Source organism: Triturus cristatus, chromosome 2_2, assembly GCF_964204655.1.
Source record: "Triturus cristatus chromosome 2_2, aTriCri1.1, whole genome shotgun sequence".
Taxonomy (NCBI): Eukaryota; Metazoa; Chordata; class Amphibia; order Caudata; family Salamandridae; genus Triturus; species Triturus cristatus.
In genome coordinates this window covers 1,255,322,236-1,255,898,951 of record NC_140582.1, presented here as the reverse complement: position 1 = coordinate 1,255,898,951, position 576,716 = coordinate 1,255,322,236, and the positions used below count along the sequence as shown (strand labels likewise).

General features: G+C 48.7%; 1 protein-coding gene and 1 pseudogene across 5 annotated transcripts; one reads left to right on the top strand and one right to left on the bottom strand.

Moving 5' to 3' along the window:
• Positions 1–68,896: 68,896 nt before the first annotated feature.
• Positions 68,897–129,239, bottom strand: LOC146863542 (uncharacterized; annotated as a pseudogene). Its single transcript, XR_014978273.1, has 3 exons — positions 129,203–129,239; positions 99,631–99,717; positions 68,897–74,655 (listed from the first exon to the last, which is right to left on the bottom strand). The product of XR_014978273.1 is annotated as an uncharacterized LOC146863542 (transcript).
• A 38,208-nt stretch (positions 129,240–167,447) lies between these two features.
• Positions 167,448–549,054, top strand: LOC146863541 (coagulation factor XI-like). 4 transcript variants are annotated; one of them, XM_085643001.1, is made up of 14 exons: positions 167,458–167,513; positions 167,856–167,945; positions 168,036–168,109; positions 314,516–314,577; positions 427,611–427,677; positions 429,416–429,557; positions 443,888–443,997; positions 453,323–453,461; positions 457,837–457,949; positions 472,662–472,830; positions 496,036–496,142; positions 512,572–512,731; positions 547,052–547,167; positions 548,775–549,054. In XM_085643001.1, the coding sequence occupies exons 5-14, from the start codon at positions 427,620–427,622 to the stop codon at positions 548,864–548,866; spliced, it is 1,206 nt and encodes a 401-aa protein (XP_085499127.1). In that variant the 5' UTR covers positions 167,458–167,513; positions 167,856–167,945; positions 168,036–168,109; positions 314,516–314,577; positions 427,611–427,619; the 3' UTR covers positions 548,867–549,054. The 4 variants fall into 4 exon arrangements, 3 of the variants coding, with proteins under 3 accessions (XP_085499127.1, XP_085499128.1, XP_085499129.1); XM_085643003.1 differs by having other exon boundaries at positions 167,469–167,509; XM_085643002.1 differs by lacking the exon at positions 314,516–314,577.
• Positions 549,055–576,716: the final 27,662 nt, after the last annotated feature.

Here is a 576,716-nt window from a genome sequence, read left to right as displayed (position 1 = left end):
TTAGTTTAAATGACCTGATTCTAATACAGACACTTCCTATACTAATGATATATAGCACCCCTCACCAAATAAAAAAGGCAACAGTGACTTCTATAAACTTAATAAATGAACAGTTTCCAATAAACTATAGTAATGATTGTTAAACTTCACACACCTTGTATTTTAGAGAGAAGAATTCTCTTCTTTTTCTAAACATCGAATACTTTGTGTCATAAATTTGCGGCGCGCAACCAGATATCTGTAGTCAATGGGAAATGAAACATGTATTGAAAATTCTCTTCTCCATTTAGTTTAAAAGAATTCATCCATCTCCCTTTCTTACATGTTAGAAATCACATTCCCTAACGTTACTCATTGAACCAGTGTAACCTGATATATGAACTTATGTCTACATAAATACATACATAATTATTATGTTCTTATAATAAAGATCCCTCTTCTTGTTTTGAAAATGAAATATTTCTGGTCCCTAATTAACAACGTGCCCCCAAATCTCTGTGATGGATGAGGAATAATACCTGTCTTAAACATTAATATCATTGATAGTTTCCAATTAAGGCTACTCAAGAACTCCTTACTTTTATATTAACAAAGGTCGCACTAACCTAAATTGATCTTTGAAACAGAAACGTCTCACACCTAATTCCTTATTAAGTCTCTAAAAAATATTAAGAAAACAAAAGGTCCCCATTGAATTAGTACCTAGCAGTATTTACTAAAATCGGGAGGTGAACAATGGGAAAGCTCAAACCTACATTGAATTCCATCAATTCTTATTTCTCATAATTTCTTCAATACTCCTCTTTTCACTATGTTCAAAAGATAATCACTGTGTAAAAAATCAAAATCCAAGAACCAGATGATTAATCACAATACTGCCACCCAAAAATATTATTCAACTAGACTGTTTTTAGCTACAGTCATACATTACCTCAACTACTGTCATTCGAGATTTCAAAACATATCTTAAAAATAATCAATTATTATTTCTCTGGAATGGAATTATCCCCAACTCGGTCTCGAACACCCAAACTTCCAAATTTTTCTCAAGGCGTAAGACAAAATTTTTCCGCACCTACCAATTACGCCACTGATCAGACTTATCCACTAGTCAGTTCACGGTTGAAATATCCCATCAACATTTTATTCTCAAAAACATACTCAATCTGTTAACTGACAGTCAAGAGTTCGAAACATACCTTGAAAATAATCAATTATTATTTTTCTGAAATCCTTCAGTCCTCCTTTCACTAAGTTCAAAATCTTTCACTCTGCGACAAAAAAAACACAAAGTACCAAAGAAAGACTATTAGCCCCTCCACTTTTAATAAAGATAATGTTATATTTTACTGTTATGAGTTCAAGATATCCCCTAACAAAAACTAATAGCAGTCGACCTTTCCATAATCTTACTCACCTATCAATCTTATTTCATAGCGATCCTCTCTCCTGCCGCGGGCCCGATAAATCCCAAGCGGTAATCGTCTCTGAATGCTACTCCCTATTTAAACCTGTTTACTGACCAATGACATTAAAACAATGAAATTTGAGCCAATCACACTCTAGAAATACTATCCCACTGATTACCATACTACTGCTTCCATTCTGGTCAGCCATCGTGAACCAGCCTAATAGATATCTTTTACAAACTACATCATTAATATCAATCTACAACATTAAAAAACCTTTAATATATGATGATATAAACTGAAAAACACCTAAAATGTTAAATCTCCATTACTAGAACAAAAATCACAAAGATGGAATTATCCCCAACTCGGTCTCGAACTCATGAATTTCCAAATTTTCACAATGTGTAAAACAAAGTATTCCACACCTACCATTTGCGCCACTAGTCCGACTTATCTGATTCTCAAAAACATGCTAAATCTATTAGCTAAACTCAACTTATGTACTCAATTATTTAAAACATGTATATCGACTGCCCAGTAGCGCCCTAATTACTATATCAGTCTAGAACTCACGACCTCCAAATGTGTATTAACACCATATTATCTCAAGGAGCTAACACGCACCACACGATCTAAGCCTGCTCTTAAACAATCTATTATAACAAATGCCCGACAACAATATTCCATTCAGACTGTGATATCACATAGGCTTCTAATTCTCATGAATAGGATCTAACACATATCTTAACTACATTTTTATCAATAATTACTTCATAAAAAATATATATAGCAACTGAAATAGCACACTAGAAATAATTACTATTAGCATCTCGCGTTGTATATCGACTGCCCAGTAGCGCCACAATTACTATGCCGGTCTAGAACTCGCGACCTCCAAATTTGTATTGACACCATATTATCTCAAGGAGCTAACACTCACCACACGATCCAAGACTGCTCCTAAACAGTCTATTATAACAAATGTCTGACAACAATATTACATTCAGATTTTAATATCACATAGGCTTCTAATTCTCAAAAATAAAATCTAACACATATCTTAACTGCATTATTATCATGAATTACTTATAAAATATATATTTCAACTGAAATATCACACTGGAAATAATTACTATTGGCATCTCACGTTAAACACAAACCCTTGATGACCCAATGTTTTACTCTGGCAAGATTATACCAGTCGATATGAATACAGACTTTAAATCTTGTCTAATTAATGTTGCCTAAGACACTGTAACATAAAGCCCGAACTCGTCCCAGTGTTCAACAACATCACATTGTCTGTACACACTCTAAAAGGTGAAAACTATGTGAGGAAATAGTGCAACTCAGAGTCAATGTTCAAACCAAAACGCACCGCTCTACATCTACTAATCCATCTGGATTCTTGCTGTCTCAGACGTAACACTAAGTCTCCTCCTCTTGGTCCTAAAACAATTTTCTGCACACCATGAAATTTAAATGACTTATTTTCACTGTGCTCAGATTTAATATGTTGGTATAAGGGAGACTTCACATCCTCATTCATGATTGCCCGTCTATGCTCTTGTATTCGTAGTTTCAACATCCTCTTAGTACTCCCAAAATACACCTTGGAGCAGTTACAAATGATCACATACACAACACCTGTGCTATTACAAATCATAAATTCATTAATAATATAAGTTTTATCTGTATTATATTTGAATTATTTAGTTTGATTAAGGCCAAGGGGGACAGATATTGCAATTATTACATGTATAAAAGCCTTTGGGTGGAGATGGCAACCAATTCGTGCCCTCATCCTGTAGCTTCTCTACATAGTTTTTCGAAATCATGCTCCCCAAATTTGGACAGTTTCTAAAGGTGATTACCGTTTTTTCCGGAATTACGCCCACTAATCCAGGCACACTTTTTAGTAGACTCCAGTTTTTATTTAAAATTCTGAATATCTGATTAGTCTCTCTACTGTACGTCGATATAAATCCAATCTTGTCCTTAGCTTTAGACTTCTTAATTGTTGTTAAAGTGCTCTCTCTTGTAATTTTCTCTATCTTACTTCTTGCTTGAGAAAGAATTTGTTTGGAGTAGCCTCTATTTAATAAGCGGTTTTGCAATTCATCTAAACCTGATCTAAAATCATTTTCCTGACTGCAGTTTCTTCTTAAGCGAACCATTTCTCCATATGGAATTTCCTTAACCACTGGTTTGGAATGAGCACTGTCTGCTCGTAAAACTGAATTAGTTGTCACATATAAACAACTCAACATCCAGATAAGCAATTTTTCTTTCATTGTGACACATAGTAAACTGTACATTAAAATCATTGGAATTTAGAAAGTCAAAGTATTCTTTCAATTTCATTACTGTACCCCGCCAAATCATCACAACGTCATCTATAAATCTGCCCCAACAGACGATCAAGTCTATCCATTGTGCTGCTCGTCGTGACCAGGCATGCTCCCTCTCATACCAACCCATGAATAGGTTGGCATAAGAGGGAGCAAACCTGGATCCCATTGCAGTCCATCTTATCTGATGGTACCATTCACCACCGAACAGAAAGAAATTATTATTTAGAATTAAGTCACACATTTCCAAAATCATATCTGAATGTTCTAAATGGCTAGCTCTTCTCTGGCTTAAAAAATGTTGCAATGCCTTTCTCCCACTGTCACTCTTGATGCAAGTGTATAACCCTACTACATCTAGGGTTACTAACATTAGACTTTCGTCCCATACAATATCTTGAAGTTTATTCAAAATATCAGTAGTATCCTTAACGTACGATGGCAAATTTAACACCAGTGGTTTGAAAAACAAGTCCACAAATTCTGATACATGCTCAGTGATACTACCCATACTTGACACGATAGGTCTTCCTGGTGGATCGACCAGAGATTTATGTACCTTAGATAATACGTATATGAAGGGATGTACAGGATGAGTCACATTAAGATATTTAAATTCCTTTTCATCAAGTAACCCTGCTTCCTTCCAATCATACAGCTTCCATGAGATCAACCTGCTCGCCTCTGGAATGGGATTATAGGATAGTTTTAGATAACAGTTATTGTAGTCTAATTGTCTCTTCACTTCTGCAACATAGTCAGTTTTATTCATTAAAACAATATTCCCACCCTTGTCAGCTTTCCGTATTATTATGTTGTTATCCTGTTTTAAACTTCTAATGGCTCTTATTTCATCAATTGTTAGATTACTATGTGGGTTAACTCTACAGCTGTTGTTCATCCTCCTATCCTCAAGTTTATGTAACTCTTCAACAGTCCTAGTTACAAACAGGTCAATTGCTGCATATTGTGTTCCTTGTGGTACAAACTTTGATGCTGGATGTAAACCACTAGTACAGTCATAATCCACTGGTACATTTAACATACTAGCTACATCATTTAAACTAAGATGATCACCTTCCGTTAGTGACATAAGTAACTGTACATGTTTCAGATTCTCAATGGACATCCCAGACACATTTTTTGAAATATTCATATTTCTAGACAAATCGAGTGTTGCAAAAAAACTCTTTAATTTCAGCTTTCTGGAAAATTTATACAGGTCAATCTCTAAATCAGTAATATTACATGAATTATCAGGGCAACACGTCAATCCTTTTTGCAAAACCGCCAATTCAGAACAAGTTAATTCTCTATCAGAAAGATTAATCACTTTAAGATCATCTTGCACATTAGTTTCCCCAACTACTTTTTCTGGGTTTTGTCCTGACTCCTCGTGCCTATTCTTGCCACCCCTACATTTGCGCCTGCTACGCCTAGTTCTGGCACAGCCTTTCTTCTTCCTCTCTTCATTTTCTGAAGCTCCTCGGAAAAAGAGGAGCATATATTAGTATGAACTACAACAGGGTTAGCTACCCTTAAATCCTCGCTAGATGATAAATCTGAGCTTGTATAATTCACTGAGCTTAATTCCTCTTGGATACTTCCTGTCTTTAATAATCCTTTCGGTGCCTCATCAAAGGCTTTTCCGAAAGTAAACACCCTGACTTGACTGTAGTGCCTTTCATCTCTCTTGATTTTACTAAGTTTTTTATCTTTAATTTGTAATTGATGTCTGTTAATTACATCTTTCAATATAGCATAGTTCTTATCAGCCAATTCAGGTACATTTAAATCCTTAATCTCTTTCTCCAATTCTATAATCTGCCCCTTTAATTTTTCCACCTTTCTTTCTGCATTTCTGATTAAAATATTTAAATATTTATCATACAGAAAGAAGAAGAGTGTAGATTATACTCCCACTCCTTTAATAGATCCTTCATCCTTCATCAAGATCGTCAAATATAGGGAAGATTAAAATTCTCAACCCCCTGGATAGTTCTTAAGCGTTACCCCATCCCACCATTTAGACAACTCTTGTTTTTTTAGTTTCTCTAATTTAAAATTTTTTGCCTTCAAACTGTTGTTAGAATCTTTTCTTGTTTCAATGTTGCCTTTTTTAGTCTGTGCAAACAACTCAGCCGCTAATAACTCTCTGTTATCCTCCATATTTATATTGATATCACGTGGAGTGTTGTGCCGCACACCCTTTCTTTAATACAAGACTCTGAGAACAATGACAGTAAGGGAACACAATGTGCGCAACTAACACATACAGTACCACGCACATTGTGAAAAATTTGGAAGTTTGGGTGTTCGAAACCGATTTGGGGATAATCCCATTCCAGAGAAATAATAATTGATTATTTTTAAGATATGTTTTGAAATCTCGAATGACAGTAGTTGAGGTAATGGATGACTTTAGCTAAAAACAGTCTAGTTGAATAATATTTTTGGGTGGCAGTATTGTGATTAATTATCTGGTTCTTGGATTTTGATTTTTTACACAGTGATTATCTTTTTAACATAGTGAAAAGAGGAGTATTGAAGAAATTATGAGAAATAAGAATTGATGGAATTCAAGGTAGGTTTGAGCTTTCCCATTGTTCACCTCCCGATTTTAGTAAATACTGCTAGGTACTAATTCAATGGGGACCTTTTGTTTTCTTATTATTTTTTAGAGACTTAATAAGGAATTAGGTGTGAGACGTTTCTATTTCAAAGATCAATTTAGGTTAGTGCGACCTTTGTTAATATAAAAGTAAGGAGTTCTTGAGTAGCCTTAATTGGAAACTATCAATTATATTAATGTTTCAGACAGGTATAATTCCTCATCCATCACAGAGATTTGGGGGCACGCTGTTAATTAGGAACCAGTAATATTTCATTTTCAGAACAAGAAGTGGGATCTTTATTATAAGAACATAATAATTATGTATGTATTTATGTAGACATAAGTTCATATATCAGGTTACACTGGTTCAATGAGTAACGTTAGGGAATGTGATTTTCTAACATGTAAGAAAGGGAGATGGATGAATTCTTTTAAACTAAATGGAGAAGAGAATTTTCAATACATGTTTCATTTCCCATTGACTACAGATATCTGGTTGCGCGCCGCAAATTTATGACACTAAGGTGCCGATTCCGATCTGTTAAAAATAATTTGCGTACGACCCGTATCCGTATTTTTTTACGTACGAGTCGTACAAGTACCGTACAAACGGCCAAGTACGATTCATACGTGAAAAATATCTACGAATAGCGTCGGGAAAAGTCTACGAGAGTGCGTCGGAAAGTTTTTATGTCCGAATATCGTCGGGAAAAGTGTACGAGAGTGAGCCGGACATTTTTACGTGCAAATCATAAAACACAAGTCTGAGCGCGCAAGTACGATCCCGACCGTCCGTCCAAATACACAATCGCACGTAAAATGGCCCGTACGGAGCCAACACAGTAGCACACATGTACACGGGTAAACTTATGCCCGTGTACGAGCCGTACAGCCCCCCCACCCCCAAATATGTCAGCACCGTACACCACCCTGTCCGCACTGTACCCCAGCCCCGCAACTGTACGTGCCGTACCCCCCCATGTACGCGCCGTACCCCAGGCCCGCACGTGTACGCATCGTACCCCCACCGCATGTACGTGCCTTACCCCCCCATGTACGCGCCGTACCTCCGCATGTACGCGCCGTACCCCAGGGCCGCACATGTACGCACCGTACCCCCACCGCATGTACGTGCCTTACCCCCCCCATGTACGCGCCGTACCTCCGCATGTACGTGCCGTACCCCAGGGCCGCACGTGTACGCACCGTACCCCCACCGCATGTACGTGCCGCACTCCAACACCGTTCCCCAGCACCCTCACCCAGCATCGCGTATGTACGGATCGTACCTACGCGAAAAAGACTCATACAGAACCAGGACACTGTAAAACAGCACAAGGAGGGTCAATTCGACTCGCACAACACCACAAAACACGTCTACATGACAAAATACATCTCAATGACTGACCTGGCACATCCAAACAGGCAAACAGAGGCCCCAAATCACAACCACCTCTTATAACACACCCACCAAAATTCAAACACAGCCACACCCAAAAATTGACCAATAAAAAGGGCCCACACACACAACCCATGAGCCTTTGCAACAGACCCACTGCTGCCAGACCCCACAGAGAAACAACTCCACAATACTCATACCTTCACTACACCTTCACTCACACACCTTCACACAACCTCCTCCACAAACATCCCCCTCTTCACATTCACACACACACCGTCACATTCACACCCACACACCCACAACCATCCACACCCACACCATGCCCACAGACCAGAATCCAAAGTTCACAACGGCGGAGCTGGACGTCCTTGTCAACGAAGTCTTCAGAGTCGAACCACAGCTGTTTGGAACATTGGTCAGACAGACCAGCATAGCTGAAAAATCTGCCATGTGGCAGAGGATTATCGATAAAGTGAATGCTGTTGCGCCCATCCGAAGGACCAGGCATGAATGCCAAGCCAGGTGGTACGATCTGCGCAGGGCGGTCAAGAGGAAAATGAATGAAGAATATGCCCAGAGTAACATCACTGGAGGTGGGCCGCCCCGCAGACCCGTACACTACCATTCCTGGGAGGAGAAGGTGATGGCCCTGCTACCGCCGGTGGGAGTACACGGAGTCGAAGGAGTCACAGAGCCTGGTGAGTACACAAACAACTTATGTAACATGGGGGCAATGGGGTCCACACCACATATACACCAAATGCACGCAACTTCCCCCAAGCACTCACCGCACACAACCACACTCAAAAACCACGCTCATGCCACTAACGTCTCCATGCACCCTTCACAAATCAAGGCAAGGCCATGTCCAAGGCTACAACAACCACTAACACAAGACTGGATGTCCGGGAGGCTGGGAGGGTGGGCCCCACACAACACATTGTGAAAATGAGACGCAGACACCAATGCCCTCAGCCCATATGGCATAGGTACACACCCATGCACAATGCACAGGGACTGGCAAAGTACTGACAAGGTAGCTAACGCTTGGCCCTGCTGTATGCAGCACAAGGCCCTTCTGGGACCACTGTACACTCAAACACCAACTCCACACGCACAGGTATCTAGCACAGGAACTCACACTCACTGTCATGCCAGCATGCACCATGAGGGGACAGACACATCACCTGGGAGACCCAATGACAACTCACACTACACACAACAGCAGGCCCGGTCACAACCCCCCCCCCCCCCCTAACACAAGCACACACCCCCGGGGCAGGCAACGGATTTACACACTCCCACAATGGACATGTGACACAACAAGACCAATCCAGAGCCAAATAAGCATCAGAGCCAACAATCTACAGGTCAAACACTCAGGAGAACATCCCAATCTGTCCCCCGCAACATACCCATCCCCAAGTGGACATTGAGAGGAATGCTAGGCACATCCAACTACCTGGAGGAACTGTGTCAACTTGAATATGTATGAAACATAGATGTCGCATGAAACACCATTAACATTGTCTCTCTCTCACACACAGGGCAACGTCGTCGATCTCCCCCCAACACTGGGGGGAAAGAATCACAGTCCCAGGCTCTGCGTGAAGACGATCCCACTGGCAGCGACGACTCACACCACTCCGTGGATGACCCCGACCAACCTGGACCCTCTGGTGCCCAAGCCCCTGCAGCACCTGCGTCAGGTACATCTGTGCCAACCACCCCCCCCCCCCCATTCCTGCCACATCCCAGGACACACCCAGGAGCCCTGCTCACACTGAACAACAGAGCCAGTCTGACCAGGAGGGACAAGGTTCTCCGGGCACCCAGGAGGAGGCAGGCAACCCTGCAAATGCCATCCCTCAGGGGTCCCGTAGACCCGATGTGCCCACAAGGGCAGGCCAGGCTCAAGTGGGCAGGGGTGGTGGGAGTGGAGGCCGGCGGAGGCGCGAACCTGACCAGCCAGCTCAGGACACCGGTATGTCACACATACGCAACATCCTGGACTCATACCAGCGTGACACCAGAGGCATCAACCAGGTCGTGTCAAGACTCTCCGAGATGCAGGGGACCCTCGATGAGATTAAGAACCTGCAGGTCGAGCATCATGCCAGTCATCAACAACACCAAGGACGGATGGAGGCAAGACTTGCTGAGCTCCTGGCAGTGCACAGGGACATGAGCCAATCACTCCGTCAGATCGCCCAAAGCATGGGCAACCCTCCCTGTGCCACCAGGCGTAGACCAGCACCAGACACAGGGAGGGAGGAGGAGGAGGATTCATCTGACGGAGCGTCCCCAGCATCGTCAAGGCCTGCATCTGAGGGTCTCCGGAGGAAGGTGGGTCGTCCACGGAAAAGACTGTGAGAGTCAGCGTGTGGTAAATAATTTAATTACCGGGACTTAATTTGATACAGAACATAATAAAAATAGCTCAATAAATAAGAGGCAGAATCCGTGGTATTAGAGGTTCGGAATGGGCTTTATTCCAATGGACGATTCGGAATCGTGGCCTCCAGGTTCCATCACCACGGAGGTTCAGGAAGTGAAGTACATACATTATTGATAATTAATCACTTTTATACAATAGGCATTACAGTGAAGCAAATGCGAGAGGCGTAACAATTGATAAGGAAGATAACATTATTCATGCGTAATGAAAATGGGCGTGATTGGGCGTAACAAAGGAACGTCATCAGGTATGATGTCATAATGGGGTGGTTCCATGAAAGAATTTCGCAATGTCAGCAGAATTACTTGGCAGAAATGCGCGCGCAGCAGCATGACGTGTGATTGACGTGCAGCTAGGGGGTGAAGGGGACTTGACATTTAGCTCTACATGTGGCGACAGATGTCTGGAGGGTCAAGTCAACCTAATCCCAAATCATATCTAACATCCTATGTTTAAAGAACTATGTTATCCAAAAGAGAGGTCTTCTTGGAGTAGAATCTTATTCTATACTGACTATACTGACTGTTAGTGCGTGTACAAGCGTCTAAGTGTCTACACTAGATGCGAAGGCAGAAGTTTTCCATAGTAACAGGGCTATGAATTACTTGTATAAAGACAGAGAAGCCGGGCCTTTGCTCGGTAGCTGGCAGAATGTTTACTTAAACTACTAGACAGGAATGCATTGGGCAGGGAGCGGAGCAGATAATTTCGAAGGTGAAATACAGTACTTGGCAGGCAGCAAGCTGATGTCAGGCATCGTGAGCCGCGCAGAGGATGAGACAAAGTTCATGGTCACAGATGCAGGCTCGGACTGGAGCTTCAGAAACAGAAAGCAAGAAAAGTTTGATGACAGAATCAGGGCCTACTTGCCTGGACTGTAAAATGGCATAAGTGAACCATATAAAGGCGGTGGCCTTTCGTACTTAGGAATGGAATATCCGGCCCATTCATGGCGGATCTGAAAGAGGACATGTTAACGGTGGACGCACATGTATTTGCGTCTTCATAACTGGAACTGGAGGGAACATACATGTACTTGTAACATGTACATAGAACCGTTGGGGTCCAAGATAGGGGACATAACTGACCAGGAAAATCCATATTTCCACATTCCCTCCTTGTCCCCTACTTGCCCGTCAAGAGATATCAATCTTCATCAATCCATTGATCTGTTCATATAGTATCATTTGTTCTTCTTTCTTCTTCCGGGATCTTGAACGGAAATCTTGATGTGGAATACACGATGTGGCACACAGACCACAAATCGCTGGTCCACATTGCAGGCATAAGCAGCAACTGAATAGTATGAGAAGGCCAATACCTAGGAAGGATAGAACTCTCCATCCCCAGGCTGATAACACGCTCCAAAACCAACCGGACCAAGTCCAGGTGCCTGGATTCTGGTGTATCTGGCTCACAATCTTATGAAGGCGGGTTATAGCTTTATATACAGATGGCGAATTTTCTGGTATGAAAATGCAACAGCTTGATCCGATGACCCTACAAGCTCCGCCCCTATCGGCCAGGATGACGTCAAGGACAAGACGATTTTGAAGCACAACAATCCGCATGGCAGACTGCTCTTCTGTTAAATTGCCTAAGGCGGAAATAGTTTCGTTCACTACTGCTTCAAGGGTTCTAGTTAATCTACGTATCAGCTTACTATTAGTAACGGTACCTATATAGGGAAAGAGACCTTTATTGAAATCTGTGTATTTTTCCCATGCTGTTTCAGTGTAATCGACTATTGGGAGATCTCTCCTTTCTCTATTGTGTACTAAATGAGTATTTCTGTGATAATCAGGAGGAGCTAGAAAAACAGGTGGCAAAAGGAATCCAATGTAGCAGGTACCATCCCAATCTAGAGGCAAACGTACATATGCCGTCTGACCACATATAAAATAGGAATGGCGGGAAGCTCTAAATGTCGACTTGCCTTGATCACTGAATTCTATTACAGTGGTGCATCTACTATGGCCCATATGTATGGAACCATTCTTTCTCACACATAATTCACCTTTTACTGGAAATACTGACATGGCGGGCAAACTTGGAGTAGCTTCGGATTCGACGTTCAAGATCAAGAGATTAAGCGTAAAATTACCTAATCCATATACTTCATTTTCTAGATCAGTTCCTGTTCTTTTGGGAAGTCCCTCCTTGTTGGGGTGGCAGACTTTAAGTAAAACTAAGTTCAGATTTCCCCATACCCATTTGTCTTGATAAACTGCAGAATTTGAATCTAAGGAATTAATTAAGCTAAACCATGCTCCACAGGAGCCGTTGTGAGTGAACGGGTATGGAAAAAGAGGTAGAATTCCTTTATAGTTCTGATAGGGAGGGAGTCGGCCACATATCCAACAATTTGTAGCATTGCTAACCTGATGGGAATGATGTAACATACTAATAAAAGTGTTATGGCGCAGCGCAAATCTGTATGACAATTCATGCGGAGGTAATTCGCTAAAAGAACGTTCAGCAGTAATATTATAAACATGTCTAGAAATAGGATAATATATGTGCAACAATATACTTGCAATAATTATTAAAAGACTTAAGAAAAACAAAATTAATAACGTCACTGTGCAATGACTACGCAGTGATTTACAGTATGCATGTCGTTTCAACATTTTTCGGGTTTTTCCTCTATTCAGATCTAAGGGATACATGTCAGAGACAAATTCAACCGCTTCACCTTGGAGAGGACTTAAACAATCAAATTGCCCGACTGATTAGATCTGAGTTTTACTTTGTATTGTTCGTGACTACTGGATTCAACCAAAGGAAGTTTTGAGTCAATGGGTGAAGACACGCGAGGTGTAGTTTTTACATCTGATGGTAGTCCATAAAATTTCTTGATATGACTTGAATGTACCCAGCCTTTTCTGCCTTCGATCTTCACGGCTGTCCTTGTGGTGAGCAAGACCAATTGCGGCGACCTCCACCTAGGATCCAGCTGAGTCTTTCGATCAAAGTTCCTCACTAAAACGAGATCCCCCGGAATTACGTCATGGGGTTTCACCTCAGTGTTGTCAGGAAAAGCTGCAGCTACCTGTGAACGACAAGATTGTAGTGCAGACATCAAGGAAGCCAAATAATCTGTCAGCATATTACAGTCAATATCAGGTATTTTACGTGGTATAGGCGTCCCCCACATATTTGGTGGTCTGCCAAAGATCACCTCATACGGGGATAGCCCTGTTCGAGAGTGTGCTACCATTCTCATGTAAAAGAGTGCAACTGGTAATGCTACTACACAGTCGACACCTTTCTCCCTGCATATTTTGGACAATCTAATTTTCAGGGTCTGATTATGTCTTTCCACGAGACCTGCTGCCTCGGGGTGTCGGACACAGTGGAATTTCCACTGATAGCCTAACAAAAGTGAAACGTGTTTCATTAGTTCGGATGAGAACGGCTGGCCGTTATCTGAGTAGACAGCACGTGGTAAACCGTATCGTGGGAAGAATTCTCGAACTAACTGTTTGGCAGTAGTCGGGGCAGTGTAATCTGAAACCGGGTATGCCTCTGTCCAACGGGAAAGAGCACAGACAACTACGAGAACATATTTGAATCCTCGACATCGTTCCATCTGGATATAATCCATCTGGAGGATTTCAAAAGGGTGATCAGGAGGCTGAAATCCACCCTGCTCTACGGGGATGCTTTTTCCTGGGTTGAACTGACAACAGATCATACAGGTACGAACTTTTTGTTTCGCTGCTGCTCGTAAATGTTTGTTGAACCAAATGTGTTGAATGCTGTCTAGCATAGCTTTCTCTCCTAGATGCGCTGGACTATGGACAGTGTTAATAATGACTTGGACCATTGAATCAGGAAGGAACCACACAGATTTTTCTTTCGTCATCCATCCTTGACCCGTTTGGATCCCTCCTAATTCAGTCCATTTCCTTATTTCGTCTGGAGTAGCATGTGTCTGTATGTCAATTACATCAAGAGTGGGATCCTTAACCATCATGCAATGTGTTGGCGTCTGGACTATTGTCTTTGTCATATCGGATGTTTGAGTTTGAGCAGTCTGTTTAGCTGTTCTGTCAGCTAGATCATTGCCTTGAGAAATGATATCAGTAATTTTCGTATGAGCTTTGCATTTCATAATCGATATTGCAATGGGTAAATGTATTGCATCTAATAAGGCATGAATGAGGGGTCCGTGCTGAATGTGGGCACCGTGAGAAGTTAAATAACCTCTCTCTCGCCACAGCACGCCGAAGTCATGTACAACTCCGAATGCATAACGTGAATCAGTGTATATGTTGACTCTTTTATTTGTGGCTTGAATACAGGCCTGTGTCAGAGCGACGAGCTCTGCTGCTTGAGCGGACAAGGTATTTATACACTTGGTTTCAATAATTTCAGTGTCTGTTGTGACTGCGTAAGCGGCCACTAACTCTCCTGTACCTGTTCTCATACATGAACCATCTACATACAACGTCAGGTCTGGATCTGACAATGGGACATCTGTCAAGTCTTGTCTGGGTTTCGTCGTTATTGTAATAACTTCAATACAATCATGAGCTAGTGGGTCTGTTCCATTTACAGGTAAAAGTGTGGCAGGATTCAATGTGTTACAACGTCTGATTTCTATATGTGGCTGAAACAATGTTAGTTCGTAACCTGTAAGTCTTGCTATGGTCAAGTGTTGTGTTTGCGTTCGATTCACAAGAACCTCTACTGCATGTGGTACTTGTACTGTCAATGGATGTCCTAACACTATGGCATCGCTTTGTCTGATTGCTAAAGCTGTCGCTGCCACTGATTTCAGGCACGCAGGCAGAGCCTGAGCTACGGGATCTAATGTACTAGAAAAATAAGCACACGGTTTGTGTGATCCTGCTTGTTCCTGTGTGAGTACTGACAAGGCAGTACCTTCTCGTTCTTAACAAAGAGTGTAAAATGTTTTCTGTAACATGGTGTTGCTAAAACAGGTGCTTGGCATAGAGCTTTCTTTAAGCTTTCCAAAGCTAGTGTGTGTTCCTGAGTCCAAGGGAGGACAGTCGATGTGGCTGCCTCCTGTGTTGTTAATTGAATGAGTGGTTTTGCTAGAAATGCATACTGAGGGATCCACTGCCTACAATATGAAGTGAGGCATATGAAAGCCCGCACCTCCTTTTGTGTCTTGGGTATTGGCATGTTAGCTATTAACTGAATGCGATCTGGTGTGAGCTGCCTTCCCTCCTTGGACAGCGAGTGACCAAGGTAAACAACTCGCTGGACACAGAATTGCAGCTTAGAAGGGGACACCTTGTGCCCCTTTTTGGCTAGAAATTGTAAAACCGTCAGTGATGCTTTTTCACATTCAGGTTCGCTTCGGGCGGTGATCAGCAGATCATCGACATATTGAAGCAGAGCAGTGTTGACTGGCATGTGTATACTGTCAAGTTCTCGTTTCAGTGCTTGGCTATAGATGCTGGGGCTTTCTGTAAATCCTTGAGGTGCGCGTGTGAATTTAAAGCTACGTCCATTTAAACTAAATCCGAACAAGTATTGGCTTTCCGGATCTATTGGGACGCTAAAAAAGGCATTCTTGAGATCAATTACAGTAAAGAATGTTGCTTCGGAATCAATAGCTGTCAGTAATGAAGAGATGTCTGGAACTACGGGGTATTGTGGTACAATACATTTATTTAATTCGCGCAGATCAATAACCAATCGATATACTGGGGGAGCCTTTGGATCAGTTCGTTTAAGAATCGGAATTATCGGTGAATTACATACATTGGAGTCGGTCTCCACAACCACTCCTTGGCCAATAAGCTCGTCAATGATTTGCAGTAAAGCCATTACAGCATCTGGGGGTAACTTGTATTGTCGCATTCGTGGTAGTACCACTCCTGCCTTTAGTGTGACTCGATATGGTGTAATGTTCATGCAACCAACATCTGTAGGGCCTTGTGCCCATAAATGTGTGGGTAAAGTCTGCAGTCGGGAATCCATATCTCGAGACACATAGTGACCTTTGAAATCACGTAAAAACAATCTTACTCCTTCCGGAGAACAACATATTATAGCTCCTAGAGCTTTCAGTGTTTTTATACCTAACAAGTTTTCTGGACATGATTTAGTAAGCAATAAATCTGTAGTTCTGGTCAAGGGTCCTATCGTAAGTGGAAGAGGCTGTGATACTTCATTAACAATAGGTTTTCCTGAAAAACCAAGGGAAATATTCTGTGAGCCTGAGAGGGGTGCCCCTGGAACTTCACTACGTTTTATAGTTGTTCGACTTGCCCCTGTATCAAGTAAAAATTTTCTATCTTGGCCTAATAATTCACTATGTACATAAGGTCCTTCTTGGTCTACAGGGACCTCGATAAGGGGTAAGTCAACTTCCCTCTCTAGGCTGGTTCATGCATATCGTTGATAATCAGGATAGTCATACTGTGCGGTCTGGTACAGCTGTCGTGTCGTGGTTTGTGTGGCAGCAGCAGGCAACGCTGGTGCGGCTGGCACAAACTGTATAGACTGTTGTGGAGCTGGCATGGCCTGTGCATGCTGCTGTGCTCCTTGTTCATTCTGATCCTGTCTAGGTGGCCGTGGTCTTTCTTTTGTAATACCTGTGGCGATATTACGCTTCAGGACTGGGCAATCGTGTATGTAATGTCCTGGCTGTTTACAATAGTTGCATGTCCCTTTTACAGGTCCTGCTGATTCACCGGAATGTGTCGTACCCTTTTTATGTCCTTCAGCTGGAACTGTCTGAGAGACTAGCATTTTCATTTTCGTGTCTTTCATGCGTCTTTGTTCATGTTCTTGTTCTTCTCTAATTCTATTGTAATGGTACTGTAACATTTGTAACATTTGTGATGGGGTATTACCTTGCCAGGTACTCTCGAATTTTAATACTCTATTCTTCACTTGGGGCAAAGAATTTTCAACTAATTTTGTCACAAACAGATGTGGGTATGACTCGCTACTTGCTTTTATACCACTATTTATACCAAAACATTTTTCGAATCGGGCATAGAAATCACTAGTGTCTTCATCCTGCTTTTGTTTACAGGCTGAGATTGCACCCCAGTCTTCCTTTTTCGTAGTTAATAAACGTGGCAGTACCTGTACTAGTAAACCTGGCAGTGCTTTAGTTTTGTCCCCAAGCCCCGAACCTGGACCTCGGGCCTTTTCTTCATTTTCTAATGCTGTCCAATCTATCTTTTGGTCTCCTACCTCCCACTCTTTTTCCTTGAGTTTTTCATAAATGCCAGCAGGCATTAATACCTTTAATATTGTCATAATGTCGGGATAGGTATACTCTCCCATGAGTAACATGTCTTTAATTTCTCGGTGGAAACCCGCTGGGTCTTTGTCATGACTGGGTACCACTTTCTTCATTTCTAACAATTCTATTTTCGATATGGGCGTATATACATATACACGTTTAAACTGATTGTCCTTGCCCTTTATTGGGTGTACTTCTCGTAAGGGATTCTGTCTGTCCATGTAATACATCGGTCTTTCCTTGATGGGCAATGAAACATGTTCTGGACATACAAAAAGAATGTACTGCTTTCTGGATTCTAGTATTTCCTTAATTAACTTAGTACCTGAACCTTTCCATCTATTCGTGAGTAATTCAGTCAATATATCAGGTAAGGGATCAGGATCTGAATGTTGGCTTTTATATAGTATAAGAAGTTGTTGAATCATATAAATCCCAGCTAAACGCTGTTCATCTGGGGTGAGGTTCAAAAATGTGTGTGCTACTGTATCATCACCATATTTTCCGGGACTGTCAACCCAATGAACGGCTGACCTGGCTAATTCTTGTTCATCCATAGAATCGAGTAAATGATAGCCCCTTCGTTCTCGGAGTAATTTATCAGCGGCTTGGAACGAATGCTCGGGGGACCTCATATTTATTATAGGTGTTTGGAAATTCCTGTTATTATCTGGACATATCGGATGTATCGGGTCAGTAAAGCATCTAGTACTATTACAAGATCTTCCTCTACCTACATAGGCTATGGTTTCTGACTGTCCTGTGGACAGTCCTGATCCTTCCTCCTCCTCGTTTTGTTCAAACTGGTCTACCGCTAATCTCTCTTCGTGTAGGCGTTCTATTTCTTTACGGATCTTTCTGCACATGGCTATTATACATTTTTGCCTATCATGTCTCCCTTCTGATATATTTTGGCTCCATCTGGTAAGAGTTTCCATTGTTTCCGGGTCTACCCCCGGTCGGTCTTGATTTCTGATCACACAATTTATGAGGAAACGTAACAGTTCCCCCTGTATCTCCACTTTCTGGTATTCCATAGCTCTGTTAATACTTTCAGAATCTCGCCCTGTTTGGACAAAATGATATATATTATCTAGATGCACAGTCATTCCTGGTAACTTCCCTAAATACACCGCGGCTCGTCTGATACGTAATGATGCCAGGATCATTTCGTCCTCTTTGCCGGGCACAGGGTCATATCTACAATCTATAAGAAGTTCCTTAAGCGTGCGGGCATTTATGAGTTTGGGGGTACGTGGATGTGCTGACTCTTGAAAGGTAAGTTTATTTATTCTGGGTGGCGTAGAAAAAATGTTGGTAGCACCTCCAGTAGCCCCGTCTTGAGTATCGGGCGTGAAAGGATTCGTAGAACGCGATACAGCAACTATAGGTGTGGACGACACAGCTATAGAAGTAGCTGTAGGAACAGATGTGGAAACGGACGTGCTTGCCGGAACTTGTGTCAGGATTTGATGCTGTAAGGATACAGATACAGGATCTTGGCGTTGAACCTCCCCGGCCGACGGTCTATGTGGGGCGGGGTTAGCATACTCGGGAGCTGCGTCATCTAAATATGAGGAAAGGAAAACATCTTCTGCGGTTCTAGGATGCCCCTTAGGATGTACTTTTATTGGAAATAATGGGGGTGGCAAGTCTTTTGGTATCCCCGGAGTAGCCTTAGGTAATCCTTCGGCCAGAAGGGGATACATACCCTTCATAAGGGCATTTCTTTGTCTGTCTACTTGTTCTGATTTTACTCGTGTACCTTCTTCAATTAATATATTTTCTCGAACTTTATTTGAATTCTCTTTACTCTTCTCTTCCTGTCTACGTGCTTTTTCTGTGCGTCTATACGATTCTTTACGCCATAATTCAATGGCGTCTTTCTGTGACTGTCTGGCTTTCCTTTTCCATAACTCTTCCTCTATTTTAACGATGCAATCTGCATCCCAGGTCCCAGCTGCGGGCCACCTCTGACTTTCTGGTAATTCCTTAGTGTAGTTTACCCATAGATCAAGAAATAATATAGCGTCTAGGCCGTGTTTATGATACATGAAGTACCCTGGAGTGTCCCTAGGAGGAATGGGAACAGCTTCTTCGAGTACCCCTTTTCTAGTTGTGATCTGTCTTAGTTTCGAAAAGAGCGGCATATTGAGAACTGGTCTGATACTTGATCTTGAACAAACTTAATACAATAAACCACGATAATGAACAGTCATTCACACCACAATATGCAGGACGTATTAATACATTTAACATTTAACATTTAATGAGCAGCGATGATGATGATGATCTAAGAAAACTTAATCATAAAACATAATTCTCGACATTAACGGAAATTATTCTGAATTTATATACTTGATATACTAGATATACTGCTAAACAGTACAGATACACTGCTAAAACAGTGCAGACCGGATTTGTGTACCCAAACCCGTCTGGACCGGCACAACTTATGTGCACGCCAGAACGCCTCCCCAGTAATGGTACTCACCGGGTAGCTCGGAACGGAAGGCCTCGGAACGGAACTGAACTGAACTGGACCGGACTGGACTCGACTCGACAACTTCGGACACTTCAGGACATCGGAAACCTGGTGGGCCTCTGTATACCTCGGATCTTGCTCTCTCAGCTAGGCTCTGGTCGGGATACTTCGCACTTCTCACCGCCTCGTCTGGGTGTTGATCGCAGCCTCAGTCGCCCCCGCTTGACCGGAGGGAGATACAGGAAATCCTGCTGGTACGCGTTGTTGTCCGTCCAGCTGTGGCAGGAGACCGGGCCTGCAACGCACCGCCGGCGCGTGAGATGAGAAAGTGTCCCTGTTCGGGCGCCATTTATGTGGTAAATAATTTAATTACCGGGACTTAATTTGATACAGAACATAATAAAAATAGCTCAATAAATAAGAGGCAGAATCCGTGGTATTAGAGGTTCGGAATGGGCTTTATTCCAATGGACGATTCGGAATCGTGGCCTCCAGGTTCCATCACCACGGAGGTTCAGGAAGTGAAGTACATACATTATTGATAATTAATCACTTTTATACAATAGGCATTACAGTGAAGCAAATGCGAGAGGCGTAACAATTGATAAGGAAGATAACATTATTCATGCGTAATGAAAATGGGCGTGATTGGGCGTAACAAAGGAACGTCATCAGGTATGATGTCATAATGGGGTGGTTCCATGAAAGAATTTCGCAATGTCAGCAGAATTACTTGGCAGAAATGCGCGCGCAGCAGCATGACGTGTGATTGACGTGCAGCTAGGGGGTGAAGGGGACTTGACATTTAGCTCTACATGTGGCGACAGATGTCTGGAGGGTCAAGTCAACCTAATCCCAAATCATATCTAACATCCTATGTTTAAAGAACTATGTTATCCAAAAGAGAGGTCTTCTTGGAGTAGAATCTTATTCTATACTGACTATACTGACTGTTAGTGCGTGTACAAGCGTCTAAGTGTCTACACTAGATGCGAAGGCAGAAGTCTTCCATAGTAACAGGGGTATGAATTACTTGTATAAAGACAGAGAAGCCGGGCCTTTGCTCGGTAGCTGGCAGAATGTTTACTTAAACTACTAGACAGGAATGCATTGGGCAGGGAGCGGAGCAGATAATTTCGAAGGTGAAATACAGTTCTTGGCAGGCAGCAAGCTGATGTCAGGCATCGTGAGCCGCGCAGAGGATGAGACAAAGTTCATGGTCACAGATGCAGGCTCGGACTGGAGCTTCAGAAACAGAAAGCAAGAAAAGTTTGATGACAGAATCAGGGCCTACTTGCCTGGACTGTAAAATGGCATAAGTGAACCATATAAAGGCGGTGGCCTTTCGTACTTAGGAATGGAATATCCGGCCCATTCATGGCGGATCTGAAAGAGGACATGTTAACGGTGGACGCACATGTATTTGCGTCTTCATAACTGGAACTGGAGGGAACATACATGTACTTGTAACATGTACATAGAACCGTTGGGGTCCAAGATAGGGGACATAACTGACCAGGAAAATCCATATTTCCACAAGCGGACCATCCACACCTCCCAGGTCACCTGGCCTGGCACCTGGCCCTCTGGCGCAACAGCAGCACCTCATCCAATGACATTCTCTGCCACATGGACTTGCTGGTCACAGTCTGACCAATGATGACCAACACTGTGCCCTGGACTCTGATGACTTCCAATGCCAAGGATACCATCTCCCCCTGTGAACTTTGGATTCTATTTCCCCGGTAGAGCACCTAATTTCATCTACCAAAACAAGTACCCCACCGCAAATAAATATATTACTTTGGTCATGAGACGTTCCTGTCATTTTGCATTATTCAACGACATATGTGTGTGGAAATGTATAACTATGCCTGAGTGTTGAACTAACTCCAGCCATCCATACCCTGGGATCAGAGTCTGGTACAGGACACACATGGGTCACAAGGTATCATTCAATGTAGGCATGGAGCACAACACTCACCTGTGATGGCCTCTGGCTGCTGAGGGGGTGCTTGCTAAACTGTGCTGAGAGACCTATTTGGGAGATTATCATCAAGGCCTAGAGGTCATGGCTCATGTGAAGGTTCCCGGGGAGGGAGTCCCAGGTATGTGTGGCCAGGTGGGAGAACAATGTCCTGTATGCTGGAGTACGGTGGATGTGAAGAACAGTGGCCAGGGCAAGGTTGGATGCACAGAGATGGCCCAACGGGATCTAGGATGACAGACGTACAAGGTTGGTTTGGGGTCGGGGTTGTGGACTGCCTCCTGAGTGTGGGTGGGGAGTGTGGAGGTCATCCTGCAGCAGACAGTGATCCATTGCAGCTATCTATGGTGGAAGGTGAGGTTGCTGGGGCGCAGGGTGTTGAAGCTGAGGTGTGCAGATGCCCCCTGGAAGTGGACCAGTTTCCTGGGAGTGTGGATGTACTTGCTCCGTAGAGGGCAGGGCAGTATTTGACACGGATGTTGTCATGGACCTGGGGGATGGTGTGTCTTTTCTTGGAGTGGATCTATCTGTGGATCATGTGCATAATGCAGAGGGCGTTGCAGCATGAGGTACAGATGCTGTGGACTAGCATGGCATATGTGAGCGAGCCAAACATGATGCACACCATCTTGTGTGTGTGGCCACTGGGTGCTTGTGCAGGGCTCTTGCGGGTGGGACAGCTGGAAGGGGACCCAGCTGGAAGGGGACAATCCTCAGATGATCACCTCAGTCCTGTACAAGTCCAGCCTCAGGTGGCTCGTGTTCAGCCATTCATCAATGGATCTCATGCATACTTGAATGATGGAACTGCCAATGTCTGTGACTTTGTTGAGGGTGAGGAGAACCTGTCTGTCAATGGCATACGAGCTGATGATGAGGTGCTGTGCGCATGTGATGGTGGAGAGGGGGGTCCTGGACACTCTGTAGATTGACATGCTGAGAGATGATACCTGTGCCATGTCCCAGACGATGACACCATACTACATGCTGAAGCCTTGAGTCCCACTCCCATGCCCTTGCTGGGCTACAGAGCCTGTGGGGAGTATTAGGGACGTGACCTGGTTGGTGTGACATGGCCTGGAAGGCGTAGCAGCGCAGTGTAGGCAGTTGGAGTTGCACACTCAGCATGCAAAGGTGTCGTGTGTGTGCCCAGGGTATGTCTGACAGCAGGCATTAGATGTGCAGATGGACATAGCTCGGAGTGTGGCTGATACATCAGACTGTAGTGTGATGTGGGTTATGCAAGGACAGGATGGTGGTGCAATGTGCCCAGCTGGAAGGGGACAATCCTCAGATGATCACCTCAGTCCTGTACAAGTCCAGCCTCAGGTGGCTCGTGTTCAGCCATTCATCAATGGATCTCATGCATACTTGAATGATGGAACTGCCAATGTCTGTGACTTTGTTGAGGGTGAGGAGAACCTGTCTGTCAATGGCATACGAGCTGATGATGAGGTGCTGTGCGCATGTGATGGTGGAGAGGGGGGTCCTGGACACTCTGTAGATTGACATGCTGAGAGATGATACCTGTGCCATGTCCCAGACGATGACACCATACTACATGCTGAAGCCTTGAGTCCCACTCCCATGCCCTTGCTGGGCTACAGAGCCTGTGGGGAGTATTAGGGACGTGACCTGGTTGGTGTGACATGGCCTGGAAGGCGTAGCAGCGCAGTGTAGGCAGTTGGAGTTGCACACTCAGCATGCAAAGGTGTCGTGTGTGTGCCCAGGGTATGTCTGACAGCAGGCATTAGATGTGCAGATGGACATAGCTCGGAGTGTGGCTGATACATCAGACTGTAGTGTGATGTGGGTTATGCAAGGACAGGATGGTGGTGCAATGTGCACCTTGCATGTGCTGATGGTCCAGCCTTTGGCACCGCGTGGCGGCAACAGTGGCATAGGCAAGCTGAGGACAGCCAAATGAATGGGTGGAGGGAGGAAGTGAGGAGCATCTTGGAGGCGTGTGTGTTGCCAAATCTGGATACTCTGTGGGCCCTTGCTGCAGGGGCCGCAGCAGCAGGCGGCATCTCCTTGCAAAATGACAGAATTTGCACACAAAGACTAGGATGTCAGAAGGACAACTGCAACAGGCGCGTGTGTAAAGTAAGGAGTGTCCAGTGTCACATGGCACACCCAGAGACAATGCATGCATAATCACCAAAGAAGCATGACACCGGATCAGGAAACTGAAGGCCGACCTGCGCACAGGAGACACACCCTCAGCAGCTGTTGATGGCCCATTGTGTGGACCAACATGCCAAAAAACATACACGACCATGTACTTCATGCCCAATAGGGAGCCTAATCCATGAGCAACTGCATGCATGTTGCTAAACTACACATGGACTCCTATGCATAATCTTCCACAACTATGCCAGATATGCCGCATGCAAAGTGGCAAGAGACCTGCATTGACAGAGATGAGGCACCTTGGAATGTGACAAACACCTTTATTACTCAGCCTCACACTAAGGGAAATGCATCAATTGGAACAGACTCACAGGTCATTTGGCTGACCATGTGTGACCTACACTGGACACCCCCTTCAACACACAGATGTGGTAAATCCTACTGAGCTGGCACACAAGTGAAGGGGTTGAGCCTAACACCCCTTGCTGCACACGGAGAGTCTACAATTCCCCATTGAGCCTCATATGGGGATGTCCCACACTATGTCCACCATTAGCATCCCGTATGTTCCTGAGGGACGTTATACACACATTGATGCCTTCATCAGAATCCACAAACCATTACAAATGATTGTCAGGAAGGGTGACTATCAATTCATGGAAGCCATGCAACACGTCATGTGGCCCATGGTGAGTCGACATGTATGCATGGTAACACAGCATGCACAGGAGCAGTCCCCACATATCACAAACACGTACCACCCACAAAATGCCTTGCTGCACTCCTTACCCCAAATGACTTTTCACCATGTCTGTGCATGTAACTCTGATCCAGCACACGTTGCAATACTCATGAGGAATAGCAGGAGGGCAATGATGACATGAGCAGACGACAGCCGCAAGAACCTGGGGAGGCCAGACACACAACAAGTCAGCGAAGAGCTAGTAATCCTCAGACATGTACATGTACTCTACAGGAATGATGTTGTCACCATGCCCTTAATAAATTTAGTGTCCCAGCTAATATATGTGGAATGACATCATCACTTGAATGACACATCAGAACACACCTCCAAGTCACTTAGCACACAGTCAGCTCGACACACACATTGCAACACACGCCACACAAGGCTCAAAGGGTGCACACTCAGACACAGGGACTCACCATCATGAGAAGAAGTTGCGGATAAGCTGACTCCGGATGTCCTCATCCTCATCCTCATCCTCACTTGCCCCGTGCCCTTCATCCTCCACGGGTGGATGATCCTGCTCATCCGGATCAAGGATGAGTGGCACGGCCTTCTCCATTGCCATATTTTGCAGCAAGCAGCACACAATGAAGATTTTGCAGACCTTCACTGGGGCATATGGAAGGGCGCCGCCGGTCTTATGGAGGCACCGGAATCTGTTCTTCAGGAGTCCAAACGTCCTCTCAATCACGTGCCTCGTCTGCCCATGGGTGTCGTTGTACCGGTGTTCTGTGGCTGTTCTGGGGTTGCGGAGAGGCGTCATCAGCCATGGCATGCTGGGATAGCCACAGTCCCCTACATGGAAACATCATGTGAAGAAGTGGGTCAGGAGATGCCGTAAGATACAAAGATAGCGCTAAACACAGGACTAACAGAGTATACCCACCAACAAGACATGCTCGTTCCGCGTGCAGCTGCAGCATCATTTCTGGCACCCTGCTACGCCTCATGATGTATGCATCGTGTGCGGACCCTGGAAAACGGGAACAGACATGGGAAATCAGCATGTTAGCAAGACACACCACAAGGGCATTAATGGAGTGGTAATGTTTTCTGTTTCTATAGGCTACCTCCTGTGCCTGTGGTGGTACCTAGGGGTACAAAAGGGGGTGTTGATGGACGGAGCATCAGAACCAATCAAACACTCACACCCAATCAGCAGATCCGGGTTTGATCCATCACCGTTCTTTAGCCCACTCTGCCACCCCAGTTCAGACATGGCCATATGCAAATCAGTCTGACCCTGTGCCTCATGGGAACAGTCCAGCCCGAACTGCCAAGCCATGCCTTCCCTGGACCGGAAACAAGCCTCCTAGGACCGGTTTCTGGCATTTCAGCCGTCCTCACCCAGGCCTGCCCGAATCCAGTGGCAAAGTGAGCAAGGGACTCACGTCTGAGCATACCCTGCCAACTTATGGCGAACAAAGCGGTACAAAAGGGGGTGGTGATGGACGGAGCATCAGAACCAATCAAACACTCACACCCAGTCAACAGATCCAGGTTTGATCCATCACCGTTCTTTAGCCCACTCTGCCACCCCAGTTCAGACACGGCCATATGCAAATCAGTCTGACCCTGTGCCTCATGGGAACAGTCCAGCCCGAACTGCCAAGACACACCACAAGGGCATTAATGGAGTGGTAATGTTTTCTGTTTCTATAGGCTACCTCCTGTGCCTGTGGTGGTACCAAAGCCACATGTGTCCCATCAATGGCCCCAATTACATGAGGCATCCCTCCCAGGGCATAGAACTCACCCTTGACACCTGTCAACTGCTCACGAGTGGGAAAATGGATGAATTCATCCAGGTGCACCAACATGGCTTCTATAACATCATGCAGGACACGGCTGAACATTGTCTGGGACATGCCACCGACATCAGCTATGGTCAATTGAAACGTGCCGGTGGCAAAAAAATGTAGGGCTGCCATCACCTTCATCTTGGGGGTCAGAGCTGTAGGATACCTGTGTTGTGGTTGGAGGTGTGGTGCAAGCCGGCGGGTCAAGTCCTCTATCAACTCTTGCGAGAAGCGGTATCTGCGTATGCAGTCATGTTCACGCATGGCATCCAGTCTGGCATTCGTCTGGGGAGAGGCGGTGCCCTGCAGAGATTTAGAAGGAATGACGAAGAGTGAGTACATTACCACACCAATGTCACTGAGGTGAGCACATGTTCAACAGCTAATACACATCTGCTTAATACAGAGTCTGTGCTGTGCAATACATCCAGGACACGTAGGCCAGCCAGGTGATACTCCTACGAAGAGCCAGCCACAATAGTTGCATGGCAATGTTGACGTGACATGCCATTAAAATAGCTGTGGGCCAGTGTAAGTGACAAGCCAGACACATTACATGAGTGACAGACATCCACATATCAGCATTTGAAGGATGTCATCTCATACAGACAGCTGGCGGGAGTCTAGACGCACAGTTCACATGTCATCTGGAAAAGGACAGATAACACACATTTCCATGAAGGGGTACATGTCAAAAACTGATGACACAGACATTGAGAGAACGCCGATATTGCCTCATGTCAGGAAGTCATCATCGAACCATCATGACAGATGTAACGTGTGAGTCCACATGTGGCATGGTGTGCGTATATGTGTGTCATGCACATATGCACACAGACACATGTTGGATGCTGCAACAGCAGATGGAGTTGACGGAACACCAACGGAAAGCTCATGGGAACACATGACACACACATGACATAGTCACATCGTGGCACGCTGGGAGTCACATGTCAGGTGTAATTATCCGTGTACCTGGCATCAGGGGACAGTTGCGGGTGTTGCTGAGTGTGCCATACCAGTGATGCAGTGCTTGACACGTGTGTCGTACATGCACACATGTGCAAAGTGTGAAGGGGAAGTGTGCCACGTAGTGCCCCATCACACATGACATGTGTAAACAGCTCATCACACATCTATTGTGCCACAACATGAGGAGACATGTTCCACATCACTGCCTGACACACCTAGGCCCTGCACATGAAGGACTGCACTGACAATGACTTGATGTACAGCCTTGTGCGAGTCTGACACCTCCATTCCTTTCGTGTGAGGCTCCTATCACCAGTGTAAGCTGTGAAAGGCAGTACACACACTCTGAGGGCGTGTGTAGGGCCCGTACTCACGCGTGAGTATCTGCCGTACACGCGTGAGTACGTGCCTATCACTATAGTTGGGGTACCGTAGGGCCTAGTGATACGGCACGTACTCACGCGTGTACGGGCCGTACACGCGTGAGTACGTGCCTATCAATATAGTTGGGGGTACCGTAGGGCCTAGTGATACGGCACATACTCACGCGTGTACGGACCGTACACGCGTGAGTACGTGCCGTATCACTAGGCCCTACGGTAACACAACTATAGTGATAGGCACGTACTCACGTGTGTACGGCCCGTAAACGCGTGAGTACGTGCCGTAGCACTATGCCCTACGGTAACACAACTATAGTGATAGGCACGTACTCACGCGTGTACGGCCCGTATCACTAGGCCCTACGGTACCCCCAACTATAGTGATAGGCACATACTCAGGCGTGTACGGCCCGTACACGCGTGAGTACGTGCCGTATCATTAGGCCCTACGGTACCCCCAACTATAGTGATAGGCACGTACTCACACGTGTACGGCCCGTACACGCGTGAGTACGTGCCGTATCACTAGGCCCTACGGTACCCCCAACTATAGTGATAGGCACGTACTCACGCGTGTATGGCACGTACACGTGTGAGTACGTGCCGTATCACTAGGCCCTACGGTACCCTCAACTATAGTGATAGGCACGTACTCACGCGTGTACGGCACATACACGCGTGAGTACGGCCCGTATCACTGTAGTGATGGTGCCCTAGGGGTACGTGTGAAACGCGCCGTACCTGTGTGGGGACTTAGGAATTACAATGGGGACCCATGAGGGACAAGTATTAGGGCCTAAATGCATGCTGGTTGTCATGGATACCGAGTTTCAGGTTCAAAATTTAACATCATGTGGTCTGGAAAAAGCAGTTGGCCACATTATACATTGTTGCAAAGTGGTTGTTGACTTGACATGATGCTGCAAAATCGAAAGATGCGAAGGCTGTCACTGGTGTATGTTTAAAGGGATTGGAGGAAACGTAGGATGCAAATGAGTCTGACCAATCACTCTGTACTCCTGTAAATGAAATAGGCCAGCAAGGCAGATATAAGGCAGGCAGAACCCATGAGAGGGCACTTGCCTGCACAACATGTCAGTCGATACCACTGCTGCTGTATTGTCTCCCTCTGGCACCATGTCAAGGACTGTGGAGAGGGCCCAGCCTTTCACCCAGGAGGAGAACGAGGCCCTGCTGGATGTTATCCTCCACGGTACCCCATGCTGTATGGTCGACCAGGGGAGCAGGTGAGTGCTGACTCCACTACCTTTGCCTGTGCACCTTTATTGTGTCTGTCACTTCTGGCATTGTGGCCAGGTGTGACAGACATGCAATGTTGGTTGGAGTGGGTCCCGGGGGGGGGGGGGGGTGGCTTATGTCTCTCATGCAGGGCTTGATGTAGTTCATGTGTGCACTCCTCACTTGCATTGTGCTTACTGTGACATTCACTGCATAGTGCATGGCACATTCAGCCAGCCTAATCATCTTGGGCATTCTTGTTCTATTGTCCTGCGGTGATTCAGTGGTCACCCCGGTGTGACAGGTGACTGCACCCACAGATGTGAGTGAGAGTTGAGTGGAGCTGTGGTGAGAGTGGTGAGAGTGTCCAAATGATGTGTACGCCCCCTGGACATTGATGTGTGTGAATGTTTCTTGTCATGTGGGTGAGTGTCTATGTGGAGTGTTGCACCACAGCTGCATGGAGGAGGCAACTGCTCACTCCATCTGATGTGTGAAGTAAGCCGTGCTGTGTGTCTGACTTGCTGAGCTAGCCCCACACCTGTGACCCCCCCCTGGCAAGTGGCACATGTGCAGAGTGAGGTTTGCATCCGCTGTTGCCAATGGCAGGGGATTGATGTGTGCCTGTGTGTGTCTGTGTACTCTGCTGAGGTTTCGTCAGTGGCCTGGGGCATGTGACTGCTTTGCGGTGCTGTCCATCAGCCTTGTGTTGCTTGGGATGCACAGTGTGTGCCATGATCAGGGATTGTTTCGCACCCCTCATGCCACCTGTGTACTTACTATGCCATGTAGTGCATTGGTGCGTCCACAGTGGAAAAAGTCCCTATGACTAAGGTGCTATTACATGCCAGCATACTATGCCCTGTTCAACAAATCTAAGATGTTCAAATGTGTGTCTCTGTGACATGGTGCAGGTGTAGTGATGTTGTCCCACTTTGTCATCCACACAGGTATCCCCCTACCACAAGGGGAAGATCTGGAAGGATGCCGTCAAGGCCGTGCAATCGGTGGAGGGTCGCAGTCGGCGCCTGCCACAAGTGAGGAAGAGATGGCAGGACATCCGGTGCTGGACCCAGAGGATCGCCTGGGTCATGCTGAAGGACTCACCTCCTCGCAAGCATGGCGGGCGCCGGCGCCTGACCCACCAGATGCGGCGTGTACGGGCGGTGGTCTTCCCTGACCTGGATAGGCGGATACAGGAGTTACAGCAGCAGGAAGGGGGTAGATACATGTGTGTTTGTTGTGTGTCGCCAGCTTTTGGAGCTGCTCAGTCGCCTGGATACACTGCCAGGCTATATATGTGCAGTGCATATCCTATTCCCCAAAGTCAACCTGTGCTGTTCTTCCTCCCTTCCCCTCCTTGACATGTGTTACCTGGTCTGTGTGTTATCACTATTGCTCATGGTCATCTAGGCTGCCAGTTTATCAAGGTGCACACTGCTTTCAGCATCATGTGTGGGGGTGGTCTGCCTGTGCCCTGTCCTGTTCAGTCATTTGGGGGTGCATAATTGTTGGCACTGATGCAGAGTCTCAACATAGGAGTGTGAGGGTTCAAATGAACAGACTTGCAGCATGCATTACCAATGTTGTGGCCTCAGACATGATGTGCATGAGTGGGATATATGCATAGTGCCGGGACGGTTGCTCCTGTAACAGTCAGCTCATTCCAGGACTATGGAGCAGTGTGCACACTACAGTCCCCTGACACAGCCTGCCCTCCTAATCATGTGCTATCCAACACTGTGCACATTCACTGTGGGTTCATCATGGCTCTGCCTCTGTGGCATTGTTCCCTGGCCTAGGTAGTAGTTTTCACATGTGTGATACATTTGCCCACTGGACAGGGATACACCAGTTTGCTTGTGCATACTCACACTGGGCAGTGCCTGTGTGGCTATTCACAACAATCTGTTGATGTTTGTTTGTGACCAATATGTTTTGGCAGCCCTACAAGGTGATGTCGTGTTTATGGAGCTAGTTTTCAAACACAGTTATCCCTGAATTACAGGTGTCACTTCTTGATCGGTATCAGTCACATTGACTCAGGTATGGGTGGGTGTGTGCGGGAGGGGCGTACATGTTCAACCCTGATGTTTCATTGCCAGTTCTGACTTGTGTGTGATGATTCGCAGTACAGAAAGTCATCGTGCAGTGCCCCGTGATGTTGGCCAGTGCTTAATGTTCGTGCTTCATTGCCTGTGTCAGTTTTTGACAATCATGTATCCTGCTTGTACATTTTTGCCACCTGTGTGTGGTTCAGATGCTACACAGTTGTGACTTTGTGTGCTGACATCTGTGGGTACATTCTGGCTTGCCATGAGGGGGAACCCACAGTACAGCTAGGCTTTTTTGCTAAACAATTGCAGGCCTATTAGCTTATGCATTGTGCTGGGTGTGGACATGTGTGCCACTCCAGATGACAGTCAGTAGGTCATATGCGTAGCCAACTGTGTGATGAGGTGACGGATAGCCATGTGACAAATGACATTATTCAAGTTGTTACTCAGAGAAAATGTCCATTGGCACTCACTACACCTGTCAACATGTCTCAATGTTTCATATGCTTGACCTTGTTGTTTTGTTGTGAAGGACAATGATGTGCCTGCATGACAGATGTCTCCCAAGGAAGTGCACAAGACACCACCTTTACACTTTCCAGGGACACGCTGGCACATTTTAAAGTAAGGCACAGTTTGAACAAAACTTGTTTGGAGTTCATACATATACATGTTCCCACAGTGTGCTAGCATTTGGGTTAGTCCTTGGTTGTTGCTGATACCAACTTACGAGTGTCAAGTCATCCAGACCACCCTGGTGCCATGTATATGTACTTACTGCTACGCCATTTCTGCCTAACAGTGGCTGATTTGAATGAGTCTGGCAGCTCAGACAATGACTGTGTACATGTTTGCACCTCCTTGTGTGACTTCTGCTATACAGACACATGTGTGTTGTGTTCACAGAGTGCCACATTCTCACATGCTAGACATGTCCATTGTGTAAAGGGTTGTGATTCTCCAGGAGTCACAATGTATTTCCTTGGGGTGTCAAAAGTACTCACAGGTCTCTTAGTGTGGGGACACCTTCTGCATTGGCATGTGGTATTTGGCCTTGGGTGCGACAATACTGTTTGGTTCACAGTGAACAAGAGGTGGCATGCCTTCATAGTCTTGCTGTGCTCAACTGATCCCAGACACTAGCTTCTCATGATCTTGTGATTTTAAGTTATTTGCTGTTGTGTCCTAATTTTATTTATTTAATTAAGTGGCATGGTGGGTCAACCAACTGGGGAGTGCAGGGCTTACATATGTGGGGAGTATCCTAGATGTTACTCATGATGCCTTTCCTGATATGCACTGTTGCCTATTTTGTTTGGACTCATGTGTCAGATGTATACAGGTGACTGATTTTTTCCTGTCTCTTCACCTTGCCCACAGCATCATCGGAGGACACCGAGGGAGACACCGGCACGGACGTGGAGGAGGGATCGAGCAGTGGTGCCATCACTGCTGAGGAGTCGGTGGAATCTAGTGGCACGGAGGGCGAGGGGAGTGAGGCGGAGGACCTGCCCAGTACCAACACTGACTACGAGGCAGACGGGTCCGAGGCTGAGCTCCCAGAGGGGGCGGAGGCTGCTCCCACAGCTGAAAGCAGCAGTACATCTCTCGCCGCCCCCTCCATTCCCATCACCGCCCTCCCACTTGCTCGGGTCCCTTCTGTCCGTGCTAGGCCACACCGTGTCTCCTTCGTGACAGGCACCGCACCCCCTGCCCCTGTCCCCCCTGCTGCCCTCACTGCCGAGTCTGTGGACATTCAACGGCAGTTGCAAGTTGGGCAGACATCGATCCTGACTGTCCTCCATGGCCACACCAGACTGCTGACCCAGATGGTGTCGTACATGGAGGGCATGTCATCAGCGATGTCTGACCAACGGATGTTGCTGAGGTCCCTGGACTCGTCACTGATGGCAGTAGTGAGTCACCTGCAGCGCTGCATCCCCCCCTACCCCTGCCCCATCCACAAGTCCCACACCCATGCCTGTCCCAAGCACACCAAGACATCCACACACACGCACCCCACCAGACAGAAGCAGCACACCACCACGTACGGGCAAGCGCACACCTCCTGACACGCACACTCAGGGGGAAGCAGGCACACCCACTGGGTCTGGGGCACACAGGCAGGCACACAGCCACAGTCCTCGTCCACATGACTCACTCCCCAGTCCCTCCGATGTCACTCCCCTTGGCTCCCCTGCCCCAGATTCGGAGAAGGAGGCCTACTTTGCTGGGCTGGGCTGGGCCTCAGCCCCACTAGTTCACCTGGCCGGAAACGGTCAAGGCACTCCACGGGTAGGGGAGTTAAGTCCCCCAGCCCGTCCACCACCTCCCCCAGTAGCGCTGCAACCCATCCCTCCGACCCCCCCCCCCCTCCTTGGGGCCTGTTGTTTCCCCGGGTGCAGGGGAGACGCTTGAAGAACTGGCAGAAGTGTGCAGCGCCGAGCTCGCCTCCACCTTTGGCGCTGCCCCACCCCCTGTGGTAGAGTCGTCCGTCCCTGCGCCCACCACACCTACCCTTCCCCCTCCTGTCCTTGCGGTGCGTTGGTCCTTCCCCACATGATGCCCCCCCCCCCCAGTTTACGACACAGTCTTGTGATGTGCAGGCAAGCTAGGGCAGACGCATGGCCATGTGTCCCCCCCCAAGGACTGATGATATGGACTGGCCATTGGCCTTTGTGAATTGTCTCGTTTACACATTATTATTTTCATGCTGAATAAAGCATTTTCTTTTTCGTTTGAAAAGTCTTGCATTTCAGGTATTGATGTTGATGCTGATGCTACAGGAGTTGGGGTTGTGGGCATGTGTTATGTTTCAGGGAAATGTTGTAGTCTGCTGCTCATGGGGTGGGACCTGGTATCTGCGTGCCATCACAAGGTCTCTGCAAAGATTCTTTGTTGTGTATGCTCTTTGTGTTTGGAGACATTGTCTCAAGGAGTGTTCCTTCCTCTGTGGCACCTGACATCTCCCCTGCAGAGTTGCACAATTGTTGTGTTGCCCTGTGTCTACATTTCCTTTGTTGGTGATGGATCCCTTCAACTCTGGCCATGCCTGCTCAGCAATGTCTCTGGCTGCATCGTCTGTGCCATCCTTGGTACTCACTGTACTTGTGTATAGAGTATTTTGCCATGCCTTCATGGAGAAATTGTCCCTTTTCCGCACAATGCATGTGTGTAATCCCAGCCTAGTACACATATGGTACTTGTTCTGCTGGGTATTTGAACACCTGACTCACAATTGTGGCCATTGTATCTGTGGGAACTCCACCCTATTCCTTCCATGACAGACAACATCTTGGTGGCTGGCCCAGCACCTGAACATTCCTATCAGTCCTGGGATGTGCGTGACAGTGTGTGTTCTCTTTGGCTCTCTTAGTTTATTAGGCAGTGACATGACTATACAGTCTTGTGGCATGATCTCAGTGTGTGTATTGTGCTGCATCTGCCAGGTGTGGGTATGCATGTGTTATTTGTACTCACACCCACATGTGGTGTGTCATGCAGTGGGGGAAAGACATCCATCCTCCTGGGAGTGGGACACTGCTGTCAGTGATGTGTTGTTATGGCACTATCATCATTGTCCAAAGTTAGGAATACGTACATTCACCCATGAAGTTGTGGTCATCTGATAATGATGTACACACCCCCATGTCTCTGTCCACTGCTGGGAGTCCTCTGCACCCACCCCCATGTCTCTGTCCACTGGTGGTATTCCTCTGCACCCACCCCCATGTCTCTGTCCACTGGTGGTATTCCTCTGCATCCACCCCCATGTCTCTGCCCACTGCTGGGAGTCCTCTGCACCCACCCCCATGTCTCTGTCCACTTCTGGGAGTCCTCTGCACCCACCCCCATGTCTCTGTCCACTGCTGGGAGTGATATGCACCCACCCTTCACATGTCCCTGTCCACTGCTGGTATTCCTCTGCACCCACCCCCATGTCTCTGTCCACTGCTGGGAGTGATGGGCACCCACCCCTCACATGTCCCTGTCCACTGGTGGTATTCCTCTGCACCCACCCCCATGTCTCTGTTCAATGCTGGGAGTCCTCTGCACCCACCCCCATGTCTCTGTCCACTGCTGGGAGTCCTCTGCACCCACCCCCATGTCTCTGTCCACTGCTGGGAGTCCTCTGCACCCACCCCCATGTCTCTGTCCACTGGTGGTATTCCCCTGCACCCACCCCCATGTCTCTGTCCACTGCTGGGAGTCCTCTGCACCCACCCCCATGTATCTGTCCACTGCTGGGAGTCCTCTGCACCCACCACCATGTCTCTGTCCACTGCTGGGAGTCCTCTGCACCCACCCCCATGTCTCTGTCCACTGCTGGGAGTGATATGCACCCACCCCTCACATGTCCCTGTCCACTGCTGGTATTCCTCTGCACCCACCCCCATGTCTCTGTCCACTGCTGGGAGTGATGGGCACCCACCCCTCACATGTCCCTGTCCACTGGTGGTATTCCTCAGCACCCACCGCCATGTCTCTGTCCACTGCTGGGAGTCCTCTGCACCCACCCCCATGTCTCTGTCCACTGCTGGGAGTCCTCTGCACCCACCCCCATGTCTCTGTCCACTGGTGGTATTCCTCTGCACCCACCCCCATGTCTCTGTTCAATGCTGGGAGACCTCTGCACCCACCCCCATGTCTCTCTCCACTGCTGGGAGTCCTTTGCACCCACCCCCATGTCTCTCTCCACTGCTGGGAGTCCTCTGCACCCACCCCCATGTCTCTCTCCACTGCTGGGAGTCCTCTGCACCCACCCCCATGTCTCTGTCCACTGCTGGGAGTCCTCTGCACCCACCCCCATGTCTCTGTCCACTGCTGGAAGTGATGGGCACACACCCCTCACATGTCCCTGTCCACTGCTGGTATTCCTCTGCACCCACCCCCATGTCTCTGTCCACTGCTGGGAGTGATGGGCACCCACCCCTCACATGTCCCTGTCCACTGGTGGTATTCCTCTGCACCCACCCCCATGTCTCTGTCCACTGGTGGTATTCCTCTGCACCCACCCCCATGTCTCTGTCCACTGCTGGGAGTCCTATGCACCCACCACCATGTCTCTGTACACTGCTGGGAGTCCTCTGCACCCACCCCCATGTCTCTGTCCACTGCTGGGAGTGATATGCACCCACCCCTCACATGTCCCTGTCCACTGCTGGTATTCCTCTGCACCCACCTACCCACCCACCCACTTGCGCCCTTGCTGTGGTACACTGCTGTCCTGGGCATACACCACCCCCAATTTACAGCTTATGTGCTGCACCAAGCCGTACACCTACATCCGTGGCGTGTGTACGCCTTGTATCCATCATGTAATGGGGCTGTAGGGGTACGCGTGGTACGGCCCGTACCCATGCTCTGGGGGCGTGGGTACAGGCCGTACCACCATAGTGGCGGTGACGTAGGGGTACGCGTGGTACGGCCCGTACCCAGGGCCCCCCAGAGCGTGGGTACGGGCCGTACCACCATTGTGGCGGTGACGTAGGGGTACGTGTGGTACGGCCTGTACCCATGCTCTGGGAGCGTGGGTACGGGCCGTACCACCATAGTGGCGGTGACAAAGGGGTACACGTGGTACGGCCCGTACCCAAGCCCCCCCCAGAGCGTGGGTACGGGCCGTACCACCATTGTGGTGGTGACGTAGCGGTACGCGTGGTACGGCCCGTACCCACGCTCTGAGGGGCGTGGGTACGTCCCGGACCACCATTGTGGTGGTGACGGGTACGCGTCCACGTCCACTTCCACTTCCGTTGTGGAGGGACGTGGGATTGGTGGACACGCCCCCCAAAGTGACCAGACCATGGAGGTAATTAATGTGCAGGATATATTCGTTTTTTGTGGGGTGTGGGTCATGTTTCATGCCCCTTGCACCCCCCCCCCCTTTGCCCCTGGGGGTTGTTCTGACCTTCTGCGGCGTCTGCGTCGGTTTCTAAACACGAGGTCGTAGGCTATGAGGGCCTGGATGACGCGTAGGTTGGGGTCCATCGCTGTCCATCGCGTACCGGTGCTCCTTGTTCGCGTTGTCCTCAATTTCCCGGCAGTTTTTGGCTCTCGTAAAAAATGCTACGTGCGGAGTGACGTGGGCACGAATCGTACTTGCTAGTCCGTAAAACGCTGCCTGACTCCGTCCGGACGTCGCATATGCGCCGTCCAGAACCAGATTTGTATGTATTTTTTTGCCGGTCGGTGTTTTTTACGACTTGTACGGAAATGGTATTTCTGTGCGAATCGAACTTGCGAGTTTGTAAGGTGTTTTTCCCGGGTACGAGTTGGACGGAGAAAACGCTCCGTACGACCATTTGTACCCAGGTTTTACAGGATCGAAATCGGCACCTAAGTATTCGATGTTTAGAAAAAGAAGAGAATTCTTCTCTCTAAAATACAAGGTGTGTGAAGTTTAACAATCATTACTATAGTTTATTGGAAACTGTTAATTTATTAAGTTTATAGAAGTCACTGTTGCCTTTTCATTTGGTGAGGGGTGCTATATATCATTAGTATAGGAAGTGTCTGTATCAGAATCAGGTCATTTAAACTAAATGTTTGTTGCATCACATGGTTTTGGTATATTGTGAAAATCGGGTGTAAATTGTATGTTTATTTGTTTATTATTACAGCCCTGATGAAGTCCTAAGGGAAGGACGAAACACGTAGGCAGAAAGGCTGTTTATCTATAGAAAATGCAACTGTGATCTACAAATCGATTTTGTATTGTCGATTGAAGCAACTAGTTGAAGAATCAGCAAATTTGAAATAAGAAAAAAATAAAAGGTTACTGAAACCTGAAGGAAAGATTTCATGGACTTTATTTTTTGATGTTCCTTCCTAACTGTACTCTTCAGTTGTTGAAGTTTGTCTTTATCAATGTGGGGTCTGCTGAGAGCGATACGACGAGCTTTGTGTCACTTGGACCACTGTTCTTGACACAGCCGATACGCATGACCCCTGGGTGTGATATAGAGAGTAATTACGGCGTGATGGAAAAATTAGGCCTCTTTCGGGAGTAAGGTGTAGCTTGTGCTTTGCCAAGGAGGGCCTGTAGTTGTCGAGTTGCCCCTTCTACACCTTGTAAATTGTTGCTATCTTTGTCCTTGAGCCGATATTGACAAACTTTCGGGCTCACTTACTTCCATGTACCACGCAGAGCCTCCCTCGTCATTGGGCAGCATGCACTAGGAGCAAGGCTAAAGTTTTTTGACAAAGTCATAATTTTTTCAGTCAGCTTCTTATCTCTCTCTCTCGTCATTTTAGTGTTCAGATGTTACATTCCCAATGTTTGGGCATTCTTGATGTTGTGGTACTTCTAAATTATTCCTGGTGTGTTTATGTTGAACATTATTTTTTCTTCGTAGTTTTATAAAGCGCAAACTTGACCCAAAGGTACCAGAACACTTTACATGAGCACCAGTTGCGTTACACAAGGACACATTCATTTTAGTTAGGCACGGGGAGATTACGTGTTTTGACCAGAATCACAGGATGTTGAGCGTCATTGCCGAGACGCAGATCCACTTCCCCAGATTTGAGATCGACCGCCCGAGCAGTTAGGCTGCATCCTCTCCCATTGAGTCTTGTTAATGACTTAATGTACGTATGAAGACGTTACCAAACTGTTGTTCCATATCTGCTATTCCGTTGCTAAAAATTCTCTGTTTTAAATGTAACCATTGTACTTTCCTACATGTTGTTAACCTCTATATGTGTTGTTTTATTTACTAAGTTTGATGTATTGTTGCCTTAAGCAGAGCTCATAGTAATAGTAGTGATTGCCGGTATAATGCCTTGTACATATTTACCTCATGATTTGAATAGTATTTAGTTGTTCAAAAAGAATTGTTACGCTACAAGTGTACTAGCCCTTGAAAAGTTCCCAGCCTCTCATGGAGTTGCCTTTAGACCAAATGCAAACTATGTTCCTCGTGCAGGCTAAAAAGTTAGATACGTTTTGTCGTGAACGGCACACACACACACTAAGATGCATGCGTTCCCCTGGCCAGAGGGGAGAACCTTTGACACCAACATAATAGATACTAGCCATGGATACTAGCCAGAGTGACTAGCTATGGATACTAGTACTAGCCATAGATACTAGCCGTAGATACTAGCCATGGATACTAGCCATGGATACTAGCCATGGATACTAGCCATAAATACTAGCCATGGATACTAGCCATAGATACTAGCACTAGCCATAGATACTAGCCATGGATACTAGCCATGGATACTAGCCATAGATACTAGCCATGGATGCTAGCCATGGATACTAGCCATAGATACTAGCCATGGATACTAACCATAGATACTGTTATAGATACTAGCCATAGATACTAGTAATGGATACTACCATATATACTAGCCACGGATACTAGCCATAGATACTAGCCATGGACACTAGCCATAGATACCAGCCATGGACACTAGCCATACCTACTGTTATAGATACGAGCCATAGATACTAGTCATGGATACTGTCAAGGATACTAGCCATGGATACTAGCCATAGATACTAGCTATGGATACTAGCCATTGATACTAGCCATGGATACTAGCCATGGATACTAGCCATAGATACTCAATCAATCAATCAAAGCTTTATTTCGACATGTAATGTCATAAAAGCACAGTACTATAAAAACACAATTACATAAAAAGGATACATTTAAAAACATGTCATAAAAGGATCTAGTTGCCTAATACACAATAAATATTTAAAAAATGTATTAAACTTAGCAGCTTTGATATAAGGAGAAAAATTAACTGGAACTAATTAGCCTCTGCCTGATCAGCCATGCCCAACCTAAAAATGTGGCCACCCCGCAAATTATAGTAGTGTTTGTTGTCGATTTAAGGATTCTCAGGGCAGCAAAACAGTCCCTTGTCCCTAGCTGCAGGTAGACGGGCCTAAGCCATTTCATTCTTGGAGGCGCATAAGCTGGGCAGACAAAAAGAAAATGAGAAATGTTTTCGGCAGCGCCAGGGCAGGTTGGGCAATCCGGGAGTGTCTTATGCGGGGGATTCCACTTACTAGTACTTTCGCGGAGGGGAAGGGTCCCAAACCTAAACTGGATAAAAAGTGATCTATCCTTGGGCTTCGTAATGAAGTCCAGGTAAGGTTCTAAAAAAGGCACGAGCTTATGTTGACGAAATGCCTCTGTCAGCCTACCAAGATTGGGATCACTTTGCTCCAGGGCATCAACCCATGCCCAATATGCTCTTTTAATTGCCTCCTTCGATATTGGTGTCCCCAGAACCCGATCAAATGCGAGACCTAATGCGACCAAGAGCTTTTTGATGTTTGTCAGCCACTCAATTTTGTGAGCTCCTTGCAAATTCATGACCTCCCTGAGGCCATCGGCATAGTTAGAGAGCTCAGGGGTGCACAACAGCCACGCCCAGTATAACAAGGGGCGGAGGGTGACTAGATCTCTAATGGAGCGCCTACCAAGGTCGGTCAATAGAGGTTTAGTCGGGGTGCCCCTCGGGAGTGATACAAGGTCTCTGAAAAACTTGTTTTCATTGGTCACTAGGGTATCTACGCAGCAGAAGCCCCATAGTTCTGCGCCATAAAGGGCGCTGCCTACCGCCTTTGCAGCGTAGATGTCCAAAACTGGAGCAATGGGTTTGGTAGTAGAGGCACGGAATTCCTTTCCCAGGCTTCCTGTCACCCGTCTGTGGTTAAGTGCCATTTTATCAATATGGGGCTGCCACTTGAGCCTATCTGTGACTCCAATCCCCAAGTAATCAAACTCCTTGACACGCTCGAGTGGTTTTCCATCTAGGGTCAGGGTGGATCGAAAGGATCTAGTGGGGTTGAAGTAGAGGAGTTTGGTTTTAGAAGTATTGATGACAAGGCCTCTCAGCTCACAGAACAAAAAGAAGCGATCTAAAAGCTTCTGTAGTCCTGCTGGTGTTTTTGAAATTAGAAGCGTGTCATCCGCAAAAAGGAGGGCGGGGACTTTATCACCCGCCAATATGGGGACATCGGCTTCAACTTCGAGCAAGTAAGAGACTACGCCATTCACAAAAAGTGTGAAGAGTGTAGGTGCCAACACACAGCCTTGGCGAACCCCTCTGTTCACCGGAATTTTGTCGTTTTTTTGTTCCTGAGTTCCCCATCTGATGCGAGCAAAGTTGTTATCATGCATCCGAATGAGAAGGTTCAGGATGTAAGGGGGGATCCCCAGCTCCTCCAAAATCAGCCACAGGCGATCACGAGGAACCAGGTCAAAGGCGGTCTTAAGATCAATGAACGCCAGATATAGGGCGCCCTTACCAATAGTGACCACCTTCCAGTAAAGGAGCACTAGCCTGAATGCTTGGTCAATTGTGCTAGTACAGGCCCTAAAGCCTGCCTGGAACTTTGTCATGATGCCATTTTCATCCACCCAGGAGTAGATCCTCTCCAGGAGGACCCTGCCGACCAATTTCTGACCTGAGTCTATAAGACTGATTGGGCGGTAGTTCGCTGGGTCACCCCTTGAACCCTTTTTGAAGATGGGGATTACTTCAGCTCCCCTCCAAGACTCAGGCACCGGGGAGCCATCCAAGAGAGTGTTAATAAAGATCGCAAAATACGTTGCCCAACCGTCAACATTAGCTTTATATAGGTCACCCGGAATACCGTCTGGTCCCGGGGCCTTTGCGGAAACGATTTTATTGATGGCGATCTCAACCTCTTTCTTCTCGATCTTATCAAATGAAAAATGGTCAGTGGGAGTAGCTGTGGACCTCAAATGGATGCAGTGGTCCTCCACAGGCCCCACCCCTACATATAGGTTCCTGAAATGGTCAAACCATTCCCTGTCCGTGATATGGTTGGGAATTTGGTCTTGATCATGCATAGTGGATTTTCTCAGTATGGACCAGAAAAGCTCGCCATTTTTTGAGTGGCTTGCAGATTTTAAAGAATCCCAACGTTGCTCATCCCAATCCTTCCTTGCAGAAACAAGTGCCTGTCTATAGAGCAGCCTCGCTTCCCTGACCTCACCTGGATTATTAGATTTAATTGCGAGGATCAGGGTGTTTTTTTTTAGTCTGCAGTCCTTGTTGAACCACTTGTTTTCTGGCTTAACTTTTGGTGTCGTTTTTTTCCTGTGGTCGAGGAACAGGGTACCAATCGAGTCCATAGTTTCCTCGAAGGTTTTGGTATAACCAGGCTTATCATTGGATACCATGGAAAGCCTGGCGGTATAATCAACAAGGATTTTTTCCAGAGCAGCAAGTTTTGTATTAGACAGGACAAATTTGGACCACCTGAGGAATCTGTTGCAATTAGAGGGGTGGAGTATCTTAGTGAGCATCTGCATTCCATGTGGAGAGGTTTGGTCTTGTCTATGCCACAACTCCCGCATGCTAAGTGATAAAGGGTTATGGTCGCTGCTGATTGAAGGTGTTATTATCATATCAGCAACAAATTTCCAACCTCTCCTGTCAATCAAAATATAATCAATTCTGCTTTGACAGGCGACCCTATTGAAAGTATTAGCACCCCCCGGGTCAGAGGCTGTGCGCCCATTCGCAGCTCTTAGGCCGAATTCTAGTGCTAGGGCATTTAGTTGGATCACGACCGGGGACCATCTTTTTACGGGGTTAAGAGATAGTAGGGGAATACCCCATCTAGAGTCCTCGTCGTGTGTTCCCAGGGTATCATCTATAGCAAGTGGTTCAAAAGAGCAGTTGAGGTCGCCAGCAACAAGTAAGAGAGAATCGGGAGGGCATGTGGAGAGCATGCCTGAAAGGGATGTAATGGTAGGAGACTTGGCGCCCCCTGGGGTTCCACGGGCATAGACATTGAAAAGTTCCCAAGAATGGCCATTCTTTGCGCCTTTAATGGTGAGTCTCATTATATCTGACGTAGAGCAGCTATTATGTGTAATCCTAAGGTTAAGGTCCGCCCTGACCCAAACCATAAGTCCGCCAGAAGGGCGGCCACGCCCGATTGAGATTGCTGGCTCAAAGAAACAACAAAACCCTGTCTTGTACAATGGCTCGACACTCCAGGTTTCCTGAAACATGCATATGTCGTGTTCCTCAATTAATTCGCTCCAATCTGGAAGAGTGAGCTTACTACGTAAACCTGCCACGTTCCAGGAAACAAGCTTGATATAACTGGGGGAATTTTCCCGAGGAGTGGAAGCACTTGGGGGGTGATCTTGATGGTGATCATAGCTGATGGTAGGCCTCCGAGGTGGATCTATTGGGGTAAGTGAGTCCGGACCTAGATGTTCTAATGGTGTAGTGGGGCCTGGTGTACAGCAACCTAGGGGAGTCAGGGAGGTGATTGGTGTACCTCCATTACCCTGTAGTCAGTCAACAGCCTCTAGGCTGCTGTAGCGATTTTCCGTGGGGACAGGATCTAACGTCAGTATGGGTGTGGGCCAACTCCCCTGTGAGAAACCCCTCCTGTTCCGGTGGACATACGTCCACGCTTCCATAAAGTGACCAGGGGGGTAAAAGTAAGCCAAGGGGAGAGCTTTAATAAATGATCCTGTGCTAGGGGATCTCCAATTACAAATGTGCTCAACGATTTTAGGATTGTTGAAATTAATTAGGATACAGTCCCCCCTTATATTCTTTGCCAGATGGCCCACCCACGGGACCCTTCTTACCAGAAGTATTTTACTACTTTTATGCATTGGCAATGGTCTATTTTTGTTAAGCCAGTGGATCACCCTGTTCCTCAGAGTTGTGGGGGACTCAACTTCATTTTTGCCCAGTTCTGGAACCCCTGCTAAGATGACAACATATGGGGCAGTTTCAGGTGGTAGGTTAGGGATATTTGCCCCACTTGGGGACATAGGTGTTGGGGTCCTAGCAACCTCTTTTAGCTGGGTTATGCTAGGGTGTCTGGGATTTCTGTGGGCAGGCACCAAGGTAGACTCATTAATTGCAGTCGCTAGTTGGCATTCAGAGGGGACTACTGGGTGAATTAGGGGGGCCGCCAGGTCCTTTTCTGCTCTTATATTAGCCGGCGCGTTCGATAACCCTGATCTCAGAATATTATTTTGGGTGTTGGTCAGGACCCCACGGCTGCATTCAATCCTGGAAAGGTGCTGTTCAATTTTAAGTATTCTATCCTCCACAGGATGAAGCAAAAGCCTGATTGCATCAAGGATATCATGTGTATTAAATAGAACTGGGGTCCCTCTCACTTAGCCCCCCTACGACATCCTGACACAATATTCTAATGGGTGAAGAGTGTGGTTGAAGAGTAGCCTTATCAGGCGAAACCATCAGTAGAGGCTGCTTGGGAACAAATGTTTTTTTTTTCAATAAGCCAATGTGGTTTGTTGTTTTTTGCTTTTTTTTAGTGATCTTACCCTTCCCACCATTAGAGGATGGACACCCTGGTTTGATTTTAGGGATTGCCCCAGGATTTCGCGCGCGCAGCTGCCTAATGCCAGGCTCTGGGACAGTACTAGTAGGAGACGGTAGCAGTCGGGGAGAGATTAGCAAAGAGTCAAAGGGCAAAGACTGGTCCTCCAAAGAGACAACAGCAACTGTTCCACTGGATGGCAAGTCCTGGGTAATAAGATCCACATCAGATCGAGTAGTAGTAGCGTGATTGGAATTATGCTGTTCAGGAGAGCGCACGTTGGCGAGGTAGCCCATAGAGGACCTCCTAGCTGCTGCGAGGTCCTGCGAAACACGACGTTCCAGGAGCATAATTTCTTTGTCGATAACACAATTGACCTTAGTGACAAATTGGTCCATCGTTCCGGTAAGGTATTCGTTGGCCGCTCTACTTTTGGGGTCTTTAGGTGGCATAACGAGGGTCAGGAGGGCGGTTAGCAGAGGAAGGCCAAGCACAGCAGTAGTAAACAAATAGCCGATCGCATATACTAAAATAACAATGAACCTTGCAATCGACCCAGTAGAATACAAAAGCAACAGTACCTTAGGACGAGCGCTGAGAGTGTGACGGTTTTAGGGGGGATTGCCCAGCCCAGTCTGCTCCGGTCAGTGACGGGCAAGGACGGGCCCGCCCTTGGCCCGGGCTTGGCCCGGGCGCCGCCCGCGCGCGTCCCGCGCTGCGGAGCACCAGACACGCCTTTATGCTCCCCCGGCGCTGCCTGCTGACGTCAATGGCACGCGCCTGGGGTGAGCACTGGCCGCTGGGAAGAGTAGTTCTTGCTGGCCGTTCCCCTCACGGCGGGATGGAAAGTGTAAAAAGGGGCTGCAGGGACTCTCGTTGGCCGTTCCCCTGAGGAAATATGAATTTTGTGATCAGTTATGTCCCCTATCGTAGACCCCAACGGCTCCATGTACATGCTATACGTACATGTATGTTCCCTCTTGCTCCAGTTTTGAAGACGCAAATATATGTGCGTCCACCGTCAACATGTCCTCTTTCAGATCCACCATGAATGGGTCAGATATTCCTTTTCTAAGTATGAAAGGCCACCGACTTTATGTGGTTCACTTTCCACATTTTACAGATTCAGGCGAGTAGGCCCGAATTCTGTCATCAAGCCTTTTCCTGCCTTCTGCCTCTGAAAGCTCCAGTCTGAGCCTGCATCTGTGACCATGAACTTTGTCTCACTCCCTGCGCGGCTAACGGTGCCTGATCCAGCCCGTCGCCTGCCAAGAACTGTATTTCACCTTCAAGATTATCTCCTCCGCCCCTCATCCGATGCATTCCTGTCTAGCAGTTTAGGTAAACATTCCTCCAGCTACCGTGCAAAGGGGCCAGGCCTCGCTGTCCTCATGCAAGAAATTCATAACCCTGTTACCATGGAATATTCCTACCCCCTCGCATCTAGTGTAGACACTTAGACGCTTGTACACGCACTAGTCAGTATAGTCAGTATAGAATAAGATTCTATCCTAAGAGACCTCTCTTTTTGGATAACACAGTTCTTTTAACATAGGATATTAGATATGATTTGGGATTAGGTTGACATAACCCCAGACTTTTGTCTCCACATGTAGAGCTAAATGTCAAGTCCCTTTCTCCCTCTAGTTGCACGTCAATCACACGTCATGCGGCTGCGCACGCCTCTCTGCCAAATATTTCTGCTGACATTGCAGGATTCTTTTATGGATCCACCCACTTATGACATCATGTATGATGACGTTGTCTAGTTACGCCTATTCTAGTTACGCATGCATAGTTTATTTTTCTTATCAGTTGATACGCCTACTGCATCTGTTTTACTGTAATGCCTTTTCTATAAAAATGATTACCTGTCAATAATATATGCCCTTCCTTCCTGAACTTTCGTGGTGATGGAATAGAACGCCAACAATTCGAATTGTGTTCCTTTGTATAGGAATAAAGCCTTTTTAAACCTCTAATACCACGGATTCTGCCTCTCATTTTACTGAGTTATTCTTAATAGACTTTACCGCATAAAAAATAGTACCGGTAACGAAATATTTACCACATAAATTGGCGCCCGAACAGGGACACTTTCTCATCTCACGCGCCGGCGGTGCGTTGCAGGCCCGGTCTCCTGCCACAGCTGAACGGACAAAAACGCGTATCTGCAGGATTTCCTGTATCTCCCTCCGGCCAAGCGGGGACGACTGAGGCTGCGATCAACACCCAGACGAGGCGGTGAGAAGTGCGAAGTATCCCGACCAGAGCCTAGCTGAGAGAGCAAGATCCGAGGTATACAGAGACCCGCCAGGTTCCGAAGTTCCGAGTCCAGTCCGGTCCAGTCCAGTTTCAGTTCCGTTCCGAGGCCTTCCGTTCCGAGCTACCCGGTGAGTACCATTACCGGGGAGGCATTTAACGTGCACATAGTCTGTGCCGGTCAAGACGGGTTTGGGTACACAAATCCGGTCTGCACTGTTTTAGCAGTGTATCTGTACTGTTTAGCAGTATATATAGTATGTTTTGCATATAAATAAGATAAATAAGTATTATCTAGTGTCAGTATAATGTCAGTAACTAGTTTTCTATTAGTTATCATTGTTCGTAAAACTGTTAAGTGTTAAATGTTTTAAATACGTTCTATATACTGTGGTGTGAATGACTGTTCATTATTGTGTTTTCTTGTATAAAGTGTGTTCTTGTAATAAGGTCTAAAAATGCCGCTCTTCTCGAAACTAAGACAGATCAAAACTAGAAAAGGAGTACTCGAAGAAGCTGTTCCCATCCCACCGAGGGACACTCCAGGGTACTTTATGTATCATAAGCATGGCCTAGATGCCGTATTATTTCTTGATTTATGGGTAGACTACACCAAAGAATTACCAGAGAGTCAGAGATGGCCCGCAGCGGGGACCTGGGATGCAGATTGCATCATGAGAGTAGAAGAAGAATTATGGAAAAAGAAAGCCAGACAGTCACAGAAAGATGCCATTGAATTATGGCGTAAAGAATCATATAGACGCACGGAAAAAGCACTCAGACAGGAAGAGAAAGAGAGAGAGAATTCAAATAAAACCCGAGAAAATCTATTACTTGAGGAAGGTACCCGAGTAAAATCAGAACAAGTAGACAGACAAAGAAACGCCCTTATGAATGGTATGTATCCACTTCTGGCCGAAGGGTTACCTAAGGCTACTCCGGAAATACCAAAAGACTTGCCACCTCCATTGTTTCCGATAAAAGCACATCCCAAGGGGCATCCTAGAACCGCACAAGATGTTTTCCTTTCCTCTTATTTAGATGACGCAGCTCCTGAGTATGCTAATACCGCACCACATAGACCGCTTGCCGATGATGTGCATCACCAAGATTCTCCGTCTGTACCTCCACAACAACCAGCTCTGACACACATTCCGACAAGCACATCTGTTTCTACCGCTTTTCCCGCAACGACGGTTGCTGTCTCACCTTCAACAAATCCTTTCACGTCCAGCACCCCAGACGGTGCTACAGGAGGTACGACAGACATTTTTTCTACGCCACCCAGAGGAGATAAATTTTCCCTTAGAGAATTAGCACACCAACGTACGCCCAAACTAGCAACCCCCGACATGCTCAAGGAACTTCTAGTAGATTGTAGATATGATCCTGTGCCCGGTAAACGGGACGAAATGCTGCTGTCATCATTACGTATTCGACGAGCCGCAATATATTTAACGAAGCTACCAGGAATGGCTACACATTTAGAAAATATATATCACTTTGTCCAGTCAGGACGAGGTCCTGAAAGTATTAGCAGAGCCATGGAGTACCAGAAAGCGGAGGTACAGGGACAACTGTTACGTTTCCTCATAAACTGTGTAATCAGAAATCAAGACCGGCCTGGGGTAAATACGGAAGAAATGCAAAAACTTGTCACTTGGGGTAAGAATATATCAGAAGGGAGACATGATAAACTGTTATGTATAGTAGCTATGTACCGAAAGATCCGCAAAGAAGTAGAACGAATACACAAAGAAAGATTAGAGGTAGACGCCGCTGACCTAAATAGAGAGGAGGAGGAGCAAGAACCAGACCAAGTAGATACAATAGCTTATGTAGGTAGAGGAAGATCTCATAATAATACCAGAGGTTTTAACGACCCAATACGTCCAATACGTCCAGAATGTAATAGACATCTCCCAAACCCTATGCTAAATACGAAATCCCCTGAATACTTATTCCAAGCCGCTGATAAATTACTCCGAGATCGAAGGGGGTACCACGTGCTCGATTCCATGGACGAACAAGAATTAGCCAGGTCAGCAGTACAATGGGCTGACAGTCCCGGCGAATACAATGACGATGTACTTGCACACACGTTTCTGAATCTAGACCCATATGAACAACGTTTAGCTAGTATATACATGATTCAACACCTCCTTATATTATATAAAAACCAACACTCCGATCCAGGACCCTTACCTGACATATTGACAGAACTGCTCACAAATATCTGGAGAGGGTCAGGTACTGATTTGATTAAGGAAATTCTAGAATCCCGAAACCAATATTTAAATTTCGTATGCCCAGAACACGTTCCAGTTCCCATCATGGGAAGAAAGATGTATCACATAGATAGACAGAATCCGTTACGCGAAGTACACCCAATCAGAGGTGCCGGTGATAATTTTACACGCGTGTTTGTATACACGCCTATAACTAAACTAGAATTATTAGAAATGAAGAAAGTAGTACCCAGCCATGACAAGGACCCAGCAGGTTTCCACCGTGAGATAAAGGACATGTTACTCATGGGAGAGTATACCTACCCCGATATTATGAAAATATTAAAAGTCCTATTACCCGCCGGTGTTTATGAGAAACTCAAAGAAAAGGAATGGGAGGTGGGAGACCAAAAGATAGATTGGACAGCATTAGAAAACGAAGAAAAGGCCCGAGCTGCAGGAGCAGGGCTTGGGGATAAGACTACAGCATTAGCAGGATTACTAATTCAGGTACTGCCACGTTTATTAACTACGAAAAAGGAAGACTGGGGTGCGATCTCAGCCTGTAAACAAAAACCAGATGAAGACACTAGTGATTTCTATTCCCGATTTGAAAAATGTTTTAGTATAAATAGTGGTATAAAAGCTAGTAGTGAGTCATATCCACATCTGTTTGTGACAAAACTAGTCGAAAATTCTCTGCTACAAGTCAAGAATAGAGTATTGAAATTCGAAAGTACCTGGCAAGGTAATACCCCATCACAGATGCTACAGATGTTACAATATCATCACAATAGAATTAGAGAAGAACAAGAACACGAACAAAGACGTATGAAAGATACAAAAATGAAAATGCTTGTTGCACAATCAGTTCCAGCCGATAGTCACCAAAAGGGTGATTCCGCAGGTCCTGCGAAAGGGACATGCAACTATTGTAAACAACCAGGTCATTATATACACGATTGTCCAGTCCTGAAACATAATATTGCCACAGGTAGAACACATGAGAGACCACGTCCACCTAGACAGGATCAGAATCAACAACTAATGCCTCAGCAGGCACAACCTAGGTTAGCTCCGCAACAACTAGCTCCGCAACAGGCAGCTCCACAACAGATCGTAGCACCACCACAAGCGCAGCCTATCGCTGCAACACAAGCAACAACACAACAAATGTACCAGTATGCACAAACAGATTATCCCGATTATCAGCGATACTCATGAGATAGCCTAGAGAGGGAAGTTGGCTTACCCCTTATAGAAGTTCCTGTAGACCAAGAGGGACCTTATGTACATAGTGAACTATTAGGGGAAGACAGAAAGTTTTTACTTGATACAGGGGCAAGCAGAACAACTATAAGACGCAGTGAAGTTCCAGGGGCACCCCTCTCAGGCTCACAAAATATTTCCCTTGGATTCTCAGGAAAACCTATAATTAATGACGTAACACAACCTCTTCCACTTACAGTCGGTCCATTAACACGTACTACAGATTTATTGCTTACTAAATCATGTCCAGAAAACTTGTTAGGTATAAAAACATTGAAAGCTCTAGGAGCCATAATATGTTGCTCTCCGGAAGGAGTACGACTATTTTTACGTGACTTTAAAGGTCACTACGTATCCAGAGACATGGATCACCGACTGCAGAATTTACCTACACATTTATGGGCACAAGGCCCCACTGATGTTGGTTGCATGAACATTACACCATATCGAGTTACACTGAAATCAGGAGTGGTACTACCACGAATGCGACAATACAAGTTACCACCAGATGCTGTAGTGGCTTTACTGCAAATCATTGACGAGCTTATTGCCCAAGGAGTGGTTGTCGAAACTGACTCCAATGTATGTAATTCCCCGATAATTCCGATCCTTAAAAGAACGGATCCAAAAGCATCACCAGTATATCGATTAGTTATTGATCTGCGCGAATTAAATAAATGCATTGTACCACAATACCCTGTGGTCCCAGATATCTCCTCATTACTCACAGCTATTGACTCAGAAGCAACGTTTTTCACTGTAATTGATCTCAAGAATGCTTTCTTTAGTGTCCCAATTGATCCAGAAAGTCAATACTTATTCGGTTTTAGTTTAAATGGACGAAGTTTTAAATTCACACGCGCACCTCAAGGATTTACAGAAAGCCCCAGCATCTATAGCCAAGCACTGAAACGAGAACTTGACAGTATCCACATGCCAGTTAACACTGCCTTGCTTCAATATGTCGATGATCTGCTGATCACCGCCCGAAGCGAACCTGAATGTGAAAAAGCGTCACTGACGGTTTTAAAATTTCTGGCTGACAAGGGGCACAAGGTGTCCCCCTTCCAAGCTGCAATTCTGTGTCCAGCGAGTTGTTTATCTTGGGCACTCGCTGTCCAAGGAGGGAAGGCAGCTTACACCCGACCGCATCCAGTTAATTGCTAACATGCCACCACCCAAGACACAAAAGGAGGTGCGGGCTTTTATAGGCCTCACTTCATACTGTAGGCAGTGGATCCCTCAATATGCATTTCTAGCAAAACCACTCATCCAGTTGACAACACAGGAGGCAGCCACATCGACTGTCTTCCCTTGGACTCCAGAACATACACATGCCTTTGAAAGCTTAAAGAAAGCTTTATGTCAAGCACCTGTCCTAGCAACACCATGTTACAGTAAACAGTTTACACTCTTTGTTACAGAACGCGAAGGTACTGCTTTGTCAGTACTCACTCAGGAACAAGCAGGATCACACAAACCATGTGCTTATTTCTCTAGTACATTAGATCCAGTAGCGCAGGCACTTCCAGCGTGCCTAAAATCAGTGGCAGCAACAGCTTTAGCAATCCGACAAAGCGATGCCATAGTGTTAGGACATCAATTGACAGTACAAGTACCACACGCAGTAGAGGTTCTCTTGAACCGCACACAAACACAACACTTGACTATAGCAAGACTCACCGGTTACGAATTAACATTGTTTCAGCCACACATAGAAATCAGACGTTGTAATACGTTAAATCCTGCCACACTGTTACCAGTAGGCGGAACAGATCCATTGGCACATGATTGTGTCGAAGTCATTACTATCACGACGAAACCCAGACAAGACTTGACAGATATCCCTTTGACAGATCCAGACTTGACATTATATGTAGATGGGTCATGTATGAGAACAAGTACAGGAGAGTTAGTGGCCGCTTACGCAGTCACAACAGACACTGAAGTCATTGAAACAAATTGTATTAACACTTTGTCAGCTCAAGCAGCAGAGCTCATCGCTCTGACACAAGCCTGTATTCAAGCCACAAATAAAAAAGTCAACATATACACAGATTCACGTTATGCATTCGGAGTCGTCCATGACTTCGGCGTACTGTGGCGAGAGAGAGGTTATTTAACTTCTCACGGTGCCCACATCCAACACGGACCCCTCATTCAAGCCCTATTAGACGCGATTCATCTACCTACTGCAATATCGATTATGAAATGCAAAGCCCACACAAAAGTTACCGACATCATTTCCCAGGGTAATGATCTAGCTGACAGAACAGCTAAACAGACTGCTCAGAATCAGACTCACACAACTGACATGACAAAGACAATAGTCCTGACACCAACACATTGCATGACAGTTAAGGATCCCGCCCTTGATGTAATTGACATACAGACACATGCTACACCAGAAGAAATAAAGAAATGGACTGAATTAGGAGGGATCCAAACAGATCAAGGATGGATGACGAAGGAAAAATCTATATGGTTTCTTCCCGACTCAATGGTCCAAGTCATCATTAACACTATACATAGTCCAGCGCACCTAGGAGAAAAAGCTATGCTAGACAGCATTCAACACATTTGGTTCAACAAACACTTGCGAGCCGCAGCGAAACAAAAAGTTCGTACCTGTATGATATGTTGTCAGTTTAATCCAGGTAAAAGCATCCCCGTAGAACAGGGTGGATTCCAAACTCCCGATCATGCTTTTGAAGTCCTCCAGATGGATTATATCCAGATGGAACGATGTCGAGGATTCAAATATGTTCTCGTAGTTGTCTGTGCTCTTTCCCGTTGGACAGAAGCATACCCGGTTTCAGATTACACTGCCCCGACTACTGCCAAACAGTTAGTTTGAGAATTCTTCCCACGGTACGGTTTACCACGTGTTGTCTACTCAGATAACGGCCAGCCGTTCTCATCCGAACTAATGAAACACGTTTCCCTTCTATTAGGATACCAATGGAAATTTCACTGTGTCCGACATCCCGAGGCGGCAGGTCTCGTGGAACGCCATAATCAAACCCTGAAAATTAGATTGTCCAAAATATGTAGAGAGAAAGGAGTCGATTGGATAGTAGCCTTACCAGTTGCGCTCTTTTACATGAGAATGGTAGCACATTTTCGAACAGGGCTATCCCCGTATGAGGTGATCTTCGGTAGACCACCAAATATGTGGGGGACGCCTATACCTCGTAAAATAACTGACGTTGACTGTAATATGCTGACAGATTACCTGGCTTCCTTGATGTCTGCACTACAATCTTGTCGTTCACAGGTATCCGCAGCTTTTCCCGACAATACTGAGGTGAAACCCCATGACGTGGTTCCTGGGGACTTGGTGTTGGTCAGGAATTTTGACCGGAAGACCCAACTGGATCCTAGGTGGAAGTCACCGAAGTTAGTTCTACTTACCACAAGGACAGCTGTGAAAATCGAGGGAAGAAAAGGGTGGTTGCACTCGAGTCATATCAAGAAATTTTATGGACTACCATCCAGCGTAGAGACTCAACCCTGTATTCCCTCACAAACAGACTCAAAGCTCCCCTTGGTTGAGCAATCGAACTCAGAACTGTATAAACTAAAATTGAGGTCCAGTAAGTCAGACAATTTGATTGTTTAAGTCCTCTCCAAGGTGAATCGGTTGAATTTGTCTCTGACATGTATCCTCTGGACCGGAATAGAGAAAGAAATAATCAAATGCTGCTCAAGAAGCATGCGTATTGTAAATCATTTCGTAGTCATTGTACAGTAACATTATTAATTTTGTTTTTTCTAAGTCTTTTGATCATCATTGTCAGCATCCTATTGCACATGTATTACCCTATTCCTAAACGTACTTATAATATAACTGCAGAACATTCTTTTAGTGAATTACCTCCACATGAATTGTCTTATAGATTTGCGCTGCGCAATAACACTTTCATTAGTATGCTACATCATTCCCATCAAACCAGCAATGCCACAAATTGTTGGATATGTGGCCGACTCCCTCCCTATCAGAACTATAAGGGAGTTTTGCCCCTCTTTCCCTATCCGTTCACACACAATGGCTCCTGTGGAGCATGGTTTAGTTTGATTAATTCCCTAGATTCGAATTCCGCAGTTTATCAAGACAACTGGGTATGGGGAAACCTGAACTTAGTTTTGCTTAAAGTCTGCTACCCTAACAAGGAGGGACTTCCCAAAAGAACAGGAACTGATCTAGAAAATGAAGTATATGGATTAGGTAATTTTACACTTAACCTCATGATCCTGAACGTTGAATCTGAAGCTACACCAATCTTGCCCGCCATGTCCGTATTCCCAGTAAAAGGGGAACTATGTATAAGAAAGAATGGTTCCATACACATGGGCCATAGTAAATGCACCACTGTGATAAAATTCAGTGATCAAGGCAAGTCTACATTTAGAGCTTCCCGTCATTCCTACTTTATATGTGGCCAGACCGCATATATACGCCTACCTTTAGATTGGGATGGTACCTGTTACATAGCATTCCTCCTACCACCTGTTTTCCTAGCTCCTCCTGATTATCACAGAAATACTCATTTAGTACACAATAGACAGCAGAGAGATCTCCCAATTGTTGATTACACTGAAACAGCATGGGAAAAATACACAGATTTCAATAAAGGTTTCTTTCCCTATATAGGTACAGTCACTAATAGTAAGCTGATACGTAGATTAACCAGAACACTTGAAGCAGTAGTGAACGAAACTATTTCTGCCTTAGGCAATTTAACAGAAGAGCAGTCTGCTATGCGGATTGTTGTGCTTCAAAATCGTCTTGTCCTTGACGTCATCCTAGCCGATAGGGGCGGAGCTTGTAGGGTCATCGGATCAAGTTGCTGCATTTTCATACCAGAAAATTCGCCGTCAGTATATAAAGCCATAACCCGCCTTCATAAGATTGTAAGCCAGATACACCAGAGTCCAGGCACCTGGACTTGGTCCGGTTGGTTCTGGGGCGTGTTGTCAGCCTGGGGATGGAGAATGCTTTCCTTCCTAGGTATTGGCTTTCTCATACTATTCAGTTGCTGCTTATGTCTACAATGTGGGCCAGCGATTTGTGGTCTGTGTGCCACCTCGTGTATCCCACATCCAAGTTTTCGTTCGAGATCCCGGAAGAAGAAAGAAGAACAAATGATGCTATATGAACAGATCGATGGATTGATGAAGATCGATATCTCCTAAGGGTCCGAAGGGGACAAGGAGGGAATGAGGAAATATGAATTTTGTGATCAGTTATGTCCCCTATCGTAGACCCCAACGGCTCCATGTACATGCTATACGTACATGTATGTTCCCTCTTGCTCCAGTTTTGAAGACGCAAATATATGTGCGTCCACCGTCAACATGTCCTCTTTCAGATCCACCATGAATGGGTCAGATATTCCTTTTCTAAGTATGAAAGGCCACCGACTTTATGTGGTTCACTTTCCACATTTTACAGATTCAGGCGAGCAGGCCCGAATTCTGTCATCAAGCCTTTTCCTGCCTTCTGCCTCTGAAAGCTCCAGTCTGAGCCTGCATCTGTGACCATGAACTTTGTCTCACTCCCTGCGCGGCTAACGGTGCCTGATCCAGCCCGTCGCCTGCCAAGAACTGTATTTCACCTTCAAGATTATCTCCTCCGCCCCTCATCCGATGCATTCCTGTCTAGCAGTTTAGGTAAACATTCCTCCAGCTACCGTGCAAAGGGGCCAGGCCTCGCTGTCCTCATGCAAGAAATTCATAACCCTGTTACCATGGAATATTCCTACCCCCTCGCATCTAGTGTAGACACTTAGACGCTTGTACACGCACTAGTCAGTATAGTCAGTATAGAATAAGATTCTATCCTAAGAGACCTCTCTTTTTGGATAACACAGTTCTTTAAACATAGGATATTAGATATGATTTGAGATTAGGTTGACATAACCCCAGACTTTTGTCTCCATATGTAGAGCTAAATGTCAAGTCCCTTTCTCCCTCTAGTTGCACGTCAATCACACGTCATGCGGCTGCGCACGCCTCTCTGCCAAATATTTCTGCTGACATTGCAGGATTCTTTTATGGATCCACCCACTTATGACATCATGTATGATGACGTTGTCTAGTTACGCCTATTCTAGTTACGCATGCATAGTTTATTTTTCTTATCAGTTGATACGCCTACTGCATCTGTTTTACTGTAATGCCTTTTCTATAAAAATGATTACCTGTCAATAATATATGCCCTTCCTTCCTGAACTTTCGTGGTGATGGAATAGAACGCCAACAATTCGAATTGTGTTCCTTTGTATAGGAATAAAGCCTTTTTAAACCTCTAATACCACGGATTCTGCCTCTCATTTTACTGAGTTATTCTTAATAGACTTTACCGCATAAAAAATAGTACCGGTAACGAAATATTTACCACACCCCTCACGGCAATGGCAAACAGGACAAACAGGTAAGTGTGCTGGCAAGAATCAGGCTGTAAGCGCGTCCCGCGCTGCGGAGCACCAGACACGGCTTTATGCTCCCCTGGCGCTGCCTGCTGACGTCAATGGCACGCGCCTGGGGTGAGCACTGGCCGCTGGGAAGAGTAGTTCTTGCTGGCCGTTCCCCTCACGGCGGGATGGAAAGTGTAAAAAGGGGCTGCAGGGACTCTCGTTGGCCGTTCCCCTCACGGCAATGGCAAACAGGACAAACAGGTAAGTGTGCTGGCAAGAATCAGGCTGTAAGCGCGTCCCCATAGATACTAGCTATGGATACTAGCCATAGATACTAGCCATGGATACTAGCCATATATATTAGCCATGGGTACTAGCCATAGATACTAGCCATGGATACTAGCCATATATACTAGCCATGGGTACTAGCCATAGATACTAGCCATGGATACTAGTACTAGCCATATATACTAGCCATGGATAGTAGCCATGGATACTAGCCATAGATACTATGGATACTAACCATACATACTGTTATAGATACTAGCCATAGATACTAGTAATGGATACTACCATAGATACTAGCCATGGATACTAGCCATAGATACTAGCCATGGACACTAGCCATAGATACTAGCCATGGACACTAGCCATACATACTGTTATAGATAGTAGCCATAGATACTAGTCATGGATACTGCCATAGATACTAGCCATGGACACTAGCCATACATACCTTTATAGATACTAGCCATAGATACTAGTCATGGATACTGCCATAGATACTAGCCATGGAGAATAGCCATACATACTGTTATACATACTAGCCATAGATACTAGTCATGGATACTGCCATAGATGCTAGCCATGGACGCTAGCCATAGATACTAGCCATAGATACTGGCCATGGACACTAGCCATAGATGCTAGCCATAGATACTATCCATGCACACTAGCCATACATACTGTTATAGGTACTAGCCGTACATACTACCCATCTCCCAAACTGTACTCATTGAGACACTCATGCTGCCACCAAGCCAGAGACCCTCTGCAGCCTGGCCTAGCGTGCACTGCTCTCACCATTTCTCTCCCTTTTCAGCCTACTCTCTACCAAGGCACCTCCTCCTGTCCATCAATTGTTTTTGCATTTGTCGCCCCGAGTGGGACGGGTATGCCCAGACATGGGTCCCGCGCTCTCCACACTCTGCATGCACCGGAGCCTTCCAGAGACACCGTTACAGAAGGGAGGAATGACACCCACAGCGTTGCTCACAGACCTTCAACGTGTAAAGAGTTTGCTTCCTATGGCTACCCCATCACCCTTCAATAAGGATCGAATCTCAGTGACAGATCAGGATGACAAGTGACCTGCTCCCCCACAAACATGTGCTGCCGAGGAGGGCTACAAACAATGCCTCCGATTGGCACTTTTTAAAGTTTGGAAGTCAAGCTGTAAAGGTTTCACTTGCCTCGGAGTCTTTCATAGAGTATGCCATTTATCAGAGCAAGAGGACATTTCATTGGCACTGGCTTGCATAATTCACTGCGTACTCAGGAGGACAATAAGAAGATCCATCTCGAACCACTGCCACGTTCCTTCTGAATGAAGACTGATTTCATAAAGATCAGGTGTAAATACACTGTTAGGAAATGTGTTACACACATTACCAGTATATTTCAATTAGCCTATAAATAATATTAATGAGGTAGGGTACCTGACATACTGCTAGCCATCTCTACCCCACAAACCATGTGATACCGTGCTCTGCAGCTGTTAACCGGGTGTATTTAACGTTTAACCCTTTGAATGCCTTGCCAAATGGCAGCTCACATCCAACAACTAAGATATTCCCTTAATTTCAGTCTTCCTTAGATGTCTCCAAGTCACTTGTAACTGAAGCCAAACAAAATGAGGCATCTAGTTATAAACAAAGGCAAACTGCAACCACAGACCGTACATTTGCTCAACACCCAGCAGTTCGACAAATTGACCTCTACCCTCAGAATGTAGACAGGCTCAACTGAATGAATGAATGAATCTGAGTTTTATATAGCGTATAGTTACCCTAGGGCATCCCAGCGCTTGTCCAGGGCGACAACCATAAAGAGCAGACAAGATCAGCAGCGTCAGGCAGGGAAAAGATAGGTTTTAAGAAGCTTGCGGAATAGCAAAATACAAGTCTCTGAGCGCAAACTCAGAGGAAGTCCGTTCCACAAAATGGCTATATTAACCGAGAATCTTCGCCCACCAGCCCGCGCCCTTTTCACCCTGGGGACTTGAAGCAAAAGTTTCTGGTCAGAACGCAAGGTCCTATTAGCCTTATAACGCAGAGCTAAATTCCCCAGGATAGGAGGTCCCTTCCCCTGAAGAATTTTATGCGCAATGCAAAGAGCCTTGAATTTGACCCTTTCCCGCACCGGAAGCCAGTGCAGGGCCTTCATGCAGGTTTAACTGACTGCATCCTTGGTGTATTCATAAGAAGCCTTGCAGCAGCATTTTGAACCCGCTGGAGTTTATTAAACGTAGCTTCAGGGGCACCTAAAAAAATAGTATTACTGTAATCTAATCTAGACACAATAAGCCCCTGAATAAGTAGCTTCCTAGATGTCCAAGGGAGCAGGGGGAGAACTTTACGAGCTGAACAGAGAAGACCGAAACATACTCCAGCCGTTTTTTTCGCCTGGGTCCTGAAAGAAAGATCTTGTTCCAGCCAGATCCCCAGACTTTTGATCTCCTTTTTAGGACTCGGAAAAGCTCCCAAACAGCTATGCCAGATAGTCGAAGGGAGAGAGGGAATTTTGTGTCCTAACAATATTAATTCGGTCTTTGAACCATTCAACTTTAAAGCTGATTCGCACATCCAAGTGTGGACTTTGGACATACAGGAGTGCAGCGAATCTGGGTTGTCAACAATTTGGGATAAGGCGATCACCAGCTGAGTATCGTCAGCATAGCTGACGATTTTAATGCCAAATGGGGCTACCACATCCTCCAGGGGGGCCATATATACATTAAACAATGTGGGGCTAAGGGAAGAGCCCTGTGGAACACCACACTGGAGGGGGATAGACACCGACCGTTCACTGCCTTCCCAAACCTGGTACGTCCGTTCACAGAGAAATGACATAAGCCATTTCAGAGCCACACCTGCAACCCCTATATCTGACAGCCGTCGGATCAACACTTGATGGTTCACCGTGTCGAAGGCCGCACTAAGGTCCAGGAGGATCACAGCCACTGACACTCCTGAATCCAAAATGCTCCTGGCTTCCTCAACGACTGCCAGAAGAGCGGTATCGGTGCCCTGACCTGACCGGAATCCAGTTTGGGAGTCTCGCAGTAGGCCATTGGACTCCAAAAAGTGTGACAGCTGACGGTTCACCAACCTTTCAGCGATCTTACCGAGTCCAGCAAGCAAGGAGATAGGCCTGAAGTTTGCCAAATCAGATGGATCTAGATTTGGCTTTTTCAGGAGAGCCTTTACCACTGCTCTCTTCCAGCTCAGTGGCACCAAGCCCTGGACAAAGGATGCATTAATGAGGTCCATAACCGGAGCCGCAATAGTGGTTGCTACCTGTTTCAGGAATCTCATAGGGACAGGATCCCTGGGTGAACCACTTTTTAAAGAGCCCAATTCCTTAAGGACTTCATCCACTGAGACTAGCCCAAAGGTGTCCAAATGGACAAGAACTCCCCGCGATTGACTGCCCATGTCTATTCTCTGGACATCCTGAGGCAAGGTATTTAGAATGTTCTCTATTTTCATATTGAAATAGTTCGCCAGCTCCTTGCATTTCTCACCTGGGCTGTCATGAGTTACCAGGGGCTCGGGAACTTTAAGAAGTTCCTTTACCACTCTAAAAGTCTCTCTAGAGGAGTTAGAGGAGCTTTTTATTCTCTCCTCAAAAAATTGAGCCTTAGCACGACGAAGAGCAGATTTATACACCCTGATTGCCGAGCGATACTCCTCTCGCCTAGCTTCCACCCATTCCTTTCTCCAAGCCCTCTCCAACTTCTTACATCCCTTCCTAAGGGATCTCAACTCAGGAGTGTACCAAGGGGCAGAACCCATCCTCTTCTCCCTTTTTAGCGCTCTTTTTTTAGGGAGAATGACATCAAGAGAGCTGGTCAACCACTGATTAAGGTTCGAGTCTGCGATTACCGGGTCTGAAACTGGACTCCAGGCAGTTCACCAAATTGTCTTCCACCCTCATGACATATGACAGATTGCTGGGTTTCCACAGCAGCCAATGTTCCTCTTTCACAAGTGATGCAAATAAGGAAAATCAGATAGCTTGTTTTCAGGCCAGCCTCCATCTCGGGATACATACTCCTCACATAAGACAACCCAACCCTGAAATACCGAATCCAGAGGTACCAAATAATTATCACTCTCTTTTACTGCTGCTTTATTAAGCTTTGCTTCTCGAGGCCCACATAGCACATGAAATCAGCAGTGTTAGAAATGGGGGTCTCTGGTTGGCAGTGGATGGCCACTGTCCAAGCAGGGACCCTTCTTTCTAAGTCAGAGTGAAGGGCTGCACCCACTTGACAACCCCTGCTCCACCCTGTGGTAACGTAGCACGAGCAGTTAGGCTAATCTCAGAGGCAGTGTGTAAAGCGTTGATAATCATACACAGTAGATACAGTGAGGAACACTACAAAGAGACACAACACAGGTGGTTATCAAAGAAAATAGTTATATTTATAGAGACTTATCACAAGACCAAATAACGTGGAAATCACAATACTGTACAAAAATAGTTCTCTCTGGATGCTGCAAAAATAGTTCCAATGGGTAAGGTAAAGTTCAGTTCAGGACAGGGGTCTCTGCGACCCCTCTACTCACAGTTCTGAGATGTTGGCAAATAATCCACAAGAAATGTCACTCTGGCGGGTTAGCAATGTTTTTCCTCACGCTCTGGTCATGAGGGTTAGCGACGATTTTCCGGAAGCTCAGCAGCTGTAGCGATGATTTTCAGGCCGCACACGTGCAGGGCGATGATCAGGCCAGCGGGCCCTCAGCGGCAGCGATGAGACGATTTTCTTTACGCTCAGCAGCTGTAGCGATGATTTTCTGGCCGCAAACGTGCGGGGCGATGATCAGGCCAGCGAACCTTCAGCGGCAGTGATGCAACGATTTTCTTTACGCTCAGCAGCTATAGCGATGATTTTCTGGCCGCAAACGTGCAGGGCGATGATCAGGCCAGCGAGCCTTTAGCGGCAGTGATGCGACGATTTTCTTTACGCTCGGTAGTTGTAGCGATGATTTTCGGGCCGCAAACGTGTGGGGCGATGATCAGGCCAGCGAGCCTTCAGCGGCAGCGATGCGATGATTTTCTTTACGCTCAATAGGTGTAGCGATGATTTTCTTCACGCTCCTCGGCTGCGGTGGCTCGCTAACAGGCCTTAGCAACAAAATGAAGTCTACTTTTATTATTAAAGAGCTTATAGAGCGCTCAGTAACGCCGTCTCGGCGTGTCCCCGCGCTAGAGCTACCAGCAATCGCCGCAAGAGCCTGTGACCTACACAGGGTATAGATGTGTTTTAAGCTTGGACCTGAACAGTGCTTCACTGCTCTCCAGTCTCAGAGCAGGAGGAAGTTTGTTCCAGTGTAGAGCTGCTTGGCACGCAAAGGATCTTCCACCCATTCTTGCCTTCCTAATTCTGGGTACTGTCAGCAGCCCGGCACCCTCCGACCGAAGGGTCCTTGTTGGTTCATAGCGACTGACTAGATCCCTAAGGTAGGCGGGCGACCTGCCCCAGACAATACGGTGACATATGAGGAGGCACTTGAACCACACACGTTTCTTCACAGGCAGCCAGTGAAGTGCATCCAGTGCCATTTGCGAGTTAGCCCTCCTAGGTCTTCTTAGCACCAATCTAGCGGCGGAATTCTGGATAACTTGCAGGCGACCCAGGCAGCCCTCGGTGGCCCCTAGGAACAATACGTTTCCATAGTCCATCCGAGAGGTCACCAGTGCCTGCGTCAGTGTCCTTCTGGCCGCTATGGGTAGGAGGTCCAAGGTTTTGTTTAGAGTCTTTAATACTCCAAAACATTTGCCCACAAGACGCCTTATGTGGCCATCATAGGAGAGAGAGGAATTCATCCAGACTCCTAGATTCTTAGCCTCATCACAAGGTATGGGGGTAGGGCCAAGGCATGTAGGCCACCACTCGGCTGACCAGTTTTCGCTTTTTCCCCCCACCACCAACACCTCAGTCTTAGAGCCATTGAGTTTTAGGCAGTGGGAGTCCATCCACTCAGCTAGTGCCTGCATACAGGACTTAAAGTTGGTGGGGGTGTTGGCGGTGTCCTGTGATAGGGAAATCAGCAGCTGGGTGTCGTCGGCGTAAGACACCAATTCTACCCCAAATGATTGTACAACCTTCGCCAGGGAGGCCATATAGAGATTAAAAAGAGTAGGGCTCAATGCTGAGCCCTGAGGCACTCCCTGATCTAGTGGCATCTCGACCGAGCGACATGTCCCTTGCTGTACCTGGAAACACCTATCAGTGAGAAACGACTGTAACCAGTACAGCGCAGGGCCCACGACCCCAGCTTCGCTCAGACATCGTAGCAGGATGGAATGCGCTACGGTGTCAAAAGCCGCGCTGAGGTCGAGCATGATCAGGGCCATAGTATGTCCTGCATCTGCACCAGCTCTTAGAGTCTCAGAGGCCCGTAGGAGAGCTGTCTCCGTGGAGTAGCCCGCCCTAAAACCGGATTGTGAGGGATGTAGAAAGTTCCCTCTCTCCAGGTGCTCAGTAAGCTGAGCATTGACCACCTTCTCAGCCACTTTCGCCACATACGGCAATAAGGAGATAGGTCTGAGGTTATCCAGCACTTCCATGCTTACATTCGGTTTTTTCCTTATTGGCAGTACTATGGCCTTCTTCCACTCCTCAGGGACTCGTTGCGTGGAAAAGGAGGTCTGTAAGACATGTCTAATGTATGGTTCCAGGGCAGCCAGGCCCTCTGTGATGACCCAGGCCGGTGCCGGGTCGTTAGGGGAACCGGACTTCACACTGCCACAGATCTTTATTAGCCTGTCAGCGGCGGGTACCTCGAAAGTTTGCAACGAGGCGTCAAGGGCCACAGGCGAGCAGCCTGCTGTAAAATCTATGCCCTTATCTGGTTGTTGGGTGAAGGAGGCATAAATAGCTTTAACTTTGTTGGAAAAAAAGTTTGCAACTCTATTGCATCCCTCCACAGTGGCCCTAAGGGGGGTGTTAGAGCTGGAGACTAAAGATATTTCTTTGTATATTTTGAACAGTTCGCGTGAGGAGCTCTCGGCCGCTTCAATGCGTGTCTGGAAATATTTAGCTTTAGCTCTACGCACCGCATGCTGGTAGATTTTGTGTGCTAGGCTATAACTGTTTTTACCTTGTTCGCTCGGGTTCCTTCTCCAGCTTCTTTCAAGTTTTTTACAGTTGGACTTGATTTGCTGGAGTTCTGGAGTGAACCATGGGGCAGTACGTTGTCTGCCTTCCCTTGCTTTACCCTTACTCATGGGGGCAATCTCATCCAGGGTTGCAGTCACAAGCTGATTAAATTCATTATTCGCCTGATCACTGTCCATAGCATGCGGAAGTTGCGCTTTCTGGATGGCGCATATGAAGTTTTCTTGAGAGTATTGTCTCCATTTCCGTCTCATAATATTTCCCACCCCATTCTCAATGGCTCTAACTGGTTGGTAAAAACATTGGAAAGGGACCAAGAAGTGGTCTGTCCAAGGGAGCTGGCACGGTGTAAGTGCCTTTATCAAGTCCCAGCTTGCGAAGATAGGGTCCAAACAATGACCCCTCTGATGTGTAGCTGCAACACTTATCAAGTCCAGCTGCAGTTCTTGTAGGACTAGACGGACGCCCGCTGCCTCCTTTTGTAGGGGATCCTCTAGATGTAAGTTCAGATCACCCAACACCAACACTTTGTTGTGTTTGATCGCAAATTGAGTAGCCCCTTCCAGTAAACTACTTCGGAAGTTGCCCAGAGAGCCAGGAGGTCTGTAAATTAGGATGCCCGTAATTGCCTCGTGTTGGGTCAGTTTGATGTTAAATTCACCAGCTTCGCAGTTGTCAATTTTTACTGGTTTTAGAACACACTCAAAAGGCTGTTTGACAATGATGGCAATGCCACCTCCCCTTCCCTTATCTCGATCAAGTCTATGGAGGGTATAACCTGGCGGAATGGTATCCACTATATCTGGATCCGAATGTTCTCCTAACCAGGTTTCAGTTAAAAATAGTATATGCAGGTCCTCATCTAGTAAGAGATCCCACAGCTGAAGGGAATGTTTAGTGAAGGATCTACAATTTAAGAGCCCCCCTTTAGCAATAATCGCATCAGGGTCAGGGACGGCAGGCGATAGACACCTCCCTCTGAATGTACAATGAGGACATGGTCCCAGGTCAAGTGGCTCCATCAAGTGGCGACAGCTCGTGAATGGAGCGGGGCAAAGGTCTCGCAGCCTCTTACTTGTGTAGGACTGCCCGCGGCACGTCCGAGATGTAGGGGTCTGGGCCCCTGGCCACGGTCGGCCGCGGACGGGCGCAGACGGGCTTGGCTTAGGCGCGGCTTCGGCGCGCGTCCGGCGCGCCCGCTGCGCCGTCTGAACCCTACACACATATTATAGGTGATGAGGAGGGTGGGAGGCCGGCGCGACTAGAGCGCAGCCCCTGCCCACACCCAAGATGGCGCCCGCCGCCGCCTCAACCGGGAGTAAAAAACGGCTGGGCGAGGCTGTCAGCAAAGAGAATAGCGTGTGTAGGGGTGTCAGAGTACCTCACAACAATTCCCACTTAATACTAGGAAATAAAAACCCCCCTTAGAGTAAAAGTGCATCAATCACAAACACGATCTTAAAATCACAATTAAAATCGCTGGAAGGGCAAAGACTCAATGCTGCTCTGTAGTAGCTCGCAGCCCTAGTCCTCCCTCTAGGGAGAGCTCTAACAGGCGTCCTGAGACTTCAGTCAGGAGGTTAGTTCTCTCTCTAGCCCTTGAGTGATTGCTGGTTTAAGATTAAAAAGTTCTCTTACAGGTCCTTTTCCCTCCTATTTCCAGTCCAATGAAAACTACTGCAGGCCAATCCAGGGAACAGCACACAACACCAGGACAGTCCTCTCCTGCAGCTTTCTTCAGTTCCACGGACAGAGGCTGGTCTTGAAATCCCGGGCAATACAAATTGTAGGGGTTTCAGCACAGATATTTATACCCCAAAAGTCTTTGTTCTAAAGAGTCACAAGTCACTGAACCCAGCCAGAACCATTTCTGCTCAGTCCTGGAGCACTTTGTTTACCAGGCTGCATCCTTCCTTTCAGAGTCTAGGGCAGAGACATCAGACGCACCACAGGAGGTGGAGTTAGCATTGTGGAGGGAAGGCACATCCCTATTCAGGTCCCAGGTGCAACTCCTCCCACCCATCTAGATGCAGATCTCTCTATTCACCACTGGGACACCTCACCCTGTCTCCTGGAATTCCCCAGCCCTGTCACTCCAAACCCAGACAGCCAATACACATAAAAGCAGAGCACACTGGAAGGCTTATGCAAGAAAATACCTACTTTCTAAAAGGGGTATTTTCAAACACAGAATATAAAAATAACCTTCACTAAGAGATGTATTTTAATATTCTGAGCTTAGGCATACTAAATTCGTTTTTCTACCATGTTCCTGGGGTCAGTTAGGACTATAGAGTGTAATAGTCAAACTGCTTATTCTGGCCTATGGAGAACAGGTAGCCTTACAGTAGTGAAAAACGAAATTTGGTGTAATTCGCTACCAGGACATGCTACACACATCAGAGCATGTCCTACCTTACACATACAATGCACCCTACCATAGGGGTGGCTTGCATGATGCCAAGGGAAGGTTCAGGGGCTGGGAAGTGGGTGCACTTCACAGCCAAGATGGCAGTTCTAGACTGCACACAGACACTGCAGTGGCAGGTCTGAGATACACTTTACAAGCTGCTTCTGTGGGTGGCGCAAACCAGCGCTGCAGGCCCACCAGCAGCATTTGGTTTACCAGCCCTGGGCACACACAGGCCACATTACTAGGGACTAACAGGTAAACCAAATAAGCCAATCATGGATATACCAATTCACATGTCATATTTACAAAGGGAGAGCATATGCACTTTAGCACTGATCAGCAGTGGTAAAGTGCCCAGAGTCATAAAATCAACACAAACAGGTCAGAAAAAATACACGAGGAAGGCAAAAAGTTTAGGGATGACCCTGCAAAAAGGGCCATTTCCAACAAGCAGTCATCTGTACAACTCTCACTTCCTTGATTCCCTGGCTTCCGTACTTGACACAATGCTGAAACAGTGATTTTATCTGTCTTCAGTGAATCTAAGAAGGATCTCGCCTTCGATTAGCTTGATCTATCCACAGCCTTTGACATGGTGTATTATACAATCTTACTCCACCGTGCAGGGACTACAGGTATTTCGGACACTGGGCATGAATGGCTTGCCTCATTTCTGAAGGATAGGACGCAGGCAGTACAGCTTACCACCTTCAAGGCGATGGCAATCAAGGTTGACTGTGGAGTTTCACAGCGTTCGTCCTTTCACAACTTTTCAACATCTATATTCACCCCATGATAAAGGAATTGATTCGTCACAGGTGCTGGATTTTTTTACTATGCTGATGATTCTCGAATATTACTAGATCTTGATGTGCAGGTTCAGGCTCTGGATAAATTCCAACATATGGTGTGATTTATTAGTGGGTGGATGAAGGTAACCACTTGAAACTGAAGTTGTGGTTTTAAATGGTAAATCATCACTTTAGACCAATCAATTCTTGTCCACAAGAATGGATACACTTCCTGTATCTAAGACAGCCGCCAGAAGCCTAGGAGTTCTAGTCGACCAAGAGCTCTCATTGACACCAAAAATTAATGCTTTGGTCTCAAACTGCATGTTCATCTTGCGGGCAACCAAAAACTACAAACCTTTCTCTATTTTGTAGCTTTAAAGACTATCATTGCAGCAGTTGCCTGAGTCAGGATGGATTATGCTTATAGCTCATATGTTGGAGTCTCTAAATGTGATACTGCGAGGCTAAAACTGCTTCAGAATAACAGCTGGGTGGGTTTTTAAGGCCCTCCATCGAACGCACAACACACTCCTCCTAAAGTGATTTAATTGACTACCTGTTAAATAAATACTCAATTTAAAACCTACTGTGTAGTCTTTAAAGCCTTATATGGGATGGCTCCACAATTTAGAACCAAGAACGTCGCTCCTCTTCAGTAAATCTATTGGTTGTGCTGAGGTTTCACTAAACAAAATCTGGAGATAGCAGGTTTTTGATGCTGCCGCCTATTGAATAGAATTCTTTTCCAACAGCTATCTGGTCTCTTACAGAACTATCAACTTTTAGGAAAGTCTTGAAAACGTTCATTCCTAATGCTGGATTTTATTTACTATTAACTCTTTTATACTACTCAAGGGCACTGCAACACCAAGATACCTATTGGTGAACGTGTGATTTATAGGTGAAGTCAACATGAACATCACATTCTACTCAGCTGAGTAAGCTCTCTGATGTCTTGCACATTAGCATGGAAATGCCCTACTCACTGACTTCCATGAAGACACAAGTACCCAACCAAAAGCCATGCTCCCTGAGCTCCCAGCAGGCATCAGACACAAGGTTCTTTGAATCACTCAGTTAAGGCCCCCAAATTCAACCATGGCTTCCAGCATGGATGGCTTCGCACTCAACCTGACACCTTGGGCCAAATTCCCTTTTCAATAGAGACAAAGATATCCCATTCTAACAGGCCTAGAAAAATCTGAAATGTTACCAGGCCTGCAGGTCTCGTGGCTTAAATACTCTACTCAACTTAACTGTAATGGACTAGACTCATAAACTTGCCTCAAATTGAGTGATCCAAGGCAAATATTTGATTTCACTGAGTCACTCTTTTCTTTATTACCACATACAAGACCACCATGAAATGTGTTTACTAGACAAACGTTTGCTCCATGTATAATAAAACTCTAGCCCCTATGTACAGTATACATGCCCCCTGATTTGCCTCTTAGTTCATTAACAAAACGGTGATCAGGGCGGGGGCAAGAATGATTCTCAGTTCATATTTTAAAATGCTCAATTTTAATAAATACATCACTAAAGCTTATATGGTAGCATATTGTCATTTACAGACAGACATTTTCCATTCAAATGGCCATAAACTTTCTCACTGACATACAGTTTTATGATAAAACTATACAGGTGCAAGCAATAACGCGGGAAAATGGGTTTCAGCAAGTTATCATTTACATATCACAATGTAAAGTATTCCGATTTGCTTTGATCATATTAAAATGTGTTTCCATCTCACTTCAGAAATACAAAAAAGTGCTGTCCAAACTACTAAAATATATCCTGAAACATCTGTACAGTTAATTTACCGGCCATTTAAATGTTGTGTTCCCAGCACCATTGTCAAACAGTTCACTTTTTAACATCCTCCAAATTTGCAGTCAGAGAAAAAAAAGTGAACTACAAGTCTCCAAGCTAAAATAAGCAGCAATTTGTCAGAAAACATAGCCTGACATTTGACCTCTGTCTTTGAAGGCAGAGCAAATGTGAGAAGATAAAAACAAGATTTAAAGACATCTTTATTGCTCTTCCACTTTTTGAATGAACAGAACACATGTTCTTTGCCAGCTGGCTAGATGTGGCCAGTAGGCCCAAAAAATAGCGCAACTTGATACAATCTGACTCACCCCAGTGAGTAGATTTCTCGAGGCCTGTATAAGGAATGCATTGACCCCAACAAAAGAAAACACACAGTGCAGTTGTAATTTCTATTTAAAATATCTTATCTACAAATTCGAGGACACTGTACACAACCATTTCCATCCCATTGAGGCTCTCCTTATGGGTCAGGCGGTGTTGTATCTCACCAGCGAATTGCACCAAGTAGCAATTGCAAGGGGGTACTCGAAATGCCCAGGCTGCAGGTAAAGACACACCCCAACCACTGCCAGAATACTGCAAGAACGATGAGTTTTAATGCTCTGCCACCAGCCTCCTGAGCCCAACCTCACCCTATCCCATATTTTGTGTTATTTAATATGAAGTCTACTTGTAAAGGCCACATCTCACCTGGAAGTGTGTCCTTGAATTGATGATAAAGGGGATTGCTGGCATCCCTCTGGGTCCGGTCAGGTTTTCCGTTTTATCATGAATTCTAGGACTGAGTTGGCAGCCCTAATTCGAACCGGAAGTAAGTTCCGGGCTTTAGGATCCAGGTACGAGAAGGCATGGCTACAGGCTCTGGCTCTTCAAATGCGGGGGACAGTGCCGTGCTGGAGGTCTGCTGAGCAGGGGTGTGTGGTGGGGGCGTGGAAGCTGATGCTGTTGGTTTGATGGGTGGTGCTCAAACTGTGTAGCGCTTTGTGCACGTAATGGGAACTGTGCACATTTGGTATGGAAAACCAGTGGAGCTTTTGGACGTGGGGGAGATGTGGGTGCATGGAGGGAGGCGGAGAGTGAGTCCAGCAGCTGTATTCTGAATGGTCAGACTACCGAGAAAAGACAGACTTTCCCAAACTAAAGCTATTTAAGTACTTTCTTTTCAGTGACACAATTTATATAACTGCATTAATATATTGCTGCCATGCTCCAATTACAAACATGTGCACCTTCCCAAAGCTATGCCCATAACCATTAGATAACAATTAAACGACAGCATAACCGTTAATTTCTTAAATGACAGCACTGTTCACATTCTCTAAACTGCATATTTTTCCTCATTGTACGTTTTAATTGGGCTCCTATTGTTTATCTATTAAAGCCCATTCCACATTCATTAAATATGTATGAGTGTGTCTTGTGTTTATGTCTGACCTCAGCCGTAATGCTCTCTTAAGCTTCTTACTCACTGCAGCTTCAAAATTCATTGCTTCCTTAATGAATTGTCCCCTCTGTGTGATGGTTTATTGGGGTTGGTAATACAGTCCCACAATCACTGCACCCAATTGATTTACTCTTACAATGAATGCTATATTCAAGCCTTTCCCAAATTCGGAGATGTGCATTCGCATTAGGACTGATGATCTATTAAAGCTCTTTCTACTTTCACTGAGTCTGTGTGTTGTCCTGTGTTTGCTGATGAAAGGTCTCCTCATATTCACTGCAACCATATGGATTTTCACCTGTGTGTGTTTGCTGATGGACCATTAGATTTGATGGATAATCAAAGCTCTTCTCACATTTGATACACTTGTATGGTTTCTCCCGTGTGTGTCGCCATATGACACCTTAGACCTGATGGATAATCAAAGATCTCATCAAATTCAAAACACTTGTATGATTTTTCCCTTGTCTCTTTTCGCTGGTAGGTCCCTAGGGTTGATGATCGTTTAAAACCCTCTTCCCATTCACTATCCCTACATGGTTTTTCCACTGTGTGCATTTGTTGATGGTCAGTTAAATCTGATGAGGTTTCAAAGCTGCGCTCACATTCAGTGAACTTGCATAGGTGTTCCCCTGTTAGCTTTTGCTGGTAGGTCTTTAGGTTTGATGCTTGTTTAAACTCTTCTTCCCGTTCACTACACTTAGAAGGTTTTTCTGCTCAGTGTATTCGCTGATGGTCAGTTAAGTTAGATGATGTTTTACAACTGCTCTCACATTCAGTGCACTTGTATAGGTGTTCCCTCTGTATTTGCTGGTAGGTCCTTAGGTTTAAGGATTGTTTAAAACCCTCTTCCCAGTCACTATACCTAGGTGTTTTTTCTGCTGTGTGTATTTGCTGAAGGCCAGTTAAGTTTGATGATGTTTTAAAACTGTTCCCACATTCACTGCGCCTGTATGGGCTTTCCACTGTCATGTTTTCGCTGGTAGGTCCTTAGGTTTGATGATCGTTTAAAACTCTCTTCCCATTCACTATCCCTATATGGTTTTTTCTCTATGTGCATTTGTTGATGGGCAATTAAATCTGATGAGGATTTAAAGCTGCTCTCACATTCACTGCACTTGTAAAGGTGTTCCCCTGTCTGCATTCGCTGGTAGGTCCTTAGATTTGCTGATTGTTTAAAATCTTCTTCCCATTCGCTACACTCATAAGGTTTTTCTGCTGAGTGTATTTGCTGATGGTCAGCTAGGCTTGATGAGGTTTTAAAGCTATTCACACATTCACTGCACCTGTATGTTTTTCCAAATGTGTTTTTTTGCTGATGTTTCATTAGAACTGATAATCTATTGAAGCTTTTCTCACATTCTGAGCACCTGTACGGCTTTTCACCTGAATGTATTCGGTCATGAGTCCTTAGGGCTGATAAACCACTAAAGCTCTTCCCACATTCATTGCACTTAAACAGCTTTTCAAATGAATGTATTCGCTGATGTTTCCTTAGAACTGATGGTCTATTAAAGCTCTTATCACATTCAGTGCACTTGTATGGTTTTTCACCTACGTGCATTTGCTGATGTTTCCGGAGGTCTGATGACTGATGAAAACTCTTCCCACATTCACTGCATGTGTATGGCTTTTCACATGCCTGTTTTTCCTGATGTAATCTTAGGCTTGATAATTGAGCAAAGCTCTTCTCACATTCACTGCACTTGTATGGTTTCTCACCGGTGTGTGTTCGCTGATGTCTCTTTAGATGTGATGATCTATTAAAGCTCTTCCCACATTCATTGCAATTGTATGGTTTTTCTCCAGTGTGTATTCGATGATGTCTCTTTAAGGTGGATGAATCAATAAAGCGCTTCCCACAATCACGGCAATAGAAAGGTTTTTCACCACTGTGTATTAGCTGATGGCGCATTAGATCTGATGATCTATTAAAGCTCTTCTCACACTGCGTGCATAAGTACGGTTTTTCCCCTGTGTGTGTTGCCATATGACATCTTAGGGCAGACGGATAAATAAAGCTCTTCTCACACTGAATGCACTTGTATGGTTTTCCTCCTGCATGTATTGCCAAGTGAAACCTTAAGACGGACAGATTATTAAAGCTCTTCTCACATTCACTACATTTGTATGGTTTTTCTTGCGTGTGAATTCCATGATGACGCATTAGGTCTGATGAATCAATAAAGTTCTTCCCACATTCATTGCAACTATATAGTTTTACACCAGGATGTATTTGTTGATGACGCCGTAAGGCTGATAATCTTTTAAAACTCTTCTCACATTTACTGCAGGTATATGGTTTTTCATCTGTGTGTATTCGTTGATGGATCCTTAGGGCTGATGGATAGTTAAAGCTCTTCCCACATTCACTGCATTTGTATGGCTTTTCCCCTGGGTGTTTCTGCTGATGTAATCTTAGGCTTGATAACTGAGTGAACCTTTTCTCACATTCATTGCAATTATATGTTTTTTCACTGGTGTGAGTTTGCATATGGGTCTTTAGTTGACATGAATGACTAAAGGCCTTCTCACATTCACTGCACCTGTAAGGTTTTTCTCCATTGTGTGTTCCCTGGTGACTCTTTAGACTCGATGATCTGTTAAAGCTCTTTTCACACTCACTACACTTGTATGGTTTTTCTCCAGTGTGTACTCGATGATGTCTCTTCAGGGCGGATGAATCAATAAAGTTTTTCCCACATTCACGACAGAGGAATGTTTTTTCACCTGTGTGTATTTGTTGATGGCGCATTAAATCTGATGATCTATTAAAGCTCTTCTCACACTGAGTGCATCTGTATCGTTTTTCTCCTGTGTGTGTTGCCATATGACACCTTAGGGCAGATGGGTATATAAAGCTCTTCTCACATTCACTGCACTTGTATGGTTTTTCCCCTATGTGTTTTTGCTGATGGCACCTTAGATTTGATAACTGATTAAAGCTCTGACCACATTCACAGCAATTGTATGTTTTTTTCCTCTGCTTTGGTTTGATAATTGTATTTAAGCTAGGACGAGGCACCGAGCCCCCTTTCATATTCACTAAAGGTGTAGCTATATCCTCCTCCATATGTTTCCTGTCGGCTCCTTATGCTCAAATATTGACTAAAGAACAACCAACATTCAATGCACCCTCATGGTGTTTCCTCATTGAAGGCGCTTTAAGCCTGGAGATCAGTTGAAACACATCCAACATTAACTGCATCGTTAGTTGTAATTGCCAATGGGGTGTTTTGTTTAATCATTCATTGAAACACTTCCAACAGTTATTGCACTTAAATAGTTCTTCCCATGTTTAGTTGATGGTGGTTTGTTCACTGCAGTACCTTTTTGGCTTCAGTGAGTGTTTATCGATGGCTCTGTAGGTAGTATGCTTTACTGAAACCCTTTCCATATTCACTGCCTCTATAGGACTTTTGCCAAATCTTTCCCTAGATTAATGAGTTTTTAAGACTCAACCAACATTCACTGTGCTAGCAGTTGTTTTCCGAAGTGCATATGATGATGGCAAATTAGAGATGATGGCTCACTGAGACTGAAGTTACATTCATTCCCTTTGTAAGGTTGTTCTCATATGTGTGTTTTTTACAATCGCTCCACATGAATGGTTTCTACATTGAGATTAGTCTCTCTGGATATCTTTGTTTTGCTTGCATCCAACCTGCATTTACAAAGCAACATTTTAAGATTGATCGTTCAATAAATTAACATATTCAAGGTTAGGGCTGGACACTAATGTTGTACTTGATGGTAGTGTGCATTTCATGATTTTATTTTCAATATTTGGTCGAGTTCCGCAGCACAGTAGCCAAAGCAAATGTATGCACCCAATGGATCACTCGTCTGCTTCTTCTTTCTCTTACTGGATTCTTCTGTTTCTGAATGTTTTTAACTCTGGCTCTTCTTGCAGATAGATATTGGAGGATTCCAGTATTTCGGTTTTTTCATCTAGTCATCATCTTATAATGCATTCATGGATCCGCTCTGTTTGATGTAAAGATATTTGAAATCACAATCAAGAGAAGCTGTGTGCAAAGCATCGTGAAATAACCTGTACTACATGCTGTACAATAAATTCTAAACTATCTTTTTGATGAAAAGTGAAAAATATAAGATGACAATAAGGATATCTTTAACTTGTTGACAAATAAACGCATTTTGGAGAATAATCGATATGGACATTTTATTAGATGATTTGAAAATAAGGACTGTCTTAGGAACAAACCAACCAGCAACAGCAATCTAAGTATAAAAACAACAAGTTAACTGAGAGCATGAAACTTACAACAAAGACAAATGTAGCTTCTTGAGGATTTTTGTAAACAAAGACCGTGATAAAGCACTGAAATAATTTATGTAAAAGCTTTGCTGGAGTTTTATATTTACTAAAAAAACAAAGGTTAAAGTCACTTTATAGTGAGGTGTTGAAATGGGTAAAAAAAAGATAACATTTTTTTTAAAAGTACCAAAATTAGCCATTTATAGTTCAGAAAGATAACTACAACTTGTGCCCTGCCAGGCACTGTTTCTGACCTCTCATATTATATCACTCGTAACATGATGACATCTCAAACAATCGCTGAACTATAACTGACTAATTTCAGTGTTTTTGTTTTTATTCATTCACTTTTAACTCATTTAAACACCTAACTATACCATTACTTTAAACTTCGTTTTTTTCAGTGAATTTCTAGTTTTCTTTCTTTTAGCGTTAGCTTGCTGCCCCAGCCCCTCCTGTCTGCCCTCATTGTCAGCTGCTGCCCCTGCCCTCAGTTCTCCATGTGTGTGCCCATGACCCTCTCGCCTGCCCTCCCTGGTCCATTTAGCTGCCCAGGACCATATCAGCCAGCCCTCTAGGGGCAGCTTGATACTCCTACCCTCACTCCTTATCCTCCATTCTCCATGTGCATGCCTCTACCTCTTCTTCCTGCCCTCCGTTGTTCATTTTGCTGACCCTGCACACGCCAGCCAGTTCGCCATGGTCAGATTGCTCCCCCTGCCCCTCTTCTGCCTGCCCTCCATTCACCACCTATTTACCCCTGCCCCATCCAGGCAGGCCTCTGTGGACAGCTTACTGCCCTGCCAAACTGCCCTATGTGATCAGCTTGTTGCTCCTGCCCCCCTTGTCTGTCCCATTTTTTTCTCTATAGTCATACTCCTGTCCCACGACGTGCACTTCATGGTCCATTGTGCTGCCCCTGCAGGCCATTGTACTGTGATTTACTTGCTGGCCTGGCCATCTTCACCCCTTTCCTTCATTGCCCGAGTCTGTACCCTATCCCCTCCCTCCTGCCCTGTATGGTCCTTTGTGCTGACACTGCACCTCTCGCTTGATCTCCATGTTTAACTTTCTGCCCCTACCCAATTATTCCCTTCCTTTTTTGTCTGGGTCCCTGACATCTCTCTCCTGCCCTGCATGGCCCAATGTGGTTCCACTGCCTCTCGTACCTGCCCTGCACTGTCAACTTGTCAATGACACTGATTGCTCCCCCGCACTTCGCAGTCCGAGCCCGTGCCCCTATCTTCTCCCTTCTACATTCCTTGATCTGCTGGCATGCCTGTGCCCCCTCCATCCTTCCCTCCACGGTCGGCTGTGTTACCACTGTCCCCCTACCCGTTCTGCGTAGTCAGCTTGCTACCCTATGCAATTGGTTGTCTGTGTGCATGGCCAGGCTCCCTAATGCTTTCCCTCCATGATCTAATGGGCTGCGGGCACTGCCCTCCCACCTGCCCTGTGAGCTCTATTGTGCTGCAAGTACCCCTCCCTTCTACCCTCCATAGTTTGTTGTGCTGCAACAGACACTCTTGCCTGACTGCATGTCTGGCTTACTGCCAATGTTTTTCTCCGCCCTGCCCTCTATGGTTTGTTGTTCTGCTTCTGCCCCTCCAGTTACCCTGCGTGGACTGTTGCGCTGCCACTGCCCTCCTGCCTGCCCGGCATGGTCAGTTTGCTGTCTTTGCCGCTGCTTCCTTCCCCTTCCCCTTCCCCTTCCCCTCCATTGTTAGTTAATGTCCCTGCTCTCTCACTCCCCACAGCATTTTAATGAACAACTAGAGCGCTAACATTTTGTGTTTATGACAAAAGTGTGGCACACCTAAAGTCATTTTGATGGAATGAAAACTGTAAAACCTAAATTATTTCCTTAGAAATTAACAAAATAAGGGTGTTCTTCCTCTCAAAGAAAGCATGGAGGGTACACTAGAAAGCTAAACTGAGGACACATTATCGGAGTTCGTAATTATTGACAGAAGGCTTTTAAACTAGTTACTATTTTTATGTTTTTCATCCATTATGACTTGATTATTTATTGCACAATTTAATGAAGGGTTTTGCACACTTCTACTTTTGGGCTACATTTGGGTAGTATTTGTGCTGCATTTTGAGCTCTTTTTCTCAGGCAGCCATCTTGCCGGATTATTTTATTTTTTTGTCAAGCTCCCTCACTTCTTCACTTACTGCAGTATCCTCCATAGGAAAGGTTTTCAGTTTTACAGTTTTGGCGATATCAAGATGGCGTTCAAGGGTGCCATACTGTAATCATAAATATAGAATGTTAGTTGTTCTTTAGAACACTCTGGTAAAGCTGCTGATGATCGCCAGAGAGTTAACTGGCAGTCTTCTACTGGTATTGAAAGTATGGTTTAGTTTGCATGTTAAAATGTGTTACTGAAATGGAGGAAGAAGGTATTTTTTTAGAACTCATAGAAAATGTGACTTCATTTTTGCTTTCTAGAGCACTAACCATAATTTCAAGACAAAACACTCCCCTCATTTTGTTACTTTCTATAAGGAAATGTTATAAGTTTTATAGCTTTGATTCAATCATGATGGCTTCAAGTGTGCCACACTTTTGCCATAAATAAGAATGTTTGCGCTCTAGTTGTTCATTAGAACACTCTGGCAGGCCGCAGCAGAACACTGTAGAATCAGCTGACAGATGCTACTGCTGTTGGAAGTACAAGTTTCACCCAGAATATCAGTCTTTATTCTCACATGACTGAGGAAGATAGTGTGAATTTATAGAAAATATGCCTAATTTTAGCTTTTGGAAGGACTTTAGTAACCTCCAAGACAAAATCATGAGAAAGGGCTCTGTGTCCTTCCTGCAGTGTTTGGCCTTTGGTCTGACAGCAGTAGTTGGCCACAGGTCCCATCCCACCATTTTTCATTTTCTCAACATAGTTCTAGGTGCACCGTGTTAGATAACGGGATCCACAAAAACCTTTCTGTGCTGGCCAGCCACTCAGAGCATGGCAAATCTCAGAGTCTGTGGCCGGATTCACAAATCCAATTGGATTTTCAACTGAATTCACACATATTCTGTGAATTTGCTGAGAATTTGTGAGTTAACAGTTCAGTTATCTCTAATTCCAGAACGAACACTTTTGAAATGTAAATTTCTCAAACAATAATAAATGGATTTTCATCAAACCAAGAATAGACACTTCCTTGAGAAATTTCTATTTACACGACATCTACGTAGTAATTGTATTTCGCCTTTTATTCCTATATCGAGGTGCAAAGAATCCTATGGGAATTAAAATAGGAAACGTCACTTTGGAGATTCCAGCTATTTTTAGGCCCCCACTTGACGCATCTGCATGAAGCTTGCCATGAAGAACCAATGCACATTTATTGGAAATTTTAGTGCAGATTTGTCAAACGGATTCACAGTTGTTGCGAAAACAAAATATGCCTTTTTAATGGAAAGTCTGACCAAACCATTTACATTTATTTTTGGGCCAAAGCTAATAAAACTAAAAACCAACGAGACAAGTCTTAAAAGCCATTATATCAATAAGATAAAACATCATACTAATTCAATGATTGGTAATAAAAGACTAGACCCGTATAGCTTAAAAACTATGAAGCAAATTCTTTTAAAGATCCATTACATACAGCATATCCAAAACAATGTTGTCAATCAAAAGCAGTGTATTGCCAAATTTTCCAGGCAGCCAGCAAAAAAGTAAGACAAAGGACGACACAGGTTTTTGAGGTATCAGTCTTGACTGCTGATTTCGAATTTGATGGAGAGGGAACTCCGTTGCAACAGCGATGGAGCACCCTCCCTCCCAAACTCCCTGTCCGCTCGCATGATTGATAGGTGGGCAGACTTTTAAAAAGCAGTTCCACAAACCATAAGTATAGGTTTACGCAGAAGGATTTCCCACTGCACATGAGCATGACCTGGCTAGCCCGGTCTCCTTCCTCAACAGCCCAGCCAAGAATCCCTATCTCTTACTGGATATACGAGAAGCCTACATTCTGTGCTCCCTCATAACACATTACAACACCACCCTCTTTCTCACAAAACTGAGAAAAAAACAGACTAATAACACCAAATACAGATAGAAAAATATAAATTTAAAACAAGAATTAACACTTAGTAATATAGGTTGCACACAGAAATAATACCGTCATTTAAACTATTCACATACGTAATCTTCTAACCATTCGGGTTTTGCTCTGATCCGCTTATGAGCATGGTCTAACTCATTTTTGTTCAACTCATATTTACTTATGTCAAATGCAGACTCGAAGATATTCTCTCCCATCCACGTGCTACACTCCAAATCACTACATCCAGTTACTTTCCTAACGTTTCACCATCTACCATCAGCCGAGTGTACCATGTTGCCCTTTGCTTCACACACATCTTTTGGACACAACCATTTTGAGCTGCCCTTCTTGCAATTTTCCACTCACATTATCATGCAGTGTCCTACTTTGATAGTCCTACTCCTTTTCCCCACTTTGGTATTGTGCCCATGCGTTTACTGATCTTAACAAATGCCAATTCTATCTCTCAAAGCTTGTCCATTCACTTCAGGAAAATCATCCTTTCCATCTAAGCTGGAGTAACCATGGTGCAAGCCACCCTTCCCTTTTAAAGAAAAAACAGGGTTTCTCCCGTCACAGACTGCAGAGTTGTCTGATACCTCCACAACATATTCTTCACTTCTCTTCGCCAGTTCAAATCCCCTTTCATAGCCAATTGGATACAATCACCCCATACCCGGTTGACAGGTTCCACTAGACCATTCTCATGAGGGTGATAAACTGCAGTTTAATGGTGTGTGAGGCCTTCTTTCTTAAGGGAAGATTCTAACTCTACCATCACAAACTGTGGACCATTATCAGAAATTATTATTCTGGAACACCCATGGCTCCTCAGCACATTTTCATAAAAAGCTACTATATTGAAAGCTTTCACCTGCTTCACAAATGCCACTTCAGGCCACTTGGAATAATAGTCCATCATCACAAAGGCAAATCTGTTATCCTACCCCAATCACTCAAAAGGACCACAGATGTTAATCTGCAACTTTTCCCACACAAGTTGTGGTAAATCTACTAGGACGACAGATGTTTCAATGGATATGTGAGACTTGTGGCTGCATGTGCACCCCCACACAATTCCTGAAAAAACGCTCGACCTCATTATCTATTCCAGGCCACCAAAACTCTAAACGTGTTCTTCTTTTCATGGCCGACATACCTCCGTGCCCTGCATACAACAAAACTAACAACCGGGGATGAAGACTGCAGGTGCAACTAACCTGTCACACTTTCTAACAGTTCCATTCACCACAGACAATTCGGCCCACACTTTCCTGAAATCATTCAACGTCTCATTCTTCTTCTCCTCATCTCTCAAAAGCAATTTACAAATTAACATTCGCAACACCTCTCTCCAGCCCTCTTCTGAAATAACTCCCTCACACGACTCGATCTTGGCCACCATCCACTCTCCATCACCCATGTACTCAACACCATCCAAAGGTAAACATGAAAGACAATCAGTATTGATGTTTTTGTTCCAGGAACATAACTCATAGTAAACATTCACTCTTGCAAATAATATTACCATTTGGCTACCTGCAAAGTTGCCTTCCTTCCCCTTAATGGAGAACAAATCAATAAGTGGTTTGTGATCAGAGCGCAGTTAGAATTGTGTACCCCTGATAAATACCCTAAAATGTTGTACACCTCACCAACAAGCCACCCCCCTTTCCCAATGGCGAAATATGTACTTTCTGCGCCCTCAGTGTCTGTGATGCAAACGCCACAACTCTTTCTTGACTTTTAGACACCTGAATTAACACCGCTCCCAAACCATAATCACTGGCATCAGTGACAATTATGGTCTTGTCACAAGACTCAAAAGGTTTTCACACTACAGACATGATGATAGAGTGTTTCACCATCTCATAAGCTTGCTAACAAGCATCCGACAAATGATATTTTACTCCTTTCTTCATCAAGGAGCACAACACATACTTTTTCAGCAAAATGTTCCACAGAGTAGTTATGTGCCAAACCCAGAAAAGATCACAATTGTTCTCCATCCACAGGCAGTGGTGCTTTCTCAATAGCCTCCATTAACTTTAATTTGGGTCTCACCCTTTCAACTGACAATGTATATCCCAGATATTCCAACTCATGCACCTCAAATTTACACTGCTCTACACCAATAGTAAGTTCAGCACATTCAAACCCACTCAAACTTCATCGTGTTGCACCTTATCAGAACACCAGATAAGTATGTCATCCTTGAAAAATAATACGTTGGGCAATCCCCCTCAACACACATGATTATCGGAAAAACTGTAGATACTGAGGTAAAACCAAATGGTATGCAAATTAATTGATACACACTTTCCGGAGTCACAAAAGACATTAAATGCTGAGATTCTGGGTGCAAGCCAACATGGTGATATGCAATAAATTATTCAAAAGTTATAAAACTCTTAACCTCCCCTTACTCCAAGGAGCATTTCATTAATCTGCGGAAGGGGATGTCTATTCACCCAGATACTGTCATTCCATTCGGGTCCCGAAGCTCCACACACATCTGTTCATTCAAAAGACATTAAATGCTGAGATTCTGGGTGCAAGCCAACATGGTGATATGCAATAAATTAATCAAAAGTTATAAAACTCTTAACCTCCCCTTACTCCAAGGAGCATTTAATTAATCTGCGGAAGAGGATGTCTATTCACCCAGATACTGTCATTCCATTCGGGTCCCTAAGCTCCACACACATCTGTTCATTCCCATTGGCCTTTTTCACCAACACTATGGGGCTGAGCCACTCTGAGGATTCAATGGGCTCGATCACTCCAGCTTTGCACAGCCGCTTGAGCGCTTCCTTCAACAGCCCACTTAGAGCCAATGGCACATGAAGCATCCTGTGCACCTTCAGAGTTGCATCCTTTTTAAGAATAATAATGTGCTCAAAAGTGTGCAAGCAACCCAACTGTTGCGCAAAATAATTTGGGATACATCAAGCTCCACATGTCTACAATACTCACATTAGTGAGAAGCACCTGATCCGGATGATTAAGATCAAACACCATCCCCAAGGTGCGTTGCTCCTTCCATCCTAATAACGTCCTACCCTTTTCAACCACAGAGATTTTACCTAGAGCCTTTCTACCACGGTACTCCAACTCTGCAGTAAACAGGCAATTTCTTTCCACACTGCCCAAATGGCTCAACATTCATGGGATTCAATTCATTTTGTATCAGGCTTTTCCACACAATTTTGTCAATTAATGAAAATGGACAGCAAGAATCCGCCCACATCTCAACTTCATTGTCATTCACCATCACTATACATTTAGGGGAACAATAAAGCTTTTTTCACACATCCTCACCACCTTTCTGAGTACACATTCAATCAATCAATCAATCAATCAAGCTTTATTTCGACATGTGATGTCATAAAAGCACAATACTACAAAGAACACAATTACATAAGAACAATACATTTAAAAACATGTCGTAAAAAGGGTCTAAATATATAATACACAATAAATAATTAAAAAGGAATTAAACTTGACAGCTTTGAATATAAAAAGATTAACTAGAGCAAATCGACCTCTGCCTGATCAGCCATGCCCATCCTAAGAATTTGGCCACTCCACATATTGTAGTAGTGTTTGTTGTTGAATTAAGGATTCTCAGGGCAGTAAGACTGTCCCTTGTCCCAAGCTGTAGGCAAGCAGGCCTGAGCCATTTCGTTCTTGGGGACGCACAGGCTGGGCAGACAAAGAGGAAGTGAGAAATATTTTCAGCAACACCTGAACAAGTAGGTCAATCAGGAAGGGTCTTATGCGGGGGATTCCACTTGCAGGTGCTATCGCGAAGAGGAAGAGTCCCAAACCTGAACTGGATAAAAAGCGTTCTGTCTCTGGGCTTAGAAATGAAGTCCAGGTAAGGTTCTAAGAAAGGGACGAGCTTGTGTTGGTAAAATGCCTCTGTGAGCCTGCCATGATTGGGGTCACTATGGGTCCGGGCATCGACCCATGCCCAATATGCTCTTTTGATTGCATCCTTAGACATCGGTGTCCCCAGATCCCGGTCAAATGCGAGACCTATTGCGGCCAAGAGTTTTTTAATTTTTGTCAACCACTCGATCTTGTGGGCTCCAGGTAAATTCATGACCTCCCTGAGGCCAGCAGCATAATTAGAGAGCTCAGGGGTACGCCACAACCGTGCCCAGTGTAACAAAGGACGAAGAGTGACTAGGTCTCTAATAGAGCGCCTACCAAGGTCGCTCAATAGAGGACTGGTCGGTGTGCCCCTCGGGAGTGATAGAAGGTCTTTAAAAAACTGGTAACTAGGGTATCGACACAGCAGAAGCCCCATAATTCTGCGCCATATAGGGCGCTGCCTACCGCCTTTGCAGCATAGATATCCAAGGCTGGGGCGATGGGTTTAGTAATAGAGGCGCAAAATTCCTTGCCCAGGCTACCTATGGCCCGCCTATAGTTAAGTGTCATTTTGTCAATATGGGGCTGCCACTTGAGCCTATCAGTGAGTCTAATCCCCAAATAGTCGAACTCCTTAACACGCTCAAGTGGTTTTCCATCTAGGGTCAGAGTGGACCGAAAGGATCTAGTAGGGTTGAAGTAAAGTAGTTTAGTTTTGGAGGTGTTGATGACAAGGCCTCTCAGCTCACAGAACAAAAAGAAGCGATCTAAAAGCTTCTGTAGTCCTGCTGGGGTTTTTGAGATTAGAAGAGTGTCGTCCGCAAAAAGAAGGGCAGGGACTTTGTCACCCGCCAGTGTGGGGACGTCAGCTTCAATTTCGAGCAGATAGGATACTACACCATTCACAAAAAGGGTGAAGAGCGTAGGTGCCAACACACAACCTTGGCGGACCCCTCTATTAACCGGGATTTTATCGGTTTTTTGGTCCTGAGTTCCCCATCTGATGCGGGCAAAGTTGTTAATATGCATCCGGATGAGGAGATTCAGGATATAAGGGGGGATCCCCAGCTCCTCCAAAATCAACCACAGGCGATCACGAGGAACCAGGTCAAAGGCGGTCTTAAGATCTATGAACGCCAGATATAAGGCGCCCTTGCCAATAATGACCACCTTCCAATAAAGTAGCACCAGCCTAAACGCTTGATCAATTGTGCTAGTGCAGGCCCTGAAGCCTGCCTGGAACTTTGTCATGATGCCATTTTCGTCTACCCAGGAGTGAATTCTCTCCAGGAGGACCCTACCGACCAATTTCTGACCAGCGTCTATTAGACTAATCGGGCGATAGTTCGCTGGGTCACCCCTTAAGCCCTTTTTAAAGATGGGAATTACTTCTGCTCCCCTCCAAGAATCAGGAACCGGGGAGCCATCCAGGAGGTTATTAATGAAAATTGCAAAGTACGTTGCCCATCCGTCAGCATTTGCTTTATAAAGGTCGCTTGGGATGCCATCTGGCCCCGGGGCCTTCCCAGGAACGATTTTATTGATGGCAGGGGGACACCGCTAGCGCATACTGGCTCCAGGTGGGGTCATAGCGCTACACTGCATGCTGCACGCTGCACCAACCTGCCAGGCTCAACCACGCAGCGCCGCTGGGTTCCTGACGCTGTGACTGGACTACAGCTCCCAGCTTGCTCTGCTTCATCACCGCTTCCTCTTCCTGTGGGAAAGCGCCAGGAGGCGCATAAAAGGGAACAGCTCCCACAGAGGAGCGGGGGACACTGCTAGCGCATACCGGCTCCAGGAGGGGTCATAGCGCTACACTGCATGCTGCACGCTGCACCAACCTGCCAGTCTCAACCACGCAGCGCCGCTGGGTTCCTGACGCTGTGACTGGACTACAGCTCCCAGCTTGCTCTGCTTCATCACCGCTTCCTCTTCCTGTGGGAAAGCGCCAGGAGGCGCATAAAAGGGAACAGCTCCCACAGAGGAGCGGGGGACACCGCTAGCGCATACCGGCTCCAGGAGGGGTCATAGCGCTACACTGCATGCTGCACGCTGCACCAACCTGCCAGGCTCAACCACGCAGCGCCGCTGGGTTCCTGACGCTGTGACTGGACTACAGCTCCCAGCTTGCTCTGCTTCATCACCGCTTCCTCTTCCTGTGGGAAAGCGCCAGGAGGCGCATAAAAGGGAACAGTTTCCTCCGCGTCGCGGACGCGCGCGGACGGAGCCGGGCGGAGCCCGGGCAGAGGGCGGGCCGTCTGTGGCCGTCAAGGGACGACGAGGGACGGGACGGGCCACCCCCCTTACGCCCAGGATCCAGGACACAGGCTCAAATGGGTAAGAGAAAGCTACCCTCCCCCACTGTGGGTGGTACACCCAAGGATAAAGTCCCCAGGAAATCTAATAGCATTCTCTCTTTTCTAACCTCGGAGGTGGGGAAGTTGACTACCGAAATTGCAAGAACCGAACGCAAATTGGGGCTAGAACCATCGCTGAACAGCAAGGAGAGTACAAGCCATCCACAACTCGGTATTACATCTGTTCCCCTTGAACCAAAAATTGTTATTGCCCCGCCCGAGGTGTCTGCGTTACCTCCTCACCTTACTACTGCTGACTCTAATGGGGCTACCCCCAAATCTCCTAGCTCAGCTCGAGCACGCAGAACATCAAGCACAAAGCAGGTAAAAAGACAGTATAAAAAAAGGAATACGCAGAATCTCAAGGGAGGAAAGGGCACAGTGGGTTCACTTGAAAAGGCTATCAGAGACATGGTGGAAAAAGTAATCACTGACAAGATAGAGCCCACACTTACAAAAATAGCCTCAGACATCATAGACAACTTACACCAGTGCGTCGATGGCATTTTAAGGAAATGTGAACGCCTGAATGAACACCACAAAATAGCCGACCCAGCCACTTTTGTTTTTAAAGGTAATACACCGGCGGACCTAGGTTCTAAATGTCCTCAACCAAACTTTGGTACTAAAAGACCAAGGGAAGATTCCTCAGTTGCCAGGAGTGTTGCACCCAACTCGTCCTCTAGACCAGCAACTACCACGATAGACATCCCTAGCATAACAGGAGTAACAAATAAGCCTGCAGCTCCTGCTACTACAGGTCAACAGAACCTACCTAGCCCACCCAAACCTATTCGTCAACCTTTTATTAACCTACCTCCCGAGGCTGCCCCTTTTGTAGCCATCTTGGTAAATGTTCCCCCACACAAGTCAGGTGAACATGAACATCTGCCCCAATTGCTAGCCAGGGCTAAGTCTTGGGCAAATTCGACCTGCTCAGGAGACAACGAAGTTTCCAATGCCATTATCTCTGTTCGGCGGGTGGGCTGGATCGGGCGAACCAATAAAACAACTGAGGGAGACTGCTTGATAATCAACTTCAATAATCCGGGAGAGGCCCGTAGATTACTCTGGGATGCTTCACCCTTAGAGGGCTTAATTGCTGGGCCCCGTGCCGTACCCCTGGGCTTCTTCTATCCCAAACCTAGACCTCACCCTTTTCCGAACTCGGGTTATGACCAAGGCAGGGGATTCGATAGGACACCTAGCTTGCCCTCCCATCTCGATAACACTCAACCAGAACCAGACTATAGCTGGTCCACGATCAATAGGCTGAGTAATCATAAGGCGGTCACACACATTCCAATGTCCCTTAATAGCACTTTAACCCTGCATAATAGATTCACGCCCTTGACTCATGCGGATGAACAAGATTGACGCCCAGTCACCAATACCCCTATGTCCAGACAACCTACAGGGAACTGTCCCCCTCTAGGAGTTCCCAGCAGAAGGCCTAAACTCATGAACTGGAACATAGCCGGCCTTCGCTCAAAAAGGGAGGACAGTGTTTGGCTGAACCTCCTGAACCAACATGACATCACAGCCCTACAAGAAACCTGGGACTGCAACGGCGATTTCTGGGTTCCTGGGTTTACATCTTACTTTGTCCCTTCCACTGGATCCTCCAGTGGAAGGGACAAAGGGGGCCTTATGATCCTGATCACTGTTCAATTGGCGGGAACGGCTAAACAAATAACCACTAACTCCCCCAACTTCTTGTGTCTAGAGATCAGCTTAGCCAATGGTCACAAATATATTCTTATAAATTTTTATAACTCTGTAGCAGACGGACACTCTACTGAGCATCTCTGTTCTCTACAGTCTTTTCTGATTAATTTTAAAGATCGCCAAACCACTTTGTTGCACACTATAATTATGGGGGATTTTAACACACATCTTTGCAGGCTTTCCTGCCACATTGAAGACACTGATTGCCCTACCTCAGGCGATTACCAACACTTTGAACACAACCCTAAAGGACTGGCACTAGAAAACCTCCTTGTGAACGTGGACCTCTACGAACCGGGGTTCAACGCCTACAGTGAAAGGGTTATGACATACAGTGCTAGAAATTCCGAATCGATCATTGATTACATCTTTGTTTCCCCTGGATTATTAAGTTGGGTCGTCTTTTACAATGCAGTTGTGGCCGCGTTTAGTGACCATAACCCAGTCATCCTTGAGCTTGCCAGTTCTGCGGGCCTACTCAAGGAGGGGACAATCAAAATGCCTGAGCTGGCCGTGCGGCCCACGGACCAAGGTAGAAGGCTGAAGTGGTCCAAAGTAGTTCCAACTGAGTTCTTCAAGACTCTAAGCAGCAAAGCCCGCAATGAATTAGACATTTGCCAAGACAACTCTAAACAGGGGGAGGATGTAATCACCGCCTTTGATACTTTGTGCGTTTTAATTTCTGATGAACTTACAGTTAAATCCAGGAAAAAGACTCAACTGACCAAGGGCTGGTTCAACAAAGCCTGCTCGAAAGCACACACTTGCCTCCTGAATGAACTAAAAAAATCACCAAGGGACAGAGGGGAAGTTGCCAGACTAAGACAAGAATACTATAATATTATTCATGAACGTAAAGAAGTTCTTAAAAAGGATGCCTGGACCTCACTAATGGAAAAGGCCACCTTAAGAGATAGTTCCAGCTTCTGGGCCATTATAAACAATCCCCTGTTCTCTGGAGAAGCTAATGACACCCTAGAGGCCAACATCAGTGAGGAGGACTGGCTAGCTCATTTCAAAATCATCTATGGGAGTGACCAAATATGCGAAACACCTACTATCCTCAATTCTAACTCCCCTAAGCCAGCACTCTCCTTTAATATGGAAGAAGTTGAAAAAGCCATAACCAACACAGTAGGGAAGAAAGCGCCAGGCCCAGATGGCGTCCCAGCAGATATGTTCAAGGCAAATGTCTCTTTCTGGGCTAACATCTTGACCAACGTCTTCAATGCCGCCATGAAACATAGCTTGCCTGTCTCCTGGTCACATGCCACCATCATTCCAATCTTCAAGAAAGGCCAGAGGGGAGACCCGAGGTGCTACCGCCCCATCTCACTAATCGACTCGTCTTTCAAAATCTTGGGGAAAGTGATACTGGCAAGGATCGACGAGTGGGCTGCCAGCAATAACATCTTATCAAATGCCCAATACGGGTTTCGTAAGGGGAGAGGGACGGAGGACCAGTGCCTCAACTTACATCTGATCCTAGGCAAATACACAATGGCATCTAGTAGATCAATCTACTTGGGGTTCATGGACTTGTCCACAGCCTTCGACCTAGTGAATAGGTCCAGGCTGTGGGACATCCTCCTGGAACTGGGGATGGACCCTACCTTGGTTCATTTTCTGGCTGAGGCTCACCGGGACCTAGAAGCGTCCATTAGGATGACGCCGGAAGGAGTTTGTACAGCTGGATTCAAGTCTACCAGAGGGGTGCGACAGGGGTGTATTCTTGCCCCAATGCTATTTACACTCTATATCAACCACCTCGAATCCACACTGGAGCTGGCAACACTCGACGTCCCGCGTTTTGGCGGACTGACCACCCCGGTCCTCCTTTACGCGGACGACGCGGTACTCGTGGCACGTACCCCTCTTGGGCTACAAAGACTACTGACATCCTTCGATGTCTTTATGACCTCCCTTGACTTAAAAATCAACACAGACAAGTCCCATGTTATGGCTGTAGGCGGCAGAAAAAATAAGGACTTGAAGACCTTCTACTGTGCTAATACTTCTATTTCTAATGTGAGAACTTTCACCTACCTGGGGGTAGTATATGACGATAAGGGCACATGGGCACCTCAAATATCCGTCAAAACTAACGCCATGAAAAGAACAGCAGCCGCCATTGTCGGCTTCTCAAAACGTCTGGGTGGAAAGCCAACGGAAGCGATGCTGGCACTCTACAGAGCAAAATCAATCTCAGTAGTAAGGTACGGGGCTTCCATTTGGGGTTATTCCAACAATATAGAACCAATACAGACGGAAGAAAACAGATTTTTACGTATGCTTCTAGGATTACCTCAATCCACAGCCACCTTTTCTGTCCATATGGAACTAGGCCAGGGGTACATTAGTGACACCATCAAACAATCCCCTATCTTGATGAGGTTAAAAACATGGCTGAACTCCAATTTAACTCTGAACCACACAATTATGAGAGACTGCCTACTTCTGGACAATATGAAAAATATCCCGTGGCTTGCATATATTAAAAAAACATTAACTTCCCTGGGCCGCCCAGATCTTTTTCATAAACCAGACTGCATCGTTAAGAATGACCTGGAATGGTTCAAAGTGACTTTTTCCCAAGCGAGAGAAATGGAGCGGGAGAGCTGCGAGCTTGCGAAACTTACTGTGAGGGAGCATTATATTTCCAAAACTACACCGGCCATTGAACCGTATTTAACAGTAGTGTCTATTCCATTACATCGCTGGTTATTAACCAAACTAAGACTTAACCAGATTCACCTTCTGTTAAATGACTCGAAGGTATGGGCCAAGCCAGAGGACTTAGCGGCCTGTAAATGTGATGGCTTTTCTCTGCAGGACACTGTTCATTTTTTGTTCTTCTGTGGTATATACGATCTGCCCAGGAAAAAGTATATTGTTCCATTGCTCAAGAACAAGGGGTTCGTGCAAATCAAGCCTGCACTATTTTATTTAAAAAAGTTAGATTCACCACTAACTATGTTTAGTGTTGCTAACTTTCTGGTAGCTGCCTTTCGCCTTAAAAAACGTTCTGGAAATAGATAACTTAACTGTTTTGACAACACCCGATGTAATTATCGATAAATTTCCGCATTTTAAAAAAAATCTTGTAAATATTTTAATTGCTCTATTTTAATAGTGACTGCTACCCGATGTAACTGTACCCCTTAATTATGTATTTTATGTCTACGTGCTTTTTATGATTCGTTATGAATTGAAATAAAGTCGTTTTGAACTTGAACTTGAACTTGATGGCAGTCTCTACCTCTTTCTTCTCGATCTTATCAAATGAGGATTGTTCAGTGGGAGTGGCTATGGGTCTCAAAAAGGTGCCATGATCCTCTTCAGGCCCCATCCCCGCATAGAGATTCCTAAAGTGGTCAAACCATTCCCTGTCCGTGATGTGGTTGGGGATTTTGTCCTGGTCATACATGGAGGATTTTCTCAAGATAGTAATAATAATAATAATAATAATAATAATACAGAATTTTGTAAAGCGCAAACAGCTACCTCACAAGGAGGTGTCCCGGCGCTGCCAGATAGACCAGAAGAGCTCGCCATTTTTAGAATGGCTTGCAGATTTTAAAGCATCCCAATGCTGCTCGTCCCAGTCTTTCCTTGCAGTAGCAAGTGCCTGTCTATAAAGCTGCCTTGCTTCCCTGACCACACCTGGAATATTAGTTTTGATAGCTAGGATCAGGGTATTTTTTTTTAGTCTACAATCCTTGTTAAACCATTTGTTTTCTGACTTGAATTTTGGAGTTGTTTTTTCCCTATGGTCAAGAAACAAGGTGCCAATCGAGGCCATGGTATCCTCGAAGGTTTTGGTGCAGCCAGGCAAATCATTCGATGCCACGGAGAGTCTGGCAGTATATTCAACAAGGATTTTTTCCAGGGCTGCAAATTTTGTGTTGGACAGGACGAATTTAGACCACCTGAGGAATCTGTTACAGTTTGAGGGGTGGAGTATCTTAGTAAGCATCTGCAATCCATGAGAAGAAGTTTGATCATGGCTAAGGCAAAGCTCTCTCATGCTAAGTGATAACGGGTTATGGTCGCTGCTGGTTGAGGGGGTTATTAGCATATCAGCAACAAATTTCCAGCCTCTTCTGTCAATCAGAATATAATCAATTTTGCTTTGACAGGCAACTCTATTGAAGGTGTTAGCACCCCCCAGATCAGAGGCTGTGCGCCCGTTTGCAGCTCTTAGACCAAATTCTAAGACTAATGCCTTTAGTTGGATCACGACCGGGAACCATCTCTTTACAGGGTTAAGCGATAATAAAGGAATGCCCCATCTAGTGTCCTCGTCGTGAGTTCCCAAGATATCATCTATAGCAAGTGGTTCAAAAGAGCAGTTGAGATCGCCAGCCACTAATAGGAGGGAATCAGGAGGGCAGGTAGAAAGCATACCTAAAAGAGATGTAATGGTGGGAGACTTAACGCCCCCAGGAGTTCCACGAGCATAGACATTGAAAACTTCCAAAGAATGGCCATTCTTCGGACCCTTTATGGAGAGTCTCATTATGTCTGGCGTGGAACAACTGTTGTGTATGATCCTGAGATTGAGGTGTGCCCTGACCCAAACCATGAGTCCGCCGGAGGGACGACCACGCCCAATTGTAATTGCTGGCTCAAAAAAGCAACAGTACCCTGTCTTGTACAATGGCTCTACACACCAGGTTTCCTTAAACATGCATATGTCATGTTCCTCAATTAGTTCACACCAATCAGGAAGAGTAAGCTTATTGCGTAAACCTGCCACGTTCCAAGAAAGAAGCTTGATAAATCCAAGGGGTTTTTCCTGATGGATAGGGGTGCTTGGCAGGTGGTCTTCAAGACTGGGGATGGGCCTCCTCGGTAAATCCATTGGGATAGATGGGTCCGTACCTTGCAGTGCTGATGGGATGGAGGGGCCTAATATGGGGGACCCTGGGCAAGGCAGGAGAGTAGATAAAATATCTCCATTGCCCTGTAGTCAGTCAACGGCCTTCAAACAGCCATAACGATTTTCCGTGGGGACAGGATCTAACATCGGTGGACATAAAGGCCTACTCATCTGTGAGATACCTCTCCTGTTCCGATGGACGAGTGTCCAAGCGTCCATGAAGTGACCAGGGGGATAAAAATAAGCCAAAGGTAAAGCTTTAATGAGTGATCCTGTGCTAGGGTATCTCCAGTTACAAATGTGGTCAACAGTTTGGGGGTCATTGAAATTGATTAGAATGCAGTCCCCCTTTATATTCTTAGCCAGATGGCCCACCCATGGAACCCTTCTTACTGTAAGTATTCTACTACTTTTGTACATTGGCAAGGGTCTATTTTTGTTAAGCCAGTGTATCACCCTGTTCCTGAGGGTTATGGGAGACTCGGATTCATTTTCGCCCTGTTCTGGAACCCCTGCCAAAATGACAACATATGGGGCAGTTTCAGGTGGTAGGTTGGGGATATTTACCCTGCTTGGCGACATAGGTTTTGAGGTCCTAGGAGCCTTTTTTTGCTGGGGAGTACTAGGGTATCTAGAATTCCTATGGGCCATGACCGAAGTAGACTCTATAGTTGGAAGTACTAATTGACATTGTTCAGAGACTTGTGGATAATTTTGGGGAGCCACCATATCTTTATCGACTCTAGTATTGACCGGAACATTCAATGCCCCTACTCTGAGACTATTATTTTGAGTATTGGACAGAGACCCAAGGCTGCATTCAATCCTGTAGAGCTGCTGCTCAATTTTAAGTATTCTGTTCTCCACAGGATGAAGCGAGAGCCTGATGGCCTCAACAATTTCATGTATATTTGGTAAACCTGAGGTCCCTCTCTTGTCTGCTTCGCTTGGCCCCCCCATAACATCCTGACACGATGGTATAATAGGAGAGGAGTATGGTTGGGGAGTAGACTTGTCCAGCGAAGCCAGCTGTGGGGGCGGGTCAGGGACGAATAAAGTCTTTTTCGAAGGCCCATGATGATTTATTGTTTTATGGGCATTCTTTGTAATCTTGCCCTTCCCACCCTTGGAGGATGTACACCCAGGTTTTGTTTTGGAAATTGCCCCAGGATTTCGTGTACGCAACTGCCTAACACCGGGCTCTGGGACAATACTGGCAGGAGACGGTAGCAGTCGAGGAGAAGCCAACATAGAGTCAAGGGGCGAGGATTGATCCTCCATAGAGGCGGTAGCAACTAATCCGCTGGGTGGCAAACCCTGGGTGATGGAGTCCACAGCGGATCGAGTAGTGGAAGCAAGGTCAGGATTATGCTGGACAGGGGAGCGGACATTAGCAAGATAGCCCAAAGAGGACCTCCTAGCCGCTGCGAGGTCCTGCGAGACGCGGCGTTCCAGGAGCATAATTTCTTTATCGATGACACAGTTGACCTTGGTGACAAATTGGTCCATCGTTCCCGAGAAATGTTCATTGGCCGCTCTGCTATTACGATCTTTAGGTGGCATAGCAAGAATCAGGAGAACAGTTTAGCAAAGAAAGGCCAAACGCCGCAGTACTCAGCAAATAGTCAGTAGGGGAAACTGGGTTAACAACCAGGAATAATGCAAACAGCCCGTTAGAAAGCAAAGACCACAGTACCTTGGGATGACCAATGATGGTGTAGCAGATTTTAGAGGGGTTGCCCCGCCCCGTCAGCTCCGGTCAGTGACGGGCAAGGACGGGCCCGCCCTTGGCCCGGGCTTCGCCCGGGCGCGGCCCGCGCGCGTCCCGCGCTGCGGGATTACTGACGGCCTTAAATCCCCCCCGGCGCAGCCTGATGATGTGATTGACAGGCGCCCGGGGCAGGGGTTTCTGGGAAATGGTGTTTTTGTCGGCCGTTTCCCTCACGGCTTTGCGAGACAGGAGCAGCCCTCCAGGCAAGGTTCAATTCCAAAGCGCCGTTCCCCTCACGGCAGGACAGGACAGTACACATTCCAAGTACCACTAGTACATTAGTAACATCAAACTCATTACAGTCAGTCCCATTATTAGTACTCATTTCTTTGTTTCCGATAATCAAGTTTACCCCATGCTTACTCATACCTCTATATATACTCTTAAAATGCACCTGTAATACCACCTGCCTTTAGCTGCGGGACATGCATTGAACTCCGTCAAGTGCTTTTCACTCCCACACTTGCAGCATTGTTTTTTTGTTATCATCGCCCCATGCACCAGCATCAGGCACATTTACATTCAGGCCGCTCTTCGTTATTATTTTTGCTGTTTTGTATACAGTATTCACCACAATGGCTTCACCAAGTTCTGGTGTCATGTTGTCTTGGCCCACACTAAGTTTCTTTGATCTGGAAGTGTTTTCAATGCACAGTGCAATGGAGATTAACTTCTCTAAAGAAGGACCCTTCAACTCCAACCATTTCTCTTGAAACTTCAAGTTACTTTTCTATTGATCATTTGATCCCAAATGATTTCTCCATGTAATTCTCTAAACTTACATGTGGCTGCTAAAGTTCTCAGGCATTTGAGCACGTGAAAAGTTCTTCTGCCTTTCTACCACCACACTTAATTTTTTTAGGACTGACGCCGAGTGAATGGGGAGCGTTATGGTTACAGGCCGCCCTCTATGAACAATAGGCTGACGCCTGCCCGATGCTGATCTGTGATACTTTCTCTTCAAATATGAGGAGGGTAATTACTTTGTACTTGTGAGTTTGACTCTCCCATATGAGAGGTCGTATTTGACTTTGACAGTATATCCACCAAACTCTTGATGATCTAGAAGTATCTTTACTATCTAGTACCCCGCTATACGAAGGGGACTGGAGTTTTTCCCTTGTTTGATAAGAATAAACAGGATTACAACATTTTAAGCCTTGAAAAAGTCATCTACACGACGAAACATGTGTTGGCTGTCTGTGCCTAGATTCCACCTACGTGTCAATGAATCAACCATCTATATTCAAATATTGTGTATACATATGGACTTTATTGTGCTGTACAACTTTGGTTATTTTGGAGTGTTGTTCTAATTGAATTTAAACCGACAACGGAGTCGGATCAAAACTATACTGTTGCTGTGCTCTGAATTGTATTTCAAATTCTGTGGTATATGTGAAATTCTTTTTCCATATACTGGGTAACAATGATGGCATAGTGTTTTATTCATCTGAGCACGCTATAACCGCTTCCATTGTGTACTTGCAAACTTAACGGAGTTGCTAACTGTTCATTATTACCACTGCTATCTTGCATCCTAGTGTTCTTCAACATGGCTAACTTGCGCTTAGCAACAAATACATCCATCCCAACTGCTTCAAGATACGTCTCAAGACTTCTTTCAGTTTTCCCAATCTCTTACGAGTAAACCCGGTTCCTGCAGAAACAAGGTGGGGTGGATATACTTTGTGCCAACATGTTAATAAAAATTGGAAAACAATAAATCAAAACAAATAAAGTGGTCACAGTAGTCTGTTGTAGGAAATGCCACACTGAAATAAAATAAGAAAAGTAAACACCATATTCTTTTATGGAACATGCTGTGCCACTTCTGGGTGATGTGATGACCAAAACCCTTTGGTCCCCTGTATGTTTTTCTTTTTTCCCTTTCTAAATCGTCTTTCTACGTTGCTCCAGTGCACTGTACACATGCATGTCATCCAAAGATTCAACACCACTGAGGACAGCTACCATGTCAGTAAGGTTTTTACACCAATGTTATGATTGGGTGCAGCGCAAGCCCAGATATCAGCACTAGCGAATGGAACCAGTGTCATATATATCTCGTGGCAATGGCGTGCAACTCTCTTCGTCACCCGCACAGCACTACCCGTATCTACAAGCCACGCCCAGAACTCACTGACATGCAGGCCACGCTCCAGCCAACTCACGTCTTTCCTGCACAAGCTTGTTCAATGCATGCACTCCTCACATTTCAAACTTAAATCGGCCATAATACCCTATCAAAATAATAGGATATGTTCAACAGGTTCAGAAGGAAAATGTTTTAAAAAAATGGAGTCACAGTAAAGCTGCCCGTCGCTCACTCTAGTAGCAACCATTACTTACACCTAAATAATTCGGAGGGGTCGTAATGGCTCTTTCTTCAGAGCCACCTGCTAAACTGGATACCATCCTCGTTGTCAATTTAAGGAAGCAGTGCCACACATCAGAAGGTTTAAGCAGAACAATGTATTTGCCACTGTATATGAGCAGGAGCCCTGACTAGCTCCAGCTCCTTCCACAATGGCCCAGCCTAGAAACCCCACCGCATCCTGGAATCACGAGAAGCCCACAATCGAGGCTGCTTATAAAACATTGCCACACAGACCACCAAGCTTATGCCAAAGGTGGCAAATGTATTTCATTGGCATAAAAGGTTTAGAGTGGGAAGTAGGGTCGCTTTTTTTACTGTCCTTCTGAGGGACAGTAAAAAAAGAAAAATTACCCTCCCCACCATGGAAATAAACTCCCATGGTTTGTGGGTCATTAGTTTGTATTTTTCAGAAACTAACTCCTGATTTAGTAGTTTGAGAAATAAAAAACTTTAGAAAAATTTGACAGAGTCTTCCATCAAACTTTTCCTACAGTGAAAAGAACCACCATGTTGGCAGTTCCTGTCAATGTAGAGATGGCCACGGGGCCGGTGGACAGCTCTAAATTTGGTGGGCAGAGTGGAGACAGGGTGTCAGACGTAAAGTCTTCCGCCAACCTATCTGCCTTCACTCCATCCGCCAAACCCTAAATCAGGCCCTTATTCAAGTACATCACAGACTTTGGTCAAAAGGGGACGCAAGGTTCGACTCCAGGTTTTCTGGGTTTATTTGTGCCATTTAGCCACTATATGGGTATCCCGCTCTCCGGTTTTGGACTAATATTTGCACATTACCCAGTGGCAGCCGCCAATGGGTAGTTATAGTTAGGATCGTGTTTCCATAGGAAATGCCTTTTTTGTGTTGCTAATAACTTTGGCGATGTTTGACGAATCTCCACTAAACTTTCCAAAAAAGTGCGACTTTTTTACTAGTAATCACATGGAAAGTTCCTGGTTGATCCGTCAAATGGGGGCAGATAAAAAGGGAGGATTTTAAAACACGTTTTCCCCATTTGTTTTTCAAAAGCATTTTTAGACACAGCTACAGTTCAACCCACTGAACTGATTTACATCAAATTTGGCAGAAGGCTCGATCTTGTTCCTGAAAGAGTGCTTTTGTAATCGTTCAATAGTTTTTAAGCAATTAGCGCTCATAAAAACATTGCATTTATCACACCACAAAGGATCTGCATGGTCAACAGATCTCATGGAGAGATCGGACCGTCTGGCACCACTTCAACCAGGAAGTGATGGCAGTCATTATAGGACAATGCAAAAAAAGACATAGGGGCATGGTAGGGTTACCCTGACCCACTAGGCCTGATGGTGGGGTGGAGTCCCAGAGCACCTCGTCTGTGGCCAAAAATGTTTCTATTTTATTTTTAATTTTGCAGAGGATCTGTGAATCTGTGGCAAAACAAATCCCAAAAAACTAGTGCAGGATCTGTGCTTGTTCCAACCAAGCACAGCTTTCCCATCAATAATGTTACAGCACATGTTGCAGTGATATTATCAATGATGTCATAGAAGATATTATGAGTGCTGTAACGTGGGGTAGTTAGCAGTGCAGGGCGAGGGATAGAGCTATTGTTACCTTAGGGCACGAGTTATCATTACTTGAGATTACTAACTATAACAGCTGAATTTCTATGGTTTTGTGTGTGTAAAATCTGAACCTAACTATAATGTCCGTGAAACCTTTGTTTTTTTCAGTAAATTTCAGTTTTTTAATGCCGTTTCCTCAATAAACGTCCCTGTAACCTTTGTTTTTTTCAGTGACTTTCTAGAGTATTTTTTAACATAAAGTAATATTTAATTACCATACATTAATCCAACCGCCACTGCAAATGGCCTTTGGCAGTGCGCAGCTGGGAGTTGGCCCTGCGACCAGCCCCCCCCCCCCGCATAAAGCCAACCCAAGCAGCCCCATCCCTGGTCCGAGTGCGAAGAACTGCCTTGCTGCTGGAGTTAAACCCTAAACCCAGAAGTGACTTGAAATGTCCGCTGGATGACCTTCTGATTGTGCTGCAGTGACAACACAAGCTTCCAGATGCCTTTCCTGCTTTCCAGCAGACCAGACTAAGCTGAATATGACCCGGTACCCTCTGCTGGCCTCTGTGGGAGTGAGTGCTGACCCCCAAGTGCTGTCTATAGGCCATGGATCCTTGGCTGGGGTTAGAGTGTCCTACTTGCAGCTCATGATTACCAGATCTGACGCAGAGCATCACAGCACTGCGCCGCTCCTGATTGGTGGCTTCACTAGAGTCGGTGCAATGCAGCACTGCGCAGCACCGCACCAATGACAGAAGGCACAACTCCTAGTGGGCTGAACTTGGTCCCCGTACCGGGTCAGCGATCCATTACGGTCCACCTGAATTTGTGACTTTGTCCAGGTCTTGGACGGCCACATACTCGTAGTTGGTGCTTCAAGCCTTTTGGCACTATTTGAGCCTTAAGCTTTAAAAATGCATCACTCTGGCTCTACTGATCAGTTATTTGCTGTTTTTGTGCCATTTCATTTATTGAAATATCCTCAGTTTTTCCAAATTGAGATTCTTCTCCTGTTGCATTTTCATTCTTTCTGTTTGAGTGCTGCATGATCTCTTCTCATGTTGCCTTCGTGTTAAACCTGGCTGCTTTTGTGCCAAGCTACAAGAGGTTAGGCACGGGATCCGTCAGTCCGTTTTGTGGTTCACCGTGACAAGGACTGCGATATTCTTTGACGTGGGGTCTCACCCCCTTCAACAAATAATCCAATTTCTAACACACTGCAATAATAGCAGCAGATCATTTTGAAAATCTTATTGGCTCTAGCATCTACAACTTAAAGTGGCCAGAAAACAAACTTCCACCCACTGGTAGAAGAGGATACAGAGGCCGCTGCTGCTGTGTGTTAATCCACATGAATAGAAATCTGTAAGGTGTTCTAATTTATTACAGGCGCAGGAAGACGGCACTTCAGAAGCAGGTCCCTTGCGTGAATACCATAATTTCAGGGTTGGGAGACCCCTTTCAGAAAGAATGCATGACTAGAGTCATTGTCATTTCACTTTCGCAGACATTAAAAACCTGATATTGCCAAATCTAAACAGAAAACCTCAAAGGAAAAGAAAGAATATTCAGTACCTTACGAAGGGACTCATTCTTTGGTGCGTACCTTTGGTGTGTGCTGAAACGAGCGGTGTGGAATGGACAGAGTCCAACTATCTCACAAACCTAATATGCCTGAGGGTATTTTTTGGATAATCACAGGGATTGTGGAGAAACAGACCCAGCAAGCACAACCACTTGAACAATTAATTCCTGCGTTTTTTAATCGGTATGATCCTAATTTCACTCATTATCAACGTTAGGAGAGGAAAAGTGTCTGTTATTATATCGTTTTTAGGTTTCCCCACTTTTTTACTTCCCCTCATTCTCCTCTACTTCCTTTACACCTTGTTGTAGGACTGGGAAAAGTATTTATGTTTTTTTTGTATAGGAGATAGCATTCTGGCAAAAACCATCAACTCTTGGCAGCCATTTTGGCGGGTCACACTATAAACACTGTACCCATGTCTTGGCTGCATTGCTATGCATTTGAGACTCAAGAGAAATACACAGCTAATGTCTACTCACCGTGTTTCCCCATATCCGCTGGAGCAGACCACCAACAGCGAGTAGGGTGATCTTGCTGGAACCTTGATTCGATCGCAGGATCTTCACCTGAGAAAAGCAACAAGAATACGGTAAATGAAGAACTGAAAGCATACTATCTAGGACACGCGCCTGAGCAGTGATCACTCTAACGACCCATGAAAATAATCTACACTAAACCTGTGAAAGTTTAGAACTCCTAATGTCAAGATTGCTTAACTTGTAACATAACCTAAACCGAGATCCACCGTACGATACTATGATTACACAGAAGTCCTTCCTACGTGCTGCACCTGTGACTAAATGTGAACTTTACACCGCACAGGATCAGGCACAAACCCTGTGACGAAAGATGGAGGCCACTGTTCAGAGCTTGAGCACAATAGTGGTAAGCATCGAGAAGTAAAAGCCAGTCACAGTATCTGTGAGGTCTGGAGGGTCACACCATTGTGCGTACCATGGAGAAAGCACCGAAGAACTGACATCTCAGTGGACAACAGAGTGCACCAGAATGTGTGCTAACAGGTACTCCCTAGAAACCGACAGTAACACGAATAAATGTCAGAGCCATACGCAAACATGTCTGACTACTCACAAGTATTTTGAAGGATTCTTACAAATACCCGTACAAGAAATGGTGGATTGCAGCAGATAAGCTGACATACTGTGCGGAGCCAGCTGCTGAACTCACACCAGTGTCTTCTTATTCCCCATCCCTCCCCTTCCAGCTGGATGCCCTCTCTAACTAGTGTGTGCATCGAGCTGCTGACCGGGTGCACCTCAGGGAGAGGGGACGCATCATTGCTTCATCGCTTCTGCTAGATCAGGATACAAAGGTTAGTGAACACAACACTTTCCCAGATGGCACACTAAAGGACAGGGTAAATCCCTTCTACGAAGCCCATCAGCTGATATTAAAGAACAAAATATTTTATTAGGTTTCTTGCAAGTCTAACTTAACTTGGAAAAACAATGAAGAGCGTCATCAATGTACAGACACACTTAAATTAACGACTTATTAGAGGCAAATCCATCGCCTCCTTGACCTCATAGCTGTGACCGACCCGCTCGCCCACTCACAAGCGTACTCCAGAGGAGAATGTCATAGGATGGTACTGTTCTATAAAGGGTAAACCCAGTGTCTCTCTCTCTCTCCCTCCCTTCTCTCTCTCTCTCTCTCTCTCTCTCTCTCACTCTCTCTCATCTGATGGTCCCTTCCTGAGCAGACCATCAAAGAGGGTTGAGAGTTCTTACCAATGCTAACAGCTCTGAGGAGTCGGACGTCTCATCCTTGTCTAGCTAAGAGAGGCTGACAGTTTCTTATAGGGTTTCTATAAAAGACAGGGCTGCCCTGGGCCTATATTTTAATGTCTTTGCTAGTATTTTCATATTGAAGCCAACAAAAATATTTGGAAAATCAGCAAAAGATGGTATTTTTTGACTTTGCAATCTAAAGAAAATGAAAGCAAATACAACGTTAAATCACTTAAAATTTATCATAGGGCTGTCTAATCTATTACTGCGTTATTAAATCAAACCAAAGACAACCCATCATGTTAAAAAGCAATAGAGAGGATTTTATACAAACTTGCTTCAAGTTCTAGCTCCTGACCTTCCCTCATCTCAAAATGTGAACAATAATTGCAATTTTTTGTGGAGAGTGGCAACTCTTACTTAAGACAACCCATTTTTGAGGGAATGACAAACTCTTACCTCAGCTGACCCATTTTAGAGGGTCTGACTGTCTCCTACCTGCTCTGACCCCACCTCAAGTGTCTAATGTCCTTGCCTGAGCAGATCCATTTCAAAGGTCGAACACACTCTCACCTGAGCTGTCTCTTTCAGAAGGCCTGATACTCTCTTACTGGAGCAGCCACTTCTCAGAGCGGTCTAACAGGGGCCTGGTAATCTCTTGCCTGAGCTAACCCACTCAGATTGTCTGACAATCTCTTATTTAAGATGATCCCTCAGAGGGTCTGACAGTCTCCTAACAGAGGGGATATGACAGTCTCTTACCAAAGCTGGGCCCTCTGAGAGGGTGGCAGTCTCTAACCCCAGATGACCCCTCAGAGGGTCTGGCAGTCTCTTACCTGCACTGGCCCCTCTCAGAGGGTCTGGATGTCTCTCAACTGCAGCGGCTCCTCTCTGGGTGATCTGGGGTGTCTCTCACCTGCACTGGCTCCTCTCTGGGGGTCTGGGATGTCTCTCACCTGCAGTGGCCCCTCTCTGGGGGTCTGGGATGTCTCTCACCTGCACTGGCTCCTCTCATGTGGTCTGGATGTCTCTCACTTGCAATGGCCCCTCTCTGGGGTCTGGATGTCTCTCACCTGCACTGGCCCTTCTCAGAGGGTCTGGATCTCTCTCAACTGCACTGGCTCCTCTCTGGGGGTCTGGGATGTCTCTCACCTGCAGTGGCCCCTCTCTGGGGGTCTGGGATGTCTCTCACCTGCACTGGCTCCTCTCATGGGGTCTGGATGTCTCTCACTTGCAATGGCCCCTCTCTGGGGGTCTGGATGTCTCTCACCTGCAGTGGTCCCTCTCAGAGGGTCTGGATGTCTCTCAACTGCAGTGGCTCCTCTCTGGGTGGTCCGGGGTGTCTCTCACCTGCACTGGCCCCTCTCTGGGGGTCTGGGATGTCTCTCACCTGCAGTGGCCCCTCTCTGGGGGTCTGGGGGGTCTCTCACCTACAGTGGGCCCTCTCTGGGGGGTCTGGGATGTCTCTCACATGCAGGGGCCCCTCTCAGAGGGTCTGGGGTGTCTCTCACCTGCGGTGGTTCCTCTCAGAGGGTCTGGATGTCTCTCAACTGCAGTGGCTCCTCTCATGGGGTCTGGATGTCTCTCACTTGCAATGGCCCCTCTCTGGGGGTCTGGATGTCTCTCACCTGCAGTGGTCCCTCTCAGAGGGTCTGGATGTCTCTCAACTGCAGTGGCTCCTCTCTGGGTGGTCCGGGGTGTCTCTCACCTGCACTGGCCCCTCTCTGGGGGTCTGGGATGTCTCTCACCTGCAGTGGCCCCTCTCTGGGGGTCTGGGGGGTCTCTCACCTACAGTGGGCCCTCTCTGGGGGGTCTGGGATGTCTCTCACATGCAGGGGCCCCTCTCAGAGGGTCTGGGGTGTCTCTCACCTGCGGTGGTTCCTCTCAGAGGGTCTGGATGTCTCTCAACTGCAGTGGCTCCTCTCTGGGTGGTCTGGGGTGTCTCTCACCTGCACTGGCCCCTCTCTGGGGGTCTGGGATGTCTCTCACCTGCAGTGGTCCCTCTCAGAGGGTCTGGATGTCTCTTAACTGCAGTGGCTCCTCTCTGGGTGGTCTGGGGTGTCTCTCACCTGTACTGGCCCCTCTCTGGGGGTCTGGGATGTCTCTGACCTGCAGTGGTGGCCCCTCTCTGGAGGTCTCTCACCTGCAGTGGGCCCTCTCTGGGGGGGGGGGGGCTGGGGGTCTCTCACCTGCAGTGGCCCCTCTCAGAGGCTCTGGGGTGTCTCTCAGCTGCAGTGGCTCCTCTCATAGGCTCTGGGGTGTCTCTCACCTGCAGTGGCCCCTCTCAGAGGCTCTGGGGTGTCTCTCACCTGCAGTAGCTCCTCTCAGAGGCTCTGGGGTGTCTCTCACCTGCACTGGCTCCTCTCTGGGGGTCTGGGAGGTCTCTCACATGCAGTGGGCCCTCTCAGAGGGTCTGGGGCGTCTCTCACATGCAGGGGCCCCTCTCAGAGGGTCTGGGGTGTCTCTCACATGCAGGGGCCCCTCTCAGAGGGTCAAGTGTGTGTCTTACCCCCGCTGGCCCCTCTCAGACATCCTGTGCTGTCCCTGTGGTGCTGGGACGGAGATGTGTGTGGGGGAGATAAATGAAGGAGAAGTTACAGCACAGCTCCTTTATCCTCGCTCAGGGCCGACAGGAAGTGATGTCACGTGACAGAAATGGGGAATAACCACAGCACAGTAGGCACAACTAAGGACCAAAGAGGCAATAACACCCCGGATACCGGCCCCGGGGGGAATGGGGAATAACTGCGGAGCCGCCCCTCCTCCCTCGAGAATGGGGAATAACAGCGGCGGGACTGGGGAATAACGAACTCAACCTAAACACTGGAGCAGAAGGGGGCCCCGCAGTGAGGCACCGGAAGTGACGTCATGTGTTGGCACAGAGCCGCGGATCCCAGTAACGCTTCATTAGTCGAGAAGCATGAAGGTTCCTTCCAGCCCGGCTGCCCCGGCCCCCAGGGCCCCCAGGGCCCTCTCACCCTGCAACGGCCCCCCGAGGGCCCGTCTGTGGCCCCTCACAGCACTGGGGGTCCGGGGCAGCTCTAAGCGCACTTAAAGCAGGAATGCAATATCTTCATGGAAACCATAACGTGTTGCATGAGACCTTCATTCATGAAATATCCACTGAACCCACGCACCAGGATATGAAGCGGCCCCGCGGGCCATAAACCAAGCGTCCCCCCCTCTGGTCATCCTCAGTGTAAGCGGGGGTCACGCGTGCTTCTAGAGTCGCCATTCACCGTCAAGCTTCATTCAGACCAGACCCTGCTCTCTAAGGGCCCGGTCCTGAAGTTTGAGGCCCTTAACAATTCACAGTTCAATCAATCAGGATTCTTGTCAAGCGCGATTGCTCGCCCGTTGGGGTCTCGAGGCGCGGGGGGCCGTCGAAGAGCCGGGCCTCGAGGTCCTTCCTGAATTGGGGCGACGATTGCCTGAGATTGATCCGGAGCTGCACCCCCGCACCCTCCCGGCGCCTTGGGACCCTCACTGGTGAGTAACCCGCTTTATAAACCCCTGATTGATTGAGGTGCAGAGGCAGGGAGTTCCAGGTCTTCGCAGCGAGGTAGGAGAAGGATCTTCCTCCAGCCGCGGTCCTGCGGATCGTGGGACGGTGGCCGGGGCCAGTTGGGCAGAGCGGAGATGTCTGGTGGGAGTGTAGAAGCAGAGGCAGTGGTTGAGGTATGCAGGTCCGGCGTTGTCGAGGCTTTGTAGGCGTGCATGAGAAGCTTGCGGTGAGGGATGTTCAGGATGAGTCTGGAGCGGACGTTCTGGATGTTCTGCAGTTTCTTAAGGAGTTTCTGTTGGTGCCGGCATAGAGCACATTGCCGTACTCCAGTCTACTGCTGCAAGCGCATGGGTGACCGTTTTCCTGGATTCCGTGGGGTTACACATGAAGATCTTACAAAGCAGGACGAGTGTGTGGAAGAAGGAGGTCGATACACCGTAGATTTGCAGTTCATTAAGAGCAATAAGTCCAGAATGATGCTGAGGTTACATATGTGGTCCCTGGGTGTAGGGGAAAGTTCTGAGCGCTGCGGGCCGCCGGGAGTCATCCTAGGCGGAAATGGTGGAGCCCATGATGAGCACTTCATTCTTGTCTGAGTTGAACTTGAGGCAGCTGTCCTTCATCTAGGTGGCGACTACCTTCATCCCGTTGTAGAAGTTGCTCTTGGTGGCTGTGGGTTAGTCTGTGAGGGAGGGAATCATCTGGGTGTTGTCGGCATAGGAGACGATGTTGAGTCTGTGTCTTCTGACGATGGCTGCAAGTGGGGCCATGTAGATGTTCTGAGAAGTTGGCCTGGTATATGCTGTCCACTAATTATAGTGGGCACCTTGTACCAGTCCAAACAACCCCTTATTGATGATAGGTTAAAGACAACCTTTATTGAAAGCTACCCTAGTGGTAGCTATGGAGAGCAGCCTTCAGGCTAAGTCTTGAAGGAATGTAAAGCAGCTTGTTTTACCAGCCTATAATCTCTTGAATGACTAAATGAAAGACAACCACACCAGGTATATATATAAAATATATGTATTTATTTCTAAACATGCATTCCTAGTCTCTTTATGAGGCTAGAGGTCAAAACACATAAGTTACACTTCAAATATGACAGTAAATAGCACAAATACACTTCAGGCCCTAGGGGCGAGCCAAACCATATACTTAAATAGTGGTATAAGAACCACAACTTAACTAGACACAAGACATAGAGCCTGCAGAATCGCTGGGACCCCAAGGAACCACCGAAGGTAGTGACACAGGGGACCCACGGGGGCCGTGTGCAGTGTGAGAACACAGCCACGAGCTCCTGTTAGCTTTTATGGGGAAAGGCGCGGTTAGATTTTTAAAGATTAGGGACACTTAGAAATGAGTCAGGATCAAACCCTAGGGCCAATACCCACGGGAGCACCGGAGTACTCATGTTACCTCACCCAGGGAAGCCGGGTGTTTAGGTGTCAAATGGTGTCAGGTCACGTTGTCGTTTTCAATGGGAGCTGGCGAAGAAGTGCTGCTGCCAGGAAGATACGAAGTGTCCGAAGAGATCCAAGCCTGGATCGAAGATGTGAAGAACCTGAAAGCAGAGACGACAGAGTCTGGGTCACTTGCCAGTGACCAGGAAGACGATAGGCGAATGCCCACCGATGTCGGGTGTTTCAGGTGAAGAAGGTGAAGCTTGACTCTTCAGCCACGAGGACCAGGAGGCGTCGAGGATGACCTGGAGCTGGATTCGAGCTGTCCCACGAAGGATGTCGAGTGCTGCAGCATCGGTGCCCGGATTGGACATTACAAGCATTGGCAACAGCAACCCACGCAGAAAGGAGAAAGATGCTTTGGTGCAGACCAGCAAGGTCTGAGGGACTCACCACTTGGTTGGGAGTCAGGAGTCGTCTGGAGCAACCAGACAAGACCAAGAAAAATCAAAGTTACCTTCACAGGGACCCACCAGTCGACGGACCAGGGATCGCGAAGGGACCTCAAGAGGAAACACAAAATGGCGGCCCACGGGTCACTCAGGGTAACTAGGCTGACAATCTTCGGTGGATTCTCTGCTCTAGGTGGGGGCTACAAGTAACCCCAAGTACGACTTCAAGAGACGTCGAGAAAAAGTGCACAGTGACCAGGAGTTCTGGTTCCACGCTACTCACGAGGGCTGCGGGTCTCAGATTTGCTGGGAACTCTGGTCAGCCTCTGAGATGTCTGAAAATCCTCTTCCTGAGCTGCAAATACTTTGGAGTCCGAGGGAGCTTCGGAAATGCGGACCGGCAAAATGCTTCATTGGTGCCTGCCAAGCAGGGGAGTCACTCCTTGACCCTAAGGGACATTTCTTCAGTCCTCTAGTATTTAGTAGAGCGTCGAAGTTCCAGTATTCAGCTTCAGAGTTTCATCCAGGGCTATCTAAAGTTCTGGTTACAGAGGTTCCTTACTTATACCTAAGGAAGGGGTTGGACTAGCTCTAGGGACCCATCTATGGGAGGGTTTGGAAAGAGAGGTGGATACACCCATTTCCTTTGTCCAGTTTTGCGCCAGAGCAGGGGCTGGAACCCCTCAATGCAGCAGAGTTTAGGTGCGATGGAGGTGACAGCTCTGTTGAAGACGTGGTGAGGGAAGGGAGCCGAGGGGGCTCCTGAGTGGAAGCTCTTCATGATCCTTAGGGTGTCGTCAGCGGTGAGGGAGGTCAAGTTGGTTAGGGTCTGCTGGGGTCTGGCGTCATTGGGTGCGGTAGTTGCGGGTGGGCATTGTAGGAGAGTAGGATCTACACGTATGTTGCCCCCACTTTTTTTCTCATGTTTACACTGGTTTCTGACTATAGTCTGGCTGGGTCCCTGCTAATCAGGGCCCCAGTCTCTCTGTTCTCTCTAAACAACTTGGAGTGCATATTAGGTGCACTAGTGATTGGATACTGTGGTACCTTATGAGCCCCTAGTATATGGTACCTTAGGTACCAAGGGCATAGGTACTTCACAGGCCTACCAGGGGCTGAAGCATGTATTATGCCACCCCTGGGAAGCAGAATAAATCTGACACCACAGGCCTGCTACTGCAGCCTGGGTGAGGTAGTGTTAGCACTCCTCACTGAGGTATAGGTTCCCTATATCTCACCTTACACACACATATAAACCTATCAGTCACCCCTAAGGCAGGCCCTATCAATCCTGAGGGCAGGGTGCTTGGTTTCCATGTGAGGGGGTGCTTCTGCCTGAGCAGGGCCCCTCTGCAGCTCGCAGAGTCTATTCTCTGTGGCTGTTTGTGGATGTGGTTAAACCATATACTCTTAAGTGCATTATAACCTCGCGGTAAATGCTAACTTTGGGATGGCTGCATCAAAACATGTCGTGTTTGGTGTCAAACGCTTTGGAATCATGCTCCCACTCCAGTAACTGGTGTGGGAGTATGATCCCACCCTTCTAGAGGGATAGACATGTACCCACTCTGGAAACACAGTAGAATCCTGAAGAGCCCTGGCATCACAAAATGGATGCCACCAGTCACAGACACTGGGCTGCCCTCCTGCTGCTGACCGAAACTCGCAGTGGAGGAGGCCCAACAATAGGCATCCTGTCACAGGGAGGTGTAACCACCTCCCAGACAGGGTTTAGTGTATGCACTCCTAGAGGGCTTTGAAGTCCTGCACTGGGGAAGCAGTAGGCTCCTCTGTGCATATGCCAGCTCAAACCGGTTCAGGGCCTACCTACCCCTGCTCTGGCACGAAACTGGACAAAGGGAAGTGGGTTATAGCCACCCACTCCCCTGACCCTCCCATAGGTGGGGTCATAGAGCTAGTCCCTCCCTTCCTTTCAGTATAAGTTAGGGAATCCTTGCCATTGCAAACTAGATATCCCTAGACGACGCTCTGAAGAAGAATCCTGGACCTTCGATATTCCACTACCTCTGGAAGACTAAAGAATCTCCCTTGGAGTCAAGGAGTGACTCCCCTGCTTGGCAGGCACCAAAACTTTGAATCAACTGTCGCAAACTTTCCCACTCCCGCCGGAGTCCGAAGTCCCTGCAGCCCCGGAAGTGGATTTCCTGACTTCTCCAAGGCCATCGTGAGTCCCCAGCGACGCTGAGGCAAGTGGACCTCATGAATGATGAGGAACAGCAATACCCGGGTACCATACACTATTGTCGAATGCAACCCCTTCACAACGTTCTATGAATGTGTGCATTGGACCACGTGTGGTCCAAGCCTCCAGCAGTATTTCCTCCGAAGATCAGAGGCCTACCTCGTCCCGAGTGACCGTGGGCTCCTGGTGAGTGAATCCTCCCGAGGCGTCTTCGCGATCCCTTGCCGCCTGGCTTGTGGGTCCCCAGAAGACCTTTTTACAATTCCAAAGGGCTCCCCTGGTTTCTCCAGGCCTGCCCTGACTTACCCTCACTGGGTGAGTCCCTCAGACCTTGCTGGTCTGCACCGCTGACTTTTTACACTTTCCACGACACTTGCTGTTGCCAAGGCTTGTTGGCTCCAATCTGGTCGCCGACACCGCAGTAAGCTGCAGACTTCGTGGGACACGCAGAATCCAGCTCCCGGTTGTCGTCGAGGCCTCCTGGACCTCGTGGCTGAAGAGTCAAGTCACCCGTGATCACCTGAAATCACCCGACAACTGTGAGCATCCATCTTCCTTGCTCCGGGTCATTGCCAAGTGACTTTGAACACTGTCCCCTCTGCTTTCAGGTCTTCCTTCTTCTGAATCCAGCCATGGATTCCACCGGACACTTCTCCTGTCTTCGCAAGCAGCAAGTCTTCTTTGGCTCCCATTGAAAACGACGCCGCGACCCGACACCAAAAGACACCTATGCACCCGGCTTCCCTGGGTGAGGTAACTCCAGCACTACGGTGCTCCTGTGTGTGTTGGCTCTAGAACTACTTACCCTGTAAGTGACTTGCTTGTAGACTCTCCTAAAACATTAAAATTCCAACCACGACTTGCTCCATAGAAGTCAATTGGGATCCGCGGCTGTGTTCTCACACTGCATGCGTCTCCCGTGGGTCCTTTACTTACCTGCCTTGGGTGGATTAGTGAGACCCCAGTGCTTTTGAAGGCCCTAGGCCTTGTCCCTTCTCAAGTCGTTGTTCTTAAGTCTTTGGCTGGAGAAGAGCTATCCCTGAACCTAACAGGAAATGAAAATCTGGAACTGCAGCCTTGAAAGCCAACTAACTGAAGACCCGTGACAAGAATTTTGCTTGCATGGGTTAGCCATACCCTTTACCCTCGACGGAGGAGAGAAAGCTTTTGCGGTTACTGCCTCCGAGGGGCTTTTGATGTTTAGTTATCGTATCACAGCAGATGTGATGGGTGGCAGGGGAAACACAGATGTGCCGGAGCGCTGTGGGTCGGTAGTGCGACTACTGAGGTTAGTTTTGCTCCCACCGGTTGAGAGGATCTTAAAGGAACTAGTTTGTGGTTGGCACAAACTTGATAAGGGACTGTGTTCTTTGCAAACACATGGAGGTGGCTAACTGGTGGGTGGCTAACATACAATCTAGGGACCTTTTCACTAATGTGGCCAATTGCAAAGGTGGTCCAAGCAGCCTGATGCATCATAGGTTTAGAGCATTCAAGAAGGATATTAAGGGATCATTTGGACAGGCTCGGGTATCCGAAACGTGTCGTGTCCCATGACTCCAGCTTTGCGAGTATAAACTCTTGAGGAGTTACCTCGGTCACGGGTCTTCAGTTAGTTGCCTTTCAAGGCTGCAGTTCCAGGTTTTTCATTTCCTGTTAGGTTCAGGGATAGCTCTTCTCCAGCCAAGGTCACATGAACACAGATTATGCGTAAGCAGGTAAACAAAGCACATCACCTGTGGTTTCATCGTATTGCAAGAGCCTTTGCAGCGCGGGGGCGGTTACAGTGTTATGTCTTCTTTAAGTCACCTGGCATTCTGCGAATGGTATCGAGCTTCAGATAGAAGGGACAGGTTGTCCAGTAGCGGCCACGTCCCTACAATGCCCCAGGTAAACTGCTTCCATGGTTTTGCCTAGTTGGCTGGTTTCACACACACTACCGGTTTTGCAGGGGGGCTTGGTTGATTTCCGTTGATAGGTGGTGTTGCTTAGAGCAATGGCCCACTTCCGCTTGAGCTGGCTATTCATTGAAGGCACTGTTCAGGGGTGGATCCTTCAGCGGTGCCTTGGTGAGTGACTTGTGCAAGGGGTTGGGTTGGGGGCCTTTCCTTTGGAATCGGGGTGTTCGGTGTAAACCTCGGTGTCCTTTCGGCGCCTGGGTGGCGTGCGCCGTGAGATGACTGTTTCGTATTATTCCATTTACTGAGGATTTCGCTGCTTGGCCAACAAGGTCCTTTGGACATCAGGAGTTAGGCATGTGGCCCTTATCAATGCCTTATTGATGTATGTGCTATTGTTGTCAAAGGGTAAAAGGGTTGTCGGTTTTGGCCGGGGACCGGCAAGTATGGTTTCATCTTTCTCTACGAACACGGGTGCAATATCGGCCTAGAACCCAAGATACTTCCCGGGGCCCTGCTCACACCTAGGAGGGCCAACATCACACAAAGCACAGGGGGAGAGTGCGTATATGACATCACAGACCTGATCAGTGACATTATCAGGGTCTTCCTTTGCCCCAATATAGACAAAAGTTACGGACTGGCTCTGTGTTGACAAAGGATAGTTATGTTGTCTCCGCATGCACCTCTCTCGCAGTTCAACGAGGTCAATTTTGTCTCCAAGGCGGGGTTTGTGCGCCACCATTCCGTTTCCAAAGGGCGCCCGCTTTCCGCACCTAGATCACGTGTAGGGACCTGTCTGGCTGTTGCGGAAGTTGATTAGTGGGTTGGTTCATTTGCGGTTGAGCTCGCTATTCATAGAAAGGAAGACATTTAAGGAATGTTCAACACGTTAAGGTGATAGTCCCACCAAGTCAGAATGGAAGCATCCTCAATATGCTACGCAGGGAAGCCAGAATTTTGCTTCAGCTTTCTTATACAACTAACAAGCATTGTTTAAGCCAAGGGTACTGGCGTGTAGTAAGGTACTGCGGTTTGTGGTATATATCCGGAGGCAGTGTTAGGAGCCACAAAATAACAGTCTGCCTTGCCAGCAGTTAACAGCTCAATGGTGGGAAAGTTTAATTTTACACTTAGTCAATTCATTTCAACGCAAAGTGAGGCACGGCTAAAAGACTGGGACTGCATTGCGCAAGAGGCCCCGAGGGCCTTCATGGGGAACACCTGCGGGCACCATATGGAATCAGGCACCATGTACACTGGGTGGGCAGTCCCCTGCAGCCAAGGGCCGGTATCAGGTAGCTTCAGTAAGACATACTCACCCGCGCGTTAACCAGGGCAGCAGGCGGGTGAAGGTATTTGTCAGCTAACAAGTGTGCTGTGGCGCGAAAAAGTTTGTGAATCTCTGCGTTAGTGCCAATTGGCGACAGGGTATTTTCGACATTTTGGCGTCCCAAAATTCAGGAAGGACAGGTATTTGCACACAACTTCCCCCCTGGTTCCGCAGATTTGTCTGCTCCCCCCCCGGGGCTACCCTTCGGCAGGCCGGAACCAGATAATAGAAGGGGCATCTTTTGGGATTGGGGCCCCTATCACATTGATAGTCGAGCGCTGGAGTAGATGTACCATGTAAGGCAGGGTCACCACTGGGTTTGTCCCCAAGTTATGAGGTCAAAGTGGGTTGGAGCAGTAGTCTTCAGTCCTGTGGCAGCATCTAGCAACCCTTCAATCCAAGTAAGGGCAGTTAGGATAGATAAACATCAGCGGGTGAGTCCACACTTGCCAGCAGCGTCATCGTGCCCCGGGGGCATGCGCGCTTTACAAATACACAGACTGCAACCCGAAGGGTGCCAAGTGGCACAACGATTAAAGATGTTTAAGAGGTGTGTCTCTGGTGTTACAGCTGGGTGGAGCCAGTCGCACCTAGAGGTACGCCCGGGGGATAAGGGTGTGCTCCTTTAGATCCCCATGACCAGGCGGTGTGTGGCATCCCCCACATCTAAGGTTAGGCACTAGATTACAGACAGTGCGCCCTGTATCGTATCAGCAGATTCTCTAAGCAGGTATGCCCAGGGGACTTCCCAGAGGGAGCTGAGCGGTCGAAATTTCTATAAAGAATAGGGGATGCAGGGCAAGCGCTGGGGTGCAGCCGTGCCCAATGTTCATACAGAGTATGGACATCCATGTGCGCATTGAGTTAACGAGTAAAGGGACAGTGCCAAGGTTAAGTATAACCCTTCCGGTGGCCGCCTCCAGAGCTGTGGCGGAGTTACAGGGCGATCTGGAAGCAAATGGGTACAGAAGGTGGGTGCCAGAGCCAAATCATAGGAGCCTCATGGGAGGTTCCTGGAAATCCGTGTCGGCGCCCCGCTAGTCCTTTGGGCGGTTGTGGGCCTGAACAACCGGGGGATTTGCTATGCGACGCTCCGCCCTGAAAGGGGCGTGAGTAAGAAGGTACCAACGGTTACCTGATCTGAGAAGAGGCTCACTAGCAAGGGGCAGCACATGCGGGGTTCGCCCCGGTGCTGCCCGGCTCATCAGGGGGGCAGGCGGCCCAGTTGGTTGCCTGCCCTTGGATCGCCCGTAAGATAACCCACCCATTACATAACGGTGTATGTAATAAACCTGCAGCATTTGTACCCAATCAAACAGTTTGTGTGTGTGTTATTATTGGGTAATGTATTTTGTTGAAGGGGGACTGAGGGGTGCCAATGGCAATACTATGCTGCTGACCGCAGCCCCCACAGGGGGCCACTAGAGTGGTCGGCGCCCTAGTGTCGCCTGGGCACCTGTCACCCCTCCCAGCCCCCCCCCCTTCCTGGGGGCAGGGACTCCGGCCGGTGTCCCCCTCCTCTTTCCTGCCCGGAAGTGACGCGAGGGGCATCACTTCCGGGGCTCCTTTGTGCGTGGGGGAGGCTATATAGCCATCCCCCACCATGCTGGCGACCTCTTGTTCGCCTCGCACGCCGCATCCCTCCCTAACGCTTACCCGGCGTGGTGATGGCAGGTGGGGGTGAGAATATTGTAATATTTCCTTTTTTCATTGCAGGCGGAGTTACAGGGCGATCTGGAAGCAGGCCGGTACCAAGGGTACCTCTGCGTGGCACCATAGGGGGTGCCAGAGCCAAATCCGAGGAGCCTCATGGGAGGGTCCTGGAAGCCGTGTCGGCGCCCCGCTAGTCCTTCGGGCGGTTGTGGGCCTGAACAACCGGGGGTTTGCTATGCGACGCTCCGCCCCGGGAAGGGGCGTGAGTAGAAGTTACCAATGGTCACGGGATCCTGTAAGAGAATAACTTGGATGGCAGCAAAGGCGGGGTTCGCCCCAGTGCTGCCCAGCTCATCAGGCGGGCAGGCGGCCCAGTTGGTTGCCTGCCCTTGGATCGCCTGTAAGATAACCCACCTATTCCATAACGGTGTATGTAATAAACCTGCAGCATTTGTACCCAATCAAACAGTTTGTGTGTGTGTTATTATTGGGTAATGTATTTTGTTGGAGGGGGGACTGAGGGGTGCCAATGGCGATACTAAGTTGCGGAGCCGGTGAGACGCTGTTGAGATTATACTTCACATATTACAGCTGGATGTTTGTATGTGTGTGTGTGTGGGGGGGGAGGAGGGTAAGAAACGCATATTACCCCAGCAGCCTGACTGCCGGGGGGGTCAGTTCAGTCTCCACCTCTCTTCACCCCCCTCCCCCCAAATGCTGTGTGTTTGAAGCAGCAGCAGGATGCGGGGTGCGCTTGTGCACGTGCCGTGGCCCCTAGTTTGAAATGGGTTATATTAGGGGGGGAGGAGTTATTCCCTTCGGATTACCTGAATCAACAAGGAGCTGAAATAACGCCCTCCCCCCCCTTGTCTCCATCAATGTCACACATTCTGTTCCTAAAGCAAGGTTTTAAAGCAAAATAGAAGGTGAAACATCAAGCGCCGCTTATAGCGGTAAGAAGCTGAAGACGAGGAGCCCTGGCAGCACCCAGACACCCCAGTGTGGCGCTAGACACGCGCTGATTGGCTGGTTGGTGGGTGGGAGGATGTTGTAAATCGTATTTTTTGTATAATCAATAACCTGACGATTGGGGTAATAGATTCCTGCTTTGGGAAATTGCTCCAGCACCCCTCCCCCCTCCTTTCCCACGTGCGGGGCCCTTTTGTTACAGCGAGTCCTGATGGAGTCAAGACCGAACCATCAGCTGATATGGGGGGTGGGAGTGAGAGAGCCTACACGGTCCAGCCATAGTGCGCCTCTGTTATTGCATCAAGATAGAGCACAACAACGGCCATATATCTAAAACCAGACAGGACTATTGGCTTTGTCAATGGTTGTTAATTGTTTAAGATAATTAAGTAACAACAATGATTTTTGTTGACAATGTTTCAATTCTGAAATTGTGAGTGTGAAGTTAACATTACTGAGGCCGGGTGGGGGGGTGAGGGGGGAGGGTAGTGGTCTACAGAGTGTGTCAAATACTTGTGTTATCTTCACTCTGTTGGACATTACGTCCTTTTTTCTCTCCACATCTCGTCCATCTGCATGTCTTACACCTCATCTCTTTCCTCTTCAATCAATCAATCAATCAGGGGTTTATAAAGTGCGCTACTCACCCGTGAGGGTCTCTCCTCAAGGCGCTGGGGGGGGGGGGGGGCGGCTCCGGTTCAGTCGAAGAACCAGGGCTTGAGGTTCTTCCTGAAAGTCTGCAGGGTCAGGCGTCGGGGAGCGTCTGATGTTCACTAGGATCTCGTTCCAGGTCCTGGCTGCGATGTAGGAGAAGGCTCTCCCGCCAGCTCTGTTTCTGCGGATGCGGGGGGGTCTCTGCCAGGGCGAGGTCGGCAGAGCGGAGGTTCCTTTTTGGTGCGTGGAAGGAGACTCTTTCGTTGAGGTATTTGGGTCCGATGTTGTGGAGGAATTTGTAGGCGTGGGCGAGAAGTCCTCATCCGGAAGACGCCACGGGTACGGTGTTCCAAGACCTCCTTTGCTCTGAATCCCGGCGCATCCGCCCTTCGGTCTTCCCTCCATACAGGATGGTTATCTCGTCAGATTGCACTGGCTTTTGAACGTGCCACGCCACGGCACAGCCGTCAAGCATTCTTCTCTTACACTGTACCTAGGCCTTTTTATACCAATTCGCAACACAGCACTCTGCCCCGGCGATATCGCATCACTTTTCCAGACCTTTGATAGTCTGTTCCTGGTGACCACACCACAGTGCCTACTACTTAGCGCCATCATATCATACCAGTAACATGCCCATCACTCACCCGAGTGCCTCCTGCACTTCACGCCTCGGCTCACCATCAAGCTCCACTCGTACCCCAGACCGGGTCTCAAGGAGATATCCGGGCACCAAATGGCTGTACTCAAGGAGCTATCAGGGCCCTGAACGGCTGTCCTGAAGGAGATATCCGGGCACCGAACGGCTGTACTCAAGGAGATAACCAGGCACCGAACGGCTGTACTCAAGGAGATATCCAGGGCACCGAACGGCTGTCCTCAAGGAGATATCCGGGCACCGAACGGCTGTACTCAAGGAGATATCCAGGCACCGAACGGCTGTACTCAAGGAGATATCCAGGCACCGAACGGCGGTAATCAAGGAGATATCAGGGCACTGAACAGCTGTCCTCAAGGAGATATCCAGGCACCGAACGGCTGTACTCAAGGAGATATCCAGGCACCGAACGGCGGTAATCAAGGAGATATCAGGGCACCGAACGGCTGTACTCAAGGAGATATCCAGGCACCGAACGGCCGTACTCAAGGAGATATCCGGGCACCGAATGGCTGTACTCAAGGAGATATCTGGACACCGAACGGCTGTACTCAAGGAGATATTCAGGCACCGAACGGCGGTAATCAAGGAGATATCAGGGCACTGAACGGCTGTCCTCAAGGAGATATCAGGGCACCGAACGGCTGTACTCAAGGAGATATCCAGGCACCGAACGGCCGTACTCAAGGAGATATCCGGGCACCGAACGGCTGTACTCAAGGAGATATCTGGACACCGAACGGCTGTACTCAAGGAGATAGTAAGGCACCGAACAGCGGTAATCAAGGAGATATCAGGGCACTGAACGGCTGTCCTCAAGGAGATATCAGGGCACCGAACGGCTGTACTCAAGGAGATATCCAGGCACCAAACGGCCGTACTCAAGGAGATATTCCGATGTGCGCAACAAGATAATCCAACAAAATGGATTTGGTTCTGGACTCTACATATGTATCCCTTAAATTCTTTTACAAAATTTTGTGTTAGAAAATAAGTGATAGGTGTGAAATCTATCACTCGCCACAAACCATCAGCATCATGAAATATATTGCAAAGTGGCAAGTCTACAAATCCATCGGGGGAGTGGCCTGACCAATGGCCAAGGAGGACGCACAACGAGAGAGCTCCCGCCGGAACAATGAATCCCAGCATAATCCTGCAGTGACCCGCTACACTAAGGGCCGTGAGAGGTTTTCCTAAGTGGTTAAACCCATCGGCATCCTGTGGAAATCCTGAAAACCGCCTGCATACAGAAATCAGGAGGCATAGACCGAGCGAACGGCCGGTCGACAGCGAATCAAAATGGCGGCCTGACAGGTGTGAGGATCCCCAGACAACCAAGAAATGTGACTGAGGGACTGGGCGCAGACCCAGAGACACCCATACACCATCGTCATCCAGAGGAAGGACTGAGAGATGCAGCAGAGTGGTGTTCATCCCACTGGGTAACTAAACGGCCTGCGAAACGGCCAGGAGGAGGAGCACGGACACAGCTGCGGAGAGTCGGAGGCTGCTTGGAGGCCCGGCTTGCTTTGTGGACGATCGACTGAGCTCCCACAGGAAGATACAGCTGGCAGGAGGTTATCCAGGTCCCTGAGAAGTGCAGGGGGGGATTCAGAGGCCCCTGAAGAATCCCCCACCAAAAATAGCCCGGAGTGAGAGGACCTGGGCTCCCTAGGGAGGTAGAGCAGTGGCCCTCTTGCGGAGATACGTCGAGACCCAGACGAGTGGCCCGCAGACCATACCCGCAGGGGGTGGCTGTCGGGGGCCCAGGTTTGCTCCTTGAGGTACTGAGAATTTAAAGCCCAGCGGTGCAGGGGAACACACCCTAAGACTTCGGGTTCTTCCTGTTTCAGACCTACAGAAACACAGAGTCTTCTGGGTGAAGTCAAAGATCAGTTTATTGGCTGCAGACCAATTACAGGTATCCGAGAAGTACAACAGCGTGTATGTTCTCAGGAGACTGCTTAAAGTTACAGAAACGGGCTTCTCCTTAAATACAAAATATCATGCTTCAGGCATACATTTCTTGTTTTATGGTATGGTCATTCACATGTATCCATTACAAACGAAAAAACAGAGTCATGATGACCATCCCACATTCCAGTTAAGCCAGTCCACAATTATTTACCCAGCGAGGCTCAGATCCCACATCAGATATCAATAGGCCCCAATAAACACGGGCATCTCCAGTTTGGAAAACAAGCCGTAAAACAGGAAGAGTCAGGTGTGAAAGAGATTAGCTGAAGGCTTGTGTGGGATGAAAAGGCTTTATGGTGTGTCAAACCCTGATGCTAATCACAGGTGGCCGTAGGACGGGGAGCTCGTGAGACCGGACTGACCTGGGGCAGCGGAGCCAAGCTGCCCAGGTCACAGAGAAGTCAAAGGAAGGCACATGTGCTCTAAAGGCCCGTATTTGCTCGGAATAGGTAGCCTATGTGAGGGCAACCATAAGATGGCCACCGCTCTAAGATGGAACCCACGAAGTCAATGTATAATAACGTATACATAGTGCATTTATCAATGAAACGTTATATAAAGCACTTGTACATATCGCATTGACCATTCGCGGTTCGCTAATACCGGGATAGACAGGGGTGGGGGCCCTGTCTCCCACGCGGTCCCAAATTTCAAAGTACCACATCCTCGGAGGGCTGGTCCGACCTGAGACGGTGGCCCAAAGTGCCAAGAGATACAGGGAGGGGGGTCGAGGCCAGCCAGAGGACGCCTTGTTGCCCCAGCGGACTAGAGTGAATTCGAGAGACCGGGATCCCTGGGGTACTGAAGCGATGTCCCCCCCGGGTGAGAGTCGGAGTCTGAGATCAGGCTGCAACCCGAGAGAAGAACCAGAGCAACATACCCAAACATAAGCAGATGCAGGGAGGCCCAGAGAAGACTGGCGGCTAGACCCCTTCGGCCTGTGTGGCAGCGGGAACGATGTATAAATAAAGCCTTAACAGAGCGGGCAGTGCTGGGTTGACACTGAGGGACAGAACCTGCGACTGGCAGCAAAGCTGACCTGATCCAGAGAGGACCAGGGCCCTGGGAAGAGACGACATAGCCCTGAAGAAAAAAGAGCTGGTGCAGTGGCTTGGACAGGGCCCGGAGCGTTCTCAGAAGTCGGAAGGGACAGGGAAGAAAATGAAAAGCCACAAGAGAATACTGTAGGACTCAGCGCTCTGGGGCGATTGCACCATATAAAAGGTGCGAAGAAGACATCTAAAAGCCCGACCCCGATACAATATTTCAAAGGTCCAACCTACAAGGCAGCACTGCATGCTTAGCAGGGCCCAGAAAGGAAGCCATTCCTCCTTTACCATACCTAAAGGCTGTGGAAGAGTGGGGTCTTGGGGTACAGAGAAGGGCCACCCTCCCGCCTGGTTTTGGGGGATCAGACAGGTTGGAGCCTAGAACTCTTGTCCCTAGGGGTAGTGAACAGAATGTTGGCAAAAGATAAAGAGCCAAAACCTCGAAGACAAGGGAAAATGGACAGATAGACACAAATAACCCCCCCACAAGCAGAATCGACTGAATCTGTGCAACCTCCATCAGATACAGCGTTGCTCCTTCAAGCAATACAAAACTCCAGAGAAGTTCTGCAAGGCAAAATTGGGGAGGTCTGCTCCAAAGTATCACTTCTCCGTCAAGACCTATGTAAAGTATCCAAGAGAGCAATTAAGGCAGAGACTCGAGTTTCAGAAGTTGAAGATGCTGTAAAAGACCTCCAGAAGGAGATGAAAGAAACGCATTCTGCCATTGCGGATATGGTATGGCGAATCGACGATTCAGAAAACAGGGCCCGAAGTAACAACCTCCGATTTCTGGGATTTCTGGAAGGAGTGGAGAGAACCAACAATACAGCATTTCTGACAACGTGGCTGAGAGACATTATCCCTGCAGAACACTTCTCCCCCTGTTTTGTTATAGAATGCGCACACCGAGCTCTGAGCACAAACCCCCCCGGAGCGGCACCAAGACCAATCATTGCAAAACTACTAAATTATATGGACAGAGACATGACACTCCATGAAATGCGTTGCAAAGGAGAGTCCCACTACGGAAATGCAAAGATAATGACCTTTTCAGACTACAGCCAAGAAGTACAAAGGCAACATCGAACATTTGATTCGGTCAAGATCATGCTCAGGGCCTTCCAAATTCAATACATGCTTATTTTTCCAGGAAAACCCAAAGTAATCTACCAGGGGAAATCCTTCTACTTTCAAACCCCAGATGAAGCAAGGGCATGGGTGGAAGAAAGGCAAATGCTTTGGCCCACAGGAGGACTAACGTGGGTCAAACCCACGAACCGGAACATGAAGGAGAGTTAGCTAACTCCACGTAGAAAGAAGCACAAGGCCGACAGTCGGTCAAGAAGACGGAGCAAAAGAATTCCCTACGCCAGGAAGGAGACACGCAATCCCACTCAGGAGCCGAGGCAATTTCGAAGGCCAAATCCTCGGACACACATACAGACTCGGAGGACACAGGATGGTCCTCTGGGCCAGAATCAATGCACCCACTGGTGGTGCACATACAGGCCTTGGAGAGAAGCGGGGAAAACGAGAGGCCAATGGAGAAAAGTATATCACCGGACCCTGACCCGACTGAGCCAGGAAATGGCACCTGAACACTGGCGGGATGGTAAGGTAACTATGTGCACCACAGTGCCCCTAGATGCCATTAAGAACTCCTACCACGAGACTACCTTCATAGACAGAGTTAAAAGTTGTAAGAGTTGGGGACTTGAGATATAAAGTTGGGTTGGGGTGAATTGCTGACCGACCTGCCTTTTCCGGCTGAAAGTCGCTTCTATTGATGAGGGGGCAAGATGCTGAGGGGGGTGGAGGGAGGTGGGTTGGGGGATAAATGAGAGGAAACAACGTTTGGGGTAAGTTGTTTATGTTATAGCTCATCCGTCGCATGGGTCATCAGACCTGGGAACTCCTATAGCACACTGGATGCAGAAGAGAGTGGTTCTCCCCCTTTGGAGTGGGCACCAAATACACACGAGCACTAGACACAAAATGTCCCAACACCCGGACTTTACGGTACTGACATGGAACGTCAATGGGTTGGGAGATAAAATCAAACGGGGACTAGTGACACAATTCATTAAAAGACTCCACCCTGATATTGTAATGCTCCAAGAGACACATCTCAAAGGCACACAATGTAGATTTATAGGTCGAGGGGCCTATACGGCGCTAGCACATGCGGGATACACCACCGGGGCGAGGGGAGTGGCCATATTGATTAGGAAAAACATTCCCTTTCAAACCACACGCCTCTGGCAGGGTCCCATGGGCAGATACATAGGGGTGACTGGGCAATGGGGAAGGACAGAGGTAAGTCTTATATGTGTATATGCACCACCCAGACTTCAAGCACCCACCATGAGCAAGGTGGTAGACGTCTTGCTTGAAACACCCTCCACACTGCATATAGCAGGGGGGATTTTAATGACATAATGGACCCAGAGATTGATCGCACTGTTGGACAGGCTGCAGAATGTGGGGACCGCGGGATGGAGCAGCCAGCTGATCTCATGGATGGACAGGCTGCAGAATGCGGCGACCGAGGGAAAGAGCAGCCAGCTGATCTCATGGATGGACAGGCTGCAGAATGCGGGGACCGTGGGATGGAACAGCCAGCTGATCTCATGGACGGACAGGATGCAGAATGCGGGGACCACGGGATGGAGCAGACAGCTGATCTCATGGATGGACAGGCTGCAGAATGCGGGGACCGCGGGATGTAGCAGCCAGCTGATCTCATGGACGGACAGGCTGCAGAATGCGGGGACCGAGGCATGGAACAGCCAGCTGACCTCATGGACGGACAGGCTGCAGAATGCGGGGACCGCGGGATGGAGCCGCCAGCTGATCTCATGGATGGACAGGCTGCAGAATGCGTCGACCAAGGGATGGAGCAGCCAGCTGATCTCATGGACGGACAGCCTGCGGAATGCGGGGACCGCGGGATGGAGCAGCCAGCTGATCTCATGGACGGACAGGCTGCAGAATGCGGGAACCGCGGGATAGAGCAGCCAGCTGATCTCATGGACGGACAGGCTGCAGAATGCCGCTGCCCGCGTCCCACGAAGGGGGACATCAGCAGGGCAGCCCTCTAGTGGCCACCCGTCGGAGCCCCCCCCTGCTCCGCCTCTCTAGCGAGGCCGCGCCTCGGGGAGGGGAGGCCCCCAATGGGTTTGAATTGGGGTGAGGCTAGACCCCCCTCATAAGCGCCTCACCCCCTCAGAGCTTCCTCTGCTTCCTGCGCTCCTGGCCACGCGAATTTTGGCCACGCGAGTTTTGCGCCGGACACGCCGTCGGTCGAGTCGTGGTCTATCCTGCTACCTTCCCGCCGTTCGCCACGTCGCCCCAGCGCTGGGTTCTCCTCGCTGCCCTGCACACCGGTTCGGTGAGTGTAGTTGCTTTGGGCAGCAGAGTAGTTTGAAGTGGTGAGTTTTGTAGATGGCGGCGAGAGCCGTTTTCGCGGGCAGCGGAGGGCGAGGAAGGCGGACCGTGTAGCAGGAGAGCCTGGTTCGAGTCCGGTCGCTAGGAGGGGCGGCTCGGGGTTCGATCTTCGGAGCGAAGTAAGTGGGCAGCATAGTTTATTGGAGTCGGTCAGCTATTGTGGGCATCAGCGAGAGCCGTTTTTCGCGGGCTGGCTCAGCGCGAGGACACGCCATCTCCGCGAGTAGGGGCCGTCGTCGAGGATCGATGCTACCCGTCGGCGTGGTACGGAGCATGCTACTGGAGGTTAGGGGGCCCGAGCATAGTCTGTCACCCGCAGTAGGGGTTGTTTTTTGAGGTTAGCTATTAGTTTTAAATAACTGAGTGCGGGAAGTTATCCGCGCCTGTGGGGGGGTGCAAGACAGGTTTCGAGACCGAGCCGATATACTGATCTGTCAAAGCAAAACTTATGTGGGGCAACATCAGTTTGTAAATGTATCTTTCTCGAACCTTCCGAGTGCCGTGTAGTAATGAGGCGCGCCAAGACCTAAAAAAAGGGCTGCATTGAAGCCTGGACCAGTTCCTTGTTCACAGCCAGTCAAATAAGGCATAGCGGAAGCAGGTGATAGTGCCCCTGACAACCATGCTTCTCCGATTCCGTACCTCTACGATCCCCAACTGCCTTAAATCGGCCCCTATGCACACAATTACCACGAGCTCATAGGCAGTTTCTTAACGTTGGTAATAAACTCCACAGTGCGAAATACTGCCCAGTAAATCAAGGTCTGAACAGTTATTCCCCATTTGATGAGGTTATTATAGGAGTAAATGTGTGCAGAAAATCAAGTAATTCTTGACATCCAAAATTTGTGTTCACACCTACTCCTAACTCGTGCCCTTGCAAGTAACAATTAGTTCCAATGCCATTCTTATCAAAACAAGAAATTGCTGAACATTCTAGTTATAATTAAATTCTCCAGTGAGAATAAAATGAGCTTTTGTGTATTTAGTGCATTGTCTCGCGGGGTTGAGAGATCCATTGATGTCCTTGCTGATATGAAGGATGGTGTACAGAGATACACTTTCAATCCTGAGTTATCCTAATCTCCCCTTTAACGAGCGCTGCGCAGCCAAACTTGCTTTTTAACACAAAAACTTCTCTAAGCACACATTAAACACAGGCACGACACAAAACAGCCACAGCCATGAAAAGCAAGCACAGTGACATGTTCTCCCTCATCACATGCACAATACGCCACCTCTCAGTCAGAGCAGCACGCCCCATGTCATCACAAACACGTCTGTCATGTGTCAGACCAATTACACCAATAGCCCTCTCAAACACACAAGACAAAGTCACTCACCGCTCCCCCTGTTTTCACATCATCTGCACAACCGGGCCCGCGTGAACACGGAAGAACCGAGCCGCGGCAGTAGCCATAGGTTGATGGCACCATGCGAGCCATTTAAGGAAAGGTTTTGTGTTTCCGGCATAAGAGATGAGCAAGGCAACGGAACTTTATTGAGCATTGTTTAGCGCATGAGGTCTCAGGTTAGATCACCCGTCTTCTCCTTTCCTTCATCATGAGCACAGCAGGCTTGACGCGCATGGTGCGTGTTTCGCTGCGGTGGGGAAGCAACCTCCTCTGTTGCACTCTGCATTTGCGGTGTTTTGTGTTTATATGCAGTGTTCAGCCCTGCACACGCTATACGTTCAGGCGCCAGGGAAGCTAAGCAGGGTAGGGACTGGTTAGCACTTGGATGGGAGGCCAGAATGGACCTGCAGGATGCTGGTGCCTTTGCTATGAGTTTAGGCCCCTCTTAGGCGGGCAAATATTGTTTAGCGCAGTTAAGTGAATTAAAAAAAAAAAAAAAAAATTGGGCAATTTTACAATGCGCAGATCTGACCCAAAGGCATCAGTGTGCAGTATTTTATCAAAGCAGCCTTAAACTACACTTTGAGTCCTTTGGCTCAGGTAACATTTCCTATACACTGATTCACATGCATATGATCTATTGGCTCGGTGGTTTTTGTGTGAGATGCGAAGTTCTCGGACACCCGACACTGGTAGGAGTGGTGCTAGATAACTAACCCAATGCATCTGAGAGTGTGGGGTTATGGAAACTTGGTCAACTGTTAAAGGGGGCTAGTGAGAGAATCTGTGGGGGAGGCGACATTGGGGGGGCGCCAACAACATTCTGGCACAGGGGCCAGTATCGCCAAGCTTTGGCCAATGGTAGTTTCGTTAGCCAAGATTCAGAATAGATGACATGGCAGGACACTAGAGGCGGTTGTGTGTGTCCAAGTTGGGGAAGGTTCTTGTGATACAGGCGAGCTTGCATTGTGGTGCACCGGTGCCAACAGCCTTCGGTATCGACCCGGCAGCATCGTGCATAGGCACGCAGTTAATAGGAATAAAAACCCACATTGCTTATGCCCCTATGCAGTGTCTTATGCAGACTCTGGCGCCGCCAGCAATACAGCAACTGTCCGTATGTACACATGTAGGGCTTTGAGGGGCAGTCGTACCTGCACTGCACGGTCACACAAGTCGTGAGGCCGCTTCACTCAGCCATGTCTCTGGAACCATGCAATGCCGTGGCTCACTTGTATATCCTTGGGCCGGCAACACATTCCTTCATCTCCAGCATGCTTTGCTGACTAATTGATTAGTATGAATGAAGTCGCATGTTTTAGCTCAAACTGAGCGACAGTTACTAATCGCAATGACATGGGTTCACACGCACTGGAAGGCCCTTTACATAGGTTCCCTGGTATCTTTGTCCCAAAATCCAGCATTTATTAGGGTTATCCGGAACAAGGGGGGAATCTCATTGGCATTAGTGCAATGCCTGTAGGTACGAAGGGCCTAAGTTATGGGTCCCAAGTGGTGCAACAGGATAAGAGAGTATATATAGATATGTCATCTTGGTAGCAGGAATACAAGTAGGTCAAGGTTCAGCCCAAAACCCAGTCTCAACCATAATGCAATGGTCAGCTTGTGGAAAGGTGTAACAAAGAAATCGATCTACCAATGTTAACATTATGAGTTCAACGCATGAGTCACGAGATGCTGCTGTCTTTCATCTTTGCCTTGCTATTCGGAAACAGCTGGGGTAATCAAATCAGGCATAGTGGCAGCTTAGTCTATACAGAAGCCTGCAGCCTGAGCTGTTTTGAGACATGTAGAAGGCCTGGGTTTGTGGGTCATACTTAACATCTTTGAGGTTATTCTCCCTGGGAGGCCAGGGAAAGCACAGAGTGACAGGGTTTACCGAGACCTAGCCTGGCTTGCCTTTTCTGCGACCTTGTGAGGTCTGTTTATGTATTGTATGAAGGTGACAGAGGCTGTCACTGTTGTTTGACATTTAAGTGCATTGTGTGCTGGAAACTAAGGAACGGGTCCATTTTAGTAAGCACGGGGGGCGTTTCTAGCGCTAAAAAAAAAAAGTTGAGAAAACCCAGTGAAGTTTCAGTGCAAGGCCACATTCGTGGGGCAATTCCATGTGTAAAGCATTAAACCAGTCGGCCCTGGGAATTAGGCAGGCGTACGATCAGCTGAGATTTGTCCAAACTGAGGGAGAGCATATCGACTATAATTCACAGTGGAACCAGGGGCAGCGTTACAAAGCAATGCTGTAGATTTCCCGTAGAATGCCGCATGGCTAAGCTTCAGGGATAAGGCCCTGACCTTTCACCCCTCGAGGGACCATCACCAATTGCGAGCAAACAGGCGAGGAGCACAGCACACTAATCCCCCAGTAAGTGTAACTGCGATGCAAGAGGTTTGGTAAACACAGCGTTAGAGCACAAATAATGACAAGGGGTTATAGACCATTTGGCATTCCCGATATCCTGCCAGGGGATATGGTTCACCGCCGGTTCCAACAGACCTGTCTGCCCCACGGGCTATCCTTCCAGGGCCTAAAACCAGTGACTGGAAGGGGCATCTTTTTCGACCTGTGTTGAACTGAGAAAGGAAGCAAGGCGGGCTTGATACCCCTTACTTCTACCTGCGTTGGCACATCTGGTCAGGAGTGATTGTCAAAGGTATTGCACTTCAGCCAGGCTAGGTTGACACCCATCCACCCCAAGCTAAGTGTCCAAGGTGACATAGGGCCGCATATACACAACCCAGTACCAGGCCCCTGGGGGTCGTCAATGTCGGGAATTTACTAAATTCTAATGAACTGGAGGTGTGACCGGGTTCTACACTAGCAGAGGTTAGGGAGTCCAAGCCTCCGCCTAGTGGGGTGGCTGACTGAATTTGATGTACCATTTCATTCGTTTCACAGCACTACACGGGGGAGAGTGTCCATTACCTGTGCATACTTCAACCAGACACCCCAGAATGGCATGCCCTCATCTACATGGTCATAATTGAGAGAGCAGAGAGCGACCATATCTCTTGGACTTTGCACTTAAACTTTCTAATCATGGAAAGGGCTTAACACCTTCTGAAATGAGCATGACCAGAGCTGTGTTGCCTTCCAACGACATTTGACAGGTTAAATGGGCAAAGTTAGCGGAAAAGCCAGATGTATTGTCATCAATTAAGGCAGACGTGACCCAGGTATTGGCAAGATGGACACTGCCAACTATGAAGATGTACATTAAATCATAACTGGGGCTCACACCAAATTATTTGATAAAATAAGAGGTTTCTTTTTTCAAGCCACTATGTCGGTGCCACAAATTACCATAACGCAACAACGCTGGTATAACAAGGTCTGTAGGCAAACCATTAACTCCTTGCAGCAGCAATAAAGTTTAAAATCTAGCTCCTATTCAACCAGCAACGAAACTGTATACGCTGTCCCAGTGGGGAGCAAGAAAAGATTGGGATGGGGTTATTTGTACTGGCATGCCGTAGGAAGGTGAGATTGTCTCTACGACACATTTGCCAACAACACTGTCACCAGCTAAGGTTGTGGCATTACCCATCCAGAGACAGTGACATGATGCAGCCAGGGACAGTGAGCATATGTTCCCGTGTGCTGGGTGAGAGTACAAAGGCAGAGGCTGTTGCCCCTCATACTGTCTGATGCTCACGGCTTTCAAGGACCCTCCCCCCCCCCCCTGAGATCCCGTGATGTCAGCTTGTGTTTATATACGTAGGGGAGGTGGTTTCTCTCCCGTTACCTTCACCTTGCTTTATTGTGCTGTAGCTGTTTGGAAACACACTGAAGCCAGGAAGGCCCCTCATTTGCAATTGAAAATCATAATCGGATTGCAGGTCCATAAGCACCTATTTCACCATGCCTTGGTACCAATGCCATATTTTCAAGCCTGGGAAACAGATGTAGGTGTTGCCCTTCTCGCTCAGCCTTTCCTTGGAGCCAGGGAGTTGGGAAACGTTCACAAATTTTGGTCCTCGAGCTGAGAGATACGTATTCTTCAGCAGCTCAGTCAGTCATAGTAGCTTCATCCGGAGCCATGATAAACGGCGTCCACACAGCAGTTACGTAAAATGTTTTGCCCTGTCGAGACATCATCCAAACCTCGAAGCAGCAGCAATTTGGGAACCATGGCACTCTCAATACATCAATTGGGGCATGGGTTGTCAGGCTGGGGTGAGGCTAGACCCCCCTCTTAAGCGCCTCACCCCCTCAGAGCTTCCTCTGCTTCCTGCGCTCCTGGCCACGCGAATTCCCACCCTTTCCGCTTACCCTGCGCGGCAGAGGCAGCGCGCTATCGGAATGTTGTAATGTTTTTTGTTGCGTTGCAGGCGGAGTTACAGGGCGATCTGGAGGCAGAAGGGTACAGTAAGGGTACCTCTGCGACAGGCGGTACAGTAAGGGTACCCCTGTCCGGCACAGTAAGGGTGCCCGAGCCAAGGTCCGGGAGCCGAAGGAGGTTCTGGGAAGACCGCGACGGCGCCCCGTTAGTCCTACGGGCGGTTGGGGGGCCTGACCAACCGGGGTTGTGCCACAACACGCTCCGCCCCCGTTAAAAGGGGCGGGAGTATTAGACAGATCACGTGATCCAAAGGAGGATCTGGAAAAATGTGCCGCACTGCAGGGCATCGACCCACCGTGCGTGCTGGCTCGCAAGGCGGGCGGAGCAGCGAGGGGCTGCTTGCCCTGGATCGCCCGTAAGCTAACCCACTTATCGTCATACTTATGTTGTATGAAATAAACCTGCGACAGTTCTTCACCCATAATGAAAGTGTCAGTGTAATCTTTGGGTGACATCTGTGCATGCGTGTTGTGTGGAGCGGATGACGGTGTGGTCACTATGCTCTTAGTTCCTGCCACTGGTTGTGTGTTGTGTCGCCAGAGCACCAGCAAGAGCTCTGTACTTGATAACTTTGTGGGGAGTGAGTGAGTACGCATGCGCCACGCTGGCTGCGCTGTACCCCCTACCCCATGCTTGGGTCTGCGCAGTGCTTGGAGCACCCCTCCCCGGGATGTCATAAAAAGAGGGTGGAAGTAGAATAACTGAGGTGAGGGGGACACTGAGTGACCCCCGGCTAGTGTAGCTCATCAGAGGCTTCTCAGTGGACTCTGCGCAGTGTGCAGCAGGAGGAGGCGGGCGGGTAACCAGTGCCACGTGAAGGTAAGGCACCCTTTACAACGCACGCGGCCTCGCGCGCAGCCGCTGGGGACGCTGCGCTGTATCTGATGCATCCCCTTCTCTCCAGCCTTCTTGTGCAGACTCCTTGTGCGTGGCTCGTGCTCTCGCTCGCAGCCCCCGTCCCTTCCCTGCAGTGAACTCCGACCCATGTCTCCGACCGGGTCACGGCACAGACATACTGGTCCTGAAGCCATGGCACTGCTTGTAATAGATTGTATCGATTAAGCATAGGAAGCAAATAATAGAATTCTGCGCCATGCTTTGAAATACAGGTCATCGCCTCTTTATTTTCCGCAATTCAAATGACACGTAGGCAAATGCAGCTGCAAATATATAGAAAAAAAATCATCAGGCAAAGAATTATGAGTTTATTATGAGTTTAGATGATCAGTGAAAACAAAATGCAGATCATCACTTTTTAGAAGTAATTACTCAATTCATTTTTAGCTCAATTGCACCATCTACTGGCAACAGGTAGTGTAGTAGAAGAGCTTTTTCACGTAGCCAAGGCTTAGCACGAACACGCATCAAACTTACCTGCGTTCCTGCAGTGCCTCCTACTGTTCATTCCGGATCCTCAACGTGCCGTTCATTGGATTTCTTGGCTATTGGTTCGTCTGCATCGTGGTGAAAGTGAAGACGGACTGGGTGTCTTTACAACAACGGAATTGAAGAAGGACTATCTTCAACCTTGTAGTGTCGCGTTCTAATCTTCGCGTGTGCGCGATGACGTAGGACGCGGCGGCCATCTTGAGAACGGAACATTAGCGCGGGGCCGGCGAGCTGTTCAGAGGTCCCCCGGCGCTCTCCTGCATACTTATACCTGAGAATAAAATTACGCATATATGCATCCATAAGTGCCTGAGTTATTCCTCATTGTGGGTCACAGCAACCCATTACAACTGGCGACGAGGCTGGGACCGGGAAAAAAATAGAAGATGAACACCCAGGCACAGCCCAGAACCCACGTGGAACAAGGGGCAACTCACCTACTGTTAAAATGGTAGTGGCAGCTGCAGTCTATAACCTTTCAAGTATTGCCCGGCGGTAATCGCCTCTTATACCATTCGAAAATTAACCAACAAAGAGGCAGGCGCCGGAGACTGGAAGGCAGGAAACAAAGTTTTATTCCGTCAGAGTAGAACACATCAGATCAGACAGCAAGGTATCGTCACGAGGTGCTCTAACCACATCTCTGAGGCCTGGCCTCTTATACACAGGTTTATGACTTTATTGCAGGTTTATCATACATGGCACATTCTTGAGATCGCTTTGATACATGAAAGAACATCCTCAGAATCCCCACTTCAAGCTCGTTCCCACACATATCTACAGTGGAAGTCCCCACCCCACCCACAGTAGGAGATGGCTATCACACAGCTGGACATTCCGCCAATTGCCGGGGGTGTGTGCGACTGGTCGGGTCTCAGGGGGTGGGGGGCCTTGATCTACTGTAATCCCTTTGATGTGGGGTGTTTCCCTTACAGTAGGGGCAATAAACTGCATCCGCAGGGCTAGGTGATGGCCTGGGATCGGTTCGGACAATCGGGCGCAGAGGAAGGGGGTTATCAAAGGGATGTATGACCATGTATGGGATGTCGGTCAGGCGTGGGATGTGGTTCCATGGCAGGGTCGCGCAGGAGGAGAGGGTTTATGGCCCGTGTATGAGAGAGCGGGGGTGGCCGGCGCGCGGGGGGGATGTTCGCAGCACCAGAGGGACGCGTTGGCGATCGGCAATGAGCAGGGAGAGAGACCAGGATACCTAAAATGGCTGCTGTGCGTTTTTCTGTGTGTCGCGCTGGGGAGAGACAAGATGGCGCAGATACTGTTCAGTTACGAGCTACATTTCCACAGTCCTCCCTTTTAACATATCTCGCCAGCTTGTTTAGTTCGGATCTATCCCCATAATGCCACGCACCTCTACTTCGTACAGAGCTTTCATTCTCTCTGTTTCGAAGTTCAGAGTCTTAGGGCAGATGCAGTTTATGAAAAGTGAACATAAGGGTGGCAAACACTGAATCCCCAGGCAACATCCACATAGGATCACAATTGGTATTAGGATAAACGTAAACAACCTCCACCCCCAACTTTTAATAGTGTCCCAAAACCAACTCCCAAGCGACCATCCTTCTTGCTCCTGATGAACCTCTGCGGAAAGTCTGTGGAGGTGTTCATTCGCCTTGTAGACTGAGGGTGAGTTATCCGGTACGTAGGTACAACAGCTGGACCCAATGATGCGGCATGCTCCTCCACGATCAGCCAGAACCACGTCTAGAACGAGGCGGTTCTGAAGAGCTACCAGGCGGACGGCCTGAAGCTCAGCGGTGTTGTTGGTAAGGATGCCGGCTGTAATGTTCATTGTGGTTTCGACTGCCTGGGTCAGGTGCCGGATGGCACGGCTGTTTGCCATTGGACCCCACAGTGGAACAAGTCCCTTTACTGCATCCATGAACTGTGCTCCAGTGGAGTCGGCTTGTACAATGTCCTTTGCACGTTTTTGCCGGTGATGGTTTGCTGGAGCCACATATGTTGGAGGAAGGATAAAAGCGATGTAGCAGGTGCCTCCCCAACCTTTCGGAAGCCAGGTGTAGGCCTTAGTACCACAGACGAAGTACATATTTGGGGAGGTAACAAAGGAGGGTGGGTCAACTGAGTCCAATGTTCGGGTGATGAGACAGGAACTGTGGCCCACCAGCTGTGTTCCCAGATCTTCGAGGCATACAAGAACTGTGATGTTGATGACGGATAGGGCCACTGTTAGGGTGGCGGCCGTTCGTTTCCGGAGGTAAGAGAAGGTGGGTCTGGCTGGGTTGTTGAACACCTGCATTTCGACTCGCTCTTTGGCAGGGATGTCCATCTGAAAGGAAGTGTTTGATCTCAGAGGACAGAAGGGAGCAGAAGTTTTTCCAGTCTTGTTCAGCCAGAACCCATGGTAGAAGTGTGACACAGTTTTGCCGGAAGTGGCATTGTCCTTATAGCTTTCTTGCAGGAGGATTAGCCACGCGAGGCAGGAGCCATGGACAGAGAAGGGTGATGGGATGAAAGGGATAGAATGTCCAGTGGCATGTGGCAGCAATCCACAGATCCAGCAGTTAGTGGCATTGGCGGCAAGATTGTGTTGGTGGAGCAACTGCACAAAAGAGTTATTCCAGAACTCCTTACGCCTTTCTCGGAGTTGGGGTGAAAGTGAGATCAGATGGTGTTCTTTCATGGTGGTGGGTTGGGCAGTGGTCAGCAATGTCTTATGAGCGGGTACGTTTTCTTCCAGGATCCAGAAAGTGACCATGAGAAGGAGGCAAAGGAGAAGGGTAACAAAAAGTGCAATAGTCTTTGAGCTGTGCGTTTTGTCAGTCTTTGGGTTTTTGTAGTGGACCTTCGGACGTCCGGTTGCTTCCATCATCTTCATGTCGGGTGCTTCCATCACCTTCAAGGGACTCGGTAGCGGGCAGAACCACAGACTTTGTTTAGTTTCTCTCCTGGAGGCCTTTGGGGTGCCTAGGCAACCGCTCTGAGATTTCAACTTAGTTCGTGGTCTGCTTAGCCGAAGTTCCCTCCTTTCGTCGTAGGTTATACCCTTCTTTGGATGGCACAGTGGGATCGGGATATTTAGTCAATTCAAGTGTCTCTGTATTCGGGCAGCAGCTCAGGGATGGTCGGTCTTTGTCCAGAAGTTCCTCTTGGGCGGTGATGTTGTCGGTGGTCGTCAGGGTCGATGATACCTTCTTGCAGGGGTGTGCATGCAGCCAATTACGTTTCCCCTCCACTCGAAGAGCTGTTCGGGTGGTGATCAGGACTTGCAGGGGGCCCGTCCACCGGGGCTCCAGACTCTTGGTGCGCTGGAAGTTGCGCACTAGGACGAAGTCGCCGGGTTGGATGTCGTGTCCGGGGCCCCTGGAAGCATCGGGAATGGCTTGCAGCACCTGCTGATGGATAACAGACAACGTTTTAGTTAGATTGTACAGATAGTCAGACATGAGGACGTCCGGGACGTCGTGAATGGATGCTGGTTTTGGTGCAGTCCAAAGGTTCATGGGTCGCCCGAAGACGACCTCGTAGGGGGTTAAGTGGTGTTTGGTGGGGGTGGAACGCATTGATAGTAATGCTAGCGGGAGAGCGTCTGGCCATTTCAGTCCTGTGGTGGCAACTATTTTGGCTATTTTGAGCTTCAATGTGGCATTATGTCGCTCAACCAAGCCTGCAGATTGGGGATGGAAGACCGCATGGAACTTTTGTTTTACACCCAACCCCTTTAGGATGAGTTGGATAACTTCGGCTGCAAAGTGGGGGCCGTTGTCGCTCCACAAAATTCGACAAAGGCCGTAACGGGGGAAGAATTCTTTCAGCAATACCTTTGCGGTAGTCATAGCAGTGTTGTCGCGGGTCGGGTAGGCTTCTACCCACTTGCTGAAAGCACACACAACGACAAGTACGTACTTCAAGCTTTGGCACCTTTCTAACTGGATGTAGTCCATCTGTAGGACCTCAAAGGGATGATTAGGAACCCCAAACCCTCCCCGGGGTACAGCAGTTCCTTTACCAGGGTTGTGTTGGAGGCATACCAGGCATTGTTGGACCAGACGTTTGGCTGAGTCTGGGATCTTGTCGTTGTGCCAAACCTTGGAGATGAGTTCGATCATGGGGGCAGACCCTATGTGTGCGGGGGAGTGTGTCATGGTCAGTATGGGAATCAGGTATGAGTCAGGTAGTAACCATTTGTTCGTGTCTCTAGTTCGCCAGCAGCCTTCATCGTCTTTCAATCCCACCCGTGCCCATTCAATCAATTTGTGTGGTGAGCTGGCCAATTGGATGTCCCTAATCGTTTCCCTAGCAACCTTCCATTTCTCAGTTTGTGACCTGGTCACGTACATGCGGGTCGTGGACCTATTCTCGGCTGTGGTTCGGGCAGTAATGTCAGCTAGAGCATTTCCCTGTCCTATAATGTCTGTCACCTTCTTATGTGCCTGGCATTTGATCACAGCCAGCCGTGTGGGGAGGAGGACTGCTTTGGTCAGAGCGGAGACTAGATCTCCATGTAGGATGGGTGTGCCATGAGAGGTCAAGAATCCCCTCTCCTTCCATAGGAGACCAAAGTGGTGAACTACCCCGAAGGCGTACTGACTGTCTGTGTAAATGTTTGCAGTTGTCCCTGCTGCTAGGATGCATGCTCGTGTGAGAGCAATCAGTTCAGCTGCCTGTGCGGATCGCTGTGTGATGCGGGCTGTCTCAACAACTGTTCGGGCTGTGGTGACTGCATAGGCAGCTGAGGTGGTGCCATCGGGGAGCTTGATGCATGAGCTATCTACCCACAGTTCTCCGTCAGGGTCCGGGAAGGCAGTATCTCGGAGGTCAACCCTACTCTTAGTCTGTTCGTCGGTGAGGGTCACGCAGTCATGCATAGGGGACGCATTGGGGTCAGTGTCAGGGAGAGGTAGCAGAGTAGCTGGATTCAGAGTGGTGCATCGTTTCAATGTGATGTGGGGTGCAAGCAGAGTCAGTTCATAACCAGTCAGTCGTGCGCTAGTCAGGTGTTGAGTCTTGGTCTGGTTCAGGAGGGTGTCAACCGCATGGGGTACTAACACAGTGAGGGGGTTCGAGAGCACGATCCCCTCACTTTGTCGGATAGAGACAGCAGCGGCGGCTACTGCTCGAAGGCAGGCGGGCAAAGCTCTGGCTACAGGGTCAAGAGTGGCAGAGAAGTAGGCACAAGGACGTTGTTTAGGACCTATGGACTGGGTTAGAACAGACAACGCGCATCCCTCCCTTTCGTGGGTGAAGAGGGAAAAAGGTTTAGTGTAGTCTGGGGTTCCTAGGACTGGTGCTGAGCAAAGGGCATCTCGTAATTCTTTGAAGGAGGATTGGCATTCGGGTGTCCAGGGGAGGGGGAAGGGGACATCTTTAGCCAACAGGGAAAGCAGAGGTTTTACAATAAGACTGAAGTTTGGCAACCACTGTCGACAGAAGGAGGTGAGGCCTACCAGAGACCGCACTTGCTTCTGAGTTTTGGGAACAGGGGTTTCTAGGATGGTCTGAATTCGGTCAGGTGTAAGCTTCCTTCAATCTTTGGATAGGAGGTGGCCTAGGTATGTCACTTGGGGTTGGCAGAATTGCAACTTCTTCCTGGAGACCTTGTGACCGTTCTCCGCGAGGAAGTGGAGGAGGTGGATGGTGGCTGTGACTGCGAGTGGAGTGGTGTCGGCCGCCAAAAGAATGTCATCGACGTACTGTATTAACGTCACTCCATCTGGTAGTTGGACTGCATCTAGTTGTCTCTTGAGGGTTTGGCTATAAATGCCTGGGCTCTCAGTGTAGCCTTGGGGTGCCCTACAGAATCTGTATGAACGGGCTTTTAAGGTGAAGCCGAACAGGTAGCGGCTGTCTGGGTGGATGGGGATGGAAAAGAATGCGTTCTTGAGATCAATAACGGTAAAGGTGGTGGCAGTGGATGGAATCAGGGTGAGGATGGTGGTGATGTCCGAGACCACGGGGTACTGAGGTATGACTACTTTGTTAACCTCTCGCAAATCAACAATGAAGCGGTATGCTTTCTCATCTCCCTCGCCTTGCTTCTTTACAATGGGTAGGATAGGGCTGTTGCAAACATTACTGACTACTTCTTCTACCACTCCTGCATCGACTAGGGACTGGATGATTTCCACCAATGCCTTCTCGCCTTCGGGCGATATCCGATACTGTGGAAGCTTTGGGAGCACCGCGTCCGGTCGGACAGTTATGTGTACGGGGTCGATCACCATGCGTCCTACGTCCGAGTCGGTTTTTGCCCACAGGTGTGAGGGTAATGTGTCGAGTAGGGACAAGTCAGCATTGGTTATGGAGAACATACGTCGTGTGAGACAAGACCTGAACAGATCCGGGTTATCGTGCAGGATGACTCGCACTCCGTCTGGGGAACATCTGATGGTAGCTCGGAAATGTTTTAGCAAATCAAGTCCCATAATAGCTTCGGGGGTGTTGGAGGAGAGCAGGAATGTCGTGTCAGTGGTGTTATCTTCTAAGTCAAAGGAGATTGGTGCTGACAAGGGGTTAGTGGAGGGCGTTCCATCAAAGCCTATTGAGGTTACGTGTGAGCCAGACAAGGGTGCCCTAGGAATCAGTCGTTTAGATAACGCACTACGTGTCGCCCCAGTATCTACCAGAAATGGAGACTTTGTGCCCAAGACCTTAGCAGTGACATAAGGACCTTGCTGGTCTACACGGAGTTCGACTGGATCCCTCCCTTGCCCCTGGCGGTCCTATGCAAAGTCATGGGTGTTTTCGTAGTCGGACTGCTGGCACTGGTTCTGTCGGGGGCGATCAAAGGTGTTTGGTCTGCCTGTCCTGTCGTTGGTGGCGTCGTTCGTGTACCCTCGTCCCTGTCCTCTACTTCTGGGGTCATATGCTATGTCTCTGGTGTCTCTATTCTTGTTCATTTCCAGAAGGACCGGGCACTGGGATTTCCAGTGTCCGAACCCTCTACAGAACGCACATTGGTTCCCGTCTAAGTCTCTTCGTCCAGTGTAGGGTGCAGGTGTATGGTCTCTAGGGGGTAGCTTTCTAGGGGCGGTTGGTTGGTAATTTCCTTTAGGGGGCTCCCTTCCTATGGTCACCCCTTGCAACTGTGCTATCATTACCCTCTCCTTCAGTTCCTTTTTCTTTTTCTCGGACGCCCTATCGTTCTCATTCTTTTATGTTCGTAGTATTGGGCCATCTGGAGGATAGCTGCGGGTTTGGAGGCTGCCCAACTACTCTCGCTGGTCTGTAGCTTCTGGGAGACTTCTTGTGACAGACCCTTCACATAATTCTGGACAAAGAGGTGATGTCCGGTTGCAGTGGTCATGTCCTGGCCACTATAATCGGAAAACACTGTCTCGAATCAAGAGAAGTATTGAGACACATCCTCCTGGGGTTTCTGGCGACAAGCCGTCACTATTGACCAGTCTACCTTTCTTTCTGGGATTAGAGTCTTCAACTTCTGTACGATCTTGTCTGGGAGTTCCAATATGGCTTTTAGGGGTTTTTGTCCAGGTTCTCGCTGCTTATCTATGGTATCGAGTTGTACCCAGGTATATCCGAACGGCTCAGCGTGGTCGACTTTCCGGATTTGCTTCCACACATCAGCCGGCAGACATAACCCGAAGAACAAATCGATATCCGCTAAGGTCATTATGGTTGAACCTAAGGCCGTTCCTACTTCGGTGTAGAAGGCCGTTGGGTTGGGTTCTTTCTTAAGTCGGGTAGGGTTTTTCTAAAGGTCAAGATGTCTTGTCGGTCCCATGGTTGGTAGACCCAGTTATATACAACCCTTCCCTTCGCATCTTGGTGGTTGATGTCGTCGTGTGTTCCCAGACCTCGTGGGGGGACCCAGTAGGGGGCGGCTTCTTTGATGGGCATCATGGTATCAGCCTTTCCTGCCTGGGGTTCAGTCACTATGGGGGTTTCTGCTTTGGTTGTCTGTCTGTGTTCTTTAAGATGCCGGAAGACTTCGAGTGTACGAGTGAAGAGGTCCGTCACATCGCCCTCTCCCTCTTCCCCAATGTCTACCTTCCTATACAAGGGTCTTCCACATTCATGTACTGGTCATCCTTGAACATCACTATTTAAATCCCAGTAAGGACAAGCACGGTTAATCGCCTCGTGGGTAGGTGGTGCTTGAAGTGCCTCTAGGTGCAGCGGTCGACGCCAAATGCTTTCCACGTGCGCGGCGACCGCCAAACCTGCGAAGGAGCACCCCCAGTAGTATGCGCGCATTATGGGATACATCAGTGTGTGTGCTGTCTGGGTTCTGGTACTACCACTGAAACTACCACACTGGGGCAAAGAGGAAAATTCTAGTACTCAAATCTGCCCCCGAGCCCGTAGACCACTCATTTGCGTTCAACCCTTACCAAGAAGCGTTACAGACAACTACCCCTAAAGACTCTCACGTGAGAGGAGGCTGGGCCAGCAAGGACCCCTCATTGTCCCAAGTCGCTTGGCTGTGTGCTAGGCCCGGCTCGCGGTTGCTACGCCATGGGATGACGCGGGGGGGAGCCGCGGAACCCACAGCCGCAACCCACCTTCCCCGTGCGCTTGCCGGCTCCTCAGTTCTACATCCTCTGGCTACGAGCCGTAGGAGCGCCCGGGCAGCCTCCAGGCTCCCCCCATTGTGACATCTGACACATTTATCCAGGAGAGGACGCGACCCGTGTCAGCACGATTGGCTATGTGACAGTGAGGTGGCAGAGGCCTGCAGTTGGCCGGGGGGGGGGGGGCACAGGAAGGGGGCGGTAGGCCCTGCGCGATACCCAGCCCCGAGCGCGCGCTCAACAACGCCAGAGGAATGTGAGGCCGGGCGAGACCCTGCCTCCCTCCAGGCACGGCAGACCCGGCATGACCAGCTTCCCCATACTGTTGTTTGGTCAGGGGGAGGAGGGGTACAGGCACGGGAGGAAAAATGGGACCGTTTCAAAGTACCTAATCCCTCATGAGCCTCTGAGAGGAAGCCTGTAGTAAATATATCTAATTTCTGGGAAAGAAAGAGGGAGCACAGTAGTTTTCACCTCAGATGGTACCCGAACCCACAATCCTTGGCTTAGTGGCCAGTGCCTAATCCATTAAGCAACTCAGGCACACATACAACCTGTGCCATTCGAGCCCGTAACTGCATGGTGGGGCCTCCGTTTAATGGACCGCAGACCAAAACACCACACAGTGCCCGAGGCGGATCCCGCAGCACGTTGCCCGAGCCCCGCCCCACAACCTCCACCGCCCAGGAGGCATCGCCCCAGCAGCTCCTGCTCCGAGGCCGGCCGCCAGCGCCGGACCGTGACCCGCGCGGCTCCAGGACCACTGCCGGGCACCGTGGGGCCCCGAGGAAAGCAGAAGACCAAGTGCGCGAGGGCAGAGCCGCAGAGCAGGCAGTGCCCCTCCACGCTCCCGGAAGCACCCAACGCCGCCCAGGAGCGCCAGGCCGGGGAAGCTCGCCTGTAAGTCTCCGCGCGCAGGCTCGGCCTGGACTCCTCGCCTCAGTGAAGGCAGGCTAGACCCCCATGCCACAGCAGCACTAACAAGCAGCAGCTACGCTGCCGTGAGGGGTGGGGGGGCGGCACATGGGCAAAATACTCTTTTTCCACCCTTGTAGAGATGGCGGGCTGAGTTAGTTAGTCTAGCTTCGAACTCGTGGCCGAGCCTCCCCGTGTGCCCACTACCCACAGGCTCAACCGCGACCCCCGGGGCAGACAGGGGCGCCGCGCAGACCGGTCGGAGCAAGGCTGTGGATGGCCCGAAGCAGGGCCGGCTGTGTGCCCTGACTGGAGCTGCACCCTGCTAGCTCCCCCTCCTCGGCAGCCTCCAGCCGAGGCTGGACCACCTGCCAAATCACCCGAAAGGGGAGATACGGCTTGGGGAGGGGGGGCAAGGCCTGCACTCACCGCCACACGGGTCAGTTCCGAAGCGAGGGGGCTGCGTGTCCGGGGCATGAAAAGAGGAAGGACAGAGGGTGGGGGAGGCCTATATACCCCCACCCTCATTCCTCGAGCCCCGGAAGTGACGCGCCCTGCGTGCCGCAGCCACTGGCTGCTAGGAGTGAGGGGATTCCTCCCCGAGGGGTCCCCTAGCAGAAGGGTGGTGGGCTGGTGCCTGGCTGGCACTAAGAGGCCTGCCCTTCTAGGGCGCCCTGCAGGCGCCAGGGCAGCCGCATTCCCGGGCCTGTGTGGCTCCTGCCCGGGCCTGCGTGGCTCCTGCCCCGGCCTGCGTGGCTCATGCCCGGGCCTGCGTGGCTCCTTCCCGGGCCTGCGTGCCTCCTGCCCCGGCCTGCGTGGCTCCTGCCCGGGCCTGCGTGGCTCTTTCCCGGGCCTGCATGGCTCCTGCCCCGGTCTGCGTGGCTCCTTCCCTGGCTTCTGTGGCTCCTGCCCTGGCCTGCGTGGCCCCTTCCCGGGCCTGCGTGGCTCCTGCCCAGGCCTGCGTGGCTCCTGCCCCGGCCTGTGTGGCTCCTGCCTGGGCCTGCGTGGCTCCTGCCCGGGCCTGCGTGGCTCATGACCCGGCCTGCGTGGCTCCTGCCCCGGCCTCCGTGGCTCCTTCCCAGGCCTGCGTGGCTCCTGCCCCGGCCTGTGTGGCTCCTGCTCCGGCCTGCGTGACTCCTGCCCGGGCCTGCGTGGCTCCTGCCCCGGCCTGCGTGGCTCCTGCCCCGGCCTCCGTGGCTCCTGCCCCGGCCTGCGTGGCTCCTGCCCGGGCCTGCGTGGCTCCTGCCCCGCTTGCGTGGCTCCTGACCCAGCCTGCGTGGCTCCTGCCCGGGCCTGCGTGGCTCCTGCCCCGGCCTGCGTGGCTCCTGCCCTGGCCTGCGTGGCTCCTGCCCAGGCCTCCGTGGCTCCTGCCCCGGCATGCGTGGCTCCTGCCCGGGCCTGCGTGGCTCCTGTCCCGGCCTGCGTGGCTCCTGCCCGGGCCTGCATGGCTCCTGCCTCGGCCTACGCTCCGTTGCGGTCAGCTTGTATTGTTGGCTTTGCCCCTGTTCAGTGCGAAAGAAAGTAACCACAAAAGCGCTATTTGCTTTTAAACATTTTTTTCTCACTTTTTCTTTCAAAATTCGTAACTCAACTAAACCTGTGTAGAGTCTTTTTGTGGTGTATTTATTGTGTTACGGTCTGTTGTGTTGCACAAATACTTTATAAATGGCCTCCTTTAGATTAGCCTGACTGATCTGTGCCAAGCTACCATAAGATGAGCACAGGTAATCTCACTGGGGCATATTTACAAAAAAATTGGCATAGGGCAGCGCTGCAAGTCATTCGCTGCGCTGCCCTACGCCAATTCAAAAGGGCAGGAATGGACTAAATTTACAAGATACTGTGCATTCCTGCCCTGTATGCCTGCGCCGGCGTACAATTTGCTGCCCGGCGCCAATGCAGACACCCTTGCACCACTGTGCAAGGGTGTCTGTGTGGTTGGCAGGATTGTTTTTTCGCAGGAAGGGACACCTTCCATCACAAAAACAATCACAAGAGGCATTTTCTTCGTTCTGTGTGTGCTGCAGAATGCAACACACGTGGAAAGAGGAAAACATTTGAAGAAATGTAAACATTTTTCCTTGTTACGCCTGCTCTAGGGAGGCGCAAGAGTTTTGGCGCTGCCCCAGGTTTACGAGATATTGTAAATCTGGGGCAGCGTCAAAGCCCATGGGTGTTGAGTGGTAACACCCAGAGCAACGCCCATGGAACGCCTCTTTGACGCTGAGTGAGGCAACGCAGCGACTTGCGTTGCTTCGCCTCACTCCATATCTACAAGGCTATGAAAATACACACAGGGTAGCTTTATGTGGACTTGTAGATACGGCTGAGCCCTGTACGCCACCAGAATGTCTCTCTCCTTCACCTCCGAGGCTCCTCTCTCCCTCGGCCTCTCTCTCCTTCACCTCCGAGGCTCCTCTCTCCCTCGGCCTCTCTCTCCTTCACCTCCAAGGCTCCTCTCTCCCTCGGCTTCTCTCTCCTTCACCTCCAAGGCTCCTCTCTCCCTCGGCTTCTCTCTCCTTCACCTCCGAGGTTCCTCTCTCCCTCAGCCTCTCTGTCCTTCACCTCCAAGGCTCCTCTCTCCCTCAGCCTCTCTCTCCTTCACCCTGAGGCTCCTATCTCCCTCAGCCTCTCTCTCCTTCACCTCCGAGGCTCTTCTCTCCCTCGGCCTCTCTCTCCTTCACCTCCGAGGCTCCTCTCTCCCTCGGCCTCTCTCTCCTTCACCTCCGAGGCTCCTCTCTCCCTCGGCCTCTCTCTCCTTCACCTCTGAGGCTCCTCTCTCGCTCAGCCTCTCTCTCCTTCACCTCCGAGGCTCCTCTCTCGCTCAGCCTCTCTCTCCGCCCCTCTCTCCTTCACCTCCGAGGCTCCTCTCTCCCTCGGCCTCTCTCTCCTTCACCTCCGAGGCTCCTCTCTCCCTCAGCCTCTCTCTCCTTCACCTCCGAGGCTCCTCTCTCGCTCAGCCTCTCTCTCCGCCCCTCTCTCCTTCACCTCCGAGGCTCCTCTCTCCCTCAGCCTCTCTCTCCTTCACCTCCGAGGCTCCTCTCTCCCTCAGCTTCTCTCTCCTTCACCTCCGAGGCTCCTCTCTCGCTCAGCCTCCCTCTCCTTCACTTCCGAGGCTCCTCTCTCCCTCGGCCTCTCTCTCCTTCACCTCCGAGGCTCCTCTCTCCCTCGGCCTCTCTCTCCTTCACCTCCGAGGCTCCTCTCTCGCTCAGCCTCCCTCTCCTTCACTTCCGAGGCTCCTCTCTCCCTCGGCCTCTCTCTCCTTCACCTCCGAGGCTCCTCTCTCCCTCGGCCTCTCTCTCCTTCACCTCTGAGGCTCCTCTCTCCCTCGGCCTCTCTCTCCTTCACCTCTGAGGCTCCTCTCTCCCTCGGCCTCTCTCTCCTTCACCTCTGAGGCTCCTCTCTCGCTCAGCCTCTCTCTCCGCCCCTCTCTCCTTCACCTCCGAGGCTCCTCTCTCCCTCAGCTTCTCTCTCCTTCACCTCCGAGGTTCCTCTCTCCCTCAGCCTCTCTCTCCCGAGGCTCCTCTCTCCCTCAGCCTCTCTCTCCTTCACCTCCGAGGCTCCTCTCTCCCTTAGCCCCTCTCTCCTTCACCTCCGAGGCTCCTCTCTCCTTCAGCTTCTCTCTCCTTCACCTCCGAGGCTCCTCTCTCCCTCGGCCTCTCTCTCCTTCACCTCTGAGGCTCCTCTCTCGCTCAGCCTCTCTCTCCTTCACCTCCGAGGCTCCTCTCTCCCTCGGCCTCTCTCTCCTTCACCTCCGAGGCTCCTCTCTCTCTCCGCCCCTCTCTCCTTCACCTCCGAGGCTCCTCTCTCCCTCAGCCTCTCTCTCCTTCACCTCCGAGGCTCCTCTCTCCCTCAGCTTCTCTCTCCTTCGCCTCCGAGGTTCCTCTCTCCCTCAGCCTCTCTCTCCTTCACCTCCGAGGCTCCTCTCTCCCTTAGCCCCTCTCTCCTTCCCCTCCGAGTTTCTGCTCTTCCTCAGCCCCCCTCTTCTGTACCTCCAACCCCCGCTCTCCCTCAGTGTCTCTTTCCCTAAGCCCTGCTGTCGTACATACCGGGCAAGAGTATGCATACTGTAGTGTACCCATGCCCTTTACACATACAAACAAATTCCCTCCTGTCACTTTAGGGCTGCTTTCTCTCCTCTCTCTGCAGGTAGAAAATACATCCCAAGTTTAAAACCAAAACATTAATAAAAGGCATTGTCATTTACAATGCCAATAGCTCAAACTCGCGTAAGTACGAGACCTATTGCATTGCAAATGCTTGTTTTGTAAGTAAAGGATCCCAGAATCACAAGAGAACATTTAGAATTTTCTGCCCATCAGCGCGTGACAAACATAACTGCAGGTGTTTTTATTTAGTGCTCACTGCCACCCATTTTCTCTTTTCAAACCCTGAACACAGTGAAGCCATTACTAAGTATAGTCTTGTTTAAGGGAACTCTCTGGAAAAATGTGAGGCTGAGACGACATTGTCGGGATTAGAACTGTCGATCGCAGCAGATGCCGAGAGCCCGTATAACTCGCTCAGCCATCTTCCGGGCGTGGCTCATTTAGGACAGGAACGGCGGTTCGAATATTCAAAGGGTTCGGCTATTCCTCTATGGTGGAAGAGGGCCGGTATGGGTAAAAAATTGAATGCAGCGGCAACAGCCTTATCAGATGCTCATCAAAGTGCAAATCATGAAAATACCTTTTTATAGGGACGTAGCTCAGGTCGGGCCGGGTTCGTCCTTAGGGCAGTTTGGCTACATGACCAATTTGTTCTCCTTTTCATACCGTGCTGTGAGTCCCTGCACCCGCTCCCCCCCCCCCCCCCCCAACACTTTTATAAGACCCATTAGCGCAGACGTCCTCCCCTGCTGCCCTCTTTTCTATTGGATTCACCTCCCCCGTCTGGTGCATTTCTCGGGCAGTTTGTATCCTGCCCGGCTTCTTTACTTCCACCGGATCCTCCCCCTCGCTCTCTCCTCCTGACGCTACAGACTCAGCAGGTTCCCAGCACTTCCTGCGGATCAAACCCTCTGGCCGTACCCCAGTTGGAGGTGTGGGTACACCCGAGTATTTTATTTTTTCCGAGTCAGTGGACTCCTCTCCAACCCGACATGCGCACTTTGTGGCCTCGGTGCAGTCGTTGCCACCCACCAGCATGTATGCATGTCCAGCCCAGTATCAATTAAATTGAAGCCCCCCCTTTCAGAGCTGTGCTCGGCTGAATGCTGACTCAATGCCGCGGGCTGATTGAATTGATTTGAACCGTATAGTCACATGTTATTGGGGTCCAGGGAGGAGGGCGAAATATGAGTGGGGCAACGCCCCATCACCCTAAGGCAGAAGCCGCTGCTGATTGTTTAGTGACCACACCGTCATCCGCTCCACTCAACACGCATGCACAGACGTCACCCATAGATTACACTGACACTTTCATTGTGGGTGAAGAACTGCTGCAGGTTTATTTTATACAACATAAGTATGACGATAAGTGGGTTATCTTACGGGCGATCCAGGGCAAGCAGCCCCTCGCTGCTCCGCCCGCCTGTCGAGCCAGCACGCACGGTGGGTCGATGCCCTGCAGTGCGGCACATATTTTCAGATCATCCTTTGGATCACGTGATCTGTCGCATACTCCCGCCCCTTTTGACGGGGGCGGAGCGTGTTGTGGCACACCCCCGGTTGGTCAGGCCCCCCAACCGCCCGAAGGACTAACGGGGCGCCGTCGCGGTCTTCGCAGAACCTCCTTTGGCTCCCGGACCTTGGCTCGGGCACCCTTACTGTGCCGGACAGGGGTACCCTTACTGTACCGCCTGTCGCAGAGGTACCCTTACTGTACCCTTCTGCCTCCAGATCGCACTGTAACTCCGCCTGCAACGCAAGAAAAAATATTAAAACATTCCAATAGCGCGCTACCTCCGCTGCGCAGGGTAAGCGGAAAGGGTGGGAATGCGCGTGGCCAGGAGGAGCGCGCCGGAAGCAGAGGAAGATCAGAGGGGGTGAGGCGCCTAAAAAGGGGGGGCTAGCCTCGCCCACCCTAGTGGCACGCCTCCCCCGGACAATCCCATTGGGGGCCTCCCCTCCCCGATGTGAGGCCTCACGCGAGGCGGAGCAAAGGGGGAGGCTCCGACGGGCGGCCACTAGAAGGCTGCCCTGCTGATGTCCCCCTGCGCGGGCAGCGGGCAGCGGCATTCTTTTGTGGTGCCACTATCACATGCGACTTTCGGCAAGAACCAGGAGGTGGTAAACTCAGCGCGCACCTTGGAAGAATCTCTGCATGCGACAGAGTTGTCTGCATCTGAGCCTTGTGCCGTTTGGAGGTTCCTGATGCTGGTGAAGCTGGCACACTACAGAGGCCAGAGCTGCTTTGAGTAAAGCCGTCCTCCTCTTCTTCCTCATGGCCACCTTCTTCTTCTATCACTGTGCACTCAGCTGTTTCCACTCCCTCTTCACCACCACCATCACCACCAGCTATTTGTTTAAGGTGCTCCTCCCACTGGATTGTGTGATGTTTTCTCGGACGAAACGCTAGACCTCCAGTACCATAATACGAAGCAGGCTTACCTTGACAAACGGAGCATATTGCAATGGTATCCTCCGGCTTGCTAATCATACAGAAGTCCCAAATTGGGGAGGAGAACTTTTTTTAGTGTCCTAGTGCCAACGCCGGAAGTACTGGAGGCAGGGAGCTGCGTCGTTTGCCTCTCTTTGGGGTGTACTTCGACTGTGGTAGCGGTGGATGCAAGTATCGACCGGGGTCTTACAAATATGGAAGCCGGCAGTCGTGGAGGTGGAACTACAACCCTCTGAGCTGGTTGAATCGAAGGGGTCATCTCGGCATCCCATGGGCCACCCTTTATACTGACAACCACTGGCTTTTGCCATCACGGCATCACTGTCACCATCCTTTATTCTAAGGCATTCAGGAACTTTCATTTCCCCCTGTCTCTCATGACATGTCTCGGACTCAGCCGGGGTCTAATCCATGTTAAGATCAACAGAAGGGGGGCTTTGAGAAGAAAGTGGAGTACCCTTTATCATTCTTGCTGGGGAGCGTGAAGTCAATGATTGTAGAGCAACATCTTCCTCAGCAGGAAGCTCGGCCTCCTGTTCTGCTCCTTCTTCAGGAAGAACTGTTGCTGCCTACGGCTCCCGTTGTCCACTTTCCTGCGATGATTGGGTACTTTGCAGCGGACACAAATCCAGTTTTAGACTCACTGCTTGTCGCCAGGACTGCAGTGGCTGCATCGCTGAGAGACATGGACTTCACTTAGCCTTAGGTTAGGGAGGTGCAGATGTATGTGGGAGTGCTGCTCCCAAACCTTTGCTGCTCAGAGGGGGGTGCGTCAGGTACATGGTGGAGGGCAGCACACCGGTGGTGGCAATATCCTTCTTCTTCTCCTTCTCACTGGCCACTTCCTTGGCAGGAACACCCTTCGTTGGGGCCCTCTTCAAGCTCTCTCTTAGCTCTGGAGTTGTCACTTAGCTGTGGAAGCAGAGGAGGACTCAGGTGGTGCATGTCACTGCCAGCCTTCTGTCTGGCCGTACTGTGTGTGATGATGTCTCTTGTGCACCCAAAAGCAAACAAACAAGAAAAACATTCAGTGAAACGTGGTATTTGCAGCTTGAATCTACAGACAATATCATTTAGTAAGCCGCATCACAAATAATTAACAATAGTGTATCCATTCCAAACCATAACATAATATGTCAATAACATACAGAATGGAAAATGTGCTTCATAAGCTTAAAGCCTATGAGATGCCCGTGGCAGGCAGGAGTGAGAGTACGAGTAGGAGTAAGTGGCAGGCAGGAGGCGCAGGGGGAAATGGAATAATCCTCAAAATATTTACTGCTGGTGTGCACCTATGGGCGATGGAACGCAAAGAAATGATTGCTGGTGTCCCCTATAACTATGAGAAATCCTATAGGAGGCTGGGAGGCACAGGGGAAATGGAAAAACGCGTACAAAACACTGTACAGACACACTGCAATCATGCTCAAGCAGGATTACTATTGCAACAGCACATCATCAGTAGGGTAAAACTAACCTGTCTCCCGACGGTCTAAACCCAGCTCACGTTCCCTATTAGTGGGTGAACAATCCAACGCTTGGTGAATTCTGCTTCACAATGATAGGAAGAGCCGACATCGAAGGATCAAAAAGCGACGTCGCTATGAACGCTTGGCCGCCACAAGCCAGTTATTCCTGTGGTAAACTCATACCAGGAAAAAAGAAAAAATTAACAACAAAAAAAATATGAAAAGACATAGGCCCCTTCTATAAATGTCCCAAGAAAATGGCTTTGTAAAGTGGATGAAACAAATACATCTGCTAAACTAATGGCTTCCCTAGTCCTTGGCCACCAAGGTCGAAGGCATGAACAGCAAAGAACACATGCAGGCTCATGGCAAAATCAGAGAACACGGACTGCAAAATGGCTGCCGGTCACATGGGCACCAAGAGGAAAGGCATGGACAATAAAGAACACATGCAGGCCCATGGCAAAAAGCACACTGACCACAAAAAACAAAATTGCCACCCTGCCACATGCCATGGAGAACAAAAACAAAATGGTGGCCTATGGCAAACACACACATGCATACACACAAAATGGCTGCTTTACCAGCAAATAAAGGAGGCATGGTAAACAAATAAGAAACCATTGCCACTAGTTTTTTTTTTGTTTAAACTTTATTTATGCATTTTTAAACAAAGTACATCATAGCAGTGGCATAGTAGCATGGCATTCAAAGTACTACTTGTATGGAGTTTACCCCTTGCTGTGCACTTACAACATTTCTTATTATGTTCAGTCGACTTGGAATATACCAACACCATTAACTTCAGTGAGCACAGCAGGATTTCAAGCAATCAAACGAACCATTCCCGTCATCCCCCCCCAATGAGAGACCACAGCAATAGCCCACTCAAACCGCACCAAGACAATGTCATTTATGAGTTAATTGTGTCCACAGGGTCTTGCGCTAGTAGATATATTTGCAGTGGCCCCCAGATGTCTTTGGGTCTAGACGAAGACGGTAGTAACTCAGCATACGTAGTAGTTTGTTCTTGACAGTAGAGCAGATCCGTCACCCAATCCTTAAATTTCGGTGCTCGCCCCCACCCCCATCGACATGCCACCCTACGCTTTGCCAGCAGGAGAGACACTGCCACAAACTTTCTGCAACCAGCAGGTATCTGTTTTGTATAACTCAATAATGCAAACAGTTGGTCCCTGGGCATGCGGACATCCACCATCTTTTCTAGTGCTGTAAGCACCTGTTCCCAGAATTCTCGCACAGCTGCACAGTCCCAGGCCAGGTGCAAGAATCCCGCCCCGACTCTCCACACCGGGTGCAATAATCGTTATCCGTCAACTGAAATCTAAACTTTTTAGCCGGTGTGTAATACAGTCTCTGCAAGAATCTGTAGTGTATCACCCTCAATCGGCTACTCGAGGCGATCCGAGCCGTTTGGAGGCAGCAGTACCTCCACTGCTCATCCGTGATGTTCTGTCCCAAGTCCTCTCCCCAATGCCGCCTAGCCGAACCAACCGCTTGCCCCCCCTGTTCATGTATTGCATGATATAATTTAGACACTAAGTGCGTGCCATCTGTGGATCCCAACATTTGATGCAGAGGTCCCAAACATGTCGGCTCCCGCAGGAAATCAGGGAGGATCGCCCGCATCCCTTGTCGCAATCTCACATAAAGGAATACATTCAATGATGTGGGCTGTATTCCCTGCATAAAGTGATCCAATGTACGTAGTTGCCCTGCGTGAAATAGATCCCCCCCATGTGCTAACTTGGGCTCTACCACAGAGATCGCGAAATCCCTTCTCCTGTAGGAGAGAGAGGCCAGGGTGATAGGTGAGAGGCAGTCTAGGGGAGTAAAGAAAGGAAGCGTTCAGGTACTTCACTATCTGATGCCATGCGTCTACTGTGCCCGTTATTGTGGTAGCCTGTTCTCCTCGGGGACGCGCTGTCCCATATATGAGTCCATTAAGCGGTATTGGATCTGCAAGCCAGTCCTCCACCGCAACCTGTGGCATACATCGGGGGGGGGATACACCCAATAATAAGCGTAGTGTGCTTGGGTGCTCAGGAAATACAGTTCAAAGTCTGGTATATTGAACCCTCCCTGGTCATACGGCCTGGTCAGTACCGTCCATTGCAATCGTGCCTGCTTCCCCCCCCATAGTAGTCTGATGAGTTCAGAGCGCAATCGTTGAAAGAAAGGTTTCCCTGGGTAATAGGGTATATTAATGAATAAATAAAGGAACTGGGGGAGTATCACCATCTTGATGATGGACGCCCGCCCCGCCAACGAAAGGGGCAAGGAGATCCATCGCGTTACACTGGTGCTTAAGCGATCTATCGCTGTACCGTAGTTCGCTCTTATGGTCTCCTCCCTGCTCCTAGTTATCCATACCCCCAAATACTTTAGCTCAGCCTGACACCACTCCAGCGGTAACTCCAGTGGAAACTGAGTGACCGCCTCTGTGAGCGGGAACACCTGAGATTTCCCCCAGTTAATGCTTATTCCAGACAGTAGGCCAAATCTTATGAATTCTCGTAGTAATGGATTCATGTTATCCTGGGGATCACGAATATATAATGTGATGTCATCCGCGTATAAGGAAATCAATAGCTGCCGCAGGCAGCAGCGAAACGCTTTGTCTCGATGCACCTGCCGCAATCTAGAAGCCAATGGCTCCACTGCGATGGCAAATAATAACGGGGACAGCGGACATCCCTGGCGGGTCCCCCTAGATATGGAAAGCCATTGAGACAGGTGTCCATTGATCAATATTCTGGCAGACGGCTGGCAGTACAACAACTGAAGCCAGGATAAATACAAAGTAGGAAAGCCCATTTGTCGCAAAACTCTAAATAGGTAATCCCACTCCAGTCGAACGCCTTCGTGGCGTCCAAAAATACTGCGGCAAGTGGAAAATCCGGGGCCACTGTCTGTATCAGGGAGAACAGAGTCCATAAATTGTGGGATGTCGCTCTGCCTGGCACAAATCCGGACTGATCCGGTAATATTAATTTATCCATCAGCAGGGACAGCCGGTTCGCCAAGACCTTGGCCAGTATCTTAGTGTCACAATTCATCAATGAAAGTGTTCGGTATGAGTCGCACTGCTCTGGAGGTTTCCCTGGTTTTAACAATGAAGTAACTATTGCCTCTCTCATTGATCGGGGCAATATCCCCACCTCCAGCGATTCTTCATAGACCTCTTTTAACACTGGCGCCATAATCTCTATATACTGTTTATAGAATTCGGCCGGTAACCCATCCTACCCCGGTGCCTTACCATTTTGTAGCTGCATTATTGCTTCCCTTATCTCATCCAATTCAAACGGGAGACACAAAAATGTCCGCTGCGTATCACTAAGCCAACCCAGCGTTACCTCCCCCAAGAATTCCTCCAAGTCTAATGACCCTTGTCTCCGAGATGTATAAAGTTCCCGGTAATGATCACAGAGAGTGGTTAGAATGTCCAAGGAGTCACGTCTGGGCTGTTCTCCCGGAACCTGTATCTCCAGCACTTGTGACGCAAATCTTGCGCGACGAGTTATCTCCGCCAGTGCCTTCCCCGGCCTTTCCCCCTCTCCGTATTTGCGGGCTACCTAATAACGCCCTTTGTGTTTTACCTCACATTGTGCCGCCTCCTCATATTCCGTAAGTTTCGTACGTAAGATGCCTAGTAAATGACTCGCCCCGCCTCTCACCATTTGTCGTTCCAATTCCCCTCACTCTCGCTCCAGCTTTTGTAAGCTGTGCTGCAAGTCTCGCAAAACCCCAAAACTCTTGGAGAGGCAAAATCCTCTTATGGTTACCTTGTAGGCTTCCCATATCATTTCCACACTGTCAACCGACCCCTTATTTCTCTGAAAAAAGTCATGAATTTCATCCCCTAACTCAGCCTGAAAGAGTGCATCTAATAAGGCCGTAGGCTGAAAACGCCAGCTCGGTCTGGGCATATCATGTCCTGGCATGTCCAACTCCACTTTCACCGGACAGTGGTCGGAGAAGGTTCTAGCCAGGTGCTGCGCACTGCGCACAGCCGTCCCCAACCCTCTCGACAATAGACAGTAGTCTATCCTCGCCCACATCCCCCTGTATGAGGTGTAGTGTGTCCCCTCCTTTCCCTGTGGCTGCAGGTGCCGCCAACTGTCTATGAGTCCGCCTTCCTCTACTATACCCTGTAATGCCTCCTGTGCCTTATTATAATGATGCGGCGCTGGGTGTGATCTATCCAGGGAAGGCCGGAGGACTGCGTTAAAATCTCCCCCCCCCCATATGATGTGTATGGACCCTATGGTCAATATCCTACTCCACAGGTCAAGGAAGAAAGACGGGCTATCCGAGTTGGGGCCATAACAGTTTACGAAAGTGGTAGCATCCTTTCCCAGCCGTCCCCATACAATGACATGGCGACCCTGCGGGTCTATTGCTACTCCTATCTGTTCAAAGCGTACCTCGAGCATATGAGGAGTAGGATGAGAACAGTCTGATCCCTGCCCACTTACTCGCAAAGCTACTTCCCACCCTAGGATCTACATGTGTTTCTTGCAACATTACCACATTTATTTGGTGCCTTTGCTTGCGAGTATCCCCCAACCCTCTAACATTCCATGTCATCACGCTCAGCACGCCTTTAACCCCCTGTGTCATCAATCCGCACACAGCTTGTTCGATACATAATGCGGAAATAGTCCACTCCGATACAATCAGTTCTTCGGTAATCTTTTCGGCAACACCTTCCTGCCCACTGCCATACTGTGATAACAACATGAAAAACCCACCCCTTCCCCTCCCCAATCGTGCCAGAAGCATAAATACCCTCCCCCTTCCGCTGGTCCCGCCCGTACCACACAAAAAGCAGACCCAACGGGCATCCCCGTGTCGCACTAGTACAAATAGAACCAACAGACAACAACTAAATTATAACAAATTAGGGTGTTCCCCGATGGGGTAACGCCCTAGGTGACTCACGGCTTCCTTGGGGCTGTCCAGCATCACCTCCCTGTCTCCCAAGTTCCTGAACAGCACCCGAGGTGGCTGTCTGTACGCATATGTTATTGATCATTCAAGGAACCATTTCCTGTATAAAAATCAGGTGCCTCATGCAATCATCCCGGTGTCCAGTACTGAGCTCCTCAAAGAACCCGAGCTCTAAACCACTTTCTCTCACAGGGCATCTGCCTTTCCGGCCACTTAGCCGATCATTTCCTTCATTCTACCGCTTGGGAAGAGGACCGTCCCCTCTCCTCCTGGTCTTCCGCTGCTTTCGGCTGCCGTCGCAGCTTCTTCAGGAACTCCTCCACCTGTTGCGGCCTGGTGTAGAATGTTTGCTTCCCCTGGTGTGTTACTCGGAGGCGCGCCGGGTATAAGAGGGCATAGTCTATCCCAGCTTGGCGCAGTTTCTGTTTCACCGACAAGAATTTGCGACGTTCTTCTTGCACTTGGAGGGTGAAGTCCGGGAACATCGTGAAGGGCACTCCGTTATATGTCAAGTTCTTCTTCTCCCGCGCAATCCGCAGCGCAGCATCTCTGTCTCTATAATTCAGGAGGTGCGCTATTATGGGTCTATGCTGTCCCCCTGGAGGAGGTCTCGGCCCCAAGGAGCGGTGGGCTCGCTCAACTATAAAGCGGGGAGACAGCAACTCCGCACCCACCACAGCCTTCAGTAGTGCTTGAATATACTCCATTCTTCCTGTGTTGGTGCTCTCCGGTATGCCCAGAACGCGTATATTATTCCTGCGACTGCACGGTTCTATGTCCTCATTTTTGGCAGCAATGACCTTAGGCAATTTATCTAGCTGTGTCGTTGTCTGCTGCACCCGCTCTGCAGTATCCTCAACGGTGGAGAGACGTTGCTCAGCCTCTTTCAGGCGTTCCTCGTGGCCTTCCAGTGTGTGAGCTATGGCATCCATTCGCACTGCCATGGAGTCCATTTTGCCCCCTATGTCTGTAAATCCCCGCCGCATTTCCTGCAATATAGCATTAAGGCCTTCTCCGGAGACAAGATCCGACGATGTGGACGCTGGCGCCGACTCCACACCTCCAGCCATTTCCCCTTGAGCTGGCTTCGCCGATTTTTTGGCTTCAATGGTAAGCTGCGCCTGACGGGCATCCGTCTTCCCCATCTGGGCGTGGGGTATGTCAATCGCACGCCACCTATCAGGGCCAGAGATTTGCTTACCAACAAGGGTGGGCGTCACGATCTTCAGCCTTTCTGTAGCCTCTGCGCAGGGTCTCTCCGTCCCACACTGCAGACAGCTGAGGGCACCTGTCCGGCTGGGGGGCAACAGCCGTCTGAGGGCAGACACACTAAGTTCGCAATATCCCCCCAGGCATCCACTGAGACCTCCACACAGTAAATGCCGCCTCTTTCCACCCTGGGTCAGGCTCGCGCCATCCGCCCACACCCTCGAGAGCCAATTCAGCCTCAATAGTCATCGCCTTCAGGGTGCCAGGTAGCCAGTCCTCCGCCCTCACTCTCCATGCCCCTATCGAAGGTTCCACCTCACTGCTCCCTGCCGCTCCGCTCCTCCAGTTCAAGTGGGCCGATCGCCAACCACCTTCAGTGCCCCAATGCACCCGACCTCATGAGGCGCTTCAACATCACAGACTTCGCTGGGAGCATAGGCCGTTCCCACTCCTCACTCCCTTGTGTGCTGCCTCAGAGCTCCTTGCCATGCCATCACACTTCAGTATGCCCCAGCTCCACATGCAGACACTTCCCTCTCGCTGTAGCGTGCCGCTACGAAGTCTACTCTGGCACTAGCGGCGCGTCGCGATCCAGCCGCCACTTTCCAGCCGCGCGGATAATGCGGCCTCACCTTCCTGCCCCATCAGGCAGCTCACGTTCTCCGGTATGCTCCTTCTGATCCAAGAGCAACTCCGGTCTCGTTCTTCTCGCGGTCGCCGCTCCCACCTCTTGCGGCCTTCACTCTGCGCTGCAGCCACGGCTCTCGCGTAGCCTTCGCCGCCGTCACTCCGCTCCACAGCTTCGAACCGATCACATCGGTCGCTTCCTGTCGCTGTCACCAGCCCCTGCAGCAAACATCAGGTAGCCAGTTCTGCATGCCGCTGCCTCACAGTACCCAGCGGAAGCTTTAGGCAGCGAGTTGCCCCTAGTGAGAACGATCTTGTGAGGATAAATTACGGATTTCGGAGACAGGGCGCGGGAGCCTCACAAGAGTGCGGCCATTCCGCTAGTGCGCCACCTAGCGCCCCCCAACCATTGCCACTAGTTAAGCAATGCCCACAACAAAACTTATCTGTCAACGTTAAAAATTCACCAACCACACATATCCCAAGGAATCAAAAATGAACCCACCAAAATACTTTTACCATTTGCAGAAAAACACATTTGCATGTTGTGAGAAGTTGGCCTGGCATATGCTGGTCACTAGTTATAGTGGCCACCTTGCACCAGTCCAATTAGACTCTTATGGTAGATAGGTTTAAGACAACCTTTTAAAGAAAGCTATCCTAGTGGTGGCTGTGGAGAGCAGCCTCCAGGCTAAGTCTCTGAGGAATGTAAAGCAGCTTGTTTTACCTTATAATCTCTTGAATTACCAAATGAAAAGGACACCACACAGGTATATATATCAAATATATATGTATTTATTTCTAGATAAACTCTACTAATCTCTTTATGAGATTAGAACCCAGATACACATTCAAATGTCAACAGTTCTCAATAAATTAAGCACAAATATGGCTGTAGCCCTAGGGGCGTACCAGACCATATACTAAGAAAATGGTTTAACAAAGTCGACTTGCAAAATGACAAAGCCTAGGGCCTTGGGAATCGCTGGGGCTTCACTACTGCAGTGTTAGCAGGTAAGTAACAAGCACACGGGAGACGCGTGCAGTGTCTAAACACAGCCGCGGGTTTCCTATAGGTTACAATGTAGCAAGTCGCGGTTTGTATTTTAAAGTTTTAGGGCACTTCGAAGAAGTCAACAAGCAAGCCACTTACAGGGTAAGTATTTCGAGGGCCAACACACACTTGGGCACCGGAGTGCACGAGATACCTCACCCAGGGAAGCCGGGTGCATAGGTGTCTTTTGGTGTCGGGTCGGGATGCTGTTTTCAATGGAGACCAATGAAGACTTGCTGCTTGAGATGACTGAAGAGGTGTCCGCTGGAATCCGAAGGTGGATTGAAGATGAAGAGGACCTGAAAATTGAGGGGACAGAGTTCAAAGTCACTTGCCAGTGACCGGTGGCCAGCAGGATGGATGACCACAGATGGTGCATCGTTTCAGGTCATTGATGGTGATTTGTCTCTTTGCTCACGAGGTCCAGGAGGGATTGACGATGACCAGCAGCTGGATTCGGAGTTTCCCACGACGTCTGCAGCTGATGACGGTGTCGGCAACCAGATCGGAGCCAACAACCCTTGGCAACTGCAAGTCTCGTGTGGACTGAAGATAGTCGGTGGTGCAGACCAGCAAGGTCTGATGGACTTACCCAGAAAGGGTAAGTGAGGGCAGGCCCGGAGCAACCAGAAGAGCCCTTGAAGTTGGTTAGAAAGTCTTCGGGTGAGTCACTAGCCAACAGGCAAGTAACCGCAAAGACGCCTTCACAGAAAAAGTTTCACAGGAGCCCACGGTCACTCGGGATGGGGTAGGCTGCTGATTTTTGGAACAAAACCTGCTAGGGATTTGGACTACAGATGGTCCAAAGCACAAGTTCGTAGAACGTTGTTTAGGGTTTGCACTGAAAATCAGTGCACGGTTCCCAGGTATTGCTGTTCCTCGTCACTTGTGGGGTCCAGATGCCACAGCTTCACTGGGGACTCAAAATGGCTGTTGGGAGGTCAGGAAATCTGCTTCTGGGGATGCAGGGACTTCGGACTCCGACGGGAGCGGTGAAGTTTGCAACCGTTGATTGAAGTTATAGGTGCCTGCCAAGCAGGGGAGTCACTCTTTGACTCCAAGGGAGATTCTTCAGTCTTCCAGAGATAGTGGAACGTCGAAGGGCCAGGATTCTTCTATGTAGAGCGTCGTCCAGGGTAATCTGAATTGCATTGGCAATACTTGGTATCTGATAGTGAAGATAGGGGAGGGACTAGCTCTATGACCACTCCTCTAGGAGGGTCAGGGTAGGGGGTGGTTACACCCACTTCCCTTTGTCCAGTTTCGCGCCAGAGCAGGGGCAGGTAGCCCCTGAACCGGTTTGAGCCGGCATATGCACAGAGGAGCCTACTGCTTCCCCAGTGCAGAACTTCAAATCACTCTAAGAGTGCACCCACCCAGCTCCAATACACTAAATCCTGTCTGGGAGGTGGTGACACCTCTCTGTGACAGGATACCTTTTGTTGGGCTTCCTCCATTGCGAGTTTCGGTCAGCAGCAGGAGGGCAGCCCAGTGTCTGTGCTGGTGGCATCCATTTTGTGATGCCAGGGCTCTAGGAGATTTCTACCGTTTAGTACAGTGGGTACATGTCATCCCCTCTAGAAGGGTGGGATCATACTCCCACACCAGTTACTGGTGTGGGGGCATGATTCCAAGTTGTTTGACACCAAACACGACATGTTTTGATGCAGTCATTCCAAAGTTAGCATTTACCGCAAGGTTATAATGCACTTAAGAGTATATGGTTTAACCACATCCACAAACAGCAGCAGAGAATAGACTCTGCCAGCTGCAGAGGGGTCCTGCTCATGCAGAAGCACCCCCTCACATAGTAAACCAAGCACCCTGCCCTCAGGATTGTTAGGGCCTGCAAGAGGGGTGGCTGATAGGTTTATATGTGTGTGTATGGTGAGATATAGGAACCTATACCTCAGTGAGGAGTGCTAACACTGCCTCACACAGGCAGCAGTAGCAGGCCTGTGGTATCAGATTGAGAATGCTTCCCAGGGGTGGCATAATACATGCTGCAGCCCCTGGTAGGCCTGTGAACTACCAATGCCCTAGGTACCTAAGGTACCATATACTAGGGGCTCCTAAGGTACCACAGTATCCAATCACTAGTGCATCTAATATGCACACCAAGTTGTTTAGAGAGATCAGTGAGACTGGGGCCCTGATTAGCAGGGACCCAGCCAGACTATAGCCAGAAACCAGTGTATACATCAGAAAAAAAGCGGGGGCAACATAAGTGCAGATCCTACTCTCCTACACATGTAATCCAAGGACATCTCTAAATCAATAGATGTTTGAAAAAATCATATACCACAGAAACAGTTATTTAATATATACCCAATGCCTAGTAATAGATGGCTGGCCATGGCCCATGGGCAAACGAGGCTCTGCAGTAAAATGAGCAACTAATAGTGCAAAATTCACAAACACCACAAAAATATACACGAGAAGCAGCCCTCTGAGTGTGAATGCTCGAAACAGCCCGCATTAGACAATGGTGCAGGAAGGTTTCCTAGTGAATGGACACCGAGGTAACAGATGACAATTCTCGCACGGCAGCTCGCTTGCTGGAGCCTCACGCTGTTCCAGTTGTCATCGCGTTGCTCAAACGGGAGCAAAATGTTGCCACGCAGTGACTGATGGAATTTGGTTGGAACTCCACACTACCGGAATAACACGGAGGGACCAAATTCCGCCAATTCAGCAAGTGGAATAACATTTTATGCCCGGTGACTGTGGGAAGTGCCGGGAGTTTCACAGGACGCGATGTTCCTCTTTTCACAATCTTCGGCTTCCTCTACGCACAAGCACTATGAATCTGCTTGGCATAGATGGGTTTGTTGGTGTGGTGAACAGGAGGTGGATATCGTGGGACCGGTATCCATATGATTGTTAATTTCCTGTCGGAAGTGGCAAGTCAGGGTGTTGCATATAGGACAATGGTCGTTCAGCAATATCAACGGGCCATCCTCATCTGGATAGTAAACCCATTGGGGCACACTCTCTTGTTTGTAAACTTTTGAGAGGTATCAGGGAAGTTCTGCCTCCACAACCCAAATATTCCACGGTATGGGATGTGAATATTGTGCTCCGGTTTTTTAGAAATTTGCCAGCAAACGAAGGCCTTACACGTAAGCAATTGTCGGCGAAGCTCACTTTGTTGTTGTTGTTCTCTAATCTTCCTGCTGGTCACAAGAAGCTTCCCGGGCCTGGCTCCCCGTATACACACGGTTAATACCGCTAATAGACCCGAATCAATCTTTTTCTGATCCAGCGTCTGAGGATACATCACATTCCTCCACGCTATTGCCCTGAAGAAGCCCATGTTTGGGCGAAACGCGTTGGCTGGTTCTCTCATATGAAGCACATCTGAGAATCAAAAGACCTGAAAACGTTGACCTGCAAATGCCTTTTATTGTTATGTTCTTGTGAACCAAATTGTTTGCATTCATATATTGACTCTCGTCTAACTAATTAACACTTTGTTGTTGTGCCTTGTTTCCTGCAGAAGGGATTTGGATGTCAGAGCATTGGACATGGCAGGTAGAGTATACACCCCTGTGGGGGGTCTCATTTACAATTTCTAGACATACCAAGACAAATTCTACATGTGTGAATTATCCTGCCTTTCCACATCATCAAAAACTACCTAGTTAAATGTGGCAGGTCAATTGTTGATTTCCTTGCAAAAATCTTTCTGCCCGATCTCTTCAGTGACCTTGGCCCATTGGGATAGATTGTTATTGGCTGTAGCTGGTATAGACGTCTCCATATTTGGAGCTCATTCTGCATTTGTTGCTAATGCCATGTGAGAAGGTGACCTGATACATGCTGTCCACTAGTTCTAGTGGGCACCTTGTATAAGTCCAAACAACCCCTTATGGTGAATGGTTAAAGACAACCTATATTGAAAGCTATCCTAGTGGTAGCTATGGAGAGCAGCCTTCAGGCTAAGTCTTGACGGAATGTAAAGCAACTTGTTTTACCAGTCTATAATCTCTTGAATCATCAAATGAAAGGACAACCACACCAGGTATATATTCAAAATATATGTATTTAGGATAAAACACACCCCTCTAGTCTCTTTATGAGACTGGAGTTCGAAGTACTTAAATTACAAGTTAGCAATCAACAGTAATAGCACAAATACACGTTTGGGCCCTAGGGGCGTACCAAACCTTATACCAAAAAAGTGGTATAAGAACCACGACTAGGATAGACAGAAGGCCTAGAGCCTGTAGAATCGCTGGGAACACAAGGAACCACCCAAGGTAGTGACACAGGGGACCCACGGGGACTGTATGCAGTGTGTGAACACAACAGCGGGTTCCCGTTAGCTTCTATGGGCAATGCCGCGGTTGGAATTTTAAAGATTAGGCACACTTAGAATCGAGTCAGGACCAAACCCTTTTGGACTTAAGAAGTTCTTGGGCTAGCACCCACGTGAGCACCGGAGTACTTGAGTTACCTCACCCAGGGAAGCCGGGTGCATAGGTGTCTTTTGGTGTTGGGTCGCGTCGTCGATTACAATGGAAGCTGGTGAAGAACTGCTGCTGCGGTGAAGAGGAGAAGTGTCCAAAGAGATCCAAGCCTGGATCTAGGATGGAAGGAACCTGAAAGCAGAGGGGACAGAGTCTGGGACACTAGCCAGTGACTGAGGGCAGGATGTACCAATGCCCACAGATGTTGGGTGCTTCAGGTGAGTGGGTGGGTGTCTTGACTCTTCAGCCATGAGGTCCAGGAGGCATCGACGAAGTCCATGAGCCGGATTCGAGCTGTCCCACGAAGTCTGTCGAGTGCTGTGGTGTCGGCGACCAGAATGGACCCAACAAGCCTTGGCAATGGCAAGTCCTGGAATTTAGAGAAAGGACTGCGGTGCAGACCAGCAAGGTCTGAGGGATTCACCCAGCGAGGGTAAGTCAGGGCACATCTGGAACAACCAGGAAGCCCAATTAGAAGAGGAGTTGCCTTCGTGGGGACCTGCTAGCCAACGGGCTAGTGATCGCAAAGCAGCCTCGAGCGGTCGCACTTGAAACTGGCCCACGGGTCACTAGTGGAGTGGAGGCCAACAATCTTCGGTGCAGCAGGTGCTCAAGGATGGGGCTACTCGGAACCCAAAGCACAACTTCGAGGAGGACCAGGAAGATAGTTTTGCTGCAAAAGTTCACGGTGTCCAGGGGTCATGGTTCCACGTCACCCACGATAGCCACGGGCTTCAGCTTTGCTGGGGACTCAGGGTAGCCTTGGGGAAGTCTGGAAATCCACCTCTGGTGATGCAACGACTTCGGCGACCGGCGGGAGCTTCAGCGATGCAGACCGGTCAGTTGCTTCTTTGGTGCCTGCCAAGCAGGGGAGTCACTCCTTGACCCCAAGGGAGATGTCTTCCGTCTTCTAGTCGTGATAGAAAGTTGAAGGTCCAGGATATATGTTGCAGAGTTTCGTCCAGGGTAATCTAAAGTCGCAAGGACTGGTTTCCCATACTTATACCAAGTTTGGGGGTTGGACATACTCTAGGGACCCACCTATGGGAGGGTTTGGAAAAAGGGGTGGTTACACCCATTTACTTTGTCCAGTTTCACGCCAGAGCAGGGGCAGGTAGCCCCTGCAACCTGTTTGAACTGGACTATGCACAGGGACACCAAGTGTGCCCCCAGTGCAGGACTTCAAAGCACCAAAGAGTGCTCCCGCCCAGCCCCAATACACATCTGCCTGTCTGGGGAGGTGGTTACACCCCCCTTCGACAGGAAACATATTGTCCAGGCCTCCCCTGACGGAGTTTTGGACTTAAGAAGTTCTAGGGCTAGCACCCACGGGAGCACCGGAGTACTCGAGTTACCGCACCCAGGGAAGCCGGGTGCATAGGTGTCTTTTGGTGTTGGATCGCGTCGTCAATTGCAATGGAAGCTGGCAAAGAACTGCTGCTGCCGTGAAGAGTAGAAGTGTCTGAAGAGATCCAGGCCTGGATCTAGGATAGAAGGAACCTGAAAGCAGAGGGGACAGAGTCCTGGTCACTTGCCAGTGACCGAGGGCAGGATGGACCAATGCTCACAGATGTCGGGTGATTCAGGTGAGTTGACGGGTGTCTTGACTCTTCAGCCACGAGGTCCAGGAGGCATCGACGAAGTCCACGAGCCAAATTCAAGCTGTCCCACAAACTCTGTTGAGTGCTGCGGTATCGGCGACCAGATTGGACCCAACAAGCCTTGGCAACGGCAAGTCTCATGGAAAGAGAAGAAGGACGTCGGTGCAGACCAGCAAGGTCTGAGGAACACAACCAGCGAGGGTAAGTCAGGGCACGTCTGGAACAACCAGGAAAGCCCAAGCAGAAGAGGAGTTGCCTTCGTGGGGACCCACTAGCCAACGGGCTAGCGATTGCGAAGGAGCCTTGAGCGGTCACACTGGAACGCGGCCCACGGGTCTCTCGTGGAGTGGAAGCCAACAATCTTCAGTGCAGTCAGTGCTCAAGGCTGAGGCTACTGGGAGCCCAAAGCAGAACTTAAGGAATACACAAGAATTCGATGTACCAGCAATAGTACGCTGTGTCCAGGGGTCACGGTTCCTTGTCACCCACGATAGCCATGGGCCTCAGCTTTGCTGTGGACTCAGGGTAGACTCGAGGAAGTCAGGAAATCTAACTCTGGTGATGCAGAGACTTCGGCGTCTAACGGGAGCTTCGATATTGCAGACCGGACAGTTGCTTCTTTGGTCACTGCCAAGCAGGGGAGTCACTCCTTGACCCCAAGGGAGATTTCTTCCGTCTTCTAGTCAGGATAGAAAGTCGAAGGTCCAGGATATATATTGCAGAGTTTTGACCAGGGTAATCTAAAGTCACAAGGACTGGGTTCCCATACTTATACTAAGTTTGGGGGTTGGATATACTCTAGGGACCCACCTATGGGAGGGTTTGGAAAGAGGGGTGGTTACACCCATTTCCTTTGTCCAGTTTCGCGCCAGAGCAGGGGCAGGTAGCCCCTGCAACCCGTTTGAACTGGAATATGCACAGGGACACCAAGTGTGCCCCCAGTGCAGGGCTTCAAAGCACTCCTGTCAGATACTACCTCCTTAGGAAAGCCTACTCTTAAGAACACACTCAAGAGGGCTCTTGCCACTACAGGTGCTGTAGTGGACCTTAGGGGAATTGCTTCTGGATACCTGGTGGCATGATCCACTACCACCAGTATAAATCTGTGCCCAGATGCTGTTTGAGGATCCATGGGACCAACAATGTCAATCCCAACCATCTCAAAGGGAACCCCCACCACAGGTAGTGGTATCAGGGGGGCCTTTGTAGTGCCACCTGCTTTGCCACCGGCTTGGCAGGTTACACAGGAGCGGCAAAACTCATTTGTGTCTTTAGACATGTGGGGCCAGTGAAAGTGAGGGACAATTCTGTCCCAAGTCTTGTTCTGGCCCAGGTGTCCTGCTAGGGGAATATCATGGGCTAGTGTCAATAGGAAGCCCCTAAACTTCAGAGGTATAAACAACCTCCTGGATGCAACAAGCTTGGGGTCTCTACTCTCTGAGTATAGGAATCCATCATCCAAATAAACTTTATCGGTGCCACTAGCATTCCCAGCAGCCTCATCAGCAGCTTGCTGTCTGAGGGGTTCAAGAGAGGGGCAGGATTTCTGCTCCTGGCTCAGATCAGACCTGGAAGGGCCCCCTGTCCCCAAGAACTCAACCTGGTCAGGTTCAAGCTCCTCTGGGACAGTTCCTTCTTCAGGCTCAAGATCATCTCCCTGAGGAGACTGATCAGCATTCTGAGACAGGTGGGCTCTGCCTTAACCCTACTGCTCCTCCTCTTGTGAAGCACCTGGTTCATTTTTCCAGAATACAGGGCCTGTCCAGCTTTAGACATTTTTGCCTGTGACCTGGTCACAGCAAAGACATGAGCAGGGATCCCTAACATTTCTGCATGTGTCCTGAGCTCCACTTCAGCCCAAGCTGAAGTCTCTAGATCATTGCCAAGCAAGCACTGTACTGGTAGGTCCGCACTTACCACAAATTTCTTAAGGCCAGTTACCCCTCCCCAGGAGAAATTAACAACTGTCAGAGAATGGTCTGTTCTCATGTTGCTAGCATTGGTCACTTGGTACATTTCACCAAGTATAATCTGCCCAGGATCCACAAGATCTTTTGACACCATTGTGACACTTGCTCCTGTGTCCCTGAATGCCCAAGCTTCTACTCCATTTATCAAAGGCTGTTGTCTGTATTTGCCCAGGTTACTGGGACTCACAGAGGGGGACATATCCATGCCCCCATCCCTGACAAGCACAGCCTGAGTTGGAACTCTGACTAGGCCAGAGTCCATCTCAGAACCCAGGGTCAACCCTACTACACCCTTATTATGTGTATTCCCACCACCAATTGTAACTGCACTAGGGGAAGCAGGTGCCTTAGGGGCATTGGTGGGGGCTGGAGTATTTTCTTTGGCCTTGGTGCAGTCACTAGACCAGTGAGTTTTCTGTTTACAGATTTTGCACCAAGGTTTCTTTTGGCCTGTACCCTTTCCTGACTGTGAATCCCCACCTGAAGAAGATTTTTGGGGCCCTTTAGAAGACTTCTGGTCTTTACCTTTGTCCCCACCCTTATCAGAGTTTTTGGAATCTTGTTTCTTTGGGTCACCACCTTGGTTCTGTACTTTCTGCATCACCCTGGTTCTGACCCATTTGTTTGCCTTCTTTCCCAATTCTTGGGGAGAGGTCAGATCAGAGTTTACCAGGTACTGATGCAACAGCTGATTTTGACAGTTATTAAGAATCTGCTCCCTCATTATCAGATTGTACAATCCTTTGAAGTCACACAGTTTACTGCCCAATAACCAACCTTCCAGAGCCTTAGCAGCACAGTCAACAAAGTCAACCCAGTCTTGATGTTGTGCCTTTTGGGTGTCTCTGAACTTTAACCTGTATTGTTCAGTGGTTAGGCCAAACCCATCTATCAGTGCACTTTTCAAGACTTTGTAGTCATCAGCATCCTCTTCTCTTACAGTGAGGAGCTTGTCTCTACCTTTGTCTGCAAAGGAGAGCCATAAGATTGCTGCCCACTGACCTTGAGGGACCTTCTGTACTTTACAGGCCCTCTCCAAGGCAGATATCCATTTGTGGATGTCATCCCCACTCTGGTAGGGAGGGACGATCTTACTTAGGTTTCTATGGTCATAAGACCTCTCCCTATCTCTAGGGAAATTGCTGACACCAAGGGACTGTAGTCCCTCATTTTTACTAGCTCTGTAGAGGTCCAGGGCTTCCCTATCTAAGGCCATCTGCTGCTTTCTGAGGTTGAACTTGTCTTGCTCATACTTTAGCAGTCTCTCTCTCCTCTCCTGGGAGGTTTCCCTCCCTCTGTGAGAAGAAACAGAGGTTTCAATAGAGGAGTTAGACTGGATAGATCCCCTTGACAGATATCTATCCCTTCTAGCCCTGTTGTCAGGCCTACCTGGAGGAATGAAGGAAGGTGCATCATTGTCATCATCAGACTGTCATAACTGTAGGAGAGTAGGATCTGCACTTATGTTGCCCCACTTTTTTTCTGATGGTTTCACTGGTTTCTGGCCATAGTCTGGCTGGGTCCCTGCTAATCAGGGCCCCAGCCTCTCTGTTGTCTCTAAACAACTTGGAGTGCATATTAGATGCACTAGTGATTGGATACTGTGGTACCTTATGAGCCCCTAGTAGATGGTACCTTACGTACCAAGGGCATAGGTACTTCACAGGCCTACCAGGGGCTGAAGCATGTATTATGCCACCCCTGGGAAGCAGACTAAATCTGACACCACAGGCCTGCTACTGCAGCCTGGGTGAGGTATTGTTAGCACTCCTCACTGAGATATAGGTTCCCTATATCTCACCCTACACACATATATAAATCTATCAGTCACCCCTAAGGCAGGCCCTAACAATCCTGAGGGCAGGGTGCTTGGTTTCCATTTGAGGGGGTGCCTCTGCCTGAGCAGGACCCCTCTGCAGCTCTCAGAGTCGTTTCTCTGTAGCTGTTTGTGGATGCGGTTAAACCATATACTCTTAAGTGCATTATAACCTAGCGGTAAATGCTAACAATACGTGTACAGTGAATACAAGTAGTAGAAAATAAAAATCTACTTCTGAAAAGTAAAAAAGTTGATTTATGGTGACAGAGGTACTATGTTTTGCTAGCAGTATTTTTGATTCCAACCTCTGTTCCCCTTAAGAGAATCAATCCCCTGTTGTTTACAGAACTTTGGGATGGCTGCATCAAAACATGTTGTGTTTGGTGTCAAACGCTATGGAATCATACCCCCACACCAGTAACTGGTGTGGGAGTATGATCCCACCCTTCTAGAGGGATAGACATGTACCCACTGTGGAAACACGGTAGAATCCTGAAGAGCCCTGGCATCACAAAATGGATGCCACCAGCACAGACACTGGGCTGCCCTCCTGCTGCTGACCGAAACCCGCAGTGGAGGAGGCCCAACAATAGGCATCCTGTCACAGGGAGGTGTGACCACCTCCCAGACAGGGCTTAGTGTATTGGGGCTGGGTGGGTGCACTCCTAGAGTGCTTTGAAGTCCTGCACTGGGGGAGCAGTAGGCTCCTCTGTGCATATGCCAGCTCAAACCGGTTCAGGGGCTACCAGACCCTGCTCTGGCGCGAAACTGGACAAAGTGAAGTGGGTGTAACCACCGTCTCCCCTGACCCTCCCATAGGAGTGGTCATAGAGCTAGTCCCTCCCTTCCTGGTAGTATAAGTTAGGGAACCCTTGCCATTGCAAACTAGATATCCGTGGACGACGCTCTGAAAGAAGAATCCTGGACCTTCGACGTTCCACTACCTTTGGAAGACTGAAGAATCTCCCTTGGAGTCAAGGAGTGACTCACCTGCTTGGCAGGCACCAAAACTTTGCATCAACGGTCGCAAACTTTCCCGCTCCCGCCGGCGTCCGAAGTCCCTGCAGCCCTGGATGTGGATTTCCTGACTTTTTGACGGCCATTGTGAGTCCCCAGCGAAGCTGAGGCGAGTGGACCCCACGAGTGACGAGGAACAGCAATACCCTGGGCCCATGCACTATTGTCGAGTGCAACCCCTTCACGACACTCTATGAACTTGTGCTTTAAACCACATATGGCCCAAGCCTGCAGCAGGATTTCTCTTGAAAATCAGAGGCCTACCTCGTCCTGAGTGACCGTGGGCTCCTCTGAAGTGAATCCTCATGAGGCGTCTTTGCAATCCCTTGCCGTGTAGCCACGCACTCCCTGGACGACGCTCTGAAAGAAAAATCCTGGACCTTCGACGTTCCACTACCTTTGGAAGACTCAATGAGAGAACTTCTGAATGTAAGGGATCAATAAGGAGAAAAAGAAGCAAAACACAGATAGAGTTGTGTTTGTGAGTCAATTCTCAGGTCTAAGTAATAAAATAAAAAACATAGTAAACAAAAATTGGAAAATCTTAAATCAAGGAGCAACAACCCAATTGCAAAAACCATTGTTTTCTTTTAGAAGAAACAAGACAATCAAGAACGCTTTAGTAAAAACATACCCTATGATCCCAAAGATCCAACAAACATTAGAAGGAAATAAGGCAGTGGGAAACTACAGATGTGGATCATGTTCCATTTGCCCACTCTGTGTAGAATCTAAAAGCATAAAAATTGCAGGTAAAACTATGACAGCGACCACTCTGAACAACTGTTGCAGTAACAATGCCCTTGTGGACTTGGATATGTGGGGGAAACGGGTCGTGAGTTACGCATACGTCTCCTAGAACACAAATCAGCCATCAGGACTAAAAAAGAAAATGCCCCTTTGACTGAACACTTCACAAAACTAGGGCACAATTGTGACCAACTGCAGTGGTTCATTTTAGAAAAAATAAGTATTAATAGAAGAGGGGGCGATGTAGAAATGAGGAGGAAACAGAGAGAGCAAATTTGCCATCTGAATACTGTGGAAACGGGTTTAAATACTAGGGAAGATTGGATGAGAATAATCACGAAATGAAGAAGAATAGAGAAAAGTGGGGAGTTTAAATTACCAGGCTGGGATACCTACTTTACAGTGTAATGTGGTCTACAATATATTTTATTTAACACCTCAATTTCTTTTCCGGGCTATGCTCGTCAGAGATAGCACAATGACAATTATTAAGGAGGGAATATTCCAATATATTCTCGGGGGATACAGGTTATATGCAACATCGATCTAAAAAACTAGGGAATGGAGAAAGGGTTATTTTGTAATATCTGTTTCGTTACCCAGTAAATGTTTTCCAAAAACGTAATAATAACACAATTGTGAGATCATTGGTTGTTTTAATCATTCTTTTATATAAATCAGGATGTTCAGAATACTGACGGGAAAGAATAAAACACCCTCGGAAAAGAGTTATTTCGCAATATCGGTTACATGACCCAGTAAATGTTTTCCAAAAACGTAAAAATCACATAATTGTGAGATCATTGGTTGTTTTTCATTCTTTTAAACAAACCAGAATGTCCATAATATTGACGACAAAGAATAAGACACCTCGATTCATTTCCGGGCCATATATGGTAGAGCGAGCGTAATAATAATAATCAGGAGGAACAACCTAGATATACTTCCGAGTTAAAAAACCTAGAGTGAGCGCAATGGAAAAATAAATATAATATAAAAAAGAGCTATCTGCTTAATATTATTTAGGCAATTCTCAATAGATTATCTATAAACGTATCACTTAGGAAAAGGTGAAAATATTAGTCGTTATAACTACCCTGCTAAATAAATGAGGAAAGAACTTTCCCTAGCGGGGCATAGATACATCATGGAAAGATTTTAGTGCCGGGGTGATACGGGCAGCGTCAGCACAAGAAGCTGAAGACTCCGAAAGCAATTTAGTAGCAACCAATTAGAAGAACGCTCGTCCCTATTTAAACTGAACAAACCAGCGGGAGACGTATACGTCGGGAGCCCGTTACGATAACAGAGGAAAAGGTGCAGGACGCAAGCAGCACACCAGTAGGTAAGCAATTGACAGTGATACAGGAGTTTAGAAGGGAATGGACATAGAGTAGAATACTTAAAGGCTCCTGAGTTAAAATGATAGTAAGGGGGGGAATTTAAATGACTTTCCATGATGCGAGGCGGCTTATAATGAGTAGGAGTTTTAAAAATACAAACTCAGTGTACTCATAAGTGTAGAACATTATATGTCTACAAAAGTAAGGGGACAAATCTAATTTCTTTCTTTCTGCTAATAAATTATGAAAACTAGTCTGTTATAGAGAAAAGTGATATTGATACCTGTAATGTGAAATATTACACAAGACCATCAGTTGATATTGGGGTATTTCGTTTTAAACAGCATAACACGGAGGTAATAAGACGGAATGGTCTCCCGTGGTATTGGAAAAACAAAGTTGAAAACAATTAGCTCTAGGAGAAACACGTAAAGGTAGGACAAATTATATTATAAATAAACAGAGTTTTTTAATTTAAATAATTTGGAGACCTATGCAATATATCACTATTATTTTCACTTTAGGGGCAAAAATTAGGAGCCTCCTTTTAAAACAAGTACAGAGACGGGATACAAGGGGAGACACCGCCAATCAAAAGGTAGAAATACAATAACAAATAGTAGTAACATGTATCCTCCTTAAAAGCGGTCAGAAGCTCATATAATGTTCTGTCCCTCTTTTTTCTTTGTTTTGTGATTTATAACAGGTGATAACTCCGTACTTTACAAAATCATTCTGTCTTTTATAAAAAAAATATATTTCTTTATTCGGCTCTGGAAAAAGAGACACAACTGAAATTAAACAAAAGGATTATTAGAAACCAGAAAGTAATAGATAGAGAGAAATTCATTGTTTGTCTTGAAAAAGATGGAAATGATTGGATAAATCCATCGAAACGCGTCGACGCAACTTGGAACACACAATCTCTATTGGAAGTTGGTCCGGTTATTACACGAATATAAGTTGAAAACGGACTTATGACTCACTGTTATACCTGATGTGTACACCTAAAAGACTAACGAAAGGAGTCTATAATTTCATTTTCTCTCGTTTGTGTTTTTTACATGATCTGATGTTTTTATGAATTGTTGTATATTTGTTTTAGGAAGTAATATGTGTTTTTAATTGTGCTAACACAAGGGGAGCACAAACCCTTGGTGTTTTTGTATATAAATGTAATGATTTCTATTTCAATTAAAAGAAAAAATTTGTAATCTACGTTTAGATTTTGTATTAGTGTCATTTTGGCTACATGAGCTGAAGTGCTTGTGTTTTTATGAAATAAGGTTTATTTGTGTGGTAGGATATATACGGCTTATGCCATATAAACTAGTCCCATTGGGAATTTGCACCTTACTTGTTAAGAGTACCCTATCCCTTTGGCTTGTAAAGGGGTCTCTCTCTTTAATTTACAAAGTCACAAAATGGATGCCACCAGCACAGACACAGCCCGCCCTCCTGCTGCTGACTGAAACTCGCAGTGGAGGAGGCCCAACAATAGGCATCCTGTCACAGGGAGGTGTCACCACCTCCCAGACAGGATTTAGTGTATTGGGGCTGGGTGGGTGCACTCCTAGAGTGCTTTGAAGTCCTGCACTGGGGGAGCAGTAGGCTCCTCTGTACATAAGCCCCTGCTCTGGCATGAAACTGGACAAAGGGAAGTGGGTGTAGCCACCCTCTCCCCTGACCCTCCCATAGGAGTGGTCATAGAGCTAGTCCCTTCCTTCCTTGTAGTATAAGTTAGGGAACCCTTGCCATTGCAAACTAGATATCCCTGGACTACGCTCTGAAAGAAGAATCCTGTACCTTTGATGTTCCACTACCTTTGGAAGACTGAAGAATCTCCCTTGGAGTCAAGGAGTGACTCACCTGCTTGGCAGGCACCAAAACTTTGCATCAACAGTCGCAAACTTTCCCGCTCCCGCCGGCGTCCGAAGTCCCTGCAGCCCTGGATGTGGATTTCCTGACTTCTTGATGGCCATTGTGAGTCCCCAGTGAAGCTCAGGCGAGTGGACCCCACGAGTGACGAGGAACAGCAATACCCGAGTACCGTGCACTATTGTCGAGTGGAACCCCTTCACAACACTCTACGAAATTGTGCTTTAAACCACATGTGGCCCAAGCCTCCAGCAGGATTTCTCTTGAAAATCATAGGCCTACCTTGTCCTGAGTGACCGTGGGCTCCTCTGAAGTGAATCCTCATGAGGCGTCTTTGCAATCCCTTGCCATTTGGCTTGTGGGTACCCTGAAGACTTTTCCACAGAACCAAAGGGCTCCTCTGATTGCTACAGGCCTGCCCTGACTTACCCTTGCTGGGTGAGTCCCTCAGACCTTACTGGTCTGCACCGCTGACTTTCTTCACTTTCCACAAGACTTGCTGTTGCCAAGGCTTGTTGGCTCAAATCCGGTTGCCAACACCTCAGTAAGCTGCAGACTTTGTGGGACACTCCGAATCCAGCTCCTGGTTGTTGTCGATGCCTCCTGGACCTCGTGGCAGAAGAGTCAAGACACCCATGATCACCTGAAATCACTCGACTACTGTGGGCATCCAGCTTCCTGGCCCCGGGTCACTGGCAAGTGACTTTGAACACTGTCTCCTCTGCTTTCAGGTCTTCTTTCTTCTGAATCCAGCCTTGGATTCCACCGGACACCTCTCCTGTCTTCACAAGCAGCAAGTCTTCTTTGGCTCCCATTGAAAACGACGCCGCGACCCGACACCAAAAGACACCTATGCACCCGGCTTCCCTGGGTGAGGTAACTCGAGTACTCCGGTGCTCCTGTGTGTGTTGGCTCTAGAACTACTTACCCTGTAAGTGACTTGCTTGTAGACTCTCCCGAAGTATCCTAAAACTTTAAAATTCCAATCACGACTTGCTCCTTTGAAGTCTATTGGGATCCGTGGCTGTGTTCTCACACTGCATGCGTCTCCCGTGGGTCCTTTACTTACCTGCCTTGGGTGGATTAGTGAGGCCCCAGCGCTTCTGAAGACCATAGGCCTTCTCCCTTCTCAAGTCATTCTTCTTATACCCCTTTTTTAGTATATGGTCTGGTACGCCCCTCGGGCCCCAGCCATATAAGTGCTTAATTTGTTGTGAAATGTTGATTTGTGAATATGTTCTTGACTTCTAATCTCATAAAAAGATTAGTAGAGTGTGTCTAGTAATAAATACATATACATTTTATATATATACCTGTGTGGTGTCCTTTCATTTAGTGATTCAAGAGATTATAAGGTAAAACATTCTGCTTTACATTCCTCTGAGACTTAGCTTGAAGGCTGCTCTCCACAGCTACCACTACGATAGCTTTCTTTAAAAGGTTGTCTTAAACCTATCTACCATAGGAGTCGAGTTGGACTGGTGCAAGGTGGCCACTATAACTAGTGACCAGCATATACCAGGCCAACTTCTCACAACCAGATTCTGATCATTGTCATCAGTCTGGTCAGCATTAGAGGTGGGGTCAGGGGAATTTCTACCCCTAGGCCCACCCTCACCTGCTGCCCCACCCACACTGCCTACTCCATCAGGCCCACTAGGCCCTGTGATATCATCCAGCTTAAGTATCTTTATGAGATGCTGGGTGGTTGGGCTTTTGCCTGTCTTCAGCTTCCTAATGGAACATAAGGCCCTAAGCTGAGCAAAGGAGAGATCCTAATATATCTATAAGGAAGGAGCTCACTGGTTCCTGGCTGGTTAGACATTACTAATGTGGTGTGGTGTATTGCACTACCTACACTAGTGTGGCCTACTAAACTCTCTTGAGTTGTAGAAAGGGTGTGCTATCCCTTGACACACAACTCTAAGTTCAGTAGAACTTACTTTAGCTAAACTTGATATTATATGTACCTCAGGTACCTTTAGTGGTTTTCAGTTGAACAATTCAATTTAGATTATCTGGTAAAACAATAGAAAGCTGGAATCCCACACACTGCACACCAATGTGAGAAGTTAGCCTGATATATGCTGTCCACTACTTCTAGGGGGCACCTTGTATCAGTCCAAACAACCCTTTATGGTGAATGGTTAAAGACAACCTTTATTGAAAGCTATCCTAGTGGTAGCTATGGAGAGCAGCCTTCAGGCTAAGTCTTGAAGGAATGTCAAGCAGCTTGTTTTACCAGTCTAATCTCTTGAATGACCAAATGAAAGGACAACCACACCAGGTATATATTTTAAATATATGTATTTAAGATAAAACACACCCCTCTAGTCTCTTTATGAGACTGGAGTTCGAAGTAGTTAAGTTACAAATTAGCAATCAACAGTAATAGCACAAATACACGTTTGGGCCCTAGGGGCGTACCAAACCATATACCAATAAAGTGGTATAAGAACCACGACTGAACTAGACACAAGGCCTAGAGCCTGTAGAATCTCTTGGACCCCAAGGAACCACCCAAGGTAGTGACACAGGGGACCCACGGGGCCGTGTGCAGTGTGTGAACACAGCCGCGTGTTCCCGTTAGCTTCTATGGGCAATGTCGCAGTTGGAAATTTAAAGATTAGGGACACACATATAAAACCTATAAGTCACTCCGATGGCAGGCCTTAACAATCCTGTAGGCAGAGTGCTTGGTTGTTATGTAAGAGGGTGCCCCTGCATGATCAGAGCCCCTCTGCAGCGTTCGGAGTACCTCCTCTGATGCTGTTTGTGGTGCAGCCTGACCATATACTCTTAAGTGCATTATAACCTCGCGGTAAATGCTAACTTTGGGATGGCTGCACGGAAACATGTTGTGTTTGATGTCAAACGCTTTGGAATACTACCCCCCCCCCCCCATCAGTTTCGGCGGCGGGGGTAGCATTCCACCCTTCTAGAGGGAGAGACATGTTCACACTGGTCTAACCCGGTAGGACTTTCTACAGCCCTGGCATCACAAAATGGATGCCTCTGCAACAGACACTGGTCTGGCCTCCTGCTGCTGACCGAAACTCCGGCAGGGGAGGCCTGGACAATAGGCCTTGTGTATTTGTGCTATTACTGTTGATTGCTAACTTTTAACTTAAGTGCTTCGAACTCCAGTCTCATAAAGAGACTAGAGGGGTGTGTTTTATCTTAAATACATATATTTTAAATATATACCTGGTGTGGTTGTCCTTTCATTTGGTCATTCAAGAGATTATAGACTGGTAAAACAAGCTGCTTTACATTGCTTTAAGACTTAGCCGGGGTTGTCTGTGATGTAGCCTGAGCATATATTCTTAAGTGCATTATAACCAAATGGTAAATGCTAACTTTGGAATGGCTGCACGGAAACATGTCATGTTTGGTGTCAAACACCTTGGAATCATACCCCCACACCAGTAACTGGTGTAGGAGTATGATCCCACCCTTCTAGAAGGAGAGAAATTATAGCACTGGTATACCCGGTACCAACTTCAAAGAGCCCTGGCATCACAAAATGGATGATGCAGCCACAGACACGAGTCTGGCCTCCTGCTGCTGACCGAAACTCCAGCAGGGGAGGCCTGGACAACAGGTTTCCTGTCACAGGGAGGTGTCACTACCTCCCACACAGGCTTTAGTGTATTGGGGCTGGGTGGGTGCACTCTGAGAGTGCTTTGAAGTCCTGTACTGGGGGCACATTTGGTGTCCCTGTGCATAGTCCAGCTCAAACTGGTCAAAGGAAATGGGTGTAGCCACCCCTCTTTCCAAACCCTCCCATAGGTGGGTCCCCTGAGTTAGTCCAACCCCTTCCTTGGGTATAGAATAGGATCCCCTGGCAACAGGACTTTAGATATTCCTGGACGAAACTCTGCAACTGAATCCTGGACCTTTGATGATCGGTTCAACGCCAGATGACTGAAGAATCTCCCTTGGAGTATAGGAGTTACTACCCTGCTTGTCAGGCAGCAAAGACGCCGAAGACTTTGCAACAACAGAGGTGGATTTCCTGACTTCCCACAGGCCGAACCGAGTCGCCAGCAAAGCTGAGACCCGTAGCCCACGTGGGTACCGTGGAAATGGGACCCCTGGACACCATGCACCTTTTCAAGTGCATGAGATTCTCGACATCTCCTGAGACTGTGCATTGGGTTACTTGTAGCTCAGACCCCGTGCAGAGAATCCACTGACGATTGTCGGCCTAGTCACTCCGAGTGACCCGTGGGCCGTCATTTTGTGATTCCTCTTGCGGTCCCTTCGCGATCCCCGGTCCGTCAACTGGGGGGTCCCTGTAAAGGTAACTCTGACTTTCCTTGGGCTTCCCTGGTTACTCCAGACGTGCCCTGACTCCTCTTTGCTGGGGTAGTCCCTCGGACCTCGCTGGCCCGCACCTAAGCATCTTTCTTTTTTCTGTGTGGGTTGCTGTTGCCAAGGCTTGTTGTGTCCAATCAGGGCACCAATGCTGCAGTAGTCGATATTCGTGGTACAGCTCGAATACAGCTCCTGGTCATCCTTGACGCCTCTTGGTCCTCGTGGCTGAAGAGTCAAGCTTCACCTTCTTCACCTGAAACACCCGACATCGGTGGGCATTCATCTATCGTGCCCCTGGTCATGGGCAAGTGACCCAGACTCTGTCCCCTCTGCTCTCAGGTTCTCCACATCTTCGATCCAGGCTTGGATCTCTTTGGACACTTTGCTTCTTCCCGGCAGCAGCACTTCTTCACCAGCTTCCATTGAAAACGACGACGCGACCCGACACCATTTGACACCTATGCACCCGGCTTCCCTGGGTGAGGTAACTCGAGTACTCCGGTGCTCCCATGGGTGTTGTCCCTAGAACTGTCTAAGTCCAAAAGGGTTTGGTCCTAGTCCATCTCTAAGTGTCCTTTAACTTTAAAAATCTAACCACGACTTTCCTCATAGAAGCTTACGGGAGCTCGCGGCTGTGTTTACACACTGCACACGGCCCCCGTTGGTCCCCTTTGTCACTACCTTGGGTGGTTCCTTGGGATCCCAATTATTCTACAGGCTCTAGGCCATGTGTCTAGTTAAGTCGTGGTTCTTATACCACTATTGTAGTATATGGTTTGGCTCGCCCCTAAGGCCTAACTTGTATTTCGTGCTACTTTACTGTTTATTTGAAGTGTAACTTATTTGCTTTTACCTCTAGCCTCATAAAGAGACTAGAGGGGTGTGATTAGTAATAAATACATATATTTTATATATATACCTGGTGTGGTCTCCTTTCATTTAGCCACTCAAGAGATTATAGACTGATAAAACAAGCTGCTTTACATTCTTTCATGACTTAACCTGAAGGCTACTCTCCATAGCTACCACTAGGATAGCTTTCAATAAAGGTTGTCTTTAACCTATCATCAATAAGGCGTTGTTTGGATTGGTGTAAGGTGCCCACTATAACTAGTGGACATCATATATCAGGCCAACTTCTCACATCAGAACTCTTGCGGGGGCTCCATAAGCTCACACTGCTGTTGTCAGTTTACGTGTGGGGGTGACAAAAGGTCACAATCCTGCTATCAGTACTCTTGTGTGGGTGACAGAAACTTGCACGGCTGCTATCAGCACTCTCGTGGGGGTGACAGAAGCTCGCACTGCTACTATCAGCCCTCTTGTGGGGAAGAGAGAAGCTTGCACTGCTACTATCAGCACTCTTGTTGTGGTGACATAATCATGCACTGCTACTATCAGCACACTTGTGGGGGTGACAGAAGCTTTCACTGCTACTATCAGCATTATTTTGGGATGAGAGAAGCTTGCACTGCTACTATCAGCACTCTTGTGGGGATGAGAGAGGCTTGCACTGCTACTATCGGCACTAATGTGGGGATGAGAGAAGCTTGCACTGCTACTATCAGCACTCTTGTGGGGGTGACAGATGCTTGCACTGCTACTATCAGCACTATAGTGGAGATGAGAGAAGCTTGTACAGCTGCTATCAGCAATCTTGTGGATGAGGGAATCTTGCACTGCTACTATCAGAACTCTTGTGGGGATGAGAGAAGCTCGCACTGCCGCTATCAGCACTCTTTTTGTGGATGAGCGAAGCTTGCCTTTCTACTATCAGCACTCTTGTAGGGTGACAGAAGCTCGCACTGCTGCTATCAGGTCTCTTGTGGGGGTGAGAGAAGCTTGAACTGCTATTATCAGCACTCTTGTGTTGATGAGAGAAGCTTGCACTGCTACTATCAGCACTATTGTGAGGATGAGAGAAGCTTGAACTGCTACTATCAGCACTCTTGTGGGGGTGACAGAAGTTTACACTGCTATTATTAGCACTCTTGTGGGGGTGACAAAAGCTTACACTGCTGTTATCAGCACTCTTGTGTGGATGAAAGAAGTTTGCACTGCTACTATCAACCTATCAACACTCTTGTGGGGGTGACAGAAGCTTGCAATTCTACTATCAGCACTACTGTGGGGGTGACATAAGCTTGCAGTGCTACTATCAGCACTCTTGTGGGATGAGAGAAGCTTGCACTGCTACTATCAGCACTCTTGTGAGGTGACAGAGGCTTGCACTGCCACTATCACCACTATTGTAGGGAAGAGAGAAGCTTGTACTGCTACTATCAGTATAAATGTATGTTTGCCTCTGAACCCATAAATCAAGACTATATTTAATCTATCAGTCCTTTTTATTGACTGAGAATAACAATTTCATTTTTCTTTTTTACAATTACTACAAACAGAGTAAACTCTTCATCAATGGACTACTTTGTTCCTTACATTGTTCACACATATATCCTATACATAATATTTACACTTTTTTACAAAGACATATACATAAGACAAATAATATGACGTTTGTGTAACTAAAATCTCCACTATTAGTTTTTTCACAGTGCTTTATGAAAATGTCCAATATTTTTTTCACCTTTGGGACCTTAAACAAATTTATCCTCAAATTAGTTAACTTTTACTGGTCCTAAGCAGGGTCAGAAACAATCGTTGCAGTACTTTGCACGAGGGAACCTTGTATTTGTTGGATTCTTTCCTGGGGAAGCAAAAACACTTTCTATGCTATCCCTGTTTTTTCTGGATCTCTGCTTGTCTTATTTTTGTAGCCTACGCGTTTCGACCTTTGTGTGTGGACCTACAAGTTCTTGGCAAGGTCTTCTTCAGGGCTTGTTCTACTGGAATGTGGACATCTTTCTCCATGAACTTTACTGGTCTCCTGTAAAAATAACAGTGGGCCTTATTTACAATGTGCATTCTAGAAAATGTGTCTTATCTAGTGAGTCAGGATCAAGTTTACGTACCAAAATCTTTACTGTGCCGGTGTGGCTCGAACCGGTAATGTTCTTTGTCCTGTAATATTATATGTATATCTTAATTAGCGATAAGTTTTCAAAAAATGAGTGCGGATTGTGTTTTTTCACTTAAATACGAATGAGCACCTACCCGGCTACGTTCCAATTTGTTGGGAGATGCCGGTTCGTTTCTTGACTGGTTTGCACTCGTGTTGTTTCAGTGAGTTCCAGTGCCTTTTGAGGTTTTCTAGAAAAGGGGTCATAGTTTAGATGTTGTTCTAAAAATAATTCGTTCCTGCATTTTTTGTTCATGCTGCACCGCCCGTGTTTTTGAAAAAGGAGAGTCTGATCGATTTTGTGTGCACACGGCGCATTTGGCGTCTCGTTTTTCCATCCTAGACTGTGCGTTTAGCGTTAGTATGAAGCGGTGTGGGCTGTGGGTTCTATTCTTCTTTCCCGACATTTATTACACCACCGTGATGTTAGTATTAAATTTTGCTTCTGCTGCCAGGTTGAACTTACGATTTTAGAAGAAGGTGAAGGCTTGAATTTCGTTTTCTTGTTCTTCGTGTCCTCCGCGTCTTCGCCACTGTGGAGCTATCGGCGCTTCCGGGGTGAGTTCATTTGATTGGTTTAACCAGGTGCGTGACGTGACTACGTCTTGCGTCATAGCGTTGCTGTTACCCGGGAGATGATTAAGCCCTCGTCTTTGTACAGCGGGGATTAGCGTCAGTGTTACTATGGCGATGTGTTTTTGAAAAGAGGGAACAATAAAGTGTTATACGCGCTGTCTTCGGTATTAGCCAAATGTTTTGTTTTTCTCCGTGTTTGGCCTTACTGCATCTGTACTTTTAAAATATTTAGCGCTTCTTGGGTTGATTCCTTCTTTTGGTTAGTGGACTGGCATCTGTGTTGTTATAGCGGAGTGAAATAAAGTTTTGCTGGCGCTGGCTTTGGTTGTGGCCACATCGATCATTCATCTCTCATTTTGTTGTGGAGGCATCTGGGCTTACTTGTTGATACATTGAGTTTTTTGGTACCCTAGGTTCCTTTTTGGTGTCGATGGCTCCATTAAAGTTTTTTAGATCTCGTGTCGTCTTCTTTTAAATGCTCTGTGTTGAGGGGGTGTGGATCAGAGTTTTAGGTGGTGGAAAATCGGAGCATGCAGACATCTTGCTCTATATTATGTTTCCGAGTTCTGTCATCTCGTTCAGACCATTGTCAATAGTACCCAGTAACATTATTATTTTGGCTTCTGTCTTGGACAAACGGGATTCCGTGTTTCTTCCTTTTATATGGCGTAACACTGTCCATTTTATTTCATCTGGTCCATGATTTCTTTCGATACAATGTGAAACCATGGGAGCGTTGGGTGTCCTGCATCTGATTCGTGACCTGTGTTGAGAGATCCTATTTTTGACAGCTTGCGAGGTCTTGCCGATGTATGCTAATGAACACGGACAAACCACACAATATATTACATTGTGGGTGTTGCAGTTTGTAAAGTTGTCATGATTTACATACTTTGGGCCATATGTGAATTTTGTCCCTTCAATGGTGCTTTCGCAGGAGGTACAGTTCCCGCATTTTCTGTGGCCTTTTATGGGTGGCAGGGACCACAAAGTTCGTAGAGTGGTTTCTGGTTTTGACATGGTTGTGTTGGCACGTACTAGTTTTTCTTTGATGCTCGTGTTTTTTTTCAAAGCAAATATTGGTATTTGTTTAAATGGTGACAAATCTTTCACCGTATTCCAATTTTTTCGGATAATTTTCTGTATTTCGCTGGTGCATCCTGAGAAAGTTGTTACACAAACCAATGGTGTGTCGTCCTTCTTGTCTTTTGGAGTGAGGAGGGACTCACGTGGAGGGTACCAAGCTCTTTTCATCGCCTTTTTCAGGAGTTTTTTGGGGTAGTTACGAATTTTTAGTTTTTCTAGAAGTTCTGTCGCATTTTTGAAATAATCTTCCTGTTTTGAACAGTTGCGTCTTATCCTTAAAAATTGGCTGAATGGTAAGTTTTCACGTAGATTACGCTGATGGAAACTTGAAAATTCTAAGAAGGTATTCCTATCAGTTTTCTTCGTGAATAATGTAGTGTACAAATGGCCATCTTCATGTTTCACCAGTATGTCTAGAAAATTCATCTCTGTTTTGTTTGAATTCATGGTGAATTGAATGTTTTGATTTCTGTCATTTAACCATGTCAAAAAGGAATGCAGTTGTTCTTCATTGCCTCTCCAAAGCATGAACACATCGTACTGCTACTATCAGCACACTTGTGTGGGTGACAGAAGCTTGCACTGCTATTATAGCACTCTTGTGTGGATGAAAGAAGCTTGCACTGCTACTATCAGCACTCTTGTGGGGGTGACAGAAGCTTGCACTGCTACTATAGCACTTGTGGGGATGAGAGAAGCTTGCACTGCTACTATCAGCACTCTTGTGGGAGTGACAGAAGCTTGCACTACTATTATAGCACTCTTGTGTGGATGAGAGAAGCTTGCACTGCTACTATCAGCACTCTTGTGGGGGTCAATTCAAGGCGATGGAGGAATTGGATCCCGTGGTATCGCAACATGGTCTGCGAGAGAGTGGGGCGGACGGGTAGGAGCTGGTGGGCTCATTTTAGTCCGTACCCTGCCTGGGTGCCTTCTTAGTACTCCCCTCTCTCCGGCTGAGTTTCATTTCCTCTCCCTCCCTCATACCCCCCTTTTGTCTTTTCTTCCTCTTACTCTACTCCTTGTTCTCCCCTCCCCCTGTTCCCCCCTCCCTCCTCTATTTCCCCCCCATACAGGCCCCTTGTTGGGGCTCTTAGGCCTGGCACACACCGGACGCAGGTACATCAGCGTGGTGAGTTTGCCATAGAGCGGCACTTAGGTTAACGGTTTTGTTGGGGTGGGGTGGGGGGAGGGTTGTTGTGGGTGGGGGGTGAAATGGGTTTTGCACTAGATTGCATTTCTTGGAATTTTTACTAGCTGCCTGGGGTAGCAGTTTGTTCATTTCTGCTATAAGAAATGCTGTATTCTCTGTGAGCTGCTGGTATTCTTCGATTATTAAGGTACAACATGTGAACATGATGTCTTCCAAATGTCTTTCAGTAATGCTTCCAACACGCTTACTACTGGTACTATGTCATTGTAAATCATATGTGATCCTCAATAAAAAATATTTTCAAAAAAAAAAAATCAGCACTCTTGTGGGGGTGACAGTGTGGAAATATGGATTTTTATGGTCGGTTATGTCCCCTATCTTGGACCCCAACGGTTTCATGTATAAGTCACAAGTACATGTATGTTCCCTCCAGTTCCAGTTATGAAGACGCAAATACATGTGCGTCCACCGTCAACATGTCCTCTTTCAGATCCGCCATGAATGGGCCGGATATTCTATTCCTAAGTATGAAAGGCCACCGGCTTTATATGGTTCACTTCCCACATTTCTACAGATTCAGGCGAGTAGGCCCAAATTCTGTCACCAAGCCTTTTCTTGCCTTCTGCCTCTGAAAGCTCCAGTCTGAGCCTGCATCTGTATCCATGAACTTTGTCCTACTCCCTGCGCGGCTAACGGTGTCTGATCCAGCCCGTAGCCTGCCAGAAAACTGTATTTCACCTTCAAGATTATCTCCTTCGCTCCTCATCCGATGCATTCCTTTCTAGCAGTTTAAGTAAACATTCCTCCAGCTACCGTGCAAAGGGGCCAGGCCTCGCTGCCCTCATGCAAGTAATTCATAGCCCTGTTACCATGGAATATTCGTACCCCCTCGCATCTAGTGTAGACACTTAGACGCTTGTACACGCACTAACAGTCAGTATAGTCAGTATAGAATAAGATTCTATCCTAAGAGACCTCTCTTTTTGGATAACACAGTTCTTTAAACATAGGATATTAGATATGATTTGGGATTAGGTTGACATAACCCCAGACTTTTGTCTCCACATGTAGAGCTAAATGTCAAGCCCCTTCTCCCCCTAGTTGCACGTCAACTCACACGTCATGCTGCTGCACGCGCATCTCTGCCAAGTATTCTTGCTGACATTGCGAAATTCTTCCACCCATTTGTGACATCATACCTAATGACGTTCTTTAGTTACGCCTAGTTACACCCATTTTGGTTACGCATGTATGCCTTTATCTCTGTTATCAGCTGTTACGCCTCTTGCATCTGCTTTACTGTAATGTATTTTCTATAAAACTGCCTATCTGTCAATATTATATGTTCCTTCCTTCCTGAACTTTCGTGGTGATGGAATAGAAGGCCCATAATTCGAATTATGTTCCTTTGTATAGGAATAAAGCCCGTTCTGAATCTCTAATACCACGGATTCTGCCTCTTATTTTATTGACTATTCTTATTAATTTTCCGCATCAAATTAAGTCCCGGTAATTAAATTATTTACCACATATATGGCGCCCGAATAGGGACACTTTCTCATCTCACGCGCCGGAGGTGCGTTTCAGACCCGGTCTCCTGTCACAGCTGGACGGACAACAACGCGTACCCACAGGATTTCCTGTATCTCCCTCCTGCCGAGCGGGGGTAACTGAGGCTGCGATCAACACCCAGACGAGGCGGTGAGAAGTGCGAAGTATCCCGACCAGAGCCTAGCTGAGAGAGCAAGATCCGAGGTATACAGAGGCCCACCAAGTTCCGAAGTTCCGAAGTATCGAGTCGAGTCCAGTCCGGTCCAAGTCCAGTTCAAGTTCAGTTCCGAGGCCTTCCGTTCCGAGCTACCCGGTGAGTACCATTGTTGGGGAGGCGTTCTGACGTGCACATAGGTTGTGCCGGTCAAGACGGGTTTGGGTACACAAATCCGGTCTGCACTGTTTCAGCAGTGTATCTGTACTGTTTAGCAGTATATCTAGTATGTCTAGTATATAATTCAGAATTACCTAGTTAGTGTCGAGTATTATGCTTAGTGACTAGATCCCTAAATGGCCATCATTGTTGTTCATTAAATGTTAAATGTTAAATGTTTTAAATACGTTCTGCATATTGTGGTGTGAATGACTGTTCATTATTGTGTTTTGTTGTATTAAACGTGTTCAAAATTAGGTATCAGATCAGTTCTCAATATGCCGCTCTTTTCGAAATTAAGACAGATCAAAACTAGAAAAGGGGTACTCGAAGAAGCTGTTCCCATTCCTCCTAGGGACACTCCAGGGTACTTCATGTATCATAAACATGGCCTAGACGCCATATTATTTCTTGATTTATGGGTAGACTACACCAAGGAATTACCAGAAAGTCAGAGGTGGCCCGCAGCTGAGACCTGGGATGCAGATTGCATCATGAAAGTAGAGGAAGAATTATGGAAAAAGAAAGCTAGACAATCACAGAAAGATGCCATTGAATTATGGCGTAAAGAATCGTATAGACGTACAGAAAAAGCACGTAGACAGGAAGAGAAGAATAAGGAGAATTCAGATAAAGTCCGAGAAAATCTATTAATTGAAGAAGGTACCCGAGCAAAAGCAGAACAAGTAGACAGACAAAGAAATGCCCTTATGAATGGTATGTATCCTCTTCTGGCCGAAGGGTTACCTAAGGCTACTCTGGAGATACCAAAAGACTTGCCACCTCCATTGTTTCCGATAAAATCACATCCCAAAGGGCATCCCAGAACCGCAGAAGATGTTTTCCTTTCCTCTTATTTAGACGACGCAGCTCCCGAGTATGCTAATACTGCACCACATAGACCGCCTGCCGAGGGGGTTCAACGCCAAGACCCTCCGTCTGTACCTCCACAACAACAAACTCCGATACAAGTTCCGGCAAGCACATCTGTTTCTACAGCTGTACCCACACCTATGGTTGCTATATCACGTTCAACGAATCCTTTCACATCCAGCACCCCAGGCGGTGCTACAGGAGGTACAACAAACATTTTTTCCACGCCACCCAGAGTAAATAAACTTTCCTTTCAAGAATTAGCCCACCAACGTACGCCCAAACTAGTAACTCCCGACATGCTTAAGGAACTTCTAGTAGATTGTAGATATGACCCTGTGCCTGGCAAAAAGGATGAAATGCTGCTGGCCTCATTACGTATCCGACGAGCTGCAATATATTTAGGGAGGCTACCAGGAATGACTACACATTTAGAAAATATATATCATTTTATCCAGTCAGGGCGAGATTCTGAAAGTATTAATAGAGCCATGGAGTACCAGAAAGTGGAGATACAGGGGGAACTGTTACGTTTCCTCATAAATTGTGTGGTCAGAAATCAAGACCGACCAGGGGTAAATCCGGAAGAAATGCGAATTCTTACCACATGGAGTCGGAATATATCAGAGGGGAGACATGATAAACTATTAAGCATAGTAGCTATGTGCCGAAAGATCCGCAAAGAAGTAGAACGAATACACGAAGAAAGATTGGCGGTAGACCAGCCTGAACAAAACGAGGAGGAGGAAGAATTAGAACTGCCCACAGGACAGTTAGAAACCATGGCCTATGTAGGTAGAGGAAGATCTTGTAATAATACTAGATGCTTTACTGATCCGATACGTCCGATACGTCCAGAAAATAACAGAAATTTCCAAACCCCTATAATAAATATAAGGTCCCCCGAACATTCGTTCCAAGCCGCTGACAAATTACTCCGAGAACGAAGGGGTTATCATATACTCGATTCTATGGACGAACAAGAATTAGCCAGGTCAGCCGTTCACTGGGTTGACAGTCCCGGAAAATATAGTGATGATACACTAGCGCACACGTTTTTGAACCTCACCCCAGATGAACAGCGTTTAGCTGGTATCTACATGATTCAACAACTCCTTATATTATATAAAAGCCAACACTCCGATCCTGGTCCCTTACCTGATATATTAACTGAATTACTCACGAATAAATGGAGAGGTTCAGGTACTGAGTTAATTAGAGAAATACTAGAATCCAGAAAGCAGTACATTCTTTTTGTATGCCCCGAACATGTCTCACTGCCCATCAAGGAAAGAACGACGTATTATATGGATAGACAGAATCCCTTACGCGAAGTGCACCCGATAAAAGGTGATGACAATCAGTTTAAAGGTGTGTTTGTATACACTCCCATATCTAAAATGGAGCTATTAGAAATGAAGAAAGTGGTACCCAGTCATGACAAAGACCCAGCGGGTTTCCACCGTGAAATTAAAGACATGTTGCTCATGGGAGAGTATACCTATCCCGACATTATGAAAATATTAAAGGTATTAATGCCTGCGGGCATTTATGAAAAACTCAAAGAAAAGGATTGGGAGGTGGGAGACCAAAAGATAGATTGGACAGCATTAGAAAACGAAGAAACAGCTCGAGGTCCAGGTTTAGGGCTTGGGGAAAAGACCAAAATACTACCAGGTTTATTAGTACAGGTACTGCCACGTTTATTAACTACGAAAAAGGAAGACTGGGGTGCAATCTCAGCCTGTAAACAAAAGCAAGATGAAGACACTAGTGACTTTTATGCCCGATTCGAAAAATGTTTTGGTATAAATAGTGGAATAAAAGCAAGTAGCGAATCTTATCCACATCTGTTTGTGACAAAATTAGTTGAAAATGCCCTGCCCCAAGTTAAGAATAGAGTATTGAAATTCGAGAGTACCTGGCAAGGTAACACTCCGTCACAAATGTTACAAATGCTACAGTACCATCACAATAGAATTAGAGAGGAACAAGAACATGAACAAAGACGCATGAAAGACACGAAAATGAAAATGCTAGTTTCCCAGACAGTTCCAGCTGACGGTCATAAAAAGGGAATGACACAGTCCAGTGTTTCAGCAGGTTCTGTAAAAGGGACATGCAACTATTGTAAACAGCCAGGTCATTATGTACACGATTGTCCAGTTTTAAAACATAATATCGCCATAGGTAATACAAAAGAAAGACCACGGCCACTTAGACAGGATCAGAACCAACAAGGAGCCCCGCAGCATGCACAGGCCATGCCAGCTCCGCAACAGTCTATGCCAGCTCCACCACCGCAGCCTATTGCTGCCACACCAACAACGACACGACAGATGTACCAGACCGCACAGTATGACTATCCTGATTATCAACGATACTCATGAAACAGCCTAGAGAGGGAAGTTGGCTTACCCCTTATCGAGGTCCCTGTAGATCAAGAAGGACCTTATGTACACAGTGAACTATTAGGCCAAGATAGAAAATTTTTACTTGATACAGGGGCAAGCCGAACAACCATAAAACGTAGTGAAGTTCCAGGGGCACCCCTCTCAGGCTCACAGAATATTTCCCTTGGTTTTTCAGGAAAACCTATCGTTAACGAAGTATCACAGCCTCTTCCACTCACGATTGGTCCCTTGACACGAACTACAGATTTATTACTTACTAAATCATGTCCAGAAAACTTGTTAGGTATAAAAACATTGAAAGCTCTAGGAGCTATAATATGTTGTTCTCCGGAAGGAGTAAGATTGTTTTTACGTGATTTCAAAGGGCACTACGTGTCCCGAGACATGGATCACCGACTGCAGACTTTACCCACACATTTATGGGCGCAAGGCCCTACAGATGTTGGTTGCATGAACATTACACCATATCGAGTCACACTAAAGACAGGAGTGGTACTACCACGAATGCGACAATACAAGTTACCCCCAGATGCTGTAGTGGCTTTACTGCAAATCGTTGACGAGCTTATTACCCAAGGAGTGGTTGTGGAAACCGACTCCAATGTATGTAATTCCCCGATAATTCCGATTCTTAAACGAACTGATCCAAAAGCCCCGCCAGTATATCGATTGGTTATTGATCTGCGCGAATTAAATAAATGTATTGTACCACAATACCCCGTAGTTCCAGACATTTCTTCATTACTGACAGCCATTGATTCCGAAGCAACATTCTTTACTGTAATTGATCTCAAGAATGCCTTTTTCAGCGTCCCAATAGATCCGGAAAGCCAATACTTGTTCGGATTTAGTTTAAATGGACGAAGCTTTAAATTCACACGCGCACCTCAAGGATTCACAGAAAGCCCCAGCATCTATAGCCAAGCACTGAAACGAGAACTTGACAGTATCCACATGCCAGTCAACACTGCCCTGCTTCAATATGTCGATGATCTGCTGATCACCGCTAGAAGCGAACCTGAATGTGAAAAAGCTTCACTGACGGTTTTACAATTTTTGGCCGAAAAGGGGCACAAGGTGTCCCCTTCTAAGCTGCAATTCTGTGTCCAGCGAGTTGTTTACCTTGGGCACTCGCTGTCCAAGGAGGGAAGGCAGCTTACGTCAGATCGCATCCAGTTAATTGCTAACATGCCAATACCCAAGACACAAAAGGAGGTACGGGCTTTTATAGGCCTCACTTCATATTGTAGGCAGTGGATCCCTCAGTATGCATTTCTAGCAAAACCACTTATTCAGTTGACAACACAGGAGGCAGCCACATCGACTGTCCTCCCTTGGACTCAAGAACATACACACGCCTTTGAAAGTTTAAAGAAAGCTTTATGTCAAGCACCTGTCCTAGCAACACCATGTTACAGTAAACAGTTTACACTCTTTGTTACAGAACGCGAAGGTACTGCCTTGTCAGTTCTCACACAGGAACAAGCAGGATCACACAAACCATGTGCTTATTTCTCTAGTACATTAGATCCAGTAGCTCAGGCTCTGCCTGCGTGCCTGAAATCAGTGGCAGCGACAGCTTTAGCAATCAGACAAAGCGATGCTATAGTGTTAGGACATCCATTGACAGTACAAGTGCCACACGCAGTAGAGGTTCTTGTGAACCGAACGCAAACACAACACTTGACTATAGCAAGACTTACCGGTTACGAATTAACATTGTTTCAGCCACACATAGAAATCAGACGTTGTAGTACATTGAATCCTGCCACACTTTTGCCAGTAAACGGAACAGACCCACTAGCACATGATTGTATTGAAGTTATTACTATCACGACGAAACCCAGACAAGACTTGACAGACGTCCCATTGTCAGATCCAGACCTGACGTTGTATGTAGATGGGTCATGTATGAGAACAAGTACAGGAGAGCTAGTGGCCGCGTATGCAGTCACAACAGACACTGAAGTCATTGAAACAAATTGCATAAATACCTTGTCAGCTCAAGCAGCAGAGCTCATCGCTCTGACACAAGCCTGTATTCAAGCCACAAATAAGAAAGTCAACATATACACTGATTCACGTTATGCATTCGGAGTCGTCCATGACTTCGGCGTACTGTGGCGAGAGAGAGGTTATTTAACTTCTCACGGTGCCCACATTCAGCACGGACCCCTCATTCATGCCTTATTAGATGCAATACATCTACCCACTGCAATATCAATTATGAAATGTAAAGCTCATACGAAAGTTACTGATATCATTTCCCAAGGCAATGATCTAGCTGACAGAACAGCTAAACAGACTGCTCAGAATAAAACTCACACATCTGACATGACAAAGACAATAGTTCTGACACCAACACATTGCATGACGGTTAAGGATCCCGCTCTTGACGTAATTGACATACAGACACACGCTACACCAGATGAAATAAAGAAATGGACTGAATTAGGAGGGATCCAAACAGATCAGGGATGGATGACGAAGGAAAAATCTATATGGTTTCTTCCCGACTCAATGGTCCAAGTCATCATTAACACAATACATAGTCCAGCGCACCTAGGAGAAAAAGCTATGCTAGACAGCATTCAACACATTTGGTTCAACAAACATTTGTGAGCCGCAGCTAAACAAAAAGTTCGTACCTGTATGATCTGTTGTCAGTTTAACCCAGGTAAAAGCATTCCCGTAGAACAGGGTGGATTTCAGCCTCCTGATCACCCTTTTGAAGTCCTCCAGATGGATTATATCCAGATGGAACGATGTCGAGGATTCAAATATGTTCTTGTAGTTGTTTGTGCTCTTTCCCGTTGGACAGAAGCATACCCGGTCTCAGATTACACTGCCCCGACTACTGCCAAACAGTTAGTTCGAGAATTCTTCCCACGGTACGGTTTACCACGTGTTGTCTACTCAGATAACGGCCAGCCGTTCTCATCCGAACTAATGAAACACGTTTCACTTTTGTTAGGCTATCAATGGAGATTTCACTGTGTCCGACACCCCGAGGCAGCAGGTCTCGTGGAACGACATAATCAAACTCTGAAAATTAGATTGTCCAAAATATGTAGACAGAAAGGTGTCGATTGGGTAGTAGCCTTACCAGTTGCACTCTTTTACATGAGAATGGTAGCGCACTCTCGAACAGGGCTATCCCCGTATGAGGTGATCTTCGGTAGACCACCAAATATGTGGGGGACGCCTATACCTCGTAAAATAACTGACGTTGACTGTAATATGCTGACAGATTACCTGGCTTCCTTGATGTCTGCACTACAATCTTGTCGTTCACAGGTAGCTGCAGCCTTTCCCGACAACACCGAGGTGAAACCCCATGACGTAGTTCCCGGGGACCTGGTGTTAGTGCGTAATTTTGACCGGAAGACTCAGCTGGATCCTAGGTGGAAATCGCCTCAACTTGTACTGCTCACCACGAGGACAGCCGTGAAGATCGAAGGTCGCAAAGGTTGGATACACTCGAGTCATATCAAGAAATTTTATGGACTACCATCCGATATAGAGACTAAACCCTGTATTTCCTCAAAGACAGACTCAAAGCTCCCTTTGGTTGAGCAATCGAACTCAGAACTATATAGACTAAAATTGAGGTCCAGTCAGTCAGACAATTTGATTGTTTAAGTCCTCCCCAAGGTGAATCGGTTGAATTTGTCTCTGACATGTATCCTCTGGACCGGAATAGAGAAAGAAATAATCAAATGCTGCTCAAAAGACATGCGTACTGTAAATCACTGCGTAGTCATTGCACAGTGACGTTATTAATTTTGTTTTTCTTAAGTCTTTTAATAATCACTGCAAGTATATTGTTGCACATATATTATCCTATTTCTAAACATGTTTACAATGTTACTGCTGAACATTCTTTTAGTGAATTACCCCCGCATGAGTTGTCATATAGATTTGCGCTGCGCAACAACACTTTTATTAGTATGTTACATCATTCCCATCAAACTAGCAATGCTACAAATTGTTGGATATGTGGCCGACTCCCTCCCTATCAGAACTATAAGGGAGTTTTGCCCCTCTTTCCCTATCCGTTCACACACAATGGCTCCTGTGGAGCATGGTTCAGTTTAATTAATTCCTTAGATTCAAACTCAGTAGCTTATCAAGACAACTGGGTATGGGGAAACCTGAACTCAGTTTTGCTCAAAGTCTGCCACCCTAGCAAGGAGGGACTTCCCAAAAGAACAGGAACTGATCTAGAAAATGAAGTATATGGATTAGGTAATTTTACACTTAACCTCATGATCCTGAACGTTGAATCTGAAGCTACACCAATCTTGCCCGCCATGTCAGTATTCCCAGTAAAGGGGGAATTATGTATAAAAAAGAATGGCTCCATACACATGGGCCATAGTAAATGCACCACTGTGATAAAATTCAGTGATCAAGGCAAGTCTACATTTAGAGCTTCTCGTCATTCCTACTTTATATGTGGCCAGACCGCATATATACGCCTACCTCTAGATTGGGATGGTACCTGTTATATAGCATTCCTCCTACCACCTGTTTTCTTAGCTCCTCCTGATTATCATAGAAATACTCATTTAGTACACAATAGACAGCAGAGAGATCTCCCAATCGTCGATTACACTGAAACAGCATGGGAAAAATACACAGATTTCAATAAAGGTTTCTTTCCTTATATAGGTACAGTTACTAATAGTAAGTTGATACGTAGATTAACCAGAACCCTCGAAGCAGTAGTGAACGAAACTATTTCCGCCTTAGGCAATTTAACAGAAGAACAGTCTGCTATGCGGATTGTTGTGCTTCAAAATCGTCTTGTCCTTGACGTCATCCTGGCCGATAGGGGCGGAGCTTGTAGGGTCATCGGATCAAGTTGTTGCATTTTCATACCAGAAAATTCACCGTCAGTATATAAAGCCATAACCCGCCTTCATAAGATTGTAAGCCAGATACACCAGAGTCCAGGCACCTGGACTTGGTCCGGTTGGTTCTGGGGCGTGTTGTCAGCCTGGGGATGGAGAATTCTATCCTTCCTAGGTATTGGCTTTCTCATACTATTCAGTTGCTGCTTATGTCTACAATGTGGGCCAGCGATTTGTGGTCTGTGTGCCACCTCGTGTATCCCACATCCAAGTTTTCGTTCGAGATCCCGGAAGAAGAAAGAAGAACAAATGATGTTATATGAACAGATCGATGGATTGATGAAGATTGATATCTCCTAAGGGCCAGTAGGGGACAAGGAGGGAATGTGGAAATATGGATTTTTATGGTCGGTTATGTCCCCTATCTTGGACCCCAACGGTTTCATGTATAAGTCACAAGTACATGTATGTTCCCTCCATTTCCAGTTATGAAGACGCAAATACATGTGCGTCCACCGTCAACATGTCCTCTTTCAGATCCGCCATGAATGGGCCGGATATTCTATTCCTAAGTATGAAAGGCCACCGGCTTTATATGGTTCACTTCCCACATTTCTACAGATTCAGGCGAGTAGGCCCGAATTCTGTCACCAAGCCTTTTCTTGCCTTCTGCCTCTGAAAGCTCCAGTCTGAGCCTGCATCTGTGACCATGAACTTTGTCTTACTCCCTGCGCGGCTAACGGTGTCTGATCCAGCCCGTAGCCTGCCAGAAAACTGTATTTCACCTTCAAGATTATCTCCTTCGCTCCTCATCCGATGCATTCCTTTCTAGCAGTTTAAGTAAACATTCCTCCAGCTACCGTGCAAAGGGGCCAGGCCTCGCTGCCCTCATGCAAGTAATTCATAGCCCTGTTACCATGGAATATTCCTACCCCCTCGCATCTAGTGTAGACACTTAGACGCTTGTACACGCACTAACAGTCAGTATAGTCAGTATAGAATAAGATTCTATCCTAAGAGACCTCTCTTTTTGGATAACACAGTTCTTTAAACATAGGATATTAGATATGATTTGGGATTAGGTTGACATAACCCCAGACTTTTGTCTCCACATGTAGAGCTAAATGTCAAGCCCCTTCTCCCCCTAGTTGCACGTCAACTCACACGTCATGCTGCTGCACGCGCATCTCTGCCAAGTATTCTTGCTGACATTGCGAAATTCTTTCATGGAACCACCCATTTGTGACATCATACCTAATGACGTTCTTTAGTTACGCCTAGTTACACCCATTTTGGTTACGCATGTATGCCTTTATCTCTGTTATCAGCTGTTACGCCTCTTGCATCTGCTTTACTGTAATGTATTTTCTATAAAACTGCCTATCTGTCAATAATATATGTTCCTTCCTTCCTGAACTTTCGTGGTGATGGAATAGAAGGCCCATAATTCGAATTATGTTCCTTTGTATAGGAATAAAGCCCGTTCTGAATCTCTAATACCACGGATTCTGCCTCTTATTTTATTGAGCTATTCTTATTAATTTTCCGCATCAAATTAAGTCCCGGTAATTAAATTATTTACCACAACAGAAGCTTGCACTGCTATTATAGCACTCTTGTGTGGATAAGAGAAGCTTGCACTGCTACTATCAGCACTATTGTGTGGATGAAAGAAGTTTGCACTGCTACTATCAACCTATCAACACTCTTGTGGGGGTGACAGAAGCTTGCAATTCTACTATCAGCACTCTTGTGGGGGTGACAGAAGGTTGCAGTGCTACTATCAGCACTCTTGTGGGATGAGAGAAGCTTGCACTGCTACTATCAGCACTTTTGTGGGGTGACAGAGGCTTGCACTGCTACTATCAGCACTATTGTAGGGATGAGAGACGCTTGTACTGCTACTATCAGCAATCTTGTGGGGGTGACAGAAGCTTGCACTGCTATTATAGCACTCTTGTGGGGAGAGAGAAGCTTGCACTGCTACTATCAGCACTCTTGTGGGAGTGACAGAAGCTTGCACTGCTATTATAGCACTCTTGTGTGGATGAGAGAAGCTTGCACTGCTACTATCTGCACTCTTGTGGGGATGGGAGAAGCTTGCACTGCTACTATCAGCACTATTGTGGGGATGGGAGAAGCTTGCACTGCTACTATCAGCACTCTTGTGGGGGTGACAGAAGCTTGCACTGCTACTATCAGCACTATTGGGAGGATGAGAGAAGTGTGCACTGCTAGTATCAGCACTCTTGTGGCGATTAGAGAAGCTTAGACTGCTACTATCAGCACTTTTGTGGGGACGAGAGAAGCTTGCACTGCTGCTATCAGCACTCATGTGGGGATGAGAGAAGCTTTCACTGCTACTATCAGCACTCTTGTGGGGGTGACAGAAGCTTGCACTGCTGTTATAGCACTCTTGTGTGGATGAGAGAAGCTTGCACTGCTGCTATCAACACTCTTATGGGGGTGTCAGAAGCTTGCACTGCTTCTATTAGCACTACTGTGGGGATGAGAGAAGCTCGCACTGCTCCTATCAGCACTCTTCTGGGGATGAGAGAAGCTTGCACTGCTACTATCATCACTCTTGTGGGGATGAGAGAAGCTTGCACTGCTACTATCAGCACTCTTGTGGGGATGAGAAAAGCTTGCACTGCTGCTATCAGCACTCATGTGGGGATAAGAGAAGCTTACACTCCTACTATCAGCACTCTTGTGGGGGTGACAGAAGCTTGCACTGCTACTACCAGCACTCTTCTGGGGATGAGAGAAGCTTGCTTGGCTGCTATCAGCACTCTTGTGGGGTGACAGAAGCTCGCACTGCTACTATCAGCACTATTGCAGGGATGAGAGAAGCTTGCACGGTTGCTATCAGGACTCTTGTGGGGGTGACTTAAGCTTGCACTGCTGCTATCAGCACTCTTGTGGATGAGGGAAGCTCGCACTGCTGTTACAGCCCTCTTGTAGGGGTGACATAAGGTCGCACTGCTGCTATCAGCACTCTTGTGGTGGTGACAGAAGCTTGCACTGCTACTATCAGCACTCTTGTGGGGATGAGAGAAGCTTGCACTGCTACTATCAGCACTCTTGTGGGGGTGACAGAAGTTTGCACTGCTACTATCAGCACTCTTGTGGGGATGAGAGAAGCTTGCACTGCTACTATCAGCTCTCTTGTGGGGATGAGAGAAGGTCGCACTGCTGCTATCAGCACTCTTGCGGGGGAGAGAAGCTTGTATTGCTTTTATCCGCACTCTTGTGGGGGTGACAGAAGATTGCACTGCTATTATAGCACTCTTGTGGGGATGAGAGAAGCTTGCACTGCTACTATCAGCACTCTTGTGGGAGTGACAGAAGCTTGCACTGCTATTATAGCACTCTTGTGTGGATGAGAGAAGCTTGCACTGCTACTATCAGCACCCTTGAGGGGGTGACAGAAGCTTGCGCTGCTATTATAGCACTTTTGTGGGGATGAGAGAAGCTTGCACTGCTACTATCAGCTCTCTTGTGAGGATGAGAGAAGGTCGCACTGCTGCTATCAGCACTCTTGCGGGGGAGAGAAGCTTGTATTGCTTTTATCCGCACTCTTGTGGGGGTGACAGAAGCTTGCACTGCTATTATAGCACTCTTGTGGGGATGAGAGAAGCTTGCACTGCTACTATCAGCACTCTTGTGGGAGTGACAGAAGCTTGCACTGCTATTATAGCACTCTTGTGTGGATGAGAGAAGCTTGCACTGCTACTATCAGCACCCTTGAGGGGGTGACAGAAGCTTGCACTGCTATTATAGCACTTTTGTGGGGATGAGAGAAGCTTGCACTGCTACTATCAGCACTATTGTGGGGATGGGAGAAGCTTGCACTGCTACTATTAGCACTCTTGGGGGGGGGGGGGGGTGACAGAAGCATGCACTGCTGCTATCAGCACTCTTGTGGGGGTGACAGAAGCTTGCACTGCTACTATCAGCACTATTGGGAGGATGAGAGAAGCGTGCACTGCTAGTATCAGCACTCTTGTGGCGATTAGAGAAGCTTAGACTGCTACTATCAGCACTATTGTGGGGATGAGAGAAGCTCGCACTGCTGCTATCAGCACTCATGTGGGGATGAGAGAAGCTTTCACTGCTACTATCAGCACTCTTGTGGGGGTGACAGAAGCTTGCACTGTTGTTATAGCACTCTTGTGTGGATGAGAGAAGCTTGCACTGCTGCTATCAGCACTCTTATGGTGGTGACAGAAGCTTGAACTGCTTCTATTAGCACTATTGTGGGGATGAGAGAAGCTCACGCTCCTGCTATCAGCACTCTTCTGGGGATGAGAGAAGCTTGCACTGCTACTATCAGCACTCTTGTGGGGATGAGAGAAGCTTGCACTCCCACTATCAGCACTCTTGTGGGGGTGACAGAAGCTTGCACCGCTACTACCAGCACTCTTCTGGGGATGAGAGAAGCTTGCTCGGCTGCTATCAGCACTCTTGTGGGGTGACAGAAGCTCGCACTGCTACTATCAGCACTATTGCGGGGATGAGAGAAGCTTGCACGGCTGCTATCAGGACTCTTGTGGGGGTGACTTAAGCTTGCACTGCTGCTATCAGCACTCTTGTGGATGAGGGAAGCTCACACTGCTGATACAGCCCTCTTGTAGGGGTGACATAAGGTCGCACTGCTGCTATCAGCACTCTTGTGGTGGTGACAGAAGCTTGCACTGCTACTATCAGCACTCTTGTGGGGATGAGAGAAGCTTGCACTGCTACTATCAGCACTCTTGTGGGGGTGACAGAAGTTTGCACTGCTACTATCAGCACTCTTGTGGGGATGAGAGAAGCTTGCACTGCTACTATCAGCTCTCTTGTGAGGATGAGAGAAGGTCGCACTGCTGCTATCAGCACTCTTGCGGGGGAGAGAAGCTTGTATTGCTTTTATCCGCACTCTTGTGGGGGTGACAGAAGCTTGCACTGCTATTATAGCACTCTTGTGGGGATGAGAGAAGCTTGCACTGCTACTATCAGCACTCTTGTGGGAGTGACAGAAGCTTGCACTGCTATTATAGCACTCTTGTGTGGATGAGAGAAGCTTGCACTGCTACTATCAGCACCCTTGAGGGGGTGACAGAAGCTTGCACTGCTATTATAGCACTTTTGTGGGGATGAGAGAAGCTTGCACTGCTACTATCAGCACTATTGTGGGGATGGGAGAAGCTTGCACTGCTACTATTAGCACTCTTTGGGGGGGGGGGATGACAGAAGCATGCACTGCTGCTATCAGCACTCTTGTGGGGGTGACAGAAGCTTGCACTGCTACTATCAGCACTATTGGGAGGATGAGAGAAGCGTGCACTGCTAGTATCAGCACTCTTGTGGCGATTAGAGAAGCTTAGACTGCTACTATCAGCACTATTGTGGGGATGAGAGAAGCTCGCACTGCTGCTATCAGCACTCATGTGGGGATGAGAGAAGCTTTCACTGCTACTATCAGCACTCTTGTGGGGGTGACAGAAGCTTGCACTGTTGTTATAGCACTCTTGTGTGGATGAGAGAAGCTTGCACTGCTGCTATCAGCACTCTTATGGTGGTGACAGAAGCTTGAACTGCTTCTATTAGCACTATTGTGTGGATGAGAGAAGCTCACACTCCTGCTATCAGCACTCTTCTGGGGATGAGAGAAGCTTGCACTGCTACTATCAGCACTCTTGTGGGGATGAGAGAAGCTTGCACTCCCACTATCAGCACTCTTGTGGGGGTGACAGAAGCTTGCACCGCTACTACCAGCACTCTTCTGGGGATGAGAGAAGCTTGCTCGGCTGCTATCAGCACTCTTGTGGGGTGACAGAAGCTCGCACTGCTACTATCAGCACTATTGCGGGGATGAGAGAAGCTTGCACGGCTGCTATCAGGACTCTTGTGGGGGTGACTTAAGCTTGCACTGCTGCTATCAGCACTCTTGTGGATGAGGGAAGCTCACACTGCTGATACAGCCCTCTTGTAGGGGTGACATAAGGTCGCACTGCTGCTATCAGCACTCTTGTGGTGGTGACAGAAGCTTGCACTGCTACTATCAGCACTCTTGTGGGGATGAGAGAAGCTTGCACTGCTACTATCAGCACTCTTGTGGGGGTGACAGAAGTTTGCACTGCTACTATCAGCACTCTTGTGGGGATGAGAGAAGCTTGCACTGCTACTATCAGCTCTCTTGTGGGGATGAGAGAAGGTTGCACTGCTGCTATTAGCACTCTTGCGGGGGAGAGAAGCTTGTATTGCTTTTATCGACACTCTTGTGGGGGTGACAGAAGCTTGTATTGCTTTTGTCAGCACTCTTGTGGGGGTGACAGAAGCTTGCGGTGCTATTATCAGCACTTTTGTGGGGGTGACAGAAGCTTGCACTGCTAATATCAACACTCCTGTGGGGTGACAGAAGCTTGCACTGCTGCTATCAGCACTCTTGTGGGGATGAGAGAAGCTTGCAGTGCTACTATCAGCACTCTTGTGGAGGTGAGAAAAGCTTGCAGTGCTACTATCAGCACTCTTGTCGTATGAGAGAAGCTTGCACTGCTACTATCAGCACTATTGTAGGGATGAGAGAAGCTTGTACTGCTACTATCAGCACTCTTGTGGGGGTGACAGAAGCTTGCACTGCTATTATAGCACTCTGGTGGGGATGAGAGAAGCTTGCACTGCTACTATCAGCACTCTTGTGAGGGTGACAGGAGCTTGCACTGCTATTATAGCACTCTTTTGTGGATGAGAGAAGCTTGCACTGCTACCATCAACACTGTTGTGGGGTGACAGAAGCTTGCACTGCTATTATAGCACTCTTGTGTGGATGAGAGAAGCTTGCAATGCTACTATCAGCACTCTTGTGGGTATGAGAAAAGCTTGCCCTGCTACTATCAGCATTATTGTGGGGATGGGAGAAGCTTGCACTGCGACTATCAGCACTCTTTTGGGGGGGGGTGACAGAAGCATGCACTGGTACTATCAGCACTCTTGTGGGGGGGTGACAGAAGCTTGCACTGCTACTATCATCACTCTTGTGGGGGTGATAGAAGCTTGCACTGCTATTATCAGCACTATTGTGGGGATGAGAGAAGCTTGCACTACTACTATCAGCACTCTTGTGTGGATGAAAGAAGCTTGCACTGCTACTATCAGCACTCCTGTGTGGATGAAAGAAGCTTGCACTGATACTATCAGCTCTCTTGTGGGGATTGAAGAAGGTCGCACTGCTGCTATCAGCACTCTTGCGGGGTGAGAGAAGCTTGTATTGCTTTTATCAGCACTCTTGTGGGGGTGACAGAAGCTTGCAGTGCTACTATCAGCACTCTTGTGGGGGTGACAGAAGCTTGCACTGCTACTATCAGCACTCTTGTGGGGGGTGACAGAAGCTCGCACTGCTACTATCAGCACTATTGCGGGGATGAGAGAAGCTTGCACTGCTGCTATCAGCACTCTTGTGGGGTGACAGAAGCTCGCACTGCTACTATCAGCACTATTGCGGGGATGAGAGAAGCTTGCACGGCTGCTATCAGGACTCTTGTGGGGGTGACTTAAGCTTGCACTGCTGCTATCAGCACTCTTGTGGATGAGGGAAGCTCACACTGCTGATACAGCCCTCTTGTAGGGGTGACATAAGGTCGCACTGCTACTATCAGCACTATTGTAGGGATGAGAGAAGCTTGTACTGCTACTATCAGCACTCTTGTGGGGGTGACAGAAGCTTGCACTGCTATTATAGCACTCTGGTGGGGATGAGAGAAGCTTGCACTGCTACTATCAGCACTCTTGTGATGGTGACAGGAGCTTGCACTGCTATTATAGCACTCTTTTGTGGATGAGAGAAGTTTGCACTGCTACTATCAACACTGTTGTGGGGTGACAGAAGCTTGCACTGCTATTATAGCACTCTTGTGTGGATGAGAGAAGCTTGCAATGCTACTATCAGCACTCTTGTGGGTATGAGAAAAGCTTGCCCTGCTACTATCAGCATTATTGTGGGGATGGGAGAAGCTTGCACTGCGACTATCAGCACTCTTTTGGGGGGGTGACAGAAGCATGCACTGGTACTATCAGCACTCTTGTGGGGGGGTGACAGAAGCTTGCACTGCTACTATCAACACTCTTGTGGGGGTGATAGAAGCTTGCACTGCTATTATCAGCACTATTGTGGGGATGAGAGAAGCTTGCACTACTACTATCAGCACTCTTGTGTGGATGAAAGAAGCTTGCACTGCTACTATCAGCACTCCTGTGTGGATGAAAGAAGCTTGCACTGATACTATCAGCTCTCTTGTGGGGATGAAAGAAGGTCGCACTGCTGCTATCAGCACTCTTGCGGGGTGAGAGAAGCTTGTATTGCTTTTATCAGCACTCTTGTGGGGGTGACAGAAGCTTTCAGTGCTACTATCAGCACTCTTGTGGGGGTGACAGAAGCTTGCACTGCTACTATCAGCACTCTTGTGGGGGGTGACAGAAGCTCGCACTGCTACTATCAGCACTATTGCGGGGATGAGAGAAGCTTGCACTGCTGCTATCAGCACTCTTGTGGGGTGACAGAAGCTCGCACTGCTACTATCAGCACTATTGCGGGGATGAGAGAAGCTTGCACGGCTGCTATCAGGACTCTTGTGGGGGTGACTTAAGCTTGCACTGCTGCTATCAGCACTCTTGTGGATGAGGGAAGCTCACACTGCTGATACAGCCCTCTTGTAGAGGTGACATAAGGTCGCACTGCTGCTATCAGCACTCTTGTGGTGGTGACAGAAGCTTGCACTGCTACTATCAGCACTCTTGTGGGGATGAGAGAAGCTTGCACTGCTACTATCAGCACTCTTGTGGGGGTGACAGAAGTTTGCACTGCTACTATCAGCACTCTTGTGGGGATGAGAGAAGCTTGCACTGCTACTATCAGCTCTCTTGTGGGGATGAGAGAAGGTTGCACTGCTGCTATTAGCACTCTTGCGGGGGAGAGAAGCTTGTATTGCTTTTATCCACACTCTTGTGGGGGTGACAGAAGCTTGTATTGCTTTTGTCAGCACTCTTGTGGGGGTGACAGAAGCTTGCGGTGCTATTATCAGTACTTTTGTGGGGGTGACAGAAGCTTGCACTGCTAATATCAACACTCCTGTGGGGTGACAGAAGCTTGCACTGCTGCTATCAGCACTCTTGTGGGGATGAGAGAAGCTTGCAGTGCTACTATCAGCACTCTTGTGGAGGTGAGAAAAGCTTGCAGTGCTAATATCAGCACTCTTGTCGGATGAGAGAAGCTTGCACTGCTACTATCAGCACTATTGTAGGGATGAGAGAAGCTTGTACTGCTACTATCAGCACTCTTGTGGGGATGACAGAAGCTTGCACTGCTATTATAGCACTCTGGTGGGGATGAGAGAAGCTTGCACTGCTACTATCAGCACTCTTGTGAGGGTGACAGGAGCTTGCACTGCTATTATAGCACTCTTGTGTGGATGAGAGAAGCTTGCACTGCTACTATCAACACTGTTGTGGGGTGACAGAAGCTTGCACTGCTATTATAGCACTCTTGTGTGGATGAGAGAAGCTTGCAATGCTACTATCAGCACTCTTGTGGGTATGAGAAAAGCTTGCCCTGCTACTATCAGCATTATTGTGGGGATGGGAGAAGCTTGCACTGCGACTATCAGCACTCTTTTGGGGGGGGTGACAGAAGCATGCACTGGTACTATCAGCACTCTTGTGGGGGGGTGACAGAAGCTTGCACTGCTACTATCAACACTCTTGTGGGGGTGATAGAAGCTTGCACTGCTATTATCAGCACTATTGTGGGGATGAGAGAAGCTTGCACTACTACTATCAGCACTCTTGTGTGGATGAAAGAAGCTTGCACTGCTACTATCAGCACTCCTGTGTGGATGAGAGACGCTTGCACTGATACTATCAGCTCTCTTGTGGGGATGAAAGAAGGTCGCACTGCTGCTATCAGCACTCTTGTGGTGGTGACAGAAGCTTGCACTGCTACTATCAGCACTCTTGTGGGGATGAGAGAAGCTTGCACTGCTACTATCAGCACTCTTGTGGGGGTGACAGAAGTTTGCACTGCTACTATCAGCACTCTTGTGGGGATGAGAGAAGCTTGCACTGCTACTATCAGCTCTCTTGTGGGGATGAGAGAAGGTCGCACTGCTGCTATCAGCACTCTTGCGGGGGAGAGAAGCTTGTATTGCTTTTATCCGCACTCTTGTGGGGGTGACAGAAGATTGCACTGCTATTATAGCACTCTTGTGGGGATGAGAGAAGCTTGCACTGCTACTATCAGCACTCTTGTGGGAGTGACAGAAGCTTGCACTGCTATTATAGCACTCTTGTGTGGATGAGAGAAGCTTGCACTGCTACTATCAGCACCCTTGAGGGGGTGACAGAAGCTTGCACTGCTATTATAGCACTTTTGTGGGGATGAGAGAAGCTTGCACTGCTACTATCAGCACTATTGTGGGGATGGGAGAAGCTTGCACTGCTACTATTAGCACTCTTTGGGGGGGGGGGGGTGACAGAAGCATGCACTGCTGCTATCAGCACTCTTGTGGGGGTGACAGAAGCTTGCACTGCTACTATCAGCACTATTGGGAGGATGAGAGAAGCGTGCACTGCTAGTATCAGCACTCTTGTGGCGATTAGAGAAGCTTAGACTGCTACTATCAGCACTATTGTGGGGATGAGAGAAGCTCGCACTGCTGCTATCAGCACTCATGTGGGGATGAGAGAAGCTTTCACTGCTACTATCAGCACTCTTGTGGGGGTGACAGAAGCTTGCACTGTTGTTATAGCACTCTTGTGTGGATGAGAGAAGCTTGCACTGCTGCTATCAGCACTCTTATGGTGGTGACAGAAGCTTGAACTGCTTCTATTAGCACTATTGTGGGGATGAGAGAAGCTCACGCTCCTGCTATCAGCACTCTTCTGGGGATGAGAGAAGCTTGCACTGCTACTATCAGCACTCTTGTGGGGATGAGAGAAGCTTGCACTCCCACTATCAGCACTCTTGTGGGGGTGACAGAAGCTTGCACCGCTACTACCAGCACTCTTCTGGGGATGAGAGAAGCTTGCTCGGCTGCTATCAGCACTCTTGTGGGGTGACAGAAGCTCGCACTGCTACTATCAGCACTATTGCGGGGATGAGAGAAGCTTGCACGGCTGCTATCAGGACTCTTGTGGGGGTGACTTAAGCTTGCACTGCTGCTATCAGCACTCTTGTGGATGAGGGAAGCTCACACTGCTGATACAGCCCTCTTGTAGGGGTGACATAAGGTCGCACTGCTGCTATCAGCACTCTTGTGGTGGTGACAGAAGCTTGCACTGCTACTATCAGCACTCTTGTGGGGATGAGAGAAGCTTGCACTGCTACTATCAGCACTCTTGTGGGGGTGACAGAAGTTTGCACTGCTACTATCAGCACTCTTGTGGGGATGAGAGAAGCTTGCACTGCTACTATCAGCTCTCTTGTGAGGATGAGAGAAGGTCGCACTGCTGCTATCAGCACTCTTGCGGGGGAGAGAAGCTTGTATTGCTTTTATCCGCACTCTTGTGGGGGTGACAGAAGCTTGCACTGCTATTATAGCACTCTTGTGGGGATGAGAGAAGCTTGCACTGCTACTATCAGCACTCTTGTGGGAGTGACAGAAGCTTGCACTGCTATTATAGCACTCTTGTGTGGATGAGAGAAGCTTGCACTGCTACTATCAGCACCCTTGAGGGGGTGACAGAAGCTTGCACTGCTATTATAGCACTTTTGTGGGGATGAGAGAAGCTTGCACTGCTACTATCAGCACTATTGTGGGGATGGGAGAAGCTTGCACTGCTACTATTAGCACTCTTTGGGGGGGGGGATGACAGAAGCATGCACTGCTGCTATCAGCACTCTTGTGGGGGTGACAGAAGCTTGCACTGCTACTATCAGCACTATTGGGAGGATGAGAGAAGCGTGCACTGCTAGTATCAGCACTCTTGTGGCGATTAGAGAAGCTTAGACTGCTACTATCAGCACTATTGTGGGGATGAGAGAAGCTCGCACTGCTGCTATCAGCACTCATGTGGGGATGAGAGAAGCTTTCACTGCTACTATCAGCACTCTTGTGGGGGTGACAGAAGCTTGCACTGTTGTTATAGCACTCTTGTGTGGATGAGAGAAGCTTGCACTGCTGCTATCAGCACTCTTATGGTGGTGACAGAAGCTTGAACTGCTTCTATTAGCACTATTGTGTGGATGAGAGAAGCTCACACTCCTGCTATCAGCACTCTTCTGGGGATGAGAGAAGCTTGCACTGCTACTATCAGCACTCTTGTGGGGATGAGAGAAGCTTGCACTCCCACTATCAGCACTCTTGTGGGGGTGACAGAAGCTTGCACCGCTACTACCAGCACTCTTCTGGGGATGAGAGAAGCTTGCTCGGCTGCTATCAGCACTCTTGTGGGGTGACAGAAGCTCGCACTGCTACTATCAGCACTATTGCGGGGATGAGAGAAGCTTGCACGGCTGCTATCAGGACTCTTGTGGGGGTGACTTAAGCTTGCACTGCTGCTATCAGCACTCTTGTGGATGAGGGAAGCTCACACTGCTGATACAGCCCTCTTGTAGGGGTGACATAAGGTCGCACTGCTGCTATCAGCACTCTTGTGGTGGTGACAGAAGCTTGCACTGCTACTATCAGCACTCTTGTGGGGATGAGAGAAGCTTGCACTGCTACTATCAGCACTCTTGTGGGGGTGACAGAAGTTTGCACTGCTACTATCAGCACTCTTGTGGGGATGAGAGAAGCTTGCACTGCTACTATCAGCTCTCTTGTGGGGATGAGAGAAGGTTGCACTGCTGCTATTAGCACTCTTGCGGGGGAGAGAAGCTTGTATTGCTTTTATCGACACTCTTGTGGGGGTGACAGAAGCTTGTATTGCTTTTGTCAGCACTCTTGTGGGGGTGACAGAAGCTTGCGGTGCTATTATCAGCACTTTTGTGGGGGTGACAGAAGCTTGCACTGCTAATATCAACACTCCTGTGGGGTGACAGAAGCTTGCACTGCTGCTATCAGCACTCTTGTGGGGATGAGAGAAGCTTGCAGTGCTACTATCAGCACTCTTGTGGAGGTGAGAAAAGCTTGCAGTGCTACTATCAGCACTCTTGTCGTATGAGAGAAGCTTGCACTGCTACTATCAGCACTATTGTAGGGATGAGAGAAGCTTGTACTGCTACTATCAGCACTCTTGTGGGGGTGACAGAAGCTTGCACTGCTATTATAGCACTCTGGTGGGGATGAGAGAAGCTTGCACTGCTACTATCAGCACTCTTGTGAGGGTGACAGGAGCTTGCACTGCTATTATAGCACTCTTTTGTGGATGAGAGAAGCTTGCACTGCTACCATCAACACTGTTGTGGGGTGACAGAAGCTTGCACTGCTATTATAGCACTCTTGTGTGGATGAGAGAAGCTTGCAATGCTACTATCAGCACTCTTGTGGGTATGAGAAAAGCTTGCCCTGCTACTATCAGCATTATTGTGGGGATGGGAGAAGCTTGCACTGCGACTATCAGCACTCTTTTGGGGGGGGGTGACAGAAGCATGCACTGGTACTATCAGCACTCTTGTGGGGGGGTGACAGAAGCTTGCACTGCTACTATCATCACTCTTGTGGGGGTGATAGAAGCTTGCACTGCTATTATCAGCACTATTGTGGGGATGAGAGAAGCTTGCACTACTACTATCAGCACTCTTGTGTGGATGAAAGAAGCTTGCACTGCTACTATCAGCACTCCTGTGTGGATGAAAGAAGCTTGCACTGATACTATCAGCTCTCTTGTGGGGATTGAAGAAGGTCGCACTGCTGCTATCAGCACTCTTGCGGGGTGAGAGAAGCTTGTATTGCTTTTATCAGCACTCTTGTGGGGGTGACAGAAGCTTGCAGTGCTACTATCAGCACTCTTGTGGGGGTGACAGAAGCTTGCACTGCTACTATCAGCACTCTTGTGGGGGGTGACAGAAGCTCGCACTGCTACTATCAGCACTATTGCGGGGATGAGAGAAGCTTGCACTGCTGCTATCAGCACTCTTGTGGGGTGACAGAAGCTCGCACTGCTACTATCAGCACTATTGCGGGGATGAGAGAAGCTTGCACGGCTGCTATCAGGGCTCTTGTGGGGGTGACTTAAGCTTGCACTGCTGCTATCAGCACTCTTGTGGATGAGGGAAGCTCACACTGCTGATACAGCCCTCTTGTAGGGGTGACATAAGGTCGCACTGCTACTATCAGCACTATTGTAGGGATGAGAGAAGCTTGTACTGCTACTATCAGCACTCTTGTGGGGGTGACAGAAGCTTGCACTGCTATTATAGCACTCTGGTGGGGATGAGAGAAGCTTGCACTGCTACTATCAGCACTCTTGTGATGGTGACAGGAGCTTGCACTGCTATTATAGCACTCTTTTGTGGATGAGAGAAGTTTGCACTGCTACTATCAACACTGTTGTGGGGTGACAGAAGCTTGCACTGCTATTATAGCACTCTTGTGTGGATGAGAGAAGCTTGCAATGCTACTATCAGCACTCTTGTGGGTATGAGAAAAGCTTGCCCTGCTACTATCAGCATTATTGTGGGGATGGGAGAAGCTTGCACTGCGACTATCAGCACTCTTTTGGGGGGGTGACAGAAGCATGCACTGGTACTATCAGCACTCTTGTGGGGGGGTGACAGAAGCTTGCACTGCTACTATCAACACTCTTGTGGGGGTGATAGAAGCTTGCACTGCTATTATCAGCACTATTGTGGGGATGAGAGAAGCTTGCACTACTACTATCAGCACTCTTGTGTGGATGAAAGAAGCTTGCACTGCTACTATCAGCACTCCTGTGTGGATGAAAGAAGCTTGCACTGATACTATCAGCTCTCTTGTGGGGATGAAAGAAGGTCGCACTGCTGCTATCAGCACTCTTGCGGGGTGAGAGAAGCTTGTATTGCTTTTATCAGCACTCTTGTGGGGGTGACAGAAGCTTTCAGTGCTACTATCAGCACTCTTGTGGGGGTGACAGAAGCTTGCACTGCTACTATCAGCACTCTTGTGGGGGGTGACAGAAGCTCGCACTGCTACTATCAGCACTATTGCGGGGATGAGAGAAGCTTGCACTGCTGCTATCAGCACTCTTGTGGGGTGACAGAAGCTCGCACTGCTACTATCAGCACTATTGCGGGGATGAGAGAAGCTTGCACGGCTGCTATCAGGACTCTTGTGGGGGTGACTTAAGCTTGCACTGCTGCTATCAGCACTCTTGTGGATGAGGGAAGCTCACACTGCTGATACAGCCCTCTTGTAGAGGTGACATAAGGTCGCACTGCTGCTATCAGCACTCTTGTGGTGGTGACAGAAGCTTGCACTGCTACTATCAGCACTCTTGTGGGGATGAGAGAAGCTTGCACTGCTACTATCAGCACTCTTGTGGGGGTGACAGAAGTTTGCACTGCTACTATCAGCACTCTTGTGGGGATGAGAGAAGCTTGCACTGCTACTATCAGCTCTCTTGTGGGGATGAGAGAAGGTTGCACTGCTGCTATTAGCACTCTTGCGGGGGAGAGAAGCTTGTATTGCTTTTATCCACACTCTTGTGGGGGTGACAGAAGCTTGTATTGCTTTTGTCAGCACTCTTGTGGGGGTGACAGAAGCTTGCGGTGCTATTATCAGTACTTTTGTGGGGGTGACAGAAGCTTGCACTGCTAATATCAACACTCCTGTGGGGTGACAGAAGCTTGCACTGCTGCTATCAGCACTCTTGTGGGGATGAGAGAAGCTTGCAGTGCTACTATCAGCACTCTTGTGGAGGTGAGAAAAGCTTGCAGTGCTAATATCAGCACTCTTGTCGGATGAGAGAAGCTTGCACTGCTACTATCAGCACTATTGTAGGGATGAGAGAAGCTTGTACTGCTACTATCAGCACTCTTGTGGGGATGACAGAAGCTTGCACTGCTATTATAGCACTCTGGTGGGGATGAGAGAAGCTTGCACTGCTACTATCAGCACTCTTGTGAGGGTGACAGGAGCTTGCACTGCTATTATAGCACTCTTGTGTGGATGAGAGAAGCTTGCACTGCTACTATCAACACTGTTGTGGGGTGACAGAAGCTTGCACTGCTATTATAGCACTCTTGTGTGGATGAGAGAAGCTTGCAATGCTACTATCAGCACTCTTGTGGGTATGAGAAAAGCTTGCCCTGCTACTATCAGCATTATTGTGGGGATGGGAGAAGCGTGCACTGCGACTATCAGCACTCTTTTGGGGGGGGTGACAGAAGCATGCACTGGTACTATCAGCACTCTTGTGGGGGGGTGACAGAAGCTTGCACTGCTACTATCAACACTCTTGTGGGGGTGATAGAAGCTTGCACTGCTATTATCAGCACTATTGTGGGGATGAGAGAAGCTTGCACTACTACTATCAGCACTCTTGTGTGGATGAAAGAAGCTTGCACTGCTACTATCAGCACTCCTGTGTGGATGAGAGACGCTTGCACTGATACTATCAGCTCTCTTGTGGGGATGAAAGAAGGTCGCACTGCTGCTATCAGCACTCTTGCGGGGTGAGAGAAGCTTGTATTGCTTTTATCAGCACTCTTGTGGGGGTGACAGAAGCTTGCAGTGCTACTATCAGCACTCTTGTGGGGGTGACAGAAGCTTGCACTGCTACTATCAGCACTCTTGTGGGGGGTGACAGAAGCTTGCACTGCTCCTATCAGCACTCTTGTGAGGATGAAAGAATCTTCCACTGCTACTATCAGCACTCCTGTGTGGATGAGAGAAGTTTGCACTGCTACTATCAGCTTTCTTGTGGGGATGAGAGAAGGTCGCACTCCTGCTACAAGCACTCTTATGGGGGTGACAGAAGCTCGCACTGCTACTATTAGCACTATTGTGGGGATGAGAGAAGCTTGCACTGCTGTTATCAGCACACGTGTGGGGATGAGAGAAGCTTGCACTGCTACTATCAGCACTCTTATGGGGATGAGAGAAGCTCTCACTGCTGCTATCAGCACTCCTGTGAGGATGAGAAAAGCTTGCACTGCTACTATCAGCACTCTTGTGGGAATGAGAGAAGCTTGCAGTGCTGCTATCAGCACTCTTATGGGGGCGACAGATGCCTGCACTGCTATTTTCAGCACTCTTATTGGGGTGACAGAAGCTTGCACTGCTACTTTCAGCACTATTGTGGGGATGAGAGAAGCTTGCACTGCTACTTTCATCACTCTCATGGGGATGAGAGAAGCTTGCACTGCTACTATCAGCACTCTTTTGGGGATGAGAGAAGCTTGCAGTGCTGCTATCACCACTCTTGTGGTGATGAGAGAAGCTTGTATTGCTTTTATCACCGCTCATGTTGATGAGAGAAGCTTGCACTGCTACTATCAGCACTCTTGTGTGGATGAGAGAAGCTTGCACTGATACTATCAACTCTCTTGTGGGGATGAGAGAAGGTCGCACTGCTGCTATCAGCACTCTTGTGGGGATGAGAGAAGCTTGCACTGATACTATCAGATCTCTTGTGGGGATGAGAGAAGGTCGCACTGCTGCTATCAGCACTCTTATGGGGGTGACAGAAGCTTACACTGCTACTATTAACACTATTGTGGGGATGAGAGGAGCTTGCACTGCTGCTATCAGCACTCTTGTGGGGATGAGAGAAGGTCGCACTGCTACTATCACCACTCTTATGGAGATGAGAGAAGCTCTCCCTGCTGACATCAGTACTCTTGTGCGGATGAGAGAAGCTTGCAATGCTACTGTCAGCACTCTTGTGTGGATGAGAGAAGCTTGCACTACTACTATCAGCACTTTTGTGGGGATGAGAGAAGCTCACACTGCTACTATCAGCACTATTATGGGAGTGACAGAAGCTTGCACTGCTAGTATCAGCACTCTAATGGGGGTGACCGAAGCTTGCACTGCTACTATCAGCACTCTTGTGGGGGTGACAGAAGCTTGCACTGATATTATCAGCACTATTGTGAGGATGAGAGAAGCTTGCACTGCTACTATCAGCACTCTTATGGGGATGAGAGAAGCTCTCACAGCTGCTATCAGCACTCTTTTGAGGATGAGAGAAGCTTGCACTGCTACTATCAGCACTCTTGTGGGGATGAGAGAAGATTAGACTGCTATGATCACTACTCGTGTGATGATGAGAGAAGCTTGCACTGCTACTATTAGCACTCTTGTTTGGATTAGAGAAGCTTGCACTGCTGCTATCAGCAGACTTGTGAGGATGAGAGAAGCTTGCACTGCTACTATCAGCACACTTGTGGGGATGAGAGAAGTTTGCACTGCTACTATCAGCACTCTTTTGGGGATGAGAGAAGCTTGTATTGCTTTTATCACCACTTATGTTGATGAGAGAAGCTTGCACTGCTACTATCAGCAATCTTGTGGGGATGAGAGAAGCTTGCACTGATACTATCAGCTCTCTTGTGGGGATGAGATAAGCTTGCCCTGCTGCTATCAGCACTCTTGTGGGGATGAAAGAAGCTCTCACTGCTACTATCAGCACTCTTGTGGGGATGAGAGAAGCTTGCACTGCTACTATTAGCACTCTTGTGGGGATGAGAGAAGCTTGCACTGCTACTATCAGCACTCTTGTGGGGATGAGATAAGCTTGCACTGCTACTATCAGCACTCTTATGGGATGAGATAAGCTTGCACTGCTACTATTAGCACTCTTGTGGGGATGAGAGAAGCTTGCACTGCTACTATCAGCACTCTTGTGTGGATGAGAGAAGCTTGCACTGATACTATCAGCACTCTTGTGGGGATGAGAGAAGCTTGCACTGCTACTATTAGCACTCTTGTGGGGATGAAAGAAGCTTGCACTGCTACTATCAGCACTCTTATGGGGATGAGAGAAGCTCTCACTGCTTTTATCACCACTTATGTGGATGAGGGAAGCTTGCAAAGCTGCTCTCGGCTCTCTTGTGGGGGTGACAGAGCCTCATATTCCTTCAGCTAAGCCTACCCCAAAGAGAGATGCGCTGGAGTCGCCCATGCGGGCCCCATGGACTTCCCTCCTGCAGAGAGTGCCACGTGGACAGGAGACAGCCCAGGGTTTAGGTAGAAAGCGAGGCTTGGACTCAGACAGGAGTGATGAGAGAGCAGAGCAGCTTACAGCCTAATGCGCCTCCGACCTCTCCTCTCCGGGGCTTACTTCATCAGAGACAACATCCTCCCTAGGGAGGCGCCAGCAGAAAACAAACAGCGTAAGGACAAGTGCAAACAGCAGCAGCGTCTGTGCAGGTGCACCTGCCCCCAGAGACGTTTTAATGCATGGGCCAAGTGGGCTCTGGCCCCAGGCCCCAGCCTTTCAGGGGGCCCCCTGGCAGTCATCTCCATTCTCCAGACTTTTGCCCTCATGACCTTGCAAATTTCTTAAACAGATTGTTTTAAATACTGTTTTCCTTTACTTTATTTTTTATGTTGCTGGTGTGTGAGAGTCTAGTACAGCCATTTTGCAGAGAAATGTTGTGTTTATGTTTCATGCAATATACATAAAAAAAAGTTTATTTTATATCAAACAAGGCCTAACATATAAGAAATGGGAGGGCATCACAGGGATTATTTGCAGTAATATTGGTGAGCTGCTGGTGTGGTACAATATTTAAAACACACATAACTATCCCTGAATATTGGCTGTAAACACATTTAGGGCCTTATTTATGAGAAGTGATGTATCGCTGTGTGAAAACAGGGATGCGTCAATTCTTAGTGCGCCCTCCTTGCGACATGATGGATGCATCATAGTTACTGTATGACGCATCATGTCGCAAGGAGTTACAGATACGTCAGTATTTCTGACGTATCTGTAAGCGCAACAGTGATGCATTGCTGGGGTGTGTTTGAAAATAGATACAAATCCAGCGATGTGTCTTTTCACATGGGACAGCCCCACGTGAAAGAGAATGCATCAGTCTTACACCTGCCGTGAGGCAGGGGTAAGATATTGACGCAATGGGGTCCAAGAAGCGGCGCACTGAGTTCTCATAGATTTCAATGCGCCACTTCTGCAAGGCTTCTTGCGGGGTAACACCCACCCTGCATACATTATACCTGGCGCAGGTATAATGCGGTGCAGGGGTTTACAAAGTGACGCATCTGCCTAGATGAGTTACTTTGTAAATAGTGTGCAACATGCACATTTTTTACGCTGCCGGTGCGTCACAAAAAGTGACAGTAGGAGTAAAACATTCATGAAAGACCCATCAGTTATTAAAAAGCCAGGTTTTTAAGTTCTTCCTGAAAGAGAGTAGGTCTGTGGTTAGTCTCAGAAACTCAGGGAGTCTTTTCCACAATTTTGCGCCTAGAAAGGCAAGGAATCTGCCTCCAGTGCAGGCATGGCATATTTTAGGCACGATGGCCAGGTTGGCATTGGAAGATCTTAGGGGTCTAGATGTTGTGTAGCGATTAGCGCGCTTATTTAGTTAGCTGGCTCTTAAGCCATGGAAAGCTTTAAAGAAGATGGTCATCGCTATGAAGTCGATCTGTTCTTTATGCGGAGCCAGTGTAGAGACTTAAGAATAGGGGTCATACTAGATCTGGGTTTAGGTCTCAGGATGGCTCTGGCTGCCGCATTTTGCACCACTTGTAGGCGCTGGATTATGGATTTGGGAAGACCGAGGTACAAGCTGATGACATAGTCAAGCTTTGATGTAATCAGAGCCTGCTCCAGAATCTTTCTACTCTCAAGCGGTAACAGTGGCAGGAATTTTGTTGGCATCCGGAGCATGCCAAAGCAAGCGCAAGTTTTTGACTTTCTCCTTTCTGCGGGCGGGGGTGGCTGATCTTTTTGTCACCAAGAGCGTTTCTGGATTACCAAAGAAAACAACTTCAGTTTTGTCAGGATTGCACTTCAGCTGATTGATCTTAAGCCAGTTAAAAACCTTTGTGAGGAAAGTCCTAATCAGTGCCCGTCAAAGTTGGTTCCTTTTTCACATGTAAAACTCAGCTGAGTGTCATCAGCACAGGAAACTATTTTGACGCCCTCTTCCTCTACCAGAAACTCAAGGGGGGATAGATATATATTAAAAAGGATAGGACTGAGAATGGAGCCCTGAGAGACACCTACATTCATGGCCGGAACCGGGGATAAGAAAGGGGGGAGCCAGATGTCCTGAGATCTATTTGCCAAGAAGGATGACATCCATGTTAAGGCGGTCCCCCAGGCCGATGCTAGCAAGTCTCTCCAGGAGCCTCTCATGTGGGACTGTATTGAAGGCCGCCGACAGATCGAGCAGTATCAGAACAGCCTTGCCTCCCTGGTCCAGCTTACCCTTGAGAAATTCAGTCACTTCCAGCAAAGCGGACTCCGTACTGTAAATAGCCCTAAAACCGGATTGGGACTCAGGAAGGAGCTTCCCATCTTCAATGTGTTTTCGGAGGGCCTTGTTTACATGCTGCTCTAATACTTTGGAGAGAGCAGGAAGAAGGGAGATTGGCCTGTAGTTGTCAGGGTCCGTCAGTTTGGCGTTAGCCTTTTTTATCAGTATAAGAATCTTAGCATTCTTCCATAATTTCAGCATGTTCCCTGAGGAGAGGGAAGCATTAAAGAGCTGGTTTACCATGGGGTTCATGGTGGGAGCTAATAGGTTCAGGATATTCGCTGGACATGGGTCGATAGGAGAGCCAGACTTAATGCTTTGGAGAAGGGTCAGTGATTCTTCAAGCTGAAACTCAGGGAAAGCTAGTAAAGATGGAGGATCCAAGAGGTGAAATTTGTTATTAGAACTAAGGTAGAAGGTCAGTTCTTCCTCTGAGATGTTAGTGAATGCTTGTTTGATCACGAGAGAGCTTTTTGTGGAAGAATTGAGCTATTTGCTTAGACCATTCTTCTGTGCATGGCCCTTCCTTTGTCCCGGCTTTCGGGGCGGTAAAGGATTTAAATATGCTAAAGATTTCCTTACTCTTATTTTGGGCATTTTCTATCTTGGTTTGAAAGAAGTTTTTCTTGGCTGCCTTCACGAGAATGTAATGAGCTTTTAAGGTGTCTTTATACACCTTCCTGTCCTCAGGTAGATAGGATTTACGCCATTTCAGTTCCATTTATCTACAATTGTTTTTGCTACATCTAAGGGAACCGTAAAACTATGGAGCTGGTGGGGCCCACCTCTTTGAGGAGTGGGAAACCACCGATACCGCTGCACCGATGTTGGTTCGGAGCCATGAATCTATTGAGAGGGCGTCCGAGTCGGTGCAGCCAGACAGCTCCGGTGAGGAATAACTGAGGGCGTCTGCTAACATTGGGATGGATATTTTATGGAATGTCCTGTAATTAGGGACCCTCTGCCCTGCGTTAGCCCGAGGGGCAGTGGCAGAGTTGGGAATGATGAATTTTAATAGGTGGTGGTCAGACCAGGTAATGAGAAGAAGTAAGCTTACTGATCTGTCAAAGTTGTGAAAAATGTGGTCGAGGGTATGGACCTTCTCATGGGTGGCTGAAGAAATACATGGAAACATGTTGCAGGCCTGCAGCGTCTCCAATAAGGGAAATTGTTTGAGGGTCTTTTCTATTATCCATATGTATATTGAGATCTCCCAGGCAGTTGTTGTATTTTAAGGCCAGGGAGGTGGTGGATGTATTAAGCGTAGTAATAAAATTTCCAATTGCACTGGGAGGTCTGTAAATCAGAAAACCAGCTATGCTATGATGGGGGGATAAGGTTGAGCGGAAGCCTAAGGACTCTGCACCCTCAATGTTTTCCATCGGGATGGGAGAGCAGTCTAGTTTTTTATGTGTGGTTCATGCATTTGCATGGAGCGACAATTTAAAAGTGTGGCCTTTAAGTCCTCTGTTTTCTTATTGTTTTTACACTTATTGTTGCGTGGGAGGATCTTGGGTACACGTTTCCTTGGCTGGAGGAGACCAGTTGCACTTATTGCGTTGAAAGTCTACCTCCAAGCTCGGATCAGCCGCTGTACACTGACATAATGGTAGCCGCCTAAGGCTAAGCGGTTTTTCCCTAATGTAATATAGTGGAAGAAACTCACTGGGGGGGAACTGGGCAGCATGGCTGGCGCCGGACGCCTCCAGGATGCTGACGGGCGTCTGTGTGCATCGGGAAAATTTAGGCTAATGCCTATGATGCAAACTGGATCGCTAATGCAGCTGAGGAAGCGGAAACTGTGACGGCGGAAGTGAGGGGCCCAATAGTAGCCCCAGCCCTCCGCTCAATCGGTGTATCAGCCGCGGCGGACAAGGACTGGAGGAAAAGCGAGATGCGAATCGGAGCAGCTAAGGAGGTGTAGGCAAGCAGAATCAAGTAAAGTGCAAGTGCGCATAGGTAGGAGAAATTGTTAAAAAGCACAGAGTAATTCAGCCACATATATACAAGTTAAAAAGTATTAAAAACCTAGTAGCAGGGCAGGGAACACTAAATCCTACCGCTGTCAGCTGCGCGCATCTGTTTACATCGGGGAAAATATAGCCTAATGCCCATGATGCAAACTAGATCGCTAACGCAGCTGAGGAAGCGGAAACTGCGTGGGAAACAGGGGCTCAATTTGTATCATAAATTCAAAGCTGTTCTGCACAGGGGCCCCCAAAATATGATGTCTCTGCCTGCCCCCCCCTCCCCCGGGGCTGCAGGGTCAGCAGTGAGGCCCTCATAGAGCGGGCACCCATACCCTCGGAGTGCACAGACCCCCGGGTTATACCACAGACCCGCCCACTGCAGAGAACCCCCAGAGCAGAGACCCTCCAGGTCACCCCACAGACCTCCCACTGCAGAGAACCCCCAGAGCAGAGACCCTCCAGGTCACCCCACAGACCTCCCACTGCAGAGAACCCCCAGAGCAGAGACCCTCCAGGTCACCCCACAGACCTCCCACTGCAGAGAACCCCCAGAGCAGAGACCCCCCAGGTTACCCCACAGACCCTCCCTCTGCAGAGAACCCCCACAGCAGAGACCCTCCATGTTATACCACAGACCCTCCCACTGCAGAGAACCCCCACAGCAGAGACCCTCCATGTTATACCACAGACCCTCCCACTGCAGAGAACCCCCAGAGCAGAGACCCTCCAGGTCACCCCACAGACCTCCCACTGCAGAGAACCCCCAGAGCAGAGACCCCCCAGGTTACCCCACAGAACCTCCCACAACAGAGAACCCCCAGAGCAGAGACCCTCCATGTTATACCACAGACCCTCCCCCTGCAGAGAACCCCCAGAGCAGAGACCCTCCAGGTTACCCCACAGACCCTCCCAGTGCACAGACCCCCGATGTGAGAAGTTGGCCTGGCATATGCTGTCCACTAGTTCTAGTGGCCACCTTGCACCAGTCCAAACAACTCCTTATGGTGATAGGTTAAAGACAACCTTTATTGAAAGCTATCCTCGTGGTAGCTATGGAGAGCAGCCTTCAGGCTAAGTCTTGAAGGAATGTAAAGCAGCTTGTTTTACCAGTCTATGATCTCTTTAATTACTAAATGAAAGGAGATCCACACATGGTATATATATATAAAATATATGTATTTATTTCTAAACACTCTCTACTAACCTCTTTATGAAGTTAGAGAGCAAGGCACACAATAATACAGTTCTAAAACGACAGTAAATAGCACAATATACAATGAGCCCTAGGGGCGGACCAAACCATATATTAAGAAAGTGGTATAAGAACCACGACTTGACTAGACACCAAGCCTTGAGCCTGTAAATTCGCTGGGACCCCAAGGAACCACCCAAGGTAGTGGCACTGGGGACCCACGGGGGACACATGCAGTGTGACAACACAACCACGAGCTCCGTTAGCTTCTATGGGGCAGGTCGACACTTAGGAGAGGACTTTGAGCAAACCCCTGTAGACTTAGGGGGTTCTAGGGCCAGCACCCACAGAAGCACCGGAGTCCTCGAGTTACCTCACCCAGGGAAGCCGGGTGCATAGGTGTCAAATGGTGTCAGGAATCTTCGTTGATTTCAATGGCGATCTGCTGCAAAGTGCTGCTGCCGGGAAGAGGAGAAGTGTCCGTTGTGATCCAAGCCTGGATCGAAGATCAGAAGAACCTGAAAGCAGAGGGGACAGAGTCTGGGTCACTTGCCAGTGACCAGGGGCATGATAGACGAATGCCCACCGATGTCAGGTGTTTCAGGTAGAAGAGGTGAAGCTTGACTCTGCAGCCACGAGGACCAGGAGGCGTCAAGGACAAACAGGAGCTGGATTCGAGCTGTCACATGAAGGATGTCAAGTGCTGCAGTGTCGATGTCCGGATTGGACCCAACAAGCCTTGGCAACAGCAACCCACGCAAAAAGAGAAAAGATGCCTCGGTGCGGACCAGCAAGGTCCTGGGGACTCCCCAAGTGATGGAGAGTCAGGGCACATCTGGAGCAACCAGATAAGCCCAAGTAAAGTTAAAGTTACCTTCACAGGGACCCACCAGTTGACAGACCAGTGATCGCGAAGGGACCTCGAGAGAAAACACAAAGAGCCAGCTCATGGAACACTCGTGGAGTGTAGGCAGGCAATCTTCAGTACAATTGCTGCTCGGGGTCAGGACTACAAGTAACCCAAACCTCAGCAGCAGGAGTCGTTGGAATGCTGATGCTTCTGCAAATGGTTGCGGTGTCCAGGAATTCAGGTTGCACGGTCTTCCACGAGGGATACAGGCCTCAGAATTGCTGAGTGCACAGATCGACCTCAAAGACCACGGAAACCCACCTCCTGTGTTTCAAAATTCTTCAGAGTCTGGCGGGAGCTTTGGAGATGCAAACCAGACAGATGCGTCTTTGGTGCATGCCAAGCAGGGGAGTAACTCCTTTACTCCAAGGGATATTCTTCAGTCATCTAGTTCAGGGTAGATCGTCGAAGTTCCAGGATTCAATATCAGAGTTTCGCCCAGGTGTAATCTAAAGTCCTACAGTCAGAGGTTCCTTCTTTATACCCAAGGAAGGGGTGGGACATACTCTGAGGACCCACCTATGGGAGGGTCAGGAAAGAGGGGTGGCTACACCCATTTCCTTTGTCCAGTTTCGCACCAGAGCAGGAGCTGGTAGCCCCTGAAACCGGTTTGAATTGGAGTACGCACAGGGACACCAAACGTGCCCCCAGTGCAGGACTTCAAAGCACTCTTGGAGTGCACCCACCCAGCCCCAGTACACTAAAGCCTGTCTGGGAGGTGGTCACACCTCCCTGTGACAGGAAACCTATTGTCCAGGCGTCCCCTGCCGGAGTTTCATCCAGCAGCAGGAGGGCAGACTCGTGTCTTTGACTGGCAGCATTCATTTTGTGATGCCAGGGCTCTGTTAGCTGGTACCGGGTATACCGGTGCTGTCATGTCTCTCCCTCTAGAAAGGTGGGATCATACTCCCACACCAGTTACTGGTGTGAGGGTATGATTCCAAGGTGTTTGACACCAAACACAAAATGTTACTGTGCAGCCATCCCAAAGTTAGCATTTACTGTTTGGTTATAATGTACTTAACAGTATATGGTTTGGCTGCATCACAAACAGCCCCGGAATAAAGGTTCCGAAGGTTGCAGAGGGGTTCTGCTAATGCATGGGCACCCTCTCACATAAAACCCAGCACCCTGCTTTCAGGATTAGTAAGGACTGCCATAGGGGTGACTGATAGGTTTACATGTGCAGTGATATTGAGAGATATAGTGAACCTATATCTCAGAAAGGGGCGCATGCACCACCTTACCCAGGTTGCAGTAGCAGTCCTGTGGTGTCAATTTGGAAGGCTTCCCAGGGGTGGCATAATACATGCTGCAGCCCCTGGTAGGCCTCTGGGGTACCTATGTCCTGGGTACATAGTATACCATATACAAGGGACTTATATGGGTACCCCAGAATACAATCTGGAGTGTACCTAAAGTACTGGGAATCATTTTAGAGAGGGAGCAGCTAGGCAGGGGTCCTGATTAACAGGGCCCCAGCCAGACTAAATTCGAAAAACAGTAAAACGTCAGCAAAAAAGTGGGGTAACTATAAGAAGCAGATCCTACTCTCCTACACAACCCCCCCAAACGTAAGGAGATTAAACTAACCTTAACCAGTTGAGTCCTCATGTTCTAAGTGGAAATACCTAGAGAGTCCATCTGCATTGGCATGGTTACTCCCAGGTCTATGTTCCACTGTAAAGTCCATCCCCTGTAGGGAAATGGACCACCTAAGCAGTTTGTGGTTTTCACCCTTCATTTGTTTTAGCCATAAGAGGGGCTTATGGTCTGTCTGAACTAGGAAGTGAGTACCAAACAAGTATGGCCTCAACTTCTTCAGAACACAAACCACAGCAAAGGCCTCCCTCTCAATGGCTGACCAACGTTTCTATCTAGGGGTCAGCCTTCTGCTTATGAAAGCTACTGGCTGATCCTGACCTTCATCATTCAATTGCGACAGTACAGCCCCTACCCCCAATTCAGATGCATCTGTTTGGACAATGAACTTCTTGGAGTAGTCAGGACTCTGCAGAATGGGAGCAGTGCACATGGCGTGACTCAGGTCATCAAATGCCTTTTGACAGCTAGCTGTCCACTGAACAGTTTTGGGCATCTTTTTAGAAGTTAAGTCATTCAGGGGTGTCACTATTGGTCCATACCCCTTGACAAATCTCCTATAGTACCCAGTCAGGCGTAAGAAGGCTCTCACCTGAGTCTGGGTAGTTGGAGCAACCCAGTCCATGATGGTCTGGATTTTGCTCTGCAATGGTTGAGCCTGGCCTCCACCCACAAGGTGGCCCAGGTACACAACCTGGCTCTGCCCTAGCTGGCACTTAGTAGCCTTGATAGTTAGGCCTGCTTTTTGCAGGGCCTCCAAAACATTCCTCCAGTGGACCAGGTGATCCTCCCAGGTGGAGCTAAAGACAGCAATATCATCCAGATATGCTGTACTATAGTCTTCCAGGCCTGTAAGGACTTGATTCACCAACCTTTGGAAAGTGGCAGGTGCATTCTTCAAACCAAAGGGCAATACCACAAATTGATAGTGCCCACTAGGGGTAGGAAATGCTGTCTTTGTCTTTGCATCATCAGCTAGTCTGATCTGCCCATAGCCAGCTGTCAGGTTAAATGTGCTTAGAAACTTGGCTGAGGCCAAAGTAGCTATTAACTCATCTGCCCTGGGGATGGGATGCGCATCAGTCCTAGTGACTGCCTTAAGACCCCTGTAGTCTACACAGAACCTCATTTCTCTCTTGTCATCTGTTGTGTGAGGTTTAGGTACCAGGACTACTGGACTAGCCCAAGGGCTAACTGAGGGTTCAATCACTCCCAAATCCAACATCTTTTGGACTTCTGTCCTTATACAGTCCCTGACATGGTCAGGTTGCCTGTAGATCTTATTCTTTACAGGCAGACTGTCCCCAGTGTCCATTTCATGAGTGCACCAGGTGGTCTGACTTGGAGTCAGAGAAAACATATGTCTGAACTGGCTGAGAAGGTTTCTGCAGTCAGTTTGCTGCTGGGCAGTGAGGCTGCCTACCAAGGCTACACCTTCAACTGACCCATCAACAGGGTTCTGAGAAAGCAGGTCAGGGAGTGGGTCACTCTCTTCCTCCTGTCCTTCATCAGTAGCCATGAGCAAGCCCATGTCTGCCCTGTCAACATATGGTTTAAGTCTGTTGACATGAAGTACCCTGTGTGGACTCCTAGGGGTTCCAAGGTCTACCAAGTAGGTAACCTCCCCTTTCTGCTCAACAATTGTATGGGGGCCTCTCCATTTGTCCTGGAGGGATGCTGGGGCTACAGGCTCCAACACCCACACTTTCTCTCCTGGCTGGTAGACAGTCAGTACAACCTTTTGATCATGCCAGGCATTTTGCAGTTCCTTGCTAGCCTCAAGGTTTTTGGTTGCCTTTTTTACATACTCAGCCATCCTGGAGCGGAGACCAAGTACATAGTCCACTATGTCCTGTTTGGGGGGCTTGAGAGGTAACTCCCATCCTTCCTTAACCAGACACAATGGACCCCTGACAGGGTGACCAAACAAAAGTTCAAAAGGGCTGCAACCAACCCCTTTTTGAGGCACCTCCCTGTATGCAAGTAAAAGGCAGGGAAAGAGTAGGTCCCATCTTCGCCTAAGCTTTTCTGGGAGTCCTTTAATCGTGCCCTTTAAGGTCTTGTTTAACCTTTCAACTAAACCATTTCATTGTGGGTGATAGGGTGTGGTGAACTTGTAGTTCACTCCACACTCCATCAACATAGCAGTCAAGTAACTAGACATGAAGTTTGCATCCCTGTCAGATACTACCTCCTTAGGAAATCCTACTCTTGAGAATACACTCAAGAGAGCTCTTGCCACCACAGGTGCTGTGGTGGTCCTTAGGGGAATTGCCTCTGGGTACCTGGTGGCATGATCCATCACCACCAGTATAAATCTGTGCCCAGATGCTGTTTGGGGATCCATGGGACCAACAATGTCAATCCCTAGCCTTTCAAAGGGCACCCCCACCACAGGTAGAGGTAACAGGGGAGCCTTTGTTGTGCCACCTGCTTTGCCACTGGCTTGGCAGGTCACACAGGAGCGACAAAACTCCTTAGTGTCTTCAGAAATGTGAGGCCAGTGAAAGTGAGGAACAATTCTGTCCCAAGTCTTGTTCTGGCCCAGGTGTCCTGCTAGGGGAATATCATGGGCTAGTGTCAATAGGAAACCCCTAAACTTCAGAGGTATAACCAACCTCCTGGATGCACCAGGCATGGGGTCTCTACTCTCTGAGTAAAGGAGTTCATCATCCCAATAAACTTTATGGGTGCCACTAGCATTCCCAGCAGCCTCATCAGCAGCTTGCTTTCTGACGGGTTTAAGAGAGGGGCAGGTTTTCTGCTTCTGGCTCAGATCAGACATGGAAGGGCCCCCTGTCCCCAAGAACTCAACCTGGTCAGGTTCAAGCTCCTCTGGGACAGTTCCTTCTTCAGGCTCAAGATCATCTTCCTGAGGAGACTGATCAGCATTCTGAGTCAGGGGGAAGGCACTGCCTTAACCCTACTGTTCCTCCTCTTGTGAGGCACCTGGTCCATTATTCCAGAATCCAGGGCCTGTTCAGCTTTAGACATTTTGGCCTGTGACCTAGTCACAGCAAAGACATGAGCAGGGATCCCTAACATTTCTGCATGTGTCCTGAGCTCCACTTCAGCCCAAGCTGAAGTCTCTAGATCATTGCCAAGCAAGCACTGTACTGGTAGGTCGGCACTTACCACAACCTTCTTAAGGCCAGTCACCCCTTCCCCAGGAGAAGTTAAAAGCTGCCAGAGAATGGTCTGTTCTGACATTGCTAGCATTGGTCACTTGGTACATTTCACCAAGTATAATCTGCCCAGGATCCACACGATCTTTTGTCACCATTGTGACACTTGCTCCTGTGTCCCTGAATGCCCAAGCTTCTACTCCATTGATTAAAGGCTGTTGTCTGTATTTGCCCAGATTACTAGGACTCACAAAGGGGGACATATCCATGCCCCCATCATAGACAAGCACAACCTGAGTTGGAACTCTGACTAGGCCAGAGTCCATCTCAGAACCCAGGGTCAACCCTACTACACCCTTATTCTGGACATTGCCACCACCTATTGTAGCTGTACTAGGGGGAACAGTTGCCTTAGGGGCAATGGTGGTGGCTGGAGTACATTATTTGGACTTGGTGCACTCACTGGTCCAGTGAGTTTTCTGTTTACAGATTTTGCACCAAGGTTTCTTTTGGCCTTTTCCCTTGTTAGACTGTGACTCCCCATTTGAAGAAGATTTTTGGAGCCCTTGAGAAGACTTCTGGTCTTTACCCTTGTCCCCACCCTTGTCAGAGGTCTTAGCATCTTGCTTCTTTGGGTCACCACCTTGGTTCTGTACCTTCTGCCTCACCCTGGTTCTGACCCATTTGTCTGCCTTCTTTCAAAATTCTTGGGGAGAGGTCAGATCAGAGTCTACCAGGTACCAGTGCAACAGCTGATTTTGACAGTTATTAAGAAACTGATCCCTCATAAGCAGATCCTACTCTCCTACAATGGGTTTATGTGTAGTCGCTATCTCCATTCTTTCGTTAGGGGTTTATGTGTAGTTCCTACCTCCATTCGTTTCAATGGGTTTTATGTGTAGTCTCTATCTCCATTCATTTCTATAGGTTTATGTATAGTGCCTACCTCCATTCGTTTCTATGAGTTTATGTGTGGTCCCTACCTCCAATCGTTTCTATGGGTTTATGTGTAACCCATACCTCCAATAGTTTCTATGGGTTTATGTGTAGTCCCTACCTTCATTATATTCAATGGGAGGGTGTTGCAGATGCGTAGTCCCTACCTCCATTCGTTTATATCGGTTTATGTGTATTCCCTACCGCCATTCTTTCCTTATGGATTTATGTGTAGTCTGTACCTCCATTCGTTTCTATGGGTTTTATGTGTAGTCCCTACCTCCATTCATTTCTATGGGTTTATGTGTAGTCCCTACCTCCATTTGTTTCTATGTGTTTATGTGTAGTCCCTACCTCCATTTGTTTCTATGTGTTTATGTGTAGTCCCTACCTCCAGTCTTTCCTTATGGGTTTATGTGTAGTCCCTACCTCCATTATATTCTATGGGAGGGTGTTGCAGTATCAGTAGTTCGCCATGTGTGATGCTGCAAGTAAATTTAGAAGTGCAGTTTGTGAATAACAATGAGCTTGCTCATTTGGGGGTAGGTGTATTTCTGTCACTAACCCCCTTCTTTAACCCTTCCTAAACTCCTACTCACACCTCTCTATGCCCCACCCATTTAGTAGTAAGTGTCCCTCGTTTCCCAGTCACTCCCCAGTCCCGCCCACATTTATTACTAAGTAGTAAACTTACATGTGTGAGGCTCTCCCCATAGAAAGGACAGGAGCGGTGGAGAGTTGCGTTCGTAGGTGTGTGAATAGTGTTTTGCAGGACATTAGTAGTAGTATTGCAGGACTCCTACTAACAGCACAAACACATGCCCTTTGAGACCAGGCTCCAGTGTCTCTGGTCAGCACGTGTGCAGCATCCACACCAGCGGCACAGCTGGCGGGGATGTTTACCCTGCACTCACGTCTCAGTCCGATGGACCACGGGTTAGAAAAGAGGATATGCCAAGATTAAGCCTGATGTGGCCACAGGCGATGGGCTCAGAGACTGGCAGTCCTCCACGGTGCGACACTTGATGCGGGGTGCGCCCAACTGTGTCAACAAAGGGCCTTCTCAAGACTTTCAAGGTGGATGTCATGGGGGGGCCAATGCCCCACACCGTGGAGGCATCACCTGTTTGTTCTGAACGGAAGCAGCCTTACTTTACAAAGGACTTTGGGCGATGGCCAGTCTCAACAGCTGCGTGTCTGGCTCTCTGGGGTCATGCCCAGGTCACAGACAGGCACCCAGTGCAAGGATTTCTGCCTCACGCTTTGCCCATTTCTCGCCAGCCGCCTCCACAAACTTCACTTGGACAAGGAAATACTTCTAATGGCACCTCTGTTCCTCAAACATCTTTGATTGGACTTGAGTTTTTGTAGAGTGCACAAATCCCCAGGAATAGGGTGGCCTGCTCCTCCCATGTAGGACAGTGTCCCCCTCTGCACTGATGAGAGGTCCTTTATATAGAGAAATTACAGGTTTTCTGAATCTGAGAAGAGACGTCTCTCTGTTGATTCTTTAGGGCACTCCAGGCTTTGGCTGTGACCACAGAAGAGGCGCAGAAAAAGATGCAAAGCCTCCTCGGTTTGGGTGTGAGAAGAAGGTGCGAGGTACAAGGAGGGATCTGTAGTAATGGGTCTTTAAATAGATTGTAGAATATCAATGTAGGAGAGTAGGATCTGCTTTTTATGGTTACCCCCACGTTTTGCTGGTGTTTCACTGTTTTTCGACTTTAGTCTGGCTGGGGCCCTGCTATTCAGGACCCCAGCCTAGCTGCTTCCTCTCTAAATGGATTTCCTCTACCTTAGGTGCACCACAGATTGGATTGTGAGGTGCCCTTATAAGTCCCTAGTATATGGTATACTATGTACCCAGGGCATAGGTACCCCAGAGGCCTACCAGGGGCTGCAGCATATATTATGCCACCCCTAGGAAGCCCTCCAAAATGACACTACAGGTCTGCTGCTGCAGCCTGGGTAAGGTGGTGCATGCACCCCTTACAGAGATATAAGTTCAGTATATCTCACCCTATCACTGCACATATAAACCTATCAGTCACCCCTATGGCAGGCCGAATCAATCCTGAAGGCAGGGTGCTTAGTTTTGTGTGAAAGGGTGTCCATGCATGAGCAGAGCCCCTCTGTACCCTTCGAAATCTCTTCTCCGGGGTTGTCTGTGATGCAGCCTGACCATATACTCTTAAGTGCATTATAACTAAACTGGAAAAGGTTAACTTTGGACTGGCTGCACGGAAACATGTCATCTTTGGTGTCAAACACCTTGGAAACATACCCCCACATCAGTAATGGTGTGGGAGTATGATCCCACCCTTCTACAGGGAGAGACATGACAGCACCGGTATACCCGGTTCCAGCTAAACAGAGCCTGGCATCACAAAATGGATGCTGCCAGCCACAGACACAAGTCTGCCCTCCTGCTGCTGGACGAAACTCCAGCAGGGGAGGCCTGGACAATAGGTTTCCTGTCACAGGGAGGTGTCGCCAGCTCCCAGACAAGCTTTAGTGTATTGGCTGGGTGGGTGCACTCCAAGAGTGCTTTGAAGTCTGCACTGGGGGCACATTTGGTGTCCCTGCAGAGACATCTTAAGGATTTTGGGGGCCCTGGGCCAAACATATTTTGGGGGCCCCTGTGCAGAACAGCTTTGAATTTATGATACAAATTGAGCCCCTGTTTCCCACGCAGTTTCCGCTTCCTCAGCTGCGTTAGCGATCTAGTTTGCATCATGGGCATTAGGCTATATTTTCCCCGATGTAAACAGATGCGCGCAGCTGACAGCGGTAGGATTTAGTGTTCCCTGCCCTGCTACTAGGTTTTTAATACTTTTTAACTTGTATATATGTGGCTGAATTACTCTGTGCTTTTTAACAATTTCTCCTACCTATGCGCACTTGCACTTTACTTGATTCTGCTTGCCTACACCTCCTTAGCTGCTCCGATTCGCATCTCGCTTTTCCTCCAGTCCTTGTCCGCCGCGGCTGATACACCGATTGAGCGGAGGGCTGGGGCTACTATTGGGCCCCTCACTTCCGCCGTCACAGTTTCCGCTTCCTCAGCTGCATTAGCGATCCAGTTTGCATCATAGGCATTAGCCTAAATTTTCCCGATGCACACAGACGCCCGTCAGCATCCTGGAGGCGTCCGGCGCCAGCCATGCTGCCCAGTTCCCCCCCAGTGAGTTTCTTCCACTATATTACATTAGGGAAAAACCGCTTAGCCTTAGGCGGCTACCATTATGTCAGTGTACAGCGGCTGATCCGAGCTTGGAGGTAGACTTTCAACGCAATAAGTGCAACTGGTCTCCTCCAGCCAAGGAAACGTGTACCCAAGATCCTCCCACGCAACAATAAGTGTAAAAACAATAAGAAAACAGAGGACTTAAAGGCCACACTTTTAAATTGTCGCTCCATGCAAATGCATGAACCACACATAAAAAACTAGACTGCTCTCCCATCCCGATGGAAAACATTGAGGGTGCAGAGTCCTTAGGCTTCCGCTCAACCTTATCCCCCCATCATAGCATAGCTGGTTTTCTGATTTACAGACCTCCCAGTGCAATTGGAAATTTTATTACTACGCTTAATACATCCACCACCTCCCTGGCCTTAAAATACAACAACTGCCTGGGAGATCTCAATATACATATGGATAATAGAAAAGACCCTCAAACAATTTCCCTTATTGGAGACGCTGCAGGCCTGCAACATGTTTCCATGTATTTCTTCAGCCACCCATGAGAAGGTCCATACCCTCGACCACATTTTTCACAACTTTGACAGATCAGTAAGCTTACTTCTTCTCATTACCTGGTCTGACCACCACCTATTAAAATTCATCATTCCCAACTCTGCCACTGCCCCTCGGGCTAACGCAGGGCAGAGGGTCCCTAATTACAGGACATTCCATAAAATATCCATCCCAATGTTAGCAGACGCCCTCAGTTATTCCTCACCGGAGCTGTCTGGCTGCACCGACTCGGACGCCCTCTCAATAGATTCATGGCTCCGAACCAACATCGGTGCAGCGGTATCGGTGGTTTCCCACTCCTCAAAGAGGTGGGCCCCACCAGCTCCATAGTTTTACGGTTCCCTTAGATGTAGCAAAAACAATTGTAGATAAATGGAACTGAAATGGCGTAAATCCTATCTACCTGAGGACAGGAAGGTGTATAAAGACACCTTAAAAGCTCATTACATTCTCGTGAAGGCAGCCAAGAAAAACTTCTTTCAAACCAAGATAGAAAATGCCCAAAATAAGAGTAAGGAAATCTTTAGCATATTTAAATCCTTTACCGCCCCGAAAGCCGGGACAAAGGAAGGGCCATGCACAGAAGAATGGTCTAAGCAAATAGCTCAATTCTTCCACAAAAAGCTCTCTCGTGATCAAACAAGCATTCACTAACATCTCAGAGGAAGAACTGACCTTCTACCTTAGTTCTAATAACAAATTTCACCTCTTGGATCCTCCATCTTTACTAGCTTTCCCTGAGTTTCAGCTTGAAGAATCACTGACCCTTCTCCAAAGCATTAAGTCTGGCTCTCCTATCGACCCATGTCCAGCGAATATCCTGAACCTATTAGCTCCCACCATGAACCCCATGGTAAACCAGCTCTTTAATGCTTCCCTCTCCTCAGGGAACATGCTGAAATTATGGAAGAATGCTAAGATTCTTATACTGATAAAAAAGGCTAACGCCAAACTGACGGACCCTGACAACTACAGGCCAATCTCCCTTCTTCCTGCTCTCTCCAAAGTATTAGAGCAGCATGTAAACAAGGCCCTCCAAAAACACATTGAAGATGGGAAGCTCCTTCCTGAGTCCCAATCCGGTTTTAGGGCTATTTACAGTACGGAGTCCGCTTTGCTGGAAGTGACTGAATTTCTCAAGGGTAAGCTGGACCAGGGAGGCAAGGCTGTTCTGATACTGCTCGATCTGTCGGCGGCCTTCAATACAGTCCCACATGAGAGGCTCCTGGAGAGACTTGCTAGCATCGGCCTGGGGGACCGCCTTAACATGGATGTCATCCTTCTTGGCAAATAGATCTCAGGACATCTGGCTCCCCCCTTTCTTATCCCCGGTTCCGGCCATGAATGTAGGTGTCTCTCAGGGCTCCATTCTCAGTCCTATCCTTTTTAATATATATCTATCCCCCCTTGAGTTTCTGGTAGAGGAAGAGGGCGTCAAAATAGTTTCCTGTGCTGATGACACTCAGCTGAGTTTTACATGTGAAAAAGGAACCAACTTTGACGGGCACTGATTAGGACTTTCCTCACAAAGGTTTTTAACTGGCTTAAGATCAATCAGCTGAAGTGCAATCCTGACAAAACTGAAGTTGTTTTCTTTGGTAATCCAGAAACGCTCTTGGTGACAAAAAGATCAGCCACCCCCGCCCGCAGAAAGGAGAAAGTCAAAAACTTGCGCTTGCTTTGGCATGCTCCGGATGCCAACAAAATTCCTGCCACTGTTACCGCTTGAGAGTAGAAAGATTGTGGAGCAGGCTCTGATTACATCAAAGCTTGACTATGTCATCAGCTTGTACCTCGGTCTTCCCAAATCCATAATCCAGCGCCTACAAGTGGTGCAAAATGCGGCAGCCAGAGCCATCCTGAGACCTAAACCCAGATCTAGTATGACCCCTATTCTTAAGTCTCTACACTGGCTCCGCATAAAGAACAGATCGACTTCATAGCGATGACCATCTTCTTTAAAGCTTTCCATGGCTTAAGAGCCAGCTAACTAAATAAGCGCGCTAATCGCTACACAACATCTAGACCCCTAAGATCTTCCAATGCCAACCTGGCCATCGTGCCTAAAATATGCCATGCCTGCACTGGAGGCAGATTCCTTGCCTTTCTAGGCGCAAAATTGTGGAAAAGACTCCCTGAGTTTCTGAGACTAACCACAGACCTACTCTCTTTCAGGAAGAACTTAAAAACCTGGCTTTTTAATAACTGATGGGTCTTTCCTGAATGTTTTACTCCTACTGTCACTTTTTGTGACGCACCGGCAGCGTAAAAAATGTGCATGTTGCACACTATTTACAAAGTAACTCATCTAGGCAGATGCGTCACTTTGTAAACCCCTGCACCGCATTATACCTGCGCCAGGTATAATGTATGCAGGGTGGGTGTTACCCCGCCGCTTCTTGGACCCCATTGCGTCAATATCTTACCCCTGCCTCACGGCAGGTGTAAGACTGATGCATTCTCTTTCACGTGGGGCTGTCCCATGTGAAAAGACACATCGCTGGATTTGTATCTATTTTCAAACACACCCCAGCAATGCATCACTGTTGCGCTTACAGATACGTCAGAAATACTGACGTATCTGTAACTCCTTGCGACATGATGCGTCATACAGTAACTATGATGCATCCATCATGTCGCAAGGAGGGCGCACTAAGAATTGACGCATCCCTGTTTTCACACAGCGATACATCACTTCTCATAAATAAGGCCCTAAATGTGTTTACAGCCAATATTCAGGGATAGTTATGTGTGTTTTAAATATTGTACCACACCAGCAGCTCACCAATATTACTGCAAATAATCCCTGTGATGCCCTCCCATTTCTTATATGTTAGGCCTTGTTTGATATAAAATAAACTTTTTTTTATGTATATTGCATGAAACATAAACACAACATTTCTCTGCAAAATGGCTGTACTAGACTCTCACACACCAGCAACATAAAAAATAAAGTAAAGGAAAACAGTATTTAAAACAATCTGTTTAAGAAATTTGCAAGGTCATGAGGGCAAAAGTCTGGAGAATGGAGATGACTGCCAGGGGGCCCCCTGAAAGGCTGGGGCCTGGGGCCAGAGCCCACTTGGCCCATGCATTAAAACGTCTCTGTGTCCCTGTGCATATTCCAGCTCAAACCGGTTGCAGGGGCTACCAGCCCCAGCTCTGGCGTGACACTGGACAAAGGAAATGGGTGTAGCTGCCCCTCTTTCCAAACCCTTCCATAGGTCCACCATCAACCTCATTAGTAACTGGATGTACGCCAATCAATTGAAGCTCAACCCTGACAAGACTGAGCTGATCTTGACCGACGGCACCTCCAATTCTTGGAACTTTAACTTCTGGCCTCCTCTCCTAGGCAACCCTCCTCACCCAGCAGAATCCCTAAAAAGCCTAGGGATCATAATAATCAAAGATCTGTCCATGAAATCCCAGATCGGCGCGGTGGTATCATCCTGCTTCTTCCACTTACGAAGAATTCGGAAAATTTGCAGATTCTTAACCACCGAGGCCCTAACTCTAGTTCTCCTGGCTCTGGTCATCTCCCGTATTGACTACGCCAAGTCACTCTATGTTGGCATCCCAGCTTACCAGCTCCATCGCCTACAAATGGTTCAGAACCAAGCAGCTAGGCCCCTTGATGAAGAGCCTCCACTGGTTCCCGGTGGCCAAACGCTGCGCATTCAAATTGGGTTGCACCATCTTCAAAGCCCTGGCCGGTCAAGGCCCGGCGTTTATCTCCTCTATGATACATCGCTATACCCCCTCACGTGAACTTCGCTCCTCCCACTTGAACTTGCTCACTATCCCCTCCTCCAAGCGGAAAAAACGCAGTGGTCTTAGATTCTCACTCCTGGCCCCTCAATTCTGGAACTCCCTTCCCACGGAGTTCAGATCAGTAACCTCATATACCCGATTTAGAACACTCCTTAAAACCCTTTTGTTTTCTCAGGCATACGAGTAAGCGTCTGTCACTACACTACTGCCGCATCCCGTCCTAAGCGCCATGAAACCGCTTGGTGTAAGCGCGCTCAACAAATAACTTTAACATAACATAACATAACAGGTGGGTCCCCAGAAATGAAAATGAATGAAATGAAATGAAATGACCATTTGTTAAGCACGTTAGCTACCCTAAGGCGTCCTAGCGCTGCAGACAAACGCGTGCAGGAATATAGTTAGGAACTATACAGGTTTGTTGAAGAGCAGAGTTTTTAAAAGCTTACGGAATGGAAGCAGATTGGGCTCTGCTCGCAAGTGGAGGGGGAGAAAGTTCCAGAGTTTGGCCGAGTTATAAGCAAAGGAGCGGCCACCACATCTAGTTCTTTTGATCCTGGGCACTAGGGTGAGGAAGGAAGATGCTGATCTAAGCTGTCTATTCGGGTGGTAGGGGGTAATAAGCGATTGGCTAGTGACAGGGCCCGTCTTCCTTGAATTCAATTCTTTCCCTAACTGGGAGCCAATGGAGGCTCTTTAATCCAGGATTGATTGGGAGTCGACGGGGGATCAGAAGGAGTGTTCGGGCTGCGCAATTTTGGATGACCTGCGGAAGGTGGATGGAGGGGCCCCTAAATAGAGGGCGTTCCCAGGCGTGATAGGATGAGACCCTGGACCATGATCTGTTTCGCCTGGAATGGAAGTAGGGGAAGAATTTTTCGAAGTAGCCTAAGTAGACCATAGCAGGTGCCTGAGAGTTTAGCTGCTTGATGGTTAAAGTTGAGGGAGTTATCCAGCCGGATCCCAGGCTCTTGATTGTGTCCTTTGGCGCTGGGGCAGGACCGAGGCAGGTGGGCCACAGTGAGTTCATATTGAGCTTGGGGGTATCACCGAAGAGCATGAGCTCAGTTTTGTCCCCGTTCAACTTTAGACAGGAGAGTGTCATCCATTTGGCCACCTCCTCCAGGCATCCACTCAGGTTGTTAGGGAAGGTATTTGGCTGGTTAAGGGCCACCACTAGCTGAGTGTCATCGGCAAAAGTGATGATTTTTATGCCGAAAGGACGGACAATCTCAGCTAGGGGGCTCATATATACGTTAAATGGTGTGGGACTCAGGGAGGAGCCCTGAGACACACCACAGCTGAGTGGCTTGCTGGGGGAGGTGATATCACCCTCAAAAACATGGAAAGAACGGTCTGCCAAGAAGGATTTAAACCAGGTAATGGCATTTCCTGAAACTCCTAATTTGGTAAGTCAGTGTATTAGTATGTCGAGATTTACAGTGTCGAATGCGGCACTTAAGTCCAGGAGGATGCTTGCTGCAGAGCCTCCTTGGTCAAGGATCTTCCTGGCCTCTTCAGTTACCGCGAGAATGGCGGTTTTGGTCCCATGCATGGGAGAGAATCCTGTCTGGGGGAGATCGAGCAGATGATTGTTCTCCAGGAACTCTGCCAGTAACGAGTTGACATATTTCTCCAGGATCTTGCTCAGCCATGGTAACAGGGAGATTGGCCGATAATTACTGGGGTTGTCTTGTTCTAGGTTGAGTTTTTTCAAGAGGGCCTTAACCATGGCGCAAGGCGCGTGGGGGTGCCGGGTCTGGGGGGGAGCCAGATTTCACCTGGTGCATGATGGATTCTAATGTGGTGGGATTGAGAGGGGGGAAGGTATCCAGGGTGGCTGAAGATCGGGGTTCTGCACTTGAGAAGTTGGCGGAGGTTATGTCGAGCTGGGTGGGGGAAAAGGAGGTGTAGATTGTTTGTATTTTTTGGAAGAAGAACTCTGCAAGGTTGTTGCAGCGGATTTGTGCGTCAATAGGGTTTGGTGGTTTCTCAGGGAGTTTGAGGAGAGTTTTTGCGATTCAATAGATTTCTTTGGGCATGAAAGCAACTGCTTTAATGTTTTCTTTGAAAAAAGTTGATTGAGAGGCTTTAATTTCATTTTTGTAAGTTTGTATTGCCTCCCTGTATCCGATTTTGCTGGAATGGGAATGATCCAGTCGCCACTTCCTGTCTAATTTTTTTAAATATCGTTTCCTTTCCCATATTCTGGGGGAATACCAGGGTGCAGTTGTGGCGCTGCACTTTCTTTGGGAGCATTTCATGGGGAGCACGGAGTCCAGGGAGTTGTAGATCCAGCTACTGTAGTCCTCGTTGGCTAGAATGGGATTGGGGCTATTGGGTGGTCTTGAGATTTCAAGGGCCGTCAACCAGGAATCCAGGGGAAGTTTAGACCAGTTCCGTTCCCTACAAATGGTTGTGTTGGTGGGGAAGTGGGGGTCGGGGATGACCCAGGAAAGAGGGATAAGGAAGTGGTCTGACCACAGGAGCGGGGAAGGGGTTCCCGCTGTGAGATCTGCACAGTTACTAAAAACAGGATCGAGCAAGTGGCCATTAGTGTGGGTGGGTTTGAACAATAATTGTTTAAGTTGTAATGCGGAGAGGCTCATGGTCAGTTCTATGGCGACGTGATCCGAGGCATCGTCACAGTGGATATTAAGATCCCCTAACAGTGTGAAATTAGTCTGCCTACATGCCAGATCGGCTGTGATAGGGGGGAGGGTGTTAAGAAATTGTCCCAGGGCCCCGGGTGGACGATATATAAGTAGCCCAGAGAAGGTACTTATGGGGGAGAAATAAATGGCAAAGGAGAGACTTTCGCAGTCTGGTATCAGGTTGGGAGAGCTGCGGCACTTATAACAATCCTTAAAGATGACCGCTAGGCCTCCTCCTCTACCCTCTTTACGGTCTTCTCATTGTATGTGATATCCCTGAGGGAGGGTTTGGATGAGATCCGGGTCTGACTCTGCGTTGAGCCAGGTCTCTGTCAGGAATAGAGCGTCTGGTTTGAGTTCTTCTAAGCGCATGGCAATTTCAGTGGAGTGTTGGGTAGTGACCTACAATTTAGGATGTACATACTTCGCTGGGTGTTTTTGGTATGTAGGGTGGGTTGGAAATGGAATCCACAGTGTGGGCAGGTGATGTGTTCATCTGCCCCGTTCCAAGAATGTTGGCAGCTAGCAGGAGTTGCTCCTCTCAGATTAAGGAGGGAGTGGGGGCTGTAGCTCCTAGGATGTGAGGAAAAACGGGCAGTGGTTGTGGCCCCTGGCCCCATCCGGCCGCGGACGGGCACAGACAGGCTTGCCTTTGGCGCGCCACCGGTGCGCCCGCTGTGCGAAGCGTGTGGCATTTCAATTTATGCTACTGATCAGGTGATGAGCAGCAAGTGACACTCCGCCCCCTCACCTCTAGCCCAGAAGTAACAGAATATGCTGCGCCTCCCTCCGCAACAAGTGGGAAGGTTCCCGTGGTGGACCGGGGAGAATGCGGTTACCGGGTGCCAGAGGTGTACAGGTGAGCGTGCCAGTGCCCTCCAGAATTGCTTTTTTTTAAAAACACACAAGTCTAACAGCCAAATGTAAGACTGGGGTTAAAAGGAAAAGGATATAGAAAGGATGCAGAGATGCTGTTCTCGCTACAGTGCGCGTCTGCGCCCAGAGTAAGTCCAACCCCTTCCTTGGGTATAAAGAAGGAACCCCTGTCCTTAGGACTGTAGATTACACCTGGACGAACCTCTGATACAGAAATCCCGTAACTTCGATGATCTACATGACTAGATGACTGAAGAATCTCCCTTGGAGTAAAGGAGTTACTCCCCTGCTTGGCAGGCACCAAAGACGCATCTGTCCGGTCTGCATCTCCAAAGCTCCCGCCAGACTCCGAAGTATTTGCAACACAGGAGGTGGGTTTCCAGACTTCTCAGAGGCTGACTGGAGTCCCCAGCAAAGCTGAGACCCGTAGTCCTCGTGGGTACCATGGAACTGGAACCCCTGGACACTGTGCACATTTGCAAGTGCATTAGCTTCTCGACGTTCCTTGAGGCTGTGCATTGGGTTACTTGTAGCCCAGACCCCGAGCACCTTTTCCACCGAAGATTGCTGTGTGTTTTCGCTTGAGGCACCTTCGCGATTCCTGGTCCGTTGATTGGTGGGTCCCCGTGAAGGCAACTTTAACTTTAATTGGGCTTCCCGGTTGCTCCAGACGTGCCCTGACTCTCCATTGCTTGGGGAGTCCCCAGGACCTTGCTGGACCGCACTGAAGCATCTTTCCTCTTCCTGCGTAGGTTGCTGTTACCAAGGCTTGTTGTGTCCAATCCGGGCACCGATGCTGCAGCACTCGACATCCTTCGTGGGACAGCTCGAATCCAGCTCCTGGTTGTCCTCGACGCCTCCTGGTCCTCGTGGCTGAAGAGTCAAGCTTCCCCTCCTCGCACCTGAAGCACCCGACATCAGTGGGCATTCGAATATCGTGCCACTGGCAAGTGACCCAGACTCTGTCCCCTCTGCTTTCAGGTTCTTCACATCTTCGATCCAGGCTTGGATCTCTTCGGACACTTCTCCGCTTCCCGGCATCAGCACTTTTCTGCAAGCTGCCATTGAAAAACACGATGTGACCCAACACCATTTGACACCTATGCACCGACTTCCCTGGGTGAGTTAACACGAGCACTCCGGTGCTCCCGTGGGTGTTGGCCCTAGAACCATCTAAGTCCAAAAGGGTTTGTTCCTAGTCCACCTCTAAGTTTCCTTAAACTTTAAAATTCTAACCGCGACTTTCCCCATAGGAGCTAACGGGAGCTCGCGGCTGTGTTCTCACACTGCACACGGCCCCCGTGGGTTCCCTGTGTCACTACCTTGGGTGGTTCCTTGGGGTCCCAGCGATTCTACAGGATATAGGCCTTGTGTCTAGTCAAGTCATGTTTCTTATACCACTTTCTTAGTATATGGTTTGGCTCGCCCCTAGGACCTAACGTGTATTGTGCTAATTTACTGTAATATTTGAAGTGTAAGATATGTGCTTTTACCTCTAGCCTCATAAAGAGACTAGTAGGGTGTGTTTAGGAATAAATACATATATTTTATATATATACCTGGTGTGGTCTCCTTTCATTTAGCCACTCAAGAGATTATAGACTGGTAAAACAAGCTGCTTTACATTCCTTCAAGACTTAGCCTGAAGGCTGCTTTCCATGGCTACCACTAGGATAGCTTTCAATAAAGGTTGTCTTTAAACCTATCATCAATAAGGGTTTTTTTGAACGGGTGCAAGGTGCCCACTATAACTAGTGGACAGCATATGCCAGGCCAACTTCTCACCATAGAGTGTTCTGTATGCAAAAAATAAGGCTATTCAAGATCGATTGTGGGTGGAGGGTAAATCCAACTTGAAAGATATTGTAGCTATTGTCGAAAAAGCTGAGTTATCAGAGCGTTGTGCCAAAGTCACTTTAGCATCTGATAAAAGAGAATGTAGCGATACTGTGAAGAAAAGTTCAGAGAGTCAGGGTAAATCCTCTCAGGTATTTAAGAAACAGTTTGATAAAAATGACATGAAGAAAGGTGAAAGCTTTACAAAAAACAAGCAGCATATCTATGCTTGCTATCGATGTGGTAGCAGTTCACACTCTGCTCAGCATTACAATGCCCAGCAAGATCTGCTAAATGCTTAGAATGCGGATTAATTGGACATTTTGCTAAAGCTTGCAGACGCAAGAATTACAAGAGGAAAAATAAAGTTGCTTGTGTGAGAAAGAGTGATATTGAGGAATCTTCCTCTGATGAGTGTGATGATGATATTAAGGTTAAGTGTGACACAAAAAAGAAAGTTGTCCTAAATATTTCTGGTGAGGGAGACAGTAAGCCTTTGTGTTGGGTTTCCTTTGGCGGTGTATCATTGCAGGTGGCAGCAGATTCAGGCTCGCCTTACACTATCATTGCTGAAAGTGTGTGGTTACATCATTTTTGTTCCACTATAGGAAGTCATTTGGAAAACCCTGACATCAATCCTGAGAGCTATACAGGTGAGAAGACAGATATTATTGGTTTTAGACAGCTTATTTTCAGGTTCAAAAGCAGCACTGCTTTATGCAAACTGTATGCAGCTAAGGATTGACCATCCGTTCTTGGATGGAAGGATCAACGTAAACTGAACATAATCTTAGATCCCAATAGTCCAGAACAGGTATTCGTAGCGTGTGAGTCAGAGGATACAAAGAAATAGGTATTAGAAGAATTTCCAAAAGTATTCAACGGTAAAGTTGGAAAATTGAAAGGATTTTCTCATTCCATCAAGTTGAAACAGAACGCAATTCCCAGAAATCAAAAGACACGAAATATTCCACTTATTGTGAGGGATGAAGCAAAAGTGGAATTAGATAAATTACTAGATGCACAAATTATAGAACTTGTGGAATCATCCGAATGGATATCTCCGTTGGTCGTTGCTAGACGTGCCAATGGCAAGGTCCGTTTATGTGTCGATTTAAGAGGGTTAAACAACAGCATTATAATTGATCAATTTCCATTGCCTCACATTGACGAAATGTTGTCATTGACCAGGGATGCAAAGTGGTTTTCCACGCTAGATGTATCCTCAGTTTATCATCAAATTATATAAGATCCTGATTGTAAACACTTGGCTGCTTTCTGTACACCCTCTGGATGCTTCCAAATCCGCCGCATGCCCTTTAGATTGGCATCAGCGGCAGCTGTGTTTCAAAGACTCACGACACAACTATTTGGTGACATCCAAAACGTAGTATTTTTTCAGGATGACATATTAATCATGGGAAAGTCAAAAAAATACCATGATGACATTTTGAGGAAAGTTTTACAAGTGCTTGATAAAAAAGGTTTAACTGGTGAAATTAACAAATGCAAGTTTGCAGAATCTAATGTAACTTACCTCGGTCATGAAAGTAGTTGTGATGGCATCAAACCAAAAGAAAAACTTGTTGAGGCAATTGTCAAAGCTCCTTCACCACAAAACAAAGATGAACTTCGTTCATTTTTAGGTTTAGCGGAATATTATTCCAAATTTGTTGAGAAGTTTTCAGTCAAGACTCATGAGAAGCATTCCTTGCTTAAAAACAAGAGCAAGTTTGATTGGCCGAGCCAGTGTCACTCTTCATTGTTAGACATCAAATCTGCCATTAATAAATCTCCCACCTTAAAAGAACTTAATCCTTCCGCAACTGCCTTTATAACTACCGATGCAAGTGGAAAAGGATTGGGTGCGAGCCTCACTCAAAACAATGAGAACGGGAATGAGGACGTTACAGCTTTCGCTTCAAGGTCATTATCACCCACCAACGAGAGATATCCGGTTAAAGAAAGGGAGACTTTGGCTTGTGTCTGGGCCCTGGAGCACTTCAGAAAATTTGTGTGGGGAAGAGAATTGATTGTGAGAATGAACCATAAACCTTTGACGAAAGTGCTAACCACTGCTGGTTTATCAAGAGCTTCTGCTAGGATTGCCAGACTTTCCATGCTGTTGCCAGATTTTATTTACAAGGTACAATATGTTCCCGGGAAAATATCATCACTGCAGATTTTTTAAGCAGAATGTCTTTACCTCTTAGAGAGATTAACATTAGTCCTTGGAATGTTGTGTGTGTGGCCGGAATTTTTGTCAGTGAAAATTGTAAGGGGTTACAAGGAACAGAATGGATGGATGCGCAATCTTTATGACTTAATTTTAGAAAATTTAAAAAACAGAGTTGAGAATGGTTGGGAAAGATGTATCAAATCTGATTTTGTTGGTGCACTTAAGGCACTTTGGGAGGTAAGAAATGAGTTAGGCATTGAAGGAATGTTTTTGGTGAGGGGTGAAAAAGTTATTCCACTATCTGTTTTAAGAAATAAGATAATTTCACTCTGCCATGAAGGACATCCTGGTATTGCACGAACTAAGCGCAACAACAACTCTTTGTATTGGTGGCCTAAGATTAATATTGAAACTGAGTGTTTTGTTAGATCGTGTTTGGAATGTGAATCAGTAGACAAATCACAGAAAATCTTAAACCCTCCTTTAAGTTCTTTAGCATGGCCCAGTTTACCGTGGGAAGAGACAACCTTAGATATAATGGGACCAGTGTTGTGGACTGATGGTTCTCAAAAATACATGATTGTCTTAATGCATATGTTCTCTAAATGGCTTGAAGTAGAAGTGGTAACAAAAATACACACTCGTTCCCTGATCAAGTTTCTTGAGAATATATTTCTTAGAGAGGGTTTCCGCAAATCTTTACTTACCGATAATGGTGTTCAGTTTAAGTCCTTAGAAATGAAGAACTTCACGGAATATGCTGGTATTCATCAAACATTCACAGCCCTTAATCATCCCAGAGGAAATGCCATCGTTGAAAGAACAAACAGAGGCATTAATGTTACCCTGCAATCGGCTATGCAAAACAAAAGGAATTTAGAGATGGAATTGATGAAAATGGTGTGGAGCTACAGAGCATTCACGATTCCCTTGGTCATAGTCCTTTTGGTATCATGAGAGGTAGAGTTCCCCATTCAAAAGTGAATCCTGGTTGGATGAACAAAGGAAATACAATTGAGTGGCATGTCAGTGACATAAAGGATTGCATGTTGAAATCTCACGGAAGAACAAAGTGTTCTTTGACAAAACATATGGTGTTAGAGATGTTAATATTCATAAAGGACGATGGGTACGAATTAAACCCAGTAGGAAAGTTGTAAAGGGTAAAAACAAATTTAGTGCGCCCCAAAAAGTTTTCAAAGGGAATAGAAATGCAGTGCGGCTTGAAGAAGGGTCTATTCATCGCAGGAGGAAATTGGCCATTGTCAGAAATCTTGCTGCGGGCAAAGAAACTCAAGATATTATGGCGGTTCTGGGGCGGACAAATATTGGTGGATCACCATTGATCACGCAAGCGATCCTTCTGCTGACAATATCTCTGATCAAAGCTCAGACCATTGCAATGATAATGAAGCTGTCAATTGCCCTGTAAATCAAACTTCTTCCACCAGCGCGGGCAGAGTGAGCAGTTTGGGCAGAAACATTGTTAACCAGGAACCCTGAAGCCTGTTTGTGTCACTTATATTGGACTTGTTCTCGTTTACTTTTATTCTCCTTTGGTGTCTCTTTTCATTTTTTGTTGTTTTTGTTGTTGTTTATTATAAGGGGAGGATATGAGCATGTTTTAAATAAAGAAGAGGGCTGGGTAGTAATGGGTCTGTAAATGCATATAGAGTGTAAGAGTGTTCTGTGTATTCTGTATTGTGTGCGGCAGTGGGTGGGCAGAGGCGTGCGGCAGTGGGTGGGCAGAGGCGTGCGGCAGTGGGTGGGCAGAGGCGTGTGGCAGTGGGTGGGCAGAGGCGTGTGGCAGTGGGTGGGCAGCAGTGGGTGGGCAGAGGCGTGTGGCAGTGGGTGGGCAGCAGTGGGTGGGCAGAGGCGTGTGGCAGTGGGTGGGCAGAGGCGTGTGGCAGTGGGTGGGCAGAGGCGTGTGGCAGTGGGTGGGCAGAGGCGTGTGGCAGTGGGTGGGCTCGCACCTCAACACCTGCGCTGCTCGAGGCGACTAAGAACCTGCAAGATGGCTTCTCTGTTGTGCCTGAACCATCCTTACAGGATCCGAGGAAAGAGAAGCCATGTGGGCCTTTACTGAGGGCTTTGTACCAGAAGCAGAGAGACCTGAAAAGGCAGCACTTCCAAAGACACGACCATTGAAGACCGGTCCCAGGAGAGGGGAGGAGAGGGGAGTCCTTGGGCTCCGGCCGAGACCGAGGGAGCAGTGAATCTTCAGAGGAGCAATCCGGGCAGACAGAGGCAGTGAGTGGACTGCTCTGGTCTGGCCTGGACAGGGCAAGGACTTGGAATAAGGGTTCCTGGTCGAGCACAGAAGCAGGGAAAGGATCTTCCTGATTTGTGGGTTTGTCTGCAGCTGCCTCGATGCCAAGCACAGGGGGCAGGGCTGGGGCAGAGCTGGGGGTTTCAGGTCACCACTGGACCAGAGGGCAGCCTGAGGGATTCCCGAAGTCAAGGCCCTCGGTTCGTCTGTGTTTGTTCTGAGGGTGTCAGGGTCCATCTACTAGCTCCTGAGCAGACACCGTTATTGAATTGAAAAGGGCCTGCTACCCTCTTCAGGAAACCTCCTGTTAGACGTGCTGTGTCTTAAGAGCGCAGGCCAGGTCTCTCCTGTACCTTCCTTCAGCTCAGCGGGAGGGGCGGAGCCATCAGAAAGATCTGAGGCTGAAAGGTTTGAGGAAAGGCTCTCTTAAGCGACCCTTTCCGGAGCAGCTCTCTTCATCTTCTTAGGGGAAAGGAAAGTTTCCAAAATGAGCTTCATGGTGCGCTCATCCTCCTTCGAAGGCTTCGATTCCTTTGCAGGAGGCCGAGGGACAGAAGGACTGTTAGACCTGGCACCATTGGCGTGAGTCTCCCTTCCATTGTTCGCTGTGTCTCCTCTGTTTTTGCTGGTTATAGATGCTCTGGGCGCTGTGCCACTGCCATTCAGTGCCACAGCGCGAATGCTCCCTTTGTAAAGATGACATGGGAATTGGTACATCCATGATTGGCTTATTTGGTTTACCTGTCAGTCCCCAGTAGCGTGGCCTGTGTGTGTCCAGGGCTTAAGTGCTGCTGGTGGGTCTGCAGTGCTGGTTTGTGCCACCCACAGAAGCAGCTTGTAAAGTGTGTCTCAGACCTGCCACTGCAGTGTCTGCGTGCAGTCCAGAACTGCCATCTTGGCTGTGAAGTGCACCCACTTCCCAGCCCCTAAACCTTCCCTTGGCATCCTGTAAGCCCCCCTTATGATAGGGTGCATCATATGTGTAAGGTAGGACATGCCCTGATATATGTAGCATGTCCTAGTAGTGAATTACACCCCATTTCGTTTTTCACTACTGTAAGGCTACCTGTTCTCCATAGGCCAGAATGGGAGGTCTGGGCTATTACATTCTATAGTCCTAACTGACCCACAGAACATGGTAGAAAAACGAATTTAGTATGCCTGAGCTCAGAATATTCAAATACATCTTTTAGTGAAGGTTATTTTTATATTCTGTGTTTGAAACTACCACTTTTAGAGTATAGGTACTTTCTTGCCTAAGCCTTCCAGCGTGCTCTGCTATGATGTGTATTGGCTTTGGGGGTATAAACATTTGTGCCCAAACCCCTACAATTTGTATTGCTCCTGGCCAACAAGAAAAACCTCTGTCCGTGTAACTACAGGAATCTGCAGGAGAAGGACTGTCCTTGTGCTTGTGTGCTGTTTCTTGGACTGGCCTGCAGCTGTTACTACTGGACTTGGAAGAAGAGGAAAAGGACTTTGAAGGAACTTTTATTTTGTGTCTACAGCAATCACCCAAGGGCTAGAAGAGAGCTAGCCTCCTGCTGGAGTCTCAGGCACGCCAGACTCCACCACCAGCCTCCTGTGTCCTCCCAGCGAGGATTTCTATCTGCAGGTGAGGCTCCTGTGAGTTCCAGGGCCTCTAGCTCTACTGCTGAGAGAAGAGTGCTGAAAATCGTCGCTAACCCCCGTTAGCGGGCCGCTGCAGCTGGTGAGCGTAAGAAAAATCGTCGGTCTGCTGCCGCCGAGCTCTCGCTAACCCCGAAGATTATCGCTTCACCTGTCAGCGGGCCTGAAAACGCCCGCTATCCTGAAGACTATCGCATCACCCATCAGCGGGCCTGAAAACGCCCGCTATCCCGAAGATTATCGCATCACCCGTCAGCGCTAACCCAAGTTATTGAATCGCCTGATGGCGGGCCTGAAAACGCTCGCTAAACCCAAGGATTGTCGCATTGGTTGTTAGCGTACCCCAAAGTGCTCGCTAACCCGGAATCATCGCACCAAGCTCATCGCAGCGCGGACGCCGAGCGTTCGGCATTTTCCCCGCATCGCATCAGGATCGTCGCTCCCTCGCGGAGCGCCATTTTCTTCTATCGCAGCAAGATTGCACACGCAACAGGATCGTTGCATCATCCTCCCTTAGATGCACGGATTTTATCGCATCACCGGCTTAGCGTGAAGAAGTTTGTTGCTTTATCCTGCCCGCAACCCAGCACATCATCCTCCCTTGAGGCAAGGATTCAACGCATCGCTGGTTAGCGTGAGGAAATTTATCGCTACAACTCCTTAGCAACATTTTTGTTGCTTTGCTACAGAATCCAGATACCTTGTGAGTAAAAGGGTCGCAGAGACCACTGCATTGAACCGAACATCATTTTGTGCACCTTGAACTATTTTTGCAGCATATTTAAAGTAACCCTATTTTTCTAGTATTGTGGATTTTTACTGTTATTGGTCTTGTGATTAAGTCTATATAAATATACCTATTTTTTATAATTACTTGAGTGGTGTCCCTTTGTAGTGTTCTTCCAATTCAAAAGCTTTATTTCGATATCCAGTATCTTGAAAGCAATTCTATTATTACATCCAACAATTAATAAAAGAAGTTAAAAAGATATAAAACATCAATTAAAAGAATAAAAGCAACCAACATTAGGCTAATCAAATACAGAATGCCATCAAATCTAGAGACAATAATTGCAAAATTCATTTGGTTGCCCTACTAATCGAGGGAAGCCCTTTTTTTCCCCCTTTAATGCGAAGTAGCTCTCAGAAAAAAGTGACTGTGCTGAAGAACCAGAAACCTTATGGGCCTGGCGGCGCAGGGTACGCCTTAATCTCCTGGGTTCACCTGCTTCAGCTAACAGAGACACGGGGACACTCTGTCGGCATAAAAGATCAGATTTTATTAGCTGCAGCTAGTACAGTTGTCCTAGAAGTACACACGGTATGTTCTCAGTAGACTGCCACTTCACTCCGTGGCGCACAATCTTTTATAGTACATAGGTGACATATACATTAACCAAGAACATACCTAAGACATACATGAAAAACCAATAAGAATAGTCTGGAAGTAAGTCAGAGCCAATAGAATGGATTGGAAAATATAGGTATCGAGTAACCTGAAGAAGCCTCTCCTCCAATTGTGTTTGCCATCCCTCCCACAGGTTAATGTATTAACGTCCGCAACTGACTTGCAGGTGGCGAGATACGTTTGTGTGTTTTGGAGGACAGTTGTGAAACGAGAGAATACGAGCAGAGGACAGCGAAGGCCAGAAGATAAGATAAAGTCAGAAGAGAATAGTGTGAACCAACAGATAGTTAAGACAGGGATTAGAAAAACCAGACAGGGATTAGTGTACTCGGCCAGTCTCCAACATCAGCTTTGTAAACAGAGGCACAAGGCTATTTTGACACGATATTGCAGGAAAAGCAGAAAAGACTTTGTTCGTAGTGCTGCCTGAGTGAGGGCAATACAAAATGGCGGCGGAGCACAAAATGGGGGCTCAATTCGATCGTGATCGAAAATCGAATTTCCTCAGACCCTCCTTTTGCCAGCACTCAGGCAAGATACACAGACTCACGTTAATCTGAGTCGATGTCGATAGCCATGAGGTCATCGAGCTGTTGCTGTAACAACATTCTAATATTCTCTGTTCTTTGTGTCTTGGGTTTTGGGATGCACATAGTAGCACAAAGGTCGCAGATGGCGGGACCACAGTGCATACAAAGACAACAAGAGAAAATGATGGCTAAAACCATACCAAGAAATGTTAGAACTTTCCAACCCCATTTGGACAGTAGTCCCCAAAACCATCCCAATAACGACCAATCTCCTTCGTCCTGATGAATCGATTCGGAGATTATATGTAATTTAGAGATGGCCTGGTATACTGTCGGAGCATCATCAGGTATATAAATACAGCAACTTGATTTGATCAATTTACAGACTCCACAACGATCTGCAAGAATAACATCTAAGGCAACTCGGTTCTGTAAAGTCATAAGACGATCCACTTGTAGTTCCGCTGTAATATTACTCAAAGCTCCTACAGTGATGGCTATGGTAGTCTCTACAACACGAACCAGTTGTCTCATATTTCTGCTGTTTGCCATAGGACCCCAAAAAGGAAGAAATCCTTTAAGGAAGTCTCCTCCCTCTTGTCCTGCTGTGTCTTTGGAATCAATAATTCCTCTGCCATATCTGTTTCTATGAAAATTTGAAGAAGCAGTGTATGTAGGGGGAAGAAGAAAAGCTATATAGCAAGTTCCAGAAAAATCAGTTGGCAACCACGTATAGGCTCTATCGTGACAGATAAAATACGTGCCCTGAGATGGAACTAACGGCGGCGAATTCTGAGATGAGTGGATGTATGTATGGGAACAAAAACTTTTTCTCTGTTCGATGTCAGTAGTCTGGCCATTTATTTGCAAAACAAAAATTGCCTTGATGAGGTACAGTCCAAATTGGTGGAGATTTTCCCTGTATGCTTTTCTCTCATCAACAGAAATTTTACTGTATTCCATGATTTTGGCCATAGCTACCATTCCCTTTATCAATGAACTATGACTGAAATCTGGTCCACTAATATAGGAACTGACAGGTCGTTTAAATCGACTTTGATAAGCGTTAGAGAAAATAACAAAATAAGCCCAAGCAGAACCTTCATAAGAGAACGGAAGGACTAAATATGGTATCCCTTTTTCTGTGGTATGAGGCATTAGTCCACACACCCAACAATCGGTTGTATTAATTACTACTTGGTGTTGGTGTAATAACTGGATAAATGAATTATTGAAATATTCAATTCTTCTAACGAGTTCATGTTGGGGAAGTGTATGAAATAGATGCAGAGAGATAGTAGAATAAGAAGGCACAGTAATAGAAGAAGGGACAACTTTTTGCTGCATAGCATAAACAATCCAACCTGTACACGCCAACAAAATACACAATAATATGAAAACACATAAAGTTATACCACAACGACTGTATATTATTTTACAATAATTGTCTTTCATTTTGTTCTTTCTCTCTCTTTCGCCTAATGTAGTTTCCATCTTCTAAATGGATGCTCACGGCAATCTTCCTCAATCACTCGGTTATGATTATCTGCCGTCCTATGACACTGCAAGTCCTGCAGGCCTATTGCCACTACTCAGGTCACAACCAAGACTCCTACCGTGACCCTGCAACCGGGATAGAAACTACATGGAAGAGAGAATCTCAAGTTTTCTTCTTCAATCTAGGTCTTAAATCGTAATGTGCCTTATCAGGTACAGTCTGATCCTGAAACAATGTTCGTGGATTTGTGGTGTTCAGACGAAAATGTGGTGGTACAGCTTCTTGGAGAATGTCGTCGTTTTCTTTTTCTGACAGTGTTCCATTCAAGCGTGCACCACTAAAAGGTATGAATCGGGGAACCTTCTCGCTTTCAGAGTCACTTATACCCTTATGGACCCACTGATCAAAGGGCAAAGGCAAAGGAACCTTCTTGCAGTGCACGCCGTGGATCCAGTTTTTCTTTCCTTCAACCTTTACTGCTGTACGAGTAGTTAGGAGAACCTGACGGGGTTCTCTCCAGCGAGGCTCCAAATTCTTTGTCCTTTGGAAATTCTTCACACAAACCCAGTCACCTGGTTGGATGGAATGACCTGAGTCTGTGGAGGCCTCTGGCAAAGCGCTCTGAACCTGTTGATGGAGAACACATAATTTAGTTGTGAGGTCGTGTAAATAATCTATCGACATCGGGTATGGTATATCAGAGTACTTTTTAGGGCGAGGGACTCCCCATACATTAGCTGGGCGTCCGAAAACTATCTCATAAGGGCTAAGTCCCAAACGAGAATGCACAGCCGTTCTGGTGGATAGAAGAGCCAAAGGTAGGGCATCGGGCCAACTAAGGCCTGTACTAGCCTGCACTTTCGCAAGCTTAAGCCTTAAAAGTACCATTGTAGCATTCCACTCGACCCGCTGACTGTAGATGGTTTGCCGCATGGAACTTCTGTTTCATACCAAGACCTGCACAAACTTTTTGCATGACTTGGCCCACAAATTTGCTCCCATTGTCACTCCAGACAATGCGCGGCAAACCGAATCTAGGGAAAGACCCTTTTAGAAGTACTTTGGCTGTAGATAAAGCAGTATTGTCTTTCAGGGGGTAAGCCTCTATCCATCTGGAGAAGGCACACACCACCACTAGAACATATTTGAGATTGTTGCATCGTTCCATGTGAATGTAATCGATTTGCAACACCTCAAATGGATAGGTCGGAGGAGCAAAATGACCTGCTGGAGTTGGGGTTCCCTTTCCCGGATTGTACATTAAGCAAATAATGCAATGTTTCATTACATTTTCTGCACACTTTGGGATTCCTTCGTTTTGCCACACTGGAGCCAGAAGCTTGCATATTCCTTTCGCACTTAGGTGGGCTGGACCATGCGCCATAGTAACTACAGGTAGTACATAAGCGTCTGGTAACAGCCAACGTTGGTGCTCGGACAATTCCACCCAACATCCCATCTCGTCTAACATTCCTGTACTTTCTTTCCACTTTCTCAATTCTTTCTCTGTAGCCTCTTCTTGAATTGATTTCACACTTCCTACTGTGTCCTCACACATTCCTTTTTCTCTGACCCAATTTGCAGGGCCTGCAACATACATGCGACTTGTAGCATCTCTGGCTGTCTTTTTCGCTACCTCATCCGCAAATGCATTCTCGCGACCAACATCGTCAGTAATCTTCTTATGTGCGCTACATTTCACAATTGCTATTTGGATAGGCAAAGCAAGTGACTCAAGAAGGTCAGTCACCAACTGACCATGTTGTATCTTAGCGCCGTGGGAAGTAAGGAATCCCCTTTCTTTCCACAAACGTCCAAAATTGAACGCCACACCAAAAGCATACTGACTGTCGGTGTACACGTTCACTCTTTTTCCTTTAGATAACACACACGCTCTGGTTAAGGCTATCAGTTCAGCTGCCTGAGCTGAGTTATGTCTGATGCGTGCTGTTTCCATGACTGTATGCAAGGTAGTAACAGCATAGGCTGAAGTTGTCTCTCCATTAGGAAGCTTAAAACAAGAACCATCTACCCATAGCGTTCCATCCGGATTCACTAATGGCGTATCTGTCAGGTCAATTCTACTTTTTTTCTCTTCCTCAGTACGAAAGAAACAATCATGTTGTTGTTGAACACCTTTCTCTTCTGGAAGAGGCAACAAAGTAGCTGGATTTAAAGTGTTACATCGTTTGATGTGTACGTGACTAGCCAAGAGCATCAGCTCATAGCCAGACAAACGAGCACTCGTAAGATGCTGTGTTTTTGTTCTGTTTAGCAAAGTATCTACTGCATGTGGCACCATAACGATGAGAGTGTTATCTAGCACCACTCCAGCAGACTGTCGAATAGAAATTGCTGCTGCTGCTGTCGCTTTAAGACAACTGGGCAATGCTTTAGCTACTGGATCTAACGTAGCTGAAAAATAGGCACATGGCCGCTGTTTGTCTCCAAAACGCTGCGTTAAAACTGACAATGCACAACCCTCTCTTTCATGAACATAGAGCATAAAAGGCTTACTGTAATCAGGAGTACCTAGCACAGGAGCGGAACACAGAGCAACACGTAAATCAGTAAAACTCCTCTGACATTCGTCAGTCCATGGAAGGGGCTGAGGTGTATCTTTCAAAGTAAGTGCCAACAAAGGTTTGGCCAACAGAGTGAAGTTAGGGATCCACTGCCTACAATAGGAAGTAATGCCCAGAAAGGCACGTACCTCTCTTTGTGTGGATGGCACAGACATTTGCGCAATTGCTTGGATACGTTCTGGGGTTAATCGTCTTCCCTCCTTTGATAAGAGATGACCCAAGTAGGTAACCTCTCGGCGAACATATTGCAGCTTAGAAGGTGGAACCTTATGATTAAGATTGGATAAGTGTCGCAACAATGCAACCGTCACATTCTTACATATATCCTCTGAATCAGCAGCGATTAACAAGTCGTCCATGTACTGAATGCAGCACCAGAGGGCTAGGAAAAAGCATCAAGATTACATTTCAGAGCTTGACTATAAATAGAGGGACTTTCACAATAGCCTTGAGGTGCGCGCTTGAACCGGAAGCTTCGGCCTCCAAGAGAGAAGCCAAAAATATCCCTACTCTCTTCGGCAATGGGTATACTAAAGAAAGCCTTTTTCAGATCGATAACAGAAAACCAAACCGCTGTCGAAGGTATCATCGTCAACAGCGCAGTGATATCTGGGACAACAGGAAACTGTGGTACAACAATTTTGTTTACCTCCCGAGGATCAATTACGAAGCGATAAACAGGAGGCTGAGAAGGATCAGTGCATTTAAGAACAGGAAGAATAGGGCTATTACATATGTTTCCTCTCGTTTCCTCAACCACATCCTTCTGAATCAAGTCATGAATGATTTCCAAAAGCACTCTTTCACCTTCAGTGGAAATTCTATATTGAGGAACGCGTGGCAATTCAGCATTGGGCTTGAGAGTAACAACATAAGGTGGGATCTCAAGACAACCAACATCATTTGGACCCGTAGCCCAAAGTGTTGTAGGAAGAGAGAGCAATTCAGGTGGGAATTGATCTTTTGACAAATACATTGGAGAAGTCAGTTTCTGTCCTAAAGTAAGATATACATCAGAAGGAGAGCAATATATCAATGCATGTAATCTTTTCAATAGATCCAAGCCCAATAGATTCTCACTATAACCATTCGTTAAGAGAAGCGGAATTGCTAAATCATAAGGGCCAATTGAAATAGGCAAAGGGCAAGAAACCGGATTACGAACTGGGGCGCCAGAGAAACCTACAGATACATTTGTTAAGCCAGACAAAGGTGCCCCAGGGAGTTTTGAATGAATGATAGAACTTCTCATCGCACCAGTATCTAAAAGAAATAGCTCTGAAACACCCATTGTAGTGATATTAACATAAGGTCCATTCTGATCTACTGGAATCGACACAACTCCCTCACTTTGTCCATGGCTGTCCTAGTTAACATGAAGACTTTCATTCTCACCTTCAACATAACAATCCTCATTGTAATACTGTGTAGACCGAACGTTTTGCTGATCAAAGGAGTTCACAGAATTAGAAGGAGGAAGGGAACGCTGTTCTTGGGTCAACATACCTCGACCTCTACCTCTGTTTGCTGACTGGAGGCCAGCACAACCTCGTGGACCAGATAGTGTCCCATTGCGCTGTAATACAACCGGACAACTATTCTTAAAATGGCCTTCCTCTCTACAATAGGCACATTGATTAGGACCTAACAAAGGTCGTGGAGTATATCGCTCAGGCTTTTGATACACCCTCTGAAACTGTGGAGGCTGTTGATACTGGGGCTGAGCATAACGAGGTGGATAAGCCTGTTGCAAGAGAACCTTAGTTTTCAATTCTTTAGTCTTTTTCTCTTGCTTATCTCTTTCTTCTTTATCTCTATTTTCATAATATTGAGCAGTAGCCAATATCTGGGCTGAAGAGGAAACAGCCCATGAACTTTCGGAGTCTTTCAACTTATGCGATAGCTCAGGAAGCAAATTAAATACGAACTTATCTACAAATAATCGCTGTCCACCCTCAGTAGTCATGTCCTGACCATTGTGATCAATGAATGTCTCCTCGAAACGAGTAAAGAAATCGGAGACACTCTCATCTTTCTTCTGTTTACATGCAGTTAGTTTATCCCAGTTAACTCTCAAGGCGGGCATCATCGTTTTCATTAATGTAATAATCCTACCAGGGAGTTCTGAAATCAAAGCATCAGGCTTCGCACCACCCACTTGGGCTCTATCTGCGGCAATTATAGCAGCCCAATCGCCACCCAATGCTTGGGCATGATTCTCCTTACGAATCCTAGCCCATAACGCGTGTGGGACTACATTCCCCATCAACATATCAATATCTGCTAAATTCATAATGCAGGCATCAACAGTCTGTGACAATTCTTTATAATAACCTGCAGGGTTCTTACGAGGATCCGGTAGAGACTGTTTAAGAGCCAAAACTTCAGATCTTTTCCAGGGCACATGTACCCATATTCGCTGGAAGTGAGCAGGAATAGCTTGATTAGCACCTGCTGCTGGAACCTCTTCTCTCCATACCGGAGGAACGTCTCTCATTGGGTAATTTTTCAGTGTCAACCTAACTGAGGGATCGGAGTCAAGAAAAGTCTGTGAGGTAAATAAAGTTCTAAAGGTACCAAGTGTCTTTACAGCGTCCTCAACCTTAGAACCCACAATGAGACCCTTATGAAAATTAGCCTGAATATCTAACAGACCCTGAGGAACCGAACCCAAGTCCATATCCTCCCAACTTTTAACAAGAGTATCACACATAACATTGAAAACATATCTCTGCGTAGGCGCATTCCACTGTGAGAAGGTAGGCATAATGTCAGTTACACTATACTGAGAACCCTTCTCAATCCATTTGCGAGCGAGAGAGTCCAACCTTTCTCGTTCTTCGGAAGCTGGGAACTGACTACGAGACTGTCTTCGAGGAAATGCCGGAGACACATTTAACACCTCAAAGAAAGGAGATAAAAGACCAGAGATTGTATCTGTGAGTCATTTACGCATAGACGGAGAATTTGACATAAGGATAGGGGACAAGGTATTAGGCAAACTAACTAGAGAAGAATCAGCAATTACCGGGGGAACAGAGGGCAAAGAAGATGAAGGAAAAGGAGTCGAAGGCAAAGCTGGCAGAGGCGGCAATACTTGAGGGGGCAAATGTGGAAGAGCCGGAGCAAGCGGAGGTGCAACTAGCGGCTGAACAGGCTGTAACAACGGTGGTGCATTAGCACCTTGTACATAGGGCGGAGGCAATCTCAATAGGTGAGACATCAAGGGATCTTCCTCTAAGTCCTTTCTTTTATCAGAAGGGGAAGCTGGCAACATCGGATAGCATTTATCTATCGCCATACGATGCTGTCTCTCTGAAATTTACATCGCATTGTTAACTTCATCATCTTTAAATTGCTGGGCAGCCTGTATAATTGTCATGCCCTGTGCTTTCCTATCTCGTTTTTCTTGCTTAATTTTTCTCTGTTTGGCTTCCTTACGCCAAAGGCGGAAAGAGTCAAACATTGCCGGCCGGGCTTTTCTTTTGAATAAAATAGTTTCCAAATGATCTAGTATGTCAGGCTCAAAACTACCATTTTCTGGCCATTTTAGAACACCATCATTCTTTGTGTATCGGATCCATATCTCGTTAAAGGCAATGCGGCCGACACCATGTTTAGAATAGAGCTCATAAGTGGGAGTTCCAACCGAAGGAATCGGACAAGAGTCCTCCAGCCGGGAATCCCTATTACAACCAAAGCAACAAAGTTTCTTGAACTTAGTCAGACCAGGCATCATTATTTCACTGGACTGTTCACAAACATCAAGGGGATTAACTCAATTAACACAGCACAAATGTACTGTGGCTTCGGTTATTGCAATACCCGAATCAAAGACCCAAACAACCTAAGAACCAAAGAACCAAATGTGGGAGCGACCCACCAATACTTAACTAAGATGTCTTCTTACACCAACAGAGGCCCGTCTATCGTCTCGCTTTACCATACATCACCAAAAAAGAGGGCCAAGGCAGGGCAGCAGTCAGGGCAGCAGTCGTCAGTAGCCGTCAGGAAGGAGTAACCACGCTGCAAAAGACATTCGGACCACTTTCGACATACAGGGGTCGCTTGACGTGGTTCGCGATTCCTCCAGAATTTTCTTGCGGGGTTCCTCACGACCTTCAGGCAGAACCACTACCTCTGAAGCCGCCCCACATTGGGCGCCATTTGAAGAACCAGAAACCTTATGGGCCTGGCGGCGCAGGGTACGCCTTAATCTCCTGGGTTCACCTGCTTCAGCTAACAGAGACACGGGGACACTCTGTCGGCGTAAAAGGTCAGATTTAATTAGCTGCAGCTAGTACAGTTGTCCTAGAAGTACACACGGTATGTTCTCAGGAGACTGCCACTTCACTCCATGGCGCACAATCTTTTATAGTACATAGGTGACATATACATTAACCAAGAACATACCTAAGACATACATGAAAAACCAATAAGAATAGTCTAGAAGTAAGTCAGAGCCAATAGAAAGGATTGGAAAACATAGGTATCGAGTAACCCGAAGAAGCCTCTCCTCCAATTGTGTTTGCCATCTCTCCCACAGGTTAATGTATTAACGTCCGCAACTGACTTGCAGGTGGCGAGATACGTTTGTGTGTTTTGGAGGACAGTTGTGAAACGAGAGAATATGAGCAGAGGACAGCGAAGGCCAGAAGATAAGATAAAGTCAGAAGAGAATAGTGTGAACCAACAGATAGTTAAGACAGGGATTAGAAAAACCAGACAGGGATTAGTGTACACGGCCAGTCTCCAACATCAGCTTTGTAAACAGAGGCATAAGGCTATTTTGACAGAATATTGCAGGAAAAGCAGAAAAGACTTCGTTCGTCATGCTGCATGAGTGAGGGCAATACAAAATGGCGGCGGAGCACAAAATGGGGGCTCAATTCGATCGTGATCGAAAATCGAATTTCCTCAGTGCAATGGATGGCGAAAGGGACACAACAGTGATGGTGAAGACGTAATTAATTACTAGACTTTGCTCAAGTGTTTAAACCTTACAATCCAGGCACGACCAAGATATTTGGCTACACCACAGACGAAGAAAGTTCGCGGGTCGGCCTTTAAAATACGTAAAGCAGTGCGATAGTCACGTGTCTTCAGGTCTCTACAGATAGGTTTTAGCCATTTTGCCCTTGCGCTTTTGTAGGCGGGACAAGCAAACAAAAAGTGGGCTTTGCTCTCTGTCGGTGCTTTGCAGCAGGGGCACCCCAAAGGCGTCTGATGTGGCGTGCTCCATGTCGCTGTTAGTTCTCTAACCGGCAGAGAGCCAACCCTGAACTGGATATAGAGCGCTCTGTCTCGTGGTGTTTTTATAAAATCAAGATATGGTTCAAAAGACATGCAATTCTTATGGAGAGAGAATTCTTCCGTCATCCTGCCAATTCTTGGGTTACTATGTTCTTGAGCGTCAACCCAGGCCCAGTAGTGTTTTTTAAGATCTGCCTTACCAGGGGGGGGTTGCATGTCCCAATGTTCCTTTAGACCTAGGGCATAAAGGGATTTTTTAAGGTTGGCCATCCAGCTGATTCTTTTATTGACATCTAGTGCCATAACTTCTGTTAGTGCGGCTGAATAGTTGGCCAATTCAGGGGTCCGACATAAACGGGCCCAAAAAAGTAGAGGTCGTAGTCTCGCTAGGTCTTTAAAGGAGTGTCTGCCTAGATCTTTTAGCAGTGGTTTTAATGGCGTGCTTCTGGGGACCATCACTAGTTCTCTTAGGAACTTGTGCTCGGACTTACAGATGCTTTCGGTGTTTTCAAAGCCCCACAATTCTGCTCCGTAGAGGGTGGAGCTGACCGCTTTAGCTGCATAGATTGACAGGGCAGGAGTCACGGGTCTACTCGACGATAGGCGATGTTCTTTACTTAAAATGCCTGTGGCACGCTTGTGGCTTAGGAGCATTTTGTCGATGTGATACCTCCATCGCATTTTTTCATCCAGTCTCATTCCCAGGTAATCGAACATTGGGACTTTTTCCAAGTGTGTTCCTTTTAAGCTAAAATTATTTCTGAAAGGTTTGTAGGGATTAAACACCATGAGTTTGGTCTTGGTGGTATTTATAGTCAAACCCCTAGTTTGACAAAAGGAGTGAAATCTATCTAGGAGGTTTTGGAGCCCTGCTGGTGTTTTAGAAATAAGGAGCGAGTCGTCTGCAAAAAGTAAGTTAGGAACCCGATCGCCCGCCAGGGCTGGTGCGTCAGATGGAAGTTCCTGTAAATAGCTGACGACCCCATTTATATAGAGAGAAAATAATGTAGGAGCCAATACACAGCCCTGGCGGACCCCTCTGTTTACCGTAATCGTATTTGTTTTTTGCCCCTGGGATCCCCATCTCACTTGAGCGTAGTTGTCTTTGTGTAATCGGATCAGAATATTCAATAGTAGTGGGGGCATCCCCATGTCTTCCAACAGATGCCAAAGCTGGGCACGGGGGACCAAGTCAAAGGCAGTCTTTAAGTCAATAAATGCCAAATAAAGGCTGTATTTGCCGATCAAAACTACCTTCCAGTAAATTAAGAGTAGTCTGAATGCATGGTCCACCGTCTCTGTGCATGCCCTGAATCCAGCTTGGTATTGCGAGAGTATATTTTCTTCCTCAATCCATTGTTGGATTCGCTGTAATAAGACCCTGCCAACTACTTTTTGTATAACATCTATCAAACTGATAGGGCGATAGTTGGCGGGATTGTCCCTTGCACCTTTTTTAAAAATTGGTACCACCTCTGCCCCTTTCCACGAGTCTGGCACTGGGCTCCCTCTGGCAATTGAGTTGATTAAAAGGATGATGTAATTTGCCCAATTGCGGGGATCTGCAAGAAGGAGATCTCCTGGAAGGCCATCTGGTCCAGGAGCTTTAGATGGAAGTATTTTCTTTATGGCCTTCTCAACTTCTTCTAAAGTGAAAGGGTCAGTGGGGTTTGGGATGGGGTAGGAAATAGTTTGTTTATATATCCCACTACTCCCAGAGGTATCAGGTTCAGAATATAAGCTGTCAAAGTGGTTGAACCAATCCTCGCCTGAGATATGATTGGGAATCGTGTCAGGGTCCTTAATATCGACCCATCTGGCCTTATTCCAGAAAAGCTTAGCATCTCTGGCTAGGCTTGCATCTTTTAGGTCTTGCCAGTAGGACTCGTCCCAATCTAATTTAGCTTGATGAATTGCAGCTTTGTAGGCCTTTCTAGTCTCTCTTACTAAAGGGCAGTTTTTACTTTTGATTGCCATTATCAGGTCATTTTATTTTCCCCTGCAATCTCCGTTATACCAGGTATGGGATTTTTTGGTTCTGCAGGTTGTCTTACCTTGGGTATCTATTGTGAAGAAAGCTCCTATCTGAACTATCATATTATTATGCAAAGTTGGTATTTTCGCTAGACCCCCTAATTCCTCATTGGCCTCAGATAGTAAACGGGTGCTTGCGCTTATGGCTTGGCTTATGCCAGCAATCGATGAATCTTGGGCAAGAACTTTGGGCCATTTGAGAGTTCTTCTAGAGTTAGAGGGCACTAGTTCTTTTGTGATCATTGGGGGGTCTAGAGATTGACTGTTGGAGGGGAGGGGGGCCCAAGAATTCGTTATAGTCATACTTAATGTATTAGGGTCACTGTCAGTGGAAGGAACCACTTCCATGACCAGTGCCAATTTCCATAGCCTCATGTCTAGTAGGATATAGTCGATTCGCGAGGAGCTACCAATTCTATTAAATGTGTTTGCTCCTATGGCATCAGAGGGGGTTCTTCCATTCACTGCTCTTATACCAAATTCTAGTGTCAAGGCATTGATCTGAATTGCAAGCTGGGACCACTTTTTGATTGGGGGTAAATTTAGCGAAGGGACTCCCCACTTGGTGTCTGCGTCAGCTGGTCCCAGCAAATCCTCTGAATCTAATGGTTCGAAGGTACAATTGAGATCGCCTCCAATCATGATACATGAGTTTGGAGAGCAATTAGATAGCTCCTGTTCTAAAAAGGATACAGTATTTGACAGTTTGCCCCCAGGTGTACCTCTTATATATACATTAAACAGGTCCACAGTTATACCACATCTATGGCCCTTGATCGTAAGTCGTATGATGTCCAAATTGTCACAGTGATGTTCAGTAAATATACACCCCATATCTATCTTAGCCCAAACAATGAGGCCTCCAGAGGGCCTCCCCTTCCCCGTGGAAACAGCAGGTTTGAAGAAGCAACTATAACCAGATTTATACAATGGGGTTAAGCTCCATGTTTCTTGGAACATATAGATATGGTGTTCCTCGATCAAGGTGTTCCAATCAGGTAGAATGGTTTTCCTGTAAAGGCCTGCAATGTTCCAAGAAAGTATCTTAAGCTGTGAAGATGAGATTCCATTACAAAGAGGATTGGGACAATTCGGGTGAGGCAAGGTCGATAGCTGATCAAGGGTGTTATTAGCTGTTACCTCAGTGTTCTTCACTGTGTTACTGTGTATGGTCATAAATGCTTCACACACTGCCTCTGAGATAAGCCTAGCTGCTCGTGCTACGTTACCACAAGGTTGAGCAGGGGTTATCAAAGGGTGTAGGCTGCTTACTCTGACTTAGGAAGAAGGGTCCCTACTTGGACAGTGGCCAGCCATTGCCAACTAGAGACCCCCATTTCTAACAAGGACTACACGCGGAAGAAGAGGAGGGCGAGCGGGGTCTTCTCCCCCATGAGATGCTTGCGCGTTTGTGAAGCTTGCAGGCACCTCACAATCCAGGAACAAAGGCCCAGAGGCTCAACAACCCACCTTTACACCCCCACCGGAGATTGACGATCATGGAGAACTGGACCACACATGCAAAAACGCGACAATGCGGAAGTAACCCAGGGCTAGCTTTATCATTGGACTGCGTTTCCCTTGCATCACGCATGGTGTCACCAAGGTAACGCGATTCTTAACTCAAATTTACAAAGCACGCAAGCCCACCTTGTGTGGCCCAGCCTTGATTGGGAAATGTGGAATAACGCAAGGCAGCACAAGTCGCTGCCGTGCGTTACTCTGCCCCAGGGAGGTCTTCAATGGGTGGAGCGTGGCTGTTCCTACGGGTGTTCCATGGGTGGAGCATGGCTGTTCCCACAGGCGTTCCATGGGTGGAGCGTGGTTGTTCACACGGGTGTTCCATGGGTGGAGCGTGGCTGTTCCCACAGGTGTTCCATGGGTGAAGCGTGGCTGTTCCCAAGGGTGTTCCATGGGTGGAGCATGGCTGTTCCCACGGGTGTTCCATGGGTGGAGCGTGGCTGTTCCCACTGGTGTTCCATGGGTGAAGCGTGGCTGTTCCCAAGGGTGTTCCATGGGTGGAGCATGGCTGTTCCCACGGGCGTTCCATGGGTGGAGCGTGGCTGTTCCCACGGGTGTTCCATGGGTGGAGTGTGGCTGTTCCCACCGGTGTTCCATGGGTGGAGCGTGGCTGTTCCCAACGGTGTTCCATGGGTGGAGTGTGGCTGGTCCCACGCATCCACCAATCGATTATGGCTCATTTCCAGACTTAACAAGACTGGTAAACCTGGGAATGCGTGAAAATGCTACTCCATCCTGCTAGAGGTGTAGCGAGGAGAAATATCGTTATTTCTCCTCATTGTTTCTTTTTCTAAGTGGGCTGCATCCTGCTGCACACTTAGAAAGAGGAAAAAAGACTCCAAGGGCCTCATTTATGAAAAGTGACACATCGCTGCATGAAAACAGCGATGCATCACTTTTGATTGCGCCCTCCTTGCGCGACATGATGGATGCGTCATATTTACTGTATGACGCATCATGTTGCAAGGAATGACAGAATATTGGATTATATGCCTCTTAACCGACCTATCTTATTTTAGTGGGTAGAAAACTTTCAAAAATCAATGTAACAAACACCACAATGTTCCCCATAAATACAATGTCTTTACAACATAGATGCTTTTTCTTTGTTTTTATTATTTAGTCAGAAGCAAACAAAGTTTTTTTGTATCAAAAATATATATTCATATAGCATTTTCAATTTTTTGTTTTTTTGTTTTGTGCTTTACATAAATTCTGAAGACAAATGAATATACGTGATCAATAAATGTGAACACCAATTAGATTATTATCTAAAGCAAAACAATGCTTAAATAATTAGCAGTGCCCCTCAAAGAACAACAAAAAATATATACATAAACATCTTGCTAGCTAATCTCGCATACCAACATCCATACCACATGCCACAAAATACACAAAAAAAGGATTATAAAACATATATATTGCAACTGGAAAGGTCTTCTTTTGATTATTGTTATCAAAGTATTATTCTGATGACATTTTTTTCCAGACTGAATTTCTTTTTTCCATTAGGTTTAAGTTGATCCATAAGAGTTCGTTTTCCAGTTGTGAGATAGTTGGTCTGGTCTACGTACGTTTCGGTGATAGTATAACTAGGATCACCTTCTTCAGGACCATCAAAGAATTAAAACCGTAGAGGGGCTACTTTTATTCTGAAAATGCAAAACCACTGTATGTCAGATATAGGGAACATTGAGGTACTTAAAGTATTCTTTAAAACGACTGTTATTGTCTATTTCTTCTAATAGGCTGGTACATGCAAGTCTCAGGGAGGCAAAGGGGAAAGAACCATTTGAAGTGGGAAAATAAAAAATTCTATATAACCCTTCTACAGAGTGACGAACTGTGCAATTCATTATGAAAATAGCCATAGAGATCTTGGTGGTGTGCCTATAAGTTAGAACAAGCAAAGAGCCAATCACCTTGTGTTAGAGATAGAAGAACAGGATTAACTCCGGAGTACCTGTTTGAGCATAGAATATATGCATAATGAAATCGCTGTACTGGTTCCTCTGGAGTAGCTATTTAGTAAAGCTAGAGCCGTTGTTTGCACTCTCTGAAATAGGCTAGAGAGGAGAATAAAAAAACTAATTGAAAAGAGGATCTTATGAGACAGATAAATTTGGCTAAAAAAAGCGGGGTAAATGTTGTCTCTTACTATACCTGCTTGGAAGTATTCAGAGTCAGGAAGTCTTGTCTTGATTAAATTTTGTCCTGTGTGACCCGTATTAACCTTGCACATATGGTGTCTCTTAAATAAGAGTGTAGCTACAAAGGGAAAGCATATAGGCAAAGGTCCGTATGTGCATTAACATTTATCACTGGCTGTGTACACAAAAAGTCTATTATTGTTCTTACCTCTCAGAGGGGTGCAATACGCCAGACAAGAGGGTTTTCTATTTTGTATTGGGGTATCTGTTGTCCACGTTTACCTCATACATGATGTTCAATGTATTAGTTCTAGAAGATAGATTTAGCAGCGTTACAAAAATGTTTCAGTTGGTTTTCAGGCCTTATTTGGACAGTAACACATTCAAAAGTTAGAGATAATTATTTTAGAAAATGCGAAATTCTCTAGATGTTTCACCTACATATGCTAGGTCGCAAGGACATAGTATCATGTAGATTATATTGGAACTCCTGCAGTTGGTCATGGTTTTTAAATTCCCTTTTCTGGTTCTGTAAGACCAGGTCTTGGTGGTGATGGCTGATGCACATGCATGACAATTTCCTTTTTTTGACTGTGATAGACCCATTCCAACATGTCACCCACGGTTACAATGCTCTTAGGAGTATAGTACCGGTTATGCTGAAAATATCGCGAGACTACGCTACAATCGGCAGACATTTAAACGCGTCTGCAATCATCCGCCACAAACTTGGCATCGGGCAACAAGAGGGTTACGCTCCACTGAATCACGAAAGGTAAGAGGATACCATCCACGCTGATACCGTTTGTTAGGTTCACTAATCGTAACGAAACTAGTTTTACTCTGTCACTAATCGTAACGAAACTAGTTTTACTCTGTCACTAATCGTAACGAAACTAGTTTTACTCTGTCCGCTTAATTTACATTGAGCCACAGTACAAGAAGACCCCTTTCTCGCCTTGTTTCAAATCAATTTGTAGCGACTTTTCAGATTTTCTCCATGCTTTAAATTGTTGTTTGACCTCAGCAAGCGTTTGTTTTCCTTTTTTTAGACCCATTAGAGTTCAAGCCTAGTTTAAGTTTAAAACGCCATTGCTTTCTCGTGTCGAAAAATTGAATTAGCCTAAAATATCGATTTGATCCTTCCTTTTTTTCAAAAAAGGACGAGCCATTCCGTCTGTCCAAATAAGTGCCAGATATATATTATCTTAATATAATATCAACTATGGCCATACCGAACTAGCAAATATTTAGGCAAGCTTAGTGCGACTATTAAAACTCAATAAATCATTTGGAAACATAAAGAGATTTCCTTTGTCAGAAATTTTCTAAAATAATTATCTCTAACTTTTGAATGTGTTACTGTCCAAATAAGGCCTGAAAACCAACTGAAACATTTTTGTAACGCTGCTAAATCTATCCTCTAGAACTAATACATTGAACATCATGTATGAGGTAAACGTGGACAACAGATACCCCAATACAAAATAGAAAACCCTCTTGTCTGGCGTATTGCAACCCGCTGAGAGGTAAGAACAATAATAGACTTTTTGTGTACACAGCCAGTGATAAATGTTAATGCACATACGGACCTTTGCCTATATGCTTTCCCTTTGTAGCTACACTCTTATTTAAGAGACACCATATGTGCAAGGTTAATACGGGTCACACAGGACAAAATTTAACCAAGACAAGACTTCCTGACTCTGAATACTTCCAAGCAGGTATAGTAAGAGACAACATTTACCCCGCTTTTTTTAGCCAAATTTATCTGTCTCATAAGATCCTCTTTTCAATTAGTTTTTTTATTCTCCTCTCTAGCCTATTTCAGAGAGTGCAAACAACGGCTCTAGCTTTACTAAATAGCTACTCCAGAGGAACCAGTACAGCGATTTCATTATGCATATATTCTATGCTCAAACAGGTACTCCGGAGTTAATCCTGTTCTTCTATCTCTAACACAAGGTGATTGGCTCTTTGCTTGTTCTAACTTATAGGCACACCACCAAGATCTCTATGGCTATTTTCATAATGAATTGCACAGTTCGTCACTCTGTAGAAGGGTTATATAGAATTTTTTATTTTCCCACTTCAAATGGTTCTTTCCCCTTTGCCTCCCTGAGACTTGCATGTACCAGCCTATTAGAAGAAATAGACAATAACAGTCGTTTTAAAGAATACTTTAAGTACCTCAATGTTCCCTATATCTGACATACAGTGGTTTTGCATTTTCAGAATAAAAGTAGCCCCTCTACGGTTTTAATTCTTTGATGGTCCTGAAGAAGGTGATCCTAGTTATACTATCACCGAAACGTACGTAGACCAGACCAACTATCTCACAACTGGAAAACGAACTCTTATGGATCAACTTAAACCTAATGGAAAAAAGAAATTCAGTCTGGAAAAAAATGTCATCAGAATAATACTTTGATAACAATAATCAAAAGAAGACCTTTCCAGTTGCAATATATATGTTTTATAATCCTTTTTTTGTGTATTTTGTGGCATGTGGTATGGATGTTGGTATGCGAGATTAGCTAGCAAGATGTTTATGTATATATTTTTTGTTGTTCTTTGAGGGGCACTGCTAATTATTTAAGCATTGTTTTGCTTTAGATAATAATCTAATTGGTGTTCACATTTATTGATCACGTATATTCATTTGTCTTCAGAATTTATGTAAAGCACAAAACAAAAAAAGAAAAAATTGAAAATGCTATATGAATATATATTTTTGATACAAAAAAACTTTGTTTGCTTCTGACTAAATAATAAAAACAAAGAAAAAGCATCTATGTTGTAAAGACATTGTATTTATGGGGAACATTGTGGTGTTTGTTACATTGATTTTTGAAAGTTTTCTACCCACTAAAATAAGATAGGTCGGTTAAGAGGCATATAATCCAATATTCTCAATTTTTCCCCCCTCTTGGACCTTAAATTAACCGGGGAATACCTTTTTCTATAGTCGCAAGGAATGACAGATACATCAGTTTTACTGATGTATCTTTCAGCACAAAGATGACGCATTGCTGGTATTGTGTCGGAAGTGTGATGCAACTCCAGCAATGCAGGGGGGAGGGCTATACATATAGCACTGCGTCACCCTTACGCCTGCCCGTCCTAGAAGTGGCGCAGTGAAATCTCATAGATTTCACTGCGTCACTTCTACGAGGCTTACTTGCATGGGAACACCCCTCCTGCATACATTATACCTGATGAAGGTATAATCTAAAGCAGGGGTTTACAAAGTGATGCATCTGCTTAGATGCGTTACTTTGTAAATAGGGCGCAACAAAGGGCATGTTTTAGGGTGCCGATGCGTCACAAAAGGTGGCACAACGGCGGCACAAAACTGTTGCAAGGCCTCAAAAATAAGGCCCTGAATATTATTTTTATGCAGAAGTTGTCCCCTCCTGCACAAAAACAACGCAGGCTCCCTTCCACCATGATGCAAGGGTGCCTGCGTTGGAGCACTGACGGCACCCGTGCAGAGAGAAATCAGGAATGTGCCATATCTTGATAGACAAGGTGCACTCATGCCCCCTCCATTTGCAGCAGAGCCTCAAGTTGTCTTGTGTTGCGTTACATCAACACAGGGGAGAAGAGAACACTGAACCTTCCCGTTCCCTGGCCGAACAGGAAGAATGCAAGAAAACACATCCCCTGCATCAATAAATGTTAACCGCAGTTAAAGACTATTTCACCAAAGCAAATTAAGACTAAACCGTGTTACCCGTCAAACCCATGTTTGCTTCCTTATATTATTACCATTTGGGGATTCTGTTCAGCCTCCCCCCAAAGCTCGGTGCTTCCATATAGCTAAAAGAGGCCTCTCCAAGCCCACCAGAGAGAACCTCAAATGCTAGTCAGTGGCCGGGCCAAACTCCCACCTCAACACGCCGTTCCTTATCCTGGGACAGGAAACAAAACATGTACAGCACTGAGCTGAGGTGAGTGGAGCTGGCATCAACATTCCTGTTTTGTGTCTTGATCCGTGATTGGGTGCAAACCTCATGGTTAATGACTGGGTTGAGGATGAGTAGGACTCGGAGTAATGAAGATTACCGGTAAGTAATTGGGTCACTGCACCTTCTTCTTTTACTGCTGGGTCAGAGAAGGTGTTACTTCTTAGTTAGAAGTGTTTATTTCACCTGCTAACTGAGCCGAAACGGAAGTGAATCGGCAGACGCCGATCTGATGACAGTGCCTCATGTCCGTTCATTTCATTTCTGAATTGTTAAAGTGAGGGCCATCACCTCTCAGGAGTCTCTGCATTGGACGCCTGCAGTATTCTCTCTGTGCCTCTTTCCACTCCAGCCAAACTGTGCTCCAGAAAGTCAGAACTATTTATGTGCAGTTCCGAGAAGAAATATGAGGAGGTCAGACACAAGCAGGTGCTGTTGAAGCAACAAGATTGGCCTCAGTTGGGCGCCTGTGATTAGATTCCTTTGACAACTTTTATAGAATCCCATCCGGTAAGTATGTCTCTATGGGGTCCATGTGGAGTTTACGGCACCAACGAACCCATCCCCACCAGGCTGAAGAATAGAGTTTATGGTATGGGTTGACCAGGACCTGACAGGCCAGGCACCTGCCAACGGCTCCCACAATCTTCCAAGCCATGAGCTGAAGATCACCTGCTAACACCAGTGGATGAAAGGACCCGACCAGATCCAACTAAGTCTCCGGAAATGAGAGAAAATGAACCAGAGGCTCGCAAGACAGTTTCAGAAGAGACAGGAACCACGGTTGGGTCGCCCAAAGAGGAGTCACCTGTATCAGGTCTGCCTTCTGTCTCCTCACCTGGCCTGCTATCCTGGCGATCACCATTAATGCGAAAAGGCACAATGGAGAGCCCCGCTCCAGTTATGAAGAAATGCGCAGGTCATGAGGGCTCAGATCCAGAAGCCAACTGAAGAGCCTCTTTAGCTGACAATTGAAGCAAGATGCAAAAAAACCGATCTCACACTGTCCCCAGGGGGTCATGAGTGGGCGGGACTCTGCAGAGTTACATAAAAACCCAGTGAGATTCAAGTTGATTTTCTTGCTGCTCGAGCGGCAGCAAATCTACTTGAGAAGCAGCCCTCTGACCGCGACCGCTCGAGACCATCCAAATTGGAAAATGGCCGTAGGAGACGCTAAATCTGGCTCACGTACGCATTTCTGAAGCCTCGTAGGAAGAAATATCACCATCTAAGATTGGTAGAATTTGGCCTGAACTTTGCGTTACAAAAGTAACAAGGAGTCACCAAATTCCACCGGTACCACAGGTGGGATGAAACTTACCGCTCACCCCTTAGTCATGAGTGCCTGAAATATCTGAACTCGCAACTGCCAATCGCTGAGATCCCGTAAGAAACTGAAGTTCCAGACCCCCACAATGTAGTTCTTTCTGGAAGGTACATCCAAGACTGTGTCTCTCTTAGCATGGTGCCACCAGGAACCGCCATCTTGGGCAGTTGGCGTTCTAGTTCCTCTGACACTCAGGGCTATTTGAATGCGTGCTGCGCGGCACGTCAAAGGAGCGCCTAAGGCAATCCCGTCTGTGCCTGTCAGCATCCGGGAAGCGGCCAGTGCCAGCCATGCTGCTCGTAACTCCTCTGTCATTAGACAGAGTTATACTGCGGCCTTTTTACGGGCCCATGACTCTAGCCCTCATTGCCACCTAGGGAGATGGGATGTGGATAGGGTATCAATACAAGCTTGCCAATCCTGCGGGTTTAAGTTGTCCCTGGGCTCTGCTCCTTTAGATAACAATGGTTGTCCCCCTGGCCAGCGGCCTACGGGCCCTCCGATTCGGGCTGCTACTATTAATGTGCGTTCTCTCAGGAAACACCATGCTGACGTCTTTGACCTGCTAGAGGATAATTCCCTTCACCTGCTGGTTTTAACTGAAACCTGGCTGGATCCCTCCTCAGATCCGATTATAACTCTTGCCCTACCTATGGGCTATAAGATCGCTAGCGCTGATCGCCCAGAGGGGAGAGGGGGTTGTTGCCATTATTTATGAAAACAAGTGGGATCTCCATAGGGGGGATGCAACTTCGTGGAGCGGATGCGAGGCTCTTGACTTCAGTATTCGCTTCTCAGCCCACTTCACACTAGGAGGCTCCTTGCTATATAGGCCCCCCGGCCCAGTTGGACCCTTTCTTTAGGTCTGGGGAGATGCTGTTATCTCCAGGGCGGTTAGATTTTCACATTATTCGGTCTTGGGGGACCTTAACATCCATCTCGATCGCACAGACAGTAAGGACGCGCATGACCTGCTGGATATTTTACATCTTGATCAGCTTGACCAGCATGTCTGCCTTCCTACCCATCAAGCTGGACATATACTTGACCCCATTTGTACAAACTTTCCTATTTTATCAATGGCCCCAGGTCCGGTCTCCTGGTCGGACCATTTTATTATCCACTTTTCATGAGAGGTGTCTAATATTGAACCTTTAGCACGCTCATGCTACAAATCAGCCGTGGGCAAAATTGACCCACTTGAATTTAATATGACCCTGGAAGCTTCTAGATCTAGCTTGGCAGGGGAGATTGAGGAATGTCTGGAGAGGTTCTCTAGCTGGGTCTCGAATGCAGCTGCTTTGGTAACCCCTCAATGTCCCACTAGATTGGCTAGGGAATCTCCGTCCGAACCCTGGTTTAATTCAACTCTCAGAGCCTTGAAACATGACTGTAAGACACTTGAACGGGTCTGGCAGAGGAGTGGGTATTGCCTGGCTGACAAACGGAAGCTCAGAGACGAGCAGAGAATATACTATGCAACCATTACATTGGCCAAAGGGCAATTTTACGCTACCCGCATCGAATTAGCTAGTAACAAATCCAAGGACATTTTTGCCATTGTCCAGAGCTTTACGTCTCCTTTGGCTCAGGCCAGTGTGGCGCTATCTTCACCTTCCTGGTGTAACACACTTTCCTGCTGTTTTAGGGATGAGATTTGGTCTATCCAAACGGCATTTACTCCCCGCGACATCAGAACGGAGGTACCTATGGAAGGTCATCCGGTTGACACGGCCCATTCCTTGTCGGTATTTTGGCAAGTTGACCCTTTGGACTGTTTTAAGATCCTTAAGGGGCTAAAGTAGGGTTCGCCGTCGGACCCATGTCCCGCCAGGGTACTGGCAGCAGCTGCAGGGGTCGCAAATATAGAAGTGTGTACCATTATTAACATGTCTCTCCAGGAAGCGGTGGTTCCGCTGGCCTGGAAGGAGGCTAAGATCTTGCCACTCCTAAAAAAGCCGTCACTAGACCCTCTATGTCCAGGGAATTATCGACCTATCTTCCTCCTTCCTGCTCTGGCAAAAGTGTGTGAGAATGTGGTAAATAAACAGCTCAATGATTTTGTGGAAAGAGAGGCGCTCCTGCACCCTGCCCAATCAGGGTTCTGGGCGTCCCATAGCACAGAAACAGTTCTGATTGAGGTGAAGGAGGCTATCCGGGAGTGTTTGGACACCGGTGGGGGAGCTGCATTAATTCTGCTTGACCTCTCAGCAGCGTTTGACACGGTCCTGCACTCACTTTTATTGTCACGCCTGTCCAAGATTGGTCTGTCGAGCGCCATGCGGGGCTGGCTCTGGTCCTTCTTGGAAGGGCGGGTTGAGCAGATTTGGATTACACCATCCTCCTCCTCCCCTCAGCCAGTAATGACAGGTGTCCCACAGGGATCCGCCCTTAGCCCCCTCCTTTTCAATATCTATGTCACTCCTCTGATTTATTTGGCGGAGGAGCTGGGGGCTAAGGTGATGGCCTATGCTGACGACACCCAGCTGCTTCTTACTTGGGACAAAGATGCGGACTCTGTACTTTTGGTTCATCACTGTTTATCTTCCATCTTTAAATGGCTGGCGGAAGCGCAGCTTAAGTGCAATGAAGAAAAGTCAAAGATTCTTCTATTTGGCAAATTCCCCCTTAATTTCAGAAAGCAGCTCGGGCCTCCTGAATTTCCTATTCCCACCTCGTCAGGGAAGCCGGCCAAAAATCTGGGGGTTTGGTTTGATGAAGGTCTCTCTTTTTCAACACACATCAAAAAGCTGTCTGGCTGCTGTTTCGGCCTGCTTAAAACCCTCAGATGATTTTTCCCCCTCTTACCTCAGACAGCGAGGAAAACGGTCACCTGTGCATTGATTTTGTCACGGCTGGACTATGCCAATGCCCTGTATGCCGGGATCCCGGGCTACCTGTTGGAGTTACAGGTGGTTCAAAATACGGCAGCCAGACTCCTATTGGGCATGTCGGCCAGGAGAAGTGTTCGCCAACAGTTGCGCTCTCTCCACTGGCTCCCCATGGCAGATAGAGTCAAATTTAAATTTCTAGTTTTAGCCCACCGTGCTCTTCCCGGTTGTGGTCCTCTCTACTGGCAGAAGCGTCTCTCCTTTTATGTTGCAGCGCGTTCCCTGTGATCCTCGTCCTTCTGCTATGCTCAGGTTCCCCGTTTCAAGCTTCAGAGGATAGGGGGCAGCTCATTTGCAGTAAAAGCAGCTGTTGCTTGGAATGCTCTTCCTCTGGCCCTGCGTACCATCCAGGACCTAGCCGTGTTTAAGAGGAAGCAGAAAACACACCTATTTCCGTAAAGAGTCTGTTTTACCCCGTTAGGCTTTGCGCCGGGACACTCATGAGTAGCGTAATAAATTTATATAACATAACATAGAATGTTTATAAATTGAACTGCTAATACGGTGTCCATTAGAAGAAAAATACAACAACTTTTGCGGGGACAAAGCCTTCACAGCAAAGGAGCCCCCCAACAGCTCCAGACAATTGATATGTAACCTCCATTTGTGCGCTGACCACTGACTGCCAGAGGCGAGGGGCCCACACCTGGCCCTCAACCGCACCTGCTAGCGCCCGACTCGATGATGGGCTCCAGCCAGGAACCAAAGATTGCCCACACATCCAGGTGGTTGAACCACCCAGACAGTTCAATCATGGGATCCTGAGACAGTTGGAGGCGACCCACACGCTTTCTGAAGGTGCTGTATTGTCAGCCTCTGAAAGGCCCTACAATGCAGAGGATACCGGAAGATGGTCTGAATGGATGACACCAAGAGGCTCACAATTCTGGCAATCACTCATGAGGACACCGACGCTCTGCTGAGGGTAAATGAATCTGCTGGGTTGGTAAAAGTGAATGAGCCATCACTGAATCTATTCTGAAACCCAAAAATTCAAACCTCCAAGCCAGAGTCAACACTTGTGCCTTCAGGGTCATGTTTTTTCAATAGATAATCACCTGCACGCCACTTGACCTTGGAGTCTCTACAACTGGCTGTAGGAAACGGGCTCTGTATATACTATACCAAAGTGAGGTATAGTGTGCAGAGTCCACTGGAACCCCAAAGGTTGGCAGAGGTAAAGTTAAATAGCACCTTACTCTCTATTTGTGGTAGAGTGGCCGAGCAGTAAGGCAGTATCAGAGGACAGTGTTAAGCATTTGTTGTACACTCTCAGTCAGCAAATGAATTCACACACTCAAAGACTGAACTCAGACCAATTGTTTTTGTAATTTTATTTCCTGGCACCAAGCAAGCCTGGCACAGGTAAGTGATAAATGCTTTGCAGTAAATATACAGTTGTAACATAGTTTGGTTTGTAATTGTATATGCACTTTGTTTTGATTTACATTACTGTTACTGAGAAATGAAATGCTTTGGAAATACAGTACATAGACTTTGAATGGGCTTTTTAGTAAAATGACCAGTACATTACTTTCAGATTACTTTTCTTACACAGAGTAGTATACCTGGATACTGCACTGTGATATTTACTGTAAACATGTAAGTAAAAGCGTTTGGGTTAGTTAGTTACAGTTTTAAAGGATTTCTTAGATTTTCCAACTCCACACTTTGAAACTTTTTCATAGAAAAACAGTCAATGTTATCCTATGGAGGAAAACAGTGTTATCATTTCAAAGGTAAGTACTTTGTTGTGGGAGTTGGTATTCTGGGGTTAGACTAAGGGGTCCCCCATGGTCAAGGATGCACTCTAGTTACACCCTCAGCGGCACTTGCGCGGCCGTTTGTAGAGTGCTGAGGCCCAATGTTATCCAATGGGGATAGGTGGCCTCTGGTTGGTGGCTGCTGACGAGCAAGCCACTGGGTTGTGGGAGCAAAGCTCCTGGACTTAAGCTCAGTGCAAATGGGGGTTTAGGCCAGCACAAAAGATGCACCCTCAGCGGCACTGGGGTGGCCGGGTGCGGAGTGCTGTTTTGGCGTCAGAAGCCATGTAGCTTTTAATGGGGAGTCTCCGGGTTTCAAAAGCACTGCAGGCTCGGGGACAAAGGTCTTCTGGGTGGCAGGTAAGTTGGGATCTTGGGTGTTGGTTAGGCACAATCGATTGGACCACCCAAGGCCGTGGGGCATCAGGTGCAGGGGTGCCTTTTAGGGTCGGATCTTCTTACCCTTTCCTGGTCGCAGTTGCGGGGGGAATTCCGGTTTGAGGCTGTAGACGTCGGCTGGAGGCTTGAGTCAGGTCAAGGGTCGCCGGATCTCGGGTCAGGATCGCCGGGGGGACCTCCTCTTTATTGGTGTTGGGCCACTCGAACTTGGGATGTGGGCATCGGGTGCAGAGTGTGCAGAGTGCAGAGTGCAGGGGCAGAGTGGTGCAAACTTGCTGATCCTTGCAGAGCCAGAGTCTGTTGTTTGAACAAATCCGGTGTTCACGGGAGACAGAGTCTTTGTGATTGAAGGCAGGCAGATCCTCTGGGTTCCTCGAGGTTGCTGGCTGTAGGACACACCGGGGTTTTGCTTCTGCAGGTTCGAGGTGGGGACACTCCGGTAGGGCTGAGGCCAAGTCAGTGGGCATCCTCCTCTTGTTTGCTTCGGCACGGCTGTTCGGTCCTTCTTCTTTTCTTCTTCTGGTTTCTTGTCTGAGGAAGCAAGGTTCAGGGGTGCGACTAAATACTAGATTTAGGGGCATTACAGGTAGGTAAAAGGTTGGGCCCAATGGGTCTCTTCCCTGGGGTGGGTACACCCCCTATTATGCCACCCTCCAGCGGGAAGGAGGCATAAGCCTTTTCCTTGATTGGCTGAGTCCCCCGATCTGCAAGATGGCAGGGACTGAGAGTTGTGTTTCACCTCGCCACCCCCACCTGATGGGTGTAGTTGGCAGAGGTGCGCACACTTCTCTTCCTCACTTGTTTTTCCCACCAGTTCTCCTGCCAAAAGTGGGGGTCAGAACCAGTGGGGACCAGTTGCTGAAAGCAGCAAGTGGCCTGGGGAAGCTCACAAAGGTGGCAAGCCTTTGATGCTTCCCCTTCGTGGAACCTGCCCATCCTGGGGGTGGAGGCTTGGCACCGTATCCCAGGATGGGCATTGTTTCAGGCCCCCAAGAGCAGCAAGCTCTCGACCCAGGGGTCTAGAAACATGTCTGGTGGTGGCAGCTGAAAGCAGCTACTCAGCCTGGACACTAGTGGTAGGTCATTTTTCAGGGCTATCTCTAAGATGCCCTCTGTGTGCATTTTTCATTAAATCCCACACTGGCATCAGTGTGGGTCTAATGTGCTGAGAAGTTTGATACCAAACTTCTCAGCTTTCAGTAAAGCCATTATGGTGCTGTGGAGTTCATAATTACAAACTTCCAGCATCATATACTCTTAATGGCAGCACTGAACGTACAATGTCTAATAATGGACTTAGACACTGTAGGGGTACAGAGCGTATGCACCTGTACCCTCACCACTGGTATAGTGCACCCAGCTAGAGGGGTGACTGATCTATGCCAGGGCAGTGGGTTGTAGGCAGGGCACACAGAGATCTGTGCCATGTCGACTCTTCACTTTGTTCTGCACCAAGACACGCAGCCTGCAAAGGCAGTATGTGAGTGTAGTGGTACAGGCCTCTAAGGTTGGCCAAATAAGTGCTGCAGCCGTTAGAGGCCTTCCCTGGTCACAGTGCCCTGGGTGCCTGTGGTACCATTTACAAGGGACTGACCTGTGGCCAAAGATGCCAATTGGGTTTTGTATTCAATGCAGATATAGGGAAAGAACATAGGCCCTGAGTACCTGATTGGCAGGAGCCCAGGGCACACTCAGTGAAAGCACATCAGCAATTCAGAAAAAAAGTGGGGGCTTCAGTGCAGAAAGAGGGCACTTTCTCACAATGGCCTCATAAAAACTGGTGAAGCACCAAGGGGCTGAAGACAGAACAAAGGGAAGCATTGTGTACGCGCACCAGAGAAGTCGCCACTGGAACTGTATAAAGCACGTGTGAGGGCCATAAATTGGGATGGGTAGATCGGTGTCTTTGAGATCCAGAGGAACCATCCAATTATTTTCTTGCAAAAAGATGGGTGCCCTCCATCTTGAAATGTCTGACCAGCACCCAACCACTGAGCTCCCTCAAATTCAGCACCAACCTGAAACGTCCTTGTTGTTCACGAGGAGTATGATGCTGCAAAAGCCTATGCGCGAGGGAGCGAAGGGCGAATCCTCGCCTCGCGCGGCCATTCTTGAATCTCCAAGTCTATAAAACTCATCGCTGGTAGGTAACAAGACAGTTGTCTGAGCAGAACCTGCTGCACAGGTGACCCAAAGAACTTGAACTTGGAACCCTGAACGGTTTCCAACACCCAAGCATCCTGAGTTATACAAAGCCAATTGAGAAGAAAGTGTTGAATACAGCCCACCTCCCCAGAATAACGGACATTTGCATCAGCTTTTCTGACTCCTTCGCATAAACAGAGATCTCCAAAATTATTTGCTAAGAGGCAAGCTTATTCAAGAGTATGTCTTCGCAAGAATGCCATGCCCTGTTAATTCCCTGTTTGGGGTCCTTTGAGCATTTCTGAAGGAAAGTCATATTTGGGTCCATTACTGGAGTGTCTGCAACCTTATCCGCCAGTGCTGGATGGGGGCACTCTGTCCTCAAGCGGTTTTGGACATCCTTGTCAAAACTCATTTGCAGATAGCCGGGCATACAGTCCAGCTGCGAAGGAAGTGAAATCCATTTCAACGAGTGGTGTAGTGTAATTCCTTTAGTACCCTTCATGCAGGACCTGCGCTGTTTGTGGATAACATATAGTGTGGGTCTGGTGGCAGACTGACTCTGTACACCCCCTCCGAGTATGTTAGCCTGTTTTTGTATTAGCTAGCTCACAGTGCCACTAGAATCTATCTCCTTCTATCAGAGAGATTCGTTTTTAGCAACCTCAGAACACAACAAACCCTGATCCCTCAGACTCGTGGAAACAATATACTACTTTTCACCCTGTCACTCGTGCTTGCTCGTTTTCTCTCAGAGAGATACACAGAAGAAACAGTCAGGCGTGTTTACAATAAAAGCCTGAGTCTAAGAGCCTAAGAGCCTAAGCCCCTAAGCCTAAGAGCCTAAGCCTAAGAGCCTAAGAGCCTAAGAGCCTAAGAGTCTAAGAGTGTAAGAGCCTAAGTCTAAGAGCCTAAGCCTAAGAGCCTAAGCCGAAGAGTCTAAGAGCCTAAGAGCCTAGAGTCTAAGAGCCTAGAGTCTAAGAGCCTAAGAGCCTAAGTCTAAGAGCCTAAGAGTCTAAGAGCCTAAGAGCCTAAGAGCCTTAGCCTAAGAGCCTAAGAGCCTACGCCTAAGAGCCTAAGCCTAAGAGTCTAAGAGCCTAAGAGCCTAGAGTCTAAGAGCCTAGAGTCTAAGAGCCTAAGAGCCTAAGCCTAAGAGCCTAAGTCTAAGAGCCTAAGAGCCTAAGAGCCTAAGAGCCTAAGCCTAAGAGCCTAAGAGCCTAGAGTCTAAGAGCCTAGAGTCTAAGAGCCTAAGAGCCTAAGAGCATAAGAGCCTAAGCCTAAGAGCCTAAGAGTCTAAGAGCCTAAGAGCCTAAGAGCCTAAGCCTAAGAGCCTAAGAGCCTAAGAGCCTAAGAGCCTAAGAGCCTAAGAGCCTAAGCGCTTAAGAGTCTAAGAGTCTAAGAGCCTAAGTCTAAGAGCCTAAGAGCCTAAGCCAAAGAGCCTAAGAGCCTAAGAGCCTAAGCCTAAGAGCCTAAGCCTAAGAGCTTAAGAGTCTAAGAGTCTAAGAGCCTAAGTCTAAGAGCCTAAAAGCCTAAGCCAAAGAGCCTAAGAGCCTAAGCCTAAGAGCCTAAGTCTAAGAGCCTACGAGCCTAAGTCTAAGAGCCTAAGCCTAAGTCTAAGAGCCTAAGTCTAAGAACCTAAGTCTAAGAGCGTAAGTCTAAGAGCCCCTAAGCCTAAGAGCCTAAGTCCAAGAGCCAAAGTCTAAGAGCCTAAGCCTAAGAACCTAAGTCTAAGAGCCTAAGTCTAAGAGTCTAGGAGCCAAGAATCCCGCTAGGATTTAGTCGAGCCCCATACCTGAATAGTGAGAGTGTGGGACTTTGTCCTGGACTTGAGTTGGACACCCCGCAAGGGATAGTCAGACCACTGTCAGCTGGAGCGATGGCATGTCGGAGCCGCAACGTCTCTGGTCAGTGTGTCAGCCTTGAAGTCTCGGTTCCCTCCTGCCTACTGATAACAAGAGGTGCAGTATTCATACAGTCCACGTGCGTGTGATAGCCATTGTTCAGTATGAGGAGTGTATAAAGTTAGGAATAACTCGGAGGATTGTCTGGAAAGTGCTAAGGAATCCTGACCCTATGGTTTTACATAGGTGTACAATGCCGCTCGTATCTGACATGTTAAAGATACGTCCCACCATTTCTACAAAATGTACGGGGCAGTTAGTACGTATTAGCGCCTGTATCTCTGTCGAGGTCCTAGTGACTTGGAGTACAAAGGTTTCTCGAGCAGAGGTTAACGGCACGGTCTGCTGTAAAAGCATGGCTTTCATTCTGCTCAAAGCGTCAAACTGTGTAATAGAAACATTCAGTGAAGGCCATATCGTCGCCTCCCTGACTGTATTTGTCGGAGGAAACAATACTTGCACACAGCAAGTAACCCTGGTGTTCACGGTGACCAGATATGCAAAGCCCGGGAGCATCCCACAGCAACCTTGATCGCTCAGCATCAAGTATCTTCCATTCAAAAGTAGCTCAAACACTGGCATGATCACGGCAGCTGGAGTCCCTTTCATGTGGCAAGATAGATTCGAAACTGAACCATTACAGGCTCCGTGCAAAATAATATCTTGCCACATGAGAGAACCGCTTAAAGCGATCTTGCAGTTAGTACCACTAAGAAACACTTCTCGATCCCCACTCCGGCATCGAAATCTATATGGTAAATCCCAGGATTTCTTAATGTATTCTTTACCCAATTTTTCATATCTGCCTACCTGCCTTTGCTCAAGGCAATAGTGAAACTGAAAGGGCGTGACCGGAAGAGGGATTTGGCCATGAAGTAGCCATTCTGTTGATGGTAATTCAGCCACTGTGAATGGTAGCCTGTCCAGTTTTTCAATTTGCAGCATTGTATATTTAGCTCCCCTTTGTGCCATTTCTATCTGTGTATCAGTTAGATTGTATTCTGAAAACAGAGACGTACTGTTTATAAAACGCCAAGGCACGAGGCCTGCACTCAAAGATTGTAGCGTCCAGCCCAATAACATAATAGAACGTAACTGTGATTGGCCATGTTGTGATATGGCTAGATCCTGTTCCAGTCTGTCAATAGCAGAAGATACAATGCTGCCCAATGAATATATCCTGGAGGTCAAAGTTGTCAACCCATTGTCCACCACAGCAATGGCTTTTTCTAAGTTTATGCGGTCTATTTCCCGTATTCTCTCTGCGGCTTCTTTTTGGGAAATCTTCCAGATTTCATTATAGGCGCATAAATGCCTGTATCTATGAAATGTTTTTGACATTGTTTCCTAGGTCCTAGCAAAAAGTCCCTAAGATCCATGTCACGTTTGAGTAAAGATAAGTGTTGTTTCACTTCTGAAAGTGTTGAGGTTTCTAAGCAATCTAGGCACAACTTTCCAACACTATAGGATGTCACTACCCCTGGATGTACTCTCTGTACATATCGTGGGTCTGGTCTATGCATGCTGAGTCCCTCTGTGATGTTTATGACATGTGTTTGTGTCTAAGAGCCAAACCGCCCACTCCTTCCAGCTGGGGTCTGATCTATTGTACTTTAGTATGTCATCAACTATTGCCCCATCCTGTATAGAAAAATTCTGCCACCCCTGTGTTGGTGTTGGAAACCTTGGAGTGTTCAGGTCCTTTATCTTGGCTATTCCGAGACAGGATGCCTGTTGCACAGTATCATTTAAAAAGATCATCTGCTGTGGAATGAGGCATCCTCTAAACAGTGCCTCTGTACCCTGGACTTGCCAGTCCCTTGAACCCCAAATCATTTTTGTGTCAATTTCGTCTTTCCATAGTTTGAAACCCTCTTCAGACAATTGGGCCAAAAAGGAAGCAGAGTAAATCTGTTTAGTGTTTGTCAACATAATTTTCAGTGCTGACGTTGGTGCAACCTTATAGTAAAATGAGGCCGGATCTGTTGTGTTAAACCCTGATAAGTATGCATATTTCTATGCAAACACATGTGAACTAGTTTTTGGTGGTGTCGGGCAATGTTCCCACTGATTGTATTCAAATACATTCTTGGGTGAAATGGATTTGTGCAGGAAATGATGACCAAAATGTTGATAACAGTACAATTTGTCATAATCTGATGAACCATCTAACATTTCATTATTGGACAATGCAGCCATTTTCTCTAAATCAAACGACATGTTATTTACTGTTTCAGTGTCCCGATCATCAGAAAATGTACTGGAGGTAATGATATCACATAATGATATTTTAAATGCATGATTAATTTTTAGAAGTTTGGTCGGGCCGAATATGTTAAAATCAACCTTGTCCCATACTATACCATCCGGTATAGGAGCTGCTGTGATGTTCACTGATGACAAGTCTCTTTGTTCACGATGTGACGATGTATGTGGCTTCAGTAGGATGTTGACCTTTTGGGTTGTGGAACTTTGTTGAAGATAGTGTCCATTGATAAGCATACTAAAAGTCAATACTAAGCCTAGCCAGAAAAGAAAAAACAATATCCCAGAAATTACCCAGAGTTCAATCCAAGGTGATACCAGGTATGTCTTTTGAAGAAAGAGAAGAAAGTTATTTGCTTGTTGCTTGAACGTTTTTTTGGCTGGCGTCGTTTCATGCTCACTGAGATCCAGAGAAAACTTATCAAAGTTAATGAAATAGCCAGAAGCAGTTCGATCAATTGTTGGAATTGCATCTGGATTGGTTGAAATGTTATTTTCCTTGTGACGAGGCATGTTGATGTAGACATCTGTATTAGGTCTAATTGCAACTTGTGAATTATTCTGATTTTCATTTTGATTTTGAATGTTTGGTTCAAGTGGAACAAGTTCCATAGCATTGTTGCTTAGTCCTTCTTTCCTGACAGGTGGCTCTATATACGTGATGAGTCTTTCTGTTTTAACTTCTTGGATTGTAGCTACAGGAGGGCGTCTGCTACATCGGAGTCCACTAGGCCTACTGTTTAGTATTGGCCACATAGTGTGGTTTGGTTAAGTTGATTGAGACAAATCTTTTCTCCTTTTTTCCGGCAAGAGGCGGGAGCAGCACCGTTCTTGTTCCTTGTACTGCAAGGACTGGTACAGGTTTTCTGCAAGAAGGTCCAAATTCCTTTTTGTCCGCAATTTTCTCTCAGAGCAGATCCCCGACCTTTGGGATCCAGACAGGTCTTGCCTTGATTACCATGACTTCCTCAGTGGCGGTCTGATTTAGATGAACATTGCTTTGTCTTGTCCTGGATTCATTTAGATCCTGTAAAACAGCCAAACAATCATGGATATCAAAAGGTTTTTCATCCACCACTGTGCCTTCACAATCAAGATCAGGTACCCACATTTGTGTCCCAAAGAGGACTTCATATGGAGTGACACCCCCTAACGAGTTTCTTGGCTAGTTGTTTAATGCCCGCTGAACCCCATAAAGGTGTGTGACCCAACTACCACCCTTGCCTAATACCCTAGTTGTTAAAGATTGTTTTAAGTCCCATTTTTTCTCTCCACAACCGAATTTCCCTCAGGATGGTATGGAGATGACAACCGCAATGCTACGCCCATTCCTTCCATGGCCTCTTTGTAAGCCCGAGAGCTAAACGCAGGGCCGCAGACAGAATGTAATGTGCTAACTGCGTATGTACCGATAAAGACTCGCAAATCTTTTAGTTTGAAACCCTCTTCAGACAATTGGGCCAAAAAGGAAGCAGAGTAAATCTGTTTAGTGTTTGTCAACATAATTTTCAGTGCTGACGTTGGTGCAACCTTATAGTAAAATGAGGCCGGATCTGTTGTGTTAAACCCTGATAAGTATGCATATTTATATGCAAACACATGTGAACTAGTTTTTGGTGGTGTCGGGCAATGTTCCCACTGATTGTATTCAAATACATTCTTGGGTGAAATGGATTTGTGCAGGAAATGATGACCAAAATGTTGATAACAGTACAATTTGTCATAATCTGATGAACCATCTAACATTTCATTATTGGACAATGCAGCCATTTTCTCTAAATCAAACGACATGTTATTTACTGTTTCAGTGTCCCGATCATCAGAAAATGTACTGGAGGTAATGATATCACATAATGATATTTTAAATGCATGATTAATTTTTAGAAGTTTGGTCGGGCCGAATATGTTAAAATCAACCTTGTCCCATACTATACCATCCGGTATAGGAGCTGCTGTGATGTTCACTGATGACAAGTCTCTTTGTTCACGATGTGACGATGTATGTGGCTTCAGTAGGATGTTGACCTTTTGGGTTGTGGAACTTTGTTGAAGATAGTGTCCATTGATAAGCATACTAAAAGTCAATACTAAGCCTAGCCAGAAAAGAAAAAACAATATCCCAGAAATTACCCAGAGTTCAATCCAAGGTGATACCAGGTATGTCTTTTGAAGAAAGAGAAGAAAGTTATTTGCTTGTTGCTTGAACGTTTTTTTGGCTGGCGTCGTTTCATGCTCACTGAGATCCAGAGAAAACTTATCAAAGTTAATGAAATAGCCAGAAGCAGTTCGATCAATTGTTGGAATTGCATCTGGATTGGTTGAAATGTTATTTTCCTTGTGACGAGGCATGTTGATGTAGACATCTGTATTAGGTCTAATTGCAACTTGTGAATTATTCTGATTTTCATTTTGATTTTGAATGTTTGGTTCAAGTGGAACAAGTTCCATAGCATTGTTGCTTAGTCCTTCTTTCCTGACAGGTGGCTCTATATACGTGATGAGTCTTTCTGTTTTAACTTCTTGGATTGTAGCTACAGGAGGGCGTCTGCTACATCGGAGTCCACTAGGCCTACTGTTTAGTATTGGCCACATAGTGTGGTTTGGTTAAGTTGATTGAGACAAATCTTTTCTCCTTTTTTCCGGCAAGAGGCGGGAGCAGCACCGTTCTTGTTCCTTGTACTGCAAGGACTGGTACAGGTTTTCTGCAAGAAGGTCCAAATTCCTTTTTGTCCGCAATTTTCTCTCAGAGCAGATCCCCGACCTTTGGGATCCAGACAGGTCTTGCCTTGATTACCATGACTTCCTCAGTGGCGGTCTGATTTAGATGAACATTGCTTTGTCTTGTCCTGGATTCATTTAGATCCTGTAAAACAGCCAAACAATCATGGATATCAAAAGGTTTTTCATCCACCACTGTGCCTTCACAATCAAGATCAGGTACCCACATTTGTGTCCCAAAGAGGACTTCATATGGAGTGACACCCCCTAACGAGTTTCTTGGCTAGTTGTTTAATGCCCGCTGAACCCCATAAAGGTGTGTGACCCAACTACCACCCTTGCCTAATACCCTAGTTGTTAAAGATTGTTTTAAGTCCCATTTTTTCTCTCCACAACCGAATTTCCCTCAGGATGGTATGGAGATGAAAACCGCAATGCTACGCCCATTCCTTCCATGGCCTCTTTGTAAGCCCGAGAGCTAAACGCAGGGCCGCAGACAGAATGTAATGTGCTAACTGCGTATGTACCGATAAAGACTCGCAAATCTTTTATAACAGTTCGAGCGTCAGCCGAACTCTGAGGCCATACCCATTGGAATCTCGAGCAGGAATCCACTGCAACCATGATAGATCTGTAAGCCACGTCCGTTTGTAAGGGGCCGCAGTGGTCCAAGTACACACATGCGAGAGGTTTGTCTGATTTTAATAACGGCGTCCGTGCCTGGCTTTCAACGGTGGAGCCTTTCATCTGCTGACAGATGTCACATTTCAAGACATAGCCTTTAGTTTGCCTAGCTAACCCTGGCCACCAATAGCGCTGTTTCAGTAAAGAAATAGTCGCTGTGCCACCTGTGTGCGCAGAGTTCAAACCCTCGTGTGCAGCTAGTATTAGACCTTGCCTACGATCCATATTTGGTATTAATCTATCCCCCACTCCAGAAATGTGAGCATATGGTATGTTTTGTGCATCTAACTTGTAGGAGTATTTGAGTGGAAATCTTTTAGGTACTGCTGTGCTGCCTTTGCAGGATGCGATGACAACTACCATTATATCTCCATCTATTCTAGTTTTTGAGCGAGTCAGCGCAGCTACGGAAGCCGTGCGAACAGCCCCCTTTGCGGCTTCATCAGCCAATGAATTCCCTGCAACGTGAAATCTCAATCAAATTAAAAGTGTGCATCTGGCCCGGTCCCTTAACAGTATCCGTAGCCCAGCCTCATAGCTCCACCCCATAGCCCTGCCTGCACCTAATCCCGCCCCCTAGCCCACATCTCAATTTGGTGAGTACCTGCACTTATTTTTTTCCATTTAGAGCACTGCCTGGAACCCTGCATGTTCCTTGTTGTGGCCCAGGTCCTCGCCTCGTCCCCTCATCTCGTGAGAGTTGGAGACCTCTTGACTCAGCGGGAATCACTGCGGGAGTCTTACTGTGGAGCGGGACGCCCTGGCCTCCTCTTCTTATTGCCTCAAGTCCCGGTGCACAGGCGCGCATTGGTGATCTGCGGCTGCAGTATGCGTGCCTTATGCTGAGCGCATTGGCGGCGAGTCAACTTCTCAGCTGTGCCTCTTTGGTTTCCGTGCTTCCCTGTGAAACCCTGAGCTTGATCGTTCCCAGGGTTGAAATAATGATTATATGTGTCTGCCTAGAGTGTTTTCATGCTGCTCCCTCCACACTCTAGTATATTTTGCTGCCTGTTTGGGGTTTAGTTTCATGTACACTTCCCCTTTAAGCTTGCTTCTCTGAAGCATTATAATCCCACTTTTAGGTACTGTTGGCGACTATTTACTGCAATTATGGCTGTGTAAGATACTTTGGAGGCAGAAATGGACCAATACCAGGACGATTCAGAGGACTCTCTGGAGCAGGACTCGGTCGAAGCACTGGACTCTAGTGTCCAACAGTCGGTGAATAAAGGGCTAGTTAGGGCTCTGGGCCCTGTCACCCCTCACCTCCGAGGCTACGCTCACTAGCAAGGGTGGATTCCAAGCCCCCCATTGTGACTGCAGGAGAGGTCTTCTCAGCGCATCACAAAGCCAAAGCGAAATCAGTGAATGGCCCTCACATTGCGGCCTTCGAGAGGCTGGCCGACTCCTTCCGGGTGACCGGCACTATAATGCCCCTCCCCTCAATGTTCTTCTGGTTCCAGTAGTTCTGACCAGGAGGGCAAACTAAGTCACAGTAAGAAGAGACGCAAGAGTTCCCACATTGATTCCAAAACACTCACCAAAGTCCTTGACTTCAAGCCAGGTGACATCATTCACCGTCGCTCAACCAGCTGGTTTCCACCGCAAGAGGTGACTGACTATGTACAAACCCATCTACACTAGGGATTTGAGAAGAACGTAAGGGCTCACGTCCGTTTGCAATGCCGCAGGCCAGACCTAACCAGCAAGTTAACCAAAACCCCTGAGGTGGATCCCACTATGGTCATGTTTCTTAAAAAAGTACTCCAAGGACCCAAGATGGGTCCAGATAGAGCCTGGCACAACTGCAGGATAAGTTGTTCGATGTCACTGGTCCTCTAACTGTAGAAATGACTTTACAGGTCAAGGATTCGGCTACCCTCATTGAATCTGATGTCCTAGTGGGATGGGCCCAACGAGCCATGTGTCTTCTGGGGAACGCAAACTGCTCAATTTCTATGAACCGCAGACACTCCTTCGTCATGACGATAGATACCAAATTAAATGAACTGGCATCCTCTGACGCAGGCCCTATAGCACAAGGTCCTTTTTTTGGAGCCCCCTTTGTTAATCACTTGGCTAAGTTTGTTTAAACTTATAAGACACTCGACAAGGCCCAAATCTCCCTCAAGAAGGTCTTCTACCAAAAGACATTTCAAAGGGCGTTTGTCCGGCCCGGATTCTATCAAGGCCCACATCGTGTCTATTCCCCACGATGTCGAGGTGGTTGGCAGGAGTCCTCCTAAAACACCACCTTTCATCCTTCAAGATCCCGGGGTGGAAGGAACTGCTTCAGAAGAGGGCAGCACAGAGGACCACAAGGATTCTCCCAAAAATCTGGAATTACAGGGACTTCGGGGGCAGGGCACAGTCTTTTTCAAACAATTGGCAAATGTTGACTCAGAGCTCGTGGGTCCTCAAGACAGTGCAAGTGTGAAAGTTGGAGTTTTACGATACCCCTCATCAATGTGCTCACACTCCTAGAGAAAGGGGCCATAAGTTTGGTTATTCCTCACCCTAGTGGTTTTCTCAGCTCCATCTTCATGGTGGAGAAGAAAGGGGAAGGGGCACGGTTAGTTCTGAACTTGAAAGATTTCAATGCCTGGATTATCTACCGGCATTTCAAGCTGACAGACATCCATCTGCTGCGAGACCTCCTTCAAGTAGGAAACTGGATGGTGCATCTAGATCTGAAATACACATATTTATCCATCCTAATTTATTCCCCTCATCGCGATTTGCTACAGTTCCTGTGGTTGGGATAATGTTATGAGTTCAAAGTTCTCCTCTTTGGCCTATCTTCCTCACCTTGGCGCTTCACTAACATAATGAGGCCAGTCATGGAGGCCCTTCGGGCACAGGGAGTGCGCTTGATCATTGATCTGGACAACCTCATTCTAATGGCGCCGGACCCTCAAGCCATCTTAACACATCTGGAATGGACGATCCAGCTCCTACAGGACCTGGTGTTCATTGTCAATGCTCAGAAGTCAGCTCTTATTTCAACTCAATGCATAGCGTTTCTGGGGTTTCAGATAGACTCAGTCCTGGTGCAACTAGTTCTCCCCCCCAGAAAGTCTGGAATATCAAGAAGGAATGTAGGTCTGCCTTGTGCAGCCCGACAATTTCATTGAGCTCAGTAGCCCGGATCGTGGGTGTGATGGTTTTTACCCTTCTACCTCTTTAGTTGAACCCGGAAGTATCAGCTCCCCCTTATGAGTAACCACGTGGCTCACAAATTTCTCACAACGCAGGAGGTTTATTTCTGTTCTAACAAGCAGTCCTGACAGTTGGGGGGGGGTACCAGAGCCAACAAAAAGAAGGTAACAAATAGGCAGTCTGTAATAACTGTCCTCTAGCGGAAGGTCTTCTGCTTCTTCCAGCTTTACTCTTCACCCACTGCAGCCCGGGCCGGCGCTTCCCCAAAAGGCAAACAGGAAAAAGAAAAGAAACAAAGGACACTACTGTCACTGTTTGTCTGCTCAGTTTACAACTTTACAGGGTTCTCCCCGTCACCAACATTCCTAGGTCACCGAGGTTAGTGCAGGGTAGTCAGGGGTTGTATGTCCGGGAAAAGTGAAGGGGTAGTGCAAGGATTCTTACTCATTCAGTACGTGAGTGCTTTACTTTTGCCACAGTCCCAGGAAACCCTTTCCCTCCAACCTCCTTCTCCACCCTTCCCTCCACGTCACTTGCCTGGAGCTATGGTCCCCTTGGACCGTAGCAGTGGGTATCTCGGTGTCCTGTTGCCTCTGGGGACTACCGGATACTGGAGCGGTGGTTGTAGAAAGATTCTCCCTCTGGGGCGATGCTTCGTCCTCCTCGGTTCTCCCGCCGCTTTCCTCTGCTCCGCCGGTCTTTCCTCCGGTCTCCACGTCCTGAACCGCCGTCTTCCTCTGCCCGGCACGCTCCTCCCGCGTTTCCTCCTCAGTTCTCTCCTCCTCGCCGCCGTCGTCTCCGTTGTTCCGCTTTTCTCGTAACCATACTCCTCCCCTCGGCCCGGAAGCTAGACCGCTCACTGTGGAATCTGTGGGCGCCCAGTTGGGCGCCATCTTGAATTTCTCGGCATCCGACCTGCCGCTATCACAGTGGGACTTCTTGCCTCTTCAATTCAAGCCATCTTCCTGGGTCTACTCCACTACAGACCCCTTCAACGGCTTAAAATCCAGCATGTTCAAAAGGGCTTCAAATACCTGGATCAGGTCAATGTGTCAGAAGAGGTCATGACGGAGATGACTTGGTGCTTAAGATCACATGGAAGCCTGGCAAAGTAATCTTCGGCTCTACTCCAGAGATAATTATCGAATCGGATGCCAGTCATTGGGGTTGGGGTGCCAGATACGTTCCAATCTCCACGGAAGGCCGCTGGTCGGAATCGGAACTTAATCTACACATCAGTTGTCTGGAACTCCTAGCGGGATCCTACCGCAGATGGACAACATATCATCTATAAGGTATGTCAACAAATTGGGCGGAACCAAATCCCTTCTTCTAGTGGAGATAGCCAAGGACTTTCAGCACTTCTGTCTTCAACACCGGATTTCAGTCTTGGCAGAGTATCTCCAGGGTTAACCCAATACTATTGTGGATTGGCATTCATGCCACCTCTGGAATTACAGCGATTGGAGACTTCACCCAAAGATCTTCAATGCTATCCATCGTATTTGGGGTCCCTGTGCGATGGATCTGTTCGCCTCTCGCCTCAACCACCAGATCATAGCATTTTTTAGCTGGTACCGGGACTTGTACACCCAAGCAGCAGCAGCCTTTCTCCAGGAATGGTCTCCTTTCTTGAGTTATGCGTTCTCTCCTTTTGTGATGATTCCCAGGGTTCTTTCCCAGGTGAGGCTTCAGAAGGAAGAGACAGTTCCAGTGGCTCCATTTTGGAAAGTGCAGGCATGGTTCCCAGTACTTCTCAAGTTGACTTGTGATTGTCCAATGATGATGCAGTTCCGGTGGAACCTGTTGCTGTAGGGCAGCCTCATCCTCTGATCCTCTCGGGACAACTCTTGTTGGAGGGTTTACGGGAGGGATGGAGTTTGCCAGGTATTCTTAGATTGCTGCAGCCCTCCTCATGTGTGTATGGTCTGCTGGTACCCATAAACGCTGTGCCTCGGCCTGGAGGCGCTGGTGTGGTTGGTGCCGTGAACGGAGTGCAGATCCCGTTGGGGCTGATTTTTATCTAGTTATCACTGTTGTGTCTTCTTTGGCATCTGCCGGTATGGCTCACAGATCAATTAACAATTTAGGTCTGTATTTTCAGCAGGCCATCTTCCAAAGGATGGTAAGCTTGTTGGTGAACATCTGATGATTTGTAAACTTCTGTGAGGTATTCCGATGTCCAGTCCTTCACAGCCCAGGTATTCAGTCTTGAGGGACATAAATAAAGTTCTGAAGTTCTTGGAACATTGGCCAGATATAAATACTAATCCCCAAGCAGTTATTAGTAAACTGACGATGCTGTTATGTCTGAGATCTTGCCAAAGAAGCTCAGATATGGAAGCCCTTCATCTCTCAGATAGAGTGTTCTCTCCAGATGGCTTTCTTTTACTTTTACCTGGAAAACAAAATCCAATCCCATGAAGGGTTCTTATCCTGCATTTCCTGGTAATTGTAAACTGTGTGTAGTACAATGCTTGAAGGCTTACAAGGTAAGCATTATAGAAACCCTATAAGCCGGTGGTGGCAGCCACTTTAGCCGGGTGGATGCGTTGGCTTTTCATCAGAGGCAGTTACTGATACTTCTTAGCTTATCGCTCGCCATACCTGTAGCCGAATATTTGGAGCCACATGGATACTGCGCAGAAAGCCACTACTCCTTTCTCAAACTTGCTGTAGCTGTCTGGTTTTATCTTGCTCGTATCAAGTTGTAGTGCAACAACTTTGTACTGTTATTTTTAGGAGTCTATCTTTTATGTTACTCATTTATAAAGTTTTATATAGCACGAACATGACCCTAGAGGGTATCAGAGCGCTTTACATTACACCGTTTGGAAACAATAGATGATTGAGGGGGTAATATACATACATTCAATATTCGACAATCAATACAAAAGAGGTAGGCAGTGGTAGATAGGATAACATATGTTGCTAACAGTCACACATGAATTAAAGTCTTAGGATGTGAATTTGTTCATTAGAAGCATTTTTACTTCTTTCTTGAAGGAGGATGAGGAAGGGATTCTGCGTACATCTGGTGGTAAGGAGTTCCAAATCTTCGGTGCGATACCTGAGAAGGCTCTGCAACACATTCTATTTTTGTGGAAGGGTTGTGGTTGCAGTAGTAGTGAAGTCACGCTTCGAGAATGTCTGCAAACTCCCGACCGCTCTAGCTTTTGTGCTAAGTAACTGGGGGTTTTGCTATGCAGGGCTTAATGGGTCATGCAGGCGATCTTTAGTTGTATTCTTGCCTCCTAAGGTTCTTTTAAGGTTGGAGAAATGTGGTTATTTCTTTTTGTTCCAGAGACGAGGCTGGCTGCAGTTTTAAGAGAGGCCCTCTGAGGGACCAACTTGTATTTGGGGAGCCCGCATAGAGTGGTACTTCCGTAGTCCTGTCATGGCAGCAGTAGGGCTTGTACCGCCATTTTTAGGTCGGCCTGTGGGAGGAAGAGTTTAAGTTTCCTTAGGATGCTCAGCTGATGATTAGCTCCTTTGGTGGCGTTACTGGTATGCGCCTGCATATTCAAGTGTTTGTCTAAAGTGATTTGCAAGGATTTAGAGGAGTCAATGATGTGGGGAGCACAGTCAAAGGATGTTAGATGCTTCAGCCAGAGGTCTATCTTGGGTGTGTGTTTGGGAGGGGAGATGAGGAGGAATTCAATTTTTTTGGTGTTGAGCATGAGGTGGTTGCCAGTGAGCCATCTTTGAGTGTTATGCAGAATAGCGTTGAGGGAGATGAAGTCTTCTGGGGAGGAGATTTTCATATAAAGTTGTGTCTCGTCCGCATACAGGTGATATAGAATGTTCGCAGAGTTCAGCGCGTTTGCCAGGGGCTCCATGAGTAGATTGAAAAGAATGGGAGAGAGAGCGGAGCCCTGTGGGACCCCTAGGCTGACCATGGATGGTTGAGAGAGGGATTGCTTCATCTTGATTCTTTGGGTTCTGTTGTTTAGGAAAGAGGTCCCAATAGACCCATCCTTCGTTCCAGTATGGTCAGTAGGTCGTCATGCTTAAGCGTGTCGAAAGCGGAGGATAAGTCAAGAAGTATCAAAAGACATGATTCGTCGCGGTCTAACATTTTTAAGATGTCATCCATGATGTGGGTGAGTGCAGATTCTGTGCTGTGACCTTGGCGGAAGCCGGATTGGTGTTGGTCTAGGAGGTTGTAGTTCTCAATGTGGTTGCATAATTGAATTTGCACACATTTTTCTAGTAGTTTCCCCAGAGTGGGGATGTTGGATATAGGGTGGTAGTTGTTGAGATCTGAGGAGAGGGAGTTGGCTTTCTTTAGTATGGGTGTGACCTGCTCTACTACAAGACAGTCCGGTGTGGTGCCTTGCCTAAGAAAGGCGTTTACAATCTTTGACCATAAGGGTAGAATAGAGGTTTTAATCATTTTGAATAATGAAAGAGGTAAAGGATCAGAGAAGTGATTGGATGGGTTAATAGCTAGAAGAGTGTTATACATTTTGTTTTCAGTGAAGGAAGGGCGTGAAGGTGTGCCAAGAGGCATTGTTTTTTGGAGTTTCCATTGTTGTACTAAATTGGTCCTTGATCTGTGAGTAAGATGTACACTCATGATCGGTAGCTTGTGGAAGGGCATTCTTAGATTGAATGTCGTATTCAATGTTTTTTGTCTTTTCCAAGAAGAAATTGGCAAGCTCCTCGCAGTTAGGGGTAGCCGACTCGCTTAGTTCCGTTGCATTTGGTGTGTTGAGCGATTGTTGTTTGACTATTTCAAACAATATTTTGGGATGATTAATGGCTTGGTTCAGCTGCGTTCTAAAGTAGTCCACCTTGGCCTTTAAGATTTTCCTGTTGTATGTATTCGTCAGCGCTCTAAGGTGATTTAGGTCTTCAATAGAACGTGTCGATTTCCATATTCGTTCAGCTGATCTTAGCTTGCGCCGATCAGAGTTCAGATTCTCGTTGAACCATAGTTTGGAGATTTTGGTGGAAACATTTTTTTTGGGGAGGGGAGCTGTTGAGTCAAGTTTTTCAAGCATCGTGGAATTGTAAAAGTCTGTGAGGTCATGGACGTCAACCGTGCCTGTCTGGGGGATCAGGTCAGAGCTGCATCGGTTTACCAGGCCGATAGGGTTGATATTTTGGATTTTCCGTTTCCATTGTTTTGTTTTTGTAGGTTGACATCTTTCAGAGTCACCTCAATATTGATGGAGAAGAAGATGCTGTAAAAGTCAGTCCAATCACAAGTCTAATGAGACATTGCTCGTTTTTGCTATGATGAGGTCTAATGTCTCTCCATTGTTGTGGGTTGAACTGTCACAGAATTGGGTCAAGTCCTGGTCAGACAAGAAGGATTTGAAACAGCTTACAGCATGATCGTTCGTATTGTTCCAGTGGAGATTGAAGTCTCCTAGAAAAATCTGCGACACTTGTGAGTTGTCATTGGATGTAATGACTTCCATTATCTGTTCGATGAACGGTAGATTATCACCGGGGGTGGTAGATTATGTGATAGTTGCTAATGAGGCAATTGTTGTTAATAATGTTGATGCAAAGCTATTTACAGGTGGATAAAGAGACGGTGTCTGATTAACTGAGATTGTGTTTCGGTAAATGCAGGCTAACCCTCTACCGGGTCTGTCCCGACAGATTATGTCATGACTAGGAGGGACGAGTAGGTCTAGGGTAGGCGAGGAGGAGCTATGTAGCCATGTTTCAATAAGGATAACAATATCAAGCTCGTCTGAGAGGATGAGATCGTAGATGTCGGACGCATGTTTGCTAGCTGATCTGCAGTTAAGAAGTACGCACTTCAGTTTGCTAGTAGGGTGGGTGAGGGCTATCTGAACTATGTTGATATTTTTGAGGTTTTCGCTATTTATAGACCGGTTTTGAGAGTAGGTTCTCTGTAAGGGTTAGCTTGAATCGCTCAAATGCTACCGTGTGGAGGCTTGCTGTTATCTAAAGGACTGGCATAAGATAGGAGGAGGTTACGTATATCAGTATCACATAACTCAGCAATTAGACTCTTGGGACGAGAAGGGTCATTGGGGGAAGGAATATTATTCTGAATAGTATGTTCAGTGTGTGAAGTTTTGGTGAAATATCTACTAGTTTGGTAGCTGATTCAGTTCACAGTGGCATTAGTGGCTCTGTGTGAGTTTAGGAGTTCTTTGATGATGGTTGATAGATTTTGCATTTTGCTCTTGAGATGGGATAGGCCGAGGGATATCTCGTTGTAGCGTGCGATCCAATCTGAGTTAGGATAGCTAGTTATGTGTAGAGATGTCTGTTCTATTAGAGGGGTAGTCTACATGTTAGGTCTGGTTGAGTGGGGATAGCGTTATTAGGTTCCAATGGGGTCAGTTGATAATGGCGGGTTGGTGGTCCGTATGAGTAGGAGAGATGGCCTTGAAAGGTGACAGCGTGGTAGGGGCTGTCGCATGCGAGCGGATTATGGTCGAAGAGTGGTGTATCAGGAAGGGAGGAGAACGTTTCGAGAGGGAGAGGGACCGATCATAGACCAGAGTTGTTTGCAAGTCATGGGGAACTTTGCAGGTTCTGTATTCTAAGTTTCAGGCTACGTATGCTGCTTCCAACATAAACCTTGTTCCAGAAACAGCCCACCACATAAACCGTATATGTGGTGTTACAATTTATAAAGGTGTTTATTAGAAATTCCCTGGGTGTAATGTACCTGAACTTTGTTTTTTTGTTAAGTTCCAGATGACAGACTGAACATGTTCCACATACATGGAAACCTGGGGGTTTGCTCGGAATCCAAGTTGTTTTCGCAACTTTCATATCGCTGACGTAGCTTGGACACAATAATTTTTTCAAGGTGTTACCTCTCCGGTCGACATCGATGGTCCCGATGGGCGTCTGTCCAGAATTGAGCAAGTACCAATTTTTTCCCAAGATATTGTAGATGTGATTGCCATAAGCATTATACTGTGTAGTAAATACTACTTCCTTCTGCTCAATTTTCTTCCATGCAGTTTTAAATTATGACACAAGCCTGGATTTCCTATCTAAATTCATGGCTCTATTTTCAGCTTTAGCCAAACATTTTTGGACCTATCCTCTTTCTTTGAAGTTCCTTTTTATGGACTTGACATTTTTGATGAAATTGAGATCTTGGCTACAATTTCGTCTTGCCGTAACAATGTCTCCATATGGTATGTCCCGTGGCACCGTCTGGGATTTGTACTGGGACATACTGCGTGATTGTAGCGCCACAGATCAGCAATGAGAATTCCAAAGATGCTGCTGCACTAGCCCCGGAGCCAGTTTTCCGAGGGATTGCGACCCCATGACCACGATCTTGTCTTCCACGATGAGTCACGAGGGAGAGAGCCCTCCGGTCGCCGAGGCTGCCTCTCCTCTTCGAGGTGGCTGCCAGGGCCCCGATGCCGATTTCCACCGACTCTACAGCAGGTTGGGTCGGGATTCTACTACCAGACTTCTCTTGACATCCCGAGAGACAGTGATTCGACTGACATCGTTTTCCAACAGCCTTCCTTCCTAGCAATCCTGCGCCTGCCTACCCCAACCAGTCCTGCTCCTTGAGGTTGGTTTTTCTTCACGGTCTTTCTTTGGCTTGCATTTTCTGTTGATTTGGGGGTCCACCGTTTTGTGCCAAGGCTGTTGGTGACTATAACTCGGTGCCCACCATCTTGATTGCCTCGACCGACTCCTGGATCACTGCTCGCCGCCAGTCCACGCCTTTGGTCGCCTACCTGTCCATTGCCCCTGCATTGCCCCTCTGGACATACTCTCCCCCCCAGACATTAATGGCCACCAATGAGGCTCCCTTTTTTCACCCTCTCCTTGTGGTCCCCCCACATTGCCGAGATGACCTAACGCGGTGTTTTGAATTTGGCACTGGACTTAGTAACTATGTGACCCCTTCTGGGCTATGGGCCCACTTACTCTAACGTTTTGGGCCCCCAGGAGGTACTTTTCTCCCACTGCCGGTCTGCCACAACTGATCTGCTTCCCAGCCCCCTGTTTCCAGTTCCCTCCCCCATTCCCTCTATTCCTCTATTGGGATCTTGTTCTTCTGTGTTTGACTATGCAAATGTAAATAATGTAACCATGAAAAACTGTTATTCTTGTTATTCCTGACCGCTGAGACCTGAGCAACATGGCTGATGCCCAGTGGAGCTGCTAGACAGCTATAGAGGAGATCGGCCATGTTCACCCCCACGGCCGTCACCTACCCAGACGGACATTGGGCACAGTTCTTCCCGTCTCCCCGCTGTGTCTCCGTCCTCCCCCTCCCTCAGACGAATTACCGTAGCATTGTTTTTTTTGCCTGTGTTTTACTATCCTCTGGTAATGGATGTAATTTGTAACTTGTAACTCAATGATCCCCATGTAAAGCGCTCTGATACCTACGGGTCTAGCCAGTGCTATATAAAACTCTTCAAATAAATAAATAAGTATGGCATTGATTGTTGTATGTGGATGTGCACTACTAGCATGTAATACACTATTGCACGATGCCTGTTTTTTGTACACATCACTAGGTGTGGTGTTATTAGATACATACAACTTCAAATCCAAAAACTCAATTTCTTCCCTCGAATGCTTGATAGTCAGTCTGACATTAAATGTATTTTTATTGAGATAGCTATGGTGGGCAAGAAGTTCATCAGCACTACCGTCCCAAATAAGTATCATATCATCTATGTACCGTCCACAGAAGATTATGTTGTTGCTCCAATTGTGCGAGCCCAGTCCCCATGCGTGCTCCTTCTCATACAAACCCATAAAGAGATTTGCATAAGACGGAGCAAATCTGGATCCCATGGCAGTTCCCTGTTTTTGAAGATACCAATTATCATCATGTAGGAACACATTCATGGTTTGAATCATCCTGGCAATTTCCAACAACATAAAAGTGTATTCAAGATGTCTTGCATTACGTTTGTACAGGAAATGTTTAAGAGCCTCCAAGCCACATTCTGTTTTGAGGCAAGAATAGAGACCTTCAAAATCCACAGTGACAAACATTAAGCCATCACTGTCCCAATCAACATCTTCAAATTTACATAACACATCCCTGCTGTCTTTTAAGTATGAGGGAAGACTGTTGACAAAGGGCTGTAAGAAGTCATCGACATATTCAGAGATGCGTTCTGTGGGGCCACCATTACCCGATATGATGGGCCTACCAGGTTTTTAAGCGACCCCCTTTATGGACCTTTGGTAGTATGTAAATACAGGGGTATCTAGAATGGTGTGCCTGTCAGTATTGATATTCCAAGTCCGTAAGTAGACATGATTCATGCCAATCCTGTAATCTAGCATTGATAGATTTCTCAACTCTAGCAATGGGATGTTCTCTCAGTCTCTCATAACAGTTGGTATCACTCAATTGTCTATTAATTTCACTCAAATAGTCATTGCGATCCATTAATACTATATTACACCCCTTGTCAGCTTCTCATATAACCAAATGAGGGTCCTCTCTGAATGACTTTAATAGTGCTTTATCTTTCTTGGACATGTTAAAATAATGCTTGAACTGTACATTGTTGGCATGTTTATCCTTCAGTAAATGAAGATCACGGTGACCTTATTATAAAACTCCTGCATCTTTGGGGCATGAACCTTGACTTGTTGCATAAAGCACTGTTTACAGTAGTGTCTTCATGTATGTCTAGAATATTAGCTAATTGTAGGATATCTACATTGTGCTCCTCTTCATCTAGCGTTGCACGTAGATGAATATCTCCCAATTCAGATATACTCAGTACAGACACATTTTCATTATTTTGCACAGAGGGATGCTCTTCAAATTACTTTTTTATCGCAGTTTTCTAACAAACTTATATAAGTCGATATGTGTGTTCACAAAATTACACTTTTCAGTCAAACAAAAGTTCAAACATTTTTGGAGAACAGACATTTCATGTTCAGTTAATTCCTTGGAGGACAAATTAATGATACTCAATTCATTAGAAGTTAAATGATCACCCCCACCATCACACTGATCACCCTGGTGGATATTTCTCACTTCCTCATCTGTGTCATCATGCTCTGCAGGCTTGTTTGTACGCCTGTTTATATGTTTTTTACCTGCTCTCCTGGTTCTACATTTTGGTTTCTCTTTCTGTTCCCCAACCTTCACCTTTGTACCTCCCTTAAAAAAGAGGTGTAGATGGTGTTGTGTCATTATTACTAGTACCTTCACCCAGATCACTCTCCAGGGAAGATAAAGATGTTCTACTGGACGATACGCTTGCCGGTTTTGCAGCATCATCTTGCCCCATCACTGGTCTTGATATAACATCATCGTATTTCCTTGCAAAGGTAAATATTCGCCCCTTCTCATAATCATCTTCCTCTCTCTTGATCTTTAAAATCTCATAATTCTTCTGTATAACATCCTTCAAATTGATCTCACATATTTCTTTTTTCAAGTTTTGCTATTTCTTCTCTTATTTTTTTACCCTTTCTTTAAGAGTTGGTTGTCAAGATTCTCATCATCCCATAGGAGGCATCGTAAAGACCTTCCTCCCAATCATTCATCCAAAAGATCCGTTAGATCTTCATAATTTGGAAAGATTAGGATCCTTAGACCCCGCAGTATCCTTTTGTTCTCTATATACTTCTTCAATGTCGCCCCACCCCTCCATTTAGCCAACTCTTGTTTTTTGAGTTTCTCTAATCTGAAAGATTTATCTTTAAATCCTTCATTCTTGGGTAAGTGAGCCCTTGGATTATCAGTGCTGCGTCCTTTTTGTTCAAACAGATCCCCCAGCATCTCCTCTCTATTATCATCAAAATCCATTGTTGTTTGGAATACTCTCTTGGATAGTGCCAGTCTGCCCACATTTTACAATTATTTTTCAATTTACAGGGATTGAGGCAACAGGGACTGCACTTATCTCAATGTAGGGATAGTCGGAGCTAATCTATGGTGCACAGAACTGGAAGATCAATACCCCTAAACGTCCTGAGTGTAAACAACCCTTTAACATATAGATTCACTAATTTGGTCCAGCACCCATCACTATGTCATGCACATCATTTCATTTTCAATAGAGCTCAGGAAAGCAGCAATTTAGATGATGTATCAGAAATTCATCGTTATCATTATACATGACACCAATCATACATATTCATTGATGATCCTTTATTCGTGATTCTTCATCTTCACAATCGGTTAAAACAGGGTGGAGATGTACTTTACCTCTTCTAATTGTTCCACGTTGTTCCACTAACATAAGAATATGGGGCAATGGGTCTACATCAAGTTTATAAATTTGATTTACTTTGTGGACATTGATGTGAAATCTGATAGGTCCGTCAATGATGCCCCCATCCTCGCCCCCAAGTGCCACATTTTTTCTACCTCTTCTTGAATAGCTTTATGTCTTACCCTAAGTATACAATATGGTATTTGTTTAATGACCCACCAGGTTCTGTGATTATTTAATGTCATGGGAGTTCAAACCAGGTTTTTAAAAATCTCTCCTGGAAGAGACCCAGTTCATTTCCTTGGTCCATCTTTTCTTTCGTAGTAGATTCAATTCCTAACTCTAGTCATGATATCTCCTCTTGATCCCCACCCACGAAATTAACATGTGATCCTCCAGGAAGGGAGGTGTCCCACTTTTGGAATAATTAATGTGAAAGATCTGAGTCTCATATATTGCCCAAAAAGCTCCAGTTAATATGTAACTGAATTTATTCTTTTAAGAATCTCAAAGGGCCCCTGCCACCTTGGTGGTAGTTAATTATCACTAGAGGGCATTAGTAACATGACCCATTCTCCTGGTTAGAACTCTCTAAACCTGGGTGTTTTATCGTAATAAATCTGTTGTTTTGTCTACGCTCTTCATAAGTTATTGCTCACCACCTCCTGAGCTTCTCATTGCGAATATGCAGCTGCATCACATATTCGAGCAGGTCTTCCCTTCATGGCTAATAGGAACATTTTATCACAGTTTTGTGCCTTCCATTTCAGAAATATTTTCAAGAGTTACTTTTAGGTGGCTTTGTAATGTTTCACAAACCCATGCATCTAGGGGTAATAAGCAGTGGTGCATAACTGCTTTATCTCAAACTGGAGGCAGATTTCTCCCATAAGTTTAGGGATACACAACGTGCCTTGGTCAGTGAGAATTTCCCAGGGAAAACCTATCCTGGAAAAAATCTTTATCATGGCTGAGGTGACTTGTGGTGTGGCAAGTTGACTCAATGGGACAGCCTCTGGGTGTCGAGTAGTGTAGTCTACAATGACTAAAATATATCTGCGTCCCTCGTATAAGGGATCAATCAATCAATCAGGGAATTGTAAGCACACTACTCACCCGCGAGGGTCTCCAGGCGATGGGGGGAAAGGTAGCAGTTCCGTTTAGTTGAAGAGCCAGGTCTTAAGAGCCTTACTGAAGGTGTTCAGCGAGGGGGTGCCTCTGATGTTCATCGGGAGCTCGTTCCAGGACTTGGCCGCAATGTAGGAGATGGCTCTTCCCCCTGTTTTGCTCTGCAGATGCGCGGGGTTTCAGCGAGGGCCAAGTTGGCAGAGCAGAGGTTTCTTTTGGGTACGTGGAAGGTGATATTTTGGTTGAGGTATTGGGGTCCTGTGTTGTGTAGGCATTTATAGGCGTGGGTGAGTATCTTAAAAGTGACTCTCTTCTCAACGGAGAGCCAGTGGAGGTTCCGTAGGTGTTGGCTGATGTGCTCATGTTGGGGGATGCCGAGGAAGAGTCTGGCTGCGGTGTTCTGCATCGTCTGGAGTTTGCGGAGTAGGGAATTGTTGATGCTGGCGTAGAGGGCGTTTCCATAGTCCAGTCTGTGGGTTATGAGTGCGTAGATGACTGTCTTCCTTGACTCGGGGGGATCCATTTGTAGGTCTTCCGGAGGATGCGGAGAGTGTTGAGCAGCTGGAAGCAACGGCGTTGACCTGCTTGTTCATGGAGAGGGAGGCGTCAAGTATGATGCCAAGGTTTCCGGCGTGGTGCGTGGGAGTTGGGGGGCTGCTGAGGGCGGTGGGCACCAGGTGTTGTTCCATACTGAAGGTGTGGTTCCGAGTACAAGGAATTCTGTCTTATCCTAGGTGAGTTTCAGGTAGCTGTTGTTCATCCAGGATGCAACGTCCTGTATTCCTTCCTGGAAGTTGAGTCTGGTGGTGGTGGGGTCCTTGGTAAGGGAAAGGATGAACTGGGTGTCGTCGGCATAGGATACAATGCTGAGGCCATGCTGTCTGACAATGGTGGCGAGGGGGGCCATATAGATGTTGAAGAGGGTTGGGCTGAGTGATGACTTCTGGGGTACTCCACATTTGATTTCCGTGGGCTCGGAGAGGAAAGGTGGCAGTCTGATTTGTTGGCTTCTGCCGGTGAGGAACGAGCGAATCCAGTCGAGGGCGGTTCCTTGTATGCCGGCGTTGTGTAATCTGGTGGTGAGTGTGCGGTGGGAGACGGTGTCAAAAGGATTTACTCATAAAAAGTCCAGAAACTGACAACTTCAAAAGTGCTCCTGACGTGTGCTGTCTGTACAACAGTCTATTTTCTATTAAAGAATATGGTCCTACCTCTGACCCTCCCTCTTCAGCTCTGGTTTGGTCTTAGACATGCTAAAAATTACTTGTAATCCTTTGGGCTGCCCTAAAATCTTTGTCCTAACACCTTAGGATATATTCACAAGAACGTGTGACAACTACCGCAAGAGTAGCTTAACGCAACTCTCAACATCGCAGCCCATCAAGGGAAAATATCCCGGTGTCAACCAAGTATTGGCAACGCGGCGGAAGCATGCGATAGCCACCAGATATCGCATCAAATGTCAGCGTGAAAATCAATGCCACATGGTAAAAATGCGACACGCGAACATAAAAAATCATGCGATGAAGCCAATCTCGGTGCAAAAATCAGCGCAAACCAGCCACAGGCCTGCAAATCCCATGCATCTGGTGGGAAAATGCACTATAAAAGAAAGAAAAAAAACGGACTGAGTGCAGAGGACAAGCCGAACTCCACAAGCCCCACGGAGGGCCAGCCAGGAACCCCGTGTTCAGGGAAGGGCAAGGAGAAGAGGAAGAGGAAGACAGGGTTCAGTCCGCAGGAAGACCAGATCATCGTCGATAGAACACCATCAACAACTGTTCGGCACCTCCACTGTGGCACTGGCAACCCAAACGGAAATATGGCAGGCCATCGTCACCAACGTCAATGCAGTTCGAGTGTTGAGGCGGTCAATGGAGGAGGTCAAGATGCGCTGGCATGAAGTGCACAGCCAAACGAAGGAGAAACTCGCCGCCAACAGGAAGGCAGCAACGGCGACTGGAGGTGGGAGTCCTGCGACACAGGAGGAGCTGGATGAGCTGGAGTAAATGGGGGCCACAGTCAGCAGTGTGGAGACGGTGGCAGGATTTGGGGGCCTGGACACAGCTCAATACGACCTGACCCAACAGCAACAGGGTGAGTAACGACCAGGGACTGGGGGACGGGGGAGATGGGTTCAATGGCACACATGCACAATACCGGACACAGAACCCGTATCAGGGGAGTAAGATGGGGATGGTGATTACTGTGTGAGGAAGGAGGCAGTAGCATCCATCTCCGCCAGACGGCCTGTGCCTGCCTGGCTCTGACCAATGCATCATGCCCTGGGACGATACCTCCCACTGACCCCCGGAACACTCTGAGACATTCACCCGGACCCCGACACGGACTGCCATATCTTCACTGCTGGACAATTACACAACAATCCTGCTGCGGACTGCACTCCCCCTCTTCCTACTCACTTTTCAATCCCAAAGGACTCTGGTTGGCACACCACTGGGCTTCCATGTGATGTGGGCTTGGATGGCCATGTACAGCCCCAGCCCCGTCAATCACCTGAATGTGAATAAACATTCTAAATCACACAGATGTGTCATGACTATGTTCACTCACGTATAGAAGTATGGCTGGATGTAGGAACAATGATTGCACATGAAGGTACCCCTGGTAACTGACATCTATGCGCATGTGTATCCCTGAGACACATGGCCAATTGGATGATTGTGAAGGTGAGTACTAGCTGTGTCCCCATTGCACATCAACCACAATCTCACAACCCGCTAACGTAGGCACACAGCCATGTATTGAATAGGGCTGTGTGTAGGAATGACCAAATCGGTAGCAGGCCAGGAGTGGTGTCCTACATCACATGTGACAACAGAACTTCACATTGCATACCTACGCACACACATCTGTGTGGGCACATTCTGTTATGATATATGACATTGCTCCACATGGTCAGAGGTTGTACACCATACTCACATTGCTGAAGTCACATAAGTGCCCAGGTCGGCCACCAACTATCCTAAAACAATGTCTGGCTCACATAGGTGGAGCTTGCAAAAGGGAGCCAGCCCCATTGCACATGTGTCAGTCAGTTGCTTCCTGTGTAGGGACGATGCTCATTGTGGCACACGAGAGGACAATCTGAGCAACACACATCACAGTTAGACACCAGTGGAGTGGCATAGACTTTATTGGCATGTGTGCGTCAGTACGGATGACGCAAAGGCCACAACAGGCAGGGACATGCTTAAGACACTTACACGCAGCATGTGTACATGTCGAGGTTCAGAAAATGGTGAGGCAAAAATGGACAACAATCATCACGAATGGCAACGGTCACAGCCCACCTTGCCTTGCTTGATGAGTCATGTGTTGTTTGACGTCTGCCCATTGCCCCGTGTGAGGGGGCACGACTCACTGCCCATGGGATCTGCATAGTGCTCTGCCACCGGAGTGCGCCGTTTGTCTGCTCTGCTGACAGTCATCAGGTGAAAGGGTCCGACAGGTTCACATGTTGTGCTACATTGCCATGTGTGTACTCTCCCCCCAGCAGTGTGTCCGAATTGGTAACGTTGCCAAACGAAGCTGTGTTGCTCCGACCAAGGCCCTTCATCACCTTGCACAGGTGTGTGTACACATGCGTAGTTCCACGCACATGCATCCAGAGTCCTGACGAAGGCAGACATGTCCTCTGTTGTGGTGGGATATGTGAGCATTCCCCACGATGCAACAAGTTGTTGGGACCTGTGCTGTGGGTGACAATCCGATGTGGCTGCAGGAACGTAGTTACTCATCCATGAATGCCCGTGCAGCTTCATGTAAAATGTGTTCCAATAATACGTCGTTGTCATGTTCAAGGAACACCAGAGTGAGCCAATCCATTAACTGGTCCGGGCAGGTGTGCTCAGCCCACGCCGTTCCACCAATCCGCAACACAGACCAATATGGGAGCGCCTCTTTTAGAATCCGGGGTCTCTGGTTGGCACAGGTATGCACTTGCGACAAGCAGGGACCCTTTTCATCCAAGTCAGGGCGTAGGATTACCTCTTTAAAAATAACCCCTGCTCACCCTCTAGGTAACGTGGCGCGAGCAGTCAGGCTAGATTCAGAACTAAGTGACGTCAGATGGAAGCTCGAGGATATGGAAAATCGCCTACGGCGTAATAATCTACGCGTCCTTGGAATACCGGAAAATATGGAAGGCTCTGATATCCGAGCCTTCATTATCCAACTCTTTAAAGATACACTTCCTGAGCTCTCTTCATGGAACTGGGAGCTTGAGGTTCAACGGGTGCATAGAATACCAATCACTTTGAAACCCACTAGGAAACAAGGAAATTACCCACGGGCAGTCCTTGTATATTTTGGAAACTTTCTTCTCCGACAGGCTATTTCAGATAGAGCCAGGCCAGAAGCTCGACGGTCTAGGGATTCCATCTCCTATTTTGTGAGACCGGATTTTTGCCACACTACGGTGGAAAGGAGATGGCGCCTGAGACAACTCATTAAACCTTTCATGGAGAAGAAAGCACTAGTTTATCTCAACAACCCAGCCAAACTGAAAGTTCTATACAATGGCCAGACCAAATTCTTCACTTCCGAAGTAAAAGCTAAAGAATTTTTAGACAGTCTCACTTAAAGGCTTACTTTAAATGGTCATCAGTTGAGAAATAGAGAAAACAATAGTTGGATCTGAGAATAGTCAGCGAAGAGAAGAGAGCATAAGGGACACTACTGGACACTATTGACATTATTGAGTTTTCCATTTTTGAGGCATCAGATCAAACAAACTTTAAATGTCTCTATATGTTTCTTTATATTTTCTTCTTTTTTTTTTTTCTTCTTCTCTTTATGGGTTTTTTTTTATATAAGATTATACTCAGCACATGTCTGGTTTGGGAGCGTCTCTCCATCACTAAAGACTCTTATAGAGTCTAATTGCCTCACATTTTGGGTGGAGGAGGGTGGAGGGAGGGTTGCTGTGGGTTGGAGGGAGTGGGAGGGGGAGGGGGGAGGGGAAGTGGGGGGAAAAATTGAAAAAATGAGCTTGATCTGTAGTATAAGAAACGTTAAAGATTATTTGGTCACTCTAATTTTTTCCTTAACTGACAGGAATCCTATATTAGTTATTTTATTTAATCAGAACTGTCAGAAGAATATCAATGTGAATATTGAATGTAAAGTTGGTTGGTGGTGGTGTAAATTATGTAACTTAGATTGTACCGGGTCAACGGGAAATAGTATAGAATGGGGAGATTAAAACTACGATGTTGGAACATAGCGGGTCTCAATGATGGGAGGAAAAGGGCCCAATTTTTTCAATTATTATGTCAGGATCCTGTCGACATTCTCTGTATTCAGGAGACTCACATAGCTGGACATGATAAAAATTTATTTAAAATTCCTGGATTTAATATGATAGCTGCAACATCTCAAACGTCTAAAACACGGGGAGTTGCTATCTTGGCAAGACCCGGTTTGGGGAGTCCTAGACGCCGACTAGTTGACAAACATGGTAGGTGGGCTGTGGTCCAATTAGACTCATCTATAACCATCTGTTCACTCTATGGTTCTAATTTGGATGACCCACAACTCTTTATCGAACTTGAATTAGAACTGGCTTCCTGGACGGGTCCACTTATTCTGTGTGGGGATTTTAATATAAATGTTGAAAAACTCGTAAACAATAGACTCCCACAGAATTATAGTGGCCGTAAGCCCAAAGTTTACAGGGCATTATCCCATTTGATGGACAGTCACAACTTAATGGATACCTGGGATATCTTGAAGCAGAATGATCATGGCTTTACTTATTACTCCTATCCCCATAACAAGTATGTCCGACTAGACTATATTTTGACATCATTACATCAGACAGCCCTAGTAGATATTATTAAATCCCCTAAAACTATCTCTGACCACAATGCACTTACGTTAATTTTTGAATTGGACAGTTTTAATAGACCTAATAACCAATGGTCATTTGACCGAAAACTTCTTATTAACCCGGATTATATTAATCATATCACATTATATGCTCAATCTTTCTTTGATAGCAATCAATATAGCGCATCCAGATTTAGTGTATGGGACTGTTTTAAGGCAGTAATAAGAGGAGAGACTATAGCGTTTGTCGCTAGTCGTAAGAAAAAGCAAGATATTATTAACAAACAACTTAACGCGGAACTTATTAACTTGGAAACACTACATGCTAAGCAAATTCAACAAGGAATCTCAACCTCTGATACACTGCAAAAATTATTGACTTTAAAAACAGAAATTAATAGCTCGTTAACTCAAAAAGCAGCGGAAATTTATCAAACCAATAGAGATAGAATTTATGAAGCAGGGGAAAAAGTAGGGAGGCAATTAGCTCTTAAAACTAGACAAAAACAAACATACAATAAAATAAAGAATATCGAATATGAGGAACAACAGTACACCTCCCCTCAAGATATTGTAGACGTGTTTCGAAAATATTACCAAAAATTGTACCAAATTGAAAATGAACATCTTTCTATAAGAGACACGAAAACTTTTCTTAGTGAATGGCTTCCGGAATCAGAGATACCAGGAATGTTAGACACAGTAGATAGAGAGGAACTGGAGAAAGATATTACAATGGATGAATTAGAGATTGCATTGTCGGACGTAGCTAATGGGAAGGCGGCCGGTCCTGACAAGATCCCCCTAGAGCTATATAAGGTGCTGGGCAAACAGATACTACCCTACCTATTAGATCTGTTTCTAGGGGTACAATATCACTCAGCTACACCAGAGTCTTGGAAGCACACTAATATAGCGATATTTCTAAAAAAAGGGAAACCCCCCCAGCTTCCATCTTCATATAGACCAATCTCACTTATAAACTCTGACTCAAAATTATACTCCAAGATACTTGCAAACCGACTGAGGGGGGTCATCGAACATCTCGTATCCCCGTGGCAACATGGTTTTATTCCTGGAAGAGGAACGACCGATCATACCCGAAGAACCATCGCCTTATTTGATATTATGGGTGTCACGGGGGAGAGATGTCGATGATCCTACTCGATGCCGAAAAAGCATTCGATCGAGTATCTTGGAGTTTCTTATGGGGAATTATGGAATTCAACAACTTTGGCCCATGTTTTATCAAAGCTCTAAAAGCCCTGTATATTAGCCCTAGGGCCAAACTATCCATTGAAGGTTTTGAGTCAGAGTTTGTAGAAGTACAAAGAGGCACTAGACAGGGTTGTCCCTGTTCTCCGATATTATTTGCCCTTGTAATTAACCCTTTAATTTTAAAGCTTCTTGACTCCCCCCAAATTCAACCAGTTAAGGTGGGTTTATACTCTACTAAAATATTGGCATACGCCGATGACATCGCCGTGCTTACAACCAAACCTGCCGATGCAATAGCAGAGATAGAACAAATAACCCAGGTCTTTGGATCTTACTCGGGCTATTCTCTTAATAGAGACAAAACCATGGTTTTGTGTACAAACAATATTATATATGATAGTCCCTATAGAGTTAAAAATGCAATTTATCTTGGAGTGAATATTTCCCCTGAGATAAAAGAGATTAATAGGCTTAATTATGATCCTTTGATCAAGGCAGTAAAAACAGATCTGAAGAGGGTAGATAATTTACATCTTTCCATAATAGGGAGAGCGAATTATATTAAAATGAGTATATTTCCTAGAATATTATATCTATTCCGGGCTATCCCATTGATGGCCGATGGTAGCATTGTTAAAAGCTTTGACTCCATAATATCCAAATTTATATGGAACTATGGTAAAATCAGGAGAGCATTGCCATCACTAACTCTCCCCTTACATAGAGGTGGGCTTGGTATCCCGAATTTGACATTCTATTTATGGGCGACACTACTCCAACAAATGGGCCTGCTCTTTAAAATCAAACCTTCCAGTGTACCTAACACAGACTCCTATATCCCTTCTATTTTCGAAATAGCATTAGGTAATAAATGTCGAGGGCTATTCTTGAAACAACTTGAAGCCTCATATTATAAAAAGACCAAGTTTAAGGTGATAGGAGATGCATGGAAAATATGGAAACTTGCCTCTAAACAATTAGGTATACCCAAAATAACAAAATATATTTCCCTTTGGCATAGTAAGATCATATCACCATCTTTGATAGATAACGTCTCTAGGAGATGGGAAAATTTAGGCATATATACACTTGGCCATTTCTTTGGACAGAACATTACCCCATCCTTCGAGGGACTACAACAGAGATTCGATATTTCATCCACAGATTATCTAAAATATTACCAAGTTTTTACTAATATTCGTAACTCTAAACTTAATATTAATTTAGATAGTTTTTACTTCTTCTCTATTATTGGGAAGCGAGCTACTAGGATAGGCACTCTATATGACCTATTTTCTCAATCCTGTAATGATGATTTAGGACGTGTTGAGAGATCCTGGGTACAAAAACTTGAAAACCCAGATGTAGATATTGCCTACTCCCTAACTCTTTATACAACATTATTTTTAGCACCTAACCTTAAAGCACAATATTTTAAAACTATATACAACCTGTACTTTACTCCGGCTAAACTCTTCAAGTGGGGATTACGAGTCGATGACTGCTGTCCCAGATGTAGACAGGGACAGGCAGATATAATTCATATGTTCGCCGAATGTCCAAAATTAGTTAACTTACAAACATCGATTGGAGGATTTTGGGTTCAAGTATTCGGGCGGAATCTTAGATCCTCTCCTACCCTATTTCTTCTAGGTTATGATGAATCCTTATGTTACAGTCTGGAGGAACAAAGGATTGTTTTCTTGGGCACTGCCGTCTTTCGTATTATTCTTGCGGCCTGTTGGAAAGATCCCAATGTACCTTCCTTTCAGATGTGGCTTAGTCGTTTTCTTGCCACATTTAAGCAGGAGATAGCTATATATAGTACAAGAGGTAGGAAAGTTAGAGCCCGGGGTACCCAGATCTGGGCTCCAATCTCTGATTGGTACTCTGATGTAAGATCCTCCCTCTGATAAGAAAAGGATTGATATGATATGACGGGGCAAATTGTGTAAATTTTTGCTTTATTTTTGTTTTTCCTGATGTATTACTGTCTCATTAAGAATTCATTCTGTTGTAATGAAAATGATTGATTGAATACTTCAGATCAGATTCAATAAAAAACAAATAAAAAAAAAAAAAAATGGCATAACCCGGAACTGGTAGTGCCCATCTGGTGTGGAGAATGCGGACCTCTCCTTGGCCCCATCAGTCAAGGCGATCTGCCAGTACCCAGACGTTAAATCAAACGTGCTGAGGTACCGTGCAGCCCCTAACCGATCGATGAGCTCATCAGCTCTGGGGATGGGGGGCGCGTCAGTCTTGGTGACCGAATTGAGTCCTCTGTAGTCCACACAGACCCGGAGTTCGGGTGTGGCACCCGGCGCTGCAGCCTTTGAGACCAAGACCACTGGGCTGGCCCAAGGACTGCTGGAGGACTCAACCACCCCAAGAGCAAGCATCTTTGAGACTTCCTCTTTGATGCAGGCTCTGACCCTGTCAGTTACTCTGTAAGCTTTGTGCTTCACAGGCAAGCTGTCTCCTGTGTCCACATCATGGATGCACCAATCTGTGACACCAGGATCCAGGGAGAACAGGTCAGGAAACTGCCCCGGCAGCTGGCGGCAGTCATCCTGTTGCTCAGGGGTCAGGGTGGGTGAGAGGTTAACTCCATCCACTGACCCGTCTCGCTCTGAGGCTACCAGGAGGTCAGGAAGAGGCTCAGACTCCTCCTCTGTCCCATCATCTGTGGCCAAGAGCATGCCCACTTCGGACCTCTCCAAGTGGGGCTTCAGTCGATTGACATGGAGGACCCTCAAGGGGTTCCTAGGAGGCTGCAAGTCCACCAAGTAGGTGACAGAACTCTTGCGCTCCACAATCTCAAAGGGTCCTGTCCACTTGTCCTGGAGTGCACAAGGCTCCACAGGGGCCAGGACCCATACCTTTTGACCAGGTTGAAGCTCAACCAGAGTGGCATTCTGGTCGTACCACCGCTTCATTTCCTCCTGGCTGGCTTCCAGATTTGCCTCAGCAAGTTGCCTGAAACGCCTAGTCTGGTTCCGAAAGGCCAGCATGTAACTATATACATTCTGGGGAGGTTTCCAGGGAGATTGCTCCCAGCCTTCCTTGACCAGACTAAGAGGTCCTGGTACTGGGTGGCCATACAAAAGCTCAAAGGGACTGAACTCCAGAGACTTTTGTGGCACCTCGCGGTACGCAAAGAGAAGGCATTGTAAGAGGACGTCCCACTTACGCCTCATGGGTTCCTCAAGACCCATAATCATGCCCTTTAGGGTTCGGTTGAATCTCTCAACCAACCCATTTCCTTGGGGATGGTAAGGGGTGGTGAACTTGTATGTCACACCACACTTTTGCCAAAGGGATTTCATATATTTCGATATGAAATTGGTCCCCCTGTCAGACACCACCTCTAGAGGGAATCCTACTCATGAGAAATTTCCCATCAGTGCCTGTCCCACCACGGGGGCCGTCACTGTCCTCAGAGGGATGGCTTCAGGGTACCGAGTGGCATGGTCCACTAAGACCAGGATAAACCTGTTGCCCATGGCTGTCTTGGGGTCCAGGGGCCCCACAATTTCAATCCCCACTCGCTGGAATGGGGTACTGACCACAGGGAAAGGTTGGAGTGGAGCCTTTAGCTTCCTTCCACTCTTGCCACTTGCCTGGCAAGTCTGACATGTCCTGCAGTGAGTGTCGGAACTCCTGCGCATTTGAGGCCAATAAAAGTGGGTGACAAGCCTTTCGAAGGTCTTGTCCTGCCCCAAATGCCCTGCTAGCGGAACCTCGTGAGCCAGCCCCAGTAGGAAGGCTCTGAACTTCTGGGGTACCACCAGCGCACGGGCTGACCCAGGTTCAGCAACCTTAGGCTCTGAGTACAGGAGGTCGTTCTCCCAGTAGATTAAGTGAGTACCGGACTGATCACCATTGGCCTAGGCTGCAGCCTGCTGCCGCATACCCACTAGAGAGGGGCACTCTTTCTGCTCCCTGCAGAATTCCTCCCTGGTGGGGCCTCCTTCTTGCTGCCAATGGGTCTGCTCAGGCAGGTCCCCCAGTTCGGCTATCTGTTCCCCGGTAGGCTCCAGGGCATCCCCCTCAAGGTCTGCTCCCTCCTGGGCCGTGGGAACTTTAGGAGCCGGTTTCCCGTGCCTCCTGCGCCCTCTCCCTAAAGCCGGTTCCTGAGCCTCTCCCTCAGGCTCCAGGGTCCCTTCAACACCCCTACTGGCTGCCATTGACCGGGTGATCACGCACGCCCAATCAGGTAAACCCACCATCATCAGGTGAGCTGTCTTCTCCACCTTTTCCCAAGGGGAGCTCTCCAAATCATTCCCTAGGAGACAGTCTACAGGCATGGCAGTTCTCACAGCGACTTGCAGAGTACCAGAGACCCCCCCCCCCCACTCAAAGGGAACTTGAGCAATTGGACAATGACTCTCTGTGTTGTCAGCATTGACAACCCGACAATAGGCATGGGGTACAACCTGCTCTTGAGATACCAGGTGCTGCCGCACTGCAGTCACACTGGCGCCTGTTTCTCAAAGAGCCTCTACCTTCTTCCCATTGACGGTCACCACTTGCCCATATTTCTTAGTGTTAGAGGGCAAGTCGGCGTTAGGGACCATCTCATATCTCCTAGTGAGACTAAGGTCAGCTGGACGTGGTCCCACCCACCTGGGACTTCTACCTTCTCCCCAAAGGCTACTGTAGCCACTTGCTTCGGTAGAGCACCAGTGGGTGCTGGTTTCACATACTGGCGACACTTGGGATCACTGGCAAAGGGACCTAGTTCACCACATTTATAACATTGAGGGGGCCCCTTGGGAACAGGTTTACCTGTCGGGGCCCCTGTCGGCTTCGGGGGTGGGTGGGGCTGAGAACCTTTCTGCTGGTTCCATTGGGTATTACTTTGGGGGCCTTTTGGAAACCCTTTCTGTTTTCCCCTGTCCCCCCCACTCTTCTGCTGGGGACCCTGCCCACCCTTGGCGGAGTGTCCCACTTGACCCTTGTGGACCCTGGTGCTGACCCAGCGGTCCGCCTCTTCAGCAAGCTTCCTAGGGTTAGTCAGCTTGCTATCTATCAGGTAGGTGTTGGCGTAGCTCAGGAAAACAATTACGCGACAAGTGCTCCCATGCAATTAAATCAAAGAGACCTTGGTAATCATCAACTTTGCTACCCTTCACCCAGCCATCCAGTGCTCTGCAGAAAAAGGTTACATACTCCACATACGTACTCCCCGCAATCTTGGTACACCCCCTGAACCTCTGTCTATATAATTCGAGTGAGCCCATATCTATTCATTAAAGATTCCTTCATGTGGGGGGTAAGAATTGTAGACATCAGAGGGCAAATCTAAAAGTGTGTCCCGCCCCTCACTAAGGAACGGTCCCCACAACCCCGCTCCCCAATCTCTCTCAGGGAACCGGTGGGAAGACATGGCTACCTCATAGGCCTTGAACCATTGCCCTATGTCGTCATTCTTAAAGTATTCCTTAACTACATCTTTTGGCATGTACACCCTTGACTCTACCTGCACCGGCGTTGCGCTGCCACCAGAGGGAGGATTTTCCAAACTTTTGGCCTTTAACTCCAGCTCCCTCATTTTCAGGTCATACTCCATCCTTCTTTCTTCCAGAGCCATTTTCTTGCTCTCTAGTTCCAATTGGCCATTTAATTTCAGCTTTGCCAAAGTGACCTCTTGTTCTCTTGCGGCCTGTCTGTCTGCCAGCTCCTCTGGCGACAGACCTCTGCCAAGACTACGGACGCTCTCCGCTGGTTCCACTAGGTCAACCTCCTCAGGTGCAACATCCTCAGCTGCACCCCTTGATTCCATCCAGGCTTTCAGCACCTTGTAGAAGTGTGCTTTGTTTTTGCATCCTTTGTGTGGAACCTTGAGTTTCCTGCAAAAATGCTTGAGTTGGTCTCTCGTGTAGTCATCCAATTTCGACTCATCCCATTCCAGTTCCTCTCTCTCAGAGGTTCCAGATGCTGTATTCTCTGTGCTGTTTGAGCCCGGCATGGCTTCAACCGCAAGGGATCTTCTTTCTTGGCAAGCGAAATTACATTTTTAAAAGTTCTGTGGCTCAAGCTACTGGACTGTCCTCACTGTGCAATGGCTAGTAATCACTGCGCAGACACCAAGAACGCAAATCCGTAAATCCCACCGCTGCCACCAATGTTAGAATCCAGGGTCTCTGGTTGGCGCAGGTATGCACTTGCGACAAGCAGGGACCCTTTTCATCCAAGTCAGGGCATAGGATTACCTCTTTAAAAATAACCCCTGCTCACCCTCTAGGTAACGTGGCGCGAGCAGTCAGGCTAGATTCCAGAGGGCATTAGGTTAAGCATTCAAGGTGTCCCACACAATAATCACCACCCCACCATACAGAGACACAAGACTGTATTTATGCAAACATAAAGTTCTTTATATAAAAGATTTCTTCAAGCAGGCTGGTTAAAATACAGTTCTTCACTTAAATGAGGTTCCAGTTACAATGCTTTTAGGCAGTCCACAGTTCTTAAGATGGCACTTTTCTACCTAAAATAGGCTTCTTTGGGGTGTTGTGCGCTTCGTAGCGCCTCCGGTATGCTTCGTACTGCTGTTTGGCTGCGTCGTGCCGTTCCTCACGCTTCTCGCGTGAGCACACGTTCGCTGGACGTGAGCCGTACGGACCGTACCCTCATAGGTACGCGTCGTACACGTCCGGTATGCCTCTTGCTGAACCTCACGCTTCCCGCGTGAGCAACGGCCTATATATCCAATGGAGTACGGATCGTACCTTTACGGGTCGCCTCACACAGCTGATACGAATGGTGCCAAAGCTCACGCTTCACGCGTGAACAGCAGAGCGGGACGACAGCGCCAGTACGGACCGAACAAAGCAACGTACGGGTCGTACCAAGGCGCGCGGCACACAGTACCTTCGTTCTTTGGGGAAAATGGTCGTAGCAGCCTCAGGGGTCCCCAGAGGAGTGTCCCACGTCGTGTTGTCGTCCCTCGTAGTCAGTGAGCGGCGATGCTTCGTGGGGCGCTTCAGGACGGTCCCAGGCACACAACGAGCTTGGCAGAAGGAGGGGCAGCTCGGGGGTGATTTCTAGCGCGTCGCAGCGCTGTTGGCTTCGCTCAGGTGATGAACAGTGCATCACAGGTCCTTACAGTGGTCTCCACGGCCAGGGGGGTCGCAGAGGCTTGGCGCTTGGAGCCTGGTTCGTCTCTTCCTTACTTTGCGAGCTACGGCTCGGGGGGCAGTTGCTTGCTGTGCTTGGGCCAGGTAGGCAGGCCTTTGCTGTGCTCACAGCAGCCCCGGTGGCAGAAGTCGCGGTGCTCAGACAGATGAGGGGCACACAGGTTCTCTGGGGTCAGCATTGGCAGAATCACCTCCAGCAGCTTCTCTTCTTCCGGGGGAAAGGTAGCGCCCACTGTTCCTGGGGCGCAGTTCAGGGGGCAAGTTCACACGCAAGCCCTTGGAGATTGTTTGTAAAGCACAAGTTGAATAAAGGTTTCTTCTTTAGTCTTTTCCTCTCCTTCCAGCAGCAAGGCACCCACCACAGGCCAGTCTCTCAGGCTTAGAGACAGTACTCCTCCATGCAGCTTTCCCAGGTCCTTCTCTTCAGGCAGAGTTTCTTCTTGGTGCAAACAGGATCTGATTTCTTAGGAGCAGGGCTCCTTCTTTTATTGCAAGTTTCATTTGTTCTTTGTCGCCAGGGGGCCTGGGCCTGGCTCAGTCCGGTTCTGGAGCACTTTGTTATGGTGAATCTGCTCTTTCCTTTCAGCAGCAGGGCAGAGACATCAGCCGCTCCACAGGGGGCAGAGCCGGCATTGTGGTGGCAGAGCACAGGTCTATTCAAGAGTCAAGGTGTACTCCTCCCACCCATCCTGGTGTAATCTCTCTACCCACCACCTGGCAGCCAGCCTGTCTCCTGGAATTCCCCAGCCCTGCTCCCCACTGTAACTAGGCAGGGCACACACACACAACGCAGAGGCGGACTGAAATGGCCAGGTCAGTAAATACTAACTTTCTAAAAGTAGTATTTACAAACGCAGGATATTAAAATAAACTTTACTAAAAGAAGTATTTTATTATTCTGAGGGATCACTGACATAATATCGACTACAAAAATATAGACTTACAAAAATATCGATGCCAAAATATAGAATACCAAAATATCGACTCCCTATCTCCAAACAGAAAAGTACAAAAATATAGAATCCAAAATATCATTGTAAATAATATAGTTAGTCAAAATATCGAATTTTTTAAATGTTTTAAAAGTAATGTAAAATTAATGAAATAATACATATAATTAACTGACACATACTTAAAAATACTTAAATAACATTAAAATTAATAAATAATTAATGTAAGTAAAAAAAATAATTAATACATATATAGTAACGTAATATTTATTAAAAATATTCAATATTTTCTGCGTAGGATAGCGGGCGGGTAAAATTTACTATTACCACTCCAGAGAGTGCAACAGTAGGGAAAGCGTTGGATAGCGGGAGGGTAAAATTTACTATTCCCACTCCAGTGAGTGCAACAGTAGGGAAAGCGTTGGATAGCGTAGGGGTAAACATTACTATTCCCACTCCAGAGAGTGCAACAGTAGGGAAAGCATTGGATAGCGTAGGGATAAAAATTACTATTCCCACTCCAGAGAGTGCAACAGTAGGGAAAGCGTTGGATAGCGGGAGTGTCAAATTTACTATTCCCACTCCAGTGAGTGCAACAGTAGGGAAAGCGTTGGAATGCGGTAGGGTAAAAATTTACTATTCCCACTCCAGAGAATGCAACAGTAGGGAAAGCATTGGATAGCGTAGGGATAAAAATTACTATTCCCACTCCAGAGAGTGCAACAGTAGGGAAAGCGTTGGATAGCGTAGGGATAAAAATTACTATTCCCACTCCAGAGAGTGCAACAGTAGGGAAAGCGTTGGATAGCGGGAGTGTCAAATTTACTATTCCCACTCCAGTGAGTGCAACAGTAGGGAAAGCGTTGGAATGCGGTAGGGTAAAAATTTACTATTCCCACTCCAGAGAATGCAACAGTAGGGAAAGCGTTGGATAGCGGGAGGGAAAAAATTACTATTCCCACTCCAGAGAGTGCAATAATAGGGAAAGTATTGGATAGCGTAGGGGTAAAAATTACTATTCCCACTCCAGAGAGTGCAACAGTAGGGAAAGTGTTGGATAGCGGGAGAGTAAAATTTACTATTCCCACTCCAGAGAGTGCAACAGTAGGGAAAGCGTTGGATAGCGGGAGGGTAAAATTTACTATTCCCACTCCAGTGAGTGCAACAGTAGGGAAAGCGTTGGATAGCGTAGGGGTAAAAATTACTATTCCCACTCCAGAGAGTGCAACAGTAGGGAAAGCATTGGATAGCGTAGGGATAAAAATTACTATTCCCACTCCAGAGAGTGCAACAGTAGGGAAAGCGTTGGATAGCGGTAGGGTAAAAATTGCTATTCCCACTCCAGAGAGTGCAACAGTAGGGAAAGCGTTGGATAGCGGTAGGGTAAAAATTACTATTCCCACTCCAGAGAGTGCAATAATAGGGAAAGCATTGGATAGCGTAGGGGTAAAAATTACTATTCCCACTCAAGTAAGTGCAAAAGTAGGGAAAATAATAAATTAATATTTTGTTAAAAATTAATTAATTATTAATACCAAAACAAGTATTACAATTAATTACCAATCACACAAGATTTAATAATTGATTATTTATAAATACCAATATATTTTTGTTTAATTAATTACCTATTAATAATTGATTAACAACCAATTGTTTTTCAATAACAAACATTAATAAATGCTAATAATACCAATTAATCATTAATTAATAATATATTGATTAACGATATACACAAATTATTTAAATAATTAATTTTTTACAATTATATTACTTCCCACCATATTCCCCTATAAACACACTACCCGCTACAAATATAAAATGAATACAATTAACATAATTATCAATTAAACAATTAATACAAATTAATTACCAATTAATACAAATTATTTACCAATTAATAATTAATCAACAACCAATTAATTTTCAATACCAATTAATAATTAACTAATAACAATTAAATTACTTCCCCCCTATTCCCCTATAAACCCACAACCCGCTACAGAAGTAAAACGCTAAATTAAATTAAAGATATATTAATTAACAATGTACACACATCAATTAAATAATTAATTAATTACAATTATATTACTTCCCACCATATTCCCCTATAAACACACTACCCGCTACAAATATTAAATGAATACAATTAACATAATTATCAATTAAACAATTAATACAAATTAATTACCAATTAATACAAATTATTTACCAATTAATAATTAATCAACAACCAATTAATTTTCATAACCAATTAATAATTAACTAATAACAATTAAATTACTTCCCACCCTATTCCCCTATAAACCCACAACCCGCTACTGAAGTAAAACGCAAAATTAAATTAAAAATAATTAATAATTCCTATAAATTATTATTTAATGTACTATAATTAAATTACTTCCCACCCTACTCCCCTATAAACCCACAACCCGCTACGGAATTAAATTACACAAAAATAAAATAACATAAAATTAATTACTTTAAAAATATACTAACATACATTACAATATTAATACATACTTTTAACACATATACTAACACTTAAAACACTATAAAAAATTCGATATTTTTAACAACTATATTATGACTGTCGATATTACTTACTTCTATATTATTGCAATCGATATTTCTTACCTGTTTTTCGATATTCTTCACCACTATATTTTGGCAATTCGATATTCTGTCCATTCTATATTTAAAACTCGATATTCTGTCCACTCGATATTTTTTTTTCGATATTATGTCTATTTACCTATTCTGAGTTCAGGCATACTAAATATGACTTTCTACCATGCTCTATGAGTCCACTGGGGTCACAGCGTGTAGTGACTCCAGCAGCCCATTCTGGCCTATGGAGAGCAGGTAGCCTTCAATAGTGAAAAACGAAAATGGCTGTAATTCACTATTAGGACATGCCACACACATCAGGGCATGTCCTACCTTATGCCTACAATGCACCCTGCCCTTGGGCCTACCAGAGGGGTGGCTAATATGTAGTTAAGGGAAGGTTTAGGGACTGGCAAGTGGGTGCACTTGCGCAGTCAGCGCGACAGTACCAGACTGCACGCAGGCTCTGCAGTGGCAGACCTTAGACACATTTTACTAGGCCGCTTCTGTGGGTGGCACAACCAGCGCTGCAGGCCCACCAGCAGCATTTGTATTTACAAGCCCTGGCACTCCTGGTGCACTTTACTAGGGGCTCATAGTAAACCAAATAAGCCAAACATGGACACCAATCAATGTATACACTTTTCAAAAGGGAGCTCTTGCACTGTGGCACTGATTGGCAGTGGCACAGTGCCCTGAGCAGCTAACACCAACAAAACACAAGAGGCACATCAGCAAAAAGTGGAAGGGAGACTCACGCCAAGGTGCCAGGTCTAACAGCCTCGATGTGGTCAATGCACACGAGGAATTGTGCAATCTCCCATGCACAACTGCCAATACATACGCAGTATGTCAAGGCATCCCATGCACGGCTGTCTTGGTTACACTCCTGATCGTGATCCAACAAGGGGGCGCAGACACAGGTCATAGTCCAATTCATCTACGGTTGTGTTGGATAGGCAGACATCCATGGGATACTCAAATGTGCATGTTCGGCAGTGGAACCAGGCCTGGACGCAGGTGACGTAGGCAAGGCAGAAGCTCAGCCTGTAACTGATCCGCAGCACTGCCAGTGGCACTGCGCCCAGTGAATGCAGCGTTCGTGCATGGTACTGTTCCACGTGACGGGGGTTGCGCATGTGCCCGGGATGGCCTGCCATTGCGTTGGTGCGTCTCGTGGAACCGGCACTCTTCTGAACTGCGGCAGTTGTGTTGAGGATATGCCACAGCTCTGGGCTATGATTAGATTGTGTGTGCAACATTGGGGAGAATGGGTTGCTGTTTCTATGAGTGTCAAGGGCATCTCATGCGGGGGTACCTCAGGCAGGGGCTTCTGTGTGTGGTGTGTGGATAAGTTGGATAGTTCATTTGCGCTATGCGTGGTGTGGGAGTCATCCCCATCTGCCATTGCATCTCTCTCAGGGTGTTCCAGCCGCGTTCTGGACCAAGGTCAGAGGTGCAGGTGTCCTCCGCCTTCTGCATTGGAACAATGGAGCTTTCATCCCTGATGTTTGTCTGACTACTACTTGCGTTTTTGGAATGTGATGTGGCTTTGGCGCTGAGATTGGGACAAGGCCTTGGGCTCATGGTGTACGGATGGCGATACACACACACATGGCATGTGGAGCCAGGTGCCCGAGAGGCCTTACGCTGCTTGTCCAATCTCACTCCGTCTCTCTTCCTCGCTCTCATCCTCCCTCTCTTTCCTTTGTTGGGTGCATGGCACACCTTCTTCTCCTGGATTTTGTCTTCCAGGCTGTGTCCTACATATTGTCCAGTGAGGACCCGCTAGGACTCATCCAAATGGTTTTTTTGGCTTCTGTTTGAATGGTGTTTTGTGTTGGTCATTGCTTTGCTGTATGACTGATTCTCCATTTTCTGGCCATGCATTTATGTTGATTTTCCTGCTTGTGCGACATCAGGCAAAATATTTGTTTTCGAATTCGTGGTGTTGGTGTGCAGTTTCTTTGTCCGAGGTTGGGGGTGGGCCCGGTGGGGATGTTACGGGCCTGGGTGTGGTGTCGGTGGGTGTTGTGGCCCTCTTGGGTGTCCGTACTGCATGTTCAGTTGCTCGGGGGCATCTGTTGTTCTTCATGTGTGGCTCTGGGCTGCGCTGCCTTGTCTGGTTCAGGTTGTGGTCCGACTTTGCACCAGGTCTGAGCAGGTATTAATTTCCTGGTGCTAACGCGCCTTATCGCCTGTTTTGTGTTCTTATCGCAGATTTGGCTGGTCGTTGAGAATGTTTCAGAGTGATGTTGCCACTGCTTTTTGCTCGGGAACGCCTACTCTGCATATCATTAGCGTTAGTTGCCGGGGTCATCCGTGGAGATGTTTGTTGCGGATGCTAACGCCAGAAAAGTGGTGCTGTAGGCTGTTTGCACTGGCTTGTGACTGGGGCGGTAAATTTATCATGGCTTTGGCTGCGATAAAGTGCAGTTAACTCGGCGATAGATCCTTGTGAATATGCCCTCTTGTTTCTTGAGTAAGGCAGGTGAGGAACTGTCATGACCCTTTCTTTTTCCCTAGTATAAGTTCCATTTTACTTTTATAGGGTTGTGTAACCGGAGTGACCAGTTCGTCACCAGAAAAGGGGTCATCCTGTATCCAGCAAAAATTCTGCTTTGAAAAATGTTCCTTTAGCAGTGATTTAAACTGGGGGCGAAAGGGGGGTCGGCGTTAGTACTCATTTTGTTTCTGGATAATTTAGAACCACTCCCATCTGGGAATGCATAAACAAATTGGTATCTACTTGCTAAGATTCATCTGGGAAACAGGACATCTCTGAACTTGCCATGGACACTTTTAATTGGGACGTTCCGTTTGGGAAATGTTTGAATGGGATGTATGGTGTCACAACAGATGGCATCCAGGTACTAGCACCCATTCGTTGTTACTGGTTCCCAGTACGCGATTGAGGGCTCCCCAGTAAACCAAATGAACTGAGCCCCAAAACTCACATTCCAGGGGTGCCTCCTTTTCTTTCCATTTCTTCAATCAAAAGCCTGCTGTTTGGCCCCAGGCTGCACCCTCAGAACATTGGGGCTCAGAGTGGAAGGGAGAAATGGCCTTTCTGTCATAAGCATCAACTGGCAACCTTAGTCTGGGCCCGGTTATAATCTTCTTGGAGAATTTAAAGTTAGAGCAGTTTTTATAGCCTTTCCAGACTCTAATTCTTTAGCCCAAATGCCCTGTGCCCTTGAGAACATTCCTATTGTGGTTGCAAGAGTAAGATTTCACTGTTGCTAGACAACCTTTGTGCATTAAGAGGAAAATTGATAAACTGCTCCAAATAGATTGTTTCAACAATTTCCTTCCTGGTGCAACTATTAGTTTTAGCCACTTATCTCCTAGGTCTTTATTTTGTTTTTAAAGTGTCCTAGGTGTATTACCTGGGAAGTTCCTCTTCTTCCTGAAGCATAGCCGATATGTCTCTGTATCAATTCCCACCGTCTCAAGGACCTGATATAAAGCACCAGTGGTGGCTCGCCGAGGGAGTGCTGCGGGGCGGTGGGCGGGGTTATAAGGGCAGGATGCGGGGTAGTGGATCGCTGCATCGCAGAGAAAGCACCCACCAATACTGGTCCTAAATAATGCCCCCTGCCCTTAGGAGGCCAGCTACTGCTCTGAACAATTCTCTCAAAATTGTAGGAAAAAATAGGCTGGATCCTTAGCACAGGAAAATTCTGAAGTACCACAGAAGGTGTAAGGAAGACCCGTGAGGAAGGACCAGACCTCTGCCAGTTGATCCATGATGGCTGAGTCAGGTTCACCTGCGTGATCTGCTCCGCCTGAAACTCTAGAGTTTGTTGCATGTTCTCACTGCCTTGTTGGGCTGACTGAACATACCTCGCTACAACCCGTTCCAGTGTTTTCTAGCCCTAGCCAGACGCTTAACCAGTCGTTCCACTTGCGGAGAGTCACGTTATCTCACTTCTGACACCACTTTGTAGCATGTGGGTTGGCTCCTGTTCAGCAGTATTTTCAAATACAAGGGTTTAAAGAGTATTCTTGCATTTTCTCATCTTTATATATGCCGAGAGGAATATTTAAAGGAAAATGATGCGTCCTATTTACAACAATACGATGCATCACTGTCCTTTGTGAAAATGATTGCTTTGGTGGGACACCTTCCTGCACAAAAACAATCAATGGAGCCTTTTTCCTCCTTCTATGAGTGCTGCAGAATGCTAAAGATATTTCTCCCCCTCACGCCTACTCTGGGAGGCATAAGGTTTTGAGTCATTCACAGATAAAAAAAACCCTTGTAAATCTGGGGCAGTATCAAAATCCATGGGTGCTGCAAGGGGGCACCCACCCAACGCCCATGGAACGCCTCCTTGAGGAAGGGTAAGGCAATATCTTACTCCATATCAATGAGGTCATGAAAAGCCACACAGGATAGCTTTACGTGACCTCATGAACATGGGTCTGCACTCTGCGCCACCACTGCGTCAAAAAAGTGACGCAGCAGTGCCGCCGGCTCCTTGTAAATACGCCCCAAGTATCTAATGTGATCTTTAAACAGCTCACTTAAATGTCTCTTCTGTTTTGTCTTTGACCTTCAAACTTGGAGGACTCCTTCATCTGCCATTGAAGTCAGCAGAGGACTCTACCTTCTGGTGTCCACGAACAAAGGTGAGTGTTACTGAACAAAAACAAACTAAAATCACAATATTTATATTACACTGTCAGCTTGGATGTTCTTCTCTTCCTTTCAGTTCTTTTTGTGTCCTGATCCTCACTTAAGGTTGTGTGTCTTTGAATTGTACTTTCTAGATTCTAAATCTGGGTGTCTGTCCCATCAGGTATACCCACCATGCATCTGTCCCATCAGGTATCCCCACCATACACCTGTCCCATCAGGTATCCCTCAATTCACCTGTCCCATCAGGTATCCCCCCATTCACCTGTCCCATCAGGTATCCCCACCATGCACCTGTCCCATCAGGTATCTTCAGCATACACCTGTCCAATCGGGTATCCCCACCATACACCTGTCCCTTTAGGTATCCCCATCATGAACCTGTCCCATTGGGTATCCCCACCATGCACCTGTCCCATCAAGTATCCCCACCATGCCCCTGTCCCATCAGGTATACCCACCATGCCCCTGTCCCATCAGGTATCCCCCAATTCACCTGTCCCATCAGGTATCCCCCCATTCACCTGTCCCATCAGGTATACCCACCATGCATCTGTCTCATCGGGTATCCTCACCATGCACCTGTCCCATCAGGTATCCCCACCATGCACCTGTCCCATCAGGTTTACCCACCATGCCCCTGTCCCATCAGGTATCCCCCAATTCACCTGTCCCATCAGGTATCCCCCCATTCACCTGTCCCATCAGGTATGCCCACCATGCATCTGTCCCATCGGGTATCCTCACTGTTAGAAAGGGTAGACGGACCGGGAGGGTCGGCCGGGGTCAGGAGGAGAGGTCTCCGGGGAGAGCCGTCTCCAGCGATCGTACAGACAAGTAACTTCCCCCCCCACAGACAGATACCACACACGGGTAAGGTTCAGTGTTCTTTATAGGCACTTCTTAAGGTACGGTTGAATGGTACAAGGAGGTCTGGACCCAGGGGTCCCCTCGATTCAAGTCTCTCAAAGCAGGGTAAGGGGTAGCGGGACAGTCTGTCTACCAGTCAGGTAGTTCGGATGAGGTGATGACCAGCTCACAATCCTCGAGCTTGGTGGTTTAGTTGGTACGGGCCGCGGCAGCGCCAGCAGGTCCCGGTTGAGATGTCGGTACACGGTCCGCGGCAGCGCCAGCAGGTCCCGGAAAGATGGTCGATGTACGGTCCGCGGCAGCGCCAGCAGGTCCCGGTGAGGATGGTCGTTACAACGGGCCGCGGCAGCACCAGCAGGTCCCGACGAGGATGGTCGTTACAACGGGCCGCGGCAGCGCCAGCAGGTCCCGACGAGGATGGATGTTGCAGAAAGCCGCGGCAGCGCCAGCAGGCAGGACGATGGCTCACAAGAGCGGGCTACGGCAGCGCCAGTAGTCCGTCAAGGCTGAGTTCTCTCGGTGTCTCTCGACTCCAGGATACAACTGCCTTCCTGCTCCGGAGTTGCCCCAGTTATAGGGCAGGCGCCCTTTGATGTCCGGACCCTCGCACTTGGAGGTCGGAGGGCCCGGGATGAAGGTGTCCAGACACCCAGCAGGGGGTGGAGCCCACGCCTGGGGGAGCTGGAGGCGATCGGCACCTGGCGGGGGAAGAGCTCTTGACACTTCGTTCTCCCATTGACCTGCCAAGTGGTCCGCTCACCTCCTGGGTGGAGGGTGGTGCCGGGATGTCGGGGCCGGCCAGGCCCGGGGTTAGGGTCGGGCCGAGGCCACGCGGCCTCGTGGTGCAGGGCCCAAGATGGCGGCTTGAACCGGCCGGGGGAGCCGGTGGGGCTGGGCCCCGTGATGAGTAGAGGTCCGAGGGCAGAAGATCCGTCGGGAGACGGGGTACAGGTGCTTTTCGTGGGTTATGCCTGGTGGGCCGGAGCTCGGGCCCTGTCGTGCGGGGAGGGAGCAAGCCCTTCGTGTGGCCTGTCCAACACTCACCATGCCCCTGTCCCATCAGGTATCCCCACCATGCACCTGTCCCATCAGGTATATCCACCATGCACCTGTCCATTCAGGTATCCCCCCATTCACCTGTCCCATCAGGTAACCCCATGCACCTGTTCCATCAGCTATCCCCATGGCCCTTGCCCCATCAGGTATCCCCACCATGCACCTCTCTCATCAGATGTCCCCACTATGCCCCTGTCCCACCCGGTATCCCTAACATGCACCTGTCCCATCAGGTACCCTCACCATGCATCTGTCTCATCAGGTATCCCCACCATGCACCTCTCCCACCAAGTATCCCCAACATGCACCTGTCCATCAGGTATCTCCACCAAGCATCTGTCCAATCAGGAATCCCCACCATGCACCTGTCCCATCAGGTATCTTCAGCATACACCTGTCCAATCGGGTATCCCCACCATACACCTGTCCCTATAGGTATCCCCATCATGAACCTGTCCCATTGGGTATCCCCACCATGCACCTGTCCCATCAGGTTACCCCCCCCCCTTGTCCAAACAGGTATCTCCTACATTCTCCTGTCCCATCAGAGGTCTCACTATGCACCTGTCCCACCAGGTATCCCCACCTTGCACCTGTCCCATCAGGTATCTTGACGATGCACCTGTCCCATCGGGTATTCCCAACATGCACCTGTCCCATCAGGTACCCCCACCATGTACCTGTCGATCAGGTATTCCCACGATACATCTGTCCCATCAAGTATCCCAGCCATGCACCTGTCCAATCAAGGATCCCCACCATGCACCTGTCCCTTCAGGTATCTTCACCATGCAACTATCAAATCAGGTATCCCCACCATGCACCTGTCCCATCAGTATCCGGGCCATGCACCGGTCCCAATAGTTATCACCTCCATGCACCTGTCTCATCAGGTATCCGGGCCATGCACCGGTCCCAATAGTTATCACCGCCATGCACCTGTCTCATCAGGTATCCCCACCAAAAACCTGTCCCATGAAGTATCCCCATCCCCATGTCTCACCAGGTATCCCCTCCATGCACCTGTCCCATCAGGTATCCCCATACCCCTGTCACATCAGGTATCCTCACCATGCACCTGTCCAATCGCGTATCCCCACCATGCACCTGTCCCATCTGGTCTCCCCACCATGTACCTGTCCCATCGGGTATCTCCAACATGCACCTGTTCCACTGGGTATCCCCAGCATGCACCTGTCCCATCAGGTATCCCCATGCCCCTGTCACATCAGGTATCCCCACCATGCACCTGTCCAATCGGGTATCCCCAGGCCCCTTCTACCATCAGGTATCCCCACCATGGACCTGTCCCATCAGGTATCTGCACTTGTCCCATCAGGTATCCCCAACATGCACCTGTCCCATCAGGTATCTGCACCTGTCCCATCAGCTATCCCCATCATGCACCTGTCCCATCAGGTATTCGCATCATGCACCTGTCCCATCAGGTATCCCCACCATGCACCTGTCCCATCAGTTATCCCCACCATGCATATGTCCTACCAGGTATCCCCTCATGCACCTGTCCCGTCAGGTATCCACACCATTCATCTATCTCACTGGGTATCCCCACAATGCACCTGTCCCGTCAAGAATTGCCTCCATGCACCTGTCCCATCAGGTATCACCATGCACCTGTCCCACCAGGTGTCCCCGGCATGCACATGTCCCACCAGGAATCCCCATCATGCCCCTGTCCCATCAGGTCTCCCCACCATGCACCTGTCCTATCAGGTATCCCCACAATGCAACTGTCCCATCAAGAATCCCCTCCATGCACCTGTCCCATCAGGTATCACCATGCACCTGTCTCATCAGGTGTCCCCGGCATGCACATGTCCCACCAGGAATCCCGACCGTGCACCTGTCCTATCAGGTATCACTACCATGCACCTGTCCCCTCAGGTATCCCCACCATGCACCTGACCCGTCAGGTATCCCCAACATACATCTGCCCCATCATGTATACCCACCATTCACCTATCCCATCAGGTATCCCCACCATGCATCTGTCCCATGAGGTATCCCCACCATGCATCTGTCCCATCAGGTATCCCCACCATGCACCTGTCCCGTCAGGTATCCCTACCATGCACCTGTCCCGTCAGGTATCCCCACCATGCACCTGTCCCGTCAGGTATCCCCACCATACACCTATCCCATCGGGTATCTGCCCGAGCACCTGACCCATCAGGTATCCTCACCATGCACCTGTCCCATCAGTTATCCCCACCTTGCACCTGTCCCATCAGGTATCCCCACCTTGCACCTGTCCCATCAGTTATCTCCACCATGCACCTGTCCCATCGGGTATCTCCACCATGCACCTGTCCTATCGGGTATCCCCACCATGCACCTTTCTGGTCAGGTATCCGCGCCATACACCTGTCCCATCGGGTATCTGCCCGATGCAACTGACCCATCAGGTATCCTCACCATGCACCTATCCCATCAGGTATCTGCACCATGCACCTGTCCCATCAGGTATCCCCACCTTGCACCTGTCCCATCAGGTATCTCCACCATGCACCTGTCCCACCGGGTATCCGCAGCATGCACCTGTCCCATCAGATATCCCCACCATGTACCAGTCCCATCAGGTATCTCCACCATGCACCTGTCCCACCGGGTATTCGCAGCATGCACCTGTCCCATCAGGTATCTCCACCATGCACCTGTCCCATCGGGTATCCGCAGCATGCACCTGTCCCATCAGGTATCTCCACCATGCACCTATTTAAGGATGAGGGAGAGGTGTCGGGAACAGTGTCCAGGTTGGGCAGAGTTGAGCTGTGTCAGAGGGAAGAGCAAGTCACATCAACAGGTAGGCAGGGTCAGACTTCTTTTACCTGCCACCCTTGAGATTGGTGAGCTGCACAGGACAAGAAGAGAAACTATTTTCATTAAACTGTAGCTGGGACTGGAGTTATGTGGAAGGGGCCACAGGGAGGATGTTTGCCATGAGCCACCTCACCTGGTGTTTGGATAGTGGTATACAGTATTAACCAGGGTTCAGTGTGATCCTCCAGCCTAAGGGCCCCTGTACCCCTGTACCTTCTGCACCATTGATGGCTATGCCCTTGGGGCAGCGCGTCTGGGTCCACAGGTCCCTCCTCAGTAGAGCTCTCTGTCTATCATCTGCACCCTGGCCCTTGTGGTTGAAGAGATAAATGAAGGCAGGCCCTGGTGCCCCTGTACCTGTTGCACCATTGATGTCTATACCCCTGCGGGCAGGAATTCTGGTTCCGCAGATCCCTCCTCAGTAGAGCTCTCGGTCTGTCATCTGCACCCGACCCTTGTTAGTTTAAGAGATAAATGACGTTGGTCCCTAGACATCTCTTGGCAGGGTGTATTTACTCAAGGGATTATTAAACATAATTTAGATTTTAGGATTAGAGTTTGTATAAATATTGGCAGAAAAGCTACGTGAACAACGATGAATGCGGAATAATGCGGCATGTCCTGTGTTCTACCCCTGCTGAGCTTTGCCCTCACCCAGAAGCTCTGCTGTCTCAGTTCAAGCAGATAAAGCAAGAGTGACACTGTAAACACAGGGAGACGGTCCTCGCAGGAGCAGAGGATCACAACCTGTGTCTGTAAAAGAAGTATGCAACATGTTATATGTCAGAGTAAAGTCAGTAACGACCTTGTGACTTCTGAAATGCAAGGGCATAGCTTAGTCAGTGGGATTCTGCGGATGAGAACCTCAAATTTCCCAACTAAAAAAACATTGGGCTCTGGGGTGGGGGTGAGATAACCAAGTTTCAGGATGGACTATTTCCTTGAGAAACAGGCTCAGAAATGATTTGCATTGGGTGGGTCTCCAACTTGAGTTGCACAGTGGGGGAAAAGGATTGTTTGAAACGCTACCCGAACAATTGCCAATGGTTGGACTAAATGCGGTCATTCATCCCATCACCTTGTGGGCTTTTGATTGGCAGTATTGTGCCTGGAACTGAGAATTTTGAGACGGGTGCAGCTTTCCAAGACTACTACTGTCAATGTTTGTGAATTCCAAAAACTAGTAAACTAGCACCTATCTAAGGAGTACTTTGATGGGTGCAGCTTTACAATTTTTTGTTAAACCCGTCAGTTTACCTACTGTGGTCGCCAGTAGGTAGTTATAGTTGGGACATTGTTTCAATAGGAAAAGTGGTTTTTGACTTTCTTATAACTTTGGCACAGTGTGACAAAGCTTCACGAAATTTGCCCAAAAAAGTAGCTTTGTACGTCTAATTCTGTATGAAAAGTTTTGGAGTGATCCATCAATCAGGGGCCGAGAAAAAGGGAGAGTCAAAAAATATATGTTTCCCATGCAATTTCCTATTCCCGAACTACTGGGTGGAATTGCATCAGAGAGAGGCTGCTCTCGGTCCAGAAAGAGCCCTTTTTGTGATTTGGTATAAATCCATTCAGTAGCTGTGGAGTTATTAACGAAAAATCAAATTTGTATATATAGGGACGCAAAACCTTCATAGATACACAGAGGTGGATCCGTGAAGACACGAGCCACCAGCAATGCCAGGCTTGGCTGACCTCAAGCTGACAGGGCGATTGTGGTGGCTATTTTAAGTATCAATGAACGGTCCCTGGGTCTTACATTTTTCTGGAAAATGATTAAAGGGGTACCCTAACCCCAAGGGTGTTTTAGAGAAGTGTGAGAGGGACCTATGTTGGGTACAAAATTAAGGTATATCGGGGGTTTTCCACTTTGGTACTCTGTGGTTTCCCCACGAGGTTCAGCACGGCTCCCGTGCAAATCCGCAATGGACCCATAAATCTTGACGCACTTTGAAAAATAAAATTTTCAGACTGACTCAGACACAGGTGCTCTCACACCCATTGACAGACCCACACAGGCAGTTACACACTCACTAACAGACCTACGCAGGTATTCACACACCCACTTGTAACACACAAAAAAACTTTGCAGGGGGGGTCCAAGGGAATGAATATTTAAAGACCTGCAAGAAGTAATACCCCAATAAGCATACACTATAAACACAATGAACTTCCCGGGTCTAAATCTAAAACAGCTTAAAGCAGTGGCACGAAAAAAGAGATTAAAAAAGTACATTTGTGTCGTATTAACAAAAACCTAATAGGGGAAGCAATCCCTTTTTGAGGACGAATGCCCTCACTCACCAAAGGTGACATGCTTCATCATTTGGGCTTTCTCCTCCCAGTGGGAAAGCCTTGTCCCACTGAGGGCTACAACCACCTCACTGAGAGGTGGGAGCTCAGGGATGTTTTAAGTTGTACCTGAAGTCTGGATGCTAAAATCCCAAAGACGAGCAGTGCAGTGATGTGAGGGTGCAGCGCAAAAAGTGAGTGAAAAAAGTGTATAAAGATAAAACTGCCTAGTGCAGATGAAAAGGAACTTTATTAGCTCATCTATACTGGCAGGAATAAAAAGCAGTGCAAAGCAGAGTCTATTGAAAACTGCTAGATTGAGAAATTGGTCGACATGTTTCAGCCATCAACCATCTTATAAGTATGTCTGGCTTTCTTCAGGACCAAAAAAACAAAGCTGCTACTGTGAAGTGCAAAAAATACCTCTGGTTGCAATTCTGTACTACAACATAGTACCGACGGAGAGAGTGGGGCTCCCTTCCCTGAGTTGTAACCAGGTTGAGGTGGGCTTACTTGTCCTCCAAATTGGACAAGTTCCAGTGATACTGAATCCGCACTTGGATTACTGGTTTTGTATTAAGAATCATTATTATTATATTTTTTGCACTTCACAGTAGCAGCTTCATTGTGTTTATAATTCACACACCCACTCACAGGGCCCGATTCACAGAACTAACTTAAGACAAAATCCTAAACTTACTGCTTTTGGTATTCACAGAAGGCATTTAGTAGTAGTAAAATTTGGATGTTGTCTTAAATCTGTCTTAAGCCTGTCCTAAGTTTGTCTGAAGTCTGTCTTAAGTCTGTCTTAAATCTGTCTTAAGTCTGTCTTAAATCTGTCCTAAGTTTGTCTTAAGTTTGTCTTAAGACTGTCTTAAGACAGACTTAATACAGACTTAAGACAGACTTAAGACAACATCCTAACTTTACTACTACTAAATGCCTTCTGTGATGACCAAAAGTAGTACGTTTAGGATTTGGTCTTGTTAGTTCTGTGAATTGAACCCATGGATCCATGCAGGCACTCACAGACCCACTCACATACCAACTTAGGCAATCACACACCCACTCACAGACCTATACAGACACATAGGGCCCGATTCACAGAATTAACTTAAGACAAAATCCTAAACTTACTACTTTTGGTATTCACAGAATGCACTTACTACTTTTGGTATTCACAGAATGCACTTACTACTTTTGGTATTCACAGAATGGATTTACGACTACTAACTTTACGTCCGCACTCGGGCCGGAAACTCCGGCCCGGAGGCGGAGCTTCCGGGCCGGAGGCGGAGCTTCCGGCCCAGAGGCGGTGCTTCCGGCCCAGAGGTGGAGATTTTGGCCATGGCTAAATCTCCGCCATTGGCCGGAATCCCCACCTCCGGGCCGGAGGCGGAGCCTCTGGGCCGGAAGCTCCGCCTCCAGGCTGGAATTTCCGGCCCGAGTGCGGACGTAAAGTTAGTAGTCGGAAATCCATTCTGTGAATACCAAAAGTAGTAAGTGCATTCTGTGAATACCAAAAGTAGTAAGTGCATTCTGTGAATACCAAAGGTAGTAAGTTTAGGATTTTGTCTTAAGTTAATTCTGTGAATCGGGCCCATACCCACTATGAGACCCACACAGACACTCGCACACCCACTCAAAGACCCACTCAGCCACTCATAGAGCGACACATATCACACAGACACTCACTCAACCATTCACAGACCCACTCAGGCATTCACACACCCAGTGACAGACCTACAGAGGAACTCACACACCCACTCAAGATCCACTCACAGACCCACACAGATACTCACACACCCACTCACAGACCCATAACGACACTCGGAGTTCTATGCTGGCACTTTCACATCTCTCACAGTTCCACACAGGCTCTCAAACACCCAATCACAGACCCATGCAGGTACTCACACATCTACTCACAGACCCACACATGCACTCACAGACACACTCACAGACCCACTCATCCACTCAAAGACCTATGCAGCAACTCATAGAGACACTCATATACCTATGCAGGTACTCATATACCTATTCACAGACTCATGCATCCACTTATGCATCCACTTACAGACCCACACAGCTACTCACACACCCACTCACAGAGCTATACAGGCACTGACAGAGCCACTCACAGAGCCACAGAGAAACTCACACGCCCACTCACAGACCCACACAGCCACTCATTCACCCATTCACAGACACAGACAGACCCTTACACACCCACTTACACAGTCCCACTGAGACACTCTCATACCTACTCAGAGGCTCACTCATACATTCATACATCCACTCACAGACCCACACAGACACTCACATACCCTCTCACAGAACCACACTGGCAGTCACAGATCCATTGAGAGAGCCACACAAGTACTCATACATCCACTCAGACATCCATGCAGGCACTAAAAATTCTACTCGCAGACCCACACAGGCACTCAGAGAGCAAGTCACAGATCCATGCAGGTACTCACACACCCACTCACAAATGTATGCAGGCACTCATATACCGAACACAACAAGATTATGGACGGAGTGCTGCAACTTTTCAACCACTCACCCCAATCACAGATCTGGGTTGAGTCCTTCATTCTTTTGCTCACCATCCCACCCCAGTTTGGACACAGCCATATGCAAATCAGCCTTGACCCTGCTCCACATGGAAACAGTCCAATCTGAATTGCCAAGCAAGGTCCTCCCTGGACCTGAAGCAAGTATCCTGTGACCGGATTCAGGGAATCACCCCTCATCAGCCGGTCTAGCTCGAATCCAGTGTTGCAGTGAGCACAGGGCCTACGTCAAGCATACCCATGGCCACTTACAACAGACAATGCACACACAACAAGATGTTTCTTTTGGCACTAATATACCCACTCACAGACCTAAGCATCCACTTACACACCCACTTAATTACATTCACAGGTACTTGCACACCCCCTCACAGACCTAGGCAGGCTCTCACAGACCCACTCACTGACCCATGTAGGTAGTCACACACCCACATACAGACATTCAAGGCACTCACACACCAACTTACAGATCCACATAGACACTCACACACCCACTCACAGACTCACACAGACACTCACACACCCACTCACAGACTCACACAGGCACTCACACCCACTCACAGATCCAGACTCAAAACCATACATCCACTCACAAACCCATGCAAGCATGTCCTAAACGTGCTGCTTTGTATTGAATGTCTGCTTTTGCTTTGTGATGTCATTAATTAAAGTCGAGGGATGTACATATTTAAAATATGTATTCTTTAATTTTCAATTAATCAGCAAATAAGAATTCTCAGATTCATTCCAATCACATGATCTGAATTAAATGACCATAGAGTACTTGTAGCCTCGTCTATGTTCTGACCCCCGCGGAGGTACCATAGTACCCAAAAATTATTACAAAGAAATAAAACTTGTTTAATTACATTTACAAAAACATTATGTATTTTACATCGAGTACATATGTGATTTTTACCTTTTAAAACGTATATAAAGTATATATATATTACAAATAATATCAACAGTTAAAAAAATATATTACTAAATTAAAAAGCAAAATAAGTTGTAAGATACTTAGTGCTAAAAAAAAATTCTTTAAATTAACTAAAAAAACTAAACATTACAGGGACATAATACTTTGAAAATAGAATTTGAACAATCGTTAAAATTCACTGGAAAAAACAAAGGTTACAGGGATGTTATTGGTAGGAAATAGAATTTAAAAAACCTTAGTAATTCACTCAAAAATAAAGTTTACAGGGACATTATAGTGAGGCTCAGATTGTACATACACAAAACCATTGAAATTCAGCCATTATAGTTATCTGAGCTAACTATAACTGGAGCCCTCGCCCAACAATGGTCTTTACTGGCAACGGGACCTTGGTGTTTGGCCACGGAGTGCTGTCGTCGGGTTATTCTTTGAAGCCAGGAAGATGGTGACCTTGTGGGTTTTTCAGCATGCCCTGTCTATCCTCAGGTCATTCCTTGATGATGCTGGTCTTGTGGCCATGTGAGTTGTCCGTGCTCATTATTTCCCTGGCTGCCTCAGGTGACTCCTTGACGCTGCAGGTCCTGTGGACACGTGGCTGGTTCCACACATGCAATGCTCATCATGTCCCTGTCGGCCCTCAGGTGACTCCTTGATGCTGCAGGTGCTGTGGTCACGTGGCTGGTTCCACATGTGCAATGCTTATCATTTCCCTGTCTGTCCTCAGGTGACTCCTTGATGCTGCAGGTCCTGTGGTCATGGGGCTGGTTCCACACGTGTAATGCTTATCATGTCTCTGTCTGCCCTCAGGGGACTCCTTGATGCTGCAGGTGCTGTGGTCACGTGGCTGGTTCCACATATGCAATGCTTATCATTTCCCTGTCTGTCCTCAGGTGACTCCTTGATGCTGCAGGTGCTGTGGTCACGCGGCTGGTTCCACACGTGTAATGCTTATCATGTCTCTGTCTGCCCTCAGGTGACTCCTTGATGCTGCAGGTGCTGTGGTCACGTGGCTGGTTCCACACGTGCAATGCTTATCATGTCTCTGTCTGCCCTCAGGTGACTCCTTGATGCTGCAGGTGCTGTGGTCACGTGGCTGGTTCCACAAGTGCAATGCTTATCATTTCCCTGTCTGTCCTCAGGTGACTCCTTGATGCTGCAGGCGCTGTGGTCACGTGGCTGGTTCCACAAGTGCAATGCTCATCATGTCCCTGTCGGCCCTCAGGTGACTCCTTGATGCTGCAGGTGCTGTGGTCACGTGGCTGGTTCCACACGTGCAATGCTCATCATTTCCCTCTCTGCCCTCAGGTGACTCCTTGATGCTGCAGGTCCTGTGGTCATGGGGCTGGTTCCACACGTGTAATGCTTATCATGTCTCTGTCTGCCCTCAGGGGACTCCTTGATGCTGCAGGTGCTGTGGTCACGTGGCTGGTTCCACATATGCAATGCTTATCATTTCCCTGTCTGTCCTCAGGTGACTCCTTGATGCTGCAGGTGCTGTAGTCACGCGGCTGGTTCCACACGTGTAATGCTTATCATGTCTCTGTCTGCCCTCAGGTGACTCCTTGATGCTGCAGGTGCTCTGGTCACGTGGCTGGTTCCACACGTGCAATGCTTATCATGTCTCTGTCTGCCCTCAGGTGACTCCTTGATGCTGCAGGTGCTGTGGTCACGTGTCTAGTTCCACAGGTGCAATGCTTATCTTGTCTCTGTCTGCCCTCAGGTGACTCCTTGATGCTGCAGGTGCTGTGGTCACGTGGCTGGTTCCACATGTGCAATGCTTATCTTGTCTCTGTCTGCCCTCAGGTGACTCCTTGATGCTGCAGGTGCTGTGGTCACGTGGCTGGTTCCACACTTGCAATGCTCATCATGTCCCTGTCTGCCCTCAGGTGACTCCTTGATGCTGCAGGTGCTGTGGTCACGTGGCTGGTTCCACATGTGCAATGCTCATCATTTCCCTGTCTGCCCTCAGGTGACTCCTTGATGGTGCAGGTGCTGTGGTCACGTGGCTGGTTCCACAAGTGCAATGCTCATAATTTCCCTGTCTGCCCTCAGGTGACTCCTTGATGCCTCAGGTGCTGTGGTCACGTGGCTGGTTCCACACATGCAATGCTCATCATGTCCCTGTCTGCCCTCAGGTGACTCCTTGATGCTGCAGGTGCTGTGGTCACGTGGCTGGTTCCACACATCCAATGCTCATCATGTCCATGTCTGCCCTCAGGTGACTCCTTGATGCTGCAGGTGCTGTGGTCACGTGGCTGGTTCCACATGTGCAATGCTTATCTTGTTTCTGTCTTCCCTCAGGTGACTCCTTGATGCTGCAGGTGCTGTGGTCACGCGGCTGGTTCCACACGTGTAATGCATATCATGTCTCTGTCTGCCCTCAGGTGACTCCTTGATGCTGCAGGTGCTGTGGTCACGTGGCTGGTTCCACACGTGCAATGCTTATCATGTCTCTGTCTGCCCTCAGGTGACTCCTTGATGCTGCAGGTGCTGTGGTCAGGTGGCTGGTTCCACACGTGCAATGCTCATCATTTCCCTGTCTGCCCTCAGGTGACTCCTTGATGCTGTAGGTGCTGTGGTCACGTGGCTGGTTCCATACGTGCAATGCTCATCATTTCCCTGTCTGCCCTCAGGTGACTCCTTGATGGTGCAGGTGCTGTGGTCACGTGGCTGGTTCCACACATCCAATGCTCATTATTTCCCTCTCTGTCCTCAGGTGACTCCTTGATACTGCAGGTGCTGTGGTCACGTGGCTGGTTCCACAAGTGCAATGCTCATAATTTCCCTGTCTGCCCTCAGGTGACTCCTTGATGCTGCAGGTGCTGTGGTCACGTGGCTGGTTCCACACGTGCAATGCTCATCATTTCCCTGTCTGCCCTCAGGTGACTCCTTGATGCTGCAGGTGTTGTGGTCACGTGGCTGGTTCCACACATGCAATGCTCATCATGTCCCTGTCTGCCCTCAGGTGACTCCTTGATGCTGCAGGTGCTGTGGTCACGTGGCTGGTTCCACACATGCAATGCTCATCATTTCCCTCCCTGCCCTCAGGTGACTCCTTGATGCTGCAGGTGCTGTGGTCACGTGGCTGGTTCCACACATCCAATGCTCATCATGTCCATGTCTGCCCTCAGGTGACTCCTTGATGCTGCAGGTGCTGTGGTCACGTGGCTGGTTCCACATGTGCAATGCTTATCTTGTTTCTGTCTGCCCTCAGGTGACTCCTTGATGCTGCAGGTGCTGTGGTCACGTGGCTGGTTCCACACATGTAATGCTTATCATGTCTCTGTCTGCCCTCAGGTGACTCCTTGATGCTGCAGGTGCAGTGGTCATGTGGCTGGTTCCACAGGTGCAATGCTTATCATGTCTCTGTCTGCCCTCAGGTGACTCCTTGATGCTGCAGGTGCTGTGGTCAGGTGGCTGGTTCCACATGTGCAATGCTCATCATTTCCCTGTCTGCCCTCAGGTGACTCCTTGATGCTGTAGGTGCTGTGGTCACGTGGCTGGTTCCATACGTGCAATGCTCATCATTTCCCTGTCTGCCCTCAGGTGACTCCTTGATGGTGCAGGTGCTGTGGTCACGTGGCTGGTTCCACATGTGCAATGCTTATCATTTCCCTGTCTGCCCTCAGGTGACTCCTTGATGCTGCAGGTGCTGTGGTCACGTGGCTGGTTCCACATGTGCAATGCTTATCTTGTTTCTGTCTGTCCTCAGGTGACTCCTTGATGCTGCAGGTGCTGTGGTCACGCGGCTGGTTCCACACGTGTAATGCTTATCATGTCTCTGTCTGCCCTCAGGTGACTCCTTGATGCTGCAGGTGCTGTGGTCACGTGCTAGTTCCACAGGTGCAATGCTTATCTTGTCTCTGTCTGCCCTCAGGTGACTCCTTGATGCTGCAGGTGCTGTGGTCACGCGGCTGGTTCCACACGTGTAATGCTTATCATGTCTCTGTCTGCCCTCAGGTGACTCCTTGATGCTGCAGGTGCTGTGGTCAGGTGGCTGGTTCCACATGTGCAATGCTCATCATTTCCCTGTCTGCCCTCAGGTGACTCCTTGATGCTGTAGGTGCTGTGGTCACGTGGCTGGTTCCATACGTGCAATGCTCATCATTTCCCTGTCTGCTCTCAGGTGACTCCTTGATGGTGCAGGTACTGTGGTCACGTGGCTGGTTCCACATGTGCAATGCTTATCATGTCTCCGTCTGCCCTCAGATGACTCCTTGATGCTGCAGGTGCTGTGGTCACGTGGCTGGTTCCACACTTGCAATGCTCATCATGTTCCTGTCTGCCCTCAGGGGATGTATGTCGTTACAACGCACACTTTTACAACGCATGCACTTGCAACGCATTTTTTACAACGCAACATCCACAACAACGCATTCCATTACATAGCATGACACTACAACGCATTTTTAAAAACTACCTTTACAACGCATTCCATTACATCGCATACTACCTTTACAACGCATACCATTACAACGCATAATATTAAATTGCATTTAAGGTAAGTATTGGATAGTATAGGGGTAAAAATTACTATTCTAACTCCAGGGGGTGCAACAGTAGGGTAAGTGTTGGATAGTATAGGGGTAAAAATTGCTATTCTAACTCCAGGGGGTGCAACAGTAGGGTAAGTGTTGGATAGTATAGGGGTAAAAAATACTATTCTAACTCCAGGGGGTGCAACAGTAGGGAAAGTGTTGGATAGTATAGGGGTAACAATTACTATTCTAACTCCAGGGGGTGCAACAGTAGGGTAAGTGTTGGATAGTATAGGGGTAAAAATTACTATTCTAACTCCAGGGGGTGCAACAGTAGGGTAAGTGTTGGATAGTATAGGGGTAAAAATTACTATGCTAACTCCAGGGGGTGCAACAGTAGGGAAAGTGTTGGATAGTATAGGGGTAAAAATTACTATTCTAACTCCAGGGGGTGCAACAGTAGGGTAAGTGTTGGATAGTATAGGGGTAAAAATTACTATTCTAACTCCAGGGGGTGCAACAGTAGGGTAAGTGTTGGATAGTATAGGGGTAAAAATTACTATTCTAACTCCAGGGGGTGCAACAGTAGGGAAAGTGTTGGATAGTATAGGGGTAAAAATTACTATTCTAACTCCAGGGGGTGCAACAGTAGGGTAAGTGTTGGATAGTATAGGGGTAAAAATTACTATTCTAACTCCAGGGGGTGCAACAGTAGGGTAAGTGTTGGATAGTATAGGGGTAAAAATTACTATTCTAACTCCCGGGGGTGCAACAGTAGGGTAAGTGTTGGATAGTGTGGTGTAATATTATGCGTTGTAATGGTATGCGTTGTAAAGGTAGTATGCGATGTAATGGAATGCGTTGTAAAGGTAGTTTTTAAAAATGCGTTGTAGTGTCATGCTATGTAATGGAATGCGTTGTAGTGGATGTTGCGTTGTAAAAAATGCGTTGTAAGTGTAGTGCGTTGTAAAAGTTGCATTGTAAAGGTTGTTCCCCGCCCTCAGGTGAATCCTTGATGCTGCAGGTGCTGTGGTCACGTGGCTGGTTCCACAAGTGCAATGCTCATCATTTCCCTGTCTGCCCTCAGGGGACTCCTTGATGCTGCAGGTGCTGTGGTCACGTGGCTGGTTCCACACGTGCAATGCTTATCTTGTCTCTGTCTGCCCTCCGGTGACTCCTTGATGCTGCAGGTGCTGTGGTCACGTGGCTGGTTCCACATGTGCAATGCTCATCATGACCCTCTCTGCCCTCAGGTGACTCCTTGAAGCTGCTGGTGCTGTGGTCACGTGGATGATCCATGTGTGAAATGGTCACCATGCCCTGTCTGTCTTCTGTTTATTCCTTGATGCTGCTTGCTCAGTGGTTGGTCCTGCAGGTGGGATGCTCACCACAGCCCTATCGTTCTCTTCTGGGCTGGCTCTGCATGGCACCTGCAGACATGTTGTGTTGATTGTTGATCTCAATTGGTCTCTAGGCCACAGAGGACCTGATGTGTTGGAGATGTTCCTTTTGCAGGACATGTGTGGAAAACTGGGTTCTTGTTGCAGTACCCCCCACCCCACACACACACACACACCTTTTGCCTGAGGTGTACTGAGTCCTTCCTAACCAGATTCCCAGTATTAGTGTTCTTTTCCTAAAACTGTTCCACAATTGGCACCACTTCAGCAACCCTACAAGTCCCTAGTACATGGCACCGCTGATACCCAGGGCACTGGCACTGAAGAGGGTCCTCTGGGGCACCGCTGATACCCAGGGCACTGGCACTGAAGAGGGTCCTCTGGGGCACCGCTGATACCCAGGGCACTGGAACTGAAGAGGGTCCTCTGGGGCACCGCTGATACCCAGGGCACTGGAACTGAAAAGGGTTCTCTGGGGCACCGCTGATACCCAGGGCACTGGAACTCAAGAGGGTCCTCTGGAGCACCCCTGATACCCAGGGCACTGGAACTGAAGAGGGTCCTCTGGGGCACCGCTGATACCCCGGGCACTGGAACTGAAGAGGGTCCTCTGGGGCACCGCTGATACCCCGGGCACTGGAACTGAAGAGGGTCCTCTGGGGCACCGCTGATACCCAGGGCACTGGCACTGAAGAGGGTCCTCTGGGGCTGCAGCACTAATTGTGTCACCCCAGGGACCCCTCACCAAGACAGTGCAGGCTGCGTGTCTTGGGGCAGAGAAAACTGAAGAGTCGAAATGAAACACATCCCTTTGAGCCATGTCCACAGACACTGCATGAGATATAGGTAGGCCACCCCTACTGCAGGCCTTACAGCCCTAAGGCATGGTGCACTATATCCTATGTGTGGGCATATTTGCATGGGCAGAAAAGACCCTACAAAATCTAAGTCCATTCTTGAACACTGTAAGTTCACAGGGAATCTGTGGAGAATACTTGGGCTGTACACCCATCAGTACGAGTGCCCCAGCACTGTGATAGCTTCACTTCACTTTTCTTCCTCTATCTCATGAACAGACTGATCAACTCCTAGGGGGAATTACATCTGGGTCCCCATTGGAACCCAGCCCCCTGAAGTATATGAAACTGGGTAGGGAGCCGATTGTGCCCAACCTAACTTCAATTCTCAATCTGGCCATCTCCTGTGAACGTTATCCTTTTAGGTAGAAAACAGCGTTTGTCAAGCCTCCACTGAAGAAAACCAACCGGGACCCATCAGAAACTGAAAATTATCGGCCCATCTCTTTGTTACTTGTTCCCTCTAAGATCTTGGAGAAACATCTAAATGCCCAATTACACTCCTACTTGGAGCAGCATCACTTGCTTGACTGCTCCTAATATGGAATCAGGAATGGCCACGGCTCTGAGGCTGCCTTAATATCCACAGTAAATAATACGGACCTAAGTAGAAGCTGAGCATATTTCTTTGTTAATACTACTGGACCTATCTGAGGCCTTTGATACCGTCTCGCCAACGAGACTGAGCAACCATCTTCAGGAGATTAGTGTGTCAGACTCTGCCTTGGAGCTCCTGTCCTTATTCCTGACAGATAGTTCACAGAAAGTAAAGATGGACCAATTCTATTCGGACTCCATATCCACCTTCTGTGGAGTTCGCAGGGCTCCTCTTTGAGTCCCACTCTATTTAACATATATGTTTCTCCATTGGCCAAGGTGATTAGAGCATTCAGGCTGGAAGCCCTGTCCTATGCGGATGACACACAGATAATTGTGTCCATCACAAACAGCATTGAGGCCTCCACAGCAAATTTTAACAGCTACATGCAGGCTGCGGCCTCCTGGATCTGGATGGTAAACAACCATATTCGACTCAATGGGGACAACACAGAGGTCCTGGTATTTGGCAGCCAACAATCCTTATGGACCCAATCCTGGTGGCCAGAAAGGCTCGGACCATGCCCCTGCCCTTGCCCTGCTGCATCAGCAAAGAATCTTGGTATTATAGTTGGCAATTCACTCTCTTTTGACCCCAGGTCAACAGAACTGCCTCAACCTGTTTCTGGGTTCTTACGGTCATGAGGAAGATCTTCTCATGTCTCTCTCTTCTCGAAAGCTGGCAGTTGTTGCCTTGATTTTGTCCAGGTTCGATTATTGCCGGGCTCTTTACCTTGACATTAACAAGGGATCCATTCACAAACTGCAACTTGTCCAGAATGCAGCAGCGAGACTCGTGATAGATCTTCCCAAATTTCATTCGATATCCGCTGCCACTCGTAAGTTGCACTGGCTTCCTTTAGAGAAACAAATTCTGTTTAAGGCCGCATGTATAGTTCATAGGGCACTTCACAACTCTGGTCCAGAAGGAATCAAACATCTGTTTCAAGCTACGTCCCTACTAAACAGCTGTGGTCTGCCAGCAAAAAGTGGCTGGTAGTGCCCAGGTTTAGGAGGGCAAGGTGGGGAGGAAGAGCCTTGCTGTGGGCGCCTCTAAGCTCTGGACACTCTTCTCTTATTGATCTTCTGCCTAGAGTCGCACCTTCTCTTCCATGAATCATTAAAGACCTGGCTTTTTGCCCTTTAATAACTTAGAGGACTTACCCCTCCTAGTCTCTGACCATTGGTTCTGCCTTAGCGCCTTGACGCCTTTGGGCAAAGTTCGCTCTTCAGTCGGTCATTCATACTGTACCACGGGATGTTTGGTACTAAACATCTCCTCTTAATAAATTCACACTGATGGCTGTGTTGGATTTATTAATAAATGCACATAGGAGACCCTTTAGAGCCCCCTAAAAACCCACCAAGCAGAGGTGTGGTCACTGACTAGTCGTAGCCAGCCTGACACCCCAGACATGTCTCTGAACTCATGGAGTGAGAGACAGCACTCTCAGGGGCCAGGAACAAGCCTGCTCTGGGCGTTGGTGCTCCACACATTCGCTAGACCAGGATGGCCTGCCAGAGCAGGAAGCTTAAAAGGTGACACTGCCTTTGAAATGCAGCCCAGGTTTCTCCAGATAGTGGGGGATGCCAACCTCCCTTCCCTGCTCCCCTTTTGGTGGGAGGACAGGCTGGAATATTAGCTAGATTAGGTGTGCCCACATTCAGCCAGCATCACCACTAAGGTGAGGAAGGCAATGTGGACACTAATTTTCCAATTCCTCCATCTTGAGATGGTAGGAAATTAATGTATCAAGGCAAGGGCAGTGCCCCTTCCCACAGGAAGCAGTCACTTAGAGGGTGTGGATACCCTGAAGGTAGGTAGCCCATTTGCTACTATCTGTCGCTCCCTTTAATGCCCCTAAATTTAGTAAATTGGTGGCATCCCTGGACCCTGAACTTAGATTCCATGGACCTAAGAACAGCAATGGACAAAGAAGAGCTGCTGACCTAAGGAACAAAGATCTGCTGCAGAAAATTGGCGCCAAACCCTGCCTGCTGCATTAAGGGCTCTGCAATTGTGGTGTGCTGTCTCGTCCTGCAACTGTGAGGCCTCCAAGAACCCACAGAGCGCCTGCAGCCTTTAATCAATTGCTGAGAACCTTCCCTGGAGTGAAGGAGCTACTTCTTGGCACCAATCCGAGAAGTCCAGTTTACCAACTTGCTGCTCCCCGGTGACTCCAAAGCAGCACCAAAGCAAGTAGAGGCACACTAGCTCTGGAGGGTCAAATCTGCCCCTCCACCTGTGAGAGGATACCAGTACCTACCAAAGCCGTTTCGTACCAATACCGGGGGTACCGGACCCCCAACACAGAAGTCAGAGAAGAAAGTTCTTACATAAATTAGAGGAGCAACTTTAACATGAGATGTACCATTTAGGTGATTTTTTTAATACGAGAAGCATTTCAGGAAGATTTTTTTACCTGTGCGGACTGTTCGGGTAATGTTTTTAGCACAAAACTACAATTCTGAACTCAAATCAATCAGTCAATCAATCAGACATTTATAAAGTGCGGCAAATCACCCATAGAGGGTCTTGAGGCTCTGGAGATGTTGGCTGCTGGGTGGTGGTTTGATCATTTGAACATCCAGATTTTGAGTTCTTTTCTGAATTACTGGAGCGATGGTGTAGTCCTGAGGTTCAGGGGGAGGTTGTTCTACACCTTGACTACCAGGTGTGAGACCAAGCATCCTCTGCTGTTGGTTCGGCGGATCTGCAGGATTTCTGCAGAGGAGAGAGAAGCAAGTCAAAGGTTTCTGAATTGCGGGAGCGACGGTGGGGTCCTGAGGTTTAGGGAGAGGTTTATCCACGCCTTGACTACCAGGTGCGAGACCAAGCATCCTCTGCTGTTGGTTCGGCGGATCTGCAGGATTTCTGCAGAGGAGAGAGAAACAAGTCAAAGGTTTCTGAATTGCGGGAGCGACGGTGGGGTCCTGAGGTTTAGGGAGAGGTTGTCATGGCCCAGCAGAGGGGGCGCCGTAGAGCAGGTACGGCATGAATGCGTGTGACAGAGGGGCCGGTAAACTACAAATCCCAAGGTGCACTGGGGAAGACTGCCTTCATTATATAAGCCCCGCCCCCACGTGAAGCGGTGCTTGACACTCAAGTTCCTGATTACTGCCGAGAAGTCACGTATTTTCTACTCCGAGTTGAGCTGCCTGCTTCTGAGCCAGAAGTTTAAGAACCGAGTATTTCCCCTCAGCGCAGATAACACCGCGACACCCGCACCCTGCCACAGCTGTTTCCAACCTTACCTGGAAAGACGTTTATGTCGCTCGACCTTTCCCCGAAGGTGACCAGCGAGACGCTCACTTTCCCAACGGGAACCGCTGCAGGCTCTTCGAACAGAAGGAGAGCGCTGCGCATGCTCCCTGCTTCACCCACTACTCCGTTATCTTCCCCTCCCAGTTGCGGAAGTAGGCTGGGTGTATTTTCCCCGCGCTTCATTCTTTTCGGACTACCAAAGGCTCCCTGCCCCGGGAAGGACTGAACTGCTGAGGACCCCTGTTTTCTGCTGGATAGCTTTCATACGCGACACAGCAGCGGAGTCGCGCTCCTACCCCGCACGCCTCCCTGTGTGCCGTCAGCTTCCCCCCTTGCCAGAGTGCCGTTAACCTTGGTCCAGGAGTGGAAGGCTATTCACATGGTGCGCTTATGATAGCGCCGATTTCAGCTTGAAGACGAACGACGTTGGTGCATGACTTGCCAGTTGGCGTCGAACGGATAAGTATCCAGTAACTTTCATATTCGAGACTGCTTTATAATTCAAGTCCATGTGTTATGTTACTTGGTTATAGAACTCGCCTGTTGCAACGACTGCCTCCTTGCTGGTACAAAATTGTAAGTGACAGTCTGTGGAGTGGGAGGGGGTTGGGGAAGCGCATGACCGTGAACCCTGCTGAATGTGTATTGTGTTCTCGTTGCAGGGCATAGAGGTAGAAGCTGAAGTAAGACCTCATCCTTCTTGCCACGTGGGTCCACAGTACAGGCGACAACTCTGTTTTTGTTTCCTTTGTCCCTTTTTTCCCTTCCCCGGTAGGGGTGTTATCTGTGCCGCATATATATACTGCGCGCAGGTGTCACTTCTTAGGGGAGGAGATTACCTAGCATCGTTCCTGCTGTATCCGGCTGTCAGGTTAGTGGCACTCGTTATATACCTGACCACGACAGAGGTTTATCCACGCCTTGACTAGCAGGTGCGAGACGAAGCATCCTCTGCAGTTGGTTCGGCGGATCTGCAGGATTTCTGCAAAGGAGAGAGAAGCGGGTCGAAGGTGTCTGATAGGTTGATGGAAAGTCAGGCATTTGTTGATGTATGCTGGTCCTTTGTTGTGGAGAGCCTTGTACGTATGGGTCAGCATCTTGAATTGGCACCTCTTCTGAATCAGGAATCACTATAGTTTCTTGAGATGGGGTGTGGTGTGGGTTCTTTTGGGGAGGTCGATGGTGAGTCTTGCCGCTGAGTTTTGGATAGTCTGGGGTCTCTTCAGGAGGAATGCTGTGATTCCTGTGTAGAGCGTGTTTCCTTAGTCCAGCCTGCTGGTGATGAGGGCCTGCATGACGGTCCTTCTGGTGTTGACTGGGAGCCACCTGAAGATCTTGTGGGGCATGGGTAAGGTGTGGAAGCAGGCGGAAGAGACTGCATTCACCTGTTTCTTCATCAATAGAATGTCCTCCAAGATTAAGCCGAGGTTGCGGGCGTGGTCTGTCGGGGAAGGGGGTGGCCCAAGGTCTGCAGGCCACCCTTCATCGTTCCATAGCCTTGTGTTGTTCCCAAAGATGAGGACTTCTGTCTTGTCCATGCTGAGTTTGAGGCAGTTGACCGTCATCTAGTCCGCTGCATTCTTAATGCATCTGGGGAAGCTGGATTTGGTGGTGGAAGGATCTTGAGATAGTGAGAGGATGAGCTGCGTGTCATCAACGTAGGAGATGATGTTGAGTCTGGCAGTGTTATGAACATGAGCAGCAAATCTTCTAACATGGGCAGTCAACAAACATTTCAGGTGTGGTCACCCAAACAGACCGTTCAAGTAATTTGTAAGCTCAAAACTAAAAATCACAATGCAAGCAGCAGTGTTTTGAATGTGAGCATCCAGAAATTAACTCGAAATTACATTTTGAGCCGAATTGTTACCAGATTGGTCCATTTTGGTAATTTTTTTGGGTGTAAGATGCTTTTTGTGTAATTATACGTAATTTCACATATATTTTTCCTTAATTTTGTGTAGTTACGCTACTTGAAATTGAGCGAATTACGCCCACCCCTAAAAGTAACACTGGAAGTTGTGGCCCTCTTCTTCCTCTTGTGCAGAAAAAACAAGGGTAACTCAACTACCTGATGACCCCAGTGATGAGAACTAAGCCCATGGTCTAGATGAGGGCGTGGCCTCAGGAGCACGGAGCCAATCAGGCGCAGACACTGGCAGAGTCCAAAGACTAGAGTTTTCTGTGGAAACCATGTGTTGCATGGACATTTGCTTTCTCTCTTTAGGGTCCTTTGCTCAAAATGTGTTTCCTTTATTCCCCCTTTGTTGCTATTTTCACCTCGTTTCTCTTTGCCCTCTTTTCTTTTCTAACAAAATATTTCAGATTTTTATAGGAGGAAGTACTCTTGCTGTACATTACAAGTCACCAAGGACTCCTTGATCTTAACGAGGAACAATCCAAACCCGAGTCATGGGTCTCCCGACCGACTATCAATATCTTTACAGTGCGCAGCATAGTTTATTGTAATTGTAAATTGTATTTATAAAGTGCTTACTACCATTGACGAGGCGTTGAAGCACTTGCGGTGAGTAGCACGTTATTTACTCCGGAGCCAAAGATAACACGTAGATTAGTCATTTTTTTTCTATGAACATTAGTTATGTTTGTGCTCTTGATTTCGTGTGTGTTTCGTAGAGTTCATAATAGAGATAGTTTATTGTATGCCTGATGATCACACATCATCCTTCTATAAACCTCTTTAATCCTTACATGAAAGAGGGTTTCTGGTTGCAGACATGTAGATTGAATAAGGAATCTGTACCGTGAAGGTAAACACATCAATATGCAGGCAGTAAAAATACATTTGAATGTGGTCACTTTCGAAAGCAACTGCAGCTCAGAATGTGGGGAACGTGCAAAGAGGCCTCTGCTTTCCGCCATAAGTATAAACTTATCAGCTGGACATTTTCTGGGCAAATCGGTTTAGAAGAAAGGGTTGAGAAGCTTGTTCTTCCCTTCCTTGTTTAAACACTAGAAGTAATTCTTCTGCACGACCTGACTTTCACACTAGCAGCTACCTTTCCTAGGAAGCACTGTGAGGAGTCACTCTTGCTTTGCTCTAGAAGCGCCTTTTGCTATCTACTCTTGCCCTGCTCTAGACGTGCCATCTGTTGTCTACTCTTGCCCTGCTCTAGACATGCCATCTGTTGTCTACTCTTGCCCTGCTCTAGACGTGCCATCTGTTGTCTTCTCTTGCCCTGCTCTAGAAGTGCTATCTGTTGTCTACTCTTGCCCTGCTCTAGATGTGCCATCAGTTGTCTACTCTTGCCCTGCTCTAGACGTGCCATCTGTTGTCTACTCTTGCCCTGCTCTAGACGTGCCATCTGTTGTCTACTCTTGCCCTGCTCTAGACGTGCCATCTGTTGTCTACTCTTGCCCTGCTCTAGATGTGTCATCTGTTGTCTTCTCTTGCCCTGCTCTAGAAGTGCTATCTGTTGTCTACTCTTGCCCTGCTCTAGATGTGCCATCAGTTGTCTACTCTTGCCCTGCTCTAGACGTGCCATCTGTTGTCTACTCTTGCCCTGCTCTAGACATGCCATTTATTGTCTACTCTTGCCCTGCTCTAGATGTGCCATCTGTTGTCTTCTCTTGCCCTGCTCTAGAAGTGCTATCTGTTGTCTACTCTTGCCGTGCTCTAGATGTGCCATCTGTTGTCTACTCTTGCCCTGCTCTAGATGTGCCATCAGTTGTCTACTCTTGCCCTGCTCTAGACGTGCCATCTGTTGTCTACTCTTGCCCTGCTCTAGATGTGCCATCTGTTGTCTTCTCTTGCCCTGCTCTAGAAGTGCTATCTGTTGTCTACTCTTGCCGTGCTCTAGATGTGCCATCTGTTGTCTACTCTTGCCCTGCTCTAGATGTGCCATCTGTTGTCTACTCTTGCTCTGCTCTAGACGTGCCATCAGTTGTCTACTCTTGCCCTGCTCTAGACATGCCATTTGTTGTCTACTCTTGCCCTGCTCTAGACATGCCATTTATTGTCTACTCTTGCCCTGCTCTAGATGTGTCATCTGGTGTCTTCTCTTGCCCTGCTCTAGAAGTGCTATCTGTTGTCTACTCTTGCCCTGCTCTAGATGTGCCATCTGTTGTCTTCTCTTGCCCTGCTCTAGAAGTGCTATCTGTTGTCTACTCTTGCTCTGCTCTAGACGTGCCATCAGTTGTCTACTCTTGCCCTGCTCTAGACATGCCATCAGTTGTCTACTCTTGCTCTGCTCTAGACGTGCCATCAGTTGTCTACTCTTGCCGTGCTCTAGATGTGCCATCTGTTGTCTACTCTTGCCCTGCTCTAGATGTGCCATCAGTTGTCTACTCTTGCCCTGCTCTAGACATGCCATTTGTTGTCTACTCTTGCCCTGCTCTAGATGTGCCATCTGTTGTCTACTCTTGCCCTGCTCTAGACATGCCATTTATTGTCTCCTCTTGCCCTGCTCTAGATGTGCCATCTGTTGTCTACTCTTGCCCTGCTCAGGACGTGCCGTCTGTTGTCTACTCTTGCCTTGTCCAGAACTGCCATCCCTTGTACACTTTTATCTTACTCTAGAAGCACCCTCCATTGTCTACTCTTGCTGTATCCTAGAAGCGCCCTCAGTTGTCTTCTATTGCCTTATCTTAGTAGCATCCTCTGTTGTCCAGTCATTCCCTGTCCTAAAAGGTACCTCTGTTCTCTACTCTTGCCTTGCTCTAGAAAACCCTCCTTTGTCTACTCATGTCTTGTCCTAAAAACCCCTTCCATTGTCTACTCCTGCCTTGCTCTCGAACCTCCCTCTGTTATTTAGTCTTGCTTTGTTCTAGAAGTGCCCTTTTTTGTCTTCTCTTGCATTGGCCTAAAAGCCCCCTCCATTGTCTACTCTTGCCTCGTTCCAGAATCTCCCACTGTTGTTTACTTTTGTCTTGCTTTAGAAGGGATCTCTGTTCTCTACTCTTGCCTTGCCCTAGAAGCACCCTCCATTCTCTACTCTTGCCATGGCCTAGAAGCTCCCTTCGTTGTCTACACTTGCCTTGGCCTAGAAGCTCCCACTGTTGTCTACTTTTGTCTTGCTCTAGAAGCGCCCTCCGTTCTCTACTCTTCCCTTGTCCTACAAGCGTCCTTCTTTGTCCACTCTTGCCTTGGCCTAGAAGATCCCTTCATTGTCTACTCTTGCCTTGGCCTAGAAGAGCTCCGTTCTCTACTCTTGTCTTGCTTTAGAAGCGCCCTCCATCTTCTACTCTTGCCTTGGCCTAGAAGCACACTCCGCTGTCTAGTCATGCCTTCTCTCAGAAGTGTACTCCATTGTCTAGTCATGCCTTCTCCCAGAAGTGTACTCCATTGTCTAGTCATGCCTTGACCTAGAAGCGCCCTCTGTTGTCTACTTTTACCTTCACCTAGAAGAGCCTTCTGTTGTCTAGTATTGCCTTGCCCTAGAAGCGCCCTCCAATGTCCAATGCCTTGCCCTAGAGGCGCCCACCATTCTCTATCTCTTGCCTTGCCCTAGTAGCACCCTTTGTTGTCTAGTCATGTTTTTCTCTAGAAGCGCCCTCTGTTGTCTAATCCGGCCATGTCCTAGAAGCGCCCTCCGTTTTCTTGTCAGACCTTGCTCTAGATGTGTCCTCTTTCTTCACTCGTGCCTTGCCCTAGAAGCATCCTCTGGTTTCTAGTCAAGCCGTGCCCTTGTAGAGCCCTCTGTTGTCTACTCTTGCCTTGACCTAGAAGCGCCCTCTGTTGTCTAGTCATGCCTTGTCCTAGAAGCATCCTCTGCTGTCTACTCTTGCCTTATTTTAGAAGCACCCTTCTTGTCTCTTCATGCCTTGACCTAGAAGGCCCTCTATTGTCTACTCTTGCCTTGCTCTAGTAGCACCCTCTGCTGTCTACTCTTGCCTTGTCCTAGAAGCGTCCTATCTCCTACTCTGGCCTTACTCTGGAAGTGCCCTCCGTTGTCTAGTCATGTCTTGCACAAGAAGCCCCTTTTGTTGTCTAGTCATGTCTTGCACAAGAAGCACCTTTTGTTGTCTACTCTTGCCTTTTCCTAGAAGCACCCTCCATTCTCTACTCTTGCCTTGCTTTATTAGCGCCCTCCATTCTCTATTCTGGCATTGCCCTAGAAATTCCCTCCATTGTATACTCTTATCTTGCCCTAGAAGTGCACTCTATCATCTACCCTTGCCTTGTCCTAGAAATGCCCTGCATTGTCTACTCATATCTTGCTCTAGTAGAGCCCTCCATTGTCTAGTCATGCCTCGCTCTAAAAGGTCCCTCGGTTGCTTAGTGATGCCTTGTCCTAGAAGCACCTTCCATCATATACTTTTGCCTTGTTCTAGAAGCGCCCACCATCATCTACTCTTGTCTTGCTCTAGAAGCGCCCTCCACTATCTACTCATGCCTTGCTCTAGAAGCGCCCTCTGTTGTCTACGCTTGCCTTTTCCTGGAAGAGCCCTCTTTCCTCTGCTCTTGCATTGCCCTTAGAAGGTCCCTCGGTTATCTAGTCATGTTTTGTCCTCGAAGTGCCCTCTGCTGCCTACTCATGTCTTGCCCTAGAAATGCCCTCCGCTATGAACTCATGCCTTGTTCTAGAAGCGCCTTCTGTCATCTATTTCTGTCTTGCTCTAGAAGTGCCCTAAGTTGTCTAGTCATGCCTTGCTCCAGATGAGCCGTCTGTTGTCTACTCTTGTCTTGCCCTAAAAGTGCCCTCCGTTGTCTACTCTTGCCATATCCTAGAAGCGCCCTCTGGTCTCTACTCTTGCATTGCCCTAGAAGGTTCCTTGGTTGTCTAGTCATGCCTTGCTCTAGAAGGTCCCTCAGTGGTTTAATCATGCCTTGTCCTAGAAGCGTCCTCCGCTATTCACTCATGCCTTGTTCTAGAAGCGCCTTCTATCTACTCTTGTCTTGCTGTAGAAGCGTCCTCCGCTATCTACTCATGCCTTGTTCTAGAAGCGCTTTCTGTTGTCTACTTTTGCCTTGTCTCAGAAGCAACTTCTGTTGTCTACTCTTGTCTTGCCCTAGGAGTGCCCTCCATTGTCTATTCTTGCCTTGCGCTAGAAGCGCCCTCCGTTGTCTTTTCTTGCCTTGCTCTAGAAGCACCCTCTGTTCTCCACTCTTGCATTGCTCTAGAAGCACCCTCTGTCATCTACTCTTGCCGTGCTCTAGAAGCACACTTCATTGTCTTGTCATATCTTGCTCTAGAAATGCCTTCTGTTGTCTACTGTTGTCTTGCCCTAAAAGTGCCCTCCTTTGGCTACTCATGCCTTGCCCCAGAAGTGCCCTCAGCTGTCTACTCTTGCCTTGTCCTGGAAGCGCTCTGTCTTCCAGTCATGTCTTGTCCTAGATGCGCCCTGCCCTGAGTTCCACCCGTTGTTGAAGTGTTTTAACTTCAGCTTTCCCTTAACTCCCTCCCCCCTGTCTCTGCCCCCTGGCTCCTCCTTGTCTCTGCTCCAGGCTACTCCCTGTCTCTGCCCTCAGGCTCCTCCCTGGCTCTGCCCCAGGCTCCTCCCTGGCTCCTCTCTGGCTCTGCCCCTGGCTCCTCTCTGGCTCTGCCATCAGGCTCCTCCATGCCCTCTGTCCAAGGCTCCTCCCTGGCTCCTCCCTGTCTCTGCCCTCAAGCTCTTCCCTGTCTCTGCCCCAAGCTCCTCCCTGTCTTTGCCCCCAGGATCCTCCCTGTCTCTGTCCCTGGCTCATCCCTGTCTCTGCCCCTGGCTCCTCCCTCCCTCTGTCCCAGGATTCTCCCTGCCTATGCCCTCAGAGTCCTCCCTGTGTCTGCCCCTCCTTGTCTCCGTCCCTGGCTCCTCCTTGTCTCTGCCCCTGGTTCCTCCCTGTCTCTGCCCTTGGCTCCTCCCTGTCTCTGACCCAGGCTCCTCCCTATCTCTGGCCCCAGGCTCCTCCTTGTCTCTGCTCCAGGCTCCTCCCTGTCTCAGCCCCAACTCCTCCGTGTCTCTGCCCAAGGCTCCTCTCTGTCTCTGTCCCTTACTCCTCCCTCCCTCTTCCCCAGGCTCCTCTCTGCCTCTGCCCTCAGAGTCCTCCCTGTGACTGCCCCTGTTTCCTCCTTGTCTCTGTCCCTGGCTCCTCCCTGTCTCTGCCCCAGGCTCCTCCCTGCTTCTGCCCTCAGGCTCCTCCCTCTCTCTACCCCAGGCTCCTCCCTCTGCCCTCAAGCTCTCCCTGTTGCTACCCCAGGCTCCTCCCTGTTTCTGCCGTCAGGCTCCTCCCTGTTTATGCCCTCTGGATCCTCCCTGTCTCTGCCCCAGGCTCCTCCCTGTGTGTGCCCCGTGTGTCCCCCCTGTCTCTGCCCCTGGCTCTTCCATGCGTCTGCCCCGGCTCCTTTCTGTCGCTGCCCCAGACTTCTCCCTCCCTCTGCTCTCAGGCTCTCCCTGTCGCTGCCCTAGGGTCCTCCCTGTCTCTGGCCTTGCTCCTTCTTGTGTCGGCCCCTGGTACAGCCCTGTCTCTGCTCCAGGATGCTCCCTGTCTCTGCTCCAGGCTCCTCCCTGTCCACGTCTCCTCTCTGTCTGTGCCCCAGGCTCCTCCCTGTGTCTGCCCTCAGGCTCCTCCCTGTCTCTGCTCCAGGTTCATCCCTGTCTCTGCCCCAGGCTCCTCCCTGTCTCTACCCCTGGCTCCTCCCTGCCTGTGCCCCAGGGGCCTCCATGGCTCTGTCCCTGGTTCCTCTCTCTCTCTGACCCCAGGCTCCTCCCTATGTCTGCCCCAGGCTTCTTCCTCTCTGTGCCCCTGGCTCCTCCCTGTTTCTACCTCTGGCTTCTCCCTCCCTCTGCTCCAGGCTTCTCCCTGCATCTGCCCTCAGGCTCCTCCCTGTCTCTGCCCCAGGCTCCTCCCTTTGTTTGCCCCAGACTGCTCCCTGTCTCTGACTCTAGCTCCTCCCTGTGTCTGCCCCTGGTTCCTCCCTGTCTCTGCTGTATGCTCCTCCCTGTCCCTGCCCTCATGCTCCTCCCTACCTCTGCCCTCAGGCTCCTCCCTGTCTCTGTCCCAAGCTCCTCCCTGTGTCTGCCCCAGACTGCTCCCTGTCACTGCCCCTGGCTCCTCTCTGTCCTTGCGACAGGTTCCTCCCTATCTCTCACCTCAGGCTCCTCCCTGTCTCTGCCCCAGGCTCCTCCTTGCCTCTGCACTCAGGGCCCTCCCTCCCCTTGCCTCAAGCTCCTCTCTCTCTCTGCCCCTGACTCCTCCCTCCCTTTGCCCCAGGCTCCTTCATGTCGCTGCTCCAGGCTTCTCCCTCCCTCTGCCCTCATGCTCTCCCTGTCCCTGCCCCAGGGTCCTCCCTGTCTCTGGCTTGGCTCTTTCCTGTGTCTGCCCCGGTTCAGCCCTGTCTCTGCTCCAGACTCCTCCCTGTATCTGACCCTGGCTCTTCCTTGTCTCTGTCCCAGGCTCCTCCCCGTCGTGCCCCTGGCTCCTCCCTGTCTGTTCCCCAGGGTCCTCCCTGTCTCTGCCCCTGGCTCCTCCCTGTCACTTCACTGCCCCTTGCACCTCCCTGTCCTTGCCACAGGCTCCTCCCTGTCTCTGCCCTAAGCCTCCTCCCTGGCTCAGCCCCAGGCTCCTTCCTGCCTCTGCACTCAGGGCCCTTCCTCCCTTTGCCCCAGGCTCCTCCCTCTGCCCCAGGCTCCTTCCTGTCGCTTCCCCAGGCTTCTCCCTCCCTTTGCCCTCAGGCTCTCCCTGTCGCTGGCCCAGGGTCCTCCCTGTCTCTGGCCTGCCTCCTTCCTATGTCTGCCCCTGGTTCAGCCCTGTCTCTGCTCCAGGCTCCTCCCTGTCTCTGCTCCAGGCTCCTCCCTGTCTCTGCCCCTAGCTCCTCCCTGTCTGTACCCCTGGATCCTCCCTGTCTATGCCCCAGGCTCCTCCTTGTCTTTCCCATCAGGATCCTACCTGCCTCTGTCCTCAGGCCCCTCCCTGTCTCTGCCCCAAGCTCCTCCCTGTGTCTGCCCCAGACTGCTCCCTGTCACTGCCATGGCTCTTCTCTGTCCTTGCCACAGGTTCCTCCCTGTCTGCCCTCAGGCTCCTCCCTATCTGCCCCAGGCTTCTCCCTGCCTCTGCACTCAGGGCCCTCCCTCTCTCTGGCCCAGGCTCCTCCCTCTCTCTGCCCCTGACTCCTCCCTTCCTCTGCCCCAGCCTCCTTCCTATCGCGGCCCCAGGCTTCTCCCTCCCTCTGCCCTCAGGCTCTACCTGTCACTGCCTCAGGGTCTCCCCTGTCTCTGCCCCTGGCTCCTCCCTATGTCTGCCCCAGGCTCCTCCCTCTCTGTGCCCCTGGCTCCTCCCTGTTTCTGACCCTGGATCCTCCCTGTGTCTGCCCCAGGCTCCTCCCTTTCTCTATCCCTTGTCTTCTCCCTGCCTCTGCCCTCAGGGCGCTCCTCCCTCTACCCCAGGCTCCTCCCTCTCTTTGACCCAGGCTCCTCAATCCCTCTGCCCCAGGCTCCTTGTTGTCGCTGCCCCATGCTTCTCTCTCCCTCTGCCCTCAGGCTCTCCCTGTCGCTGCCACAGGGTACTCCCTGTCCCTGGCCAGATTCCTCCCTGTCTCTGCCCTCAGGCTCCTCCCTGTCTCTGATCCAGGCTCCTCCCTGTCTCTGTCCCTGGATCCTTCCTTTGTCAGCCCCAGGCTCTTCTCTCTCTGTGCCCCTGGCTCCTCCCTGTTTCTGTCCGTGGCTCCTCCCTCCCTCTGCCCCAGACTCCTTCCTGTCGCTGCCCAAGGCTTCTCCCTCCCTCTGCCCTCAAGCTCCTCCCTGTCTCTGCTCCAGACTCCTCCCTGTCTCTGCCCCCTGTCTCCTCCCTGCCTCTGCCCTCAGGGCCCTCCGGCCCTTAGGCTCTCCCTGTCGCTGCCCCAGGGTCCTCCCAGTTTCTGGCCTGGCTCTTCCCGGTCTCTGCCCCCTGGCTCCTTCCTGGGTCTGCCCCTGGCTCCTCCCTGTCTCTGCTCCAGGCTCCCCCTGTCACTGCCCCTGGCTCCTCCCTGTCTGGGCCCCAGGCTGCTCCATCTCTCTGCTCCTGGCTCCTCCCTCCCTCTGACCCAGGCTCCTTCATGTCACTGCCCCAGACTTCTCCCTCCCTCTGCCCTCACACTCTCCCTGTCGCTGTCCCAGGGTCCTCCCTGTCTCTGGCCTGGCTCCTACCTGTGTCTGCTGCTGGTTCAGCTCTGTCTCTGCTCCAGGCTCCTCCCTGTCTTTGCCCTTTGCTCCTCCTTGTCTCTTTCCCTGGCTCCTTCCTGTCGGTGCCCATGGCTCTTCCCTGTATGTTCCCCAGGGTCCTCCCTGTCTCTGCCCCTGGCCCCTCCCTATGTCTGCCCCAAACTCCTCCCTGTGCTTGCCCCAGACTGCTCCTGTCACTGCCCTGGCTCTTCCCTGTCCTTGCCACAGGCTCCTCCCTGTCTCTGCCCTCAGGCTCCTCCCTCTCTCTGCCCCTGGCTCCTCCCTCCCTCTGCCCCAGCCTCCTTCCTGTCGCGGCCCCAGGCTTCTCCCTCCCTCTGCCCTCAGGCTCTCCCTGCCGCTGCCCCAGGGTCTCCCCTGTCTCTGCCCCTGGCTCCTCCCTATGTCTGCCCTAGACTCCTCCCTCTCTGTGCCCCTGGCTCCTCCCTGATTCTGCCCCAGGCTCCTCCCTGTGTCTGCCCCAGACTGCTCCCAGTCTCTGCCATAGGCTCCTCCCTGTGTCGGCCCCAGACAGCTCCCTGTCACTGCCCCTGGCTCCTAGTGACCACACCGTCATCCGCTCCACTCAACACGCATGCACAGACGTCACCCAAGGATTACACTGACACTTTCATTGTGGGTGAAGAACTGCTGCAGGTTTATTTCATACAACATAAGTATGACGATAAGTGGGTTATCTTACGGGCGATCCAGGGCAAGCAGCCCCTCGCTGCTCCGCCCGCCTGGCGAGCCAGCACGCACGGTGGGTCGATGCCCGGCAGTGCGGCACATATTTTCAGATCATCCACTGGATCACGTGATCTGTTTACTACTCCCGCCCCTTTTGACAGGGGCGGAGCGTGTTGTGGCACACCCCCAGTTGGTCAGGCCCCCCAACCGCCCGAAGGACTAACGGGGCGCCGTCGCGGTCTTCCCAGAACCTCCTTCGGCTCCTGGACCTTGGCTCGGGCACCCTTACTGTGCCTGACAGGGGTACCCTTACTGTACCGCCTGTCGCAGAGGTACCCTTTGTGAGAAGTTGGCCTGATATGTAGTGCTCACTATTCTAGTGAACACTGTGTATCATTCCAAACGACCCTTATTGATGATTGGTTGTAAGTCAACCTTGTAGACCAGCTATCCTAGTAGCGTGGATACGAGCAGTCTTAGGCTAAACTCTAGAGGGCGTGTTAAGCCAGCTGTTTACCATCACATATACCCCTTGAACACCAAGTGAAAGGACACCACACAAGTTGTTATGAAAATAAAAGGATATTTATTTATAACAAGACTACCCTGGCTCTTTATGAGTCAGGGAGCTAAGCACACTACAAAACTCGTAGGAAAATACTTCAGTTGCACAATTTACACAAATGCCCGAGGGGCACGAGAAACCATCTACACTAACAGTGAAATGCGAATGGTTAGAGTCTGGAGGTACTGATTCCGGAGTGTTCCGATCAGTGGGACTAAACGAAAAAGGAACTGGACACTTGTAGAGCGAACCTGCGATGGAGCACCGAGATGCTCGAGTTACCTAGCCCGGAGGCTGCGGCTGCGTGAAGTTCGGCAAGATGTCGGGAGTCCTCGTGTAGTCTCAGGAGCCTGAAAGAAGCAGTTGCTGGCAGGCGACCAGTGACGATGTTCAGAGCGATCCAAGCCTGGATCGGTGATGAAGGAAACCTGAAAGCAGAGGGGACTCAGTTCTCAACCGCTAGCCAGCGATCGTGTGGGTACCAGGAGGGTACCGGCTGAAGTCACCTCGACCAGGTGAGTGGGTGACGTCGGACTCGGCTGTTCCTCGGGCCAGGAGGCGCGGCGGCGACCAGGATGGAGGGCGAGCTGTCCCACGAAGGTGTCTGCTGTCGATGATGCTGGGCCCAGGCAGGGGCAGCGGATCTTGGCAGTGGCAACCCAAGCGGGGGAGTCAAGATGGCGTCGGGAGTGGACCAGGAGGGTCCGTGGTACTCCTCTGTTGAAGGGGAGCAAGAGCCAGTCTGGAGCAACCAGACTAGTGATGAAACAATCGTGGTGCGTCGTGAAGAGGGCCACAAGCCGGTCGGCAAGTGGTCGAACAACGCGGTGAACAGCAAGGAGCGGAAGGGCCCCCACGCAGATCTCGGGGATGCTGGGGAGGCAGACTTCGATGCTGGATCTGCTCAGGGTTAGGGCTTCTCAAACCCTAGGTGCACTCACTCGAGGGTCCCTCGGTGGGCGTGCTAGATAAGCGTCGTGCAGGTTCTGAAGATAGCCGGTCCCGCAGGTCTCGTCACACCTACGTCTCTCAGCTGGGCTGATGAGGTAGGTAAAAGGTCAGAGATGGCAGGGACTCGGGTCTCGTCGAGCTGGGCAGTCTTGATCCGTAGGAGAGACTTATAGCAAACCGCAAGCGCTTAGGTGGTGCCTGCTGGTGCAGGGTGGCTACTCCTTAGCCACAAGGGAGAGTCTTCAGAAATAGTCAAGAGTTACTTTCGTGGAAAGTGGTTCGTGATTCGGAGTTATCCGATTATCTGATTATCCAATTTGGGAAGGGGACTCGCTCCTACCTTTATTCTAAGAAAAGGGGCTGGCCCGTGACTAGGTTCTACCTATGGGTGGAGCCAGGAGGGGGGTGGTTACACCCCTAACCTTTGTCCGGCTTCGCGCCAGCTCAGGGGCTGGTGTGCCCCCGAAACTGGTTTGAGCCGGGCTATGCACAGTGAGCACCGGGGCGCCACTTGCAATCACCTTCCTTTCAGCCCTGCCTACCTGGGATACACAAACCCTGTCTGGGACGGTGCTAACACCGCCCTCGACAGGAAACCCTTTGTCCAAGCTCCCCTTGCTGGAAGGTCCCCCAGCAGCAGGAGGTCAGACTTGTGTCTGGTGGCAGCATCCATTTTGTGATGCTGAGGCTTGAGTCAACTTTAACCGGGGTTCAAGGTTACTTCCATGTCGTGTCCCTCTAAAAGGGGGGGAATGCTAACCCCGTCACCAGAACTGGCGAGGGGTTCGGATTCCCATTCGTATGACACCTTACTCGACATGTATAGGTGATGTGAGGCCAAAGTTAGCAAATGCATTAAAAGTAGTTGGCCCGCGTCACCATGGAACGGCTATTTAGGACTTGGTTCCGCAAGCCGTCGACGGGCTCAGCTCGCGCCAGAGCACCGTCCCACATGATTCCCTGCACTCTGCCTTCAGGATTGATAAGGCCTGCTATAGGAGTGACTGATAGGAATCCATGTGTCCATTTTAGGGTTTAGGTGTAGGAATACTACACCTACAGCAACGGGTGATTACACCACGTGGCCCCAGCTGTCGTGCAGCCAGTTGTGTCAGATTTGGGCGGCCATTCCAGGGGTGGCATAATACATGCTTCAGCCCCGGGTAGGCCCTGGGTACACCGATGCCCTGGATACCTGTGGTATGCTGAGACAGGGACTGACAAGGCGGCCCAGTTCCAATTAGTGTATGCACCTAATGTACATGTGTGTTAATTTCGAGAGAGAACAGCTAGGCTGTGGGTCTGATTGGCAGGCCCACAGCCGGGGAAAGTCGTAAACCAATGAAGCAAAAGCAAAAAATCTGGGTGATCATAGGATTGCAGACCCTACTCTCCTACATGACCCCCCCCCCAAACTTCGGGACAATAAGCTAACCTTGACCAGGTGAGTCTCCTTGCTCTAAGTGGAAATACCTGGAGAGCCCATCTGCATTGCCATGATCAGTGCCAGGTCTATGCTCCACTGTGAAGTCCATCCCCTGTAGGGAAATGGACCACCTAAGTAGTTTGGGGTTTTCACCCTTCATTTGATTTAGCCACAAGAGGGGCTTATGGTCGGTCTGAATCTTGAAGTGAGTGCCAAACAAGTATGGCCTCAACTTCTTCAGGGCCCAAACCACAGCAAAGGCCTCCCTCTCAATAGCTGACCAATTCTTCTCTCTGGGGGTCAGCCTCCTGCTAATAAAAGCTATGGGCTGGTCATGACCATCAAAATTCAGTTGCGATAGAACAGCTCCCACACCCAGCTCCGAAGCGTCTGTTTGGACAATGAATGGTTTGGAGTAGTCTGGACTCTTTAGGATAGGTGCTGTGCACATGGCCTGCTTTAGGTCATCGAATGCCTTCTGACAGCTTGCTGTCCACTGAACTTTTTTTGGCATCTTTTTACTTGTCAGGTCGTTTAGCGGGGTCACAATGGATCCATAATTTCTGACAAATTTCCGGTAATAACCAGTCAGGCCCAAGAAAGCTCGAACCTGAGTCTGGGTGGTTGGAGGAGCCCAGTCCTGGATGGCCTGTATTTTGCTCTCCAATGGTTGAACCTGGCCTCCACCTACAAGGTGGCCCAGGTATACAACCTGTGTCTGCCCTATCTGGCACTTGGTGGCCTTGATAGTGAGTCCTGCCTTCTGCAGGGCCTCTAACACTTTCCTCAGGTGGACCAGGTGATCCTCCCAGGTGGAGCTAAAGACAGCGATATCGTCCAGATACGCCGCACAGAAGTCGTCCAACCCAGTGAGAACTCGATTCACCAGCCTTTGGAAGGTGGCAGGTGCATTTTTCAAACCAAAGGGCATTACCACGAACTGATAATGCCCACCCGGGGTAGAAAATGCTGTTTTGGGCTTGGCCTCCTCAGCTAACCTGATTTGCCAATACCCAGCTGTCAGGTCAAACGTACTTAAGTAGTTGGCCGAGGCCAACCGGTCGATAAGTTCGTCTGCTCTTGGTATCGGGTGGGCGTCGGTCTTAGTGACCGCATTGAGACCTCTGTAGTCCACGCAAAACCTCATCTCTTTCTTACCGCCCTGGGTGTGAGGTTTCGGCACGAGCACTACGGGACTAGCCCAGGGGCTGTCCGAGGGTTCAATGACTCCCAGCTCCAACATTTTCTGCACCTCTGTCTTGATGCAGTCTCTGACATGATCAGGTTGCCGATAGATTTTACTCTTTACGGGCAGACTGTCCCCAGTGTCGACCTCGTGGGTACACCACTTGGTCTGACTGGGTGTCAGAGAGAACATATGTCGAAAGGATTGAAGAACCTGTTTACAATCCTCTTGTTGATGTCCAGAGAGGCTGCCACAAAAGACAACACCATCTACTGATCCATCGTCAGGGTTCTGAGAGAGCAGGTCTGGGAGAGGGTCACTCTCCTCCTCCTGTCCCTCATCTGTGGCCATGAGCAAGCCCATGCCCTCCCTGTCGACATATGCCTTGAGCCTGTTTACATGGAGCACCCTGTGGGGGCTCCGGGGAGTTCCCAAGTCTACCAAGTAGGTGACCTCTCCCTTTTGCTCAATGATCGTGTGGGGCCCAGACCATTTGTCTTTGAGTGCTGCTGGGGCCACTGGCTCCAGCACCCACACCTTCTGTCCAGGCTGGTACACAGTCAGGACAGCCTTTTGGTCGTGCCAAGCTTTCTGTAATTCTTGGCTCGCCTCCAGGTTTTTAGACGCCTTTTCCATGTACTCCGCCATCCGCGAGCGGAGACCGAGCACATAGTCCACAATGTTTGATGCCGGCTTTCTGAGAGGTCTCTCCCATCCTTCCTTTACCAAACAAAGGGGTCCCCTTACAGGATGTCCGAACAGAAGCTCGAAAGGGCTGTAGCCAACCCCCTTCTGCGGGACCTCTCTGTAGGCGAACAAGAGGCAGGGTATCAGGACATCCCATCTCCGCCGAAGCTTTTCAGGTAGTCCGTGAATCATCCCTTTTAGGGTCCTGTTGAATCTCTCAACAAGCCCATTGCATTGTGGGTGATAGGGTGTGGTGAACTTGTAGTTGACACCACATTCCTTCCACATAGCAGTCAGATATCCCGACATGAAGTTTGCACCTCTGTCTGAGACGACCTCCTTAGGGAAGCCCACTCTGGAGAACACTCCAAGTAGGGCCCGTGCCACCACAGGTGCTGTAGTGGTCCTAAGGGGGATAGCTTCAGGATACCTGGTGGCGTGGTCCACCACCACCAGTATAAACTTGTGCCCTGATGCTGTCTGGGGTTCCATTGGTCCGACAATGTCGATCCCCACTCGTTCAAAGGGTACCCCCACCACTGGTAGTGGTATGAGGGGGGCCTTTGTCGTGCCACCTGACTTACCACTGGCTTGGCAAGTGACACAGGAGTGGCAAAACTCCTTCGTATCTTCGGACATGTGGGGCCAGTGAAAGTGTGGAACAATTCTGTCCCAAGTCTTATTCTGGCCTAAGTGACCTGCAAGGGGAATCTCATGGGCCAAGGTGAGAAGGAAACCTCTCAGAGACAAGGGGATGACCAGCCTCCTGGTCGCACCAGGTTTGGGGTCTCTTGCCTCAGAGTACAGGAGTCCATCGTCCCAGTACACTCTGTGGGTACCTGTGGCGTTCCCTGCAGCCTCAGCAGCGGCCTGCTGTCTGAGGGGTTCAAGTGAGGGGCAGTCTAACTGTGCCTTCCCCAGGTCTTCCCTGGAGGGTCCCCCTGAGCCCAGAAACTCAACCTGACCAGGTTCAAGCTCTTGCGGCTCAGTTTCCCTCAGTTCTTTAAGGTCAGCCTCCTCGGAGACTTGATCCACGACCTGGGGCAAGGGGGAAGGCGAAGCCTTACCCTTACTGCTCCTTTTCTTGGAAGGTGTCTGGTCCGTTCTTCCAGGATCCAGCACCTGTTCAGTGGGGCATCTTGTGGCCTGTGACCTGGTCACAGCAAGGACATGTGCTGGCAAACCTAACATTTCCATGTGAGTCCTCTGCTCCACTTCTGACCATTGTGACGTTTCCAAATCATTGCCCAACAGACATTCTACGGGGAGGTCTGAACTAACCACAACCTTTTTCGGGCCACTTACCCCTCCCCAGGAGAAATCAACAACTGCCATACTGTGATTGGTAGTGACGTTGCTGGCATTGGTCACTAGGTAACCGGTACCTAGCATGATCTGTCCAGGGTCCACGAAGTTAGGCGTCACCATGGTGACACTGGCACATGTGTCCCTGTAGGCCTGAGCCACTCTTCCATTTATCAAAGGTGTCTGCCTGTATTTGCCCAAAGTATTGGGACTGGCATCAGGGGACATATCCATATCCCCTGTACAGACAAGGACGGCCTGAGTGAGCGTGCCGACTAAGTCGTCACTCCCCTCGGTTCCCAAGGTTAACCCAACTAATGCCTTGGGAGGCGCACTACCACTGCTGACTGTACTAGGGGGCGCAGGTGCCTTAGGGGCTGCAGTGGTAGGAGTTTGCCCTCCTTTCTTGGTGCACTCACTAAACCAGTGAGTCTTACTTTTACAGTATTGGCACCACCTTTTTGACTGGCCTTCTTGAGTCTTCTTCTTCTGTGAAGCCTGACCCCCACCCTCTTTGGTTTGTTGGGGACCTGTCGAAGACTTCTGGTCATTTTGTTCGTTCTTGTTACCCTTTTGGTCTGCTTTCTTCTGACCACCCTGGTTCTGATTCTGGTTCTGCTTGACCCTTGTTCTGACCCATCTGTCCGCCTTCTTTCCCAATTCTTGGGGAGAGGTCAGATCCGAGTCGACAAGGTGCTGATGCAACAATTGGTTCTGACAGTTATTTAAAATCTGTTCTCGCATGATAAGATTGTACAATCCTGTGTAATCAGTAACCTTGCTACCCAGCAACCAGCCTTCCAAAGCCTTAGTGGCACAATCGACAAAGTCAGCCCAATCCTGAGACTGAATTTTCTGGGTGTCCCGGAACAGCACCCGGTACTGTTCCGTGGTTAAGCCGAACCCATCAATCAGTGTGTTCTTCAGGACTTGGTAGTTGTTAGCATCCTCAGCTCTTGTAGTGAGGAGCTTGTCCCTTCCTTTACCTTCAAAGGAAAGCCACAGTATAGCTGCCCACTGACTTGGGGGGACGCACTGGACAGTGCAGGCCCTCTCCAAGGCAGTTATCCACTTGTGGATGTCGTCCCCTTGTTTAAAGGGGGGCACTATTTTACTCAGGTGTCTAGTGTCTATACCCCTGTCTTTCTCTCTATTGAGAATGCTGCCACCAGCGGGATCTAACCCACTTAATTTCTGCTCTCGGGCCAAGGCAAGTCTTTCTTTGGCGAGGGCAAGTTCTTCCCGCTCGATCCTCAGATTGACCTCCCGCATCTTCGCTTCATGCTCCCTCCTCTGAGGGGAAGTCATTCCTCTCTGAGAAGATGCCTGAGAGACATGTGTATGAACCGATCTGCCAGAGCCTCTGGAGAGAGACCTAGCTCGTCCGTTCCCAAGGTTAAGCCTGCTTGAGCGTGGGCCCGGGGCTCCCCCAGCTCCATTCTCATGCCTGCTTAAGTTGGTCCTTGTAAGCCTGCCGACTACCACTGGACCTTTGTCTGCCTCGTCTCCCGATAACTCGTCCTCGTCCTCCTCCTCTGTGTGGAGGTCGAGGTCTGGGTCACCGAGGGTTCCCTCTAAGGGCGGCATGTTCCCATCTGCACTGGGGGGACCTGTGTTAGAGGACCTCCTAGCATCGTACGCCTCTAAGAGACCTATCAGAATTGCGATGGTAGGGTTAGAACCCTGGTTTAGCTTCCTGGAGGCACACAGTTGTCGCATCTCCTTGAAGCTAAGGGTTGCATATCGTGACACGACCTGTGGAGGGTCACTGACCACTAAGGGAGTCTGCGAAGACTCTCCGTGGATCGACATGCTTTTCTAGTGAGGTGTAAGTGTTGCACCTACCTACACTATGGGTTTACCTACTGATCCCTTGCTAAGAGTTGTAGTCAGGGTGTGCTAAGCCCTGTTACACTACAACAGCCGGTTCAGTAGAACTCGGAGTATTCTAAGTTAAGTTATATGTACCTGGGTACTTATGTGATCTTTCACTGCGATATTCTTAGGATACGTGTGTGGTAAAACAACAGTAAGCTCAAATCCCAACCGCTGCTCACCAATGTGAGAAGTTGGCCTGATATGTAGTGCTCACTATTCTAGTGAACACTGTGTATCATTCCAAACGACCCTTATTGATGATTGGTTGTAAGTCAACCTTGTAGACCAGCTATCCTAGTAGCGTGGATACGAGCAGTCTTAGGCTAAACTCTAGAGGGCGTGTTAAGCCAGCTGTTTACCATCACATATACCCCTTGAACACCAAGTGAAAGGACACCACACAAGTTGTTATGAAATAAAAGGATATTTATTTATAACAAGACTACCCTGGCTCTTTATGAGTCAGGGAGCTAAGCACACTACAAAACTCGTAGGAAAATACTTCAGTTGCACAATTTACACAAATGCCCGAGGGGCACGAGAAACCATCTACACTAACAGTGAAATGCGAATGGTTAGAGTCTGGAGGTACTGATTCCGGAGTGTTCCGATCAGTGGGACTAAACGAAAAAGGAACTGGACACTTGTAGAGCGAACCTGCGATGGAGCACCGAGATGCTCGAGTTACCTAGCCCGGAGGCTGCGGCTGCGTGAAGTTCGGCAAGATGTTGGGAGTCCTCGTGTAGTCTCAGGAGCCTGAAAGAAGCAGTTGCTGGCAGGCGACCAGTGACGATGTTCAGAGCGATCCAAGCCTGGATCGGTGATGAAGGAAACCTGAAAGCAGAGGGGACTCAGTTCTCAACCGCTAGCCAGCGATCGTGTGGGTACCAGGAGGGTACCGGCTGAAGTCACCTCGACCAGGTGAGTGGGTGACGTCGGACTCGGCTGTTCCTCGGGCCAGGAGGCGCGGCGGCGACCAGGATGGAGGGCGAGCTGTCCCACGAAGGTGTCTGCTGTCGATGATGCTGGGCCCAGGCAGGGGCAGCGGATCTTGGCAGTGGCAACCCAAGCGGGGGAGTCAAGATGGCGTCGGGAGTGGACCAGGAGGGTCCGTGGTACTCCTCTGTTGAAGGGGAGCAAGAGCCAGTCTGGAGCAACCAGACTAGTGATGAAACAATCGTGGTGCGTCGTGAAGAGGGCCACAAGCCGGTCGGCAAGTGGTCGAACAACGCGGTGAACAGCAAGGAGCGGAAGGGCCCCCACGCAGATCTCGGGGATGCTGGGGAGGCAGACTTCGATGCTGGAGCTGCTCAGGGTTAGGGCTTCTCAAACCCTAGGTGCACTCACTCGAGGGTCCCTCGGTGGGCGTGCTAGATAAGCGTCGTGCAGGTTCTGAAGATAGCCGGTCCCGCAGGTCTCGTCACACCTACGTCTCTCAGCTGGGCTGATGAGGTAGGTAAAAGGTCAGAGATGGCAGGGACTCGGGTCTCGTCGAGCTGGGCAGTCTTGATCCGTAGGAGAGACTTATAGCAAACCGCAAGCGCTTAGGTGGTGCCTGCTGGTGCAGGGTGGCTACTCCTTAGCCACAAGGGAGAGTCTTCAGAAATAGTCAAGAGTTACTTTCGTGGAAAGTGGTTCGTGATTCGGAGTTATCCGATTATCTGATTATCCAATTTGGGAAGGGGACTCGCTCCTACCTTTATTCTAAGAAAAGGGGCTGGCCCGTGACTAGGTTCTACCTATGGGTGGAGCCAGGAGGGGGGTGGTTACACCCCTAACCTTTGTCCGGCTTCGCGCCAGCTCAGGGGCTGGTGTGCCCCCGAAACTGGTTTGAGCCGGGCTATGCACAGTGAGCACCGGGGCGCCACTTGCAATCACCTTCCTTTCAGCCCTGCCTACCTGGGATACACAAACCCTGTCTGGGACGGTGCTAACACCGCCCTCGACAGGAAACCCTTTGTCCAAGCTCCCCTTGCTGGAAGGTCCCCCAGCAGCAGGAGGTCAGACTTGTGTCTGGTGGCAGCATCCATTTTGTGATGCTGAGGCTTGAGTCAACTTTAACCGGGGTTCAAGGTTACTTCCATGTCGTGTCCCTCTAAAAGGGGGGGAATGCTAACCCCGTCACCAGAACTGGCGAGGGGTTCGGATTCCCATTCGTATGACACCTTACTCGACATGTATAGGTGATGTGAGGCCAAAGTTAGCAAATGCATTAAAAGTAGTTGGCCCGCGTCACCATGGAACGGCTATTTAGGACTTGGTTCCGCAAGCCGTCGACGGGCTCAGCTCGCGCCAGAGCACCGTCCCACATGATTCCCTGCACTCTGCCTTCAGGATTGATAAGGCCTGCTATAGGAGTGACTGATAGGAATCCATGTGTCCATTTTAGGGTTTAGGTGTAGGAATACTACACCTACAGCAACGGGTGATTACACCACGTGGCCCCAGCTGTCGTGCAGCCAGTTGTGTCAGATTTGGGCGGCCATTCCAGGGGTGGCATAATACATGCTTCAGCCCCGGGTAGGCCCTGGGTACACCGATGCCCTGGATACCTGTGGTATGCTGAGACAGGGACTGACAAGGCGGCCCAGTTCCAATTAGTGGATGCACCTAATGTACATGTGTGTTAATTTCGAGAGAGAACAGCTAGGCTGTGGGTCTGATTGGCAGGCCCACAGCCGGGGAAAGTCGTAAACCAATGAAGCAAAAGCAAAAAATCTGGGTGATCATAGGATTGCAGACCCTACTCTCCTACACCCTTCTGCCTCCAGATCGCCCTGTAACTCCGCCTGCAACGCAAGGAAAAACATTAAAACATTCCAATAGCGCGCTGCCTCCGCCGCGCAGGGTAAGCGGAAAGGGTGGGAATTCGCGTGGCCTGGAGGAGCGCACAGGAAGCAGAGGCAGAACTGAGGGGGTGAGGCGCCTAAAAGGGGGGTCTAGCCTCGCCCACCCTATTGGCACGCCTCCCTAAGGCAAACCCATTGGGGGCCTCCCCTCCCCGAGGCGCGGCCTCGCTACGAAGCGAAGCAAGGGGGGGGGAGGCTCCGACGGGCGGCCACTAGAAGGCTGCCCTGCTGATGTCCCTCTGCGTGGGACGCGGGCAGCGGCATAGTGACCACACAGTCATCCGCTCCACTCAACACGCATGCACAGACGTCACCCAAGGATTACACTGACACTTTCATTGTGGGTGAAGAACTGCTGCAGGTTTATTTCATACAACATAAGTATGACGATAAGTGGGTTATCTTACGGGCGATCCAGGGCAAGCAGCCCCTCGCTGCTCCGCCCGCCTGGCGAGCCAGCACGCACGGTGGGTCGATGCCCGGCAGTGCGGCACATATTTTCAGATCATCCACTGGATCACGTGATCTGTTTACTACTCCCGCCCCTTTTGACAGGGGCGGAGCGTGTTGTGGCACACCCCCGGTTGGTTAGGCCCCCCAACCGCCCGAAGGACTAACGGGGCGCCGTCGCGGTCTTCCCAGAACCTCCTTCGGCTCCCGGACCTTGGCTCGGGCACCCTTACTGTGCCTGACAGGGGTACCCTTACTGTACCGCCTGTCGCAGAGGTACCCTTACTGTACCCTTCTGCCTCCAGATCGCCCTGTAACTCCGCCACAGCTCTGGGGAGGCTTCCGTCGCTGCCAGAGCCCCCCTTTCTCCCTTCGCTGTTATAGGTGCCCTGCCCCTGCGAGCCAGCTTTTAGTGGGCTAAATTATGGGTCCTGTTCTGTAACCCGTAAATGACGGCATTAATTTGCAACATTACTCAGAAGCCCAGGGCAGACTAACAAAGGATGTCTTTTGGCCCCACTGCCGTTCAGCTTAGACGTGAATGGTGTTCCAAACTATCTTAGCGATGCCACTGCAGATCTTCCTAACGTAATTATGGGAAGATCTGGCACCTACATATGGAGCCAGAATTGAACCATAGCTGAAATGCTTCATTCCATCGCTTCCCTTCATATCGTAGCACGAAGAAAGTTTAATTTCCACTTTGTCTACAAAGGTGATGTATTGATAACTCCCGATAAAGCCACTATGACTGACTGAGCTGCCGAAGAATACATCTCTCAGCTCGAGGACCCAAATTTGTGAACGTTTCCCAACTCCAGGAAAGGCTGAGCGAGAAGAGCAACACCTAAATCTGTTTCTCAGGCTGGAAAATATGGCTTCGGTAACAAGGCTTTGGTGAACTAGGCGCTTATGGACCTGCAATCCTGTTAAGAATTTTCAATTGGCCAAATATGGGGCCTTCCTGGCTTAGAATTGGCGCAGGAAGCAGAGGCAGAACTGAGGGGGTGAGGCGCCTAAAAGGGGGGTCTAGCCTCACCCACCCTATTGGCACGCCTCCCTAAGGCAAACCCATTGGGGGCCTCCCCTCCCCGAGGCGCGGCCTCGCTATGAGGCGAAGCAAGGGGGGAGGGGGAGGCTCCGAAGGGCGGACACTAGAAGGCTGCCCTGCTGATGTCCCTCTGCGTGGGACGCGGGCAGCGGCATTCCTGTCCTTGCCACAGGCTCCTCCCTGTCTCTGCCCTCAGGCTCCTCCCTGTCTCTTCCCCAGGCTCATCCCTTTCTGTGCCCCTTGTCTCCTCCCTGCCTCTGCCCTCAGGGCGCTCCTCCCTCAACCCCAGGCTCCTCCCTCTCTTTGACCCTGGCTCCTCAATTCCTCTGCCCCAGGCTCCTTCTTGTTGCTGCCCCAGCCTTCTCCCTATCTCTGCCCTCAGGCTCTCCCTGTCGTTGCCCCAGGGTACTCCCTGTCCCTCGCCAGGCTCCTTCCTGTCTCTGCTTTAGGCTCCTTCCTGTCTCTGCCCCTGGCTCATCCCTGTCTCGGCCCCAGGCTTCTCCCTGTCTGTGTCCCAGTGTCCTCCCTGTCTCCGTCCCTGGCTCCTTCCTTTGTCTGCCCCTGGCTCCTCCCTGTTTCTGCCTTTGGCTCCTCCCTCCCTCTGCCCCAGACTCCTTCCTGTTGCTGCCCAAGGCTTCTCCCTCCCTCTGCCCTCAAGCTTCTCCCTGTCTCTGCCCCTGTCTCCTCCATGTCTCTGCTCCAGGCTCCTCCCTGTCTCTGCCCCCTGTATCATCCCTGCCTCTGCCCTCAAGGCCCACCCTCCCTCTGCCCCTGGCTCCTCCCTGTCTCTGCCCCTAGGCTTCTCCCTCCCTCTGCCCCAGGCTCCTTCCTGTCGCTACCAAAAGCTTCTCCCTTCTTCGGCCTCCAGGCTCTCCCTGTCGCTACCCCAGGGTCCTCCCAGTCTCTAGCCTGGCTCCTCCTTGTCTCTGCTCCAGGCTCCTGCCTGTCTCTGCCCCTGGCTCCTCCCTGTCTCTGCCCCTGGCTCCTCCACGTCTGGGACCCTGGCTCCTCCCTCTCTCTGCCCCAGACTCCTCCCTCCTTCTGCCCCAGGCTCTCCCTGTCGCTGCCCCAGGGTCCTCCCTGTCTCTGGCCTGGCTCCTTCCTGTGTCTGCTACTGGTTCAGCTCTATCTCTGCTTCAGGCTCCTCCCTGCCTCTGCCCCTGGCTCCTCCTTGTCACTGTCCCTGGCTCATTCCTGTCGGTACCCCTGGCTCCTCCCTGTCTGTGCCCCAAGGTCCTCCCTGTCTCTGCCCCTGGCTCCTCCCTATGTCTGCCCCCAGCTCCTCCCTGTCCTTGCCACAGGTTCCTCCCTGCCTCTGCAGTAAGGGCCCTTCCTCCCTCTGCTCCAGGCTCCTCCCTCTCTCTGCCCCTGGGTCTTCCCTCCCTCTGCCCCAGGCTTCTTCCTGTCGCTTCCCCAGGCTTCTTCCTCCCTCTGCCCTCAGGCTCTCCCCTGGATCAGCCCGGTCGCTGCTCCAGGGTCCTCCTGTCTCTTCTGTCTGTCTCCTTCCTGTGTTTGCCCCCAGGCTCCTCCCCGTCTCTGCCCTGGATCCTCGCTGTCTCTGCCCCTGACTCATCTCTGTCTGTGCCCCAGGCTCCTCCATGTCGCTGCCCCTGGATACTCCCTGTCTCTGCCCCCTGGCTCCTTCATGTGTCTTCCCATGGTTACTGCCTGTCTCTGCCCTCAGGCTCCTCCCTGTCTCTGCCCCAGTCTCCTCCCTGCCCTGTCCTAAGCTCCTCCCCGTCTCTACCCCTGGCTCCTCCCTTTCTCTGTACCTGGCTCCTCATTGTCTCTGCCCCTAGCTACTTCCTTTCTCTCTCTGCCTCTGGCTCCTCCCTGTGTCTTCCCACAGGCTCCTCCCTCTCTATGGCTCCTCCCTCTCTCACTCCTCTGACCTCAGGCTCTTCCTGTCGCTGCCCCAGGCTCCTCCCTTTCTCTGCCCCAGGATCTTCCCTGTCTCTGCCCCTGGTTTGTCCCTGACTGTGCACCTGGCCCCTTCCTGTCCCTGCTCCTGGTTCCTCCCTGTCTCTTATCCAGGCTCCTCCATGTGTCTGCCCCTGGCTCCTCCCTGCCTCTGCCCTCACGCTCCTCCCTCTCGCTGTCCCAGGCTCCTCCCTCCCTCTGCCCTCAGGCTCTCCCTGTCGCTGCCCTCTGGCTTCCTCTCTGCCCCTGGTACCTCCCTGTCTCTGCCCTCAGGCTCTTCCCTGCCTCTGCCCTCAGGCTCCTCCCTCTATCTGTCCCAGGCTCCTCCCTCTCTCTGCCCCTGTGTTGTGATGGAATCTTGTCCAGATATATTCTAAGTTAGAATGTGAGGTTGACAACACTCGGGATGAGTCAGTTAACCCTGGCACCTTGAAGTGGTTTGACACCAGGTTGTGTTTCTCCAGTAAATCTCTATTTTATACCTAATTGGTGTCTTGTGGTCCCTGAGAAAACCCTCTCAACATTTTGGCGACGATCTTCAACTGGAAACACAACCTGGTGGTTCATCGCAATTGTATGAGATCATTCAAGTATCTCAACATTGATTTAAAGAATATTCAACTAGACATCTGTGACTCTGCATCCCACCTGAGCGTTTTCTGTTTACAGTTGATCAGCATAAGGTACTTTTGACTTTCTTTTTATTGTACTTTCAAATCTACTCACTGTTGGATCCCCGCACCTTTGCTCGTGGCATCGAATTCTTAAGAGCACCCAGAGACCTTAATGCTGACGTCAGCGTCACAAGCAGCACGTCACTGAAACGCATTCGTGCTACTACATAATTGGTTTGGATTCTAATAGCCAACAATCACTTTCAATACTGTTGAAGGGTCAGTCATCTGTTTTCGTAAAAGTCCTGAAGATGGTCTAGCGGATGCAAACAGTTGTAGACCGAAACATCGACATTTCCACCGATTTCATAGATCATTGTATCAAAGCCAAAATTGTTTGCAGAATTTAGTTACACTGCCTTGGAACTATCAGAAAAAGGTGTTCACAATTGTAACGATATACAGAATTGTAACTTCTAGTTGCTTTGTGTTTTGTATGATTTTGTACCCTTTATAATTCATGAAATTTGATTAATATAAAATTTAACTTTTTTAATATATACACCTGTGTGATCAATTTATCTTTTTATTTGATAATTTGTTTATATGTAAATAATTGGAATTTAGTTCTGGAAATTTGAATTGCAAACTACTTCGATAGTTTGTTAACATTAAATGCAATAATTATACAAACTTTTAATTTAATAAATCCGTTGTAGGCCTACTTACCCGTCAATATTTGTTTGCCCAAGCCGTCAAGGGTTAATTGGGTTTCCCATTTACTTTCAAGAATCTTGGCTGTAGAGCAACCAGCTCTCACGCACTACACGGTGATTGGCACACCTCTTCTCAGCGCATCGGAAAGTTTACCATTCATCTGGGGTTCACAGCATCTTACGCAGTACATTTTAGAGGGTGTGTTCTACACAGTGATCGGCATACCTGTTTTTGTCTAGAGTTACTTCCTCACATCAACCGGTTGTGAACCAGCAGCATACTGTGCACTGTGCAGGCAGGCACATCTACCGTGATCTGCACACCACAAAGAAAAAACGCGCTGGCGGGTATTGAAACCTGAATAGCTTGAAACGTTATCGTGCCAGCTATTTATAACTTTCTCAGCCCTTTGGGTACTACAGTGTATGTTCCTTTTACAATTCTGTTATATAAGCACGTCTTGGTAAGGGGTGGCAACATGGCCATGCAAACCAACATTATAATGCCCCCCATGTTTTTATCTCAGCCTGGCACACTGGCAATTGCTTGTGAGGATTGGGTCCAGATACTGGAAAACTATATAACCGCGTTAGATGGTCAAAACTTTTCACCAGCAAGGAAGATGGTTTTGTTGCTCAATGCTTTGGATAGTAAGGCCAACGCCTTTTTAAATATTCACTGGTAGCTATTGGTCCTAATGGTCAACCTATGGACGATGCTTATAAAGAAGCGATCAAAAGGCTTGAAACAAGGTTTGCTAAAGCGGTCAATTTAGCAATGGCAAGATACAAAATTTATACCCAGTCCCGAGCATGAATCTATAGACTTGTTGCCAGACTGCGAGAACTATCTGTAAAGTGTTGTTTTGGTATAATGACTGAGGAGCTAATTTGTGACCAATTAATTGTGCAATGTCAAGAGAGGAAAATCCAGTAGAGACTACGGGTTTCTAAGGATCCATCGCTGAAAGAAGCTGTGGACATGGCAAAAATCATCGAGGAGTCTCATAAGTGCATTAAAGAGTTGGGAAGGAGAGAAAAAAACAATGTGGAAGTTGCCAGCCTAGAATGTTCTCTCAAGGAAGAGCATGGGGAAGTTAGTGTAGTTTCAAAGAAAAGCATGAAGGGAGTGTATGGTACATCTTCAAGGAGAGAATGTACGCGTTGTGGAAGTCTGTATCATATGGTAGACTCAAAGTGTTGTTTTGCCGTCTATCAGGTTTGTAGGAATTATGGCCGCAAGGGCCACTATGCCCACATGTGTAAAAAAGGATGTGTAGCCGACAAAAAAAGACCCACAGCCAATGTGGTGCAACATAGTGGGGAAGAACAAATGGGCAGAGATAGGATATTAGTGGTGGAGGAGAATGTGAATGGGATAGCTTCGGGAGGGGTGGAGGATGCAAAACGGTTGACGACGCCTACAGCTGTGTTTGATGTGAGTGGACATGATATACAACTCATGGCTGATTCAGGGTCCATGTTCTCCATAATTCCTGAATCTTTAAGAACCTGTGAAAAAATGTCTCCTTGGAATCCATTTGGCTACCAAGGTCAATCCATACACATTGTGGGGTACATGGCTGGTTCCATATGTTTTAGAACAAAAGGTTTTGATGGTAAAGTCTATATTGCTATAGAAGGTCCCTTCATACTTGGTTGGATGCAACATTATGACCTTAATATTGTAATAAATCCGAGGTCACCATGTCAAGTCATGATTGTGGAAGACATTCAGGTAAATGACATCTTGCACCAAGCACACAGAGTTTTCAAAGACAGGCTGGGGTGTTTGAAGGGATATACGTGACACGATGCCAGTGCAACATAAACTCAGGATAGTGCCACTCTCCGTGAGAGATGGTCTCAAAGATCTGTTGCAAGACATGTTGAAGAGAGGAGTTATAGAGCCAGTCGAAGCCTCGCCGTGGATTTCTCTGGTGGTCATAACTCAAACGTCTGATGGCCGCATTGGATGGTGCGTTGATTTGAGGTCACTTAATCGTGACATTGTATCTGACACTTATCCCCTTCCCAATATTAATGAGTTGTTGCAATCAGTGGGTGGTGGGAAGTACTTCTCCAAAATAGATCTGAGGAGTGCTTACCATCAGATTAAATTGCACCCAGATTCAAAAGCTCTGACGGCGTTCATCACCTCCGAAGGTACATACCAATTTTCTTGCATGCCATTAGGCTTAGCGTCAGCGGCGAGTGTTTTTCAGAGGTTGATGGCCAGCATATTTGGAGGCACAGGAGGCGTTCTCTATTTTCAAGACAACATTTTAGTCTCAGGGAAGACAGTGGAACAACATAACGCCATTATAAGACAGGTGTTGAGGCAGCTTGAGGAAGTGGCCTGACTGTTAGCCGTGATAAATGTAAGGTTTTAACTAAGCATGTGGAATATTTAGGTTATACAATATCTAGTGGTGGAATAAGGCCTAAACGCAGCTTATTGGAGGCTCTCGGATCTGCACCATGTCCCAAGGATAAAGACCAATTAAGATCCTTTTTAGGTCTCGTTCAATGTTATTCTAAATTTGTGAAGGGATTTGCTGATAAAACTGAGAATTTGAGGAAGTTTTTCCATAACGACAAAAAATATGTGTGGGAAGAGGAACAAGTAGTTTGCTTTGAGAACATCAAAGATGAAATATGTATAGCAGGTATTTAACTTCATTTGATGCCATTTTTAACCGTTGGCGCCAGTGCCACAGGGATTGGTGTAGTTCTATCTCAAAAACAAAATGGAGTTGAAAAGACAGTGGCCTTTGCCTCAAGCACCCTCACGCAAGGTGAGAGGAACTATTCCGTGACGGAACGGGAGACTCTGCTGCGGCATGGGGTGCGGAACATTTTTGAGGATATTTGTGGGGCATGAGATTTGTCTTGAGGACAGATCACAAACCTTTGAACAAGATTATATCAGCGGGTGGTGCTGGCAAATGGTCTGCACGGCTGGCCAGATTTGACGCCAGACTAAGAATATCTTTATGATGTGGAATTTAGACATGGGTGGAAAGATCTGCCAGAAGATTGTCTGTTGCGTCTGTCTTTGAACTGGGAAACCGTGGATGGGTCGGCTGTAAGGAGTCTTGATCTGGAAGAAGCTCTTGCACCTGTTCATGAGGTGTTGAAACGCGACCTTGGTGCATTTACTAGGTTGCAATGGGAGGAGGGAATGCGTTTGGACATGGTGTCGAAGAAAGTCAATGTGATGATCAGGAAAGGAGCTGGAAGGGAAAGTGCGGTGTCTGTGTTACCTAGTACTTTTTGGAAAGTGTGTAATGAATTGTCTGTGAGTAGTTTGGATGTTATCATGAGAGGTGATCGCCTTGTGCCGCCGGTGAGATTGAGGTTTCATATTTTCAAAATAGCTCATGAGGGGCACTTAGGACAAGGGATGACCAGCAGAAGGATTAAAGAAGAGTTCTGGTGGCCAGGGATAGATGACCAGGTCAAGAGGTGGGTGGAAGGTTGTAGTATTTGTAAAAAGATTGAGGGTGGCAATCAAGGTGTGTGTTAGAACTGGGGGTCTCTAGTTGGCAATGGTTTGCACCTTTGTGCAAATAGGGACCCTTGATTCTAGTCAGGGTAAGGGGGCTACACTCCTAATAAAAACTGCTCAACCCTGTGGTAGCTTGGCACGAGCAGGAAGGCTTATCTCAGAGGCAGTGTGTAAAGCATTTGTGATCACATACAGTAATACAATGAAAACACTACAGATGGACACCACATGGGGTGTTATAAAAATAAATATTCTTTATATAGACCTAACACAAGACCCAAATGACAAAAATCCACAATACAGTATTAGGAAAATTACTTTTAAATGGTAAAAATAGCTTAGTTCAAAGTTGATGGTAAATGCGACACGTTTCTCACAAAGTACCTTTGGATGTCTAACGCAAGATAAACAAAAGGTTCGCAGGGAGGGCGATGTGTCAGTTCCTTGCTTCGGGGAAGGCGATGCGTCTGTTGCCCCGTGCTTGCGCAAAGTAGGCGATGCGTCTGTTCCTTACCAGAGAGGAGGTGATGCGTCGATCTCGGGTTGCGTTCCGGTTACAGCTGTGAGAGAGACACGCTTCTCCGGTGATGCAACGGTGATCTCTGCGGTGGCGACACGCTTCTCCGGAGATGCGACGGCAACAGCTGCGGCGTCGACACGCTCCTTCTCGTTAGATCACGCTTCTAGCTCCTGACAATACGCAGGCTTCTGCAGACAGAATTCCCAGCAAGGAAATTCAGGGGGGAGCTGGTGGTGAAGTCTTGTATCCCTTAGACTTCAGCAGGAGACAAGCACAATTCAAGCCCTCGGAGATTCTTCTTCAAGATGATGAAAGTTGAAATAAAAGTTCCTACTCCTTTCCTTGGCAAATAAGCAACCACTGCAGGCCAACCCCAGAAAATAGCACAATGGCACAGGGGCAGTCAAATCCTTCAGCTTCTTTGGTTCTTCTTCTTGCTAAAGGTTAATTTTGATTCAGAGAAGTGATCTAAAGTCTTGGGGTCTGGGCCCCAATATTTATACTACTAATGTATTTGTTCACTGAAGGCAGAGAGTGTCTGTACCTGGCCAAAACCAGTTCTGTCCTCACTGGTGCTGCTTCCTGGCAGGAGGTGGAGACAGCATTGTTGAAAGCAGACCTGGCCTAGGTAGCTGAAAGGAAATCTACGCCCCCGACTCTCTATTCTATGAGGGCTCAGGGGAGTGAAAGGAAATCTCCGCTCCCTACTCTCTATTCAGCCAGGGTCCTATTCAGCCCAGCCCTGACCCATCAGACTGCTGGAGCCAAGGCCCTCTCCAGCCCCCTGTCACTCACAAACCAGACAGGGAATACACAAACCTAGCAGAGGCATGCTGGATGGTTAGGCAAGAAAATACCTACTTTCTAAAAGTGGGATTTTCAAACACAGAATGTAAAAATCACCCTCACTAAAAGATGTATTTTATCATTCTGAGTTCAGGCATACTAAATTTGTTTTTCCACCATGTTCCCTGGGTCAGTTAGGATTATAAGATGTTATAATCAAACTGCCCATTCTGGCCTATTGGGACCGGTAGCCTCGCAATAGTGAAAAACAAAATTGGCTGTAATTCCCTATTAGCACATGCCACACACACCAGGGCATGTCCTACCTTTTACTTACAATGCACCCTGCCCTTGGGCCTACCTTAGGGGTGGCTAACATGTAGAAAAGAGAAGGTTTAGGGACTGGTAAGTGGGTGCACTTACCAAGTCGATATAGCAGTACTAGGCTGCACATAGGCTCTGCAATGGCAAGCCTGAGATACATTTTACCAGTGTAGTGTAGTTCCTATATCCCTGATAGGCTCTGCACATCGGGATAACATACACTATGGTTTTGACATAGGACTAAGATCAGTATGTCTCTATCGAGTACATTAAACTTAATTACTTGTGTGTGCCAGCTAACTGAGAGGCCACTACAAACTTCTCGAAGATACAAGAAGGGATTAGTTTCTGACAACCACATACACATGACAACTTTTTTTCCCTTAGAATCGGAACAATCTCAGAACCATGGAAACAATAGATAACAGTTTCACTCAGTCAATCGTGCATGCTTCGTTTCTACAGAGTTGCACAGAAATAGAGAGACGGCGTTTCAATAAAAAGGGGGTTTATTGAACAGTCTTATTTCTCATGCAAGAGATATGAATTGCTACAATCGTAAGACAGACTGCGAAGTACAATATGTACGAGGTTAGCAGTAAGATAAAATAATACTGCAATAGCATGGTTTATAGCTATGACATATATTCATAAAATACATGCATAAATAACACAGGATAACATGTGATACTCATCTGATGCTTCTAGCTAGTTCTACCCCAGTGTACCTAACCTAAGTGTAGTACGAGGTAAGAAGTAGGTGCTGTTTTCTAAAGTATAGCTAGCTATAGTTTTAGTTTTGCCAAGAGTTGCCAAAAGTTTCTCTAAGTTCTAGTCAGGTCCATACCTTAGAATGTGTGAGGTTGGAATCTCTTTCCGGGACTCAATATCTAACCCCCCGCAAGGGGAGTCAGAAACACTGGAGCTGGATTCTCTGCGAAGAGGATAACAGCGTCTGGTCAGTGCATCAGGCTGGGACTCGATCTCCTTCCGAACTTGTTGTGGCGAACCGCAAGTAGGCAGTCGAACTGGACCATACCGGAACCGTGGTTTGCCAGGGCAAGTGCAGGTATATTTATACCTTAAGGTGTTTAGGAATGCCTGTATTGACATAAAAGTCGGGCATCGGAAGTTCATGAATGAACCCCTAAGGAATATATGTTCATGCATAAATGAGTTCTCGGAGATATCAATATCCAAGCAAGGGAAATTCCTAAAGGCTTAAGAGTCTGCTTTTCCAAGAACTCGTGACGTGGATGGACGGATGTAGGAGACCATGTCTGTATTTGGTTAGCATGGACAATGCCTAAATAAGGGCTGGATTTTCTATGCCTAAATAAGGGCAATATGAATTGTACCTATGTAAGGGCATAAATCGGGAAACCTATATACGGAATCTGAATCTACACACAACACCAGCTGCTTCTGTGGGTGGCACAACCAGTGCTGCAAGCCCACCAGCAGCATTTGATCTACAGACCCTGGGCACACATGGTGCACTGTACCAGGGTCTGACAAGTAAATCAAATAAGCCAATCATGGAGTCACTAATCCATTACAACAATTTACAATCGGGAGCACTTGCACTGTGGCACTGAATAGCAGTGGCACACTGCCCAAAGCATGTAAACCAGCAAAAACATATCGAAAACAGAGGAGACAACAGCGGAAAATGGAAGGGAGACCCACGCCAATGGTACCAGGTGTAACACGTGTCCCCTCCAGCTGAAATGTGGGGAGAATGACCCATCCTCTTGGGAGTTCGCTTCACTAAGGCGGAAAAATCTGGACAGACCATCAGCATTGGCGTGCTCTGTACCAGGGCGGTGTTCCGCCATGACGTCCATCCCCTGTAGGGAGATGGACCGCCTCAACAGTTTTGGGTTCTCACCCCTTATCTGCATCAACCATCTGAGGGGCCTGTGGTCGGTCTGAACCATGAAGTGAGTCTACTGGTTACTAGGTTGGTTCCTGCTTGGTTGAAGGATTGGATACGGTTGGGTGGTAAGCATGTCCATGAGCCCGGTAACACCAAGTCCAAGATTGGGTCAAAATAATGTCAGGAAGAGTGGAGGGTGAATCGAGCAAACGGAAGGGCCCTTTCCGTGTAGAAAATGTAGGAACGTATTTCGTGGTCATTGAAGGTGGTGAAAGGTGGAACCTGCGTGAAGGAGCTCTGTGCCCGAGAGGAGGAGATTGTGTTGCGGGGGAGGATGAGGAAGGATGTTCGGGAGCTGTGTTCATGCCGGATGATTAAGTTATTTGTGATGATCAGAGGTGTGGGGAACAAGACTTGGTACCGGACCAGCTGTGTGAGAGACTAGAGGGGTTACCGGAGGATGAGTGTAGAGCCAGAGGAAAAGATGGAGTCAGAATCCGTAAGCCACACCCTTATTTGCAGGATTGTGTAAGGATGTGATATGTCAAGAGGGTGTGGAGTGTCATTGTATCATTTCTTGTGTTCGGGGTGTTTTCCTTGAGAAAATCTCTTATTTTTTGGTTGTTTCATTTTCTTGTCTTTGTTTCTTTGTTTGTTTTCTTCTCCTTTGTTTTTTGTTTTGGGTTTGTTCCTTTTATACAAATGAAGAGGATGTGTTATGATGGAATCTTGTCCAGATATATTCTAAGTTAGAATGTGAGGCTGACAACACTCGGGCTGAGTCAGTTAACCCTGACTCCTCGAAGTGGCTTGATGCCAGGTTGTGTTTCTCCAGTAAACCTCTGTTTTATACCTAACCGGTGTCCTGTGGTTCCTGAGCAAACCCTCTTAACACCCTGGCTCCTCTCTGTCCCTGCCCACTGGCTGCTCCCTGTCTCTGCCCACTGGCTGCTCCCTGCCTCTGCCCTCAGGCTCCTCCCTCTCTCTGCCCCAGGCTCCTCCCTGCCTCTGCCCTCAGGCTCCTCCCTCTCTCTGTCCCAGGCTCCTCTCTCTGTCTGTCCCTGGCTCCTCCCCCTCTCTGCCCCTGACTTCTCCCTCTCTCTGGCCTCCTCTCTCACTCCTCCCTCTCTCTGCCCCTGGTTCCTCCCTCTGCCTCTGGCTCCTCCCTCTCTCTTGCCTCCTCTCTCATTCTTCCCTCATCTCCACCTCCTCTTGACCCTCCATGTTCTTCTAATCCTCCCCGTAGTATAAATGATAACACAGGAGGAAGTTCCAGAAGTAATTTACTATAGGAATGAACCCCCAGCGCAGAGGAGAACATAGAGAGCGTCCAGACAGTCCAGCAGCTCAGTTTCCTATGACCCAAGCATCCCTCACATCATAACCTTCTAATCCCACACCAAGAAAGTATGGGTCCTAGAGAAGGCCAATTACAGGTGGAACAAAACAATACACAGGTACATTATATGCAGCACTCTCTCTGCCTCAGGCTCCTCCCTCTGCCCCTGGCTCCTTCCTCTGCCTCTGGCTCTGCTCTCTAGCTGGCCCTGGCTCCTCCCTCTTCCTGTCCCTGGCTCCTCCCTCTCTCTGCCTCAGGCTCCTCCCTGTGCCCCTGGCTCCTTCCTCCCTCTGCCCCTGCCCCTGGCTCCTCCCTCTCTCTGGCCCTGGCTCCACCCTCTCCCTGGCTCCTCCCTCTCTCTTCCTCAGGCTCCTCCCTCTGCCTCTGGCTCCTCCCTCTGCTCCTGGCTCCTCCCAGACTCCTCTGGGTCTCTGGCTCCTCCCTCTCTCAGCCTCTGATTTCTCCCTCTCTCTGGCTCCTTCCTCTCCCTGGCTCCTCCCTCTCTCTGTCCCTGGCTCCTCCCTCTGTCTGCCCATGGCTCTACCCTCTCTCTAGCCTCCTCTCTCACTCTTCCCTCATCCCCACCTGCTGTAGAGCCTCCTTTTCATTCTGCTCCCCCTTTCTGTTCCCCCGGCTCCACCCTCTCTCTGCCTCAGACTCCTCCCTCTGCCCCTGGCTCCTGCCTCTCACCCCAAACTGGCTCCTCCTCCTCTCTGGCTCCACCCTCTCTTCCCTCATCCCTACCTCCTCTTGACCCTCCTTGTCCTCTGCTCCCTCTTCTCTGTTCCCCAGGCTCCCCAATCTCCCGACTCTCTCTGCTCCTGTCTCCTCCCTCTCTCTGGCTCCACCCTTTCTCTGCCTCAGGCTCCTCACTCTGCCCCTGGCTCCTCCCCCTCTCTGGCTCCACCCTCTCTTCCCTCATCCCTACCTCCTCTTGACCCTCCATTTCCTCTGCTCCGCCCTCTCCACTCCTGAATAAAGCCTCTGGCTTTGCTGAGAGGACCAGTGCAGCCCAGAGCAGCAGAGCGGTGCAAGGACAGGTAAGGGTGAGGGACTGAAGCCCATCCCAGGTGCAGAGGGTAACACTGCTGGTCAGGCGCTGGGACTCACATAGGTAAGGGTAAGAGACTGAAGCCTATCCCAGGTGCAGAGGGTAACACTGCTGGTCAGGCGCTGGGACTCACATAGGTAAGGGTGAGGGTCTGAAGCCCATCCCAGGTGCAGAGGGTAACACACTGCTGGTCAGGCGCTGGGACTCACATAGGTAAGGGTAAGAGACTGAAGCCCATCCCAGGTGCAGAGGGTAACACTGCTGGTCAGGCGCTGGGACTCACATAGGTAAGGGTGAGGGTCTGAAGCCCATCCCAGGTGCAGAGGGTAACACTGCTGGTCAGGCGCTGGGACTCACATAGGTAAGGGTGATGGGCTGAAGCCCATCCCAGGTGCAGTGGGTAACACTAGTGGTCAGGCGCTGGGACTCACATGGGTAAGGGAGAGGGACTGAAGCCCATCCCAGGTGCAGAAGGTAACACTGCTGGTCAGACGCTGGGACTCACTTAAGTAAGGGTGAGGGGCTGAAGCCCATCCCAGGTGCAGAGGGTAACACTGCTGGTCAGGCGCTGGGACTCACATGGGTAAGGGTGAGGGGCTGAAGCCCATCCCAGGTGCAGAGGGTAACACTGCTGGTCAGGCGCTGGGACTCACATAGGTAAGGGCGATGGGCTGAAGCCCATTCCAGGTGCAGAGGGTAACACTGCTGGTCAGGCGCTGGGACTCACATGGGTAAGGGTGAGGGGCTGAAGCCCATCCCAGGTGCAGAGGGTAACACTGCTGGTCAGGCGCTGGGACTCACATAGGTAAGGGTGAGGGACGGAAGCCCAACCCAGGTGCAGAGGGTAACACTGCTGGTCAGGCGCTGGGACTCACACAGGTAAGGGTGAGGGACTGAAGCCCAACCCAGGTGCAGAGGGTAACACTGCTGGTCAGGCGCTGGGACTCACATAGGTAAGGGTGATGGGTTGAAGCCCATCCCAGGTGCAGAGGGTTACACTCGTGGTCAGGCGCTGGGACTCACATGGGTAAGGGAGAGGGACTGAAGCCCATCCCAGGTGCAGAGGGTAACACTGCTGGTCAGGCGCTGGGACTCACATGGGTAAGGGAGAGGGACTGAAGCCCATCCCAGGTGCAGAGGGTAACACTGCTGGTCAGGCGCTGGGACTCACATGGGTAATGGTGAGGGACTGAAGCCCATCCCAGGTGCAGAGGGTAACACTGCTGGTCAGGCGCTGGGACTCACATAGGTAAGGGTGATGGGCTGAAGCCCATCCCAGGTGCAGAGGGTTACACTCGTGGTCAGGCGCTGGGACTCACATGGGTAAGGGAGAGGGACTGAAGCCCATCCCAGGTGCAGAGGGTAACACTGCTGGTCAGGCGCTGGGACTCACATGGGTAAGGGAGAGGGACTGAAGCCCATCCCAGGTGCAGAGGGTAACACTGCTGGTCAGGCGCTGGGACTCACATGGGTAAGGGTGAGGGACTGAAGCCCATCCCAGGTGCAGAGGGTAACACTGCTGGTCAGGCGCTGGGACTCACATAGGTAAGGGTGATGGGCTGAAGCCCATCCCAGGTGCAGAGGGTAACACTGCTGGTCAGGCGCTGGGACTCACATAGGTAAGGGTGAGGGACTGAAGCCCATCCTAGGTGCAGAGGGTAACACTGCTGGTCAGGCGCTGAAATTCACACAGGTAAGGGTGAGGGACTGAAGCCCATCCCAGGTGCAGAGGGTAACACTGCTGGTCAGGCGCTGGGACTCACATGGGTAAGGGTGATGGGCTGAAGCCCATTCCAGGGGCAGAGGGTAACACTGCTGGTCAGGCGCTGAAATTCACATAGGTAAGGGTGATGGGCTGAAGCCCATTCCAGGTGCAGAGGGTAACACTGCTGGTCAGGCGCTGGGACTCACATGGGTAAGGGTGATGGGCTGAAGCCCATCCCAGGTGCAGTGGGTAACACTAGTGGTCAGGCGCTGGGACTCACATAGGTAAGGGTGAGGGACTGAAGCCCATCCCAGGTGCAGAGGGTAACACTGCTGGTCAGGCGCTGGGACTCACATGGGTAAGGGTGATGGGCTGAAGCCCATCCCAGGTGCAGAGGGTAACACTCGTGGTCAGGCGCTGGGACTCACATAGGTATGGGTGAGGGACTGAAGCCCAACCCAGGTGCAGAGGGTAACACTGCTGGTCAGGTGCTGGGACTCACATGGGTAAGGGAGAGGGACTGAAGCCCATCCCAGGTGCAGAGGGCAACACTGCTGGTCAGGCGCTGGGACTCACATGGGTAAGGGAGAGGGACTGAAGCCCATCCCAGGTGCAGAGGGTAACACTGCTGGGCAGGCGCTATGACTCACATAGGTAAGGGAGAGGGACTGAGGCCCATCTCAGGTGCAGAGGGTAACCTTGGTGGTCAAGCGCTGGGACTCACTTAGGTAAGGGTGAGGGACTGAGGCCCATCTCATGTGCAGAGGGTAACACTCGTGGTCAGGCGCTGGGACTCACATAGGTAAGGGTGATGGGCTGAAGCCCATCCCAGGTGCAGAGGGTAACACTGCTGGTCAGGCGCTGGGACTCACATGGGTAAAGGTGAGGGACTGAAGCCCATCCCAGGTGCAGAGGGTAACACTGCTGGTCAGGCGCTGGGACTCACATAGGTAAGGGTGATGGGTTGAAGCCCATCCCAGGTGCAGAGGGTAACACTGCTGGTCAGGAGCTGGGACTCACACAGGTAAGGGTGAGGGACTGAAGCCCATCCCAGGTGCAGAGCGTAACACTGCTGGTCAGGAGCTGGGACTCACACAGGTAAGGGTGAGGGACTGAAGCCCATCCCAGGTGCAGAGGGTAACACTGCTGGTCAGGCGCTGGGACTCACATGGGTAAGGGTGATGGGCTGAAGCCCATCCCAGGTGCAGAGGGTAACACTGCTGGTCAGGTGCTGGGACTCACATAGGTAAGGGTGAGGGACTGAAGCCCATCCCATGTGCAGAGGGTAACACTGCTGGTCAGGCGCTGAAATTCACATAGGTAAGGGTGAGGGACTGAAGCCCATCCCAGGTGCAGAGGGTAACACTGCTGGTCAGGCGCTGAAATTCACACAGGTAAGGGTGAGGGACTGAAGCCCATCCCAGGTGCAGAGGGTAACACTGCTGGTCAGGCGCTGGGACTCACATGGGTAAGGGTGATGGGCTGAAGCCCATTCCAGGTGCAGAGGGTAAAACTGCTGGTCAGGCGCTGGGACTCACATAGGTAAGGGTGATGGGCTGAAGCCCATTCCAGGTGCAGAGGGTAACACTGCTGGTCAGGCGCTGGGACTCACATGGGTAAGGAAGAGGGACTGAAGCCCATCCCAGGTGCAGAGGGTAACACTGCTGGTCAGGCGCTGGGACTCACACAGGTAAGGGTGAGGGACTGAAGCCCAACCCAGGTGCAGAGGGTAACTGCTGGTCAGGCGCTGGGACTCACATAGGTAAGGGTGATGGGTTGAAGCCCATCCCAGGTGCAGAGGGTTACACTCGTGGTCAGGTGCTGGGACTCACATGGGTAAGGGAGAGGGACTGAAGCCCATCCCAGGTGCAGAGGGTAACACTGCTGGTCAGGCGCTGGGACTCACATGGGTAAGGGAGAGGGACTGAAGCCCATCCCAGGTGCAGAGGGTAACACTGCTGGTCAGGCGCTGGGACTCACATGGGTAATGGTGAGGGACTGAAGCCCATCCCAGGTGCAGAGGGTAACACTGCTGGTCAGGCGCTGGGACTCACATAGGTAAGGGTGATGGGCTGAAGCCCATCCCAGGTGCAGAGGGTTACACTCGTGGTCAGGCGCTGGGACTCACATGGGTAAGGGAGAGGGACTGAAGCCCATCCCAGGTGCGAGGGTAACACTGCTGGTCAGGCGCTGGGACTCACATGGGTAAGGGAGAGGGACTGAAGCCCATCCCAGGTGCAGAGGGTAACACTGCTGGTCAGGCGCTGGGACTCACATGGGTAAGGGTGAGGGACTGAAGCCCATCCCAGGTGCAGAGGGTAACACTGCTGGTCAGGCGCTGGGACTCACATAGGTAAGGGTGATGGGCTGAAGCCCATCCCAGGTGCAGAGGGTAACACTGCTGGTCAGGCGCTGGGACTCACATAGGTAAGGGTGAGGGACTGAAGCCCATCCTAGGTGCAGAGGGTAACACTGCTGGTCAGGCGCTGAAATTCACACAGGTAAGGGTGAGGGACTGAAGCCCATCCCAGGTGCAGAGGGTAACACTGCTGGTCAGGCGCTGGGACTCACATGGGTAAGGGTGAGGGACTGAAGCCCATTCCAGGGGCAGAGGGTAACACTGCTGGTCAGGCGCTGAAATTCACATAGGTAAGGGTGATGGGCTGAAGCCCATTCCAGGTGCAGAGGGTAACACTGCTGGTCAGGCGCTGGGACTCACATGGGTAAGGGTGATGGGCTGAAGCCCATCCCAGGTGCAGTGGGTAACACTCGTGGTCAGGCGCTGGGACTCACATAGGTAAGGGTGAGGGACTGAAGCCCAACCCAGGTGCAGAGGGTAACACTGCTGGTCAGGTGCTGGGACTCACATGGGTAAGGGAGAGGGACTGAAGCCCATCCCAGGTGCAGAGGGCAACACTGCTGGTCAGGCGCTGGGACTCACATGGGTAAGGGAGAGGGACTGAAGCCCATCCCAGGTGCAGAGGGTAACACTGCTGGGCAGGCGCTATGACTCACATAGGTAAGGGAGAGGGACTGAGGCCCATCTCAGGTGCAGAGGGTAACCTTGGTGGTCAAGCGCTGGGACTCACTTAGGTAAGGGTGAGGGACTGAGGCCCATCTCATGTGCAGAGGGTAACACTCGTGGTCAGGCGCTGGGACTCACATAGGTAAGGGTGATGGGCTGAAGCCCATCCCAGGTGCAGAGGGTAACACTGCTGGTCAGGCGCTGGGACTCACATGGGTAAAGGTGAGGGACTGAAGCCCATCCCAGGTGCAGAGGGTAACACTGCTGGTCAGGCGCTGGGACTCACATAGGTAAGGGTGATGGGTTGAAGCCCATCCCAGGTGCAGAGGGTAACACTGCTGGTCAGGAGCTGGGACTCACACAGGTAAAGGTGAGGGACTGAAGCCCATCCCAGGTGCAGAGCGTAACACTGCTGGTCAGGAGCTGGGACTCACACAGGTAAGGGTGAGGGACTGAAGCCCATCCCAGGTGCAGAGGGTAACACTGCTGGTCAGGCGCTGGGACTCACATGGGTAAGGGTGATGGGCTGAAGCCCATCCCAGGTGCAGAGGGTAACACTGCTGGTCAGGCGCTGGGACTCACATAGGTAAGGGTGAGGGACTGAAGCCCATCCCATGTGCAGAGGGTAACACTGCTGGTCAGGCGCTGAAATTCACATAGGTAAGGGTGAGGGACTGAAGCCCATCCCAGGTGCAGAGGGTAACACTGCTGGTCAGGCGCTGGGACTCACATAGGTAAGGGTGAGGGACTGAAGCCCATCCCAGGTGCAGAGGGTAACACTGCTGGTCAGGCGCTGGGACTCACATAGGTATGGGTGATGGGCTGAAGCCCATTCCAGGTGCAGAGGGTAACACTGCTGGTCAGGCGCTGGGACTCACATGGGTAAGGGAGAGGGACTGAAGCCCATCCCAGGTGCAGAGGGTAACACTGCTGGTCAGGCGCTGGGACTCACATAGGTAAGGGCGATGGGCTGAAGCCCATCCCAGGTGCAGAGGGTAACACTCGTGGTCAGGCGCTGGGACTCACATAGGTAAGGGTGATAGGCTGAAGCCCATCCCAGGTGCAGAGGGTAACACTGGTAGTCAGGCGCTGGGACTCATACAGGTATGGGTAAGGGACTGAAGCCCATCCCAGGTGCAGAGGGTAACACTGCTGGTCAGGCGCTGGGACTCACATAGGTAAGGGTGAGGGACTGAAGCCCATCCCATGTGCAGAGGGTAACACTGCTGGTCAGGCGCTGAAATTCACATGGGTAAGGGTGAGGGACTGAAGCCCATCCCAGGGGCAGAGGGTAACACTGCTGGTCAGGCGCTGAAATTCACATAGGTAAGGGTGATGGGCTGAAGCCCATTCCAGGTGCAGAGGGTAACACTGCTGGTCAGGCGCTGGGACTCACATGGGTAAGGGTGATGGGCTGAAGCCCATCCCAGGTGCAGTGGGTAACACTAGTGGTCAGGCGCTGGGACTCACATAGGTAAGGGTGAGGGACTGAAGCCCATCCCAGGTGCAGAGGGTAACACTGCTGGTCAGGCGCTGGGACTCACATGGGTAAGGGTGATGGGCTGAAGCCCATCCCAGGTGCAGAGGGTAACACTCGGGGTCAGGCGCTGGGACTCACATAGGTAAGGGTGAGGGACTGAAGCCCAACCCAGGTGCAGAGGGTAACACTGCTGGTCAGGTGCTGGGACTCACATGGGTAAGGGAGAGGGACTGAAGCCCATCCCAGGTGCAGAGGGCAACACTGCTGGTCAGGCGCTGGGACTCACATGGGTAACGGAGAGGGACTGAAGCCCATCCCAGGTGCAGAGGGTAACACTGCTGGGCAGGCGCTATGACTCACATAGGTAAGGGAGAGAGACTGAGGCCCATCTCAGGTGCAGAGGGTAACCTTGGTGGTCAAGCGCTGGGACTCACTTAGGTAAGGGTGAGGGACTGAGGCCCATCTCATGTGCAGAGGGTAACACTCGTGGTCAGGCGCTGGGACTCACATAGGTAAGGGTGATGGGCTGAAGCCCATCCCAGGTGCAGAGGGTAACACTGCTGGTCAGGCGCTGGGACTCACATGGGTAAAGGTGAGGGACTGAAGCCCATCCCAGGTGCAGAGGGTAACACTGCTGGTCAGGCGCTGGGACTCACATAGGTAAGGGTGATGGGTTGAAGCCCATCCCAGGTGCAGAGGGTAACACTGCTGATCAGGAGCTGGGACTCACACAGGTAAGGGTGAGGGACTGAAGCCCATCCCAGGTGCAGAGCGTAACACTGCTGGTCAGGAGCTGGGACTCACACAGGTAAGGGTGAGGGACTGAAGCCCATCCCAGGTGCAGAGGGTAACACTGCTGGTCAGGCGCTGGGACTCACATGGGTAAGGGTGATGGGCTGAAGCCCATCCCAGGTGCAGAGGGTAACACTGCTGGTCAGGCGCTGGGACTCACATAGGTAAGGGTGAGGGACTGAAGCCCATCCCATGTGCAGAGGGTAACACTGCTGGTCAGGCGCTGAAATTCACATAGGTAAGGGTGAGGGACTGAAGCCCATCCCAGGTGCAGAGGGTAACACTGCTGGTCAGGCGCTGAAATTCACATAGGTAAGGGTGAGGGACTGAAGCCCATCCCAGGTGCAGAGGGTAACACTGCTGGTCAGGCGCTGGGACTCACATGGGTAAGGGTGATGGGCTGAAGCCCATTCCAGGTGCAGAGGGTAACACTGCTGGTCAGGCGCTGGGACTCACATAGGTAAGGGTGATGGGCTGAAGCCCATTCCAGGTGCAGAGGGTAACACTGCTGGTCAGGCGCTGGGACTCACATGGGTAAGGGAGAGGGACTGAAGCCCATCCCAGGTGCAGAGGGTAACACTGCTGGTCAGGCGCTGGGACTCACATAGGTAAGGGCGATGGGCTGAAGCCCATCCCAGGTGCAGAGGGTAACACTCGTGGTCAGGCGCTGGGACTCACATAGGTAAGGGTGATAGGCTGAAGCCCATCCCAGGTGCAGAGGGTAACACTGGTAGTCAGGCGCTGGGACTCATACAGGTATGGGTAAGGGACTGAAGCCCATCCCAGGTGCAGAGGGTAACACTGCTGGTCAGGCGCTGAGCCTGCAGCTATTGTTAACTCACATGTGGTTTCTTGGAGTGGGTTCTGTGACAGAGATTATTTCAACTCATGGGACCCTTTTAAAGGGTTTGAACCCCAGCACCTCTCCCTTGTGTGTGACATCACCAGAGGGCCTCTGTAGTGACCCCAGGCGCGCGGAGGGTGCGCGTGGCCTGCCCGGGCCCTAAGTGCCTGGTCCAAGGTGGCACCGACCAGCAGGCCTGCCCCTCACTCCACACTTCATGAATACATGGGAAGGTTGTGATTGCATCCTCAGAGCATCTGGGATAAGCGGGGTGGGGCCCCCCACATCTGTCCTGGGTGGAGCCAGACACACTGACACACGTCACGGTTACTGAAGGAATATTGTGGCGCTTCCAGAGAGGGTTAAAGTGCTCTCCCAGCGGACGAAGTGCATTAAAGGTATGGGAGCTGTGATCCTGGGCACATTGAGGGAGGGGAAGGGCCAGTGAGTGCAGGGGCAGAGATAAAATGTGGCTAAAAATACCAAAATATGTTGTGCTATTTGTTGACCTGTGACCTTCAGATAGCTGCACCTGAAACGGCACACACCTTAAGTGAAAAATAAATGCAAGTCAAAAAGTCAGTGGGAAACTTCCATTGCACGCAGGGTAAGGTGGGGTGCCACGAGGCAAAGGTGTAGGTTTAAGATGAATAAACTGGCTGCAAAGTATAGATTCTTGTCCTCTGCAATCGCTCTGTGGATGGTGCATACATGTGTCCTAAAAAGCGCACGCGCCATGGCTCTGCTGTTAACCCCTAAGGAACTCCATCAATGAGAGACATTACTGGCTCCCAAGCAGCCTTCACGTTTGCAGATTAACTCACTGCACACATTTGCATGTCCTCCAGGCAGGAGCACCCTGGCAGGAAGGCTTGTGTCTCGTCCAGCTGCCTGCCCCCCCTCGGCCTCTCAGCACAGGTGACACCTAACCCCCCCCACCCCCCCGACTCCAGCTGAGGCACCTCGGCCCCAAGGAATGAACCCTCCCCGCCGGTGGTCTTCACACAAGTAGGGGAACGGTTGTGGTTACAATAAAAACCCACAGCGACCTCTGTTCTCCCCAGTGTGTGAGTGGTGTGCTGAAAGTGAGGCCAGACTTCTAGGCGCTAGCTCCACGCCCCAGGTGTGCACGTGCCCCCCCCCCCCCCCTGAGATCTCAATCCAGACTGAGCTCCTTCGAAGGGGTTCCCCCGCCTAGTCCTTGAATCAGCATTGGGCTGTCTGTCAAGGGCACGGCTCTAGCTCAGATGGTAGGCACGGTTCCTCCCTACATCCATCCGTCAGTAGTGTGATCACACACGTCAGGTGCCAGCGGGCAGAGCACTGAGAAGAACGACTTCTAGGTGCTAGAGAGAGCGGCCACGACTGCCGGGCCCCTGCCCTACAGACCAGGGCGTGAAACACAGTTGACCCCCGCCCTCTGCGGGTGCCCCTACAGACCACACTCTGAAGCAGAGGTGACCCCCCCCCCCCCCTCGGAGGTGCTCCTACAGACCACACTCTGAAGCACAGGTGATCCCCCCCCCCCCCGCTCCTCCCTCCGCGGGTGCCCCTACGGACCACACACTGAAGCACAGGTGACCCCCCCCCCCCACCCCCTGCAGAGTGGAGTGACCTCCTCTCTACCTGCGTGAGAGAGCGTGTAAGGAGAGCAGACCCCGTGCCTGGACATGTTGGGCTCTCCCTCTAGGCGCTTTGGCGTTGCCACCCTGTGCCCGTTAATACCACAGGACGAGTCACTGAAGAGCCCGGTCTCACACAGCGCCCATGGATGAGTGACTGGATGAAGGCTTGAAGGGAAGGAGCTGATAGTGAGAGTGCAGTTACGTCAGACCCCTGGTGGGTGAGACGGGGCACAGGTGGTGCCAAGAAGGGCGCACGAGGCACCATTTCTGGGCGAGGGGGTCTTTTGCGGAGCTTGGGGGAGCGCAGCCATCAGAAGGTGCATACGTGTCATGAAACCTCAGGACACAGACTTTAGGATTAGAAACGTGTATCTTTTCCCTCGTCTCGCTCTCATTCGAGTACAATCCTTTCCGTCATTGGAAGTATGTTTTTCAAAACATGAAACATTCAAGAGTTCCCCCTTGCCATGACGACGTTGCTGCCAGTCGCCCAAAATGTGCCTGTTTGTCATTTACTCCATTGATATAGTCTATATTCTTGTGTGAAGAAAAATTGTGATGTCCATATGTCTGCGCATAGCCAGGGGGTATGCGAGGTTTATGGTGAGCGCAGATCCTGACCTGCGTTACTTCCCTGTGCTCTCAAACTGGATGGTAAAAGGAAACGATACACGGAGAAGGGCGGCCATATGCCGCGCATCACACAATCTGGTCACACGGTGGAGCCAGGATTTGAGCCCAGGATGCTGAGGGGCATATGGCGCAATTCAGAGACTGTAGGGTGACACCCGCCTGGCTTCTGTTCAGGCGGGAGGTCAGTGCTTATGGTAAATATATGGGGGCAGATTTATAAGCCCCGTGCGCCACTTTTGCGCCGCCGTTGCGTCACTTTTGTGACGCAGCGGCGGCGCAAAGCCAGCGCCATGCTGTGGGCTATTTACAACGTGACGAATCTAGGGAGATGCGTCACGTTGTAAAGCTTGCGCCACATGTGGGCGTACCTTCACAGGGGGGGGGGGGCGTTCCGGTGCAGGAACGCCTCCGAAAAGTGGCTGAGTGAAATCTACAAGATTTCACTTAGTCACTTTTCCAGCCATGCTGCGTCAAATCCCTGCGCCTGCTTGAAGCAGGCGTAAGGATTGACGCAGCATGTGAGGGATAGGGGCACCCCGAGCCTTGCTGGAGCTGCGTCGCGCTTGCGACGCAACTTCAGCACTGCGCCAACCTTACGCCGGCAGAGGCGTCACGTATCTGCTTGTCCTTGCGTCATTTTGTACCGCATTGTAAATGCGGCGCATCTGCGGTGGCGCAAGGGCAAACTTGCGTGACGCATCTTCCCTGGCGCGTCCATGCTGATTTGCAGGGATGCGCCAGGGAACATAAATCTGCCCCCTGGAGTTCAATAAATCTTCCTATTACGCCTTAAATCACACTGACGCAGCACACACCTCCACATGCGTGTAGCCGTAAGATTTAAAGGTGTGCTCCTGTGCTTTCATGTTCCCACAGACACTGATGCCCAAACACAGTGACAGAACATGCCTGTCTAAATTCATGTTGCAGAAGCAAACTGCGGGGGCTCCGACGCCCCGGCTCTGAATCTCAAAGGAGTCTAGATTACGCAGCGCAGCCGCCAGAAAGGTGCGCTGCGCTGTGCTGCGCTGCGTGACAGGGAGGGAGTAGGAATGTAACATATTCACAGCCCCTCTCCCTGGCGCCAGGCACACCCCTTAGACTCGAGCCACAGTGCAAGGGTGTTGGTGTGTGCGTCTGTACACAATACTGTGCCGAGACGCACTTTAAAATGTTTCCTACTTTGTATGTGTGCTGCGCTGCGTGACAGGGAGGGAGTAGGAATGCGACATATTCACAGCTGTGCACTTCGTTGCATGACAGGGAGGGAGTAGGAATGCGACATATTCACAGCCGTGCGCTGCGTTGCGTGACAGGGAGGGAGTAGGAATGCGACATATTCACAGCCGTATGGCTTTCTCCTCCCTACTCCGTGGCGCCTGCGCTGATTTCAGCTGCCCTGCGCCAGGCACACCCCTTAGAGCCACAGTGCAAAGGTGTGTGCGTGCCTCTGTAGAGAATACTGTGCCGGACACACTTTAAAATGTTTCCTACTTTGTATGGTCGCTGCGCTGCGTGACAGGGAGGGAGTAGGAATGCAACATATTCTCAGCCTATGGCTCTCTCCTCCCCTCTCTCCTGGCGCCAGGCACACCCCTTAGAGCCACAGTGCAAGGGTGTGTGTGTGTGCGTTGTGAGAAGTTGGCCTGCCATATGCTGGTCACTAGTTATAGTGGCCACCGTGCACCAGTCCAATTCGACTCTTATGGTGATAGGTTTAAGACAACCTTTTAAAGAAAGCTATCCTAGTGGTAGCTGTGGAGAGCAGCCTTCAGGTTAAGTCTCTGAGGAATGTAAAGCAGCTTGTTTTACCTTATAATCTCTTGAATTACCAAATGAAAAGGACACCACACAGGTATATATATCAAATATATATGTATTTTATTTCTAGATACACTCTACTAATCTCTTTATGAGATTAGAACCCAGATACACATTCAAATGTCAACAGTTCTCAATAAATTAAGCACAAATATGGCTGGAGCCCTAGGGGCGTACCAGACCATATACTAAAAAAATGGGTTAACAAAGTCGACTTGCAAAATGACAAAGCCTAGGGCTTTGGGAATCGCTGGGGCTTCACTACTGCAGTGTTAGCAGGTAAGTAATCAGCCCACGGGAGACGCGTGCTGTGTCTAAACACAGCCGCATGTTTCCTATAGGTTACAATGGAGCAAGTCGCGGTTTGTATTTTAAAGTTTTAGGGCACTTTGAAGAAGTCAACAAGCAAGCCACTTACAGGGTACATATTTTGAGGGCCAACACACACTTGGGCACCAAAGTGCACGAGTTACCTCACCCAGGGAAGCCGGGTGCATAGGTGTCTTTTGGTATCGGGTCGCGATGCTGTTTTCAATGGAGACCAATGAAGACTTGCTGCTTGAGACGACTGAAGAGGTGTCCGTTCGAATCCGAAGATGGATTGAAGATGAAGAGGACCTGAAAATTGAAGGGACAGTGTTCAAGGTCACTTGCCAGTGACCGGTGGCCAGCAGGATGGATGACCACTGATGTTGCGTCGTTTCAGGTCGTCGATGGTGATTTGTCTCTTCGCTCACGAGGTCCAGGAGGGATCGATGATGACCAGCAGCTGGATTCAGAGTGTCCCTCAACGTTTGCAGTTGTCGACGGTGTCGGCAACCGGATTGGCGCCAACAAGCCTTGGCAACTGAAAGTCTTGTGTGAAATGAAGATAGTCGGTGATGCAGACCAGCAAGGTCTGACGGACTTACCCAGCAAAGGTAAGTGAGGGCAGGCCCGAAGCAACCAGGAGAGCCCTTGAAGTTGGTTGGAAAGTCTTCAGGTGAGTCACTAGCCAACAGGCAAGTAACCGCAAAGACGCCTTTGCAGGAAAAGTTTCACAGGAGCCCACGGTCACTCCGGACAGTGTAGGCTGCTGATTTTCGGAACCAGACCTGCTAGGGACTTGGACTACAGATGGTCCAAAGCACAAGTTCGTAGAACGTTTTTTAAGGTTTGCACTCGAAATCAGTGCACGGTTCCCTGGTATTGCTGTTCCTCGTCACTCGTGGTGTTCAGATGCCACAGCTTCGCTGGGGACTCAAAATGGCCATCGAGAGGTCAGGAAATCCACTTCAGGGGACGCAGGGACTTCGGACTCCGGCGGGAGCGGTGAAGTTTGCAACCATTGATTGAGGTTTTTGATGCCTGCCAAGCAGAGGAGTCACTCCTTGACTCCAAGGGAGATTCTTCAGTCTTCCAGAGATAGTGGAACGTCGAAGGGCCTGGATTCTTCTTTGTAGAGCGTCGTCCAGGGGTAATCTGAATTGCATTGGCAATGCTTGGTATCTTATAGTGAAGATAGGGGAGGGACTAGCTCTATGACCACTCCTCTAGGAGGGTCAGGGTAGTGGGTGGTTACACCCACTTCCCTTTGTCCAGTTTCGCGCCAGAGCAGGGGTAGGTAGCCCCTGAACCAGTTTGAGCTGGCATATGCACAGAGGAGCCTACTGCTCCCCCAGTGCAGGACTTCAAAGCACTCTAGGAGTGCACCCACCCAGCCCCAATACACTAAATCCTGTCTGGGAGGTGGTGACACCTCCCTGTGACAGTATGCCTTTTGTTGGGCTTCCTCCACTGCGAGTTTCGGTCAGCAGCAGGAGGGCAGCCCAGTGTCTGTGCTGGTGGCATCCATTTTGTGATGCCAGGGCTCTTGGAGATTTCTACCGTTTAGTACGGTGGGTACATGTCGTCCAATCTAGAAGGGTGGGATCATACTCCCACACCAGTTATTGGTGTGGGGGTATGATTCCAAGTTGTTTGACACCAAACACGACATGTTTTGATGCAGTCATTCCAAAGTTAGCATTTACAGTGAGGTTATAATGCACTTAAGAGTATATGGTTTAACCGCATCCACAAACAGCAGCAGAGAATAGACTCTGCCAGCTGCAGAGGGGTCCTGCTCATGCAGAAGCACCCCCTCACATAGTAAACCAAGCACCCTGCCCTCAGGATTGATAGGGCCTGCAATAGGGGTGGCTGATAGGTTTATATGTGTGTGTATGGTGAGATATAGGAACCTATACCTCAGTGAGGAGTGCTAACACTTCCTCACACAGGCTGCTGTAGCAGGCCTGTGGTGTTAGATTGAGAATGCTTCCCAGGGGTGGCATAATACATGCTGTAGCCCCTGGTAGGCCTGTGAAGTACCAATGCCATAGGTACCTAAGGTACCACATACTAGGGGCTCATAAGGTACCACAGTATCCAATCACTAGTGCATCTAAAATGTACACCAAGTCGTTTAGAGAGATCAGTGAGACTGGGGCACTGATTAGCAGGGACCCAGCCAGACTATAGCCAGAAACCAGTGTATACATCAGAAAAAAAGTGGGGGCAACATAAGTGCAGATCCTACTCTCCTACACAACCCCCTCCAAACGCAGGGACATTAAACTAAGCCTGACCAGTTGAGTCTTCATGTTCTAAGTGGAAATACCTTGCGAGTCCATCTGCATTGGCATGTTGGGTCCCAGGTCTATGTTCCACTGTATAGTCCATCCCCTGTAGGGAAATGGACCACCTGAGCAGTGTAGGATTTTCACCTTTCATCTGTTTGAGCCATAGGAGGGGCTTGTGGTCAGTCTGAACTATGAGGTGAATGCCAAACAAGTATGGCCTCAGCTTCTTCAGGGCCCACACCACAGCAAAGGCCTCCCTCTCAATAGCCGACCAACGTTTTTCTCTAGGGGTCAGGCTTCTGCTTATGAAAGCTACTGGCTGGTCTTGACCTTCATCATTAAGTTGAGACAGTACAGCTCCCACACCCAGCTCTGAAGCATCTGTTTGGACAATGAACTTCTTTTTGTAATCTGGACTCTGTAAGATGGGGGCAGTGCACATTGCCTGCTTGAGGTCATCAAATGCCTTTTGACAGCTAGCTGTCCACTGAACATTTTTTGGCATTTTCTTGGAGGTTAGATCATTTAAGGGGGTCACTATAGATCCATATCCCTTAACAAACCTCCTGTAATACCCAGTCAGGCCCAAGAAGGCTCCCACCTGTGTCTGGGTGGTTGAAGTTACCCAGTCCATTATGGTCTGGATCTTGCTCTGCAATGGTTGAACCTGGCCTCCACCTACAAGGTGGCCCAGGTACACAACCTGACTCTGCCCTATCTGGCACTTAGTGGCCTTGATAGTGAGGCCTGCTTTCTGCAGGGCCTCCAGTACATTCCTGAGGTGGACCAGGTGATCCTGCCAGGTGGAACTATAGACAGCTATATCATCAAGATAAGCTGAGCAATAGGTCTCCATACCAGTCAGAACTTTATTCACCAACCTCTGAAATGTGGTAGGTGCATTCTTCAAACCAAAGGGCATTACCACAAAGTGATAGTGCCCACCAGGGGTTGAAAATGCTGTTTTAGCCTTGGCATCATCAGCTAACTTGATTTGCCAATAGCCAGCTGTAAGGTCAAATGTACTGAGATACTTGGCTGAGGCCAAAGTGTCTATTAGTTCATCTGCCCTTGGTATTGGGTAGGCATCAGTCCTGGTGACTGCATTGAGGCCCCTGTAGTCAACACAATACCTCATCTCTTTCTTACCACCCTGGGTGTGAGGTTTTGGGACAAGGACTACTGTGCTAGCCCAAGGGCTATCTGAGGGCTCAATAACACCTAGCTCCAACATTTTCTGGACTTCAGTCCTGATACAATCCCTGACATGGTCAGGTAGCCTGCAGATTTTATTCTTAACAGGCAGACTGTCTCCAGTGTCCACCTCATGGGTGCACCAGGAAGTCTGACTTGGGGTCAGGCTAAACATATGTCTAAACTGGTGTAGCACTTGTCTACATTCAGTTTGCTGATGGTCAGTGAGGCTGCTTGCCAAAGCAACACCATCAACTGACCCATCATCAGGGTTCTGTGAGAGCAGGTCAGGGAGAGGGTCACTCTCCTCCTCCTGGTCCTCATCAGTTGCCATGAGCAAGCTCATGTCAACCCTGTCCACATATAGCTTAAGTCTGTTGACATGGAGCACCCTAAGGGGGCTCCTGGGAGTGCCAAGATCTACCAAGTAGGTGACCTCTCCCTTTTTCTCAACAATTGTATGGGGGCCACTCCATTTGTCCTGGAGAGCTGCTGGGGCCACAGGCTCCAACACCCACACTTTCTGGCCTGGCTGGTAAACAGTCAGGACAGCCTTTTGGTCATGCCAAGCTTTTTGTAATTCTTGGCTTGCCTCAAGGTTTTCAGTGGCCTTCTTCATATACTCTGCCATCCTGGTGCAGAGACCAAGTACATAGTCCATCACATCCTGTTTGGGAGGTTTGAGAGGTAACTCCCATCCCTCCTTCACCAAACATAATGGTCCTCTAACAGGGTGCCCAAACAGAAGTGCAAAAGGGCTGTAGCCAACCCCCTTCTGTGGAACCTCCCTGTATGCAAACAGAAGGCAGGGAAGTAAGAGGTCCCATTTTCGCCTAAGCTTCTCTGGGAGGCCTTTAATCATTCCCTTTAGGGTTTTGTTGAATCTCTCAACTAACCCATTGCATTGTGAGTGATAGGGAGTAGTGAATTTGTAGTTGACACCACACTCCTTCCACATTGCAGTTAGATATCCTGACATAAAGTTAGAACCTCCGTCAGAAATGACCTCATTAGGGAAACCCACTCTGGAGAAGACTCCAATGAGGGCTCTTGCTACCACAGGGGCTGTGGTGGTCCTCAGGGGTATAGCTTCTGGGTACCTGGTGGCATGATCCACTACCACCAGTATAAATCTGTGCCCAGATGCAGTTGGTGGGTCAAGGGGACTAACAATGTCAATCCCTACCCTTTCAAAGGGAACCCCCACCATAGGTAGTGGTATCAGGGGGGCCTTTGTTGTGCCATCTGTTTTGCCACTGGCTTGGCAGGTGACACAGTAGCGACAAAACTCCTTGGTGTCCTCAGACATGTGTGGCCAATGAAAATGTGGTACAAGCCTGTCCCAGGTCTTGTTTTGGCCCAAGTGTCCTGCTAATGGGATGTCATGTGCTAGGGTCAAGAGGAACCCCCTAAACTTCTGAGGAATTACCAACCTCCTGGTGGCTCCAGGGGTAGGATCTCTAGCCTCAGAATATAGGAGCCCCTCATCCCAATAAACCTTATGGGACCCACTAGCACTCCCAGCAGCCTCAGCAGCAGCCTGCTGTCTGAGGGGTTCAAGAGTGGGGCAGCACTGTTGCTCTTTGCTCAGATCTTCCCTGGAAGGTCCCCCTGCCCCCAAGAACTCAACCTGACCAGGCTCAAGTTCCTCTGGGGCAGTTCCTTCTTCAGGCTCTGCTTCTCCTCCCTCAGGAGGGGAATCTGAGATCTGAGCCAGAGGGGAAGGCCCAGCCTTAACCCTACTGCTCCTCCTCTTGGGTAGCACCTGGTCCATAGTTTCAGGATCCAGAGCTGGTTCAGCTTTATGCATTTTGGCTTGTGACCTGGTCACAGCAAATACCTCTGCAGGTATGCCAAACATCTCAGCATGAGTCCATAATTCTACTTCAGACCAGGCTGAAGTCTCCAGATCATTGCCCAACAAACATTCGACAGAGAGGTCTGCACTGACTACTACCTTTTTGAGGCCAGTTACCCCTCCCCAGGAGAAATTCACAACAGCCAGGCTATGGTTGGTCCTGGTGTTGCTAGCATTGGTTACCTGGTACATTTCACCCAGGATGATCTGTGTAGGGTCCACTAGGTCCTCTGCCACCATAGTGACACTAGCACCTGTGTCCCTAAATGCCAAAGCCTGTTTGCCATTTATGATAGGCTGCTGTTTGTACTTGCCCAGATTACTGGGGCTCACTAGGAAGGACATATCAAGGTCTCCCTCACAAACGAGCAATGCCTGTGTTGGTACTCTGACTAGGCCAGAGTCCACATCAGAACCCAGGGTCAACCCTACTACACCCTTATTCTGAGTATCACCTCCACCAATGACTGCACTAGGGGGAACAGTTACCTTACGGGCTGGAGTGGTGGTGGTTTGGTCTTTGGACTTTGTACAGTCAGAAGTCCAGTGCCCTTTCTGTTTACAGAATTTGCGCCAGGGCTTCTTTTGGCCTTTTCCCTTTGCAGATTGTGACTCCCCACCAGATGCAGATTTTTGGGGCCCTTGTGAAGACTTCTGGTCTTTAGACTTATCCCCACCCTTATCTGAGCCTTTAGGATCTTGCTTCTTAGTGTCACCACCTTGGTTCTGGTTTTTCTGCCTCACCCTGGTTCTGACCCATTTGTCTGCCTTCTTTCCCAATTCTTGGGGAGAGGTCAGATCAGAGTCCACCAGGTACTGATGCAACAACTGGTTCTGGCAATTATTAAGGATCTGTTCTCTCATTATAAGATTATACAATCCCTTAAAGTCAGTTACTCTACTACCCACCAGCCAACCTTCTAGAGCCTTGGTTGCACAATCAACAAAGTCAGTCCAATCCTGAGTCTGTGCTTTCTGGGTGTCTCTGAACTTCAACCTGTACTGTTCAGTGGTTAAGCCAAACCCATCTATCAAAGCACTCTTCGGGGCTTCATAATCATTAGCATCCTCTTCTCTAACAGTGAGGAGCTTGTCTCTACCTTTATCTGAAAAGGAGAGCCACAAGATTGCTGCGCACTGTGTCTGGGGGACCTGTTGAACTTTACAGGCCCTCTCCATAGCAGTTATCCATTTGTGGATATCATCCCCACTCTGGTAGGGAGGAACAATCTTGGACAGGTTCCTATGGTCTGGAATATAATCTCTGCCTCTAGGGACACTGTTGCTGCCACCAGGGGTATCTAACCCCTCCCTCTTAGAAGCACTTTGGAGCTCGAATGCTTCTATATCTAAGGCCAATTGCTTGGTTCTGAGGGCAAGCCTAGCTTCCTCATACTGGAGCATCTTGAACCTTCTGTCAGAGGAGGTCTCCCTGGGATAGGTGGAGTTCCTCTGTTGAACAAATTCTCTTCCAGAGTGATATGAATGGTCAGATTCCCTTGAAGGGGACCTAGGCCTTTCTCCCACTCTGTCAGTTCTCTTAAGGAGAATTCCTCTGTTCTGTTCAGACCTTTCTGGGTCTCACCCTTCAATCACAGACTCCAGGTCATCTTGATTTTCATCATCAGACCCAGAGACTATGGTTGACCCACTCCCTGATGCAGACCCACTAGCTCCTAGAGCTTGTTTCAGGTCATCTGCTACTAACAGAGCTATCAGGTGCTGTGAGGAGGGACTCCTGCCCACCCCCAGTTGTCTTTCAAAGCATAAGGCCTTCAGGTCAGTGTAGGCCATGTCTTTGTACTGAGATTGGGTGGACCCACTGGCTCCACCTTGGTGAGACATACTAGTGTTGTGAAGTGTTGTACTACCTACACTAGTTGAGGCCTACTGAACCTAGCTTGAGCTGTAGCAAGGGTGTGCTTATCCCTTCACAAACAGCTCTAAGTTCAGTAGAACTTATTGATACTAGCTTGACTTTATATGTACCTTGAGTAACTTTAGTGGTTTTCAGTTAGTAATTCAAATAGAGATTTTCTGGTAAAACAATGGCAAGCTGGAATCCCACACGCTGCCCACCAATGTGAGAAGTTGGCCTAGCATATGCTGGTCACTAGTTATAGTGGCCACCTTGCACCACTCCAATTAGACTCTTATGGTAGATAGGTTTAAGACAACCTTTTAAAGAAAGCTATCCTGGTGGTAGCTGTGGAGAGCAGCCTTCAGGCTAAGTCTCAGAGGAATGTAAAGCAGCTTGTTTTACCTTATAATCTCTTGAATTACCAAATGAAAAGGACACCACACAGGTATATATATCAAATATATATGTATTTATTTCTAGATACACTCTACTAATCTCTTTATGAGATTAGAACCCAGATACACATTCAAATGTCAACAGTTCTCAATAAATTAAGCACAAATATGGCTGGAGCCCTAGGGGCGTACCAGACCATATACTAAAAAAATGGGTTAACAAAGTCGACTTGCAAAATGACGAAGCCTAGGGCCTTGGGAATCGCTGGGGCTTCACTACTGCAGTGTTAGCAGGTAAGTACCAAGCCCTCGGGAGACGCGTGCAGTGTCTAAACACAGCCACGGGTTTCCTATAGGTTACAATGAAGCAAGTCGCGGTTTGTATTTTAAAGATTTAGGGCACTTCGAAGAAGTCAACAAGCAAACCACTTACAGGGTAACTATTTTGAGGGCCAACACACACTTGGGCACCGAAGTGCACGAGTTACCTCACCCAGGGAAGCCGGGTGCATAGGTGTCTTTTGGTGTCGGGTAGCGATGCTGTTTTCAATGGAGACCAATGAAGACTTGCTGCTTGAGACGACTGAAGAGGTGTCCGCTGGAATCCGAAGGTGGATTGAAGATGAAGAGGACCTGAAAATTGAGGGGACAGTGTTCAAAGTCACTTGCCAGTGACCGGTGGCCAGCAGGATGGATGACCACTGATGTCGCGTCGTTTCAGGTCGTCGATGGTGATTTGTCTCTTTGCTCACGAGGTCCAGGAGGGATCAAAGATGACCAGCAGCTGGATTCGGAGGGTACCACAACGTCTGCAGCTGATGACGGTGTCGAGAACCGGATTGGCGCCAACAAGCCTTGGCAACTGCAAATCTTGTGTGGACTGAAGATAGTTGGTGATGCAGACCAGCAAGGTCTGATGGACTTACCCAACAAAGGTAAGTGAGGGCAGGCCCGGAGCAACCAGGAGAGCCCTTGAAGTTGGTTGGAAAGTCTTCGGGTGAGTCACTAGCCAACGGGCAAGTAACCGCAAAGACGCATTTGCAGGAAAAGTTTCACAGGAGCCCACGGTCACTCGGGACGGGGTAGGCCACTGATTTTAGGAACCAGACCTGCTAGGGACTTGCACTACAGATGGTTCAAAGCACAAGTTCGTAGAACGTTGTGTAGGGTTTGCACTTGAAATCAGTGCACAGTTTCCTGGTATTGCAGTTCCTCATCACTCGTGGGGTCCAGATGCCACAGCTTCGCTGGGGACTCAAAACGGCAGTCGAGAGGTCAGGAAATCTGCTTCAGGGGTCACAGGAACTTCGGACTCCGGTGGCAGCGGTGAAGTTTTCAACCATTGATTGAGGTTTTTGTTGCCTGCCAAGCAGGGGAGTCACTCCTTGACTCCAAGGGAGATTCTTCAGTCTTCCAGAGATAGTGGAACGTCGAAGGGCCAGGATTCTTCTTTGTAGAGCGTCGTCCAGGGTAATCTGAATTGCATTGGCAATGCTTGGTATCTTATAGTGAAGATAGGGGAGGGACTAGCTCTATGACCACTCCTCTAGGAGGGTCAGGGTAGGGGGTGGTTACACCCACTTCCCTTTGTCCAGTTTGCGCCAGAGCAGGGGCAGGTAGCCCCTGAACCGGTTTGAGCTGGCATATGCACAGAGGAGCCTACTGCTCCCCCAGTGCAGGACTTCAAAGCACTCTAAGAGTGCACCCACCCAGCCCCAATACACTAAATCATGTCTGGAAGGTGGTTACACCTCCCTGTGACAGGATGCCTATTGTTGGGCTTCCTCCACTGCGAGTTTCGGTCAGCAGCAGGAGGGCAGCCCAGTGTCTGTGCTGGTGGCATCCATTTTGTGATGCCAGGGCTCTTGGAGATTTCTACCGTTTAGTACAGTGGGTACATGTCGTCCCCTCTAGAAGGGTGGGATCATACTCCTACACCAGTTATTGGTGTGGGGGTATGATTCCAAGTTGTTTGACACCAAACACGACATGTTTTGATGCAGTCATTCCAAAGTTAGCATTTACCGTGAGGTTATAATGCACTTAAGAGTATATGGTTTAACCGCATCCACAAACAGCAGCAGAGAATAGACTCTGCCAGCTGCAGAGGGGTCCTGCTCATGCAGAAGCACCCCCTCACATAGTAAACCAAGCACCCTGCCCTCAGGATTGTTAGGGCTTGCTAGAGGGGTGACTGATAGGTTTATATGTGTTTGTATGGTGAAATATAGGAACCTATACCTCAGTGAGGAGTGCTAACACTACCTCACACAGGCTGCTGTAGCAGGCCTGTGGTGTCAGATTGAGAATGCTTCCCAGGGGTGGCATAATACATGCTGCAGCCCTTGGTAGGCCTGTGAAGTACCAATGCCCTAGGTACCTAAGGTAACATATACTAGGGGCTCATAAGGTACCACAGTATGCAATCACTAGTGCATCTAATATGCACACCAAGTCGTTTAGAGAGATCAGTGAGACTGGGGCCCTGATTAGCAGGGACCCAGCCAGACTATAGCCAGAAACCAGTGTATACATCAGAAAAAAAGTGGGGGCAACATAAGTGCAGATCCTACTCTCCTACATGCGTCTGTACACAATACTGTGCCGAGATGCACTTTAAAATGTTTCCTACTTTGTATGTGTGCTGCGCTGCGTGACAGGGAGGGAGTACAATTGCGATATATTCACAGCCGTGCGCTGCGTTGCATGAGCGGGAGGGAGTAGGAATGCGACATATTCATAGCCGTGCGCTGTGTTTCGTGACAGGGAGGGAGTAGGAATGCGACATATTCACAGCCTATGGCTCTCTCCTCCCCTCTCCCTGGCGCCAGGCACACCCCTTAGTGCCACAGTGCAAGGGTGTGTGTGCGTGCCTCTGTGCACAATACTGTGCCGAGACGGTCTTTAAAATATTTCCTACTCTGCATGTGCGCTGCGCAGTGCCGCACACATGCGTCCTTTCAAACGGTGTTAACTTTTGGCGCTGCACCCTGTCTTCTATTGTTTGTAGATAGGGTTTTGCGTCAAAAGGCATGGGCGCTGCATGGGATCGCTCATGTAAAGCCTCCATGGCGCTAAGTAGCGCAAAGACGTGCTTCGCGCCGCTATGTGTTACTCTCAGGGTACTTTCAAACAACCTTTGCACCGGAAAGTGAACCAGGAAAGGGATATTTAGTGTTGGTTAACGTCCCCTTTGAGACTCTGACCCAGCGCTAAATGTTTGAGGGCCCCCCCCCGCGCGTTTTCTGGTAATTATTTAACTGAGGTGGTTGGGGCGCTCATCCGCTCCGCTCCTAAAATATTTATTTTCCTCAAGGCAGCAGAGCCGGCATTAACGTGAACATGAAACAGCATCTCCTGCCTGGCCGTCCTCTGCTGGCTGGCCTGAGGCACAACACCTCAGTGACCACAATTAAATAATGAACAAAAACAGAGCGCTCTTGGAGCCCCACAGAGTTAGCTCCTCAGAATATAGTGCTTCAATGCCACCCAGGAGAAGTCCAGAGGCTTCAGAGAGACACGCTCTGTCTGCCAATGTTTAAACTTCAGCTCAGATTTCAAAATCTCACGGGCACTGTCCCCTGCGCCCTCCACTTCAAAATCTGGAAATCTGCAGGTGTTAAACCCCCCCCTATGGTTCATGCCCATGGGTGCCGCCCGCTTCATTGCGCCGGGGCCAGTCCTGCCATAGACTTGTCCAGAGCATCACACTGGCAGGATGGGTGGCAGCTGCCATGTCACCCCGTGACCCGAGGGTGGCAGCTGCCCTGTCACTCCGTGACCCGACGGTGGCAGCCGCCCTGTCACTCCGTGACCCGAGAGTGGCAGCTGCCCTGTCACCCCATGAACCGAAGGTGGCAGCTGCCATGTCACACCGTGAACTGAGGGTGGCAGCTGTCCTGTCACTCCTTGACCAGAGGGTGGCAGCTGCCATGTCACCCAGTGTCCTGAGAGTGGCAGCTGCCATGTCAACCCGTGACCCGAGGGTGGCAGCTGCCATGTCACCCAGTGATCCGAGGGTGGCAGCTGCTATGTCACCCAGTAAGCTGAGGGTGGCTGTTGCCATGTCACCCCATGACTCGAGGGTGACAGCTGCCATGTCACCCTGTGACCCGAGGGTGGCAGTTGCCCTGTCACCCTGTGACCCGAGGGTGGCAGCTGCCCTGTCATCCCGTGACCTGAGGGTGGTAGCTGACATGTCACCCGTGACTGGAGGTTGGCAGCTGACATGTCACCCGTGACTGGAGGTTGGCAGCTGACATGTCACCCCGTGACCCGAGGGTGGCAGCTGCCCTGCACCCTATGACCCGAGGGTAGCAGCTGTCCTGTCACCCAGTGACCCGTGGATGGCAGCTGCCATGTCACACCGTGGCCTGAGGGTGGCAGCTGCCATGTCAACCCGTGACCCGGGAGTAGCAGCTGCCATGTCAGCCAGTGACCCGAGGGTGGCTGCTGCCATGTCACCCAGTCACCCAGTGACCCGAGGGTGGCAGCTGACATGCGACTGCTGCTCTCCCAGACTGAGAACCTGCCAGGGGACAGTTCAGTTTTTCATTGTGATGGAGAGCTGCTTCATGGCACTAGATTTTACAAAGCAAGCATTGACAGTTCAGTGTCACCCCAGCTACCGTCATGTTTGCTCAGGGAGGCACGAGGCGCCACCTGCGGAGAGATTAAAGCCCCCAGTGGGGTCCTGTCTTCTAAACACAGTGAGGGGAGGACCTGGGGTCTCGAGAAGACAGGCAAAGTCACCCCGAAATGGTTAGTTTTCGGGCTGGTATCTCAGATGTAATGAGACGGGATGCGCCTACTCCCTGCACACACAAGATCACACACTGTGCATGAGATGTGAGGTCGCGCCAGAAGTGGTTGGCACCAATCCAGACATACTGGGGGGCATATTTACCAGCCCATATCGACACCACAACGTCACTTTTCCTGACACTGTGGTGGCAATAGGGGCTTCGCCATTATTTACATGGCAGCGTTAAGCCCCTTAACGAGGCCTAACGCTGCCTTGTAAATAAGGAATCCTTTCACGCTACACTTAGGGGCCGATTCCGATCTCGGTCGGTAGGGCACCGAATCGTGTTCGGCATTAGCGCATCCGATTCGGAGGCTGATTTTCCGTCCGAGTCGTACAATGGGCCCGATTCACAGAATTAACTTAAGACAAAATCCTAAACTTACTACTTTTGGTATTCACAGAATGGATTTACGACTACTAACTTTACGTCCGCACTCGGGCCGGAAATTCCGGCCCGGAGGCGGAGCTCCCGGCCCGGAGGCGGGGCTTCCGGGCCGGAGGCGGAGCTTCCGGCCCGGAGGTGGAGATTTTGGCCATGGCTAAATCTCCGCCACTGGCCGGAATCCCCACCTCTGGGCCGGAAGCTCCGCCTCCGGCCCGGAAGCCCCACCTCCGGCCCAGAAACTCCGCCTCCAGGCCGGAAGCTCCGCCTCCGGGCCGGAATTTCCGGCCCGAGTGCGGACGTAAAGTTAGTAGTCGTAAATCCATTCTGTGAATACCAAAAGTAGTAAGTGCATTCTGTGAATACCAAAAGTAGTAAGTTTGGGGGCCCGATTCACAGAATTAACTTAAGACAAATTCCCAAACTTACTACTTTTGGTATTCACAGAATGCACTTACTACTTTTGGTATTCACAGAATGCACTTACTACTTTTGGTATTCACAGAATGGATTTACGACTACTAACTTTACGTCCGCACTCGGGCCGGAAATTCCGGCCCGGAGGCGGAGCTTCCGGCCTGGAGGCGGAGTTTCTGGGCCGGAGGTGGGGCTTCCGGGCCGGAGGCGGAGCTTCCGGCCCGGAGGTGGGGATTCCGGCCAGTGGCGGAGATTTAGCCATGGCCAAAATCTCCACCTCCGGGCCGAAAGCTCTGCCTCCGGCCCGGAAGCCCCGCCTCCGGGCCGGGAGCTCCGCCTCCGGGCCGGAATTTCCGGCCCGAGTGCGGACGTAAAGTTAGTAGTCGTAAATCCATTCTGTGAATACCAAAAGTAGTAAGTGCATTCTGTGAATACCAAAAGTAGTAAGTGCATTCTGTAAATACCAAAAGTAGTAAGTTTAGGATTTTGTCTTAAGTTAATTCTGTGAATCGGGCCCTGGGAATTTGTCTTAAGTTAATTCTGTGAATCGGGCCCAATGTGAACAAGCGTGAAATCTCCGTCCGAATCGTTTCCGGCTCCGAACCGTTCTGTACGACTCGGTCGCAAGCAAACCGTGGTGCACAATGGAGACGTTTCACGACCGAGCTAGTACGATGCTCGATTCGGACAGCCGGATCGAGTCGGAGCATCCGGCTCGCAAAAGGTCCCGGAGTCGGACTTCGGGTGACCGCGTCAGACCCCCTGTCACCCGCAGCCTTACGACTCGGACACAGGGGGAGACCCATGGGTCTCTCCAACAAAGGCATGTACGGTGCGGATGGCACCGACGCGTACCCACTGTAGGGGGTGCACTTGTCCGCGACGTACCCATTCAGTCAATGGGAGCCCATGTACGCGTCGTACGACCGGCTCCTATTGACTTCTATGGGAGTCCGACCGAACCGAGTCCGACAGCATACGGCCGCATCGTACTCGCTCGGTTGGACTGCAGGAGTCCGGATCGGTCGGAAAACACCCCGGATCTGGCTCGGTCGGAGTGCTTTCCGACCCGGATCGGAATCGGCCCCTTTGTGTGAAAGGAGCGGGCAATGGGTGTTGTGGTGGGAGTTCCACTGCAACACTCATTGATTTTGACGTTGCCCCATATTTACAAGGGTGGGGTAAATATGGGGCAGCGCCAAAATGAAGACCTGTCATACCCTGGCGCAACGAGGAGAAATGTTTATTTTCTCCTCATTTTTGTTGTTTCCATGTGTGCTGCGTTGTGCAGCACACATAGAAACAGCAGAACGCCATGCATGATTGTTTATGTGCGGGAAGGTGTCCCTTCCTGCACATAAACAATCATTAAAAAAAAGACGTTTTGCAACTTCTATGTGTGCTGCACTAAGCAGCACACATAGAAGTTTCAAAACAACATTTAAAGATTGTTTATGGGCAGGAAAGGGGACCCTACTGCACATAAACAATCATTCCTCTCACCGCAGCCGCCCTTGCACTATAGCACAGGGGAAAACGCACAGCTGCACAATATTGTTGTAAATATGGTGCAGCCCTGCGTTTCAGACGTGGCAGAGCGCAGCGTTATGCCAAGGAGGCTAAGGCCGCGCCCCGCCACTTCCTTGTAAATATGCCCCTGTGTCTCCCTGAGGACCGGACATGACACAGCTCTGTGGAGTGACGGCGAAGCGATAACTTCTCCCTGGAGCCAGCCCCCCGGCACGGGACCCCCTCTTCCAGAGCATGGCACGAATTATAGGGATTTACCCCTCTTCCAAAACTTGGAATCACAGGGATTCCTCCCTTCTAGAGCATGAAATAACAGGGATCCCCCACTTCCAGAGAATGAAACCACAGGGATCCCCCTCTTCCAGAGCATGGTATCACAGGGATCCCCTCTTCCAAAACTTGGAATCACAGAGATCCCCTCTTCCAAAACTTGGAATCACAGGAATTCCTCTTTTCTAGAGCATAGTATCACAGGGGTCCCCCTCTTCTAGAGCATAACATCTCAGGGATCCCCCACTTCCAGAGAATGAAAGCACAGGGATCCCCCTCTTCCAGAGCATGGTATCACAGGGATCCCCTCTTTCAAAACTTGGAATCACAGGGATCCCCTCTTCCAAAGCATGGACTCACAGGGATCCCATGATACTTGCACACAGTGTGAATCACAGGGATCCTGGTCTCCTAGAACATTGTGTGTATCACACGGATCCCCCATTTCCTGAGCATGACATCACAGGAATCACCTTCTTCCTGAGCATTTCATCACAGGGATCACCTTCTTCCAGTGCATGACATCGCAGGGATCCCCCTCTTCCAAAGCATGGAATCACAGAGATCCCTCTCTTCCAGAGTATGCCATGAATCACAGAGATCTCCTCTCCCTGAACATGAAATTACAGGGATCCCCCTCTTCCAGAGCATGGTATCACAGGGATCCCCCTCTTCCAAAACTTGGAATCACAGGGATCCCCTCTTCCAAAACTTGGAATCACAGGGATTCCTCTCTTCTTGAGCATGAAATCACAGGGATCCTCCTCTTCCAGAGCATGGTATCACACTGATCCCTCTTCTAAAACTTGGAATCACAGAGATCCCTCTCTTCCAGAGTATGACATGAATCACAGAGATCCCCTCTCCCAGGGAATGAAAGTACAGGGATCACCCTCTTCCAGAGAATGGATTCACAAGGGTATCTCACTTCCAGAGCATTGAATAACAGGGATCCCACTCCTCCAGAGCATTGAACCACAGAGATCCCCCTCTTTGAGAGAATGGCATGAATCACAGGGATCCCTCTCTTCCACAGCATGACATTAACCACAGAGATACCCCTCTTCTAGAGGGATCACAGGGATCCCTTCTTCCACATAATGGACAGCAAGGAATCACAGGGATCTCCCTCTTCCAGTGCATGACATCACAGGGATCCCCCTCGTCCAGTGCATGGAATCACAGAGATACCTCTCTTCCAGAGTATGCCATGAATCACAGAGATCCCCTCTCCCTGAGCATGACATTACAGGGATCCCATGATACTTGCACATGGTGTGTATCACACGGATCCCCTCCCTCCAGAGCATGGGGTGAATTACATGGATCCCCGTCTTCCAAAGCATGGTGTGAATCACAGAAATCCCTCTCCTCCGGAGCATGGGGTGAATAACAGGAACCCCCCTTCCAGGGCATGGCATCCCCGGGATCCACCTCTTCCAGAGCATGACGTGAATAAAAGGGATTCCCCTCTTCCAGAGCATGGAATCACCGGGATCCCCATATTTCAGAGCATGGAATCACAGAGATCCCCCTCTTCCAGAGCATGGCATGATTCACAGGCATCCCTTCTTCCAAAGCATAGAATCACGGAAATTCCCCTCTTCCTCAGTATGATGTGAATCAGAAGGATCCCCCTCTTCCGGAGCAAGGAATCACAGGGATCCCCCTCTTTCAGAGTATGGAATCACAGAGATCCTCCTCTTCCAGAGTATGGAATCACAGTGACCCCCTCTTCCAGAGAATGGAATAACACTCATCACTCTTCCAAAACATGGAATCACACAGATCCTTGTCTCCTAAAACATGGTGTGTGTCTCAGAGATCCCCCTCCTCCAGAGTATGGAATGACAGGGATCCCCCACTTCCAGAGAATGAAATCACAGGTATTCCCCTCTTCCAGATCATGGTATCACACTGATCCCTCTTCCAAAACATGGAATCACAGGGATCCCTCCCTTAATGAGTATGACGTGAATCACAGCATCCCCCTCTTCCAGAGCATGAAATTATAGGGATCACCCTCTTCTAGAGAATGGAATTTCAGGGATCCCCCTCTTCCAAACCATTGAATCACTGACATCCCCCTCTTTGAGAGAATGGCATGAATCACAAGAATCCCCTCTTCCAGAACATGGTATGAATCACAATCAATCAATCAATGTTTATTATATGCGACTACGCTGAGGTTCAGTCAAAAGAGGCAGGCCTTGAGATCCTTCCTGAACTGGGTCAGCCTCTGGGATACCCTGAGGTGGTGAGGCAGGGTGTTCCAGGCTTTGGTGGTGAGGTAGGAGAAGGATCCTTCTCCAGGCCTGGCCTTGCAGATCCGAGGGATAGTGGGTTGGGCCATTTTGGGAGAGTAGAGGTGTGTGGTGGGTACGTTGATTAAGAGGCAGTGGTTGAGGTTTGCTGGGCCGGCTTTCGGAGATGTGGCTGAGGCAGGGGATGTTGCGGACCAGTCCGACTGCGGTGTTCTGAATGTTCTCTAGCTTCCTGATGAGTTTCTGGGTGAAACCTGCATTGAGTGCGCTGCCATAGTCGAGTCTGCTGCTGCTGATTGCGTGAGTGATCATCTTTCAGGTCTGAGTGGGGATTCACCTGAAGGTCTTTCGAAGAAGACAAAAAGTGTGGAAGCATGATGAGGAGACAGCATTGATCCGGTGGTTCATCGTGACCGAGGAGTATAGTATGATGCCGAGGTTTCGTGCATGGTCTATGGGTGATAGGGGTTCTCCTCCCGGCAGCCACAACCTTCATCCCGTTGTGGAAGTTGTTTCTGGCAATTGTGGGCTCCTTGGAAAGGTAGAGGATCAGCTGGGTGTCTTCAGCATAGGAGACGATGTTGAGTCCATGGTTCCTGACTATGGCTGCGAGTGGGGCCATGTAGACGTTGAAGTGGGTGTGGCTCAGGGAGGAAGCCTGGGGGACTCCGCAGCCAATGTCCATGGGTTCTGAGAGGAACAGTGGTAGTCTGACTCGCTGTGTTCCACCAGTGAGGAAGTAACCGATCGGGTCCAGTGCTTTGTCGTGGATGCTGTCACAATGGAGTCTCGTGCATAGGGTGCAGTGGGAGATGGTGTCGAAGGCGGCCAAGTGGTCCAGAAGGATGAGGGTTGCTGTTTCCACCTGGTCGAGGAGGGAGCGGATGTCATCGGTGGTGGTGAGGAGGGCGGTCTCCATGCTGTGGTTGCTTCGGAAGCTGGATTGAGAGGAGTCCAGGATGTGGTTGACTTCGATGAACTCGGAGAGGTGGCGTTGGTGGCCTTCTGGAAGACCTTGAATGGGAATGGAAGCAGGTAGATGGTTCTGGAATTCTTGAAGTCTTTCGGGTCGGTGGATGGATTCTTCAGCAGGTGGTTGATCTTAGGGTGTCTCCAGCCATCAGGGAAGGTGGTGGTCTCGATGGAGCAGTTGATGGTGCAGCACAATTCCTGGGCGATGGAGGTGGCAGCTCTGTGGAAGATGTGATGCGGGCAGATGTCTGAGGGTGCTCCAGAGTAAATGATCTTCAAGGTCTTGAGAGTGTGATCTGGGGTGAGAGGGGTCCAGTTGAGCAGGGCCTGTTAAGGGGTGTCTTTGTCATGTGTGGTGGGGGAGGTGATGGGGGGGTTCTTGGGTGTCATAGCTGTTGAAGATCAGCTTAATCGTGTGGTGCAAGTAGGTGCTGTGGTATTGTCGCCTGTGGATATCGGCGGTGTGGTTGTGCTGATGGTGGCACTGGGCTGTTCTTCAGTGACCTTGTTCCAGTTCCGGCAGGGGGGTGGTGGGTGTGGTGGTGTATGGTGGGTTTGATGAAGGCAAAATAAACACAGGGGTCGTCGGTCCAGAGGAGTATGAAGGTGTGGGTGAGAGGGTGGTAGGGAGGAAGGAGTTCTTGTGGACAATGGCGATGCCTACTCCTGGCTGGTCAGTGCGGGACTTGTGAGTGATCTTGTAGCCATCAGGGACGGTGGTGGCGATGTCTGCGCCCGAGCTGGGGTTCATCCAGGTTTTCATGAGGAAGGCAATGTTGGGGGAGATGGAATCGAGGAAGTCCCAGATTTCTGTGGCATGTTTGTGGAGGGAGCGCATGTTGAGAAGGATGCAGCTGAGCCGCCCAGGTGCGCTGTGGGTCAGCCGAGCAGCAGGAGGAGCTGGAGTGCAGAGGTGGGTGAGGGTGCAGCTGCAGTTTCTGCAGGAAAAAGGTGCTAGGGTGTCTTTCGGCGACGCAATGTGGCAGGTGACATGACGTCCAGTGTTGAGGGGAAGGAGGGTGCTGGCATTGTACAGGCACGGACGAGCACAGACAGGCTTGCCTTTGAAGCTCCTTTGGAGCGCACGCTGTGCACAGCAGTGCAGCTGCCCCCATTAATTAGTGGCTGGGAGGCGGGAAGCCCAGCGCTGGAAATGGGCGGGCAGCAGGGGTCGAGCAGCGGCAGTGGCACGGCGCAAAAAAGAAAAGAGTGAGTAAAAAAGTGAAACAAGCAAGAAAAACTGGGGGGAAAATGAGAAAAAAGTGAGAGGAGTGCAGAAGCTGAGGGGAAAAAGAGGCAGAAAGCACAGGGACATAAGATGCTCCTCGTGACCCCTAGGGATAAGGTGCAAGCAGGAGCCTGCGGGTAGAGGAGGGTCTTGAACAACAACCAGCACGGGTCAGGGGACCTGCAAGGGGCAGCAGCTACCAGGCAGAGCTGCTCAGGATGGCATGAATCCCAGGGATCTCCTTTTTACAGAGCATGGAATCGCAGGGATCCCCCTTTACCAGAGCATGGAATCACAAGGATACCCCTCTAGCAGAGCATGGTGTGAATCACATGGATCCCTCTTATCCAGAGTATAATGTGAATCACAGTGTTCTTTCTCCCCCAGAGCACAATGTGAATCACAGTGATCCCCCTCTTCTAGAGTATGCTATGAATCACAGGGATCCCCCTCTTACAGAGCATGGGATCTCATGGACCGCCTCTTTTCCAGAGCATGATGTGAATCACAGGGATCACTTCTTTCAGGGCATGGAATCATAGGGATCACCATCTTCCAGAGCATGGTGTAAATCTCAGGGGTCCCCCTCTTCCCAAGCATGGAAACAAAGCGATGATATGAATCACAGAGATCCCTGTATTCCAGAGTATGGAATCACTGGGAACCCCAATTCCAGAGAATGAAATCACAGGGGTCCAGAGCATGGGGGGAATCACAGGGATGACTGTCTCCTAGAGCACAGTGTGACTCACAGGGATCCCCCTCTTCCAGAGCATAGAATCGCACTGGTCCCGCTTCCAAAACATGGAATCACAGGGATTCCTCTCTTCTAGAGCATGGTGTGAATCACAGGAGAGTATGAAATCACAGGGACCCCCCTTCTGGAGCCAGAGAATTAAATCACAGGGACACCCCAGCCCCGTTCCATAGCAAGGCATTAATCAAAGGGATCCCTCTCTTTCAGTGAATGATATCACAAGGACCCCCTCTTCCAGAGAATTAAATCACAGGGATCCCCCTCTTCCAGAGCATGGGGGAATCACAGGGATCACTGTCTCCTAGAGCACAGTGTGAATCACAGTGATCCCCCTCTTCTAGAGTATGCTATGAATCACAGGGATCCCCCTCTTACAGAGCATGGTATCAATCTCAGGGGTCCCCCTCTTCCAGAGCATGGGGTGAATCACACTGAACCCTCTTCCAAAACATGGAATCACAAGGATACCCCTCTAGCAGAGCATGGTGTGAATCACAGGGATCCCTCTCTTCCAGAGCATGGTGTGAATCACAGGGATCCCTCTCTTCCAGAGCATGATGTGAATCACAGGGATCACTTCTTTCAGAGCATGGTATCAATCTCAGGGGTCCCCCTCTTCCAGAGCATGGAATCACACTGATCCCCTCTTCCCAATCATGGAATCAAAGCAAGGATATGAATCACAGAGATCCCTGTATTCCAGAGTATGGAATCACTGGGAACCCCAATTCCAGAGAATGAAATCACAGGGGTCCAGAGCATAGCATGGGGGGATCACAGGGATCACTGTCTCCTAGAGCACGGTGTGACTCACAGGGATCCCCCTCTTCCAGAGCATAGAATCGCACTGGTCCCTCTTCCAAAACATGGAATCACAGGGATTTCTCTCTTCTAGAGCATGGTGTGAATCACAGGGATCTCTATCTCCTAGAGCGTGGTATAAATCACAGGGATTCTTCTTTTCCAGAGCATGGTGTGAATCACAGGGATCCCTCTCTTCCAGAGCATGGTGTGAATCACAGGGATACCCTCTTCCAGAGAATGAAATCACAGGGACCCCCCTTCCGGAGCCAGAGCATTAAATCACAGGGACAATCCAGCCCCTTTCCATAGCAAGGCATTAATTAAAGGGATCCCTCTCTTCCAGTGAATGAGATCACAAGGACCCCCTCTTCCAGAGAATTAGATCACAGGGATCCCCCTTTTCCAGAGCATGGAAGCAAAGGGATGCCTCTCTTCCAGAGCATGGAATCACAGGGATCCCCCTCTTTCAGAGCATGGAATCACAGGGATCCCCCTCTTTCAGAGCATGGAATCATAGGCACCCCGCCCCCATTCCAGACCATGGCATGAATCACAAGGATCCCTCTCCAGCAGAGCATGGTGTGATTCAAAGGGGTCCCGCTCTTCCAGGGCAAGGGGTGAATCACAGGAAGCTCCTGTTTCCAAAGCCTGGAATCACAGGGATCTCACTCTTGCAGAGCTTGGCATGATTCATGGGGATCCCCACTTTGGGAGCATGATGTAAGTCACTAGCCTGGAATCAGAGGGATCGCTCTCTTCAAGAGCATGCACGAATGACAGGAATCCCTGTGGTATTAGCGCATGGTACCAAGCACTGAGATAACCTTCTTCCACAGTATTGTGTAATCAAAGGGATCTACCTCTAACAGAGCAAGGCATGAATCACATGATCCCCCTCTTCCAGAGCATTGTCTGAATCACAGGGATCCCTGCTTCCAGAGCATGGTGTTAATCACATGATCCCCCCTCTTACAGAGAATTGTATGAAACACAGGGATCCCTCTCTTCCAAGCTTGGTGTGAATCACAGGGATCCCGCTTCCAGAGCTTGATGTGAATCTTAGGGATCCCTCTCTTTCAGAGAATGAAATCACAGGGACCCCCTTTTCCGAGTATTGTCTGAATCACAGGGATCTCCACTTCCAGGGCAGGGTGGCAATCACATGATCCCCCTCTTCCAGAGTATGCATGAAACACAGGGATCCCCTCTTTAACAGGATGGTGTGAATCACAGGGATCCCTCTCCTCCAGAGCATGGTGAGAGTCACAGAGATTCCTCTCTTCCACAGCATGCATGAATCACAGGGATCCCATGATCCTAGCACATGGTGTGAATCACAGGGTGCCCACTGTTCCAGATCATGGTGTGAATCACAGGGATCCCTCTCTTCCACAACATGCATGAATCACAGAGATCCCTATGATACTAGCACATGGTGTGAATCACAGGGATACCTCTCTTCCAGACCATTTGTGAATCACTGGCATCCCTCTCCTCCAGAGCATGGGTGAGAGTCGCAGAGATTCCTCTCTTCCACAGCATGCATGAATCACAGGGATCCCGTGATACTAGCACATGGTGTGAATCACAAGGATCCTGATGAACTAGAACATGGTGTGAATCACAGGGATTCCCGTCTCCTAGAGAATGGTGTGAATAACAGAGAATCCCCTCTTCTAGAACATAGAATTACAGGAATTCCCCTCTTCCGGGGCATGGAATAACAGGGATCCCCACTTCCAGAGTATGGTGTGAATCACAGGGATCACCTGCTTCTAGAGCATGGCATCAGTCTTTGGAGTCAGCTGTTCTCAGACATCTCCGACTGGGCCTCAGTAATAAGGGCTTTGACGTTTGCGGTTCCCGTCAGGAAGCAATGTGGGGAGGCTACAGGTCCACAGGCACCTGGGGTGAACAGATCACTCTCCTCGGTGTTTTTCTGGATACACCACAGATGTAGGGATGCTTCTAGGCGCTTCAGGACACGTACACAGCACAGCTCTTCCAGCAAGAGATCAGACACAGGTGATGTCTCTTTATCTCTGGGGCGATGACTGTCAGATAGACAACAGCCCTTGTTGTACAGCAGTCCCCTGAGTACCTGATGGAGCATTCTCTTCCAAGACCATAGAGGTCTAAGAACGGGAATAAGAAGTGGGGTAGTTGGATCCCACGTTTGTACAGTAAAATCATACAGAAAATGTATATTCAGTGTCTGCAGCTTCGGAACTGGTATTGGGTGGTTCTCTTTTCAAGCACCTTTGTCAGGATGCTTTTTAATCAACTGATCAATCAATCAATCAATCAACCAATCAATCAATCAGGGGCTTTTAAAGCACGCTTCTCCCCCGTGAGGGTCTCAAGGCGCTTGTGTGGGGGGCACAGCTCCGGATCAGCCAAACAGCCAGGTCTTGAGGCTCTTCCTGAAGGCATTCAGGGTGGGGGAATGTCTGATGCTGAGCGGGAGCTCGTTCCAGGTCTTGAGGCTCTTCCTGAAGGCATTCAGAGTGGGGGAGCGTCTGATGCTGAGCGGGAGCTCGTTCCAGGTCTTGAGGCTCTTCCTGAAGGCACTCAGAGTGGGGGAACGTCTGATGCTGAGCGGGAGCTCGTTCCAGGTCTTGAGGCTCTTCCTGAAGGCACTCAGAGTGGGGGAACGTCTGATGCTGAGCGGGAGCTCGTTCCAGGTCTTGAGGCTCTTCCTGAAGGCACTCAGAGTGGGGGAACGTCTGATGCTGAGCGGGAGCTCGTTCCAGCTCTTGAGGCTCTTCCTGAAGGCATTCAGAGTGGGGGAATGTCTGATGCTGAGCGGGAGCTCATTCCAGGCCTTTGCCGTGACGTGGGAAAAGGCTCTTCATATGCGCGGGGTTTCTGGAAGGGCGAGGTCGGCGGAGCAGAGGTTTCTTTTGGGTACGTGGAATGAGACTCTTTCGTTGAGGTATTTGGGTCTGCAGTTGTGGAGGGATTTGTATGCGTGGGTGAGTAGCTTGAAAGTCACTCTCTTCTCGACAGGGAGCCAGTGGAGGTCTCACAGGTGTTGGGTCATGTGCTCATGCGATGGGGTGCCGAGGACGAGTCTGGCTGCGGTGTTCTGGATGGTCTGGAGTTTGTGTAGCAGGGATTTGTTGATTCCGACGTAGAGGGTGTTTCCAGTGTGTGGGTGATGGTCTTTCTGACTTCGGGGGGCTCCACTTGAAGGTCTTGCAGAGGATGCGGAGGGAGCTGAAGCAGGTGGAGGCGAAGGCGTTGATCTGGCGAGTCATGATGAGGGAGGAGTCTCGAATGATACTGAGGTTCTGGGCATAGTCCATCTGGGTGGGTGGGTTTCCGAGGGCGGACGGCCACCAGGTGTTGTCCCAGGTGATGGGGGAGGGTCCGAGGATGAGGACCTTTGTGTACAGTGGTGCTTCAGCTTGGAGCACAACAGAGGCACACAGAGGTGTGAGCTTTCTGCACCTGGCTGCCATCAGATCGGTTGAAGAGTGATCATGGAAAGACAAGAGGGTGGCCTCACCTCAAGGGTCCCTTTCACCATGAACAGCATTTCAAGTCCAACCATTCAGTCCCACAAGCTATTGGATGGCAGTGGGACAAGGGCATGATTGAATTTCTAAGCGAGCCTTGTCGCCACTGTTGGAGCTGTAAAAAGAAGACCTCGACACTACGTATTGTTTCAGGAATATCTGCCACAGACTAACCCTGGAAAACAACCTCACTTACAGACCTAGGGTATCCCAAAAGGATACTACAGGTCTCGATTAGTCTGGCTCACTTACATACACAATACATGTACCACACAGGCTATACACTGACATGCCCAACACACACTTGGGATGTGGGCGCTCAGAGTTAGGTAATTGAATTGAAGTGGAACTTTACACGAGTGGTCCAGTGGGTCTCCACTCGAGTGACATAAAAATTTCTGGTCACAACTACGATTTCACAAAACACAGTACTGTGCCACCACATGCTAAAGCAATAACAGGGACATAAGTTCACAGGTTGCCAATGAGGGCCCTCTGGGTGAGCTCCTCCAGGTCACAGGACATTTCTAGGGCAATATTTATGTCAAGGGAAAGGCGTAGGTCTCTGTGCACATTCTAGATTAACGTGATGGTAGGGTCAAAATTAAAAACTAGAACACCAGATACACACAGTTGGGTACTCAGTGTAGGCAAACACAACTGTACACCCTGCAGGAGACATCCCCATCCCATCATTTGCCACTCAGATCAGACTACCCAGAAGGTTACACCACCACTACAAAAATCCATTTTTGGATCGTGATAATCCTTGGAAAAGTCCATTTGCATTCCCATGAATCATTCCATCTGTCTCCTCCACCGTGGACCTCGCAACAAGACAGACCATCCCTGCACTTTGGTGTTTTTGCCCTTCATTATCATTAACCACTAGAGTGGTTTGTGTTCTGTCGGTACCACAAGCTTAGTACCAAACACACATGGTTGGAACCTTCTCAAAGCTCACATTATGGTAAAGCATACATTCTCAATGACTGCCAAGTTCTGTTCTCTGGGAAATGACTAATGCAGGCCGCCGGACACTCTCTACCCTTGTCTTCAAGTTATGCCAGCACCGCTCCAGCACCCTTATCTAAAACATCCATCTGGACTGTGAAGGGTTGATTGAAGTCATGGGCCTTCATTGTAGGGTCACTGCACAGTGCTCTCTTAAGGTCGTCAGTAGCTTTTTGACTCTCCTCAGTCCAAAGCACACTTGGGCTGCTTCTTGGATGTAAAAGCTGTCAATGTGGCAATTACAGACCCATAGATACCCACACATTTCCTATAATAACCAGTGAGTCCTAAAAAGGCTCTTACTTGTTTTTGGGTGGTAGATACCTCCCACTGTTCACTGATAGAATATCGATGCACAAAATATCCCCAGACACAAATATCGAGTCATAAATATCTATGTGAAAAATATCAACATCCTATATTTAAATTCCCTTATAAACTCCACCACCCGCTCCTAAAAAAATGACACACTTAACACAATTAATAAAATAATTATTAATTAATTCATAATAATTAACAAGCAATTTATAAATAATTAATAATTCATTAATTTCCACAAATAACACCATAACATATAAATTAAATAAATATGAATATATAAAAAATATTAATAAATATATTATAATTAAATTACTTCCCATCCTATTCCCCTATAAACCCACAACCCACTCCTAAAAAATGACACAATTAGCATAATTACCAATGAAGTAATTAATAATAATTAACAACCAATTAATAATTAATTAATAATAAATAAATTCTCACAATTAACACTATAAAATCTAAATTAAATAAATACTGATAAATAAAAAATAATAATTGATTTATTATAGTTAAAATAATTTCCACCCTATTCCCCTATAAACCCACAACCCGCTGCAGAACTAAAAAATGCAAAATTTAATTAAAATAACATTAATAACTACTAGAAATTTAACACCTATATGAAAAAACAAAGGCAATACTTATACAAACAAATAGATCACATACTTTTAAAATCAGTACTAAAATATATAGCACTAATTAAAACATCGATATTTTAAACAACTATATTTTTTAGGTCTGGGCGGAGAACGCGGAAATGTCGAAACTTCCGCGATCCGCTGCGAAAGCGGAAGTATTTTCTAGTTCGTACTTTAAAAATGCGTTCTCGCTCGCGCGGTAGTGACTTACCGGATCCCTGCGTTCGCCAACATGTTTTCCTATCCATTCGCATGCGCCACGCAATGTTGGATTGTTGGTAGCCGGTCGTGCTATCCCGTGAGAGTTTGCGATTGCGAACACGTCATTCACCCCGGAACAGGAAATAAGCATCGCGAGCAAGATGGCCACACCCACGCAAAAACACATCACGAACGGGTGGGAAAAGCAATCTCTGTGTCTTCGCAAAAGTTCCGCGTGCTCGTGGAGATTTAGAGCAATTTCGCAATAATTTGCGTAGGGCAACTACGCAAATTCCGCCCACCCCTACTATTTTTGCAAACAAGATCAATTACTTCATATTTCCAAAAACGATATTTCTTACCTCCAAGTCGATATTCTTGACCACGATTTTCTTGCGTCAATATTTCTGCATCACTATATTTCCAACTCAATTTTGGTGTATGTTAACATTTCCAATTGGTATTCTGTCTCTGCACCACCTCCCACTCCAATACAGACTCATCCAGCGTGTAGATCTTCCCTACCTTTTACCCAGGGTAGATTAAAGTGGACAGCGCCACCTAGCACTTAGTTGCCTTGATGGCCAGTTTTGATTCCTGTGTCACGACCAGCACATGTGCTAGATGCTTCAGGTGGTCCTCCCATAAATTTCTAAACACCACAATATGGTCTTGGTAGTGTCTTCTAACCCTGATAAAACCTGGCTCACCAGGTGCTGGACTGTGGCAGTCACATTTTCAAGCTAAAGGACATTATTTGAACTAGAATAATCCCCCATGTACAGAAAATGCAGTACAATTCTAGGCGCTAGGTGCTAAAAAACATTGCCAGGATGTAAAAATCACCCACACTAAAAGATGTATTTTAACATTCTGAGTTCAGACATACTAAACTTTATTTTCCTATCTTGTTCCCTCGGTCAGTTATGTTTATAAGATGTTATAATCAAACTGCCCATTCTGGCCTATGGGAAAAGGCAGACCTGAAAAACGAAATTGTCTGTAATTCACTATCAGGACATGCCACACACATCAGGGCATGTCCTACCTTTTACATACAATGCACCATACCCATGGGGGTACCTTGGGCCTACCTTAGGGGTGAGTAACATGTAGAAAAGGGAAGGTTTAGCGACTGGCAAGTGGGTGCACTTGCCATGTCGACATGGCAGCCCCAGGCTGCACACAGGCCCTGCAATGGCAGGCCTGAGGCACACTTTACAAGCTGCTTCTGTGGGTGGCACAATTAATGCTGGAAGCCCACCAGCAGCATTGATTTATAGGCCCTGGGCACACACAGTGCACTGTACTAGGGTCTGACAAGTAAATCAAATAGCCAATCATGGAGTCACTAATCTATTACAGCAATTTACAGTAGGGAGCACTTGCACTTTGGCACTGAATAGCAGAGGCAAAGTGCCCAAAGCATCTAGACCAGCAAAAACATAGCAAAACATAGAAGGCAACAGTGACAAAATGAGAGGGAGACCCATGCCAATGGTGCCAGGTCTAACGCTCCTCCACTTTTTCTGACCCTGTTTTTGCTTAGGACTCTGTGCAATTTACCAATACTAACCAGTGCTAAAGTGCATGTATTTTCTCCTCCAAACATGGTAATATTGGTTCATCCCCAATTGGCATATTTAATTTATTTATAAGTCCCTAGTAAAGTGCGCTTTATGTGCCCAGGGCCTGTAAATGAAATGCTAGCTGGCCTGCAGTACTGATTATGCCACTTACTTAAATAACCCCACTATCCATGTCTCAGGCCTACAATTGCAGAGCCTGTGTGTGCAGTTTACACTGCATGTCGACCTTGCATAATAAACCCTTCCTCAGTCCCAAACCTTTCCTTTTTATACCTGTAAATCATCGCTACAGTAGGCCGAGGACAACCCAGAGGGCAGCGTGCACTGTATTCAAAAGGCAAGACATGTGCTTTTAAGTTTTACATGTCCGGGTAGTGAAAAACTCTCAAAATCATTTTCACTACTGAAAGGCCTATATTTTCCATAAGATAACATTGGGATTGCCTAAGTACTTTACAAATGGGAAGTTATACCTGATTCAAGTTTGGTTCTCTTGAAACACAATTTAAAATCCAAACTTATGGTGAAGTTGGATTCAAAATTGAAATTCTGAAAATGCCACTTTAAGAAAGTTGACATTTTCTTATTTTAGCCACATGGTGCCTACTGTCTGTCTCTGATCACGTGTCAGGGGTGGATCATAGTTGGGCTTTGTGCATTACTCCTGGACAGCCACACACAATTGGAGCTTAGATGTGACTTGATGGGCCATCCTGGCAGGATGGGAGGGAGGAGCTCAACACAGCCTCACTTACACCAGAATAGGCTGTGTCCTGTCTCCACACAAAGAGCTGCATACCCCCTGTTGCGAGTCTGGAGCTAGGGCAGGAAGGGCAGAACCTCGGTGCTCTTTAAAGGCCAGTCTTTGAAGTCTCCCTCACTTCAAAGTCCCCTCTCGGTATAAGTACTGGACCTCTGACACCACCACTTCAGTACACTTTTGGACCTGTGAAGACTCTGCCAGGAAGAAGGACTGCTGTGCTGCTGAAGGGACTGCCACTCTGCTGGACTTGTGATTGCTGAACTCCTGCCTTGTTGTGTTGCCCTGTGGTTTGAGATGGGAGGGTGAGGGACAGTGTGAGATGGGAGAGAGAGGGATGGTGTGAGATGGGAGGGAGAGGGATGGTGTGAGATGGGAGGGAAAGGGACGATGACAGGTGGGAGGGAGAGGTACGGTGATAGATGGGAAGGAGAGGGATGGTGTGAGATGGGAGGGAGAGGGATGGTTTGAGATGGGAGGGAGAAGGATGGCGATAGATGGGAGCGAGCGGGATGGTGAGAGATGGGCGGTAGAGGGACGGTGTGAGATGGGAGAGAGAGGGACGATGTGAGATGGAAGGGAGAGGGACGGTGTGAGATGGGAGGTAGAGAGACGGTGAGAGATGGGAGAGAGAGGGACAATGAGAGGTGGGAGGTAGAGAGATGGTGTGAGATAGGAGGGAGGGGGCGGTGTGAGATGGGAAGGAGAGGGATGGTGTAAGATGGGAGGGAGAGGGACGGTAAGAGACGGGGAGAAAGACGTGAGAGATGGGAGGCAGAGGGATGGTGTGTGATGGGAGGGAGAAGGAAGGTGAGAGATGGGAGGGAGAGGGAGAGGGACGGTATGAGATGGGAGCACATGTGTTGGACCCGGCCTCGTAGAATGGCCCTCCGTGCCCCCGCACCACCGAAACCTGGTGCCTGCAGCCCAAGCACGCGGCCCAACCGACCTTTCCCACCAGGACACCTGCACCCACCCCGGACATCCCCGTCCATGGCCTCTCTCCTTTCGGCCACCCCGGGCCCGCGTGCCCACTCCCTGCAACAAGATGGCCGCCCGGCTCCAGCGCGACCCGGGCCTCGAGGCGCCACTCCGGCTGGAGGACATCCCGCTTCCAGGGGATGAGAGAGGGAGGAGCAGTTTCTATCGCACCTCTGAACTCCCCAGGGGCGATGGGTTTCGATCGGCCCTCCGGCCTCCCTGCGGGCTGGCTCCGTGCCTGCTGGGTGTCTGGGACTCCTCCCGACCCGGCCCTGAAAGGATCAAACAGACAATAGCAGGAAACCCCGACAAGCGGCCCCCAGGTGACAAGACCCCTGCCTGCGCAGACTCCGGACATCAAAGCGGGGTCGACCTATAACAAGGGGTGCTCTGAGGCTGTCCAGAGATTCGACGCTGGAACAACGAGAGCCTGCTGACGTGGTCGCGGCTCCTAGAACTTGAACCCACCTGAGCCCTGCTGAGTGACTCGCGGCTCCCTGAAGATCGTAAGACCTCCGAACTTGTACCTGAGCCCTGCTGAGTGACTCGCGGCTCCTTGAAGATCGTAATGACCTCCGAACCTGTACCTGCGCCCGCTGAGTGACTCGCGGCTTCCCCAGACTCTCACGGTCCCGCCGGACCCCGACTCCGACCACGTATCCCCCAGCTCGAGGATTGTGAGCTGTGCGCCGGATACGTCCCTGCTTTGAACCGTTACCAGAGACAGTCCCGCTACCCCCTACCTTTCCGAGACTCTTGAGCCCGTGCTCACCTTGTACATATTTGCAGTGATACCTATTTGATAAAACTTGTTTCTGAGAAAACCCAGTGTGGTCTCTCTGTGTCGTAGGGTGCCAGAAGTACGATCCTAGTTGCGAGATTCCTCCCCCCTGGGGAATCTCTCGCCAGTGCCCGGCTACGATACTACACGGGTGGGACTCAGGGAAGTCAGGACCCCCTTTCCGGGCTCCTCTGAGGTCGCCGTCTAACATTGGTGGCGAGCGACGGGATTCGGGCCCATCACCTAGAGATCGTACAGTGAACAACGGACGCACGACCAACAAAGATGGCAGAAGGAAGCGCCATGAGCTCCGCAGAAACCAACGCCAACAGAGTGTTCCAGGTGGAGCATCTGGAAGAATACACACACAAAGAGCTAAAACAATTTTGCAAAGAACTTAAAATCGCTACCACTGGCCTCAACACTAAGGAAGACTTGCAGAAAGCACTGAAAACTTGGGTGGAGACCGGGGCATCCCGCCCGGAAGGCACGGGGGAGCGCCCCGACGAAGCCGAACCCCCTCCAAGTGAAAGCAGCAACAATCAGGTGCGAGGCATTGTACCAGACGGGGGCCTATCCCCGGGAGAACTCGCGGACAGAGAGAGAAGCCGCAGTCATGAACTCGAGTTAGCCAAACCCAAAATCGAGGGCGAATTGAAGTTAGCGGAGAAAAAGCTAGCGGTAGAGCAAATGCGCGTACAAGGCGAACTGGAAGAAAAGAAGCTCCAACGGGAGCACGAAGGAAGAAAGCTCCAACTAGAGCACGAACGCAGCTTAAAAGAACTCGAGCTCAAGGCCCGAAATGAGGACGAGAGGCCCTCGGGGAACCGAGAGACGGCCCCCCCAGCGGAACAGAAGGTCCACATCCCCAAGGATGTGGTCAAAGAATATTATAAAAACGATGACATTCAGCAATGGTTTCGGGCCTACGAGGTCGCCATGACCTCCCATCGGATTCCACAGAAGGACTGGGGGGCGGGGTTGTGGGGGCGGTTTCTGAGCGAAGGAAGGGACACCCTGCTCGACCTACCTCTCTCCCTGCAGACCTCCTACAGCCACATGAAAGAGGCTCTCCTCACAAGATACGGCCTCACCCCAGAAATGTACCGCCAACGGTTCCGGGACTGCAGGAAGATCCCGGGCACCACCTGGGTGGAGTATGTAAACTTTTTTAGTCGGGCCTTCGACGGGTGGGTCAAGGGCAGCAAGGTCACCACCCTGGCCGAACTCACTGATCTCATGTTATGGGAACATCTGGCTGCGAACTGCTTCGTAGAGCTACGTCAACATCTGCTGGATAGCAAGCTCACAGATCCCCGGAAGCTGGTTGTGGAGGCCGACCGCTGGACCAACACCCGGGTCTCCCGGGGCATGGTAGGAGAGTACCCCCGAACCAGTCAGGGACCACCCCGCCAGAGAGGGGGAGGGAACCAGGGAGGGCCGAGAGAGTCCCAGCCTAGCCCCCCGAAGACACCACCTCCACCTTTCCCGGCGCCCCCCCCACCAGTAACAGGGCCCCCTGGGAGACGAGGACACCGGGTGACCGTCACATGTTTTCGTTGCCAGAAACCCGGGCACTACGCCAATGACCCAGAGTGCCCCATGACCACCCAAGTCACCCCTGCGAGACAGATAGCCAACGTAGCCCTGGGGGAGGAGGTTGAGGAAGCCGAGGAATGGGAACCCGCCGCTATGGCCCTAGTATCTCTGGGAGATAGGGAAATGATCCCTGGTAGCCTCCTACCGTCCAACACACAGAAATATGGGCAGCTCGTCAAGATCAATGGCCACCAGGTAGAGGCCCTGCGGGACACCGGGGCCAGTATCACCGGTGTCCTCAGGCACCTAGTTCCCGAGGAGCAGATCCTCCCCAATGTCTTTTGCCCCGTAATATCTGCAGACAATAGGGAAAGTATGTGTCAGGTAGCCCTGGTGCCATTTGAGTGGGGAGGGGTGATAGGTAAACTCAAGGTGGCCGTAAGAACCTCCCAGCCGGTCGACTGCCTCTTGGGGAACGACCTGGAGAGTTCTCCCTGGAAGCACGTAGAGCGCAAGGCCCACCTAGGAATGATGGGACTCCCCGAGTGGGTGTGCGCCACCACCCGATCTATGATAGCCCGACTCACTCCCCGGAGAGAAGTCGAGGGCACCCCGGTCGAAGAAGCCCGTACCGTCCCCGCCGAGGGTCCTCCCATTCCCCCATCGGAAGGGTCCGTCGCCAGCGACGAACCCGCACCATCCGACCCCGCCCCGGTCCCCGAGTTGGGGGATCTACCCGAGTTGGCCCATTGGCGCCACGAGGGCGGGCCCACCCGGGAAGAATTTTGCCGGGAACAAGCCACCTGTCCTTCCCTGGTCGGGCTGCGGCGCCAGGCCGAGGGCCAAGCCGCAGGTGACCAGACCGGAACGCACCGAATCTATTGGGAGAATAACATCCTGTATAGTGAGCAGAAATCAGTGGAGCTGGGATCCGGACGGGTATTGGTGGTACCCCTCCGCTTCCGGGAGTTCCTCCTGGGCTTAGCCCACGACGTCCCCCTCGCCGGTCACCTGGGTCAGGACAAGACCTACAGCCGTCTCGTGACCCATTTTTATTGGCCTAAGATGAAAGCAGCGGTAGAGGCACACTGCAAGTCCTGCCCCACGTGCCAAGCCAGTGGGAAGAGTGGGGGGAAGCGCAAGGCTCCCCTCCAACCCTTCCCGGTCGTCAGTACCCCCTTCGAACGAGTCGGAATCGACATCGTGGGGCCACTGGACCCCCCCACCTCCCAAGGTCACCGTTTCATCTTGGTCCTAGTAGACCACGCCACCCGCTATCCAGAGGCTATTCCCCTGCGCACCATTACGGCCCCCGTGGTGGGCCGGGCCCTGATGGGGATCTTTTCCAGGGTGGGTTTCCCCCGCGAGGTCGTGAGCGATCGCGGAACTAATTTTATATCAAGGTATATGACGTCCCTGTGGCAACAATGTGGGGTGTCCTATAAGTTCACCACCCCGTACCATCCCCAAGGGAACGGCCTAGTGGAGAGGTTTAATAGGACTTTGAAAGGGATGATCGCTGGCCTAGAAGAGCCCCTCCGGCGTAAGTGGGACGTCCTGCTCCCCTGCCTCCTGTTCGCTTACCGGGAGGTCCCCCAGAAGTCCTTAGGGTTCAGCCCGTTTGAATTACTTTATGGGCACCCCGTCCGAGGTCCCCTCAGTTTGGTTAAGGAAGGGTGGGAGGCAGCACCCCAGACCACCCCCCGAGATGTGTTCCAATATGTCCTGGCCCTCCGGAACCAGACCAGGAGGTTCCGAGAACTGGCCGAAGCCAACCTGGAGGCGAGTCAAGAAGAAATGAAGCGCTGGTACGACCAGAATGCTACTCTGGTCGAGTTCCAGCCGGGCCAGCAGGTGTGGGTCATGGCCCCCGTGAAGCCTGGCGCTCTCCAGGACCGATGGACTGGGCCCTACAAAGTGGTTGAGAGGAAGAGCCAAGTCACCTACTTGGTGGACGTCCAGTCGCCTCGGGATCCCCTCCGGGTCCTGCACGTGAACCGCCTCAAGCCTCACTTCGTGCGGACAGAACTGAGCCTCCTGCTGGCCACCGATGACGGGGCCGAAGATGAGTCGGATCCCCTCCCGGACCTCCTGTGTGTCAAGGAGCAGGATGGCTCCGTGGAGGGAGTGAACCTCTCCCCAGCCCTCACTGCCCAGCAACAAGCGGACTGCCGCCAGCTCCTCAGACAATTTTCCGACCTCTTCTCCCTGACCCCCCGGGTCACCAACTGGTGTGTTCACGATGTGGACACCGGGGACAGCCCGCCGGTGAGACACCGAGCCTACCGGGTTCCTGACCGGGTCCGGTCCTGCATTCAAGCTGAAGTCTCGAAGATGTTGACCCTGGGGGTGATCGAGCCCTCTGACAGTCCCTGGGCCAGCCCCGTGGTCCTGGTTCCGAAGGCGGCAGCTCCCGGTGTCGCCCGCGAGCTCCGGTTCTGCGTGGATTACCGGGGGCTCAATGACGTTACCCGAGCCGATGCCCACCCCATTCCACGAGCCGACGAGCTCATTGACCGACTAGGGGCCGCCCGGTTCCTCAGCACTTTCGACCTCACCTGCGGCTACTGGCAGATTGCGCTCACCGAAGGGGCCAAGGAGAGGTCTGCTTTCTCCACCCCCGATGGGCACTACCGCTTCCGCGTGATGCCCTTCGGGATGAAAAATGCCCCGGCCACTTTCCAGAGACTGGTAAATAGGGTCCTGGCCGGGCTAGAACAGTTCAGCGCGGCCTATCTGGACGACATCGCTGTCTTCAGTTCAGAGTGGAGTGAGCACCTCCAGCACCTCCGGAGAGTGCTAACCGCCCTGCGCCAGGCAGGCCTCACCGTAAAAGCCAGCAAGTGCCAGATCGGGCAAGGATCCGTAGTCTACCTGGGGCACCAAGTCGGGAGTGGCCAGGTCGCTCCTCTACAGCCAAAGATCGACGCCATCCTGGCCTGGGCCCCACCCATCACCCAAACGGAAGTCCGAGCCTTTCTGGGACTCACGGGCTACTACCGCCGATTCATTCGGGGGTATGGCAGCCTGGTCGGCCCTCTCACTGAACTCACGTCTAAAAAACAGCCAAAGAAGGTGCAATGGACGGCTGCCTGCCAGGAAGCTTTCGATGCTCTAAAAAAGGCCATGTGCACGGCCCCCGTCCTCCAGGCTCCCGACTACACCAAGGAGTTCATAGTCCAGACCGATGCCTCCGAGCATGGCATTGGGGCCGTCCTGTCCCAAGTGAATGATCAAGGCCTAGACCAGCCCGTCGCCTTCCTCAGTCGGCGGCTGCTACCCCGAGAACAGAAGTGGAGCACCATAGAGCGCGAAGCCTTTGCCGTGGTCTGGGCACTCAAAAAACTACGACCCTACCTGTTCGGCACTCATTTCAGGGTCCAAACTGACCATCGGCCCTTGCGATGGCTCATGCAGATGCGAGGAGAAAACCCCAAGCTACTGCGGTGGTCAATCTCCCTCCAGGGAATGGACTTCACCGTAGAACACCGCCCTGGTACGGACCACGCCAACGCTGACGGCCTCTCCCGGTTCTTCCGCCTCAGCGAAGAGAACCCCCCAAGGTGATGGGCAGTTCTCTCCGGCTTTCAGCTGGGGGGGACGCATGTTGGACCCGGCCTCGTAGAATGGCCCTCCGTGCCCCCGCACCACCGAAACCTGGTGCCTGCAGCCCAAGCACGCGGCCCAACCGACCTTTCCCACCAGGACACCTGCACCCACCCCGGACATCCCCGTCCATGGCCTCTCTCCTTTCGGCCACCCCGGGCCCGCGTGCCCACTCCCTGCAACAAGATGGCCGCCCGGCTCCAGCGCGACCCGGGCCTCGAGGCGCCACTCCGGCTGGAGGACATCCCGCTTCCAGGGGATGAGAGAGGGAGGAGCAGTTTCTATCGCACCTCTGAACTCCCCTGGGGCGATGGGTTTCGATCGGCCCTCCGGCCTCCCTGCGGGCTGGCTCCGTGCCTGCTGGGTGTCTGGGACTCCTCCCGACCCGGCCCTGAAAGGATCAAACAGACAATAGCAGGAAACCCCGACAAGCGGCCCCCAGGTGACAAGACCCCTGCCTGCGCAGACTCCGGACATCAAAGCGGGGTCGACCTATAACAAGGGGTGCTCTGAGGCTGTCCAGAGATTCGACACTGGAACAACGAGAGCCTGCTGACGTGGTCGCGGCTCCTAGAACTTGAACCCACCTGAGCCCTGCTGAGTGACTCGCGGCTCCCTGAAGATCGTAAGACCTCCGAACTTGTACCTGAGCCCTGCTGAGTGACTCGCGGCTCCTTGAAGATCGTAATGACCTCCGAACCTGTACCTGCGCCCGCTGAGTGACTCGCGGCTTCCCCAGACTCTCACGGTCCCGCCGGACCCCGACTCCGACCACGTATCCCCCAGCTCGAGGATTGTGAGCTGTGCGCCGGATACGTCCCTGCTTTGAACCGTTACCAGAGACAGTCCCGCTACCCCCTACCTTTCCGAGACTCTTGAGCCCGTGCTCACCTTGTACATATTTGCAGTGATACCTATTTGATAAAACTTGTTTCTGAGAAAACCCAGTGTGGTCTCTCTGTGTCGTAGGGTGCCAGAAGTACGATCCTAGTTGCGAGATTCCTCCCCCCTGGGGAATCTCTCGCCAGTGCCCGGCTACGATACTACACGGGTGGGACTCAGGGAAGTCAGGACCCCCTTTCCGGGCTCCTCTGAGGTCGCCGTCTAACAACATGTTATTAACAAAGGTCAGAGGCGACAGCAGGCCAGTAACCATCAGGAGTAAAACAGGGGCAGTGGCACTTTTGCCAGAGGCCCGCTGCTTCACAATTATGAATATTTTACAATATAAGGTGGGCATGGGGGCTCATTTCCTTGCTAGCATTAGGGCGCCATTCCTTTGTCGCAAAAAAGGGGGCAGCATGCTGTAGCTCATTCCTTTTTTTTCAGAAAGAGACCAAGCATGTTTGGAGACTGAAGTGATGGTCAGACATGGTAGGGAAGGAGTAAAAGAAGAGTTTATAGCCAGCTTCGCAGGGCTGCAGACATTAGTACAGCATGCGGAGCGCATTGGGGCCTGCAACACCCCATTTATGGGCAGTAGTGTTGTTGGTCAATTTCATTCTTGTTTTATGCTGTTAAATGTTTTGTAAATCCCACATTTAGTGTGGATTACGAACTACAGAAAAGCCCTCCAGAAATAATCTCATGATTCCCGCCCCTTGGAACATCCGTGCCCCCCGATCCCCTCACGCTTGACATACACATTTGGAGGGGGGCCCCAACTTCAAAACAAGTTGCTTAGGAAGGCTCAGAGCAAAATGGTTTGAAGACCTTTGCTTTAAAGGGTTCTCCGTGCTGTATGAGAGCCTGTTTCCCCAATGTAAAATTGCAGCCAACCCCATTATATCACTACTCAATTGGCCCTTCTCTAGGTGAGTAGCTTCAATCAAGGCCAAAGTATTTACATTGCAACGTTTTCAAAAATGTAACTCTCCAGTTTGTGCAAAAAGTTCAATTTTTTTAATATTTATAACTTCAAAAGCGTAGGGGGGACTTTTGCATGATTTATGGACAGTCGATAATTTTAATGCCTATGACTAGTAGCCCCATATAGAGATAAAAGGTTGTTTGCGTGGGTCACCGCTTTGCTTGAGAGATGTGACATTTGCTCTTTAACTTAGAGTAGCAGAAGATGGTTTCCCTCAAAAGGCTATGTATCAACAATTCCCATCTTCTCATTCTCAACAAACCATTTATAATTTTTAATCATTTTACAACTCCTAGCCCGAAAGATTATTGTATTTTTTTGTATTAACTTTCAAGTAATGACTGGTTCCATATTTTTTCAAACAGCCCAGCCGTGTTTGCAAACCTTTGGGGTAAGGCCCATGCGCACACTATCATGGGCATATAAAAACGGTGAGATACTTCGATGACCTAACTTCGGGGGATCGCAGCCCAATTTAAGTACTGCAGTGGGAAGGTTCTGAATATACACAGAAAATAATAACAGAGCAAGCCAGCAGCCTTGCTTTAATCCACGTTCAGTGAGAATGTTCGGGGGTCGCCCACGGTCTTCTCTGGGTAGAACATGGCACCAGGCAAAGGAATAAAGCGCAATAAACATTTTAAGGGGAGGCGCTGGAATGTTAAATCTCAAAGTTTATGTCATAAGTCTGTCCACGCAATCAAATGCTGTTGAAAAATCAATATATCCTACCTAGACAGTTACTGTACCATGACATAGCGTTCTTTAAAGAGGTGAGTCTTCAACTCTTTTCTTAATTGGAGCAAGGCCGGGATGGTCCAGATCGATACATGGCTGTTATAGGCGGTATGGTCCAGATCGATACATGGCTGTTATAGACGGTATGGTACAGAGCGATACATGGCTGTTATGGCCCGGATGGTCCAGATCGATACATGGCTGTTATGGCCGGGATGGTCCTGATCGATACATGGCTGTTATGGCCGGGATGGTGCAGATCGATGCATGGCTGTTATAGCCGGGATGGTCCAGATCGATGCATGGCTGTTATGGCCGGGATGGTCCAGATTGATACATGGCTGTTATGGCCGGAATGGTCTAGATCGATGCATGGCTGTTATGGCCAGGATGGTTCAGATCGATGCATAGCTGTTATGGCCGGGATGGTCCAGATCGATACATGGCTGCTATGGACGGGATGGTCCAGATCGATGCATGGCTGTTATGGCCGGGATGGTCCAGATTGATGCATGGCTGTTATGGACGGGATGGTCCATCTCGATGCATGGCTGTAATAGCCGGGATGGTCCAGATCGATGAATGGCTGTTATGGCCGGGATAGTTCAGATTGATGCATGGCTGTTATGGCCGGGATGGTCAAGATTGGCTCATGGCTGTTATGGCCTAGATGGGCCAGATCGATGCATGGCTGTTATGGCCGGGATGGTCCAGATTGATGCATGGCTGTTATGGACGGGATGGTCCATCTCGATGCATGGCTGTAATAGCCGGGATGGTCCAGATCGATGAATGGCTGTTATGGCCGGGATGGTTCAGATTGATGCATGGCTGTTATGGCCAGGATGGTCAAGATTGGTTCATGGCTGTTATGGCCTAGATGGGCCAGATCGATGCATGGCTGTTATGGCCGGGATGGTTCAGATCTATGCATGGCTGTTATGGCCGGGATGGTCCAGATCGATGAATGGCTGTTATGGCCGGGATGGTTCAGATCGATGCATGGCTGTTATGGCCGGGATGGTCAAGATTGGTTCATGGCTGTTATGGCCTGGATGGGCCAGATCGATGCATGGCTGTTATGGCCGGGATGGTTCAGATCTATGCATGGCTGTTATGGATGGGATGGTCCAGATCGATGCATGGCTGTTATGGCCGGGATGGTCCAGATCGATACATGGCTGTTATGGCCGGGATGGTCCAGATTGATGCATGGCTGTTATGGACGGGATGGTCCAGATCGATGCATGGCTGTTATGGACGGGATGGTCCAGATCGATGCATGGCTGTTATGACCGGGATGGTCCAGATCGATACATGGCTGTTATGGCTGGGATGGTCCAGATTGATGCATGGCTGTTATTCCATTCTTTGGTTGCATTCCTCCGTGTGCTCTTGCACAATGACATTTAGTTGAACACTGTGGCCCTTATTTACTAAGCACTTGTGTTGCCATTGCTTCACGAAAGTCTACACAAGGGCTTAAGCATGATTTACTAAGCCACGCAAAGCCAAGAATAATGCATGGCAGCGCAAATCTCTGCCTTGTATGACTCTACGTTGGGAAGGCGTTCCATGGGTGGGGTGTGGGCGTTCCATGGGTCGGGTCTGGGTATTCCATAGGTAGGGTGTGGGCATTCCATGGGTGGGGTGTGGGTGTTCCATGGGTGGGGTGTGGGCTTTCCATGGGTGGGGTGTGGGTGTTTCATGGGTGGGGTGTTCCATGAGTGGGGTGTGGGCATTCCAGGGTGGGGTGTGGGGGTTCCATGGGTGCAGTGTGGGGATTCCATGGGTGGGGTGTGGGCGTTCCATGGGTTGGGTGTTCCATGGGTGGGGTGTGGGCATTCCATTAGTGTGGTGTGGGTGTTCCATGGGTGGGGTGTGGGTGTTCCATGGGTGCGTTGTGGGTGTTCCATGGGTGTGGTGTGGGTGCTCCAGGGGTGGGGTGTGTGCGCTCCATGGGTAGGATGTTCCTTGAATGGGGTGTGGGCATTCCATGGGTGGGGTGTGGGTGTTCCATGGGTGGGTTGTGGGTGTTCCATGGGTGGGGTGTGCGTGTTCCATGGGTGGGATGTGGGTGCTCCATGGGTGCGGTGTGGGTGTTCCATGGGTGGGGTGTGGGTGTTCCATGTGTGGGGTGTGAATGTGTTCCATGGGTGCGGTGTGGGTGTTCCATGGGTGGGGTGTTGGTGTTCCATGGGTGGGGTGTGGGTGTTCCATGGGTGCGGTGTGGGTGTTCCATGGGTGCGGTGTCGGTGTTCCATGGGTAGGGTGTGGGTGTTCCATGGGTGGGGTGTTCCATGGGTGGGGTGTTCCATGGGTGGGGTGTTCCATAGGTGGGGTGTGGGCTTTCCATGGGTGGGGTGTGGGTGTTCCATGGGTGAGGTGTTGGTGTTCCATGGGTGGGGTGTTGGTGTTCCATGGGTGGGGTGTGAATGTGTTCCATAGGTGCAGTGTGGGTATTCCATGGGTGTGGTGTGGGTGTTCCATGGGTAGGGTGTGGGTGTTCCATGGGTGGGGTGTGGATGTTCCATGGGTGAGATGTGGGCGCTCCATGGGTAGGATGTTCCTTGAATGGGGTGTGGGCATTCCATGGGTGGGGTGTGGGTGTTCCATGGGTGGGTTGTGGGTGTTCCATGGGTGGGGTGTGCGTGTTCCATGGGTGGGGTGTGGGTGCTCCATGGGTGCGGTGTGGGTGTTCCATGGGTGGGGTGTGGGTGTTCCATGTGTGGGGTGTGAATGTGCTCCATGGGTGCGGTGTGGGTGTTCCATGGGTGGGGTGTTGGTGTTCCATGGGTGGGGTGTGGGTGTTCCATGGGTGGGGTGTGGATGTTCCATGGGTGAGATGTGGGTGTTCCATGGGTGCGGTGTGGGGGTTCCATGGGTGGGGTGTTCCATGGGTGGGGTGTTCCATAGGTGGGGTGTGGGCTTTCCATGGGTGGGGTGTGGGTGTTCCATGGGTGAGGTGTTGGTGTTCCATGGGTGGGGTGTTGGTGTTCCATGGGTGGGGTGTGAATGTGTTCCATAGGTGCAGTGTGGGTATTCCATGGGTGTGGTGTGGGTGTTCCATGGGTAGGGTGTGGGTGTTCCATGGGTGGGGTGTGGATGTTCCATGGGTGAGATGTGGGTGTTCCATGGGTGCGGTGTGGGGGTTCCATGGGTGGGGTGTTCCATGGGTGGGGTGTGGGGATTCCATGGGTGGGGTGTTCCATAGGTGGGGTGTGGGCTTTCCATGGGTGGGGTGTGGGTGTTCCATGGGTGAGGTGTTGGTGTTCCATGGGTGGGGTGTGCGTGTTCCATAGGTGGGATGTGCGTGTTCCATGGGTGAGATGTGGGTGTTCCATGGGTGCGGTGTGGGGGTTCCATGGGTGGGGTGTTCCATGGGTGGGGTGTGGACTTTCCATGGGTGGGATGTGCGTGTTCCATGGGTGGGATGTGCGTGTTCCATGGGTGAGGTGTTGGTGTTCCATGGGTGGGGTGTGAATGTGTTTCATGGGTGCAGTGTGGGTGTTCCATGGGTGTTGTGTGGGCGTTCCCATGCATCCACCCATGGATTTTGCCACATTCCCAGATTTACTATGGATAGTAATGCTGGGAATACATTAAGTGCGACACCTCCCCAGGGCAGGTTCAAAGATGAGACATATCTATATTCCCAGATGAGGCGCAACAAGGAGAAATATATTTATTTTTCCTTGTCGCTTCCTCTTTCTAGGGGTGCGGCCTTCTGCAGCCATTGTAGGAAGCGTGGAATGCCTCCTACGCTTGTTTTTGGGTGGAGGATGTGTCTTCGTGCATATAAACAATCCTGCTGTAACACTGGCACCCTTGCACCAACCTTGCAGCGCGGTGTAAGGGTGTCTGCATTGGCGCTAGGCAGAACTCAGTGCGCCTGCGGAGGGAGAGAGTAGGAATGCGCTGTATCTTAGTAAATAGGGCACATTCACGCCCTCTCCGCAGCGCAGCACATTGTCTTGCTGCGCTGCGTTGCGCTGCATTGCGTTAAGTGTTAGTAAATCTGGGCCTGAGTGCCCTGAGGCTGAGCCTCAGCGGTGAACTGAGCAGGCCCTGGTTAAAGCTCATAGCCAGAATGTAAAACATTACTACTTGTCATCCGTTTCCTCAGTTCCTCATACAGATGGTGTGATCTTGTGCTGAGCCTTATCTGGCTTGAATGTGAAGCGGTGCATTGCGTTCTCCTGTTTGCATGCCTCACTGACCTCCGACCCCCTTTCTGTCTTTCGTTCCCAGGCCGGCAGCATGAAGTCTTTCCTTCTTCTTCAAGCTGTCCTTGTTTGGACCAGCATGAGCGCAGAAGGTAAGAGGGTGCTCTCACCCTATAGCATCTCCCATGCATGGCTCTCACACACACTCACACACTGGTTTCAAGGCGCATTACAGCTTTCCTATATTCTCTACACCTGGCACAAATAGAGGAACCCTTTAAACATCTTCTAAAAACAAGAATCCTTCCAGAATAAGAGCTTTTCATGGACAAATAGACAAACATTCTGTGATTTTTCTCAGTAAAGTCACATGTACGTGTCATGGACGTGCAGACGACACAAGACCACACGATTTGCAACTCTTGAAGATTTGGAATAAATGCAGACATTGGTATTTAGTTATTGATAATATTGGATTTCCCTTAGTCCCAAGGCACTCTGAATGTGCCATAATACCGAATGGGGTAAGTGAATAAATATTGAAATAACACATTAAAAGTTCTAGAGCTGTAAGTTGAACCCATCTAAGGTCACACTGTCCTTTTAGAAGCGATGCCACTTAAAAGGATCCTGTTCCCGATGTTTTGGTTCAAATATAGATTCTTTCCTGCCTTCTTCGGGGTATATTTCTGTATTTCTTTAAAGAGGCGGAACCTGCTATCTCTCTGCCTGCCACCTCGCTGATTCATAAGTAAGGTTTATTCGCAGTTTTTGACACCTTCAGTGCTTACGTAAGAATGGAGGCACTGGGTTTGTTTCCCAAGTTTGAGTACACACATATGTCACAATACTGGCTCCATCTCTGATTTTGAGTGCACAGAGTTGTGCTCAATCATTGCTCTCCACGTCTGTCCAGTTCTACACTTCATGGGATGCATCATCAGTGTCTCTACACCTGGATCTTAGCTACCGGGGCCTTTCCATCTCAGCTCTGGTTTCTGATTCACAATCCTCTCCTTTATGATTTACTGCTGTCCTTTTTATTACTCTGTGACTTTAAGTCTGCCTTTGATAATGTATGGCACGTCACCGCCTTTTGACTGGGATCACACTTTAGAAATACCACATGCACACATAGATACCTTTCTCACCAGCCATCCTTTATAAACACATGTGGCTGTAAGTACAGGCTCCTGGGCTGCATCTGTTGTATTCTTGTGGCCTACACACACATACATGTCTGCATTCTCCTGCATCTGGCCAGTCATTGCATGCTGGCATGTGCATGCACATGGCTGTATCTCGTCTTCCCTCGTGACCTCCACACACATGAACGCTGGTGTGAGCATGCACATGGCTGTATCTCATGTTCACTTGTGACCTCCACACACATGCATGCTGGCATGAACATGCACCTGGCTGTATCTGGTCTACCCTTGTGGTCTCAACTCTACACATATGCATGGACTGCACACACACACATGCACATTGGCTGTATCTGATCTATCCTTCTGCTCTCTAGTCCAGTCCTCACACATGCATGGACTGCACACACATGCATGTGCATGTACCAGGGCTGTATCTGGTCTACCCTTGTGGTCTCAACTCTACACATATGCATGGACTCCACACACATGCATGCACATTGGCTGTATCTGGTCTATCCTTCTGCTCTCTAGTCCAGTCCTCACACATGCATGGAATGCACACACATGCATGTGCATGTACCGGGGCTATCCTTATGGTCTCCAGTCCACACACATGCACCGTTGCTGCTACAGCTTCCACGTGTTGTGTGCAATGCGTGTCATTCTTGCTTCTGCCGCTCAGTTTGTGTTTCCTGCTGTGAGACCCTCAGTCTTTGTGTAACATTAACCTTTGTGTCTTTAGAAAAGGATGCTCACATGTTCATTGTGGACATCGACTTCAATGGTAACGACGTGGAGACCGCCACGGCCCCCGATGACGGCTACTGCCAGATGATGTGCAGCTTTCACTCCCACTGCACGCACTTCTCCTACCGCCCTTCAAGGTGATGCGAGGAGGGGGGAGGGGGGGCGAGGGAAAGAGGGAGGAAGGGAGAGAGAGAGGGGGACAGAAAAAAGGGAGGAAGACAAAGAGAGAGAGAGAGCGAGAGAGAGGGAGGGAGAGATGGGAGAGAGAGAGGGACGGAGAGAGAAAGAGAGAGAGAGAGTGATGGAGGGGGAGGGAGAGAGAGGGGGCAGGGAAGAGAGAGAGGGAGGGGAGAGTGAGATAAAGAGGGGGAGAGAGAGAGAGAGAGAGAGAGAGAGAGAGAGAGAGAGAGGGAGGGAGGGAGGGGTAGAGAGAGAGAGAGGAGAGAGAGAGGAACGGGGGAGAGAGATGGAGGGGGAGGAGAGAGAGAGGGAGGGAAAGAATGAGATAAAGAGAGGGAGAGGGAGGGGAGAGAGAGGACGGGAGAGAGAGTGCAACGGAAGGAGGGAGAAGGAGAGAAAGAGGAAGAGAGAGACAGAAAAGAAGAAAGAGAGAGAAGAGAGGGAGGGTGAAAGAGAGAGAGATATGGAAAAAGGGAGAGAGAGGAGAGAGAGGGGAAGAGAGCGAGGGAGGGAGAAAGAGAGAGGAGGAGAGCAAGGAGAGAGAGGGACAGAGAGAAGAGAGCAAGGGAGAAGGGAGAGAGGGCGAGAGACAGATAGCAAGATAGAGAGAGAGAGAGAGAGGGAGGGAGGGAGAGAGAGAGAGCTAGAGGGAGAGAGAGAGAGAGAGAGGAAGGGAGAGAGGTGAGGAGACAGAAAAGAAGCACAAGAGAGAGAGACAAACAAAGAGAGATAGTGAGCTGGGGAGAGAGAGGAAAAGACAGCGAGCGAGAGAGAGAGTATGTTGGTCTCACACCCTTGAGGTGGCACACAATGGGGCATAAGTACAAGTAAATGGCGAAATAGTTATCTTTCTCCTTGTTTTTGCTGTTTCTATAGCACACATAGAAAAAGCCAAAACGAGGAGAAATAAAAGTATTTCTCCTCGTTGCACTCGCTTTTGCGTGGTGTTAGTTTTTGGCGCTGCCTCAAATGAACACCTCCTTGTAAATCTGGGACAGCGTCAAAAAGCAATAAGTGTTGCGGTGGAACGCCCACGGCAACACCCATTGCACGTCCCTTTCACGCAGATACCTGCGTGATAGGATACCATATTTACAAAGCGGCGTTAAGCCACGCAAAGTTGCTTATCACTGCTTATTAAACATCGAAAACAGTGACATTCTGGTGGTGTACTTCTGTTGTGCATATGAGCCAATGTTCTCATACCCTGAGGGTGGCACATGTTGGTCACACAACCTGGGGGCAGAACACAGTGTTCTGCAGGGTAGATATTGTTTGTGCGGTTTGGTTCTAGTCCGACCCCGTGCCATTGAAATAATGCTCATCGGTAATGTTATGTTATGTTATATTCCACTTGTAGCGCGCTCGGCTACTCACGAGTATCCCGGCGCGAAATGGCCAAATACCCATGGCATTAAGACTGATCCCAGAAGCAGTAGCGGTGCCTCGTTTCTCCCAGTAATGTGCGCGGGGACACGCCGGGGTGCGTAACCATGCGCTTTACAAATTTCCATAATAATAATAATAATGTCTGAGTGTCCCGGCGCTCTGCACCTTCGAAGTTAACTGACTGAAAAAGGTCCCAACTTTAATCCTGATCGAAGAGCCGCGTTTCCAATTTCTTCCAAACCTTGCCAGTGGCTGACATGGCCGCATCTCCAGGGGTAATCTGTCCCATGCTGATGGTCCTAAAACCAGAACAGGACCTCCCTCCAGCTCTGGGGCACTAGATCTACGGGATTTCGGCCAAAAAAGTGTTCTCTGAACGGAGGCATTTAGGGCCTAATTTATGAAAACTGTGGCATCACTGCAACAAAACAGCAATGCGACAGATTTCACTGTGCCCACATGATGGATGCCAAATATTAAATATATGGCGCTCCATGACGCAAGGAGTTACAGATACGTCAGTATTTCTAACGCATCTGTAGGCGCAGTAATGACGCTTTGCTGGAGTGTGTCGCAAAAGTGACGCAACTCCCGCAATGGGTTATTACTAGGGCTCCAGGTTTTATGGTATTTATTTTTTTAACATTTCTGACAGTATTTATCCGTATTTATTTTTTGCCCATTTTCTCTGTATTTATCCATATTTATTCTGTGTTTTGTGTATAAATGAAGTTGTAAAACTGTACAGTTCCATATTTATTTACCTGATGGGACGCTCACTCACACTTTGATGTCTGTCATGATTTAGCTATTTTAAGCAGCCAAATATTACGTAACAACACATCCCCTAAATATTAGCATTATACCACAAATGTATGTTGACATATGTCATTATTTAAAGACGTTTCATCCTGTTTTTCAATTTCCCACGCTGTCTCTCTGCTCAGCTGTTAGGCTACATTTCATGAAATACAGCACGGCGATTCACTTAAAAAAATCTCAATTTTCTGTATTTATTCACTTTTAAAAATAAATGCAGACAGAAAACACATTGTTTTCTGTCTGTATTTATCTGTAAAAATCCCTAAAAATGGAAAACAGGGACCCGTAGTCATTACACACGGGCAAGTGCCATGTTTAACGTATGTGCATCAGTCTTACGCCTGCTGTGAGGCAGGTGTAAGATTTTGACGTAGTGGCGTCCTAGAAGTGGCGCCGTGACATCCGATAGGTGGAACTGCGCCACTTCTACAAGGCTTTTTGCGGGGGAATGCCCACCCTGTATACATTATACCTGACGCAGGTAGAATGTAATGTAACTGCAACAAATGATGGACTGAATGCTGAATGATTCATTCTCCCCCAGTCAAGAGATCTGGGTTTAATCCATTGTTCTTTTGCCCACTTCGCCACCCCAGTTTGGAACCAGCTATATGCAAATCTGGCTTGACCCTGTTCCTCATGGGAAGAGTCCAGACCGAACTGCCAAGCCAGGACCTTCCTGGACCAGAAACAAGCATCCTGGGACCGGTTTTGGGGTTTGTCACCCTTCATCAGCCAGGTTAGCTTGATTCCAGTGTCACAGTGAGCAAGGGACCCACGTCTGGGCATACCCATCCCTCTTAGGGCAAAAGGTGTAACTGCAACAAATGATGTTGAATGATTCAAACATTCTCCGCCAGTCAAGAGATCTAGGTTAAATCCATCATTCTTTTGCCCACTACGCCACCCCAGTGTGCACCCATCCATATGCAAATCAGTCTTGACCCTGTGCCTCATGGGAACATTCCAGAACAAACTGCCAAGCCAGGTCGTCCCTGGACTGGAAACAAGCATCCTGGGACCGGTTTCGGGGTATGTCACCCTTCAACACCCTTCCCACTTCCATATGTCAACCTGAGTGGCAAGGATATGCCCAGACGTGGGTCCCTTGCTCACTACCCCAATGGATTCAAGCTAGCCTGGCTGATGAAGGGTGATGCCCTGAAACCGGTCCCAGGATGCTTGTTTACAGTCCAGGAAGTTCCCCGCCACCACATTGACCCGAGGTACAAAGAAGAGACGGTCATCAAATGTATTGCCTAGATTCTTTACTGAGCTAGCCTTACGTCCTGGAGGATGGGCAACAGCCAGCCAAAAGGACTGCCAAGTCTCTACGGCCTGAACACCAAAGAAAATGTTATCAGTATTTTCTGCACTGCATTTGAGCTGGTGGTAAGTCAGCCACTGAAATACTGCAGTCAGGCAAGCTCTGATCTTTTCGTCTGGGAACACTGTGTAGGAGAGTAGGATCTGCTTCACATGGGTACCTCCACTTTTTGCTGGTGTTTCACTGTTTTTCGACCTTAGTCTGGCTGTGGCCCTGCTAATCAGGACCACAGCCTAGCTGCTTCCTATCTAAAATGGTTTCCATGTACATTAGGTACATATCTAATTGGATTCTGGAGTGCCTTATAAGCCCCTAGTATATGGTTTACTATGTACCTAGGGCATAGGTACCTCAGAGGCCTACCAGGGGCTGAAGCATGTATTATGCCACCCCTGGGAAGCACTCCAAAATGGCACCACAGGTCTGCTACTGCAGCCTGGGTACGGGTGTGCTTGCACCCCTTACAGTGGTATAGGCTACCTATATCCACACCGATATACAGACACATATTAAACCTATAAGCCACTCCTATGGCAGCCCTTGACAATCCTGAAGGCAGAGTGCTTGGTTTTATGTGAGAGGGTGCCCAAGCATGAGCTTAGCCCATCTGCAGCTTTCGGAAATACTTCCTTATGGCTGTTCTGTGATACAGCCATACCATATACTCTTAAGTGCATTATAACCTCGCGGTAAATGCTAACTTTGGAATGGCTGCATCCAAACATGTCATGTTTGGTGTCAAACGCTTTGGAATACAAGCCCCCACAAGCCCTGGCGGCAGGGGTAGCATTCCACCCTTCTAGAGGGAGAGATATGTTCACACTGGCTAAACCCGGTAGGACTTTCCTGAGCCCTAGCATCACAAAATGGATGCCTCTGCCACAGACACGGGTCTGGCCTCCTGCTGCTGAACGAAACTCCGGCAGGGGAGGCCTGGACAATAGGTTTCCTGTCGAAGGGAGGTGTGACCACCTCCCCAGACAGGCTGATGTGTATTGGGGCTGGGCGGGAGCACTCTCTGGTGTTTTGAAGTCCTGCACTGGGGGCACGTTTGCTGTCCCTGTGCATAGCCCAGTTCAAACCGGTTGCAGGAGCTACCTGCCCCTGCTCTGGCGCGAAACTGGACAAAGGAAATGGGTGTAACCACCCCTCTTTCCTGGCCCACCCATAGGTGGGGCCTTAGAGCTAGTCCATCCCCTAAACTTACTATAAGTATAGGAATCCAGTCCCTAGGACTTTAGATTACCCTGGACAGAAATCTGCAACATACATCCTGGACCTTCGACGTTCTATCCTGACTAGAAGACTGAAGAGATCACCCTTGGGGTCAAGGAGTGACTCCCCTGCTTGGCAGGCACCAAAGAAGCAACTGACCTGTCTGCATCACTGAAGCTCCCGCCGGACGCTGAAGTCTTTGCATCACCAGACATGGACTTCCAGACTTCCCCGAGGCTACCCTGATTCCACAACAAAGCTGAGGCCCGTGGTTATCGTGGGTGACGTGGAACCGTGACCCCTGGACACCCTGAACTTTAGCAGCAACACTATTTTCCTGGTCCTCCTTGAAGTTGTGCTTTGGGCTCTGAGTAGCCCCAGCCTTGAGCACCTCCTGCACCAAAGATTGTTGGCCTCCACTCCACGAGTGACCCGTGGGCCAGCTTCCAGTGAGACCGCTCGAGGCTCCTTCGCGATCACTAGCCCGTTGGCTAGCAGGTCCCCATGAAGGCAACTCCTTTTCTGATTGGGCTTTCCTGGTTGCTCCAGACGTGCCCTGACTAACCTTAGCTGGGTGAGTCCCATAGACCTTGCTGGTCTGCACTGCAGACCTTTCTCTGAATTCCAGTGACTTGCCTTTGCCAACGCTTGTAGGATCCATTCTGGTCGCCGACACCGCAGCACTCAACAGACTTTGTGGGACAGCTCGAATCCGGCTCGTGGACTTCGTCAACGCCTCCTGGACCTCGTGGCTGAAGAGTCAAGACACCAATCAACTCACCTGAAGCCCCCGACATCTGTGGGCATTGGTCCATCCTGCCCTAGGTCACTTGCAAGTGACCCAGACTCTGTCCCCTCTGCTTTCAGGTTCCTTCCATCCCAGATCCAGGCTTGGATCTCTCCGGACACTTCTCCTCTTCAAGGCAGCAGCAGTTTTTTGTAGGCTCCCATTGAAATCGACGACGCGACCCGACACCTAAAAAAAACATATGCACCCGGCTTCCCTGGGTGAGGTAACTCGAGTACTCCAGTGCTGTTGTGGGTGCTAGCCCTAGAACGTTTCAAGTCCAAAAGGTTTTAGTCCTGACTCGATTAGAAGTGTCCCTAACCTTTAAATTTCCAATCGCGACATTGCCAATAGAAGATAACGGGAACCCTCGGTTGTGTTTACACACTGCATACAGTCCCCGTGGGTCCCCTGTGTCACTACCTTGGGTGGGTCCTTGGGGTCCCAGGGATTCTAGAGGCTCTAGGCCTAGTGTCTATTCCAGTCGTGGTTCTTATACCACTTTTTTGGTATATGGTTTGGTATGCCCCTAGGGCCCAAACGTGTATTTGTGCTATTACTGATGATTGCTATCTTGTAACTTAAGTACTTAGAGGGGTGTGTTTAACCTCAATACATATATTTTAAATATATACCTGGTGTGGTTGTCTTTTCATTTGATCATTCAAGAGATTATAGACTGGTAAAACAAGCTGCTTTACATTCCTTCAAGACTTAGCCTGAAGGCTGCTCTCCACAGCTACCACTAGGATAGCTTTCAATAAAGGTTGTCTTTAACCAATCACCATAAGGGGTTGTTTGGACTGGTACAAGGTGCCCACTAGAACTAGTGGACAGCATATATCAGGCCACCATCTCACACACTTCATCCCTGCCCCAGGAGAACAATAACTGGGTGTCATCAGCATAGGAAATGATTTGTGCTCCCAGAGCCTCGGCGAGTAGAACGAGGGGTGTAAGATAGATCTTGAATGAGGTAAGGCTCAAAGTTGAGCCCTGAGGCACTTTTTTATTGTATTTTTATTTAAAACATTTATATAGCGCAACTGTCACCTGGCAGGTATCCTGGCGCTGAGAGATTACTCCTAAGATGAAAAGAGACGGGAGACTGGGGAGGGGTTGTGAGGGATTTAGGGGAAGAGCCAAGTTTTAATCCGCTTTCTGAATGGAAGGAGTTGTGACATTTGGCGGATGTCGACCGGCAAACTATTCCAGAGTTTAGCGGCGGCCACTCTGAAGGATCTTCCCCCAGTCCTTACCTTGTTGAATCTGGGTACCCTCACAAGGCAGGCTGAGGCGGATCGGAGAGTTCTGGTGGGGGTGTACCAGGAAAACATTTTTTGTAGGGATCTGGGGCCAGTTCCGTGTAGTGCTTTGAAGACAAGGCAGAGTGCTTTAAAGGCTATTCGCTGCTTCAAAGGGAGCCAGTGTAACTCGGCTAAGGCTGCTGTGGCCGAGGATCTCCTGGTCCATCCGAGGGCTAGTTTGGCTGCGGCCGACTGGACTCTTTGGAGTCTGTCCAGTAGCACAGCTAGGGACTCGAGCAGAAGTGCATTGCAATAGTCAAGGCGACTAAGAATAGTGCACCCGACTATTAGTGCTCGAGCCTGTTCGGGGAGTAGTGGCATGATTTTGCGTAAAGAACGCAGTAGGGCCGAGCAGGTGGAGACTGTTTTGGTTACCTGCGTTTCCATGCTGAGTTTGTTGTTTAGCATAACACCCAGATTGCGGACACTAGTGACCGGCTGTGGTTTTTCTTGGGTTTCCGGGGGCCAGAATTCCGTGGGGAATAGGCGAGGAATCCGGCTCCCAGTGCAGAACAGTACCTCGGTCTTGAAGGAATTGAATTGCAGGGAATTATTGTGCAGCCAGCCGGCTGTGTCTCTTAAGCAGTCGTGGAACGATTCCATGGGAATTGAGTCTTCCCCCTCCCAGGAGAGGATAAGCTGGATGTCGTCCGCGTAGTTTATAGTTTTCAGTCTGTGGGATTTAATCAGGGTGATTAGTGGTTTCAGATAAACGTTAAAAAGGATCGGGCTGATGGACGAACCCTGGGGCACCCCGTGAGGTACTGGGGAAAAGGCGGATTGAAAAGGGGGGAGGGACACCGCCTGTTTCCTATCTCGCAGGTATGAGTGGAACCAGAGAAAGGCGGTGCCGTCGACCCCTGCCTCTCTGAGCCTCTTTAGCAGAATTACATGGTTGACCGTATCGAATGCGGCAGACAGGTCCAATAAGATCAAGGCCACTGCGTGGCCCCTGTCTGCACGCATACGAAGTTCTTCCATGGCTGTAAGCACAGCCGTTTCGGTACCATAGGCTGGGCGAAATCCGAATTGGAAGTCGTCCAGAATGTGATTCTGCTCTAGATGTGTCGATAGACAGGAGCTAACCCAGCGTTCCACAACTTTCGCCGGAAAGGGTAGGAGCGATATAGGCCGAAAGTTAGATAGACACTCGGGGTTCAATGAGGGTTTCTTTAGCAGCGGGGTGATGAGTGCTTGCTTCCAGGGGGTAGGGACAAATCCACAACACAGGGATTGGTTGCAGATCCTACGGAGGGTGCGGAAGAGTTCAGTTCCACACGCTTTCCATATTTTTGGTGGCAACGGGTCGAGGGGGGACCCAGAGGTGATTCCGTGTGCCATTCTCTCGAAGTCTGCTTCCGAGATAGGGGGAGAGTCTGCAGACATTCCCTGGGTAGGAGTCCTGGGCTCAACGGATCGAGGTAAGTCGTGGCTGCCCCGGGGGAGTTGAGATTATCTTGCGAAGGGGGAATGGCAAGATTGTGGATGATGGTCTCAATTTTGTCCTTAAAGAACTGTGCGAGATTATCACAGAGGGTCTGTGTGGGGGGGATGTTTTTTTTGGCACAGTCGGGGTCGATGAGGTTGTCGAGGATCTGGAAGATGCTTTTGGAGCTATTTGCGGCATTGACTATGGTGGAGCAGTAGTAGGTGGATTTGCTGTCAGCGATGGCAGATTTATATTCCAGGAGCTTGTTTTTCCAGATAATTTTGTTTGTGTCGCAATAGCCTTGTCTCCACTTCCTCTCAGCCTGTTTACAGGCTAATTTGAGGGTTTTCAGGGAGTCATTATACTATGGGGCAGATGCTCTGCCTTTAGGTTTGCATCTTTTTAATGGAGCTATAGAGTCCGTAGTGGATAATATCCTCGTGCAGAAGGCTCTGTAGTTGTCTTCAACCGAGTTGATAGGGAAGAAGCTGTCTTCCACGTTAAAAACGGCGGTGGTAGAACTCAGTTTTTCCAGAGCTTTCCAGTCTCTGTACATAAATTCTGGTAGGGCGCTATGATTCGGCGTTCTAGTTTTTGTGCTGGTAATGTAGAATTAAATAAGAGCGTGATCTGTCCAGCTCATGAGCAGAATGTCGTTCAGATGTATTAGTTCAGAACTGGAAAAGATGAGGTCAAGTCGATGACCTGCTGAGTGGGTAGGTTGCTTAACCAGTTGGTAGAGTCCCACGCTTTCGCAAGAGAGCAGGAGGTTTTCTAGACCAGTGTCTAGACTACCGTTTGGCCAGAGGTTGAAGTCCCCTAGGATGATTAGTTTATTGTGAGAGGATGCCATGTTCGTAAAGGTGGTGAGTAGCGCTTGCTGTTGTTGGGAGGTGAAAGTCCCTGGAGGACGGTAGCAGATAATTGCCGTAAAAATACCTCCGGAGTGGCACTTCCACTTGCAACTCACATGACCCAGACGAGAGGGGAGGAATCCAAACCTCTTGACCTCCCCCTCAAGGAATGAAGCCAGCCATCCCCGTGCAGGACTCCCAGTTCCGATGGATTCAAGCTGGGCTAAGAGTGTGGTATGAGGTATCACGTCGAAGGCCACCAAGAGATCTGACATAATCAGGACCGCCCTGGCCCTGACATTTAGTGTAGCCCTAATGCAGTCTGTCTCCTCCACTAGTGTCGTCTCTGTACTATAACTGGGACAAATCCAGACTGGCTCGGTGTAAGAGAGCATTGCTTTCCAGGTACTGGGAGAGCTGATGGTGAACGGCTTCTCCAGTAGAGCTGGGAGCAACAAAATGGGTCGATAGTTGTCTAAATCGCCTGGGTCTGCTGGGGTTTTCTTAACAGACAGAGATGCATTTATGAGTTTATTGGCCAATGGATTGATGATATTTGCTGCTAGTGGCAGCATATTCGGGGAGCAAGGGTCCGATGGAGAGCTGGACTTTCGGCCACATAGAGCTGACATAGAGCCTTCCAGGGGAATGCGATCAAACCTAGAAAGAGTAGCAGTGGGGTAATGTCCTAAGGCAGAGCATGTTTTTCCCGACAAAGTCTTCTCCGACTCCGTACTAGGGAGGTGACTAGCCTGGATATTAATGATCACATCCTGGAAACAGTGTGCCTCCTGTTCACACCACTCCCTCGTAGGCTCCTTGACGCCTGGAGCTAGCTCTGGGGTCCAAAAGCTTTGCACCATTTTAAAAACTTCTCCGGATCTGTTTCCAGTCTTTGCAATTCTACCTTCAAAGCAGACTTTTTGGTAATTTTAACCTGTCTGTGGTATTTTTTTTGTCACCTTGTACCTAGTTTTAGCAGTGGAGTTATGTAGGCGCCTCCACTATCTTTCTAGCACTTATGGCCCTCTTTGAAGGTCTCTGTACACAAAGGACAATAAGCATTCACTTGGCACGAGTGCCTCGGCCACTCTGCTGCCAGCTAAGGGCTATGGATCCAATTCAACTATCCAGGAGGCCAACATCCCCATGAGGCTGACATCTGCAGGAGGCCAACATCTCCAGGAGGCCGACATCTCTAGGAGGCCGACAGCTCTAGGAGGCCGATAGCTCTAGGAGGCCGACATCTATAGGAGGCCTACATCTATAGGAGGCCTACATCTCCAGGAGGCCGACAGCTCTAGGAGGCCAACATCTCCAGGAGGCCGACATCTCCAAGAGGCCGACATCTCTAGGAGGCCGACAGCTCTAGGAGGCTGACATCCCTAGGAGGTCTACATCTCCAGGAGGCCGACAGCCCTAGGAGGCCGACATCTATAGGAGGCCTACATCTATAGGAGGCCGACATCTATAGGAGGCCTACATCTCCAGGAGGCTGACAGCTCTAGGAGGCCAACATCTCCAGGAGGCTGACATCTCCAAGAGGCTGACATCTCCAGGAGGCCAACATCTCCAGGAGGCTGACATCTCCAAGAGGCCAACATCTCCAGGAGGCCAACATCTCCAGGAGGCTGACATCTCCAGGAGGCCGACATCTCTGGGAGGCCAACATTTCCAGGAGGTTGAAATCTCCAGGAGGGTGACATCGCCAGGAGGCTGACATCTCCTGGAGGCCGACATCTGCAGGAGGCCGTCATCTCCAGGAGGCCGATATCTCCAGGAGGCCAACATCTCCAGGAGGCTGACATTTCCAGGAGGCTGACATCTCAAGGAGGCTGACATCTGCAGGAGGCTGACATCTCTAGGAGGCCGACATCTCCAGGAGGCTGACATCTCTAGGAGGGCGACATTTCCAGGAGGCTGACATCTCCAGGAGGCCGACATCTCCAGGAGGCCGACATCTCCAGGAGGCTGCCATCTCCAGAAGGCCAACATCTCCAGGAGGCTGACATCTGCAGGAGGCTGACACCTGCAGGAAGCCGACATCTCCAGCAGGCTGACATCTGCAGGAGGCCGACACCTGCAGGAAGCCGACATCTCCAGCAGGCTGACATCTCCAGCAGGCTGACATCTCAAGGAGGCTGACATCTGCAGGAGGCCGACACCTGCAGGAAGCCGACATCTCCAGCAGGCTGACATCTCCAGCAGGCTGACATCTCAAGGAGGCTGACATCTCCAGGAGGCCGACATCTCCAGGAGGCCAATATCTCCAGGAGGCCGACATCTCCAGGAGGCTGCCATCTCCAGGAGGCCGACATCTCCAGGAGGCCAATATCTCCAGGAGGCCGACATCTCCAGGAGGCCAATATCTCCAGGAGGCCGACATCTCCAGGAGGCTGCCATCTCCAGGAGGCCGACATCTCCAGGAGGCCAATATCTCCAGGAGGCCGACATCTCCAGGAGGCCAATATCTCCAGGAGGCCGACATCTCCAGGAGGCTGCCATCTCCAGGAGGCCCACATCTCCAGGAGGCCGACACCTGCAGGAAGCCGACATCTCCAGCAGGCTGACATCTCCAGGAGGGTGACATCTCCTGGAGGCCGACATCTCCAGGAGGCTGACATCAGCTTCCTACCATCACCCTCTCCTTTAGTGCTCTAACAAAATCCTCTGTATTGTTCGCACTACCGAATGGAGGGGCAAGGCCGAGACTAGAACTGCAGTGGTCCACCTGGGGTCAAGAGGGGCATCACGGTAGCTCAGCACTGTACTAGCCCACCTGCGGGGTGAAAGGACAAGGCTGAGTCCAGTACTGTACTGGTCCCACTGGGTGTGGGTGGGGGACATGGCTGGAGCTCATTGTACTGCTCGCTTAGGGGGTGGAGACTGGTCACTCGGGGGAGGCTGACATGGCAGGAGCTCATTCTTTTAGTGGCACCTGTTAGAAATGGGATTTCTGGTTGGCTAAGGCTTGCGCCAAAGTCAGGCAGAAACCACCACTCTAGTCAGGGCAAGGAAGTTACACGCCAAAGATAACCCCTGCTCACCCCCTTGGTAGCTTGGCACGAGCAGACAGGCTTATCCCTGAGGCGATGTGTAAAGCGTTTGCGCGCGCACCCAGCAACAACACCCAAGGCCCACCACAAAGGAAACTCCACACAAGGTATTCTATAAAAATAGCCTTTGTATTATACACAACACATTAGATAAAAACACACCCGCTATAAACTACAACCACAACGCGGCCCCGTAGCTCCGCCCAACATCAGAACAAAGCGGGGTAGGCTCCCGCCATCACAGGCACTACACTGCGGGGTGGGCACCCGCCAACCTAAATAACAGAAGCGGGGTGGCACCCGCAAATCAAAGACATAAGCGGGGTGGGCACCCGAATTAATATAAACATAAGCGGGGTGGCACCCGCAATTAAGGCATCATGGGGGGAATCCTCACGATGGGGATTCCCTCACCCAGGGTGGCAGCACAGCGCTGCGCAGCCCCCAGGCTCTCCTCCTTTGGGGGGAAAGTAAGTTAAAGCGCTCCTAGTGCGCAGAAACGGCTGCATGAATTCTCTGTAAAGTCAAAGGGGAGAAAACGGTCCCAGATGTCCTGGCTTAAAGAAATGGAGCAGCAAAGCTCCCAGCAAAGAGGCCATTAGAAAGTAAGGGGCAATGGCAAAAAGAATGGTCCCAGAAGTCCTCCAGCGTCCAGGGCATCCAGGGGCTGGGCAGGGCCCAGGGAGGCAAGCCTTCCCCTGGGCCCCAGCAGCAGCACGCCCCTGGTAGATTCAAGTGCAGAACAAGAACATTTTGTAAGGGGACACAGCCCCTTTTTATACACCAAATCCCTTTGTTCTGGGTTCAGGGTGAGGGGGAAAACCAGTCGCAGCTGGTTGGGGAGCACCCTTGATGTGCTCAGCCCCTCACTCTATTCACTGGCAGGGCTAAGGTCGTCAGTCGCACCACAGGGGGCGGACCCAGCAGTGTGTGGGGAAAACCCTGCCCTATTCAGGTCCAAGGTGCACTCCTCCCCAGCCATCAGCATGCTAATCTCACACTCACCACTGGGGCAGACCCAACCAGACTCCTGGAGCCAGGCTCACCAGCCAGCTCCAGCCAATCACACGCCAGACACACTGCACACAGAAGTGCCCACTTCTAGAAGTGGCACTTCTACACTAGGTACATGCACGCCGCACACATCATCGCGCAGCATTCAATCCCACGAGTCCGCACATACCAAACTCGGGCCTGCACACCCCACGCATCAGGAACTACTAGGGACACATACATTCCCCATGCATTCCTATGGGAGGGCAGGCCTATCTCACCACATGCACTCAGCGCGCACGCACTTTACCCTGGGACACAGGGAAAGTGCGCAGAAACCAAATAAATCACCACACCAAGTCACCAATAACAGGCAAAAAGTTCAGGGGTGAACCTGCCAGAAGGGCCAAGTCCAACAGCACCCTAGTGGGTGGAGAGACAATGCATGGTCCAGAACTGGACTGGTCACTCGGGGGAGGCTGACATGGCAGGAGCTCATTCTTTTGCTGGCACCCTAGGGGGTGGAGAGACAATGCATGGTCCAGAACTGGACTGGTCACTCGGGGGAGGCTGACATGGCAGGAGCTCATTCTTTTAGTGGCACCCTAGGGGGTGGAGAGACAATGCATGGTCCAGAACTGGACTGGTCACTCGGGGGAGGCTGACATGGCAGGAGCTCATTCTTTTGCTGGCACCCTAGGGGGTGGAGAGACAATGCATGGTCCAGTACTCAAAGTCACTCAAAGGGGGACATGGCTGGAGGCCTGTTCTGTACTTGTCCCACTACAGGATGGTGTGACAAGGCCCAATCCCAGAACTGTACTGGCCCCAGTGGGGGCGGGCTGACATGGCTGGAGCTCATTGTACAGGTGACCACAGGGGGTGGAGAGACAATGCTCAGTCCAGTACTGGCCTAGTCACTCGAGGGGGCAAAGCTACAGGCCTATTCTGCACTTGTTCCACTACAGGATGGTGTGATGAGGCCGAAGCCCAGAACTGTAGTTGTGTCATTGACCGACAGCCTGTGTATAGCGCCTACTAGCCACCCGAGGCTCTTGGCGCTGCTGCTCTAGGAGGAGTCACTGATTTCCTGTCTCCTGTCTTGCAGCTTTGACTGCTTCATGAAGCACGTGGAAGACATACATACGATCGAGGAGATGCCCAAGGAGGGGCTCGTTTCCGGATACGCCATCCCAGCAGAGCAGATGCACGACTACCGTAAGTGTTCAGCTATAGAGCTCGGCATGTCCAATATGTAAGATAACTGCATTAATATAGTGCCTAAAACCCCTGATGAGGTGTTGAAGCGCTTTATCAGCGTTGGTGCAGTGGTTATTGGTGATTGGTGATTGTTGGCTAATTGGACGAGCCTTGCGCTCTCAAGGAACCCTTCCAAGCACTCACTCCACTTTCTTTGTGAGACCAAATGAGGAGAAGCCTGGTCTGATCATCAGTGTGAGCTCTTGCAAGTGATTGTGGAGAGGAATGACGAGGGGAGCTGAGAGGCCAGATTTACTAACCTCCCCTACAAAGCAGGGCAGCAGTGCAGCAAGGCAACTTGCTGCGCTGCGCTGCGCTGAGCTGCGTTGCGTGAAAGGGACAGAGCAGAAATGTGCCAGATATACTAACCTTCCCTACAAAGCAGGGCAGCAGTGCAGCAAGGCAACTTGCTGCTCTGCGTTGCATGAAAGGGACTCGCGGAGTCTGGCAGTGGTTGTGCGGTGGGAGACGGGGTCGAACGCTGCAGAGAGGTCGAGTAGGATCAGGGCCATGGGGTGTGCTTGGTCGAGGAGGGTGCGGATGTCGTCTGTGGCGGCAAGTAGATTGGTTTCAGTGCTGTGGTTCCTGCGGAATCCGGATTGGGAGGGGTCGAGGATGGAGTTTTCTTCAATGAATCTTGTCAGCTGGGCATTGACGGTCTTCTCAGTTACTTTGGCTGTGTATGGGAGGGGGGAGATGGGTCGGTAGTTCTTGAGGTCCGTGGGATCTGCTGAGGGTTTCTTGAGCAGTGGTCTGACTTCTGCGCCTTTCCAGTTGTCAGGATAGATGCTGGTCTTGAAGGTGGTGTTGAGTGAGTGACATAGTTCTGGAGCGATGGTGGTGGCGGCTCTGTGGAAGATGTGCGGTGGACAGGGTTCCGTGGGGGCTCCTGAGTGGATGCCTTTCATGGTTGAGGTGGTGTCTTCGGTGGTGACTGGGGTCCAGGAGGAGATGATAGGCTGGCTGGCGTTGCTGGAGGAGGATGTGGTTTCGGAGTTAGGTGTCTGGTTGTTGAAATTGTTGTTGAGGCCCTTGATCTTCATATTGAAGTAGGAGCCGAGCTTGTTGCACCGATCCTGGGAGGGGGTGATGTCCTTGGTTTCGCTGGGGGGTTTTGTGAATTCCTGCATGATGCTGAAGAGTTCCTTGGAGTTGCTGGAGTTGGCGAGGATCTTGTTCTGGATGAAGTTCCTTTTTGGTGGATCTGATGCGTTGGTGGCGTTTGTGTAGGTGGTGCGATCTTCAGGCATTTTGCTGTTTCTCCAGTTCTTCTTCAGGCATCTGCAGGTGTGTCTGGATTCTTGGAGACTGGCGGTGAACCATGTGGCCTTCCTGGGGCACTGTATGTCGGGGTTACATAGGGGTGCAAGCTCATATGCGCAGTTGGAGATCCATTTGTGGAGTTCCTTGGCTTCTAGGTTGGCATCTGTCGGGGTGGGGGGGGGGGCTCGGTTGAGAGTGGAGTTGAGCTGCTTCTCGGTGAATTTGCCACAGCTCCTTCGTGGAGAACGAGGTGCAGGTTTGAGCGGTGTGGGTTCTTCGATGTGGCAGTGTATGAGGGTGGTCCGTCCATGGGGGTTGCGTGGTGTGGCTGAAGTGGATGTTGTTTCCTCCTGCGGAGATGGGGTCCAGGGTGTGCCCTGCCTTGTGAGTAGGTGTAATGACGAGCTGTTTCAATCCAATGTTGGCGAGGTTGTCCAGGAGGGTGGCGGAGTTGGGGTCGCTGGGGTTGTCGAGGTGGAAGTTCAGGTCTCCAATGAGTATGTAGTACATGGAGGTGATGGTGTGGGGGGTGATGAGGCCAGCTATGGTGGTGGTGAACAGGGCGCACGGACCAGGGGGTCTGTAGGTGAGGGTGCCACGAAGTGTGGTTCTAGGGCTGGTCTGGATCTGGAAGTGCAGGTGTTCGGTGGTGGAGAGGGGTCGCTCATGCTGGAGGTGGAGAGTCAGAGGGAACTCTTGTGTGCAATGGCGATTCCTCCTCCTGGGTGGTTGGGTCGGTCCTTCCTCTGGATCTTGTATCCGTCAGGGATGGCGGTGGCGATATTGGGAGCGGAAGCAGCGTTTGTCCAAGTTTCGGTGAAGAAGACGACGTCTGATGAGAGGGTGTCGAGGTGGTCCCAGATCTCTACAGCGTGTCTGTGTAGGGAGCATACATTGAGGAGGATGCACTTCAGGGCTTCTGTGGTGTTGGCGTTCGGTGTGGGGGGTGTGGCCGTGGGGGTGTGAGCGGTGGTAAAGGTATGGCGGCAATGACAGCAAGAGAATTGTCCGTGGGTGGTGCTTGGCGTGGCCTGCTGGCACTTGTTGCTCCGTTCCGGGGTCGAGTGCGAGTCTTTGGCGGGCCTTCAACGCGCCAGCGACACGCCCGAGCAGCGGCCAGCAATAAATAGGGCAAGGAGGGAAGCACAGCTGGCAGGCGGGCGCGAGAATGACAGGGGGGAGGGGCCGCGGGGGGGCAGCAGAGGGAAAAACAACAGGCAAGGGCACACAAAAACGGAGGGCAGACAAAAGCAAATACAGGCACAGAAATAACAGTGAGACAAAATAAGTAAGACAGTGAAAAAGCAGTAAGAAAGAGGCAATGACACAGGAAAATACACTACAACAGAAAAACAGGCACACAGAGGCAGACAGACAGAAGTGGAGCAGCAGAAGAGCAAGGCTCTCCCACTGGACCACCAGGGATGAGGCGCAGGCAGGAGGAGCCTGCGGGTGGAGGAGGGCCTCGAACACCTACCTTCACAGGGCAGCAAGAGAGACCCCAGCGGACCAGAAGAAGAGCAGGGCTCTCCCACTGGACCACCAGGGATGAGGCGCAGGCAGGAGCCTGCAGGGGGAGGAGGGCCTCGAACACCTACGTTCACAGGGCAGCAAGACAGACCCCAGCGGACCAGCAGAAGAGCAAGGCTCTCCCACTGGACCACCAGGGATGAGGCGCAGGCAGGCGCCCGTGGGTGGATGAGGGCCTCGAACACCTACGTTCACAGGGCAGCAAGACAGACCCCAGCGGACCAGCAGAAGAGCAAGGCTCTCCCACTGGACCACCAGGGATGAGGCGCAGGCAGGAGCCTGCAGGGGGAGGAGGGCCTTGAACATCTACCTTCACATGGCAGCAAGACAGACCCCAGCGGACCAGCAAAAGAGCAGGCTCTTCTACTGGACCACCAGGGATGAGGCGTAGGCAGGCGCCTGCAGGGGGAGGAGGGCCTCAAACACCTACCTTCACAGGGCAGCAAGAGAGACCCCAGCGGACCAGCAGAAGAGCAAGGTTCTCCCATTGGACCACCAGGGATGAGGCGCAGGCAGGAGCCTGCCGGTGGAGGAGGGCCTCAAACACCTACCTTACAGGGCAGCAAGACAGACCCCAGCGGACCAGCAGAAGAGCAGGGCTCTTCTACTGGACCACCAGGGATGAGGCGCAGGCCGGAGCCTGCGGGTGGAGGAGGGCCTTGAACACCTACCTTTACATGGCAGCAAGAGAGACCCCAGCGGACCAGCAGAAGAGCAGGGCTCTTCTACTAGACCACCAGGGATGAGGCGCAGGCAGGAGCCTGCAGGGGGAGGAGGGCCTCGAACACCTACCTTTACAGGGCAGCAAGAGAGACCCCAGCGGACCAGCAGAAGAGCAAGGCTCTCCCACTGGACCACCAGGGATGAGGCGCAGGCAGGAGCCTGCAGGGGGAGGAGGGCCTCGAACACCTACCTTCACAGGGCAGCAAGACAGACCCCAGCGGACCAGCAGAAGGGCAAGGCTCTCCCACTGGACCACCAGGGATGAGGTGCAGGCAGGAGCCTGCGTTGGAGGAGGGCTTCGAACACCTACCTTCACAGGGCAGCAAGACAGACCCCAGCGGACCAGCAGAAGAGCAAGGCTCTCCCACTGGACCACCAGGGATGAGGTGCAGGCAAGAGCCTGCGTTGGAGGAGGGCCTTGAACACCTACCTTCACAGGGCAGCAAGACAGACCCCAGCGGACCAGCAGAAGAGCAAGGCTCTCCCACTGGACCACCAGGGATGAGGTGCAGGCAGGAGCCTGCGTTGGAGGAGGGCCTCAAACACCTACCTTACAGGGCAGCAAGACAGACCCCAGCGGACCAGCAGAAGAGCAAGGCTCTCCCACTGGACCACCAGGGATGAGGTGCAGGCAGGAGCCTGCAGGGGGAGGAGGGCCTTGAACATCTACCTTCACATGGCAGCAAGACAGACCCCAGCGGACCAACAGAAGAGCAAGGCTCTCCCACTGGACCACCAGGGATGAGGCGCAGGCAGGAGCCTGCGGGTGGAGGAGGGCCTCGAACACCTACCAGAAGAAAGGTGTCTGGGGCAGCGGCAGGTGAGGCTAACGTCAGAGCTGCTTGGGCAGAGAGCGGGACCCTGTGCAGTAAGGCAATTTGCTGCGCTGCATTGCATGAAAGGGACAGAGCAGAAATGTGCCAGATTTACTAACCTTCCCTACAAAGCAGGGCAGCAGGGCAAAAGGCCTGGCACTGATGCGGGCATACTTACACAACGGTGCAAGGGTGTCTATGTTGCAAGGAGAATTGTTTTTTGGAGGATCATTCTTTCCTCCACGAAACGATCCCTCAAGGCAGTCTCCTCTTTCTATGTGTCCTGCATCCCGCATCCCGCTTCCTGCATCCTGCATCCTGCATCCCATATCCTGCATCCCGCATCCTGCATCCTGCATCCCGCATCCCGCATCCTGCATCCCGCATCCCGCATCCTGCACCCCGCATCCTGCATCCCGCATCCCGCATCCTGCATCCCGCATCCTGCATCCCGCATCCCGCATCCTGCACCCCGCATCCTGCATCCTGCATCCCGCATCCCGCATCCTGCATCCCGCATCCTGCATCCTGCATCCCGCATCCCACATCCTGCATCCTGTATACTGCATCCCGCATCCTGCATCCTGCACACCACATCCTGCATCCCAGCATTCCTCATCCTGCATCCCGCATCCTGCATCCCGCATCCCGCATCCTGCATCCCTCATCCTGCATCCTGCATCCCGCATCCCGCTTCCTGCATCCTGCATCCCGCATCCGGCATCCTGCATCCCGCATCCTGCATCCTGTATCCTGCATCCCGCATCCTGCATCCTGCACACCACATCCTGCATCCCAGCATCCCACATCCGGCATCCTGCATCCCGCATCCTGCATCCTACCTACTGCATCCCGCATCTTGCATCCCGCATCCTGCATCCTGCATCTTGCATCCCTCATCCTGCATCCAGCATCCCGCATCCCGCATCCTGCATCCCGAATCCTGCATCGCGCATCCTGCATCCTACGGCACACACAGAAAAAGGAAACAATGAGGAGAAAAAAATATTTTTCTGCACGTTGCGCAATCCTCTGGGAGGCTTGGTGATTTCCCGCAATCCCGGGTTGACAAAGCATTCTGCCCTCGGAACGCAATGCTCCACCCTCGGAACGCCCATGCTCCGCCCTCAGAATACAATGCTCAACCATCGGAATGCCCATGCTCCACCCTCGAAACACCGATGCTCCGCCCTCGGAACGCCCATGCCCCACCCTCGGAACGTCCATGCTCTGCCCTCAGAACGCCCATGCTCTGCCCTCAGAACACCCATACTCCACCCTTGGAACGCCCATTCTCTGCCCTCAGAACACCCATGCTCCACCCTCGGAACGCCCATGCTCCGCCCTCAGAACGCCCATGTTCTGCCCTCAGAACGCCCATGCCCCACCCTCGGAACGTCCATGCTCCGCCCTCAGAACGCCCATGCTCTGCCCTCAGAACACCCATACTCCAACCTTGGAACGCCCATTCTCTGCCCTCAAAACACCCATGCTCCACCCTCGGAACGCCCATGCTCCGCCCTTGGAACGCCCATGCTCCGCCCTCGGAACGCCCATGCTCCGCCCTCAGAACGCCCATGTTCTGCCCTCAGAACGCCCATGCCCCACCCTCGGAACGCCCATGCTCCGCCCTCGGAACGCCCATGCTCAACCCTCGGAACACCCATGTTCCGCCCTCGGAATGCCTCCCAGTGTGAAATGTAACACAATACAGTACAAACAATGTGTTGCGGTACATTTCTTTACAAATCTACACAAGGTGGTGCAAATCGCTCCTTCTGTGGCTTTGTAAATATCTACTGGTACTTTGCGTAGTGGCTGCACCACAAAAGTGGCACAACCACAACGCAAACTCTTAGTAAATCTGGTGTTGTTCCTAGTTTCAAAGAAGTAGGGGATGCAATCTCCCCGGTAAGGGGTGAACCGTAGGCAGAAATACAGTTATGAAGAGTAAGGCAGTTAGGCAGGCATGGAGAGCAGGCTATACTCAGGGAGAGTGAGGCTACTCTCAGGGAGAGTGAGGCTACTCTCAGGGAGAGTGAGGCTACCCTCAGGGAGAGTGAGGTTACTCTCAGGGAGAGTGAGGCTACTCTCAGGTAGAGTGAGGCTACTCTCAGGTAGAGTGAGGCTACTCTCAGGGAGAGTGAGGCTACCTTCAGGGAGAGTGAGGCTACTCTCAGGGAGAGTGAGGCTACTCTCAGGGAGAGTGAGGCTACCCTCAGGGAGAGTGAGGCTACTCTCAGGGAGAGGGAGGCTACTCTCAGGTAGAGTGAGGCTACTCTCAGGTAGAGTGAGGCTACTCTCAGGGAGAGTGAGGCTACCTTCAGGGAGAGTGAGGCTACCCTCAGGGAGAGTGAGGCTACTCTCAGGGAGAGTGAGGCTACCCTCAGGGAGAGTGAGTGTACTCTCAGGGAGAGTGAGGGTACTCTCAGGGAGAGTGAGGCGGGAGAGTGAGGCTACTCTCAGGGAGAGTGAGGCTACACTCAGGGAGAGTGAGGCTACCCTCAGGGAGAGTGAGGCTACCTTCAGGGAGAGTGAGGCTACCTTCAGGGAGAGTGAGGTTACTCTCAGGGAGAGTGAGGCTACCTTCAGGGAGAGTGAGGCTTCCTTCAGGGAGAGTGAGGCTACTCTCAGGGAGAGTGAATCTACCCTCAGGGAGAGTGAGGCTACCCTCAGGGAGAGTGAGGCTACTCTCAGGGAGAGTGAGGCTACACTCAGGGAGAGTGAGGCTACTCTCAGGGAGAGTGAGGCTACCCTCAGGGAGAGTGAGGCTACTCTCAGGGAGAGTGAGGCTACTCTCAGGTAGAGTGAGGCTACTCTCAGGGAGAGTGAGGCTACCCTCAGGGAGAGTGAGGCTACCCTCAGGGAGAGTGAGGCTACTCTCAGGGAGAGTGAGGCGGGAGAGTGAGGCTACTCTCAGGGAGAGTGAGGCTACCCTCAGGGAGAGTGAGGCTACTCTCAGGGAGAGTGAGGCTACTCTCAGGAAGAGTGAGGCTACCCTCAGGGAGAGTGAGGCTACCCTCAGGGAGAGTGAGGCTACTCTCAGGGAGAGTGAGGCTACCCTCAGGGAGAGTGAGGCTATCCTCAGGGAGAGTGAGGCTACCCTCAGGGAGAGTGAGGCTACCCTCAGGGAGAGTGAGGCACGCATAGGATGGAGCGTAAGGAAAGATGCACTTAGGAGAAAGGAGAGAGACTATTTTCAGACAGCACCTAATGTGAGGATATAAAAGTGCGAAAAGAAATTACATAATTCGCACGTGAGATAGAATATTGAACTGTAACGTTTGTATAACCCAGGGGAGGCGCTCAGGCACCTATCTACGCAGATAGCATGCTTCGGCCAGGTACGTAAACGTATGTACACGACACCAACCCCACAATGAAAACATAAATGTAAACCTGCAAAAAGCTCTTTCTGGACATGCAAGGGAACAAATGGAAACACAATGTATTACCCTCTAAACATCACAGACTGGGCCGGTCAGTACCACAGACTGGGCCGGTCAGTACCACAGAGAGAACCGGTCAGTATCACAGACTGGGTCGGTCAGTATCACAGAGAGAGCCAGTCAGTATCACAGACTGGGCCGGTCAGTACCACAGACTGGGCCGGTCAGTACCACAGAGAGAGCCGGTCAGTCTCACAGACTGGGCCGGTCAGTATCACAGAGAGAGCCGGTCAGTATCACAGACTGTTTGTCAGTATCACAGACTGGGCCGGTCAGTACCACAGAGAGAGCCGGTCAGTATCACAGACTGGGCCGGTCAGTATTACAGAGAGAGCCAGTCAGTATCACAGACTGGGCCGGTCAGTACCACAGACTGGGCCGGTCAGTACCACAGAGAGAGACGGTCAGTATCACAGACTGGGCCGGTCAGTATCACAGAGAGAGCCGGTCAGTATCACAGACTGTTTGTCAGTATCACAGACTGGGCCGGTCAGTACCACAGAGAGAGCTGGTCAGTATCAGAGACTGGGCCGGTCAGTATCACAGAGAGAGCCAGTCAGTATCACAGAATGGGCCGGACAGTATCACAGACTGGGCCGGTCAGTACCACAGAGAGAGCCGGTCAGTATCAGAGACTGGGCCGGTCAGTATCACAGAGAGAGCCAGTCAGTATCACAGACTGGGCCGGTCAGTATCAGAGACTGGGCTGGTCAGTATCACAGACTGAGCCGGTCAGTATCACAGAGAGAGCCAGTCAGTATCACAGACTGGGCCGGTCAGTATCAGAGACTGGGCCAGTCAGTATCACAGACTGAGCCGGTCAGTACCACAGAGAGAGCCGGTCAGTACCACAGACTGGGCCGGTCAGTATCACAGAGAGAGCCGGTCAGTATCACAGAGAGAGCATGCGCAAGGCCAAAGACTCGACAGGTCCAATATCAGAGCACATCCAAAGTCAAGGAAGAGCAGGTCCAATATTGAGCCACTGACACAGTGTCGATCACACAAATATAGTGAAACAAAAATATAATCTCAAAAACAATGAGCACAAAAATATCTTTTCTGTATACTTATGATGGCAAATACAAAAATATCAACAAAAAAATGTCATTTCAAACTAATAGCGTTGAAAACAGACACAAATATTGATTGTTATTATATCGATAAAATAAAATAGTAAATCCAAAATATTTGAACATATAAAAATTAAAGTAATAGAAAAGAAATATTTGTAATGTTTAAAACTATATATAAATATATCCTCATATAAAACAAACACAGTGCGGTTCAGCTGCTGCTCAGAGGCCCGAAGCATTGACTGGACCCAGCAATCTTCTTCTCTCCAAAGATGGGCTTCACAAGCCCCGCGGGGACAGGTCAATGAGATGAAGCCGAGGGGCGAGGCGGCTCCTTCGACTCTCCAGGGGCCCTTGGGGCTGTCAGTTGGTGTCGTAAGAGACCCCGCGCCTTCTGATAACTCTCTCTGCTCTCATACAATTTCAGAGTGTTACCCCGTACTCTTCAATGGCACTGACTTCCCGGGCCAGGATGTCCTGATAGTTCAGAAGCAAAGCGCCGAAGAGTGCCAGGAGGCTTGCACCTACTACGAAGACTGTGAGTTCTGCACCCACAATGGCTTAAGGTAGGTGGAACCATAGCAGAAGGGCGGGGACTCTGGTCGCCACAAGGGCAGCGGAGATGGGGGTCCATTGCTGAAGGCGCAGTAGGAGAGAATAGCGCCCTCCTGTGAGGGCGCGGGCAGTAACGTGGGCGCCACAGCAGGGTCGACTCAGACACAGTAATTAGAGGCCCATTAGTTCAGGTTGAACAGCAGTGGTGAGAACCCTCTCGGTGGAACGCCTCATTGTTTCATTTTCAGCGGCCGGAGCCCTCTTGGTGGAAGTGTAGATACTATCGCAGGTGCCTTACTGTTTCAATCGCCGGTGCCCTCTTGGTGGAAACTTAGGGGCATATTATCAAGAAACGGCGTTAAAATTATCTCCGCTTTAGCGGCAGAAAACTGCTGCTAAAGCGGCGATAATGGGCTTGATAATATGCCGCAGAGAATTCCCATAGAAGCCCATGTTCTGGTGTCAACATGGGCTTCTATGGGAATTCTCTGCGGCATATTATCAAGCCCATTATCGCCGCTATAGCGGCAGTTTTCTGCCGCTAAACCGGCGATAATTTTAACGCCGTCCTTGATAATATGCCCCTTCGATACTATAGCTGGTGCATTGTTGTTTCAGTGGCCGGAGCCCTCCTGGTGGAAGCTTAGACACTATAGCGGGTGCCTCAATGTTTCAGTGGCTGGAGCCCTCTTGGTGGAAGCTTAGACACTATAGCAGGTGCCTCGCTGTTTCAGTCACTTATGCCCTCTTTAGTGGAAGCTTAGACACTAAAACGGTGACTCGTTGTTTGTTGCCGGAGCCCTCTTGGTGGAAGCTTAGACACTATAGCAGGTGCCTCGCTGTTTCAGTCACTTATGCCCTCTTTAGTGGAAACTTAGACACTATAGCAGGTGTCATTGTTTCAGTGGCTGCTGCCCCCTTTGTGGAAGCTTAGACACTAAAACGGTGACTCGTTGTTTGTTGCCAGTGCCCTCTTGGTGGAAGCGTAGACACTATAGCGGGCGTCGCTGTTTCAGTTGCCGTTGCCCTCTTTGTGGAAGCTTAGACTCTATAGCGGGTGCCTCATTGTTTCAGTGGCCGTTGCCCTCTTGGTGGAAGCTTAGACACTATAGCAGGTGTCATTGTTTGAGTGGCTGCTGCCCCCTTTGTGGAAGCTTAGACACTAAAACGGTGACTCGTTGTTTGTTGCCGGTGCCCTCTTGGTGGAAGCGTAGGCACTATAGCGGGTGTCGCTGTTTCAGTGGCCGTTGCCCTCTTGGTGGAAGCTTAGACACTATAGAGGGTGCATTGTTGTTTCAGAGGCCGGTACCCTCTTGGTGGAACCTTAGACACTATAGCAGGTGTCATTGTTTGAGTGGCTGCTGCCCCCTTTGTGGAAGCTTAGACACTAAAACGGTGACTCGTTGTTTGTTGCCGGTGCCCTCTTGGTGGAAGCTTAGACTCTATAGCGGGTGCCTCATTGTTTCAGTGGCCGTTGCCCTCTTGGTGGAAGCTTAGACACTACAGCGGGAGACTCGCTGTTTCAGTGGCCGGTGCCCTCTTGGTGGAAGCGTAGACACTATAGCGGGTGCCTCAATGTTTCAGTGGCTGGAGCCCTCTTGCTGGAAGCATAGACTCTATAGCAGGTGCCTCGCTGTTTCAGTCACTTATGCCCTCTTTAATGGAAGCTTAGACACTATAGCAGGTGTCATTGTTTGAGTGGCTGCTGCCCCCTTTGTGGAAGCTTAGACACTAAAACGGTGACTCGTTGTTTGTTGCCAGTGCCCTCTTGGTGGAAGCGTAGACACTATAGCGGGCGTCGTTGTTTCAGTTGCCGTTGCCCTCTTTGTGGAAGCTTAGACTCTATAGCGGGTGCCTCATTGTTTCAGTGGCCGTTGCCCTCTTGGTGGAAGCTTAGACACTATAGCAGGTGTCATTGTTTGAGTGGCTGCTGCCCCCTTTGTGGAAGCTTAGACACTAAAACGGTGACTCGTTGTTTGTTGCCGGTGCCCTCTTGGTGGAAGCGTAGACACTATAGCGGGAGACTCGCAGTTTCAGTGGCCGGTGCCCTCTTGGTGGAAGCTTAGACACTATAGCGGTAGACTCGCTGTTTCAGTGGCCGTTGCCCTCTTGGTGGAAGCTTAGACACTATAGCAGGTGTCATTGTTTGAGTGGCTGCTGCCCCCTTTGTGGAAGCTTAGACACTAAAACGGTGACTCGTTGTTTGTTGCCAGTGCCCTCTTGGTGGAAGCGTAGACACTATAGCGGGCGTCGTTGTTTCAGTTGCCGTTGCCCTCTTTGTGGAAGCTTAGACTCTATAGCGGGTGCCTCATTGTTTCAGTGGCCGTTGCCCTCTTGGTGGAAGCTTAGACACTATAGCAGGTGTCATTGTTTGAGTGGCTGCTGCCCCCTTTGTGGAAGCTTAGACACTAAAACGGTGACTCGTTGTTTGTTGCCGGTGCCCTCTTGGTGGAAGCGTAGACACTATAGCGGGAGACTCGCAGTTTCAGTGGCCGGTGCCCTCTTGGTGGAAGCTTAGACACTATAGCGGTAGACTCGCTGTTTCAGTGGCCGTTGCCCTCTTGGTGGAAGCTTAGACACTATAGCAGGTGTCATTGTTTGAGTGGCTGCTGCCCCCTTTGTGGAAGCTTAGACACTAAAACGGTGACTCGTTGTTTGTTGCCAGTGCCCTCTTGGTGGAAGCGTAGACACTATAGCGGGCGTCGTTGTTTCAGTTGCCGTTGCCCTCTTTGTGGAAGCTTAGACTCTATAGCGGGTGCCTCATTGTTTCAGTGGCCGTTGCCCTCTTGGTGGAAGCTTAGACACTATAGCAGGTGTCATTGTTTGAGTGGCTGCTGCCCCCTTTGTGGAAGCTTAGACACTAAAACGGTGACTCGTTGTTTGTTGCCGGTGCCCTCTTGGTGGAAGCGTAGACACTATGGCGGGAGACTCGCAGTTTCAGTGGCCGGTGCCCTCTTGGTGGAAGCTTAGACACAATAGCGGTAGACTCGCTGTTTCAGTGGCCGTTGCCCTCTTGGTGGAAGCTTAGACACTACAGCGGGAGACTCGCTGTTTCAGTGGCCGGTGCCCTCTTGGTGGAAGCTTAGACACTACAGCGGGAGACTCGCTGTTTCAGTGGCCGGTGCCCTCTTGGTGGAAGCTTAGACACTACAGCGGGAGACTCGCTGTTTCAGTGGCCGGTGCCCTCTTGGTGGAAGCTTAGACACTACAGCGGGAGACTCGCTGTTTCAGTGGCCGGTGCCTTCTTGCTGGAAGCTTAGACACTACAGCGGGAGACTCGCTGTTTCAGTGGCCGGTGCCCTCTTGGTGGAAGCTTAGACACTATAGCGGGAGACTCGCTGTTTCAGTGGCCGGTGCCCTCTTGGTGGAAGCTTAGACACTATAGCGGGAGACTCTCTGTTTCAGTGGCCGGTGCCCTCTTGGTGGAAGCTTAGACACTATAGCGGGTGCCTTGTTGTTTCAGTGGCTGAAGCCCTCTTGGTGGAAGCTTAGACACTATAGCGGGTGACTCGTTGTTTGTTGCCGGTGCCCTCCTAATGGAAGATTAGACACTATAGTGGGTGTCGTTGTTTCAGTCGCTGGTGCCCTCTTGGTGGAAGCTTAGACACTATAGCAAGTGTCATTGTTTCAATGGCCGGTGCCCTTTGGTGGAATCTTAGAAATTGTAGCTGCTTTCGTTCTTTCAATGGCTGGAGCCCTCTTGTTGGAAGCTTAGGCACTATAGCGAGTGTCGTTGTTTCTGTCGCCGTTGCCCTCTTGTTGGAATTTTAGACACTAAGATTCCACCAATTGTTGTTTCAGTGGCTGGTGCCCTTTTGGTGGACGCTTAGACACTATAGCAGGTGTTATTGTTGTTTCAGTGGCTGGTGCCCTCTTTGTGGAAGCTTAGACACTATAGCGGGTGTCGTTGTTTTAGTCGCCGGTGCCCTCTTGGTGGAAGCTTGGACACTATAGCGGATGCCTCGCTGTTTCATTGGCCGGATCCCTCTTGGTGGAAGCTTAGACACTATAGCGGGTGTAATTGTTGTTTTGTAGTGAGCTCTTAACAAGTGATGAAATATTGATTCTGCTCACAGCATAAACCTATGGTAAACATGCTGATATAAGTGTCCAGGATAAAACCCATGTAAGTCAAAGGGGGGAACCCAATGGGCGCCACCAATGCACATAATTAAAATATTGTATTTTAGTTTCACAGTTGTTTTAGATTTGCACTTTCATACTATAGTCCTGTCGGTCTGGTCTGCAGCAATGCAGTCTGCACATGCTATTTCTGAGGTTGTGATAGGGATGGCACTTGGAGTCAGTCATTGTGCATGTTCCAGCTTGGTGTTTTCTCAATGGCCTTCTCATTAATTGTTGTGCCCTGTCTTGTTTCTACCTCAGCAAATTATGTTACCTGAAGTCCCGCACCAAGCTTGCAGGCCCAACAAGCATCACGATGGTCCAGGGAGCCATTTCTGGATACACACTGAAGGATTGCCATCCGAGCCTTGCCTGTGAGTCTCCATTCCTCTCTTTAATGACTTGTTAAATCAAATATTGCTCCAGTTGGAGGGGAGGACTGTATATGCCCCTAGAACTGGATGAAGATTGTAAAATGAAAGGACAAGAAATAAATTCAGACTCCAGGAAAGCGTCTCATCTTCATTACTTGATGGAGGATCATAAATCGTCCTACCCAGATCTTTACATAGAGAAATACCTTAGATCCACTTACTGTGATCTTTAAACACAGAGAGAGGGGGAAGGTTCACTTATAAAGAGTTCACCTACTGGTAGACACCTAAGATCCAACGACCTTGGTTTTCACCTGCAGAGAGAGACCTCAGATCTAGTCATAGGATCCACACTGTTCTAAATCACAGATTGCTTTTTCACGCTATACATCAACAGCTCATAGGATCCACACTGTTCTAAATCACAGATCCCTTCTGCATGCTATCCATCAACATCTCATTGGATCCACACTGTTCTAAATCACAGATCCCTTCCACACGCTATCCATCAACAACTCATTGGATATACACTGTTCTAAATCACAGATCCCTTCTGGACACTATCCATCAACAGCTCATAGGATCCACACTGTTCTGAATCACAGATCCCTTCTGCACGCTATCCGTCAACAGGTCATAGGATCCACAGTGTTCTAAATCCCAGATCCCTTCCATACGCTATCCATCAACAACTCACAGAATCCACTCTGTTCTAAATCACAGATCCCTTCCACACGCTATCCATCAACAACTCATTGGATCCACACTGTTCTAAATCACAGATCCCTTCTGCATGCTATCCGTCAGCAGCTCATAGGATCCACACTGCTCTAAATCACAGATCCCTTCCACATGCTATCCATCAACAGCTCATAGAATCCACACAGTTTTAAATCACAGATCCTTCTGCACGCTCTCCTTCAACAGCTCATATGATCCAGACTGTTCTAAAGCACAGATCCCTTCCGCACGCTATCCATCAACAGCCCATAGGATTCACATTGTTCTAAATCACAGATCCCTTCTGCACGCTATCCGTCAGCAGCTCATAGGATCCACACTGCTCTAAATCACAGATCCCTTCCACACGCTATCCATCAACAGCTCATAGGAGTCACACTGTTCTAAATCACAGGTCCCTTCTGCACTCTATCCGTCAACAGCTCATAGGAGTCACACTGTTCTAAGTCACAGGTCCCTTCTGCACTCTATCCGTCAACAGCTCATAGGATCCACACTGTTTTAAATCACAGATCCCTTCTGGACGCTATCCATCAACAGCTCATTGGATCCACACTGTTCTAAATCATAGATCCCTTCCAAACGCTATCCATCAAAAGCTCATAGGATCCACACTGTTCTAAATCACAGATCCCTTCCACACGCTATCCATCAACAGCTCATAGGATCCACACTGTTCTAAATCACAGATCCCTTCTGCACGCTATCCGTCAGCAGCTCATAGGATCCACACTGCTCTAAATCACATATCCCTTCTGCACGCTATCTGTAAACATCTCATAGAATGCACACTGTTCTAAAGCACAGATCCCTTATGCATGCAATCCATCAACAGCTCATAGGATCCACACTGTTTTAAATCACAGATCCCTTCTGCACGCTCTCCTTCAACAGCTCATATAATCCAGACTGTTCTAAAGCACAGATCCCTTCCACATGCAATCCACCAACATCTCATGGAATCCACACTGCTCTAAATCACAGATCCCTTCTGCACGCTATCCGTCAACAGCTCATAGGATCCACACTGCTCTATATCACAGATCCCTTCTACACGCTATCCATCAACAACTCATTGGATCCACACTGTTCTAAATCACAGATCCCTTCCACACGCTATCTATCAACATCTCATTGGATCCACACTGTTCTAAATCACAGATCCCTTCCACACGCTATCCATCAACAGCTCATAGGATCCACACTGTTCTAAATCACAGATCCCTTCCGCACGCTATCCATCCACAGCTCATAGGATCCACACCTTTCTAAATCACAGATCCCTTCCACATGCTATCCATCAACAACTCATTGGATATACACTGTTCTAAATCACAGGTCCCTTCTGCACTCTATCCGTCAACAGCTCATAGGATCCACACTGTTCTAAATCACAGATCCCTTCCACACGCTATCCATCAACAGCTCATAGGATCCACACTGTTCTAAATCACAGATCCCTTCTGCACGCTATCCGTCAGCAGCTCATAGGATCCACACTGCTCTAAATCACATATCCCTTCTGCACGCTATCTGTAAACAGCTCATAGAATGCACACTGTTCTAAAGCACAGATCCCTTATGCATGCAATCCATCAACAGCTCATAGGATCCACACTGTTTTAAATCACAGATCCCTTCTGCACGCTCTCCTTCAACAGCTCATATAATCCAGACTGTTCTAAAGCACAGATCCCTTCCACACGCAATCCACCAACATCTCATGGAATCCACACTGCTCTAAATCACAGATCCCTTCTGCACGCTATCCGTCAACAGCTCATAGGATCCACACTGCTCTATATCACAGATCCCTTCTACACGGTATCCATCAACAACTCATTGGATCCACACTGTTCTAAATCACAGATCCCTTCCACACGCTATCTATCAACATCTCATTGGATCCACACTGTTCTAAATCACAGATCCCTTCCACACGCTATCCATCAACAGCTCATAGGATCCACACTGTTCTAAATCACAGATCCCTTCCGCACGCTATCCATCCACAGCTCATAGGATCCACACCTTTCTAAATCACAGATCCCTTCCACATGCTATCCATCAACAACTCATTGGATATACACTGTTCTAAATCACAGGTCCCTTCTGCACTCTATCCGTCAATAGCTCATAGGATCCACACTGTTCTGAATCACAGATCCCTTCTGCACGCTATCCGTCAACAGGTCATAGGATCCACAGTGTTCTAAATCCCAGATCCCTTCCATACGCTATCCATCAACAACTCATTGGATCCACACTGTTCTAAATCATAGATCCCTTCCAAACGCTATCCCTCAACAGCTCATAGGATTCACACTGTTCTAAATCACAGATCCCTTCCACACGCTATCCATCAACAGCTCATAGGATCCACACTGTTCTAAATCACAGATCCCTTCTGCATGCTATCCGTCAGCAGCTCATAGGATCCACACTGCTCTAAATCACAGATCCCTTCCACATGCTATCCATCAACAGCTCATAGAATCCACACAGTTTAAAATCACAGATCCTTCTGCACGCTCTCCTTCAACAGCTCATATGATTCAGACTGTTCTAAAGCACAGATCCCTTCCGCACGCTATCCATCAACAGCTCATAGGATCCACACTATTCTAAATCACAGATCCCTTCTGCATGCTATCCGTCAGCAGCTCATAGGATCCACACTGCTCTAAATCACAGATCCCTTCTACACGCTATCCATCAACAGCTCATAGGATCCACACTGTTCTAAATCACAGATCCCTTCCACATGCTATCCATCAACAACTCATTGGATCCACACTGTTCTAAATACCAGATCCCTTCTGCACACTAGCCATCAACAGCTCATAGGATCCACACTGTTCTAAATCACAGATCCCTTCCGCACGCTTTCCGTCAGAAGCTCATAGGATCCACACTGTTCTAAATCACAGGTCCCTTCTGCATGCTATCTATCAACATCTCATTGGATCCACACTGTTCTAAATCACAGATCCCTTCCACACGCTATCCATCAACAACTCATTGGATCCACACTGTTCTAAATCATAGATCCCTTCCAAACGCTATCCATCAACAGCTCATAGGATCCACACTGTTCTAGATCACAGATCCCTTCCACACGCTATCCATCAACAGCTCATAGGATCCACACTGTTCTAAATCACAGATCCCTTCTGCACGCTATCCGTCAGCAGCTCATAGGATCCACACTGCTCTAAATCACAGATCCCTTCCACATGCTATCCATCAACAGCTCATAGAATCCACACAGTTTTAAATCACAGATCCCTTCTGCACGCTCTCCTTCAACAGCTCATATGATCCAGACTGTTCTAAAGCACATATCCCTTCCACACGCTATCCACCAACATCTCATGGAATCCACACTGTTCTAAATCACAGGTCCCTTTCACACGCTATCCATCAACAGCTAATAGGATCCACACTATTCTAAATCACAGATCCCTTCTGCATGCTATCCGTCAACAGCTCATAGGATCCACACTGTTCTAAATCACAGATCCCTTCCGCATGCTATCCCTCAACAGGTCATAGAATCCACACTGTTCTACAGCATAGATCCCTTCCACATGCTATCCATCAACAGCTCATAGGATCCACACTGTTCTAAATCATAGATCCCTTCCAAACGCTATCCATCAACAGCTCATAGGACCCACACTGTTCTAAATCACAGATCCCTTCCACACGCTATCCATCAACAGCTCATAGGATCCACACTGTTCTAAATCACAGATCCCTTCTGCACGCTATCCATCAGCAGCTCATAGGATCCACACTGCTCTAAATCACAGATCCCTTCTACACGCTATCCATCAGCAGCTCATTGGATCCACACTGTTCTAAATCAAAGATCCCTTCTGCACTCTATCCATCAACAGCTCATAGGATCCACACTGTTGTAAATCACAGATCCCTTCTGCACACTAGCCATCAACAGCTAATAGGATCCACACTGTTCTAAATCACAGATCCCTTCTGCATGCTCTCCTTCAACAGCTCAAAGGATCCACACTGTTCTAAATCACAGGTCCCTTCTGCACTCTATCCGTCAACAGGTCATAGGATCCACAGTGTTCTAAATCACAGATCCCTTCCATACGCTATCCGTCAACAACTCACAGAATCCACACTGTTCTAAATGACAGATCCCTTCCATACGCTATCCGTCAACAACTCACAGAATCCACACTGTTCTAAATCACAGGTCCCTTCTGCACGCTATCCGTCAGCAGCTCATAGGATCCACACTGTTCTAAATCACAGGTCCCTTCTGCATGCTATCCATCAACAGCTCATAGGATCCACACTGTTCTAAATCACAGATCCCTTCTGCACTCTATCTGTCAACAGCCTATAGGAACCACACTGTTCTAAATCACAAATCCCTTCTGCACGCTATCCATCAACAGCTCATTGGATCCACCCTGTTCTAAATCACAGATCCCTTCCACACGCTATCCTTCAACAGCTAATAGAATCCACACTGTTCTAAAGCATAGATCCCTTCCACACGCTATCCATCAACAGTTCATAGGATCCACACTGTTCTAAATCATAGATCCCTTCCACACGCTATCCATCAACAGTTCATAGGATCCACACTGTTGTAAATCACAGATCCCTTCCAAACGCTATCCATCAACAGCTCATAGGATCCACACTGTTCTAAATCACAGATCCCTTTCACATGCTATCCATCAACAGCTCATAGGATCCACACTGTTCTAAATCACAGATCCCTTCTGCACGCTATCCATCAACAGTTCATAGGATCCCAACTGTTCTAAATCACAGATCCCTTCCAAACGCTATCCATCAACAGCTCATAGGATCCACACTGTTCTAAATCACAGATCCCTTCCACACGCTATCCATCAACAGCTCATAGGATCCACACTGTTCTTAATCACAGATCCCTTCCGCACGCTATCCATCAACAGCTCATAGGATCCACACTGTTCTAAATCACAGATCCCTTCCGCACGCTATCCATCCACAGCTCATAGGATCCACACCTTTCTAAATCACAGATCCCTTCCACATGCTATCCATCAACAACTCATTGGATCCACACTGTTGTAAATCACAGATCCCTTCTGCACTCTATCCGTCAACAGCTCATAGGATCCACACTGTTGTAAATCACAGATCCCTTTTGCACGCTAGCCATCAACAGCTCATAGGATCCACACTGTTCTAAATCACAGATCCCTTCTGCATGCTCTCCTTCAACAGCTCATAGGATCCAGACTGTTGTAAATCACAGATCCCTTCTGCACGCTAGCCATCAACAGCTCATAGGATCCACACTGCGCTAAATCATATATCCCTTCTGCACGCTATCCGTCAAAGGCTCATAGGATCCACTGTGTTCTAAATCACAGATCCCTTCCATGCACTATCCGTCAACAGCTTATAGAATCCACACTGTTCTAAATCACAAATCCCTTCCACATGCTATTCATCAACAGCTCATTGGAGCCACACTGTTCTAAATCACTGATGCCTTCCACACGCTATCCATCAACAGCTCATAGGATCCACACTGTTCTAAATCACAGATCCCTTCCACACGCTATCCATCAACAGCTCATAGGATCCACACTGTTCTAAATCACAGATGCCTTCTGCACGCTATCCGTCAACAGTTCATAGGATCCACACTGTTCTAAATCACAGATCCCTTCCAAATGCTATCCATCAACAGCTCATAGGATCCACACTGTTCTAAATCACAGATCCCTTCCACACGCTATCCATCAACAGCTCATAGGATCCACACTGTTCTAAATCACAGATCCCTTCCACACGCTATCCATCAACAGCTCATAGGATCCACACTGTTCTAAATCACAGATCCCTTCTGCACGCTATCCATCAGCAGCTCATAGGATCCACACTGCTCTAAATCACAGATCCCTTCTACACGCTATCCATCAGCAGCTCATAGGATCCACACTTTTCTAAATCAAAGATCCCTTCTGCACTCTATCCGTCAACAGCTCATAGGATCCACACTGTTGTAAATCACAGATCCCTTTTGCACGCTAGCCATCAACAGCTCATAGGATCCACACTGTTCTAAATCACAGATCCCTTCTGCATGCTCTCCTTCAACAGCTCATAGGATCCAGACTGTTGTAAATCACAGATCCCTTCTGCACGCTAGCCATCAACAGCTCATAGGATCCACACTGCGCTAAATCACATATCCCTTCTGCACGCTATCCGTCAAAGGCTCATAGGATCCACACTGTTCTAAATCACAAATCCCTTCCACATGCTATTCATCAACAGCTCATTGGAGCCACACTGTTCTAAATCACAAATCCCTTCCACACGCTATCCATCAACAGCTCATAGGATCCACACTGTTCTAAATCACAGATGCCTTCTGCACGCTATCCGTCAACAGTTCATAGGATCCACACTGTTCTAAATCACAGATCCCTTCCAAATGCTATCCATCAACAGCTCATAGGATCCACACTGTTCTAAATCACAGATCCCTTCCACACGCTATCCATCAACAGCTCATAGGATCCACACTGTTCTAAATCACAGATCCCTTCCACACGCTATCCATCAACAGCTCATAGGATCCACACTGTTCTAAATCACAGATCCCTTCTGCACGCTATCCATCAGCAGCTCATAGGATCCACACTGCTCTAAATCACAGATCCCTTCTACACGCTATCCATCAGCAGCTCATAGGATCCACACTTTTCTAAATCAAAGATCCCTTCTGCACTCTATCCGTCAACAGCTCATAGGATCCACACTGTTGTAAATCACAGATCCCTTTTGCACGCTAGCCATCAACAGCTCATAGGATCCACACTGTTCTAAATCACAGATCCCTTCTGCATGCTCTCCTTCAACAGCTCATAGGATCCAGACTGTTGTAAATCACAGATCCCTTCTGCACGCTAGCCATCAACAGCTCATAGGATCCACACTGCGCTAAATCACATATCCCTTCTGCACGCTATCCGTCAAAGGCTCATAGGATCCACTGTGTTCTAAATCACAGATCCCTTCCATGCACTATCCGTCAACAGCTCATAGAATCCACACTGTTGTAAATCACAGATCCCTTCTGCACGCTATTCATCAACAGCCCATAGGATCCACACTGTTCTAAATCACTGATGCCTTCTGCACGCTATCCATCAACAGCTCATAGGATCCACACTGTTCTAAATCACAGATCCCTTCCACACGCTATCCATCAACAGCTCATAGGATCCACACTGTTCTAAATCACAGATGCCTTCTGCACGCTATCCGTCAACAGTTCATAGGATCCACACTGTTCTAAATCACAGATGCCTTCTGCACGCTATCCGTCAACAGTTCATAGGATCCACACTGTTCTAAATCACAGATCCCTTCCAAATGCTATCCATCAACAGCTCATAGGATCCACACTGTTCTAAATCACAGATCCCTTCCACACGCTATCCATCAACAGCTCATAGGATCCACACTGTTCTAAATCACAGATCCCTTCCACACGCTATCCATCAACAGCTCATAGGATCCACACTGTTCTAAATCACAGATCCCTTCTGCACGCTATCCATCAGCAGCTCATAGGATCCACACTGCTCTAAATCACAGATCCCTTCTACACGCTATCCATCAGCAGCTCATAGGATCCACACTTTTCTAAATCAAAGATCCCTTCTGCACTCTATCCGTCAACAGCTCATAGGATCCACACTGTTGTAAATCACAGATCCCTTCTGCATGCTATCCATCAACAGCTCATTGGATCCACCCTGTTCTAAATCGCAGATCCCTTCCACACGCTATCCTTCAACAGCTAATAGAATCCACACTGTTCTAAAGCATAGATCCCTTCCACACGCTATCCATCAACAGTTCATAGGATCCACACTGTTCTAAAGCATAGATCCCTTCCACACGCTATCCATCAACAGTTCATAGGATCCACACTGTTCTAAATCACTGATGCCTTCTGCACGCTATCCATCAACAGTTCATAGGATCCACACTGTTTTAAATCACAGATCCCTTCCAAATGCTATCCATCAACAGCTCATAGGATCCACACTGTTCTAAATCACAGATCCCTTCCACACGCTATCCATCAACAGCTCATAGGATCCACACTGTTCTAAATCACAGATCCCTTCCGCACGCTATCCATCAACAGCTCATAGGATCCACACTGTTCTAAATCACAGATCCCTTCCGCACGCTATCCATCCACAGGTCATAGGATCCACACCTTTCTAAATCACAGATCCCTTCCACATGCTATCCATCAACAACTCATTGGATCCACACTGTTGTAAATCACAGATCCCTTCTGCACTCTATCCGTCAACAGCTCATAGGATCCACACTGTTGTAAATCACAGATCCCTTTTGCACGCTAGCCATCAACAGCTCATAGGATCCACACTGTTCTAAATCACAGATCCCTTCTGCATGCTCTCCTTCAACAGCTCATAGGATCCAGACTGTTGTAAATCACAGATCCCTTCTGCACGCTAGCCATCAACAGCTCATAGGATCCACACTGCGCTAAATCATATATCCCTTCTGCACGCTATCCGTCAAAGGCTCATAGGATCCACTGTGTTCTAAATCACAGATCCCTTCCATGCACTATCCGTCAACAGCTTATAGAATCCACACTGTTCTAAATCACAAATCCCTTCCACATGCTATTCATCAACAGCTCATTGGAGCCACACTGTTCTAAATCACTGATGCCTTCCACACGCTATCCATCAACAGCTCATAGGATCCACACTGTTCTAAATCACAGATCCCTTCCACACGCTATCCATCAACAGCTCATAGGATCCACACTGTTCTAAATCACAGATGCCTTCTGCACGCTATCCGTCAACAGTTCATAGGATCCACACTGTTCTAAATCACAGATCCCTTCCAAATGCTATCCATCAACAGCTCATAGGATCCACACTGTTCTAAATCACAGATCCCTTCCACACGCTATCCATCAACAGCTCATAGGATCCACACTGTTCTAAATCACAGATCCCTTCCACACGCTATCCATCAACAGCTCATAGGATCCACACTGTTCTAAATCACAGATCCCTTCTGCACGCTATCCATCAGCAGCTCATAGGATCCACACTGCTCTAAATCACAGATCCCTTCTACACGCTATCCATCAGCAGCTCATAGGATCCACACTTTTCTAAATCAAAGATCCCTTCTGCACTCTATCCGTCAACAGCTCATAGGATCCACACTGTTGTAAATCACAGATCCCTTTTGCACGCTAGCCATCAACAGCTCACAGGATCCACACTGTTCTAAATCACAGATCCCTTCTGCATGCTCTCCTTCAACAGCTCATAGGATCCAGACTGTTGTAAATCACAGATCCCTTCTGCACGCTAGCCATCAACAGCTCATAGGATCCACACTGCGCTAAATCACATATCCCTTCTGCACGCTATCCGTCAAAGGCTCATAGGATCCACACTGTTCTAAATCACAAATCCCTTCCACATGCTATTCATCAACAGCTCATTGGAGCCACACTGTTCTAAATCACAAATCCCTTCCACACGCTATCCATCAACAGCTCATAGGATCCACACTGTTCTAAATCACAGATGCCTTCTGCACGCTATCCGTCAACAGTTCATAGGATCCACACTGTTCTAAATCACAGATCCCTTCCAAATGCTATCCATCAACAGCTCATAGGATCCACACTGTTCTAAATCACAGATCCCTTCCACACGCTATCCATCAACAGCTCATAGGATCCACACTGTTCTAAATCACAGATCCCTTCCACACGCTATCCATCAACAGCTCATAGGATCCACACTGTTCTAAATCACAGATCCCTTCTGCACGCTATCCATCAGCAGCTCATAGGATCCACACTGCTCTAAATCACAGATCCCTTCTACACGCTATCCATCAGCAGCTCATAGGATCCACACTTTTCTAAATCAAAGATCCCTTCTGCACTCTATCCGTCAACAGCTCATAGGATCCACACTGTTGTAAATCACAGATCCCTTTTGCACGCTAGCCATCAACAGCTCATAGGATCCACACTGTTCTAAATCACAGATCCCTTCTGCATGCTCTCCTTCAACAGCTCATAGGATCCAGACTGTTGTAAATCACAGATCCCTTCTGCACGCTAGCCATCAACAGCTCATAGGATCCACACTGCGCTAAATCACATATCCCTTCTGCACGCTATCCGTCAAAGGCTCATAGGATCCACTGTGTTCTAAATCACAGATCCCTTCCATGCACTATCCGTCAACAGCTCATAGAATCCACACTGTTGTAAATCACAGATCCCTTCTGCACGCTATTCATCAACAGCCCATAGGATCCACACTGTTCTAAATCACTGATGCCTTCTGCACGCTATCCATCAACAGCTCATAGGATCCACACTGTTCTAAATCACAGATCCCTTCCACACGCTATCCATCAACAGCTCATAGGATCCACACTGTTCTAAATCACAGATGCCTTCTGCACGCTATCCGTCAACAGTTCATAGGATCCACACTGTTCTAAATCACAGATGCCTTCTGCACGCTATCCGTCAACAGTTCATAGGATCCACACTGTTCTAAATCACAGATCCCTTCCAAATGCTATCCATCAACAGCTCATAGGATCCACACTGTTCTAAATCACAGATCCCTTCCACACGCTATCCATCAACAGCTCATAGGATCCACACTGTTCTAAATCACAGATCCCTTCCACACGCTATCCATCAACAGCTCATAGGATCCACACTGTTCTAAATCACAGATCCCTTCTGCACGCTATCCATCAGCAGCTCATAGGATCCACACTGCTCTAAATCACAGATCCCTTCTACACGCTATCCATCAGCAGCTCATAGGATCCACACTTTTCTAAATCAAAGATCCCTTCTGCACTCTATCCGTCAACAGCTCATAGGATCCACACTGTTGTAAATCACAGATCCCTTCTGCATGCTATCCATCAACAGCTCATTGGATCCACCCTGTTCTAAATCGCAGATCCCTTCCACACGCTATCCTTCAACAGCTAATAGAATCCACACTGTTCTAAAGCATAGATCCCTTCCACACGCTATCCATCAACAGTTCATAGGATCCACACTGTTCTAAAGCATAGATCCCTTCCACACGCTATCCATCAACAGTTCATAGGATCCACACTGTTCTAAATCACTGATGCCTTCTGCACGCTATCCATCAACAGTTCATAGGATCCACACTGTTTTAAATCACAGATCCCTTCCAAATGCTATCCATCAACAGCTCATAGGATCCACACTGTTCTAAATCACAGATCCCTTCCACACGCTATCCATCAACAGCTCATAGGATCCACACTGTTCTAAATCACAGATCCCTTCCACACGCTATCCATCAACAGCTCATAGGATCCACACTGTTCTAAATCACAGATCCCTTCCACACGCTATCCATCAACAGCTCATAGGATCCACACTGTTCTAAATCACAGATCCCTTCTGCACGCTATCCATCAGCAGCTCATAGGATCCACACTGCTCTAAATCACAGATCCCTTCTACACGCTATCCATCAGCAGCTCATAGGATCCACACTTTTCTAAATCAAAGATCCCTTCTGCACTCTATCCGTCAACAGCTCATAGGATCCACACTGTTGTAAATCACAGATCCCTTCTGCATGCTATCCATCAACAGCTCATTGGATCCACCCTGTTCTAAATCGCAGATCCCTTCCACACGCTATCCTTCAACAGCTAATAGAATCCACACTGTTCTAAAGCATTGATCCCTTCCACACGCTATCCATCAACAGTTCATAGGATCCACACTGTTCTAAATCATAGATCCCTTCCACACGCTATCCATCAACAGTTCATAGGATCCACACTGTTCTAAATCACTGATCCCTTCCAAACGCTATCCATCAACAGCTCATAGGATCCACACTGTTCTAAATCACAGATCCCTTCCACACGCTATCCATCAACAGCTCATAGGATCCACACTGTTCTAAATCACAGATGCCTTCTGCACGCTATCCGTCAACAGCTCATAGGATCCACACTGTTCTAAATCACAGATCCCTTCTGCACGCTATTCGTCAGCAGCTCATAGAATCCACACTGTTCTAAATCACAGATGCCTTCTGCACGCTATCCGTCAACAGCTCATAGGATCTACACTGTTCTAAATCACAGATCCCTTCTGCACGCTATTCGTCAGCAGCTCATAGGAGCCACACTGATCTAAATCACAGATCCTTTGTGCACGCTATCCATCAACAACTCATTGAATCCACCCTGTTCTAAATTACAGATCCCATCTGTAGAAAGGTGGAATCTGACTGCATGGTTGCCCCCACTTTTCTCCTGGTGTTTGAATGGTTTTTGACTAGTCTGGCTGGGATCCTGCTATCCAGGACCCCAGCCTATCTGCTTACTCCCTTAAATGACATGGAGTGCATATTAGATGCACTAGTGATTGGATACTGTGGTACCTTATGAGCCCCTAGTATATGGTACCTTAGGTACCAAGGGCATAGGTACTTCACAGGCCTACCAGGGGCTGAAGCATGTATTATGCCACCCCTGGGAAGCAGACTAAATCTGACACCACAGGCCTGCTACTGCAGCCTGGGTGAGGAAGTGTTAGCACTCCTCACTGAGGTATAGGCTCCCTATATCTCACCTTACACACACATATAAACCTATCAGTCACCCCTAAGGCAGGCCCTAGCAATCCTGAGGGCAGGGTGCTTGGTTTCCATGTAAGGGGGTGCCTCTGCCTGAGCAGGGCCCCTCTGCAGCTGGCAGAGTCTATTCTCTGTGGCTGTTTGTGGATGCAGTTAAACCATATACTCTTAAGTGCATTATAACCTAGCGGTAAATGCTAACTTTGGGATGGCTGCATCAAAACATGACGTGTTTGATGTCAAACGCCTTGGAATCATACCCCCACACCAGTAACTGGTGTGGGTGTATGATCCCACCCTTTTAGAGGGATAGACATGTACCTACTGTGGAAACACGGTAGAATCCTGAAAGAGCCCTGGCATCACAAAATGGATGCCACCAGCACAGACACTGGGCTGCCCTCCTGCTGCTGACCGAAACTCGCAGTGGAGGAGGCCCAACAATAGGCATCCTGTCACAGGGAGGTGTAACCACCTTCCAGACATGATTTAGTGTATTGGGGCTGGGTGGGTGCACTCCTAGAGTGCTTTGAAGTCCTGCACTGGGGGAGCAGTAGGCTCCTCTGTGCATATGCCAACTCAAACCGGTTCAGGGGCTACCTGTCCCTGCTCTGGCGTGAAACTGGACAAAGGGAAGTGGGTGTAACCACCCACTACCCTGACCCTCCTAGAGGAGTGGTCATAGAGCTAGTCCCTCCCCTATCTTCACTATAAGATACCAGGCATTGCCAAGGCAATTCAGATTACACCTGGACAACGCTCTACAAAGAAGAATCCTAAATCATTTGTCCCTTCCCCCATGGTATCCACCTGCAGCTCCTCTAATCCACACTGCTCTAAATCACAGATCCCTTCTGCACGCTTTCCGCAACAGATCATGGAATCCACACTGCTCTAAATCACAGATCCCTTCTGCACGCTTTCGCCAACAGCTCATGGAATCCACACTGCTCTAAATCACAGATCCCTTCTGCAGGCTATCCAGCAACAGCTCATTAAATCCACACTGTTCTAAATCATAGATCCCCTCCTCAAAACGTCCGTCAGCTGCTCTTGTATCCACACCATTCTAAATTACGGATACATTTAATGGGATCCCTCAACAGCTCTCAGTGGAAGTCTGAGACCCCCGGGATTGGCTGATGAACCCAAAAGAGTGAGTCACCTTTGACTCCAGTGTTGATGAGGAGTGAAACTCAACCTGTCTCTCTGGCGTCTCTTGTAGGTGACCATGAATGCAGCGACCTGGTTCTCGATGGGATCAATCTCCCCGGACATGAGATCGACAGCGTCTTGACTCCAGATGCGGACCACTGCCAGCTCGTCTGCAATTACCTCCCTCTCTGCCAGTTCTTCAGCTTCAACAACGAGAACTGCACTGATGAAAGCCAGAGGTACTAGCACCGCATTTCTTATCACTGCTGATCACTCTGTATCAAGGGTTCTGTGTGCGCTGCAGCCAGAAGCACTTGATAGGTCAGGGAGCCTGTCACTCTTGCCTCAGTGTATCCTTGTCAGGGTTGTAGCGTTCATCTGAATTTGGAGAACTTCTTTACCCAGAAGCAAGTCCCGGCAAATAGAAATGTCTGCATGAATCGCCGGCTGATGGAAGAAAAGACCTTGCTCTGTCTGGATTTTTGGGGCTGGGCCTCAGATTTCTGCTAGTGGAGATAAGGTAACGAGCCCACAGGAGGTGGACATGTTTTGATTACCCCCCATCACAGCACCATCAGAGGAGAGTGGCTGTTGTTCTCACATCCAGTTTTGGGGTGATTGTTTGATGGGGACCCTGGATATCTGGGACAGAGACATTAGCCTTTATTTCTGTTCCCCTGGGAGGGAGACCACAGACGCCCCGCCCCCACCAGGTGAACATCCAATAAGCCTCCCTAACAGTGTCCTTCCATTCCCCCTTGACTGTATCTTGTGTGATGGGGCGCTCTTGAGGCACGATTGAGCGTGCATTACTTTATTAATGTGTTCTTGGCCAGAACATAATGGGTATCGCACAAGAAGGTGGTTCCACACATCAAGGTAAAGGCCACTGATGCTTGGGGCATCTCCGGGGACCAGTGCCCTTGCATCTCCAGCGTTACAACAAACAATTGATGGACGGAATGCTGACAATGCAGACATTCTCCCCCAGTCAAGAGATCTGGGTTAAATCCATCGTTCTTTTGCCCACTACGCCACCCCAGTTCAGACATGGCCATATGCAAATCAGTCTTGACCCTGTGCCTCATGGGAACAGTCCAGCCCGAACTGCCAAGCCATGTCTTCCCTGGACCGGAAGGGAAGACAGGGATGCAGCAAGTGCTGGCTGGCTAGCCTGCTTTTGATTGGGCAATTAATATGTTGGCTGTACTGGTGGCTAGTACAGCTTTTGATTGGGCGAGTAAGATATTGACTGTGCTGGCTGGCTGGCTGGGATGACCTTTCATCGGCTTCGAGCTCTCTGCACTCAGTAGCTCACTTTCACTTCCTGTACAATAACAGCAGAAGCAGCTGAGGGACCATGTGGGAGGACTTTGTTTTGCTTTCACTTCTATCCTCCACACAGTTGGAAAAGGCCTGGGACAAGGAGCGAGATCTGCTGCTGTGACCTCCTTGGAAAGCTAAGCCCTGAGCAGCCCAGGGAAGACAGAAACCCTCCTTAGCTGGAGGACAAGCACTATGCTGATTTTGCACCCGCCATCTTGAAATGTTTTGGCAGAGTCTGTCCTCAAAGAGGCCATAGAGGGCTGGCGCACTACCAGAAGCCTGTGGTACCAGGTTTTCAATGGCCGAAGCGCATCAGGAAAGAGAAGGACCCCCACCCCCAGGAAATGGAGGGCCAAAAGGAGCTGAAAGGACACAAAAAGCTATGGGCCAATCAGGGTCGAGGGGTATTAGTTTAATCCCGCTATGAGGGTGCGACAATATGGCCCAGGAAAGGGGGCAAACGGGGTATTAAGAGATGCTGACCCTACGGCCTGAGCATGACAAGGAGTGGGGCAGCTCGCTACAGAACTGACACCCGCCCACCCACACTTAGGGAAAAATCAGTGCTGCAGTCCTAAAGAAGGAGGCAGCCAGAGAAGGCAGCAGTAAGCCAAGGAGCAAGTGCTGAAAAAAGTGCAGACCCCAGCATGGCGGGGTGGTGGGTGGAAGCTACTTACCTGGTGATGACTTATGGCAGGGTAAGTCACACCCTGACATGGCGGGGTGGCGGATGGAGGCTACTTACCTGCGGATGACTTATGGCAGGGAAAGTCACACCCTGGCTTGGCGGGGTGGCGGATGGAGGCTACTTACCTGGAGATGACGATGCCAGGGCGGCGGATGGAGGCTACTTACCTGGGGATGACTTATGACAGGGTAAGTCACGTCCCGGCATGGCGGGGTGGCGGATGGAGGCTACCTACCTGGGGATGACTTATGGCAGGGTAAGTCACACCCGAGCATGCGGGGTGGCGGATGGAGGCTACTTACCTGCGGATGACTTATGGCAGGGTAAGTCACACCCTGGCTTGGCGGGGTGGCAGATGGAGGCTACTTACCTGGGGATGACTTATGGCAGGGTAAGTCACGCCCTGGTGTGGCGCGGTGGCGGATACAGGCTACTTACCTCGGGATGACTTATGGCAGGGTAAGTCACGCCCCAGTATGGCGGGGTTGCGGATGCAGGCTACTTACAAGGGGATGACTGTTGGCAGGGTAAGTCACGCCCCGGCATGGCGGGGTGGCGGATGGAGGCTACTTACCTGGGGATGACATATGGCAGAATAAGTCACGCCCCGGCATGGCGGGGTGGCGGATGGAGGCTACTTACCTGGGGATGATTTATGGCAGGGTAAGTCACGCCCCGGCATGGGGGGGTGGCAAATGGAGGCTACTTACCTGGGGATGACGATGCCAGGGTGGCGGGTGGAGGCTATTTACCTGGGGATGGCTTATGACAGGGTAAGTCATGCCCCGGCATGGTTTGGTGGCGGATAGAGGCTACCTACCTGGGGATGACTTATGGCAGGTAAGTCACACCCCGGCATGCGGGGTGGCAGATGGAGGCTACTTACCTGGGGATGAATTATGGCAGGGTAAGTCACACCCCCGCATGGAGGGGTGGCGGATGGAGGCTACTTACCTGGGGATGACTTATGGCAGTGTAAGTCACGCCCCGGTATGGCAGGGTGATGGATGGAGGCTACTTACCTGGGGATGACTTATGGCAGGGTAAGTCGGCCGACAGGGGGAGTCTGCGGGGCTAAGCACTTGCAGCCAGACCCGCCAGACGGCAGGGCACAAACGGACAGACAAGGTAGCGAGTGGACCCTAACATAAGTGAGAGGTTACCCCCCCAGCTGAAAGAGGATCGTTCCAACACAGAAACTTGATTTCCTCCCAAACTGACACGTATGATTTATGGCATAGCAACGATTTAACTGTGACATGATTTATGACATGAGAACGACCAACTGTGATTGATTTATGACAGGGCGTGATTTATGACCCTGTCAAAGTGAGTTATGCCCTTCGAATGACGCTCACTTGCCTTACATACATGTTAGTAGAAACTACAGCCAATGATGCCAAACACACCCATGTCTCGTGTGTTAGTAATGAAGTCCATCACAACATGGGGGGTTTGGAGGGGGCCAAGTGCGGGGTTAAGGAAGCCAGCAGCGAAGTCTTTGGGGTAAGAAAGGCACGTGCTGACTGCCACTGCACGTATCGGACCCTCCCAAGTGAGTCCACTACGAGATGGAAGTAAAGTTTAACTATAAGCAAGTGGTCAGTCAGTCTGAGATTAGAGTTAAGAAGAGGACTGTGTACTTGTAGGTCCTTGGGGACGTGTGGAACTTGTTTATCGCGACCCCTGCATTGTCTAGTATTTACAGAGACCTGGTTTACTGATCTATAATGGCCAGTCCTGGCACAAGCTATTCAATGGGTTTCAAAATATTGTGTTTGTGCCAGACGGTTGGGTACAGGGGGGTGTTGCCATTTATGTAATGGCATTGTAGTGTAGTTCCTATTTCCATTATAGGCTCTGCGCATTGGAATAATATACACTATAGTTTTTGCATAGGACTAATGTCAGTATGCCTCTATCGAGTACATTAAACTTAATTACTTTGTGTGCCAGCTAACTCAGAGGTCAGTAGAAACTTCTCGAAAAAACAAGAAGGGAGTGGTTTCTGACAACCGCATAAACATGACAACTTTGTTTCCCTTAGAATCGGAATGTGTCTCAGAATCGTAGAAACAATAGATAACAGTTTCACTCAGTCAATCGTGCATGCTTAGTTTCTCCAGAGTTACACAGAAATAGATAGACGGGTGTTTCAATAAAAGGATTTATTGAACAGTCTTGTTTCTCGTGTAAGAGATATGAGCTGTTACAATCATTAGACAGTAAGGAAGATATAATACGCACAGCGTAAGCAGTAAGAAGAAATAATAATGCAATAGCATTGTCTTTTAGCTATGACATATATTCATATATACATACATAAATAACACAGGCTAAAAAGTTAATACTCGTCTGATGCTTCTAAATAGTTCTACCCCAGTGTACCTAACCTAAGTGTAGTACGAGGTAGTTTTTTTAACCATTCATTTTATTAAACAATTGCTTCATACACCTTTCAATATAGTACAGGTACAGGGTGGAATGCGGCAGGCTTTACTATACGCCTCTCTTAAATAATATCTTTAATAATGCTACCCACCTTTTAAAGTATACTAACCAGAAGCCAAGTCTTGTTGGCTCCACTCTACATCACGCTTCCAATCTCCAATCTTTGGAGCAGTGGTAGCTTTCCAAGCCCACAGAATGTTACTCTTTGCCACCCGGTCTGCCAGTCTATGCCATGTTTTAGTGTATTTCGGCCAATCTGTCTCCCCTGTCACTCCCAGTATGTGCCATCGTGCCTCCATTGGGTCCTGGAGACCCACTACGGCAGACATCACTCGAGCAACTCCCGCCCAGTATGACTGAATTTTAGGACAGGTCCAGAAAATGTGAAAGAAGGTACCCACCTCCCCGCATCACCTAGCGCACAGGTCCGAGTCGCAGCGGCCCAAACAGTGCTGACGTGTCCTAGGGACATATGATCTGTGCAGAATTCTCAGTTGAATCAGTCGAAACCGTGCCCGTATGGCAATCTCCCTAGAGCACTGTGTGGCCTCCACCCAATTCTTGTCCTCCAGGAGCCCTACGTCTGTTTCCAACACTTCCCTTAGGGTCAGGAGAATTATTCATAGTCCTTCGATACATGAGGGGGACAGGTTTGTCAATCAGGGGGTCGAGTAGGAGCCTGTCTTCTAGAGGGGAATACTCAGGTATTGGTTCTCCCTCTGGCATCGTAGGGCATGCCTCAACTGCAGGTAACGGAATCGCTCCCTGCCTGCCATCTGGAATTCCGTCTGTAAATCTCCGAATTTGGTCATAGTCCGCCGCGCCAGACAATCTCCCTATCCCAATGAGATCCCACTTACGAAAGCCCTGTAGGCGCCCAACCTCACCCAGCAGCTCACATTCCCAGAGCCAAGTCTGTTCTGTTCATTTAGTTTCCTACCCCAGTAGTTTAGTGGCTTTTCGCAATGCCTGCCCCACCGTCTGTGTGTGCACCAGAAGTGATCTCTTACGCCTTTTACTGTACAGCACGGTAGGGTAGCTGCCGTTTCCCATGGCGAGGTGGTCCACTCGGTAGGGGTGTACGTTGTATCCTGTAAAGACCCAGCCATTGACGTTAATGAGCTGGGATGCCAAGTAATAGTTCCTGACAACTGGTACCGCCAGGCCGGCCTCGTAAACCCCCGCTGCAGTTTTCGTATTGCTATTCGCAGGCTGTAGCCCCCCACAGCAGATTATGCCTCTCCACCTCGATAGCCTGGAAGAGAGCCTCTGTTATGCAATATGGGGTGTTTTGGAGCACATGTAATGGCGGGGGAGAGCCATCATCTTGAAAAAGACCGCTCTACCCATCCCATGAGGGAGACCGGAAGGCGTCGCCAGTGGGGAGTGTGCATTTTGAGCTACAAAGTCTGGCTCCAATCTGGTGATCCAAATGCCAAGGTAGTTTAACTCCTCTTGTGGGGCCAAGGCCGCGCAGGCAAACGTGAGAGGTGGAATCTCGCTCACCAGGGAGAATATGAAGGATTTATCGCAATTTATCTGGTAGCCCGAGTAGCTACCAAAGAGTTGGAATATGTGGTCTATGAAAATGTTGACAGGCTTGTGTGCATAACGTAGAATGTCGTCCGCATATAGGGAAATGCACTCCTCCCAGCCACCCCCCCATGTCGATGCCTCAAACCAGCAGATCTCCACAAACCCACACCTCAAGCAGCTCAAGTGCCAGCATGAAGAGCAAGGGAGAAAGCGGGCACCCCTGTCATGTGCCCCTGTGCAACAGGAATGGTTTAGATATTGTCTTCTTCACACTGACCCTCGCTAATGGATCACAATATAGGAGTTTGAGCCAGGCGCAGAACTTTGGACCGAAGCCCAGTCTGAATAGAACTGCAAAGAGATGCGGCCATTTGATACCATCAAATGCCATTTGGGCATCTAGTGTCAACAGTGCAGCAGTCTTGGTCGGCTAGGCTGCCGTCACATGCATTACTCCATATAGACAGCAAAGATTCAGCCTGGTGCTCCTATGTGGCATGAATCCTGTCTGATCAAATCGAATTACCGTGGACACCACTGGGCCCAGCCGGTTGGCTCGAACCTTTGCCAACACTTTAACCTCGAAACTGAGCAAGGAGATGGGCCTGTAGGCGCATCATAGCTCTGGAGGTCTTCCTTTCTTCGGAAGGACTACAATAGTTGCCATTCTCGGATGTTCTGGCAGTCATCCATCATCTTGCGCGGTAGTGAACATATTTAACATTGGCTGGGCCACTCCGTCTGCTACACTTTTATAAAGTTCTGCAGGGAGGACGTTCGGGCCAGCTTCCTTTCCGGGCTGCAAATCCAGAATGACCCCACAGTCTCCTCTTTTGTCAAATCACGATTAATACTGCATGTAGATCTTTATCCATGGCGACCCTAACCACTTCCCTTGTGTCAGATTTTAATATCTTTAAGGCTACCACAGTTGTACTTACACCCGTAAGGCAACATACAGGAATAATTCACTTCTTACAGGGGTTGTTGTAGGCAGAGCAGAAGAATACACAATGAGTAAAGGTATTGAGACTTATGTTACACACTGGGCAGAGTTTGCTAGAACCAGTATTGGTCCCCCATCTCACAGTAAACTCTGCTGTGGGTAGGATACCATGTCTAAACTTCAAGTAGAGTTGCCTAAGCTCCAACCAGTCATCGGCAAAGCCTTAGAAAAACTGATGGTTCAACAACTTTCCACCTTTTTGGAGGAAGGGAAGTTGTTACACTTGCCTCTGCTTCTCGAGTACCTCGGTCATTAAATCCTGACTCTTCCCAGCGAGATTAAAGGTCTTGTCCAGCTCAACATGAAACCTGTCTAGACCTCCTTCACAAAAACATCTTCAATACTGTTTATCTTATCCAGGACATTATGATCTTATCCAGAATATTATCCAGGATGTTGTGATCTTATCCGGGATGTTATAATTTTATCTGGGATGTTATGATTTTATCCAGGATGTTGTGATTTTATCCAGGATGTTGTGATTTTATCCAGGATGTTGTGATCTTATCCAGGACATTATGATTTTATCCAGGATGTTGTGATCTTTTCTGTGATGTTATGATTTTATCCAGGATGTTATGATTTTATCCAGGATGTTATGATCTTATCCAGGATGTTATGATCTTATCCAGGATGTTATGATTTTATCCAGGATGTTGTGATTTTATCCAGGATGTTGTGATCTTATCTGGGATGTTATGATCTTATCTGGGATGTTATGATTTTATCCAGGATGTTATGATCTTACCCGGGATGTTATGATCTTATCTGGGATATTATGATCTTATCTGGGATGTTATGATCTTATCTGGGATGTTATGATTTTATCCAGGATGTTATGATTTTATCCAGGATGTTGTGATCTTATCTGGGATGTTATGATCTTATCTGGGATGTTATGATTTTATCCAGGATGTTATGATCTTACCCGGGATGTTATGATCTTATCTGGGATATTATGATCTTATCTGGGATGTTATGATCTTATCTGGGATGTTATGATCTTATCTGGGATGTTGTGATCTTATCTGGGATGTTATGATTTTATCCAGGATGTTATGATCTTACCCAGGATGTTGTGATCTTATCCAGGATGTTGTGATCTTATCCAGGATGTTATGATCTTATCCAGGATGTTATGATCTTATCCAGGATGTTATGATCTTATCTGGGATGTTATGATCTTATCCAGGATGTTATGATTTTATCCAGGATGTTGTGATCTTATCCAGGATGTTATGATTTTATCCGGGATGTTATGATCTTATCTGGGATGTTATGATTTTATCCAGGATGTTGTGATCTTATCCAGGGTGTTATGATTTTATCCGGGATGTTATGATCTTATCTGGGATGTTATGATCTTATCCAGGATGTTATGATTTTATCCAGGATGTTGTGATCTTATCTGGGATGTTATGATTTTATCCAGGGCTTTATGATCCTATCCAGGATGTTAGCTTGACACAGAGCAAGCTGGCTTATCAAAGAGGCAATGTGTAAAGCATCTGTGCAATATCTTTAAACAGTAACACAGTGAAACACACAAAAAAAACTCCACACCAGTATAGAAAGATAGATACAACTTTTTCCTATATAGTCATAACCAAACAAAAAGAATCCAATCAAAAGGCTGCGATATTCACTTGTTAAAATGAGAGTGCTTTGAGGTATAAAATCTTCAATTAGGCGAGAATTATGGGGATTTAGAAGTCGGTGCCCATCTAGGAAGGTAATTATGGTAATATGGGGGAATCAAAGAAAATCGTAGTGTAGCACGTTGGAACGGCTTGGGTTCGTAGTAAGGGGGAAAAGGACAATACTAAAATATTGGGGGAATCCAAGTTAACGGCACAAGCGGGAATGGAAGTGCTTTTAAAAAGCCACAGTGGTTACACAAAAATGGACAATGTCTCCCAACAAGGGCTTTTCAATAAGTAGGTTGCGGCGGGAGGGGGAATCAAACCCTAAGTTTGGCCGAAGACTAGAACCGCCATTTTAGACAGTTAGCAGTCTAGTCAACAACCCTGGGGGATTTAAGGAGGGACACGCAGCAGGCACGCTGCTGGCGTGCTGAAGGCGTGCCTAAGACAAGCCCGTCTGCGCCCGTCAGCATCCTGCAGGTGGCCTGGGCCGGGAATGCTGCCGGTTCCCTAGCTTCCTCTCGTGTTCCTGCATATTATGGTCGGGCGGAATTGTTGGGCATCGGAAAGCTGGTAAGTGGTTGCCGTCCACAGACTCCGACTCCCGGGGGAAAGCCACTTTCCTGTAATCTGTGCAATTGGGAGCCCGACCTGCCCTGTAGGGAGCCTATTGGGGAAAGTATGGCATGTAAGCCCAGTGACCCCTCCAAGATATGTGCTCCCCAGTAGGCGCTCATTTAATGGCCTGCTTATTGAATGCCAGATCCATAAAAAAACACAAGTTAGAATTGCATGACCTTTTAACCGATATTAACCCTGACAATATGTTTGTCACTGAGACCTGGTTTAATGAGGCTTCTAATCCCACTATTACCAGCGCTATCCTACCAGGCTATTTAATCACAGAAAAAAGATCGGCCGGTGGGTAGAGGGGGAGGAATTGCGATAATTTAAAAAAATAATTTTGTGTGTTTCATTCTCCCAATTGAGGAGGTGGATGGAGCGGAGAGCCTTGGCTTCCTCTTTACCGCACCGCGCATCAGACTCCGGCAGGTGTACTCATTTATAGACCTCCCGGCCCCGCCGGTAGATTTACAGAGTCACTTAGCCAAGCTGTTTCTCCAGTGACCACCAAATACAAGCATTGTGTACTATTGGGAGATTTTAATATCCATATGGATAACTTGACAGATCCCGAGTCCATGAAATTGCGGTACTCTCTGGAAATGTTTAATCCGGTCCCTTATGTCCCCCATTGCTACTCATGAGAAGGGTCATATCTTGGATCAGATATTTTCTAATATTAGAATTGACACTTCCTGTGGTGTGGTCGGACCATTTTCTTTTATGCTTTAGAGTTTCCAAGATAGTGCCCCACTCCCAACCGCACGGCACACTGCGCCCTTATAGTTTTAGAGCTGGTGAGAGCGCCGTGTTCTTGATTTGGCCCCTCTTACCACCGAGTGGCCAAACCGACTCGCGCCTCTGTTCCGTGGTTTACTGAGACTCTGAGGAAGAGCAGAAGCGCCTGTAAACGGCTGGAGAGAGTGTGGAGGATCAAGTTCGATCCCGAGGACAAAGTTAGACAGAAACAGGCCCTGCAAGCCGAACCATTACAGAATTCGTGAGGAAAATAAACTCTTTTTTTCCTCTAAAATTGAGGTAGCAAGCAATAAGAGTAAGGAAATCTTTAAAATTGTCAAAGATTTCTCTTCCCCGAGCGTGGTGGGAATTTCGTTTACTCCCTCTTCTGCGCGAGTAAATCACATTGCAGACTATTTTCAAGATAAAATCTGTACAATTCAAAAGTATTTTACGACTTTACCGCCTGTGAAGGCAGATAGTGTGGGGCATCTTAGTCTGGCGAGCCCTGGTACTAGCTCCTCCTATTTCTTTAGAGAAATTTCTTGAAATTATGAACTCCTTGAAGTCGGGTTCCCCGTCGGACCCCTGCCCAGCAAAAATACTGTCCGCCATCGCAGAGACCCTAAATCCAGCTGTCAACGTGGTTTTGAATTTGTCACTACAAGAGGGGCTGGTCCCTAGATGCTGGAAAATGGCCAGAATTATTCCCCTACTGAAGAAAGAAACTGTCTGCAGATCCGACAGTAGCCTCCAATTACAGGCCTATTTCATTATTGCCCTTCTTCTCTAAAGCTCTAGAAAACTGCGTTAATCTCCAACTGACGGAATACGCGGAGGCCAATCATGTACTCCATGAGAGTCAGTCCAGTTTCAGAACCCATCTGAGCACTGAAACTGCCTTATTGGAAGTCTCTGAAACCATACAAGAGCAACGAGATAGAGGGGGCAGTGCTGTCCTGATACTATTAGATCTGTCCACTGGTTTCGATACCGTGCCCCATGACTGGCTCTTACAAAGCCTGCCAGACTGCGGTATCGGGGGCACGGTACTTAAGTGGTTCACCTCTTTTTTGAACGACCGTCGCCAGGAAATTTGGTCTCCCCCCTTCGCAGCTTTCATCCCGCCTTTGAAGGTGGGGGTCACACAGAGGTCTATCCTGAGCCCGTCACTGTTTAACATTTATATGGCTCCTCTTGCACTTCGAGCTGAGTCCCACGGCGCTAGGATAGTGTCATATGCTGATGACACTCAATTATTGTTTACGTGCGACAAAGGCTGTGGTTTTAGAGGCGAGGAGATTAATGCCTGTCTTACGGAGGTTTTCTCTTAGTTACGGCTGAATCAACTAAAGTGCAAACCAGAAAAATCAGAGATTGTCTTTTTTGGTTGACTGCCTTGTGAATCATGGCACCAATCGTGGCCTTGGGATATGTCCACTCCTATTGCTCCTGTCAGCATTGTGAAGAACTTAGGGGTCAAGCTAGACGCTACCCTAACAATGAAAGCCCAAATCCAGACCATGGTGGGCTCATGCTTCGACATGTTGAAAATGTTAAAAAAATGGCTTCCTTTGCAATTGGTCGAGTACCGGAAGACAGTAGTCCAAGCCCTGATTACATCCAGGTTGGATTATGTTAATATCTTGTACCTGGGCCTCCCTGAGTATTCATTGAATCGTCTGCAGGTGGCTCAAAATGCAGCGGCGAGAGCCGTTCTTATGGTAGGGCCCAGAGCACACATGACAATCCACCTGAGGGCCTTACATTGGCTCCCGGTGCGTACGAGGATCCAATTTAAAGCGCTGGTTCTAGCTTTTTGCACCTTTCATGGCACAAGGGCAGTGTATCTTAGGAGAAGGGTACAACCCTAGGTGCCACAACGAGCCCTGAGGTCCTCTGGCCAGCCACTAATGCACATCCTCAAGTTTGCCCGCTCTCATAGAGGCGGTCGTTCGTTTCAAGTGCTACCTGTGGTGGGGGTGCCCTTTGAAAGGCTAGGGATTGACATTGTTGGTCCCATGGATCCCCAAACAGCATCTGGGCACAGATTTATACTGGTGGTGATGGATCATGCCACCAGGTACCCAGAGGCAATTCCCCTAAGGACCACTACAGCACCTGTGTTGGCAAGAGCTCTCTTGAGTGTGTTCTCAAGAGTAGGCTTTCCTAAGGAGGTAGTATCTTACAGGGTTGCAAACTTCATGTCTAGTTACTTGACTGCTATGTGGAAGGAGTGTGGAGTGAACTACAAGTTCCACACACCCTATCACCCACAATGCAATGGTTTAGTTGAGAGATTCAACAAAACCTTAAAGGGCATGATCGAAGGACTCTCAGAGAAGCTTAGGCGAGAATGGGACCTGCTCTTGCCCTGCCTTTTATTTGCATACAGGGAGGTGCCTCAAAAGGGGGTTGGTTACAGCCCATTTGAACTTTTGTTTGGTCACCCTCTCAGGGGTCCATTGTGTTTGGTGAAGGAAGGATGGGAGTTACCTCTCAAGCCCCCAAAGCAAGACATAGTGGACTATGTACTTGGTCTCTGCTCCAGGATGGCTGAGTACATGAAAAAGGCAAACAAAAACCTTGAGGCTAGCCAGGAACTGCAAAAAGCCTGGCATGACCAAAAGGCTTACTAGCCAGTACAGAAAGTGTGGGTGTTGGAGCCTGTGGCCCCAGCAGCTCTCCAGGACAAGTGGAGTGGACCCCACACTATTGTTGAACAGAAAGGAGAGGTTACTTACTGGGTAAACCTTGGAACCCCTAGGAGTCCCCACAGGGTACTTCATGTCAACAGACTAAAACCATATGTTGACAGGGTAGACATGGGCTTGCTCATGGCTACTGATGAAGGACAGGAGGAAGAGAGTGACCCACTCCCTGACCTGCTTTCTCAGAACCTGATGATGGGTCAGTTGATGGTGTATCCTTGGCAGGCAGCCTCACTGCCCAGCAGCAAACTGACTGCAGAAACCTTCTCAGTCTGTTTAGACATATGTTTTCTCTGACTCCAAGTCAGACCACCTGGTGCACTCATGAAGTGGACACTGGGACAGTCTACCTGTGAAGAATAAGTTCTACGGGCAACCTGACCATGTCAGGGACTGTATAAGGACAGAAGTCCAAAAGATGTTGGATCTGGGTGTGATTGAACCCTCAGTTAGCCCTTGGGCTAGTCCAGTAGTCCTGGTACCTAAACCTCACACCAGTGGTGGGAAAAGAGAGATGGGGTTTTGTGTGGACTACAGAGGCCTCAATGCAGTCACTAGGACTGATGCCCATCACATCCCCAGGGCAGATGAGCTAATAAATACATTGGCCTCAGCCAAGTACCTTAGCACTTTTGACCTGACAGCTGGCTACTGGCAGATTAGACTAGCTGATGATGCAAAGCCAAAGACAGCATTTTCTACCCCTAGTGGGCACTATCAGTTTGTGGTAATGCCCTTTGGTGTGAAGAATGCACCTGCCACTTTCCAAAGGTTGGTGAATCAAGTCCTTACAGGTCTGAAAGACTTTAGTGCAGCATATCTAGATGATATTGCTGTCTTTAGCTCCACCTGGGAGGATCACCTGGTCCACCTGAGGAATGTTTTGGAGGCCCTGCAAAAAGCAGGCCTAACTATCAAGGCTACTAAGTGCCAGATAGGGCAGAGTCAGGTTGTGTACCTGGGCCACCTTGTAGGTGGAGGCCAGGTTCAACCATTGCAGAGCAAAATCCAAACCATAATGGAAAGGATTGCTCCAACTACCCAGACTCAGGTGAGAGCCTTCTTAGGCCTGACTGGGTACTATAGGAGATTTGTCAAGAGGTATGAATCAATAGTGACACCCCTGAATGACATAACTTCTAAGAAAATGCCCAAAAAGGCTCAGTGGACAGCTAGCTGTCTAAAGGCATTTGATGACCTGAAGCAGACCATGTGCACTGCTCCCATTCTGCAGAGTCCTGACTACTCCAAAAAGTTAATTGTCCAATCAGATGCATCTGAATTGCGGGTAGGGGCTGTACTGTCACAATTGAATGATGAAGGTCAGGATCAGCCAGTAGCTTTCATAAGCAGAAGGCATTTCCACTTAGAACATGAAGACTCAACTGGTCAGGTTAGTTTAATGTCCCTGCATTTGGGGGGGGGGGGGGTTGTGTAGGAGAGTAGGGTCTGCTTCACATGGGTACCCCCACTTTTTGCTGGTGTTTCACTGTTTTTTTTAACTTAGTCTGGCTGTGGTCCTGCTAATCAGGACCCCAGCCTAGCTCTAAAATGGTTTCCATGTACATTAGGTACATATCTAATTGGATTCTGGAGTGCCTTATAAGCCCCTAGTATATGGTATACTATGTACCTAGGGCATAGGTACCTCAGAGGCCTACCAGGGGCTGAAGCATGTATTATGCCACCCCTGGGAAGCACTCCAAAATGGCACCACAGGTCTGCTACAGCAGCCTGGGGAAGGGTGTGCTTGCACCCCTTACAGTGGTATAGGCTACCTATATCACTACCATTGCACACACATATAAACCTCTAAGTCACTCCTATGGCAGGCCTTAACAATGCTGAAGGCAGAGTGCTTGGTTTTTATATGAGAGGGTGTCCCTGCATGAGTAGAGCCCCTCTGCAGCATTCGGAGTACCTCCTCTGATGCTGTTTGTGGTGCAGCCTGACCATATATTCTTAAGTGCATTATAACCTCGTGGTAAATGCTAACTCTGGGATGGCTGCACGGAAACATGTCGTGTTTGATGTCAAACACTTTGAAATACTACCCCCCCCCCGCCAGTTCTGGCGGCGGGGGTAGCATTCCACCCTTCTAGAGGGGGAGACAAGTTCACACTGGTCTAACCTGGTAGGACTTTCTACAGAGCAAAACCAAAGGAAATGATGGACGGAGTGTTGAACATTGCAAGCACTCAACCCCAGTCAACTGATCTGGGTTTAATCCATCACCGTTCTTTAGCCCACTCTGCCACCCCAGTTCAGACATTGCCATATGCAAATCAGTCTGACCCTGTGCCTCATGGGAACAGTCCAGCCCGAACTGCCAAGCCATGTCTTCCCTGGACCGGAAACAAGCTTCCTAGGACCGGTTTTGGCATTTCAGCCGTCTTCAGCCAGGCTTGCTTGAATCCAGTGGCAAAGTGAGCAAGGGACTCACGTCTGAGCATACCCTGCCAACTGATGGCGAACAAAGCAAAACCAAAGGAAATGATGGACGGAGTGTTGAACATTGCAAGCACTCACCCCAGTCAACTGATCTGGGTTTAATCCATCACCGTTCTTTAGCCCACTCTGCCACCCCAGTTCAGACATGGCCATATGCAAATCAGTCTGGCCCTGTGCCTCATGGGAACAGTCCAGCCCGAACTGCCAAGCCATGTCTTCCCTAGACCGGAAACAAGCTTCCTAGGACCGGTTTCTGGCATTTCAGCCGTCTTCAGCCAGGCTTGCTTGAATCCAGTGGCAAAGTGAGGACTTTCTACAGCCCTGGCATCACAAAATGGATGCCCCTGCCACAGACACGGGTCTCCTGCTGCGGACCGAAACTCCGGCAGCAGAGGCCTGGACAATAGGTTTCCTGTCCCAGGGAGGTGTAACCACCTCCCCAGACAGGCAGACGTGTATTGGGGCTGGGCGGGAGCACTCTCTGGTGCTTTGAAGTCCTGCACTGGGGGCACACTTGGGGCAGGGGCTACCTGCCCCTGCTCTGGCGCAAAACTGGACAAAGGTGGGTCCCTAGAGTTTGTCCAACCCCCAAACTTTGTATAAGTATGGGAACCCAGTCCTTGCGACTTTAGATTACCCTGGATGAAACTCTGCAACATATATCCTGGACCTTCGACTTTCTATTTCGACTAGAAGATGGAAGAAATCTCCCTTGGGGTCAAGGAGTGACTCCCCTGCTTGGCAGGCACCAAAGAAGCAACTGTCCGGTCTGCAATTCCGAAGCTCCCATGTGACGCCGAAATCTCTGCATCACCAGATGGGGATTTCCTGACTTCCCCGAGGTTACCCTGAGTCCACAGCAAAGCTGAGACCCGTGGCTATCGTAGGTGACGAGGAACCGTGACCCCTGCGCACCACGTACTATTGCTGGTACATCGACTTCCTGTTTATCCTTGAAGTTCTGCTTTGGGCTCCGAGTAGCCCCAGCCTTGAGCACTGACTGCACCGAAGATCTCCGGCCCCCACTCCACGAGTGACCCGTGGGCCGGGTTCCAGTGCGACCGCTCGAGGCTCCTTCGCGACCGCTAGCCCGTTGGTTAGTGGGTCCCCCCTCTTCTGCTTGGGCTTCCCTGGTTGCTCCAGAAGTTCCCTGACTTACCATTGCTGGGTGAGTCCCTCAGACCTCGCTGGTCTGCACCGACGTCCTTCTTCTCTTTCCACAAGACTTGCCGTTGCCAAGTCTTCTTGGGTCCATTCTGGTCGTCGACACTGCAGCACTCGACAGACTTCGTGGGACAGCTCGAATCCGGCTCGTGGACTTTGTCAACGCCTCCTGGACCTCGTGACTGAAGAGTCAAGACACCTGTCAACTCACCTGAAGCACCCGAAATCTGTGGGCATTGGTCCATCCTGCCCCTGGTCACTGGCAAGTGACCCAGACACTGTGCCCTCTGCTTTCAGGTTCTTTCCATCCTAGATCCAGGCTTGGTGTCTTCGGACACTTCTCCTCTTCACGGCAGCAGCACTTCTTCGCCAGCTTCCATTGTAATCGACGACGCGACCCGACACCAAAAGACATCTATGCACCCCGCTTCCCTGGGTGAGGTAACACGAGTACTCCTGTGCTCCCGTGGGTGTTAGCCCTAGAACTGCTTAAGTCCAAAAGGGTTTGGTCCTGACTCGATTCTAAGTGTCCCTAATGTTCAAATTTCCAACCGCGAAATTGCCCATAGAAGCAAACGGGAACCCGCGGTTGTGTTTACACACTGCACACAGTCCCCGTGGGTCCCCTGTGTCACTACCTTGGGTGGTTCCGTGGTGTCCCAGTGATTCTACAGGCTCTAGGCCTTGTGTCTAGCTCAGTCGTGGTTCTTATACCACTTTATTGGTATATGGTTTGGTACGCCCCTAGGGCCCAAACGTGTATTTGTGCTATTACTGTTGATTGCTTGTAAATGAACTTGTAAATTAAGTACTTCGAACTCCAGTCTCAAAAAGAGACTAGAGGGGTGTGTTTTATCCTAAATACATATATTTGACATATATACCTGGTGTGGTTGTCCTTTCATTTGATCATTCAAGAGTTTATAGACTGGTAAAACAAGCTGCTTTACATTCCTTCAAGACTTAGCCTGAAGGCTGCTCTCCATAGCTACAACTAGGATAGCTTTCAATAAAGGTTGTCTTTAACCATAGAGCAGCTCAAAGAGACCGAACCCTAAGGACTTCTGTGGCACCTCACGGTAGGCAAACAACAGGCATGGCAAGAGGACGTCCCACTTACGCCTCATGGGCTCACCTAGGCCCATAATCATGCCCTTGAGGGTCCAGTTGATTCTCTCAACCAGCCCATTCCCCTGGAAGTGGGAAGGAGTGGTGAACTTATACGTTACCCCACACTCCTTCCATAGAGACTTCATTTATTTGGAGATTAAATTAGTTCCCCTATCGGACACCACCTCTCTGGTGAATCCCACGTGGGAGAAAATCCCCATCAGTGCCCGCCCCACCACGGGGGCCGTCACTTTCCTGAATGGGATGGCCTCGGGGTCCTTGGTGGCATGGTCCACCAAGACCAGGATGAACCTGTTGCCCATGGCTGTCTTGGGATCCAGAGGCCCCACAATATCAATGCCCACTCTCTCGAATGTGGTACTCACAACAGGGAAGGGCTGTAGGGGGACCTTAATCTTCCCCCCACTCTTCCCACTTGCCTGGCAAGCCTCACACGTCCTGCAGTGAGCAACTGAGCTCCTGTTCCTCTGGGGCCAATAGAAGTGGGTGACCAGCCTCTCAAAGGTCTTGGTCTGCCCCAGATGTCCGGCCAATGGCACATCATGAGCCAATTCCAGCAGGAAGGTCCTGAAGCGCTGGGGTACCACCAGCACACGGGCTGACCCTGGCTCACCTTAGGCTCGCTGTAAAGGAGGTCATCCTCCCAATAGATCCAATGTGACCCTGTCTGACCACCTGCTGCCTGGGCGGCGGCCTTTCGCCGCACTCCATCAAGAGAAGGGCATGTTCTTTGCTGCAAAATTCCTCCCTGGAGGGCCCCCCTTCCTGTCGCCAATGGGTCAGCTCCGGTAGGTCCCCCAGTTCAGTCACTTGTTCCCCCGTAGGTCCCAGGGCATCCCCCTCAGAGTCTGCTCCCTCTGGGACCGTGGAAACTGCGGGGGCCGGTTTCCCGTGCCCCCTACCCCTTTCCTTTAAGGCACGGACCTGGGCCATAATTTCAGGCTCCAGGCCCTCCTGAACACCCTTCTGAGCTGTCATGGACCAAGTGGTTGCACACGCCCACTCAGGCGGGCCCAACATTTCCAAATGAGACTTTCTCTCCACCGTAACCCACGGGGAGTTCTCTAGATCATTGCCCAACAGACAATCTACCGGCATGGCGGCCCTCACAGCCACTTGAAGAGTTCCTGAGACCCCCGCCCCACTCGAATGGAACCTGAGGCACCTCACACTGGCTCTCTGAGTTGTCGGCTGATATTACGGGACAGAACGCATGGGGGTTAATCTGCTCTTTGGACACCAACCTGGGGCTGACAGCAGTCACACTGGCTCCTGTGTCCCTGAGAGCCTCTACCTTATGGCCATTGATGGTCACCCACTGCCTGTACTTCTTAGTGTTATTGGGCAGTGTGGGGTTAGGGACCTTCTTAAAGTATCCTAGCGAGACAAGGGTTAACTCTACGGGATCCCACCCACCTTGGACCTCCATTTCTTCCCCTCCCAGGGCTACATTGGCAATCTGGCGGGAGGGTGCACGGGGTGGTACATTGGGGCCCCTCTGGGGACACTGGGGATCATAATACCGGTGGCCCACTTGACTACACTTGAAACAAGTAAGTGGTCCCCTCTGAACAGGCCTACCTGTCTCGGACACTGGCTTCCTCTCAGGGGGAGGCTGGGACACCACTGCTTCGTTCCCTGGGTAATTACTTTGGGGCACGTCCTGGAACTCCTGGGCTTACCCTTGTCCCCCCATTCCTCTGCTGGGGACCCTGCCCACCTCTGGCAAAGTCGCCCACAAAACCTTTGCGGACCCGGGTGCTCACCCAGCAGTCCGCCTCCTCAGCAAGTTTCCTAGGGTTAGTCAGCTTGCTATCAATCAGGTGCTCGCATAGCTCTGGAAAACAGTTACTAGAAAAATGCTCCCACGCAAACAAATCGTACAACTGCTCAAAAGTTTCCACTTTGCTATCTTTCACCCAGTGATCCATTGCTCTGCAGAAATAAGACACATATTCAACCCATGTGGTACCCTCTAACTTCTTACAGGTTCTAAACCTCTGCCTGTACATTTCTGGGGTCAAACCATAACGAGTCATCAAAGCCTCCAATGGGTATACACCATCCTGCTGTACTAAGGCAGGCCCAACAGGGTATCCCTATCATCACTCACAAAGCGTCCCCACAACCCCGCTCCCCAATCCTTCTCAGGGACCCGGTGGGACACCATTGCTATCTCATATGCGGCAAACCATTGCCCAATATCCTCACGCTTGTGAAAATCCTTAATGACAGCTTTAGGAATATAAACTCTACTCTCTGGAGTTACGAAAGGTATGCTGCCACCAGTGGGGGAGACTGGGACACTCCTCGCCCTGATCTCCATCTCCCTCAACATTCTCTCATGCTCCATTTTCATTTTCTCAAGTTCAATTGACAATCAATCCTTCTCGAGGTCTAACTTCTTACTCTCCAGGTCCTTCTGACCTACCAATTTAGCCATCTCCAAACTATGCCTCCTATCTCTCTCCCTGTCCTCCCTGGGGTCAGGCTCCTTTGGGGTACACTAGTACCTGGATTGGAGGGTGTTCTATCTCCACCCCCCTTTACTGCATCATCCTGCTGCCCTCCAGCATTCTCTACCTCATCTCCAGCAGACTCTCTAGCTTCCCACCAGGCCTTCAATGCCTTCTGGTACTCCTCCTTCCTAGAGAGACCTATCACAGGGACTGCGAATTGCTTACAAAATGACTTCAGCTGTCTGGCAGTATAGGTATCTAATCTCTCCTCCTCAAAGGTGAGATTCGCCGAAGCATTGGACGCTGGCCTTCCTCTACTAGCAGTACTCATGGCTGCTATCAACAAGTCACTACTAAGACAACCAACCAACCAAACAATTAAAAAAAATGGAGGCTGAATTTTGTCTACACTCACTAGTGGTGTTTACTTGTTATTGTACGTGGATCATAAAGGTAAGTCCTGATCCCACCGCTGCCACCAATGTTAGAAATGGGGGTCTCTAGTTGGCCAGGGTTGGCACCACTGTCCAAATAGGGACCCTTCTTCCTAAGTCAGGGCAAGTGGGCTACCCCCTTTGACAACCCCTGCTCAACCCTGTGGTAACGTAGCACGAGCAGTTAGGCCTATCTCAGAGGCGGTGTGTAAAGCGTTTATGACCACATACAATAAGACAGCAATGACACCACAAAAGGGACATGACTCAGGTAGATATATAAAAATAATATCTTTATCCAACAGTTTAACTCAAAACTTCTTAAAGCGTTTCAACACCTACAATTCACGCCCCCCCCAAAGGGACAATAACGTATTCACCCAAAGCGTGACATAGACTGAGTTCAGGGCCTACGCGATCCGGTGCACACCAGATACCTGTCATGGAAAAGGGACACAGCGTGCAGCTTCTCAAAGAACCCACAATGATTCGGGCACTCAGGGAAAAGCGGGCGCTCAGCGGCTGCAGCGGCCATAGCTGGTGGTGGCGATGACTCTCGTCGTGTAGCTTTGCGGAGGGCACACAGCGGCAGCAGCTCTCTCTTAGCTGCAGCGGCCCACAGGACAATAGCGACAATCATCAACAAGGGGGGACCAGGTGAGGGCGCACAGCGGTAGCAGCTCTCTCTCGGCTGCGGCAGCCCACATGACAAATCCCAAGGATGCAAAGTTTACCAAAAGTGCGGGCGCTCAGCTATCTTAGCTGCGGCGGCCCACGGGACCTATCACGATGATGCAAAGTAGCAAAAGGGTGCGGGCAGTCAGCGGCTACAGCTATCTTCTCGGCTGCAGCTGCCCACAGGACAAATCACAATGATGCAAAGTAGCAAAGGGTGCAGGCACTCAGCGACTACAGCTCTCTTCTTGGCTGCAGCGAACCACGGGACAAATCACGATGATGCGAAGTAGCAAAGGGTGAGAGCACTCAGCGGCTACTGCTCTCTTCTTTGCTGCAGCGGCCCATGGGACAAATCATGATGATGCCAAGTAGCAAAGGGTGTGGGCACTCAGCGGCTACAGCTCTCTTCTTGGCTGCACCAGCACACGGGACAAATCACGATGATGCCAAGTAGCAATGGGTGCGGGCACTCAGCTGCTACAGCCCTCTTCTTGGCTGCAGTGACCCACGGGACAGAGGATGGTCTCGGCCCAGCTGGCACCATGGTGGACGCTCAGCAGCGGCTACAACTCTCTCTCAGTTGCAGAGTTCCCCGCAGGTTCAGCGAAGGGCTTGGAGGTGCCGGTTCCGGTGGGCTCTCAGCGGCGGCAGATCTCTCAGCAGCGGCAGCTCTCCCTTAGCTGCATGTTGCCCACACAAGGTTAGAGAAAGGTTCAAAGGTTCAGACCTAGGCGGGCTCTTAGCTGCAGCGGCCTGCTTCGGTTTTAGCAGAAGATTTCAAAGGTTCACGTTTAGGCGGGGTCTCAGTGGCGGCAGCTCTCTCTTAGCTGCAGCGGCCCGCTCCAGGTTTAGAAAAAGGTTCAAAGATGCCCAGTCCGTGGTCCTCACAGTAGAACTAGAGGCTCCGGATTACTCGACGGAGGCCTCACCTGCAAGTAGGATTCCTCGCACAGGAATTCCGAAGGCTGGCGGGGTGAAGTCTAATGTCCCTGAGACTTCTGCAGGAGGCGCTCTCGATTTAGGCCCTCGGGTAGTTTCTTCGGCAAGCTTGGTCAAAATTTCAAAGTCTTTTCCTCGGTGCGCTCGGACAGAGTTTCATCTTGACATCCAGAAGGAACACACCTGGACAAAGTTCCAGCGCAGCATTTTATACCTTAAAAGTCTTTGTTCTCTAAGGTCACAAATCACTGACTCCAGTCAGAACCAGTTCGGTGGGGTCGGGGAGCACTTGGTTTATGAGGTGACATCCTGCCCTTTCAGAATGAGTCTGCTATCAGACACCCAGTGGGAGGTGGAGCCATCATTCACCTTGCCAAAGAGTAACCCCTCCCCAGGCTCTGAATACGATCTCTATCTTTAGCCAGGTCTGACCCAACTGGCCCCGCTGCTCCAAAACCAGACGGCCAATACACATACTTGCAAACAGCCTACAGTAAAGCTTAGGCCGCAAACTACCGCGTTTTCAGGAAAGGTATTTCCAAACATGTAACATACAAACGGTCCTTACCAGAAGGTGCTCCTCAATGTCCTGAGCACAAACATACCAAACTCGAAGTTCCTATTAGGTTCCTAGGGACAGATAGGATGATAGAAAGTAATTTTTAGCCGGCCCATCCTGGCCTATGAGAATGGATCGTTACGCAGTAGCGACAGTGAAATGGAAGGTAACTCGCTATTGACACAGGCTACACAGTTGTGGGCATTATGGTTATCCTTATTCATAAAATTAATTTATATACAGGGAGCATTCGCGCTGTGGCACTGAGTAGCAGTGGCACGGCGCCCAGAATATCTAAATCCAGCCAATATAAAAAATAGGGAGAGGAGAGAGGAAGGGAGACCCGCGCCAATGATGCCAGTTTTAACACACCCCTTACTTAGATGTAGGTTCACTATATTTATTCTAAATCACTGCACATATAAACCTATCTATCAGTCTCCCGTACGGGAGGCCTTATCAATCCTGAAGGCAGGGTGCTGGGTTTCATTTGAGAGGGTGCCCACGCATGAGCAGAACCCCTCTGCAGCCTTCGGAACCTATTTTCCGAGGTTGTTTGTGATGCAGCCAACCATATATATCTAAGTGCATTATAACCTCCCGGTAAATGCTAACTTTAAAACATCTGCTTAGAAACATGTTGTGCTCCATGACGAGACTATCTCGTCATGGGCACAGAAGAGGTTAACACCCACTATTTAGGAGTTCACTTTTAACACCCCTAGTTACAGGTTCACTTTTAGCACCCCTAGTTACAGGCTCACTTTTAATACCCACTATTTACAGGCTCACTTTTAACACCCATGTTTACAAGTTCACTTTTAACACCCCCTATTTACAGGCTCACTTTTAACACCCCTATTTACAGGCTCACTTTTAACACTGATCTCTCTTGTTATGCTTCAGGTTCAGATGCTCCCTGAAGGCTGCCTGCACAGGGATGCCATCTCAGGTGGTACCTACCCCCAACATCCAGTCCGGCTTCTCCCTGAGGAAAGTGCGGAGCCACAAAGGTAAATATAATTACTGACATGTGAAGCTCTCACCCCTCGTTCACTAATGTCAGACCACATGACGATATTGCCTTCTTCTCACTAACATCAGAGCATGTGAAGATATCAGCCCTCTCTCGTTAACATCAGAGCACGTGAAGATTTCACTCTCCTCTTACTAATATCAGAGCACAGATGTCACCCTTCTCTCACTAAAGTTGAGGCATGGGAAGATATCTGCCCTCTTTCACTAACATCAGAGCATGTGAAGATATCACTCATCTCTCAGTAACGTCAGAGCACATGAACATATCCCTCTCCTCATCTAGCATTGTGCTGCGTAAGGATATCACTCCTCTCTCACTAACATCGGAGCACATGAACATATCACCCCTCTCTCAGTAACATCAGAGCACATGAAGATATCACCCCACTCTCAGTAACAGAGTAGCACAGATCTCACCCTCCTCTCGCTAAAGAGGCATGTGAAGATATCACCCCCCTTCCACTAACATGAGCCCGTGAAGATATCACCCCTCTCTCAGTAACATCAGTGCACATGAAGATATTGTTCTCCTCTTCTAACATCATGCCATATCACTCCTCTCTCAATAACATAAGAACGTGAAGATACCGCCCCTTTCTCAGTAACATGAGCACGTGAAGCTATCACCCCTCTCTCACTAGCATGAGCACGTGAAGATATCACCCCTCTCTCACTAACATGAGCACGTGAACATATCATCCCTCTCTCAGTAACATTTGAAGATATCACCTCTCTCTAACATAAGAGCATGTGAAGATGTCACCCCTCTCTCACTAATATGAGCAGGTGAAGATGTCACCCCACTAACACGAGCACGTGAAGCTATCACCCCTCTCTGACTAACATGAGCACGTGAACATATCACCCCACTCTCAGTAACATGAGCACATGAAGATGTCACTCCTCTCTCAGCAACATGAGCATGTGAAGATATCACCCCTCTCTCAGTAACATGAGCATGTGAAGATATCACCCCCCTCTCACTAACATGTTCATGTGAAGATATCACCCCTCTCTCAGTAACATGAGCATGTGAATATATCACCTCTCTCTAACATCAGAGCAGGTGAAGATATCACCCCTCTCTCACTAACATGTTCATGTGAAGATATCACCCCTCTCTCACTAACATGAGCATGTGAAGATATCACCCCTCTCTCATTAACATGTTCATGTGAAGATAACACCCCTCTCTCACTAACAATAGCACTTGAACATATCATCCCTCCCTCAGTAACATGAGCACATGAAGATGTCAGTCCTCTCTCACTAACAAGAGCACGTGAAGCTATCACCCCACTCTCACTGGAGCAAGCTATCACCCCTCTCTCACTAACAAGAACACATGAAGATATCACCCCTCTCTCAGTAACATGAGCACATGAAGATGTCAGTCCTCCCTCGGTAACATGAGCATGTGAAGATATCACCCCTCTCTCAGTAACATGGGCATGTGAAAATATCACCTCTCTCTAACATCAGAGCAGGTGAAGATATCACCCCTCTCTCAGTAACATGAGCATGTGAAGATATCACCCCTCTCTCACTAACATGTTCATGTAAAGATATCACCCTTCTCTCAGTAACATGAGCATGTGAAGATATCACCCATCTCTCACTAACATGAGCATGTGAAGATATCACCCCTCTCTCACTAACATGTTCATGTGAAGATATCACCCTTCTCTCAGTAACATTGAAGTACCGGGTTTTTCTGAACTAACCCAGCGGTGCCAGGGGACACACCCGAAGACTTCGAGTTCTTCCTGTTTCGGACCACAGAAACACAGAGTCTTCTAGGTGAAGTCAAAGATCGTATTTATTGGCTGGAGACCAATCACAGGTATCCGAGAAGTACAACACGGTGTATGTTCTCAGGAGACTGCCCCCAACCAAAAACCAGTCTTTTCTTATATACAGAATATTACACTCTGGGCAACACCGCCCCTATTTTACAAGTGGTCGTTCACATATTTTCGCTTCAAAGAAAGAGCACAGTCATGATGATAATCCCACATTTCAACTCGGTCAGCACATAATTATTTACCCAGCGAGAGTCAGAACCCTCATCAGATATCAGCAGACCCCAATAAAACGGACACCTCCTACTCGTAAAACAAGCCATAAAGTAGGAAACAGAGTCAGGTGTGAAAGGGATTAGTCAGGAGTCGCGTGGGATACACGACTTTATGATGTGTTGGGCCCTGATGCTAATCCCATAAGGCCGCAGTAAAAGGAACCGGCCGGGCAGGACTGACCTCGGGCAGCGGGGTCAGTTTGCATAGGTCACACAGAGACAAAAGAAAGATTGCGTGTCCTTTAGGCCTGGGCATGGCCTCAATGCGCAGCCTATGTGAGGGCAACCACAAAATGGTTACCCTTTTAAAATGGAACCCGAGGGTTTTCGACATGTAGTATCGTATACACGGTGAATTCATCGGTGAAACATGACGAAAACACTCATACATACCGCATTAGTCATTTGCGGTTCGCTGATACCGGAATCGGCAGGGTAGGACCATGCTACCAACATGGTTCCGAAATTTACAGTACCACAGACCCTCCTTTTGCCCTTACATAGGCAATAACTATACTCATACTAATCTGAGTCCAGGTCTATATTCATAAAGTCATGAAGGTGTTGCTGTAGCATCATCCTATTGCTTAGTTCGTCCCTTGATACAGGTCTCCTTACACATGATGTAACACAGAGGCTACACACTACAGGAGCACACTGTACACATAGACAGAACAGGAAAAGAATGGCTAAGATCGTCCCAATGACTATTAGAATCTTCCATCCCCAAGCTGATATCAGTCCCCAGAACCACCCCATCATCGACCAGTCTCCTTTATCCACATGAATGGATTCGGAAATCTTATGCAGTTTGGAGATGGCTTGATAGACTGTCGGAGCGCTATCTGGTATGAAAATACAAAAGCTTGATTGGATATCCTTGCATACCCCACCATGGTCTGCAAGTATGACATCTAGAACCATACGGTTCTGCAACGTCATGAGGCGATCTGCTTGGAGCTCAGCTGTCAAGTTACCAAGGGCACCAGCCGTTACATTAACAGTGGTTTCAACTACACGAGTCAGTTGTCTCAGGTTCCTACTATTGACCATTGGTCCCCAAAACGGCAGGAAACCCAGGAAAAAGTCTTCCGCTTCCTGACCGGCAGTATCCTCCTTACTAACAACGCCTCTCACAACTCTGGTCTTGTGATAATCAGAGGCGGCAGTAAATGTCGGTGGTAGCAAATGTGCAACATAACACGTGCCCGAGAAATCAGGGGGCAACCATGTATATGCTCGGTCATTACAAACAAAGTATGTACCCTTGGCAGCCAAAAACGCAGGGGAAAACTGTGATGGAAAAATGTACGTTTCAGCACAGTCACTCCTCCCTAACTGAGCTCTTGGATTCTGACCATTACCTTGTAAACAGAACCGACCTATGTGGGGTACGACCCAAATCGGGGATGAACTTTTACGCTGTTTCTCGCCCAGACTAATGCTATACCCCGTCGCGTTCCAACCCACATAAGCTCGCAACTCATCCTTGGGAATAGATGAATATGCATCGATATCTCTGCTCATATCGGCAACTCCTCTCATCAAGGCTTTAATATTCGTGCTAGGTCTAATGGAACGCGGTGGTCGTGGGGAATAGGTCTCAAGTGCAAAAAGAAACATAGTCTGGAATGCCCATGATGACCCATTATAGCTAAACGGCAACACTAGATATGGGATACCCTTATTAATGGTATGCGGCATCAAACCACACACCCAGCAATTTGTCGTATTCATAACTAGTTGGTGCTGGTGCAGAAGTTGAATAAACGAATTGTTTACGAACTCAGAACGTCTAGCTTGTTCGTGTTCAGGCAGAGGGTGGAAAGAGTGTGAGGAAACAGTAGGAGGAGGTATGGGCTGTATAGTGGGTGCAGACGGCACTTGAAAAGACAATAATACATAACCTACAGAAAACATCATCATGCTAAATAGGACAAACAGACATAATATTACAAAACGTTTGCTATTCATTACTTTACATATTCTGCTCTTAAAATTTATTTCCTCAGCGGGTCTCTTCATCTCGAAAAACTCCATCCTCTAATCGTGCTGTTCGCGGCGGATGAGTGTCTTCTGCTAAGGAGTACACCTGTCAGTCCAGGGAACGCCCTAGACCAACCAGACCGTTGACCTAACGTCTCCGGCTTGTACCCCAAAGTCTTGGCACCGCGACCCTGCAGCTGAACCCGGATGGCGGTTCGAAAAAGCAAAAATAAGAAAGTTTTTCAGATGGAAGAGAGAGTCGCACTTCTCAAAAAAAAAAAAAATATCAAAGAAAAAGAATTTTTATTTGTCCATAGTTCTCGGCCTCAGATTGTAGCGACTTCTTGCAGGTACTGTTTGGTCTTGAAACAAGAGTTCAGGCTCTGTAGTGTCCAATTGAATTGACGGTGGCACAGTTTCTTGCAAGATGTCATCGCTTTCCTTCTCAGAAAGCGTTCCTTTTACTCGTGCGTCGCTAAACGGCAGGAAACGAGGCACAGTCTCAGTCTCTGAGTCAGCGATCCCTTTCTGGACCCACTGGTCGGAAGGCAAAGGCAAAGGGACCCTTTTGCAGTGAACACCGTGTATCCAGTTCTTTTTCCCTTTTACTCGAACAGCCGATCTCGTGGAAAGAAGGACGAGATGGGGGCCGGTCTAACGGGGCTCATCATTCTTTGTCCTTTTGAAGTTTTTGACCAGCACCCATGATCCAGGATTGATAGGATGTCCTGGAGCTTCAGAGACCTGGGGCAGAGTATCATGCACCTGTTGGTGTAAAACACGCAATTTAGCCGTCAATTCATACAAATAATCAAGCAGTATTGGGTGTTCGATCTCGCTGAATTTTGTAGGCCTTGGCACTCCCCATATATTGGCCGGGCGGCCAAACACGATTTCGTAGGGACTAAGTCCCACCCGTGAATGCACAGTCATTCTTGTTGATAGGAGTGCTAAGGGCAGAGCGTCAGGCCATTTAAGACCAGAACTCGCTTGGATCTTGGTTAATTTGAGCTTCAATGTGCCATTGTAACACTCTACTAGTCCAGCTGATTGGGGGTGATTTGCAGCGTGGAATTTCTGCTTTATACCTAGTCCCTCACATACATTCTTCATCACTCGTCCCACGAATTCACTCCCATTATCACTCCATACCATTCTTGGCATTCCAAACCTAGGGAAGAATTCTTTGACAAGGGCTTTAGCTGTGGATAAGGCAGTATTGTCTTTTAGGGGATATGCTTCTATCCACCTTGAAAAAGCGCAGACAACAACAAGTACATATTTCAAATTGTTGCACCTTTCCATGTGGATGAAATCTAGCTGCAAAACCTCAAACGGATACGTTGGAGGCGCAAAATGACCAGCTGGAGTTGGGGTTCCCCTACCAGGATTGTATTTCAAACATACCATGCAATTTTTGACCACATTCTCTGCACACTTGGGAATTCCAGCATTCTGCCATACTGGAGCCAACAACTTACAAATACCTTTCATACTGATATGCGCCATTCCATGTGCCATCGTGACCACTGGAAGCACATATGCATCAGGTAACAACCATCGCCAGTGTTCTGACAGATCAATCCAACAACCATTTTCATCCAATTTACCCTTACTTTCTTTCCACATGCTCAATTATTTCTCTGTGGCTTCAGCTTGAAGGGACTTCACACTCTCTATCATGTCTTCACACATTCCAACATCACCTTCCCATCTTGCAGGGCCTGCAACATACATTCGATTCTTCACATCTTTTGCTGTTTCTTTCGCGATTTCGTCAGCAAATGCATTACCACAACCAACATCATCAATAACCTTCTTGTGTGCACTGCATTTCACAATCGCAACTTGTAATGGCGCGGTCAACGACTCAAGGAGATCATTCACCAACTGACCATTCTGAATCTTAGTTCCATGCGAAGTCAGGAACCCACGTTCTTTCCACAAGCGCCAAAAACTATGGGCCACGCCAAAGGCATATTGACTGTCGGTATATATGTTTACTTTCATTCCTTTCGACAACACGCATGCTCTTGTAAGTGCAATTAATTCCGCTGCTTGAGCCGAATTATGTGGTATACGTGCAGTTTCAACAATCGTGTGCAAAGTCGTGACAGCATATGCAGCAGTCGTATCACCATTCGGAAGCTTGAAACACGAGCCATCCACCCATAAGGTACCATCACACTCAACCAGGGGAGTATATTTAAGATCCACTCTCCCTTTTGTTTCTTCTTCTGTCCTGAACAGACAATCATGCTGTTTAATCTCATCTATGTCTGCTGAAATCGGTAATAATGTAGCTGGATTCAGCGTATTGCACCTCTTTATGTGCACATGACTCGCTAGTAGTGTCAACTCATAACCTGACAATCGAGCACTAGTTAAGTGCTGTGTCTTGGTCCTGTTTAATAACGTGTCCACTGCGTGTGGCACCATCACAATCAACGTGTTGTTCATTACTAACCCTGCAGACTGTCAGATAGAAACAGCTGCTGTCGCTGCGGCTCTCAAACAACTTGGCAATGCCTTGGCTACCGGATCCAAAGTCGACGAAAAATACGCGCATGGACGCTGTCTGTCTCCAAAAGACTGTGTCAGCACTGACAACGCACAACCTTCTTTCTCGTGAACATACAATGTAAAAGGTTTACTGTAGTCGGGGGTACCCAATACAGGAGCCGAACATAATGCCTTACGTAATTCCGAAAAACTTTTCTGACACTCTTCAGACCATGGGACGGGATTCGGTGTATCTTTGCATGTTAATGCTATCAAAGGTTTTGCCAGCAACGAAAAACTCGGGATCCACTGCCTACAGTATGAAGTAATACCCAAGAAAGCACGCACTTCTCTCTGTGTTCTTGGCACGCTCAATTGTGCAATGGCCTGAATTCTTTCTGGGGTCAGTTTCCTTCCCTCCTTCGACAAGAGATGACCTAAGTAGGTCACTTCTTGTCGACAATATTGCAGTTTTGAGAGAGACACTTTGTGATGAAAGGCAGACAAATGACGCAACAATGACAATGTAGCTTCTTTACAAATCTCCTCAGTATCCGCAGCGATTAGTAAATCGTCAACGTACTGAATAAGGGTAGCACCACTAGGTAAGACAATTGTATCAAGCTGCGCCTTTAAAGCCTGACTGTATATTGATGGACTTTCACAGTAGCCCTGCGGAGCGCGTTTAAAGCGGAAGCTGCGACCTCCTAAACTAAAACCAAAAATATCCCTGCCTTCCTCTGCAATCGGAATGCTAAAGAAAGCATTCTTTAAATCAATCACTGAGAACCAAGCAGCGGAAGCTGGGATCATAGTTAACAAGGCAGTTATATCAGGGACAACTGGAAACTGAGGCACAACTATCTTATTTACCTCTCTAAGATCGATCACAAATCTGTAAACAGGTGGCTGAGAAGGGTCAGTACGTTTTAAAACAGGCAAAACAGGACTATTGCAAACGTTGCCTCTTGTCTCTTCAATTACATCCTTTTCAATCAAGTCATAGATGATCGCTAACAACGCTTTATCACCTTCATTAGAGATCTTGTACTGGGGAATGCGTGGCAATTTAACATTGGCTTTCAAAGTGACCACATATGGCGGTATTTCCAAGCGACCCACATCGTTAGGACCAGTAGCCCAAAGGACATCCGGAAGAGACGACAATTCAGTTGGCAGTTTATTCTTCGACAAATACATTGGCGAAATCACCTCCCTACCCAGTGTAAGTTGTACTCCCGAGGGGGAGCAATATAATGTCGCATGTAATCTCTTTACCAAATCCAATCCTAACAGATTTTCACCACAACCTGTCGTTAGGATAAGGGGTGCTTTCAGCTCACAAGGTCCAACAGAAAGGGGCATAGGACTAGAGATCGTGATCCTAACCGGGGCGCCAGAAAAACCTACTGAAACATTCATTTCGCCAGACAAAGGCGCGCCAGGGAGTTTTGAGTGCATAATTGAACTCTTTGCAGCAGCAGTATCCAATAGAAAGGGCTCTGACACACCCGCTGTAGTCACCTTAACATACGGTCCACTCTGATCCACTGGCACTGAAACAACTCCCTCTCTCTGTCTATGGCTGTCCTAGTAATCATCACCTTCCGCATTTCCATCTTCTGCATAATAGTCGTTATTATAGTACTGAGCTGTCCCACCAGTTACATTGGCTTGGTGATCAAAACTGTTCATCGTATTTTGAGGCGGAAGAGGACGCGCGTTCTGGGGAACATTCCCACGCCCTCTACCTCTAGGAGCTTGCTGACCACCTCTACCTCTCGCGCCATAAGCATTATTCGTGCGCTGCAACAATATAGGACAACTATACTTAAAATGACCTTCTTGTTTGCAATACGAACACTGATTGGGACCCACAGGAACACGCGGTTGGGAATACCCGAACCTTTGCAAGTTACTCTGAAACTGTTGGGGTTGTTGATAGTTACTCTGACCTTGCTTATAGTTATTCTGATCTCCACGTGGCGGGTAAGCCTGCTGTAAAAGAACCTTCGTCTTTAATTCTTTTGTTTTCTTGTCTGCTCTATCCTTCTCATCTTTATCCCTATTTTCGTAATACTGTGCAGTGGCCAGTATTTGCGCTGATGAGGAAACAGCCCAAGAACTCTCTGAATCTTTTAATTTCTTACACAACTCGGGAAGCAAATTATGCACAAATTTATCAACAAATAACCGTTGACCACCTTCCGTACTCATGTCTTGACCACTGTGGTCGATAAATGTTTCTTCAAACCTGGTGAAGAAATCAGACACTGTTTCGTCTTTCTTTTGTTTGCATGCGGATAATTTATCCCAATTCACACGCATCGCTGGCATTAAAGTCTTCATGTAGGTAATAATTCTACCAGGGAGTTCTGCTACTAAGGGCTCAGGTTTCGCACCACCAACTTGTCTAGTGTCTGTAGCAGTGATATTAGCCCACGTGCCACCTAGTTCTGCAGCATGATCTGCATTACGAATCAACCCCCATAAAGGCTGCGGAACGACATTCCCGAACAACATATCTATGTCAGCTAGGTTCATGACACACGATTCTGCAGTCTGTGATAACTCCTTATAATATCCTGCGGGGTTTTTACGGGGGTCAGGCAATGTCTGCTTAAGGGCTAAAACTTCTGATCGCTTCCAAGGAACATGTACCCAAACACGTTGGAAATGAGCTGGCATAGCAGCAATACCGTTAGCGGCATCAGCCGCAACCGCGTCCTTCCATACCGGAGGGACTTCTCTCATAGGGTATTGTCTAACCTTCCTATCAGAAGAGTCACGTTCAAACAGTGACTGAGAAGGACCCTCGACCCTAAAAGACAATAATGTCGCAACTGCTTTCTCAACATCGGGACCCACAATCGTACCTTTTCCAAATTCAAACCGTACATGACACAATTCCTGCGGGCTTAAGTCCAAACCATGATCTTCCAATTCCTCACAGAGGAATACACACATTTTCTCGAAAACGTATCTCTGTTTTGGTGCTTCCCATTGATGAAAAACATTTACAACAGACTCTACATCATATCTTGAAGGATAAATAATCCATTTATATGCCATGCGGTCTAATACTTCTTTCTCTTCAGAACCTGGCAGCTGACTACGCAACTGCGTACGTTGTGAACCAAGGGTCGTACTAGATGACCCAAAGAGAGGCGATATAAAACTAGTGACCGCACTAGCTATTCGTTGTCGTGTAGAAGGAGAAGTTGAGGCAAGAACAGGGGGAAAGACAGAGGGAAGAAAAACGGGTGCAGATACAGGTACAGGGGTCGTATCAGGAAGAGCGCCGAGGGAGGCAGCTGATGTACTAGGTAAAGTCGCGAGAAGCGCAGAAGAGATAGGCAGCGAAATCGGCGGCCCTTGAGAGGGCTGCGCCGTAGGGATCGGAGCCGGCTGAGGAGGAGCTGGCGGCTGCGGGAAAGCTTGCAGCAAATTAACTAGAGGCCGTACATTTAAAGGCTGCGGAGGCGCTGTAGCACTCTGCGCATACGGGGGTGGCGAACTCAGCAAATGTGACATTAGGGGATCTTTCTCCTTTTCTTCTGACGCATCTTGCTGAAGGGGGGGCAAAACTGGGTAGCATTTATCAATCACTAATTTACGTTGCCTGTGCAGCTGCTCATTCATTTGCTCTTCTTCATTATCTTTAAACTGCGAAGCTGCTTGCATTATCGACATACCTTTCTCTCTTTTATTTTTCTTGGCTAATTTGATTTCTTTCTGCTTGGCTTCCTTTCGCCATAGGCGGAAAGAATCAAACGGCCGGGCTTTCTTTTTAAATAATTTAACTTCTAAGTTATCTAGGATTTCTGTGTCGAAACTACCATTTTGGGGCCATTTTAAAACACCATCCTTCCTGGTGTATCGGATCCATACTTCATTATATGCAATGGGGCCCACTCCATGTTTCACATAAAGCTCATACGTTGGAGTTCCAATTGGAGGAACCGGACACGAATCCTCTAATCGGGAGTCCCTGTTACAACCCAAACAAAACAAATTTCCAAATATACTAGAACCAGGCATCGTCGCTCACTAGTCTAGTTTCAAACTTCAAAGGATTATCGAATACGATAGTCTCGTGAATACACGAGTCCTTTGGCTTTGGCACTTGCAAGTTCCAAATCAAAGCGATCCCAAAGGGATACCAAACCAAACTAAGGACTGGGAGACGCTCCACTTATACTTAACTGAGGTATCGATGACGTCAGCAGAAGACTCGTTAAATCGTTTCGCTCTACCAAATCAACAAGGGTCCAAAACAGGGCGATAGTCAGGGCAGCAGTCCTTTGCAGCCGTCGGGACGCAGAGAACCTCGCAGTAAAGACTTTCGGACCACGTCGACATGCAGGGGTCGATGAAGTGGCGGCCTCTCTCCAGAATTTTCACACGAAGCTCCTCACGAACCTCTGGCTTGGACCGGTACCGCTGAAATCGTCCCGAGTTGGGTGCCAACTGAAGTACCGGGTTATTCTGAACTAACCCAGCGGTGTCAGGGGACACACCCGAAGACTTCGAGTTCTTCCTGTTTCGGACCACAGAAACACAGAGTCTTCTAGGTGAAGTCAAAGGTCGTATTTATTGGCTGCAGACCAATCACAGGTATCCGAGAAGTACAACACGGTGTATGTTCTCAGGAGACTGCCCCCAACCAAAAACCAGTCTTTTCTTATATACAGAATATTACACTCTGGGCAACACCGCGCCTATTTTACAAGTGGTCGTTCACATATTTTCGCTTCAAAGAAAGAGCACAGTCATGATGATAATTCCACATTTCAACTTGGTCAGCACATAATTATTTACCCAGCGAGGCTCAGAACCCTCATCAGATATCAGCAGACCCCAATAAAACGGACACCTCCTACTCGTAATACAAGCCATAAAGTAGGAAACAGAGTCAGGTGTGAAAGGGATTAGTCAGGAGTCGTGTGGGATACACGACTTTATGATGTGTTGAGCCCTGATGCTAATCCCATAAGGCCGCAGTAAAAGGAACCGTCCGGGCAGGACTGATCTCGGGCAGCGGGGTCAGTTTGCATAGGTCACACAGAGACAAAAGAAAGATTGCGTGTCCTTTAGGCCTGGGCATGGCCTCAATGCGCAGCCTATGTGAGGGCAACCACAAAATGGTTACCCTTTTAAAATGGAACCCGAGGGTTCGACATGTAGTATCGTATACACGGTGAATTCATCGGTGAAACATGACGAAAACACTCATACATACCGCATTAGTCATTTGCGGTTCGCTGATACCGGAATCGGCAGGGTAGAACCATGCTACCAACATGGTTCCGAAATTTACAGTACCACAACATGAACATGTGAAGATATCACCCCTCTCTCACTAACATGAGCATGTGAAGATATCACCCCTCTCTCAGTAACATAAGCATGTGAAGATATCACCCCTCTCTCAGTAGCATGAGCATGTGAAGATATCACCCCTCTCTCACTAACATGAGCATGTGAAGATATCACCCCTCTCTCACTAATATGTTCATGTGAAGATATCACCCCTCTCTCACTAACATGAGCATGTGAAGATATCACCCCTCTCTCACTAACATGTTCATGTGAAGATATCACCCCTCTATCAGGAACATCAGATCATGTGACAATAGCCCCCCTCTCACTATCATCAGAGCAGATGAACGTATCACTTTCCTCATCTAGCATTGTGCTGCTTAAGGATATCACCCCTCTCTCACTAACATGAGCATGTGAAGATATCACCCCTCTCTCAGTAACATGAGCACATGAGGATATCACCCCTCTCTCACTAACATGAGCATGTGAAGATATCACCCCTCTCTCAGTAACATGAGCATGTGAAGATGTCACCCCTCTCTCACTAACATGAGAACGTGAAGATATCACCCCTATCTCAGTAACATAAGAGCACGTGAAGATATCACCCCTTTCTCTCTAGCATGGGAACATGAAGATATCACCCCTCTCTCAGTAACATGAGCATGTGAAGATATCACCCCTATCTCAGTAGCATAAGAGCATGTGAAGATATCACCCCTTTCTCTCTAGCATGGGCACATGAAGATATCACCCCTCTCTCAGTAACATGAGCATGTGAAGATATCACCACCCTCTCAGTAATATGAGCATGTGAAGATATCCCCATATCACCCCTCTCTCACTAACATGTTCATGTGAAGATATCACCCCTCTCTCAGTAACATGAGCATATGAAGATATCACCCCTCTCTCACTAACATGAGCATGTGAAGATATCACCCCTCTCTCAGTAACATGTTCATGTGAAGATATCACCCCTCTCTCAGTAACATGAGCATGTGAAGATATCACCCCACTCTCACTAACATGAGCATGTGAAAATATCACCCCTCTCTCACTAACATGTTCATGTGAAGATATCACCCCTCTATCAGGAACATCAAATCATGTGACAATATCCCCCCTCTCACTAACATCAGAGCACATGAACGTATCACTTTCCTCATCTAGCATTGTGCTGCTTAAGGATATCACCCCTCTCTCACTAACATGAGCATGTGAAGATATCACCCCTCTCTCAGTAACATGAGCACATTAAGATATCACCCCTCTCTCACTAACATGAGCACGTGAACATATCATCCCTCTCTCAGTAACATGAGCAAGCTATCACCCCTCTCTCACTAACAAGAGCAAGCTATCACCCCTCTCTCACTAACAAGAGCACATGAAGATGTCAGTCCTCTCTCAGCAACATGAGTATGTGAAGCTATCACCCCTCTCTCACTAACCAGAGCACATGAAGATGTCAGTCCTCTCTCAGCAACATGAGTATGTGAAGCTATCCCCCCCTCTCACTAACAAGAGCAAGCTATCACCCCTCTCTCACTAACATGAGCATGTGAAGATATCACCCCTCCCTCACTAACATGAGCATGTGAAGATATCACCCCTCTCTCACTAACATGTTCATGTGAAGATATCACCCCTCTCTCACTAACATGAGCATGTGAAGATATCACCCCTCTCTCATTAACATGTTCATGTGAAGATAACACCCCTCTCTCACTAACAAGAGCACGTGAACATATCATCCCTCTCTCAGTAACATGAGTACATGAAGATGTCAGTCCTCCCTCGGTAACATGAGCATGTGAAAATATCACCTCTCTCTAACATCAGAGCAGGTGAAGATATCACCCCTCTCTCAGTAACATGAGCATGTGAAGATATCACCCCTCTCTCACTAACATGTTCATGTAAAGATATCACCCGTCTCTCAGTAACATGAGCATGTGAAGATATCACTCATCTCTCACTAACATGAGCATGTGAAGATATCACCCCTCTCTCACTTTCATGTTCATGTGAAGATATCACCCCTCTCTCAGTAACATGAGCATGTGAAGATATCACCCCTCTCTCACTAACATGAGCATGTGAAGATATCACCCCTCTCACAGTAACATAAGCATGTGAAGATATCACCCCTCTCTCAGTAGCATGAGCATGTGAAGATATCACCCCTCTCTCACTAACATGAGCATGTGAAGATATCACCCCTCTCTCACTAATATGTTCATGTGAAGATATCACCCCTCTCTCACTAACATGAGCATGTGAAGATATCACCCCTCTCTCACTAACATGTTCATGTGAAGATATCACCCCTCTATCAGGAACATCAGATCATGTGACAATAGCCCCCCTCTCACTATCATCAGAGCACATGAACATATCACTTTCCTTATCTAGCATTGTGCTGCTTAAGGATATCACCCCTCTCTCACTAACATGAGCATGTGAAGATATCACCCCTCTCTCAGTAACATGAGCACATTAAGATATCACCCCTCTCTCACTAACATGAGCATGTGAAGATATCACCCCTCTCTCAGTAACATGAGCACATGAAGATATCACCCCTCACTCACTAACATGAGCATGTGAAGATATCACCCCTCTCTCAGTAACATGAGCACATTAAGATATCACCCCTCTCTCACTAACATGAGCATGTGAAGATATCACCCCTCTCTCAGTAACATAAGAGCACCTGAAGATATCACCCCTTTCTCTCTAGCATGGGCACATGAAGACATCACCCCTCTCTCAGTAACATGAGCATGTGAAGATATCACCCCTCTCTCACTAACATGAGCATGTGAAGATATCACCCCTCTCTCACTAACATGAGCATGTGAAGATATCACCCCTCTCTCACTAACATGTTCACTTGAAGATATCACCCCTCTCTCACTAACATGAGCATGTGAAGATATCACCCCTCTCTCACTAACACGTTCATGTGAAGATATCACCCCTCTCTCAGTAACATGAACATGTGAAGATATCACCCCTCTCTCAGTACCATTTGAGCACCTTAAGACATGTCCTACAAAATGCACTTTGTGATGAGGCCTCTGCGTGTGGAGTTAACCCTTACAGACATGTGGTCTGGGATTCCAGTTATTTTGTGAGTATTTAGCAGCACAGAAGATGTTGTTGGTGATTCCATATCTCCAGTGATTGATTTGAGATCGGTTGTCAATGGCTCTAGTTGAAAAGTTAGCTACACCCCATATGTTGTCAGAAATTCCAATAGATGTGTTCTTGTCAGTGACTCCAGGTGTGGTGCCAGTGAGTCCAGGTATGTTGTTAATGATAATAGATGTGTTCTTGTCAGTGACTCCAGGTGTGGTGCCAGTGAGTCCAGGTATGTTGTTAATGATAATAGATGTGTTCTCAATGACTCCAGATGTGGTGCCAGTGAGTCCAGGTATGTTGTTAATGATAATAGATGTGTTCTCAATGACTCCAGATGTGGTGTCAGTGAGTCCAGGTATGTTGTTAATGATAATAGATGTGTTCTCAATGACTCCAGATGTGGTGCCAGTGAGTCCAGGTATGTTGTTAATGATAATAGATGTGTTCTCAATGACTCCAGATGTGGTGCCAGTGAGTCCAGGTATGTTGTTAATGATAATAGATGTGTTCTCAATGACTCCAGATGTGGTGCCAGTGAGTCCAGGTATGTTGTTAAAGATAATAGATGTGTTCTCAATGACTCCAGATGTGGTGCCAGTGAGTCCAGGTATGTTGTTAATGATAATAGATGTGTTCTCAAAGACTCCAGATGTGGTGCCAGTGAGTCCAGGTATGTTGTTAAAGATAATAGATGTGTTCTCAAAGACTCCAGATGTGGTGCCAGTGAGTCCAGGTATGTTGTTAAAGATAATAGATGTGTTCTCAAAGACTCTAGGTGTGGTGTCAGTGAGTCCAGGTATGTTGTTAATGATAATAGATGTGTTCTCAATGACTCCAGATGTGGTGCCAGTGAGTCCAGGTATGTTGTTAAAGATAATAGATGTGTTCTCAAAGACTCTAGGTGTGGTGTCAGTGAGTCCAGGTATGTTGTTAATGATAATAGATGTGTTCTCAATGACTCCAGATGTGGTGCCAGTGAGTCCAGGTATGTTGTTAAAGATAATAGATGTGTTCTCAAAGACTCTAGGTGTGGTGTCAGTGAGTCCAGGTATGTTGTTAATGATAATAGATGTGTTCTCAATGACTCCAGATGTGGTGCCAGTGAGTCCAGGTATGTTGTTAAAGATAATAGATGTGTTCTCAAAGACTCTAGGTGTGGTGCCAGTGAGTCCAGGTATGTAGTTAATGATAATAGATGTGTTCTCAAAGACTCTAGGTGTGGTGTCAGTGATACCAGATATGTTTTCAGTGATAGCAGACATGGCTATCTCTAAGTCACTCTAGATGTGTTGCCCGTAATTCCAGATGTTATGGCTGCCTCGCTGCAATTGTCTCCCTAACCAGCTTGCCCCCCTGTCCTTCAGGCTGCAGCTATGAGGTTTACTTTGACATGGACTTCACAGGAAATGATCAAAGGGTAGTGAAGACCTCTTCATATCATCATTGTCAGCACCACTGCACCCAAGACAACCTGTGCCAGATGTGGACTTTCGTGTCTAGAGAGTTTGCCAAGGAAGAACTTCAGTGAGTATACGGCATCCCTCCATCGCCCACTATATACATTGTGAGTGAGAAAATGAATGAGTATGTGAGTGAATGAATGAGCACGTCAGTCAACAAGTGACTTAGTGAGCTATGGAGCGAGTGATCAAGTGGCCATAAGTTAACGAGTGAAAAAGTGAATAAGTGAAAGACTGAGCAAACAAGCAAGCGATTGCATATGAGTGATTGAGCAAATGAGGTTGTCAGTGAGCGAATGGATGAGTGACTAAGTCAGTGAGTGATCGGGCAAATGAAAGAGTGAGTGTCCTTGTGTGTGAGTGCCTTAAATTAACTGCTATCCCTGGAGCATGGACTCACTCAAAGTGCTTGCTGTTTACACCCCTGGACGCGAGGATGCCCAGCTAGTCCTGCTACTGATAATTGGGCCTCTAAGCACTCTTCCATGTATCTTTTCCTTACGTCTTGTGTCTTATAATAAAGTTTTATCTTACATCAGAGGAACAAAGTGCAGAGCCCATGGGCACCTCTGGGGTCAGGGGAAACAAACAGGATGCAAAGTCTCCAGACACCTTGCATGCTGGAGTGTGCATGCGATGCGCACATATGTGACAGATGCATGACAGACCTGTAGATCTGATCATACCACTGTCTTTATACGCAGGCAGTAATATAGGCATGGACCTTACCTGTTTGCTGTAGCAGAACACTTCATGCATGTTTGCAAAGATATATGTGTGTATGATGTATGCATGTATGTATTTATGGGTATTTTCAGAGTGACAACCCAGCAGGGGAGAAGGCGCGCTGCACAGGGGCTGAAGTCCTTACAAGTTGTGCACTATGAGGTGGGTGTTCAGTGTTTGTCCATCCACAGCTTTCCGATGCCTGACCCATGATGGTCACACAGAGGGCCCTTTCACATCTAGGGCAACTGATGACCAGACTTGGGTCTCTTCCACATGAGGGCAGGTGATAATCAGACTGAGGACTCTACCATGTGAGGGCAGGTGATAGACTGAGGTCTCTACCATGCAAGGGCAGGTGATGGTCCGATTGAGGTCTCTTCCACCTATGAGGCGGGTGATGGCCAGACTGAGGTCTCTGCCACATGTGGAGCAGGGGATGGACAGACTGAGGTCTCTGCCATGTGTGGAGCAGGTGATGGCCAGATTGAGATCTTTGCCACGTGTGGAGGAGGTGATGGTCAGACTGAGGTCTCTGCCATGTGTGTAGCAGGTGATGGCCAGACTGAGGTCTCTACCATGTGAGGGCAGGTGATAGTCAGACTGAGGTCTCTGACACAAGAATAGGAGGTGATAGTCAGACTGAGGTCTCTGCCACATGTGCAGCAGGTGATAGACTGAGGTCTCTACCATGTGAGGGCAGGTGATGGTCCGATTGAGGTCTCTACCGCCTATGAGGCAGGTAATGGTCAGACTGAGGTCTCTGACGCCACTATAGGAGGCGATAGTCAGACTGAGGTCTCTGCCACGTGTGGAGGACGTGATAGTCAGACTGAGGTCTCTGCCACGTGTGGAGCAGGTGATAGTCAGACTGAGGTCTCTACCACGTGTGGAGAAGGTGATAGTCAGACTGAGGTCTCTGCCACGTGTGGAGCAGTTGATAGTCAGACTGAGGTCCCTGCCACATGTGGAGCAGGTGATAGTCAGATTGAGGTCCCTGCCACATGTGGAGCAGGTGATAGTCAGACTGAGGACTCGGCCATGTGTGGACCAGGTGATAGACTGAGGTCTCTGCCATGTGTGGAGCAGGTGATAGTCAGACTGAGGACTCTGCCTGTGTGGAGTAGGTGAAAGTCAGACTGAGGACTCTGCAATGTATGAAGGAGGTGATAGTCAGACTTAGGTCTCTACCATGTGAGGCCAGGTGATGGTCCAATTGAGGTCTCTGCCCAGGTGATGGTCAGACTTAGTTCTCTAGCACGTGTGGAGGAGGTGTAGGTCATACTGAGGTCTTTGTCAACTGTGAGGCAGGTAATGGTCAGACTGAGGTCTCTGTAACATGTGGGGCACAGTACCCATAAAAGACTAGAGCGAGCAGTCCAAATCTTGTAGCACTTTGTGGTGTGTAACTACACAGAACGCAAAGGGCACAAAGCACTGCCAAAGCGAATAGGTCTGACTTTTTAATTGAAAGAAAATCTTCACTGATTAGCAAGTGTGTGCGGGTGTTTGTGAGTGTGTATGTGTGCATGTGGTTAAGTGAATGTGTGGCTCTGTGTGTGTGTGCTTGGCTGTGTATGGCTGTGTGTATCTGTGTGTGGTTGTGTATGTGTGTGTGTGTGTGGCTGCGTGTCTGTGTGTGGCTGTGTGTGTGTGTGTGTGTGTGGGTGTGATTATAAAAGTTCTCCAATGAGTTGTGAGAGAGTGCATGGACCTATGAATGCATGGATAGCTGGATGATTGGGTGAGGGAGTGCAGGATGTGTGAAGTGATGGGTGAGCTGATAGCCGGATGAATGGATGAGAGAGTGCAGGATGTGTGAAGTGACGGGTGAGCTGATAGCTTGATGAATGGGTGAGGGAGTGCAGGATGTGCAAAGTGATTGGTGAGCTGATAGCTTGATGAATGGGTGACGTAGTGCAGGATGTGTGAAGAGATGGGTGAGCTGATAGCCAGGTGAATGAGTGAGGGAGTGCAGGATGTGTGAAGAGATTAGTGAGCTGATAGCCGGATGAATGGGCGAGGGAGTGCAGAATGTGTGAAGTAATGGGCGAGCTGATAGGTTGATGAATGGGCGAGGGAGTGCAGGATGTGTGAAGAAAGGGGTGAGCTGATAGACGGATGAATGGGTGAGATATTGCAGGATGTGTGACAAGATGGGTGAGCTGATAGCTTGATGAATGGGTGAGGGAGTTCAGGATGTGTGAAGAGATAGGTGAGCTGATAGCATGATGAATGGTTGAGGGAGTGCAGGATGTGTGTAGAGATGGGTGACCTGATAGCTAGATGAATGGGTGAGGGAGTGCAGGACGTGTGAAGAGATGGGTGAGCTGTTAGCTTGATGAATGGGTGAGGGAGTGCAGGATGTGTGAAGAGATGGGTGAGCTGATAGCCGGGTGAATAGGTACGGGAGTGCAGGATGTGTGAAGAGATGGGTGAGCTGATAGCCGGGTGAATGGGTGAGGGAGTGCAGGATGTGTGAAGAGATGGGTGAGCTGATGGCTGGATGAATGGGTGAGGGAGTGCAGGATGTGTGAAGAGATGGGTAAGCTGATAGCCGGGTAAATGGGTGAGGGAGTGCAGGATGTGTGACGAGATGGGTGAGCTGATGGCTTGTTGAATGGGTGAGGAAGTGCAGGATGTGTGAAGAGATGTGTAAGCTGATAGCTGAGTAAATGGGTGAGGGAGTGCAGGATGTGTTAAGAGATGGGTGAGCTGATAGCCAGGTGAATGGGTAAGGGAGTGCAGGATGTGTGAAGAGATGGGTGAGCTGATAGCTTAATGAATGGGTGAGGGAGTGCAGGATGTTTGAAGAGATGGGTGAGCTGATAGCCGGATGAAAGGGTGAGGGAGTGCAGGATGTGTGAAGAGATGGGTGAGCTGATAGCCGGATGAATGGGTGAGGGTGTGCAGGATGTGTGAAGAGATGGGCGAGCTGATAGCCAGGTGAATGGGTGAAGGAGTACAGGATGTGTGATGAGATGGGTGAGCTGATAGCTTGATGAATGGGTGAGGGAGTGCAGGATGTGTGAAGAGATGGGTGAGCTGATAGCCGGGTGAATGGGTGAGGGATGCAGGATGTGTGAAGAGGTGGGTGAGCTGATAGCTTGATGAATGGGTGAGGGAGGGCAGGATGTGTGAAGAGATGGGTTAGCTGATAGCTGGGTGTATGGGCGAGGGAGTGCAGGATGTGTGAAGAGATGGGTGAGCTGATAGCTTAATTAATGGGTGAGGTAGTGTAGGATGTGTAAGGAGATGGATCAGCTGATAGCTTGATGCATGGGTGAGGGAGTGCAAGATTTGAAAAAAGATGGGTGAGCTGATACCTTGATGAATGGGTGAGAGAGTTTAGGATGTGCGAAGAGATGGGTGAGAGGATAGCCTGATGAATGGGTGCAGGAGTGTAGAATGTGTGAAGAGATGGGTGAGCTGATAGCCGGTTGAATGGGTGAGGGATTGCAGGATGTGTGAAGAGATGGGTGAGCTGACAGCCGGTCGAATGGGTGAGTGAGTGAAGGATGTGTGAAGAGATGGGTGAGCTGATAGCGGGTTGAATGGGTGAGGGAGTGCTGGATGTTTGAAGGGATGGGTGAGCTGATAGCTCGGTAAATGGGTGTGGGAGTGCAGGATGTGTGAAGAGGTGGGTGAGATGATAGCTGGATGAATGGGTGAGGGAGTGCCAAATGTATGAAGAGATGGGTGAACTGATAGATGGGTGAATGGGTGAGCGAGTGCAAGATGTGGGAAGAGGTGGGTGAGCTGATAGTTTGATGAATGGGTGAAGGAGTGCAGTATGTGTGAAGAGATGAGTGAGCTGATAGCTTGATGAATGGATGAGGGAGTGCAGGATGCATGAAGAGATGGGTGAGCTGATAGCTGGTTGAATGGGTGAGGGATTGCAGGATGTGTGAAGAGATGGGTAAGCTGATAGCCGGGTGAATGGGCGAGGGAGTGCAGGATGTGTAAAGAGATGGGTCAGCTGATAGCTTAATGAATGGGTGAGGGAGTGCAGGGTGTGTGAAGAGATGGGTGAGCTGATAGCTTGATCAATGGGTGAGGGAGTGCAGGATTTGTGAAGAGATGGGTGAGCTGATACCTTGATGAATGGGTGAGAGAGTGTAGGATGTGTGAAGAGATGAGTGAGCTGATAGCTTGATGAATGGATGAGGGAGTGCAGGATGTGTGAAGAGATGGGTGAGCTGATAGCCAGATGAGTGGGTGAGGGTGTGCACGATATGTGAAGAGATGGGTGAGCTGATAGCCTGGTGAATTGGTGAGGGAGTGCAGGATGTGTAAAGAGATGGGTGAGCTGATAGCTGGATAAATTGGTGAGGGAGTGCAAGATGTGTGAAGAGAGGGGCGAGCTGATAGCCAGATGAATGGGTGAGGGAGTGCAGGATGTGTGAAGAGATGGGTGAGTTGATAGCTTGATGAATCGGTGAGGAAGTGCAGGATGTGTGAAGAGATGGATGAGTTAATAGCTGGATGAATGGGTGAGGGAGTGCAGGATGTTGGAGGAGATGGGTGAGCTGATAGCCCGGTGAATGCATGAGGGAGTGCAGGATATGTGAAGAGATGGGTGAGCTGATAGCCGAATGAATGGGTGAGGGAGTGCAGGATGTGTGAAGAGATGGGTGAGCTGAGAGCCGGATGAATGGGTGAGGGAGTGCAGGATGTGTGAAGAGATGGGTGAGCTGAGAAACGGATGAATGGGTGAGGGAGTGCTGGATGTATGAAGAGATGGGGAGCTGATAGCCGGATAAATGGGTGAGGGAGTGCAGGATGTGTGAAGAGATGAGATGGGTGAGCTGATAACTGAATGAAATGGTGAGTTTCTGGATAAGTGGATGTGTAAATGCATAACTCATTTTAGTGGGTGCAATATACCCTCCACGGTGTGGTATGATTGTCTGGTGTTCACTGCAGCTAACAGCAGTCACCAGGGATGCCCATGGCCACTGGAAACCTTGGGAGCGGGTTTAGCGGGTCAGGAGTTGCGTTTAGTTGTTAAGTACACTATCACTGCTCCTTGTCTACACAAAATTGCTTCTCTCTTAAACATTACACCAAGTTTGTTTTGTTTGCTGGGGTCTGTTGCAGCAGCGTTTCTTGTAATGTTGTGGCTTGCACGCTGACCCTGTGCTAGGGTGGTAGTGTATTCACCTCGCTAATGATCACCATGCATTAATCCTTCACAACCAGCCATCTCTAGTATCACTCGGTGACTTCATGCTTGTCTTTGACCCTATATTGCGATTCGCAGCTTTATAGTTAGGTTCACGCTATAGAAATACCACATACATACATGCATACATACATGCAGTGGGGAGCTGTGCGATGTGGTGCAGCATGGTATAAAGAGGAATTGAAGGGGCAAGGAGGAGAGGAAACCAGGAAACCAGGAGAATGCAGGAAGCTGTTGGTGAAGAATTTACCTCTGTCCTGGAATGTACTGCACACCTTCCTTTAGCATGTCATCCTTTTCCTGTCACCTCTTTCTGTGCTGGAGAGGAGGATATGGGCTTGCACTCGAGCGAGGTCATTTCTTATCTTGACTTGTCCACTAGCTCAGCATCAGGTTTGTGTATTTATTGAAGTCATTTTGTTTTATGTTACAATGTGTATGGTTGTTGTGATTAAAAAACACAAACGTACAAGTCCCTGCTGCCAACCAATTAAATCGACAATGTCAGCATCACGCCACATTTTTTCCTTAGATACTGTGTCACTCAGTGTCACACATGGCAAACTGCGCACACGCAAATGTCACGCAAATGCATGCAGGAGGTTTGCAGCAATGACCCCCAGCTTTCGGCAGTGGTCCCTAGGGCTGTCTGTGCAGCACTGTCTGAGATGCAGGCTGCGCAGGGGACGGCACGTTATCTCGCCATTATCGAACAATTGAATGGTCAGAAATCGGTGACCACCACAAACAATCACAACTTCACATGGCCCTTGACTTTCTTAAGTAATCCTTTCATGCTCCTGGCTTCATCCAGGGTCATAATCTCCATGAGAGTGGATGCAGCCTCTGCCACCGCGCCCACCTTGGGGTGTTGTAAGACTCTAATCTAGGAACCACCAGCTGTTGCAGAGCAGCCCCTGTGCCATCTTGGAGGAGTTTAGCTGCCTCTGGCTGGGAATCAAAATGTGACACTCCTACACCCACCTCTGGTTCTACCTCCTCACAGTAGTATGTCTTCACTTCATGCCCTCAACTAACATCCAACACAGTTCTAGACACAATGAATTCCATTCAAAAACGTTATGAGTGGCTTCGGGAAGCTTTTGATATCCTAATACTACTGAGTAAACAAAACAAGCACCTTGGAGAAATACAGAATTAAAAGAGCTAAAACAGCAAACTAGAAAGCAGCAACGCACCAGGCTCAAAATAAACAGCAATCAAAACAAACTTCACCCACAGAAACCTGACAGAATATATAAGTCAGCAATCAAAAAAGCTAAGAAAAGATACTATTCAGACAGAATTCAAAATGATAAATGTGCTAATAAAGAATTTCATAAAATTCTCAGAGAATTCTGTGAACCTAAATGCATAGAAAGAACTCATCCCATTACTCAAGAATTCAGGGACAAACTGGCAAATCATTACACAACCAAAGCAGACACATTGGTCATATACTTAAAACAAGGGAAAACCACCAGCGCTGACCATTTCTAAAAAAAAACCAAGAGTAGGCTAACCCAGCCTCTCTATTCCTTCCAACACATATCACACAATTACATTATGGATCTGGTCAAAGCAAGCAGGCCTACCTGCAGCCCTTTTGACCCATGTCCACCACAAATCTTCAAAAACATTCTTCTAACTACCTCTGCTGCCACACCAGTAAGAAGAATTATCAACAATTCTTTAACTACGGGAATCGTTCCAGAAGACCTCAAAAAAGGCATACACACGCCCATTATTAAGTCCTTGCGTGCGCACGACGTCTCCCGGCCGTCGTGCATTACGGTGGGCGTGTGCGCACGACGGCCGGGAGACGTCGTGTTCCCGAATGCCGTTTATTTCTCCCGCACAGCAGGAGAAATAAACCCGCACGCAAGGGGTTCAAGAAAACTAACCTGACCTTCTTGACCCCGACAATTACTGACCAATTACAAATGGACCTTTCCTGGACAAACTGATAGAAAGAGCAGCGTTCGCCCAGATGCCACAATTTATTGAAGATAACTCCATACTTCCTGACTTCCAAACAAAATTCCATCCAGGACAAGGCACAGGATCTGCCATCATCAGCATCTGGAATGACCTTAAAAACACAGTTGACCACAACCGGGTTGCTGCACTACTCCCCTTGGACCTCTCGGCTGCCTTTGACACGGTTGACCATGACACTCTGATACAAAGACTCTAAGAAGCCCGCATATAGGGGACTGCTCTCGACTCGATCACATCATACCTCCACTACATAACTGATGTCATCCATACTCCCCGTTTCTCGTCCTAACCGTACTTCACAAAAAAAACAGGCGTCCCTCAAGGCTCTATCATCTCGCCCATGCTTTTCAACATCGACATGAATTCATTACCTGTACTGATCAATCAATTTCATCTCACATACTATAACTATGCAGATGACCCACAAATACTCCTTAAACTGGAAAGCCCCAAAGACATTGGAAACTCACAAATGTTCAGTTGTCTCAGAGCAGTGGATCAGTGGATGACTTGGAGCCATCTCAAATTGAATGCTTCCAAAAGGGAAATACTCATGTGTGGCGATTGCAACGCTCATGACCCACTCGGCGCCTGGCCTGACGATCTGGGAACACCGCCTAAAGTATCTAAGGAAGCAAATAGCCTTGGAATCACAATGGACTCCAATCTACCAATGAACGACCAAGTGGACAAAGTAGCAGGATCAAGCTTCATTATTATGCAAACTCTACGACACATCTTTCCCCAACTGGGATTTCCACACAAGATGCAGGCTACTATCTCTCTTGTTCTGTCTACGCCAACAGCCTCTACCACAGATCATCTTGATCAACTATGAAAAGACTATGACGGATTCAGAACTCGCCTGCCAGACTACTCCTACATATAAAGCCACAAGGGTAACTAGTCACAATATCAAGAAAAAAAATATCGACTGGACAGAATATTAAGTTTTTTAAATAGAATGGACAGAATATTAAATTGCAAAAATATAGTGGTGCAGAATATCGAAATGCAGGTAAGAAACATCGATTTCCATAATATCGAAGTTAGTAATATCGTTTTTTTTTTATTGTTTTAAGTGTTAGTATATGTGTTAAAAGTATGCATTATTTTTGTAATGCATGTTAGGATTTTGTTAAAGTAATGAATTTTATGTTAATTAATTTTTGTGTAATTTAATTCCGTATCGGGTTGTGGGTTTATAGAGCAATAGGGTGGGAAGTAATTTAATATTAATATATATTTTTAGTGTTATTTAGAATTAATTAATTATATGTTAAAAAGTTTTTTGCGTAATTTAATTCTGTAGCGGGTTGTGGGTTTATAGGGGAATAGGGTGGGAAGTAATTTGATTGAAATTAATTAATTTATTATTCTATTACTTAATACATTATTATTTAATAATTTAGATTGTTAATTAAGTTCATTAATTTATTATTAATTAATTACTAATTGATTAATAACAATTAATAATTAATTGGTAATTATGTTAATTGCGTTTTTTTATTAATTAGCAATTAATTAGATAGCAATTATTTCCAATTTGTAAATATGTTAATTATATTGTTAAATCTAATTATTTAATTAAGTGTTCATTAATTATGTTAATTTATTAATATGTTACAATATTGTAGGTGATGTTTATAGGGGAAAATGGTGGGAGGAAAATTCATTTTTTAAAAATAGATAATTCTTAATTAATGTTAATTATATTGCAGCTGTGGGTATATTAAATAATTCCCCTCCCGCTATCCAACGCTTTCCCTACTGTTGCACTCACTGGAGTGGGAATAGTAATTTTTACAAAGCAAAACCAAAGGGGATGATGGACGGAGTGTTGAACATTGCAAGCACTCACCCCCAGTCAACTGATCTGGGCTTAATCCAACATCATTCTTTAGCTCACTCCGCCACCCCAGTTCAGACACGGCCATATGCAAATCAGTCTGACCCTGTGCCTCATGGGAACAGTGCAGCCCAAACTGCCAAGCCATGTCTTCCCTGGACCGGAAACAAGCATCCTGGGACCGGTTTCTGGCTAATCAGCCGTCATGAGCCAGGCCAGCTTGAATCCAGTGGCAAAGTGAGCAAGGGGCCCACGTCCGGGCATAACCTGCCAACGTAGGGCAAACAAGGCAAAACCAAAGGGGATGATGGACGGAGTGTTGAACATTGCAAGCACTCACTCCCAGTCAACTGATCTGGGTTTAATCCATCATCATTCTTTAGCTCACTCCGCCACCCCAGTTCAGACATGGCCATATGCAAATCAGTCTGACCCTGTGCCTCATGGGAACAGTCCAGCCCAAACTGCCAAGCCATGTCTTCCCTGGACCGGAAACAAGCATCCTGGGACCGGTTTCGGGTTCATAACCCTTATCAGCCAGGATAGCTTGACTCCAGTTGCAGAGTGAGCAAGGGACCCACGTCTGGGCATACCCTGCCAACTTAGGGCGAACAAAGCAAAGCAAAGGGGATGATGGACGGAGTGTTGAACATTGCAAGCACTCACCCCCAGTCAACTGATCTGGGTTTAATCGATTTTCTGTCATTCAGTTACAAAAACTGGTACTTAATCTCTTAAAGACCATTAAGTCATCTTCATGATTATTCAACATATGTCTCAACAGGGACAAAATAAATCAAATAAGTTCTATATTTCATTAATCACAACTCATTCTGGAATCTCAACACTCTAAGATTTTCGCCCTGGATGAGCACAGAATCCCCGTTGTCCCTGTTCTCTTCCTATTACAATTCTCTCTGGGCTACACTCTTAGTTTTCCACTAAGGTTCCTCGTTAGAGTGTCCTTCCTGTACGATACTCCTTTTAAAGGTGCACTCCCAAACTCCTCCCCACTGTACTGCCCTGGGGGCGCCTTTGTTAGCATGTCCATTATCTCTCTGGACTCTAGTCTTCGCAGCTTCTTTTCTCTATCCCGCCCCTTGTATCTCGTGGCACATGGTCTATACAGAAAAATTTGAGTAGATTTCTGTTAATCCAATGATGGCTCTCAAAATGTCTTGCCACCAGATAATTTACATCTTGTTTAGCAATAGCGCACTGTTGTTCTAGAATACAGAGTTTTACGGGATGTATAGGACTCACCACATCCCTCAAGTTACACGGGCAAATTGAGCAGTACACTGTAAATGGTGGATAGCAATTCATACATTTGCTTATTTTGATGGGTTCAGTTGGACCGCTGATCTCATAGGTAGTAACTTTTTTGCTTTGTGCACACACCTTGCATCTGCTACACGGGAAAAAGACAGGTAACTGTTGCAGGCCTGTTGGTGTTCTTGCTGGAGGGAGGTAGCTCTCCACGAATTGATCTTAAATAGATCGCGTTTTCCTAAACGTTAGGAAAGGATGTGGTGGTAAGTCTGATCCTATCACAGGATCAGATTTCAGTATCTGCCAATTTCTTTGCATAATGCATCTCACATGCCTTGCTGCACTAGAGAAATTAGTAATTAGATGGAAGTTATTGATGAATTAATGGTCTATAAGACATCAAGTACCAGTTTTTGTAACTGAATGACAGAAAATCAATATTGACTCATATTAATGAAATGTGAATTATGTAAGGAGAAATGGACACAGAAATAATGTGACACCCTGAACCATCCAATTAATTATTTATCTTTGAATTGTTAATGAATAGCGTATTGCACCACTCCAATATGACGCGGACGCTCTCAGCATCGAGAGTGTATTGGGAATAAAGAGGCCTAAGCGACACTCGCCGAAACTGACGAAGGCAAACGGCCGAAACGCGTTTGAACGCGTTTCTGTCCGGTCCTCGGACCTTAATCACGGGGTAATTGTTTGACATTAACAGACTTCATTTATTTTTAAAATCACATTTATTTCCTGTTTCCTGTCGGCATTGCATGCTGGTAAATTGAGTTTGGCACACTTATAAAGTGACAATGTGCATAGTGCAAATAATTATAAAGTGCTAAAGTGCTCAAAGTGTCAATCTGCGCAAAAGAGTGTCATAAAAACATTTACATTTTGTGTATTTTCTGAGGCATCATTTATAAAGTAATGTTTTGCTTATTATCGCATTAGTTGCAGTTTCAGTGTTTCACAGATTAAAATTCATATTAAATTAGTTTCCGCTCCTGTTTGATACTTTTTCCAAAATTGTGGCTCTCTAGTGAGCTGGTTTACTTCTTGCCAAACACCTTTATAGACAGCAGTTTTCCCATTATTTAAAAAGTTTTTTAGGTTTTTTGATGTTTGGTTCTTCGCTCAAGTGGATTTGATGGTTCGTTGTTGTTGGTCTTTTTGTTCTTTAGTGAGCCACTTGTTCTCTTTTTGTTACCTTAATTTCTGAGCTGCTCAACATAGTTGTATTCCTTAAAGATGTACATAAAGTTTTTCATCCTGATTCAAACCCCTCGGATTTAGTGTTCTTATTGACACAATATGTTTGGATTCCTTCTGTCATAATAGGTTTTTCCCGATTACCTCCTCTCTCTAATACGGGTAATTGTTGAATGGCATAGAATCTAAGATCTACCCATTTGCTATTATGAAATTTCTCCATGTGTATTACAATGGCCTTGGTACGATCATTGTTTTTCTCTTTTATTTTACAAGTTGTGCTTCCAATATATTTTAGTTTGGGGAGGCATTCCACAATATAGGTCACAACTTTGCCATTACAAGTTATGTGTAGTTTGATTTTCCATCTTGTGCGATTGTTTGGTTGTACCTTTTTTTTATGCACCACTATTTGACAGACGTTGCACTGTTTGCATGGCCAGAAGCCTTCCACTTTTGTCCATATTGAAGATTGCTTCGCTTTAAAGTGACTGTGCGTTAGTTTGTTCCCTAGGTTTCCTGCTCGCCTGTAAGTTATGTTCGGATGTGTTGGAAAGTGGATTATTGGTAGGGGCAAATGTATATCTGCCACTGGCAAGAAGGCCGCTAGCACAGTATAGCGATCAGAATAGGTCTTAGAAAATTATTCCTATGCTCAACCCTTGGTAACGTGGCTGCGAGCAGACACGCTTAACTTCAAAGACAGGTATGTCAAGCATTTAAAAACACAAGTTCAGTAAATAATTAAGACACAATACAAAATAAAAATCTAACACCAATTTCGAAAAAAGTCTTATAACTTCTTGTCTGTATATGTTTGGGGAAATTCAGCAATATAATGTTGTTGGATTTATTAATACCATTCTAGGAAGTCTTTGAATGGTATTTGTAGCCTTTTACTATCAGCAGTTATTAGTTACTAACTTCTTGCTATGTTAACCAATGTGACTTGGGATTTGCAATATAAAAACATATATATCTGATAGAGACTTCTAGCTGCAGATTCATTACCTTTGAATTTCCCATGCGTAAGGCTGGATCCGGAAACTTTTGCTGAGCAATACCCCTTGCGAATGACATCGGGTGGCTCCTTTCGGGTCCGCGTGACGTCGTCGGTGTAGGCAGCGTCGGTTATGACGTCGGGGTGCCTATATAGGCGCCACCCAGGAGCGCGGATGTCAGTTCTTTTCTTTCCATGCCATTCAGCGCCGATCCAGGAAGAGCTACACCCCTGCCACTTTTTGGCAGGCTTTTTCTTGACTTTTGTCTTTGTGTGCGAGGGATGTCTGGTAGAAAGACAGGTTTTAAACCTGCGGGACTTGTTCCCACATGATGTCGGTCACCGATCCCCACCGCGTATGTCTGTGGTGTCTTGAATGCAACCACGAATCAAAGTTGTGTTCTGACTGTCGGGTGATGGCCCCGAAGACCTTGAGGCAGCAATCGATGGAGTTGCTCGTGGCCCGGCTGTCGTCATCATTAAGCGAGACTCTGAGGAGGTCACAGTCCCGTTCGAGAAGAGGAGGTCGCGGGACCGCTCACGGAGCCCTAAGTCCTCTTCCTCCCATTCAAGCTCATCTGGACACTCAGGGAAGCGTCACAAGAAGAAGAAGTCCAATTGGACTTCGTCTTCACCTCAATTGGTGTCCGTTGTTGAGAAAGGTATAGAGCAGCGACGCTCCAGGCACGGTTCTGCGGACCCAGAGTCGACTTTGCGCCTTCCCCCCTTTCCGGAGCAGGAGCAACTCCCACTCAAATAAAAGATTTTTGCCAGGCCATGAGCCGAGTATTTGAGTGGAACGACACTGCTGGTGATTCCGCGGGGCCCGCGGGGTCGGATGGGGCCCCATCTGGTCCAATGCTGTTGGCTCTGGCTAAGGCACCCGGGCCTAAGGGATCCGATTCCAGATCCGGGCCGACACTGGTTGTACCAATGCGACCTCCCCCGGCATTGATTCCGAAGTGGGTGCCTGCGATGTCGCCGGTGCCTGTCGGCAGCACAAGCCCCATCCTCATCCCCGACGACACGGAGCTGGAACGACGTTGATCGATGCCGATTCCGGTGTTGACAGAACCCAGGGGTTCTATGTTGTCGCCTGAGCACTTTGTGGACGTGCTGGGCTCAGGAGAGGAATGGGAGGAGTCTTGAGACCAGGATGTCTCTGAGGAGACTATGGACTGGTTTGGGGAACTTGGGGAAGCCAGTGGTCTGGACACTTCCCCAGACACTGGCATGCCTTCTCCGCCTACAGTGGCTACGGAGGAGGGGGCGTCCTATGGCTTGGTGGTTAAGAGGGCAGCTGAGGTCCTTGGACTGGAGCTGCCCTCAGTGCAGGTCAGGACTAATCTCCTGACTGAAGTGTTTCAACCTTGGGCTTCCACCTCTGAACCCCTATTGCCCTATAATGAGGCACTTACGGACGTCTTTCTAGGAACATGGTCCAAGCCTAGCACAGTGGCTCCTGTGAATAGGACGATTGCACGCCGCCATCGCCCAGCTCCTGGCGACCCAAAGTTCCTCAGCCAACACCCCACCTCAGAAAGTTTGGTGGTGCAGGCCTCTACTTTTCAGAGCGCATTCCCTTCCCCCCCTCTGGATAGGAAATCCAAGAGACTGGACTCATTTGGGAAGAAGATGTTTTCTTCCATCAGTCTGGCATTGCGGTCGGTGAATACCGCTTATTGGGCCGTTTCTCCCACTCTCTTTAGGAGACAGTAACGCAGGTGCTGTGCCCTCCCAAGCTGTCAAGGACAGGAGAGATGCAGCAAAATTCGCCATACGGTGTGGTTTAGATACGACTGATACGCTGGGCAGGTCAATTTCAATGACGGTGGCCTTGAGGCGCCACGCCTGGCTTCGTACAACTGGCTTCTCGGGGGATGTCCAAGCCAATTTGATGGACATACCCTTTGATGGAACCTGCCTTTTTGGGGAAAAGGCAGACTCTGCCCTGGTCAGGTTCAAGGACTCTCGAGCTACGGCCAGATCCTTGGGCCTATCCTCCACTCCTCGTGGTCAGTCTTGCTTTCACCCTTTTCGTGGCAACGGAAGGGGTTTCCAGACGTGTCAGCCCTATCCTAGCCACCGTTCCGCTCAGACTTCCAAAGCTGTGCTCGGATGTGGACGCGGTACAATCCATCCTCAGAATGGAGGCCAGAAGTCGTCTCCAAGCACTCCTCGGCTGATTCTGCAGGACCACACTACTCCAGTGGGTGGGAGAATTTGTCATTATCTCCCCCGCTGGAGATCTATAACAACAGACAAGTGGGTCTTGCAGATCATCCAGGAGGGCTATTCTATTCTTTTCTTTTCTTTTCCTCCTCCTATTCTGCCAACTCAGTAACAGCTGGTGGAGGATCATTTAAAGTTGCTCCAAGAGGAAGCTACAGCTCTTTTGGCAAAGGGAGCTATAGAGAGGGTCCCAGCTTCAGAAGTAGGTGGTGGCTGTTATTCCCGCTACTTTCTTATTCCGAAGAAGAACAAGGGGCTTCGACCCCTTTTAGATCTTCAGACCATCAATCTCTTCCTCAAAAAGAAGAAATTCAAGATGCTTACTCTGGCTCAGGTCTTGTTTGCCCTAGACCAAGGAGACTGGATGGTGGGGGTGGACCTGCAGGATGCCTATTTTCACATTCCCATCCTGCCGGGCCACAGGCGTTACCTGCGGTTCAAGATAGGCCACAAGCACTTTCAGTTTTCTGTGCTCCCCCTCGGTCTCATCAGTGCCCCTCGGTTGTTCACCGAGGTAATGGCGGTGGTTGCAGCTCAGCTGCACAGGTTAGGGTTGTCAGTCTTCCCCTACCTAGATGACTGGCTGTTGAAGGCGTCCTCACCCCAGGCAGTCGTCTCCCACCTTCAGACTACGGCGAACCTCCTGCATTCGCTGGGGTTCTCTATAAATGTGCCAAAGTCACACCTGACTCCTTCTCAGACGCTCCCTTTCATCAGAGCTGTTCTGGACACAGTTCAGTTTCTGGCTTATCCTTCCGAGCAGCGAGTCCAGGATATTCAGGTTATGATTCCGATGTTTCAGCCTCTATCCTGGATTTCGGTGAGGTTGACTCTGAGGCTGTTGGGTCTCATGGCCTCATGCATCCTGTTGGTAAGACACGCCAGGTGGCGTATGCAGACTCTGCAGTGGAACTTGAAGTTCCAATGGGCACAGCATTGGGGAAATCTCACCAACGTGGTTCAGATCTCGAAAGAAACTGCGAAGGATCAGCAGTGGGGGTTAACGAACCGCAATTGGGTCAGCATCAGACCTCTCTCCCTTCCCCAACTAGATTTCACAGTAGTGACGGATGCGTCAGTCCTGGGATGGAACGGCCACATGGGAGAGGCGGAGATCAGGGGTCACTGGTCTCCGGCAGGGACGGGGCTCCACACAAACCTGTTGGAGCTCTGAGCGATTCGCTTGGCATTGAATGCATTTCTTCACTCTGTCAAGGGGAAGCTGGTGCAGGTGTTCATGGACAACACCACCGCCCTGTGGTACTGCAGCAAGCAGGCCGGGATGGGGGCATGGACCGTTTGTCCAGAGGCCCTGCGTCTCTGGACATGGCTGGATCATCAGGGCATAACCCTGGTGGTTCAACATCTGGCAGGTTTATCTGAACGCCAGGGCAGACAATCTCAGCTGTCAATGCCTTCAGGATCACAAATGGCGTATCCAGCCGGAGGTGGCGCAAGGTCTCTTTCAGCAGTGGGGAGAACCTTGGTTAGATTTGTTTGCCTCTGAAGAGAATGTGCAATGTCAGCAGTACTGCGCGCTGGAGTTTCCAAGCGGCTATCGCTCAGCAATGCGTTTCATCGCAAGTGGAGCTCAGGCCTGTTGCACGCCTTTCTGCCCATACCACTACTGCCCATGGTTCTGAAGAAGATCAGGAGCGACCGGGCCCACGTCACCCTTTTGGCACCGGACTGGGCAAGAAGAGTCTGGTATACAGAGCTTCTGAGCATGAGTGTCCATCCTCCAATCAGCCTGCTCCTTCGGAAGGATCTTCTTTTGCAGCAGCAGGGGAGGGTTCTCCACCCGAACCTGTCAACTCTGCGCCTCCACTGTGCGGAGATCGAGCAGCGGCAGGTGATGGCCTTTAACCTTCCTCCCGAAGTATGTAACGTTATTCTGGCTGCTAGGCGGCCCTCCACTAAGTCGGTATATACGCCTTCTTATCTTATGTCCTTTCCGGACAAAGTGGTGCTTCGCACCAGGGCATCAATTTTATCAAAGGTTGTGACCCCATTCCATCTGGGTCAGTCCATCACTTTGCCCACCTTTGTCGCTCCCCCATATCCCTCTAAGGAAGAGGGGCGTCTCCACCAACTGGACCCAAAAAGAGCGTTGTTCTACCTTGACCACACAAGAGTTCCGGGTGGATGACCAACTCTTTGTGGGGTATGTGGGAGCGAAGAAGGGAAGGGCAATGCAGAAAAGGACCATCTCTCGCTTGGTTGTTCTCTGCATTAACATCTGTTATGCCTTGGCCAAGCCCCCTGAGGGAGTAAGGGTCCATTCCACCAGGGGAAAGGCTGCGACTACAGCCTTGGCTCGGGGTGTCCTAGTCCAAGACATGTGTCAGGATGCGATGTGAGCATCATTGCACACATTTGTAAAACATCATCGCCTTGATGGTCAAGGGCGCAGGGATGGGCACTTTGCCCATTCAATCCTGCAAGACGTCTTAGTCTAGGTCATGAGTCCGCAAACCACCGCCGGGTTGGTATGGCTCGGGTATCTGATTCTAAGGTAAGAATCTGCAGCTAGAAGTCTCTATCAGATGAACAAGTTACTTACCTTTGGTAACGCATTATCTGATAGAGACTCTATCTAGCTGCAGATTCCTTACAGCCCCACCCATGCCTCCCCGCTTTGCTGACTAATGTAGTAGGACTAGGGTTCCTCCCCTTTCAGGCCAAGTTTTGCCCACGATTATTCAGTCACTTCGTGGCTCTGCGCTTCTGGCGTGGAAAATACGAAAAGTACTGACATACGTGTGCCTGGGTGACATCTAAATAGGCACCGCGACGTCATAACTGAAGCTACCGACGACGTCACGCGGAGCCGAATGGAGCCACCCGACGTTGCGCGCAAGGGGTATTGCTCAGCAAAAGTTTCCAGATCCAGCCTGACGCCTGGGAAATTCAAAGGTAAGAAATCTGCAGCTAGACTGGGGGCCCGATTCACAGAACTAACTTAAGACAAAATCCTAAACTTACTACCATGAGTAAGTGCCTTCTGTGAATACCAAAATGGTAGTAAGTTTAGGATTTTGTCTTAAGTTAGTTCTGTGAATCGGGCTCAGAGTCTCTAGCAGATAATGCGTTACCGGAGGTAAGTAACTTGTTCTTTATAAGTACTCTACATATATCTACAGGGCCCCCACCCCGGGAACACCGAGGGGAGACTTAAGGGGTTCTGAATACATAAAAATATTGCAGATCCTCCCTCCACAGTGCTCCTACCACCAGAGTCGATTTCAGGCAGCACTTTATCCTAATGTGGGGAGTGAAATGTGCAATTTCACTTAACCGAGGGCATATAAAACACATTTTATGAGGGTCCTCCTTATAAATGCCTGATCGCCTACCCCTGGGACTCCTAGGCGAGACCCTGAAGGTACCTAATATGCCCAAATATTGTAGGTCAACCATTTTTAAGTGCCCCAAACACCAAAGTCGAGTTTGGGCATAATTTACTTTTTAAAAGCAGGCCTTCAGCACAGGGCTACTTTTAAACTGACCTCAGGCTCAGCAGTGCCCACATGCGCGTGCAGGAAGGCCGCTGGCCTCTAAACTGCCCTGCCCTGTTATATACCAGGGACTTAGAGGTGTTTCCAATCCCCCTGCCCTATTATGCACTAGGGCCTTCGAGGGAAGGTCATGCCAATCACAGGGGTACCCCAACCCATAGTGTACCCTAGTGCATGCAGGTGTTTTCACTGTATTCTAAGTGTCTTTCAGCATAGCACTGGCCCTGGGCCTGGGTAGTCAGAGTCAGTTACCACCAGTACCAGTCAATAAAAAGTTGGGGGGTGCCCAGGGCACAGGATGGCTTTGCAACAGGATGGTTTCCAATTATTGCTGGTGATGTGTATGTTAAATGGTTGTGTTTCATTCTAGGCCCTGCCAGACACATGACACCCACTCCGTGAACATAAGTCGACTACAAAGCTATCTAAATTAAATAGAAAGCTATGGCAAAAAAATGCATTAGCATATGAAAACATAAAATGCAACCCTGAAATCCATGTTCTAAAATCAAGCAAAAATTTATGAAAAAGGCAATCGTGAATCAGAAGCCAAAAGCACAAAGAAAGCCACCTGAAATAAAAGCAAAAAGTAAAAAACTATTTAGAAACAATTAACGATGTAAAAAACAGCCTGGATTAAAAGTTCCCACCAAACGGAATAGCCGACTGTTCATGTGCTCCGAATGGTAGACGAAACGTTTCTGTTTCCAGCATCCACAGATGATGATCCTAGTGGCACACCTTGGAGCAGGTTTATAGAGCAAATGTGTTCCCATCTAACCCCCACAGCAGCCACCAGGGGAGTGACTACAGCTGTGGGAAGTCCAGCCGAACCAGAGCCAAGATCCAATTCACCAAGAGCCGATGTATCCCTCGAAGGCTCTTAGAATGCAGCTAGGAGCAATGGAGTACGCAAATGGATAGCTATACACATGGGCCTTTAAGGGGTTCATCAGTTAATTTATGTCCGAAGGCTCAACCACTTACGATCCCAGGCATAAATGCAATGCACACTCGAAAGTGCACTACAGACAGTGGAACACAGGCTGTATGCAGTGATGCCACACAGGCCGGAATGATAAGAACCAATGCTCATTCAGTTCTCGAAGCAAGGGTGCGCCATAGCAGTGCACTGTGCATTCACGGCACAACAGCACATGTGGTAGTACTAGCTCCATTTGATCTCAAAATAGGACATCCATTGTGGAGCAGAAAAATTAAAATCAGTCTTGACAATCAGGAACAGGACCAGCAGAAGTCCTCCAACGATGCTTCCGAGCACCGAGTGTATGAAATATCGAATGACTCCGAAAACTGTCTGGATGGTGCTAACCAAACCAGAGCCCATACTTTTGAAAACATTTGAAGTAGACATGTTAAACATATGATGCACCAGCTCTCCAAAATGTCTTGGGGCGTTAGCGCGGAGTAGCGCCTCTATCCCTGGAGAGGACCTTGACACCTGAAGATCAAACGTCTCCTTAGCAGAAGTCAAGGCCCCATCTTTCAGAAACTGTAAGGCTATCAGTTTGCTCAGGGCATCAATGTGCACATTGGTAAGATTTACTGAGGGCCAAAGTGTCCATTCCCTAACTGGATGGGCAGGCGGACACAGCATTTGTGTACAACAAGTAACTACGGAAGAAACCATTACCAGGTAGGCAACCCCCGTTTTCACCGCACAGCAAGCGTGACTGTTCAGCACTTTCTCAATGTGTAACATAGTGTATTTTGCATCTTTGCGCGCCGCAAGCATCTGCTGTTTTGTAAGCTGGTATGGGGTAAACAAGCTGGTGATGTTACTGTTCACCCTGGTCCATGGCCAGAGCTTAGTGTTCCTAATGTCCAGCTCAACAGCATAATGGACCTTATCTGTGACTGCCCGTGCTGTCAGGACATGACTTGTTGAACAATGTCTATTGCTGATGAAACTATGTTTCCTAAAGAGTATATCCAAGGTGGTCATACCACTGTCAACCACTGCAAGATCTTCCTCTAAACTGACCTTGAAAGTTTTCTCAGCTTCCTGCTGAGAAAACTTTCATAATTCATTATATATTGCAGATACTAAGGGTTTTTGACATGGCACATGAGGTCCTAATAAAAAGTCCTGGAGTTCTAGCTCATCAGATAAAAGGGCCAAGTGTTGTTTCCGTTGGGACAGTGCTGAAGTTTTTAGCCAATTAAGGCACAACTTCCCAACACTGTAAGTTGTTACCATCCCGAGTGTTCAGCCTGCACGTACCGCAAGTCAGGTCTGTTTGTTTTAAAACTCTCAGTGTTATCAAGGAAGCGTCATGTCTAACAGCGAAACCAACCATTCCTTCCAATTGGGGTAAGATGAATTGTATGTGCCATTAGCATGGTATCCAATGTATCCTCACTGTAGTTTGTAAACTGGAATTTGTGGTGTGTTCAAAACTTTCATCTTGGTGAGTCATCTTGGTGAATCTTGTTGCACAGGTTTGTTCAGGAAAATAATTTGCTGTCATCTTAGTTATGCTCTAAACAAGGCCTCAGTTCTCTGAACCTGCCAGTCTTTAGTCCTCAAATAGATTTGACATCTATTGCGTCCATTTCCAAAAGTAGAAACCTTGTACGGACAGTTTGAAAAGAAAAGAAGAAGAATACGGCAGCTTGGTGTCAGATAGAATATTTTTCTTCAAACTTATGATAATATGAGGCAGGATAAGATGTATCGTAACCAGAAAAATAATCAAACTTCTGTGCAAATGTTTTTAAACTACCCCATGATGGAGTTGGGCAATGTTCCCATTGAGTGTAATGATGAACGGCACATGGTATACCAGCTTTAAGCTGACAAAGATGCCTGTAATGTTGAAAACAAACCATTTCATCATAATGATATGCACCATTATACTATTCATCAGTAGAAAACACAGTAGAAATCCCCAAGATCTTCTTGCATTTCATGCACTTTATTAATGTCCCACATCAGAAACAGTCCCGGGGGTGATTATATCATTCAAAGAAATTTTGAACAGAAATGAAACTTGTAAAAGTTCAGTAGGGCCATACACTTCATATGATACCGTACCAAAAACAATCCCAGTGGGAACTGGAAGAGCTGAAATGTTCACCAGGGAAAGGTCTCTTTATTCACGGTGTTATGGTGCATGTGGTTTGAGACCCAAGTTCACCAGTTGTACTGCAAAGTGTTCTGGGAGATAGTGACAATTTAGGAGCAAGAAAATGACTTTCACCAAACCAATCCAGAGGACCAGAAAAAGTCACGCTATTGTAATCCAAAGATGTAACCAAGGAGAAACAAAATATGTCCTTTTCAGCCAAGGATAAAACATACACCCTCTCAGCCTGAATGGTATAGGCGGTGGTGGATCCGATGCGTCGGAGGAGAAGTCATCATAGTCAATGAAGTAGCTCAGCGGGTTTTTTAGAATTGGGAGAAGACTAGATCAGTGGTACATTGAGATAGACCGTGTCCTTTTCAGCTTTCTGAGTTGAAATCTGTGTTTCTGTACCAGTTGACTGTACAATGGTAGAAGTTGTAGCACCAGGTAGACGGCACACTTCATTTTTGTTGATTGTTGTCCCTTGGTGGTGAGAGGTCACTTCATTAGTTCAATCTGAACCTCCTGCATGGTAGCGAGAGGAGGCATGTAGCTACCCAGGAGCCCACGCTGCTTACTGTTGAGAATCTGCCACATAGTGTGGTTTGATCAGATCAATGGAGATGTTTCTTTTGTCTTTGTGGCTGGCAAGGGGCGGAAGCACAGTTCTGGTACCTTCAAAAACCAGGAAAGGAACAGGTGTGCTGTAAGATGGCCCAAATTCTTTTCTTGTCCACAATTTTCTTCCTGGCCAGGTCCCCAACCTTCGGGATCCAGGCAAGTCTTGTCGGCACTTTCTTCACTTCCCCAGTGGAATTGCGTTTTACTTGGACGTTGCCATGTTCATCCCAGAATTCCTTCAGTTCCAGTAAAACAGCCAAATGTTCAGTGATGTCAAACGGGAGTCCTGGCACCACTGTACTGTGATTGTCGAGGTCTGGGACCCACATCTTTACCCCAAAGAGGATTTGATAGGGAGTTTGACCGCCCCTGGAGTTTCTAGGTAGGTTGTTGAGTGCCCTCTGGTTCCAATACAGATGATGGACCCACCTGCAGCCTGAATCTAGTACCCTCGCTATTAAAGACTGCTTTAAGTAAATTTTTTCCTCTCCACAACTCCATTTCCCTTGGGATGGTATGGAGATGAGAAACGGAGGGTCACACCCAAACTTCATAAGCCAGAGAGCCAGAGAGCTAAATGTCGGACATTGGTTGGAATGTAATGTGCCAACTGCGTATGTCCCGATGAAGACTCGCAGATCCTTTATAACTGAGGGGGTGTAATTCGACCACTGTGGTCATACACACAGGAATCGAGAGCAGGAGTCCACTGCTACCAAGATGTACTTGTAAGCCCCATCCAATCACAGAGGGCCACAGTGGTCGAGGGAAACACAAGCCAAAGACTTATTTGTAATCAGAAGGGGTGTCTGTGGTGGGCACACCACGGTGGACCCACTCATCTGCTGGCAGATGTCACATTTGACAAGTAAGTCCTTGGTCTGTTTTGCAAATACCTGCCCATCAGTAGCGTTGCTGCAATAATGAAATAGTAGCACCCACCCCTGCGTGTGCAGATGCCAGACCCTTGAGTGCAGTTAGGATTAAACCCGTGCTGTGGTCTGGGTTTGGTATTACTCTATCCCCCACTCCAGGAATGCGTATGCAATGTTTTGTGCATCTAACTTGTAGGACTACTTAAGTGGAAAGCTTTTCGGCAAATTGTTGTCATTGTGAGCAGCATTGACGGCCACCATGACGGCTCTGTCTAATATCAACTGGAACGGGTGATTGCAGCAACGGCAGCAGTGCAGGCTGTTGCTTTTGCGGCTTCATCAGCCATGGGATTCCCTGCAACGTCAACAAATTGATGACTCAGTGTGTGTATTACATGAGTTCGTGGCAAGCATTCTTTTTGCTTTGCCACCTGTTCCAAAGCATCTTGTTCTTGATTGTGCAACTCTTTGAGTCTCTGAACCCATGCTGGCTCCAATAATGTAGATATTCATTATAGACTGGACACAGTAAAACGAATCACACACAATAAGTGTGTGGAATCCTGTATCTGTGTTTTCTACCGCCAGCGTTAGAGCCCTTAGCTTAGCCAGCGGCGCCGTAAAGTCACCAAGTGACTGCTTGTAGGTTTTCTCAGGGTGGCATTGCCCACCGTGCATGCACCCTTTCACAATGGCGTACGCTGCTGAGTACTGATGCTTTGTCCCTATGGCAGGCTGCGCAGAACCATCAGTATAAACGATGTAGTCATAGCTTTCTGGAGGCATTGTTTCATTAGGCAGAGGTTATTCTTGTTCGTCCTGCAGAAAGGCTTGTTTTTGTAGTGTAGAATCAAACTTGCAGTCTACGTCTGTTGGGGTGAGTGAGTTAGCCCATTGTATTCATCGTGAATGTAGTGCCTCAATGTTTGGAACGCTTGCTCTGGTGACAGCCTCTAAGATTGGCACTGGGCTAACGACAATGATACATTTTCTCTGAGCTAGGGCTTGCATTCTCACCACAGCAGTCTGTACTGCTGTTAGTATGTTTTACTGTAGGTGCAAAACGCATTTCAGCATTGGTGTAGAGATGCAATTTACATGCAATTGGTACTGTGTCAACTTCCTTGATGACGACATACGTATACCCGGATGTTCCTGTGATGGTGAAGATCACCAGGTTTGTTGTGTTTACAGGTGCTGTAAATGTTTGGAAGCTATCATGTCAGCTTGTACAAACAGAAGATATTTATGTGTTCCTGAGCCCAATGTGTATTGGAAAAATCTGGATGTATTAGGTCGTAGAATGGTTTAACCCAGTGGTTCCCAAACTTTTCACTCCTGAGGACCCCCATTGAGTCACTACTGGCAGCCGGGGCCCCCCAGGCAATTTGTAAGATTTAAATGTCAAACATTAAAACTAATTCGAAGAAGAAAAAAAAACACACGTGTGTGCATCAAACAAAGACTAGACTTAAATTACTAAAGATTTTAGTACTTTTATATTAAAATATTTGCAAAAATAGAAAAATCCTAATGGGAAGGTTGGTGCTGCATCTCGCTCTGTTTGGTTTTAGTTCACAGCCTGGGGCTCCTGCTCCTGCCAAGGCTGGACTGGAAACTTAAAGCTGCTCTGGCAAATGTTGGCAGACTAGTCCCTATACAGTGCACACCAAGTGAGTCTGACCACTACAAAGGGGGCATTGGAGGCCTCTCCCCCAAGAAAATTTTGGGGGAAATTGTGCATTTTACAACACATTTGTCATTATATATTGAATTGAAATGATGACATTACTATGTACCAGCATACAACAATCTCTTGTCAATCTTCATCGATTCCCTCACTGCTACCCTCCAACAGCGCCTCTCATCTCTCCAAAGCCCCACTGTCACATGTCTTTAATTTGTTTTATAGCACCTTTCATACCACTGTAGGGTGTCAGAGCAATTTACATCACACACATACAGAGAGAAAGAATCATACGTCTGTAAATCAGTGACTAGAAAATGTTACATAAGGCAAAGGGAACTACAAGGTGTAGGATTCACAAGTCATCCATACTGGTAGGCATTTTGTAAGAGTGCTTGGTCTGGAGAGCACAAACTCAGAATCCAGAACATAACACAGGGGTTCGCATTGACTTTACTAATAAGGATTTATTTCTAACCAAACAAACCTTTTTAGCAGCATCGGGTTAATGAAAGACTGTGAAAAAGCATAACTTACTAACTTGTACCACGCGTTTGCTTGCTGCTCTTTGATGTCAGTTCATAGCTCACTGTGCTCAATGCGATTGGAACTTGTGAACTGCATAATAACAAAAGAGTCTCTGTGGCAAAAGCAGGAACTGACTGAGCTATGCACAAAACAATATACTGTTTTTTTTAAAATGCGTGGTAGACATTGTTTGCAGCAGGCATATTAACAATCTGGGCTTCCTGAGATGACTCAAAGCTGCCACTGGACAAACCTCCTATCTCTCTGTAGCAGGTACATTAATCACTGGAGTTATCTTGACCCTTTTATTGCTGCCAAAAAACTGCTGTTTATACAAGGAACTTTGCATTGCTTTTAAAACTGCTGCCTGCGGACCCCCCTGGGTATGTGTCACGGACCCCTGGGGGTCCGTGGACCCCAGTTTGGGAACCACTGGTTTAAATCATTCTGCATAATCTAGAATGTAAATTCTGCCAAAATTTTAAAACCCCAATTTGGACTCTAATCTCTTGAACGTAGTTGGATGTTGAAGGAGCGCACACTTATCTAAAAATGTGCCTCGGTGCTTTTGCTTTCACTTGACAGCTCATATACCAGAAAAAGGGCAGTGAGATAGGCAATTTTCAAAATTACATTTGTTGCCATGTGATCAAACCCCAAATAATGTGGTGCACTCTTGTCAAGTGCTCCGATGGGTCATCATCTGTTGAGTAAATGTCATCGACATGGGACAATGCCTGGTCCTCAAAAGTTTGTTGTAGCTCTGTTACTCTGGCTGAAAACAGCCCGGGGCTATTCTTATACCACTGGGGTAATCAACAGAACTGCCTATGAGATCCTAGTCCAGTGAACTCGGTCAAATATCTGCTTCCAGGCACTATATTTTGGCAGAAAACTCAATTCAAGATGTATGTAGATAGATAGATAGATAGATAGACAGACAGACAGACAGACAGACAGACAGACAGACAGACAGACAGACAGACAGACAGACAGACAGATAGATAGATAGATAGATAGATAGATAGATAGATAGATAGATAGATAGATAGATAGATAGATAGATAGATAGATAGATAGATAGATAGACGTTGTTTTGCATTTCTTCCGCACTGTGTTATTCATTGGCGCAGCGCTGTGGCATTTTGTACTGCAAATTTGTGAGAAGCTGAATTTAAATATCTGTTGTCTAATACCGGACAGCATGAATGATCAGGTTTTACTGATTCCAGAACGAGTTTGAGGAATGCAGGTAAAATTACTGTTTCCCCAATTGGGCACTCCATTATGAAATCAGGTGGCCAATCCTTTCCAGCCAAAAGAATATTGTAACCTTGAGTTAAGTCCTCCCAAAAGAGAGCATTGATGCTTCTGGGTATGTCCCCCTCCAATTGGAGTTGTATTTCGTATAGACGAAGAGGGACACTTACCCTGTTATCAGGTGTTTCCAAAGTGATATACTCACTCAGCGCTATTCCCATCAGACAATCCATCAAGTTCTGCCGGGCTGTCCAGCATGGTCACTGCCCATTCCCAATTCAGCCGCAGAGTCCTCCATATCCGGGACATGCCTGACCTTGAGCACCGCTACCTTCTTCTTTTTGAATTGATGCTTGGAAGGCTGAGGTTTTTCTTCCTGATTAATTATGTAGTAAGATGAGCATTGTGAGTCCTTCTTCGGTTTCATGTGCTCTTCCGATCTGCACCCTGATCCTCCACCTCTCTCCGAATGCTTATCGGATGACTCCTGAAAGGAACAAGACGAACGAGGAGACCCACTCCAAGACTTAGTCTAGCTTAGGGTTAGCCTTTTCAAAATTACTCTTTAATTGAGGTTTACGAGGTCTGGCTCCAAAATTATCCCTACGAAGCGTAGCATAGGTTTCATTGATAATTTTAGGTAATTAGCGCTCCTGTTGTGGAGGAGCCCAATCCTGCATACACTGGCATATAGCCAACACTGCTGCCTCCCCCTTTATGTTACTTAACATAATGGCGGCGACTGCAGCAAAATTGACCATCAGTTTCATCCCCAAGTCAAGGGCAGGTTCGCCCCGTACTCTTTCTGTATATGTTTCAGCACTTCAGGTAAAACAGCCAGTGAAGGGGTACCATGTGTTCTGGTTTATACGGCAGCAAAGACTGTACCCCAAGTTGTGCAGTCTTCTACAGGGGGAGCCATCCCCATCGGCAGGCAAATTAGTAATATTCTGTGTCTTTCCTGTGGGCCCGTATGGGGAAACACCACCTTAAGCTGACTTGTTTTTTTAACAACTTAGAATAGAATCTCCTCCCGTTGATGGGACCTTTTCCCATGACTGCATTTAGAGTTTGTGGGCTGAAGCCCAGAGTAGCCAATTGTGGTTGTACAGCTTGAGCGGTCCGCAAAGGATTAAGTGTTAATGTTCACATATCGAACTGTGTAAGACACTGTATATTGTTACTAGATCTTTGTATAGTGTTCGCACCTCAGCTGCTGGTATTTTATCAACATTAGGATGCGGTGTATAGCAGGCTAAGGCTGGCCATGTTGCAACCTCATTGCTGAGAGTACTGAGTCAAACGTTTGCTGTTGTGTGTGTAAGGCTGCCATTAAACTAATTTATGGGTTCTTGGCTAAGTCAAAAAAAAAGGGCAGTTATGCGCAGTATCTATAAGATACGGTGCATTCCTGTCCTCTTTTAATGCGCTGGTGCTCAAATGGCTGCCTTGCGCTAATGCAGACACCCCTGCACCAAGATACAAGGGGGTCGGCGTTAAAATCAGGTTGTTTTTGTTGGGAAAAGGACAACTCCCTTCACAAAAACAACCCTTATGGTGGCGTAGGCTTTTGACGCATTTGCAGGTTTACAGCATGTTGTAAATTTGTGAATCTGTCAAATGCCATGGGTGTTATGTGAGAACACCCACTGTAATGCCCATGGCATGCCTCCCCTTTGCAGTGTGAGGTAACACAGAGACTTGCACTGCATTGCCTCACACCATATCTACGAGACCATGAAAAGCCATGCACAGTGGCTTTACGTGACCATGTAGATATGGGTAAGCCCAGTGCGCCACCAGAACGTCATATGAAGTGTCTTTCCGGCGGAGCACTGGGCTTGTAAATAAGCCCCTGAGTTTTAGGTGTAGATGTCTTTGTCTCAATGATAATTAAGTAGGTGTCTTTGTTTCTATGATAATTATGGGGGGGTGTCCATAGGGGCAATCCAGTTCAATTTACAATCAACTATGACACACAGGTAAGTGAAAGGGCCACGTGCACGATGGGAGCAGCATCCCCCACCTCTAAAAGATGAAGGATATTAGTTTAGTGTTTGTTAGGTTCAGCTGGAGGCCATTAGTAACATTATATTTTGTGAACAATTGCTTGCCACTGCAGGCCCATTCGGGCCATCGAAAAAGAACGAGATTGTCGGCATGTACAAGATTCAGCTCAAGACCATCCTTGTGACCTAGAAATCTGGTCAGTCAATTCAATTCAATTCAAATGTTATTGTTTGATTACTAAAAACCATAACAAACTGATCCATCAGACCCATGTGTCTGAGCCATCAGTCCCATGTGTCTGAGCCATCAGTACCATGTATATGAACTATCAGTACCATGTATCAGAGTCGTCAGTACGGTGGCCCCGTCCAGAGGGTGCAGAGTGCCGAGCATTCAGCGACGATGAATGTCCTGCCTTAGGAGTCCAGCGGCTTCAGGCAATGGCCCTTCCGACAATCATGGCTCCATAGTGGCCTTTCTGAATCAAAGGTGCCAGACTGGTCTATAAATCTGTACCGACGACTGTGAGATCTGTACTGACGACTGTGAGATCTGTACTGATGACTGTGAGATCTGTACTGACGACTGTGAGATCTGTACTGACGACTGTGAGATCTGTACTGATGACTGTGAGATCTGTACTGATGACTGTGAGATCTGTACTGATGACTGTGAGATCTGTACTGATGACTGAGAGATCTGTACTGATGACTGTGAGATCTGTACTGATGACTGTGAGATCTGTACTGATGACTGTGAGATCTGTACCGACGACTGTGAGATCTGTACTGACGACTGTGAGATCTGTACCGATGACTGTTAGATCTGTACGAACGACTGTGAGATCTGAACTGACGACTGTGAGATCTGTACTGACGACTGTGAGATCTGTACTGACGACTGTGAGATCTGAACTGATGACTGTGAGATCTGTACCGATGACTGTGAGATCTGTACTGATGACTGTGAGATCTGTAATGACGACTGTGAGATCTGTACCGATGACTGTTAGATCTGTACAGACGACTGTGAGATCTGTACCGACGACTGTGAGATCTGTACCGATGACTGTGAGATCTGTACTGACGACTGTGAGATCTGTACTGACGACTGTGAGATCTGTACCGATGACTGTGAGATCTGTACCGATGATTGTGAGATTTGTACGGATGACTGTGAGATCTGTACTGATGACTGTGAGATCTGTACTGATGACTGTGAGATCTGTACCGACGACTGTGAGATCTGTACTGATGACTGTGAGATCTGAACTGACAACTGTGAGATCTGTACTGACGACTGTGAGATCTGTACTGACGACTGTGAGATCTGAACTGATGACTGTGAGATCTGTACCGATGACTGTGAGATCTGTACCGATGACTGTGAGATCTGTACTGATGACTGTGAGATCTGTTCTGATGACTGTGAGATCTGTACCGATTACTGTGAGATCTGTACCGATGACTGTGAGATCTGTACAGATGACTGTGAGATCTGTACCGATGACTGTGAGATCTGTACTGACGACTGTGAGATCTGTACTGACGACTGTGAGATCTGTACTGACGACTGTGAGATCTGTACCGACGACTGTGAGATCTGTACAGATGACTGTGAGATCTGTACTGATGACTGTGAGATCTGTACTGACGACTGTGAGATCTGTACTGATGACTGTGAGATCTGTACTGATGACTGTGAGATCTGTACTGACGACTGTGAGATCTGTACCGACGACTGTGAGATCTGTACTTATGACTGTGAGATCTGTACTGATGACTGTGAGATCTGTACTAACGACTGTGAGATCTGTACTGACGACAGAGAGATCTGTACTGACTGTGAGATCTGTACTGACGACAGAGATCTGTACTGACTGTGAGATCTGTACTGACGACAGAGAGATCGACGACAGAGATCTGTACTGACGACTAACAGATCTGTACTAACGACTGTGAGCTCTGTACTAACGACTGTGAGATCTGTACTGACGACTAAGAGATCTGTACTAACGACTGTGAGCTCTGTACTAACGACTGTGAGATCTGTACTAACGACTGTGAGCTCTGTACTAACGACTGTGAGATCTGTACTTACAACTGTGAGATCTGTACTGATGACTGTGAGATCTGTACTGACGACTGTGAGATCTGCACTAACGACTCTGAGATCTGTACTAACCACTGTGAGATCTGTACCGATGACTGTGAGATCTGTACTGAAGACTGTGAGATCTGTACTGAAGACTGTGAGATCTGTACCGATGACTGTGAGATCTGTACTGATGACTGTGAGATCTGTACTGATTTAGATATCAGCAGACGGGTTACTCCATCACAACAGTGACTTTAAACCCGTCCTCCATAATATAAATCCCATAGGATATAAAGGAATTCATATTTCGTCGGACGGGATATCCGTTACCGTGTGACGGAGTAACTCGTCCGCTGAGATCTAAATAAGACCCTCTGGCTGTAAATACAAATAGTGACCGTATCGTGATGGGCTTTTCTGGCGCGGCGCAGTGCTGAGTCCCACTTTCAGTGAACACCAATATCCACTTAGCTTTCAGACCAACAAACATGCAAATCATGTGAATAAAAATTCATTATATGTAACATGTTCCTTATACAAATTATTTCTAGATGACGTGTTGAACTTTCCACCATTCCTTCAGCACACAGCTACACCAGAACAGGCTCAGACATACCGAGTTTGTTGAGTCTTTTTACAAGAAATAGTTGACCCCGGATGTTGACTCTCATCCTGTGTTAGAGCTCCCATCCCTTTTCCCACCTCCTGGGGGGAACCTTGACTGTTGACTGTTGTTGCATTTGGAAAAACATGTTTAAAAACTGAAAAACTTTGTTATTCAGTAAAATGAATGAGTGTCTTAGGACCTGAAACACAAGTGAAAAACAACACACACCATACTTAATGCCTATTCACCACCTACAGCCCCATGGCCCAGTGAAACCAAGCACTGGCAAAGCCAACGAGTCTCACCTTTGAAAAGTGTTAACCGACTATTGGCTTTGCCAATGCTTTTTGCTGTCACTGAACAGCACTGGCAAAAACAATTATTTTTTTATTGCTGGTGCCTTAGAGCATTGGCAAAAAGAACATGTCCCCAGTGGGATGATAGATATGTGTGCATGTGTGAGCACACATGCAAACATATGTGTCATGACTCTGAAGTAGACCCGGCATCATGACATACATGCGCACATGTGTTATTCCACACGTATGCATCATGATTCTGCAGTAGACTCTGCATCATGATATATGCGCACATGAGTTATTGCACAGAAATGCGCCATAACTCTGCAGTAGATCCGGCATCATGACACACGTGCACATGCATTATTGCATGTGCATCCTTCATGAGTCTGCAGTGGAGCCGGCATCATGGCATATGAGCACATGCGTTATTGTACACATGTGCATCATGACTCTGCAGTAGACTCGGCATTATGACCCATGCGCATGTGGGTTATTGCACACATATGCTTCATGACTCAGCAGTAGAGCTGGCATCATGGCATATGAGCACATGCGTTATTGCACATGTGTGCGTCATGACTCTGCAGTAGACTCGGCATCATGACACATGCGGACATGCGTTATTGCACACGTATGCTTCATGAACCAGTAGTAGACCGGCATCATGACATCCACACACACATGCGTTATTGCACAAGTGTGCATCATGACTCTGCAGTAGACCCAGCATCATGAAATATATACAGATGTGTTATTGCACACTTATGCATTACGACTTTTCAGTAGACCCGGCATCATGACATATCGGCACACCCGTTATTGCACACTTATGTGTCATGACTCTGCAGTAGAGCCGGAATGATGACATGCGCACAGGCTTTCTTGCACATGTATGTGTCAGGACTCTGCAATAGACCCTGCATGACGACATATGTGCACATGCGTTATTGCACACGTATGCGTCATGATGTTGCAGTAGACCTAGAATCATGACATACACCCTACATGTGTTATTGCAAACATATGCATCCTGACTCTGCAGTAGACCCGGTATCATGACATACCAGTGCAAATGCGTTATTGCACACGTATACATCATGACGCTACAGGATACATGGCATCATCACTTAGACGCCACATGCATTATTGCACAAGTATGCATCATGATGCTGCAGTAGACCCAGCATCATGACATACATGCTCACATGCGTTATTGCACATGTATGCACCATGATGCTGCAGTAGGCCCGGCATCATGATATACACGCCACATGCTTTATTGCACACGTATGCATCATGACAATGCAGTAGACGCAGCATCATGACATATGCGCATATGTGTTACTGCACAAGTATGCATCATAACTCTGCAGTCGACCTGGCATCATGACATACATGCGCACATGTTTTATTGTACACATATGCGTTATGGCTCTGCAGTAGACCCAGCATCATGACATATGTGCGCATGCGTTTTTGAACACATATGGATCATGATGCTGCAGTGGGCAGGATGGCCACTAGGCGGATGATAGTCGCCCACCTTGGAGCATTAAATTAAAGAATATTAAAAGTGTATCACAGCACATTGTAGAAAAAAGCAACACTTGCGACATGTCGCTATTCTCCCTTCCCAAACCCTAATCTATGGAATTTGTGACGTTTGGCTGCGCTGCCCTTCGACAAAGTGAAAGAACAGGAATACATTGTGTTTAAGCAATATGGTGCATTCCCGTCCTTCCTCCGTGCACTGGCGCCTTTTTGGCAGCCTAGCGCCAACGTTGGCACCCTTGCATCAAGGTGCACGGGTGCCTCCATTGCATGCAGGATTGCTTATGTGCAGGAAGGGGCCCCTCACTGCACAAAACAAATCCTACTGCAGCACACATAGAAAGAGGAGAAATAAAGTTATTTCTCCTCGTTACACCTCACCTCGGGAGGCGTACGGAATTGGTGCTTTCCTAGGTTTACATCACTTTGTAAATCTGGGGTATTGTTAGATTCCATGGGTGTTGTGTGTGACAACCCACCCCAGCGCCCATGGAACGCCTCAGGGCGCAGAGTGAAGAGATGCAGCGATTTGCACTGTGTTGCCTTACTCATGATCACGCAGGGTGGCTTTGCGTGGCTTCATAAACCAAAATGAGAGCCCAGCGTCACGCATGCACTACTTTATGTGGTGCAAAAGAGACTCACGGCTCTCATAAGTGAGTCCCTCAGTGTTTTATATTTGTTTTGCGTTTGTTCGTATAGCGCCGCGAAGGGAGGCTAAGCAGACTGACCCATGTTCTTCTTTTTCTGCAGCGGTAACTGTTACCTGAAGAATGTGCTGGCCCTACCCTACCCCAATAGGATCGTAAAGACTGGGGACCACGTGGTGTCCGCCTTCTCACAGAAGAAATGCATGGAATATATTTATGGTAAACATATCTGTGACGTCAGTGGGGTCAGGGACAGGATACGTGGGGGAGGAAAGCTAGGTGACATGGAGGCAGGAGTGGAAGCACGTGGGCAGGGGCATGAGATGGAGGGGTGAGAGAGACCGAATGGACCGGGCCACGGGTGGTGTTGGGCTGGGAGAGAGAGGAGGAGGGATGGAGGGAGAGGCTTGTAGAAGGAAGGCAGAGGGCTGGAAGGGGGCAGTAGAAACGTTTGGCTGGAAGAGGACAAGGGTGAGTGAGGGAAGTGGTGGGGAAAATGGGGTAGTGGAGGGAAAGGAGTGTGGATTAGGTTGTAGAGGGAGAGAGAGAGCTGTGTGTTGGAGGGGCCGGGCTTGGAGAGTGGGTAAGGCAGGAATGAGGGAGATGCTGGGATTTTAGAGGAAACTGAGCCACGTAGGGAGCTGCTGGCAGAGAGAAGGGTTGGGGGAGGGAGCTGGCTGGAAGAGGGAAGGGTTGCGGGAGCTGCCTGGAAGAGGGAAAGGTTGGGGAGGGAGCTGGCTGGGAGAGGCAAGGGTTGGGGAGGGAGCTGACTGAGAGAGGGAAGGGTTGAGGGAGGGAGCTGGCTGGAAGAAGGATGGGTTGGGGTAGCTGGCTGGAAGAAGGAAGGGTTGGGGGAGCTGGCTGGGAGAGGGAAGGGTTGAGGGTAGCTGGCTGGGAGAGGGAAGGGTTGGGGGATCAGGCTGGGAGAGGGAAGGATTGGGGAGGGAGCTGTCTGGAAGAGGGAAGTGTTGGGGGAGTTGGCTGGAAGAGGGTCGGGTTGAGGGGAGCTGGCTGGGAGAGGGAAGGGTTGGGGGAGCTGGCAGGGAGAGGGAAGGGTTGGGGGAGCTGGCTGGGAGAGGGAAGGGTTGAGGGGAGCTGGCTGGGAGAGGGAAGGGTTGGGGGATCAGGCTGGGAGAGGGAAGGATTGGGGAGGGAGCTGTCTGGAAGAGGGTAGGGTTGTGGGAGCTGTCTGGAAGAGGGAAGGGTTGAGGGGAGCTGGCTGGGAGAGGGAAGGATTGTGGAGGGAGCTGTCTGGAAGAGGGAAGTGTTGGGGGAGTTGGCTGGAAGAGGGTCGGGTTGAGGGGAGCTGGCTGGGAGAGGGAAGGGTTGGGGGAGCTGGCAGGGAGAGGGAAGGGTTGGGGGAGCTGGCTGGGAGAGGGAAGGGTTGAGGGGAGCTGGCTGGGAGAGGGAAGGGTTGGGGGATCAGGCTGGGAGAGGGAAGGATTGGGGAGGGAGCTGTCTGGAAGAGGGTAGGGTTGTGGGAGCTGTCTGGAAGAGGGAAGGGTTGGGGGAGTTGGCTGGAAGAGGGTAGGGTTGTGGGAGCTGGTTGGGAGAGAGAAGGATTAGGGGACTAATAGGGACCCTGATATATTATATCTGCGGATGCACAGAGTGTATTATGTTATTTATTTTCATTGTTGTATCTGGGGAGAGACCATGGCTCAGGAGAGGAAAGTACTGTTCCTGTGGGGTTTGTGGGGTGGAGTAAGCACCTATCACCCTGCCAATGAGAGCAGAGGTCATTACTAGCCATGTACTAAGTGCCCCAGTACATCTCTTACACTACAGCACACACGGTCACTCATGTGTTCTCACCTTTGTCACAGATTCAGAGTCATATGAGGAGGACAGCGGAGAGGAGTACGAAGATGTCCCTGATAATCAGCAGGAGATCCCCAAGGAGGCGGCCCCTCAGTAGGCGATCACTCAGGAGAGACGTAGTATGAAAGATGGAGCCCCTGCCAATCAAGAGCTTCTTAATATGGCCGCTGTGTGCAGGACACTAGCCAGAGATCACAGCTGACCGCATCATTCGGCACATGCCAACCCTTCTTCTGTCAATCTAATCTGAAAATTAGTCCATATTAAAGGAAACCTAGAGAATGCAAGGAGTGAGTGGTGTTTTACTGTCAATCAAGCCGCTGCGACATGTCGGAGACTGTGACTGAGTGTCCATACCAATGCAAAGTAATGTAACGTGGATTTGTAATCACTCTGAGGGTATCCAGGCGCTAAGGAGGGGCGGACTCTGCAGGTAGGATCAGTTGAAGAGCCAGATGTTCAGTTTCTTGTGAACTCCATCAGTGACGCGGCCGGCCTGATGTGCTGGGGAGGCCGCACCGACCTCCTGTCTTGCTTTTATGGATCTGGGAGTGTGGGGAGGGCGACCGAGACTGATCAGAGTGGAGGCTCCTGGTTGGTTGGCGAATTTGTAGGCGGTGGCTGAGCTGGGTGGGACCCAACTGTGTAGTGCTTTTTAGGCGTGGGTGAACATCTTGAACTGACAGCGATTCTGAACGAAACACTCATGACTCAAAGGGAGTGTCCTCGTTCACACGTCATTGGTTGATAATGAATGAGTGTCCTCAGTAACATGTCATGGCTGAAGATGAACGAGTGTCCTCAGTAACATGTCATGGCTGATGATGAACGAGTGTCCTCAATAACATGTCATGGCTGATGATGAACGAGTGACCTCAGTAACATATCATGACTGATAATGAACGCGTGTCCCCAGTAACATGTCATGGCTGATGATGAAGGAGTGACCTCAGTAACATGTCATGGCTGATAATGAAGGAGTGTCCTCAGTAACATGTCATGGCTGATGATGAATGAGTGACCTCAGTAACATGTCATGGCTGATGATGAATGAGTGACCTCAGTAACATGTCATGGCTGATGATGAATGAGTGACCTCAGTAACATGTCATGGCTGAAGATGGATGAGTGACCTCAGTAACATGTCATGGCTGATGATGAATGAGTGACCTCAGTAACATGTCATGGCTGAAGATGGATGAGTGACCTCAGTAACATGTCATGGCTGAAGATGGATGAGTGACCTCAGTAACATGTCATGGCTGATGATGAATGAGTGACCTCAGTAACATGTCATGGCTGGTGATGCATAAGTGTCCTCAGTAACATGTCATGGCTGATGATGAATGAGTGACCTCAGTAACATGTCATGGCTGGTGATGAATGAGTGACCTCAGTAACATGTCATGGCTGATGATGAATGAGTGACATCAGTAACATGTCATGGCTGATGATGAATGAGTGACCTCAGTAACATGTCATGGCTGATGATGAATGAGTGACCTCAGTAACATGTCATGGCTGGTGATGCATGAGTGACCTCAGTAACATGTCATGGCTGATGATGAATGAGTGACCTCAGTAACATGTCATGGCTGAAGATGGATGAGTGACCTCAGTAACATGTCATGGCTGATGATGAATGAGTGACCTCAGTAACATGTCATGGCTGGTGATGCATAAGTGTCCTCAGTAACATGTCATGGCTGATGATGAATGAGTGACCTCAGTAACATGTCATGGCTGGTGATGAATGAGTGACCTCAGTAACATGTCATGGCTGATGATGAATGAGTGACATCAGTAACATGTCATGGCTGGTGATGCATAAGTGTCCTCAGTAACATGTCATGGCTGATGATGAATGAGTGACCTCAGTAACATGTCATGGCTGGTGATGAATGAGTGACCTCAGTAACATGTCATGGCTGATGATGAATGAGTGACCTCAGTAACATGTCATGGCTGGTGATGCATAAGTGTCCTCAGTAACATGTCATGGCTGATGATGAATGAGTGACCTCAGTAACATGTCATGGCTGATGATGCATGAGTGAAGTCAGTGACATGTCATGGCTGATGATGAATGAGTGACCTCAGTAACATGTCATGGCTGATGATGAATGAGTGACCTCAGTAACATGTCATGGCTGAAGATGGATGAGTGACCTCAGTAACATGTCATGGCTGATGATGAATGAGTGTCCTCAGTAACATGTCATGGCTGATGATGAATGAGTGTCCTCAGTAACATGACATGGCTGATGATGAATGAGTGACCTCAGTAACATGTCCTGGCTGATGATGAATGAGTGACATCAGTAACATGTCCTGGCTGATGATGAATGAGTGACATCAGTAACATGTCATGGCTGATGATGAATGAGTGTCCTCAGTAACATGTCATGGCTGATGATGAATGAGTGTCCTCAGTAACATGACATGGCTGATGATGAATGAGTGACCTCTGTAACATGTCATGGCTGAAGATGAACAAGTGACCTCAGTAACATGTCGTGGCTGATAATGACTGAGTGACCTCAGTAACATGTCATGGCTGAAGATGAATGAGTGACCTCAGTAACATGTCATGGCTGATGATGAACGAGTGACCTCAGTAACATGTCATGGCTGATGATGAACAAGTGTCCTCAGTAACATGTCATGGCTGATGATGAACGAGTGTCCTCAATAACATGTCATGGCTGATGATGAACGAGTGACCTCAGTAACATGTCATGACTGATAATGAACGCGTGTCCCCAGTAACATGGCATGGCTGATGATGCAGGAGTGACCTCAGTAACATGTCATGGCTGATAATGAAGGAGTGTCCTCATTGACACGTCACGGCTGATAATGACTCAGTGTCCTCAGTAATATATCATGGCTAATAATGAATGAGTGTCCTCAGTAACATGTCAAGTCTGATAATGAATGAGTGACCTCAGTAACATGTCATGGCTGATGATGAAGGAGTGACCTCAGTAACATGTCATGGCTGATAATGAATGAGTGTCCTCAGTAACATGACATGGCTGACCTCAGTAACATGTCATGGCTGATGATGAATGAGTGACCTCAGTAACATGTCATGGCCGATGATGAATGAGTGTCCTCAGTAACATGTCATGGCTGATGATGACTGAGTATCCTCAGTAACTTGTCATGGCTGATGAATGAGTGACCTCAGTAACATGTCATGGCTGATGATGAATGAATGACCTCTGTAACATGTCATGGCTGATAATGAATGAGTGTCCTCAGTAACATGTCATGGCTGATAATGAATGAGTGTCCTAGTTGACACGTCACGGCTGATAATGAATGAGTGTCCTCAGTAACATGTCACGGCTGATGGTGAATGAGTGAACTCAGTGACATGTCATGGCTGATGATGAATGAGTGTCCTCAGTAACATGACATGGCTGACCTCAGTAACATGTCATGGCTGATGGTGAATGAGTGAACTCAGTGACATGTCACGGCTGATGGTGAATGAGTGAACTCAGTGACATGTCATGGCTGATGATGAATGAGTGTTTTCAGTAACATGTCATGGCTGTTAATGAATGAGTGTCCTCAGTAACATGACATGGCTGATAATGAATGAGTGACCTCAGTAACATGTTGTGAATGATGGTGAATGACTGTCCTCAGTAACATTTCATGGCTGTTAATATGATCATTCTTAGCGTTCCTGACACATAATCATGCTTCGGGTTCCTGACATATGGTCATTCTTAGGGTTCCTGACACATGAGCATTCTTAGGGTTCCTGATGCATGGACTTTCTTGGGGGTTCCTGAGATATGGTCATTCTTGTGGTTCCTAACATATGGTCATTCTTATGGTTCCTGACAAGTGATCATTCTTAGGGTACCTGACACATGATCATTCTTTGGGTTCCTGACACATGGTCATTCTTTGGGTTCCTGACACATGATCATTCTTAGAGTTCCTGACACATGATCATTCTTAGGGTTCCTGACATATAATAATTCTTAAAGTTCCTGCTATATGGTCATTCTTAGGGCTCCTGGCACATGATTATTCTTAGGGTTCCTAACATGTGATCATTCTTCGAGTTCCTGACATATCGTCATTCTTAGGGATCCTGAGATATGGTACTTCGTAGGGTTCCTGACACACGATCATTCTTAGGGTTCTTGAAATATGGTCATTTTTGGGGTTCCTGACATATCGTCATTCTTAGGGTTCCTGAATATTGGTCATGCTTAGGGTTCCTGACACATGATCATTCTTAGGGTGTCTGACAGGTGATCATTCTTTGGGTTCCTGACAGGTGATCATTCTTTGGGGTCCTGATATATGGTCATTCTAAGGGTTCCTGAATTTTGGTCATGCTTAGGGCTCCTAACATATGGTCAGTCTTAGGGTTGCTGAGAGGTGATCATTTTTGGGTTCCTGAAACATGATAATTTTTAGGGTTCCTGAATTTTGGTCATGCTTATGGTTCCTGGCGGGTGATCATTCTTAGGGTTCCTGACAGGTGATCATTCTTTGGGTTCCTTACAGGTAATCATTCTTTGGGTTCCTGAGATATGGTTATATTTTGGGTTCCTGACATGTGATCATTGTTGGGGTTCCTGACAAATGGTCATTAATCGGGTTCCTGCTACATGATCATTCCTAGGGTTCCTGAGATATGATCATTCTTAAGGTTCCTGACATATGGTCATTCGTCGGGTTCCTGAGATATGTTCCTTCTTTGGGTTCCTGACACATGATCATTCTTAGGGTTCCTGAGATATGGTCATTCTTAGGGTTCCTGACATATGATCCTTCTTAGGGTTCCTGACACATGTTCCTTTTTAGGTCTCGGCTAGCGAAGGCTGCGCTTGCGCAGTCTCGCTCGCGAGATTTAATGATTTTGAGTGACTTTTAGAAGAGGGGCTTGCTCCCGCCCCTCTTCTCTCCTGTTCTCCATTGGCTGGCCTAGTAAATGCTGGCCAGCCATTGGAGAAGAGGTCCCGTCACTCCGATCCTGCCCCGTCCTTTTCGGATCGGGGGGCGTGTTTTTTGCGAGAAGTCTCAGGGAGGAGACAACAGCAAAACACGCCCCCCAATCCGAAAAGGACACTCCCTTTCTCCGAGGCATTTTCTGCTGTGCCTCGGAGAAAGGCGGTGGTGTGCGTGTCCTCTCCCCCTGCTCTCGGCTCCTGCCCTTTAAATATTTTATTTCCTGTGAACTTTCCCCCGTAAGGATTCGTTTTTAGCTCGAAGGCTGCGCCATCCCGCAGTACCTTTTGAAGTAAGTGGCGTGTGTCCGAATCCACTTCCCTTCTATTCCGTCAGGGGTTACTCTGTGCACGCTTTGCCAATTTGTTATGCGGGCCCTCCGTTCGCTATGCACCACATGGGGGCTGGACTGGTATCATTTGCCAGGGCTGCTTTGACTTCTCAGTCCGGCCTAAAAAAATACAGTTTGAAGCAAAAACGGGCTACTCTGTTCTGACGCGCAGCGCCAAATTAATATTCAAGATCTCCGCTCCGCTCCTCACTTGTTCAAACCCCGCCCCCCTCATCTTTCACGGCTGGGCATCCCCGCTGCGGCCCTCTCCTCTGCGTCCCATCTGTTCACCCCTCCCTCGCCATCACAGCCCTCCCCTCTCCGCCCACCTCATCTCTCCATCTCTCCCCGATACTGCCAGCCGACAGCCTCCATTTTCTCCCTGGTAAACGGAAATTTATTTTTTATTCTCTACGTGCGGTTGGGAGGGTGGGAATGAATTTCCTAACAAAATATTCTATAGCCGCAGCACCCTCCAGCTCACATTTGTGCTGCCACCAGTCTTTTTTTTGCATTTGCTTGGCTCTTGTATGTCCGGTATTGGGGGTACTCCTGTGCACCCCGGCTGTCCCTAGAGGCTTCAGACCCGCTGTTGCCTCGTCGCAATCGATACTCCAGCCGCCCCCTCCCCCAGGAGGCTGGAACATTCAGCTCCCTCGCACACTCACTCCCGCCCTCCCTAGGGGGCTGACTCAGTCAGCGTGTCTCACTCTCACAGGTGACTACCACAATCAGAAGCCCCCCCCCACCTACGCACTAGAGGTCAACATATGGGTGAGTTCTCGGCGATGTATGGTTTGGCATAGATGCGGTGTGCTGTCCATATATGCGCCCAACAAACTTTGACTGAGTGTTTATTTAAATTTGCAGCCATCGGAGATAACGGCTGCGAGTGCATAACATTACAGCGTGTGCCTCCTTACTGTTGTGTTGTGGAGTTTGTGCGAAATTTGAATCCACCGTGAGGCTGCCATGCGCAACTCGACGATTTAGTGTCGACTCAGCAAGCCTTTGGCACAAGGGCAAGAACGTAAACTCAGCGCTTGTAGAAGACGGCGATGTTGCATAGTGATGTCATGAATGGCGAAGACTGGAATGCGAACTGCCTTGCATTGTTGAGTCCAGGAAGTGTTTTTGTATTCATGAAGCGTCTACCCACACGCCTTTGATTAATTACATGCTGTGTTTCATGGAGAATTGGTGAGATCGGCGAGAGAGACTTTATTTAATGCCGCGCAACTGCTCTACGTATAGGCAGAACATTACGCTAAGTGAAAAAAGTGAAGAATGGAACTGCTTGTGGGAATTAAGGACCTTCATCAACCATCGGCAGCATATTGACTCACATGTGGGGTATAATTTGCAACTATGTTTCGTTTACAGTTTTTGTTCCCGTTCACGTTTTTTTTTTTGGTTACTGGAAGGAGTTTAAAACTGAAGTCTTTCTGTTGCTATTTCTACAATGGGTTTGGTGATACACAGCTCCTTAAGTGCTTCCTCAATGTCATTGTTGTGTGCCGTGCAAGCTTCTGCCATGTTTTTGTATGCCATGCTTATTTTTGCTGCCACTTGCTATTAATAGCGGGTTTGGATCCCTGCATCGGTCGAACATTCTACAGTTCAGAGCTCTATGGGAGTGGCTTAAAAATCGCCACTTCCCAACATGGCTGACTCGAAGGAGGCCGTAAAAGGTTCTTTAATGAACATTTGAAAAGCGGCGGACATCTTCAAGTGATTGATTTTTATTTTGAATTTAACTTGCATGTACTGTGTATTGACAAATATGAGTTGACACATAGTAACAAGTCGCGGAAATCTAACCTATTCGCATCAGACTTCCTATTTTAACTTTACATAGTTCCGACCTGTTGTCACACTAGAATCAGGATATCCGTGGTAGTCTTTCTTCTATGTTAGTAGCCCTCCTGCCTGCCGGTTTCTGTTCTGGTTTCCTGGTTCCACTGAGGCCGGGTGTACCGCCCCTCCCTCGGGTGTGTCCTGCGCCGCCTTTCACCAGCCTCTGCATGTTGTACAGTATCCTCGGCTCGCTGTCCCGCATTCCTCCCAGTCTTCGCTGTATCCTAAGCTCTGTCATGAAGCCTTTGGTGGTGTTCGTCCTTGGCGGGCCCGGTGCCGGCAAAGGCACACAGTGTGAGAAGATAGTGGAGGTGAGTCTGAGAGGTACATTTATCACCCAATCCTAGGACAGTTCCATTCTCTGGCACCCAGTAGAGCAGCACAGACGTCCAAAAAGGCACTTCTCCGGGCCTAGTGCCTCTTTCCCACCTACTAACCGCTGTGACTGACTTGTCTTAATTGTTGGGCATCGCACCCCACCTCGCTATCCAGCCCATACCTCTCCCCTACCCCTCTATTATACGTAGAACATCCATACCCGGCGCCTCTTTTTTTTAATTTAAATTTATAAGGGATAAGACCAATACCTCCATCTTTCCAATAAGACACATATTTTCCATCTGTCTTCAGACACGTATTATTTGAGCCCCCTCACCACGTTTCCGATGCACGCCTCGATTATCATCGCCTTTATTCCTGGGTTTAACCTAAACCGTCTAATGCTTGTTTTCACGACCTATCCGCCCCACTTCCGTTTCTAGTATGTTATCTCGTGTTCATCCTTATCCTTTGATATTTTTTTAAGTTCTCTTTACAGATTGTTAGCCTTACGGCACCACCCTCTCCAACACAAAAATGCACAATCGCACATTTGCACTACTTTCTTTTTACCAATCCATCTCTGAGTTGTATTTAACAAGCATTTACAATGCAACGGTCTCGGCATTGTTAAAGTTAGAGCTATTGGCATTGCTCATGACAATGCCGTTTCTTTAAATGTTTTAAAAACAAAAACATAAACAAACATAATGTCATGAGCAATGCCAATAGCTCAAACTTTACCAATGCCGAGACCATTGCATTGTAAATGCTTGTTTTGGTACCTAACATACGGCCATTCTTAGGGTTCCTGATACGATTCGCCTACACAATATCTACCATCCTCCTGGCGAATCCCTTCCCTTCGCTAAGGAACTTTCCGACCTCCTCACCTAATCCTTACTTTCCAACTCTAAAAATCTCTCCCTCGGAGACTTCAACCTCCACTGGAATGATATCAAAGACCCTGCTGTTAATCTCCTCACGAATCTTCTGGAGATAAATGACCTTAAACACGTTTGTCAATCCTCAACTCACACCAAAGGGTCCACTCTTGACACCATCATCACTAATAATGATTTGGCCTCCCTTTCCAACATCATCCCCATCGACTGGTCCGACCATCACCTCATCTTCTTCACAATCACCACTACGCCCCCCCCCCCTCCAAGCCAAAACATCAAACACAAGAGAGTGACCAGAAATCACCATCTTCTCTCCCCCGGTGAACTAGAAACGAAACTCAAAGCCCAATTCCTGCTAGCCCCCCTCTCCCAAAATATTAACACCCTCACCGAGCACTGTAATAATTCAGTTACCGAGGTCCTAGACCAAGTGGCCCCTCCCAAACTAAAAACCCAAAGAAATATACCTTCCAAAACCTGGTTCAACTCTGATCTTAACAATGAAAGACGCTCTCTTAGACAGGCCGAAAGAACTCGGAGGCAACACCCGTCCCCCTCCCATCTAGCCCTCCTCCGATCTGCTAGGTCCAACTACAAAAAACACATCCTCAATGAAAAGGCCTCCTTCTTCTGCACACAGCTCGATAGGGCCAAAAATAGACCTAGAGAACTATTCAACATCATCAGAAACCAAACATTCACTGCCCCCCTTAAGCTGATGGCCACAATCGAGAAATGTGAAGAAATTGCAAATTGTTTCTCTGATAATATCACCAAAATTGATCAATCCTTCCTCTTAAATTCCCCCTCCCCAACCCACTACTTTTAAATGACATTTCTCCTGAATCTCCATCCTCATCTAATCATCCCCAAATCCCTTGCGTCTCTTGTCCGTTACCTTCCCACCTGAATCCAACCCTTTTCTCCCCCAGCAACAAAAAAACAATGCCTCCTGGCATAATTTTCACCCTGTCACGGAACATTAAGTCTGAAACATCATCTCTAACCTTAAACCACCATCTCACACCAAAGACCCTATGCCCTCTAACCTTGTCCAAGACCTAAAACATATATTTGCCCCACTCTGGACCACCATTATAAACTCATCCCTGACCACAGGGTGTGTTCCCGCCTCCCTCCAACTGGGTCAAATCACACCCATCCCCAAAAATCCCAACGCAGATCCCAACGACCAAAATAACCTCCGACCTATCTCTAACCTCCCTCTTCTCTCCAAAGCCCTTGAAAAATGTGCCCTGCTCCAACTGAATAATCACATCAACACGTTCGACCTCTTTGGCTCACTGCAATCCGGCTTCAGAAAAGGATGCAGCACAGACTCTGCCATGCTCAATATAGTGGACGACATTCATCACTCACTTGACAATGGTGAGTCTTGCCTACTCATTCTCCTCGACCTTTCCGCTGCTTTCGATACTGTTAACCATATGGCCTTACTTAACACTCTTGATGTCCGCTTTGGCCTCAATGGCCATGTCCTCAACTGGTTTACCTCCTTTCTTCAACACAGAACCCAACAAATCAAAATCGAGAACTGTCTTTCCAACCCCACTCCAAACTCCCTTGGTGTCCCCCAGGGATCCATTCTCTCTCCTGCACTCTTCAACCTCTTCATGGAACCACTCACCCTTATTCTCAAACAAGCAGGAATCAATTACCACCTATATGCCGACGACACTCAACTTTACTATAAGATTAAATCTCACTCTGATGTCCTCCACCTCAATGACACCCCGACCAAGATCCAATCATGGTTCCACCACGATCATCTCAAACTCAACCCTAATAGAAACAAAATCATTCTGTTCTCCCCTAAAAACAACCCTCTCCCCATACAAGACTGGATATTCGACCTTAGTGCCTTCAACTGCTCTCTCACCACTTCCAATTCAGTGAAATCCCTAGGCATCACCATTGATAATAGCCTTGCTCTTACCTCCCACATAAAAACCACAGCCAAAGGAGCACTCTTCACTCTCCGCCATCTCAAGAAAATTAAACCCTTCATCCTGGCCGAAGACTTCAAAACTGTTGTCCGATCGCTGGTCCTGTCTAGAATAGACTATGGTAACGCTATCCTCGCTGGAACACCTAAAGTCCATCTTGCACCTCTCAAATCTGTGCTCAACCTAGCTGCGAGACTTATCGTTGGCTACAAACGTTTCAACCACATCTCTCCCGCACTTAAAACCCTCAATTGGCTTCCCATCGAAGGCAGATGCACATATAAGATTCTATGTATCAAGCACAAAGCCCTTCACCAAAACTCCCCACGTTACGTCTCAGACAAACTCCACAATGCACCCGACCGACAAGGAGCACCAACGCTCTCATTCTTATCCCCTTCTGTTAAAAAAGAAAAGCAAAGGCTCGATCCTTCTCTGGAAACACTCCTTCCATCTGGAACTCCCTGCCTAAAGACATAAGCTGTAAACCGTCCTACATCAACTTCAAAAGAGACCTCAAATTGTACCTCCTCAACAAATATTGGGGTCAATAATACCTTCCTCAGACACCATCTCCCACTCTTTGCCCCATCAGGCCCCCCCTTTTTTTGCCCTCCAATTCTTGCTCCTCTCCTTTCTCCCTCTTATCTCCCCTCCCTCACGCTACTACTTCCCCTCCCCCAACCCCCTTCCCTGCCCCTACCTTTGACTATGACATCTAGCCTCAAGCATGGCGTCCCACTGATCTCCCATTCCCCCATTCCTCTACCCCCACGCTCCTTGTCCCCCTCCGTTATCTTCTCTTTTTCACCTCCACACACCCACCCTAACCTAATTACCCTCTTCCCACGTGAGCTTATCATTGTACTCTAGTGAATAGCACTCGTATTTGTCTGCTCTCCCTGTTATATTGGTTCGTATTGCAATGTTTTTGACCAAATGTATCAATTACTGTACCTCCTCACACTCCTGTAAAGCGCTCTGATACCCCTGGGTCTAGCCAGCGCTGTTTCAAACCTTTAAATAAATGATCATTCTTTGGATTCCTGACATATGCCAATTCTTAGGGTTCCTGACACTTGATCATTCTTAGGGTTCCAGAGATGTGGTCAATTTTAGGGATCCTGACATGTCATCATTCGTCGGGTTCCTGACATATGGCTATTCTTAGGGATCCTGAAATATGTGTTCCTGAGATATGATCATTGTTGTGGTTCCTGACACGTGATCATTCTTTGGGTTCCTGACATAAGGTCATTCTTAGGGTTCCTGACACATTATCATTCTTAGGGTTTCTGACACGGGATCATTTTTAGCGTTCCTGAGATATGGTCAATCTTAGGGTTCCTGAGATATGTCAATTTAAGTGTTCCTGACACATGATCATTTTTAGGGTTCCTAACATATGCCCATTCTTAGGGATCCTGAAATATGATCGTTCTTAGTGTTCCTGAGATATGATCATTTTGTGGTTCCTGACACGTGATCATTCTTCGGGTTCCTGACATCTGGTCATTGTTAGGGTTCCTGACATATGGTAATTCTTAGGGTGCCTGACACACCATCATTCTGAGGGTTTCTGACATGTGATCATTCTTAAGGTTCTTGAAATATGCTCATTCTGAGGGTTCCCGGCACATGATCTTTTTTAGGGTTCCTAAGATATGGTCATTCTTAGTGTTCCTGACAGGTGATCAATCTTCGGTTTCCTAACATGTGATCATTCTTAGGGTTCTTGACACATGATCATTCTTAGGGTTCCTGTAGGAGAGTAGGATCTGCTTCACATGGGTACCCCCACTTTTTGCTGGTGTTTCACTGTTGTTCTACCTTAGTCTGGCTGTGGCCCTGCTAATCAGGACCCCAGCCTAGCTGCTTCCTCTCTAAAATGGTTTCCATGTGCATTAGGTACATTTCTGATTGGATTCTGGAGTGCCTTATAAGCCCCTAGTATATGGTATACTATGTACCTAGGGCATAGGTACCTCAGAGGCCCACCAGGGGCTGAAGCATGTATTATGCCACCCCTGGGAAGCACTCCAAAATGACACCACAGGTCTGCTAATGCAGCCTGGGTAAGGGTGTGCTTGCACCCCTTACTGTGGTATAGGCTGTTGGACCGGTCAGCCCTAGGGTGGTCTCCCCCTCTATTTTTGATCGTGCCTCATTTTTTCCACCCTCATTTTTATGTTGGACCTAGGTCTCCGGGCGCCTTTTCATTGCCAATCAGTGTTAAGGTGCAGGTGCTCCCTTCTCCCAAGATGGCTGCCACAGGCTCCTGCTACTGCAGAGTGGTCTTTCTAGTAGCACCCTAGCTGCCAGGAGCTGGCTGGAACCCCACAACAATGTTGCGACATCAGCCCGCCTTTTTTGTCCCATAGGTAGAATGGGGAAGCTCCTGGAATGTGCTGGAACCTTCTAGAAGGGAGGTGGGGTTTTTACTTTTGCCGCCTTGGATAGAGGTCACCTGACCTAGGGATACTTAACAGAGGGAGGGAACATTTTCTAGTCAGTTGGCCAGTGGGAGTAAAGCAGACCTGGGGAAAATCCACGCAGGAGTGTAGGCGGTAGGGCCTAGCCAGGGACTTATGCCTCTGAAAGTGACAGGACTTAGGTACTGCCTTTTAAGTGAGTGAGGGATCCTGTACAGCCCACTGATCTAGCCCAGTGATAGGAGAACCCAGGGGCCATCTGCTACGCTTGACTGGGAAGGAACTAGTCACCAACTCAGTCCCTAACCCCAAGGAACAGAACCCCCCAAGGGCGCCAGTGACATCTGCGCCGCAAGAACTGAATGCTGAAACTTTATGCCAGAGCTGAATGCTGAAACTTTATGCCAGAACTGAATGCTGAAACTTTATGCAAGAGCTGAATGCTGAAACTTCATGCCAGAACTGAATGCTGAAACCGATCGCTGAAACGGCATGACAAAACTGAATGCTGAAACTTCACGTTACGATTGAATGCTGAACTGCTGGGGATCAACCAGGTATTAGCGCTGTGACCCCTGCGCTCCATGACCTGGCCTGAGATTCCCTGCATCCATAGACGTTGAGCGCTCCCGCTTAATTTGACCCACCCCCCTGACGCGGGGAAAAGAGCGCGCTCACCGCCGCGGCCCGGAGGCCGGAGGCTTGCACCATCATCACGTCGAGGCCCGCGGAGAAGCCCGGGGCCCCATCGCTGCCGTCGCAGCTGCTGGCGGAGGTGTGAGAGGCCGTGGCCGGCCCCCGTCGCTGAGGCATCGACTGCGGAGTCCGGAGCGGTGTCGGAAGCCCCAGGACGCCGAGATCAAGGTAACCCCCGGGGGCTGGGAGGTAGCGTGGTCGAGTGGAGGCCGGAGAACTCAACCCCCCTGCTCACCGGGAGGCGTGGGACGGGCCCGGTGCGCCCCCTACAGATCGGGAGCGGCACCGCACCCTACGACACTGGTTCCCCTCCGTGGGAGTCCCCCCCGTTCACCGGAGACTCTGACACCCCTCCGAGGGAGTGCCCCCTTACTTAGAGACTGCTGCTTATCAGTGGACCGCCTACTTGAGGCTTGTCAAGTACGAGTAGCGCTGTGTTCTGAAGTTCTGCTCGCAAGTGCTTAAGGCCTGATTATCACGAGTAGCGCTGTATTCTTCAGTTCTGCTCCCAAGTGCTTAAGGCCTGATTATTACGAGTAGCGCTGTATACTTAAGTTCTTCTCTGAAGTGTGTAATGGTTAATTATTACGAGTAGCGCTGTGTTCCTAAGCTCTGCTCTGAAGTGCCTCATGCTTGATTATCACGAGTAGCGCTGTATACTTAAGTTCTGCTCTGAAGTGTGTAATGGTTAATTATTACGAGTAGCGCTGTGTTCCTAAGCTCTGCTCTGAAGTGCCTCATGTTTGATTATTACGAGTAGCGCTGTATACTTAAGTTCTACTCTGAAGTGTGTAATGTTTAATTGTTACGAGTAGCGCTGTGTTCCTAAGCTCTGCTCTGAAGTGCCCAATGCTGGATCATTACGAGTAGCGCTGTGTTCTTGAGTCCTGCCCTGAAGGGCTTAGTGTCTGATTATTACGATTAGCGCTGGATCCTCAAGTTCTGCGCTGAAGCGCTAGTAGTCTACCATGTGTGGCGCAACGTTTTCCAGCCATATTTCAAAGCGCTGAGAATCGCTAGACACCGCGCAAGGAATTCACGGCAGATTGAAACGCTAGGGGCGCAGCGCACTGGTTAACCGCTGTGTTCACCGTTCCCCCAGGTTCGCCAGGTATTGCCAATGGAACTATGATGAGTTGCTGATGAATCTGACGCTAATGTATTCAGGTACTGCATATTGCATCATAATGAATTGCTGGTGAATCTGACGCTAATGTATTCAGGTACTGTCTAGGGCACCATAATGAAATGCTGGTGAATCTACTGTTAATGTATTCAAGTAATGCCCATTGCCATCTCATGAACTGCATTTGCATCTAACTGCTTAGATAAACTTGTTTGATTTTCTTTGAACCTACTGTGTGGCGTCCATTATTGTGTGCGTTTCCTGCTTCAGGGGATGTGTGTGTTGTATGGTCGCTTTACACTTAAGCCTTTGGGTGCCCAACTGCTCGAGTCACGTTACCCCCTTAGGGCTTGGTGACCCCAGGTCTTACATTGTTGGCGAGCGGTGGGATTAGGACCTGTGACCATACAGCACCTTCCCGTGAAGCGGAGGGCGCCACAATTAAACGCCTAGTGTATTTGAGCTCTGCAACTGTTATTACTGCACTGATTACATTCCACTGTCCAGACTGAGGGTGTAGAAATCCTGGTTAGCTTGCAACTGTCACCCATCTCCTAGAATTTTTCTTCTTCCTTAGTATCTAGGTCCCCACCTGTCACGATGGAGTTCCGGTTAGCCGACCTCGAGGGGTACACTGTAAGGCAACTGAGGGAATTCGGGCAGGGGATGGGGGTGCCTGGGGTGCGGAGGTCCAAAGGACCGGAACTCCGTACCGCCTTAAGGGCATGGGTAGAGGCCCACCCAGAAGGGAGAGAGGATGAGGGACAGGAGGCGCCAGATGCACCTCAGGAGGAGAGCGCCCAGGAAGTACTAGACATACTGAATGTAGATGTGTCTGAAAATGTGCCCCCAGGGAGACGTTCTGGGGCCAGTAGTAGGACAGGGTCTAGGAGGAGCGCGTCTCCAGAGGAGTACGAGGACAGGAGGGAGGAGAGGCAGTGTTGGACCCGGCCTCGTGGCATGGTCCTTACCCCGTGGATTGTGCCCGTTCCCCGCCCCGGCCTTCACGGGCCACCCTTCTGAACTGCACCGAGGCCCTTCATCCTGGGCTGCACGAGGTCGCATACCCCTCGTGGCTCCGCCATCTTGTTGGCACCCACGTGACTCCGTGCACCAGTCAGCGCGACCCCGCTCAACCCGGCCTCGACCCCAGCGAAGCCCCGACATCGAGGCACCACAAACTGGCCAGGGGGTGCCGCAGGAACCATTCATCGCCCCCGGCGGAGGACAGTATCGATGGGACCCCCAACTGTCCTCCCCTCTCGAGGTGTGATCGCCCTGCAACTCCCTTGGGCCTGGCGCCTCTCCTGCTGGGCGTCTGGCCACCTCCACCCGGCCTCTCCGCCCCCACCGGGCGCCTGGGTCCGGACATCAAAGGGCTCCAGACCTATATCTGGGGCGACCCCGCCACAGATCGGCAGTTGTATCCCGGAGTCGAGAGCCCTGCTGATTGAATCGCGGCTGACCCTACGGAGAAGAACTCTTGTCGGAACCATCACGAGCCCTGCTGACTGCGTCGCGGCCCCTTCTTGTGAACACTTTGAAGCCACCTGGAACATCGGAGCCCTGCTGACGCTGTCGCGGCCCAACCTCGCTGAAACCTCCCTCGGAGCCCTGCTGACGACGTCGCGGCTCGAGCTGAGCAGAAACCATCTTGAGAGCCCTGCTGATTGGATCGCGGCTCTCCCCGAACTGTACGCCAGAGCCCTGCTGACGCCGTCACGGCTCGACCCCTCCGAGATCCGGAGGTCCTCCAGCTTGAGGATAAGAACTGGGCCCCAGGTACCCTCGTACCGCACTCCTGCCAAAGACTGTCCCGCTACCCCTACCCTTCCAAAGAGACACTGAGACTTTTGGTGGATCCCTCGATCCCTTCGTGTAAATATTGACCTCGTAACCTTTTTATTGCTGATAAAGAATTGCTTGTCTTGAGACAACCTCCTTGAGTCCGGTGTGGTGGTGTTACTGTGCCAGTACGTGATAGGAGAAGGATCTCTCAGGAGACTTCTCGGCAGCGCTCGGCTACTTCGTACAGTGTGAGGGCCCCCCCTTGGTGGTCTCGCCGACTCCTCGGGGTCCGCCTTCCAACATTTGGTGGCCAGCGACGGGATCCGAGCCGAACGCAGTACGTACCAGCCAGTACCCACTAGCTTCCCATCCAAACGTACAGTAATCATGAGCAGCCAGGAAAACAACGCGACAATGGAGTTCCAGCCCGAACGGCTGGAAGAATATACGCACAAAGAGTTAAAACAGTTCTGCAGAGACAAAGGCATTGCAACCACCGGCCTAGGTACCAAAGAGGACATGCAGAAAGCTCTGAGGACATGGCTGGAGGCCGGGGCAGGCCCCTCCCAGGAAGAAGGTCCCTTGCCCCTGACTGAGACCCCATCAACCGCACTGACTCCGGCAACCGGAGGAAGAAAGAGCCTAGAAACCGGCCTCTCCGAAGAAGAAATACGAGAGCGGGAGAAGGTCCGGAACCACGAGCTAGAGCTCGCACGACTGCGGCTGGACGGCGAACTCCAGCTGGCGGAAAAGAAACTGGCCCTAGAGCAGCTACGGCTTCAAGAGGAGATAGAGGAGAAGAGGCGACACCGGGAGTTGGAGGAAAAGAAACTGACCCTTGAGCACGAGCGCAGTCTCAAGGAGCTCGAAATCAAGGCCAAGAACGGAGGGACCAACGCCCCCAGTACTAGAGACACTCTACCGCCTGCCGAGACCAAGGTACATATCCCGAAAGAGGTCGTCAAGGAGTACTACAAGAATGACGACATCCAACAATGGTTCAAGGCCTACGAGGTGGCCATGACCTCTCATCGGGTGCCCCGAAAAGACTGGGGCGCGGGCCTGTGGGGGCGGTTCCTGAGTGAGGGTCGAGACACACTGCTCCAGCTGCCGGAGGAGGTGATGACCTCCTACGATCACATGAAGGAGGCTCTGCTCACCCGCTAAGGGCTAACCGCAGAAATGTACCGCCAGCGGTTCAGAGACTGCAAGAAAATCCCAGGCACCACCTGGGTGGAATATGTGGACTTTTTCAGTCGGGCCCTAGAAGGGTGGATCAGAGGTAGCAAAGTAACCACCTACGGCCAGCTGGTCGACCTCATCGTGTGGGAACATCTCTCCAACAATTGCTTCGTGGAACTGAGACAGCACCTCCTCGACAGCAAAATGACCGACCCGCGAAAACTCGCCGTCGAGGCCGATCGATGGGTCAACTCCCGGGTCCCCCGGAACTCAATGGGGGAGTACCAGAGGAACCCCACCGGACCCCCTCGCCAACGCGGTGGAGGGCCGAACAGGAACCGAGACCCTCCCGCCGGGGCCCCCAGGAGCCCCCCTCGAGGGCCACCGCAGCAACAACTCTCCCCGAGCCTAGCCCGAAGGGGGGCGCCCCCGGCCAGGCCCGGACCACGACCACCAGTAACGTGCTACGGCTGCCAACAAACCGGACACTATGCCAGCGATCCGGTCTGCCCCCTGAACCGAAGAAACGGGGCCGGCGGGCCCCCGCCCTGACAGCTGGCGGCCGCCGCCCTGGGAGAAGGAGAAGAGGAAGAGGAGACCCTCGACCGAGGGACCACTGAATGGGAGCCGGCAGCCATGTCCCTGGTCTGCCTGGGTAGCCGAGAAATGGTACCCTGCACCCCCATCCCAAGCAACACCCAGAAGTACCGGCAGCAGGTCACGGTCAATGGACAACGGGCCGAAGCCCTTCGTGACACCGGCGCCAGTGTCACCGCTGTCCGCTGCCACCTGGTGACCCCCGAACAGATCCTACCGAATGTGCTGTGTCCCGTCCGGACGGCCGACAACAGCGAAAGCCTGTGCCAGATGGCCCTGGTCCCCTTCGAGTGGGGAGGGGTGACGGGCCTGCTGAAGGTGACGGTACGCGACGACGCCCCCGTCGACTGCCTCCTGGGGAACGACTTGGAGAGTTCCCCCTGGGCTCAAGTAGAGCGACGAGAGCACCTCCGAATGCTGGGACTATCTGACTGGGCCTGTGCCATCACCCGGTCCATGACCGCCCGGGCCCCCCGCTCATCCTCGGCCTCCGGGGCCGCCCAGCCCGAGGGGCTCGCACCACCTCCCGCCAGCAGCGAGGGGGAGGCGGACGCCGACCCTGGACCTAGTGAATCCTCCCCCGAAGAGATGGCTTCCCCGTGCGCCCTACCAGAGCTGACACAATGGCGACACGAAGGGGGCCCCACCCGGGAGCAGTTCCAACAAGAGCAGCAGTCCTGCCCCACTCTCGAAGGGGTCCGCCAACAAGCATCCGCCCAAACCAACGGGGACCAGACCGGCACCCACTGGGTCTACTGGGCCGAGGGCCTGCTATACAGTGAGCAGAAAGTGGCAGAACTCGGGGCCAGCCGAGTGTTGGTGGTCCCCCTTCGCTTCCGGGAGTTCCTGCTCAACCTGGCACATGATGTGCCCCTCGCCGGACACTTGGGGCAAGACAAAACGTACAGCCGTCTGGTGACCCACTTCTACTGGCCCCGGATGCGGAGAGACGTGGACAACCACTGCCGGTCCTGCCAGACCTGCCAAGCCAGCGGGAAGACGGGGGGTCGGGTCAAGGCCCCCCTCCAACCCTTTCCAGCCGTCAGCACCCCGTTCGAACGGGTCGGAATCGATATCGTGGGGCCCCTGGACCCCCAGACCGCCCTGGGCCACCGCTTCATCCTGGTCCTCGTGGACCACGCCACCAGGTACCCGGAGGCGGTCCCGCTAAGAACTATAACGGCCCCCGTGGTAGGCCGGGCCTTAATGGGGATCTTCTCCCGAGTGGGATTTCCCCGCGAAGTGGTGAGCGACAGAGGCACGAACTTTATTTCCAGATACATGCGGTCCCTGTGGCAGCAGTGCGGGGTCACATACAAGTTCACGACCCCCTATCACCCTCAGGGGAACGGACTGGTTGAGCGGTTCAACAGAACTTTAAAGGGAATGATCCAGGGCCTAGAAGAGCCCCTCAGGCGGAGATGGGATGTCCTGCTGCCGTGCCTCCTGTTTGCCTATCGGGAGGTCCCGCAGAAGTCCCTGGGGTTCAGCCCGTTTGAACTATTGTACGGACACCCGGTCCGCGGACCGCTCAGCCTGGTCAAAGACAGCTGGGAGACGAAGCCCCAAGGCGCCCCTCCTGACGTCTACCGATACCTCCTGACCCTCCGAAACCAGACCCGCAAGTTCCGAGCCATGGCCGAAGCCAACCTCGAGGCCAGCCAGGAGGACATGAAGCGGTGGTACGATCGGAACTCCTCCACCATAGAATTCGAGCCAGGTCAGAAGGTATGGGTCATGGCCCCGGTTGAACCCGGCGCCCTCCAGGACAAATGGACCGGGCCCTTCAAGGTAGTGGAGAAGAAAAGTCCCGTCACCTACCTGGTCGACCTGGAGTCCCCCCGGAACCCCCTCCGGGTCCTACATGCTAACAGGCTAAAACCCCACTTTGCCCGGACCGAACTGAGCCTGCTACTGGCGACCGACGAGGGGGGCGAGGACGACTCCGAGCCCCTGCCCGACCTCTTGCAGTCCAACGTCCATGATGGAACAATCGAGGGTGTCCAACTCGCCTCTTCCCTGACTCCGGAACAGCGCAACGACTGCCAGCAACTGCTGCAGGACTACGCAGCCCTCTTCTCCCTCACCCCGGGGGTGACCCACTGGTGCGTCCACGACGTCGACACCGGGGAGAGCCCCCCCGTGCGACACAGAGCCTACCGGGTACCCGACCGAGTGCGGGCACGCATCCAGGCCGAAGTAACGAAGATGCTGGCCCTGGGGGTCATCGAACCCTCCGACAGCCCGTGGGCCAGTCCTGTCGTCCTGGTGCCAAAGGCCGCAGCTCCCGGCCGCCCCCCGGAGTTGCGATTCTGCGTGGACTACCGAGCCCTGAATGCAGTGACCAAGACGGACGCCCACCCTATACCCAGGGCCGACGAACTCATCGACCGCTTAGGGGCCGCTCGCTACTTGAGCACGCTGGACCTCACCGCCGGGTACTGGCAGATCCAGCTCACCCCCGGCGCCCAAGAAAGATCCGCCTTTTCAACCCCGGATGGGCATTACCACTTTCGGGTGATGCCCTTCGGAATGAAGAACGCCCCGGCCACTTTTCAAAGACTGGTAAACAAGGTTTTGGCCGGGCTTGAGGCCTTCAGCGCGGCCTACCTAGATGACATTGCCGTGTACAGCAACCACTGGGCAGAGCACCTCCTTCACATTAAAGCCGTCCTGGCCGCCCTCCAGCGGGCCGGGCTCACAATTAAGGCCAGCAAATGCCAGATCGGCCACGGATCCATGACCTACCTGGGCCATCAAGTGGGGAGCGGGCAGGTGGCCCCTCTCCAACCGAAAATAGATGCCATCCAGGCCTGGGAACCCCCCACTACCCAGACCGCTGTCCGGGCCTTCCTGGGTCTCACCGGATACTACCGGCGGTTTATCCGGGACTATGGAAGCATTGTTGGCCCCCTCACAGAGCTAACGTCCAAAAAGCAGCCCAAAAAGGTGCACTGGACACCCCGCTGCCAAGCAGCCTTCGACACCCTAAAGACCGCAATGTGTACTGCCCCGGTGCTACAGGCCCCTGACTACAATAAGGAGTTCGTGGTGCAGACGGACGCCTCCGAGTATGGGATCGGGGCCGTCCTGTCCCAGGCCGATGAAAAGGGGCTCGACCGACCAGTGGCCTTCATCAGCCGACGGCTACTGCCCCGGGAGCAACGATGGAGCACCATCGAGCGTGAGGCCTTCGCTGTGGTGTGGGCCCTCAAGAAACTCCGGCCCTACCTCTTCGGTACCCACTTCAGGGTCCAGACCGACCACCGGCCCCTGCGGTGGTTAATGCAAATGCGGGGCGAGAACCCCAAGCTGCTGCGGTGGTCCATCTCGCTACAAGGGATGGACTTTGACGTTGAACACCGGCCCGGCAATGACCATGCCAACGCCGACGGCCTGTCCCGCTTCTTCCGCCTTGACGAGGAGAATCCCCAAGGAGATGGGTGACTCTCCATGCCTTCGGCTGGGGGGGACGCCTGTTGGACCCGGCCTCGTGGCATGGTCCTTACCCCCGTGGATTGTGCCCGTTCCCCGCCCCGGCCTTCACGGGCCACCCTTCTGAACTGCACCGAGGCCCTTCATCCTGGGCTGCACGAGGTCGCATACCCCTCGTGGCTCCGCCATCTTGTTGGCACCCACGTGACTCCGTGCACCAGTCAGCGCGACCCCGCTCAACCCGGCCTCGACCCCAGCGAAGCCCCGACATCGAGGCACCACAAACTGGCCAGGGGGTGCCGCAGGAACCATTCATCGCCCCCGGCGGAGGACAGTATCGATGGGACCCCCAACTGTCCTCCCCTCTCGAGGTGTGATCGCCCTGCAACTCCCTTGGGCCTGGCGCCTCTCCTGCTGGGCGTCTGGCCACCTCCACCCGGCCTCTCCGCCCCCACCGGGCGCCTGGGTCCGGACATCAAAGGGCTCCAGACCTATATCTGGGGCGACCCCGCCACAGATCGGCAGTTGTATCCCGGAGTCGAGAGCCCTGCTGATTGAATCGCGGCTGACCCTACGGAGAAGAACTCTTGTCGGAACCATCACGAGCCCTGCTGACTGCGTCGCGGCCCCTTCTTGTGAACACTTTGAAGCCACCTGGAACATCGGAGCCCTGCTGACGCTGTCGCGGCCCAACCTCGCTGAAACCTCCCTCGGAGCCCTGCTGACGACGTCGCGGCTCGAGCTGAGCAGAAACCATCTTGAGAGCCCTGCTGATTGGATCGCGGCTCTCCCCGAACTGTACGCCAGAGCCCTGCTGACGCCGTCGCGGCTCGACCCCTCCGAGATCCGGAGGTCCTCCAGCTTGAGGATAAGAACTGGGCCCCAGGTACCCTCGTACCGCACTCCTGCCAAAGACTGTCCCGCTACCCCTACCCTTCCAAAGAGACACTGAGACTTTTGGTGGATCCCTCGATCCCTTCGTGTAAATATTGACCTCGTAACCTTTTTATTGCTGATAAAGAGTTGCTTGTCTTGAGACAACCTCCTTGAGTCCGGTGTGGTGGTGTTACTGTGCCAGTATGTGATAGGAGAAGGATCTCTCAGGAGACTTCTCGGCAGCGCTCGGCTACTTCGTACAGTGTGAGGGCCCCCCCTTGGTGGTCTCGCCGACTCCTCGGGGTCCGCCTTCCAACAGGCAGTCAAAGTGGGAGCTGGCCAAATTGGAATAAGAGAGAGAAAACAAGAGATGGGCAATGGAGGAAAAGAAGCTGGCGCACGAGCTTCAGCTGAAGGAGTTGGAGCTGCGCGCCCTTCAGTTAAGTGTGTCCAATAAGGACAATGGTGGCAGCGAACCAAGAGAGTCCCAAGACTCAAAAAAATTTTTACCAAAAGAAGTCATTGCCAGCTACACAATGGGGGACGATATTGCCAAGTGGTTGGAGGCATACGAAGTGGCCTTGACAGCCCATGGGGTTCCCGAGAGCAATTGGAGAGGGGGCTTGTATCGCTATATACCTCCCAATGTCAGGGACACCCTGTTATACTTAGCCAAGGCGGATCAGGTCAGGTATGCTCCCATGAAGGAGACCTTACTCAAGAAATTTGGTCTCAACCCCGAGAGGTACAGGCAGAAGTTCAGTGGCAGCCATAAGCTGTCCACACAGAATTGGGTGGATTTTTTTTACTATGCCCGTAAGGCACTAGATGGTTGGGTGCGTGGCAGCGAGGTTCAGGACTACCAAGGGTTGTACAATCTTTTTTTAAGGGAGCACCTCTTGGATAAGTGCTTTCCGGAGCTGCGCCAACATCTGGTGGACCGCAAGTTAACGGATCCCCGTGAGCTTACGGAGGAGGAAGATATTTGGGTGAGCACCCGGGTGTCTCACAAGGGCCCCGGGGGAGATGGCTCGAAAGGCGGACAGGGTTTCCCCCAGAAGAAAGAGGGGGGATATAAAAAGGTGGAGTTCTCAAAAGGCCCCCAAAATAAGTTTGGGAGAGGAGTAGGAACCCCACCCCCGTCCAATTCCACAAAACCCACTTACCCTGACAGGAGTCAGCAGCCAAGGATTGTGAGGTGCTACGAATGTGGGGAGATTGGACACTACAAAGGAGATCCCAAGTGTCGCAAGCGACCCCCAGCCCCACTGGGCGGGAAGAGCCCCGGGGTAAGTAGTGTAGCGCTTGGGGTGGAGCTGCCCTTAGATAGGGAAGGGGAGTGGACAGGCCTGACCCTGGTTTCACTCGGGGATAGAGAGGTGGTCCCCGTAGTGTCCCTGCCCCCGAACACTGCTAAATATCAGCAGAGGGTGAAAGTTAACGGGGAGGAGGTGGAGGCTCTGAGGGACACAGGTGCCAGCATGACCACTGTAGTGAGGCGGCTGGTGTCCCCAGACCAAGTAGTCCCCGAGGAGTTCCATCCGGCCGTATTGACTGACGGCAGTGTGAGTCACTATCCAGTGGCTCGTGTTCCATTTGAGTGGGGAGGAGTCAAAGGCCTACTGAGAGTTGCGGTGAGCCCTGCCTTGCCTGTGGGGTGTTTGCTAGGGAACGACCTGGAGCACACCAAATGGAGAGATGTAGAGTTTCGATCTCATACCGAAATGCTGGGATTACCAGGGTGGACATGCGTAGTCACGCGGTCCATGGCTGCCCGGCATGGAACTCACCCCGGGTTGGAGCCTGGAATTATGGCCCAACCCAACGCCAAGTGTGGAAAGAAGAAGGTGGTAGAGGACACGCCCCATGAGGTGGATGGGGAGGCCGCAGAGGTGCCCCCGGAGTCCGCGGAGGTGGATGTCGTTCCCGTGGGGGACTTGCCGACCCTTGCCAACTGGCATGTGGAAGGAGGGCCTACCCGGGAGGAATTTTGTCAGGCACAAAGGGCGTGCCCCACGCTTGAAGGCATGCAGCGACAGGCCGAAGCCCAAGTGGCCAGTCAGGAGACGGGCGGATATCATGTGTATTGGGAGGATGGTCTCCTGTACAGTGAGCCTAAGGTGCCGGTACATGGATCTTCAAGGGCCATAGTGGTCCCCCAATGTTACCGGGCCTTCCTGCTGGAGTTAGCACACGAGATACCCTTAGCCGGGCATCTGGGTCAGGACAAAACCTTTGCGCGGGTGGTCCCACATTTTTATTGGCCCAGGATGAGGATCGCCTCAGACACCTTTTGTAAGACCTGTCAGTCTTGTCAGGCAAGTGGCAAGACTGGGACTAAATTGAAGGTCCCGTTGGAACCGCTCCCGGTGGTCGGGACCCCTTTTGAGAGGGTCGGCATAGACATTGTTGGGCCGTTGGACCCTCCGACCGCAGCGGGACACCGGTTCATTCTGGTCTTGGTGGACCACGCCACTCGGTACCCAGAGGCTATTCCTCAGAGGACCATCACTGCACCGGTGGTGGCGCGGGCACTGTTGGGGATTTTTACCCGAGTGGGATTCCCCAAGGTCGTGGTGTCGGACAGGGGCACGAATTTCATGCCAGCCTATATGCAGGCCATGTGGAAGGAGTGTGGAGTGACCTACCGGTTCTCCACTCCTTACCACCCTCAGACTAACGGGCTCGTAGAGCGCTTTAACAAAACCTTGATGGGAATGATCCGGAGCCTGCCAGAGGGCTTGAGGCGTAAATGGGACGTCCTCCTCCCCTGCTTGTTGTTCTCCTACCGGGAGGTACCGCAGAAGGGAGTCGGGTTCAGCCCGTTTGAGTTGCTCTAGGGCCATCCCGTTAGGGGTCCCCTCAGTTTAGTGAAGGAGGGGTGGGAGAAGACTTCGCAGAAGCTTCCCCGTGACATTGTCAGCTACATGCTGGCGTTCCGCAGCCAGATGGCCAAGCTGTGGAAGACGGCCTCAGAGAACCTAGAGGCTAGCCAGACCGTTATGAAGGAGTGGTACGACCGCAATGCTCGGACGGTCGAGTTGGACGTTGGACAGAAGGTGTGGGTCATGGAACCTGGGGAGCTTTGTACCCTCCAGGACCGGTGGACTGGTCCGTTTGACATTGTGGAGCGACGAGGCCAGACCACATACCTAGTGGATCTAAAGACCCCCGACAGCCCCTGAGGGTATTCCACGTCAACCGCCTGAAGCCGTACCATGAGCGATCAGAGCTTGCTCTCCTTATGGTGACGGATGGGAGCGAAGAGGAAGAGAGTGAAGCTCTTCCTGACCTTCTAGCGGTACAGGAGAAGGATGGCTCAGTAGAAGGTGTACTCCTTTCCCTATCCTTGACCCCAGAGCAACAGAGGGACTGCCGCCATGTCTTGGGACAGTTCGCCCCGTTGTTCTCCCTCACGCCTGGAATCACTCATCAGTGTACCCATGATGTGGACACAGGGGACAGCCCCCCGGTGAAGAACAAGTCTTACCGGCTCTCTGACCGAGTGAAGGATAGCATCCAGCGTGAGGTAGCCAAGATGTTGGAGCTGGGGGTGATAGAACCTTCCAGCAGCCGGTGGGCTAGTCCGGTGGTGTTGGTGCCGAAAGCAGCCCCACCGGGTACCACACCGGAGCTTCGGTTCTGTGTGGACTACAGGGGGTTAAACTCTGTCACGAAGACAGATGCTCACCCCATCCCAAGAGCAAACGAGCTGGTGGACCGGCTGGGAGCAGCCCGGTACCTCAGCACCATTGACCTGACATCCGGATATTGGCAGATTGCCATGGCCGATGGAGCAAGGGAGAAGACAGCATTCTCCACCCCCGAGGGCCACTTTCAGTTCCGAGTGATCCCCTTTGGGCTCAAAAATGCTCCGGCCACATTCCAGCGGTTAGTGAATCAGGTACTATCTGGTCTGGAGTCCTTCTCAGCGGCCTACCTGGATGACATAGCTGTCTTCAGCAGCTCCTGGGAGGACCATCTGCAGCACCTCCAGGAGGTATTGCAGGCGCTGCAACGCGCTGGCCTAACAATTAAAGCCAGCAAGTGCCAGATTGGACAGGGATCTGTCGTGTACCTGGGACACCTGGTGGGCGGAGGTAAGGTGCAACCCCTCCAGGCCAAAATAGAGACCATCTTGGCTTGGGAGCCCCCACGACCCAAACAGAGGTCCGTGCTTTCCTCGGCCTCACTGGGTATTACCGCCGGTTCGTCAAGGGATATGGTACCATCGTAACCCCCTTGACAGAATTGACCTCGAAGAAGCAACCTCGCAAGGTCAGATGGACAGCTGCTTGCCAGGAGGCATTTGACACGCTGAAACATGCGATGTGTACCACTCCAGTACTCGCAACTCCAGATTTCAGTAAGGAATTCATTGTACAGACAGACGCCTCAGGGCACGGCATAGGTGCGGTGCTCTCGCAACTCAACACCGAGGGCCAAGATCAACCGGTGGCCTTCCTCTCCAGAAGACTCCTCCCTCGGGAACGGCGATGGAGCACCATTGAGAGAGAAGCCTTCGCGGTGGTCTGGGCTCTGAAGAAGTTGAGGCCATATCTCTTTGGAACTCACTTCCTCATTCAGACCGACCACCGGCCCCTTCGCTGGCTCATGCAGATGAGAGGCGAAAACCCCAAGTTGTTGAGGTGGTCCATTTCCCTACAGGGGATGGACTTTCTGGTGGAACATCGGCCCGGAGTTGACCACGCCAATGCTGACGGTCTCTCCAGGTTTTTCCGCCTTAGCGATGAGACCTCCCTAGAGGTTGGGTAGCTCTCCCCTCTTTCGGCTGGGGAAGGACGCGTGTTGGACCGGTCAGCCCTAGGGTGGTCTCCCCCTCTATTTTTGATCGTGCCTCATTTTTTCCACCCTCATTTTTATGTTGGACCTAGGTCTCCGGGCGCCTTTTCATTGCCAATCAGTGTTAAGGTGCAGGTGCTCCCTTCTCCCAAGATGGCTGCCACAGGCTCCTGCTACTGCAGAGTGGTCTTTCTAGTAGCACCCTAGCTGCCAGGAGCTGGCTGGAACCCCACAACAATGTTGCGACACCAGCCTGCCTTTTTTGTCCCATAGGTAGAATGGGGAAGCTCCTGGAATGTGCTGGAACCTTCTAGAAGGGAGGTGGGGTTTTTACTTTTGCCGCCTTGGATAGAGGTCACCTGTCCTAGGGCTACTTAACAGAGGGAGGGAACATTTTCTAGTCAGTTGGCCAGTGGGAGTAAAGCAGACCTGGGGAAAATCCACGCAGGAGTGTAGGCGGTAGGGCCTAGCCAGGGACTTATGCCTCTGAAAGTGACAGGACTTAGGTACTGCCTTTTAAGTGAGTGAGGGATCCTGTACAGCCCACTGATCTAGCCCAGTGATAGGAGAACCCAGGGGCCATCTGCTACGCTTGACTGGGAAGGAACTAGTCACCAACTCAGTCCCTAACCCCAAGGAACAGAACCCCCC

Coding starts and splice junctions, on each gene's coding strand:
- LOC146863541 (XM_085643002.1), top strand. CDS start 427,620: ATGAAGTCTTTCCTTCTTCTTCAAGCTGTCCTTGTTTGGACCAGCATG. Junction 457,950..472,661: donor TTGCCATCCGAGCCTTGCCT/GTGAGTCTCCAT, acceptor CGTCTCTTGTAG/GTGACCATGAATGCAGCGAC. Junction 512,732..547,051: donor TTTGCCAAGGAAGAACTTCA/GTGAGTATACGG, acceptor CTTTTTCTGCAG/CGGTAACTGTTACCTGAAGA.